General features: G+C 38.0%; 19 protein-coding genes and 1 long non-coding RNA gene across 28 annotated transcripts; 9 read left to right on the top strand and 11 right to left on the bottom strand.

Annotated features, from left to right (window-relative positions):
- Positions 1 to 27,639: 27,639 nt before the first annotated feature.
- On the top strand, positions 27,640 to 41,290 carry tsen54 (TSEN54 tRNA splicing endonuclease subunit). The gene is made up of 11 exons (XM_067377101.1): positions 27,640 to 27,720; positions 30,169 to 30,327; positions 30,427 to 30,490; positions 30,573 to 30,656; positions 32,189 to 32,287; positions 32,484 to 32,536; positions 32,646 to 32,750; positions 33,873 to 34,444; positions 35,784 to 35,844; positions 35,976 to 36,089; positions 40,229 to 41,290. The coding sequence occupies exons 1-11, from the start codon at positions 27,659 to 27,661 to the stop codon at positions 40,374 to 40,376; spliced, it is 1,521 nt and encodes a 506-aa protein (XP_067233202.1). The 5' UTR covers positions 27,640 to 27,658; the 3' UTR covers positions 40,377 to 41,290.
- A 5,245-nt stretch (positions 41,291 to 46,535) lies between these two features.
- On the top strand, positions 46,536 to 55,798 carry LOC137004794 (5-hydroxytryptamine receptor 3A-like). The gene is made up of 9 exons (XM_067365430.1): positions 46,536 to 46,778; positions 46,868 to 46,912; positions 47,287 to 47,396; positions 49,253 to 49,463; positions 50,005 to 50,089; positions 52,142 to 52,302; positions 54,025 to 54,235; positions 55,032 to 55,163; positions 55,422 to 55,798. The coding sequence occupies exons 1-9, from the start codon at positions 46,536 to 46,538 to the stop codon at positions 55,667 to 55,669; spliced, it is 1,446 nt and encodes a 481-aa protein (XP_067221531.1). The 3' UTR covers positions 55,670 to 55,798.
- Positions 55,799 to 63,732: 7,934 nt separating this feature from the next.
- On the top strand, positions 63,733 to 76,644 carry LOC137004788 (tripartite motif-containing protein 16-like). The gene is made up of 5 exons (XM_067365416.1): positions 63,733 to 64,065; positions 67,099 to 67,194; positions 67,279 to 67,512; positions 73,545 to 73,698; positions 76,124 to 76,644. The coding sequence occupies exons 1-5, from the start codon at positions 63,733 to 63,735 to the stop codon at positions 76,642 to 76,644; spliced, it is 1,338 nt and encodes a 445-aa protein (XP_067221517.1).
- Positions 76,645 to 102,022: 25,378 nt separating this feature from the next.
- Positions 102,023 to 115,639, top strand: LOC137013356 (tripartite motif-containing protein 16-like). The gene is made up of 6 exons (XM_067377087.1): positions 102,023 to 102,622; positions 105,226 to 105,321; positions 105,418 to 105,648; positions 109,998 to 110,154; positions 110,334 to 110,381; positions 115,119 to 115,639. The coding sequence occupies exons 1-6, from the start codon at positions 102,056 to 102,058 to the stop codon at positions 115,637 to 115,639; spliced, it is 1,620 nt and encodes a 539-aa protein (XP_067233188.1). The 5' UTR covers positions 102,023 to 102,055.
- A 5,260-nt stretch (positions 115,640 to 120,899) lies between these two features.
- Positions 120,900 to 133,705, top strand: LOC137004780 (tripartite motif-containing protein 16-like protein). Its single transcript, XM_067365404.1, has 8 exons — positions 120,900 to 120,985; positions 121,251 to 121,312; positions 121,412 to 121,521; positions 122,374 to 122,469; positions 122,566 to 122,799; positions 131,288 to 131,447; positions 131,829 to 131,936; positions 132,404 to 133,705. The coding sequence occupies exons 1-8, from the start codon at positions 120,900 to 120,902 to the stop codon at positions 132,952 to 132,954; spliced, it is 1,407 nt and encodes a 468-aa protein (XP_067221505.1). The 3' UTR covers positions 132,955 to 133,705.
- A 325-nt stretch (positions 133,706 to 134,030) lies between these two features.
- anks4b (ankyrin repeat and sterile alpha motif domain containing 4B) lies at positions 134,031 to 142,734 on the bottom strand. Its single transcript, XM_067377073.1, has 2 exons — positions 142,443 to 142,734; positions 134,031 to 138,038 (listed from the first exon to the last, which is right to left on the bottom strand). The coding sequence occupies exons 1-2, from the start codon at positions 142,601 to 142,603 to the stop codon at positions 136,931 to 136,933; spliced, it is 1,269 nt and encodes a 422-aa protein (XP_067233174.1). The 5' UTR covers positions 142,604 to 142,734; the 3' UTR covers positions 134,031 to 136,930.
- A 2,122-nt stretch (positions 142,735 to 144,856) lies between these two features.
- On the top strand, positions 144,857 to 155,068 carry slc25a17l (solute carrier family 25 member 17-like). The gene is made up of 9 exons (XM_067377058.1): positions 144,857 to 145,059; positions 145,144 to 145,204; positions 147,383 to 147,449; positions 147,825 to 147,973; positions 148,727 to 148,843; positions 149,462 to 149,607; positions 149,681 to 149,776; positions 150,322 to 150,404; positions 152,832 to 155,068. The coding sequence occupies exons 1-9, from the start codon at positions 144,988 to 144,990 to the stop codon at positions 152,977 to 152,979; spliced, it is 939 nt and encodes a 312-aa protein (XP_067233159.1). The 5' UTR covers positions 144,857 to 144,987; the 3' UTR covers positions 152,980 to 155,068.
- Positions 155,069 to 155,217: 149 nt separating this feature from the next.
- dxo (decapping exoribonuclease) lies at positions 155,218 to 163,372 on the bottom strand. Its single transcript, XM_067377046.1, has 6 exons — positions 162,555 to 163,372; positions 160,814 to 161,040; positions 160,515 to 160,734; positions 158,149 to 158,284; positions 157,651 to 157,745; positions 155,218 to 157,504 (listed from the first exon to the last, which is right to left on the bottom strand). The coding sequence occupies exons 1-6, from the start codon at positions 162,977 to 162,979 to the stop codon at positions 157,375 to 157,377; spliced, it is 1,233 nt and encodes a 410-aa protein (XP_067233147.1). The 5' UTR covers positions 162,980 to 163,372; the 3' UTR covers positions 155,218 to 157,374.
- A 1,922-nt stretch (positions 163,373 to 165,294) lies between these two features.
- pitpnc1a (phosphatidylinositol transfer protein cytoplasmic 1a) lies at positions 165,295 to 280,621 on the bottom strand. Its single transcript, XM_067382692.1, has 9 exons — positions 279,918 to 280,621; positions 208,529 to 208,677; positions 194,817 to 194,905; positions 191,868 to 191,875; positions 183,810 to 183,881; positions 172,965 to 173,060; positions 170,253 to 170,408; positions 169,461 to 169,524; positions 165,295 to 166,642 (listed from the first exon to the last, which is right to left on the bottom strand). The coding sequence occupies exons 1-9, from the start codon at positions 279,963 to 279,965 to the stop codon at positions 166,329 to 166,331; spliced, it is 996 nt and encodes a 331-aa protein (XP_067238793.1). The 5' UTR covers positions 279,966 to 280,621; the 3' UTR covers positions 165,295 to 166,328.
- On the top strand, positions 242,423 to 253,155 carry LOC137017922 (uncharacterized). The gene is made up of 3 exons (XR_010894655.1): positions 242,423 to 242,829; positions 246,052 to 246,213; positions 252,321 to 253,155. It is a non-coding gene; the product is annotated as an uncharacterized lncRNA (long non-coding RNA).
- Positions 267,337 to 354,986, top strand: helz (helicase with zinc finger). Of its 6 annotated transcripts, XM_067382688.1 has the most exons (32): positions 282,639 to 282,727; positions 290,557 to 290,692; positions 290,859 to 291,065; positions 292,901 to 292,937; positions 293,199 to 293,323; positions 295,134 to 295,190; positions 295,400 to 295,448; positions 295,608 to 295,683; positions 295,949 to 296,147; positions 298,440 to 298,547; positions 298,993 to 299,293; positions 300,731 to 300,998; positions 301,579 to 301,918; positions 304,686 to 304,816; positions 311,178 to 311,465; positions 311,974 to 312,075; positions 315,645 to 315,823; positions 318,112 to 318,230; positions 321,314 to 321,459; positions 324,414 to 324,561; positions 324,744 to 324,927; positions 328,985 to 329,213; positions 340,330 to 340,534; positions 342,597 to 342,648; positions 345,695 to 345,873; positions 346,052 to 346,259; positions 346,591 to 346,673; positions 346,885 to 347,347; positions 350,104 to 350,335; positions 351,177 to 351,687; positions 352,762 to 352,990; positions 354,069 to 354,986. In XM_067382688.1, the coding sequence occupies exons 2-32, from the start codon at positions 290,687 to 290,689 to the stop codon at positions 354,443 to 354,445; spliced, it is 5,838 nt and encodes a 1,945-aa protein (XP_067238789.1). In that variant the 5' UTR covers positions 282,639 to 282,727; positions 290,557 to 290,686; the 3' UTR covers positions 354,446 to 354,986. The 6 variants fall into 6 exon arrangements, with proteins under 6 accessions (XP_067238787.1, XP_067238790.1, XP_067238789.1 ...); XM_067382686.1 differs by lacking the exons at positions 282,639 to 282,727; positions 290,557 to 290,692 and adding an exon at positions 267,337 to 267,358; XM_067382689.1 differs by lacking the exon at positions 290,557 to 290,692 and having other exon boundaries at positions 282,573 to 282,727.
- A 3,853-nt stretch (positions 354,987 to 358,839) lies between these two features.
- Positions 358,840 to 369,294, bottom strand: cacng1b (calcium channel, voltage-dependent, gamma subunit 1b). Its single transcript, XM_067377034.1, has 4 exons — positions 369,054 to 369,294; positions 362,832 to 362,906; positions 360,679 to 360,816; positions 358,840 to 359,072 (listed from the first exon to the last, which is right to left on the bottom strand). Exons 1-4 carry the CDS (start codon positions 369,292 to 369,294, stop codon positions 358,840 to 358,842), a joined length of 687 nt encoding a protein of 228 aa, XP_067233135.1.
- Positions 369,295 to 386,214: 16,920 nt separating this feature from the next.
- On the bottom strand, positions 386,215 to 403,480 carry cacng4b (calcium channel, voltage-dependent, gamma subunit 4b). The gene is made up of 4 exons (XM_067377021.1): positions 403,258 to 403,480; positions 388,850 to 388,933; positions 388,589 to 388,729; positions 386,215 to 386,749 (listed from the first exon to the last, which is right to left on the bottom strand). Exons 1-4 carry the CDS (start codon positions 403,478 to 403,480, stop codon positions 386,229 to 386,231), a joined length of 969 nt encoding a protein of 322 aa, XP_067233122.1. The 3' UTR covers positions 386,215 to 386,228.
- Positions 403,481 to 420,171: 16,691 nt separating this feature from the next.
- Positions 420,172 to 429,810, bottom strand: aimp2 (aminoacyl tRNA synthetase complex interacting multifunctional protein 2). Of its 2 annotated transcripts, none has more exons than XM_067377003.1 (4): positions 429,540 to 429,810; positions 428,915 to 429,121; positions 424,495 to 424,729; positions 420,172 to 421,044 (listed from the first exon to the last, which is right to left on the bottom strand). In XM_067377003.1, exons 1-4 carry the CDS (start codon positions 429,660 to 429,662, stop codon positions 420,656 to 420,658), a joined length of 954 nt encoding a protein of 317 aa, XP_067233104.1. In that variant the 5' UTR covers positions 429,663 to 429,810; the 3' UTR covers positions 420,172 to 420,655. The 2 variants fall into 2 exon arrangements, with proteins under 2 accessions (XP_067233104.1, XP_067233112.1); XM_067377011.1 differs by having other exon boundaries at positions 429,648 to 429,810.
- Positions 429,811 to 446,088: 16,278 nt separating this feature from the next.
- Positions 446,089 to 447,726, bottom strand: pvalb8 (parvalbumin 8). The gene is made up of 4 exons (XM_067376991.1): positions 447,666 to 447,726; positions 447,349 to 447,481; positions 446,876 to 446,985; positions 446,089 to 446,123 (listed from the first exon to the last, which is right to left on the bottom strand). The coding sequence occupies exons 1-4, from the start codon at positions 447,724 to 447,726 to the stop codon at positions 446,098 to 446,100; spliced, it is 330 nt and encodes a 109-aa protein (XP_067233092.1). The 3' UTR covers positions 446,089 to 446,097.
- A 4,288-nt stretch (positions 447,727 to 452,014) lies between these two features.
- On the bottom strand, positions 452,015 to 453,485 carry pvalb4 (parvalbumin 4). Its single transcript, XM_067376978.1, has 5 exons — positions 453,394 to 453,485; positions 452,896 to 452,962; positions 452,678 to 452,810; positions 452,483 to 452,592; positions 452,015 to 452,300 (listed from the first exon to the last, which is right to left on the bottom strand). The coding sequence occupies exons 2-5, from the start codon at positions 452,954 to 452,956 to the stop codon at positions 452,275 to 452,277; spliced, it is 330 nt and encodes a 109-aa protein (XP_067233079.1). The 5' UTR covers positions 452,957 to 452,962; positions 453,394 to 453,485; the 3' UTR covers positions 452,015 to 452,274.
- A 2,659-nt stretch (positions 453,486 to 456,144) lies between these two features.
- On the bottom strand, positions 456,145 to 461,528 carry pvalb1 (parvalbumin 1). The gene is made up of 5 exons (XM_067382683.1): positions 461,487 to 461,528; positions 461,002 to 461,081; positions 458,634 to 458,766; positions 458,437 to 458,546; positions 456,145 to 456,423 (listed from the first exon to the last, which is right to left on the bottom strand). The coding sequence occupies exons 2-5, from the start codon at positions 461,060 to 461,062 to the stop codon at positions 456,398 to 456,400; spliced, it is 330 nt and encodes a 109-aa protein (XP_067238784.1). The 5' UTR covers positions 461,063 to 461,081; positions 461,487 to 461,528; the 3' UTR covers positions 456,145 to 456,397.
- Positions 461,529 to 463,893: 2,365 nt separating this feature from the next.
- On the bottom strand, positions 463,894 to 467,559 carry pvalb5 (parvalbumin 5). Its single transcript, XM_067382684.1, has 5 exons — positions 467,483 to 467,559; positions 467,154 to 467,233; positions 464,568 to 464,700; positions 464,343 to 464,452; positions 463,894 to 463,916 (listed from the first exon to the last, which is right to left on the bottom strand). The coding sequence occupies exons 2-5, from the start codon at positions 467,212 to 467,214 to the stop codon at positions 463,894 to 463,896; spliced, it is 327 nt and encodes a 108-aa protein (XP_067238785.1). The 5' UTR covers positions 467,215 to 467,233; positions 467,483 to 467,559.
- Positions 467,560 to 470,675: 3,116 nt separating this feature from the next.
- lmtk2 (lemur tyrosine kinase 2) lies at positions 470,676 to 518,236 on the top strand. Of its 2 annotated transcripts, none has more exons than XM_067382682.1 (14): positions 470,676 to 471,183; positions 491,885 to 492,012; positions 492,142 to 492,292; positions 492,751 to 492,827; positions 493,336 to 493,454; positions 496,508 to 496,595; positions 506,247 to 506,377; positions 509,863 to 509,947; positions 510,039 to 510,160; positions 510,664 to 510,813; positions 510,899 to 513,767; positions 513,862 to 513,994; positions 515,584 to 515,838; positions 515,924 to 518,236. In XM_067382682.1, exons 1-14 carry the CDS (start codon positions 471,102 to 471,104, stop codon positions 515,950 to 515,952), a joined length of 4,419 nt encoding a protein of 1,472 aa, XP_067238783.1. In that variant the 5' UTR covers positions 470,676 to 471,101; the 3' UTR covers positions 515,953 to 518,236. The 2 variants fall into 2 exon arrangements, with proteins under 2 accessions (XP_067238783.1, XP_067238782.1); XM_067382681.1 differs by having other exon boundaries at positions 491,882 to 492,012.
- A 177-nt stretch (positions 518,237 to 518,413) lies between these two features.
- On the bottom strand, positions 518,414 to 559,515 carry tecpr1b (tectonin beta-propeller repeat containing 1b). 2 transcript variants are annotated; one of them, XM_067376967.1, is made up of 25 exons: positions 559,445 to 559,515; positions 558,033 to 558,265; positions 556,915 to 557,100; positions 554,269 to 554,391; positions 553,966 to 554,088; positions 551,539 to 551,713; positions 548,967 to 549,064; positions 548,371 to 548,472; positions 544,296 to 544,417; positions 541,385 to 541,866; positions 538,758 to 538,855; positions 538,498 to 538,653; positions 536,196 to 536,345; positions 535,630 to 535,787; positions 533,349 to 533,476; positions 531,199 to 531,277; positions 531,022 to 531,118; positions 530,780 to 530,859; positions 530,639 to 530,695; positions 529,852 to 530,026; positions 527,833 to 527,968; positions 523,387 to 523,479; positions 522,822 to 522,928; positions 519,228 to 519,347; positions 518,414 to 518,983 (listed from the first exon to the last, which is right to left on the bottom strand). In XM_067376967.1, the coding sequence occupies exons 2-25, from the start codon at positions 558,258 to 558,260 to the stop codon at positions 518,864 to 518,866; spliced, it is 3,393 nt and encodes a 1,130-aa protein (XP_067233068.1). In that variant the 5' UTR covers positions 558,261 to 558,265; positions 559,445 to 559,515; the 3' UTR covers positions 518,414 to 518,863. The 2 variants fall into 2 exon arrangements, with proteins under 2 accessions (XP_067233068.1, XP_067233075.1); XM_067376974.1 differs by lacking the exon at positions 518,414 to 518,983 and having other exon boundaries at positions 519,327 to 519,525.
- Between the last annotated feature and the right edge of the window lie 567 nt (positions 559,516 to 560,082).

Genomic DNA, 560,082 nt, shown 5'->3' with positions numbered 1-560,082 from the left:
AGTTGTTTAGGGTTAGTTGCATGTAATTATGCATAATTATTACTGTAGTAACTACATGTAACAAGTGTAACAAGGACACTAAAATCCAGTGTTACCATCCAAACCATAACCATATATAAAGTACATGTTGTTACATAATATGTGTAATTACACTGTAACAACATCACCATAAAACAAAGTGTATCTGAAAATAATTGGCAAAACAGTATATTTAAAACAGTACATATATAAACATATATAAAAACATATTCATATGTGTTGAATTTGTCATATACTCAACATTGTTCAAATGTGGTAATGCACCTATACATATATACATCAAATGACTGTTTAAAAACAAAACTTCTTCCAAAGATATTAGTGGGTCAGTTATTGTTCTGTAGGTTTCACAAATTGAATTTGGTCTCCGATTGTTGTTTAAAGGGATAGTTTAACCAGAAATGAAAATTCTGTTGTTCCAAACCTGTATGAATGTATTTGTTCTGCTGAACATGAAGGGAGATATTTTGGAGAATGTTAGCAACCAAACAGTTGCTGGGCACCACTGACTTCCATTGTATGGAGAAAAAAATACTATGGACGTCAATGGGGCCCATCGGCTGTTTGTTTACCCATTATTCTCAAAATATCTTCTTTTATGCTCAGCAGAACAAATACATTCATACAGGTTTGGAACAACTTGAGGCTGAGTAAATGATGACAGAATGTTCATTTTTGGGTGAACTATCACTTTACTGTTTGTATTATTATTATTCATTGACAAAGATACAAAATTAGTCTTCACAGGGCACATGTTTGCCTTAGTTCAGAGACTGACACCTCAGCCTCACTCTATCATGGGCATACTGTACTTCAAATTAAAATACAGATATTTCATGTTGTGTGTATGTGCACATGTGTATCTAAAAGGGCTTCAAAGATCTAAAACTGAACCCCCCTCCCATCTCTAGCTCAGTTCATGCTTGATTCCGCTCCATTTGCACCCTTGCTTTTATTATGCGGTGGGAGGGACGTCAAATAGAGCAGGACAGTGTGTGTGTGATTTACACAAGCATCTCTCGGCTTGTCTTATTTTGGGGGTGACTCTCTCTCTGTGTGTGGGGGGCATTAGGGCTTTGTTTGTGCTCACTGAGATTCTCGTACCCCCCAGAGTTCCAGTCAGGCCTGCCCTCGTTCGGCCCATGTGGGGTCCGACGGGGACGACGTCCCACGCCCTCATATATCACTTGGTTTGTACCTCATAAAATGGTTTGTTAGGAGAATCTCACAAAACCTGTCAACAATACGGTTTTGATATTTTGCTCTTTAAAATGTTTGCATTCGATTACACTGTAAATCTGTTTTGTACCTTTAACATATACTGACAACCACCATAATAATGCAGGTGGTAGTTCATCACATGTAGCTTTTCCACAAGCTGAAGTATATACTAACATAAAGAAGGTACAAAGAGTCATTCACACAAACACAATACACTATCATGGTAACTCACAACACTTGCACAATGCAATAAACATTCATTAAACAACAGAAGATGGAACATAAAACCCCAATGTACATGACTGATAACAAAAACTATTAAGAAACATGATTTTTTAAACAAAATACTTTCAAATGTGGAGTGTCACACAGGGAATTGTGGGAATATCAGTTTACAGTTTTTTACTGTAAATTATATATTGATTTGTTCATTTTTTACACCTAAAAATGGTCAAATTTACATGTGAAAATTACATTAAATGTCTGGTAAGAGCTTTCACAGTTTTTCCCTGTAAATAGTACGGGAACTTACTGTTAATCTATTTACAGTATTTTCCTGTAGCGCTTTTACAATATTTCACTGTTAAAATTTACAGTGTAGGGTTAATGTGACCTGAATATTATTTCATGATATTCACACTTTGACAGTTTTTTTTCTGTACAATGCAATAACCAATTCATTTATGAGAGAAATATTTCTCTGTTTCTGTAATAATAATAATAAAAAAAAAATTGCCGGACATAATTTTCACTACTCTGTGTTAAAAGAATATTCCAGATCAAATGTTGTAAAATAAATTTAAATAAATAAATGAATGAATAAATAAATAAATTAGTAAATAAATAAATATGTAAAAAATAAATATGTAATTTAATATAAATAATTCAAATGTAAAAAAAAATGTTGACAGAATGAATAAATAAATAAGTATATCATTAAAAATAAAATATAAAAGGAGCATGTAAAGAGACAATACAGAAGAGGTAGATAAATACATTTCCTTTAAAATGGGTGTGTATATATGAACAATATCTTTTAGTTTATCTCAGAAGATAGATAGATAGATAGATAGATAGATAGATAGATAGATAGATAGATAGATAGATAGATAGATAGATAGATAGATAGATAGATAGATAGATAGATAGATAGATAGATAGATAGATAGATAGATAGATAGATAGATAGATGGATGGATGGATGGATGGATGGATGGATGGATGGATGGATGGATGGATAGAAAATTATGAATGAATGAATGAATGAATGAATGAATGAATGAATGAATGAATACTATTAATTTATGGGTTTGACAGATATCTTTTATGTCATCACCCCTCTCAGAAGAGGTCTGGGATCACCAGTCCATGCTGGAATGGTCTCTCAGGTGAAGTGTACTCGTAATTATAATGTGGTGGCTTTGGTCAGATGAGAGGCTCTGTAACCAGATACAGGTATTATCCTGCAGTACTGCTGATAGCTACAGGTAAGGAGAGCACACTGATGAAATGCTAAACCTCTCGCTTTTTTCTTTCACTCTAACAATGTTCAAAACTAAAAGTGTAAAAAGCCTTATAAGCAAGAGCAAATGTAACCAAAATACAACCAAGCAGCAAAGATTAGGGGAAAAATAGGGCCTTTGTTTTTTTTGTATCAGGGTTGTGTGTTTCAAACTGAGCTCAGAATGAGTGTCTGTTACAGTTAAATTGAATTTATAAAATAAGGTAGTATTGACACAAGTCAAATTTGCATTTAAGAAAGTAAAATGATGAAATATATATGAAAAAACATTCATATAGATTTTTAATTTTCAGTATAATTTACTCGCAAACATCATATAAAGTATGGAGTATTTCCAGAAACGTCAGATGACCTAATGACCAGTGTTTAAAATTAAACATACAGTATTAACTTATACATTATTTCCAATTATTATTATTTTTTTAAGTTTGCAAGGAAATTAATACTTATATTTAAAAAAGATACATTAAATTGAACAAAACAGCAAAGACTTTTACACACACACACACAAAAAATATTCTAAATAAATGCTGTTATTTTGACAGCTGCCACAAAAATATGAAACAGCACTGAAGGATCATGTGACACTGAAGACTGGAGTAATGATGCTGAAAATTCAGCTTTAATCACAGGAATAAATTACATTTTTAAATATATTCAAATAGAAAACAGTTATTTTGAATCACAAAAATATTTCTTATTTTTTCATCAAATAAATGATGCAGTCTTGGTGGCCTTAAAGGGATAATTCACCCAAAAATGAAAATTTGATGTTTATCTGCTGACCCCCAGTGCATCCAAGATGTAGGTGACTTTTTTTCTTCAGTCAAACGCAAATTATGATTTTTAACCGCAACCGCTGCTGTCTGTCAGTCAAATAATAGCAGTAGATGGGAACTTCAACTATAACAGTAAATAAAACTTGCATAGACAAATCCAAATTAAACCCTGCGGCTTGTGACGACACATTAATGTCCTAAGACACGAAACGATCGGTTTGTGCGAGAAACCAAACATTATTTATATCATTTTTACCTCTAATACACCACTATGTCCAACTTCGTTCAGCTTCCTGTTAGTGAGGTCAAAAAACGCGTTCTGAAGACGGAAGTGATGTCTCGCCCATATACTTCAATGAGCGCGAGACATCACTTCCGTCGTCAGTTCGACTCTTATTGTTCAAGTTCCCAATCACTGCTATTATTTGACTGACAGACGACAGCGGTTGCAGTTAAAAATCATAATTTGCGTTCGACTGAAGAAAAAAAGTCCTCTACATCTTGGATGCCCTGGGGGTAAGCAGATAAACATCAAATTTTCATTTTTGGGTGAACTATCCCTTTAAGAGACTTTCAAAAACATAAAAAAATATATATTTCAACCCCAAACTTTTAAACGATATATAATTTATATACATTATAGTTTTCATTAAATATAATAAATTTACTTCATTTTTCAAAATTATCTAATTTACCTCAAATTTTGATGTTATTGTTATTATTATTTTAAAAAAATAGTAGTATTTGTGATGTTGTAGTACTTTTCAGCGAATAAATAGTCAGAATTAATAATGTAATTTATCATGATTTGTCTTTTTTTTTTTTTTTTACTTTTTTAAAATTTTAAAATTTCACTCCAACATCATGTCATCATGTCAAAAAAAAAAAAAAAAACTGGTAACCTAAAAATGGCATCTAAATTAAATGGTTTATTCAAGCCAAAAATTTCATTTAACATCACTTAATCAACCTAAATACACCATTGTATACCAACAAAAGTGTTAAATGGTGGCAGTAGCTCTTTGTCCAATTCATTTCAAATTCACACCGACTGAAATGGAGCCTATTCTCAAATTCTGAACATAAGACTGTTTGACGTCACATCAGCAAAGTGTTATTCAATTAAAGAAAACACTGAGCAAGAAGAGTAAATATCAAAGAGGTCAGGCATTTACTGTAACGGGAGGCCGTTTATCAGGCAGTCGAGTCAGACGTCAGACTCTGGGATGAGGCGGGCGGTCCTACTACATTGATGTGAATATGAGCCATTGGGCAAGCTGTGGCTTTAGGACGGGGTTTGCACCGTTTCCCGCACAACTCCATTGGTATTCTGCCACAAGAAGAGCTGAGAGCCACTGATGTCTCAGACAGCCCTCATGTGCTTAACCGATCCCCATGATCCAGACACAAGAGACGGGGGTGGAGCGTGAAGGAAAGGGGGAGAGGAGCCGGGAATACATCTTTTTTATCACACGGGCCGTGAAAGGCCAGTCTCCTGGGTAACTACTGGTGCTATTGTCATGAGGGCCGAGCACAAAATGGGCAAGGGTCCATAACAGTGTCTGCAGCCAGAGGTGGGGGTTTGATTAGGGAAGGCTGGCAGGACGCAGTAGAGGGGGTCTGGCGACCACTGACATTTATTAAGGTGATGGCGTATGTCTTTGTGAAAGTGCACTTACCTTCCAGAGTAAAGCCCGAAAGGGAAAACATGTTATTTTTTGTTCTTTAAAACAAAGTTGGAAATACCTTTGCGGCGATATACTGTTAGTGAACATTCAGATACCGTCCAAACTGCTGAGAATGATGTTTAGATGAATATGTGCTGCTCGTTCTCCTCTCAATAATAAAAATAACACAATAAAAATGACAGCGGTGAGAAAACAGCAGTTAAGAAAGCATCTTTTCATAGTGATGTGGATATGTTTGCACCAGCTCTGCAATATATAGTGCTTTATACAATAAATTGCTTTAAAGCAAGCAGCTTTACAATAATAAACATGAAAAAAGTGTCAATGTGTCGCTTTCGATTAGAATTACAACTTCATTTTCTACTATAAAGCAGCTCTCTAGCGGGTTCATGATTTTACTTGCATCTGACCTCGATGGACTGAACAGAAGAAATGAACCGGAGAAGATTTCTACGTCAAAGAAGGCGGAGCCTTGGAGCCACGCCTACCTATCATGTCATTGTCACGGACCAATGGTAGTTCAAAAGGGTGTAACAGCCGGAGTGAACTTTTCTGGAAAGTTCGCTTTGGCAAGCCGTTTCAAACTCCCGAAATGAACACCAAACGAACTTCATTTTGGCCTGATTTTGTTCAAAATTATGTCCCACCAGTTCGTTCTTCGAAGTATTTCGGAGGCTTAACGTGAGCTTGAGTCAGGGATACTGCTATGGAAATAAACCCTTTATTAATTCAGAATGGAAAAAAAAAATGCTTATTCTTCCAAATCATTTGACTTCTTACATCCAAGTGGTCCTTGTTCATCACCAAATAAACTTGAAATGACCAGCATGGTCACAAGCACATGTTATGTTTTGAATGCTGGTCTCCAGAACGGGATGCACTAGTGCTGGTGTTCCCAACAGGCCTAAAGCAGAACCTGATTTCACCAAGTGCAACATGTTCCTGGATCAACATCTTTGTTGATCCTGGAACAACATTCCATTGAACCAATCAGATTACAGGGACAAGTTTATGTCAAGTTTAGGCTTACATCCAGGGTTAGGTGCTTCTACATCAGTGTTACTCACCTATCATTTCCTTCTGATTTTAGGTATACGCCATAGGCAGGGGCGGAGCCAGACATTGTAAACATTCGGGGCTTAGCCCAAATCTATGTTTGTATTCACATTTGTCATTTTAATTTTCTATTAACAGCTTTACTGACATGAAAGGAGCTTTTGTTGTCGTATTCTTGTTCAGAAAATGTACATTATTTGACACTGTAATTTGTAAAACTTTATTGAACGTACCAGCTCTAGGGGGGTCCGGGGGCATGTTCCCCCGGGAGAAAATTTTGTACATTTTAAGGTTAAATGCATCAATCTGGTGCACTCTGGAAACTCAAAATTAAGAGCTTCAACACATGTACAGTGTGCAAATTGAACAAAGAAACAGCATTGACTTGTACCTGGACATTAAAAAGGGTTCAAACATCTTTTTTTACAATACTTTTGTACTCATTTCTTTTTAAAAGATAAATCCTTGAGCTTTTATTTTGATCATCACCAGCTGATCGTTTGCGCAAATGTGCGAGAGAGAGAAAGCACGGCCGGTGTATGGTCGGATACTGTAGAAAAGCGGTATTGAACTGCTTAACGTATTTTAATAGAGATGTGTTAAGAAAAATTATATTTTGAGAACATTGTTAAGAAACCTCTAACCTGAAATTCCTGCTTGCTGACTGTCTCACACTCTTGCGGTTGACTGTGCTAGCTCCTCCCCTACCTGCTGCATATTCAACAGAGAGGAAGAAACGGAGTAGCCCATAGGCTACCGACAGCAAAGCAATGTATTCTATAGGCTAGATTATTTTTAAGGTCTATTTTTACAAGCTGTATGCAGTATATGCAAAGCCAAAGCGCAATGAAATACATAGGCTATTGTCCAGTTTCATATTTTCTCAGTGACAGTCATTACATTCGGGGCTTGACTCAAAACATTCGGGGCTGAAGCCCCAGCAAAATCGGCTGGCGCCGCCCCTGGCCATAGGTAGTGTTAGGTTTAGGGGAGGGATAGGGTTAACATTCAATTTTCAGACAGGAATGTTATTCCAGGGTCAACAAAATATGATGACACAGGAGCACGTTTAACTTTGCCATATCAGGACACTAGCATACACAGAAATGGTGGCATGGCCCACCTACAATAAGCAGATGTTTCACACTGTACATTCCTAAACCCTGGGTTAGCATTCTTATTTGCATAGCCTATTTGCGGTGTCAGTGTAATTGATTGGATAAACGCATCACGCGCATTTCGAATCCTCGTTTTGCCGACTGTACTAATGTGTTTATAATAAATTGACGTTTCAGACTGTAAAGGTTAGAATGAAACAGTCTCTTCTTAAAGGATTAGGTCACTAATTTCCTGATAATTTACTCACCCCCATGTCATCCAAGATGTTCATGTCTTTCTTTCTTCAGTTGAAAAGAAATTAAACATTCCAGGATTTTTCTCCTTATAGTGGACTTCAATGGAGCCCAAATGGTTAAAGGTCAAAATTACAGTTTCAGTGCAGCTTCAAAGAGCTTTAAACGATACCAGACGAGGAATAAGGGTCTTATCTAGTGAAACGATCGGCCATTTTCTAAAAAAAATTTAAAAATTATACATGTTTTAACCATAAATGCTCATCTTGAACTAGCTCTCTTCTTCTTCTCTATTTGAATTCCAGCAGTGTAGACACTGTATTACTGCCCTCCACAGGTCAAAGTTTGAACTAAATTGTCATATACAATATGCTAGTGCAAGTATATAACAATTAGTTCAAACTTTGACCTGTGGAGGGCAGTAATACAGTGTCTACACTGCTGGAATACTAATAGAGAAGAAGAAGAGAGCTAGTTCAAGATGAGCATTTATGGTTAAAACATGTATAATTTTTAATTTTTTTTTAGAAAATGGCCGATCGTTTCACTAGATAAGACCCTTATTCCTCGTCTGATATCGTTTAAAGCTCTTTGAAGCTGCACTGAAACTGTAATTTTGACCTTTAACCATTTGGGCTCCATTGAAGTCCACTATAAGGAGAAAAATCCTGGAATGTTTTCATCAAAAACCTTCATTTCTTTTCGACTGAAGAAAGCAAGACATGAACATCTTGGATGACATGGGGGTGAGTAAATTATCAGGAAAAGTTTATTTGAAAGTGAACTAATCCTTTAACTCAAATTGTAGCATTTTCTGTCAGCATTTGACATTTTCCCTCTCAAACGCTGTATTTACTGTTTACATACCATGCACAGACGGTGTTTCCGTGACTGTCTAAAGCAGGCAAATATGAGCATGGGATTGGTTGTCTATCGCCATTTTCATAACCCCTGGGTTAAGAGTGCTAACCCCACTTCAAAATTACAAATTTAAATATATACTAGATTATGGAAATAAAATGGGTTGCGTTTTTATGTCAACTTTAATTTGATTCACAGTGCATTGAAATAGAGGCATGTGACGTTGTATGTTCGTTTTTTTTAATCTAAATTATGCACTGTTGCACAGCAGGACAGGAGTTATTGCAGTTATTCAACAAAAACCAACAAGTCCACACAATGAAAGTGCACCAACACGATTAGCACATGAGCGCTGATATCAGAGACGTGGAGGTCAGGGAAGCAGTGGGCCATGACATGCTGGGCTGTAGGTGGTTTGTGTGTGTGTGTTTGGTGTGTGTTCTCAGAGCCAGCGTCTCTTTGTTAGAGAGACACTAGTGGCTGAGTAATCCGACATCCATCACCAGCTTAGAGAGCAATACACACAGTGAGCGAGCATAGGGAAAACAATACGTAGTGAAACGGTGGGAAGCCCTTTGTTCATTACACATCCCTGTGATGCTCTTTTGTAGGTGTTTGGGGGTGGTGGTGAGCCTGCAAAAGAGCCCCATGACAAAGCCATTTCCTGCTGTTTGGACTGCTCATTGTAATCATCTCTAATAATGCTGTTTATCGTGTTGCTAATGAGTAGAGATGTGTTTCAAATGAAGGATTTCCAAAGTAATGCTAATGTGTTGAGTAATGTAGGTCGAGTTTTAATCCGGAAGTTTTTATTTCTGATTTAATTCATAACAAACTATAAAGAACAGAAAGGAATTTGTAGACACATTGTTTAATGATCTTTGATCACATTATGAACTACACTACACTTTAAATCCAACAATAAAAGACAATAAACTTAAACAATTAAAGGTTTTTAAAATGATTGACAATGGAAATTTCCATTTTCCATTTCTAAACACAATAGGTTATAGCTATTAAATAAACTGCTATAGATAAAAATAGCCAGAAAAAAAGTTTTCAACAACAAGTTTCTTGATCTCTTCACACATGAAACTTATGAAACTGCTTTTCTGGATCACACTCAAAATATACACCAATTACAAGGCTTTACAATTGTGAATTTAGCCTGTCCTGTCAAGTCAGGTCTTGAACCATTTCACTGTATCCAACAATAAAACAATCTCAGAATTTTGAACTGATATTGAATTAAATGTTCCAAAAATCTATTATTAGCTTTTTATTTTACAGCATGTGTAGTTACAGTAAACTTATCAAAGAAAGTTCTGCATAATGTAAAGTAACATCATGGACTTAAAGGGTTAGTTCACCCAAAAATGAAAGTTATGTCATTTATTACTCACCCTCATGTCTTTCTACACCTGTAAGACCTTCGTTCATCTTCAGAACATAAATTAAGATATTTTTGATAAAATCTTATGGCTCAGTGAGGCCTGCATAGCCAGCAAGACAATTAACACTTTCAGATGCCCAGAAAGCTACAAAAAACATATTTAAAATAGTTCATGTAACAACAGTGGTTCAACCTTAATGTTATGAAGTATAAAAAAAATACTTTTTGTGCTCCAAAAAAAAAAAAAACAATATTCAACAATATCTAGTGATGGGTGATTTCAAAACACTGCTTCATGAAGCTTCGAAGCTTTACGAATCTTTTGTTTTGAATCAGTGGTTCTGATTGCGTATCAAAGTGCCAAAGTCACGCGATTTCAGTAAATGAGGCTTCGTTATGTCATGAGTGTTTCGAAATTTCAATGGTTCACCACTGGGGGCGTGACTTTGGCAGCTCTGAACCACTGATTCGAAACAAAAGATTCGTAAAGCATTGAATCTTCATGAAGCAGTGTTTTGAAATCGCCCATCACTAGATATTGTTGAATAAAGTCTTTTTTTTTTTTTTTTTGGTACACAAAAAGTATTCTCGTCGCTTCATAATATTAAGGTTGAACCACTGTAGTCACATGAACTGTTTTGAATATGTCTTTTGTAGCTTTCTGGGCATCTGAAAGTGTTAATTATCTTGCTGGCTATGCAGGCCTCACTGAGCCATCGGATTTCATAAAAAAATATCTTAATTTGTGTTCTGAAGATGAACGAAGGTCTTACGGGTGTGTAACAACATGAGGATGAGTAATAAATGACATAACTTTAATTTTTGGGTGAACTAACACTTTAACATGGGTTAAGGTTAGGTTTAGGCTTAGTACCTAGTTATTACACAATTATTATAATTATAGTATGTACATGTAGAATATGAGTGTAAAATAAAGTGGTATCTATGAATCCATTTTAATTATTAAAATTGATCAATGACTAAACACTTAGCTAGTACATTGGATAACAGACTATTTAACAGGCAAATAAACATGATATTAGAAAAACTATGAATAGCACAATATGGGGAAAGGGGCATTTTCGATCAAACCACTGTTGTTTGGATTTTCTTGTTTTTCATTAAAAGTTGTGTATACTAAAAATAAGTAATTTTTAAAAATGGTTCCTTATTGCCATGAATTTTTAACATCCATGGAATCTTTCCATTCCACAAATGTTCTTTACAGTTGAAAAAAAAAGGTTCTTTAGAATCTTAAAATGTTTTTCACACTAAGAAAAAAAGAGAACTGTTCACTGAAAGACTCTTTGGGGAACCAAAAATGGCATTGCTGTAAAAAACCCATTTTGGAACCTATGTTTAAGATATCAGAGTATTTATGCTATATTTTGTGTTGTTAAGTTAATATTTATTGCATCATTTTAATGTCATGTATGTTACTTGGACGGTGAACTTGAATTATGTAAACCTTTCAACTGGTCAAGTAGGTTGGTAATGAGATGGCATACATTATATGGTATACATTTATACAGTTCACTGTAAGAAAGTTTCTCCAGTTTGATGAAATAAACACCACCTACTGGAATTATTGTTCCTCAATATTTTAGACTAGAGGTTCCTCCCATGAAAAATTCATAGGGATTATGAAGTAATCAAATGTGTTGTAAAGCTAAATGAGCCTGTAGGGTATTGTTTTCTAAGAACATTTCTAGCCTTAGTGTCTACCGTAGTCACAAAGGTACCGTGCTTTCATTTTCTTCAAGAGAACTATACATCTCATTCATTTTGCATTATACTAGCCTAACCTTACATAGCAAGATCACCACAATAGCAACAATCAGACCTGTCGCACGTAAGCAAGGGTATCCTATATTTTTATGGCAGTTCGTGCTCTGAATGACACCTTCAGGTACAGGTTTGGTGGCTCAAGGTTATCCAATCTCAAAGGTGTCAAGGATGAAGCTTCTGTTGTGGCGACCATGAAACAATATAGCTGCTAAACGGGACACGTTTATCACATACAAAAGCAGGAAGAGAAGAGCTCACCTGACACCTGATCTCAAGAGAGACCTGAACACTGTCCCTGAGAGAGGGAATTACAGTGACAGCGAGAAAAAAACAAACATAAACAAGGGCCGTGGTAGCCAGGGAAAGACTCTGCCGTGCGCGTTGCTGGCGGACGCGGCTCGACCTTGAACTGGCAAGTCCGGACCTGCCTTTGAATGCTGGGTGGGAGACGCACCAAGCCGACTGCAGGACTTGGCTACACTCAATGAAAAGAAAAAAGCCTACTTTAAGCAAACAAGAGCATAGTAAACTCTTTCACCCTACTCCATTTTCGCATTTATTTATTTATTTCCCTGCCGCCTCTTCATTGGCGTCCCGCACAAGCCTCTGCCAGGGCCTATTACGCTACTCATGGAAGATACACTTTTTTTCCCTTCCCAGAATAAACCTTGATTTGATTTCTTTATTTCTTTGTATGTTTCCCAGTGGAGCAAAGACTTTAAAATGATGCTGCTTTACATATCTGAGGCGATGCCTTCAATAGGTGAGCTGCCTTGGTGACAAAAACCTGACAAAAGCCCCAATGCTGGATCCAAATTGGGACCCCCTCGTAGACTGGCCCAGCCAAAGCATTCTCCAATGCCACTCTCAGTTTTCCACCCCCAGCAATGGGACCCACCGTTAGTGGCTGCCTCTCCCATTAAATGACTTGATTGGAACAGATGGAGGATGAAGTGAAACACAGACTTCTAAAGCTATTTCCCACAGCCCTTCCCTTTCCAATCAACACTGATACTGTTTTTGAAAGGCGAAGTGTGTAATTCCTTTGCCACTAGTGGCACTAAGCGGGATCGCGTCTGTTTGTTTGAGTGGCCAGACTGGGTCAGACATAACAACGCTGGGACGTGCTTAGAATGAACACTATTTCTGCAATATACTAATGTATACTGTGTATAGCAGTGCTACTTTTAAAAGTAATGTGTTGTACAATATTCCATTACTCCCCCAAAAAAGTAACTAATCAAGTTACTTAGTTACTTTTAATGAAAGTAATGGGTTTGTTACTTTTTTGTTTTTCTCACATGTACTCCAAATAATCTACCCAAATCCTGAGTTGAGCCTTTTGGGTCATTTTTTTGGGGTTATTTTTCCAGTGTTTGGGTAGTTTTTGTTTTACCCAGATTCTGGGTCAGACATAACAACCCAGGAGTTGAGTTATTTATCACGGGCTTTTTGCAACCTCATCAGGAGAGAGCAGTGCAGCTTCATCAAACTGGTGCATGTCTTCAGTAGAATACTGCACTCTAAAAAATGCTGGGTTAAAAACAACCCAAGTTGGGTTGAAAATAGACAAACCCAGCGATTGGGTTGTTTTAACCCAGCAGTTGGGTTAAATGTTTGCCCAACCTGCTGGGTAGTTTTACTTAACTCAACTATTGTTTAAAAATTACAGTATTGCTGACTTAAAATGAACCCAAAATAACATTTATTAATATGTTTAATAAATTAACATTTTAATTTAATTTTAGATTCATTTTAAGTCAGCCATGTAGTCATTTTCAAACAATAGTTGGGTTAAATAAAAACTACCCAGCAGGTTGGGCAAACATTTAACCCAACTGCTGGGTTAAAACAACCCAATCGCTGGGTTTGTCCATTTTCAACCCAACTTGGGTTGTTTTTAACCCAGCATTTTTTAGAGTGTGGTTTGTGTACATTTTATTTTATCTAAAAATGCATTATTGTTCTGTAAAACATTTAATTTTATGCAAAGCAATATACAGGGGCGCGATTTGAGTCACCTAAAGGAGTGTCGCATCGGTCTTTTCGCGTGATGGAAATGCCTGATGCCTTGCATAAAATTGTATGATTTTATTTCAAAAGATACAGAATATAAATACTTAGAATGTTAAAATAATATATTATTACATTTATACACTGATTATTCATAGACAGGTTATGGAGTCAGTCACAGTAACTGGTCGATTACACTTGAATTATTTCTAAATGTTTCATTTTTACTTAAAATATTTTTAGTATGTATGTATATATATATATATATATATATATATATATATATATATATATATATATATATATATATATATATATATATATATATAGTATTTTATAGTATATGCTATACTATAAAATATGATCGAAAATAAAGGAATTATCATGCAAACCAGTGGTTGTGAGGAGTATTTAAAAAAGTTTAGAGGATTTAAGTTAATCTGTAAAAATTAATTCATGTATGAATTAAAACCCATTATGCTGGGCTAAATAGACAATCCAATTTGCTGGGTAAAATTAACCCAACATATGTTCTGTCCTATATTTACCAAATTGGGTTGTTTTTAACCAAGTGTTTTATAGAGTGTGGGCTGGGCTTTCTTGTTTGTTTTTTAGTAACAAAAATGTTCTATTTTTGGCAAATGTAAAGGCCCTTTCACAGTTAAAGTGAAAAGTCTCATGCAAATTCACGCCTGTACAGTAGAGGGCGCAGTTCAAACAAACCTTTCATCTGTGCTGCCATTCTGGATTGCAGAACAATAGGACACAATCAATAAAAAGGGCAAAAAAGTAACTTGCATTACTTACTCAAAAAAGTAACTCAGATATACACAAACTGCAGATTTTTCTATGCGGTTTGGCCATTCATCCACATGCAAAGGCAGTATCCGGTCACTGAAACCAAACCTTTTTGAAAAATTTGGTGATTTTGACTTGTGACGTTGGAACCGGAACTGGTAATAACCTTTTTTTCAGGCTTCTGATTGCCCAACATGGCTTTACAGTTAGGGTTATATCGCCACCTGTTGGTTTGGCATGCTCTTGACAGCGCTTCTTTCCGTATTTTTGCATTTCATTTGGGCAAGATTTTTTTTTTAAACTAAGGAGGAAAAACTCGTTTGTACATGTGGACTAGTCCTAAAAGTACTGTGTTACTTTTCTCGTTACTTGTAAAAATAATATGATTACATAATTCACGTTACTTGTAATGCGTTACCTCCAGCATGGGTATAGTATGTAAATGTTCTATAAATACCCTGGTACTTTTACCAAAATATGCAGTTTATACCAGAACACATTGTGAGGATATATCCCACAATGCAATGCACTAGACTTGGTCGTCAATTTCCAGTGAAATGAATGAACCAGAAGAACAGGCTGTCAAACGTTGAAGTCATTGTTCAACATGAAATGTTTACTACCATGTATTCTCTCTCATGACAAACCTGTATAATTACATGGATGTCAAATAAATGAATTAAACATGCAAATGATGAGGTCATGTGAGGTCATATTTCTAGTTTTGCGAGTCAAAAAACTTGTGAAGACCAAAACACAACATACAGTAAGCTGGCCTTTTAAACAGGGTTGAAAGCTAAACGTATGGTCAAAGTAAATGTCTATGCGTGCTGGCATGCAGACAGGTCACGTGACCCACTGCGGTAGATCTGAACTGTGCTGGTCCCCCGGATATTATCATGGTTAATGGATGAGCTGAAGGTCCATGAAATTTATGACACTCATTAGCTTAGCGTCCCTCTCGCTGGCTCTTTTACAGCGAGGCGTGGGAGGGGCCGCGTGTTTGCGTGGGGTGATCTTTAGCCCCTGCTCTGGGATCAGACAAACACTTATTAACTGAGAGGAATGCAAACAAGCCAAGACTTTAAGGCTGAACACACCAGAGAGAGAGAGGAAGAATCTACCCCCATCCACACACACACCTCATACATAACAACAAAATTAGCCATGCAGGGAACCAGCTAGAACATTCTGGAAGAGTGGAATCTCCCTGAGGGTGAATAGAGTAGAACACTGTGACCTTGAGGAGGAAAGTAAGGAGTGTGCTGCCCGTATGCCATACACACATTAATCAGCTCATATCTGAAGTCACTGGAAGTTTATGAACACTGAATACAACAATAATTGTTCTGCATTGACAAAGCCATCATAATGTTGTTATACAAACTTGAGTTTCTGACTCCTGCTAGAGTTTTTAAGTTATATCGGCCAAACGTTGAAGGTTTTCCTATAATGGATGATCACATATTTACATTTACTTCCATCACACATTTTTGACTGTAATTTGACAGACGCTTGGTGCTTTCAAGCTACATCCAACAAACTCATTTCAGTTATTCATATGGTTTGACTTGGGGTTTATTATTTCTGACTGGACTCTCCCATAACAGACAATCCAAAATCTCAAAAATGACAGACTTCCCATGTGAAAAAGAAGTACACTTTAGTATAGTTTTTAAAATAGTACTTGGTAACACTTTATTTTGATGGTCCACTTTAGACTACTATCTATAACTTTGAAACTACATGTCAACTAACTCTCATTAGATTATTAGTAGACTGTCTGCTTAATATTTGCCAACACTTTATTTTAATGCTCCCCAACAGACATTCTACTAACTACAAGTAACTTTGTAACAACAAGTCAACTATCAGTCGTATTAGTAGACTGTCTGCTTAATATCTGCTAACACATTATTTTAATGCTCCTCAACAGACATTCTACTAACTACAAGTAACTTTGCAACTACATGTCAGCTATCAGTCATTAGAGTATTAGTAGACCATCTGCTTAATATCTGTTAACACATTATTTTAATGCTCCTCAACATATATTCTACTAACTACAAGTAACTTTGTAACTACATGTCAGCTATCAGTCATTAGAGTATTAGAATACTGCTTACTATCTGTTAACACTTTATTTTGCTGCTCCCCAACATATATTCTACTAACTACAAGTAACTTTGCAACTACATGTCAGCTATCAGTCATTAGAGTATTGGAATACTGCTTACTATCTGTTAACACTTTATTTTAATGCTCCCCAACATATATTCTACTAACTACAAGTAACTTTGCAAATACATGTCAGCTATCAGTCATTAGAGTATTAGAATACTGCTTACTATCTGTTAACACTTTATTTTGCTGCTCCCCAACATATATTCTACTAACTACAAGTAACTTTGCAACTACATGTCAGCTATCAGTCATTAGAGTATTGGAATACTGCTTACTATCTGTTAACACTTTATTTTAATGCTCCCCAACATATATTCTACTAACTACAAGTAACTTTGCAAATACATGTCAGCTATCAGTCATTAGAGTATTAGAATACTGCTTACTATCTGTTAACACTTTATTTTGCTGCTCCTCAACATATATTCTACTAACTACAAGTAACTTTGCAACTACATGTCAACTATCAGTCATTAGAGTATTAGTAGACCGTCTGCTTAATATCTGCTAACACATTATTTTAATGCTCCTCAACAGACATTCTACTAACTACAAGTAACTTTGCAACTACATGTCAGCTATCAGTCATTAGAGTATTAGAATACTGCTTAGTATCTGTTAACACTTTATTTTAATGCTCCCCAACATATATTCTACTAACTACAAGTAACTTTGCAACTACATGTCAGCTATCAGTCATTAGAGTATTGGAATACTGCTTACTATCTGTTAACACTTTATTTTAATGCTCCCCAACATATATTCTACTAACTACAAGTAACTTTGCAAATACATGTCAGCTATCAGTCATTAGAGTATTAGAATACTGCTTACTATCTGTTAATACTTTATTTTGCTGCTCCTCAACATATATTCTACTAACTACAAGTAACTTTGCAACTACATGTCAACTATCAGTCATTAGAGTATTAGTAGACCGTCTGCTTAATATCTGCTAACACATTATTTTAATTCTCCTCAACATATATTCTACTAACTACAAGTAACTTTGCAACTACATGTCAGCTATCAGTCATTAGAGTATTAGAATACTGCTTAGTATCTGTTAACACTTTATTTTAATGCTCCCCAACATATATTCTACTAACTACAAGTAACTTTGCAACTACATGTCAACTATCAGTCATTAGAGAATTAGTAGACCGTCTGCTTAATATCTGCTAACACATTATTTTAATGCTCCTCAACAGACATTCTACTAACTACAAGTAACTTTGCAACTACATGTCAACTATCAGTCATTAGAGTATTAGTAGACCGTCTGCTTAATATCTGCTAACACATTATTTTAATGCTCCTCAACAGACATTCTACTAACTACAAGTAACTTTGCAACTACATGTCAACTATCAGTCATTAGAGTATTAGTAGACTGTCTGCTTACTATCTGTTAACACTTTATTTTAATGCTCCCCAACATATATTCTACTAACTACAAGTAACTTTGCAACTACATGTCAACTATCAGTCATTAGAGAATTAGTAGACTGTCTGCTTAATATCTGCTAACACATTATTTTAATGCTCCTCAACAGACATTCTACAAGTAACTTTGCAACTACATGTCAACTATCAGTCATTAGAGAATTAGTAGACCGTCTGCTTAATATCTGCTAACACATTATTTTAATGCTCCTCAACAGACATTCTACTAACTACAAGTAACTTTGCAACTACATGTCAGCTATCAGTCATTAGAGTATTAGTAGACCATCTGCTTACTATCTGTTAACACTTTATTTTGCTGCTCCCCAACATATATTCTACTAACTACAAGTAACTTTGCAACTACATGTCAGCTATCAGTCATTAGAGTATTGGAATACTGCTTACTATCTGTTAACACTTTATTTTAATGCTCCCCAACATATATTCTACTAACTACAGGTAACTTTGCAAATACATGTCAGCTATCAGTCATTAGAGTATTAGAATACTGCTTACTATCTGTTAACACTTTATTGTGCTGCTCCTCAACATATATTCTACTAACTACAAGTAACTTTGCAACTACATGTCAACTATCAGTCATTAGAGTATTAGTAGACCGTCTGCTTAATATCTGCTAACACATTATTTTAATGCTCCTCAACAGACATTCTACTAACTACAAGTAACTTTGCAACTACATGTCAGCTATCAGTCATTAGAGTATTAGAATACTGCTTAGTATCTGTTAACACTTTATTTTAATGCTCCCCAACATATATTCTACTAACTACAAGTAACTTTGCAACTACATGTCAGCTATCAGTCATTAGAGTATTGGAATACTGCTTACTATCTGTTAACACTTTATTTTAATGCTCCCCAACATATATTCTACTAACTACAAGTAACTTTGCAAATACATGTCAGCTATCAGTCATTAGAGTATTAGAATACTGCTTACTATCTGTTAACACTTTATTTTGCTGCTCCTCAACATATATTCTACTAACTACAAGTAACTTTGCAACTACATGTCAACTATCAGTCATTAGAGTATTAGTAGACCGTCTTCTTAATATCTGCTAACACATTATTTTAATTCTCCTCAACATATATTCTACTAACTACAAGTAACTTTGCAACTACATGTCAGCTATCAGTCATTAGAGTATTAGAATACTGCTTAGTATCTGTTAACACTTTATTTTAATGCTCCCCAACATATATTCTACTAACTACAAGTAACTTTGCAACTACATGTCAACTATCAGTCATTAGAGTATTAGTAGACTGTCTGCTTAATATCTGCTAACACATTATTTTAATGCTCCTCAACAGACATTCTACTAACTACAAGTAACTTTGCAACTACATGTCAACTATCAGTCATTGGAGAATTAGTAGACCGTCTGCTTAATATCTGCTAACACATTATTTTAATGCTCCTCAACAGACATTCTACTAACTACAAGTAACTTTGCAACTACATGTCAGCTATCAGTCATTAGAGTATTAGTAGACCATGTGCTTAATATCTGTTAACACATTATTTTAATGCTCCTCAACAGACATTCTACTAACTACAAGTAACTTTGTAACTACATGTCAACTATCAGTCATTAGAGAATTAGAATACTGCTTAATATCTGTTAACACTTTATTTTAATGCTCCTCAACAGACATTCTACTAACTACAAGTAACTTTGCAACTACATGTCAACTATCAGTCATTAGAGTATTAGTAGACTGTCTGCTTAATATCTGCTAACACATTATTTTAATGCTCCTCAACAGACATTCTACTAACTACAAGTAACTTTGCAACTACATGTCAACTATCAGTCATTAGAGTATTAGTAGACCGTCTGCTTAATATCTGCTAACACATTATTTTAATGCTCCTCAACAGACATTCTACTAACTACAAGTAACTTTGCAACTACATGTCAGCTATCAGTCATTAGAGTATTAGTAGACCATCTGCTTAATATCTGTTAACACATTATTTTAATGCTCCTCAACAGACATTCTACTAACTACAAGTAACTTTGCAACTACATGTCAACTATCAGTCATTAGAGAATTAGAATACTGCTTACTATCTGTTAACACTTTATTTTAATGCTCCCCAACATATATTCTACTAACTACAAGTAACTTTGCAACTACATGTCAACTATCAGTCATTAGAGAATTAGTAGACCGTCTGCTTAATATCTGCTAACACATTATTTTAATGCTCCTCAACAGACATTCTACTAACTACAAGTAACTTTGCAACTACATATCAACTATCAGTCATTAGAGAATTAGTAGACCGTCTGCTTAATATCTGCTAACACATTATTTTGCTGCTCCTCAACAGACATTCTACTAACTACAAGTAACTTTGCAACTACAAGTCAACTATCAGTCATTAGAGTATTAGTAGACCATCTGCTTAATATCTGTTAACACTTTATTTAACAGTCTACTACAGTCTACTAATTCTCAAATGAGAGTTAGTTGACATGTAGTTACAAAATTACTTGTAGTTAGTAGAATGTCTAAAGTGGGCCATCAAAATAAAGTGTAACCAAGTACTTAATATGGAAATAACATTCTTTAAAAGAATATCCAGTAACCCTTTATTTATTTTAGTGTCCTTGTTACTGTTATGGTATGCTGGTGTAGAGAAGAGGCAGATACGGATTTCCACAATTACACGTAGTATTTAATACACAGAAGGCAAGGAGAACCAAACATACACGTTATACAACATTCAAGACGGACAAGGAGTGAAGGGAGTGAGTGCAATATAAAGGGAGTACTAACAATAGAGTCTAGGTGCAGGTGATGAGTGACGATGGGGAGCTGACGAGGGAAGTGAGTGCAGGTGATGAAACAGGAGGATACTGGGAAATGGAGTCCAGGGAAACAAGGGATCTGTAACAGTTACACATGTTACATGTAGTTACTGTAGTAATAACTATGAATTACATGCATAATTACATGCAACTAACCATAAACCCTAATCCTAACACTAACACTATAGTAAGTACATGTAGTAAATTATTAAAGTAATCATTACTTTATTGTAAACTTACACTGAAACAAGGACACCTTAAAATAAAGTGTAACCGAATATACTTGTGTGAACTGAATGTAATGTTTACAGACACTTAATTGCATGGTAACTGCAATTAAATGAAAATGTATTATAGTTATGATTTATATTAGGACTGAAGTACATCTTTATATGTAATTTCATAATTACTCCTATTGTCTTTGAAATATGGTTACTGCTGAATGTACTGACAAGCATTTATGATAAACTAAAATATACTTTAATGTACTTTCTATTGAAATTTTTGTGTGATGTATTTAAATACATTTTTAATTACTTTTATAATGATGAAGTTACAATTAAATACATTTTAAATGTATTAAGTTTAAATAATTATTAATAATTATATTATTAAATAATAATAAATAATTAAGTTAACACACTAGAGTTAAAATTATAATCAAGTAGCCTACTTTACATGTGCTTTAGAATGTAAGTCAACACATTAAAATAAGTGTACTTCTTTAAAACATGACAAAATATTATTAATACATAATGATTTCTTTTAAAATGTACTAATAAAACTTGACATTATTAAAAAGTAACATTTTTAAAAGTCTACTTAAGCGTGATAAGAAACAAGCATAAAAGTGTCTCTCTTTAAGTGCACTTAAGTGGCCTTTTATTTCATCAATATTATATTATCTACAAGTACAGTTTTTTAAATAGACTTTTAAGATTTGAATCTGTTTTGTCAATGCTCAAACAGCCAGCCAAAACACCAGCAACAGTAACCTCTCTAAACATCAAAAGCTTATAACCTCTAATATTCTGTCCAATTATTCGAACTAATAGACTTCAAAGGCCTTCAAACTAGCCTCATTTAAAACTTCTAAACAAGTCTCTATCAAGCAAGTCTGCCTTTGTTAGACTGGATCAGCTGGACTGAAACATGCCATTAGCATACAGTCGCACACCAGAGGATCTGGAAACGGGGGTGTTTGAGTAGGACTACTGGCTACATGTGGCATTGCGCCGAGCGGCATCACTAAAAGTGCAGGAGTGTAAACAAAGCACTACGGGCAGATTAACAGATTAGTGCTGAAGGAAGCAAAACTACCGGATGAGTCTGTGATGCTATGAAGGTAAATGATTTGTCCTCAGCGTGGCTTTGTTTGCTAATAGTTTCAATGGTGTCAGCTTCTGCACTGCAGGCCTGTTTGCACAGGATCAACCCTTTAAAGAGACTGAGAGGTCTTTGATTTTCAGGACTGAGAGGCATCCTTTGCAGAAAAAGACTCACTGAAATAAACAGGAGTTCTATATTATTCATTATAATTTGATCATTCATATAAATCGGCAGCACTTGAACCACCAACTGTGTGTTTTTGTACTCAGAGAGCTTGCAGAAATAGGTAAATCCATAATGAAGTAGATGTTTGAGCCCAAAAAGCTGGTAATTTGATCATTTTTACTAAGATCGCGAAGAAAAACAACAACACACAGACGTGTTTAATTCGGAAGGATTAGAATAACAAAGTAGGCCTGAGAAAACTAGTGTTTTCTTAATAAGACTAGAGTTGATAATCGAGTTGACCTTTTAATGTGACCTCTCTGGCAGTCTGCTTCACCACAGTGTTTTGAAAACCAACAGTCTGCACAAAAGTGGAAAAAAACCCAACAGCTCTGCTGATTTTAGATGAGACAGACCCGATTCAGTGCATTAACCAGCGGATTAGAGAGTCACATACTCTGAAAGACCTTCACACATCCCAAAACCCGGCAGTTAAGCGTTCCTGAATGGGATGAAGAGAATCACATACAAAGCTTTAGCGTCACTTTTGGATCGCCACAGGAGTTGTTTGACGTAACTGACCACAAATCTGTAAAGAACTGTATAATGAACCAAATAAAATCTTTACAATGCCCATTCAAGATGTTCATGCATCTGTAAATGATTGGATATCATAAGCATTGCCAAGGCAAAGCATTATTAAGTCAATTCTTGTGCAGTAACAGTGTTTTTTGAAATGATACAAACCAATGGATACGCTCAAAATATCACATAATTCATCAAATACATTGTTTATTCTTATATTTTCCAAACAAAAATGTCACTTTCTGGAAGAGGAACGGGATATTACAAAAGACTAACAGGGTGGAAAGTGAAAAACCTATAACTAATTATTAAAAACAAAACTGAGAGAAACATTTCAAATAGAACCTATAGTGAAAAAAAGAAGTACCCTTTAGCTTACTTTTAAAACTAGTATTTATTATTGTAATATTACACTTTACAAGAATGATGTAATGCTTTTGGACACAAATAACTGCATGTTAATTACAATTAAATTAAAATGTGTTATATTTTTACCTTTATAAGTCAATAGCTGAACTTTATAGTGTTTTTAAGTACCAAACAGTTGATGGATCCCATCGACTTCAATCGTATTTTTTCCATACTGGGGTCAATAAACTGTTTGGTTACAAAAATTCTTCAAAACATCTTCTTTAGTGTTCAGCTGAAGACAGAAATTCATACAGGTTTGGATCAACTTGAGGGTGAGTAAATGATGACAGAATTTAAATTTTTTGGGTGAACTATCCCTTTAACATTCACCAGATAATTTAATTGTATATGGTGATGAATGAGAACAGAATGCCATGCATCAGAAACTATATACACGTATATATATGTACAGAACGGGTCATGCTGAGCCATGCATTTCTCTGCATGGGTGGCCCCGTTTGGTCAAGAGAGACACCACTGTCAGCTTAAGCCGTTTGTTGCCATGGCAATGGGTAGGACTTGGGAAGCTATCTTGCTTACTGGAAACGTGGTTCATTGTTGACTTTCAGGAAGGTTGTGGAGGAGCGCAGGCAGCGCTGCAGGAGGAGCTGCAGTGGCCGTGTTTTGGTTTTGAGGTGTCTGTCTCAGGTGCCTGAGCTTTGTGGCCATTCAGGTCAAACAAAAGAGAGCTGGATGTGTGATACGGACAAACACACGTCACCCTTCACATCTTTCACCTGATACCCCTGAAAACACTTCAGTAGACCAGACATCATCCAGTGCGCTTCATCAAAGAGTCAAGCACTAGACATATATATGAACAGACCAACAAAAATCAACTGATTAAATAAACTTTTACAACTCTTTTCTACAAAGGTTTACCTGTTAAAGGCATAGTTCGCCCAAAAATGTCATCATTCACTCACCCTTTAAGTTGTCCCAAACCTGTATGAGCGTATTTCTTCTGCTGAACACAAAAGAAGACATTTTGAAGAATGTTTCTAACCAAACAGTTGATGGACCCAAATGACTTCCATAGTATTTTTTTTCCATACTATGGCAGTCAATGGCTACTGTCAGCTGTTCACTCTCAACCAATGGATTGACAGCGCAGAGTTGTTTGGAACTATTGAGAGCTCCATAAACCATGTGACCTCATGGCGGCAAGATCAAAGCAACTTTAGGCTCTGATTCATTCATGGAACATTTTTTACCGGAAACGGGTGTTCATCATAATGTTCGGATAACCTAAAAAAAGGTTTTTAAAACATTTAAGAAACTGGATGTTTAAGAGAACATGTAGAAATAATAATTCAATGGTAATGTTAGTAAAATATTCTTAGAACATATTTTTGTTGACCCACTTAAGTAGGACTTAAGTACATTTTTGTCAGTTGAAAAAATACTATAGTAAATTATAGTAAATACTAGTGTTTTTGAACCATACTATAGTAAAGCACTTCAATTAATTTGTTGTGATAATTCTATAGTTGCTGTGATAATATAACAACTATATAAACAAATTACTTTACCCAATATGGCTCTAAGTTTACTTTAATCTATAGGGTATATTATAATACAATATACACTACAGTTTACTGTAGTAAAAACTAAAGTATACTACAGTATTTATTATCAGTTCTATAATTAATACTACAGTATTCTGTGGCATTCATTAACAAAGTGTTGTAAATACTATAATATATACAGGCAGTATACTACAATTTACTATAGTATGGTTCAAAAACACTATAGTATTTACTATAAATTACACCCATGTAAAAGTATTTTTTCACCTGGGTTATGATCAACTAAAACCCAACAGTATTTTTAATTGGCTTTTGGATTATTGCCAAACGTTTCTGATTTTTACATGTTTTGTTCATCATGATAATCTTCACAAATGAACACAACTTATGAATTTTGAAGCCTAAATTTAATCCTATAGCTAAATGTAGATACACCATGGTCACCATGGAAATTTCACGGTCACATTAGGCTACTTACAACTCTTTCAGTCTCTTTCAAAAACATTTCCCCTGAGAGTTTGTGTTAGAATAGTTCACAAGAGCGTTATTATAAACACAATGAGGTTGTGAAACCAATTAGTGAGTAGACGAGTTTACCTGTTCGGCCTGATGACATTTAATGTCCTCGACAACCTCTGTTGTCGGATTTAGCCACTTGTTTGCATCTGCCTTTTACAAGACATAAAAAATCACAAGAGGGTATTATTGATGTTTGAGTCATTCCTGTTATGCAGTGATTTTTACTGTCTCAATGATTTATTTACTCATATTATTTATAAAATGAGTCACATATTTTTAAGAAATGGCTTAAATTGTATATTTAATAGATTTTTTAAAAACTATTTTGTATTTTACACACCTTTTTATTGATGTATGCATTCAATTTTATCATGTCCTCAGTGAAAAGTCATCAACTTTCACAAGAAATATAAACCATGAAATGATAAAAACCTCAGAATATTTTCAAATTATGTTATAGACTAGGCTAAACTGCCTCTAATCATACATATAAATCATGTGAAAATAGTTATTTTTTTAGAATTTCCCTCAATTACCGTGTCCCTGAAGTCATCTTCCACCCTGTTAGTATGTACTCTTTCGCCTTCCAAAACTATTTAATATAGCAAATTCTATACATATGTATATATTATATAAATGATTTATTTCTTAAAATTGTCACATTCAAATTGTAATAATAATATAAAGATACTGAATTATGAAAATAAACTGCACAGTTCTTTTTGGAACCTTATAAAAAGGGGCTCTATTCAGCACCAAAATTGTTACAAGCCAAAGACACTAATTTGGTACTGTTTAGAACAATTTTTACTTAAAAGTTATTTTTAAAGTCTAATAAATGTTGAAATTGATCACATTTATACTGTAATGTGAATGTATATAATGTAAAAAATATAAATTTCATTATTTTCATAGAAACATCAGTATTAGTATAAGTGATACTGGCCTTCATTTATGTAAAAAGATGCAATTAAACAAGTATTTAAAATATAATGTTGCTATTCAAAAAAGGGCATTCTCTAGCCATCTGAGCAGAGAATTGTTTTGCCACCATGATGTGATAAGAAACCACATAGCTATTTTTTGTCCCTCTCCCAAAGGAAATCTGGATTTTTTACACATTAAAGATGGCAAACCATGCAGGACAATGACGGAAAGCTCATCCACTGTTAGAACCTGTTAACACTGGTGTTCCACCCTGTTATGCTCCTTTCCACCCTGTTAGACAAGTAATTTTAAATAATAATTTGACAGCAACGTTAAATATTTGGCATACTTTTGTCTTATTTTGTGAGGTGAGAAGCACTAACAGCATATATATGTTTTTGAGCAAAAAAATATATATATTATTTGCCATCCTATTGGCAAGAATGGGCACAAAAAAGTACCTGTTCTTAATAATCAAGACATATTCTATTCATCAATATTTATTTTATTTTTTTGTTATTGTTTCAAGGACAAAAAATACTAAGATGGCAAAAAGGACATATACTATCCAAGAAAAGCTCATTATTGTTTAACATTTACATTATTAACATGTTGCGATGACTATGTATATGTCCCTAACAGGGTGGAATATTTTCATGGCCAGTGTCTGAACAATCTACCTACAGTATAATTATTATTTTTTTGAGTCCCTGAGCTTTACCAATATGTATTCCTAATAAATAAACATGTCACTATTTTGGCAGAATGCTAAAAACATGAAAATCATTAACCTTTTTTCCCAACACTTATGAAGCCAAAATGTTACCGCATACCAGGAATGACCTGTTTATGTATTAGAATGAAACAAATATCTTGAGCTTGAGAGCTTAATTCAGGTATTTAATCAAACCCCTGCCACAAAAACCCAAAACAAACAAAAAAACACTTCAGTGCAATGGAAGTTTCCAGGTTTTGGCTTACAAAAATATCCCTGCTGCAACTCTTAATATATCATTTAATATGTTAATATTGTATTTTAACCGTCTTTTTAACTTTCATCTTAATCCTTAATAAAACAAAACACCACCACCAACAAAGTTGTAATATGTGCTGTGCCGCCATCTATTGATAAAGGCGCACAATCGCATGTATTGTATCCTTTGCGCACTAGGACCCCGACACGACACAGGCAGCAGTAAATATGGCAGACAGCGACACATCTACAGATGCTCACAAACTCAATGTTTATCAGGAGTTGCTCAGGTAAGTGTCATCGTGTATTCACTGAAATAAAGCCGTTGTTAATTGTTTGTGCCGTTATAGTTCATTGATTCGTTCATGATATGCAACAACACAAGTGATAACCCTCGCGTCAATGTGCTGAAACTGGAAGCATGCGCTGGACAGCAAAGCAAACACTAGCGGCGGCGCGCCCGTCGCTCTCAAAACACGCTTCGCGAAGCTCCGAGACCTGCGAATCGTTTATTTCGAATCAGTGATTCGGAGCGCACAAGTCACGTGTTTTCAGTAAAAGAGGCTTACTTTCATCAAATCTGTTTCGAAATGTTTCCCATTTTCAGTAGTTCCATTGACTCTCCATAAAACAAACAAAACAAGCCCTACAGTTTAATAAAATAATACATACGGCCTATTAGAAGGCCTTTATATTTAATGGTATTATGATGCATTGATTATTAATTGTATGTACTAGATTACACCTTCGGAAAATCATTTGCAATTGGTTTGCAAGAGGTATTTTGTTGTATATAAAGAGTTTTTGTTGTATTTACACTCTTCTGACCAGCAGGCGTCACCGGCGTGTGACGTTTCGAGCGCTTCGAAACAGTGAATCATTTTGCGAATCAATTGATTCAAAGTTTCATTTGGTTCAATTGATTCAAAGTTTCGATTTCTTCGTTTCTCCGTCACCAAGCAAAGTAAACACGCTAAAGTTAGATCATGTGACAACGGGGTATGACAGAAGATGTTCTCAGTTTAGAGAAATTTCTCTGTTGCATATTTTTATGACTCTTTGAATGAGGATCAACTCATGTTTCAGCTTTGAGCACTTTTGATCCACTACTAGACTACTATAAAACACACATTACACATTATACACTATTTATATCAACAATTTCCAATAGTGAATGTATGCATTACAAGTCTTTCTTGTAAACCACAATGAATAACCAGAGAATGTTATTAAATATTAATACCATTCTGTGATGGAAATGACCTTGCAAACATTTAGGAATGAAGGAAATAAAGAGGTCTCACACTGTATAGTCTTGTTAAGGCTAATTGCCATAATAGGTAAATCAAAGTGATTAAAACACACAAATAATATTTTCACCCACTTCATTTTACTTCATTATCTATGAAACATTTTGTAGAAAAATCATGTTCAGATGTATTAAATATGATCCATCAGGCTCTTGTATTACATTTATCTGTTTATCTCTCAATCATCATTGAGTTTTAAAACTACAGAGCTTTGCATTTAAATATCATTTCACTAAAGATATGGAGTGACAACTGATATTTATGTGCATTTTATGTAAGTAGTCGCTATATTCTCATTGAATTACATTATAAGATATCAGAATTTCATCTTACTTTTTGGCAATATAAACATCAGCAACTGCACCAAATTGCACATTTTTGCTCAGTTTGGGCCTCTAAATAAAAGGAGGTGTTTTCCTCCTTGAGTGTGAGCTTCATATTCTCACTATATATCATACTATTATGAGCCTGATGTGTAAAATATGATGAAAAACAAACACTTTTCTTTTAGATTTTGTCTAAGGGTTCAATAAATCATACCATTTCAAATGATTAGTTTTTCTGACTATTATTACTTATAAAACGGTTAGTTCCTGTCCTTGATTCTGATTGGTCAATAGCTGTGCTTTTTTCACGATAAAACACGGCTATGACCGCTTCACCCAATTCTGTGTATCACTACACAACACCCTTAGCAACCACTCTTGGCAACATAGACTGTTTGTTCTCAGTTGATATTGTTCATTGAAGCTTACTATATTATGTAGAAGAGTATTGTGAGAAAGAGATCGAGTGAGCGAGTTTATTACCTGCATTCAGATTTAGCATTTCCCTTCAGGTCAGTGCAATGTTCATAATAAAAAAAATCTGTTTAAATGTCCGATGTTTTATCTTGTCCTTTTAACAGTTAAGGGGATTTCCGTGACTGACAGCACTAGTCAAAGCATTTGTCACTTGCGTCTTGTTTCTTGTTCACAACAATTCAGTCTTTTCAATGTAAAAGTCTTCTCTACTGACTGACACACTCATAAAGACAGTCTTTGCTGCCATCTAATGGCGTAACAATGTAACTTCTGTTGCTGTTCACGGTCAGGGACTATTTTTTTCTGGCGGAAGGAAGGCTTTTAGTGAAAGTTTACATCATGAAAGTTGTATTGATACATATTTTTGGCTTTAATATCTGTATTGCGTAACCGTTTTATAAAAGCCATAAAATAGATCAATAAAATAGAACAATAAAAACAGCTATTGACCAGCCTCTTGTACCTTATGGCTTACATATGTCTGGCTTTACGAGGTTACGATTGTTAAGTCTGGATTTAAGCTTTAGTTTGTCAGTATGAGAATATGTTAATGTGTATTGTTACACATGTAGTAGTTATACTAGTACATTGCATTTCTTTTCATTTGTGTTGGCTTTGCATGCAGTCCATCAGAGCTGTTTGAGGCGAGGTCCCGGAGCCATAAGATACCAGTGAGGGGTCAGAAAGACTTCCTGCCCGATGGGTCTGAGAGGCAGACGGCCCGTCTGAAGCAGAGTCTGGACGAGCACTGGACACTCCTGGCCGAGGAGAGGGTCGAGAGACTGTGAGTCATGTCATAAAAACACACGCTCACTTACTGCACAACACCGTGAATCTAAGAAGAGGGGAAGAATTGTCCTGATGCGTTTGTGTTTCTGTGCAGAGGGAATCTAGTGAAAGCTGTCTGGATCCCTGAGGAAACACTAGTGGAATTACAGTCACCAGCAGTGAGTCCATGTAAAACATCAAATGAATGATTGTCTCCATCTGTTCATTGTCAACCCTTAGTGACTTAGTGTTTTTTTGCAGGGGAAATTTTGGCAGACGATGGGTTTTTCAGAGAGAGGCAAGCAGTACCTGCATCCTGAAGAGGCTCTCTACCTCATGGAATGTGTGAGTGGACATTTGCATTCTCATATTTATGTCACACTATGAGTAATCTTATATATATTTATGCAGTGAAGTCTAAGAGGTTGCACATTCTTCAGTGCCACATGATGCTTCAGAAATCATTCTAATATGATGATTTGATGCTCAAGCCACATTTATGATAGGTCTGTTGATTTAACACATTAATCTGATTAATTAGTTATGGGAAAAAATGATGTGTTAACATTATTAACACATTTAACGCCTCCACCCCAGGTCATCTTACATTTCATATAGTTGATTAGTGACAAACATGAAGCAGGACAACAACTCATTGTGTGATGAAGCCTAGAATGCAGTTAGAATACCTCTAAAATTCAAGATATCAATGATTAAATATGAGGTTTTTTTTATACAACAATAGGTTTTTTTTATATTGTCTACTTTTGTCAACACAAATATTACCTATAAAGCCAGAGCAGAACTTCTCCGTCTCCAAGCAACACACAGTGTTCATTCATTAATTTCTTTATTTAACCAGGTTAAAAACACTCATTGAGATTAAAATCTCTTTTACAAGAGTGACCTGGCCAAGAAAGCAGCAAAAATAACATAGACATACAAATACACATCAAGAAAAAAAAAAAAAAAATACAATCAAGGATCACAGCAGCAATTTATAATTTATGTGTTTAGGATAAAACGCATAATCTGTTAAAAGTAACCTAAACTCATTTAGATTATTTCTTTTCTGAACGAATCTGCGATTTGAGCGAATCAGTTGGGTGAACCAATGATTCAATGGTCCATTCATAAAGAGAGGTATTTACTTCACTCCTGAATGAATCACCATTTGAACAGATCAAATGAATAAATGAATCAACGACTTACTCATTTAGACATTTAACGCCACCTACTGGCAGTTTTAGTTTCTTATTTAGAGTATCATTTCATTAAAAAAAATTATTTCGTATTTCCATATTACTAAAAAAGCATACTTCATCCAAAAGTGAAAATTCTGTCATCTTTTACTCACCCAAAAGTTTATGTTTAAGAAATTCTATGTTACATCAAATCAAATATTTTTTTTCTAAAAAGCTACTTTTTGTAATGCTTTTCTCATTTAACACAATAATGAATTTAAATTATCTTTTGGGGGTAAATTCTTATGCAAAATTGAATGTGCAATAATTTTGCGATTAATTAATCACTACATTGTGTAATTAATTCGAGAATTTTTTTTGGTTACACTTTATTTTAAGGTGTCAGTATTACTGTGTAATTATACATTTAAGTACTGAGTAATAATAATTAACTACATGTACTTACTATAGAGTCAGAGTTAGGATTAGGGTTTGGTTTAGGTTAATTATGCATAATTTCTAGTTATTACTACAGTAACTACATGTAACATGTGTAACAATGACACTGTAAAAGAAAATGTTACCAAAATTTGAATCGCTTGACAGCACTAATTTATGATTATCAATGTTGAGCTTAACAGCTTAATATCTTTGTGTAAACTGTATCTTTGCAATGTTTTCTTCCTAATTCAGGGCAATGTGCAGGTGTTTTACCGGGACCTTCCTTTGTCCATTCAGGAGGGATATGAGCGCTTTCTTTCTTGTGAGACTGTGACTCTTCATCAGTATCAGGTTTGTCTCCACTGTCACCTGATGAGAAAACACTCTTCCTAAAGGTGCACTCAGTATTTAGTGCTGTTAAACATATTTTAACGCTTTAAAATGATGTACACTGTCAGAAAGTTCCAGACCACTGGAACAAAGAAGAGTGAAACATACAGTAACAATATACTGAGTGCACCTTACAACATTGTCTTCCTTCATTTAGGTTTTTGGACATTTGAAAAGGCTTGGGTATGTTGTGAACAGATTTGACCCCAGGTAACAACCACGTACTTATCCTCAGTACAATCAATTGCTGTTGCATCTACCGAAATGATAGTATCAGATATTTTACTACAGTGTCCAATAAAAGTCATCTTTCACACAGTTCAGTCCCGTCTATATATGAGAGACAGCTGAATCTGCCGGCATCATCGCGGGACAAGCAGAGAAAACAGCTGAAGAGGAAACGCTCTCAAAGTCCTGTATCCAGGTACACGTCAGGTTTCCCACCGCAGTCTTCTTCTGCTCCTGTTCATGTTGAAGAACAATTACATATTTATATTTTGAATTATGATTTATTTTTATTTTTAGGTGTATATAGTAGAAGCAGTAACACTTTACACCAAGGTTCCATTAGTTAACATGAACTAACAATGAAAAATACTTTAATCTTAGCAAATGTTTCATATACTTGAGTTGACATGAACTAACAATGACCTGTTGTATATTTATTAACCAACACTAACAAAGATTAATAAATACTGTAATACATGTATTGCTCATTGTTAGGTTATGTTTGTCAATGCATGAACTAATGTTAATTAATGGGATCTACAGGGCTTAAAAGCTGCATGATTTATGGACCAAACTAGCAGATGTCCTCCTTTGTAAAATCTGTTTTCTGATTGTAATCTGACCTTATTTGCCTTCATATATTACAAGGCATGACTTAAATTAAGATGAAAGCAAAACTATATCTATTAAGGATGTTAATATTATTTGTATTTTAATTTAGCTCAATGGAAGTGTTAAAATTATCTCATTTAAATATTTGAATTTTTCTTTTTTTAGTTTTTTTAGCAGAGATTTTTAAGCATCTGCCCTTTTTTTTTTTTAGACCTTAAGATGAAACCTTTTATATTTAATGAACTTTATTAACTAAGCAGCTATAGTCAGGAGAGATGTTTGACTTTGCATAATTTAAATGGGTGTATTCAAATCCCAGGGAATGTTCCTGGGACAAATTGTTCCGGGTAATTTCGGTTAAACAAAATGGTTTTATAATCACTGAAGCAGTCCACACTGCGAAATCAATCTCTTGCATTGCATATCTGCACTTTGTTGTTCATAAAGTTCAAGTCATCTTTATTTATACATCGCTTTATAAAATACAAAAGCAATTCAATTCAAAGCAGCTTCACAGTGATAAAGAGTCATGAACATGAAATGAAATGAGGGTTAAAATGAGGGTTAAATGTTAGATGGGGTGGATTTGCCACGTTTAACCTAGACAACAATTTATAAGTAGCCCAATTCCCCCGGGAAACCTGCGGACTGCTACTTAAATTTAGTTCTAACTCTATATTCTCATCTCTTTCTTGATTGGCCTCAGTGAAAAACAAAACACATCACCAGTGGAGAAGACAACAGCTGAAGACCAAAGTGACGAGCTAGTTAAAAACAGTGAATCGCCGGCGGCCACAGATCTACCTCCGCAGGAGCCCATGCAGTCCGCTGAGGCTTCTGACAGGACGTGGTGGATAGAAGGGGATGTCCAGCCTCCACCTGCTCAAGCCCAAAGCACAGCTCCTCGCTGGGACTTCAGCAGCATCTCTTTCCCAGACCTGGGCTCTCGTAGGAGCCGCTCGGTCTGCCTGGCTTCTCCAGACCGCAGCCTGCTGCCCGGCGCTCTGGAGGTGGGCGACTGTGATGTGACTCCTTGGCTCAGCAGACTCAACGTGAAGCAGGAGAAGCTGTCGCGCCGGGACAGGGAGCGCCAGAGAGAGCGAGATCGCTACCGCAGGGATGTGAATAGCGACCGAGAGGTGCGACGCTGCAGGAACTGGGCGGAGTATTTACAGCTGCTGGAGGAGAGGAGGCGACGGCGGCAGAAAGACAGACCCGCGCATCTGTGGGAGAGGGAGGTGACGCCGCTCACTCAGCCCGGCCAGTGCGCCTCACACCGTAAGAATACGCTTTTTCATTAATAGTTTTCTCAAATGACAATGTCAGAACAAACCCGTCCTCTATTGTTTGATCAAACAGATATACTGTCCTAAACTCGACCTGATCGAGCCGCTCAAACGAACAGATCGCAGTTGTGTTTGGTGCTGCTAGCGGCACAGAAAATACACGTCACATGAATGAAAATGCACCCAAAAATGAAAATTCTGTCATTAATTACTCACCCTCATGTCGTTTCACTCCTGTAAGATCATCTTCAGGACACAAATAAAGATATTTTTGATAAAATCCAATGGCTCAGTGAGGCCTCCATTCACAGCAAGATAATCAAAACTTTCAGATGCCCAGAAAGCTACTAAAGACGTATCCGAACCACTGATTCAAAACAAAAGATTCGTAAAGCTTCATGAAGCAGTATGTTGAAATCACCCATCACTAGATATTGTTGAAAAGTCTTTTTTTTTTTCCGGGCACAAAAAGTATTCTTGTCGCATCAAAATTAAGGTTGAACCACTGTAGTCACATGAACTGTTTTAAATACGTCTTTAGTAGCTTTCTGGACATTGAAAGTGTTAATTATCTTGCTGTCAATGGAGGCCTCACTGAGCCATCGAATTTCATCAAAAATATCTTAATTGTTGTTCTGAAGATGAATGAAGGTCTTACGGGTGTGAAATGACATGAGGGTGAGTAATTAATGACAGAATTTTCATTTTTGGGTGAACTAACCCTTTAACATGTTCAGGTTTTTTTTTTCTAAATTCATCTTTCGTTCATATTTTTTGGTCAAACTAACATAAGAATTAGGAAGCGTTGTTTTTTCTAATGAGGTTTATTAAATAAACCAAATTAATCAAAATTTAAAAAAAAAATCAATTTGTTAACATTAACATTTGTATATCATTATTAAAAAAACAATAATTGTTTGTAGTGTTTATGAATAAATACCATATAATAAAATAATAATGATAATAAAGTGTTAATTCATGTTTGTTCATAATACATTGAGTAATAGTAATTTCTTACAATTTAAATGTCAAAAATGTATTTGTATATTTAGAACTGAACCAAGATGAATAATAATTCTTCGTTTTAATTTCATGATATCTAATGCATTAAGTAATGCTATTTTATGAATAAATGATAATATTTATATAAATGTGTGATAAATGATATGTGTGAATAATAAATTTTTTGGTTATTAAAATAGGTTCGCAGTCATTTTGTTTTATTCTTCAGTGATTTATGCTTAGAAAATGTAATGGTGCACCTGTTTGTGGAAAATACCTGTTTTTGTCTTTCTTACATTCATAATTTTTTTTGTCCTATTATGGTGCAGGTGAACTGCTGGACCAGATCAGCATTGTCAAGTCTTCGAGCTTGTCCGAGGGGGTTTCCAGGTCTATATGCTCACCTTTACTATCCTGTAGCCATATCATATTGACGGATGTAATTAAACCCCGTCAGAGTAAACCTGGTAGTAAGTCTTTGAGATGATTGAACTGCTGTTTTGAACAGTCTGTTTTCTCAGGTTGTCCCCGTCAGACCAGTGGAAGATTAGTTTTGATGTTTACCAACCGGACACGGTGGCGGAGTTTAAAAAGAGCCACCCCGGAAAGCCTTATAGCCGCATGTGTGTCTGCAGGTAAACACTGACACAATACACTCAAATTAGTCTAGTCATTCATTACGTGCTTTATGATTGTCTCTTTCCTGCTGTATTGATTTTGTCATTTTGCCTTAGTTATACAGTGGTTGAATCACACTGACTGCTGATTCATGCTGGAAAATTGGTTTATGTTTTTGACATGGAATATGCATCAAGTCATAAAAATGTTTAATAATATGCTATATTTGGCCCATCTGAGATGTTTTTACCCATTAAATAATGTCTAGGAATAGGCGTAACAAATTGGACTGGAGATACTGAAAATAAAACATTTTAAATGTTAATTATAAGCTAAAAAAAAATGTTTAGGAATAGACTTAAGCTCAAAGTTGGGCTTCACAGTGATTTTACCATGAATAAGGTGTTCTTTGGCGTGAAATGACGCAAAGTTGCAGCATCATTTTGATAAATCAGTTTTGAGAAAGTGCTGTAGCCCTCGGTTGATTTTCTTAATCTTAATTATTATTCCTCCCGAATAGGAGTGTATGGCAGCCCTATGAACCGCAAGTAGGAAAATGATGAAATTTGGCACACTTGTAGTGGTGATCCGGAATAGTAATTTTGGGGTCTCTTAAAGGACCACCATCAGTTCAAAAAATCACTTATTAGATTTTTTCATGTTATAACTTTTGACCCCTCCTTCATAGAAACAAAATTCTTAGTACACCTGACTCCTCTCCTCATGCTGATCACATTCAATAACATCTTACATTAAGACTCCACCTATTACAGTAGTCGCCATTTTGAAATGTACTGTATTCTGTTTTTCGCTAGTCCTAGTTTCAAATGTGGTCTAATTCTTACCAATACAGAATTTTGATTTTCCCTTTTCTTCAAAATGTATGACGATGTGATGTAATGGATCTTGACCCAAAATTAGATTAGATGCTATATTTCAGACAGACTTTGATTTGTTGAAACTCTGAACACGTTGTCAGCACCATGATATGAGGGTACATGTGCAAGTTGGGAACAGCGCCACCTGCGGGTCATGTATACGAAAAATTGCTATTTTTGCTCATAACGTTTGAAATGTTTATCAGAAAATCATGATCTTGGTCTGCGGATTCCTCGTGACAAATCCCTCGACAAATCCCACCAATTTTGCCAGGATCAGACAAATTGCCTGTCCACCATTTTGAAATTTGTCATAAACTGTGATAGATTTTAAAAGATTTGACATTTCGGCACAAAATTAGGTAGGGATCATCGACAGCATGTCCTGAAAAGGTTAGTTCACCCAAAAATGAAAATTCTGTCATTAATCACTCACCCTCATGCCGTTTCACACCCGTAAGACCTTTGTTAATCTTCAGAACACAAATTAAGATATTTTTGTTGAAATCCGATGGCTCAGTGAGGCCTTCATAGCCAGCAATGACATTTCCTCTCTAAGGATCCATTAATGTACTAAAAACATATTTAAATCACTTCATGTGAGTACAGTGGTTCAATATTAATATTATAAAGCGACGAGAATATTTTTGGTGCGGCAAAAAAAAAAAAAAAAAACTACTTATATAGTGATGGCCGATTTCAAAACACTGGAAGCATCAGAGCGTTATGAATCAGTGTGTCGAATCATGATTCAGATCGCGTGTTAAACCGCCAAAATGCTGAAATCACGTGACTTTGCTGCTCCGAACCGCTGATTCAACACGCTGATTCATAACGCACCGATGCCTCATGAAGCAGTGTTTTGAAATCGGCCATCACTAAATAAGTCGCTATTTTGTTTTTTTTGGTTCACCAAAAATATTCTCGTCGCTTTATAATATTAATATTGAGCCACTGTACTCACATGAACTGATTTAAATATGTTTTTAGTACATTAATGGATCTTGAGAGAGGAAATGTCATTGCTGGCTATGCAGGCCTCACGGAGCCATCATATTTCAACAAAAATATCTTAATTTGTGTTCTGAAGCTTATCGAAGGTCTTACGGGTGTAGAACGGCATGAGGGTGAGTAATAAATGACAGAATTTTCATTTTTGGGTGAACTAACCCTTTAAGAGAAGTTTTAACACAGCGCCACCTAGTGTTCCAGAGATATAAGTATTTTTGCAAAACACACTTTGAACACAATTTTGTTTTCTGACAGCTAGTTGAACATGTGTCCATGTGGTGCATAGTGATAAGCAACAAGCACCAAGTAAAACTTTTTCAAATGCCAATAATGGCCATATAAAGTGCTTGGCCTGTAATAGCTGCTTGCAGCTATATTATTATTATTATCATTATCAGAATCAGAGTACTGAATAGTGCAGTAATGTATACTGAACTGTGCACAACATTTGCCTTGTGGCCACATATCTAGAAACGGCCTGTCAAAAACATCTGCCTGTGATCTCGTGAAACACATTTTTTTTTGTTGAAATTTTGATGTTTAACACTCTGAGGTCTGACGGTATCGCCGGCGATACCACCGTGGTTTTTTTCTTATCAGTGTGAAAGAGACTCAAAATACTCCGTCAATGTTGCACATACAATTAAGAGTTATACACCATTTTAATCTGTGGAATATCTTCTTTCATTTGTGTACACTCAGAGTAAAAACAGAATTTTGTGCTTTTTGTAAAATAAAGAAAACTAACATGATGCGTGATTTCTCCTCTCCCTCTGAACGAACTCCAATCTGATAGTTCTCAGAAAATGAACTGTAACTTAGTGAATACTAATGACAAAAAAATTACACTTATGTCTAAAAAAACGTTAAGATGTCAGGTTTTAAATCATGTAAGTCAAATCGAAAACAAACCTTCTTTGTTAATGTAATCTGTATGAAAAGAGAGCCATGTCAGAAGTCTGTGATTCAGCTCATTATCTGCTAATGCGGCCACGCCCACGGAGCCAGCGCTATTCAGACGCTAATTCAGTCAATACATGCATTTATTATCTCAATCGTGTATTTATTGTCTTGAAAAGTGTTTATCTGGATGTAAAAGTCATGGTTAGCGATCTCTAGAAGACATGCAGTTACTTCCTGTTTACTTGTCTTCTACAGATGAAGTTTAGATGAGTTTTTGTTTCTTTAGCGCCCTCCTGCTGCTGTATGTATTGGAAACTCCATTCATGGAATAGCCTCTTCTTCTTTTAGATGAATTTGTGGACTAAAATGCACAGAGCGCCCTCCGACTTCAAGGATGAATTGAAAACACCAGCGCTCATAGTAATGACAGTGAATATTAAATAAAAATAACTCCTCTGTATAGAAAATTGACATAAGCATATGAGAATCCAATATTTCTCCAAATGTGCATGCTTTTAAACTAAAAGCCTATATTCAGACTCTTTGCATCACAGAAATACATTATATTTTAAAGTATAATATAAAACCATTACTTTATATTGTAATAATATTTTTCTGTATGTTTCATATATCATAATGAGCTTGAGACATCACAGAAGGTTTTTTTTCACAGCCTACCTGACTGAAATGCCTCATTAATATGCAAGTCATTTCAGCTCATTACTATCCAATTCTTTTGTCTTCTCAGGTGAGAATGGCCCATTTTCAGTGGTGATTCACGCCTCCTTGCATACTGTGTTTCTTGGCAAAAAGTGTCTTACAAAAACTAAATCAATATATTGTTAAATATGAAGGAGTAGGCAGCATAATTTTTACATAATTTTGAAGCAAAAACTCTAGTCTACAACCTCCAATACCCTAAAGTCTTATGAACACAGATTTATTATACTTTTTTTGGCCTTATTTCAGTGACTTAAGTTTTTTGTTTTTTCAACAACCACGCATAAATGTTATTCCTTCAAAAACACAAACATGTACATACATGTTCCTCACATATTATTGTAGCCTAGTTTGTGCTGAATACAGTGTAATGACACTTTTTCCATTAATATGTTTATGAACAACTGAAAAAAGCACAAATGTCAGGGCATGTCAAAAGTTCTCCAGGCCCCAAATCAGCCTCAGACTCCAGAGGGTTAAATTTTCTACATGAATTTTATGAACTTGCATATATCTGGTTATGATAGAGCTCCTGATAAAAGCTCAAATCATCAGGATCTGTGTCTTGTGACAAGAAATCTATATTGTCTGAAAAGGTCCTGATCTGAGCATGCCAACTGATTTTTGTCTGCGTACATTGACAGTTTCGACGGTCCCGTGCCTGATCTGCATGTCATGAAGCAGCTGTCCTTTCAAAGCGGAGATGTCCCAGTGACGTTTGCTGTGGTGGATCATGGTGACATCTCTTTTTACTGCTTCAAGGATTTCAAACTTCCAACTGATGTGTATTAAGGAGCATTTCTAAAACTGTACTGAAAAATATAGATCTCAGGGTATTAAAAGGGATAGTTCGTTCAAAAATGAAAATTCTGTCATCTTTTGCTCACCCTCATGCCCTTCCAAGAATGCTGGTAATCAAACGGTTCCCATTGACTTCCATTATATTTTTGACTGCCATTGTACAATGGAAATCTGTTGGAACAAAACTGATTGGTTTCCAACATCCTTCAAAATATCTTCTTTTGTCTTTCACAGAAGAAAGAAACACACACAGGTTTGGAATGACATGAGGGGGAGTAAATGATGGCAGGATTTACATTTTTGGGTGCACTAACCCTTTGATTTGATTTTAATAGAAAACTGTTAAGAATTTGTCATGTGCAAGTTATACCAAAACTATTTACACCAGCATTTCTGTCATCAAAACATTTTGTCTATTGTTGGCACAGAAAACATCAAAGTCTGCTTTGGTCAGTTGATTATGTATGTCTTCAGGACCATCTCTACTGGTTGGATGAACATTTCTTTGAACTAATTAACAAGCTTTCAGGGTATCAGGTTTAAGTTTTTTCCTGGCTCTGTTTGTGTTCTCCATATTGAAATAACTATATGGATATCTTGGTTTACATACATTGGTGATGATGGTTCTTCATTATTCAGTGCTTATCATTACTGCGCTTCAGTGGAAAGGAAGCCACAATGCAAATATTCAGTTTAGAATGGGAAAGCTAGATGAGCATTTCAAATGGTCAAAGTTTGTCATTGAAATTTAAGCAATAACTCAATAAAACAATCTATTTCATCAGATATGAGAATGTTTATCAATAACCATGTATATCTGGGTGCCGCTGTTTGTGAATCCACATCTCTGCATCTACATTTCTGCAAAAGTTTCCAAGTTAAATCTCAGATTTCTATTGCATTTTGAGTTTGATCTTTTTGTTTGGTTAGCTGTCAATCAATTAAAAATTGGGACCCACTTTATATTTTATAATTTATATTTTATCTTATTTATAAGTGTCTTTAACTACCTACTACGTACTAAAGTACTCATTTGATTAAGTTGTGTGCAATTGGACTATAATACTTCACATTCATCTGTCAGTGTTATGAACTGCTGTTTTTCAGAGGAATCAGGCATTAGAGTCCCCTTTACACTCAAAATACTGGCTCGCATGTCAGTGATTTTCATGCCACATAATACATAACGTTAAGATTTTTAAAAAATATGAAATTGCAAAATTATTTGTATTTTGTTGTTTCTTAATAACAAAACAAATGTTTTTTTTTTTTTTTTTTTTCCACAGCAGTGAAATTTTAGTATCACTGATATACTATTATTGTTTTTTCTATTAAAGTATACTATTACAGTGGCAACTAACTGAAATAAAATAAGTATACATTTCTGGTAACACTTTACAACAAGTTTCATTAGTTAACATTAGTTAACTACATTAGTTAACATGAAATAATAATGAACTGCACTTATACAGCATCTACTAATACATTATCAAAATCTTGTTAACATTAGTTAATGCACTGTGAACTAACATGAACAAACAATATACAACTGTATTTTCATTAACTAAAGGTGCCCTAGAATTAAATATTGAATTTACCTTGGCATAGTTGAATAACAAGAGTTCAGTACATGGAAATGACATACAGTGAGTCTCAAACTCCATTGTTTTCTCCTTCCTATATAAATCTTATTTGTTTAAAAGACCTCTGAAGAACAGGCGAATCTCAACATAACACCGACTGTTACGTAACAGTCGGGATCATTAATATGTACGCCCCCAATATTTGCATATGCCAGCCCATGATGTTCCCAACATTATGAAAGGCATTAAACAAGGGCAGCCAGTAACATCTGGATCTGTGCACAGTTGAATCATCAGACTAGGTAAGCAAGCAAGGACAATAAAAAAAAATGGCAGATGGAGCAATAATAACTGACATGATATCATGATATTTTTAGTGATATTTGTAAACTGTCTTTCTAAATGTTTCGTTAGCATGTTGCTAATGTACTGTTAAATGTGGTTAAAGTTACCATCGTTTCTTACTGTATTCGCAGAGACAAGAGCCGTCGCTATTTTCATTTTTAAACACTTGCAGTCTGTATAATTCATAAACACAACTTCATTCTTTATAAATCTCTCCAACAGTGTGTAATGTTAGCTTTAGCCACAGAGCACAGCCTCAAACTAATTCAGAATCAAATGTAAACATCCAAATAACTACCATACTTACACGATTAGACATGCTGCATGACGAACACTTTGTAAAGATTCATTTTGAGGGTTATATTAGCTGTGTGAACTTTGTTTATGCTGTTTAAGGCAAGCGCGAGCTCCGTGGGCAGAGAGCACGAGAATTTAAAGGGGCCGCAGCATGAATCGGTGCATAGTTAATAATGCCCCAAAATAGGCAGTTAAAAAAATCTATGGGGTATTTTGAGCTGAAGCTTCACAGACACATTCAGGGGACACCTTAGACTTATATTACATCTTTTAAAAAGACGTTCTATGGCACCTTTAACTAACATTAACAAAGATTTGTATGTACAGTAACAAATGTATTGCTCATGGTTAGTTCATGTTAGTCAATACATTAACTAATGAACCTTATTGTCAAGTGTTACCACATTTCTTTATATTTTATTATAAGTTAAAATATTTTAAGTTTGTGGTTTTAGTTAATGATAATAACCCTGTTAATTGGTAAAGGAATATTCTGAGGTTCCGTTCAAGTTAAACTTAATTAACAGCATTTATATTTAACATAATGTTGATTACCATGAATATAAGTGTCACAAACTTCAGTCACAAGTCACTTTAGTACACTACATTTCCTATCATCCCTCACGTTCCTCACCTGCCCTCAGTCAACCATTATCCACACCTGATTCCCATCTTCACTGCAGTCACCACCACATATAAGCTCACACCAACACCGTTCCATCAGCATCTGGCCTTAAACTAGTAAACAGACTTACCAAGCGATCTCCTGTTGACTCCCATTCTCCTACAACCAAGGAGTGTATCCATGTGTTTTCTCCTTGTGTTTCAAAGTCTGCTTCGTGAATATCCATCTGCAATACTTACCTGTTGTGCCCATGTACTGAGGTGTGTGCAACATCAGCTAGCTCTGCCATCTTCACCTGGTTCACCTGTAAGTGTTGAAATGCTGAAAGTAGATGTAGTTTTGTGGAAACCGAAATACACAACCATTTAAAAGTTTGGGGTAAAAAGGATCTTTTTTCTTTTTTAAAAAAAATAAATAAAAATGAATAATTTTATTCAACAAGGACATACTGATGGGAAAAAAAATACAAACATGAAAAAAAAATGAAAATAATAAGACCCATTATTAATAATTGATCACCAATTATAGTGCACTGTAAAAAAAATCCCTGTAAAATTTACGGTAAATTACCGGCAGCTGTGGTTGCCAGAACTTTACCAGTAAAAAATACAGTAGCAACGTAAAAATAAATCTGTTAAATTTACGGTAAAATAATGTATTTCATTAACTGATATAATGTTAATTTACCAACCTAATGAAGTACTAATATCTGTTTTGTACCTTTATAATACACTGACAGTCACCAAACACAGTGTTGATAAGAGTCACATGATGAATCAAAGTTCATCACAAGCTGAGAAGGACGACACTAACATATAGAAGGTGCACACAGTGTCATTCACACACACACTAAACACCATTATGGTAACATGCATGACATTTTAAAAATACAATAAACATTAATTTAACAACATTAGATGTAATATAAAACCCTAATGTACATAAAAAAACTAAGAAGAAACAGAGTTATTTCAACGAAAATATATCAAATGTGAAGTGTCACGCAGGGAATTGTGGGAATGTCAATTTACGTTTTTTCACTGTAAATTTTACAATGAATTATTTTTCACTTCCAAAAACTGTGAATTTAACGGTATTTTACCACAAATTTGGTAAATGTACCATTAGATCTATTACAGTTATTGACCGTATATAGTACGGAAACTTTCTGTAAACCAATTGACGTTTTTTCACCGCAGCATTTTTACAGTCTTTTACTGTTAAAATCACGGCCATTTTTTACAGTGTGGCTGCTGAAAATTCAGCTTTGCATTACATGAATAAATTACATTTTAAAATATTATTTGTGTTAATAAATAATATTGTTTTTTTTCTCCAAATCAGTGACATCATTTATAAACTTGGCAATAAAAGAGTATAAATCCTGGATTTAAAAAACAAAAACAAAAAAAACAAAACAAAAAAAAACATTTAGTAGTTTTGATCAGGACTGAGGTTGATTAACAAAAAAATTTAAAAATTAAAAATATTTATCTAATACATTTTTACAGCAGTTTAATTTAGTGGATGTTTTCATCCACGAACATAATGAAAGGGTAGGAAATTTGAACAATACACAAGGGTTAAGATAAATCACTTGTTATATTCCTCAATTGTAAGTTGCTTTGAATAAAACCATCTGAAAAATGAATGTATAAATGTAAATAACACTGTACTGTACAATGGCTCTGTCCTTTCAATGAAGTGTTGAACAAAGCTCTTGACTCACCCACTGCATGTTTGCATTTACCACAGTGGGTTTTGTGGCATCTCTTTTTCATCTGTTTGATGTTACATGGACAGGTGAGCCATGTAGCATATAAATCATGGTAGACACATAACTTAAAAAAGCTGATTATGTTCTGTTCAAGCAGGCTTAAAATTGATGGAATAGAATCCGCTGTCAATATGACTCTGTTTAGAACAAAGATCTTTTAAAAATCCTCCACAACATGAAGTGTTTATAATTAATCGATTCATTACAGAAAATGACATAAAGGTATTACATATAGGTATTACATCAGCTTTTTTTTTTTTTTTTTTTTTTTTGGTGCCACGCACTAAGAACACGAGGAGGTTGGACATGCTTCTCATTTACACTATATAAATGTGAGCAGGGTCAGTCATCTGTTCTACATCTCTTTATGACTATTTGCCATGGATCTACGGTGGCTAATATTTTATCTTGCCTCAGTTGGTAAGTCTGTTTTTAAATGTCCAACTGTATCTGTTGTTGTGTATTCTGGGTTGTATTTTCCTTTACCTGGTGGAGTTTTGCTCCTGGTGTTTGAGGAAGAGAGCATGTCATGCATGCTGTTCACACTGATATTATAATATTCTACATAGTGACAGATGAATTTGCACCAAACACTTCAGTTTGGTTTGATAAACAGCCTTTTGATTTGATATGTCTGTTTATTTTGCTCTCTACCCCTGTGGAAAAGAGTCTATTTAAAAAAAAAAAAAAAACTACTTGCAGATAATATAATATTGATGAAATAAAAGGCCACTTAAGTCACTTAAAGAGAGCACACTTTCATATGCTGATTTACACACTTAAGTAGAATTTTAAATAGTGCACTTTATAATAATGTAAAATTTAAAATTTTACTTTAAAGAACATTTTAAGTCATTATATTGTAGTAATCTTTTGTCGTGCATTAAAGAAGTGCACTTATTTTGATGTGTTGAATAACATACTAAAGCACAAGTAAAGTACTTAATTATAATTTAAACTGAAGTGATATTTGGTATTACTGAAGTGTTAACTTGATTTATTTTAAGTGTACTAAATTGCAACTTCATCATCACAAATGTGTATTTACAGATATATTTAAATATACTTGTTTCAATAGAAATGACATTTTAGTTTATCATAAATGCTTGTTGGTACTTCCGTATTTCAAAGGCAGAGTATAAGTAATTATGTAATTACATATAAAGATGTTCTTCAGTCCAACTTAAGTGGGTCAAAAACACTTAAGTTCAGCTAATTGCATTTAAGATAATATTTTAAAGTATATAATAATTTAATGTACAATGCCTTTTCATTTAATTTTATTAACATGCATTTAAGTTTTCAAAAATCCACATTTAGTTTGCATTTAAGTATTCTTTTAAAGTATTATTTCCATAAGTACTATTTTTAAAAGTATGCTAAAGTGTATATACTTTTTTTTTTTTTTTTTACAAGGGTAACTACAAACAGTTGGTCAAATGCATAGTTGCCTTTTATATCTTCCTTTTATCATTGTTATTATTGGAACAAACACACTAGTTGAGAAGTACATTTATGGAAGGATGAATGTTGAACAGAGAAAAAGAAACTTTATATTCCCTCACTATAAATTGAGAATATGGACTCGAACTGTCATTTGTGCAGGGTGGGTGTCTGCTGCTGGAAACTGCAGTTATAAGGAACTTATTGAACATCTCGGCTTGGACAACAGTGATGTTCAGATGACATCCCTACGGCCCGTGCATAACTGGACAACTCCTACCATTGTTTTTATGAACCTGCTTGTGACCTCCATCACAGAAGTGGTATAAATCCAGCATGATTTACCCAGAAAACAAATGACACATGTCATCCCATAGTAATATCATCACTCAACACTTCTTTCTTTCTACAGAATGAAAAAGCCCAGAGCATCTCAACACAAATCACAGTTACATATGTAAGTATTTCCATAACCTTTTTTACACAGTTTTACTTATAAAACCATGACATGCATAATCAGATGTTTTATCTGGAAAAAAATAATGGTGATAATAATACTTGTTGATTCACTGTCAAGCTAATTAACAGGACAACTGATAATAAATTTGGCCATTTTGAGATTACTGGCATCACCCAATAACTATTTGACTGATGAACCAAAGCAAGACATTAAAAAGGTCTTCTTTATTTTAAGTCAGATATTAGATATACTGAAAAAAAAAGTTTAAAAATAATATGTTTTTATACATTATTTGTAAATGATCAAACTTGTGACAAGTCGGCTGACCACTAGTTATAATCACTATTAACGTTATGCTCATAACTTTGCAGGGTTGGTACAATGAGTTCACAGTATGGAACCGTGATGACTTTTGTGGGATCTTTCTCTGTTCAGTTAAAAAAGACATGATTTGGACTCCAGACATCAGCATAATTGAAAGGTTTGAAAAATAGCTTCTTTAAAAAAAAAAAAGTGTAATTCAGCATGGCTTAGTACTTAACTTAAAAACCCAAAGGCGTCTTATCCTTGATCTTTTGTGTTAAATGAGATCGTTGTATTATATTCAGAAGAGAAAATTTTCCAGTTCAAAAAGAGCATTTACTGCAAGCACTTTCTGGCTGTGTGTAGCACCTACTGCTCTGCACATCCCAGTGCTGAGATCTGCTAGTATTTTTAATTTCCATAGTCTTTAAAGGGTTATTTCATCCAAAAATGAAAATTCAGCCATGATTTACTCACCCTCATGTTGTTTCAAACCCACAAGACATCTTCTAATGAATAAATGTGAATATAAGCCTAAATTAAACCTGCTTATTATATAAAAATGTATCCCTTCAGAATACTGGGATTAAACAGCTCGAATCAAATTTCAATCAAATTACTTTTAAGATATCTTTATGAACTTAAAGGTGCAATATGTAAGATTATTGCAGTAAAATATCCAAAAACCACTAGGCCAGTGTTATATATTTTTTTCACTTGAGTACTTACAATATCCCACATATTTCCACCTATTTGTAAATCGTGAGAAAATAGCAATTTTAACCAAGGCTCCGGGACGTGTGAGGAGTCGCCTGTCAATTGCGTCATACCCGCATTACCCTCAGTTTCCGGTTTTATTTTGTAGAAACCATGGAAACATCAAAGACGCTTTAATACATTTTTAGTAACAGTAATACAGAATTTTCTCCATCATACAATACGTTTTAAAATTAATTGCATGCCATTTATTAACACAAGCCATCCAGTATTTAATATGATATTCTAAAATCGATCTCTTACTGCAGTGTGTCTCAAACAAGTGTATAAACCAATAAATAATAATAATATAATAACAATAATATATAAACCAATACATCATAACCTGTCAGTGTCTTTGTCATGACAACTTGACATTATTTAGCTTTATGGGTTAACATTACATTAAACTGTCATGTGGTTGGTTTTGACATTGGCTGTCATGAGGCCATTATAATAGTGTCATGAATATGTATCTTGAGCTCAACTACAGTGGTACAAATTGAACTTGTCATTAAAATGTCATTAAGTGACAATACTCTGACAAATAATTTTATAACAGCCTCATGACTATTTTTCATTTCATGTTTCCTCCAACAGAAGGTCAGATAATTTCAAATTTCATAAAAAAAGATGACACTGTTATAAAATAATGGTAACACTTTATTTTAGGGTCTTTTAACTAGTTGCTTATTACTATTAGCATTCATATGGCTAAAATATTGGCTATTTATTAGTACTTATAAAGCACATATTAATGCCTTATTCTGCATGACCATATTCTACATTCCTAATCCTACCCAATACCTAAACCTAACAATTAATTATAATAAGCAGTAAATTAAGAGTTTATTGAGGGAAAAGTCATAGTTAATCGTTTATATATGTGTTCCCTATACTGAAGTGTTACCAAAATAATGTAATGTATTGTTAACCCATAAAGCGAAGTAGTTTTTTTAAGTTTGATAATTAATCTGCTATGTCATGTTTATGACAGGTTATGATGTTTTGCTAATGTCAAGTTGTCATGACAAAGACACTGACAGGTTATGATGTGTTGGTTTATGTCAAGTTGTCGTAACTCGGACATCTCAAACAATGTCATCTTTGCATTAAAAATGACATAATTGAGCGAATGACACTTAATGACAGTTGTCATAAACATTCATAAAACCTCCTTCATATTCATGACATGTCATGTTAAGATTATGAAGGTGTCATGTCAGTCTTATGCACACGCTTTCAAGTAAAGTGTTACCTTTTGTTTTTTGTATTTAGCATCAATACAGAGTTTGCAACAACAGAGAGTCAATATGTGCAGTTGAAGGATCAAGGCATTGTTGTCACATCTAACACTTTAGCCTTGACCACGGCCTGCAAGATGAACCTGGACCAGTTTCCCTTTGACGTCCAAAGCTGCAACTTTACCCTTCAGTCTCCAATCCATTCAAGTACATCTGAAACTCAGAAATCAATGATGATGATCAGGGTTGGGCAAAATTAAAAAATGAAGAATTCAGTACATGAACGTGAATTTGAATTGGCCATGCAAACAGGATGTTGAATTGGCATTTGAATTGAAACAACTGGAAGAGATAAATTAAAATTCTGAGACAATAAACAATCAAAAACATAATTAATTTTGACAACCCTGATGTTGGCAAACATAATTTTTAACCCTAGAATGCATGAACCAAAAAATTACATGAATGCATAAAGGGAGTCAAAATGACCCGTATTGGAATTAACATTTTTCTTAAAAAAATAGGTGTCCTATTAATGGAATTATTAAAATAACTGATGATACACAATGTTTTCATGTATCAAAAATGTTTATCTGTCCATTTTCCTCGTGTATATATGCATTACACCAGATGAAATTTATTCTTTATAAAATTCAGTTGTACTTTTTCTTAAACTCTAAACTAATTTAGATGTATAGGGTATTCCTAGGCAATTGAACCAGGTCATCTTCAGACCATGCTGACAAAAAGTAATGGAATTCAAGTCAATTTGTCAAACCTTTCTAGAATAACACACAAATGATGAAGTGTGCCCCAAAATTAACACGAGGCTGTATCTCTGCAACGCTTTATCGTACTCAGACCAAAATTGGTACGTCATTACAATCATGATCTGAGGCTACATGCTGCGTTTCGATGCAGCACCACCTACTGGTCCGGAGATACGAAAAAATAGCTATTTTTGCTTACACCTTCTGAACGGTTTGCCCAAAAATCAAAATTGGTCTCGTTTAGATTTGGGGCATCATGTCGAGTCAAATGATATCCAATTTTCCCATATTGGCCATTTTGGGTGTCGGCCATTTTGAATTTGTAGTAAAATGCTGTATTTTATGAACACATACGCGTTACGAAACTCAGTATGGGTCAACAGCACAATGCCCTGAAGGATCCTAAGAAGTTCCCAGCAAGTGCCAACTGGTGGTAAAATCAAATATTCAAATTCTTATAACTTTGGGTGAGGTCGACTTATTTTCACTGAAGTCATCTCCTTAGACTCCTAAATCCTTGCTGAGTCCAATGATAACAAATATTCTAGGTTTCACCTTTTGTTTTGTGCAACGTAGTTAGCCCTTCGAGTCGAAACCACCGCGGGAAATTCGAAAACATAGGTCGTTGGCTATACGCTAATGGCCAAACATCAAAAGACTGATAGTAAGTGGCAAAAAAAAAAAATGCAAATAAAGTTGACCATGGGTCATCATATGTTCTCATAGATATAAATGTCTATAACTCCAAAACAAAATGAGATATTATCACCAAATTTTACACACATATATGGACTCTGAGGACATAAAAAAAAAAAAAAATGCTGTAATTCTGGTTCAGACACAGGGGTGGCATCTGAGGCAAATTCTTGACTCAGAGCAACAAAAATGAAACGAAAAGATTAAGTAATCCATGAAGTTTTAAGAAAATAAATATTATTGACAAAAATCTATCCAAAAGTACTGTGTTCAGTTAGCCTGGATGCCAGCCGAACTGAGCCCCGCCCACAACATTTTGAGGTCGGGGAGTTCGGTCTGGACTCGATCCGTAGAGGAGTAATTATGCCCGAACAGAAACTGTTCGGACCAATCACATTGTCAGGGCGATGATTGACAGATTATCACCAGAAATGTAATCAGCCACGTCATCAAAGAGCGCTTGGGGAGTTTGATTGACAAGCGATCTAACCAATCAGAACGCCGCATCCGCTATTTTGTCCGACAAAGCAGTCAGGAGTTAGAAGATTAACATCAGTGGAGTTAAACTTGAAAAATTGTGCATATTGACGTCTTTTAATGTTTATTTGATGCTATAAATGGACTCGCAGGAAGAGATGATCGGTTAACGAGCCTCTTGAGCTGAGGCGCTACAGCAATCTGTCACGATCATGGTCACAACCCATTAAAGAGCCACAAAATGTTTTTTATTGTTTGAATTTTTTAATAACTACACAGTTTGAAAGCTGGGACTTTGTTTAATATCATAAGTAACCTGCTCTGTCTCGTCTGTCGATGTGTTGTCAGTTTCTTCTTTGCTCCGCGATGTATTTTCCACTCTGTGTGGCGTGACAGCGCCACTGCTTGTCGGACAAAGCAACAGTAACTAAGGGGGGCGAGTTTTTGCGAAAGGTCAATTAGTTTACAACAATGATGGCTGTTGAAGAACTGAGATGTGTAGATTCCGCCATCGCGTCCGTTATAGAAGATATCGACAGCGCATTAATTTTAAAAGAGGAACAGAGGACGGCGATCAAGGCATTTGTCGATGGGAAAGATGTCTTTGCCGTCCTTCCTACGGGATTCGGCAAAAGTTTGATTTATCAGCTGGCCCCGATGGTCGCTAAGAAGAGTTCTGTTGACATCTATGCGTCGCTCAACATACGTCACTTACTCTGTAGCTCTGATTGGTTGTAGGTCTATCCAGTTGAGGTCTTTCCTGGATCGGTTGAAATACGCCCCCATAATCAAAGCCCAATGGAGCAGTATCAGACTCATATTCAAACTAGAATTGAGTATGACCACGTCAGGCTAGTGTTCAGTCAAATTTTATTAGGAAACGAATACAGGTCAATTTGAACCCCTTTAAAAATCATGCTTCACCTGCTGCATATTTGACATTAAAATCATTGTAATGTCTGTTATTGATTTTCTCTCAGGCAGGGAGCTTATGATCAGACCTTTCTCTGACGCATCATTCCTGACCCTCAGCTCCAAGAAGGCCTTTCAGACTCAGGGAGAGTGGGAACTCCTCAGTATAAATATTTCTACTGGCAATGCCTCTACTCTAGGAGAAGATCAGGATCAGCTGATATATACGGTACAGAGCAGAAGGATAAGAATTAGATCATTATAGATTATCATTAATTTGACTACTTACGGTAGGATTTTCCCAGGTAAGTTTCCAGGTAAGAGAGTCCGTGTTCTCTTGACAAGGCCAGATAACTTGTTGTGATGGTGTGCTGGTGATGAGGGCTGATGAGTGGTGTTGTGGCAAATTCGATGTCTCTGTGTCCCTTCAGTTCTGGTCTCAAAGAAAATCTCTCAGAGTCGAAGTTCCAGGTCCCAGGAGTTTAACTTTATTGACAATCAACAAAGTAAGATGCCAGCTCCACATCTGAATCTCTCTAGCCGGGGCAAAGTTTTTATACATTGTTCTTATCTGTTACAGTGTGAGATCCACCCCTACAGTTATTTTCCATGATCTCATTTACAGGTGCTCTCCTCCCTTTCTCTTCCTGGAGTCTCCCAAGTACTCCCCAACATTTTTACCACAGTCACTTCACCAATTAAACTGCAGGTGTTGCTTTTGCAAGAGATAACTCTCTTTGTAAGGGTGGCCAGCTGCCAACTAGTCTACATCTTTTGACTTTATCTCTCATGGGCCTTCTGCTAATTGATGGTCAGCCCTTTTCCCATGGGCCAAATGAAACATTGTATCAAACCAGATACTCCCCGGAGGCAAGAAGCCTTCACATGACACCCTTAACAATGGTCTTTTCACAGCAACCTGTTTTCTGAATTACCAGGAAAATTACCAACAAAATATGATTAGTGGCCAAGTTAACTTCTCAGACACATCTGACCCTTAAAGTCACATAGGTCAAGAGGCCTCAAAACACTTCTAGCTTTTATAGTAAGCAAACAAATTCTACAATTGTTTTCTATAGGATGGATAAAATAGTCCATCAGTGGCAGGTGTGCATCATTAGTATCCTGGTAACTGATGTCAGGGCGAGCGAGGGAGAGTCTGGCGGCTCGTGCCAGTAGCAGAAAGAAATGAGAAATACCCTTCTCCTGAGAACACAGATCAACCCCTTGTGGAAAAGAAGTGCACTTATTTTATTTGAATGTGCACTAGTATACTTCTAATCTTAAAGGTATATTTAAAAAAACAAATAAACAAACAAACAAAAAAAAAACATGTACTTGCAGATCATATAATAGAAGGAAAAAACAAACCAAAACTATTTCATCATTTAAAGAAATAGTATAGGCTAAAGTGTAGGCTAAACCTATACAATCAAACTTTAATGGCCCACTTTACCTGCACTCACCAATTGCTCTTTAACACAAAGCTTTATGAAGAAAGCAGTTGCTAGAAAATGGCAATTGGTTATGGTACAGTCACACCACTTTTTACACAGCATTTCACCACATAAATAATTATGGGGATAAGAGATGCTGTACACAAAATATTGATTTGAGTTTTAATATTTTATTAGCTCGACAAAGTTCACACTTATGTATATTCTTTCAAATTACATTATTTCTATTATAAGTACTCTTTTTTTTTTCAAAGTATGCTAAAGTGTACTACTTTTTCACATTTCAGATCAAATTTTATTTCATTACATAGTTCATAAGGTCTAATTTTATTGCATTCTTCTAATAGCTGTTACTAAATATGAAAACCACTGTTTTCAGCAATTGAACTACTGACTTAAAACCTCACAGATTAGACACAAACCTTGTAACAACCAGCCCCAGTCTCCGATGTTAATGTGAAGCTGCTCTGATTAAACATTTTCTGTTCTTTCAGATCACCATGAAGAGGAAACCGTTCCTGTATGTCATTAACTTTCTGATGCCAGTATTTTACTTCCTTGTGCTGGATTTGGCCTCCTTCTTCATCGATTCAAGTGGAGGAGAGAAGCTTAGTTTTAAAGTAACTTTGCTTTTGGCTATTTCTGTGTTACTGCTGCTTCTTAAAGACATGCTGCCCTCTACTACCAATGATATCCCACTGATTGGTGAGTTCATTTACTTGACTGTATACTGTAAAAAGTAATACGCTATATCTACTCCATAAAAGTTTGGCAACAGATTACAAGCAATATTATTAATTAAATTCATTATAAATTAAATAATTCCTTAAATTTAAAATGAGTAAAATTTAAGTATAATTTAAACAAAAATATCTGAATAACAGACAGACGTCAAAGTTAAATTAATTAACTTATTTTTTGTTGCCAACATTGAAGACACAGCAGAATCACTGAAGAAAAGAGAAACACAAGAATTAACAGAGGTTTAGATGTTGGTGTTGATTTTATTGAAAATTTTTGATGATCACCATTATGGTGATCGGTGTTTCATTTAGTTGGGCAGCTTGACTCTTTGCTTTTTATGTCAGTTTGTGGTTTTTGTAATGGTGTTAGGTAATTTTACACATTTTAATCGGTTGACTTTTAATGAACTAATTTGATTAATTCTAACTCAATACTTATATGTTGAATTTAATTAATAATATTGTGTATAATCTGTTGCCACAATTTTTTTGAGTAGATAGAGCATATTATTTTTTACAGTGCATGTGTAGCAAATCAGCATATTATAATGATTTCTGAAGGATCATGTGACACTGTAAACTGGAGTAAAGATGTTAAATATTCAGTATATCTATTAGAATAAATTACAATTTAAAATATATTAATAGAATTAACAGCAAGATACTGCTTTCAAAAACATTAAATAATTCCAAAACTTTTAACCAGTAGTGTATATTTTATTTTTATGTATTATTATTAATATTTTATATTTTTACAGGCATTTATTGTGTTGTCATCTTCACTCTCATGGCCATCAGTGTTCTGGAGGCTATTTTTGTGAATTTTCTGATGGCTAAAGGAAAACAGACAGATTCAGCAGCACCAGTTGTATGCACATCTGCTCTTTCTGGTAAATATTTACCCAACATCTAATTATGAGGGGCATTTTCCATTAGTTATATCCATAGTCAATAGATGTTTGTAATTTGGATGCTGGCATCTTTGCTCCATGAGCTTATTGTTCATGAGATGCAAATGTTATCTGAGCTCTCTATATCGGAACTTTTTGCAGCAGACAGGGAAAATGAAAATACATTTAAGTCTTTTAATCCTTGGCAAAACATTTAAAATATTTTATGTTTATATAAATACATAAATCCTCTCACAGATACCATAAAGGACACAAATGGCCCTTCAGACTCAATTGCAGACCACAGTGAAGAGCGGCCGTACACTCTTAATGCTCTAAAGAAGATCCTCATGGAGTTTCAGGCTGCTGCTCATCAAAACCAACAAGAGAGGAAACCCTTGTGCTGGACCAGAGTGGCAACAATAATAGATGTTATCTTCTTTGTTCTGTACATAACCACTGTTATTGTGTTTCTGGTGTTACTGTTCAAGGATTGGTTCCTATGAGTAAATATCCTTTTATAGGCCTGTAGATGAGATTATTCATGTTTGTATGAATTAACCTGTGTAGTGCAGTTCAATTGTAGTTAATGAATATAGATCCTAAAAATCATGCACTTTCCAAAATAATATGCTAACTTTTATTCACTGATAGTAAAAAACTACCCTCTTTGTTCTCTTTCTCTGGCTCATCATGTCTTCATATTTACAAGCTTCATATCTCAACCTGACTACTTTATATGCGTCACTAAAAAGGTGTCACTATAATGGAGATTTTGATACTGCTCACAAAAAAGCCAAATAATTTTACCTATGCAGTTATGTGAGCAGATATTCTACATAATAATAATAATAATAATAATGAAAATGTTAATTCATCCATCCATTAATAATTGTCTTCACAACAGGTTTCAGTGAGTTCAGCTGCATGCAAATCAGCTTTTCAGCTGTAAATTTCTGTAAATTCAACAGCAATAAAATGTTTTGATTCAAAAATAAAACTCACAGTTGGTCACAACTGAAAATGTGAGGATTTTGTTTTTCAGTTAATCGTTCAGTCACTTCTCAAATAGCCTTTCTTATTTTGAAACATCTTTCAGTCAGCATTAGCTTTTCAACAAATCATACATTTCTAAATACAAATCAGTTCTTTCTACATATTTTAATTGATTTGACTCAAGAGGACTCTGTTGGTAAGTGAACCTTTGCAGGGGTTGTTGCTGTTATCCAAATAATATTTGTGGTTTTAGCATCTTTTATTAGATTGACAACCTGAAGTGTTCACTACCTTATCCATATTATAAGTGAAGTATTGTTGGGATCTTGCAGATGTCGTCTGAACTCTTCACAATGAAAGATCGTCAGTCCGTCACAGATCAGATCCTCCATCTCTATGTTTATGAGCTGCATCTGAAAATCACTGAACAGGTTAAACATTCACATATCAGTCATTAAAACAGTAAAAGAGATTTTCTGTGTTTTCTCTTACAAAACTACCTAGTGCTAAATTTAAAAGCAGAGTCATGGCTTAATTTGCTTTGACTAAACACTTTTCATTTTTAATTAAGTACTATTTTGACAGAATTGACAAGAGAAATTGAATTTTGTCATAATTTTGTCAGATAAACCTGTATGACTTTCTTTCTTCTGTGGAAATTTTAAAGAATGTTTTTGTTCATACAATAAGAGCCAATAAATCCCAATGACTTTCATTGTATTAAAAAAAAAAAAAAAAGAAATCTTATTTTGTGATCCAAAAAAGTCTTGGAACGACTGCTACAAAACTATTAACTCACTGCTGGATAAATCTTTCACTACACTTGCACATTTTCACACACATATACAGTCATCCCATGCCATATCATCTCATCTGTTTCTAATGGAGTGGGACCTTTTCTTTGTTTCCGGTAGCATTTGCAGGCTGCTCAGGAAGCGCTAAACTGGATTTTTTCTGCTCAGGAGATGAAAGAAGATGATGTGAAAAACCAAAGGACTGTTTCAAGCCTGCAAAATGAAAACTGCAGCCTAAAACTAGAGGAGACGCTCCAGCAAGAGCCTGTTGAAGAGGAAGTGCTGAAGATCGCAGTGGAAGAAGAAGCTGTGTCAGTGCAGGAGACTGTGGCAGGTTCTTCTCTTTATATTTCTCTGAAACAGTCAAAACACACAGTGCACCAGAAATGCTGTTATGAAATATGCCTGTTATTTCTGATGTCTAGATCAGACTTCTGTGGAAGCTGAACACGCCAGTGCAATGGAAAAGAAGTCCAGGAAGAAAAGAAAGTATGCATTATTGTGGATGATCAACAGCATACTTTATGTGTTTTCAACTAATTGTTTCATTCATTTTCTTCTTGAAGGACCTGGAGCTGCTTCTCATGGTTATGGAGGTGGAAACGTTAGTTTATTCATCTCAAGCTCATTGTCTTAGATGAAGTTACTGACAAAAAGATAACTCTACTTTGTATCAGTTTCATTCTGTTAATAGACATTAAAATGATAATGCAATATTATAATATTCTATAATGTCTGTGATTCAGGATGTGTTCAGCGATGGATGGATGGATGGATGGATGGATGGATGGATGGATGGATAGATAGATAGATAGATAGATAGATAGATAGATAGATAGATAGATAGATAGATAGATAGATAGATAGATAGATAGATGGATTGATGGATGGATAATGGATGGATGGATGGATGGATGTATGGATGGATAGATGGATGGATGGATAGATAGATGGATGGTGGATGGATGGATGGATGGATGATGGATGGATGGATGGATTGATGGATGGATAATGGATGGATGGATAGATAGATAGATGGATGGTGGATGGATGGATGGATGATGGATGATGGATGGATAGATAGATGGATGGTGGATGGATGGATGATGGATGGATTTATGGATGGATTGATGGATGGATGGATGGATGGATAGATTGATGGATGGATGATGGATGGATGGATGGATGGATGGATGGATGGATGGATGGATGGATGGTGGATCGATTGATAATGGATGGATGATGGATGGATTGATGGATGGATGGATGGATGGATGGATGGATGGATGGATAGATGGATGGATGGATGGATGGATGGATGGATGGATGGATGGATGGATGGATGGATGGATGGATGGATGGATAGATAGATGGATGGATTGACAGATGGATGGATAGATGGATTTTTTTCCATCAGCTGGAGGCCTTTATGGATACAGATGGTATGATCAAGTGAGAGGAAGATTAATCCACTCATCATGCACTCACTTGTTCAAACACCTTTTGAACCTTGTGAGTGTAAAAGTGTAAAGCTTTAAGAAAAAATGTTTTAACAATTAATGAAATCAGATCTTGTGTCTGTATATCTGGAATAAACAGAGCTGTCACATCTCACATTTGCAACTGTGTAACTTGTAGAAGGCTGAGAAAATCTGTTGAAGGCCAGAGGATGAGTGATCTCCCCACAGAACAAATAAAGCCTTCACCGCTGTTTGTGTATTGCGGTATGGGTTGCTTTAGTCCCTTCATGACTAAAGGAGGAAAACAGATGTGATCAAGGGCCTCGTTTATAAAATTGTGCGTAGAAACCGTCCTAAATTTGATCTTCCGAAAATGTCTTAGATGTGCGTACGTGTGATTCATAGAATGAACGTACACGCAGAAAACGAGCATACGTTTTTATAAATATGAACATGGATTTAAGCGTATGCACACTTTAAGATCATAAATCCATGCATACGCACAATTTATAAATGAGGCCCCAAGGTACCAATTTCATACTTGAAAAGGACAAACTGAACTCAGCATTACAGGAACTTGACCCAGAAAGGCTCACTGCTTTTCTTGCAGATAAACTGTGTGATTTTGTTATGAGTGTCTTTACAGTCATGCATGTGGTGAATGGGAGCACCAAATCAAAGCTATACTGAGTTTTCTTAATGCTACAGTCTCCCTCTCATCAGGCAGGCTCAATGATGCTTCACTGCGTACTTTGTCTTATGAAACCATGGTAATAGTCAATAGTCGCCCCCTTACAGTGGACAACCTGAATGACCCCAAGAGCTTAGAACCGCTCACACCTAACCATCTGATTACCATGAAAGCCACCAGCTCATAAGAGAAGGTGTATTGGATGGAGATTTGTGCAGTACCTTACTGAACAGTTTTGGAGTAGATGGATGAAAAGAGTATCTTCTCCCCTGAGCCCAGTACCTGTGTTTTGTGGATCTGGCTGTGGCAGCCTGGATAAACTTGACTAACTCCTAACTAATTACTGATGACATTGGTTGAGGATGTCCACTTGGTTGAAAATCTCTGAGTACAACATTAACAAATCCATTGGATCTGAGTTGAGCAAAGTCTTCCATAACATAGGAGTCTCAGAAGTAGGATCCATGTGCAGTTTATTATTAAGCATTTTGAATCAATAGATAAAGCTTTAAAAATGACTATATGTGAGCTTACATGTTCAAGTCTCTGTGTATACCTATATATTTTATCAACTATATAAACTTAACTTCACAACTTTCACTTGCACTGATATTGCAAGATATTTTCTTCTTGTAGTGTAAATGCATTTATATACTTTTTATTCTTCAATCTCTTAATCTTCAGCAGAAGAGAACTAGAGAGAACTGAGTCTCTCATGAGAAGTGAATCAAAGCTTCTCTGTGTTTTAAGGCATGCGATTGGCTGTTCGCTGCTGATGTCACACTTTCATGTGCACATGCTCCATCAACTCAGGATCAAAGCCTGAGTTGACAGAGAAAGTTGATGATCAGCATCATATACCAACAAAGCCTGATTGGATTGGTTTTGTTTTATCAACTCAAAACTAACCCTGAGTTTGTTCAGTTTCCATTATAGCATGGGACCCATATCAATGCACAGCAAGACAGTCTGCAGGTGACAATTCAAATCAAAATACAAGACAGAGTAATCCAGAAATCAGGCAAGGTCAAAAACAGGTAGGCAAAGTCAAACAGGGAAAACCACTCAGAAATGTTAGCCAGGGAAAAACAAGATTTCGCACTGAGCCAAGTGTTGCCAATTGCTTTCAGCTGAAAGTAGCTAAAACTGGTTGATGACGTCATAGTGGCGACACCACTGATCTATATTAATATAAATATAGATCAGTGGGCGAGTCACAGAATCTAGATAAGTTGTGTCCAAGAAGTTGTTAGATTTGTCGCTAGGCTATTGAAAAAAGTCTCAAAAAGGGCGGGAAAGTCACTAAATCTAGCAACAAAATTGCTAAATTCGCAGCACTGACTGAGCCTGGTGTTCTGTGTTTAAATAAGCCTACTAATGAGTGTGATAAGAAACAGGTATATCAATACTCAGGAGAGTATTGATATACTCCGGTGTTGCACAGGGGAACTGACGTTAGTGACTGGTGTGATCTGTCTTTCATGTTAATAAACAACACGTGAAACTATTATTGAGGAGCTCAAATTATTCTCAGGTTTCTCTTGTCAAAATGCATTTAGAGGTTCTTAAAAGATTTTTTGTGCCTTGAGGTGGAAATGTCCTAAACCTTGGGAACACACAAGGTTACATTACACTTTTTTTACATTGACAATTCAATTGCTGTTTTCTTTCTCACTTTAGATGCTGGAATAAAAAGCAGCCAGACCACAGCATCCAAAGTGGAAAATCCTGTTAAATCGTGGCTCCATGATGCAAGAGACCAGAATGGTGGAAGGAGCAGAAGAACCAGAAGACTGGAGATCAGGCAGAGATCTCCTGGGGCCTGAGGGGCCTGATTTATTTTATGAGAGGATAATCTAAGTAATGTGGTCTGATGTGGTTATAATTGGTAATTTTTCTGTTTCTTGAGCAGTAAGTGAATGATTTCTGAAGGATCATGTGAATACTGGATGCTTGCTGCTGATTCAGCTTTGACATCACAGAAATAAATGATAAATTGTATTAAAACAGATAACATTTTAAGTTATAATAATATTTCACAATATTATTCTTTTTTACTATATATTTGATCAAATAAATGCAGCCTTAATGAGCATAAGAGACTTTCAAAAACAATGTTAAAAACCTTACTTACGTCAAACTTTTGAACAGTAGTGTGTATTTTCTTCATTTTCTTTCTCACAGGGCCTATCTATGCAGGGCCACAAACGAAGAAAAAATCCATGAAGAAAAAATGAAATGAAAAAACTGGAAGCAGCAGGAGAAATAGAGGGATGGATGTAATCCAGCTTCAGAGCCTCTTCAATGTACTCCTCCATGGCTTTTTTTTCAGGAATGGATAATGGATACCTATCCATGGGGCACTGGCTTACCCAGTTCCAGGTCGATGGCACAGTCACTTGTTACCACTTATATCACACTATGGGTTCAAATGTACTATAAGTAGTATCTAAATACATTTTTTAAATACAGAGATAGTATATTAAAAGCACATTTTAGTTCATATTTCATGCTGTCTCAAAATAGCACAGGTGAGTACACTTAGATGTTCTTAAGATTATCTTAAGAAGTACTAAAGAAGAATTTTTAGTATATTAAGTACAAAATTAGTGCACAAAAATAGAGCACTTTAAGTATATTATAGAAATTTACTTTTTTTTTTAACCTGGGTGGAGCCCCTGGTCTTTTTTTTTTCCAAGGAAAAGGAGACATGGGGGATTTCATGGAGGAGTTTGTCGGCATCAACCACCCCAGCCAATGTGACAACCTATCACTCATGGAGGGGTTCTGGAATGGATTGGATGATGAGATCCTGCTGTTGATGCCCCGAGGAAGCTCGTGCTGGATGCTGGCTGAATACATCAACTTAGCCTTGTGGGTAGACGGATCCTCTTTTACAGTCAGCGACGTGGAAGAGGAATCCGTTTCAGTGTCCAGCCCCACTAAACATCCATTACAACCCCAGAGCCAGACCCAGCACCCACACCCACTGGTGTTATGGATCCAGAGCCAACTGCAGACCAAGAGACCCAGCTGATTGCCACCACAGAGATTGATCCTTAGCCAAAGCCCGCTATTGAGCCAGAGCCAGCAGCCACATCTGTTCCGGAGGAGAAGCCAGAGTTCCCTGCTGACCAGGTGAGTGAGCAGTGAAGCAGTGTTTCCCACTCTGCCCACCAACGAACCTACTCAACCGCTGGTCCCTTCCGGCACTCATGTATGTTAGTCACCGCTGGTCCTGCCCAGCTTTGTGTTTTATATGTCTTCATTGTTACCGCTGGTCCCACCTAGCTCAGAAACTTCTATTCCTTCATTGCTGCTTGTCCTGCCCAGCACAACGCCTGTTTCATCGCCCTGTGTCAAGTCTTTGTTATTGTCACTAACTCCGCCCAACCTCCTTCTCCTGCAAAAATCAGCCAGTCCGTCATCCCAGCCTCCGCTGGTTCCCTTCATTCACTTGTCTTCTCCTCTAATGCAATGTTGTGTGGATGATCCTCGGGTCTTCCGCTCTCCAGCTTCGCCCAAACAAGTGGATCCCATAACTCTGCCTCCATCATCTGTGCCTATCAATCCACCTCAGCCCGTCAACCTGTCGGCTCCGCCTTGGCTCCCTCATCTCTCCGGCTCCACCCTAGTCAGTCGTCATTCTGCCTGTGCCACAGATCTACAGGCCATCATCTAAACTTCATCCCACTACCCCTTCAGCTCTAGGCTCAGCCTTCCCTGTGGCTCCACCTTGGTCTTCAGTCATACCGGCTCCACCCCAGTCCTCTGGTACTCTGGCTCCACCTCAAACACTCATCACTGCAGCTCTTTCTGGTCTCCAGAACCATTTGTGTCACTTGGTCCTGTCTGCTCTCAGTCTGTGACCTGGGCTCCACTTCTATCACTTTCAATCTTGTCGGCCACCCATTCCTCCCTGGATCCTTCCTCTGTCCACTGCTCCATGGGCCCTTCCACCATCCACTCCTTCATGGCTCCTCCTACGGTCAGCTCTTTTATGTGCTGCTCCCTGGCTCCTTCCTCTGTCTGCTCCACCTTGGTGCCTCCTGCTGTTATCTCTGCTGGTCTTTGTTCTTTTACTGGCCCCTTGGCCACCTCCAGAACCCCTGCCCGCCCTCCCTCCCTCCCTCCCTCCCTCCCTCCCTCCCTCCCTTTGTCGAACTGTTACAGCACAAGGCCGCACCTTCACCTCTAAGTGACAAGATGGTCATTTGTCTATTCAGAATTGCTACTGACTTATAAGGCCATACATGGTTTAGCTACTGTGTATTTAACTGATCTTCTATCGCCCTACAATACAAACACTATTTAAGGTCACAAAACTCCAGACTTTTGGTATTGGGTAGTACCTAGGATATCTAAATCCACTAAATTAATACATCATATTAGCTATAGCTGCATGACCTTTTTTATTATCTTCTACAGTTCTATCTAGAACTGTACGTTCTGACATAAGAATACTACTTTGACACAGTATGTAGTTCTATAAATCTGCTTTGAACCTATATGCATTATGAAAAGTGTTATGCAAATAAATGTACATTTTTAAAAAATAAATAAAAAGTGATAATACTGTAGTCTAAAGGTGAATACACTACATGACTTCTGCCCAGATATTTGCCCAAATGTCCAGTCTGGAGAAATCATCATCTAGAGCTGGAGACGTGCAGTGTGACGTCTGTACTGGAAGAAAATACAAAGCTGTCAAGTCCTGTCTGGTGTGTCAGGAGTCTTTCTGTCAAACTCATTTTGACCGTCATGAGGAATATCACTCTCGTAAACCACACAAAGTGATCGATGCCACTGGACGACTGCAGGACATGATCTGCCGTAAACATGATAGAGAGCTAGAAATGTACTGTATCACTGATCAACAATGCATCTGTGTGTGGTGTAAGGAGTATGAACATAAAAACCACAACACTGTATCAACTGCAGCACAGAGGACAGAGAAACAGGTATGAACTGAGAGAGATTGTTTACACAAAAATGAAAGTGCTCACCGTCATGTCATTCCAAACAGGTTTGAATTACTTTGTTCTGTGGAATGTAAAAGATGATATTTTGAAAAATGTCTAATCTATTTTAGTCCATACACTGAAAGTCAATGGAGTAAAAAAGTTTCAAGAAAAAAAGCATAAAAGTAATCTAAGAAACTCTTAAAAAATAAGTGTGCTTGAGTGTACTGATGTGCACTTGTAGTGTACTTCAAATTAAAAGTTGTTTTTTTTTAAATACTTGGAGATAATAAAAGCCACTTAAGTGTACTGAAAGAAAGTAAACTTTCATGACTGTTTCATAATTACACAATAATAACACAATTAAATATTGTAATAATATCAAATTAAAAGTTTTAAGTACATTTTAATAATATATCATCTTTGTCATGCGTTAAATAAGTACAATTATTTTGATGTGTTGAATAAAATACTGAAGCACATGTAAAGTACTTGATTATAATTATATGTTATTCATTATATTTAAAGTTAATATACTTCATTAGTACAATATATTTTAGTTTACCGTGCATGCTTTCAGTACCTTTCACAGTTATATTTATTTTTACTAGTGGTGGGCATAGATTAAATTTTTTAATCTAGATTAATTTTGGAATTAATCTAGATTAAAATGGCTCATTTGAATTCTGCCGAAGACATTCAGAATATGTGAGATACCCAAATTGTCCCTGCATCCCAATGTCCGTACTATCCATCCTAAATAGTATGTGAGATTAAAATAAGTGTGTCCCAAAGCATAGTATGTTGAAAAGAGTATGCCAAAAGTCCCCGGATGGTCTACTATTTCCGGTAGATTTTCGAAGTGTGGATCCGTGCACACTATAAAGGCTAATATTGCCCACAACCCATTGCGCATTGTATGAGGATTCAGTTCAGAACTAGAAACACAAGTAAAGAGTGTTAAAAACATGGCAAATATGCACGATCGACGCTGAGAGGTTGTTTGAGTGACTAATAATCAGTTTAACCTGATAGAAAATATTTATTTAATGTTATCTGTGTTATTTTTCATCTGCAAATACCAATGTGGACTTTTATAAAGATCTGATTGGCCATTAACTTTTAAATGCATCATTATGCATTAAAATGAGGTGAGTTCTCCACATGAAAGACTCGCGACTGCAGATCAACGTGCTGTATTTCTCTCCGATACGGTAGGAAATTAACTAAATGAAATGTGGAGGATGTAAGATGATTGACAGGCCAGTTTACAGTGACAGGATGCGACAGAGAGCAAAGACGCAATTGTATGACGTGATAGTATGTCCCAAAGCTTGTCTACTCTTTTGCTACACACTCAAAAGTAAGTACTTTTTGTTCACAGAAAGAGTACATACTTTTAGGGCGTAGTATAAGTAGGTGAATTGGGATGCAGCAAATGACTAAAAGTAATCCGCCATTTTGTCCGACAAAGCAGATAGGAGTTAGAAGATTAACCTCTGTGGAGTTAAACTTTTGTATATTATATTTTGTATATTGACATCTTTCCGCAATTTGAAACAACATTGATTCTCATGTTCATTCATGTTTATTTGATGCTATAAATGGACTCGTAGTAAGAGATGATCGGTTTACGAGCCTCTTGAGTTGAGGCATTACAGCAATCTGTCACGACCCTTTTTACAGTCTATGGTCACGACACATTAAAGAAAACTGGTTTTATTGTTTGAATCTCTTAAAAAACTACACAGTTTTAAAGCTGGTACTTTGTTAAATATCATAAGTAACCTGCTCTGTCTTGTCTGTCGACGTGTTCTCAGTGTCCTCTTTGCTCCGTGATGCATTAATCACTGTGTGTGACGTGACAGCGCCACGGCTTGTCAGACAAAGCAACAGTAACTAAGGGGGGAGTATAGACCCAGCTCCCAGCCCCACTTTGAGAATAGATTAACGGCGATATTTTTTTATCGCCCGATAAGAGTCTCGCGTTAACGCAGCACGTTAACGCCGATAACGGCCCACCACTAATTTTTACACAAATTTCAAGGCAATAGAATTTTGAAATTACATATGGGCCCAGTTTCACAGACAGGGATTAGACTAAGATTAGGATTAGGATTAGGCCTTATATAAATTAGGGCATTTAAGTAGCTTTTATAAATGTGTCTCAGAAAAAAAAAAAAAACATTACTGGTGTGCATCTTCAGACAAAACAATTGCACTAACATATTTTAAGATATGTCAGTACAAGTTTCTTTCAGTTAAAACAGCTCAAACATACATTTTAGTCTTGGACTAGCTTAAGCCTTGTCTGTGAAACCGGGGGAAGAAGATGTACTTCAGTCCTATACTTATAGGTCAAAAAATAACCCTTAAGTTCAGCTAATTACTTTAAATAAATTTAAACTATAATTCATTTTCATTTAATGGCAATTAACATGGAATTATGTGTCTGAAAACATTACATTCAGTTCACAATTATATTCTTTTAAAACATATTAGCCAAATTTTGATTCACAAATCTAATCAAATCACTGATGAACTTATGTATGTGGAGCCCAAATCAAATATGATCAACAAACATCAAAAACTTCAAACTTCATGCTTGTGTCATGACATCATGATGTTTAGTCATGTGATAGTGACATGCAAGAATTAATGAGGTTTGATGTTATTGACATGTCACCATATTTTATTTGGTCATTCTTCAACATTCTTCAGAATATCTTCTGTTGTGTCTCATAATAGATAGAAAGTCATACAGGTTTGGAACGACATGAGGGAGAGTAAATGATGACAGAATTTAAACTTTATGGTGAATTATTCATATAAAACTAGACACTGATAGAATACTGCTGACATTTCAGTTTCATATTCATTCACAATCATATTTCAGGAAACTATGAATCTGTGGTTTGAACCTACAGAATAAACTTACCATGCTAGAGCTTTAACCCTCCACCAATTCTGGATCCATGTAACTTTTATTTTGTGATAGTAGTTTTCTGTGTCATTTATTGGTTCATCCTCCAGAAACAGCTGAAGGAGACGCAGATGAAGATCCGTCAGAGGATTCAGCAGAGACAGAAAGATGTTCAGCAGCTGAGAGAGGCTGTGGAGTCTCATAAGGTGAGTCTGGAGAAGAAGAGAAGTTTGAGACGTCTCAGTTGTCCTGCTGAAGCCACTGTGTGATTGTTATGTGTGTCTTAACAGCGCTCTGCACAGACAGCAGTGGAGGACAGTGAGAAGATCTTTACTGAGCTCATCCGCTCCATTGAGAGAAGATTCTCTGAGGTCACACAGAGGATCAGAGATCAGGAAAAGGCTGCAGTGAGTCGAGCTGAAGGACGACTGGAGCGACTGGAGCAGGAGATCAATGATCTGAGGAGGAGAGACGCTGAGCTGGAGCAGCTTTCACACACACATGATCACATCCATTTCCTGCAGGTAACAGAGATCTAGAAGAACAGGATCATAGTGGACTTGAGCAAGAGAAACATTTCATGAGAGCAGAATGAGATGCTGACTGAGATGTTGTCAAGAATTCAGTCCAGTGTTTGTTATCATATAATCATCAGTCAGACTCTCATCTGATCATCTTCTGTTTAAAGAGACACACTTACAAAGACCTGGAAAATCTCATAGGAAACATTTTTCTGAGCTCTTTTTCTGGAATAAATATTTAGTTGACAAACACCATTAACTAATTTTTCCTTTTGATTTCTTGTGTCATGATGAAATCAGTGAACTTGATGGTGTTAATTTCCACCAAATAGATTTTTCATCATCTTTTTAATGAAATCTTTTATTTGTACTACAATATTTTCAGTAATTGTCATCAAAATTGGGTCAGGTGATCTTCAAACTGTCAGAGGTCCTATGTTTAATAAGACCGATCGGCTTATAACATCAAAGTACTGCGAGAGCGATTAGACAGCATACGACTCCTTATGTCTTTGAATCACTCTCGCGTTAATTTGACTTCATACGCCGATCGGTCTGCGAAGTGCTGATGCATCTCGAACAAGCCCATTGTGTTTTTTCCCTGTGATCCAGTTTCCCAGTGTGTCGGATTATTCATCACGTTCATCTGTTCAGTTAGTTATCTCATTAGTTCTCCTTGTTATTTAAGCCCAGTGTTTACTTTGTTCTTTTTCTGGTGTCATCTATTGAATGTTGAAGCTTTTTGCCTGTTCCTACATTTATCCTGTGTGGATTTATTTCTTCTGTCACACTTGGTTGCAAATGAAGGATAAATGCAGGATCTAAGTGCAGCAAAAAAAATAAAAATATTCACAAAAGCACTAGAAACAAAACACTCTTCACTTACACACTTAACGATTGTAAGGCTGATTATGAATGTAAATTGATACTTATGACTGATCGCGCTCAAACAGTCAGAGCCAGTTGCATTCAGTCTGCGATTACAGTCGGTGTTCAAATTCCATGTGTAAGTATATAAATCGGCTCCAGTCGAAGGAAGCAATCGGTATGTGTGTTCAGTTCAGTCTTAGAATGTTACAGCTAATCGTTAGGTGTGTCCCCGGCTTTAGAAACAAACAGAATATAAATATAACAGAAAAATATAATATAGAACTGACCAAGGAACAGAACAAAACACATGGTTTAAATAGACAGAGAACTTATGAGCTAATTAACAAGACACACCTGAACTCAAAGACTAATTAAATCAGACACCATGGAAACACACAGGCAAAGGACAGCACTAATTAACAGAACAAGAAAACCAGTTTAAGCCGGGTTCACACTGTGCGATTTTGGCCACGATTTGGCCGTCTGAGACCAATTTTGCAAATCCTAAAAGATTCCTATAATCCTAACCTAAAATCTGTCATCTTTGATCGCTAGTTTGATGTTTACTGACAGCCGATTGACTGCTGCGATCAAATTTTACCTCAGACGAAATTCTGGCAGTGTCAGAAGATTTGGTGCACAATCCTCCACTGTGACTTCTCCTACAACGAACATCAAATTGTTTTCATTTTTCAAGACAAGCCTTGATCAAAATTAGTGATAGAGATGTCATTGTTAGCCACCATTTCAGTCCCGTGCTCACGTTCTTCGAATGTGTATGTTTTGATGATGTAAAACTCTGGACAAGTTTTCATGCGCGCGTCGTTTTTTAACGCGTCTTGACTGTCGTGCAGTCTGACATTAATGACAGCTGAGATCCCACAGTGTGACATGAGGATCATGTTTGTACAGTCTGACAAGTAACCATCGTAAAGGACTATTAAATAATAAATCGCTCAGTGTGAACCCGGCTTTAGAACTCAAACAATTAACAGAAAATACAGATCCAAAACATGACACAAAGCTGATAAGATTGATTTTTATTTAACTGTTTGCCTGTAACACAATCAGGGCCGGATTAACATAAGGGCTAGGTGGGGCTGAAGCCCCAGGGCCCGCGGGTAGAGGGGGCCCGTGATTGGCTGGAGGAAATGAGATTGACAAGTCATAGGTGGTTGATTTGTGTCTAATAAAATAACAAGAAAAAAATGATTGGAAAATGTGCCTGACTGATAAATCACCGTCCAATCAAAATCACTTTGAAATTCGCGCCATGACATCGGGAAACGCCTCTTTGCGTTATGCTATCGCATGTAGATTATTGGCCTTTATTGCTTGTTCAGCCTCGCTGGTGTTCAAAATGATAAAAAAAAAAAAAAAAAAAAAAAGTGATAGTGGTGCGCAAAAAAAGGAAAAATAAGCTTGAAAGGGAGAAAAGGGATGCTAATCTTACAGCAAAAATTCCTAAACTAACTAACGTTACTTCAGTTCACATAAAACATCCGAGCCAGTGGAGGTACCCCGCGTGGCAGCTCACAATTATCTTCACCCACCGACACCGTCGCCGATCTGCGTGCTTTACACGTTGAAGAAGGTGAGATAGCAGCTACAGCAAGTTATTATTCTTATAACGAGTTAAGCCCATAGACTGTAAAAAATATGGACGTAGTGTCCGTGACGTCACCCATAGAGTTCTGAACAGCAGTTTTGATGCAAAAATGAGGCCGCGGCCATCTTAGTTGCACGTGACCGCACGTCACTCACGGATAACTGAAAATGGGCAAAGAGGCGGGACATAGTTGGAGCCCATGCGACTTGTTGCTGAAACCACGCCCGCCTAGCATATCTATCTTAGATACTATCTAAAATATTAATAAAGATAACAATATCATTAGAAAGTACTAAAGGTTTACTGTCAATCTACGGTGATTTTAAGATAACGTTATAGATGCTCTAACACCAGTAGGCTAATTAATTTGTGTGGGGTGTGCAAATAACACAAATCAAATAGGATTTCATACCTTTATAATGAAATAGAGATCGCGAGATGAATCCAATCCGCTGCACTTGGTAATGTCCATTTCAAAACATAAAACATCGTTTATAATGTAAAACTCTATACGCACATATATAGGTAATGTACCAGATACCTGTATAACTTTCAAATGTTCTCTCAAACTAATGAGCACGTGTCCAAAGTATAATTTTTCAAAATAGTGCAGCAGCAGTTTTAATCTAGTATCCAAGCAGTGCTGTCGGAGTTGTATATCCTCCTGGTATTGCCATTGTAGTAAATCTCAGGAACAAAACTTTTAGCCAATGCCACGACGATCCAACAACGTGTGTTCCGCATGCGAGCACATGTACACAGACTGACATCTGTCTCGAGTATGCAGCAAGCCATATATTGTATAAAATAATCCAGAAAAAAAGTCACAAATACGGCTGAGATGCCAAATTCAGTGGCTGAAATGAGCTGCTGAGGTAACATGACGGCTCACAGACAGCAGCGGCATACCTGTCACTCAAGTGACCACGCCCTTAATTATGCAGAACTTTAAGGCTTAATATAATTTAAACGGATCAGTTATAAAAAAATTCACCCCCCTCAGAGTTGTCATGAAGGGCAAAATTAGCAGTATAGACCAAAACACAATGTGAACCAGAGTGTAAACATGTTTTTTTCTGCTCTAAACTTGGCTGTTTTAACATGATGGTCAATGAGATTCTGCTCCCTTTTGCAGCCTGTCCCTAGCGGCAAGTCGATGAATCGCAGTTTAAGTTACTTCCGTATTGGCTTCACAAGAAACTGGGGGAGGTTGCCGCTTGGTTAAGCCCTATTCGGATGGTAATTGTTTCTCATGAAAACGTAAGGTGTTTTCAACATTTACAGGGAGTCGATTGATTTTATTGCCGTTTGAATTCAGAATGTGAGTTTTTTTTTCTCTCATGATTATTATCATGTAAAAATCCCGAATTAACTTTCCTACTGTTTTTTGACGAACACCAATGTCGTGTGACTTGTCTCCACTATCTGCTTTTGAAGCACATTCTATCAGTTGCAGTTCTGGTGCCTCCATCCGTACAACTCAACCTCGACACATTCACATCACATGTTAACACAGCGGTAGAGTTACTCACGGGACACTGCACTTATTCGCAATCTCAAAAGTTCTTTATTTGCATGTGCTTTAAAGCCCTGCCAGTTAAACATGTAATTCGTGTGCTGTTCTGAGATGCGCTTTTTCTGACCCCATACACCCGAAGCGTGCACACAAGCCTGTCAAACAGCACCTGACTACTGGACTTCATCTTTCGCGTCTGATTGCGCTATAATACTGTCAAATACACAAAAGGTTTACATAAACACAGTTGGTTATGTCTGAAGTGAGTTGAGAAAATCCTAATAGTTAGCATGCGGACCCTTGTCCTTAAAGGGATAGTTCACCCAAAATTTAAAATCCTGTCATCACATACTCACTTTCAAGTTGTTTTAAACCTGAATGATTTTCTTTCTTCTGTTGAACACAAAAGAAAATTAATTTCCATAGTAGGAACAAAATATAATGTGGAAATCACTGGGGACCATCAACTGTTTGGTTACCCACATTCTTCAAAATAGTTTATTTTGTGTTAATCAGAGGAAACAATTATTGTGTCAGCAATATATGCAATACAATTTTAAAATATGTATCATGCACATTAAAAATATTAATCAGCTCTACTTTACTTCATGTAAATAAGAGGCTGCAGTAACTTATTTCCGTAACTCATAATAACTTATCTCACCTTGCCAGTCACAAATGCATCAGGAGAGCGCTCCTTCTCAAAATTATCTTTCATTAAATCTCGATTGTTAGAACCATGGATTTTAATGATATCATTAAGGATTTCTGCTCTTTTAAAGTTAGAAAAAAGACTATTAAACAGTAAGACCCTATTTATAGTGATAGTTCACCCAAAAAACATTTACTCACCCTCATGATGTTCCAAACATGTATGAGTTTCTTTTTTGTGTTAAACACAAAAGAAGATATTTTAAAGAAGGTTGGTAACCAGACAGTTGACGGCACCCACTGACTTTTTTTAGGTCAGAGCAACTGCCCCTCAAAATTCCTGTGCACGTCCCTGACTATGAAGACCACAGGAAAACATGTGGTAGCATGAACAACACAAGACAAAGATCTTCGCAAATTTAAAGGGTTAGTTCACCCAAAAATGAAAATAATGTCATAATGTGTAATGTTACTCACCCTCATGCCGTTTCACACCCGTAAGACCTTCGTTCATCTTCAGAACACAAATTAAGATATTTTAGTTGAAATCCGATGGCTCCGTGAGGCCTCCATAGGGAGCAATGACACTTCCTCTCTCAAGATCCATAAAGGTACTAAAAACATATTTAAATCAGTTCATGTGAGTACAGTGGTTCAATATTGATATTATAAAGTGATGAGAATATTTTTGGAGCACCAAAAAAAATAAAAAAAATAACGACTTATTTAGTGATGGCAGATTTTTTTTTTTTTTTTTTTTTTTGGGTGAACTAAGCCTTTAAGGCTATATAAACAGTGCAAACAAAAGGAGCTAAATGAAATGCAGGTGGAGCAAAACAGTAACCATGGAAACAAACTGGTAAATGTTAGGAAACTAGATCAGTTAACAATGACAAGGAACACAGGAAAACAGAAACAGAACTGAACTAAAACAAAACACATTGAAACTAAACCTAAACATCATGTTGTTCCTTTAGAGCAGGGATGGGCAACTTCGATAGTGACAAGGGCCAACATTTTTTCTCCTTGATACCAGGGGGCCAAATTACTAATCCACACTTGAACTTTTTACACCGTCTTACTCAGTTTACTTTTTATTAAGGGACATCTATGTATAATTGATGCTATTTGTTTTTAAAGATTTATAAACTATAAAACTTGTGCAATTATGCTATTACAAATGGGAAACTTTGTTTTCAGTTGATAAGCAATATTACCCCGACAGCAAATGTAATCTCAATTGCATTGTCTGCAACAAACAAATGTACAGATATCCTATTTTTTTATTACAATCCTAGACATTTTCAACTCAGCCTCGTTAAAAAGTGCCTATTTAAAAAATAGTTGTTCTTTATGGAATTACCATAATCCACATACACACTGTCACAGTTCCCGTGTTCCCCGAACTCCATTTCCCACAGTCCTCCTGTTCTCCACACCTGCACTCACTTCCCTCGTCATCTCCCCATCATCACTTATCGTCACCACCTGGACTTCCTCGTTTGCACTCCCTTTATATATGGACTCACTCCCTTCACTCCTGGTCTGTTCTAAATGTTATTTGATGTGTTGGATGTTGTTTCTAGCGCCTTTATGTTAATAAAAACTCATTTACTGTGGAAGTCCGTGAACGCCTCATCTCTACAACACCAGCACGTAACACACACATTACCATGAAAAATACAATTTTTAAAAATGTATAAGAACATAATTAAGTGCATACATTTCTGTCATTCGTTTGGCAAAAAAGGTTTTGTTGACTATGCATTTTACCTTTGAAATCTAAGACAAGTAACTCTGGTTAGCTGCCACTATTCCACCGTGGGGCCAAACCGTTTTCTTTGCTTTCCCGTTCCATTCCGATCCGGCCGGTACGGATATGGCTTCGTTTTCCACTTTAGGCTGATAACTTCAGTCGTTGCCTTACACACGAGTTTACACAAGATATGCGATGTAAATAGTGACCGCGTTATGTAGGATGATCAGTTATTTCTTTTAATTGTATGATTAATTTGTGTTCATCTTGCTAAACATGATATTTGAGCAACCTACGGAGAAACTGGTAGCCAGGCAGCAAAAGGTGACCGATTCTGAGTGACGACTTCACTACTCGCATTCTAGCAGAACGGTTCGGCACAGTTGGCTAATTCCGGGCGGAGATCGGTTTGTAATTATGCCGTAGGCTACCATACCGGGCTCAAGTGGAAATACAACTGGAACTGTTCCTTATCATTCATCCGTTCGGCCCGACGGTGGAAAGCAGATTTTGTGAGCAGTGCAGTGGTGTAATGGCAATTGTTACGTTCCACGTATGTTTTTGTATTTTGTTTTAGTTTTTTTTTTTTCTCTCTCTCTCTCTCTTTCTTATCTGTCTGTCGAGTTTTAGGTTGACGGTAAAGCGGGGCTCATCTTGGTGACGTCATGACGCTCTGACGTCCCAACCAGCGTTCTGCCAATCTGCAGGTGGCTGATCATTTAAAAGGCTTCGGCGGCATTCCACCTGCAGTGAGCGTTTGGGCTTGGACCTCACTCACGCTTGTCGAGCCAGAGCCAGTCATTCTTTGTGTTTGCGAACTGTTTATTTAGTCTGTGGTTCATTGAGACAGTATCTGGTTGTTTGTTTCTGTGTAATAGTTAAGCTGACGGCGTTAGAGAGTGATACAAGTCTTCTGTTAAATGTTTGAGTCCACTCGAAATCTGGCGTGAAGTCATTATCTGTCAATCGAGTGGTTGACAAATAATGAAACCCTTCTCCTGCAGACAAGTCTCTCGTGCGAAATGTTTGAACGCATTCGAATTCTGGCGTGAAGTCATTGTCTGTCAACCGAGGGGTTGACCGATAATGAAACCTTTTGCTGCGGACAGCTCAGAGATAACATCAACCTCACTGACCACGGTGAATTCCGCATAGTGCGTGTCAGCTAGCAACTAATGTTAGTTATAATGCGGGTGCTCGCCTTCCCTGTATTTTTGTTTATTTATTTAGTGGAGTTTTAGTTAAGGCGCCGCGCCGAAGTTTTCGGTTTTGTTTTTACATTTTATTTTTGGTAGTTAGTTTAGGGGCGTGGGCGCTAGTTAGTGGGTTTTGTTCTGATTATTTCTTTTCTTTGGCGACATCCTCGTTCTTTCCTTACTTTTACTTTGTTTATGTCTTACTTGTTGACTTATCTCTACCGTGTTAATAAATATCGGATATTAATTGTTTCCCTTGTTGTTTGGTTTGTTCCTCCCCACGCCTCAACAGTTGTATCTCATTTAAATGTTGCGGTCATTCCACTGAACAACTTTAAGCACGTAACATTTATTTACAATAAAATCTTTCATTACAGATTTCGTTTCCAAACAAATCAAACATAGGCTATGTGTGACCCTTGAACTTGCAAAAAGATTAAAAAAGATCTGTTAATCATCCTGATTGGATGGTGAAAACACGATTTTTATAGTCAAATTTTCATTTATTTTTTGCTAATTTTAGTAAACTTTAACTAAATCGCTGTTATTAATACTGGGATCCATTAATGCTGGAAATGGTGACCTCTCCTGGATTGATTTAGTATTAACATTATAACATTAGCCTCATAGCATAATTGCCTAAGTCATTTTTTGGCCAAATTGTGATATCTGCCTTTGAAATATGATCTGGGAAATTATGCTATGAGGCTAACGATAATCTGAGAGCAATCTTTACATTATTTCAACTTTCAAATGTTTTAAATTTGATGATCCGAGTGATCCAGCGGGCCGTATTTAAAGAGACTGCGGGCCGCCAGTTGCCCATCCCTCCTGTTGAAGGTGAAAGAAATCATGATAGAAGAGTTTAATGATTGATCATGTAAATGATGATTCAGGATATCTGGTCAGCTGAACTGAGACACTGATGATACACTGAACATTGAGTCATGAAGAGTTCAGATACATTAAAAGATCAGATTCATAATTCCTGATTCTGATGTGTTTTTCTTCATCAGATTCCCATCAGCTCACTCTGGATCTGAACACAGTGAATGAACACCTCTGTCTGTCTGAGAGGAACAGAGTGATTACTAACACTGACACAGTCCAGCCGTATCCTGATCATCCAGACAGATTTGATTATTGGCATCAGGTGTTGTGTAGAGAGAGTGTGTGTGGACGCTGTTATTGGGAGACTGAGTGGAGTGGGATTGAAGTGTTTATATCAGTGTCATATAAGAGCATCAGCAGGAAGGGACGGGGTGATGAGTGTTGGTTTGGACGTAATGATCAGTCCTGGAGTTTGTACTGCACTCCCTCCAGTTACTCATTGTGGCACAATAAGATAAAGACTGCTCTCCCTGTAAAGCCCATCAGCTCTAGAATAGGAGTGTTTGTGGATCACAGTGCAGGAACTCTGTCCTTCTACAGTGTCTCTGACACAATGAACCTCATCCACACAGTCCAGACCACATTCACTCAGACGCTCTATCCTGGGTTTTGGGTTGATACTGGATCATCAGTGAAACTGTGTTGATGTTTCAGAATAAACTGTAGAGAGATTTTACCCATAATACTTTGAGCTTCATGATAAATCGGTAAGGTGCGTTCCATTCGACCGTAAGTGGACTGCGAAATGGACTTCCCAGGGTATTTTGCCATCTTAAGTGAGATTCCAATCCGAAGGGAGTGAACATGTTCAGTTCGAAGGGGGCTGCGAATGGCATAGGGAATAAGGGAACATATACATCACTTCACAGGAAGTGAGGTCAAATCACCCAACTGTCATTGCACACAGCGTCACCAGTCAGAACTACGATGGAGCAGAGCCATTGAAAGAGTTTTTAAACAGCTCTGCGATGGTGGAGAGTATTTATGAATGGTTATGGTGATGAGTGTTACATTAGCATATTGTAGGCATGACAAAGTACAAGTGTTGAAAAGCAGCTGAGGCTCTGACATTTTTTATTTTACTTTATTTAGGCTACCTCAGAGAGTTTACTATGCAGCTGTGCATGCAAAAGAAATCGCATGAGATGAGAGCCAGACCATGACAGTTACAGCTTCAAATCTGTTAATAGTCAATTAATAGCCGCAATAGTAATACAATAAACATATACGTTTTTTACATAAATAATGTGTTTTGTATATGTATTCTATACATTTTAAATTTGAAAGTAATATCTATTTATTTTATATCATAATCTGCGCGACACTGTCTTGACGTTTGCAGGGCGTTCCAAATGAGCGATTTATTGTCAGCGAAGTCCAGTACAACTGATCTACCATGCTCAGGGAGTAGGGAGCAGTGAACACTGCATAGGGACCCTGCCGAATGGAACGCAGCTAGAGTCTCTTATTTCCTCGTCATTACATTAATACAGCTGAACTTCACTGAAATAACAGAATAAATGTGTATTAAATCCTCAAAGAGACAGTTTAAGAACTGTGTGTGTGTTTTTGTGACATATCAGGACACAAATGTGTATAATGACATGGGTATGACATAGGTATTACAAGGAGAGGGTGACTTATGAGGACATTACCCCATGTCCCCACTTTTCAAAAGCCTTATAAATCATACAGAATTAGTTTTTGTGAGAAAGTAAAAATGTGAACAGTTTCCTGTGATGGTTAGGTTTAGGGGTAGGGGTAGTGTAGGGGGATAGAAAATACAGTTTGCACAGTGTAAAAAAAAATTATAGTATCAGTGTTGTTGTGAAAAACAGTGAGCTCTGAAGGTCTGGTAACACCTTATAATAACTTTAATAAATCTTTAACAAACATTATATAACACTTAAGAGATAATTACTTAATTTATATTTAAATAGCTAGAAATATGTGAAAATGTGCTTGTTAATGTTTACTAATAGACTTATTAAACATAATAATTAACAGACCATTATTCAATGTAAATTACTTACAATTGTCATTAAACTTTCCATTCATAGGATCACTTCTTGAAAATCTTCAAATGTCGTTAAACTTCAGTTCATATTTTAATGCACTTTTTTACATTTACAAATGAATAAATGCATAAAGCTGTTTAGCTATGAGAGATCTGGATATTCAACAGAAAATTGAACAATATAAGAATGACTTTATAATTATATGTAGGGCTGGGCGATGTATCGAATGCTTTTGTCACGCGCATTTCTTCAGTAAAGCCGGTTCCCTGATTGCCGCTAAATCGCCATCAACTGCTTTCAAATGGAGCGGCATTTAATGGACAGAGCTGTAGTTCACTGATAAGACACGCAATATCGCGTTCAATATCGACGGCGATACATATCGATATTGAACGCGATATTGCGTGTCTTATCAGTGAACTACGGCTCTGTCTATTAAATGCCGCTTCATTTGAAAGCAGGTGATGGCGATTTAGCGGTAATCAGGGAACCGGCTTTACTGAAGAAATGCGCGTGACAAAAGCATTCGATACATCGCCCAGCCCTAATTATACGTATTTAACTCTTTAACTCTTCAAACTTTTATTTTTATATTTCCAACATTTATTTTCCACTGGCACAATGTGTTAGATTTTACTGGTATGGCTATAATTGTATTTTGTTCATTGATGAAATTAATATGCTGGTAAATCTGTTTATTCAATTGAAGTTCAGCTATGAAATGTAAGAGATAAAACCTAAATAAAGCTGTTGATGTGAAGCAATAACTTGTTTTATTGAATATATAACAGTAAAATTAAAAATTATAATATTAATAATAAAATAACAGTAAAATGCAGTACTTTGTTTTACAGTATGTTTAAAACTATTGTTGTTATTTTTACAGTAATTTTACTGTGGTATGAAATACAGCAACTACTGGATAATTGTTGCCAGTTAGTTACTGTTAATTTGACAATAAACAGTGTACTTTGTACTTGCTTAAAAAAATAATCGTTAGGTATGTACTTGTGTTCGGGTTCTTTTGCAAAACACTCCTGCTGCTATTGAGGTGTGATACGGGTGAGGTTCAGGACAGGTTTGGTGGTAAGGGCAGGTTTAAGGGTTTAGTTCAGGGGTCAACAGTGAACAGGGGTCAGTTTAATTACTATAAGGGAACACTGTCCAAACTGTTTATATTACATTGTTTTGATAAATGAACAAGTATTTTCTTGAAAAGTTGTTCTGTTTTCTCCTGCTGATGTGTGATTCAAGGAATATCCTGTAGTGTTGGGGCAATAAAAACATGTTTGCACCAAATTTATGTGGTTGTTATTTCTTTATCAAGCATTTAGTTAACTCATTACAAGTGTTATTACAGTAGCTAAAAGTCCAATTGCCATAAACAGTACATGATTAATAGTAAACATTTATAAACATTTACAAATGATGAATAGTTTCTGCCTCAAAAAACTCCCAATTACTTCTTTTTATTAAGGTAGTTGTAACATTTAAGTTTAGGTATTGGGTAGGATTATGGGATGTAGAATATGGTTTGCAAAATAAGGCATTTATAAGTGCTAATAAACAGCCAATAAGTAATCTAATAAGCAACTAGTAAAAAGTGAGAATTCTTCCCTATACTAAAGTGTTTCCGAAGTCTGAATACTCACCACAACAAACAAAGAACACATTACAGACTGCGATTTGATGAGTTAAAGTATGCAAAAATGCGAAATTGACTTTTACATGGTGTTTGAACATAATTGTGTTTTGGCAGTGTGTGTACACAACCACCCTATAATTATAAAAAAATCCACCCACTCCTTTTTTTCTTCTTCTTTTTTTTTTTTTTTTAAATTTCCATAAATCATAATGTGGCGGGGCGATGAAGGGCAAGAATTGACACTCGTGTACAACTAGAACAAAAGAGCAGACTACGCCACCCCGTTTCTGTGAACGGGGAAATTTATACCCAAAATAGGGCACCCAGGTTCGTTACCACTGAACACAAGAGACGTGGATATAAATACAAAATGCTTTTATTTCACATTAATTAGTTAAAATGTAGAAAACTGTTGACCAAACAAAGAGAAAAAGAAATAAAGAAAACAAGAAACTTTCAGGCTGAGGCTTACCAGTAGGGCGGCTAGCTGAACAGTGAGTATCCTAAGACACACCACTCACCCAAATATTCTCCGCACAAACACTCACACTCACACCACACACACTAAGTGAGGGAGATGCAGTTGTCAAATGACAAAAACACTCTGTGAGAGAAACACCACAGGGCCAAGACAGCTAGCTTCCCTCACTGGGGGCCTTCAGCTCCTGAAATAAACAAAAAAGAGAGAAGATAACAGCACAATTAATCCAACCCACATTCAATCCCACAACTTGCATTAGAATAAGTTCAAACCATGAAGGAGAACAATGGACAATTTACTGGCCAGACAGGGAGGTATAAATACTCAACTTGGTTCGTACCAAAGGCTCATGAACCTGGACATGCCATGAAGCAGCAAGAGGTTAAAGAAAAAAAAACAAAACCAGAAAGGAAAACTTAAGCAAACAATACAATTGAAAAACAGCAAATAATCAGACTTCAAATGAAATCACATGGAATACATAAACCAAACAATTTAATAAAGAACAAAAACTTAAAGCTAGAAGGGCTTCAGTAAATGCTCAAATCAAACATTAAACAAAACAAAACAAGATATTACACGAATTTTCTATGCCGTCCCTAGGAAGAGCGCAGATCAAAGGAAAAAAAAAACTAAATAAATAAATAAACAAATAAAACAAACACGCTGCTGGTGGCAATATAACCACCGGTGGGGCTAAACGTGCACCATTAACGGTACATCTCACTTCAAGTGACGGCTCGAATTAGCCACAATTCCCATAGACCACCAGCATGAGCGTAAAGCAAAAAAAAAAAAAAACACAAAAACAAACAGAATCAAAAAGTAATGGATCAAATACAATGGTCTCACAGTCGTAAAAATAGCAGCAGAACAAACAGTGCAGTCTTAACGTCATCTAAGGAGCATTTGCCCTGCAGTCCACAGTAACGAAGTGCTCACGAGCAATTGCCCCACTAAAATAGACAAATTAATAAAATTAGTCAGAGACACCAACCCAATAATCTCACAGCTTTATCCGTAATCGACAAACTGCAAATATGCAGGCGTTCCATCAGAGCACACACAAATTGCAATATGATCGAAGCACAAGTTACCACGAGTCACACCACAACAAACATTAATCCATTGGAATTAACATACCTGGGGTGTAAGACAGCCTGTACCCAACAGCAACGTCACACCAATCCTGACCATAATCTTGCTATAACAAATATACACACTTAAATAGCGCATAGACACTCGCAGCAACATTAGCCAAACAGCTAGGTACATACAGTACCTCCCGCAGAGCTGCACGCACACACCCACACACAACAATGATTGTACGATGCGCACCCAGGTGACATAAACTACCCCTTAAATACACCCGTAACGGCAGCCAATAGGCTGTCGCACACGTCACTCAGGTGACAACCTTGTTTAATAGGGCGGTACCTAGACTGCCCTACTACAATCAGCAGCATCTTTGAACAAGTTGTTTGTAGATTCTGGGGAAAGTGTCGTCACATTAGCCACAGGCCCCACCCACTGCTGATGGGCTCTGCCATATTAGCATAGACCTGCCCTGAGCAAGTTGTACACAGTCCACCATTTTCTGTAGCTGTACTGCTTAAGCTCTTGCAGTGATTGTCTGGACTGAAAACAGATGCTGCTTCATTTGTGAGAAGTAAAATAAACATTATAAAACTCATCAGTAAAGTTTTGGTCATCATTCAGATGGGGTCTGGTACAACAGGCTTCTACTAATAATGGATAAAAGCAAGATGACAAGCATATATTCTTTGGCTCTGTAGGCACTGTTGTCCGAATCCGGTTTGGACTGAACACGAGTGCATGATCATATGAATTGAAAGTTTAATGACATTTGTTGTCATGATGAATCACAGGAAGCAATTGCAAGTTATGAAGATTTATTCCAAGAGAAACAGAGAGACACAAACAGTCAATAATGGTGCAGGCTTCCAGTGACGCAGGGACTGAGATGATCCGTTGAAGGTGAATGATAGTGATGAGAAGTGACGTGAAGATTAATTCCAAGGTCCAGACATAGAACGAACAACGTAGACAACCAACTGGAACTGAAGACGAGATGAACAGGAACTCCGGTCAGGAACAGACGAAAACACTCACGACACAGGACACCAAACAACGATCTGACAATGGAGATGAGAATGAAATGAGTATATATAGGGTGAGAGAATGAGTAGCAGGTGATGAGATGATGAGCGGCAGCTGGATCCGCTGATGAGCTGCATGGCCTGGACACGCCCACAAACACACTCACATACACAGGCACAAACACACCCACAGCTGTCACAACACAGAGCACGCGACAAGAAGGAAACAATGTATCTGTGAACCGTGACAGTAGCCCTCCTCCTAGGAACGCCTCCTGGCGTTCCCCGACTCCCTTACCTGTCGATTGTAATCATCGATAAGGGTGTGATCCAGGATGTCGCTGGCAGGAACCCAACTCCTCTCCTCCGGACCGTAACCTTCCCAGTCCACCAAGTACTGAAATCCACGTCCCCTCCGCCTTGAGTCCAGAATACGGTTGACCGAATAGGAAGGTTCCCCATCTACGAGTCGTGGCGGTGGGGGAACCGGAGCAGGCGGATTAATATCGGAATGAAAAACGGGTTTGATCTTGGATACATGGAAGGCGGGTTGAACTCTCCTGTACGCTGGAGGAAGTTTGAGGCGGACTGCCACCGGACTAATGATCTTGGTGACAGTAAACGGACCAATAAATTTGGGAGCAAGCTTATTAGAGACGGATCGGAGAGGAATGTTCTTAGTTGAAAGCCACACTTCTTGACCAACGACGTATATGGGAGGCCTTGACCGGTGGCGATCGGCCTTGGCCTTGGTGCGCTCCCTCACCTGGAGAAGAGTCTCTCGGGCTCTCGTCCAAGTGTGGTGACACCTCTGGACAAAGGTGTGAGCAGAGGGGACCGTGACTTCGGATTCCAGACTAGGAAAAATAGGTGGCTGGTAACCTACGCTACACTCAAACGGAGATAGGCCCGTGGACGACACTGGTAAAGTATTGTGTGTGTACTCCACCATCGAAAGTTGCTGACTCCAGGAGGAAGGATTCTTAGAGACCAGACATCGCAACGTTCGCTCCAAATCTTGATTGGCTCTCTCAGTCTGGCCATTGCTCTGGGGGTGAAACCCTGAGGACAAACTAACCGTCGCCCCCAGCAACCTACAAAACTCCTGCCAAAATCTGGACACAAACTGGGGACCTCTGTCAGAAACCACGTCTATCGGGAGGCCATGAAGCCGAAAGACGTGGTCAATGACTGTAACCTCTGTCTCCTTGGCTGATGGTAATTTGGGCAAGGGTATGAAATGAGCCGCCTTCGAGAATCGGTCCACTACGGTCAAAACAACTGTGTACCCTTGGGAGGGTGGGAGGGCGGTGATAAAATCTAGCGAAATATGTGACCAGGGTCTAGAAGGGACTGACAGCGGTTGAAGCAACCCATCCGGGGAACGATTGGAAGTCTTACCAACGGCACAGGCTGAGCAAGCCAATACAAAATCGCGGACGTCCCGAGCCATGAGAGGCCACCAGAATCATTGCTTGACTAAAAACTTAGTTCGACTGACTCCTGGATGACACGCTACGTTGGAGCAATGACCCCATTGAATGACCACGGACCGTAGTTGCTCCGGCACGAACAAGCGGTTCGGTGGACACTCGGGCGGAGGCGTTACCCCTTCTAGAGCCGAATTGACTCTCGATTCGATCTCCCATGTGAGAGTGGAGACCACTAACGTCTCAAGTAAAATACACTCGGGAGTAGACGGGCGTTCGGAACGATCAAAAATACGAGACAAAGAGTCGGGTTTGATGTTCTTAGAACCCGGGCGGTACGAGAGAGTAAAATCAAAACGTCTGAAAAAAAGTGCCCGAGCCTGCCTGGAGTTCAACCTTTTGGCAGTTCTGATATATTCTAAATTCTTGTGGTCGGTCCATACAATGAAAGGCACCCCAGAACCCTCCAACCAATGGCGCCATTCCTCCAAAGCCAACTTGACTGCCAGCAACTCCCTATTACCAATGTCGTAGTTGCGTTCGGCGGGAGACAATCGATGAGAAAGAAACGCGCTCGGGTGCATCTTATTGTCTGAGGAAGAACGCTGGGATAACACTGCACCTACCCCCACCTCTGATGCGTCGACCTCTACCACAAACTGCCGTGATGGATCAGGGGCAACAAGAATGGGGGCTGAAACGAAGCAGGCCTTCAGTTTGGCAAACGCAGCCTTGGCCGCGTCTGACCACCTGAACGTAGTTTTGGGAGAGGTCAAGGCAATCAGAGGTGAGGCTAGTTGGCTGAAGTTGCGAATGAACCGCCAGTAAAAATTGGCGAACCCCAGAAACCTCTGTAGGGCCTTACGGGAATCTGGACTTGGCCAATCCACCACAGCCTTTACTTTCTCAGGATCCATGCGTACTCCCTCAGTCGACACGATGTACCCTAGGAAAGGAACAGACTGTGCATGAAAAACGCATTTCTCCGCCTTGACAAAAAGCCCATTCACTAGCAACCTCTGAAGCACTCGTCGGACGTGCTGAACATGCTCCTGGAAAGAAGAGGAAAAAATCAATATGTCGTCCAGGTAGACATATATGAACTGATCAACCATATCTCTCAGCACGTTATTAACGAGTGCCTGGAAGACCGCTGGGGAGTTGGAAAGCCCAAACGGCATAACCAAGTATTCAAAGTGCCCCCTAGGGGTGTTAAAAGCGGTCTTCCATTCATCCCCCTTCCTGATGCGAACCAAATGATAAGCATTTCTTAAATCCAATTTTGTGAAAATGGACGCTCCCTGCAACCTCTCGAAAGCTGAAGACATTAACGGCAAAGGATAGGTATTCTTTACCGTAATGTTGTTCAACCCCCGGTAGTCAATACAAGGTTGCAGGGACCCGTCCTTCTTCCCCACAAAAAAGAACCCCGCCCCCGCTGGAGAAGAGGAAGAGCGGATGAACCCAGCTGCCAGTGAATCAGAAATATATTTCTCCATAGCCTCCCTTTCAGGAACCGAAAGTGAATATAACTTGCCTTTAGGCGGAGACTTTCCTGGCAATAAGTCTATAGCAAAGTCGTAGGGACGGTGAGGAGGAAGAGAAGCAGCCCTTGACTTACTGAACAGCTCCTTCAGGTCAAGGTACTCAACGGGCACGTTAGACAGATCCACTGCTTCCTCCTGTAAAACAGAAACAGAAACGGACAGACAGGCAGAGACAAGACAAGACTTATGACACTGCTCGCTCCAGGCCACGATGGAGTTCTGGATCCAGTCTACCCGGGGGTTGTGTCTGGTGAGCCATGGGTGGCCAAGGACAACGGGGGTCTGAGGGGAATCAAAAATGAAAAAAGTAGTCTGTTCTGTGTGATTTCCGGCGGTGATCAGGGTGACGTTCTCGGTGCTGTAAAAAATAGTGGGGAGGATCTGTCCATTGAGTGCATGCACGGCAATACTGTTGGTGAGAGGTTTGAAAGGAATGTGAAGTCTTATGGCGAGAGATTTATCCAAAAAGTTACCTTCAGCACCGGAATCCAGGAGTGCACTGCAGTCGTGAAGATGATTGGACCATCCCAGTCTCACCGGGAGGAGGGTGGATGTGGTTGAGGGCTTTCCGGCGGAGATCCCACCCGACAGTAGCCTCAAACTTACTGCCGGGCTTGCCCTTTTAACGGGCAGTTGTAGGCGAAATGACCGGCTCCACCACAGTACAAACACAGTCCTTGGGACCTCCGCCTCTCCCGCTCCTCCCAGGAAAGCCGAGCTCGACCCACCTGCATGGGCTCATGATCTTGAATGGGGCTGACCATGTCCGCGCTGCTGGAACGAATCCCCTCCGCGCTCCTCTGGGCTGGAATCCTTCGCTCGACCCTGGTCAGCCGAGCGTCCACCCTGAGCGCCAGGTCAATTAGTTCATTAAACGTAGCCGGAAGGTCCAGTGTGTAGATCTCCCGCTGAACACGGTCAGCCAGCCCATGCAGGAACATGTCCCACTGCACCTCCTCGTTCCAGTGGCACTCAGCCGCTAGTGTACGAAATTCGATGGAATAGTCAGACACCGACTTCTCTCCTTGACGAAGTTCCGCCAACTGCCTGGCGGCTTCTCTCCCAGCGACCGACCTGTCGAATACCCTCTTCATTTCCGCGGCGAGTGACTGGAACGAGGCGCAGCATGGGTCTTGATTCTCCCACACCGCCGTCCTCCAAAGAGAAGCCTTCCCCGTAAGGAGAGTGAGCACAAAAGCCACCTTACTCTTAAATGTGCGGGGCTGTAGAGCGAAATGCATAGAACAACGTGTCAGAAATGCTCTACAGAAATTAGGTTCACCCGAGTAGGCTTCTGGCACCGGAAGACGAGGTTCGGGACTGGCGGCGTTCTCTGGTGTAGGTGGGAGGACGGCCGGTGTGGGTGGCGCAGCGGGACCACGGAGAAGCTGGAGCTGTTGGGTGAGCTCGGACACCTGCGTCACTAAAGCCTGCACAGCTCGCCCGGTTTCATTCAGATTTCTCTCCTGGGAATCCATACGACGCATGTTGCTGTTGATAAACTCCTCTAGGGTAGTTTGCTGGGCGCTTGCTGCTTCCGTAGCATGGTCAGATCGTTCTGTCATGATGAATCACAGGAAGCAATTGCAAGTTATGAAGATTTATTCCAAGAGAAACAGAGTCAATAATGGTGCAGGCTTCCAGTGACGCAGGGACTGAGATGATCCGTTGAAGGTGAATGATAGTGATGAGAAGTGACGTGAAGATTAATTCCAAGGTCCAGACATAGAACGAACAACGTAGACAACCAACTGGAACTGAAGACGAGATGAACAGGAACTCCGGTCAGGAACAGACGAAAACACTCACGACACAGGACACCAAACAACGATCTGACAATGGAGATGAGAATGAGATGAGTATATATAGGGTGAGAGAATGAGTAGCAGGAGATGAGATGATGAGCGGCAGCTGGATCCGCTGATGAGCCGCATGGCCTGGACACACCCACAAACACACTCACACGCACACAAGCACAAACACACCCACAGCTGTCACCACACAGAGCACGCGACAAGAAGGAAACAATGTATCTGTGAACCGTGACATTTGTAAGCATTTTAATTTACATTAAATAATGATCTGTTAATCATTATAGATGGATGGTCAGATGGATGGATGGACACTCATTTTGATCAACATTCAAATAAAAAACCATATAAATTACACATAAGGCACATTTTGCATTAACGTATATATATTTATTTTTCAATTATTTTTCCGCTCCAATTGATTTTTGAAATATAATCATTTTACACAGTTACTGTCACAACTTGTTTTCATGACAAATTTATTTAAACATATATTAAATAATTAACACATTAAGTGAATATAACAAATAATGACAAAAAAGTTGCTGTTTGGATTTTAATAGGCAAATACTTAAGAGTTTATGACTGGATCATTACTGCAGTGATTATTATGTTTCTAGCATGTTATATGTTTGGCTACAGTTCTTCTAACCCTAACTGATGGAGTGTGTAGCTTTTATTTTTTTAAACAACATTGTAGGAAGGCATATCATGACCATATTCCAGGATGACAATGTCAAGATTCATCAGGCTCAAAATGTGAAAGAATGGTTGGGAAGGAGCATGAAGAATCAAGTTTACCAATGCATGTACAGTGTATACTTAGATGGCATGTGCATGTATAGGATTGTTACGTTTATTTGTGTATGCATGTGTGTATAAATATGTATATAGTTAATAACTGCAGAAAGAATTACAACTTGGTTAGATTTTTGTTTGCTTAAGGAAAATTCTGTTGAACTTATCTGTACTCTATATTTCTCCAGTAATAATAATAAAAAAAAGTTTACTAATTCATTTCTCAATTTCCAAACCACCACAACAAAACATTTGGCAATATTCTAAACAATTAGAAACCAAACATGATAGAAAAAGATTGAACTGTCAAGCATTCATTCATTTGTACATTAACAGCTAAATTAGTAATGGATGTGTGTAGTTTACATCAGTTTCAAGGTTTCCAGACATATTTTTGAATGGATTTGGATGGATCACTGTGATCTCTCCCACCATTGCTGAGGTCCTGAAGAATTTTTATGGCAGTCACTGTCCAACCTTAGGAATTAGTCCAAGATCTGTGAAGGGCAGAAACTGCATGTGGACCAATCAGAAGTCCTTTCCTTCCTGGGCTTGGTACCAGAGGTCTTCTTCTTGCGCTCTAAGAGGTGTCTGGATGTTGTCCTTGCAACTTTATCTGATGGTGTTGGACAGTTTGTTTGGGTTAGTCCACCAAGACCCAATCAAAATGTAGCAATCTTTTGTCCATTGTTACGGACAGAGAGGGGCCCGGTCAAAAACTGGGCCCTGGAATGTGCTGTTGCCTACAAATGTATATGGGTCAATTTGAACCCCTTTATGCATTCTTGGGGTAGTGATACACAAATTATTATTATTATTATTATTATTATTTCTTCATCCTATGACCAAGAAATATGAAAATTACATTGATGATGGTGAAAAACAAGTTTTTAAAGAATTCATGGAATATCAAATAAATAAAAATTAATTGATAAAATGTAAAAAAAATAAAATAAAATAAAATAATGGCATTCACAGAAAAAAAACAAAACAAAAAAAAACAGCATTCCTATTATGGACAGAAGGGCAGGAGACAACAGATATGGATGAACAGCACGGTAAACACAGTAATGCAGGTAAGTGGGTAGTAGATGGACTTAGTGAAGTGGTAACAGAATACTGATACAGTCCTTTGTCTTACAGATATACAGATCGTGGATGGCTGGTCGTTGGTTGATGGAATGGATACACGTAGCAGGTAGGTAAACTCACACACAGATGACAAAGCACGAAGACCGGGGAGACACGTTGGAGTGGAACAGGTAAGAGTCCTTGAGGATTTGGAGCTCGACTTAGAGAGTCCTTCATAAGAACGAGACCGGACAACTGACTGAGGTGAGTGATGTGCTTAAGTATCTGTGGTGATGAGGTGCTGATAGGGAACAGGTGTGTGATTAGAAGTCTGCTGAGGGAGTGCGCTGTGATTGGCTGATGGTGGAGCCTGGCGGATCTGTGACAATTCCGCATCAATTTGACCCCCTTTATGCATTCTAGGGTTAAAAATCATGCTTCTCCTGCTGCACATTCAACATTAAAATCATTGTAATGTCTGTTATTGATTTTCTCTCAGGCAGGGAGCTCATGATCAGACCTCTGACGCATCATTCCTGACCCTCAGCTCCAAGAAGACCTTTCAGACTCAGGGAGAGTGGGAACTCCTCGGTATAAATATTTCTACTGGCAATGTCTCTACTCTAGGAGAAGATCAGGATCAGCTGATATATACGGTACAGAGCAGAAGGATAAGAAGTAGATCATTATAGATTATCATTAATGTGATTTGTGCAATTCACTGTAAGTCACTTCAGTAACAATAAGATTCATGCTGTCACAATACTGTATATGGGGCAAGTTGTCACAATGGGAACCTGCCATTAAACAGCCTATAGGGTTTTCACAAGATTATTTTCAACTGTCACAAGATTAGCCTTGGACACAATGATGACATCAGAGATTGAGGAACAACAAGTGGTAAGTTTTATTTTAGAGGCGGCAGAAACACAAACAATGCAGGTAATAACTGAAGATACTGAGTATAGTGACAACAATGACGACTTTGGTGAGGATAACTTTTGTCTTACAGATAGTCAGGGCACACACACACACACACACACACACACACACAGAATCAAGTATTCCACAGAGCTGTGTGATCATATTTTAAATGTACTGAATTGCAACATCGTCACATAAAGTTGTCATGACAAAGACACTGACAGGTTATGATGTGTTGGTTTATGTCAAGTTGTCGCAACAAAGACATCTCAAACAATGTCATCTTTGCATTAAAAATGACATTATTAAGTGAATGACACTTAATGACAGTTGTCATAAACATTCATAAAACCTCCTTCATATTCATGACATGTCATGTCAAGATTATGAAGGTGTCATGTCAGTCTTATGCACACCCCTTCAAGTAAAGTGTTACTGTAATATTTCACAATATTACTGCTTTTTACTGTATAAATGCAAAATACATGACAGAGTAATCCAGAAATCAGGCTAGGTCGAAACACAGGTAGGCAAATACAAACAGGGAAAAGTGCTCAGAAATGTTAGCCAGGGCAAAACGACACTTGTGCGCTTAGTGCTTAAATAAGCCTACTAATGAGTGTGATAAGAAACAGGTGTGTCACTACTCAGACCTCTGGTGTTGCACAGGGGAATTGACGTTAGTGACTGGTGTGACATTCTCTCTCAACAACAGCCTAAATTTGTCTTTCATGTTAATAAACAACACCTGAAACTATTATTCAGGAACTCAAATTATTCTCAGGTTTCTCTAGTCAAAATGCATTTAGAGGTTCTTAAAAGATTCTTTCTGCCTTGAGGTGGAAATGTCCTAAACATTGGAAAAACACAAAAGTGCAGTAACTACGCAAACACTGAAACTGAGAAAAACACCTTTAAAGTTTTTATACCAGCCAGTCAAGCATGTTGTGGGTAGATTAGTGGTAATGCATTCATTTAATGCCTTCTTAGGAAGTTATTTTTTATAGATAAAAACCATGACCACTGATGTGACCTTTGACCCCAAAATGTAGATACTGCACTCTGCCTTTGGATGACCTTAAATAACTAAAACAATATTACAAAAGCAAAGTGCAGTATCTACAAACTAAATGTGTTCATCCAACTTTCTTGTTGTGTTTCTTACTACAGGTTGATTGTTTTTAATAACTTTAATATTTTTATTGATGTTTGCATGTTGTGAATGTTAAAATTACTCAGTAGTAGGCTAAGCCTCAAGATTGAGAGTCATCTTATCGCATATGCTCCAATTACCACAAAGAGTGTTTTGCTCATTTTATTTAAAAAGTAGTTGCTTTACAAACAGTAGTTAACAAATTCACACAATTTAAACAATAGTGGTTTGAAAACTGCAGATAGCAAACACAGATTTGACAGCTATTTCAAAACTGCTTCTGTTGCTGCTGGGTGCGCTCACTTTTTATGAGGAGGCGCAGTTAACTTTTAGCTAACTTTGCCTAACAATATAACTTTACCAAAGCCAGCTAACTTTTGAAGGAGTAACCCCTGTTACTACAATTGGATTAGCTGCCTGAAACGAATAAAAAACAGCCAGACCACAGCATCCGAAGTGGAAACTCTTGTTAAATCGTGGCTCCGTAATACAAGAGACCAGGATGATGGAAGCAGCAGAAGAACCAGAAGACTGGAGATCAGGCAGAGATTTTATGAGAGGATTGACAATCTAAGTAATGTGGTCTGATGTGGTTATAATTGGTAATTTTTCTGTTTGTTTTTTTAGCAGCAAGTGAATGATTTCTGTGACAAGGAAGACTGGTAAAATTCAGCTTTGACATCACAGAAATACATTTCTTTATAAATTGTATTAAAACAGAAAACATTTTAAGTCATAATAATATTCACATTATATAATAAAATATTATTTTTTCCTGTATTTTTGATCAAATAAATACAGCCTTGATGAGCATAAGAGCCTTTCAAAAACAAGATTTTTAAAAATCTTACCAACCTCAAACTTTTGAACAGTAGTGCATATTTTCTTCATTTTCTTTCCCACAGGGCCTATCTATGCAGGGCTGCAAGTCTCTATCCTTCTTGGCCACAAAGAAAAAACTGGAAGCAGCAGGAGAAGTAGAGGGATGGATGTAACCCAGCTTCAAAGCTCCTCCATGACCTTTTGTTCAGGAATGGATAATGGATACTCCTCCATGGGGTGCTGGCTTACCCTGTTCCAAGTCGATGGCACAGTTCCATGGTCAGTGTGGTGATAACGTTGAGGCTTGGTTTAGGCAAAATACATCAGTAAATGGAGAATAGGCAGTTGGGAAATCCACAGATTGTAGAGCCGATGGACTTTCAATGGAGGTAGCATTGACAAGAATCACTGGGGGTTGTTTTGGAGAAGCTTGTGGGTTGGTGTTGGACGAGCCAGGGGCACCTGAGAATGACACCGGCAGTGGATTCCACCACAACCAGTGGTGTGAATGGGTCTTCATGCAGGCAGCCCACTCTCAGTGTCACAAGTTCCACTTGGTCTCCTGCTCAGGGCCCTTCCAGTTACTGATTGAACCTTGTACAAAGTTTTAGTTGGTGTTTTCTGGGGCTTGGGCTCCTAAACATTAGATTGCCCACACCTAAGGTGGTTATTGTAAATGAAGTATCACAGATAATAGTTTTGATGTACTCTGCCTTAATGAAACCTGGCTTAAACCAAATGACTATATCAGTCTTAATGAGTCTACTCCACCAGGCTACTGTAATAAGCATGAGCCCCGTCTGATTGGTCATGACTGAGGTGTCGCAACAATCTATAAAAATATACTTAATGTTACTCAGAAATCAGGACACAGGTTTAATTAATTTGAAGTGCTTGTGTAAGAAAACTACCATGTATTGAGCCCCTGGGCCCTATGTTGATTTTCTAACAGAGTTTGCAGATTTCCTCTTAGACCTACTAGTCAACATCATAACTTAACAATACTTTGACTTTTTGTTCTACAACGTTAATTAAACACACCCATATAGCGAAAATGCAAATGTGTGCTTTACCACTATATGACAGGAAGAGCTAAATAAACTTCACTGTGCCTAAACCAACAACATGTGCCCACTAAATTACTGAAAGAGTTGCTAACTATAGCAGAAGATCCTCTTCTCAATACTGTTAAACTCCTATAGGTCATGTCCCAAAACCCTTCATACTGTGTTGTGAACACCAGTCAAGATGGCTTTCTAGGGACCAGTTTACGACAGGGCCCCTCTCTAACTGTAGGAAGATGTGCCACACCGTGATTGGATCTTTGGTGAATGAACATTAATAAATGTTCAGCAACATCAAATAAGATGTTGGGACAACTACCAGACACCTCTTCCAGAACAGGAAGGGGGACCTTCTGCACTCACCAAAACCAAGGAGAAGACTTCTCATTGGACGACACATTGACTCTAACCATTAAACTCATTCCTAAGGGTTAGGCAAGGACTGCCATAAAAATTCTTTCAGGACCTCCTGGATGGAGCAGCAGAGACTGAAATAAAGAGAGGCCACAGAGATCTATCTAAATCCATTCATACCTATGTTTGGAGGCCTTAATTCGATCTAAACTGCATCACATACACTCCATCTTCATGCAAAAGCACAGTTTATGTTAATGGTTACTGACTGCTAAACCAACAGGTCATGGAACAGACCTGTTAAGAGATAAACAAATGCATGGATGATGATTTAACCATTTCACATCGTGTTTGGTGTCTATCTGCTCCCTACGATGCCTTTAATAATTTGAAAGAGGTTTGGTAAAGAAATAATGCATGGGTAAAATGTTAAAGACACTAATTTAACACTGTACTTTATGCTATGCAAATGAGTTCTACACTAGGGTGGGCAACACCGGGGCTGCTTCAGATAACAGTAGCCAATCACACTTCAGGATCGGCAAGGCGCCACATTTCAATCTCCTCCTCATCAGAAAGGGATAAATATGTCCCCCGGGTAGACACACCCTTGTTCTGCGTTTCCAACTCGACGGGGAAGGAGACATTAACAGACACTCCACGTCCTGAGTTTCTGACCTGACGAGGAAAGAGACTACAAGACGGTTAAGGTGAAGCTTTTGCGAGCAAAACCTTTTACATTGCTTCTTGCTGCACTCTAGCTGCAAAAGGGCCCCAGCATTGAGGGACTTCATCTGACCCTTACGGCTCCTACAGCAGCGCAGCCCAGTCCGCAAAGGACCTCTGCATCGGCAGACATTGCTTGTACCACACGGCTCCTCAGTGACGCAGCCAGCCTGCAAAGGAACTTGTGAAGATTCATCTGACCCAGCTGCCCAGTCCATCCTAAAGGACCCTCTTGGCACAACCGAAGTTCAGCATCCTCCGCGCCCTCCCACTGCACGCAGCCTGCATCATCAGTGGAAGACGTCTCCGCTACCGGATTGATCACCCGACTGTGTGGAACGTAAATATAAACTTACCAAACCTCTTTTCTAGAGACCTTGGCATTAGTTTATACATGCAGCATATGTTTTTCTAACCTGTTTAGATAACAGTTACTTGAGGTCAGCTTGTTACAAATAATAGGGATATTATTTGTTGAATGATAAATAAGCAATTATTTATCACCATTTTACCAGAGCCATTAGGTGGCTTCCGTAAGAAGCATTCCCATACAATTCTCTTCCATTCTACATTCAGTTCAACAGCATTGCATTTATCCATTCTGTGTTCACTTCATTTATTTGTTTCTTTGATTTAATTCAGTATTCTCCTTTGATTATTATTTTTACTACCTTTTAGAAGTGCATATTCATTATTTCATTAGTAATCATTGTGGTATTTACTCTTGCATGTCTATTGTTAATAAATTTCATTGATTTTATTATAACTGTGTCTTCCTTGTGTTGATGACCAAAGACTTCTACTAGTTGACCGGACTCTCACAAATCCTTAAGATAAATCAGTTGACCGACTCCCTCCATTTTACATTAATTCTGAATTACTGAACAGCTCTTTTGGAGTGTTCTTAAATTGTTAGGATAGTATTCTTAACTGGTGCCCCGTATTACAAAAGGAGGGAGGGGTCATCTGATACCCTCATAACCACACCTTAAGTGAAACAATGATCAAAAATCACTACGTCACAGGTGAATGGAGTAAAAATCACTACAACTGGCAGTTATTAAGCCTCTCATTAAGAAACCACAACAAGGTCCAAATGAATTGGCAAATTGCAGACCCATTTCAAATCTTCCATTTATGTCTAAAATACTAGAAAACAATTGTCTGCTCAGTTGTGCTCCCTCTTGCAAAAAATTATATCTATGTTTTCAGTCAGGATTTAGGTCCCATCATAGCACAGAAACTGTGCTTGTTAAAATTACAAATGACTTCTAGCTTCTGACCAAGGCTACATCTCAAAACTAGTTTTACTTGATCTTAGTGCTGCATTCAACACTATTGATCATGACATACTCTTAGATTGACTACATAATTTCAGTGGTATTCAGGGACAGGCATTAAGGTGGTTTAGATCATACTATCTGAATGTTACCATTTTGCTTTTGTTAATGTGGATAATTCCCAGTTTAAATAAGTAAAATATGGAGTGCAGCAAGAGTCTGTTTTTTGGCCCTCTGCTATTTTCAATATACATGCTGCTCTTGTTAATATTATTAGAAAACATAAAATTAGTTTCCAATGTTATGCTGATGATACTTATTTATTTCATCACGACCAGGTGAAATCTCTAAATTGTTAGAGTATGTACTCGTCTAAGTTGACAGAGTATTTTAAAGATATAAAATATTGGATGATCAGCAAATTCTTCTATTAAATTCGGATAAGAGTGAGGTATTACTTATTGGATCAGAAACTTGTACACAGAATCTCTTACAATACAATTTGCATTTAAAAGGATGTACTGTACTTCATTCTCTACACTTAAAGGTCTAGGTGTTATATTAGACAGCAACTTGGGCTTCACTTTATTTTGATGGCACCTTTAACACATTTTGTTGACTATAAGTAATGTTGCATCTACATGTCTACTAACTAGTAGAGTGTTAGTACTGTAGACTGGTAGAGTTAGAGTTAGAATAAGTTGACATGTACTTGCAAAGTTACTAAGGCTGCCCCCTATTAGTCGACTAAACATTAGTCAACGAGAAGAGGCTTAGTCAACCAAAATTTTATTAGTCACTTAGTCGCAGAAAAAAAAATCCACAGAAAGTGACAAAGTCACACAGCCTGTGATGGACAGATCGTTAACAGCTGGTGTATGTGGTAAATACAGTACATCGGGCAGGGCATCCAAATGCTCACCTATCATTCATCAACCGCAAATATGGCTTATCATCTGAAACATGTAAGTAGTAGCACTTTATATGGCCGTTTAATTTAACGTTAACCTAGAAAAATGTGGGCTATTCAAGTGTTTGTTCGGAGTGTGAAAGCAGAATAGTAGCACGCTTACTGCATGACAGCTAACATGGAGGCGTAGATGCAATAACTTGCACGTAAAATGCACGTACAACATTCCAGACTAACTCAGATGGGTAGCTACAGCGACAATACCTCCACAGTCATACCTGATCAAAAGCTAATGTAAAAAAAAAATAAAAAAATGTTTTTAACAGCTTCTTAAAATCATTCAGAGATGATGATTGTTTCAAATACTGTCACGTATAGTTTTGGTTTTGTTTCAAGTTCATGTTTCATGTTTTATTTTGCAGTATTGTCATTTTTCTTGTTTCCTGTTTGCCATGTGTTTCCCTTGTTTGTGTCATGTGATCCTGCCATGTGCTCCCTTGTCATGTGTCCTATATTGTCATTGGTTTGATTGTACACATGTGTCCCTTTTTTGTCATTAGTCCTTGTGTATTTAAGCTCTTATGTTTGCCATGTGTCTTGGTCAAGTATTGTCCCTGTACCACTCTGGGTAAGGTTTATTCATGTTCTTGCTTTGTTTACCAAGCCAAGCCAAGCCATGCCATGCCATGCCATGCCTTGTTAGTTTTATGTTTGGATTTATGTATGTGTGATGGAAATAAACTGCACTTGGGTTCTTCAAGACTTGCCTTCAGTGGAATCGTTACAGAATTATAGACCTCTACAATTAACCCACCCCCCCCCCCCCCCCCCCCCCCTCGTCTGTGCCAAAAGAATCGTCCCCTAGAGAATTATGTAAAGGACTTTTGAGAACTCATGGATGAGGGGCTCTACAATCCCACAGTACCTGTCACACCAGAGAGGCTCCACACCCTAATCGTGATGCCTGCCCAGCCAGAGACTCTTCATGTCATGCCTGTGCAGTTAGAGACTTTTCAAGTCATGCCTGCCAAGTCTGAGTCTATTCACATCATGCATGCCACACCTGAGGCCTCAGTTAAGATGACTTCCATGCCTGATCCCTCCGCCAAGACAGCTGCCACGGCAGAGTCTCCAGATTGTGCAGCACTGGCCACTATGGCCACTGCTATTATGTGTGTTTGGGCCACGCATGCATCCACTCCAGTCCCTGACCAGCATCCAGAGGGGACTCCAGCCCCTGTCCAGTGTACAGAGATGGTTTCAGCCCCAGACCAGAGTCCAGTGACTGCCTCTGCCCATGAACCTGCTCCAGGCCATGACCCCATAACTCCGCCCAAGAAAATTTTTTGGGAGGGAGAGGGGGTGTATAAGTACCCTGCTATGGCCACTGAGACTGCGCCTCTATGGTCCGCTGAGCTACCTGCACCTCCATGGTCACTTGAACTTCCTGCAATGCCATGATCCCCTGAACTGTCTGCACCTCCATGGCCCCCTGGACTGCCAGCACCACCCTGGAGGTGTCCTAGCCTGTCAGCATCGCCCATGCTCCACGGCCCATACTCCACACTCTCCTTTTTTTACATTTGGCTTCTAAACCCTGGAATAGCCTTCCTGATAATCTTCGGGGCTCAGACACACTCTCCAAGTTTAAGTCTAAATTAAAGACGTTTCTCTCACATCAAGCATTCACATAATACATCTCATAACCTCACACTTACACCAGTTATATCGGATCAAAACCACATCACTGTGTATTGCTTGAAATATTATGAACAGCAGCTACATTCATTATTTTCTTATTTTCTTTCTACCTTGGTACCAACATACAAAACTGTCAAATTTTTTCTATATTGTAATCATTATGATTACAACTTGTAATAATTGCTTCAACTCGTTCCCCACCATTGAGCAAATTTTCCATCATTTATAAGACATTTCCCCTCCATTGACAGAATTTTACAGCTTTCTGTTTCTCCACTGTTATACACCCTTATGAAAATTAAATATTACTTACTTATTAATACTTACTGATAGTTAAACCATGGTAACCATAAATTAACCATGGTTTTGTACACCATGGTATCTGTAGTATAATAGTGGTTACACAAATGGAAATCAATCAGCCAAAAAACTCTTTTACTATAAAAAAAAAAAAAAGGTTCATTTTTTTAAGGGCAGTAGGGGCGCTATTATGCATCTTCTGAAATAGTACATAATTTCCAGATAAAAACACAGGAAAAAAAGAAGCAGAAACAAGCTATAAAAGCAAGACATAAATGTGGAAATTATCAAAAATGCTGGTGGTGGCTAACAACTTTTTTAAAGAAAATTCTGATGTGGAAAGGGTTAATGAACTCATTGTTTCTGCCTAAATGAATACATTAGTTAGCTATAGCTGCATGATCTATATTATCTTACAACTGTACATTGTGACATATGGATATTACTTTGACACAGTATGTAGAAATATGTGTTTTCTAAAAATCTGCTTTGAAAACTACATGCATTGTGAAAAGCGCTAAACAAATAGATGTACATTTAAACAAATATATAAACAAAAAGTGACTACGTAGTAGTCTAAAGGCAAATACACTACATGATGTCACGGATCCCTTGTTCCCCTGGACTCCATTTCCCATCATCCTCCTGTTCTCCACACCTGCACTCACTTCCCTCGTCTACTCCTCATCATCACAGATCACCTGCACCTGGACTCTATTGTTAGCACTCCCTTTATATTGCACTCACTCCCTTCACTCCTTGTCCGTCTTAATGTTATACTACGTGTATGTTTGGCTCTGTTTACCCGTGTTCATTAAAGTATCGTCTTTGATTGTGGAAATCCGCATCTGCCTCATCTCTCTACCAGCATACCTTAACAGAAAGACGGACCCTAAACTGACTGGATTTCCACAGAAAGATGGAGACTTTCCCCAGCTACCGGGCTCCAGCTTCTCCAATGCCTCTCTCTCCTTGGACTGCTGGCGAACGCCTCATTGGGCTTCTTCAGGTGGGTCGTTCGCTGGAGAGGTATGTGGAGGAGTTCGTTGAGCTTGCTTTTTTGTCTGACTGGCCTGAAGCATGTTTGATCTCCTTGTTTCTGGATGGACTAGACGACGACACCATCCGTTTTGATGAACCTGATTATCGCTTCTCCTTAAGCGAAACCATAAATTCCATTTTGTGGTTAAATGATTCCAAATTTGTCGTCGATTGGGTTCAGGATGGTTGTCTGTCTCTAGTCCATCCAGAAACACGGTTGGCTGGGCCAGTCAGTCAACCTCCGTCTTCCTCCGCATGCCCCTCCAGCGAACTCCCTGCCTGCCCCACACGGAACCCACACTCCTCAACTGGGTCCCGAAAGCGGAGGAGGAGGAAACAGCCCGCTCCAGTGTCTCCAGAGCCCGTTCCAGTGTCCCCAGAGCCCGCTCCAGTGTCTCCAGAGCCCGCTCCAGCCCTTTCCGAGCCTGCAGCTCCAACCCTGTGCGAGCCACCAAGTGAGGTGGCCTGGCTTATCGACTTTTGGACCGAGCCAGTCTCCGCCGAGCCAAGTTCTCCAGTCTCCGCCGAGCCAAGTTCTCCAGTCTCCGCCGAGCCAAGTTCTCCAGTCTCCGCCGAGCCAAGTTCTCCAGTCTCCGCCGAGCCAAGTTCTCCAGTCTCCGCCGAGCCAAGTTCTCCAGTCTCCGCCGAGCCAAGTTCTCCAGTCTCCGCCGAGCCAAGTTCTCCAGTCTCCGCCGAGCCAAGTTCTCCAGTCTCCGCCGAGCCAAGTTCTCCAGTCTCCGCCGAGCCAAGTTCTCCAGTCTCCGCCGAGCCCTCAGCTCCGGCCGCCGCCTACGAGCCCTCAGCTCCGGCCGCCGCCTACGAGCCCTCAGCTCCGGCCGCCGCCTACGAGCCCTCAGCTCCGGCCGCCGCCTACGAGCCCTCAGCTCCGGCCGCCGCCTACGAGCCCTCAGCTCCGGCCGCCGCCTACGAGCCCTCAGCTCCGGCCGCCGCCTACGAGCCCTCAGCTCCGGCCGCCGCCTACGAGCCCTCAGCTCCGGCCGCCGCCTACGAGCCCTCAGCTCCGGCCGCCGCCTACGAGCCCTCAGCTCCGGCCGCCGCCTACGAGCCCTCAGCTCCGGCCGCCGCCTACGAGCCCTCAGCTCCGGCCGCCGCCTACGAGCCAGCCGCTCTTATTATGAACTGGGCTATTGAACTATCCAACCCAACAACTGTTTTCCCTCCCTGCCTCCCTCTCCCGTCTCCTCCCACTAATGTCCACACTGCACCTCCACCTCAAGCCACCTCACCCAGGACTCCACCTCGGCCCGTTGGTCCAGATGCTCCCCCTTGGCTCCAACCTCCCTCATCTCCACCGTGGCTCATCAGTCCACCAGTTCCGCCAGGCTCCATCCTCCCCCCGGTTCCGCATCAGTCGTTCGTCGGCCTTCCCTCACATCAGGACTGCACTCCTCGGTTTTCACCTCGTCCCTTCGTCCCTCACGCTCCGTTGGCTTCCTCACTCCCTCCTGCGTCCCTTTGGTCGGCTGTCGCTCTGGCTCCTCTGCGGCCTTCTGGAGCCCTGCCTGCGCCTCGGTCGGCCGAGCCTGCGGCATCGCCCTGTCCCGCCGGATCCTCACCGCCACCTGGGCTCGTCGGCAATTCGGCTACGGCACCTGACCCTGCATGGCAGCCCGCTGCACCTGACCCTGCATGGCAGCCCGCTGCACCTGACCCTGCATGGCAGCCCGCTGCACCTGACCCGGCATGGCCGCCTTCGGCTCCTGGCCCTCCGTGGCGGCCCGCTGTACCTGACCTGCCATGGCCGCCTTCGGCCCCTGACCGGCCATGGCCGCCTTCGGCCCCTGACCCGCCATGGCCGCCCTCGGCCCCTGACCCGCCATGGCCGCCCACGGCCCCTGACCCGCCATGGCCGCCCACGGCCCCTGACCCGCCATGGCCGCCCACGGCCCCTGACCCGCCATGGCCGCCCACGGCCCCTGACCCGCCATGGCCGCCCACGGCCCCTGACCCGCCATGGCCGCCCACGGCCCCTGACCCGCCATGGCCGCCCACGGCCCCTGACCCGCCATGGCCGCCCACGGCCCCTGACCCGCCATGGCCGCCCACGGCCCCTGACCCGCCATGGCCGCCCACGGCCCCTGACCCGCCATGGCTTTTGAACCTGCCCTGGAGACCTCCACTCCAGTCCATTCCTCCCCCTGCTCCGGCCTGAGGTCTCCAGGGCGCCCACCCCCCTCCCGGTTGTTACATCTACGGCGCGAGGACGCGCCTACCGGGAGGGGGAGGTACTGTCACGGATCCCTTGTTCCCCTGGACTCCATTTCCCATCATCCTCCTGTTCTCCACACCTGCACTCATTTCCCTCGTCTACTCCTCATCATCACAGATCACCTGCACCTGGACTCTATTGTTAGCACTCCCTTTATATTGCACTCACTCCCTTCACTCCTTGTCCGTCTTAATGTTATACTACGTGTATGTTTGGCTCTGTTTACCCGTGTTCATTAAAGTATCGTCTTTGATTGTGGAAATCCGCATCTGCCTCATCTCTCTACCAGCATACCTTAACACATGACTTCTGCCCAGGTATTTGCCCAAATGTCCAATCTGGAGAAATCATCATCTAGAGTCTAGAATTCTGTGAATACAAATTTGCTTGGTCATTCATGTGTTTGTAATTATGAAGTATTTGACTCCACTTGAAGGGCACACATACACAGCATGAAAGTGTCTCTCCTTGATCAGGAAGGAGGAAGCTGCTTTACAGACACAACCTGTTTTCCACACGTCACTCAAACACAGAAGCAGGGAAGTATTTCAACTAGTCAGTTCAGGGAATCAGAAACTGAAGTATTGTTGAGCTGTTGTGTGTTTGTGTCTCTCTGTATTCTTGCAGTAAAATGGCAGAAGCCAGGATTTCTCAGGATGAGTTCATGTGTCCTGTGTGTCTGGATCTCCTGAAGGATCCAGTGGCCATTCCCTGCGGACACAGTAACTCTAAGATTTGTATTACAGGCTGCTGGGATCAGGAGGATGAGAAGAGAGTCTACAGCTGCCCTCAGTGCAGACAGACCTTCAGTCCAAGACCTGCTTTAGGTAAAAACACCATTCTGGCTGAAATGGTGGAGAAACTGAAGAAGACTAAACTTCCTGCTGACTGTTACGCTGGAGGCGTGCGGTGTGACGTCTGTACTGGAAGAAAATACAAAGCTGTCAAGTCCTGTCTGGTGTGTCAGGAGTCTTACTGTCAAACTCATTTTGACCTCCATGAGGAATTTCACTCTCGTAAACCACACAAAGTGATTGATGCCACTGGACGACTGCAGGACATGATCTGCCGTAAACATGATAAAGAGCTAGAAATGTACTGTATCACTGATCAACAATGCATCTGTGTACTGTGTAAGGAGTCTGAACATAAAAATCACAACACTGTATCAACTGCAGCACAGAGGACAGAGAAACAGGTATGAATTGAGATGGATTGTTTATTTAGTCACCGTCATGTCATGCCTTTCAAAACCGGTTTGACGGCAGAATGTAAAAGGTGATATTTTGAAAAATGTCTCATCTACTTCAGTCTATACATTTAAAGTCAATGGATACAAAAGTTTCAAGAAAAAAGCATAAAAGTAATCTAAACAACTCTAGTGGTTAAAAAAAAAAGAAGTGTGCTGGAGTGTACTGATGTGCACTTGTAGTGTACTTCAAATTAAAAGTATATTATAAAAAATACTTGGAGATAATAAAAGGCCACTTAAGTGTACTGAAAGAGAATAAACTTTCATGACTGTTTTATGTACACTTTATAAAGTACACTTTGTAATAATGTCAAATTAAACATTTTACTTTAAAGGGTACATAACACACACAGTTTTGGCCAATCTAATCTTGAGTACCTATAGAGTAGTTTACCATCATCCATATCTCTGAAAATTCTTTAGTTTTATCGGATTTATAAAAGAAAGATATGCTGTACCGAAAACGTCTTTCCGAAAACAGCCGAGCTCCTGGAGGCATGCCGTGAGCGAGGCTAAAGAGTGACGAGCATGCGCAGCTTTTGCGTAGCAAAGATATAAATGATATAAGATAAAAGATATAAATAAAAACACAGCAAAAAAAAAAAAAAAACACACACACAATACACCATCACATTATCCCTGGATAACTTTTGATTCTTTATACATTTGTGTTGTTTACATTATATGTAAATGTAAACAATATGTATTGTATTTATATTGTAATCATTATGATTGTAACTTGTAATAATTGCTTTAACTCGTTCCCCACCATTGAGCAAATTTTCCATCATTTATAAGACATTTCCCCTCCATTGACGGAATTTTACATTTTTCCGTTTCTCCACTGTTATACGCCCTTATGAAAATTAACTATGGCTGCCAACAAAAAAGACATTTGAAGCAGTTTTTCTCACCACCTGTGGTTCCGACTTATGACCGGGATCTTTTACCTGTGACCGCTCCATCTTTCAGTTTCAAATGATCTGTAAATCCAGTGTCCATCTGGGCTTTGTTTATAAAATCATAAGTGCTAATCCTGAGGGCTCGAGCTGTCACAGAAAACACAAGATATTCTCCATTCATTTTAACCAATAAGAAAAGTGATTGCAACTTTCAGACACAAAATCCTTATTTTGATAGTTCATTTAAGGTGGCTTTCTATGGTTATTTTAATGACAAATGTGGAGAGCTCCACGGATCCACTTAATGCTGGGTTCATTGGGAAGCAAGGTTATTTTTCCCTTACAACCAAAAACACACTTCTTTGGTGACATTGTTGTTTTCGTGGTCTAAAAACAAGGTGATCAATTCTTTCTTGAGCAAGTCCTGTGCAGTGCTACCACCGACTTCCATAACCCGAAGCATGTTGATGGGCGTGGTCTCTCATTTTGGTTGATGTGTGCACGCACGCTCTTCTCGGAGAAGTTCCCATACAAGGAATTCCGCCGTTTATTATGTAATACAGGACCATACTCAAAAAAAAAAAAAAAAAAAATTGGCACAGAAATACTTCAAACGTCAAAATCATTTATTTTTATTTTTTTTAACTTTGGCCATGTTTAGTAAGAGAATACAACTCTTTAACAGTGTAAATAACTCAGAATGCATTAGACAACCCCCCAGTACATTTTAATAATATGTATAATCTTTGTCATATGTTATATAAGTACATTTATTTTGATGTGTTGAATAATTGAATAACATAAAGCCCATGTAAAGTACTTGATTATAATTAAAGCTGTAGTGTAGTGTACTTTAGTCCTACTTTATAGGGTCAAAATCACTCAAGTTCAGCTATTAAGTAGTATCATTAACTAGTATCATTGCTTTAAATAAAAATTTAAACTGTACACTGTAAACATTTTCATTTAATGACAATTAACATGCATTTACGTGGCTGAAATCATTACGTTCAGTTCACACAAAACTATATTCTTTTAAAATATATTATAATAAGTGCACTTTTTAAAAGTATGCTACTTTTTTAAAGAGCCACAATTTTATTCATAAATCAAATCAAATCATTGATCAACATATGTACGTGGAGCCCAAATCAAATATGAGCAACAAACATCAAAAAAATCAAACTTCACTGGTGTTCGTGTCATGACATCATGATGTTTAATCATGTGACTCTGACATGCAAGAACCAATGAGGTTTGATGTTATTGACGTGTCACCATATTTTATTAGGCCTCTGTAAACAGCTGAGACATTCTTCAGAATATCTTCTGTTGTGTCTCACAATAGACTGTAAGTCATACAGGTTTGGAACGACATGAGGGAGAGTAAATGATGACAGAATTAAAACTTTGGGGTGAAGTATTCATATAAAACTAGACAATGATGAAATATTCTTGACAATTTAGTTTCATATTCATTCACAATCTCATTTCAGGAAACTAAGAATCTGTGTTTTGAACCTACAGTATAAACTTATCATGTGATCTGTTTTTTTTGTTGTTGTTTTTTTTTACCAGTTCTGGATTCATGTAATTTTTGTGATATTATTTTCATGTGTCATTTCCTGTTATTGGTTTGTCCTCCAGAAACAGCTGAAGGAGACGCAGATGAAGATCCGTCAGAGAATCCAGCAGAGACAGAAAGATGTTCAGCAGCTGAGAGAGGCTGTGGAGTCTCATAAGGTGAGTCTGGAGAAGAAGAGAAGTTTGAGATGTCTCAGTTTGGACTCTGTCAGTCCTGCTGAAGCCACTGTGTGATTGTGATGTGTGTCCTAACAGCGCTCTGCACAGACAGCAGTGGAGGACAGTGAGAGGATCTTTACTGAGCTCATCCGCTCCATTGAGAGCTGCTCTGAGGTCACACAGCTGATCAGAGATCAGGAAGAGGCTGCAGTGAGTCAAGCTGAAGGACGACTGGAGCGACTGGAGCAGGAGATCAATGATCTGAGGAGGAGAGACACTGAGCTGGAGCAGCTTTCAAACACACACCATCACATCCATTTCCTGCAGGTAACAGAGATCTAGAAGAACAGGATCATAGTGGACTTGAGCAAGAGAAACATTTCATGAGAGCAGAATGAGACGCTGACTGAGATGTTGTCAGTAATTCAGTCAGATTCAGTCCAGTGTTTGTTATCATATAATCATCAGTCAGACTCTCATCTGATCATTTTCTGTTTAAAGAGGCACACTTACAAAGACCTGGAAAATCTCATAAGAAACATTTTTCTGAGCTCATTTTCCTGAAATAAATTATTAGTTGGCAAACACCATTAACTAATTTTTCCTTTTGATTTCTTGTGTCATGATGAAATCAGTAAACTTGATGGGATCATTTTCCAGACCTATCAGCGTATGACATCAAAGTACCACAAGATCATACGACCCCTTATGCTTTTGAAGCATGTGGTGTTTTCATCCTTTTAACAAAACACACTCCACGAGGTGTACAACTAAAGCCGGGTGAACACTGTGCGATTTTGGTCACGATTTGGTCGTCTGAGACAAATTCTGAGAATCCTAAAAGATTCCTGTATTCCTAGGCTAAAATCTGTAGTCTTTGTTCGCTAGTTTGACATGTTCACCGACAGCCGATTAATGACCATTGGGATCAAAATTTTACTTCCGACGAAATTCTGACAGTTTCAGAAGATTTGACGCACAGTCCTGCAGTGTGACTTCTCCTACGACAAACGTCAAATTGTCTTCGTTTTTCAAGATAAGCCGTGATCAAAATTAATGCTAGAGATTTCTTTGTTTGCCACCATTTCAGTCCCGCATATGATACAGCACAGAGTCACCGAACGTGTGTGGGTTGATGATGTAAAACTCCGGACAAGTTTTCATGCGCACATCCATTTTTAATGCATCTTGACTGTCGTACAGTCTGACATAAATGATAGCTGAGATCCCACATTGTGACATGAGGATCATGTTCGTACAGTCTGGCAAGCAACAATCGTAAAGGACTATAATAAATCGCACAGCGTGCACCCAGCTTAACACTTTTTATTCTTGTTCTCTGAATTACTCAACACAATTTCTCACTAGAGCCCACTAGTGGTGCAGTTCCAAATTACATGTACATGTACGAATTGAACATCAAGTATTGTATAGTTCTCAACACAACATCTCCCCCATTCCTCAAACAGAGTTACTTCTCTTATAAGATCATTACCTTATTCAAGTCTTATTTACTCTAAACTTATTTCAAATAAGCATATTCAAATTAACTATTATGCATTCAAACAAGGCATTTCAAATAAGCATTTCAAAGGAGCATAATGAAATCTTCTAGCACACTTTTATCATTTTAACATGACACAGAATGACATTTGTCAAACATTTCAGGATTCAGTGTACATTTAAATTTTTTAGATAGGGCAGTGATCTGCCTACACCCTTTACATATCTTCTTGGTCTGACTTTTTTGTTTCTTGTCAGACGCATTACTCCGTCACATAGTCTTGAGTCCACACAGGTGGGCGTCTCTGTCTTAAGCACCTATTCAGACTCAAAACAGTGTTCTCCATTGTACAGCCTCTTTCAGTTACTTCATCCTGTGCAGAGTTTTCCTTTCTTTCTGGGCATAGTGAAAGATGTTCAAATTCCATCTTTTCCCATCACTTAAGATGTAAGAACACGGTCCTGTTTGTTGTTGTACTGACAATGGATCAGTGAACCGGGCTTCTCCTTTTTTTTTTTCTTTTTTTTTTACATGAAAAGGCTTCTTCACTCTCACCTTATCTTCAACTGCAATTTTAAGGAATTTGGATCCTCTCTTGCGATCAGTGTATTGTTTACTTTTGTTCTGTCTTTCGGTCACATGTGCCATCACACGAGCCATCTCAGCTGCCTGAAGACATTCTTTAAGGACCATGTTGAACCATTCAATAGCCCCGTTAGCCTGAGGGTGATAAACACTTGTCTTAATGTGCTGTATTCCCTGTGTTTTCACAAAATCAGCAAATTCAGACGAAGTGAACTGAGGTCCATTGTCTGTCGTGATGGTGCAGGGGTTTCCTTCTCGAGCAAAGATCATGCTAAAATAGTCAATCAGTGTTATTGCAAGCTTACAGTCAATAGCTCCCTTCTCGAAAGGTCCTACTATGTCAATAACAACATGCTGAAATGAGACTTTGGGAACTCCACCGGCTGCATTGGAGCTGGGTAACAACGCCCCTTAGCGGTTATAAATTCACTGTAAACCACAGCTTCTTGGGGCTTCTTGCTTAACTTCTTGCTTAATAAATGCAACTGGAAGCCAGTGCAAGGACCTGAGGACTGGTGTGAAATGTTCATATTTTCTGGTTTTGCTCAGAATCCTGGCAGCAGCATTCTGTGCAAGCTGCAGCTGTCTTTTGGTCTTTTTGGGAAAGCCAGTGAGGAGTCTTGACTGGAGACAACGCATCTTATTCTTGCAATATTTTGAGATGATAATATGCTGATTTAGTTATTGATTTTACATGAAACTCAGGTCTGATTCCTGTTTCAGGTCTGACGCCAAGATTCCTGACTTGATTTTTAGTTGTCTGAACCCTTGAGTGAAGGTATGCGTTCACCTTGAGCACTTCATCTTTGTTTCCAAATACAAAGACTTTAGTTTTGTCTTTGTTTAACTGAAGGAAGTTCTGGCACATCCAATTGTTAATTTCACCAATGCATCGTAGGGAGTCAGTGGGGCTGTAGTCGTTAGGTGATAGGGCTAGGTAAATCTGAGTGTCATCTGTATAGCTGTGATATGCAGTTTGTTTCTTTCTCATTATTTGGCTCAGAGGGAGCATACTGTATATAGGTTGAACAGGAGCGGTGCAAGAACTGAGCCTTGAGGGACTCCACATGTCATGGATGCACTGATATTATACCTGTATCTGTGTTTAGGCGAATATCATTTATTATCTTTATTAGCGCTGTCTCTGTGTGGTAATGTGGTCAGAAACCAGCCTGAAAATTGTCAAAGTATCCATTCAAGCTTAAGAATTTGTTCAGCTAATTGAAAACAACTTTTTCAGTGATCTTCCCTATGAAAGGAAGATTTGAGATTGGTCTATAGTTGCTCAACATGGTATTATCCAGATTGCTCTTTTTCAGGAGGGGCTTAACTTAAAAGTCCCAGAAAGAAGTGAGGTGTTTACTACTTCTAGGAGATATTTTTCTAAACAGTTAAACACACTTTTGAAAAAAAAAGATGTGGGAAGTGTGTCCATGCTGCAAATTGATGTTTTAAGGAGCTGTAATGTTTCTTCCAAAATTTTACCAACACTTGCTTCAGAATCAAATACATTTCAAGGATGTGCTGATCGCCAAGTTTTGTCTTTCATCTTTGTCTTTCGTCTTTGTCTTTTCTGCATTGTCTTTTCATATTTTGCACTGCTGTTAAGTTTCTCCAAGGTACTTTTTGTCTGCCACTCTTCTTCCTGACTTTCACAGGAGCAATATCATCAATAACATTCTTGACTTTTGAGTTAAAAGAATCGAGGAGAAAATAAAAAGTCTGCAGATATGCTTGGTGTTAAAGATAGCCTTCCTAAACAGCACCCTAGTGTTCTCATTTAAGCATCACTTTTTGACCGAGATAGATCTAGCTTCAAAAGAAGGAGAGAGCAATATATCAAAGGAAATACAGAAATATCAGATAGAGCTACATCCTTAATAACAATGGATGACATGTTTAGACCCTTACTGATAAGTAAATCTAGAGTGTGCCCAGGATTGTGTGTGGGTCCATGTACATGCTGAGTCAGATCATAAGTATTCAAAACAGTTATGATTTCTTTAGCCATATTGATCATTAAAATCCCTCTTAAGGAGTTCTCACTGCTCTTTACAAATATCATTCTTTCCCACATGAACGATTAGTCGATTTGCAGTCTTATGTTTCATCAGAATGTTCCCTGTTTAAATCAGAAGCTGTTGCTTGTGGAAGGCAGCATGTAGTTGTAGTTCTGCTACTGATGTTTCTGATTATGGAGTCACCCACTATCAGAGTCCTGGGCTCGGCTGCACTCTGAGCTGAATGCCAATGTCTGTTCAACCTTGAGCGGCAGTTTTTTCCCTTCTGTACTATAATGCATTCATCTTAATTAAGTTATTTTAATTATAATTTTAAAAATAATTAAATGTATAAAAACATTTATATTAAAGAATCATATTATTTCTGTAATCACTTCTTTTTCACCAGGAGTGTATGTGTCAAATAATATAGTTTGTGGCATTAAATAATTAATATGAGAAGAATGTAGCTGATTTTGTGAGTTAATGGAGATAAGTCAAGTCAACAAGAGCCACACAGATCTGATATAGAGCAGGTTATTGGCTGAAGTGTGGCGCTGATGAGTTTTGATTTCTGTTTTCTCTAGAGTTTTCAGTCTCTCTCAGTACCTCCTGAATCTACAGATGAGACAGGTGATCCCTTCAGTTCTCTCATCTCTTTCGATGGCATGAGAGAATCTGTCCGTCACCTGAGAGACAAACTGGAGGATTTATGCAAAGAGATTAAGAAGATCTCTGACAGAGGTAAAGTCCTATGCCTCGTTTATAAAGACGTGCATAGAAAGATGCTAAATGTGAATGTGACAGTTTCTGAAATGTTCCTACGATTTATAAAACATCCTTTGCACAAAAAATGTTCTTAAATGCATCCTATTTTATAAATCACAGTTCATCTTAAATTCAAGTTCTGTTTATTTCCACAGTCACATTCACCAACATGAATCCCAAGACCAGGAACGACTTCCTACAGTGTAAGTCACTAAGAATGAGCAGGGAAAAAAAAAATTCATGACAGTTTGGTCAGGCAAAAACAAGAAGGGGGTCTAATTGCAGCATTTTTATTTATTTAAAAAAAAAAGAAAGAAAAAAGAAGATAATCCATAACTGTCAGGGATCTATGAGGGAGGACTCAAAAGCAGTATGAGTGTTGACAGGTTTATTGACAAGACATTAGACAAGATAGTGAGGGAGAGGTAGTGAACTTATGCTGCGTTAACGCCACCTCGTATTTACCAGAATCTTGAGATTACAACACGTGACATTATATTCTGAGCTTGTGAATTATGCGTTTCCATGGCACCACTATCAACGCCTATGAATCTACAGTGGTCAGGTGGTACAGTGGCCATGTGGTACATCTGGCAGCTTTCAGAAAACTCCCAACTTACAAGCTGTAATTACGAACTCTACGAGGACGTGAATGCTTTGTACAAGCTAGACTCTCATAACTACAGGAATTACGAGGCCGCATGAATGCACCTACAGTCCAAACAGTAGGTAGGGATGAGGAAAGATGACAGGCAAGCTGAGAGAGAGTGGCCACTGAGTCTAACCCAGGATGACAGTAGGTTGGGGAGCAGAGATGGTTTAGCAGTGTAAGAATGGAGAGAAAGAGCGTAGCCCAGGCAGGAACACACAGCTCAAGTGAATAGTCACTCAAGGTCTCACAGGTACTGCACAGGTCTTGATGCTTGGTAGACAGAGAGAGTGGCCAGGGAAACTCAGTCTACTGGACAGGACTGGGAGAGAACAGAGACCCAGCAAACAAAACAAGACAAGACAAGACATGACAGATGGCTAAAACAAAAGATAAGCTTTAACTATAGAAACAGCTACAAAAGTAATAAGCTAAATAAAGAGAACTAGTAAAATAATAAACAAGAGACTGGTTAAGAAACAATAAAGAAAAACTAACTACAGAACAAAACTAAGAACTACAGTAAACGCTGAAAACACAAAATGGAAAAAAATAATAATTAATAGCAAGGATACTCTGGAATGAGGCAGAACAGGACTAGACTAGAATAACAGGAAGAACTTTAAGGAACTTATGCAAATAACACTACAGATACTAGCAACAGGAAAAGTACAAGGTAGCATAGAAGTACACTGAGGCTCGAGGTTTAATGAACTGGCAAATGCAAGAGGGAAAGAGGGCACAATAAGCAGTGAGCAAAGAACATGAGGAACAGGTGACAACACTCAAACTAATGAGGATACAACAAAAAGGGGAGCAGGGAACATAAGGCACAGGTGAGCACACTCATACAAACGAGGACTGAACAATGACTAAACAAGAGGGCATTGTAATTGGAAACAAGGAGGCAGGAACAGAAGAGAACATCGCCAACACAAACACTGTCAGAGGAGGACCCTGACAATAATGATGAAGATGAAATAACGATAAACGATGAAAACATGTGAAACGATGAAAACATTTCAATAACGATGAAAACATGTGGCAGCAAAAACAACACAAGACCAAGAACTTGCCAATCTGAGACCTATATACTGTATACAGAGTGTGAACAAAAGGAGCTAAATGAAATGCAGGTCGAACTAAATGGTAACCATAGAAACAAACTGGTAAATGTTAAGAAACTAGATCAGTTAACAATGACAAGGAACACAGGCAAACAGAAACAGAACTGGACCAAAACAAAATGAAACTAAACCTAAACATCATGTTGTTCCTGTAGAAGGTGAAATGAATCATGATATAGGAGCTCCCTTTCATACGGTCACGTTCGACGTATGTCAGAAGTGAACCGACGAATTGGGATATCACCAGAGAGCCCTATCATGAAACTAAACAAGCCAATGGAATTGCCGTGTGACATTTGCATAGCTCGCACCACCCCCCGGTATAAATACAGAAGCGGATACAGTCGCACTCTGTCTTTCACTTCAGAGCCAATTTGAGAGTAAACTTCTCAAGCCTTTGAAGAGCCTCATTTACTGTGCTGGTGTTACTCTTACTGTCCACGGAGTGAGCTGTTTATAGAGCTCTCAACTGCTGTTTTCACAGCATTGTTTCTGCCGGTTGGTTTGCGATTTGGGCCGGTTGCTCTGTGCGTGTAACTGTCAGGCGATCAGTTGTGTACCTGCAGTCATATCGCAGCTGTTCCCTGTGTGCTTCAGCACAAAGAACAAGAGCTGAATTTCCCCCTTCTTATAGAGCTTCACAGACAAACACTGCATCTTTTCAAGATGTCACTTCGTCTGTGCGTTACTGGATGCAGTTGTTCCCTGGTCCCCGCTGATGGTCACAATGGCTGTGTCACATGCCTGGGTGTTCAGCATGCTGAGGCAGCCTTTGTGGATAGTTCATGTTCTCATTGCGGGAACATGACTATCTCAGTGTTGGGGTCTAGACACTTGTTCCTAGGATCACGATTAGGGCTTCCCCACCGAACTCTGCTCCACAGACCCCTATCCCCTCAACAACACTGCAGCCAGTGGTGTTGCCAGAGGATCATGGTGGTCCCTCTGCTGAGCGACCATCCATTTCCTTCAGTGCACCTGCGGATGAGCTGACGTCAATTGCGGCATCGGGAAGTGATCTGGAGTCCTCTGGATGAAGACTCGGCTGCGCTGCCTCCATTGGGTATCGCAGCATTGATAGAGCCTGATCCCGAGTTGACAACTATGTTTTCCCGGGCCAGCGAGAAGGTCGGGCTCGTCTGGAATCCTCCATTGCATCCCAAACCTTCTTGGCTGGACGATTGGTTTCTTGGGGCGGCCCGCGCTGTTCCTCAGCGTCCCACCCGCTCAGACCCCAGCCAAGCCAAGTGTCAAGAGAACAAGGAAGTGGTCCTGAGACGGATGACCTGGAGGAGATGATGTCAGCTCTTCGGGAGATGATGCCTGCAGTCCAGTGCTACCCACATTGTGCATGTCGAGGCCGTCTCCCTTGTGTCATCTCTCATACACACTGACACCTCACAGAGTCCGACCCCACTTCAGGCCGCTATGCTGTCCGAGTCGGTTACCAGTGCTCTGCCTCACTGCCCTACGCCAGGTACGTTTGTGGTGCCTTTGGTCCTGCTGGTTTGGAGTTTGGAAGCCTGATTAGCACTTCCCAGCCTGTCCTGCTGGCTATGCGACTCGACTATGCAATTCAGTTCGCCCGCCATCCCCTGGTGTTCAGGGAGGTGGCCATTGTTCCCCTCAAGGAACAGGGCATTCGCATTCTCAACTTCCTCAACAACAGGCTCATTCTGGCCAGCTCACGAGAACACAGCTCACCTCAGTCGTTTGGGTCTTCGGGTCAACTGGGACAAGAGCAAACTTGCCCCTGGGCAGGTGATCTCTTATCTCAGTATGGAACTGGACTAGGTCGCCCGGACAGCGCGCCTCACAAAGGAGCGTATCCAGTCAGTGTTGAACTGCCTGAGTTCGCTCAAGTGCAGGACAGCGGCCCTACTGAAACTTTTTCAGAAGCATGACCTGATCATCAGGTTCCTGAGGGGGGCGAGGAGATTGAATCTGCCTCGCCCTCCCTCTATATCCTCTTGGGATCTATCCCTGGTACTTACATCTCTCCGGGGTCATCCCTTCGAGCCTTTACAGTCAGTGGAGTTAAAATTAATGTCCCTTATGACCATCCTCCTGGTTGCATTGGCCTCAGTCAAGAGGGTAGAGGAACTGCATGTATTTTCGGTCAATGAATCGTGTCTGGAATTTGGGCCTGCAGACTCTCACATTATCCTGAGATGCCGGCCTGGATATGTGCCTACAACTCCATTCAGAGATCAGATAGTGAACCTGCAAGCGCTGCATTTGGAGGAGACAGACCCAGCCCTGGCTTTGCTCTGTCCTGTCCATGCTCTGCGCTGGTACGTGGACAGAACACAAAGTTTTAGGACCTCAGATCAGCTCTTTGACTGTTATGTAGGCCAGCAGAAGGGAAAGGCTGTCTCCAAGGAGAGGATGGCCCACTGGATAGTGGATGCCATCGCCTTGGCTTATCTGCCTCAAGATGTGGCCTCCGCAGCATCTCCTATGGGTTCGCATCCCCAGTGTTGTCTAAGTCTTACTGAGTGGGTCTTGCAGAACAGCAGTAGACTCTCTCAGTGTAAGCTTGCCCCCTTCTCTGCCCCAAGGTGTGCCGAGTGGCTGGAGCTTACGCTGGGCACTGGAAGGTGTAAGTAACTGTGGCATTTTATTTGGGATCCCAATTCATCGGTTCACTTCTGACGTACGTCGAACATGACTATCTGAAAGGAAACGTCTCGTTACATATGAAACCCTCGTTCACTGAAGGAGGGAACGGAGATGTACATCCTGTCACCACAGTTCCTGTGCCTTCACTGTAGTGCAGGCTCAAGTTGTCTCCTCAACGAAAAATTGAGTGCGACTGCATCTGCTTCCGTATTTATACCTGCCTTGCGGGGGCAGTGCGTGCTATGCAAATATTGCACGCCAATTACATTGGCTTGTTTAGTTTCACTCGAAAGTGATAGGGCTCTCTGGCGATATCCCAATTCGTCGGCTCACTTCTGACATACGTCTCTGTTCCGTCCTTCAGGGAAGGAGGGTTGCATAAGAAACTGAGACGTTTTATAATTGACCATGTAAATGATGATTTGCACAGGATATCTGGTCAGCTGTATTGACATTAATGATACATTGAACATTGAGCCATGAAGAGTTCAGATACATTAAAAGATGATTGATTTGAGAATGATTTGTTTTCTCTCCATCAGATTCTCATCCGCTCACTCTGGATCTGAACACAGTGAATAAACACCTCCGTCTGTCTGAGAGGAACAGAGTGATTACTGTCTCTGACACAGTCCAGCCGTATCCTGATCATCCAGACAGATTTGATCAGAGGTGGCAGGTGTTGTGTAGAGAGAGTGTGTGGGGACGCTGTTACTGGGAGATTGAGTGGAGTGGGAATTATGTGGGTATATCAGTGTCATATAAGAGCATCAGCAGGAAGGGAGGGGGTAATGAGTGTGCATTTGGACATAATGATCAGTCCTGGAGTTTGTTCTGCTCTTCCTCCAGATACTCATTCATACACAATCAGATACGCACTGATCTCCCTGCAGTGTCCATCAGCTCTAGAATAGGAGTGTATGTGGATCACACTGCAGGAACTCTGTCCTTCTACAGCATCTTTGACACAATGAGCCTCATCTACACAGTCCAGACCACATTCACTCAGATGCTCTGTCCTGGGTTTTGGATTGGTTCAGAATCATCAGTGAAATTGTGTTGATGTTTCAGAATAAACTGTATAGAGATTTTACCCATAATAATTTGAGCTTCATGATAAATCAGTAACAGTGAGTCTCTTATTTTCTCTTCATTACATTAACACAGATGAACTTCTGTGTGTTTCTGTTTGTGTGTGTGCGTGCTTGTATGCATGTGTTTGTGAGTGGGATGAAGAAGCACTTTCTGAGATTTGAGATATTGGGTGATAAAGTGATGGAAAACAGGAACTCATTAGATTAAATAAACTTTTGTGACTCAACGTTTGGTAAAGATGTTGATGCAAAATAGTTCTTTCCAGATATGAAGAAATTTATAGTATCAGTGTTGTTGTGAAAAGAGAAGAGATAATTAGTTTAAATATAATCAATAGCTAGAAATATGTGATAATGTGCTTGTTAATGTTTACTAATAGACTTATTAAACATTACATAATAATTAACACATAATTTAATGTAAATTAAAGTGCTTACAATTGTCATTAAACTTTCCATTCATATGAGAGATCTGGATGTTCAACAGAAAATTGAACAATATAAGAATGACTGGTCCTGCTTTCTATAGTAGACTTAACTACTTTGTACTTGCTTAAAAAAATAATTGTTAGGTATGTACTTGTGTTCGGGTTCTTTTGCAAAACACTCCTGCTGCTATTGAGGTGTGATACGGGTGAGGTTCAGGACAGGTTTGGTGGTACGGGCAGGTTTAAGGGTTTAGTTCAGGGGTCAACAGTGAACAGGGGTCAGTTTAATTACTATAAGGGAACACTGTTCAAACTGTTTATATTACATTGTTTTGATAAATATTTTCTTGAAAAGTTCTTCTGCTGATGTATGATTTATGGAATATGCTGTTTAATGTATGCTAAGTGTTGAGGTAATAAAAACATTTTTGCATCAAAATTACAATTATGTGGTTGTTTTATTTCTTTATCAAGCATTTAGCGTTTTTACAGTACAGTCCAATGGCCATAAAAGGTACATGATTAATAGTAAACATTTATAAAAATTTACAAATGATAAATAGTTACAGCTTTAGATACTGCAAAAAACATGAACAAATAAATAATAAATGATTTGTAAATATGTGTAAATGTCACTCGTGCTGTGTTGAAGATCAAACACAAACAAGAAGATGAAGAGAGAAGGCAATCTTTAATAAATCCAAAGGTAAATCCCAACAAGAGCTTAACACACACATATACACAGACGATACCCGACAATGATGAACTGGAACAAGGGAACTTAAATACAGGTGCAAATGAGGTGATGAAGACTGACAGCTGACAGTGATAACTAAATCAAAAACCATGACAACGACCTAGTGGCAGGAAATGGTGCAGGCAGGAAAACCAAGTCCAAAACAGAGTGAAACTGTGAAAGTATGCCCCCTCCTGGAAAGACGCGACCCCGTGCCGACAGCAGGATGATGTCATGGCGATGGCAGGATGCGTGGTCGATGTGGGATGGGGAGCTCACCACGTAGCCAGAGAGCTGATGACGCGACAGGACACTGATGACCTCGATGACCACGACGGAGCCACAGCAACGAGCCCCCGAGGTGGAAGGAGGGAGTCGGAGGGCTGAGGTTGAGCTGGAGCGACCGAGGGCGGAGGTGGTGCCCAGGAAAGACAGAGAGACTGGAGTGGCATTAGCAGCTATAGCTGGAAGGGAGGCAGACTTTAGTGCTGACCTGACAGATCTTAACATCAGGTTTACTACTTTGGCCCCCAGGTCGGTGCTGTTGGAAGCCCATTTGCATCCTTGGGGAAATACAGGCAAACAAGAATGGGTAGATTCGTTGGAGGGTTATGTGGATGGAACTGGCGGAAAGTGAGCTGACCAGGCCACGTGTGTTTCTGATGGGGCTGGATGAGGAGGATACTTTCTTTCTTTAACTTCTTCCACTTCAAAATTAGAACCATTTAAATAGAGAATAAGATTAATAGACTCGACTAGAGAGAAATAACAGGCAGGTTCGCTACAGCGAATAGTACCCTCATCCAGACCCATCAGAAAACAAGCACCGAGGGGAGCATCTGGCCAGCCCACCCGACAAGAGAGCTCAGAAAACTCCTCCACATACCTCTCCAACGAATGGCCATTCTGCCTGAGACCCCACAGGCGGTCCACAGCCGAGATGGTGTTATTAGGGTCAGCGGGATCAGATGGGAGGAGAACATGGGTCATGGTGCTGCTGTTTGCCGCTGTGTTGGTCTGGTCTTCTGTTACGGACAGACACTCGGGAGACACAGAGGTATACGTAGATGGATGTTTATTGACAGCAGGTGAATGACAGTAATGAAGGTAAGTGAACTGGTGATATGAATGTGGTGGGATGGTAACTGGATACTGACTCCAGTCCTTTGTCTAATAGATGATGGAATCGTGCCTGGTGGATGGATGATCGTCAACGGAGTGCACACAGGATGGAGGTAAGTAGACATACACAGACATAGGAGTATGAAGACAAAGGGGAGTGGAAACAGTAGGTACTGGAAACACTGGAGACAATCATAGTGTTGTGAACACATCAACGAGACCGGACAACTGAGTGAGGTGAGTGGCGTGCTTAAGTAGTCCTGTGATTGAGTGCTGATCTGAAGCAGGTGCGAGTGATGGGCTGATCAGGAGTGGTGATTTCTTATTTTCAAATCTTCCTTTTGCTCGTTCTCCCTTCTTGACAGTCATACGCCCCCTAATGCTGATTGGTTAGACATTTGTTGTTGGTGTCAACCTGACTAAATTTCAAACAGTGTTTTTGAAATTCTACTAAGTCCATCTTTAACTGCATGAAAAGTAAGTCATTTTAATTAATGCATCAAATTTAAATCCACAGCTTAATGCGAGACCGTTGGCATCAGCCACCTCGGCCACTGGTTACCTTCAGTCACTCGTCATCTCCTCTAATGCAATGCTGTGTGGATAATTCTTGGGTCTTCCACTCTCCAGCTTCACCCAATCAAGTGGATCCCATAACTCTGCCTCCATCATCTGTGCCTATAGCTCCATTGCTTGACCTGTCGGTTCTGCCTTGGCGCCTCCCTCCATCAGCTCCACTAAAGACCATTGTCCTCACGGCTCCACCAGTCTCCCTCATTCCTCTGACTCCACCTTAGTCAGTCATCATTCTGCCTGTGCCACAGATCTACGGGCCATCAGCTATGCTTCATCCCTCTACCCCTTTGGCTCCAGTCTCAGCCTTCCCTGTGGCTCCACCTTGGTCCTCAGTCACACCGGCTCCGCCCCAGTCCTCTGATACTCTGGCTCCACCTCTTCCATTTGCTCCTCCCTGGCTCCTTCCGCTGTTTGCTCCACCCTGGTGCCTTCTGCCGGTATCACTGCTGGTCTTTGGTCTTTCACTGGCCCCTCGCCCACCTCCAGAACTTCTGCCCTCCCTCCCTCCCTCCCTCCCTTTGTTGAACTGTTACAGCACAAGGCCGCACCTTCACCTCTAAGTGGCAAGATGGTCATTTGTCTATTCAGAATTGCTATTGACTTATAAGGCCATGAATGGTTTAGCTCCTGTGTATTTAACCTATCTTCTATCGCCCTACAATCCATCACACTATTTAAGGTCACAAAAAAAGAGCATTTTTGCATTTGGCTCCTAAACTCTGCAATAGGCTCAGACACACTTACAGTTTAAGTCCAGATTAAAGACACATCTCTTTAGCCAAGCGTTCACATAATGTATCTCATAACCTTACTGTCACAGACACGCCAGGCTCCACCTCACCACAGTACCCACGCACCCAATCACCAGCTTACTAATCACCGCCACCTGCATCTCATTCACTCTGCAATCACCAGCACTACAAAGCCACCACACTCACACACACTCACTGTCCGGTCTCGTTTGCACTACTTCACGTAAATGCTTACCTTAAGGACTCCCCATCGACATACCTACCTGCTCCAGCGATCTCCTTCATCTCCTTCGTCTCCTGGTCCCTTCGTGTGCTTACCCTTCTGTGTGTGTTTGAGTGTCTCCAACGTCTCCTTCCATCTCATCTCAGCTCCTGGATCCACAAACCATACAAGGACAGTATTACTTTATATTCATCTCTCAAGAACCTGATAACAACCAGTATCACTCTGTGTTCCACATATTGTTCAATAAAGCTCACCTGGATTGCTTTTATCTCTGCCTCCGTGTCTATATCATAACACTTACACTCCAGTTATATCAGATCAAAAGCACGTCTATTGCTTGAATGTTATGAACAGCAGCTAAGCTAATTATTTTCCATTTGCTTTTTTCTTTCTACCTTTTCTTTCTACCCCTATCAACATACAATACTGAAAAATTGTCCTTATATTGTAATAATTATGATCACAACTTTAAAATTAAAAACCAATTGCTAACACTTTACAATATTGGTGCACTAATATGTTTTAATTCATGCTTAACTAATGCACACATAATCATGTTTTAATGTATGACTCGTGAAGAACTAAACCAAGAACATATTTTATTAACTAAAAGTGTAAATTAATGTGTCAACTACCACAGTGGGTTTAAGCCATGTACTTCAAGTTGTCTGATTTAATTAATCATTAACTAATGATTTGAAAGTTAAATTATGTTATGACTGTACTTGTTGAGACACATGACTATTAACTAATTGTTTATATGTACACAGAGCACAAATCAAATATAGTGACATAAAAAACATCAGACCTCACTGGTGTTTTTGTCATGACATCATGATGTTTAAGTCATGTGACTGTGACATTAATGTTATTGACGTGTCACAATATATAGTTTTGCCTCAATTTGTAAACAGCCGAGACATTCTTCAAAATATCTTCTGCTGTGTCTCACAATAGACAGAAAGTCATACAGGTTTGGAACAACATGAGTGAGAGTAAATGATGACAGAATTAAAACTTTATGGTGAAATGTTCATATAAAACTAGTCACTTTTAGTGGTTTTACTTTCGCCCATCCAAGGACGCTAAGTAAAATAGGGTTTGGTACTCACACTCATGGAAAAGTTACATTATCTTATGGAAATATAAACTGTTTCTCTGAAAATAATAAGGTGGAGAACCTTATTATGCACCAAACTAATAAACAAAATATTATTTGTTATTAACTAACATCAGCTATATTACATCTAATGTGAATTAGAAAATCATTTAATCATAATATAAGATAATGCCAAGGTCTCTGGAAAGAGGTTTGGTCAAGTGATATTTACATTACACGTGGTTGAGTCCGATGACGGTGACATCTTCCACTGGTTGTGCTGGGTGACGATGCAGTGGGAAGAGGAGCCAGAATCTGTTTCAACAGCCTTAAACAAGAAGCTCTGTGGGATGCTGCTCTCCTGGAGCACCAAAGGGTCCTAAAATCTGGAACACGCAGATGAGGCCCTGACGTAGGTGCAGAAGGTCCTTAACAATCTGGACCATGCAGACGAAGGTACCTTGAAGAGATGATTTGCTCTCCTGAGCTTAACCTTGTTGCAAATATCTCTGTGTGTCTTCTGTCTCTCTGGGCCAGATACTCAGAACTTGGTCAATCCACTTTTGTCTCTCTGTAGTCGTTACTGTCTTGCTGGACAAAAACTCTGAATGTAATGTGTGTTAATATTTCTTTCCTCACAGACTGGAGGCTCAGAATGAGGTTGTATCTGTTGATGCCTCACAAGCTGTGGACTCAGATCATGGCATCTGTTGTTGTCTCTCTGGACGAACCAGAGGCTCAGAATGTCTCACTCCTTGCAGACTTGAAACCCAGAAATTGTTGATTTGTTTGTCTCTCTCAGGGAGAGATTCAGAACAGCATATCTGTTATGTCTCACTAGATGAACTGGAGACTCAGAACGGTGTTGTATCTGTTAGTGTCTCAGCTTCGCTAGCTGGGACTCAGAACTTGGTACATCAGTTAATGTCTCACTCCTACAGATTTGAGACCCAGAACAAGAAGTATCTGTTGAAAGGGTAACTATATCCTTTTCCGATGAGGAGGAGATTGCAATTTGGTGCTTCTCCATTCGAGTGCTGTGATTGGCTGCTGGCATCAGTGGGGACACACCCTTCTTTCTCCTGTGGAACTCATTTGCATAAAGAACAAAGACGGAAGTCTTCGAGGTGTCTTCAAAGTTTCCCTATGCATTTCTCTCTTTCCAAACGACCACCAAAATACCTTTGGCAAAATTCTGGCAAAATTTTGGCAAAAAAATAAATAAAATAGAGACCAAACATGATGGGAAAAGAATGAACTGTCATGCATTCATTCATTCATTTGTACATTAACAGCTGAATTTGTGTAAGATGTTGTACTACAAATAGCTGTCACTGAGAATACTTATTTCTGTGAATAAGTATGAAATGGATGTGTGTATATTACATCGGATTTAAGGTTCCCAAATATATTTATGAATGGATTTGGATGGATCGCTGTGATCTCTCCCACCATTGCTGCGGTCCTAAAGACTTTTAATGGCAGTCACTGTCCAACCTTAGGAACTAGTCTCTATATGTGTGAAGGGCAGAAACTGCATGTGGACCAATGAGAAGTCCTGGAATGTGCTGTTCCCTACAACACTGATCAAATACTGCTGATTTTTCCGTTTCATATTCATTCATATCTTATTTCAAAAAACTATGAATCTGTGGTTTGAATCTAACCCTCGATCTTTAACCCTCCACCAATTCTGGATTCATGTAACTTTAATTTCATTTTTTGATAGTAGTTTTCTGTGTCATTTATTGGTTTGTCCTCCAGAAACAGCTGAAGGAGACGCAGATGAAGATCCGTCAGAGAATCCAGCAGAGACAGAAAGATGTTCAGCAGCTGAGAGAGGCTGTGGAGTCTCATAAGGTGAGTCTGGAGAAGAAGAGAAGTTTGAGACGTCTCAGTTTGGACTCTGTCAGTCCTGCTGAAGCCACTGTGTGATTGTGATGTGTGTCCTAACAGCGCTCTGCACAGACAGCAGTGGAGGACAGTGAGAAGATCTTTACTGAGCTCATCCGCTCCATTGAGAGAAGATTCTCTGAGGTCACACAGCTGATCAGAGATCAGGAAAAGGCTGCAGTGAGTCGAGCTGAAGGACGAGTGGAGCGACTGGAGCAAGAGATCAATGATCTGAGGAGGAGAGACGCTGAGCTGGAGCAGCTTTCACACACACACCATCACATCCATTTCCTGCAGGTAACAGAGATCTAGAAGAACAGGATCATAGGGGACTTGAGCAAGAGAAACATTTCATGAGAGCAGAATGAGACACTGACTGAGATGTTGTCAGGAATTCAGTCAGATTCAGTCCAGTGTTTGTTATCATTATAATCATCAGTCAGACTCTCATCTGATCATTTTCTGTTTAAAAAGACACACTTACAAAGACCTGGAAAATCTCACAGGAAAGGTTTTTTGAGCACTTTTTCCTGGAATAAATGATTAGGTGACAAACACCATTAACTAATTTTTCCTTCTGGTTTCTTCTGTCATGATGAAATCAGTGAACTTGATGGTGTCAATTTCCACCCTACTAGAATTATCATCTTTTTAATGAAATCTTTTATTTGTACTACAATATTTTCAGTAATTGTCATCAAAATTGGGTCAGGTGATCTTCAAACTGTCAGAGGTCATATGTTTCATGTTTGCAGTGTTGGGGAAGCTACTCTGAAACTGCAGTTTGACAAGCTACAAGCTACTCATAAATTAAAGTAGTTAAACTACAGTCAAGCTACCCTTCTGAAAAAGTAGTTAGCTACATTACAAGTTACTATCAAAAAGTAGCTAGCTACGTTGAAGCTACTTTTAATGTTTTTTTTTTTGTTTGTTTGTTTTTTTAATGACATAGCTTATTACAAATAACTGGATAACTGTTAATGAAGAACGTTTAAGTAAGATGTTTGGGGTTTAAAACAAAGCAATGCACTACAATTATGATTTCAAAGCTGTTTTATTTTGTAAACTATATCAAAAGATACAACACTCAAATGTAGCCTATATCTCTCACTGACTCTCTTTGCACGCTTTATATATAATACATTCAGAATTTTAATACAAGTTTTGTTTTAATGCTATGAGAGGACCGACCACCAATTGCACTCTTCAGTTTCAGAAGTGATTTCTAGATATAAATGCAGGATTCACTCTAAAAAAATCATAACACGGGACAAAAATATATAATAATAAGAATAATAATAAGCAATATAAATGCAGACTAGAAAAATATTAGAATTTTTGTATCAATATTTTTGAAATTCTATTAAAATTATTTGTAAAATGACTTAAAATCTTAAATGTCTCACTATACATTGCTATTCTTATTATGGTTGTCATGTGATGTGATGGTGTATTGATTCAACACTGTTGCTTTAAATCTAGGTGAAGGGGAGCACCTGGGGGTGTGTCTTGGGAGAGAATGTTCGGGGGTCATGTTGTTGGCTGGAGGATGTGTGGCTAGTGGTTAATAAAAGAAGTGTTCATCTGCAGTAATTGCCTATTTGCGGTCATTTTACATGGTGTCAGAAGTGACGACAATGGCAAAGTCCGCCCTCAAGTTTTTCCTTCGATAAGCCGACGGAGTGGATGGATTGGAAACAAAGATTTCAGCGTTTCCGAATGGCTACAAAGTTAGACAAAGAGGACGGAGAAGTGCAAGTGAGTTGTCTCATTTACGCCATGGGGAGCGAAGCAGAGAACATTTATAAATCGTTCGTGTTCGCAGAAGAAGCACAGCGAAATGACTTTGAAATTGTCCTGGGAAAGTTTAACGAGTACTTTTTCCCGAGGAGAAACGTCATTCACGAACGCGCATGCTTTCACCAGCACGTGCAACAACCCGGCGAAAGAGCGGAAGCGTTCATCAGAGCGCTGTACGAGCTGTCAGAGCACTGTGAGTTCGGCGCCATGAGAGACGAAACAATACGCGACCGCATCGTGGTCGGCATCTTGGATAAAGATCTCTCTCGGAGGCTGCAGTTGATCACCGATCTCGCACTGGCACAAACAATCCAGACTGTTCGTCAATCGGAGGAGGTGGCCACACAAGTCAGCATGCAAGGCGAGACGGTGAGCATGGTCAGAGCAGTTGTCAGCACAAGTAAGCAACCTGTGAGGGGACAGCGCAGACCTAAAGACAAAATCCGACCTGACAGTCATGGAAAATGTGGACATTGTGGAAATGCTGTGCATGCAAGTGATGAGCGCTGCCCTGCAAAGAAAGGTAAATGCCACAAATGCCACAAAATCGGACATTGGGCCAGAGTATGCCACAGTAGCAAGTCAGTGAGAGAAGTCACTGAATGTTTTGACCAACCTTCATACTTTCTGGGATCAGTTTACAATGTAAATGAACTAGAAGAGCAGTGGATGGTACAGCTCCTGATTGGGGCGACCCCTGTAAAATTCAAAATAGATACAGGGGCTGATGTAAACATTGTGGCAGAAGAGACTTTCAGCAAACTAGTTCCTGCAAAGGCGCTAGAGCCAGCCAATGTTACACTGGATAGCCCTGGGGGAAAGCTAGCCTACCTGGGTCAATTCCGAGCCACTGCAGTGTACAAAGGGCAGTCATACCCATTTTCTGCTTATGTGGTCAGTGGACACAATGTTAATAACCTGCTGAGTCGGATGCTATCAGCTGACATGAACCTTGTAAGGAGAGTGGAGGAGGCAAACAGAGTGGCCTCCGAGCACTATGATGCATTTGGTGAGCACGGCACACTCAAAACCGACGGTGTCAAAATTCAGTTAAAAGACTCAGCGCTGCCATGTGCTGTACACACTGCGAGACGTGTTCCAATACCAATGCTGCAAAAGGTGAAAGAGGAGTTGCAGAGGATGGAGAAGAATGGCGTCATAGAGCGGGTGACACAACCTACTGAATGGTGTTCGCCGATGGTTCCCGTTCTGAAGAAAAACGGCAAAGCACGCATTTGCGTGGATCTCAAAAGACTAAATGAAGCAGTAAAACGAGAACATTTTGTGCTACCTACTGCAGATGAGATTATTGCTAAACTGAGCAGTGCTAAAGTGTTCTCCTCCTTAGACGCAGCCAGCGGATTCTGGCAGATTCCTCTCCATCCTGATAGCTGCAGACTTACCACCTTTATCACGCCATTTGGGAGATATTGTTTCAGGAGGCTTCCCTTCGGGATCTCGAGCGCTCCAGAGATCTTCCAGAGGAAAATGCAGGAGACGCTTCAAGGGCTGGAGGGGGTAGAGGTCTTCATGGACGACATACTGGTCTATGGGTCCTCCCTGGAACAACACGACTCTCGTTTGGAACAAGTGCTGCAGAGAGTGGAGTCTACGGGGTTAAAACTGAATCCTAATAAATGTACGTACAGACAAAGCCAACTTCGGTTCCTGGGTCACCTTATTAACGAGACTGGGGTGCAGCCAGATCCAGAAAAGGTGGATGCCATCAGACAGCTGCCACCACCCAAAAATGTGCAAGAACTGAAAAGGGTGCTTGGCATGGTGAATTATTTAGGGAGGTTCATTCCCAACCTCTCAACAGTTAGCCAGCCACTGTACGAACTACTCCGACAGAAAAGTTTGTGGATGTGGACACACACGCAGCAGACAGCATTTGAAAACATCAAAGAGCTGCTCATGAGGGCACCAGTTCTTGCATATTATGATGTCACTAAGACCACTGCCGTCTCGGCCGATGCGAGCAGTTATGGACTTGGGGGGGTGCTTTTGCAGCTACACAAAGAAGGATGGAAGCCGGTAGCATACTGCTCCAGATGTCTCACTGATGCAGAAACCCGATATGCACAGATTGAGAAGGAATGTCTGGCTGGTGTGTGGGCGTGTGAGAGGTTTGAAAAATATCTGTGCGGCTTGGACGAGTTTAAGCTGGTGACAGATCATAAGCCTCTTGTTCCTCTTATCAACAACAGGAGTACGATGCCAGAGACTTCTGATGCGTTTAATGCGGTTTAAGCCCAGAGCAGAGTATGCGCCAAGCAAGACGCTTGTCGTTGCAGATACACTGTCCAGGAGCCCACAAACTGCTATTACTAAAGACATAGAAACACATACTGATGTAGAATGCTATGTGAATGCAGTAATACAAGGTATACCTGCAACGCCCCATAAAATTGACTGTATCAGAAATGCTACTACAACGGATGGTGAGTTGCAAGCCGTAATCAAGCTAATCAGAGCTGGATGGCCACAACACAGGAACCAAGTTCCGGTATCAGCCAGAGAGTACGCGGTTGCAAAAGCGGAGCTCTCAGAGCATGAGGGTTTAGTGATCAAGGGAAGGAGAATTGTTGTGCCAAGGGCGATGAGACAGGAGATTCTGGAAAAGATTCACGAAGGTCACCAGGGCCTTACAAAGTCTAGAGAGAGTGCACAGGAGTCAGTGTGGTGGCCAGGGATTTCAGCGGACATAAAGAACACAGTGCTGTCATGTCAGATATGCCGTGAGTTGAGAAATACACAGCAGAAAGAGCCCCTGATCTCCACACCACTCCCAGAACGACCCTGGAAAAGGATTGCAGCTGATCTTTGTGAACATCATGGACAGAATTATCTAATCGTGTCTGATTACTATTCCAGATTTCTGGAGATATTGCACTTACCTTCCACAACAACATCTCATGTCACGCAAAAGTTGAAGGCTGTCTTTGCCAGATTTGGGATTCCGAACGAGGTGGTGAGTGACAACGGTCCTCAGTTCTCCAGTGCTGAGTTTCAGGAACTAGCCAAGCGACTGGATTTTAAACACATTACATCAAGTCCTCACCATCCTCAGGGTAATGGTCACATTGAAAGGGCTGTGCAGATTGCAAAAAGAATCCTGAAGCAGACAGATCCTCTGCTAGCTCTCATGTGCTACCGATCGACCCCCTGTGCCACTACAGGAGTTAGTCCAGCAGAGCTTCTTATGGGACGGAAAATCAGAACGACACTTCCAACCCTAGAGAAGAATCTTCAACCGAGGTGGCCAAACAGGAAGTCTGTTATGCTGAATAATTGGGTGCAGTTTTCTGAAAATTCTAACCGTTTGTTCTGTTCATTACAACAGTAGAGTTACATTGCTCAAATTCAGGATGTTTATACATTGATTACATGCTGTTTTGTTTTGCATGATAAGGTTTACTGTCAAAGTTTGTTCAGTCATAAAAACAAAGGGGGGAGAGGAGAATAGCAGACTTTATTTTTTGAAAAGGGGGGAGATGTCATGTGATGTGATGGTGTATTGATTCAACACTGTTGCTTTAAATCTGGGTGAAGGGGAGCACCTGGGGGTGTGTCTTGGGAGAGAATGTTCGGGGGTCATGTTGTTGGCTGGAGGATGCGTGGCTAGTGGTTAATAAAAGAAGTGTTCATCTGCAGTAATTGCCTATTTGCGGTCATTTTACAATGGTGGAGCCGTTGTTCAGTGATTTGATTCTGGAACCGGACCTGCACTTAAACCGAACCAGAACTTAAATTGGATACACAGAAAAATGCAGGTTAAACTCACAGCACATGCAGTGATAAAGATTTGAGACACAAATCATGCCCTTCTCGCATGAACATTCTTATACCTGAGCAACCGATTTTATTAGATCAGCCTTTGCTGTGTGATAAGTGCACTAAGCTATTTCGCGATTTTGTTTTCTGTTCAATTGACGGATGCTTTGCCAATGCAATGACGCAAAACACTGTGTTAGTGATCTTATGTTCATTATAAAACTGGCTGGACAAATTAGACTAAGGCAGGTCACCACTGTAATAAAATAGTTCACATACATTTGATATAGACTGCAATAAAGCAGGTCAATCAATTTAAAAAGGCTATTATTCACCTGTATGTGCTTGAAGTCTTCGACACAGACAGCGTTTTAATCATTTGTTTATAAATTAAGCGTAACCTTTTCAAATCGATTCATGCAGTGTGAACCCACTCCTGTCCTTTACATAATCATCAGACAATCTCTTCTCGATGAACTGTTGAACTGATAAAGCCGCAAGATGCGTGATATAGCAATAGATGGCAGTAACGCACGATTTAGTTTGTGATCTGCTACTTCAATGCATGGCAGGCTCGTCAGAACGCAAAACGGAATGTAGCTTGTAGCTTTTGGTTGCGCTACACCGCTACTTGCTGGAAAATGTAGTTAACTACTGGAAAAGCTACATTGTTTTAAAAGTAACTGAACTAAATACAAGCTACTGAAAATTGTAGTTAAACTAGTAGCACTGCTACATGTAGTTAACTACTCCCCAACATTGCTTGTTCAAGATGTTTTGTTACATAGATCACTTTAGTATTTAGGCAGGAACACACCAAGCCAACGGTTGGCTGTCGGGCAGTTTTTGTTCATCGGTCAACTAAGTTTTCTCAGTGTGTTCCACACTGTCGACTGAAGTTGGTCCTCGTCTGCTTTTTTCTGCCAAATTCGACATGTTGAATCGGCGTTGGAGCTCGTCGGTCCGTCAGGCCATCTGATCATTGTGATTGGCTGTTCAGCTACTGCCACCTGCTGGTACAGAAAGGCATTTCATCTTGCGCAGGCGAAGAACGGACGTGCTACTTTGCCGTCGGCTGTCTAGCGCTGGTTTGGTGTGTCAGGACAACTTTGGATCCAGATGCTGCCGACGTGAGCCAACCCCACAGTCTGCTTTCGTCGCCACTAGTTCATCAGCATCGGCTTGGTGTGTTCCTGCCTTTACAGATTATTTCCTTCACATCATTTGAGTTTATTACTTTCTTCTCATATAACATTCCAATTCCAAAAGTACTCAAATGATGTGATAGAAATAATCTGTAACACTGAAGTGATCTATGTAACAAAACTATTTAAAACCTAAATACAACACTTAGACATTAGCACTTATCATACAAACCTCAACAATGGTGACAATCATATAAAAATAAAAATAATAATAATAATACTAATTCAGCTGCATAATTTATTCATTCCGCAATGCATGTTTGGAGCCATGAATGTGTTTTGTATGCTGGCATGAAGTATGTCACCATTGTTGTGTTTTTATATGTCGAATGTTGATGTCTGTGAGTGTATAAATGACACAAAACATGTTTTAAACATAAAGTCGACAATGACAGTGTTATTTATAAACTCACAGACATCAACATTCAGCATCTGAAATGCAGCAATGGTGCTACTAATTATTTTTTTTACACATTGGTAGAGTTTTATACTTTTCAGTAATGCCTGCTTTATCAATGCAGAAATGTTTTCTAAAAACACCTGCTATTGCTGAAAACGAAGCAACTCAACAAAAGTCAAGAGCTCAATAAAGCACACACTGATCTCCATGACGATGACGTCAAAGGAAACCTTTTCAATAAAACATCAACATCTAAATTTCTATTAATTCTTAATAAGAACTTCTGTATAGATATCTGCTAGACATAAAGTCAGTCTGGTTAGTAATAAGTGAAGCTGGTAATGCTGTTTGTGGAGTTGTTTAATCAGATCTTCAGAGATTTAATGTCTTTCATCTAAGGCTGTGGTTGAAGAAAGTTTGTGTTCTTATTTCTCTTTCTTTCAGTGCTTGTTCACAGCAGGTGTTTGAATGATTGAAAGAATGTTTCAGGAACATCATACTAACCTTTAAATAGCATTCTACAAACATTAAGGAAACTGGACACTTTTATGTTCTTGGAATGTTATAAATCAACGTTCCTAGAATGTGGAATTTTAAATTAAAGTTAAGATCAAAGTTGAAAGACGTTTTAAAACACGTTCCTCTAACATCAAGAAAGCTGCTGATTATTTTTTACATTCCCAGAACAAACACTATTTGTAATATTTGTAGAACATTACAAATTTGTAGAACAAAATATTTGGAGAACATTCTTATAACAAAATTCTGCTAGCTGGGTACAGAGACATTTATAATCTTAGCAGATGTTTTATCATCCAAACCATTTCCCAGAAAGTTCACACATAGTCCAAAAAAAAAAAAAGAAGTGTGCTTAATTGTATTGAATGTGCACTTGTAGAAAATTACGTATTAATATTAATGAAACAAAAGGACACAAGTGTACTTACAAAGAAACACTCTCATGTTTTCTTTTAACATTTTAAATCATTATGTTTTAATGATCTTTTGTCATGCTTTAAAGAAGTACACTTATTTTGATATGTTGACTAACATAATAAAGCACATATAAAGTACTATGTTGTAATTTTGACTCTAGTTTGTTATTCAATGTTACACTTAAAGTTAACATATTTTAATTGGTACCGATAGCCTCATGTACAGCGTGCCCAATGTATTTCAGACAAAAGTAATTATGAGATTACATATTAAGATACTTAAGTCCTACTAAAGTGTGTCAAAAACACCAGTTCAATTTAATATAAATGTATACTGTAATACAGTTAAAATAATTATTTTAATTATAATTTTTAACAAATAATTAAGTGTCTGAAAACATATATAAATATATTTTATGTATATAAACATATATATAAAACAATTATATTATTTCTGTAATAATTTAAAAATAAAGTGCACTTTTTTTTCACAAGGATTGTAAGTGTCAAATGCTAGAGTTTTTATCATTAAATCATGAATATGAGAAGAATGTATCTGATTGTGTGAAAGTGCTGGATTGAGGTGAGTTACTGAAGATCAACAAGAGCCGCACAGATCTGATATAGAGCAGGTTATTGTCTGAAGTTTTGATTTGTGTTTTCTGTAGAGTTTCCAGTCTCTCTCAGCACCTCCTGAATCTACAGATGAACCCGACGATCCCTTCAGTTTTCTCTTCTCTTTTGATGGCATGAGAGAATCTGTCCGTCAGCTGAGAGAAAAACTGGAGGATTTCTGCAAAGAGGAGATCAAGAAGATCTCTGACAGAGGTAAAGTCCTGCGCCTCCATTATACAGACGTGTGTAGAAAGATCTGAAATGTGAACATACAACGGTTAAAATTCAAGTGCAATGTGAACAAGAGCATCTGAACCATCAAGGGATATTTGTGGTCATTCTGTAGGTGGATTTGAAATACGGCACTCATCATCATGAGCAAGACATTTATATACATGATTTAGGATGAAATCCATGAAATTTAGGATCAAATCCGATACGTGTGTTTTATAAATGAGGCTCCTGGAGATTCATCTTCTCGCAGAAATGATCCTTCATCATCTAATAGAGCATCATATTAGAAATGTCTTAGAAATGAATGTATTTTATCTTATTTCTCTTCTTCACACTGTTCATGTCTGTTTATTTCCACAGTCTCATTCACCAACATGAATCCCAAGACCAGGAACGACTTCCTACTGTGTAAGTCACTAAGAAAACAAGCAGAAAAACTCACTGAATGTGTTCATGTGTCACAGTTTGGTCAGGCAAAAACAAGAAGGGGTTCTAATTGCAAATTGCTGCACTATTAATTAAAAAAAAAAAAAAAAAAGCTAATAGAAGCTTCATTGTGATGAAAACATGGTAGCAGAAACAACACAAACTGAGGGCTTTATATAAACAGTGCGAACAAAAGGAGCTAAATGAAATGCAGGTGGAGCAAAACAGTAACCATGGAAACAAACTGGTAAATGTTAGGAAACTAGATCAGTTAACAATGACAAGGAACACAGGAAAACAGAAACAGAACTGAACTAAAACAAAACACAATGAAACTAAACCTAAACATCATGTTGTTCCTGTTGAAGGTGAAAGAAATCATGATAGAAGAGTTTAATAATTGATCGTAAATGATGATTCAGGATATCTGGTCAGCTGTACTGAGACACTGATGATACACTGAACATTGAGTCATGAAGAGTTCAGATACATTAAAAGATCAGATTCATAATTCCTGATTCTGATGTGTTTCTCTCCATCAGATTCCCATCAGCTCACTCTGGATCTGAACACAGTGAATGAACACCTCTGTCTGTCTGAGAGGAACAGAGTGATTACTAACACTGACACAGTCCAGCCGTATCCTGATCATCCAGACAGATTTGATGTGTATCAGGTGTTGTGTAGAGAGAGTGTGTGTAGACGCTGTTACTGGGAGATTGAGTGCAGTGGGAATTATGTAGGTATATCAGTGTCATATAAGAGCATCAGCAGGAAAGGATGGGGTAAAGAGAGTGTGTTTGGATATAATGATCAGTCCTGGAGTTTGTACTGCCTTCATTCCAGATACTCATTCATACACAATAACATAAGCACTGATCTCCCTGTAAAGTCCATCAGCTCTAGAATAGGAGTGTATGTGGATCACAGTGCAGGAACTCTGTCCTTCTACAGTGTCTCTGACACAATGAGCCTCATCCACACAGTCCAGACCACATTCACTCAGACGCTCTGTCCTGGGTTTTGGGTTGGTTCAAGATCATCAGTGAAACTGTGTTGATGTTTCAGAATAAACTGTAGACTCGAATGGAACGCAGCTAGAGTCTCTTATTTCCTCTTCATTACATTAATACAGCTGCACTTCACTGAAATAACAGAACAAATGTGGATTAAATCCTCAAAGAGACAGTTCAAGAAAAGTGTGTATGAGAGATGAAGATGCACTTTCTGAGATTTGAGAACTCTTTAGATGAAATTAATGACTTTTGTGACTCAATGTTTGGTAAAGTTGCCCAAAAATAGTTCTTTCCAGGTATGAAGAAATTTATAGTATCAGTGTTGTTGTGAAAAACAGTGAGCTCTGAAGGTCTGGTTACACCTTATAATAACTTTCATTAATAAATCATTAACAAACATTGTATAACAATTAAATGTGATAATGTGCTTGTTAATGTTTACTAACTTATTAAACATTACATAATAATTAACACTTATTAGATAATGTAAATTAAAGTGCTTACAATTGTCATTAAACTTTCCATTCATATGATCATGCACTTCTTAAACATCTTCAAATGTCGTTAAACTTCAGTTAATATTTTAATGCTCTTTTTTACATTTACAAATGAACAAATGCATAAAGCTGTTTAGCTATGAGAGATCTGGATGTTCAGCAGAAAATTGAACAATATAAGAATGACTGGTCCTGCTTTCTATAGTAGACTTAACTACTTTGTACTTACTTAAAAAAATAATCGTTAGGTATGTACTTGTGTTCGGGTTCTTTTGCAAAACACTCCTGCTGCTATTGAGGTGTGATACGGGTGAGGTTCAGGACAGGTTTGGTGGTAAGGGCAGGTTTAAGGGTTTAGTTCAGGGGTCAACAGTGAACAGGGGTCAGTTTAATTACTATAAGGGAACACTGTTCAAACTGTTTATATTACATTGTTTTGATAAATGAACAAGTATTTTCTTGAAAAGTTGATCTGTTTTCTCCTGCTGATGTATGATTTAAGGAATATGCTGTTTAAGGTATGCTAAGTGTTGAGGCAATAAAAACATGTTTGCATCAAAATTATGTGGAGGCGTTATTCTTTTTCAAACATTTAGTTAAACTTAACACAAGCGTTTTTACAGTACAGTCCAATGGCCATAAAAGGTACATGATTAATATTAAACATTTACAAATGATGATTATATTGGTACTGCAAAAACACGAACAAATAAATAATAAATTATTTGTAAATGTGTAAATAGTTGATGTCTGAGTAACACTTTGTTACGTACGGCGAACACATATTCATTATTAACTACAACTTTTGCCTCAATAAACTCCCAATTACTGTAATTAGTAGTTATAGCGTTTAAGTTTAGGTATTGGATAGGATTAAGGGATGTAGAATATGGTTTGCAGAATAAGGCAATAATATCTGCTTTATAAGTACTAATAAACAGCCAAAATGTAAGACTAGTAAAAAGTGAAAATTCTTCCCCATACCAAAGTGTTACTGAAGTCTGAATACTCACCACAACAAACAAAGACCACATGTGTGACCTTTACAGACTGTGATTATGTGAGTTAATGAATAATGAGTTAACATCAATAGTTTGTCTGATTTGCTCACAACATTTGTAAATGTAAAAAAGTGAATTAGGTGAATTTACAAATTAATTTAGCATTCAAATGTACAACAAATGAAACAAGATTTTAATCATTGCGAAATTTCTTTTTAAAATTATAGATTTTCAAGAAGTGCATGATCATATGAATTGAAATTTAAGCATTTTAATTTACATTAAATAATGATCTGTTAATCATAGATGGATGGATGGATAGACATTCAGATCAACAGTCAAATAAAAAAACAAAATTACACACAAGGCAGGTTTTGCATTAACTTCTAAATCTAATATTAAAATGATAATTTTTGAAACATAACCATTTTACAGCTACTGTCACAACAAATAAATTTGTTTTCATGACAAATTTACTGAAACATATTCAATAATTAACAAATTACTAACAGGTAAAGTAAATATAACGAATATAATGACAAAAAAAGACACATTGTCAATACAAGATCTTAACAAAAAAAATTATGCATCTCTTGATGAAAATAAATGTTATTTCCATCAAGAGGTGCATCAATTTTTGGTGAAGATCTTGTATTGACAATGCAAGAGGTGAGCACTCTGTAAAGTCTCCTCCAGCACATCCCAAACACTTTCAGTCTTAACTCAGAGGTGCCCATTCATGTGTGAAAATGATTTTTCATGCTTTCTGAACTTTTTTTATTTTATTTTATTTTTTACAGTTTTAACCCTGATTAATCTTGGCTTTGTCATCCTGTAATGGCCATGATATGTCTTCCTACATGGTTCTTTAAGAAATGAAAAGCCACACACTCCATCAGTAAGGGTTAAAAGAACCCTTGCCAAATATATAACGTTAGAAACATAATAATTACTGTAATAAAGATTTATTCATAGATTCTTAAGTATCTGTCATTTAAAATCCAAACAGCGACTTTTTGGCCGGGCAGTGTATAAGCTAATATAGTCATATATTGAAATGCTCCCATCTAGAGTTAATTTCTCCAGTGAACTAACATGCATAGTTCACACTGCAGGTAAATGTGGCCCAAATCTGATTTCTTTGCCCACATATTTGTGTCACATCTGTTTCCCCATGACAGTGTGAACAGTAGGCCTAAAAACCACATCAAATCTGATGTCACTCAGGATTTGTAGCAATTCTGCGCTCATGGGAGTCAAGATTTTACATACCCAACGATGTTATCAAGACAGTGGTGAAAGGTAGTCAGTAAAAGGACAGTGATGTGTCAGAACTCCTGAGACAGCTCTATAATACAAGCAAAACTTGAGGGCTCATATCATAAAAGTCTCTCTTGTCACATCATTTTCTTTATTTTTCATATTGCCTGCGCGTAATTTCACTGGCTTCCACGGCAGATCACACTATAAATAAATGCATAATCACTTACTTTAATGCCCTCAGTTTTTACTTCCGTATGACAGCGCACTGTGTTGCCAAGTCTGCAATTTTCCCGCAGAATTAGGTTACTGTTGCCGTGGGTTGTTTTGCAACTCCATGGGTTGAAGCGACCGATATTAATGCGATATTTAACCCCAGGAGCGCTATTTTTACCAGAATATCCCACAGAACTCAACTGGGCTAGTTTGGGACTAGTTTTGAGGAGCAATTGAGTGGATTTTGTGGTAACCCCATTTGTATCGTTCTTAAACAACAATGTGAACAGCTATACAAAACAATCTGATCTGAGCAAAAATCGGAATTGATTATTAATGCTTGCAGTGTGAATGTAACCTAAATGACTTGCCTGAGGTAAATTTCATGCTTCATGAGATATTATTCTCAGTCTGTTTTATTGATGTCTTTCTGCGGTTGAAATGCTGATTGAGAGATTACACGTAAACATATCTATGCATAGATGGTCTGTTCTTTTTCTTCTCCTCTTTTCCTGTTGTGGCGGTTAGCAAACAACATTGTATAACTATGCATGCCTCCTTCTGGATTAGAGTGTGGATCGCCTGTGACTGGCGAATACATAGACTATTACACCCCTATTAGAGATAGATAGATAGATAGATAGATAGATAGATAGATAGATAGATAGATAGATAGATAGATAGATAGATAGATAGATAGATAGATAGATAGATAGATAGATAGATAGATAGATAGATGGATAGATAGAGTGACATATTTATTTAGAGATGTATAAGTTACTTTTATTTCAAAGATGAAAAAGCAGCAGAAATCAACATTCTTCGAAAAAAAGGTTGATTCTCAAAAAAATTAGCTGAAGTCAAATTTTCTTTTGTGAATTTAAACTTATTCTACTTTATGAAGGACATTTTAACTGGTGTATTAATTTTAAAATCATTGAAATCACAAAGTCAGCTATGAAACAACAACTACATGATAGTAAAAGAGTGTCAGCTGAGTGAAACCGTAAATGTTTGTGTACAGCAGGACTGAGTGCAACATGTTATTAAAGGAAGGTGTCCTTCATAACACCAGGCTGCTCCAGTGCAGCTTTCCTGCGAGCCGACGCTTCCAGGATCTTCTTGCGTGGCCCCAGCTGGATGCGGATGCCTTTGAGATCATCATCTGAGCAGAGCATCAGGGCTTCAAGATCCAAGTGTTCACGGGTGAACACAGGACCAAAGTCCAACAGGCCGATAGACGCCAAGAACGAATCCAAGTGTGAGGTCTCCTCTTCCTCATCCAGACCAATCTCCTCTTCATTCCAAGGCAGTTCTGAGTCCTCGTCCAAACCCTCCAGTCCTTCCTCCACAGTTTCAAACAACTCTTGACGGATGAGGAACCCTAGGTCTTCTGTATTACCGCTGGGGAGGTCTTCAGGGTCCATGGCCATTTCCATGGAGAAGTTCCTGCGGAACACCATTTTCCCGAGACCAGGCCTTTCAAAAATAGACTTCACCTGACTGGCTCCCTCGTCGTCCGAACCTCGCTCGGCATCGTCATCATCATCCTGAATCTCATCCTGCTCATTGAAGACATCGACAAAACCAGGTTTCTCTTGCGAGCCGCTGTCTTGTTTGACAAAAATGACATTGCCGTCTCCTTGTCTACTCACTGTCCCTTTGTCCTTCTTCCCAAATTTGCGCTGGAGGGTTCCCTTGATTGTCGAGGAGACAGATCCATTGGTGTCTGCAGCAATGATTTTGGAGAACTGATCGCCGTTCACACTGCTCAAGGTACCGGTGCCGGACAAGGAACTTCCCTCCGAGACCGAGCCGCCACGGGACATCTTGTCCATCTTACTCTGATGTCTCTTCTTGACCCGTTCACACTGCTTCACTCTGCGCTCGGCATCTTTAGTGGCCTGATCTTTCAGACGTGCCACCCTTTTGGCGTTCTGGCCTGTCTGTTGGGCGGCAGCAGTGTCCAGGAAGCGGACGCAGTCCATATGGTCTCGAGAGGCAGCCACGTCCATGGGAGTGTGGAAATCATTATCCAGAGCGAAGAGATTGGCTCCAAAGTTCACCAAGAAGCTGACGATCTGCATGTGACCGTTTGCAGAGGCATGATGCAAAGGCGTGTTCCCCCAGATGTCACTTTTGTTCGGATCCCCCCTACAAGACAGATAATAATGAAAAATCATTTTAGCTATTGTACAGAGCAGTCAGCAAATTGATACTTATAATTAGAGGTGCTTGTATCTCTATTTCTGTTTCTCATACACAGGGTTAAAGGATTAGTTCACTTTCAAATCAAATTTTCCTGATAATTTACTCACTCCCATGTCATCCAAGATGTTCATGTCTTTCTGTCTTCAGTCGAAAAGAAATTAAGGTTTTTGATGAAAACATTCCAGGATTTTTCTCCTTATAGTGGACTTCAGTGGAGCCCAAATGGTTGAAGGTCAAAATTACAGTTTCAGAGCAGCTTCAAAGGGCTTAAAACGATACCAGACGAGGAATAAGGGTCTTTTCTAGAGAAACGATCAGTCATTTTCAAAAAAAAAAAAAAAGTTTTTCCATAAGTAGAATAGGGAAGGCGTAGGACATACAGCGTAAGCTTTTTGAAGAATACGGAAAGTGGAAGCACTTACAAAGGCGATCATTTGTTTATATAAAGCATATACATTTACATTTTTTAGAAAATGAGTGATGGTTTCGCTAGATAAGACCCTTATTCCTCGTCTGGTATCGTTTTAAGCCCTTTAAAGCTGCACTGAAACTGTAATTTTGACCTTCAACCGTTTGGTGCCCATTGAAGTCCACTATAAGGAGAATAATCCTGGAATGTTTATCAAAAACCTTCATTTTGTTTTCGACTGAAGAATGAAAGACATGAACATCTTGGATGACATGGGGGGTGAGTAAATTATCAGGAAAATTTATTTGAAAGTGAACTAATCCTTTAAGGCAGTGGTTCCCAAACCTGTCCTGGATGACCCCCAGCCCTGCACATTTTCTATGTCTCCCTATTTCTGACACATCCATTCCAGGTCTTGCTGTCTCTACTAATGATCACATCAGTTGAATCAGGTGTGATATATGAGGGAAACATACAAAATGTGCAGGGCTGGGGGTCCTCCAGGACAGGTTTGGGAACCACTGCTTTAAGGGGTTTGTTCATGTGCTTGTACTATGGACATGAATAGCACCTCAAATCATGGTGCGTGTTGAAAAAAGGTGCTGTTACTTTCCTAACTGATCATTATGGCAGCAGTAACCTGGGTAGAAAATTCACATTACATTAAAAAGAGGGACTTGAGCCATATCTAGAAGATATCATAGAGACTTGAGGGCTACGGGCTCTTTTGACTTAGACTTTGACTATTAAGAAACCACAGAGAACAACCTAGAAACCAACTAGCAGTGCCTTAGCATCCACCCAGTGTGAAGTATTTGATACTGGACTCGGTCCATCTCGAGTCTGAGTCCAAGACCAAATTCCCATGGTCTTGGTTTTGTCATGGACTCTGGAGCATTTGGACTCCATCTTGAGTCTAGTCTTGAGTACTTGAACACTATACGTTTATATGTTTTGTGGTCTGTACTGACTTGTGCATATGATCCACCAAAACCAGACTTTATTAACTCAACAGGAAAGTATATTTACACTGACTTTGCTGAAGAATCTTGCATTGCTGGTCACCAGCATAAGGTACAGTAGGTTTTGCCTTGAGAACAGCATTATATGCTCGTCCACCAGGTAGACCAGCACTAACCAACGTAAACCAACCTGGATCAGCATGAAATTCATCCTGGTTTATGCTGGATTTTTCAGCAGGGTACTTGAACTCGACCCAGTTATGATCTCAATCTTGACTCGGGCTCAACCTACTCTTGACCTGGACTGGGACTTGAATGAGCTGGTCTCGACTACAATGACCAGTTTTAAACTGGTTAGGGAAGAAGTCATCAAACGCTCAGCAATGTTCAGCATTCATTCATAACACTCTAGTATCATGAGAATATAGTGTAATTTAAGGCAAGGAAATAAAAACCCAAGCACAACAAGGATAGCTATATATATAAAGTTTATTAATTGTTCTAATTCTATGAGAATGTGGAAGTCCACAGCACACCTATAAAGATAACGACACAGAGGAACGATATAGTTAGAAAGACACTCTGAATTTTTTTTTCCCAGCTGATGAATGATAAAAATATTCACAGCCAATCAGAATCCATCCTGCTTTGAAGACACAAGATAACTGCTGTGTGTTTATAGTAATCAGTCTTATCATCCGTTGGTGTGGACGCTAATAGTTATAGTCACTGTTATTGTTATTCTTCTTTGTCTGAACAGGCCTTATAGGGCACCCATTATGCTTTTTCCTTTAGTATGAAATATAGCTATTTGTGCACGTAAGCAATCCTCAGTTACAAGGTACAGATTTCACAGCAGACGCCTAAAACGCCTTGTTTGTAGACCTGCCATTTCCGTGATTAGCTATGTCACCAGAACAGTTGGGTAAATGATTTTGCTATGTCAAGGTGACACTCTTATTATCTCATTATCAGACTCTGGCTCAAACTGGCTCGGCAATGCCTATGCCATATTTACCATAATACTGTTTACAGCAGCTCATGAATCCTCAGAAGCTGAAAACTGATTATGTTAAGGGGCGTTACATTTCACACACAATCTCTAAGCGGTAGACCAGTTACAACAGATTGGGCCAGCTGACCAATCAGGGAAGATGGAGTTAAAACAGAGTTTCAGGCTTAGAGTGAAAAGAGGTTGTTTTTTTATCTTTAAATCATGAAAATGTACACATTTTCTCAAAAATAAAATTATGAACTTTTAAGTGAGCATAATATGGGCACTTTAAGACAAAATAAATCAAGTAACTACAATCTTTGGCACAAATGAGTCCGCAACAGCAATTAAAATTCCACCCTCACATATTTTCTTGTAATTTCTCGAAGCTTGAAGTTATAATCATCCAAAGAGTTAATATGTAACCTGCTGTAAAATGAAAGTCCAGAGGTACACCCATAAAATCTCTGATTACAATATCTACAAGAACTTATCTCTTTGAGCACCATCTGTTCATCAGTGGACGAGGCACACAATATCCAAGACCAGAAACGCCTCTTACTGACCTGGCATCCAAAAAAAGCACATTTAGAAAGGTGCTTGTACTGTTTGAGAGCCAACCATGACAATCAGTGCTCATTGAGTGAGATCGGCCCCAATGCTGCACTGAATAAATAAACTCTACCCTGAGCTAATGCTGGATAAACTGTGGAAGGATGAAGAGGCCTATTGTTCCTGATTTGCATAACTAATTTGTCTGATTAAACTCTTGGCATCAACTCTGGGAATTTTACAAACGTTGTATGCAGCAGATCATGCAAGAAATAAAGTCAGATGAGGACACAGAGCTACCCAGAGAGACACTAAACAAATATTGCAATTCTAATAAGCTTTCCTTTTATCATACTGAATATTTTAGTTGTATATTTTATTGATGACATCAGTTTCAAACTGTAGCAATATGTAAGACATTTATGTGATTTGCTGTAGTAAACACATGAGCGATGACTGATTTTCTCATAAAGCAAGAAGACTAAGGGAACCGCCCAAAGGTCATAAAGCTGGTTTAATCCAGAGAATCTGCTGTAATGTGTAATAACCACTTATAAAAAAGAAATACACTTCAGCATACTTTTTTTTTTAAAGAGTAATGGCAAAAAACACTTTAAAAAGAATATACTTAAGTGTGAACTGAATGCAATGCTTTGAGACACTTTATTGAATGCTGCCATTCAATTACAATGTATTATACTTTAAATGTATATTAAATGCATTTACTGTTTTTTGACCCACTTAAGTAGGACTTAAGTACATCTTTATATGTAAGTTCATAATTATTACTTCTATTGTCGTTGAAATATGCTGAATGAACTGACAAGCATTTACGATAAACTAAAATACACTAATGTAATTTCTGTTGAAAGTTGTCATGTAATTGTGTGTAAATAAGTACATTTAAAATATATTAACTTTGAATGTGATATTGAATAACACACTACAGTTTTAATTATAATCAAGTACTTTACATGTGTACATGATGTTAGTCAACACATCAAATGTACTTATTAAACTTTTAATTTGACATTATTGCAAAGTGCACTTTATAAAAGTCTACTTAGTGTGTTAAGTAATATAGTCATTAAAGTGTCTCTCTTTAAGTGCGCTTAAGTGGCCTTTTAATTCATTATATTATATGTATATATCTACTTTTAAATTCTTCAGTGCACTTGAAAAGTGTACTTTTCAATATGATTAAGCAAACAAGATCACAGTTTGCTTATAGTAATAGATTGTTTGTTATGTAACATGGATATCTATGGCCAATTGTAAGACATACAAAACAAGGTAACAACCATTGTAAAACCTAAAATAAAACAAATATTATTCTGGATGAAAGCTCAATGTAACGATTTTTTATGAAATGTTTAAACCTACAATGAACATGATTAGTATAGAAAGTGTTGTAGGTTCTCTGAGCTCACCCTCTGCTACATATCAGCTGAAGAGCTTCAATGTGTCCGTGGTAAGCGGCCCAGAGAGTGGGTGTCATGCCGTCCTCATCTGGGGTGTTCAGGTCTTTTCTTGTGGCTTCTTTCAGTAGATCCAAATAGCCATCAATGGCTGCTTTGTGATAGCGTGACATGATGGCTGTAATAACTCCCTCTCTCTTCTTCAGCAAGTAAAATGTATGTTGTGAAGTGTTACAGGAGCAGACATCTCTCGCTTGTGTTCTGTCTCTGTGTCTGAGGGAGGAGAAACTCTGATCACACTGCCTGGACACGACATCAATATCACTGTCATAAACTAAAGTCCAGTCTGAGCTGTAATCGTTTACCAGACGCACACCATCAGTGTTAGTTTGACAGAGATCTAGACAGGGCAAATTGCTTGCTCCTTTTGTTATAGTCTTCATTTGATCATTTCAAATAACAATATCTTGAAAAGCTATATCATTACATGAATTTAGAAGTCAGGAAAGTTATTTATTTTTACATCTAGTTAACATTATTGTCTTTTTTTTTTTTCTGTCATTGTATCGATGCCACTTGCTTCTAACTAACACAGCATGCTTTAACTGTGTATGTCTTATACCTTTTTTTTTGTGAGAGTTCAATGACAAATTTCATGGCAAGTGGGTATGAGGTGTAGTAAAGATACTAATATCAGTGTCCTTGTAGTGTACTTGTAAGTGTACTATTTCAATACTACTTGGGACTAAATCGGCCCACTTTGTAGTGTATAAAAGTATACTTAAAAGTACACTTTAAGTGTAGCAGTATTAAACTTTGAGTACACAAATAGTTTACAACTAAGTTTTCATTCGTACTGCAACTATACAAGTGAACACACATACTTGTAGCACATTTTTTAGTTAATGAAAGTACACTTTGAAGTATACTCTCCTTAAACTGCAAGTTTATCTTTTTTTTTTTTTTTTACGTTGTGTAATGTTGCTGTTAGAGCACAAACAACATCTGCAAAGTTACGATGCTCAAAGTTCAATGCAAAGGGAGATATTTTCTTTTACAGAAATCACTTTTTAAGGACTACAACAAATGGCTAGTAGGGACATCACAACCCCCAAAATTTACATAAACCCTGCTGGGAACACACAACAAAGGGGGTGAGGCCATGATGGGCTGCTTTGAGTTGTTGTATTAAGCAAAACAAAAAGTTCCTGGGAGAAAAGTTCCTGGTACAATTGTTCCGGATAATTTCGTTGGAAACGCGGCAGTAGAGTGTTGTTGCCATGCAGTCATTTTACGCTGGACTGCTTCACAAACGAGGGTAAATTCAACGCTGGATTTGCACAAAAGATTAACATGGCGGCATATGCTAGTCGATGAGTTGAATCAACTCCACAGCAACTACATAAATGTATTCACTAACTGTTCAGAAACGTCCAGATCCATTCTAAAAGTTGTGACTCCTTCCTGAGTCTCTCCTTCAGTGTCTGACTCCGGTTTGAACAATGTAAGGCTAAACACCGTTACTGACAATCCTCATTTTGGCTGCTTGAGATTCTCCAGCTTTGTTGTTGTTGAGCAACTGAAGCGTGAGCTGTTAAAGCTCCGCCCTCTTTTGAAAAGCAAGCCGGGAGCAGCAGCTCATTTGCAATTAAAGGGACACACATGTTTTTGCTCACACCCAAATAGGCGCAAATTTGACAAGCTACAATAAATGATCTGTGGGGCATGAGCTGAAACTTCACAGACACATTCTGGGGACACCAGAGACATATTATAGCTTGTTAAAGGGGCATAATAGGTACCCTTTAACTGTGCTTTAAGTAGATTTTTAGTAAATTAAGTAAATTATGTACACTACCAGAGGACTCAAGGGAACAAAATATAACACTGACCTAGTGGTTTTTGGATATTTTACTGCAAAAATATCACATATTGCACCTTTAATTATACTTTTAAGTAGGCTATATCTCGATCAAAGGATTGAGTAGAAGTAGGTTTTTCTGTCAGTATAAGTATACTTTTGAAAAGTACATACTGAAAATATACTTTTCTTATTTTTAGTTTAAAAGAAGTATATTGATAACACACTTTGAATAAACTTCTTTTTTGAAAGGGTATTACCTTAAACTTTTGAAATGTATCACGATTTCCATAAAGATAGTTCTTAGTGAGCATAACAGACCAAAAACATCAACTGTAGTTCCAATAACTAATAAAATAATAATAGGCCAAATAATTATATTCAGGTGTTAATTATTGTCCATACCGATGGCTCAAAGGAGAGTTTTGATTTCCAAGCCACAAGCTCCATCTGCTGGAAGAACCACTGCCAGTCCTCAGTCGTCTGAATGCAGTGCATCATCCCGCCGCTCGAGGCGGTAAAGAGCAGCGGGATCGAGAAGGAGCAGCACAAAGAATGCGGAATTGCGGAAGTATAACGTGATTCTGTTGTCGGCACCAACAATGAATATGAATTAAGCCAGGAGTGATAAGTTGACTAATTTACATAAAGCTAAGACGCAGCAATCAGGTTTTTGGACTGGAGAGAGAGTAAAAGATGTCAGACAGCAGCAGATCAGTCGGCCTGCTGTCATATGAGACACTTGTGCATGCGGTGGCAGGTGCAATGGTGAGAACTGTAGTTATTTTCCCATTAATGTAATAATATTGTAAATGTGGGATGTGTGTTAAAATGTGTTTTATTGCCTTGAAGGGCAGTGTGACAGCAATGACAGTGTTCTTCCCTCTGGACACAGCCAGGATCAGACTCCAGGGTCAGTTCTTCTTCTCATGCATGATTTGTTTTGAGTTGCAGTGGACAAATGGTATTTGATATAACGTTAGGTCTACTGTATTGTATTTAAATGTAGTAAAGTTAAGAAAATAATCATTGAATTTATGAAACTTAAAACAATACTAAAAGAGAAGAGTCATGGAAATTGTTTTAGTGAATAAAACATGCTGTGCTTTAAAATATTGAATCAGCTAGAAATGTTTCTGCTGTCTCTATTAATTGATCTTCAAAAATATAAAGCCTATTTAATTTCATAGCTAATACACAAATTTCTAAAGTCTCTAAATTATTATCAAGATCAAACGTTTGCTGAAGAACCTGTTGGTCAAAATCTACTACATGCCTTCTGTCATCTGATTGGTAGTTCATACATTTTTAGCAAGTAAACAGCCTTTTAGTATAAGTGTTAAACTTCCACCTTCAGCTTGTGGTTTGCGACACTTTTGCTGTGAAACCTTTACACAGACAGCAACATAGTGTCAGGCCAGATCCGGCCCTTATCTGGTCCGCATGTCATCCACATTTATCATCTGGGCCACACTATGTTGCTGTCTGGGTACAGATTTTTATCAAATAAACTTAAGAATAGCTTTTCTATTGTTATTAATACTTCAAGATGAACACCTAATGGACTGAAGCAACTTTTTTACTTGATTATCTAAACAATATTTTTAGAAAATCATGTTCAGATGTGAGCATAAAATATGATCCATCAGGATTTTTTTATTTGTTCATCTCTCAATCGTTGTTGTAATGCATTGCATTATACATTTTAAAACTACAGAGCTTTGATCATTAAACTAAGCATTTAAATATAATTGAAATATCATTGATTTACAAACTGTCAGAATTTCATCTTACTTTTTCCTTCTCGATTAGGAGCTCCATATTCTTATTATATCATACCATATGAACCATAAAAGCCTCATGTGTCAAATATGATAATTAACTAAAAAGCATGCAAATATTTTGTATACTTTGTCAAAAGTTTAAAGAAAGCATTCAGTTTCAAAATGTTTTGGGACTATTTCATGTCAGGTGTTTTCAGGTTTAAAGGTGCAATATGTAAGAATTTTGCAGTAAAATATCCAAAAAGCACTAGGCCAGTGTTATATTTTGTTCACTTGAGTACTTACAATATCCCAAATGTTTCCAACCATTTGTAAATCATGAGAAAATTGCGATTTTAATCAAGGCTCCGGGACGTGTGAGGAGTCGCCTGTCAATTGCATCATACCCACGTTAACCTCGGTTTCTGGTTTTATTTTGTAGAAACCATGGAAACAACAAAGACGCTTTAATATTTACATGTTTTAATAGCCAAGTGAACAACTGTTTTGATATATTTATAGATAGAAAACTAATTGTTTTTGTATAGCTCAACATTTAGTCTTATTGTTTAATTTGTTTATTTTTTGCGAGTACCATGCTTTACCATGCCTCAGAGAAAAACACTATTTTGTCAAGTAGCTAACATAGCATAATCAGATGCAGCTTTATTTTTAGTAACAGTAATATAGCATTTTCTCCATCATACAGTGTTTTAAAATTAATTGCATGCCATTTATCAACACAAACCATCCAGCATTTATTAATAAGATATTCTAAAATCAATCTCTTACTGCAGTGTGCAACAGTGTCTCACAGCAGCCGCCGAGTAAATGCACAGAGTAACTTTATAACATCATTTCAACACTCTCAAATGTATCTAATATGATAAACAGAGCTGCGTAACCTCATACTCATGAAAAGCAGAAGCGGCGCCGGCGACTGTGTCATAATAAAAGTTCTGCTCGTGAAGCGCGTGTTGCGCAATCACTCCTGGGCCTCGTTCAGCTCCACAACACTCGCTCCTGCTCTGCTTCAAACTACAGTAACGTTAATAATCGCATCCATGAACATGATTTCTTCCTGAGTCCAATCCTAATTCTTTTCCCCAGACCGTTGAGGTGAAGACCACATGTCCCAAGATTCCGCGCTCAAGCTTGGCATCATCAAGCTATGCCTTTGTTTTGAATAGGCCTCTAGCGACCTCTAGTGGACATAAATCCTACATATTGCACCTTTAAGTATAAATGTGGCACATAGCATCTCATTCTCTTAATGATGAAAAGGCGTGTAGAATGATTAAATATTTCACATTTGTCATTGGTTTCAGTGGATGAGAACCGGAAGTCCCAGTCCACTCCCATCATTCTGGCTGAGATCGCGAAGGAGGAAGGCATGTGAGTTTGTGTTCACTGATTGTGACAGATCATGACTTCTTAACCCTTCTAGAAACAGAACGTTGATTTGTCATCTGCACTTTATTTTACACTAAGCATTATTTGGCTTTGCTTCAGCAATATTAAAGAGACATCCACTCTTGCATTGCGTGTTTGGGCATTTTGGGGGCGGAGCAATGAGGGCTGTGTTTGTTTGGGTTGATTTCAAATATCAACAGTGTTTCTCAGATATCGCTTACTGTCTGCTTCATTAAACCACCCATGAACGTGCTTGGAATTAGGTTTGGAAAAAACAAAAGTACATTTCCTGTGGTCAGACTTTGAGCTGGATATGCCAGGCTGCTTATTTCAAGATGTCGTTTCATTGTGTTTCAGATTGTCTCTGTATCGAGGCTGGTTTCCGGTCATTTCTAGCCTGTGCTGCTCTAACTTTGTCTACTTCTACACATTCAACACACTGAAGAGAGTGATGGTCTCGGACCGGTCCAAACCTGCCAAAGATTTGCTCATGGGCTTCATATCAGGTACTGAAATGGTGTGCTGAACCTTCTCAATCTCAGTTTCAGTTTTTCACTCTCGCCTCCACGTTTCTTTTGCTATTACTGGAGTGTTATTGTAGAGCTGCACGAATGATCAGAATAAAACCGGAATCGTAATATGGTTTAATGCGATTATCAGATAGCTTGAATTTGAATGAATAAATAAATGAGCTGCGTATTTCAGAGTAAAAAAGGCTTCCTGTTGTTATTTGTCAAAATAAAAGTTTGATGGTTTAATGTTGGAAAATGAATAAAGACATAAATATTAGTATTATAATTTTCCAGTTGTAAATAGTGTCAAATAAAACTATTAAAAACATATCTGTTAAATGAAATCAAGCTGAAATGAAATAAAATATAAACATTTGTTGAAAATCTTAAACTAAATAAAACATGAAAACCAAATATATATATAATTTTTTTTAATAAATCTATAATAAAAGTAAAATAAACTAAAAAAACACTGATTGTAATTTTTCTTAAATAATTTTTACAGTAATATATACAATAGTAATATTCATTTTGATTTTATTTAGTATTTTTTATATAATAATGATATATTTTTTTTTAAAATAACATTTGCAGTTTTTATCTGACACATCACAATTAGATTCTTACTTTATCGTTACTTTTCAATGTTATTTTGACATTGAAAATATTACTTGACCTGTAAGCAATTAACACATATGATAATATCCACTCTTTTCTTCTTGTTGTTGTTGTTTTGTTTTCATTTAGGCACTGTTAATGTGCTCCTGACGACTCCCATGTGGGTGGTGAACACACGACTGAAGCTTCAGGGGGCAAAGTTCAGGAACGAAGAGCTGCATCAGACCCACTATAAGGGCATATTTGGTCAGAACCGCTCACACACTCATTTATCTGATGAGGTATAAACTCCAAACCAGTGTTCAGTCAAGTTGTTAGTTAGTAAAGCACATTTAAAATTCAGCCAAAGTGCTGTACAGAAGACAAAATGGCTGTTTACTACATCTTTCTCCAAAATATAGAGCTTGATTTGATTGTAAACTTATTCTTACTGCAATGATTTTTAGATCACTGCTGTATGTAGGGCTCGTATGATTTCTGCAGTGTGGAAAACATGGATGGAATTGTGAAATCCAGTCATAGAAATGGAATTTATAGTATAATGGAATTCAGTGTAATGGAGTTTGATAAAATGGAAAACAATTTGGGAAAAATAAAATGGAGCTTAGGAAAAAACAACTGATTTCATAAGGTATCTAAGGAAGAAAGTAAGGAATAGAAGAAGTTTGTGCAAGAATGTGGTGAACAAAATAATTACAAAACTATTTCATTAAACTTATAATTGTCAATTTTGAGATGTGTGTCAACTGATTAGAGACAAGAATTAAAAAATTCAGTGGTATAAATCAATAATATCAGTAATAAGAAAAACAGGTCTACGCCGTCACCAATAAATCAAATAATTTTGTCGTTCTCCTCTCACAGATGCCTTCTCCCAGATAATAGCCAATGAGGGAGTGGGAACGCTGTGGAACGGGACACTGCCGTCTCTTGTGCTGGTGTTCAACCCCGCTGTGCAGTTCATGTTCTACGAGGCCATGAAGCGAAGAGCAGGACGTGGAGGCAGGAAGGTGAGGGACGAAAAATTCCACCGTTCATTAATCAGTTTGAGAAATAACTAAAATGTTTGTTTTTTATGGGCAGATATCATCACTTGAGATCTTTCTCATCGGTGCCATCGCTAAAGCTATCGCAACATCTGCAACGTATCCTCTGCAGACGGTTCAGGCCATTCTGAGGGTAATATCATCAATATGATTGCATTGAAGTGCTCCATTATGCTTTTTCAGATATGACCCTTCATGTAATGTGTAATAAAGCTGTTTGTGAATGTAAAATGTTTGCAAAGTTTTAAAGATCAAAGAGCAGATAAATGGAGTTATTGTCTCCTAAAAGAATGAAGCAATTCTCAACTACCTGAAATGAGTTGGCAGTAATTCATCTTACATAAAATAAAACATACTGGGTCATCTGACCAATCAGAGCAGAGCAGGATTTTGGATAGGAGGAGTTTAGAGAGACTGAATCCTTTATCAAACCATTTCAGACACAAAAAGAGGTTATGCTGCAATGTATATATTGAAAAAAATTAAGTGTTTTTTGATCTTGGATGTATGTAAACCTAATGTAGGAGAATACAAAACAAAATGAGGAACTTTTGAAATAGCATATGGGCACTTAAAACCATTACATTGTATAATACAGCTGACAGATGCTGATAGACACAGTATTACTATTTTTAAAGCAGTGATTGTGTGAAATATTTCCCCTTGCTTCCTCTGCAGTTTGGCCAGTATAAGTCAGATGGTAAAGGGGGTCTAGTGGGCAGCCTGAGGAACGTGGTTTCTCTGCTAATGGACCGGATCAAGTAAGTCAACCAGAGTCACTGTAGTTTAATGCTCAGTTTCAGTAATATTGCTCATCAACCAGGGTTATTATAGTTTGATACAACTAAAACATTTCTAGTACTTGAAATAAAATAACCTTTAACTAAAATAAATATAAATTTAAAAAACAACTTATTTTATTTCATCTAGTTGGCAAGGAAACATTTCTCCTTCTTATTTAGATTAACTTAATGTACTTAAAACTAATAAAAACAATATAGACACATTGAAAAGAAAACTATTAATAAAAACTATAATAGTATTTCAATAAAACTAAAATAACACTATCAAGCAATATTATTTTATATTTTAATATTAATATTGATATATTTTAATATTGACATTGAATATTTATATGCTGATTCGCTCATTCATTTTCGTCATCATCTACAGTAGCACTCAATTAATCTTTAAAAACATATTTTAGCCGATCTCATAAAGAAAATAACATAATTTCAGTAATTATTTGAGTAATTCATTTTTATTATAATAATTTATAATGCGTAGCATATTATATATATATATATATATATAAATAATATATATGAGCAATATCACACTCGTAGCCGTGTGATATGGCTGTATATCAGCACGCTGTGATTTGTCCGTAGGCACGAGGCCGCAGGTAATCACAGCGTGCTGATATACAGCCATATCGCACGGCTACGAGTGTGATATTGCGTTTATACAACAGTTCGACGGCACGAGTGTGTAAATAAATAAGAACAACAACGGAGTGTCTTTAAAACCCTCTTTTGTGCAGCACTACTTCCTTCCACCACGGATTCAAATCTCAATTTGACAGTTGGACCAAGCCTCAGTTAGTAATTCTAAAACGTCACTTCAGAACTAGTAACGAAGGAACGTTGAGTCGCTTCATTGAAACACATTGAATTTTCTACAGTATTAGAGAGAGAGACAGAGAGAGAGAGTAGCTATTACCTGTGTCTGGTATATTTCATTACATTCATTCTTCAAGTCGATGTCCATAATATTATATCCTTTATACAAGTCCGTTTGAATGCCCGCTGAGGAAAGCGATCTTTTTTTACAGCTTTGGGAATTTTCCATAGCACCACAGCGCTAAAACAACTTCCTTTTGCAAAAGTTACTTTCAATTTAAAAGTCTCTTGTGACTCTCTGACTAATTCTCCTGTAAAGTGTTGCCGCCATCTAATGGCGTACTAATGTAATGTTCACTCAATCCATATTACTTAATGGACATATTTATATAAAATAATATTTATTGAACAACATATAAGCACAATTGTACAGTTCAGTCAAACATAAAGCACTAGTAATTAAAAAAAAAATAGGTCACCATTTACGCTGGTATGTGGGTTTTACAAATATTTAACGAATGAAAAGGATTTTAAAGAGCTTGTGACAAAACCTCCTAACTCCATTGGATCCTCAAACTGTCAATCAAGCCTCGTTAATCCGCCTCACCTCCTGAATGAAGTGCGCACGCAGTTTGGACATCTCTGTGCAATGCAAAGGTAAATAAAGATCTGATGTCTGAAAAAAAAAATTGTAAAGCGTTTTCTTTACTCAAAAAAAAAAAGTTTATAAAGTTTAATGTTTTACATATTTGAAGTGGAGAAGAGTCTGATATGTCCCGTCTAGTTGTAGCTAATATGCTATATAAGGATGTAACGTAACGTTTATTATTATCAAATTTAATATAGCACAATTCGACTTGCTCTGTAACAAATAATAGATTAATAAGACCAAAGATTGCCCGTTCTATGTACTCAAATAGAATTATGTCTCGTGTTTAACCACTATAAGAGCCAGCGGCAAATCCCAGAGGCACTGGCCGAGATGAAGCTGTTCTAGGCGGTTACAGAAGCACTGAACGGCCACTGATGCACTCGAGCTCGCATCTCCGAAAACGTCAAAACAAATTGTAAAATAGGCGCTGTTATTAAATATGAGTCACATATTTCAGTTCTAAACAACTACATTCTCGCCTAAAAAAATATTAAAACTACAGTTCGTGGTACAAGAAGTAGTATTTGTAAAAATTACGGTTGATTTGATCCGCCGCCATGACGGTCACTTCAAGCGGAGTGATACAAACGGTGAAAAGGCAGTAGGAGTGCTGTTATCACTGAAATATCGCATGGCTATCAGCCAATCAGATTCGAGAACCAGACAGAACTGTTGTGTATATATATGTGTATATATATATATAATATATAATTCCCCCCACAAAATACTATAGAATTTATTGGCTTTTATTACATCAAAATAATTAGCGGTTTGTTGGCCAGAATTTTAGTATCAATGACTCCCTATTTATTTGTATTCTCTTTCTATTTTGATGTCTGCAGTGTTGTAGTTTCTATCAAACAACATGGCTGAGTTGTTTTGATGACTCAATTGTTTTATCCTCTGTGTGACAGGAGACACGGGCTGCTGGGTTTATATAAAGGTCTGGAGGCGAAGCTGCTGCAGACTGTGCTGACGGCGGCCCTCATGTTTGTGGTGTATGAGAAGATCACTGCTGCCACCTTCAAACTCATGGGCCTCCAGAAGAAACTCAAGCACTGAGATACTGTAGCCTTCATTCATGACTACCTCTCTAACACACACACACACACCCTCAGGAGGAGATTCACATATCCCATCAGTCACTGCTCCACTAACATGGGTTCATCTGGGTAAGGTTCAGTCCTACCTGAACACAGGTCAGTTTAAAGCATGAAAAAAGGCATTCATGTACCTTTAGTTTTTAACATATTGCATTTTATAACTTTTTTTTAAGTTTACATGATCGTTTCTTTTATCAGAGTCTTAGAGAAAATGGTTTAACGATTTAAAACATCTTGTGCCACAGGAAGTTTTTTAAAACATCTTAACCAGAAGCAAATCATGACATTGGTTATGAGTGTTTCTGAATTTAAAAAATTAAAATCCTGTCATTTACTCACTCTGATGTCATTCCAAACCAGTATTGTTAATGCAAACTAAAACTATGGACCCTTTTCACATTTCCGGGGCTCTCAGAAGTGAAAGTCGTCATAGTTGGCTAAACATTTATAGCAGTGCACAGGAAAAGACAGCAAATGTAATTTTTTTTTTTTTTCACATTTGCTCCAATAGCAAAAGAAAAAAATCCTTTAGCTTGCTTACGACTCTCCAAAAGAGTGAAAAAAATATCGAGAGATTGATTACGTTGGTCAGAAGAAGAAAGATGTTGAATTTGCCGTCACTCCCTCAGCCATTGTAATAGAAACACCCTCACAGCAGCGTTAATTCATTTTTTGTAATTAACTGCCAAGGTAATACAAAGTTTAGTCTTATAAATGTACAGTATGCTATGTTTTTTAAATATGAAAAACTTTACTAGATTTGCAATGTTGATAACTGGAAATGCATCATCACAGTCTTTGAAAAGGGTCCATTAAGTTGTTTTTGTTGATGGAAATAAGGCTGAAATCAAATATAAACATTAGTTGGAAAAACTTAGTTACCTCGTCAACTAATGGAAATAAAATATTAAAGTTGAAGTACTAAAATTAATAAAACTTAGAAATGAAACTAAATAGAAATAATAATAAAAAAATGACAACAGCACATAACAAAATGACTAAATCTAAAAGTATATAAATAATACTAAAGTAATGTTGTTCCAACATGAAAAACGTTTCTCCGAATGTCCAATGTTTTATAGAAAAAGCCAGCATTAACCTGATGAGCTTTGTAAAAAGACAATAAATGCCCCAAGTGTATGGAAGAGCCTGAAATATGCATCAATATTCTTCCCCTCCGCTGAAGTTCTTAACTGTGGATTGACATCAGACCGGTTTAAATGTGGAGTGAAATTTGAGAGCTATGGCAGACAGCAACATTTTACACACACACACACACAACTGTTTTATGAGTTTAGAAGACCTTGACTGTAACTTTTAGGGCATAGTTTTAGCATAGAAAGAGCAGCATGAACATTGTTCAGAATATATTTTGTTTATGTTTGTAACTACACGAGAGTGAGTAAATGATGGCAGATTTTAATTTTTGAGTTAAATTGTCTAATAGTACATATTTGGTTTTCATTGGGGAACTGAAAAGTGTATGAAAGTTTGAATTAGGGACATCTGTCATGTGAATAGAGATCAATTAATATATATTTGGCACAAATGGTATTGTGCTTTGATAAATGCAGTAGAGCCTTATAAGGGATGTGCTTCTATGTCACGTGACAAACCAAGCAATGGTCTTAAATGGAATGTAATTTGCTTTACCATCAATAATATGGAAGGATAAAATCTGGAGCTGATCAGAGCTGTCATCTCTGATCCGCCAAATCAATGTTACTGATTCTGAAATATTCTCAAAGCCTGTTTTTGTTTATATTGGACATCAATTGGTGCCAAAATTGTTCATTGTACAATGTAAAATCTGGGTCCTGGAGCAAAACCAGTTGAGAATCACTAATCTAGAGGATGTTTTTCTTTTGTGATGACTGGGTTAGCTGATTTCATGGCATTGACTGAAAACTCCCAGTTTTAATTTGAGAACAAAAAGTACTTTATTGGATTTTGAGTGTATCCAATTATATTAAAGATCTCTTAAAGGAACACTCCACTTTTTTTGAAAATAGGCTCATATGATATGGCTAGGAACTATACTCTCATTCAGGCGTAATAATCAAGGAACTTTGCTGCCATATCATGGCTGCAGCAGTGCAATGATATTACGCAGCGTCTCTCACAAACGTCTCCATGGTTGCAAGGCACGTTCCCTGTGCAAGCAGAGGGTCACAGGCGCTGCGTAATATCATTGCACTGCTGCACCCATGATATGGCAGCAAAGTTCCTTGATTATTACGCCTGAATGAGAGTATAGTTCCTAGCCATATCAGCCTAGAAAATCACAACTTTTTATTTTCCGTCGGTCTTAGTACACGATTTAACTACAGAAGAGTCAAGTTTTAAATAGGAAAAATATCTAAACTCTTTGGTCATTTTTAAGCGCGATGCTAACGGTCTAATCAGATTCACTGAACTATGCTAAAAGTGGTACCGCCAGAACCGGAGATCGGCTGAATGGATTCGAAAACGGTAAAACTCAACTGTTTAACTCTAGGGGAGTTGGAAAATGAGCCTATTTTCAAAAAAAGTGGAGTGTTCCTTTAAAATAGAGTTGCACGATTAATCGTTAAAAAAGTCACGATCTTATTCCTAAATGAAAATTATGTCTGTTAAACCTTTGACGAGTACGATTAGAGTGAATGTTCAGATCTGCTTTTAAAATAATTCAAATTACTACTTAAGTAAAAGTTTATAGTTCGGATATAAACGCTGATGTCTACGGAAGTGATCAAAATAAAGTAAATCAGCTTTTGAAAGTAACTTGATGTTTTAAATAACAATTGTATGAATTACATCATTACACCAGTAGGTGGCGACAAGTGACTGTTAAATGTATTTGGCATTGAAACGTAATGAAGTAATGAAACAAAGTCTTGACGAGTGAGTCATTGAATCATTCACTCAAATTTAAAAAGTAAAAAATTCTAATGAAGTATATTTAAATAGACTGCAGCAATTAACGTCAGAGCCTCTAGTAAATTGTTATTTTGTTTAGTTGCCATTTGAATTGCGGGAGAATTGTGCAGCTATAACTGTAGCGTTCATGAAAGGCATTTAAAAACACACCGCTCAGTGTAATCCTGAGCTTGAGGTCAAGGTGAATTTATTCACACCATACTTGCCTTAAATATGCATTTTTGAGAGAAAAACTTCCAGTTTACAGAGGACTTACCTGCTGTGTGTCAATGAAACTGGTTTGTCGTGTGGACCATATACAGATTATTAAAAACTAAAAGAGTTTACATAATGAACTTGCAAATAAGACTTTGTACTTAAGTTTCTTTATTTCAAAATTTATAGCACATATGTTTTTGTAAAATTATTTGTATAACCTCTGTTATTTAACTGTACTTTTTGGCATGTTTAAATGAATTGCAAACTTTAAGCGAATGCTAATAAAAGCGTTTGATGAAGACATGTCCATAGTGATTTCTGCAACATAAATATCAACACAAAAGTATGGAGCCACGCACATGACAAGATATCATGGACACAAAGTCCCCATTACTTAAATGGTGGCCATACTAACAAATTAACTAAACTGAGAGAACGAAATAAAAAACCATGGCCACAAATTATGTCTTGGCAACAAATTCTTAATTTGCAGCCACAATATCTTCTGCATGTCGTGCAAAATCTCTGTACAAAAGAATATAGTTGGACATTTCATAGTTGGAGTCATAGTGTCGCATTCATGACATGCAAATTGTAGGGGTGTCAAACGATTAATCGCATACAAAATAAAAGTTTGAGTTTCCCTAATATATATGTGAGTACTGTGTCTAATTATTATGTAAATATAAATACAAACACATTCATGTATATATTTGAGAAATATTTACAAGTATATATTTTTGTTTTTTATAGAATTTATATATAAATAAAAATATTTTGTACTTAACATTTCTCTTGAATATATACATAATTATACACAGTACTCACACATATATATTAGGCAAACTCAAACTTTTATTTTGTATGCGATTAATCGTTTGACAGCCCTAGTAAATTGTTTGAAAAATCATTCTTAAATAGTCACATAAAATTTAATGAATTTACATAACCGTTTTACAAGAAATTCTGTTTGTGTTTCCTGCCCATTGTCATTTTATTGAACTGTTAAAATTATAAAAAAACAAATCTGACTTTACATATGTTGATGACGACTACAAAATGTACATAACAAAAGCTAAAATAAAATCCCAATATAAAAAAATTAACAAAGTGCGCATGGACGTAAAGTCAATGTTTGTTTAAACTGTTCTTTCTAATGTCCCAAACTGAATCCAGAAAACCAAATTGTGCACAGCACCGATACAGTATGTTAATGACAGATAAAAATGACAGCATGTCAATGGTGAGATGAATGCTGGCTCCTCGTGTCCTTCACGTACCACTCTGGTAAGAATGTAAATGGAGAGTCTCTGTGGACGGAGTAGGTCACATCTCTGTGTGGATCCCATTCGAACAGGTACACCAGTCTGAAAAACATCACATTACATCACAGTCAAGTCGTTAAAGTCAGACCCATTTTACTTGTGTATTCTGACATATTTCTAAGTGAAACAATGTTCAATCTGGAAAAACAAAACAAAACCGTATGATGGGGCTTGATTTCAAGGGATACCTTGGGTTGTCCTCTTTGACGACTGATTTAACGAAAGACAAGAAATCGTTGCAGAAATTCATACAGACTGTTGGCTTCCAGCAGTTGATCTCGTTCTACAGAACAAAGAGAAATGAGAACATCTCACTTCATTGTTCTGTAATAACATCAAAATGTGCTTCCTTTTAAGGTCATGAAAGTCAAACTTTTTGCTATGATGTATTCTATTCCCCTGAACAAATTGGTTCCCCAAACTTTTGAATGGTAGTGTAAATTAGAGCTGTCTGCTCAATCATGAGTGGAGTTTTCCTGTGCTTTTCATTTCATACTTGTCTGCACTCCTATTGGGACTCTGTCACTACAAACTCCTAAATTTCAATTTTTGTGGCTTCACGATGTTGCCCTTTAGAAGGCTATGTAGGTACTAGACATCAAGGCATCTCTGTAGGGTTTGAAGCTCTAAATTCAGACCAAACCAAGTGGGATTGAAGCTTTAATATGTGGTTATTTAAAGCAAACCTTGATCAGGTGTGATATTTTGGAGGTTTGGAAGGTCTCAATAGACACCACTATCCCATCATGGTCTCGAAACCCAGCGACTATCTGTGGCACTCCAGGAAGAAACGACTGCGCCCACCATTTTAGCAGCTTGTACCTAGAAAATGTACATAGATGTTTTTTTAGAGGCTGGCTGCTGTTTTCACACCAACTTTTCATTAATGTCTTATAATTATTTCAACCTTTGAGAAAAAAAATAGCATTTGACCACAGCGAAGAAATGTGTGTAAACTATGCCTTTTATGTTCTGTTCACACCAATATGAAAATTTAGTTTGATAAACATTTTAATTTGAACAAACGGCTGGTAATGCATTTGTTCAGATGAAAATCTGCATGGTGTCAATGAGTCTTGTCCAAAGTCTTAGCTGTTACATAAAACTTACTTGTTGGTGGTTACAAACAGACTATTTTGCAAAGTGACAGTAAACAACAGATAACCAGTGCACTTGTTTCTCTGCCCCATTAGGTCTACAGTATATCTTTATGGTTATGGTTATAGTATCATCCTTGGCATGAAAGGGCCTTTAGTTTTAAGGCAGATTACACACCTGGATCATTTAAAGAAAGCATTTGGTGCACACTCGCACATGATTTGTATTAAAAGTTTAGTTCACCCAAAAATTCTGTCATTAATTAATCACCCTCATGTTGTTTCAAACCCATAAGACCTTTGTTCATCTTCAGAACACATATGAATATCTTTTAAATGAAATCTGAGAGATTTCTGTCCCTCCATTGACAGTCTACGCAACTACCACTTTCAAGCCCCAGAAAGGTAGTAAAGACATCATTAAAGTAGTCCAGTGGTTTAACCACAATTTTCTGAAAAGTGACACGATTGCTTTATTTGCGCAAAAATACGTGATTTCCCAGTTTATTTACGAAATATACATTTCAGACGTGCGTTCATGCAGCGACGTTTGCTCTCGCGTCAACACTTTGTGCTGCTCTAGTGAATGTTGTGTGGAAGATTTTTAGTAATCAGAGTGTAATATAGCCATTTTTACTGTACTATTATATCTGACTTCTTGCTCTGCCATTAGATCCAACAAACTGTGTGTGTGTGTGTGTGTGTGTGTGCTCACATATTATGAGTAGCCATAGAGAGAAGCATGTGATGATCTCGCGCTCAGTCATATAATAGTCTTCTATGCAATGATCTTATGCTCATATATGGTCAACTGAAGACTCTTTGTGCAACCATCATATGAGGAAGCATGTGATGAACTGAGATCTCTTGTTTTGCTTGGTCTAGTTTAAGATACACAATAGCAGTATATATGAAATGCATCGACTCCACCTTGATTGGATTATATGAAAAACTGTATTAAAGGCTGTCGGAGACAACAAACTGGAGATCAGCTCGGCTTTGTAATAAAGTCTATCTTCTTGCATCAGAACACCAAGAATGATTTTTCACAGAGGCAAAAGAAGCCACTATAGTCGGTGAATAATTTTTTTGTAAATAAAGTGGTCAATTATGTGCAAACAAACTTGTGTCGCTTCATAAAATTGAGGTTAAACCACAGGAGTCACATGGATTACTTTAATGATGTCTTTACTATCTTTCTGGGGCTTGAAAGTGGTAGTTGCGTAGAATGTCAATGGAGGGACAGAAACTGCTCAGATTTCATCAAAAATATCTTCATTTGTGTTCTGAAGATGAACGAAGGTCTTACGGGTGTGGAACGACATGAGGGTGAGTGATAAATGACAAAATTTTCATTTTTGGGTGACCTAACCCTTTAAACTATAATTTATCTGCCCATTTAGAAATGTTTCCTTGTTAAACTGAAACATGAAAAAATTGCAACATTGTAAAAAAGAAAAATGTAATCCTTGTTTCAGAATAACTTCTTATTCCTATCCTTTCACTTCCTCTAATCCTTCTCTATTGTAGTTTATGATACTCTGAGCACTGCCTAAACTTGTATTGTAAGCATTTCTTCCCCCGGTTTCACAGACAAGGCTTAAGCTAGTCCTAGACTAAAATGCATGTTTAGCTGTTTTAACTGAAAGCAACTTGTACTGACATATCTTAAAATATGTCACTGCCACTGTTTTGTATTAAGATACACACCAGCAATGTCTTTTTCTAGGATATGTTTATAAAAACTACTTAAATATCCTAATTGAACTACGGTCTAATCCTGGTTTAGCCTAAGCCGTGTCTGTGAAACCAGGCCCTTGTGTCTATTTGCCTCGTCATGACAACTTGCTTGTTGTATTCCTCATTTGTAAGTCGCTTTGGATAAAAGCGTCTGCCAAATTAATAAATGTAACAAAGCAAATGATCTACAGGTCAGAAGAGGTCCTAAATCACACCTGTGGAAGTTACTTCGTTGTTTCGGGGTGCAGATCTCTGCGGATGTCTTGAGCTCCACATAACATCCCGGAGCCGGAGGAGCATCAGGGTCTTTGACGCGGCAGTCCACCTCCCCAGAGAACAGCAGCTTATGGTCGGCCAGACGGGTCTGAACCACCGTGCAGAACGCCTCATTGGTGTTCACGACGCCCCCCGGGTCTGGAGTGCCATCCACATCATCTTAAAAGACAGCACAGTGGTCGATCAGCAGCGAGATCCTTCACTATCAGCAGTCTGATAATACTCGACGGTCCCAAACCTGCGCAGGTGTACTGCTCAAACTTGTAGCCCCAGTACATCATCTCCTCCTGCCGCTCTGACCGGGTCATTCGATTCGCTCTGGCAGCCTCCGTTTCCACCTCACTGATGTAGATGGTGCCTCTGAACTTGGACGCGGCCAGCATCCACCCCTCCTGAGTCTCGTATGGGGTGGTCAGCACTTTGGTTAGGTGTCCTCTCCATGTCACAAAGTCCACACCTAGAGCACTGCAAACACGTACAATAACTCAAACACAGAAACAAGACATCTGTGCAGCAGTGTTCGCTTAATATCATTGAGATACTCTAGTTATTTATTATTATTTTTTTAAATATTTCATTTTAAATGTTTAATGTTTCAAGTTACAAAGATATTATTTTAATGTTTTTATGTTTTTAAAAGGTTAGTTCACCCAAAAATGAAAATTCTGTCATTAATTACTAATAATAATTTCGTTTCACACCCGTAAGACCTTCGTTCATCTTCAGAACACAAATGAAGATATTTTTGATGAAATTCGATGGCTCATTGAGGCCTCTATTACCAGCAAGATAATTAACACTTTCAATGCCCAGAAAGCTACTAAAGACATATTTAAAACAGTTCATGTGACTACAGTTGTTCAACCTTAATGTTTTGAAGCGACGAGAATACATTTGTTTTGAATCAGTGGTTCTGAAGATGAACGAAGATCTTACAGGTGTAGAACGACATGAGGGTGAGTAATAAATGACATGTTTTTCATTTTTAGGGTGAATTAACCCTTTAAGTAAACTATAATAACCCTGTTGTGTAGTACACACAATCGGTGTCAATGATGTGACGCTCAAATCTAATTAATATATTAAAAATACAGTAAAAAGTAAACACAAAACAGGAAATTATATCAGAGAGAGGACCACTGCAGACCCTCATGAGTCAAGGTCAATAAGTTATTAAAATTATCAGTGTTAGTTTAGGTTGTAAAAATGTCATGTGGTGAAGCTCCCCTCAAAAACATACTGATATTTATGAATTAAAGTGTTAGTTCACCCAAAAATGAAAATACTGTCATTATTTACTCACTCCTATGTCGTTCCAAACCCGCAAGACTTTTGTTCATCTTTAGAACATAAATGAATATATTTTTAATAAAATTTGTGCAATTTCTGTCCCTCCATTGACAGCCACACAACTACCATTTTGACGCTTCAAAAAGTTCATAAAGAATTCATAAAACATCCATATGAATCGAGCGAATTACTCCAAATTTTCTAAAGAGACACACAATCACTTTATATGATGAACAAATTTAATTTAGGCTTTTATTTACATATAAACATTCATCACGCATCAGTTGTGGTAAACGGAAGCTCAAGCATGTTTGATTGACGTGTCCGAGAACCAATGAGATTCATTCTCGCACGTCAAGCAGGTTCGGTCCACCTTCTGTTTATGTTAAGACGCTCGATTCATATGGATTAGTTTTACGATCTCTTTATACATTTTTCAAAAAGGAAGTTACGTAGGGACAGAAATCCCTCAGATTTAATTAAAAATATCTTCATTTGTGTTTTGAAGATGAACGGGTTTGTAAATTATTTAAATTTCATTTTTAAGTGAACTAACTCTTAATAATTCGTGATATTTGTAAAAGGCACATACCTCGGAGCTCATTGTGGGCCTGTATTTAATTGCACGTTACTCGTAAAAACGAATTATTTATAGACACACTAAAGAGCGCAGAGAATGTGTCTCTTACCAGCTGGAGGACGAGGTTTGGTCTCTGGTCTGAATCTTGTCTCTGTTGGCCAGAATCCACTTCAGCACGTGATCAAGCTTCTCTTTCACGCCATCATCTCTTTTTACGAAGCGGCTGGTGTATCCATCCCTCAAATTGAAATCTGGACTTTTTCTGGGCTCAACATAATATCGCAGCTGCCTCTGATCATTGAAGAAGTTCCTGCGAGAGTCCAGCGAGAAGAAGCCCACCTCCACCGGCTGCTTGTACAGGGGGAAGTTTCTCTCATACAGCTGTCTGCGAGTGCTCAGAGTCCCGGCAGGTCTGTGCTGGGCTTCATCCGGTGCTGCTCGGTGTCGTTTATCGCTGTTATAATCACTGCTGGGGTCTCTAGATCGTTTAGAAACGGAGTCATGGAGATGGTCCCTGCCGTAGCTTTGAGCCATGGCCTGTTTTTATTGGTGTATGACGAGTTAACCCCTAACGTATACTGATCTCAGTGTTATTAGCAAATGCGTATTTACCTTATGAATGAATGAATACTGTAGAGACAGTGAAGTTCAGTGCAGTTCATTTGTCAATTCTCCCATTGAGAGCCATACAGAGTTCATAACTGACAAGGCTATGTGATAGCAGCAACCCTACTAACGTTAACGTTACTCTCATTAGCTAACATGTCTTCATCAAGAAATTAATAATGTGACGCTCCTAAAGCTGAACGAGGACCTTAATTAGGATTAAATGTATAGGCTATCTCACCCAGATAGCATATACTGTTAGCGTATCAAGCGTGTAAACAACTATGAAAATTCAGTTTCAAAATTAAAGCCCCTAAATGCACACTTCAAAATAAAAGCCTATATACATATGAATCAAAATGGATCATTCTCATTCTTATATGCAACATTGCATTGTTCATTATAAATGCTTAATTCATTTATAATGTATTTAATTTATTTAATAGGGATTTTAAAGTCAACATAAAATATAATTTCCCCCCATTTTCTAAATTCATATTATAAATAATACTAAAACAGTACTAAAAATTGTAAAAAAAAAAAAATAATAATAAAAAAATGCAACATTATCTGACAATGGGAAGTAATTGATCAAAGACAATTTAAGTACATATTTGCAGTGAAATAGAGTGACTATGATGCTCTGACATCATTTGTGTAGTTACTGTACCGCTATTATTATGAATTTTTGTCTTTTTCTATACACAATAAAATTTGCTCACCTAAATAGATGGTTGTTGTCATGTTTTTACTAAAATAACTGCCATTTGTCAAGTTTAATTGGTGCAGAAATAAAAAAAATAACAGGCATCAGGCTGCCATGTCACTCAAAGTCAAAATGTCCTGTAGAATGAGAGGAAAAGGCTGCACCTGAAAATGCATACTCAGTTACATGGCAGATGCTCCTCAACCTAACAAATATATTATTGAAGATAAACTAGAGTATGTACAGACGTGTTCCAGTTTGTAATGTCTAACAACAGACCAAGCAAAAGGGCCAGGTCAGTAAAGTTGGTACTATATGGTAGGCAAAAACAGTGACAAAAGAAGTATGTCCGTATTCACAGTACTCATGAAAGTGTTTAAAAAAAGTTTAGGATGACCTACTGCTTCTGGCAAGATTCTGAAGTGTGCATATCATGGACGATGCACCTTCACTCTCTTCCTTTGTAGAAATGAAGTGAAGCCACCAGTGTCCCAATATGGTGCTGACATCTAGCGCTGATTCGGGACATGAGTCTGCACAGTAGTGAGTGAGAAGTGGATGCGCGGTATAAGGCCCCGCCCATACTCCCGCAGAATCAGTTAGTACAGTTTACTGCAGAACAACTCATGTCGGTGTGAAATAAACAGCTATGGAAATGAAGAAATTAAAGTTAAAGCATCAATCTCAGTTTTTTTAGGATTTGTGTGGCACACTTGGTGCATACAATGGATACTTTACTATCCCATGAAGCCACAGGAGAGGATTTGTAAATAGTGGTGAAATGACACAACTGATGCTGGAAGGTCACATGATAATCACAACATGGCAAATGTAGTACATCCAAATTACATTCATACTACACACACTCATACTATATAGAACATACTTTTTTAAAAGTTGCAAAGTAATTACTTATTCAAAATAATTACCTACTCAAGAGAGTATGCAATTTCAAACACAGCCAAAGTCCCTTTATTCCACCATGAGAAATCTGGTCACCTTAAAAGGCAAGTCATTTCACTCAGGCGGCCATCTTTGAAACGCTATTTCAGTCATGCAAGTGTTGCTCCTATCTCTTTGAATGGGGAAACTTGAAATTCTCCAAAGCTGTTCACCAAACTTACGATTAAATTTCATATTTGAAATCACCAACGAAATCTGACGACAACTCTTATGCTCAAATAGCATTATTTTTCAGGCTAGACCAGCTAATGCGCATGTGCAGTCATAAGTGCGCGGCTCAGAACGAAATGGCAACCGGAGCTTCCAACAGCGGCTGCAGTGACATGATAACTTCATCAATCAGCGATTGGTTCTTTTATTTAGAAGGCGGGACTTATTCTGCCATATTACGCGTTGCAGCTTCTCCCATTTATAAGTAATACGAGTGCTCCATCTAAAGTCTTATGTAAAAGCCACTGCATTTCTGGTAAACATACATTTCAAAGGGTTGTAGCTTTGTGAAATCCACACAGAAAAGACATGACAGGTTTGGCAAAACTGGAATGAAGTAGAATCCCCAACAGATACTGTAGCAAATGCTTTAATTTCACAATGGCAGTTGACATCAAAAGCAAGATTTCCCAAGATTTGGCATGTGCATTTCTGAATCCTTTAGAAAAGAGTGTTTAAGTTTAAAAGAACAGATATGCGGGAACCAGCAAGAGTACAAGAGCTTTTCAATTTACAAAGTATACATTGGCCAGCAGCAGCAAACATTCCTTAGAGCTCAAAGATTATACAACAATCTAATTATCAAGCATTCTTTGAGGACTTCATTTGCATTCATATTCATGGATAATGCATCACAGAAATCCAAACCAAGAACATATAAAGTAGAACAGGATACTCAGTTACATGGCAGATGCTCCTCAACCTAACAAATATATTATTGAAGATAAACTACAGTATGTACAGACGTGTTCCAGTTTGTAATGTCTAACAACAGACCAAGCAAAAGGGCCAGGTCAGTAAAGTTGGTACCACTTGGAGTCCATGGGAATGAGACAGATCAAAGTTAAAGACAAGAGCATAGTGAAATCACTATCAAATTGACCCCTACATTCTTATAAATGAGATATTTACAATACATGTCAAACACATTTATTTTAGTGAGAAATTCTGAAGCCTGAGGATAAAAAGTCACGTTAACATAATATCACAACTGAAATATTAAATGAGCAGAATATACCATTAAATACACCACTACAGCAAAACAACAGTGGCTACAAATCCTCTCCATATTCAACATATGTAGGAAAAATGGCTCAGCAGGAAGGAAACTGGAAAAAAAGTAAAAGATTCAGCTCTGTCTATCAATGGGACAACTCCTGAGATATTTTTAACAGTGATCTGTAATGTTTTTGTAAGTTAGAATGCACTTTTTGGCCTATTGTAAATTAACTTCCAGTGTAAAACATGAGGTTGCACTGGTTAAAAAGCCACTCTGTGCGTCTGTGTGTTTGGGAAACCCTAAGTATCTCTCAGCATTTAAAGAGAGACTGATTCACATTGTGTCAAACAAACACATTACTGGGGTGTGGTTTCATAAACTAAGGCCAGAACTGTGGTTTACTGAGGTTGCGGGGAGCTGGAACCCCAGGAAAAGAGACTGGGAAGGCGGAAGGCAGAGTCTCTTCGTGCTGGGTCAGGAAGAGTCAGGGTCTCCGGAGCTGACTTCTTCCTTGGTCTGTCCTTGGGCACAGATAGGAAGTCTGGAGCTTCAGTGGAGAGGGGTGTAGAGGGAGCGCTGGATGGCCCGCTGCGAGCGCAGGCTGGCAGGGGCGTCTCGCTGATGGAAATAGCTGGGGGAAAGGTGCCCAGCTTCTTATTGGTGGCTTCCTGAGTGGCTCGTTCATATTCTCTCACTTCCTCCATCGTCATATCTTTAAACATCCAAGCAAAGAAATTTATATTAGTGGGCTGTAGTGGACATCTGAAACATGGAGGCAAAGTCTCTTCAATCAAATGGTAATTATTGGACTAAACCAGGTGCGTCTAACAAGTAACCCTGAAGAACTTAGTTAGCTGGACCAGGTGTGTTTAATTAGGGTTGAAGCTAGGGGATCGATAATCATGATGTTTAAAAAATGAAATATTGTTAATGTGTTAATTAGGGGTGTCACAATATACTGGTATTGGCGATAACCGAATTATTTCAAATGAATAGTACTCGTATGATAATATAGAACGTAAATTATCCAATATATGGTTAAAATCCCACCGTACAGTAGGTGGCGGTTTTGCACCTTAGCGCTGGTTGCCACCTGTCATAAAACACAAGCACACACAGCATGCTGCTGCTACTTCCACGTAAAAGCATGTCGTCGGATATGACCAATGAGGCACTCTAGCCACACTTCAAGAAAGTTAGAGCTTGCCAGTGTGGAAGTTTTTTGGATTCTGCGAAAATGACCCGTTAATCAGCCCAGTCTGCAGGACTTGCCAATCAATAGTGAACGCAAAAGCCACCAACCCCTTCAGTTCCCTTCCGCCTCCATTATCTTGCAGATTTGGCCACTGTACAGTAGGCTTGCTACGATAGTCAGTGTTGACGGTGTTAAGCCGCAGAACACAGAGACTACAATTAAAAATTGAATACATCTGCTTAATGCAGCTTGAGCCAAACAAGAGTCGCAGCACAGATCAGCAGCAGGAGTCAGATTTCATTTATCACGAGAGTGAGGAGTTGACTGACAAGACGATGGCGGAATATTTTTGGGTTTTTGCAATATTTTGGATTTAAACCCAGTGCTAATAGAGAATTGGCAAGGAATTAGTTCTGTTCTAGTTTTTCATTTAGAATACCCCGCCATTCAAGCAACTGCCACCCCCGAATTGGCGCTAATTTGACAGAGAAAGTAAAATCCGAATTAATTGATCATTCCGTACCCTTATGAATGCGGCCCGTGCGGCCATCCGCATATTATTATTGCTTTATTTTGAATTAGCAATTTAAAAGCAAGGTGCAAAGGAGGGGAACGTGCATCCCCCCTCCCTCCCGTTGATACCGGTATAACAGGTCGATTAACTGGTGGTAAAATTTCCTCACTGTCACAACCCTACTGTACAGAGAGTAAGTTGCCATTATTTTCCTAGTCCTGAAACAGGACATGTTACAGAAAAGGTTACATATGGCTTTTATTCCTAAAATGTGCTGATTCAGATGAAAATGTATGGATTATCGTATGTTTACTTCAAATATCTTTAGAGAGCATTTTTTAAATATATTTTTACCCAAAATAGGGTGATTTGAGCATTATGGAGCGCTAAACATTCGTATGTAATTTATAATTAATTTATACTCAACACCGGAGGCCACCCTCGTGCATAAAGTCCACAAGTGAGACTCGTGAGTAATACGTTTCAGAATATCCCTAATATGAACAAATACATCCAGCGATCACTATAGCTGAATAGCAGTGGAAAACTGCGGACTTGGGCTACTTTAACGCTGTTGCTGCAGGTTGTTTTTCATGTACACAGGTTGAAGCGACCCCAAATAACATGATATTTAGCCCCTGGAATGCAAATTTTAACTTTTCGGGGGGTATATAATACATAAAAATATAATAATAATAATAATATAATTTAAAAATATAAATTATATAATAATATAATTTCTTTTTAATTTCTATTTGGCTGATAGCATTATTATTATTATTCAAGATTTCTATTGATACCACAATCGTGAATAATTTTGGCCATGATAACCTTGCAGTAAAAAACCTTATCCTTCAGCCCTAGTTGAAGCTAAACTCTGCAGTACTACAGTTTGACCCTCCAGAAGCTGTGTGACAGCCCTGGACCAAACAAATCTAATATAATTTCCTATTTCATCTGATGTTCACAATTTTTCCATTAAGAAGCAACAGTAACATATTTCATGTCACCTTTATGTGTTTCTACAGGCTGTTGTTTGCCTATTATTTATAATCGTCTTCCTTTTGGACCATTAGTCAACAAATCTTTGGTAATGATGTCATATCAGTACCTTTAATTAAGGGGTGTCTGGTCTTTCTCCTGGAGGGCCTGCTTCCTACAGAGTTTAGCTCCAACCTATCTGCCTAGAAGGTTCTAGTGATCCTGAAGTCCTTGATTGATCTGGTTCAGGTGTTGAATTAGGGATAAAGCTGAACTCTGCTGGAAGGTGGCACTCCAAGAGCAGGATTGGACAACCCTGCTCTAATTCAACCAACCAACTACCTGCAGTGACCTCCCTCACACTTACTGCAACCTTAGGAGCTCACTGAGAATGTAATAAGCTTGAAAAAGAAAGAAAGAAAACACAAGAGAAACACTGCTTCCCTCCCTCTTGCTGTCTCCTTTTTTGAGGATATGAATCTTGAATCTGAACACTTTCAGTGTTCATGACTGAACAATTTTCAAGAAGTGTTATCTAATCAGTTTGGTCAAGGTCCTTGATGAGAACATGAAGAACAACTTTAAAGAGTTGAATTTTGTCAGCTTAAACATGTCTTTTCTGTTTGTTTGTTCTTGGAGTGACTCATGCAAATCTAAACACGGTTATGAGCTATGGATCACGACATCCTTCAGCATCCGTGAGGTTTGTTAGTCATGACTCTGGGACAGAGTCAACACAAAAGAAACCACCATAAATGTAAAGAGATGAATAAACAGCAATCTGTACACAGCCTTCCCTTCAGCCTGATTAGATGACTGGTTGCTCAGTGCCAAACTTACCAATCCACTCGTCAACCCAGGCGAATGCCTGTCTATGACCCAGCAACAGCACATCCCTCACCACCTAGAGAAAGACAAGATAATATATATGGTGATTGTGATTTTGCAAAGCTGGATATGTTCCTGGATCTCTTGTTGGTCCAATTCCCACTATCAACTAGCTATTCACTATGATTTTTGCCTCAATAAACTCCTAATTACTGCTTATTAATAATTAGTAAGGTAGTTCCGTTTAGGTATTAGGTAGGGTTAGGGATATAGGGTCATGCATAATAATAATAATAATAATAATAATAATACATTTTATTTCTTAGGCGCCTTTCAGTACCCAATAAGGCATTAATATGTGCTTTATAAGTACTAATAAACAGCCAATGTCCTAGTAATATGCATTTTAATAAGCAACTAGTTAATAGCGAGAATTGGACCGTAAACTAAAGTGTTACCAAAAAACCTACTCCTAATCTTCCCAAACCTCAATTCTAACAATAAGCTTAACCTATCCCTAACATCAGAAATAAATAAAAGGTTAACAGGTATGTTGTTGAAGCCCCAGCTCCAGCACAAATCTGACTAATCCTAACCCTAAAATCGGATTGGCTGACAGGAATGTTGTTCCAGAACAAAAAAATAAATAAAAAGAAAAAAAGATGATGATCCAGGAGCTTGTCCATGCAATATCATGGTAAGAAGATCTATTTATAGATCTGTGTGATCTGCAGTGAGAGTATTTGCAAGGTTGGGATTTTAGGGGGCTCGTCCGGGATATGTACGTGGAGTGTTGGAAATTACCTTGTGCACAAACTGCTCCACACGTGTCTGAAGTCCCCACACCTCGAACTTCACTGTCACAAGCTTATAGGAGCACATGATGGGGTCCTGCGTGTCTCTCCATCCCTCCTGCAGTAAACCCCGGGCTGTCTTCTTGGATTTAAAGTGTCGTGGGTCCTGAAGTGGAAATACAAATTGAAAATGGCACACAGAGTTAATTTTTATATACTTAATTAATTTACTAGAATGTAACATTTTAATTTTTTTGAGATTTAGAATAGAAATAAGACAGATGATGATGGAAAGAAAAGTGGAACCCAGATCAGGATATTACAGGAACCCACATGCCAATAATGCAAAACCCTAAATCAAGGCTCTGACAATTGAATATCACATTATAATTGTGAATGTAAAATCACTCTCCGGTTCAACTCTGATAGAAGAAATCTGTATTTGTAAATGTTTTATTTCAGTTTTTTTTATTTCTACTCAGTATTATTGTTTAATGCCTGTACCTGCCATCCAGTTCTAGCTGGAAATTTTGCATCTTAGTACACACAATTAGAGAGTGAATTCTATTTAAAAGTGAACATTACTTTGCTCTGTTAATTTCAACTCAACTCAACCGACTCAACGGTGTTCCACAGGGTTCAGTACCTGGCCCATTTCTACTCTCCTTTTTCACCAAATCACTTTGCAAAATGATCAACTCTCAGAGCTTTTCCCCATCATTCATATGCAGATGATACTCAATTAATTAATTCTCTTTTCACCCTCTAACAACCGATTATCATCTGGTATTATCGCATTTCTGGCAAGCATTTCTGTCTTCATAACTGAACTTATTGAAAACCAAGCTGCTGATCATCCTGGCAAAGAACCAGCCCTGCCAAGACCTTATCTTTTAACAGACAAAATCATCTCACACAAACAGAATGCCAAAAATCCTGAAATCATAATCAAAGAGGTCTGTTACACCTGGAGGCATCTGTTCTTGTTAATGGCAGTTGAAATTCTTTAATGGAAATTCTTCCATCTTTGCTCATGGTGCACAATTGTTTTTGACACAATGACCTAAACTCTAAATGCCATGCGACTAATGTGAAAAAAAAAAAAAAAAAGTTAAAAACATTTGTCCCAGCATAAATGTCAGAAATAATTTCTTTAAATGACCATGACTAATACACTTATGCCCAAAGTATACTTCAGTTTAAATGTGAATGCTAAGTATACTTTATTTGATTGCACTAAAAAAAGTTTCTCTCATCTAGTGTCTGTGATATTTCTCTCCAAAAGTTATTACCGAAAAAAATGTCTCATTTACACTAAGGTTGTGGGTATCTCTTAACCCCCCTACAAAAATACTGTTCAACATGAGCATCTATTGTTGCAGTATCCAGCAGTTTCTAGTTATTTTCTGCTTCTTTTTCAGCTATGAAACAACGGACCGGGTTAGGGTTGCCACCTTGTGGACAAACTAATTGGCGCACGTGTACAGTATACGCATACCATAGCCTACATGTTAAAACCGAAGTATACTTTGGGCTTACAGCAGAGGGAAAGGAACAGATTTGGTTGCTCACTTGTGTTTGGAATGACCCAACAAATAGTGTCCCCTATCCCGCAGTGTCCTTAAAGGGCACAAAAATGACAGTTGGAACTTCCCCAGAGTGGGATCTTTGACTGAGATCCACAAAAAGGTTGCGTTGCTCAGCAGTATAGAGGACTGCTGGGAGAATCATGGTGGGTGGCATTTCTTATACCCTTGAAATTCACCTTTAGTCATACTCTGTATAATACTCAGATATCTATAACAATTATACCTTACAATGCATTGCAATTACATCAGTTTAACACCATGTCCTAACCAGATGCTAAAGCAATTAATATACTACATACCCCCAACATACTATGATTCGATTATTTGATTCTTTTTAAACCATTGTTAGTGCCCTGATGATATTTTGCAATGTTATTTTTTCTCATCATATTTCATTCAAATCATTTACTTAATGGCATTCATTTTTTATTTTGATTAAATAAACATTGGCAGGATGAACATTACTTGCTTTATTGGATTGTGTCACATTAGGACATAGTGCTAAGGTTGCTTTCCATGACACACATGATTTTATTTGTCTAAATAAGGACTAGAGTGATCACTTGTCAGTCTAAGAACTGCAGCTGTTCTTTTTTCCTTCCACATCTAATTCCACCTCTGCTTTTTTTTTATTCTTCAAACAGAAGCACTGCTGGCCTGGATCCTCAGATAGCAGTAAGCTCCTGCCAGAGAAAGATAACACTGCACTCCTCTCATCTGTCTATGCTTACCTCTGCAGGAGGAGAGAGACAGTATGTGAAAATGAATTACTGCAGCGGTACAGTGGAGAGGTGATTCTGAGTCTTGCGTGTATCCAGTAGATCTCTCAACAGGGCCTCTTTAATAATTCAGAATTGGCTTAAAAATAACCCATACTCCTTTGTTTTCTTCTATGTGGGAGAAGCACTCCCCTGTTTCTTCAAAACAAAATCCCATCAGCACTAAATACCATATCAACAGAGCTCGAATGAATAAATCATAGAGGGCAGTGAGGAAAATAATGGAGGTGAATATGAGCACATACTGTACTTCAGAGGGAAATTTGTACAGTGTACATTTTTTATTGCTTATAAATTATTTATGATTTCTTTAATGATTACGCATTTAAGTGGTTTATTGAAGAAATATCTTACCTCAGACTCCTTGTAGTAGCGCTCTGGAATCTCGTCGTAGGCGATGTCAATAAAACACACCTCTGTTTCTTCATCTCTGAGCTCCGTATCAAAGATCTAGAGCACAATGAGAGGATGTTAGAAAGAAAATTAGTGAAAAAAAAAATTATATATATATCTATCTCGAACAGCTACCACTGAAGATTTCAGGATGCATTTCACAAACTCTAAATCGGTCTTAACCAGATGTGATGCAACTAGTATCCTTCGTCTGCCACACTACTACAACACCGTTTTCAGCTAAAAAACTTTTTATGTGTTGTGGCCGTTTATTTACACTACAACAGTGTTTTGGTGGCCTGAAAATGCATACTTTTAAAAACGGGTTTTAAAGTGCATGTTTTTGAAAACGATACTGTTATTGTCTCCATGTAAACTACATGAATGCAAATTTGGTGATGTCATGTGTATGCGTATTACATGTTCAGTCTATAGGTGTGTAGTGTTTCTTTGCAATGTGGCATTGCCAACTACTGGCTTGGCATGCATAATACAGTGTTTTTACTTTTCGTGGATTCGTGTGAACGGGGATTGTTTTGATAACGTTGTTGTCTATACGCGAAAAAACGCAAAGGAAAATCTTTACCGTTTTTAGTACTGTACATTGTTGTCATAAAAACGGACCCTAAAAGTAACAATGTTGCGAGATGCAGCACAATCAGAACATATTTGATATGTGGAGAGGATGAGATTTCACTGTGGGTGGAGTGACCGAACACGACAGAATTAGAAACCAAGCAACCAAAAAAATTCATGTGTTGTAAATGAACACATTAACTGAAGGTTGCAAAATTGCTGAATTATTGGTTGGACGTCTCTCAGGCGTCACACCCACAGTCCGAGAGTGTAGCAAACAAAACTGAACAACAGGTTTTTAAACAGTCTGCCAAGAAAGAAAGAAAATTCTCAGACTGATACAATGAGTGGAATTTTTCTAAATTTGTGAACTTCACATTCAACTAAGCATTTTGCAGGTCAATCATATGGTCTCTTTCTAACCAAGCGGGCAGTTGTTGACCAAAATATACTGTCGTGTGTCAAAGGTCTGGCTGCGTGATATTAGTTGCCTTTTTCAGGCAGCAGATCACGTGATCCACTATCTGCTCTCCCATTGGTAGTTAATGCAACACATTACTGCATACCGTGCATCAAGGCTGGAATACACTACATGACTTTTGCCCAGATTTGCCAGATTTACAATCTGGAGGAGCTGTCGCTTAGTTGCCAAAAGTCAGAAGGAGTCTGCAGATTTTGGGCAGAAAATTGCATAGTACAAGATGATCAGACTCTTTCTTTTTTCTTTTTATTCCATGCAGTCGGATGATATTCAAAAATTTAATATTTTGAGCAGATTTTTTTTATTTTGTTTTTTTATTTATCACATATCTCCTAGTCTTGCGTAGCCAGACCTTCAGACTGACGGCAGAAGGTCTGGACTTTATTGCAGCTTTCATTGGCCAAAGACCGCCCAATAGGACATTTGACTGATATGTAACGAAACCAATCACAGTTGATTTTGTTCTGCATCAAGTCTATGTCCCTACAACAACAGAGCGGCGTCCATCTTATAAATGATTTATTCAAGAACTTTTACTGAAACAATGGAGCTGTGAACTTCACATACTTTTGAAAATCCAGTGTTTAGTTGATCCTGATAAGTGCTAATTGTCGCAGTTGTAAACACGAAGGCTTTCCTCTTTCATGAGGGGGTTTGGCATCACAGCATTTTTTTCCAGGCGGACCGTTAAAGAACGTGACACGCATCTCCCAGGCATCCTGTAGAATTCAACCAACCACATGACGACTTTGAAAATCCTGAAGTGTTTTTCAGTAAAGTGTGCCATATGCATCAGACGTTCAGCCAACAGTCCGTGGGCGTGATGTCTGAGGCTAAGACTATGTATCTGCTAGCAAAGAGGTGTCCATTTCTGGTTAAGTTTGTTGTTTTTGGATTGACTTAAAGGTCTGGTAGTATGTTAGATCCTCAGCCATTTAGTGTACGATGCCCAGTTTTTCCTCTGTAACCATTTACAGTCAGCAAATATTAGACCCAGGGCCAGATTTTCTAACAGCTTGTGCCAGCGCAAACCTTCTTTTTGCATTTAAAAATGATTATCAGGATTTACTAAAGACACGCGGTGAAACTTTAGTGCTAAAAGGCATAGACACGGTTGTTTTTGCGGCTGACTTTATTGCATATGCATTTGTAGGAGTTTCCCTTTCAGACGCAAAACTTACGGGAGGAGAGTATTTAACCCTTTCGCATGTAAGTTTAAAATATTCTGGCTGACCCCCCCAGCGTGATTTTTTTTAAGACGACCGTTATTTAGAACGTATCACTTTATGGTTTCCATGGTGACGCGTCATTGCTTGTTACGTGACACACTGCAGCGCTGTATGAATGATGATCTACTTTCATTTAATTTTTCCTTTTTTATTCAAAATATTCACAAATTTGTTAACTATCGACAAATATGTGCAAGTGGATGTGTTTTGCTGTTTAAACACCAATAATGATCGCGTTAGTTGAGCTATATCCGCGATGGGTGCCGCCATGTTAGTTTGCGCCGCACAGAGAATCGGATCTGTTGGATTTACAACATGTGAATTTATCCACTTCTCCCGAAATACATGAAAGTAAGTGAGTTGGTGAACTAGGGAAGAATAGAGTAAGCTTTAAAGTTACTTTCTCAATGCGTATCTGATATGAATAAATCGTGTCGTCTAATTATAATGGAAAGGATTGTTATTTCCGCTTCTATAGACATCATTGTGTATTTTACAAACTCTAAATATATTGTTTTGTTAGTTCTCATGTGTATTTAAATGTCTGAAACCTAAAACATTATTTGGTTGAAAACACTGCATAAATGTAATATATGAAAAGCGCTGCGCGCGTCCGTCTCTGGTTTAGCGCCAGCCAAAGCTTCAAACACATTTGAATTTGGCAGTTGATCACGTGATGCGCTGAACATTCTAACCACACTGGTGTGATCGGTCGCTCCTGGGACCAGCCAAGACTGATCACACCGGTGGGATCGTACGCGTCAAAGGCTTAAATGAGTCAAGCAAGGTGATTTACTAAGGTTTGCGCTAGTCAATTTACTGGTATTTGCGCCATTATTTACCTCCCAAAATGCTTGTCTTAAACTAGAGACTAATTTGCGCTGCTCTTGGTGCGAAAACAACGTTGTTCATTTGACGACAGGATATACAGTAAATATATAACTATATATAAGTCTTTCTGTTGTGGGTAACAGTAAAGAGAGACCCAGGAATCTTTAGGGCTCCAACACTTCTACAGCTGCAGACTCCATGCTGTCCACAGGAAGGAGCTCTCGGTCTGCATGCGAGTCAATATCAGTAAGTGCACTGCATAAGCTGCCACTCATTTGAGAGCACTAGTGCTTGCAGCCTAACAAAGACTCTAATGGGTGAGAGCGCTCCGCTTCAAAGGATCAGGAGCTTTCAGGTGAGAGAACGACTCTCCTGTTGTCTGCCAACTATGTGGCTTTGCCAATTACATTGTAATTCTTTTCATATCCAAATGACAGTAAGCTTCAGGGATGACATGGAAAGAAATGTATAAAACCTCTTTATTTTAAAATATAGACACAAAGGAGAGTGCACTAGCTGTGAGAGCAAGGAATGGTTGGGTTGAAATTGTAAACCAAAGAGTGAAAGGGAGTGACATAACAGAGTAGCTGACTATTTTATAAAATAAGGTATAGCTGACCTTCAAGACCTATCAAGAGAGATGGATAGGAAGACGGAGAGGGAAATTTGAAAAGGACTTGAATGATGGCTCTAATAAATAACTTAAATTTCAGAGATGTAACCACACAAAGAAATCATCACAGAGTCAAACCACGAAATTCGGACAAGCTTGTTTATCAAAGCAGAAGAACAAAATGCAACATCAAACTCTAAAGACTCCCAATGGTGTTTAAAGCAACATTAAAGTAGACTCCTGCTTCAACTCAGACTAACTTCAAAGGAGACAACATGTCTCAAATGTAGGGAAAACATCAGAAACAGCCTCTCACGCCAATGAGGAGGCGGAATACAGATCAAGGATTTTGTGTTTTTTCCTCTTAAATGCAGACAGAGTTCTGCAGGTGCAAAACGACAAGAGACAAATGAAGGGATGGGATTAAATATCTCTCCACTGAAGACTGCAAAGTGCTGCCCTTTGTACCTGCCCCATGACCATAGTCGATAAAGCAAAAAAAGAAAGGTCCATAAAGAAATTATTTACGGAGTCTGGTGTGGAAGAACTTGACTGGCCTGCACCAAAGTACACACATGATCTGAACCCCACTGAACAGCTTCAGGAGCAAGACCCCATCACCAAACATCAGTGCCTGACTTCACTGCTGCTTGTGGTTCAGAATGGGAGCAAATCCCTTCATCCATTTTCCAACGTCTAGTGGAAAGTCTTCCCAAAACAGAAATAGAAAGAAGTGCCCGTTTTGTAAATGAATGCTCAACAAGCACATATACAGTAGGTGCGCAACTGTCCAAATACTTTTGGACCCATCCACCTTATTTTGCAATGCGGAAGTAAGCTGCTTTCTGTGAGTGTGTGAGACTTCCAATTCATAAGGTATAGGGTAAAATGCTAAATAACTAGAAGAATAACAAAGTAAACGATAAAATTTATTTGTGCTACAAACCAGTGTGTGAGCATGACAACTTAATATGATAAGAAATACAACTTCATAACAGACTATTTTTGTACAGTGATAGTGAATGACACCGAAAGCCAGAAACATTCAAGTTACAAATGGTCTTGCCACTCTAATGTTAAAAATAAAGTGAATAATGTCTCCATCCACCTATTTTTATGCGCATTTTGGAATATCTCATTTAAAAAAAAAAAAAAAAAAAAGGTGCGCATCCATTTTTTTAATGGGATAAAAAGATATGTGCATAAACTACAATGGAAATACATTTACCGAATAAATCCATTGATGTGTAATAACAGTGCCTTTGCCTCAACAGTGGATGTGATTGGATAACTGGACTAACCAGCAACCAATCACATTGCACAGCATCTCAAAAGTTGGTTTGGTCATTCTGAAATGCCTAAGCCAAAGTCTGTCATCAAAATTATTGGGTTTAATTCCCTCCCAGAAGAGTGTCACATGATTGCGTTCACAGACACGCATCCGAAAACATGACAGCATTTATTTCGGTTAATCTGCGCATTCTGAGGGGCAAGTAATTTATGATGTAAGAATAAAGAGCCATATTTTCTACCCAAATTGCATCAGTTTCCATTTTTATTACATACATTTTGCGCCAATGTCTCAGGAAGTGACGTTTTTGTTATCCTGAAAACACCGGCTGGAAACACTGCTTTATTCGCAAATGTTTTATGTTACATCTGTGTAGTAGCAATAATCTTAGTTGTTCTCGGGCAAAGAACTGACTCGGGTCTTCGTTCAGATTTCTTGTACAATAAATAGGAATAAAATAAACTCCGGTCAAAAAACTGTGTAGCTCCGTCTTTCTTTCTCACTAAGGGGCACCAAAAACAAAAGGCGCCAAGGCAGTCCAATAATAAAACGGAGCAAACCATTACAGAATAAACATGGGGGTGTTTAACGAATATACATATATATCCAAACACATAAAAATGTATCTTATTCATGCATTTCTAATTTTAATATTAAATTGAATTATTCAAATAATGGCTCTTATATGCTGTCTGTAAATATCTCATTTGATTTGCAAAAACTCAAAATAGAAAAAGTTAATTAGTTAATTAACTAAATTGTTTATGTTAATTGATATCAAAATGTATGAGTTGGCTAACTCAGTACTTCAAGTTAGAAGTAATTAAAGGGTTAGTTCACACGATAATGAAAATTCAGCCATTAATTACTGACCCTCATGTCGTTCCACACAAATTAAGATATTTTTGATAAAATCCGATGGCTTAGTGAGGCCTCCATTTCCAGCAAGTTAATTTAGACTTTCAAATGCCCAGAAAGCTACAAAAGGCATATTTGAAACAGTTCATGTGACTACAGTGGTTCAATCTTAATGTTATGAAGCGTTGAGAATACTTTTTGTGCGCCAAAAAACAAAATAACAACTTTATTCAACAATATCTAGTGATGGACGATTTCAAAACACTGCTTCATGAAGCTCCAAAGCTTTACGAATCTTTTGTTTCAAATCAGTGGTTTGGAGTGTGTATCAAACGATCTCAAACTGCCAAAGTTATGTGATTTCAGTAAACGAGGCTTCATTATGTCATAAGCGTTTAGAAATTTCAATGGTTCACGTGACTTTGGCAGTGCTCCAAACCACTGATTCGAAGCAAAAGATTCGTAAAGCTTCGAAGCATGAAGCATCGTTTTGAAATTGCTAGATCACTAGATATTGTTGAATAAAGTCGTTATTTTATTTTATTTATTTTTTTTGGAGCATAAAAAGCATTCTTATCGCTTCATAACAATAAGGTTGAACCACTGTAGTCACATGAACTGTTTTAAATAGGTTTTTAGTAGCTTTCTGGGCATTTAAAAAAGTCTAAATTAACTTGCTGGGAATGGAGGCCTCAATGAGCCATCAGATTTCATCAAAAATATCTTAATTTGTGTTCTGAAAATGAACAAAGTTCTCAGTTCCGTTTGGTTCCACTAGTGGTGCAGAAATATCTTACAGCAGCTTGAAAAGTCAGCATTATATCAAAACTCTATTTACTTTGTGAAGGCATGTTCCCGGTTTTTATTGTGCACAATTATTTGGATTAATGTGCATCCATATAATTAAAACATTTTCATAATCTCATCAAAATCTAATAATAAATGTTCCTTTTTTTGATTGACAACACAAATCTCTCTCATATTTCATCCCCTTCCCTCCAACCACCTGCACTAATAGCACTGGGCTTTTACTGGACAGGTGGCTCGACAGAAGCCATTACTTTAAAAGAACCATGTGGAAGTACTTTTGGAACAGGTCAACATGCATAATGGTGATCCATCTGTGCTTTTGGAAAAGATTTTGTGGTCAGATGAAACTGAAAAGTTTTTAGCTGAAATTTAAAGTGATATGGAGCCAAGTTAACACTGCCCACACCGCAAATACGCTACAGCGTCATGCTGCCTCTCCTCAGCGGGAACCAGGCATCTTGTTAAAATAGAAGGATTAATGGTGCAAGATGCAGAAAAATGATACCTGCTTTAGTCTGATAAAAACTGATGCTCTGGATAAAATTATTTTTTTCAGCAAGGAAATGGTCCCAAACACAAGGCTTAATCATCAAAGTGCCTGAAATTAAGATGCACAGTCAGCCTGGAAACAAAGTTGTGTTTAAAGGATCCCAGGTGGCTAGAATGATGCACGTCTGAAGAAGAATTAGTCACTGGACTCAAGTTTGCCAAGATAGTGTACCAAATCAGAAAGTTTTCATTGCTGCAATAGTATGTGGAATGAACATAATAACATAATGCAGCTGAAATATAAGGTGCTGTATTAATGTTGTGTGAATAATGTCATTCAGCATCGCCCTGACCCTTACGTGTTGATTTCAGCACCATGGACAAGGCAAATCAAATGAGATGGGTGATAAAACCTCAAGCTATTTCCTGCTCATCAGCCGCAGTTACTAAAGAAGTGTTGGCATCTCAGCTTCGCGTGTGAAACGCAGATGGTGAAAGAATGCAGCGGTCTTATTTCTCACCTGCAGATGCAGAAACAGCCCTCAGGCGAACCATCCAGCACCCCACAACCCCCCAACAGATGCTGCCCTGCTCCTACACCTTTCATTTACAGTGCCACAGGCATGTTCATCATTTATTTTGTCATTTTGTCTGCTATCAATCAAGTGTCTTGTTTTTCATTTGGTATGAAAATGCAACCTACTGTCTTCCAAGATCTATTCTCAGTAGTGTATATACTGGAGAACAATGTTGGCTGTCACTACTTCATCCCACAACACAGTAAAACACAAAAAAACATCTAATTTTTACTCCCTGTCAGCAGTACATTTAATCACTCAAGTTCAAGCACATCATTTGAAAATGTTAGATCTTCAAACAAATACCCACACGCACCTCAAACTGATCACAGAAGAGAAAAAACTATCCGCCTGCAGTGAGTGATCTTAAAATGCTCTCATTTGGGGCAGATGATAAAAGTGTTACTTGATGCCAAGAGCAAAGGAAGAAAACAAAGAGAAATTCTTTCTAAGTGAGTGAGCATGTGTGTGGGACAGAGCAGACAACACTGGCTCAGACGGACTGTAACAATTCCGATGCATGTAAGCTCTCAGACTGACTGCAGGCCAGCATCATTAAAAGAGTCAAACTCACACAGAACTCTGTCCAGGATAAATCCCATCTGAAATCACCAGTGATTTTTGGCTTGTCGCTTCCTTCCACTTAGATTTACACAGTGTTAAGGTGTTAACATTTTGAAAATATTCTAGCAAATATTAACAGAATAGCAGCATCAAAAATTCTGAAGATTCTGTCATCAATTACTGAACCGCATGTTGTTTAAAACCTGTATGTGTTTCTTAGCAGATGTTTAACAGAATAGCCAATCTGCTCTTTTCAACCCAATGAAAAGTATCGTTGATGTCAGACAGAAATCTTGTAATTCAATATTTTGACTTTTTTTCTTCTTCCATAAATCATTACTATTGGTCACCCTTTACATCTGTCTGTGGTAGAGCTGCACGATTCCGAATAAATTTAGAATTATTTTTTTTGTTTATTTGTTTTAAACAGAGATCACGATTTTGAACATCAACTAAACAATAATGGAATTCACTAGAGGTTCTGAGAAAATGTTAATTGCTGCAGACTTTTTAAAATGTTTAATTAATCTGAATGAATTATTTAAAATAAAATCAGGTTAAATGAATGATTCAATGACTCACTCATAATCAATGCAATTGTTGAAGCGCCATGTTACTTTCAAAGGGTGATTTACTCTATTTTGACCATAGACATTGTATATATATCTGAACTATAAACTTTTATCCCAGTACTATGATAATATGAATATTTATAACACAGAAATAATGATACTGTGTGTTGAAAGACTGTTTGTGAAGCTTTTTAATATCTGTACATGACAACTGCTCTCTCTGGCTCAGCAGCAGTGCCAATGCAGATCTGAATGTACACTGTGATCATATTTGTCAAACATTATATATATATATATATATATATATATATATATATATATATATATATATATAATCAAGTCATTGCCAATATTGTCTTAAATAGATGTATAGCACTTAAAGGTACAATATGTAAAATTTTTCCAGTAAAATATCCATAAACCACTAGGCTAGTGTTATATATTTTGTCCAGCTGATTACTAACAATATCTCTAATGTTTTCAACTACTTGTAAATCATGAGAAAATTCCCATTCTAAACAGTGACACGGGGCAGTGCAGTCGCCTGTCAATGACGTCAGTTACACTTTGTTACCGCCTTTACTGACGTAGAAACCACATGACAACAGTGCCGTGGACAAATGCGGAAGTAGAGTCTAGCGTCCAGCAAACCACTAGCTTGCTTCAAGCAGTTCCTTATTTAGTTCTTGCACATTTTATGGTGGATTGTGTTACTTATTTATGGAACATAATTACTGTTTACCATCTGCCGCTGGTTCTGTCGACAAGTAAAGCTCCCGTAAACTCATGACCGGAAAAGCGGAAGCGGCGCCGGCGACTGTGTCATAATAAAAGTCCCGCTGCTCGTGAGGCATGTGTTGATCAATCGCTCCAGCTCCTCGTTCAGCTCCAGCAACACTCGCTCCTGCTCTGCTTCATACTAAAGTAACGTTAATAATCGCATCCACGAACATGAGTTCTTCCAGACTCCAATCCTTATTCTTTTGTACCGTCCGTTGAGATGGAGACCACATGTCCCAAGTTTCCGCTTTAAAACTTGGCGTCATCAAACTACGTCTTTGTTTTGAATAGGCTTCTAGAGACCTCTAGCGGGGAAAAAAAAAATCACAAATTGTACCTTTAATCTTTTAGAACATGAGATTTTGGCCAAGATTTTAGCTACAGTGAACTTTATAACCTGCAGGTTTATTAAAAACATATTGTGTTGCACTTATTGCCTCAGATGTAGCCTTTCTAATGACAGACAAAACACGAAATCCGCTAGTCAAAACCTTAGAACTCAATTTGAGCTTGGTTTTGGTAAAATGTTAATAATATATTTACACGCAAGTGTCTGACCAAATATAAAGCCACAATATCAACTTTGACAACATAGTTTTTAAATTATGTGTTAAAAGAAAGTGTTTATCTACTCGTTTTTGGAGATACAAGTATTCTGCATGGCAGCCACGGTATATAGAGACCAGGTGCTAGTGAGCACCAAAAATGACAAAAAATTCACCATAAAAGTATTTGAATATGCATTTGTGAGTGTCATCCTATGTTTTCAAGCTTGACAGCCAATGGTGAGTAACTGATGACAGAATTTTCATTTTGAGGTGAACTTTCCCTTTAATAATAAATGAATGAATGAATGAATGAATGAATGAATATCTAACCAAAGTAATAAATAAACAAGGACAGACCCACAACCCTAAAAAAGTTTGTTTCATTTCATTAAATTGTTCTGCAACCTGAGAAACTATAGGGCTTACTAGTTGATAATGTTTTCCATCAGTTACATTATTCCACAAGCAAGTTTACAATCAATGGTTCTCACTACAGAAAACATTTACAGATGATAGAGAATTGAGAAAAGACCAGGAAAGATGAAATCACACACAAACACGTTCACACTACATGCAGCATACATACATTGTCACTGATGCCTTTGTTGTCTTCATACTTTGTCTCAACGTGGATGGAGAACTTTGGCAGGAAAGAGCACTAAAGTAGAGAGAGAAAAAAAAAAAAAGTAATGCATCACAGATGAGTTAAATTTGGTAAACCTAAAAAGTATTTGGACAATTAAAAACGCACGTCAAATTAAGTGTCATCTGCACTCATAATGCAAAACAAGTATTCAAACACATCATTTATCTTCGTCATTTTTGCTCATTGTCTTTGAATCAGCTAGTGTTATGGTGTTTTTATTGGATGTATGAAGTCAGTTCTCAGTTTACACTTGTATTTAGTAGAATGTCTGTTTGGGAGCATCAAAATAAAGTGATAACAGATATTACACAGTATACTAATACTCTAATGACTGATAGTTGAGTTGTAGTTGCAAAGTTACTTGTAGTTAGTAGAATATCTGTTGGGGAGCATTAAAATAAAGGGTTAACAGATATTAAAGTGATGTCATGCGTTTTTAGGCCAAAACATTTTAACTTTTTAAATTTCACATACAGCAAACATCTCCTCACTATCCACTAGCTGCCCGTCCCCTGAACACACTGTAAAAAAACGCGGTCTCTGTAGTCGCTACAAGCTCAGAAAATGGCAATAAAAACAAACTGGTGCAGCCTGGACCACGAATCATAATAAACACGCTCCAGCCAATAACCGACAAGAATGATTTTAAATGTGCGTTCATGACTGTTTCAGGAAGCACGGAGGGGAGGGGGAGGAGGAGGAGGAGGGAGGGTCTAGCTAGCCTCTGTTTTGTTTGAAAACACTTCGAACATCAACAGGAAGTTACTCCGTCCAGGATCTCTTAGAGAACCTTTAAGCAGTATACCAATTCTCTAATGACTGATAGCTGACATGTAGTTGCAAAGTTACTTGTAGTTAGTAGAATATATGTTGGGGAGCATTAAAATAAAGTGTTAACAGATATTAAGCAGTATTCTAATACTCTAATGACTGATAGTTGACATGTAGTTGCAAAGTTACTTGTAGTTAGTAGAATATATGTTGGGGAGCAGCAAAATAAAGTGTTAACAGATATTAAGCAGTATTCTAATACTCTAATGACTGATAGCTGACATGTAGTTGCAAAGTTACTTGTAGTTAGTAGAATATATGTTGGGGAGCAGCAAAATAAAGTGTTAACAGATAGTAAGCAGTATTCCAATACTCTAATGACTGATAGCTGACATGTAGTTGCAAAGTTACTTGTAGTTAGTAGAATATATGTTGGGGAGCATTAAAATAAAGTGTTAACAGATATTAAGCAGTATTCTAATACTCTAATGACTGATAGCTGACATGTAGTTGCAAAGTTACTTGTAGTTAGTAGAATATATGTTGGGGAGCATTAAAATAAAGTGTTAACAGATATTAAGCAGTATTCTAATACTCTAATGACTGATAGTTGACATGTAGTTGCAAAGTTACTTGTAGTTAGTAGAATATATGTTGGGGAGCATTAAAATAAAGTGTTAACAGATATTAAGCAGTATACTAATACTCTAATGACTGATAGTTGACATGTAGTTGCAAAGTTACTTGTAGTTAGTAGAATGTCTGTTGGGGAGCATTAAAATAAAGGGTTAACATATTAAGCAGTATTCTAATACTCTAATGACTGATAGTTGACTTGTAGTTGCAAAGTTACTTGTAGTTAGTAGAATGTCTGTTGGGGAGCATTAAAATAAAGGGTTAACATATTAAGCAGTATTCTAATACTCTAATGACTGATAGTTGACTTGTAGTTGCAAAGTTACTTGTAGTTAGTAGAATGTCTGTTGGGGAGCATTAAAATAAAGGGTTAACATATTAAGCAGTATTCTAATACTCTAATGACTGATAGTTGACTTGTAGTTGCAAAGTTACTTGTAGTTAGTAGAATGTCTGTTGGGGAGCATTAAAATAAAGGGTTAACATATTAAGCAGTATTCTAATACTCTAATGACTGATAGTTGACATGTAGTTGCAAAGTTACTTGTAGTTAGTAGAATATATGTTGAGGAGCAGCAAAATAAAGTGTTAACAGATATTAAGCAGACGGTCTACTAATACTCTAATGACTGATAGTTGACATGTAGTTGCAAAGTTACTTGTAGTTAGTAGAATGTCTGTTGGGGGCCATCAAAATAAAGTGTTAGCAGACATTAAGTTAGTACTTTGCATATAAGGGATCAACAGACATTTAAGGGGAAAATACACACCACAAACTATATCTATTCAGGAAAATGGCATGCAACTGTTAATTTTATTTAGCTGAGAAACTAATTTTTGACATCTATCAAGAGAGGTCAAAGCTACGATTGTGAACACAGTGCTCTCAGTAGATCTGGTGCACTGTTCCTGCACGTTTCAGTATGATTGTGTTTTATGAGCCTGGCGTTCTGCTGTAATGATGAGCTCTTTTCTGCCTCACTGGATTTACAGCCTCCCTGTCCTCCTCCTCTCTCCTCCTCACACGTCCTGAAGCTGTAGCCCCTCTGAGACCCAACACACTGCTGCCTGATTAGATTAAGCATTGCTCCCGCAATCGCTATGGAGATCAATAGAGGCTGAGTTACGTAACGCTGGAGGAAATGCTGTTGCAGTGGGGGAAGGGCAAAGGATCGAGGACAGGAGAAGAAGAGCAAACCTTTGGTTGTAAACACGCAAAGCAATGTTAGAGTTATGGTTCTGTTCCAAAACCTAGTAAACCTTCTCACTTCTCACTTCTTTTTACTCATAATTTAAAGTAGTTAAACTACAGTCAAGCTCTTTTTTTAAAAAAAAGATGGTGGTAACACTTTATTTTAGGGTCTTTTAACTATAGGGTTTTAACTATAGGGTCTTTTAACTTTAGGGTTGCTTATTGATATGCATATTTATTAAGCACATATTAATGCCTTATTCTGCATGACCTTATTCCACATTCTTAATCCTACCCAATACCTAATCTTAATGACTGCCTTACTAACTATTAATAAACAGTAAATTAGGAGTTTATTGAGGGAAAAGTCGTTGTTAATGGTTTTTATTTGTTCCCTACACTAAAGTGTTACCAAAAATTAGTTCGCTACATTTCATGCTACTAAACTTAAATGCATACCTCAGGTCTTTATCGACCCGGGATCTGTGTGTTGTGATTGGTATCGGTCAACTGCTTTGAGCGCGTTTGGGAAATGTCACACCCCTTACCATAACTGCAAGTTTCAACATACTACTAACTAACTCAACCAGGCCCTGCCCCTTTATTTGCGTATGACTTGGGTGGGAATTATTTAAATGAAGAATATTGTGATGTGTTCGTTCCCAGAAGAAAACTCAAGACTACAATGTAGGCGTTTCAGGGAGTTCAGAAACTGGAGTGACTTTGCAGACCTTTTTCATGCTCAAACAGCAACATTACACACTAAAGAAAGTTGCATATATAAAAGAGTAGAATAGGTCCCCTTTGATATATTTTAAACACTAAATTTTAAAATGCACTTTTATACTATATTATCAGTTCAGTCTATTTTATAGTCTAATCCACTGTATCCTCAGCACACACTACATAAAAAAATAAATAAAAAAAAAACATCATAGAGTCTCCAATAATGATGGATTACAGAATGTATCCTAATAAAATGAAATTAGTGTAAAGGGAATAAATTGCAAGTGTCTTTTTTTGGCAATACGCAGCAGTGAACACCCATGTTTTCTACAGCCTGGATGCCAGCAGTATTTTTGCCGTTTATTTTCTCCAAGGAGATTTGGAAAAGAGTTTCCATTAAAGTCTTGCAAAACAAGAACCAAACCAACCATCTCAAATAAAACATTACAAACTTTGATCTGAAGAAAAAAGTGTTAGAAATATTGTGGGTGTAGGTGAATGACATATCTGAATGAACTATTGAACCATTTTAAGTTTATTGTAAAAATAATTACATAAATTCAAATATATAAGTAGTTTGAGAGTGTACCAATTTGATCACATGCCAAATAAGTTCTCTGATTGGTCAATCTCTCTTTGGGATTATGGGGAGTGTAGTTCTTTGCCGTAACTGACTAAAATGATGTTGAAACTTTGCTTAATCGTGACTTCAACAGAAGCATATACCATGAATTAACAACCTCTGAGCTCATGGCAGGTCTGACTTGAAAGGTTTATCTTACTGCTAAAAATCAATATCTCTATGACGAAAATAAATAAGATTTGTACTTCCAGAGCTCTACTGTTGCACTCTATTAAATTAGCAGTGGATAAAATAAAAGATTAAAACTTTGATATGTTGACTGCAATTTCCTTAGCACAGGGACATAAAAACCTTATCTAAGATGTCAAAGGAAAATATAAATATATGTTTGTCTCCATAATCACTCAGCCAATAATGAGTGTATTTCAATACTGCTCAAACAGCCTAATGTGGAAAAAGGGACTGTTATAAATTTGCATGTAGCTGTTTCCATTTTGTGCTCATTTTTACATCCTTTGGGCCTTTCTCGTCTTCCACTGCTCTCATTTGAGCGGTTGTATCCTGTTGTTCCTGGCATATGGTTGATTATGATAATGGTATTCTGATGAAGAGCTCTCTCATTCATCTCTAGGTACAGATTCGACATGCGGCGATTCACTGACTGTCGTCCAGCTTAATTTAAGCCTTAATTTACTTCTGTAATAGTACGATAATATAAACTGAATGCAGCTATAGTATGATGAATGTGTTTTAAATATCAATAAATAAAAATCAGGTCAACGCATACAAATTATGGGTTATTTCTTTCAACCCAATTACTAGGTTGAGCCTGTTGGGTCATTTTTTGGGGTTATTATATCAGTGTTTGGGTCAAATGTAACAACCCAGTGGTTAGGTTTTTTTTTTTTTTTAATCGCAGGCTTTCTGCATCCTCTTCAGGATAGAGCAGTTCTCAGCATCATCGAATTGGGAGCATTTCTTCTGTAAAATACAGGTTGGAGTATGTTTGATTTTATCTATAAAATTGTTACTGTGCTGTAAATGATGCAATTTTCTACAAAGCAACAGGGTCACCTAAATCAGTGTCGCATCAGTCTTTTCGTCTGATTTTATCTGTAAAGATACTAAATCTAAATACTTTGGATGTTAAGTATGTCCTCAGAGCTGTTCACTGTTTGTTTATGTGCATCTGTGCACATAAACAAAGTGCTCGATCATCATTTCCTACTAGTTCATTTATAGCATCAAATAAACATGAATGAACATCAGAAGGAATGTTGTTTCAAATGCAGAAAGACGTAAATACACACCATTTTTCAAGTTCAAGTCCACCGAGGTTAATCTTCTGACTCCTGACTGCTTTGTCGGACAAAATGGCGGATTCGGCGTTATGATTGGTTAGATCGCTTGTCAATAAAACTTCCGGAGAAGGGTCAATTCCAGCTCCAGAACAAGAACCAGCGCCATTGTGGTTGAAACAGGATAACAGAGACTGGCCGATTACACTACAATTACTTCTAAAGAAGTAATTTTTACTTCTAATGTTTGTTAAACAAGTTTAAGGCTATAACCTACACTCTAAAAAATGCTGGGTTGTTTCAACCTAAATTTAGGTCATATATGGACAAACCCAACGTTGAGTTAAAAATTTAATTTAAAAATGTAACCCAATGGTTGGGTTTGTCCATATTTGACTCAAATTTGAGTTGAAACAGCCCAGCATTTTATTTTAGAGTGTACATATTAAAAATATATAAAATATGCTATACTGTAAAATATGATTTGCTGGGTAAAATCAGCCCAACATGTGTTCTTGTCCTATATTAACCCAGCCCTTGGGCTAAAAACAACCCAGATTGGGTTGGTTTTAACCCATTGTTTTTTAGAGTTATATACAGTATTTATCATCAAATCCAATTTCTTTCAATCACACACATTTTAACTTACTGTAAATTGCTTGTTCCACAGCTAGCCATATTTTAACCATGGTCAAGCAATTTAAAATGAATCAATTTAATTATTTTCACAATGAACAGATTTATGCTGATTCAGTAGCACTTTACAATAAGGTTAATGTGAACTGACAATACAAAAATACTTCCAAAGTTCATAGTTCATAGTTAATATTAAATTCAACATTTACTAATACAATGTTAAAGTCAAAATTTGCATCTGTTAATATTATTTTATGAACCTGAGCTGACAAGCAGTTGTATTTTTATTAAGTAACGTTAACAAAAGATCAATAAATACTGTAACAAATGCACTGGTCATTGTTTGTTAATGTTAGTTAAAGCATATACTAACGTTAACTAATGGGACTTTAGGCCATGCGTCCACCAAAGCATTTTTAAACAACTGAAAACGTCAGCACACTTCTGGAAAACCGAAAGTTACGGTATTGCTTTATGACTTGCTTGAATTTATTGCTTTGTCAAGACTAATACAAAATTAAAATATTTAAAAAATACATACTTTCTTCATTCTTGGCACTTTTTATCTGTTCCAGAAGTTTCGTTATGCAGCCATAGCCATGTCAAGACATGTCTCCCGCACTCGCGCACTGAATAAATATATAAGTCATTATAAAATATTGATATAATAAAATTTAAAATATTTCCACATGACTCCACCAATGTTTAGTAGACAGCAGCACACGTATATTGAATGTTATAAAGAAATATTCATGTTATGGTAAATTATCGTCATGTTTATTTTATATACTGATGAGCAAGGGGGGCCCCCTGGTGGTTTGGGGGCCCTACGCAACTTGCGTAGCTTGCGTATAGGGAGAATCGGCTCTGTGCAAGAGGCAAGTTTACACTTGCATGCCCAGTGTGCTTGAACAGTCATGCGACATGCGTTTTCAGCTGTGTAGTGTACATGGGGATCGTTTCTGAAACTCTGTGGAAACTTGTAGACGAGGATCGTTTACATTTTAAAACACTGCAATTTGAATTAATGAATTTTTTTTAAAAAGTGATTATTTAGATACTTTTTTTTTTTTTTGAGTGCAGAAATCTTACCTGTTTCATTTAAGAATGGCTGACATTTAGCATCACATTAAGTTTATTAGCTAATGTTAAAACTGTGTAATCCAAATAGATGGAAATTGTATATGCAACTCAAATAAATAAATCACAAATTTAGGCCTAAATATTTTTGAGTGTATATACAGACGAAAGCACCAACTGGATGACTACAGCTACAGCATTCCTTCTGTTTAGAAGGAGAAAGCCCATTTTACAAAACATGTAGGTCTAAGGAGTCGTGCACATAAAGCTTTTCCATCGTTTTTCCATTGTAAACAAGCACTAGATGGACATATTTGACCATTGCGCTCACATCTCACGTCATTTGACATGCCATTCTAAAAATACAAGTTAATAAAGTTCAACTTTTAAAAAACACCCCTTTCCCCAATTCCACTGCCCTGAATCTTGTGTTTTTAAATGCAATAACGCTTTCTGTGTGAATGGCCCCTAAGGTCCCAAAACCTTATACCTTGAATATATTCATAAGGCTCCAAGGAGTCCTGAGTTGTTAAAATGTATATTGCTCTTTCGAATAAGCACAAGGTTTTCCATGAAACCTAATATGGTCTCCAAGGAGCTTGAAGACACCTGGTCTGCAAGGTTTTCCAATACACTCTAATTATATTACAGCACAGCAAGAGAAAACAAGAACGGTGCATTCTGGGATAGCATAACAACATGGTTGGTGGTTAAGGGGAATCAGCTAACAGTAGCTCTGTTCCAAAGCCTAGTGATCTTGATGTGTGCTGCCAACATAGACAAGATAATAAAACCCGAACCTGAAATAGAAATGTGAGTGATTGAGAGCACTCTTAATAGCAACTATTGTGAGACGCACAGAGACTCGACTCACAACTGATTTCAATGGAATTTGGCTTTAGCATGTTGCTATGCTTACATCATTTACTCTTATTAATCACATTAACTTAAGAATAAAATGCGTAAGATCACTTTTTAGTGAAATTAGTGTGTTCAACAGCATGTTCATTTCATCTGACATTCTGGGTTTCAGTTTCAGGCCCACAAATAAAAGAAGAAGAAGAAGCCATACTTACTGTATACTCTGAGAGACAGCGGTGGGGGAGGAAACAGATGAGGAGAGAGACAGACAGAGAAAGAGAGAGAGACTTCATGTTAAAGGTCATGGTCCAGGCAATAAACACACCACAGTCTTAAAGCCATCAAACAATCAATTAAAGAAAAAGCTGAGTTTTTATCTGGGGAACTTAAGCTCTTTCTACAGTATACTGAACGTGTGTGCATGTATGTGACAAACATGTGCTTGTATTTGGAGCGGTGTGTGTGCACATCTCTGATATGTCCGTGTCTTTTCTAAAGCATTTGCTCAATAATCGCACCTATATAGTATGTCAAAGAGCCTGGCGAAGCTTAGGGTGGGTTTCAGCAATCGCATATCAAATTTAAGATTCAGACTGTATGTATATGTGCTTTTTAAATATGTTTAACAGATGTTCATATACAAATAAGCTAAATGAATAATTGACCTATTAATTTAAATCTTGTCATTATTTACTCTCCCTCATGTTGTTCCAAACTACATTTATTTGTCATTTTTGGCGCTTGAGAGCCTGTGGCCATTTACAAACTGTTGTATGCAAAAGATCTCTGTGAATATTGTTTAATTGTGTGTGTGTGTGTGACATGAAAAAATTACAAATAATTCAACATGAATGCTTTTTCAATTGAAGTCTAAGAGGCAAGACATTTTAAGGGTTTTACAAGCAGAAATTAATTTATTTTCTTTTTTTCAAAAACTTAATTGATATTTAGGGTAACGCTTGTTTGTTACAGAAGTGGATCACTGACAGACATTTTGTACATCATACACGTGTGCTTGAGTGAGCTGAGTCTGAACATAGAAGAAAAATTTCTACAAATATTTAAGATATAAATGGGATTGACAGTGAAGTTCTTATCTCAGTCATTAAACTCTAGATGGCGCAGGCTGATCGGTCCTTTACATGCAATCTGGAAGCAATCACATAATTTACAACAAGACACAAACAGATTGGCCTCTGCTGATCCTTCAGCCAATGAGATTGCTTGCTCAACATTTAAATACTGTAGTCTGGTTCAGTGTGAGTCAGAGTTCCTCTGAGACCCTCCACCTCCCCCAGCTCCACCTGCCTAGATCTGCTGCAGGATTTATGTATGTCTATTCAGCAGCAGCAGCATATCTTACATGTTCACAGCATGTCTGTGTATCTTTTAGCAGTAGCAAGTCCATACTTTCTCTGCAGCAGCAGCATGGATATGAGAAAGGGCTGCATGATTAATCGGAATTAAACTGCAAACGATTTGGCAGTTGGCAATGATTTTTTTTTCATGCACAGCTTGTCATTGAAGTACGGCTAAATGCTGCTCCATCTGAAAGCCAGAGGGGGCTCTCACACAGAAACTCCAAATATGCCCCACAGAAGAATGTTAACGCAAGTTGTTCCAGAAAATCCATATGGGCATCTCACTATCACTGTAGCTGAATAAAAAGAAGATTGGAACGCTTTGAATGGTTAAACATGACTAATAAACACACGACTATGACAATATATGGTTTATCTGAGTTCTTTAAGCCTTCTCGGGTATTTTCACGATAATAAAGTATTGTATTTATAATACAATGCTAATCGACGTAGCCTTTATCACTGTATAGAATACTATGAAATAATATCTTGTGTTTCTTATTCTGTGTAAGAAGGATGTTATTCAAACACTTGACTGACATTATGAAGTGAGTTTGGAGAAAAAACATGTCTTGTCTTTTGTTGGACAAAGCTTCATAAATGCTTATGTTTGGAAAGATGTTTAACACCTTTTTGAAATGTATGTTACTGATCACAGAGCCGTACTTCACTGACAAGCTGCGCATAAAAAACTAAAATTTAATTTTCATAATTGCACTAAGCCAAACGGTTTAAGTGTGATTTCAGGTTAATTTCAATTAATCATGCAGCTCTAATATGAGATCTAGTCCACCAAGACCAAATACATGGACACTGCCATGTATAAAACTATTCAGAGTTATCATAATTGTATTAGACAAAAGAGCAGATTTATGAAAGCATTTTATAAAGAATAACTGACTCGTTTTGAAAGCCTGTTCACACTCACAAACCTATTCACAGTAGCAGTAAACTGCGGCACTTTCCAAAAATAGGGTACTCTTTGGTGTCCAGTTACTTTTTTAAGAATTAGAGACATAAATCAGATGTTATATATAGTGAGAACTATTGGATAAACTATTATCTAACATAAAATGAACCTACAGCAGCATGTAAAGGCAGATTTAAAAACATCCAATGTCATATCTCCCTCTTAAAATTGTGATTCTGTCCCACCTTAGGTGTCTTTTATGAATGTACTGAAATTTTTAATTATAATTATTCATTTTAATTAATTCAATTAAAAACAAAATGTGTCCCATATTTTGCACTTGACACACATTTTCATAAAAACTGGCCAAATTTAGTCTTAAATGTAAGTTTCTCAATATTAACTTGTAGTGTACTGAACTGTTGTATAAATGCAATATACTTGCATTGAGCTATAGTGCTGAATATACAATCTTAGAAGAATAGATTCTATATAGAACCTTAAAGGGTTCTGTCAGGCGCTTTAATATCTAGAACCTTTTAGGAGTTCCCATCAAGGGAACTTTATGCATTATGCATTCATTTAAGATATTTCTCCTTATATAGACACTTTTTGCCATAAAGAGTTACATAGAACCACACTGAACCCTTTTTTACTTAGTTTAAGCACTCGTACTTGCTCATGTAATATTAATTAATTATCATAAATTAAATTAAAAGTCATCTTCTATGGACACTTTTCTTGTTCAGGTTAATTACTGTCATGACAGAGCAACTGTATGAACAAAATCTTGCTCAGCAGTTTAGAAATTAAAAGTGTGTTACAGTATTATAAGATGCATGTTAAGCAATTACAGCAGGACTGTATGCTTGCAAGTAAGCAGCTGTAGTTACCGGTGATGGTGTAGGGATAATAATTCCACGCTTTCTCTGTCACATAGAAGATTTTGGGCACCACAGCTCTGGCCCAGCTGGGTAGCTTGCTGAAAGAGACAAAAACAGGAAGGATAAGTATTGAGAAAAAACTAGAGAATGCCAGCTCACTGCGCCAGTGCCAAACGGCCCGTTCCCCCTGCAGCAATAACAGTAGTAATGACAGACTAATAGCTGCAGTGAGGAAGCTCTGATGGACGCTCAGGGACGAAGATGCACTTTCATTCTGTCTGTGATCAGGTTTCCTTAATCACTGCCAAAATCTCCTTAAGAGCAGCTGCAAAAACGGTCTTGAATCAGTCACTCAGTCCTAATAGACGGCTGTGAATGTGAATGGTGAGTTTGACTGCTAAACAGACAGCATATCAGTCACTGGAGAGATCTGAAATCTTCAGTGCCTTAATGATTCTCGAGTAGTGAAACAATATAGTTTTGGATTAAATCTGTCAAACAAGTTCAGATATTCAACCAACTGCTTCCATTTTCTCATGACTTTTTCCCTTCATATCACTCTATCACAGCCTGTTATCCATGCCAAAGATATATTATGTATGCTGAAGAATCAAACATTCAACTTTAAGAATGAATTGAGAATACAGAAAGCTCTTCTGATGTTGATAACTATACTAATATAACATACTTAAAAGTACAGTATGTAATTTTTGGCTCTGTGGCAGTTAATAAAACAAAACTGCATGCATTTTGCAGGAGAACATTATTTTGGTTGTGCTTTGCTCTGCGTGACTGTGTGGATGAATATGGTTCGCTGCACCTGTAAACAAATGTGTATATTATATATTATATATTGTGTGTATATATATACACACAATAGCATGTTATTATTTAATGTTTATTATTTAAATAGATATTTAATTTATTATCATAATTAGATATCTTTGCAACAAACAAACATAGAAGCGACAAGCATTATTTCTAGCATCTGTAACCCGAATGTATCGTTACTATATTAATAACGTATACAGCTAACGTTACATTTTAAAGAAGAGAGAAAACTTTTTACATGTGCTTGCATTCATATCTGAACTTGACACAAACAATGATCAAATACACATTGACGGATCTTCTTCGGTTTGTTCTCCAAAATGTAATCAAATGTATATTTTAGCAGGCGTGTGTAAACTGCTTAACTGTGTCAACGCAAAGCGTTCATTTTCAAGACGAACAGGTCGCTGGCGTCGCCATTGCGCAATAGTATAAATTCATGTATAAATTAAGATATATGTCCATAAAAATGGTAAAGAAATACTACATACTTTTGTTATAGTGACGTCATAATCTGTTTGGTTGTAAAATGTCGGCTATTGGCTATATCATGAAGTAAAATCAAATGAAATCGATAGGCCTACTTTTGGAATTGTTCACAGACAGCATACGCAGCTCAACTTATAAAGGTCTTCATCGCTGGCAAACAATTGGATGCATTTGCAGATTTGCTTTTAATTGACTGTAGGTCCATTGCCACTTCATCCGCTCCGAGTGAGAAACCGTTTCAAACGATTCAGCACGTGCAGGAACTGAACAAATCATTCAAACTTATTCGCGAATCAATTTAGACAGCTTTACCAACTTGTTTGATCAAGTCTTTGAACAGAATCGACTCAAAAGAGTGATTCATTTGTGAATGGGGCATCGTTCATGAAAAAAAGCGCATGGAATAAACTACGCATTTCTTAACATTTACAGTATTGAATTAAAATAAAATAACGAGAGGAACGTTGCCCATTGTAGCGAAGTAAAAGGACAGATTTTTCATTACAAATGTACTCAAGTTAAAGTAAAAGTACCCACATTTTAATCTACTCTAAAAAGTACAAATGTTCCAAAAAACTACTCAAGTACATGTAACAAAGTAAATGTACTTCATTACTACCCACCTCTGCTCAGATCTCACCATCTTTGAAAAAGCTAATGTTGATTCTTGTTTTATTACGAGCTCTTCTCTATTTGCCAGCAGTCTTTCCTCTGTTTGGTGTTTGTTTAAAACGGGTGATTCCTGGAGGTTGGTGATTTAGGCTGCATTTACTTCATATGATTTCAAAAGCAACACATGTCATCACCAGATCGGCTTTAACAGAAATGAACTAAATGTGTCACGTATCTTGCGCCTGCTGTTTCCTTCTACTCCCCACCAGACATCACACATCATGCTGGACTACATTTCCCACAATCCCCCATCTAGGAACCAATCACACACTCACATCTGTTTCCCCATCAGTGATACTATATAAGCTGCACTCAGACACACTCATTGCTGAGTATTGTTTAGCCTTTATCCGACCTCGTCTCCGTGTTTCATTGGCCCTGTCCCAAATGGCGCACTTCATGTGGACTTTCGGTCTCGTGGACTTAAATTGCGTGTGCTCGCTGAGTCAACGAGTCCATAGGCCGTCCCATTCAGCATATTAACGCTCTCAGCAGCGCCCCCTTTGTACCCTAGAAGCGGTCTTCCGCACTTTAACTACCCAGGAATCCATGCGAAATGCCAATCAGACAACGGATGGGAGGAGATTTCGCTCAAGAGCAATTGATGACATGGCTGAGAAGAAAATATTTAAGTGTAGGTATCATTACTGTTTTTATGACCTAGGTGTACATTTTACCAGTCATCACATTATGAATCATTAAATAAATAGAACTGAATGTCAGGGCTTTACTGAGTCATATGTAAACCTAGTATTTATATTTAAACCTGTAAATTCATCTGAAACTCACGCACATGTTTATTATGTGTTAAAATTGTCATCTTAGTTCAAATGGAACATTATGTATTATTGTATTAACTGTATACATTATTTAAATAAGCATGTATATATTGTGTAATGCCCAGGTGGCATAAGCAAAAGCCGGCTGTGTAGTTGACATGGAGATAATATTTTGCAAAAGAGAAGAAACCTTGATATTTTCCCCGAACCTGCAGCTCATGTCAAAAAACAACCAGACCGTTATTTCCGGCGTGACGATCGAGTCTGTCCCAAAAATACCTCTCAATGTGCCCTCGTGGACTCGCGCCAAGGGCCCTATAGGTCTGCACTACATGACGTCACCAAAGTGTGGACTCTGAGGAAGTCCACAAGTCTGGAGTGTGTCATTTGGGACAGGGCCATAGTCCTTGCCTAGCTTTGCATTTGTTTTGACCCTGGACTGTTTTCCTTGTTTGATGATCGTTTGCTGCCTGACTTGACCATTGCCTGTGTTTTGGATTACTCTTTTGCTTTGCCCTCCTGTATCTGTTTGCTGGTGTTTGACCTCTGCCTGTACGACTACGCTCATTTTATTAAAGCCTGCACGTGGATCTCCCACTCCATCGTCCAGTTCCCTTCAATACAAAATGAATACTCTGCTAGTCAACTAGAGATGTTTCATTTGTTATAGGTATATCTGTACCACAAAATGTTTAAAAAAAAAAGTCACTTTTTTCAATGATGTACGATTTGCATTTACAGGGGAATATCCTTTTGCGCAAATGCACATTTCCGATTCATATCAGATTTACTGTATTTCCACATATGAATGAGGCCTGAAACCGATTGGAGAATACCGGAATGGTATCCCATGTCAACCTTTCTCGCTTGTTGTGAAAACTAACCTCTGCCACTCCCACTCCATACACACGTCAAAGTAGCTGGAGCAACTTTTCTCTATTTACGGATATATACACACACAGGCACAGGGTCATTTTGACCAAAAAGTTACATATTTTTAACAAGAAAAAAATCAAATAAAATTCTTCTGTACTCTAAATTATTACACTTCACACATTTCCGGTGTTTTGTCTTTTTAGTTCATTAAAACAATGATATTTAACATTAAGTGACTGATCTGGAAGTTGCTGAAATATGCCTCGAAATACAGTTTTTCTTTCTTTTTAATAAATTTGCTAAGTTATCACAAAACTTTTTTTGCTTCTTTACTATGGGGTGCAGAATAATGTGAAAAAAGTAGTTTAAAGCAGTTTAGCATAAGGCTGCAACATGACAAAATGTGAAAAATAAATAAAAATTATACTTTTGCAAGGCAATGTATATTTTTTCCAAATGCACAGTATAATTAACTCCTGAATAATTAATCAAACATATTTAACTGGCAGCTCTCCATGAGCCTCATAACAGCATTTTGCTCACTGATATTTCATATTTGACCTTCAATGAAATTCTACTACATAACTATTGCAATGACTTTAGTTTAGCTAAATGCTTCACATGGATTAAATCTATAAAAAAGATACCCCTTTTTTACTCACACAGAACAGAATGAAACACTTGACAAAATGGAAAAAATACCTTAACTGCACTAAATATATATTTAACGGTTTAAACGTTTAATTAATTTCAGACAAACTTGAGTATGGTGATACTTGCCAATGAAGCAAATACCCAAAATAGTGTTTCAAACATCAATGTAACAAAAACATACACTCTAAAAAATGCTGGGTTAAAAACAACCCAAGTTGGGTTGAAAATGGACAAACCCAGCAATTGGGTTGTTTTAACCCAGCGGTAGGGTTAAATGTTTCCCAACCTGCTGGGTAGTTTTATTTAACTCAACTATTGTTTAAAAATTACTGTATTGCTTAATTAAAATTAACCCAAAGTATGTTGGAAATGAACATTTATTAATGTTCAATGAATAATTATTAAACAAACATTTATTAAACTGCTTATCAATACATTTATATTAATAAACTATTAAACTATTACATTTATATTAATAAAATATTAAAGCTTATTAATAAACATTCACCTTTTGTCTATTATTGTTGCCTCTAATTGCATCTGGTTTTTAATTTCTTAACTATTTTGGGTTCATTTTAAGCTAGCCATATAGCAATTTTTAAATAATATTTGGTTAAAATAAAACTACCCAGCAGGTTGGGCAAACATTTAACCCAACCGCTGGGTTTGTTCATTTTCAACCCAACTTGGGTTGTTTTTAACCCAGCATTTTTTAGAGTGTATGAAGGGGTGTTGCATGCATTCTTAATCACATTAAACTTTCAACAGACTGTAAAATCTTCTTCCAAACACTCATTTTAAGATGAATTTCAGGAACGAGGTAAGTAAGGCAACAACGGAACATTGTAGATAAATGGAAACTAGTGAGATGTTTTATTTAAAGTCGGAAATACATCAGTGCAATGATAAAAAGATATTTTGTGACATTGTTGAAATCAAGCGCCTTTTCCCAAAAATCAATTCATGTGGAAAAAACACTAACTAACACTTTCCTAATACTGATATAATATTATCTAAAGAAAAGTATATACCTGCAAGGGGCAGTTATTTGACACAACCAATATATTTGGCAAAACTCAAGGTTTTCCATACTGTTCCCATGAGATATAAGCAGAAACATCATTGCTATTATAGATGCATTTACATTTTAATAGACTGTACCATTCTGATTCATTTGTGGGAGTGGGAGTGTTGCTATTGTCAAACCTAATGGCAGATAAAATTGTGGAGAATCTTTTGTCCCGTGTCTAAATAATCGGTGGCTGTGATTTAATAAAAAAATGAAAATTACAAATCTGTATGCTATTTTGTTCATGGAACACAAAAGAAGAAATGATTGAAGGATTGTTATGCAGTACTTGTTCATACATGACAGTTCATAATGACAAGGAACTATCAAGATCTTAATTGTTTATGGATGCAACGTTAAAACCAATAAAATCAATGTTGTGTTGGGAAAGCATGATATATTTTCATGTTGATGTAATAAGCCCATGGAGATGAAGTTCTCATGCCCTTCCGCAGTTGTGTCCTAAATAAACCAGATGCAGAGTGGATGAAACTGGGATGGGTGCCAGTCCTAAAAGCCTGAGCAGCGGGAATAAAGAAAGGTTTTATGCAGGCCTTGCAGATTTCACTGGCGCATGACTCGGCATCTGTGATGTAAACCTGAGGGAAGCGAACCTCATCCCGAGGGCTTTTAAAATGAAAAAAAGATAAAAAAAATACGAGCCTACGCTAACTCTCAGATGCCCATAAACCACTTCATTTGAACAAAAACCCCACATATATTACATGTATCTGGGGGATTGGTTTGTTTCCATCCATTCAAAAATGAATAAACCCATCCATTTTTCATACATTTCAGTCAGAAGTAAACCAAAACATGTTCTATCTAGATTTTGTCTGAAGTCCTGTAAATGGCTCCAGTTTGTATAAGTGGCATGGCACACATGAGCGCAAAAGCAGGTGGCCTGTGGGCGAAAGCGCAGGTACAGCTTCCCACAGCCAAATCTCAAATTATACACGTGCTATAAAAGCGGGAGCTCAGCCGTCTCCATCCCACGCACATCTCAACCTCCCCACACGCTCTCTTATTTTCTCTCTTCCTTCTGTCTTTTTTGATCTCATGTGTGCTCCATTTTGACTGTTCCTCCTCATCATGTCTTTTATCCCCTTTAAGTCTTGATTTATCTCTAGTTTGTCATCTAGAGTTCACACGAGATGAAGGGGATTTTGAGAGGGAATTATTTTTAATCTGTTTTAAGAGCTACTGTAGTTATTGTACTGTAAAATAGAATATTTTAGGCTTGTAAAATAACAGCACATCGAACAAGGGGCATCTCTCCCACACATTTGTAGACACTAATATAAATGCTTAAAATGTGAGTCATTTTTTATGAAGCAAATGTTGAGCTACTGAAGCGCTCACACTAAATTTAGTCTAAGCCTCAGACACTGGGTCAAAGGTTAGAAGCTTGTTTTTAATGGGTGTGTGTAATTAAAAGCAACACAGAAAAAAAAAATCTGGCTTTCATTAGAAATTATTTGTCTCACTGGGTGTATTTAAAATGCTCCTTTTTCACTTTTTCGGATATTACTCTTCATGTTGTGTGTAATATAGCTGTTTGTGAATGTAAAAGGTCTGCAAAGTTACAATGCAGATAAATAAAGTTAATGTCTCTGAAAAGAAAGAAGTGATTCTGAACTGCCTGGAATGAGTCCTCAGTAATTCCAGTTTTACTTCCTGCATGAACTTATGTAGGTTTGTAACAAATTTGCAGCTTATGGACTTTTTTAGTTGCCTTTGAACAAAGTCTACTTTGACCCTCAAACACAGTTTTTGAAGCTGAGACTGGAAGAGTTTGGTTTGTAATGTTGATATCTTGAGAAGACGTTTTCTGTTTTCTGTGCTAACAAAGCAAATCCTCTATGATGCGCTTCCTAAGGATGAGGACTTGTCTTAGAATTGATATGGAAAAAGACGACAAGGACAACCCAAGTTGTTATCAGCGTTCAGTTCAGAAGCCTGCATCTCTGATGGTACGGGGTTGCATGAATGCGTGTGGCATAGGCAGCTTACGCATCTGGAAAGGCACCATCAATGCTGAAAGGTATATCCGAGTTCTAGAACAACATATGCTCCCATCCAGATGTCCTCTCTTTCAGGGAAGACCTTGTATTTTCCAACATGACAATGCCAGACCACATACTGCATCAATTACATTATCATGGCTGCGTAGAAGAAGGATCCGGGTACTGAAATGGCCAGCCTGCATTCCAGATCTTTCACCCATAGAAAACATTTGGCGCATCATAAAGAGGAAGATGCGACAAAGAAGACCTAAGACAGTTGAGCAACTAGAAGCCTGTATTAGACAGGAATGGGACAACATTCCTATTCCTAAACTTGAACAACATGTCATCATTGCATTCTGTTTTTATTCACAATTTGTACAGTGTCCCAACTTTTTTGGAATTGGGTTTGTATGTATGTGTGTGTTTGGGTGTTTTTAATATATATATATATATAAAACAATATATCAGAGTTGTTTGTGGTGGGGTAAATTAAACGCGCTATGTGGTGACATCACAGTGTTGCATTGTGGTACATATGAAGTAAACTCACTCCCTCGGTCAAAATCAAGGGAGCGAGGGTCTGTCCATATAAACTTCACTCGTCCACTTCACTCAACGCACTTCAAAATGGTGGCAGGGATTCCCCCAAGGGGAAGTGCTTATAGGGAAAGACACAAGTGCCTGTTTAAAACTGGAGTGGAACGCAGCCCTAGGTCGTCTGACCAATCGGAGCAGAGCAGGCTCTCGGAAAGGAGGGGTTTAGAGATTCTGAATCCTTTATCAAACACTGTTTCAGACACTGTGAGAAAAGAGGTGCTGCTGCAATGTTTTTTTAATCTTGGATGCATGTAAAACTACTGGAGGAGCCTGATCCAAACAGGCTTGAAAAATGGTCTGAAATTTGATTTGTGGTAATGTGTCTCAGGCTGAATGATCAGAATGTGTTTTCTGTCCATAATGGGAGTGGTTGTTAATAAAAACAACAGGAATGGGGTGTGTCTTAATAGGCATGTTTAGGGCATAAAAGACCACAGATGTTTCACATCGTAACAACTTGAAAATTCCCAAGGACACATTCTTACCAGTCAACACTCTCTTGCTTACATTTCTTGGCATTACACCATTACGCTGTTGCCTGAAGCAAATTCAGAAATGGATACGGCTCTAATGAAAAACAATCAGTGGTGGAACATGCATTGCTGGAGTCTCATGCATGCTGAACCTATGCAAGTTTGCCTCATTACTATGACAACAAGTGTGGACGTGCTAACAAAAGTAACCACGGTTTGAACAGGGAAAAAAAAATCTGATGTTCAGATAGTTCATTTTAACTGTCTGATTTAAAAAAAAAAAAAAAAAAAAAGTACTGGTTAAGTTGGCTACAAGTAGAAAAACAATACACAGGCTTTGTTATTTTACTATTACATTTTAAATTCATACTTGTCAACATATCCACACCAAACATTAAAAGTGGAGGTGACAAAAGCATTTAGAGCGTCACTAAACACATTCACAGAAGCCCAAAAGCCCACCAAGCTCTGCCCATGGTCTAAACCAGTTAGAAGTGATGTCATGACCACCTCTCTCAGCCAATCATGACCCTTAGAGGAACAATTTAATCAAGCTGATCCCAGGGGGATGGATGTCTCAACTCAATAAAGCGTTTCTCCAAAAACACATCTGCATGAGCGACTGATTTATCAGTGCTCAGAATGGCCAGAGTCCTGGGGGGACTGTGTCCTGTGAACCCGTTTGCTGGCTATTTTTGGGAAAGTGTTTGGGTCCCTAGTCATGTCCTTACTTATTCTTGTTAAACTAGCAGCCACTTAGAGACTGCTCTCTCAGTGAGAATAAACTGAAGATCTCCGGTGGACTGCATTGACCCCGACTGAGGCTCAATGTCAATGTACTAAAAGACATTTATAAAAAAAGACAACAAACAACAAGGGGAAAAGGGAGATTAGCAGATAGTAGATAAAACTCTGAAAAGCCATTTGAAACCCATTTTACTTCAGTGACATCAGTTTCTTGAATTATATTCAAGTAGAAAAAAAAATGTCAAGCCTGATTTTATCCATTAGGAAATGACAAGACCTGAGAATTGAAGCTAAATAATTGTTCAGCTAATGATAAACATTAGTGTAGGTGATATCAGCTGAAAGGGAAAGTCAAATACTTAAGAATAGTGAAATCTGGAATATATAAAAATATGAAAATTTTGAATTAATACAACATGTACTGATGCATAATGCATATGACCAGTATACTACTGTTCAGGGTCAGTAAGACTTCACTGATTTTTTAAAAACTTTTTTTTTTTTTTTTAAGAAATCTGTACTTTTATTCAGCAAGGAAGGACACATTATATTGACAAAAAAGTGACAGTAAAGAATTTTTTTAAAAACTTTTTTACAAAACTTTCTATTTTAAATAAATGCTGTTCTTTTGAACTTTATATTCACCAAAGAATCCTGAAATATATGCACCACAGTTTCAACAAAAACATGAAGCAGCACAACTGTTTTAAAAACTTATAAAACACCCCGAATTCTGGAAAAGTTGGGACGTTTTTTAAATTTGAATAAAATTAAAACTAAAAGACTTTCAAATTACATGAGCCAATATTTTATTCACAATAGAGCATAGATAACATAAATGTTTAAACAGAGAAATTTTACAATTTTATGTACAATATGAGCTCATTTCAAATTTGATGCCTGCTACAGGTCTCAAAATATTTGGGACGGGGGCATGTTTACCATGGTGTAGCATCTCCTCTTCTCTTCAAAACAGTTTGAAGATGTCTGGGCATCGATGTTATGAGTTTCTGGAGTTTTGGTGTTGGAATTTGGTCCTATTCTTGCCTGATACAGGTTTCCAGCTGCTGAAGAGTTTGTAGTCCACTTTGATGCATTTTTCATTTAATGAGGCACCAAATGTTCTCTATAGGTGAAAGATATGGACTGCAGGCAGGCCATTTCGGCACCCGGACTCTTCTACGTGTGTGGTTTTGCATTGTGCTGCTGAAATACACACGGCCTTCCCTGAAATAGACATTGCCTGGAAACCTTTCAGCATTTATAGTGCCTTCCAAAATATGCAAGCTGCCCATACCGTATGCACTTATGCACCCCTATACCATTAGAGATGCTGGTTTTGAACTGAACGCTGATAACACACTGGAAGGTCTCCCACCTCTTTTGCCAGGAGAACACGGCATCCGTAATCAGTTGGCATCTGCAGATGGCACGGCAGATTGTGTTTACTGACAGTGGTTTCTGGAAGTATCCCTGGGCCCATTTAGTAACATCATTGACAGTGTGGTCTGAGGGCCAGAAGAGCACAGGCACCCAATAAAGGTCTTCTGCCTTGTCCCTTATGCACAGAGGTTTCTCCAGTTTCTCTGAATCTTTTGATGATGTTATGCACTGTAGATGATGAGATTCGCAAAGCCTTTGCAATTTGACATTGAGTAACATTGTTTTCCACAATCTTTTTACGCACTCTTTCACAGATTGAAGAGCCTCTGCCCATCTTTACTTCTGAGACATCCATTTTATAGCTAATCATGTTACAGACCTGATATCAATTAACTTAATTAGTTGCTTGATTTTCTCCCAGCTGAATCTTTTCAAAATGTCTTGCCTTTTCAGCCATTTTTAACCCCTGTACCAACTTTTTTGAGACCTGTAGCAGACATCACATTTGAAATGAGCTCATTTAGTGAATAAAAGTGTAAAATTTCTCTGTTTAAACATTTGTGACCCGTCACGGAAACCAGGGACACAAGTCGGCAGCACAACAATTGAGCAAACTGAGAAAGAAGCGTTTTTTTTTTTCAAAATTGGTGATTTTCGGTTTTTTGCAGAAACTGTTAGTTGAGATCATGAAGAAGCATCTCCGTGTTTTAGATAGCAGTATTGGTTTATTTAAAAACGTACATTTTGAGGTTGAAATTGGCTTGTTTTTCAGAGATTCGATCTCGCAGTAGGGGCGTGTCATTGTCTGTTTGTATTTCCATACTGGAATCGGATACGCCGGCTTTTGTTTCTTTTGTTATTGCTGCCGCCCTCCAAGGGAAGCGTGGCTACTTAGTATGCAGCGCTCTGGCCGGCTCTAGCTGATATCAAAATTTAATGAAGATGGATGCCGCAAAGAATAATCGCAGACGAGCTGAACCGTGTCCGTTACACCGAAAATGTTTTGAAGTACAACATACGGCTGGATTCTTTAGCTGTGGAAAAAGAGTGGCAGGACATGCGAATTAGAGGCAAACAGACGCATAGTGCAAACTTCGGAGATGGTTACATCAACAAAGAAGACCCTGACAAAGAGAAAGTGTGCCCGAACAACTTATTTCATCTTTTCTGTTTCTTATGTGGTGAGTTTCCATAAACATCAAAGTTTGTCGTTTTGTGTTCATTCTAAGAACACGTAGGCTACACATTATCTCATGTGTCTATTGTTATTAGCTAGCTCAGGACTGTCGTTTTAATTGTAATCGTTAGCATCGTATCACTTGCCAAAACCCCCATTACTATAATGGGCTTTTAGATGGTAATGTTAGCATGTTCATTTGAATAATGCTTCAACTGCTTGAATTGACTGGTGTGAATGACTTAGCTCATGTAAATCTTACTATTCTTGAATTGAATGTGACGCTAATAATTTTAGCCAGTTACTACTTCTTTCTTACAAGGATTTACTAATGTAATAGTAAATGTATCAGATTAAATTCCTACATAAGTAAACGTATAAAGTATCCGTAGCCGTAAAATGTGCGTTATAAGTATTGAAGAGTTTAATGTACAGGATTTTTTTAATCCTTTGACTCAAACCAGGTCTAACCACTAACTGAGGTCTAAACCAGGACTATACGGTTATCACAGAATCCTGTTCAAAAAGTTCTAATGTCAAAAAAGATAAATTACTGACATTTACAATGCACATTATCCTTTATTATTAATAGTATGCGGTCCGATTTTCCCGTTGCGTCTGTCCTTGCTATGCAACCATGCAGCTTTACAGGGGGTATGGCTTATCTAAATGAGATGTAAATGAGCCCTATTGTCACTCCCAGCAGGTGAGAACAGGCGAGAACTGCAAAATCTTTAGGTCATTTTCTGCCCTTTCAGCTTGAGTGTCTACCTTCAAATGGCCACAACTTCTCCAAATATTATCAGATTTACATGTGTTACACATCGTTGGAAAGCTTGGGGACTACACTTTCAGAATCTGTGAATAACTTAAAATGCCCCAGAACCGACTTGTGTCCCTACTTTCCGCGACTGGTCACATTTATTATGTTATCTATGCTCTATTGTGAATAAAATGTTGGCTCATGTGATTTGAAAGTCTTTTAGTTTTCATTTTACTCAAATAAAAAAAAAATGTCCCAATTTTTCCGGAATTCGGGTTGTAATAAGAAATGTTTCTTAAGCATCAATTCAGCATATTAGAATGATTTCTAAAGGATCATGTGACACTGAAGACTGTAGTAATTACTGTATTCAATTGTAATTATAGGACATTTCACAAAATTCACAAAATTTCTGATCAAGTAAATGCAGCCTTGGTGAGCATAAATGATTTCTTTCAAAAACATAAAAACCTTACCATCCCCAAACTTTTGAACAGTAATGTACATAAAGTCAATTTAGATTTTATCTTGACTTTAACCAGTATATATAATTTCCTCCTGTCCAACCTACAGACCTACCTTACATTTCTAGTGGCTCAGATATGGTGCTTTTCTGTGTTAAACATACCTGATATAAACAAAATCACACAATAACATACATCATCTCATGACTTCTGCAGTTACAGGTTGACGCTGGTCTGATGCATGTAATGCAGCTAACAGCACTGTGTCTGTGTTAATAGAGCGGTCACTGTTATTTAGAAGCCTTGAGCTTCCACCCAGTTCATGCAGTAAAAGCAGACATGATAAAAAGCCAAGGAGAGATTCTCCTCACAAGTCATATTTTGCACTCATTTCTTCTGTGTGCAGTAGGTCCGTTCAAGGAGACTGTCATTATTTGAATGAGCTGCCACTTTGCTGCTTTCTTCACTTTATCTGATCTAAACCTATAAATGTTATATAAAATGTCACATAAAGCAAAAACAGTTTGACTTTATACATGCATGTTTATATGTTGGATTTTGGCAAGAACATTCTGCAAAGTGGACTTTATGCTGATAGTCTACACGCATGCTATGGGTTGGCAATGTAGGTGATGCTGAAGTGTTGACTGACTAATATAGTGCGTCACACACCTTGACCTCATGTACCAACAACTCATGCTTTGCCTTGACAAGTAATTGATGACAATTTGTACTCACTTGTTGAGATAAATGCGTTTCTCAGTGAATTGTCCGGGGCCGTAGGTGGGGTCCTCATAGGGTTCGTTCTGCACCACCTCCACTCCCTCTCCTCTCTCGCTCTGCTCGTGGCTGTGCTTGCTGATCATGTACAGCTGGCCAATCCTGTACTAGAGACACAGACCCAAAACAGTCAGAACCGCAATGTTCAACTCGGATAAAACATGACATATTTTAACCACAAATTAGGCCCAATGTATACTTTGTTTTTTATGCATATACATGCAGTGTAAAATAACTGTATCATCATAACCTTCATCATCAGCATCGTACGCACATATTGAACACATGATTTTTCTAACTATGTATCTTCATTATTTTTAACATAAAAGTGGGCATGGTGATTTGTAAATTGAATGAGTCTGGCTTCTGGTTTAATTCGCTTCCACTTTTAGTTAGAGTATACTGCTTGATATTGCAAACTGGTATTTCTTACCATATTATGTTAATGTATTGTCATAATTATAAACATGCTGGTTTGTAGCATAAATAGTTTTACTGATTACTGCACTTTATTATTATTCTAGTTATTTACCTACAGAGGCTAGTGAATCAGAAGTCTCGCAAAATCATATAAAATAGCTAACATCTGTGTTGGATATGTAAAGTAAGGTGGTACCCCACCAAGACTCTGTAATAAGCATTCAAATTACTTAAGAATGGGAGAAAGTGCAACACGTAATATGGCGTTCCATATTAAGTCCCACCTTTTAAATAAAAGAGCCAAACGCTGATTGTTGCATCACTGCAGCTGCCTTCAAATATGGCTGCCAAGTGAACAGACCTTCCTTGAAAGTGACTCCACAATAGACCTTAGTCAGGGTAACTCCATAATTATTTAAGCTTAGTCGACCAAAATTTTATTAGTCGGTTACTTGCAGAAAACAAAAAATACTTCACGCATGTCCGTGAGGGACAGATCATTAACGGTGGGTTCTTGTGGTAATTACAATATGTCGGACAGGGAATTCAAATGTTCACCCATCATCCATCAACATCAAATATGGCTAATCATTTGAAACATTAAGTAGTAGCAACTTTAAATGGCTGCAATGTTATCCTATATAAATGTGCGCTATTATTAGGCGCATATCCAAGTTTTTGTGCGGAGTGTGGAAGCTGAAGTATAGCTCGCTTACTGCAAGACATGGAGGCGCCGGTGCGATCACTTGCATTTTTTCCTGATTACAGCAGAAATAACTTAAAATAGTCCATCATTTTTGGTCATACTGATAAGAATAATACATCATTCGAAACTGTACTTTTATTTGTGTAAACTCACAATAAGAAAACTTTGAGCCTTTGTAAATTAAACACAATTTGTATCTTGGTCTTCGTGAACTGGAGCGCGTCACATAAATGAACCAAAACTTGGTGTATAGGCTACCTGCCTCACAGACACGAGAAATATATCTATAGAAAACTTGAAATATCTACTTTTAACCCTTAAATGCATACCTTGGGTCTTAAGTGACCCGGGACGTCATTCACTACCCTCCACCTCATTCATTTTTTAAAGTTAGACATCAACCTTCTTGGTATTCCCCAATCAATTTGTTATAAAGAATATAACAAGAAAATAATCATAAAATTATAAAAGAATGCCTGTTTTTGTATTCATTTTTTGTAAAAATTGCATAGGGTCGCTAACGACCCGAGGTGTGTATGAGTGTATGTATATTTTTTCTGCACAACAATAATTGAATCTTAGATGACAGAATAAGTGGAATTCACCTTTATTCCACAAGGTGGCAATGTCTGATACACAATGCTGAAGTGACAACTCATTCAGACAGAAAACGAAATAATAAGAAAAACATGAAATGGCTCAGCGATTTACTGCAGAGCAAGTGCTGTACGCAATCTAATATGACTAACTGTTACTGTATTGATCTGGTGAAGCTGTTAGTGATCGAAATATTGATTTTGAAGATGTTGAAAATTCTATAATTTTGAGAATACGTTTGAGATTGCGAATGGGCTCATATTCATGACCTCAAACATAAAACTAGCCTATTATTTGCTGAATTTACTGGGAAATGAGCTCTGACGAGGACAGTGGTGATGGCATAAAACATCTGCTCAAACTGAGCCCTTTCAAGGTCCAAAAGTTAATAAAATATGATTTATTTTATTCTTCTGTAATTGTTACTCTAATATCAGAGGAGTTTTATATTATCACGACAGGTAGAGATCCTTCCATGTTAGATATTGATCCGGGTCGATAAAGACCCAAATATGTAAGAATGATTGGCGAAACAGTCATGCATTTAAGGGTTAAAACGAACCAATTCAAATAAAAAAAAAGAAATACGCACTGCTCATGAAATGTTGCTTTTCTCTCTATAGGCACGTTCAATATACTGCAATTGCGAGTCAGCAGCGTCAACTTCATTTTTGCAAAAAACATTAGTTTATTAATAAACAATTAAAATGTCTTCTTGCCATTTTTTTTCTTGAAACGTTCATAATTATTACTTTGCCAATGCTTTGCAGCAAACTTCATGCATGCCCTAGAGCACGGAATAGGCTATATTACTCCTCATTATGGTTTAGTATTCCCTGCAGTATATATTTAAGTTATTAAAGAAACATAAATGTGCAATTAGTCGACTAATGGCTTAAATGAATGACTAATAGTCGACTAGAAAAATCTTTAGTCAGGGGCAGCTCTACGCGCTTTGATTTTTTTTTTTTTTTTGCGCCAATTAATCTGTCCATAAGGTGGCAACACTGGTAAATGCTGTTTCTTCACATTCGAAAATAAGATGGAGGATTCAGAACAGCTACGACAAACTACTTGAGATGGCAACAACAACAGATGGCACTGCTAATGAGTGCTTGTGTGGGGGGCAACTCTAGTTAAACAAGCACAAAGACATTTTTATGAGTCAACGTATGGATAGAAATAGCGCAAAAAACTGGACAAGGTTAGAGTGTGAATGAATCAGTGTTTCTTCATTTCACTCTTGGTGTGAATAGACCTTTCGTCTGGAATTTGTTCATAATTTTGTTATTGATGTAAACAAGGTGTGATCCATATCAGTTGAACAGATCTCTTTGCTTTTAAATGAGTTAACTGAATTAGAGTGCTGCAGTGCCATCCAAGCCTCTTAACTTTCTTAACCAGCAAGAGCACACTGGTCAACTAGCTTCACCAGCTAGACCAGCATAAGTCAACCACTGGAATTCATGCTGGCTTTTGTTTGCAATGCCCATTTTCCACAATCCAGTCATTTCTAGATGAACAATCAAGTGTTTTCTCATTATATAGCAGTTTCACTCGGATATACATCAAAATAGTAAAGAAAAGTAGTTCATTTTGTGCAGATTTTCAGCATCACGTTATAGCATATCTGATTTCAGATCCATCCACTCCTAAATATCACATAACTTTGGCCACTTTATATGTATCCTCCTGTAAATTTCCAAAATAACCTGTAATGTGGACCAGATTAAGATTAGGGATAGCCTTTGGTCCTCCACCAGCCCATAACACAAGTCAGAAAAAACATACCACAGCCTCACAATCACAAGGGTTATACTCTGCCTGATACAGGATGCAGTATCATAAGTTTTGGAGTGTATGACAGCTGTGACAACTGCTTATCTGTGTGAACAGAACAGGCCTCAGGCATCTGTTCAACTTTCTGCATCTACTGCCACACTGGAGACACGTAATGATCCTTTTCAAGCCAGTCATACATGCGGAGTATGACCACAGCCCTGAAGCTCATGCTGTTATATTTATAGGTCAATTATCAGATATGACGTACTTCTTATTTTAAAGCCTTCAGGCTGGATAGAAATACAGTGCGTTTGTGCAGAACCAACATGAACATCTTTGCAATCTTAGTCAAGATAAATATCTTAGGCAAACTGTTTCAGTGAACATCTCTAACAAATACTAAAATACGTTTCTTTTTTTGTCCTTTAGTGCTACTATATGTATGTAAAAGCTTTAAATGTCTTTGATCTTAAAAGAACATTTAAGTTATGTTTTAAAGGGTTAGTTGAAAATTCCCAAAAATGAAAATTCTGTCATTAATTACTCACCCTCATGTTGTTTCACACCTGTAAGACCTTTGTTCATCTTCAGAACACAAATTAAGATATTTCTGATGAAATCCGATGGCTCTCTGAGGCCTGCATTGCCAGCAAGACAATTAACACTTTTAAGGTACTAAATGCATATTTAAAACAGTTCATATGACTACAGTGATTCAACCTTAAATGTTATGAAGCGACAAGAATACTTTTTTTGCACCAAAAAAACAAAACACAAATAACGACGTTATTCAACAATATCTAGTGATGGGCGATTTCAAAACACTGCTTCGTGAAGCTTCAAAGCTTTATGAATCTTTTGTTTAAAATCAGTGGTTAAGCTATAAGCTAATAAGCTAATCAAGGTTTTCAGGATCACTAGAAAGTTGCAGGAGAGTTTCAAGGTAGGAGCTAAAATCTGCAGAAAAGAAGACCTCAAGGGCCAGAGTTGAGAACCCCTGGGATAATAAATACACTTTGTGGTATGAAACACTGCAAGGAAAACAAGCTTGCATTTATCAAGTCTGACTGTTTGACACAGAATGTGTTTTAGCATTTAAAAACACAAGACACAAGGTAGTGGAATAAAAAAATAAATAAATAAAAACTACGCATGGTCTAGATCAGTGTTTCCCAACTGTACTTTTATTTGTGTAAACTCACAATAACAAGAAAACGTTGAGCCTTTGTAAATTAAACAAAATTTCTATCTTGGTCTTCGTGAACTGGAGCGGGTCACATAAATTAACCAAAACTCGGTGTATAGGCTACCTGCCTCACAGACACGAAAAATATATCTATATTATATAAATATATCTATATCTATAATCTAAATAAAAAAACAGCGGAGAAGAGTCTTAATTTGATATTTCCCATCTAGTTGTAGCCAATATGCCACTGTTATATACACACCGCTTCATCTATTAGATCATGAGATTTTGTCCAAATGTATTCAACAACAAGAAAAACTGTGCTATATAGCTACAATAAACTTTATAACCTGTAAATTGATGAAAACGCAGATACGACGCACTTACGGTCTCAGATGCGGCTATTCCAACGACAGACAATATGTCATTCGCTGGTCAAAATCGTAGCAACTCATCAGAGCTGGATTTCCGTGGGATTTTTTACTTATTAAAACTGTGCCGTGGCAAGAAAACGGTTGGGGAACACTGGTCTAGATCAGTGTTCCCACAACACAGCAAAATCCAGTAATTTTAATAGGAAACCAAAAACACTAGGAAATTCACGCAAGGACAAAAGATTTCCCCACACAGATTTCGCAACAGGTTTAAGTCATTCAATGTGTTGACCAACAGAAAGCGGCTTGATTTGAAAGTTACTGTATTTGAAATTGTTTTTTGTACCCAAAATTTCACTATTGTGAGTGCACTTTTAGAGCGATAGAAAAAAAAAAACAAAGACCAAGTGTGTAAATTCAGCAGGATGAAACAAAAACTGCAAAAAAGAATTACCGTTTTCAAACACACCACTCACTCACCTGCCATTGGTCAGTTAAACGGTGGTCTCGCCCCAAACTCGCATCATTTGTTAAGCCAGTGCTTCTATATTGGGTTAAACACAAAGCAATGTTTTGAAACCATTGTAGAAAAACCACCACAGAGCCATGCTGTTTACGTTTGTTCAATGAAAATAAATCTACAAATTTCTTGCTTGTAGTTTTCAATACACAATAAGCTAGGATAGGTATTTTAATGTGTTTTTTTTTTTTTTTTAAATAGACACTTTGCCTTTAAAATGTGCCATAGAACGTGTCCTTTGAATGTGTCTGTGAAGTTTCAGCTCAAAATACCCCATAGATTTTTTTTAATTCAGTTTTTTAACTGCCTATTTTGGGGCATCATTAAATATGCGCCGATTCAGGCTTCGGCCCCTTTAAATTCTTGTGCTCCCCACCCCCGGAGCTCGCACTTGCCTTATACAGCATAAACAAAGTTCACACAGCTAATATAACCCTCAAAATTGTTCTTTACAAAGTGTTCATCATGCAGCATGTCTAATCGTGTAAGTATAGTATTTATTTGGATGTTTACGTTTGATTCTGAATTAGTTTGATAGTGCTCTGTGGCTAATGTGCTAACATTACACACTGTTGGGGAGATTTATAAAGAATGAAGTTGTGTTTATGAATTATACAGACTGCAAGTGTTTAAAAATGAAAATACCAATGGCTCTTGTCTCCGTGAATACAGTAAGAAACGATGTTAACTTTAACCACATTTAACAGTACATTAGCAACATGCTAACGAAACATTTAGAAAGACAATTTACAAATATAACTAAAAATATCATGATATCATGGATTATGTCAGTTATTATCGTTCCATCTGCCATTTTTTATATTGTTCTTGCTTGCTTACCTAGTCTGATGATTCAGCTGTGCACAGATCCAGACGTTAATACTGCCTGCCCTTGTCTAATGCCTTGAACATGAGCTGGCATATGCAAATATTGGGTCATACATATTAATGATCCCGACTGTTACGTAACAGTCGGTGTTATGTTGAGATTCGCCTGTGCTTCTGAGGTCTTTTAAACAAATGAGATTTATGTAAGGAGGAGGAAACAATGGTGTTTGGGAGTCACTCTATGTCATTTCCATGTACTGAACTCTTGTTATTCAACTATGCCAAGGTCAATTCAATTTTTAATTCTAGGGCACCTTTAAGTTTCTTTTAACCTAGTAGATACCCAGCATTTCATGACCAGCCATAATTCCTCTTAGAGAAGAAATTACACTTCAAACATTCAAATTTGATGTCTAATGAGACCACTGTGTGCTACACACAACTATCAATGTTTAACCTCCTCTCTTCCCTGAAGCATGCCACGCTCACCTTCACCTCCATTCATCTGAGCTTTTTAAAAAACCATGGCTCTTTGTTTGATTAATGAGATATTGTCCTCATTGTTATCCTCTGAAACCCAATTAAAGCTGCAGAAAAGCGAGAGAACAAGAGCAGCTATGGGGTTCAAGTGGTGGTGAATAATTCATCACTACCACTTTCACTTTGTGTGTGACGGACAGGCGTGAGGAGAGATGAGAGGACAGACAGACTGCATGAGAGTGCATTAAGTGTTGGTGGTGAAATGACATTTTAAAAATAAATAAATGAGGGATGGGAGGAGAAGTGTGTGCTTTGCACATCCCCCAGGCAACTGCTTGATCTTCTTTGATAGCAAACTTGAGTCTTTTTTGTTCTTTTAAGCATAACTCTAGTATCACCCACAGCAGCACTCTGTTACCTGGAGAGTGTCTGTTTCATGGGAATAGAGTTACTTAATGGCGAGTCATTAGATTGTGCCGTCAGGCTGCTCTTTGAGAGCTCTTGAGGGCTGCCCTGATTGTGTTGGGAAGAGAAAACTGTGGTTTTGTTGATACTGAAAAACCTCTCTCGTGCACACTGAATACTTCAATCAGAAGCACAGAGAGGTTCATGCACTGCAGTGAACTGAATACAGTATGTGTCAACAGCATGTTTGAAAGGAATTTGAGTGCAAAACTTCCCACCAGGGTCACCACTTTAGCAACTTGATGCTAGGTTGTGATATGTTAATGTGATTTGGGGGTTTATAAGATATTGCTAGATTGTTCTTGGTTGTTGTTAGGGTATTTCTAAGGTGTTCTGGGTTGTAGCTCAGGTGTTGGGTGTTTTGGCTTGTTGCTAAAGCATTGATAGGGTGTTTTGGGTGGGTGCCAAGGCATTGCTGGAGGTGTTCTGGGTTGTTGCTAGGGCAGGGATGGGCAATGTCGGTCCTGGAGTGTCGCTGTCCTTGTAGAGTTTAGCTGTAACCCTGAAAAAAAACTAACCTGCCTGTATGGCCTTAGTAATCCTAAAGACATTGGTTAGCTTGTTGAGGTGTGTTTGATTAGGGTTGGAGCTAAACTCTGCAGGACAGCGGCACTCCAGGACTAGCGTTGCCAATCCCTGTGCTACGGCATTGATAGATGTTTTGGGTTGATGCTAAGCCATTACTGGGCTGTTCTTGGTTGTTGCCCAGGCATTGGGTGTTCTGGGTTGTTGCTGGGGAAGGGATGACAATGTTGGTCCTGGAGTGCCGCTGTCCTGTAAAGTTTAGCTCCAACCCTGAAAAAAACTCATCTGCCTGTAGCCTTAGTAATCCTGAAGACACTGGTTAGCTTGATCAAGTGTGTTTGATTAAACTCTGCAGGACAGCGGCACTCCAGGACAGACGTTGGCCATCCCTGTGCTAGGTCATTGATAGAGCTTTTTGGGTGGGTACAAAGGTATTACTGAGGTGTTCTTGGTTGTTGCCCAGGTTGGGGTGTTCAACAGGATGTTGCAACAGGTTGATGCCCTGTTCTGGGTTGTTTCAAGGGAAGGGATGGGCGATGTCGGTCCTGGAGTGCCGATGTCCTGTAGATTTTAGCTCCAACCCTGAGAAAAAGAAAAAAAAAAACACCTGCCTGTAGCCTTAGTAATACTGAAGACATTGGTTAGCTTTTTCAGGTGTGTTTGATTAGGGTTGGAGTTAAACTCTGCAGGACAGTGGCACTCCAGAACTGACACTGCCCATCCCTGTGCTAGGACACTGATAGGGTTTTTTGGGTGGGTTCTAAGGCATTACTGGGGTGTTATTGGTTGTTGCCAATGAATTGGTTGTTCTGGGTTGTTGCTAGGCCAATGCCAGGGTGTTCTGGGTGGGTTCTAAGGCATTACTGGGGTGTTCTTGGTTGTAGCCCAGGCATTGGTTGTTCTGGGTTGTAGCTAGGCCAATGACAGGGTGTTTTGGGTGGGTTCTAAGGCATTACTGGGGTGTTCTTTGTTGTTGCCCAGGCATTGGTTGTTCTGGGTTGTTGCTAGGCCAATGACAGGGTGTTTTGAGTGGGTTCTAAGGCATTACTGGGGTGTTATTGGTTGTTGCCCAGGCATTGGGTGTTCTGGGCTGTTGCTAGGGCATTGATAGGGTGTTTTCAGTGCCCAAGGAAGTCGACCGGAAGTTGAAGTCGGCCGCGTGCTGCCATCTTGTAGCAGAACTTCACTTGCGTTAGCATCCCATTGACTCCCATTCATTTTGGCGTCACTTTGACAGTGAATAACTTTACATCTGAGGCGTTTAAAGACTCCATTTGTCCATTATTTATTTCCAAAGATACACGACAATGTATAAAGGGCTCCATTACCTTCTATGTTACATTATGGCCCCGTAGAAACAGTTTTTGTAAAAATAAGCTAACGATTGCGTCATAACCACTCGACTCTCTGTCGCACAGTAGAGAAATTACCGTACAGACAGGAGGAGAAGCTCGCAGGCAATCGGGGAGATTATCTTAATATGGCGTACTGGCGTTACATTTTGAAATACTATACAAAATAATTAAATCAGAATACTTACTCCTGCTCACTCACGCCAAAGAACTCCCCGCTCAAGCTCGCCGTCTCTGCAAGATTAACGATGGCAGGTTGCGGACGTCATCAAGCTTAGTGTGAGTCTGCGCGTCAGAAACGGAAGTGCTAAAAATCGCTAAAAATGTGCTTCACTTGACTCAAATGAGTTCCAATGGAGTCGCTGTGTCCATTTCTTTTACTGTCTATGGGTGTTTTGGATTGGTGCTGAGGCATTGTTGGGGTATGCTGGGATGTTAATAGAGCATTGATAGGTTGTTTTGGATGTCTTGATACTGCATGATTTTAGGTATCATTTAAGCCAATACCACAAGGTGGGTTATATGCAAAACTTGTGATGTCAATATGGGTATTATCGATGTATTGATAAGTACACTGACATATGACTGGCCACATCTACTGTATATATTAATGCTTAATTATAAAAAAAAAAAAAAAAAAAAAAAAAAGTAATGGCTGGACTATTGTTACTATTGTACTACTGGATTATTGTAAAATATCTTTGTTTGTGTTTATCTGAAGAAAGATAAGCATATATTAACATAATAACAACAACAATAAAAGAAACACGACAGTTTCACTACAGACAGATGATGGTGTAATACAGTTTTCAATTGAATAGCTTTAACCTCAATGACAAGAACTTTCTCTTGGTTGCCTGTCCGATTGTTTTATCATAGCACCAGCCTACACACACAAATTGCAGAGGCATTTGAATACAAAAACTTTAGAAATGCTTTAAAACCCTCCCAGATGATGTTTTGTCAAGGAAAGCGCTTCTGAGAAGAAAAAGTGAAAGACTATCTTGAGCAACAGGCTGTTGAGAGTAGGCGAGCAATGGTAACAGATGACTGTAGAGCCATTATCTACACAATACTCCTCAGACTCCACTATATCATTAAACCACTAGCAGCAGCACTCCACAGTTACATTCCGCCTATTCACTACTAATTAGAAAGCTTAAGGGATTTTGTCCCCATGGAGAACAGGAAATTAACTGTGATCTTCTTAAAGAGAACAACTTCAAGCGCTCCAGCTGTCTATAATAACAAACTGCTAACTGGTTTGTCTGCAACAGATTTATCTTTTTGACCTTTGTAGATGTCTTTCAGACTGGACAGGAGAGAAAGAAATTTATAGATTTTTTGCACTCTCTGGGATTAAAAACAACTGAATAATTGTAAGTGAATTGCACTTTAGAGCCGATTGGTTAAATTTTTTTTGCGAAGATCGTATACCATTTTTATGTGCTGAGAAAATGACTATTATTAAGTAATCCATTTGTCAGTTGAATTCCTGAAAAAAAATTTTTTTCTGAATAATGACTTTTTTTTCTGTCATGTGCTTCAATAATGCTCAATGCGACCAAAGTTTGAATATTTCTTGATTCTGTTCCCCTCTCTCCTCTCCTATAGTTTTCTATTAAACAGACTCAGTCTGCATTAAGGAAAAAAGCACTCCAGATGCTCTGCTTGACATCTCCATGGAAAACATGTAAAATGAGTTTGTAGCAACATGATGGTGGATAAATGACAGAAATTAACATTTTTGGTAACTATAAATTTAAGTGTGCACCAGACTCATAAATTCAGCTGACAATGACAAGCTTTGCACAAAAACCTCAGGCTCTGTTATTAGAGCAGACTGAACAAACATTGTTTACCGGAGCCATCGCTGGGTGATAATTGTACTCTCCTTTCAGGAGAGAACACTTTGATTTTAAACCAATACCTCACACTTAACTACCCAGAGAGATGCGAACCGTTGATTTAACGGCAGCTTGCATCAGATGAAGGGGGGCTAATCAAACAGCAACTGTTCTTCTAGAAAGCTCAATCAGAACAAAGAGCAGAACAGTTTCTTATCATCCCACGCAAGGTACATGCTGTACATGAGCCAATACTAGCTCTGTTATACTGTAGAGGTAACAAGGCATTAAATATATACAGTATATTTATAGAAGAGTACAGAATGAATACCATATTCTTGAACCATGGTCGGGGTCTCAGTAAGCAACTGGTATCTTCGCATCACTCCAGTCTGACCCCATCCCCCTTTTAGTAGCCCTGACAATGGTATTTGCATAAAAATACAAGGTACTTCTAAAAGGTACAAAGAATATCATGCTATTACTATGCTACATATCTGAAAAACATGCTATTGTCATGATGCCTTGTCCTAAAAAAATTACAATACTATGATACTTTTTGCCACTTTTTGTTAGTATGGACGTAATATCTCAAATTTCCAACACTCTCATGGAACTTTGTAACTATTTTAAAGGTGCCTTAGAATTAAAAATTGAATTTACCTTGGCATAGTTAAATAACAAGAGTTCAGTACATGGAAATGACATACAGTGAGTCTCAAACTCCATTGTTTCCTCCTTCTTATATAAATTTCATTTGTTTAAAAGACCTCCGAAGAACAGGCGAATCTCAACATAACACCGACTGTTACGTAACAGTTGGGCTCATTAATATGTACGCCCCCAATATTTGCATATTCCAGCTCATGTTCAAGGCATTAGACAAGGGCAGCCAGTATTAACGTCTGGATCTGTGCACAGCTGAATCATCAGACAAGGTAAGTAAGCAAGGACAATAGCGAAAAATGGCAGATGGAGCAATAATAACTGACATGATCCATGATAACATGATATTTTTAGTGATATTTGTAAATTGTCTTTCTAAATGTTTCATTAGCATGTTGCTAATGTACTGTTAAATGTGGTTAAAGTTACCATCGTTTCTTACTGTATTCACGGAGACAAGAGCCGTCGCTATTTTCATTATTAAACACTTGCAGTCTGTATAATGCATAAGCACAACTTCAATCTTTATAAATCTCTCCAACAGTGTAGCATTAGCCGTTAGCCACAGAACATATCCTCAAACTCATTCAGAATCAAATGTAAACATCCAAATAAATACCATAATCACATGATCCGACGCATACATGCAGCATGCATGACGAACACTTTGTAAAGATCCATTTTGAGGGTTATATTAGCTGTGTGAACTTTGTTTATGCAATGATAGAGTTGAGAGCTCGGGAGGGGGCGGAGAGCGCAAGCAATTAAAGGGGTCGCAGCCTGAATCGGGCCATTTCCAATTATGCCCCAAAATGGGCAGATCAAAAAAATTAATAAAAAAAAAAATCTATGGGGTATTTTGAGCTGAAACTTCACAGACACATTCAGGGGACACCTTAGACTTATATTACATCTTGTAAAAAAAACGTTCGATGGCACCTTTAAGTTTTGGTGAATTGGTTACAAATTCTAATGAGTTCATATAATCTCATTTGCAATTTTTTGTACAATCTGCTTAAACCCCACTGAGGGTTTAGGGGTGGATCTAAAAATCATACATTTTGTTTTCTAATAACATCGGGTTTTTAGGGATAGTTCACCCAAAACTGAACATTTTATCATCATTTACTCACTTTCATGTTGTTCCAAACCTGTATTACCTTTTCTTCTGTCGAACATGAAAAATATTTGGACTTTTTGGACTCCATTGACTTTCATTGTATGAAAAACAGTAGAACTGTTCTTCAAAATATCTTTTTTTGTGTTTCACAGAAGAAATAAAGCACAAATTCCAAACAACGTTTTTGAGCCTTTTCAAGGGCACTTGGGGAAGTGGATGCCATTCAAAAGATTAGTCCACTTTCAAATAAAATTTCCTGATAATTTACTCACCCCCATGTCATCCAAGATGTTCATGTCTTTCTTCCATCAGTTGAAAAGAACTTAAGGTTTTTGATGAAAACATTCCAGGATTATTCTTCTTATAGTGGACTTCAATGGCCTCCAGACGGTTGAAGGTCAAAAATACACTTTCTTTGCAGCTTCAAAGGGCTTTAAACGATACCAGACTAGGAATAATGGTCTTATCTAGAGAAACCATCACTCATTGAAAAAATAAATACAACTGTATATGCTTTATAAACACAAATTATCGCCTTGCACGTGCTTCTGCTTTCAGAATCCTTCAAAATGCTTACACTGTATGTCTTACACCTTCCCTATTCTACTTACGGAACAAACGCAGCGCCAGTTTTGTTTATAAAGTATATACAGTTGTATTTTTTTTTCAAAAATGAACGATGGTTTCTCTATATAAGACCCTTATTCCTCGTCTGTTATCGTTTTAAGCCCTTTGAAGCTGCACTGAAACTGTAATTTTGACCTTCAACCATTTGAAGGCCATTGAAGTCCACTATAAGGAGAATAATCCTGGAATGTTTTCATCAAAAACTTAACTTCTTTTCAACTGAAGAAAGAAAGACATGAACATCTTAGATGACATGGGGGTGAGTACATTATCAGGAAATTTTAATTTGAAAGTGGACTAATCCTTTAAGTTCCAAAACAAAAGTGAACAACATGATATCTTTATGAAGGGCCCTTCCACGAGTCTTTTAGTGAAGGGATGGTTACTTCAAGGAAATAAATGGTTTGAGTTAATGTATAAACAGAATTATTTTTTTATACACAGTATTACACAAATTTCATCAAGCATTCCATATGAAGTCTATATATAAGTTTCATAGGTATGAAATGTGTTTAATAGTAAATGCATTAGGTAAATGGGACTACCTGCTGCATCCAAAGAAGAGACAGCAGTTATTGTAGTTGAGAGCAAAGGGGGAATGCACATATAAAACATATTAAATGTATTTATTTTCAACCATTATATTAACAGCAATAACAACACAATTCCTGTTGTAAAAACAGCTAATGGGGTGACGGACGCCACGCTGCATTGTCACTGTATCATTTCAGGTGAAGATAATGATGAAATTACGTTGTCTTTCATTTTCGCCAAGTGCGTTCCAAATAGCTTCATTATGACATGCAAGTGCCCTGCTCCCTCCAAAGACCCAACTTCAAGGGCTCTGCCCTTCAGAGTGAGAAGGGCATAAGGATGCTTATTTCTGATTGGAAATCACCCAAAGTCATGAGGATGAGGAGTGAATAATGACAGAATTAATATTTTTGCTTGAACTATATATCGGGTTTCCCAGCATGACCAGCTCCAATGGTGAAAACATGTATAATGTTGTGTTCACACTTGTAGTTCGATTCTCTTGGTTCTTTTTGTCTGGATCAAAGAGAAAATGATACATCTAGTCCTGGTTCACTTAGCATTCACATTTTCATTTTTAACACCAAAACTAAAGATACTACAAAAAATAAATAAATTATGAAGTATATTATACGACAGAACTTGTTGAACATCCAAAACAATGCTGTGTTCTGGGCTAAATGCGCTCATTGTATGTGCATACATTTGATGGTATATGTTGGATGAAGCAGATGCAGTTCTGATGCCTGTACCAAAGTGTGATGGGCAACATCGCGACTATCACGAGAAAAAAAAACAAGTATATTTGAGCATTCTGTCTTTTTTGGTGTAGCATCTTGTGACATTGTGCCCTGTTTTTGATTTCTTTTAGATTTTTTCTTTGGTCCATGTTGCGTTCATATTTCAGTCGAACCGCACCAGAGTTCGTTTGGAAGTTGAACGAGATCCATCTTTTCAGGGGTCTCGGTCAGCTTTGGTGCGCACCAGGGTTCAGATGGCAGCGTTCACACTTATTCAAATGAATCGCACTAACAGAGCAATCACACCAGAGTTTGTTTTAGTGTGAACACACCCTAAAGAAAGTAATTTGGGCCCAGTTTGATTTCATTATGTCTTTGTAGCCAAAAAAAAAAAAAAAGCGATTTAATCCTTATTCATTTATTACAAGAATCATCTTCTCTGTAGAAGTGTCAAAGCAGGAGGTTTCAAGGTCTGACAACCACTTAAAGTGTAGTTGTTCGCTCAAAGCATTCTGGGTAAAAAAAAAAAATGAATTCGACAGCAGTGATTATTTAGAATATCCTAGCCACCTGAGTGTTGATTAGATCAAATTCAAGCCCACCGGCGGAGTTTGATAAAGGAAGCATTGGGGGCTGTATTTATGAGACAGCATCCTGTGTTTGCGCGTGTGAGATGGATAATGTTGCCGTGAGCCTGGGGTGAGCGATGTGTTCTTAACGCGATTCAGCATTAGCGCCTGTGGTGATGGCAGGGAGAAGAAAACGGAGCGGGATGATACAGGAACGTGGGGGACGGAAGGGAGGAGCCGAGAGAGGAGACCCTGGCAAGGTGCCCTTTCCCCAGGGCGAGTGGAGTGACTGTCAGGTAAATGATTGGAGGGTCTGCGCACATCAGCTGCTGTTATCTCCACCTCATCCATCACTGCTGGAGAGAGTGCAGCCTCAGCGCTAGCGCAGCATATAACACGGGTCAATGGACTGTCAGGGGAATATATGGGAGAACGAGAGTGTGTGTTTATGGGCGTTTCTTTGGCTATGGGCACTTTGGGCCCTGTGGACTTTTAGAAATGAGAACTTTTAGAAAACTCTCTTAAAACTTACATTTTAAAGACGCAATGAATTCGAAATTGGCAATTGCAGTGTTAACTATAACTGCACATAATTTTTTTTTCATTAATGTGCCTCAATCTTTAATCAAAATAACTCCCCCCTCCCTCTTGCAGCTCATCTCTTTTCTTCTCTGATGATGTGTTTACTGGCGTGAGGGCGGGGCAGCTTGTCACTCACATGAGATCCACCAATAGCAAACCACGTGGACAATCCCCCATGGACAATCCACCAAAATCAAGCCCGCCCTACATTTGTTCTTGTTTGAGAAGCCATTTTACTCGAATACACGTCACGATAGGGAAGAAAAAAATTCTGTTTTATGATGACTCTCACTAGTTTCTTTAATGTGTCCTCCGGTGGACATAATCATTGTTGGAGAATTTAGTCATATTCTTCTGAACCAGCAAATGAACCACATCTCAAATAACATTTAATTTTGGAACAAAATGGCCAACTCCTTAAAGGGTTAGTTCACCCAAAAATGAAAATAATGTCATTTATTACTCAACCTCATGCCGTTCTACACCCGTAAGACCTTCGTTTATCTTTGGAATGCAAATTAAGATATTTTTGTCGAAATCCAATGGCTCTGTGAGGCCTTTATAGCCAGCAATGACATTTCCTCTCTCGAGATCCATTAATGTACTAAAAACATATTTACATCAGTTCATGTGAGTACAGTGATTCAATATTAATATTATAAATATAAACACCAAAAAAACAAAACAAAATAACGTCTTATTTAGTGATGTCCGATTTCAAAACACTGCTTCATTAATCTTTGGAGCGTTATCAATCTTTTGTGTCGAATCAGCGATTCGGAGAACCAAAGTCATGTGATTTCAGCAGTTTTTTTGTGTCATGATTTGAAACAAAAGATTCATTATGCTCTGAAGCTTCATAAAGGAGTGTTTTGAAATCGGCCATCACTAAATAAGTCGTTATTTTGGTTTTTTTTGGCGCACCAAAAATATTCTCGTCGCTTTATAATATTAATATTGAACCACTGTACTCACATGAACTGATTTAAATATGTTTTTAGTACCTTTATGGATCTTGAGAGAGGAAATGTCATTGCTGGCTATGAAGGCCTCACTGAGCCATCGGATTTCGACAAAAATGTCTTAATTTTTGTTCCAAAGATTAATGAAGGTCTTACGGGTGTAGATTTTCATTTTTGGGTGAACTAACCCTTTAAGGCAAATTTAATTTCATCTTTATGTATCTCAGATATGCACAAATAATAATTTTCACTCTTTTTGCAAAAAAAGGACACAAATCACACCAAAGGAGGGTAGTCATACTGTATACAATATATGCAGTATAATTACATTGTAACATAATTCATAAGGAAGCTTGTTTCTGACACGAAATAAAACATTTGAAAAGATAATTGCGACTTCTTTTTATCAAATTGCGAGTTATGAAGTCAGAATTGCAGGAAATAAACTCATAATTGTGAGAAATAAAGACAGAATTGTGAGATATAAACTCGAAATTCTGTGTTATAAAGTACAAATCTGAAGAAAAAAAATACTTTTCTTCTCAGAATCGCGAACTATCTCACAATTCTGACTTTATAACTCATAATTGCATGATATAAAGTCAGAATTGCAAGATATAAACTCACAATTGCGAGAAAAAAAGTCAGAATTGTGAGATTTTTTTTTTTTTCAGTGGCAGAAAAAAGCTTCCATAAATTATTTTGACAATAAATATTGAAATGTTTTATGATTACTTAAGTAATAATTCATATTTCATAATACCAAATATTTTCATATTTGAAGAATGACAGTCTGGGACAAAGGTAAAAGAAAGTCTATAAATAAAAGAAACTTAACAGCAGCAAAAATAAATGATAAAGGTATGCGAAATATTCCAACTGCTGGGACATAAGAGTGCCCGAAGCTAAAGCAACACCCTTATGTGTGTGGAAGGCCGGGGGTGTGAATGCCACATGAGACCTATTACAGTGCTCGCACATGAATGTGACGCAAGCAAAAGTGTTAATGAAAGTTTCTGCGAGAAAGAGAGCGAGAGAGGAACACAATTACACAAGTAACAGCATGCTTGCTTCTCACATATGTGCTTTCATGATCACAGTGTGTCCACAGGACAAAGAAAACCATCAAAAGTGGTTCTCAAATGCTTTTGCTAATTATAATATATAACTTTTAAATGCACAACTTAAAAAAACAAATGCATCCGAGATAAAATAAACCATGAATGGCATAGGCCCAACAAAATTATTAAAACGACAGATGCAGGCACAAACCCCATTTATCTTCATTGCAAGTGAACCTGTATTCAAAATACACTTTCTTTCTTCTGTTGAACTAAAGGAGAAGCTTAGCAGCTGTTTTCCATGGATGCAACCTGCATTGCTTCAAAAAAAATAAACAAAATATAAATAAAAGCATCATAGACATAGTATACGACATGTGCACTATATGCCAAGTGATCTGAAGTCACATGATAGCTTTGTTTGTGATGATTTACATACATTCCAGCATGTTTCCCCACACAAAGCTATCATGTGGCTTTGTCATATGATCAGTTGGACCATTCTTAGGTTACGTAAATGCTGTTTTTTGTGTTCCACAGAAGAAAGATCCTCATATGGGTTTGGAACAACACGCGGGTGAGTACATGTCATAATTTTCATTGTTGGGTGAACTAACCCTTCATGCTACATAAAGCAGCAAGCACACCAAAACAGCTATGTTGCCCTTATCAGCATGGGGGGATGTCAGGAAATGTTGCTATAGAAAATCCTTTGAATGAGATGAATACTAAAGAGAGCCATATCTTGCACGATTACAGTCTAAAACGTATAGTTACTAACAGCTAGTTGCATGGCAACTATACATAGCAACTGCATTGTGCCGTCAGGAGCCCAGATAGATGCTCTGAGGGATGTTTAGCATGTGAACTGTATGATCACTTTACACTAAGATTCTTATTTTACATGTCCATTTCCCCTGAAAGCACTGTGATATCAGCCCTAGCAGTCAAATCATCACCATCAGGGCTAAAATGGATCGGAGAGTGATGGCAGAATGGCCTCAAAAAGAAAAAAGGCAGTTTGTTTATCAATCTATTCCATCTTCTTTCACCTCCAGTGCAGTTTTTGTTTGTTCTCTAGTGCACTCCTTTCTCAGATTCATGCTCCACTCCTGTGAAATCACAAAATAAAATGCAACCTTGTTTCGGATATACCGCATACTGATGTTTAATAGCAATCTTTAGTGACCAGCTGCCCCCTCATTCATATTTTTAAAGTTAGAAATTAATCTTTTCCCCAATCTTAAAAAAAATAATTTAAAAAATGCCTGTTTTCAATTGCAATCAAATATCAGTGTCAGTGTCACTTGATGGTGGATCTGCTGAAGAAGCTGTCAGAAATAAAATATTGATTTTGAAGAGGTTGAAAATAATAGTTTTGAGAATATGTTTGAGATCGTGAATATGAGGCAGATGCTGAATGTACTGGGAAATGAGCTCTGATGAGGACTGTGATGATTTTAAAAAGCATCTGCTCAAATTTAACCCTTCCAAATTCCAGAACGTATCAAAATATGCTTTATTTTATTCTTTTGTAATTGATATTAAAATATTAGAAGAGTTTTAGACTATTGCGGCAGATCCATCCATGTTAGATATAGATCCGGGTCCCTAAAGACCCAAATATGTAATTATGATGCATGAAACTTTTTTCATGCATTTAAGGGTTAAATGATGCATATGTAAATGGACTAAGGCCGTGTGTCCACCAGAGTGTTTTTAGCCAGCTGAAAACGCTAGGCACTCTGCTTAAAACGCCAGTCTGTGAGCGCTTGAGAGCGCTTCTGCAGCGTAGCATTTTTTTTCCGTTGAGACGCTTTGTTGCTATGATACGGAATATTTGCATTTACTTATAACTGATTTTGCAGGTAATTTGTTTCAGGCTAAAAATGTTCACACAATGTGGAATTACTTGCTATGTATGTTCGGAAACCAGCAATATTAATTTCTCACCCATTTTGTTTCTGTTTGTTGATGTCGCTGTACAGCAAGAATGTAACAGTTGGTCGGAGTTGTATTTGTCCCGCCCCTCCTCCACTCTGATTGGACGGCTGGCTAAAAAGTGACAGTGATGAGCGCAGCGTTTTACTCAAAGTTGAATATTCTTCAACTCGAGGCGACCAGTAAAAAACGGCGAGCTCTCAGCGCTTGAGCGTGAAAAAGACGCTCAGCGCCTCGTTACGCTCTCGGCGTTTAAAAAACGCGCGTCCCCATTGAAAACAATTGAAAAAGTACACTAGCAGCTGGAAAAAAAACGCTCTGGTGGACACACAGCCTAATACATACCATGTGACTTTTTATATGGATATTTGTTTTATCTGTATATATGTGAAACATTTTAATAATCACTTAATCAAATATGATTCATCTTGGACAGTGAAAACAAGCTTCCATAAAAATGTCTTAAAATACATTGGTTACAATATAAAGTGCCTTTAAAATTATTGTGCTTGCTTTCTGTTTTGCTCCATTTGACTGACATGCAAATACAAGGCTAATTTTATCTAATTTGTATTTTAAAGATGATATTTAATTTAAATTCCTTTTAGAATGTGCTGCTTTGGAAAATAGAAATCTGCAGTACATACCATTAAAACGTTTTGGGTCTAAGATTTTTTTTTTATATTTTTTACTTATGCTCATAATGGCTCCATTTATTTGATGAAAAATACAGTAAAAACAGTAATTCATCCTGTGATCAAAGCTGAATTTTCAGCATCATTACTCCAGTCTTCAGTAAATCATCATATTCGATTGATTTCTGAAGGATCATGTGACACTGCTCAAAAAACATTTCAAATTATTATCAATGTTGAAAACAGTTGTGCTGCTTCACATTTTTTGTGGAAACTGATTTGATTGATAAGTGATATTATTGATGAGCACACATATGAGCACTGTGCGGTGTGATTCTCTGTTGGCAGGACATGCAGTGGATGTACGGGAGCAGGTGATCTGCTGCAGTGTGTTTTACAGAGAGCCGTTTCTCATTCTCTCTTATCTGCAGTGAAACGGAAAGTGAGAGTGTGAGGTTTGTACACACACACACTTCAGAGAGACTGTCAGTGTCACAGAATGAAAACGACAGACAATATTTCTACTTCCCTTTCATTCCTCCTCTGACACGCGCACATTAATGCATATTCAATGAATGCGCAAGACGCCTCAGGAGTCATACATTACAGACTCTGAATCTGACAGTAGTTTGTTATGTAAGGTGGATCATTCACACTAAGCCATACACACAGGCAGTAAAAATACAGGCTAGTGTACTGTGTTAATTTGAAAAAACTTCCTTATTGAAGTATTTTACCTCTATTTTGAATTACGAATTGCATTGTGTTGTGTTTTAGGGTTGAAGGAAATGTCTGTAATATCGGCATAAATTTTTCGCCAATCATTACATATTCTGTTCTTAGCAACCCAGATCTATCTCTAACACAGCTGGTTCTCTAACTGCTGCAATAGTATTAAACTCTCCTGATATTGTAATAACAATTACAAAACAATAAAATAAAACATATTTTGTTAAGTATATGTGTATGTATATATATATATATATATATATATATATATATATATATATATATATATATATATATATATATATATATATATATATATATATATATATATATATATATATATATATATATATATATATATATATATATATATATATATATATATATATATATATATATATATATATATATATATATACATATATACATATACATACATACACACACACATACATACACACACACAGACAGAGTGGTGTGAATAAGTGTTTGCCCCCTTCCTGATTTTTTTTTTTTTATTTTTTTTTTTTGCATGTTTGTCACACTTTAATGTTTCAGATCATCAAACAAATTTAAATATGAATCAAAGATAACACAAGTAAACAACATGCAGTTTTTAAATGAAGGTTTTTATTATGAAGGGAAAACAAAATCCAAACCCACATGGCCCTGTGTGAAAAAAAAATGCTTAGCAGCAACAACTGCAATCAAGCGTTTGCGATAACTTGTAATGAGTCTGTTACAGCACTGTGGAGGAATTTTGGCTCACTCATCTTTGCAGAATTGTTGTAATTCAGCCACACTGGAGGGTTTGAGCATGAACTGCCTTTTTAAGGTCATGCCACAGCATCTCAATAGGACTGAGGTCAGGACTTTGACTAGGCCACTCCAAAGTCTTCATTTTGTTTTTCCTTCAGCCATTCAGAGGTGGACTTGCTGGTGTGTTTTGGATCATTGTCTTGCTGCAGAACCCAAATTCACTTCAGCTTGAGGTCACAAACAGATGGCCGGACATTGTCCTTCAGGATTTTTTGGTAGACAGCAGAATGCATGGTTCGCTCTTGGGGTAATTTTGGTCAGCCAGCCACTCCTGGGAAGGTTCACCACTGTTCCATGTTTTCACCATTTGTGGATAATGGCTCTCACTGTGGTTCGCTGAAGTCCAAAAGCTTTAGAAATGGCTTTATAACCTTTTTCCAGACTGATAGATCTCATTTACTTTCTTTTTCATGTGTTCCTGGATTTCTTTGGATCTCAACATGATGTGTAGCTTTTGAGGATCTTTTGGTCTAATTCACTTTTTCAGGCAGGTCCTATTTAAGTGATTTCTTGATTGCGAACAGGTGTGGCAGTAATCAGGCCTGGGTGTGGCTAGAGAAACTGAACTCAGGTGTGATAAACCACAGTTAAGCACTTTTTCACACAGGGCCATGTGGGTTTGGATTTTGTGTTCCCTTCATAATAAAAAAGCTTAATTTAAAAACTGCATGTTGTGTTTACTTGTGTTAACTTTGATTAATATTTAAATTTGTTTGATGATCTGAAACATTAAAGTGTGACAAACATGCAAAAAAAAAAAAAAAAAAAAATCAGGAAGGGGTAAAACACTTTTTCACACCTCTATATATATTATATATAGCACATTTTAGAGTGGCCTTTTATTGTGGCCAGCCTAAGGCACGCCTGTGCAATAATCAAGCTGTCTAATCAACATCTTCATATGCCACACCTGTGAGGTGGATGGATTATCTCAGCAAAGGAGAAGTGCTCACTAACACAGATTTAGACAGAATTGTGAACAATATTTGAGAGAAACAGACCTTTTGTGTACATAGAAAAAGTCTTAGATCTTTGAGTTCAGCTCATGAAGAATGGGGGCAAAAACAAAAGTGTTGTGTTTATAATATATATACACTATTACATTCCTCGGGTCGCTAGTGACCATAAACACTTAAAAAAAAAAAATAGAAAACAGACATTCTTTATAATTTAACTTTCTTCATATGAATACTAAGAAGAAACTATGAAAAATGAATGAGGGGGACAGTGGAGGATGTCGTGGGTCGATAAAGACCCGAGGTATGCATTTAAGGATTAAATAAAACTGGTAATTCTTTCAAAGAAAAAAAAAATGATCCCCAAAAAAAGACCCCACATCATCGTAGTGTACCTTCATTTTTTTTTTTTTAATTTCAATAACAAAAATAATTTTTCCTCAATATCACTTTACATACTAAGTGTAAAAGTGTAAAGTTCTTTAATGGCATCATTTTCCAGGAAATGACAACATTTTTATTGGGAAACCAACAGGCATAACCTAGAAACAATCAATCAATCAAGCAGATCTTACAAATCAATCTGCATGATCTGTTCATAAATCAATCTGATTTGGTTCTTACGGATTCAAGTACAACTGTTAACAGCTCAGTGGAGGGGAAAATTATCAATGAAAGACCATCACCTGAAACACAAAACTGAGCAAAGTAGAAGAGGGTTGACAGCAGCACTGAGAATACAATGCATGCTTGCATTATGTGATTATGTGAGTGTGTGTAGCTTGAAGTTCACATAATTGTGTGGAGTAAAGCATGCAGAAACAGGCAGCTCCACCGCAACTGACATGCATTCTGATGATGTTTTATTTGTGGCTCAGAGATCGAGGGCTCCGCCCTCTGCTCTCAGGGGCCCTGCACATAGAATTTAATGAAGTCATTAACTCAGACAGCAAACAGCATGTATGCCCAATGCACTCAAATCAACCTACCGCCCAGCAGGGAGCATGTTTATTTTAAAACGTCAGATTGAATTCATTGACTTTCACTCTCGGTGGAAAACACCACTTACATTGCAGTAATTTCATTGTAATCCACTACTCTACGCAGGTGCAATGTTCTCATGGGAATGAAATGAGAAATTACAGTTTTCAATGACATTTGTTCAGAAACTACTACATTGAGGGTCTTAAACAACCTTTGATGACAGGCATTTATAGTGAGTTTACAGTGTAAGAAAAGTTGCAATCGAGGTGGCCAGTGGCTCAAGGCCAGTGTTAAAATCTGTCGTGATGTTCTTGTTTGTCTTGTACAAGTGCTTTTATGTCTTTTTATGGGCTTATTAATTGCTTAACTTAAATTGTCAGTGATGTAATCAAACACTATTGTTGCGAATTAGTTCACTTTCAAATTAAAATTTACTCACCTCCATGTCATCCAAGATGTTTATGTCTTTCTTTCTTCAGTTGAAAAGAAATGAAGGTTTTTGATGAAAACATTCCAGGATTTTTCTCCTTATAGTGGACTTCAATGGCCTCCAAATGGTTGAAGGTCAAAATTACAGTTTCATTGCAGATCCCAGAAGAGGAATAAGGGTCTTATCTAGAGAAACCATCGCTCATTTTCTAAAAATAAATAAATAAATAAATAAAATGTTTATATATTTCAACCATAAATGCTCATCTTGAACTAGCTCTCTTCTTCTTCTCTATTAGAATTCCAGCAGTGTAGACACTGCTAAGTGTATTACTGCCCTCCACAGGTCAAAGTTTGAACTAATGGTTAAATACTTATATACTTGCACAAGCATATTGTATATGACAATTTAGTTCAAACTTTGACCTGTCCTCGTCTTATATCGTTTAAAGCCCTCCGAATCTGCACTGAAACTGTCATTTTGACCTTCAACAGTTTGGTGTCCATTGAAGTCCACTACATGGAGAAAAATCCTGGAATGTTTTCATCAAAAACCTTAATTTCTTTTTGACTGAAGAAAGAAAGACATAAACATCTTGGATGACATGGGGGTGAGTAAATTAGGGTTAGTTTGAAAGTGAACTAATCCTTTAAATCTGCCATTAAATATAAAGTTTTGTAGCTCTGAAAATATGCTACTTGGGGTTGTAAGACTTTTAATGTTTTTGAAAGAAGTTTCTTATGCTCAACAAGGCTGCATTTATTTGATTAAAAATACAGTAAATTGAGAAAAACATTGACATTTAAAATGGTTAAAACGGTTTTCTATTGTAATATATGTTAAAATGTAATTTATTCCTGTGTTGGTAAAGCTGAATTTTCAGCATCATTACTTCTTCTTCAGAGTCACATGATCCTTCAGAAATTTAATCTCATCAATGTTTAATGATTTAAAACTTTAGATGAGGTTTCTCAAAAGTGCGGGAATGATTTGAAAGCAAACAAATCATAAAATAATAGGTACAATGGAGTTACATTATAGCTGCCTAAAGTCCAGCTATTTATTACAAATGGAAAAACCTAAAAAATTTGTAGTAAAAAAAAAAAAAAGTAAAGAAAACTGGTTTGAAATAAAGTTCTTACTGTTGAGCCCTAAAAAGATCAAAGGTATAAAGCAGAATATAAACAAATAGAATAAATCAGTCTCTCAGAAGAAACAACAGCGTTCAGACACGAAACACCAGAAGACAAAAGACTGTAGCTGGTTATTCTCGGTGTCTGAGGCATTATTGTTTCTCACATCTCCCAGGATTGTTGTTCTCTATCAGCTGTGAAAGGCAGGCAGTGAAGGTGCTCATCACTGCTGCTCTCCCTCTGGACTCTCACAGTCAGGAGCACTTAGGAGGGTCCTACACTCTCACACCTTTAATAGGGTTCAGAGATAGAGAGATTTATAGCCACCACCAGCGCATGTTATTCCTGAGAGAAGAGCTCAGATATGATGTGAATTAGGCACTCTTTAAGATGCACTACATTTCAGTCATGTGCGATGGTGTTTTAAAATGAGGAGGCAAAGGTTTTTTTTATATATCAAATGTAAAGTTATGTCTCTGTTACACAATTTTCCTGGTTAAATAAACATTACATAAAGAGAGACCAAATACAATTATAATTTGAATTTTTACACTATGTAATGTTCTATTTATTAAAACCAAGTGTAAATTTCATCAAGTTATTGTTTTTATGCATTTTTACATTTATTCCCAAATAATAGATTAACCAAAAGGCAGTAACAATTTAAACAATAAATATATTATTTGTAAACTAAATGTTCAGCTTTTCTTTTAATAGTCAAATTTATTATCAGCAGTCATCAAGCTTGTACACACTGGTCACAGACACAAGGATGTGCCTTTAAAGGAACACTCCACTTTTTTTTTAAATAGGCTCATTTTCCAACTCCCCTAGAGTTAAACAGTAGAGTTTTACCGTTTTCGAATCCATTCAGCCGATCTCCGGTTCTGGCGGTACCACTTTTAGCATAGCTTAGCATAGTTCATTGAATCTGATTAGACCGTTAGCATCGCGCTTAAAAATGACCAAATAGTTTTGATATTTTTCCTATTTAAAACTTGACTCTTCTGTAGTTACATCGTGTACTAAGACCGGCGGAAAATGAAAAGTTGTGATTTTCTAGGCTGATATGGCTAGGACGCTGCGTAATATCATTGCACTGCTGCAGCCATGATACGGCAGCAAAGTTCCTTGATTATTACGCCTGAATGAGAGTATAGTTCCTAGCCATATCAGCCTAGAAAATCACAACTTTTCATTTTCCGCCGGTCTTAGTACACGATTTAACTACAGAAGAATCAAGTTTTAAATAGGAAAAATATCAAAACTCTTTGGTCATTTTTAAGCGCAATGCTAACGGTCTAATCAGATTCAATGAACTATGTTAAGCTATGCTAAAAGTGGTACCGCCAGACCCGGAGATTGGCTGAATGGATTTGAAAACGGTAAAACTCAACTGTTTAACTCTAGGGGAGTTGGAAAATTAGCCTATTTTCAAAAAAGTGGAGTGTTCCTTTAATTTCCCCAAGCTGATTGTGCTCTAAAAACCTCGCAGTCATGTTTTCTGCTATGTCAAGTTTGATTTTGACATGAAATAATGTGGTAATGAGTTGTTTACTTTTTAATTAGTCTTCCCATTAACGCCATTGTTGTGAGAACGTGGATTTATCACACAAACTAATAATAACCGATAAGATCCAATCATAGTGCGATGGAGGCACTGCCTCCTCTCACTTGACTTTCCCCCATTCATTCTCAGTTACCCCCACTAAACCCACCAAACGCTTTAGGGGTTCTGCTTCAACTCTATGTGATCAAGGGAGGCACAAGAGACTCGGACTCCCCGCTGTAACTTTACCTGTGGGTGTCGCTGTTGGGCATCGTTCCTTTTTGAAAAATAAGTAACTTCTTAAAATGTCAAATTTTGTAATATTTGCATTGTTTGATTTTTGTAATATTGATTATTTTCTCATCCAGTTTTTTTGAGGAAACAATGCCTCCCTTGGCTCCTCGAAAGGAAACGTCCCTGCTACATTTCTTTTCTTCTTTCAAAGGTTTACCCCTAAATATATGAAACCTGTTTTTTGGACTATTAATGATTTTTCACATTATAGTAATATGAATAAGACTTTTTTTTTTCACATTGCAGTATTACGAATTTTAGATGGGGTGTGCACTTAAAGGGTTAGTTAACCCAAAAATGAAAATTCTATCTTTAATTACTCACCCTCATGTCATTCAAAACCCATTTTTATCTTCGAAACAAAGATATTTCAAATGAAATAGGAAAGATTCCTCCATTGACAGTCCATGCAAATACCATTTTGTCACTTCAAAAAGTTCATAAAGATATTGTAAAACTAATCCATATCAGTTGAGAGGTTTAGTACAAATTTTCTGAAGAGACACAATCGTTCATCCTCATGTTCCACTGCATTTTTGAGCTTCCACAAAAAACGTAACATGAGAATGAACCTCAATTCATTCTCATGTGTTACGCAGCACGTTTGAGCTTCAGCAAGAACCAATGAGGTTCATTCTTGTGTGTTATGCAGCACATTTGAGCTTCAGCAAGAACCAATGAGGTTCATTCTCATGTTACGCAGCACGTTTGAGCTTCAGCAAGAACCAATGAGGTTCATTCTTGTGTGTTAGGCAGCACATTTGAGCTTCAGCAAGAACCAATGAGGTTCATTCGTGTTACGCAGCACGTTTAAGCTTCATCAAGAACCAATGAGGTTCATTCTTGTGTGTTACGCAGCACGTTTGAGCTTCATCAAGAACCAATGAGGTTCATTCTCGTGTGTTAAGCAGCACGTTTGAGCTTCATCAAGAACCAATGAGGTTCATTCTCGTGTGTTAAGCAGCACATTTGAGCTTCAGCAAGAACCAATGAGGTTCATTCGTGTTACGCAGCACGTTTGAGCTTCATCAAGAACCAATGAGGTTCATTCTCGTGTGTTACGCAGCACGTTTGAGCTTCATCAAGAACCAATGAGGTTCATTCTCGTGTGTTACGCAGCACGTTTGAGCTTCATCAAGAACCAACGAGGTTCATTCTTGTGTGTTACGCAGCATGTTTAAGCTTCCACAAGAACCAATGAAGTTCATTCTCGTGTGTTATGCAGCACATTTCAGCTTCTGCAAGAACCAATGAAGTTCCTTTCGTGTGTTACGCAGCACATTTGAGCTTCATCAAGAACCAACGAGGTTCATTATCGTGTGTTACGCAGCATGTTTAAGCTTCCACAAGAACCAATGAAGTTCATTCTCATGTGTTACACTGCACATTTCAGCTTCTGCAAGAACCAGCGAGCTTCATTCTTGCACGTCAAGCAAGTACTATATTTAATGATCAGTGCTTATATGTGTATATAACAGATGTTTTACATGTTGGTCAGACAGCGTCTTCCTTTTTGTGTGGGTGGTTCTTGGCAAGAATAAGCTCAAAGTGGACCATAATTTATGTCGATTGTCAAACATCAGGCTCTGCAAGATTACAATCTTACTCTTCACAAAGCCTTGAAGACAACATATTATGAAGCACTATTTCCACAAGTTTTCAAGAGACATAATTAAAATCAAACACAAACCAACAAGAGTGGATTCGCTTCACATTTGAATCTCATATTCCCGTTAGCCCAAATTTACGCAATGAGAGATTCTGAGGATGGGATTACCCTTAAACGACATCCATTTTCCACGTTTCATAACCTTATTCAATCACCCAGCTCAGTGAACTGAGCCATGCTTATAAGTGGGGGGTCTGTGGGGGAGAGATACCTAATGTACTGCATTACACTGAATTACACAACCCCTGCTTAGAAAAAGCCCTCAGAATACTCTGACTTCAGCAGGGGTAAAATAACTGAATGCGCCCTAATGTAGTCTCCACATAACTCTCTCCTCTCCACATTGAGCAAACTCATGTGTGCAACATGTGTGACACAATCCTGACACCCATATATCATGCAATTCAGTCCATTAGTTGTACATGGGGTATAGACCTGCTTTGAGAGGCTAATTTGATTCAAAAGTGGCTCATTAAATGGATGAGAGAAACCGAGACAGAAAGACAGGACAGATAAACAGCAGAATGTGTGACTATGAAAGGTCAGTGTGGGTGGATGAGAGCTCTTTGATAGAAACCCCTGGAGTGAATGAATGAGTGTTTTTTTTTTTTTTGTGCTGAATGTATATTCAATTACCTCCCAAATATGCCAGAGCAGCTAAACCAGTTCAACAGCAGCTAATCATGTTGCAACTATGAGAAACAACTTCACGTGAAATATAACATCACATTTTAAGATTGAATTTTAAGACTGATGAATTTACAATTGTGAGAAACTTGAATTGCAACTGCAATTGTGCTATACAGTATCTCACAGAAGTGAGTACACCCCTCACATTTTTGTAAATATTTTATTCTATCTTTTCATGTGACAACACTGAAGAACTGACATTTTGCTACAATGTAAAGTAGTGAGTGTACAGCTTGTATAACAGCGTAAATTCGCTGTCCCCTCAAAATAACTCCATTAATTTCTAAACCGCTGGCCACAAAAGTGAGTACACCCCTAAGTGAAAATGTCCAAACTGGGCCCAATTAGCCATTTTCTCTCGCCGGTGTCATGTGACTTGTTAGTGTTACAAGGTCTCAGGTGTGAATAGGAGTCAGGTGTGTTAAATTTGGTGTTATCGCTCTCACTCTCTCATACTGGTCACTAGAAGTTCAACATGGCACCTCATGGCAAAGAACTCTCTGAGGATCTGAAAAAAAATGTTGCTCTACATAAAGATGGCATAGGCTATAAGAAGATTGCCAAGACCCTGAAACTGAGCTGCAGCACGGTGGCCAAGACCATACAGCGGTTTTACAGGACAGGTTCCACTCAGATCAGGCTTCACCAAGGTTGACCAAAGAAGTTGAGTGCACATGCTCAGCGTCATATCCAGAGGTTGTGTTTGGGAAATAGACGTATGAGTGCTGCCAGCATTGCTGCAGAAGTTGAAGGGGTGGGGGGTAAGCCTGTCAGTGCTCAGACCATATGCCGCACACTGCATCAAATTGGTCTGCATGGTTGTCGTCCCAGAAGGAAGCCTCTTCTAAAGATGATGCACAGGAAAGCCCACAAACAGTTTGCTGAAGACAAGCAGACTAAGGCCATGGATTACTGGAACCATGTCCTGTGGTCTGATGAGACCAAGATAACCTTATTTGGTTCAGATGGTGCTGGAAAATAATGGTGGCCACACAAAATATTGACACTTTGGGCCCAATTTGGACATTTTCACTTAGGGGTGTACTCACTTTTGTGGCCAGAGGTTTAGATATTAATGGCTGTGTGTTGAGTTATTTTAAGGGGACAGCAAATTTGTTATACAAGCTGTACACTCACTACTTTACATTGTAGCAAAGTGTCATTTCTTCAGTGTTGTCACATGAAAAGATATAATAAAATATTTACAAAAATGTGAGGGGTGTACTCACTTCTGTTAGATACTGTATAAGGTCATAATTGTGGCATATAAAGTGAAAATTAAAATGACAATAATTTTTGTGGATCAATTCAAAATTGTTTGCAAAAGAATGCATCAGTAAAACAATTTTTCCTCACCCCTGGTAGTCTTAAAATGAGCAGGCATACCAAACCTCCATTTACACACGACCCATGACCCACAGCACGAGCTCATGCATCACCCCTCACCCCCATCAGCTCAGAGCCCTGCCGACACTATATGCATGTGCTAAATGTGGACTGGTGCCTGCTGGGAAATGTCACTGTGCTTAAATAAAGGTGTTTATAGGGATGACTTGAGCTGAAATGTGAGACACTCAGCGACGCAATCACATCCATTACAGCGTCATCTGCTCATTTCCTTTAGGTCTGCAATGCCAAACACAGTTATCACTCAGTATCATTCCACAGTCACGCACCCAATTTTTCCTGCCCCTTCTTGCATCCGTATGGCTCTGCACTCCTTCAGTGATGGAGAAATGGCCACTAGAGACTCAACAGGGGTTGTTCTCTCTGAATAAATCATGAAAGAGTGAAAAACATACTGTGTGTGAGAGAGAGAAAGATCCCAAATTAAAACCCTGGTCTACAGAGTCTTGTTTTAGCCCCTTTTCCTCCCATAAACCCCTGCCTCTGTGAGTTAATAAGCCGTGCCTGATGAACTTTCATGGCCAATGGAGTTTCCTGATGAGGGTGAATTGCAGTGCTGCAGTCTTTAAAGAGCTTGTGGTGATGTTGGCATTCACAAATTAAAATGTTTGCGGCATCGTTTTAGTAATCTTGCTGTCAAATTAACAGTCAACTGATTTGTGTTTTGATAAAGAGTCGACGCAGAGAGCATAGTGTTCTGGCTGATAGCATACTGATACAGTGTTGGAATTAAAAGTAGCAACGCTGCTTAGTAGTTTAGTGTTGTGTTGGGAAACTTCGTTTTAGTAAATTGATTAATTTCATAATCCCTGTGCGACATTTTGTCAAAAATTAACATTGTAATTATGTTGCAATTGTGAGAAACAACATCATGTGAGATATAATGTGACATTGTAATATTAAGTTGCAGTTATGAGGAACTGAGTTGGAATTGTGAGATAGAAAGTCACACTGTAAGATTTAACAGAGTGTCTATTTGTACTAAGTGAGAATAGCCACAAGATTAAAAAAAGATACAGGCCACTCAACATCTGCAGTGTAGGCCATAGGCAGTATGGCGTGTAAAAGTAGCTTTTGACCCGTTCAGCTTGAGTTCGAATCCGCCTTTTGATGCACTTGCTCTTTGCCCTTTTCTCATCACTTATCAGATCGGCAGCAGATATTTGCACTAAGTGCAAATAGCACATTTTCTTAACAACAGATGCTATTTACACTAAGCACAAATAGCTGTAGATGCTATTTAAACTAAGTGAAAATAGCGATATATTCCATTTACACTCAGGCAGGCCCCATTTACACCAGTTCGTTTTCATTTTTAAAACGCATACATTTTGCTACAGTTACGCCTGTCATTTACACTACACTGGCGTTTTCGAACCTCGAAAATGGAGACTTTCGAAAAAGCTACAGACCCCATTTTAGTTTGAAAACGCCAAGGTTGCGTTTCAGTATTAAGGCAGGAACACACCAAGCCGACCCGATTCGAAATGTTGAATTGGCATCGGAGCTCGTCGGTCCGTCAGGCCATCTGATCATTCTGATTGACTGTTCAGCTACTGCCACCTGCTGGTTCGGAAAGGCATTTCATCTCACGCAGGCGCAGAACGGACGTGCTACTTGGCCGTCGGCTGTCTAGCATTGGTTTGGTGTGTCAGGCCATCTTTGGACACAGACACTGCCAATGTGAGCCAACCCCACAGTCTGCTTTCGTCACCACTAGTTCGTCGGCGTCGGCTTGGTGTGTTACGGCCTTTAACAAACCAAATGGAGACCAAAACGGAAAACGATGGTGTGGCTACCCACGTTCACTCTGCATATCCTTGGCAACCGTATAAACAATAACATGGAGACTGAACTGCAATCTTTGCTGGCTTGTAGGGCTGGGCGATGTATCGAATGCTTTTGTCACGCGCATTTCGTCAGTAAAGCCGGTTCCCTGATTACCGCTAAATCGCCATCACCTGCTTTCAAATGAAGCGGCATTTAATAGACAGAGCCGTAGTTCACTGATAAGCCACGCAATATCGCGTTCAATATCGATATGAATCGCCGTCGAGTAGACCATTTTTGTGCCGTGGGTAATAGGAGGATTTTTCGCCCGGCTACCACCGCAAGTATATTTCAAACCTGTGGGAAGCACTGCAATAAGGTCAGCCGCAAAAATAACACTGTCTGCACCTTTCAGCACTAATTGTTTTTAGTAAATCCTGACAGTAGTTTTTTACATCAAAAGAGGGTTTGCAGTGGTGCAAGCTGTTAGTAAATCTGGCCCATAATGTCACATAAGATTTGAAGTTGTAATTATGAGAAAATGAGTTGCAACTGTGAGATATAATCACACTGTGAGATATAAAGTCATGATAGTAGCATATAAAGTATAATTTAAGATATTCATATTTATGAAGTTTCAATATTATAATTGGCAATTGATTGACTCAACTAATAAAAACAACGGTGTCCTAGTTGTCTTTAAGTAAATCTTTAAGGCTCTGTGTTTATGACAGGCTCCTGAGGGAGAAGCTATTTATATTGATCCCTGGTTCAGAGCAAAGGATTTCTCTGTCAACATGTCCGGTTTCCTCCATACAGTAAAAATAATCCGACCAGGCCAGTCGAGAAAATCTCCGAGCGTGACGATGAGTGACAGAGAGATGAAAGAGCTGTGGGGTAGTGATGTGGTGAAAAGCTGATGCTATAATGATCTGAGCTGCATTAGAAAAGATTACAGCTGATACACACACACACACACAGGAGCATGTGTTTTTATTCTGAATAGCACTGTTAACCTATCTATATATTTAACAACCTAGCAACCGCAAACTGTGACAGATTGGCATGCGGGTCAGGAAGCCAGAAGGACAGTATATATAGCTCTGGGTCGCCATAACCAGCATCATTCCCATTTTGTTTCCGACGTGTTCTCGGATTCCCGGCGAGAGTGAGAGGTGAACGGACTGCGTCATTTCTTCATGTCACCCTTAGTTCCACGCAGCCGTTACACATTCCAGCTCAATATAGCAAAACAATGGAAGCCGCTTGCTCCTGATGGAAACTATGTCTGGAAAACCCAGAGACAGGTGAGGAACTGCGGATGGCAAAGGAATCGTATGGGAATGATGCGTCACTGTTATATTACAATCACTTTAGCGACCTATTTTCATGCGAATGCTGGGAACATGGTCTTTACAAGGAATGTTTGGGGTTAAATACAAGTTAAGCTCTATTGACAGTATGTTTGGCATTATGCAGATTACCACAGACAATAATTTTGACTCATCTCTCAGTTTGAATAAACATAGTATAGCCAGGCAACAACAAAAGTACAGCCACATGACATAAGCCCAACGTATACTTCGCTTTTTGAGTGTACGCTAGGGATTTTAGGGGCATAAATATTGTCATCAGTAAAGATTGATGCGGACAATATAAAAATTGTCATCATAGTACACGCATACTGTATGTGTGCAGCCTGAAGCCTAAAGTATTCTCCACTATTTACTGCTAAACTGGTTCTGAATTCATTACACTCTTCTACTGCTAATCGGTAAGCTTCCTGGAGCAAATCCATTACTGGTGTAACAGCAGCCACAAAAGTGTTCTCCGCTTCTCAATTGATCTGATCTAACTTAAGCCATGGACCCACAGCACACGTCACTAAGAGAGGCCCGTAAGCCGTAAGGGTCATTTTCATTCCTCTAATGGGGCATTATCAGCGTGTGACTGTATGAAATATTTGGATTAGCTATTTTTGTTCTGCTTTGACCCAATTTCTTTTTGTGACAACCTTCATCTGGTCACAGTGCTTACAGAACAAATCTCTCTGTCAATTTAGAAGAATGTTCACATAGAAAATTTATTGGCTCTTGTTAAATGTACTTCAAGTTAATAATAATATGCCCATTCATCACTGTCCACATTACTGCAATTATTTGACAGAAGTGTTCTCAAAAATACTGGATATACATATACATAAATATAACGTATATAAATATGATTGATATGCTAAATAAAAGTACCAAAATGATTATTATGTAAGCTATAAGGTACAAGAGGCTGTGCTGTATCGTGAATAAGTCAGGGCTGAAGGGCGTTGTTAGGCACAACGTAAATAAAACTGTTGCCACACAATACAAATATTAAAAGACAGAAAGATGTATCAATGCAACTTTCATGAAGTAAACTTTCACTAAAAGACTTTAACCAGAAAAAATAGTCCCTGACCGTGAACAGCAACAGAAGTTACATTATTAGTCCATTAGATGGCAGCAAAGACTGTCTTTATGAGTGTGTCAGTCAGTAGAGAAGACTTTTACATTGAAAAGACTGAATTGTTGTGAACACTGAACAAGACGCAACTGACAAATGCTTTGACTAGTGCTGTCAGTCACGGGAAAACCCCTTAACTGTTAAAAGGACAAGATAACACATCAGACATTTAAACAGCTTTTTTATTATGAACATAGGACTGACCTGAAGGGAAATGCTAAATCTGAATGCAGGTAATAAATTCGCTCACTCGATCTTTTTCTCACAATACTCTTCTACATACAGTAAGATTAAATGAACAATATCAATGAGAACAAACAGTTTATGTTGCTAAGGGTGTTGTGTAGTGATGCACAGAACCGTTGGGTGAAGCGGTCATAGTCGTGTTTTATCGTGAATAATCAGAATCAAGGACATGAACTAACCATTTTATAACCCTATATAAATTGTAGTTTATTATGGTTTCCACTATCAATTTTGCATTTTTTCTTTTTAATTTCAGCTTGTTTAGGTTGTTTAGGTAAGTTGTAGTTTTTTAGTTATTAATGTTTTTACTTCAGTGTTATTTTTATGTCTTCTCTAACATAATTAGGAAACTTTCCATGGGAATTAACAGGAATAAATTGGAATTAATAGGAATAAATGGGAATTAACGGGAATTGGCCCTTCACCGGGAGTTTGATTGACAAGTGATCTAACCAATCAGAACGCCGCATCCACCATTTTGTCCGACAAAGCAGTCAGGGGTTAGAAGAATAACCTTGGTGGAGTTAAACTTGAAAAATTGTGTGTACTGACTTCTTTCCGCGTTTGAAACAACAGTCTTTCTCATGTTCATTCATGTTTATTTGATGCTACAAATGAACTAGTAGGAAGAGATGATCGGTTCACAAGCCGCTTGAGCTGAGGCGATACAGCGATCTGTCACAACACATTAAAGAGCCACAAAATGTTTTTTATTGTTTGAATTTCTTAAAAAACTACACAGTTTGAAAGCTGGGACTTTGTTTAATATCATAAGTAACCTGCTTTGTCTTGTCCGTCGACGTGTTGTCAGTGTACTCTTTCTTCCACAATGTATTTTTCACTGCGTGTGTTGTGACAGCGTCATATCTTGTCGGACAAAGCAACAGTAACTAAGAGGGGCGGGTCTTTGCGAAGGGTCAATTAATGGGAATTAACGGGAATTAATGGGAATAAACAGGGAATTTGCAAAATTGCAGATTAGCCTATAACAGGGTACTTAAATGTAGTTGAAAAAAAACATCTTGCAGCATAATTTTGCACATTTAATGCAATTTTAGTTTAATTTTTTACCATTCACATTCCTCACACGGCACACTACTTACTGCAGGGCTATTGAGGCCACACCCTCTGCAAGCACTGTGCTTCCCCCAGTCCATAACATTTACATTTGATCAAAAATACAGAAAAAAAAATGTAATTTTGTGAAACATAACTACAATTTAAAATAATGGTATAATAATTGATATACATAAAAAAATAATTTATTTCTGTGATCAAAGCTGAATTTTCAGTATCATTTCTCCATCCTTCAGGTGTCACATGACCCTTCAGAAATCATTCTAACATGCTAAAACAACTGTTTCCAACAATAATAACAAATCAGCAAAATTAGACTGATTTCTGAAGGATCATGTGACACTGAAATAAATAACATAATTGCTGCAATAAAAATATTTAATTTGCATATTTACTAAATTAAAATTAATTAAATGCGAAAAATAAATAACTGTTATTTTATGTTATGACCAAACAAAATGTTTATATTTGTTTTTATAGAATACATTTTATATAAATATTATAAATCTGTATAAATTTCCCAAAATTTCCAATTAATTCCCATAAATTCCTGTTAAGTTTCCAAATTGGAATATTTCCAAAATTCTCTAGGTTAAGTTCCCATGGAAAGTTTCCGGTAAATTTCTGGAAAAATGTTTGTTGCGAGACAATGAGCTGGGAAGCAGTCACGTGAAGCCCCGAAGACTAATCATTCCTGTTTCTGCATTCAGCCTATGGGGATGTGACGTGATGAACAAATGACTCGAACCCATCCCGAAGACTCAAGAGGCGAACTAATCATTTATGTTTCCTGTACTGCATTGCATATGGGACTGTCACGGCCCAGCTCAGACACTGACGGAACTAACGACTCAAACCCGAAGACACAAGAGGTATCTAATCTTTCTGGGGAACACACGTGATAAATGTGAGGTGACAAAAGAAAGAACGACTCGGATCTGGAGGTGAGGTGAACTAACAGACTGCATAGCCTGAAGACACTGCCAAGCAATTAATCATTTCTTACTCATAATTTGGCATTCATGGCTGCATTAGCCTATAGTTTATTTTTTATTCCAAATATGACTGACATTTACGCAAGTAGTATGTCTTGGAGAAATTTAACATGTAACATTTTAATTACACTCTGCTGAAATGAACAAATTGACTTGAAAAAAGATTTGTTCATTTTGCTGAACGAGATTAGTAAAAAGATTTAAACTTCCTGCTTCTAGAAGCCAAAGTATTTTGATAGCTGCAGTATAGGTCATAAGCCCCGCCATCTCCATGTAATCAAATAGGATGTGAATTTTTTTTTTTTTTTTTTTTTTTTCCAAAGAGGGTTTCTGTCATTAAAGATAGTTCTTATCACCCAGACGTATGTTCAAGTGTTCCTTTTTCCAATAAGTTTGGTGTTAGTTATTTAAAGGCACAATATGTAAGATTTTTAAATTAAAATATCCAAAAACCACTAGAACAATCTTTCCAAGAATGTTTAAATCCAGAGAAATAAGCAATTTTAACCAGGACATGGACCTTATCCGTGCATAGCCTATCAATTACATCATAGCCGCGTTACCCTCGATTTATTTTGTAGAAACCATGGAAACACCAAAGACGCTTTAATATATTAAGCGTTTTATTAGACAGGTGAGCAACTTTTGGGTTACATTCATCGACAGAAAACTAATCATTGTCATAAAGCTCAACACAGTAAGTCTTATTGTTTAAAGGTGCCCGTAGAACGTCTTTTTACAAGATGTAATATAAGTCTAAGGTGTCCCCTGAATGTGTCTGTGTAGTTTCAGCTCAAAATACCCCATAGATTTTTTTTATTCATTTTTTTAATTGCCTATTTTGGGGCATCATTAAATATGCGCCGATTCAGGCTGCAGCCCCTTTAAATCTCGTGTTCCTCTCCCCCGGAGCTTGCGTTTGCCTTAAACAGTGCATAAACAAAGTTTACACAGCTAATATCCCTCAAAATGGATCTTTACAAAGTGTTCGTCAAGCAGCATCGCGCAAGTATAGTTTTTATTTGGATGTTTACATTTGATTCTGAATGAGTTGGATGGTGCTCCGTGGCTAAAGCTAACATTAAACACTGTTGGAGAGATTTATAAAGAATGGAGTTGTGTTTATGAATTATACAGACTGCAAGTGATTAAAAATGAAAATAGTGACGGCTCTTGCCTCCGTGAATACAGTAAGAAACGATGGTAACTTTAACCACATTTAACAGTACATTAGCAACATGCTAACAAAACATTTAGAAAGACAATTTACAAATCACTAAAAATATCATGATATCATGGATCATGTCAGTTATTATTACTCCATCTGCCATTTTTCGCAGTTTTCCTTGCTTGCTTACCTAGTCTGATGATTCAGTTGTGCACAGATCCAGACGTTAATACTGCCTGCCCTTGTCTAATGCTTGAACATGGGCTGGCATATGCAAATATTGGGGGCGTACATATTAATGATCCCGACTGTTACGTAACAGTCGGTGTTATGTTGAGATTCGCCTGTTCTTCAGAGGTCTTTTAAACAAATGAGATTTATATAAGAAGGAGGAAACAATGGTGTTTGAGACTCACTGTATGTCTTTTCCATGTACTGAACTCTTGTTATTCAACTATGCCAAGATAAATTCAATTTTTAATTCTAGGGCACCGTTTTCTTCTCCAATATCGATGTAGCTTACTGCAGTGTGCAACAAGTGTCTCATAGCAGCCGCTGAGTGAATGATTATAAAGTATGATAACTTTCAACTCAAACTGTATCTAATATGATGACTGGAAGAAACAGAAGCGCTTGTCTGCAGCATAATAAAAGCTCCGCTGCTCTCAAGCCGTGTGTCGGGCTCGTCTCTCATTAGCAAATCGCTCCAGCGGCCTCATTCCGTTCCAACAACTTTCAGCCCCACCCTGCTTCATACTAAAGTAATGCTAATAAATCTTTAGCTCATCCATGAATATGATTTCTGCCCGAGTCCTGTCAGATTCTTTTCCACTGGCTGTAGACAATACATTCCATGATTCCGCGAAATCAAGGCATCATAAAGCTACGCCTTTGTTTTGAATAAGCAACCTCTAGCAGCGAAATGTACATATTGTGCCTTTAAGACTATGAAAACAGGTTTAACATCATGATTGACAGCTTGCAATTGAGTCTGCGGGAGTGTGTGCGCAGGACCTTGATACCATGGATCCAACTCAGGATCACTACTGCGCAGACTCTGAATGACATAATCGGGAACAACAGTTACTGAGATATTTTGGCTTCATTTTTATACACTGGAAGGAAGTGGAGATGCATCGTCCATTTTTGTTTACAGTCTATATGACACACACACCACATTGGCAACATTTGGAATGGTATAGAATCTCTTGCGCATGGCATAGAATCTTTAAATATATACAGCTGAAAAATGACAGCTGCACCATTATTTTCTGTATGCTGGTTTATAACAGTGGCGCCATCTATTTCAGACTTACCCACCCCCAAATGTCAAATACAAAAAGCAAACTGTGGTTGGTTGTTTTACATATTGATCAAACACCTCCTTTCTGACTAAAGGAGTGGTTCCTTTTATTAGAATACAGTGATAATGAGAATTCAGTCTTGTGGGGGACTAAATCAGAATATCCAGCATTGTTTGAAAATATAACAACAGAAGTCATTCAGGTTTCATTCATTCTGTACGGTTTCAGTTACAGTTTACTTTCGGTTTTTGGGAAAATCCCATTTTTATTGTTACTCTACTTTACCGAAAATATAGTAGTCAACATTTGAAGTGGATCAAAACCTTTCATCAAAGATGTCCTAAAACCTTCTTCTTAGTTCTAAGGACAACATTGATTAACTTTTTTGATCCACTTCAAATGTTGGCTACTGTAGTTTTCCTTGTCATAATAGCTAAATATATTATCATAATAGATAATAATCTTGATGTAAATGTCATGCTAGTTAATGTGCAAGTTTCAGTGAGCCCATTGTCTTACACTGATTACGCACACAAAAGGCACACACACACACACACACATATTGAGGCTGTTAACAATCACAGAATAATTTTGTGCGTGCTGTGTTAGCCACTCAACACTAATCAGAAGAGTCATTTTGTGGTGTTACTGAGCAGTGGATGTGAATATAGATGTTGTTAAGTGACAAATCTTCCCCGGAGCCTCACAAATACAGCGTGACACTGAAGCATCACTGAATACATGAAGCTCAGCTCTCCACCAAAACTAATTTACCACTTTACATTTCATATCCAATGAATTAAGCAGTCATAATATCATTTTTTCTCAGCAAACACCACTTTTACCATTAGGCTAATTATATCCGCTGATATCAAGCCAACATCTAATGCTCTGGAAAGGCTGGATGACACTACACGACTTTTACCCAGATTTTTGCTCCAATTTGCAGTCTGAATGAGTCAATGCTAGTTGCTGAAAGTCAGAGCTGATATATTCCGAATACGTTGCAATTCTCTTTCGAATCGTTTCTGAGCTTAGTTTTTAACAGCAGATGGCACTGCATGCCTTAGAAACAGACGTACTCTGCTAGCTTCCAATTCCTTACACACACCACTTGAACCTTCAACAAAATAATCATGCATAAAGTTTGAAAAAGGTTGAAGTTAATTACAAGGGTGTTTGCAGTGGGCTGTTGAAATTAATCTTGTGTCATGAAAGCATTCTGAGGTGCAAGTACATTCTCAGACTCAGCCGAACGCATGAGCACTCTTTAGCCCTCTTCTTCATGAGCATTTGAGTGTGCATTTAAAAACTAGACTAGAGCGCCATTTGCTGTTAATAACTAAGCTCAGAATCGATTCAAGAGAGAATCGCGATGCATTCGGAAAATCTCAGAATCAATCCACAAATTGTGATGCATCGATATATTGTCCCAGCCCTAATCACAACTGTTGCGATTTGATGATGATCGCACTGAGCCACATAACATTCTCACATCCATGCATTGTCAAAATTAAAAAAAGTTACTGGGCAACTGGCGAGTAACACCGTTTCAACGCTGATTTTATTTGCATTTGGAGCTTTAAAGGGTTAGTTCACCCAAAAATGAAAACTATGTCATTAATGACTCACCCTCATGTCGTTCCAAACCCGTAAGACCTCCGTTCATCTTCGGAACACAGTTTAAGATATTTTAGATTTAGTCCAAGAGCTTTCTGTCCCTCCATTGAAAGTGTTTGTACGGTAGACTGTCCATGTCCAGAAAGGTAATAAAAACATCATCAGAGTAGTCCATGTGACATCAGTGGGTTAGTTAGAAGTTTTTGAAGCATCGAAAATACATTTTGGTCCAAAAATAACAAAAACTACGACTTTATTCAGCATTGTATTCTCTTCTGGAATCCTTTTGTATTGAATTGATTCCATTGAATTGATTCCATTAAATTGATTCCATTGAATTGATTCCATTAAATTGATTCCATTGAATTGATTCCATTGAATTGATTCCATTGAATCCTTTCATCTGTCGGCGTTGGTAATGCACTTTTACGTCGTTGTTTTTGGCGATTAGGACATCCGCGACATGCACACTTACACACAATTTTAAAAAATAGCTTGAACACAGCGTGCGTCTCCCTCAGACTGTAAATGAAGCTCGGGTGCACGGTATAACATGTCAGCAGCGTCACTGCGGAGTCGTGAACCCAGATTGACAACAGACCCGGAAGAGAATACAATGCTGAATCAAGTCGTAGTTTTTGTTATTTTTGGACCAAAATGCATTTTCGATGCTTCAAAAACTTCTAACTAACCCACTGATGTCACATGGACTACTTTGATTAAGTTTTTATTACCTTTCTGGACATGGACAGTATACTGTACATACACTTTCAATGAAGGGACAGAAAGCTCTCGGACTAAATCTAAAATATCTTAAACTGTGCTCTGAAGATGAACGGAGGTCTTACGGGTTTGGAACGACATGAGGGTGAGTCATTAATGACATCATTTTCATTTTTGGGTGAACTAACTCTAGCTCACTGATGCAGTTTTCATCCGAGTAGGCTCTCTGACAGCCATAAAACCTGCATGCTAACTAATGACGATTGGTGTGCGACGATAGACCTGCAAAGCGTTTTGTTGTAAAGAAATAGTACAGGTTAGTCATACACAAATATGGATCGAAAATATGTGAAATAAGTTTTCTCCAGTCGACTAGTAGTTGTTCATTTAAGCCATTAGTTGACTAATCAACTAATGGCTGGAGAGAATAAATAGTTTTGATTTTGTGTCCGTTCACACCACCACCATCAAAATTCACCTTGGCTGCCCTGCCAACAACGCTGTACTGTGCATTCAAACTGCCGCCGGCAGAAGGGTCAAAGTAAATGACAAGTTTTGGCAACCAATCGGAATCTTCTCAAGCGAGGACCTCTTCATTCCGATTGGTTGCCGCTGAACCGCGTCATAGCTCATTATTACCATAAAGTTGACCTGACTTCAACTCTCCTCGACGATCTCTCGCCACCGGCTCACATTGAAAATTAATGACTTCTTGTCACTTTGACAGTCTCGCCAGCGGCGGTGTGAACGCACGGTTAACCCAGTAAGCAAGCACCTAGCAACAACCAGAATATGCAACCATACATACTGGCAACCATCTACAATAGCCTAGCATTGTGGTGGTGGTTTTTGCACCACTTACTTTACAGACTTTCAGAAAATGCAAAAATAAAACATGTTTTCAGCTAAATAGAGAAATCCACATGAATAGCAGCTTAAATTGGTTTCCTTCAGGGAGCTGTGTTAATTATCTGAGTTTCCATATGTGGGCAGACTGAATGAATGTCTTTAAAAATGTAAAAATATGTAATTGATATGGCTTGGAAGGATACCACTGAGCTTGAGCGTGGGTGGTTGACATTTACTTTTAACATTTAACATTAAAGCAGAACAATTTTGCAATAATGAAGTGTTTTATATTTTAAGCTCTACTTTTTTTGTTGTTGTAGGCTAACACCTGAATCCATCATATGGTGCAACATCACATCCTAAAGGATTCAGGATATCTAGGACTGCTGTTTGACAGATCATTCCTTTTGTGTGACATACAGTATTTGTTTCATGCTGAGATATGAGATTGAAATGAGAAATGCTATTGCTATTATATTTGTTGAAGGACTATTTTTATGAGGAATTGCATTATTATAAGCTATACAATCATGTTATTGTTGTCTTTGTAGGTCTCTATCTTAAATCTCATTTCGGTATTCTTGATGTGAGAGATAATGCACATCTCACCATGTAGTTTAATGCTACAATAGACTACACTGCAAATAATGATTTTCTTAGTATTTTTTTCTTGCTTTCAAGTAAAAATATCTAAACATTACTAAATCAAGATACAAGAAGCAAACTCAAACTTGTTTTCTGAAACATTTATTACATTTAAGCCAATGGGTTAAGAAAAAAAAAGCATATTTACCTTCCTTCTGGTCCTTTTTTGTTTAGGGGTCACACTTGGCTCCTTCATGGTCAAAAGTGACCCAAGCCTTGAAATGTAACTTTTTTTTTTGTTTTTCAGGAAAACCATTGCAATATATTTATGTTCAATAATATTATTTGATTATTATTTAAACTTTTGAGGGTATTTTATGATACTATGCAATATTTATACAATTTGTATTAGCTATATTTCTCCAATTGAAAATAATAATAAAAAAAATTAAAAAAATCTAAATTTCCAAATTATTTTTCAATTAAAGCAGTATTCCATGTTAAAAATCAAGACAAGGTATTTAAAATACAATTTTTTTGTACAAATGTTTTGTACAAATGTTTTATAACAGCTTATTAAATCTGGGTCTGGTCTGATTTCAACCTCTTATTTGAGTCTTTTGGCTTAATTTTTACCAAACTGTTACAGCCACACTGTTTCATTTGTGTATGTATAACAGTGTGATGTGTGTGTTTGAGTGGGTGTGTCCGTTTTGTACTCTCTGTGTTTTAGAGTGTGACCCCTTCCTTCCTTTTTTTTTTTTTAAAACCGCAAAAACTTGCTGTGTTATAGTCACGCTAATTCATATATACGTGTGAGGGAGGAGGGGATGGGTGTGTCCATTTTGCACGCTTGACATTTTAGAGTGTCACCCTTTCATTGCTGTGCACTTTTATTCTGCACAGTGGCTGAATTGTAGTTTGTACCACCAAAAGTTTCTCTTAGTTTTCGTATTTTTTCGTATTTTCCATTCGTTTCCTACGTCGGCCATTTTTTTTTTTCATATCCATGATTTTTTTTTTGTGTACACATAGCTAATGCAACAAAAGTCACCAAGTTTCCTCTCATTCCAATAAAGCAAAAAAAAAAATAAAAAAAATAATAATAATAATAATAATTTCAAAACTTAACATTTTCGGTCATTTTTTACCGAAGAGGACCAGAGTTTCTAATTTTGTTTCGAATCAGTGGTTCGGAGCGTGTATCACATTTCCAAAGTCACACCCCCCAGTGGTGAACCACTGAAATTTCTAAACACTTATGATGTAACAAAGCCTCGTTTACTGAAATCAAGTGACTTTGGCAGTTTGATACACGCGCCGAACCACTGATTCGAAACAAAAGATTGGTAAAGCATCAAAACTTCATGAAGCAGTGTTTTGAAATCGCCCATCACTAGATATTGTTGAATAAATTCGTTGTTTGTTTGTTTTTTTTTGCACAAAAAGTATTCTCGTCCCTTCATAACATTAAGGTTGAACCACTGTAGTCACATGAACCGTTTTAAACATGTCTTTATTAAGTTTCTGGGCAATGAAAGTGTTAATTGTCTTGCTGGCAATGGAGGCCTCACTGAGCCATCGGATTTTATCGAAAATATCTTGAAGATATATCTTGAATAAAACTTTCAAAAAAGTCTGCAAACATTACCGTCACTAATCAACAGCAACTGTCACAGTTACTAGGCGACAAGAACAATCCTTCGTAGACTAGTCCGTCCCATATAACAATGCTCGGTTTGACCTTCGTGGACTTTGAAAGGTGTAGCCTTTCGAAGGATGCAGCCTCTGAATTTGGACATAGCTCAGATGTTTTTCAGTCTAGTTACTTATGAATAATCTCAAGGCCACATATACAAAGAAAGAGAAAAGCCTTGAATTAAACTCTAATGTCTTTTGTTGCCAACAAAACAAAAATATTTGAGTGTGAAAAACTCAAAGCAATGCTTCACTGATCTGTTACACAAAGGAATGAGCGCTGCAGGTCACAGATTGTGCGGCAGGTCGTCTATACCCCCCTTTGACTGAGACAGGAGCTCTGATAAGAATGTCTGTGGCCTGTCATCAGCATTATTGCCCCTGAACAACTGATGAATCAATTTCAATTATCTCCTCATCACACATTACACCACACTGCTGTACAACAGATGAAGCGTTGAACAGCTCTGGCTCTCCTCAGTATTGACTTTAATCGACAGACTACCAGCCCTGTTCAATGGCAGAAGGTTTCTGGGTGTCTACGCTCTTGGTTTCTAGCAGGTGTTTCTTCTTTGCAGTGTCCAACTGTATCAGATGGCGGATCACATGACCTTCAATACCTGCACTCATACGGTGCATCCAAAATCGCATTCTGAGTAGGTACTACGTTTAAATTTTAAATTTACTTCATGACAAATTATTGGTTGAATGAATGGAATTTGGATGTACTACATCCGCCATGTTGTTATTGTCACATGACCTACCAGTGTCAGTTGCATCGCATCACTGCCATTCACAAATTCCATCACATGGCCTCATGGGATAGTAAAGTGTCCATCGAATGCACACTTCAGAATCTCAGCAGAAGTAGTAGGTCCTCCGGCTACTTTTCGTCTACTGTTTTTTTTTTTTGCATACTATGTATTCGGACATACTACTGTTTTGGCGTACTGTTTTTTACTTTCTATATAGTAGGGAAGTATTCGATTTTGGACGCAGCGATAGTCGCAGCATTTTGTCACCATTCATGTTTATTATCACCATTATGTTGCATCAGCCATAAACGGTCACTCATGCCAGCAAAAACTGTCAGTAGTTATGTTTACTTGTACTAGTTTTAGGCCCCGTTTACACTAGTGTCTCCATGTTATTGTTTACATGGTCGTCAAGGATACGCAGATCTCCTAGATCATTACTACCATCATGCTGCTAGCTGAACAGACTACAATAACAGATCATAAAAAAAAAAAACCTACAACCTCCAACAACCATCCCCATCCTTGTGCCATGTTCTGCAGGACTAGCTGACTGAGGGTGTGTTCACACTTGGCAGGTTTGGTTCAAACTAAAGGCCCCGGTATACTTCAAACAAAGTTCTTTTTCGTTCTTTGTTTAGGGGTAAAACGAAGTTCGAAATACGTGACCAGCGATATACTGTAAACGAACATCTGACGCCGCCCACACTGCTGAGAGCGACGGTTAGATGAATATGTAAATATGTGCTGTACGCTTTCTTCTAAACAACAAAAATGAGAAAACCGCAAGCATTTACTATAGAAAGCATAAGAAAGCATCTGATGATCATAATAGGTATGTTAGCATGAGCTCTGCAAATTAGCACTCCAGTCACAATAATTTATATAGCACTTTACTCAATAGAAGAAAGCAGCTTTACAGTATCAAACATGAAAAACAGTGTCAGTGCCACATTTTATCAGAAGCACAACTTCATTTTGTACTATAAAGCAGCTATACAGTGTGTTCATGTTTTCACCCGCGGGTTCGGAGATCTTACCTTGATGAACTCAAACACACGAAATGAGTCAAAGACGCGTCCCACGCAACTGAAGGTGGAGCCTTGGTGCACCTCCTATTACGTTATCATCACTGACCATTGACCAATGGTAGGACGAAGGTGTTTTGCAGCTGGAGAGAACTTTTCCTGAAAGTTCGCTTTGGCAAGCCATTGCAAACTTCCAAAAAGAAAAACAAAACGAACTTCGTTTTTTCCTGATTTTGTTCGAAATGACGTCACATCAGTTCGTTCTTCGATTTCATTTGAGGTATATCGGGGCCTTAACTTTGCAATTGCTCTGTTAGTGCGGTTCATTTGAATAAGTGTGAACGCTGCCATCTGAACCCTGATATGCACCAAATAAGTGGACCGAGACCCCTGAAAAGATGGATCTCAACCCACATCCAAACAAACTCTGATGAGGTTTGACTGAAATATGAACACGACATGGACCAAAGACATCTAAACGAACCAAAAAATAGGATGTGAAACCACAAGATGCAACCCTAAAAAAGGCAAACAATGCTCAAGCATACCCGTTTTGTTTTTTTTCATCATTGGAGATACTTTGCCAATCACAGTTCGGTACTGGTGTCAGAAATGCTATCCTTACACATTTTATAAGCTCTTTGTGAGTTCTCAGCTGGTCAAAATACCATTATATGTACACATATACAACGAGTGCCTTTAGCCTAGTATACAGCATTGTTTTAGACATTCGGTAAGTTCTGATGCAAAATATACTTCATAAAAGCTGTTTTGTGTCCTCAAGTTCAATGTTAAAGGTACCCTAGAACATTATTTCACAACATGTAATATGAATCTAAGGTGTCCCCAGAATGCATCTGTGAAATTTCAGCTCAAAATACCACATAGATTTTTTATTATACCATGTTTTCTATTTTGGGGTGTAATTAAAAATGTGCCAACGTTAATACTGGCTTGCCTTGAACATGGGCTGGCAAAAGCTGGGGGCGTACATATTAGTGATCCCGACTGTTGCGTCACAGTCTGTGTTATGTTGAGATTCGCCTGTTTTTCCGTGATGTTTTTCACGCACAAGATTTACATATGGAGGAGGAAACAATGGTGTTTGAGACTCACTGTATGTCATTTCCATGTACAGAACTCTAATTATTCAACTATGCCAAGGTAAATTCAATTTTAATTTCTAGGGCACCTTAAATATGACTGTGAACGCCAAGCGAACCAGGACCCGTCCACACAAAGCCAGATCTTTCCCTATCCAATCTCTTTTTTCCTCATCTCAAGAAATATCTGCGTACACATGAAAATCGGCTCAAAACGATGTAGTATACATGCCAGACCAGTATGTGGCGCTGTAATTCTGCCACAGAGATTTACTTAGTTCTGCTTTAAGTGTCTTTTTTTACCTTCATAAATAGTTTAAGTCCTTACAATGGTTAATTGTAGTGGTGTGTTTGAGGCGAGCACTTACCCCCTCTGGCACGTCTACGCCAGAATACAGCATTTGCAAGTTGAGCTTCACCGACCCGACACAATCTCGCCTCATGTTCATGTTCACGCGAGAGTAACAAAATGCTTTACGGTAATTCAAAAACAATGTATATATTAGGACTTTATAAGACAATTTCGAAAATTACCCACCTCCATCAAGATTTCTTGTACTGTATTTGCAAAACTACTGCGCTGGTGAGCGTTGTAGTCGTTGTAGTCCAGGGGCCGTATTCACAAAACATTTTATCTTACCACTAAGAGTTCTCCTAAATAGCAGTAAAAGTTCTTAGCTAAGAGTTTTCTCTTAAAACCTATTCACAAAGCTGCTGAGACCAACTTTTACTAAGGAACAGACTGAAGTCTTCAGCTAAGAGTAAGGGCGGGGTTGACCTCGTTGCTATGGAGTAAACACACAGTGATGGGGGAGGAGTCAGCGATTTAATCATAGAAATATGGTAGAATGAGGTGTCATGTGTCCATATTAAAATAAAGGTTTTAAAATACAAATGTTGCCATAGTCAAAATAAAATGTTGCCATATTGTTGCCATAAAAGGTTTTAAAAATGTAGGCTAAGTGTCACTAATTAAACTAGTATATATAGTTAACTAGTATATACAATTGCATTTATGAAGAAAAGGTTCAGCACCCAAGGCTCTATCACTATTGTCTCAATGGTGTTCAGTGTCTTTGGGTGGATTAGGACGGTTTGTGATTTGATCTTAGTGATTTAGGAGTCCTCGACTACTAACATTTCACAGATTTAGGAGCTAGTTTTAACGCTAAAATGCTTTGTGAAATACTCTTAGAGCAAAAATTTAGGACTTCTAAAATTAGGACTGACACACCCATTATTTTTAAGAGTTTCTCCTAAATCGGCAAGTTAGGAGCTACTTTTAGCCTTAAGATGTTTTGTGAATATGGCCCCAGAGCTGCGCTTGGAGTATTTACAACAGTGTGATTCACTGAAGGAACTCATACGGAGTTCCGCTTTAAAAGAGAGAATAAGACTTGAAGCATGCGCATAAACCTTGCGCACTGTATACTAACTATAGTAAAGCTTAGAAATAACGCTTTATTTTGGCTCCGTAGCTTCTGCAGCACGAACACAAGCATGTAGTCCACTATTGTTGTTGTTGTTGCCGTTTTGTGCTGTTAGCGGTGTCTGACTAGGGTCGACACATGGGGTGATGACATCATCGTTTCACAAAATATACGGAATGGCTGTGCACACGAAAACGCAAGGGCGGCTGTAACGAGGTTAATAGTTGTGGGAAGAAGGAGGCGGGAACCGGCGAACGTTGAACCAAACTTTAATATAAAATAAACAAAGAACAAAACGAAAGTAATGCCAGCAGACCCTCGCGGACGTCTGCCGGCCACACAAACATAATAAAACATAACAAAGTCCAGGCCTGGTCCTCTCTCGTCCTCCACGGTAGTCGCTCCTCCTTTTATGCTCCCGGAGCTCCTCCGTGAGGGACTCAAGGCCGGTGCGCCTCCCAGGTGAAGCTCATTAACACTCGCGTCACCGGCCTCGCGCCGTTCCCTCACGGCTCTCGCCCGCCCTGGTCGCCACAGCGGCGTTTTCAGATTTATCCACTCTGGAACCCAGTTTAAAAAAGATTCACATTCTGAAAACACTATATTTGTCTGGACGAAATGCCTATCTGATAAAAAAAATTTGTGTATACACCTAAACTCATCTCCGTGTGGACGGGGCCTAAATGTATAGATTTTTTTTTTTTTCAAAAGAATCAAGAGACTAACCAAGTGTGAACACACCCTTAAGTGTGAACACAGGATGCTTGGCTTACACAGCTCTCGTCTGTTGCGTTTGGAGTGGTGCCCCCCCATTGGTGCTCCCCATCTGAGTTCTTGGACTGATGGCTCAGGCCTGACTCAACAATCCTCCTAAAGGACAGGCCTCGCACAGGTGGTGCTGTCAGCATGGCGTTGCCACCACAAACCGCACCATGCCTACTCGGACATCTGCTGCTTTTGTCCAAGGGTAAGCTCTGCCCATACTGGTAGACAAAACTGCAACAAATGAAGTGCTTATTTGACCTTGTGCTGAGAGGCCTACCTGAATGATGGAGCTCTGTGAGTGTATGCAGGTCAAAACAGCACTCTAATAAACTAACAAACCACATTTCCATTAACTGTCTTTTCCTCTGAAGTTGGCCTGAGACAGTAATGTGTTTTAATGACCCATTTGTCGAGTAAACAAAAGGCCTTGTGTACACTGCAAAGAGCTGGGAATTACAACCTCATTTATTTGCAGGAATAAATTCTGTAAATTGTTGTTCTGTGTATGGCATTACCAGTTCCAAATCCAGAAGTCTTTTGTTCTTCTTGGGAACACAAAAGAAGATATTTCGAATATTCTTTCCTTACAGTCTGTGCATCAACATCAAAGTAATCCATATGAATCAAATTTGGTAATCAAATGTGATAAATGGAAGCTCAAATGTGCGTGCTTGATGCACAAGATACTCTGTGTGCATGCTGATTATTGTTTAAATGTGAAAAGCCAAAATGAAATCTGTTCATCATAAAAAGTGATTATGTCTCTTCAAAAGACTTTGATTGGTTATGTGGACTTTCAATGGTTGGACAAAAATGATCAGGGAATGTTAAAGATACCATCATTTGTGCTTAGAAGATGAACAAAAGTCTTATGGGTTTAGAAATACACAAGGACTGATAATCGGAACAACTTTCCCAGACATTTGTCTTGCGGAAAGCTGATGGTGACAGTATATTAAATTTATTAGCTAAATGGGACAGTTTTGAGAAATATGGGTTACCATTTTCAATTAGTTTGAAGCCAAGGACTCACAAATATGATGGTCGCCCTTTCGAGGGACCTCCTTTCTAGCATGTATTTTTATGTACAAACACCCTTTTATACGGTGTGAGAAAAGAAGGTCTTGTTGTCAAGGCCCATGTCAGACCTCTTGCGAATGGCTGTCGACAAAATGTGTCCTTTTAGTTGGCGAGTCTTTCTTAATCAGGCCGGTCATAAATAAAGCCTTGACCAAGTGCAGGAACCGCCTCACTGAATGCTGGTGGCATCAGCCAGCAGAGACCAGGGATCCCCTAGAAGGGAGTTTGCCGCTCTTATCAACACATTAAAGTGGTGGCAAGAGAGGCAATCATAAAAGGCAAGCTCTCTCACAAATAGACCTGCTCTGATTTGATGAGCGTGTCTAAGAGTCAGGGGGCTTCCTGATTGGATGACTTCATTAGCTGGCCTTGTGTAGGAGAACACAAGCGATCGAGTGCTGGCTGACTCACCAGCTACAGCTAACGTCTTCAAACCGTGTGATAACCTTCAACTCACATCCTCCCAAACACCTCTATACAAGCATGACAGCTGTGCATTGCGTTTCAGAAACAGTCATCGTCCTTTGACAAGCGTTTCCGGCCAAATCCATTGCTTTTCATGTCAGAGTTCAGCTTCAGTGAAAGGCGACAAGAGACAAGGGAGTAAAAGACAGGAATATCCTTCTCCGTCCTGTCAATCAGAGTCTTCATTTACATCAGAGTATGATTTGAAATATGCAAAGCCATGCTGAAATATTCCAAGGTTAGTCTGTATTTGAACGTCTTGACAGTTAGCAGTGTTTCAACAGTAAAAGCTTTAATTGTTAGCAATAGAAATATGATCATATAACTCGAGATAGCATTTCACAAGCAAAAACTTATAGTCAGCATAATTACAGCTGAAAGAGAAGAAAATATTTTAAATATAAAATAATTTCCTCACTTTTAATTTAGCAAGTGGCATCTCTTCAATTCTAGGGCTGCTACTATGATTACTTTAATAGACAGATTAATCAGTCATTAATTGAACGAAAACCCCCAAACTATGTAAATACATTTAAAGAGGACCTTTTATGCCCCCTTAAAGATGTAAAATAAGTCTCTAGTGCCCCCGGAGTATGTATAGCCACTTTTCCACCATTGAGCTGAACGGTTCTTATTGCGTAACCGTTCCATTCCGTGCCGATCCGGGCCAGTTGGTACGGTTACGGTTTCATTTTCCACTGTGGGGCTGATAACGGCCACTCTTGTGTGGAATGTAATCTAAAAGCATCAGTCGTTGCCTTGATAACGCAAAGGTTTACTGATGATATGAGATGTAAATAACGGCCGCGTTATGGAGGACGATCAAATATTTAATTGTATTATTAATTTTTGTTTACTTCGCTCAAATAGAGCACTTGGACAGCTATGGAGAAACTGGTAGCCAGGCAACAGACAAGTGACCAATCCTGTGTGGCGACATCACTGCTCCGGGTGTGTGTTCACGGGGTGTGTGTTCACTGCTGTGTGTGTGCACTTGGATGGGTTAAATGCAGAGCACAAATTCCGAGTATGGGTCACTACTATACTTGGCCACATGTCACTTCACTTCACGGAATCTACCAGCACGATTAGATAACAGTGCCGAGAATTCTGAGAACGGTTTGTAATCATGGCTCCACAACTGGAACAGTTTGGCCCAATGGTGGAAAAGTGGCTAATGTGAGGTTTTAGCTCAAAATACCCCACAGTTCATTTATTATAACATGTTAAAACTGCCACTTTTTGTGTATGTCCCTTTTTAATGCAAATGAGCTGTTGTTCCCGGCCCCCTGCTTCAAGAAGGCGGCGGAGTTTCAAGAACTCATACACCGGCATACCGGCAACAACAAAACAGGTCAATCTCACACACTGAAAACGTCAGAAAGGGCGTTCATGCACGATGTTTAACTAGAAAACACATTTCCGATAATTCTAATAGCATGTGAGGGCAGCAACAGTTCTTGCCAGTAGCATTGATGTTGACCCATCTTTCAGGATCAACCTTTGTGAAAATCCAGCATGGAACAGAGCCTTGTTTGTGAAGCAGTGTAAAATGATTGGGGCAAATGTACAAGACCTACTTTCTTTGTGACATTTCCTTCAAAAATGAAGTGTAACCAAGATGTCCTCAGTGACTCAGATGGTGGGAGTCTATGGAGACTCTTATATTCATTGGTACATCCAAAACACAACGCTTGTAATGACTCTTTGGTGCAGATCTTGTTCAACTACAGCTGCTACAGCAATATACAGCAATTGCGGACTCTGTGCTTCTCATTCAGGGCTGTATCTATGTTAATATGGCAGATTGTCACTGGCTGTGAGGTCCCCTTTAATTAAATATATATATCACTTAAATCCATTGTTTTCAAAATTTTTATTCCACATTCTGGCCTCAAAAATATACTAAAGCCATGCCCACTTAAACATTATGTTCAAAAAATATCGGGCTTATATTGCTTATGGCGATAGCATACCATTTGAAAGTAGAACTTAAAAACAAAAGACTGAATGTGTTCCTTGTACCAGTCAACATTTACTCATACAGTACTACATTACAATAGTTATGGAGCTAGCAATATGACAGATCTGAATTTGAATTGTGTAAATTTGAATTATTGACAAGTGGCATTTAACAGAATTGAATATTAAGTGCCATTTTATATAGATTTGAATTAGAATTTTTTTTTTACTTGAATCCTGGACATCTGAAAATGAAAATTTATGGCAGCATAATTTTCTACATATGTATTTTCAAACAGCGTATTTTTTGTTCTGAATTCTTATTAGACTGCAAATATACACCTAGGCCAATTGTTTTGGTACAAAGTATATTTAGTATGGAAGTGATTAGCATGCGTAACAGTCACACATAACTCTATAATTACTATATTTCTGCTGCATTCTGTTATCGAAGTTGGATATAGCAGAAACCCCCAGAGATAAATGTCTCGCATGCTGAAAATTATTGCCGCTCTGTAATTGGCCAAAATGCAACGTTGACTTTTCCAAGATCCTCTACTCTTCCCTGTGGAACCCAGAAGTTGGACCTCTGACCTACTTTCAGTACGATCTGAATTTCTCCGTTTTGAATTTTAGAATATTGAATTTGGTGTTTTGAATTTGTTATTCATGTTGAAAACTTGAAGTTGTATTTTAAGAAGCGAATATTTGCGAATTCAGAGCAAAAAAAAAAAAAAAGGTTACCGTTTAAAAATACATCTGCAGAAAATTATGCCATAAAAAAAAAAAATTCAATTTCAAATGTCCAGGATTCAAGTTTAAAAATTTCAAATCTATAAAAAAAAAATGGCACTTAATATTCACTTCGGTTAACCCTTAAATGCATGACTGTTTCGCCAATCATTCTTACATATTTGGGTCTTTATCGACCCGGATCAATATCTAACACGGAAGGATCTCTACCTGTCGCGATAATATAAAACTCCTCTGATATTAGGGAAACAATTACAGAAGAATAAAATAAATTGTATTTTATTACCTTTTGGAGCTGGAAAGGGCTCATGCCATCATCACTGTCCTCGTCAGAGCTCATTTCCCAGTAAATTCAGCAAATGATGGGCTAGTTTTATGTTTGAGGTCACGAATATGAGCCCATTCGCGATCTCAAACATATTCTCAAAACTAAATAATTTTCAACATCTTCAAAATCAATATTTCGATCTCTAACAGCTTCACCAGATCAATCCAGTAACAGTTAGTCATATTTTATTGCGTTTAGTACTTGCTCTGCAGTAAATCGCTGAGCCATTTCATGTTTTTCTTATTATTTCGTTTTCTGTCTGAATGAGTCGTCACTTCAGCATTGTGCATCAGACATTGCCACCTTGTGGAATAAAGATGAATTGCACTTATTCCGTCATCTAAGATTCAATTGTTGTGCAGAAAAAAATATACATACACTGATACACACCTTGGGTCGTTAGCGACCCTATACAATTTTTACAAAAGATGAATACAAAAATAGGCATTCTTTTATAATTTTATGATTTTTTTTCTTGTTATATTCTTTAGAATAAATTGATTGAGGAATACCAAGAAGGTTGATGTCTAACTTTAAAAAATGAAAGAGGAGGAGGGTAGTGAATGACGTCCCAGGTCACTAAAGACCCGAGGTATGCATTTAAGGGTTAAATGACACTTGTCAATAATTCAAATTTACACAATTCAAATTCAGATCATTATGTCATATTTCTAGCTTCATAAATAGTCCCTTTCATGCTGACTTTAAACAGCACACACATACGTTAAAGCACCTGACAAATGCTATATGCATTTGTTTCAAGTGTTTAATATAAAGCATTCCCATGTTTCAGACCACTTAGCTCATGCAATTTCTAAGGCTGGAACTAACAATTTTTTCAGTCAGTTAATTTATCAATGTTTTCCCCTCGATTAATCTTTCATTACACTGGAAATGGAAAGTCAAGTCAACCGCGTTGCATTGTGCGATCTTATATATTGCTCTATTTCGCAGATGTAGCAGGTCATCCAGGGAAATGGATTCTAAAACACACAGCAGCATTCACAGAGTAGTATGGTAGTATACTATTCTGAACATAGCCAAGGACAGAGGTTCCTTTCCAATCAAATACTACAAAGACACATGCATGTTACAAGCTTTTGTTTTATTACTATGACCTCCAAATGCAACAATTTCAAATATTGTATCACTACATTTTGAATTGCATTAGCACACAAAGATTTGAGAGTGCTTTGTATTCTGTGCTGTGTAATCTTAGTGCTGTGGGCGTTTCTCCATTAAACAAACAGCACCTCATTACCAGTGCAATTCTTTACACAAGCATCATCTTCAAGCCTTCAATGATGCTCTTCTATCGCTGCCAATGACATCAGCTTGGCCCTCAATCCTTCACACCTCATAAAATCAGTCTGTGCCTCAGGCTCCTTGTGTCCAATCTCAGCTCCAGCTCTAGTTTGTGACGTGAATCTGAATCTATGGCAGATGATGAAGGAATCTTCTTGGGGAACTGGGAGTTCACAGAGGCCGACAATATATCTGAATCCATGCAACAATCACCTGTGATAAAGGTCTTAAAGGATTAGTTTACTTTAAAATGAAAATTACCCCATGATTTACTCACCCTCAAGCCATCCTATGTGTATATGACTTTCTTCTTTCAGACGAACACAATCGAAGTTATATTAATAATAACCCTGATGCTCCAAAGCTTTATAATGGCAGTGAACTGAAACCACCTGTTTGAAACTCAAGAAACTGCATCCAAACACCACAAATGTATTCCACACGGCTCTACAAAGGCCATCTGAAGCAAATCGATACGTTTGTGTAAGAAAAATATCCATATTTAACATGGTATAAAGTCAAATTTCTAGCTTCCGCCAGACCGCCTTCCGTATTCTACTTATAAAGAAAGCGTAACACCTCTCGCAAGTCTCAACTTATGACTTTTTTCCAAGTTATTTTACTTTATAACATGTTAAATATGGATATTTTTCTTACAGGTCACTAGAGGCCTATTCAAAACAAAAGGCATAGCTTGATGACGCCAAGTTTGAGAGCATAATCTTGGGACATTTGGTCTTCACTTCACAGCCGGTGAAAGTAATCGGGATAGGACTCGGAAAGAAATCATGTTCATGGATGAGATTATTAACGTTACTGTAGTTTGAAGCAGAGCAGGAGCGAGTGTTGTGGGAGCTGAACGAGGGCGCTGGAGCGATTGAGCAACACAAGACTCACGAGCAGCAGAACTTTTATTATGTCACAGTTGCCGTCGCCGCTTCTGCTTTTCCGGTCATGAGTATGAGGTAACGCAGCTCTGTTTATCATATTAGATATATTTGAGAGTGTTGAAAATGATGTTATAACGTTACTCTGTGTGTTCACTCGGTGGCTGCTGTGAGACACTGTTACACACTGGTTTGTGTTGATAAATGGCATGCAATTAATTTTAAAACGTATTGTATGATGGAGAAAATGCTGTATTACTGTTACTAAAAATAAAGCTGCATCTGATTATGCTATGTTAGCTACTTCACAAAATAGTGTTTTTCTCTGAGGCATGGTAAAGCATGGTACTCGCAAAAAATCAAGAAAATTTGATTTAAACAATAAGACTAAACGAGCTGTATAACAATAATTAGTTCTCTATCTATAAATGTAACCAAACAGTTGTTCCCTTGCCTATTAAAACATCTAATACATTAAAGCGTCTTCTTTGGTGTTTCCGTGGTTTCTACAAAAAAAAAAAAAAAAAACGGAAACTGAGGGAAACACGTGTATGACTCAATTTACAGGCGACTCCTCACACGTCCCGGAGCCTTGGTTAAAATTGCAATTTCCTCACGATGTACAAATAGTTGGAAACATTTGGGATATTGTAAGTACTCAAGTGAACAAAATATATAACACTGGCCTAGTGCTTTTTGGATATTTTACTGCAAAATTCTTACATATTGCACTTTTAATAAAAATTTATATAATATATATATATATATATATATATAAATCAACTGCATGTAATTAATGATAATCTCTTTCTGTCTTGCCGTCTTTGGTGTTGTCAGGAAACAAAATGATAAATGATACATTCAGCTGAATGTTATCTATGTGTTGTTGAAGTGCAGTAGTGTTTTAAGCATCAGGGATTGTCCGGATGCTTTCTTCTCATCATGCCCTGTGAGACAGGCTATATTTGCCTTTGCACTGCCACTAATGTTCCCTACTTTCATCTGTAACCTTTGTGCTCCTGTCAGGGTGCCAGTGGGCAGACCTCAAACAAGCTTAAGGGTCAAATACTTCTCACAGGGAACCACTGAGAGATGATCTGGGCTGCCAGGAGTTGGCCAATGGAAACTGAACTGTTAAAAGTACGTGATGGATGGAGATGAACATGAAACGTTGGACTGCGATCCGATCCATTAGCCACGTGCCCACCAGCAAGGTTTGTGGAATCTCCAAACAGCCTCAACATTAATGTCTGCAGGAGCGCTTTCATAATACAACAAAAGCCAGCTGTCTACCTCTGTGACCTTCAATTTACTGCAGGCACAAGGGCCACGGCCAGTTCAAATAGCCCAGGAAAAAAATAAAATAAAGACATGATCCTCCTCTGGAGCAGTATCTGATACAGTTAAAAAAAAAAAAAAAAGGTAAAATCAGCTCATCAGAACTGAAATGCAATAGGACACATTAATCCATGGCGATTTAAATCTGGTGTAATTTCCACCAATCACCTTAACCCCTATCTCTCAATACTTCCCTGATGCTTTCTTTTTTTCCTACTAAAGAAAGAAATGCCCCAAATTAAAAAAAAAAGAAAAAAAGAAAAGTGAAAGCAATTTATTAAAGGAACAGTTCATCCAAAGATGAAAATTCCCTGATTATTTGCTCACCCCCAGGCCATCCAAGATGTATCTGACTTTCTTTCTTCAGCTGAAGAGAAATTATGTTTGAGGAAAACATTCCAGGCTTTTTCTCCAGCTAAAATCAATTGAACAAGGGATCACTGTAGTCCATTTCTGACTGTCCAAAATTCATTACTTCCACTTTGGGATGATCACGCATGATGTAACAGTGGGGTGAGTTTTGCCACCTACAAGAGTGGAAAAGGTGCAGTCCAAAAGTTGAATGATTGTTATAAGGAGTTATCTTTATCGGTATATTAGTATGTGTGTCAGTTTATTGTTTAAAACAGCCCATTTATGCATTTATCCTGGATACTCGACAACAGACCAGTACATGCAGTTTACATCACACATGACCTTCCCAGAATGCAAGCGTAACACAAGAGGCCGTGAACTCAACAGTCTCACTGATGCACATCGCAGAGCGGGACTAAAGCGAACATTTGTAGTTATATAAATATTTTTTTCCCCCCAGAAAATGGCTGATCAATTCGCTAGAGAAGTCCCTTAATATTTTCTGGCTGGGGTCATGTGAAGCCCTACGAGACTACCTAAATATGGATTTTAAACCATCAGAAATGGACTACGGAGATCCCTGTTCACTTGCATTAGATAGACAAAAATCCTGTAATGTTTGCCTGAAAAACTTTTGTCTTACCCTTTTTCCCCATATTATATACGTCACTCGCCTGTGTGTTTTTTGTCAGATCCATAAATTAGGGGTTTGACTGTAAACAAAACTCACAGTTCGGTATGTACCTCGGTTTTGAAGTCACGCTAATTTAAATTACCGGATTCGGTAATTTAATTAAATTAAATTAAAGGTGCCATCGAATGTTTATTCACAAGATGTAATATAAGTCTAAGGTGTCCCCTGAATGTGTCTGAAGTTTCAGCTCAAAATACCCCACAGATGATTTTTTAATTAATTTTTTTAACTGCCTATTTTGGGGCATAATTAGAAATGCGCCGATTCAGGCCGCGGCCCCTTTAAATCGTGCGCTCTCCGCCCTCGGAGCTCGCGCTTGCCTTAAACAGTGCATAAACAAAGTTCACACACCTAATATAACCCTCAAAATGGATCTTTACAAAGTGTTCATCATGCATGCTGCATGCATGCAGATAATGTCAGTATTATCAAAGACTATAGAATAACACAAGACGTGTCACTCGTATTGTTTTGAATGGGAGAAAGTGTAACGCGCAATATGGCGGAATAAGTCCCGCCTTCTAAAGCCAAGAGCCAATCACCGACTGGTAAAGTCATCGTGTCACTTCAGAGGCCATTAGAGTCATCAGTTTCTATAGAAACAGTCAGACGCGCGCCTCCGAAGAGACGCGCATTTAGGTCTGCGCATTAGCTTGATTTTTTTTGTCATGATTCGAGTGTTTAGAAACTAAATTTATGAGTCGGTTGTTGTTAGATTTCATTGGTGATTTAAAATATGAAATTTAATCTTAAGGTTGACTAACAGTTTTGGAGAATCTGATGTTTCCCCATTCAAAGAGATAGGAGCTGCATGATGCCCAGGATGCCCGAGAGGCGTTTCAAAGATGGCCGCAGAGTGAAATGACTTGTCTTAAGGCCAATTCACACCGCACCGACAAACGCCAACAAACTCCAACAGACGAGTTTGTTGGCGTTTGTTGGCTGTTGTCGTTGCGGTGTGAATTGGCCTTTAAAGGGACTTTGGTATTATATACTGTTATATTGTTTACATTTGATTCCGAATGGATTTGAGGCTATGATCCGTGGCTAACGGCTAACACTACACTGTTGGAGAGATTTATAAAGAATGAAGTTGTGTTTATGAATTATACAGACTGCAAGTGTTTAATAATGAAAATAGTGACAGCTCTTGTCTCCGTGAATACAGTAAGAAACGATGGTAACTTTAACCACATTTAACAGTACATTAGCAACATGCTAACGAAACATCTAGAAAGACAGTTTACAAATATCACTAAAAATATCATGATATCATGGATCATGTCAGTTATTATTACTCCATCTGCCATTTTTCGCTATTGTTCTTGCTTGCTTACCTAGTCTGATGATTCAGTTGTGCACATCCAGACGTTAATACTGGCTGCCCTTGTCTAATGCCTTGAACATGGGCTGGCATATGCAAATATTGGGGGCGTACATATTAATGAGCCCAACTGTTACGTAACAGTCGGTGTTATGTTGAGATTCGCCTGTTCTTCGAAGGTCTTTTAAACAAATGAGATTTATATAAGGAGGAGGAAACAATGGTGTTTGAGACTCACTGTATGTCATTTCCTTGTACTGAACTCTTGTTATTTGACAATGCCAAGATAAATTCAATTTTTAATTCTAGGGCACCTTTAACTTATAACTAAAAGTTCCTCAAGGATAAAAAAATTATCTCTGCTAATGTCATATAAACTATGTAGGGAGCCCTTACTTGAACATTATGCTACTATAATAATAAAGGTTAACAAGTAAGCCCAAACTATTAGCCTAAATTCAATCACTTTTTATTTTTAGATATAATAATCAACACTCAAATAAATCGTATACAAACATGTTGCATATAACATCTAAATCTAATAATAAAATTATGTTTAATTTAATTACTCCAATTCCAATGCTGAAATATAATCATTTATACACAGTGGCTGTCATTTTCACAGGTTACTAACAGGTTAAGTAACAAACAGGTTAAGTAAAATATAGGCCTAATGAATAGGCTAATACAGTGCATGTATTAAGCGAAAGAGTTCATTTCTCTGGCAAACTAACAAGCTGTGGACACTGACTGGCTTTTCTGAGGTAAATGCTACATGACATATTGTTTACAAGCTGTTTTATAGTGATGTCTTTCCGTGGTTAAAACACTAATTAAGAGATTACACGAGATATGACCGTTTCAGTAAGTTGTACTGTATCTTTCAATATACCTTCAGATGTTCATTCATGTTTATTCTGTAACTAGCATTAAAGTTTTAAAGTAAAATTTTGCACAATACACACAATCATGAGCCGAAATCCTCTCCCTGAAAATGTTGATACTTGGTGTCCATGTATCGATACGATATATCACCACACAAAATAACGTGATACTATGCTTTATCAATTTTTCCGTTTCCCTAGTTGTCAGTATACTTTAAAAGGTAAAAAAAAAAATTGTTAATTTTTGGTTTAGTCTGTAAAACTTAAAATGTTGCTACTGTATTTTTACTGTCACATTCGGGCAACCACAGCTGCCATTTTTTACAAGATTTTTTACAAGCCATGAACAGCAGAAAAGAAAAAAAGAAGAGCTATCCGACCCTTTCAGCCCATCCTCTTAAATTTGCCATGAGCAGTCCATTACGTGTAGCCAACACAACTGAACACCACCGAGCCCTGCTGTGTACATCATATCACAGTGAGTACAGAAAAGCGTGTCAGGTCTCGGCCTTCTTTGAAATACTGCTGACAGCCTGCAGTAATGGATTTAGATCAGAGGATTCACTTTAGATATTTCCAGCTCGACCTCTGAGCTTCTAAAACAATTTGGAATAAATTTACTGTAAGCTGAAGCTGTGACATGTTACAAAAGAACAAAAAAAGCATATGCTGGATAAAACATTTCAATGAAAAGAACTTTAACACAAAGGCCTGATTATGACCAGCGTTTTAAGAAGGACATGCAATATATTTGGAAACAATATCTGAACCTTACAAACCAGAGATGGTCAATACCAAGGGTATTTATGACATAATGGATATGGTTAGCTAGCTTAGAAATGTTTCATTTTTTCAATCGATTACAATCCACGAATAAATGTAGAGAGATTCACAAAATTAAAATTTATAAATAATCAAAATCAGATCCACAAATATATCATAGGAGTTTCACAAAACTGATTAATCGTGATTGGTTGGAGCAAGAATGTGCTATGATTGGTCAGCGCAATCTGTTATCTGATTGGCTTTAGTAGATGGTGGGTGGAGTCCACCTATTCGTGGATTTGGGTGCACGTCTCGACTCCAGAAAGGTTTCAAAATCAGCAAAATGTGGTGATTTACAAACGCAGAGGAAGTGATTCATAAATTTAGAAACAGGCAAAGGTGTGTTTGTAACTTTTTTTTTTTTTTTTTTGTAAATTGGTACATCTTTAATTTATTTGTGACCGTATATTCGTGGATCTTATTATTAGTTTAATTTTTGTGAAAATCTTTGCATTTACTTGTGGCTCATAATCAGTTTATTTGGGGAAAAAAAATTCTAGACTCATTTATCTGTCATAAGGTCAATAATATCTTTCCCTGCCACTGACAATTTTCTCATCATTTATGAGACAAAACTTCCCTGCCATTGACAGAAATGTCTGGCTTTGCGAATGAAAGATGAGAATTTTCAGATCAAAACAGGCAACAACAAAAAAAGAAGCAGAAACAAGTGATAAATGCATTGCTTTCACACGTAGTGGTTTGAAAAACAAAAATGCGATTTTCTCAGCTTTTTGTTCAAAGTGTTGCTTTATTAAACTCATACACATTGTTTAAAAAAAAAAAAAAAAGGAATGCATGAAGCTAGAATACAATTATTTTATTTTTATTTTATTTTTTAAAAGCAGAGGCTGTTTTCTGTCTTTTGATATATTGCATGTTCGGATATTCACACAAAATATTTGGGAGCCATGTAAGTTTTGTAAAAATGATCAAATGCTGGTGGTGGCTGGCAACTTTTTAAAAAGAAAAAAATGCAAGCCGATCATTTGTGTTTATAAAGCATATACAGTTGTATTTTTTTTTTTTTTTTAAGAAAATGACCATTTCTCTAGATAAGACCCTTATTCCTCGTCTGGTATCATTTAAAGCCCTTTGAAGCTGCACTGAAACTGTCATTTTGACCTTCAACCGTCTGGAGGCCATTGAAGTCCACTATAAAGAGTAAAATCCTGGAATGTTTTCATCAAAAATTTATTTTCAACTGAAGAAAGAAAGACATGAACATCTTGGATGACATGGGGGTGAGTAAAATATCAGGAACATTTTAATTCAGAAGTGAACTAATCCTTTAAGCAATCTGAGTAATGGAGGAAAAAAAACAACCCTCCAGTCATCACTGCTTCAACTACTGACAGCCATGTTCAGACACACATCTAGAAGCTTCTGGCCAAGAATAAGTGCACAAATAAAGAAGATACTGCTGAAATGGAGGATGGTGCTGAGAGCGAATGATGATGTTTGCTGCCCACCCTTACCACCAAAATAAATCCATATTTCCTCTTTGTCATGGTGTTCCAAACCTGTGTGACTATTTTGATCAGATACATTATTCATAATTTCTCCTTTGTGTTCCACTGAAGAAATAAAGTCATACTGGACTGGAAAAATATTAAAGGTGCTAAAGAGGATGTTTTGTTTTATACATTTTTGCAATATTACTTGAAACTCTCTTTATTAACTGATAAAAGACTTTTTATTAGGTGCACTGAAAGGAATAATATTAATATATATCATCTATGCACGAGGTAGGGTCTTAAAAACATCAGCCAATCGTTTACGCGATCATCGCGTAAACGATTGGCCCTCTGGCTTGTCAATCACTGCCATGACGTTCCTTGTGAGAGACGAGCGCAGCTGCACGCTCCAGTAACTTTCCACACTCCACAGGCACCGCATGCAATGTTTTTGTCAGGAGACAGGAGTGACAACTGCAGATTATGAGTTACCTGCGGTGAGTCCGACATTATGAATCCAAAAAACACGACACAGCGAATGCCGGTGGTAAACACTCGTGTTCCAAAACTCGTGCAGAAGTTTTGGGAGGCGTTCCCTCGAAATGAGCTGTGAAGGAGGGGGCTGTTCTTACGCATGCGCTCATTTCAAAAACTCACTAACAGTCTTTGGTTTCTCAGTCGACGAAAAAATCCTCTCTATCACCTTTAATGTGTAAATAAAGTAAAAGTAAACAATGCATTTGAAAAAGGGGAAAAAAGAGAAAAAAAGTGCAGTGCAGGATGAGACATGGATATTTTGCTTGGTTTCCTAAGAGAAAAACAGCTTAATTTTGTAAATTTCCCAGAGAACAGAACTTAACACAGATTAACACACAAACTACAACCCACAAACTCACTAATTTTAAATGGATTTGGTCTTCAAGTATTTCAAGTAAATACAGACGAAGACACCATGTCCCATTTTGTTTACCTTCTCACACTCCTAGGGCCCTATTTTAACGATCTAAGCGCATGGTCTAAAGCGCAAGTGCACTTAGGGCATGTCCGAATCCAATTTTAATAGATTAAAGGTGCTAAAGAGGTTCTTTTCGTCGACTGAGAAACCAAAAACTGTTACTGAGTTTTTTAAATGAGCGCATGCGTAAGAACAACCCCCCTCCTTTCGTGGGAACGCCTCCTAAAACTCGTGCACGAGTATTGGAACACAAGTGTTTACCACCGGCATTCGCTGTGTCGCGTTAGTGGATTCATTATGTCGGACTCACCGCAGGTAACTCATAATCTGCAGTTGTTACTCCTGTCTCCTGACAAAAACATTGCATGCGGTGCCTGTGGAGTGTGGAAAGTTACTGGAGCGCGCAGCTGCACTCGTCTCTCACAAGGAACGTCATGGCAGCGATTGACAAGCCAGAGGGCCAATCGTTCACGCCCTACCTCGTGCACAGATGATGTATATTAATATTATTCCTTTCAGTGCACCTAATAAATAGTCTTTTATCAGTTAATAAAGACAGTTTCAAGTAATATTGCAAAAATGTTTAAAAAACAAAACATCCTCTTTAGCACCTTTAACGATGGAAAAAAAATGGTCAGCGCGCCCGGCACATAGTTTAAAAGGGTTGTCCCTTTTCTTTTAAGGAGTAATAATGGGTGTGTTTTGGGCATAACATGCAATAAACCAATCATGGACTTGATTCTATGCATCGGTTGTCGATTGAATAGAGGCAGAGCATGTAGTCGATTGTAAGAAAGGGACAGAGTTTAAACAGGCGAAATGATTGGAGAAGTCCTGTATGTGTCACCAGAGAAAAACTGACATTTCAAATAAAATTTATGACATCAAAAAAATGAAGAAAAAAAAAACATATGCATGGATGAATAGGTCACAATGAGATCAATAATAAGCATTTAGAAAATAGGGTGATTTTTATTTAATGACGACTTTAAGTGAAAATCACATACTAAAGCCCCTCCCCTTGAATAGAGTACATGTTTTCAAACCAACTGATACAACATAGACCACCTATTTCCAAGTAAAGTAAAATCCTGAAGTTTTTTTATGCCCTTGATAGGTGAAGATTCATCTGTTCAGTGTTTCTGCTGAAAGTCATTAAATCCATTAATCAATAGGACCTTGAGTTTCAGCTGAAAATGTCCAATTAAAGCAAAGAAAGTGTGTTTGCTTTCACCTGTGAAAGCTTCTGAGCTTCAGCTGGTCACGGCTCAATTTCTCACCTAATAAAGATGTTACAGTATTTATTTCATAGTTGAGGTATACCAATTGCTGCAATTATCATTAATTATAATAACTGGCACTCAACACAAAAGTCACTATTAGTCTTTAATATAAAAATAATTAGGAGGAACAACTGTAGGAAATCACTGTCATTATTTTGAACTGAAGGAATCCACTTCTTTTCAATGAAATGATCACCAAATGACACAAATGAACGAAGGTCTTGTGGGTGTGGAATGACATGAGGGTGAGTAATAAATGACATTATTTTCATTTTTGGGTGAACTAACCCTTTAAGAAAACATCTTCATCAACACTTGACAACACTTGTGCTGCAAAAATTCACAACGCAACCAAATACAGAAATGCACAGTAGGCTGTTTACATTAATCTTACGCCATAAAAGCATTCTGGGGTTCAAATACATTCTCAGACTCACCCTGTGTTCCATTCGGAAGGGCTCATCCCTATGCCCTAATCCCTTCAAAGGGTTTACCCTCCGGAGTGAGAGCTTTGAAGGGATGAAGGGTGTAGGGGTCCAAAAAACTCTTCTTTTGGAACGCACTTCTGCGTCATCTTAATGAGACGATCAAGGAGAAGTAGATTGTGCAAGCTGCGCTCTTTGTTTAACATTAGTTTATTTATTTATGGCTTGTTTATTTAGGCTATATTGTATCTATGTATTCTAAACATTTGAATGAACTGATAAAGGGAGCTGTAAAGTATTTTTGTTCAAGTACAATGTCGTTTTGACCATAATAATGTACCAAACCTAACGTAAAATCGAATTCTGAGCCTCCTGTACCCATTCTGTGACATCAAAGAACTTCCATGTGCAAAGGATCATGGGGGCCCAAAGTGTCCATCAGTTGTACCCTTCGAAATCCTTCATTCCGAAGGGCCCTTTGAAGTGGCCAGTTTTGAGCACTTCGGTTTGGAACGACCCTTCAACATGGCGGCCATGATTATTTTCACTCCGAAGTGCCCTTCGGAGGGCGATATATCCCGTTTGGAACGCACCATCAGCCGAACGCACGAGCACTCTTCTTCATGAGCATTTGAGCATGTGGTTAAAAAATAGCCTAGTGTGCCATGTGCTCTTAAAAACTAAGCTCCGAATCAATTCAAGAGAGAAATGCAATGCATTGGGAAAATCTCAGAAACAATCCACGAATTGCGATGCATCGATTTATTATCCCAGGCAGTCCTAGTATTTGCAGCACACGTGTTGTTTTCAATAGTTTGCCGGTGTTTTTTTTTGCATTTGCATGCGTTTTCTTGAGTTGCGACGTGTAAAACTCTCTCAGCCACCGTAAAAATCTAATTCAGAATATACAGAAAAATCACATCAGCTAAGATGATAATCTAACACTGGAATTTTAAAGGAAAACTCAAGAGAATCACTTTCATTTTATCACTTCACTCCTGCAAGTCATTCTTCCAGCATCCCTCCACAAATGATTATCTAAAATTAATGAAGTCTGAGGGAGGAGACTTTGAGGTTATCATCACATTTAAGAATGTGCAAACTCAAGGACCTATTCGATAAATGTTCAATCTTTGCATGCATACAGAGTGGGTATCAACATACAAAAGCTAGAGACACACCTGTTTCCAAGAGCCAAGGAAATGTCCTTGATGGCAGTCAACATGAGGTTGATGTAACAGTCATTTGAAGACATCTGAGATGCCATGACCTGTAATCATGCCATCAGCTCAGTAACCTCTCAAGAGACCTTTAAATGATCAAACAGATTTTAACTAACAGTCTCAGCCGTTGCCAGGCAAATCAATCATCCATAACGTTTGCAGATGGCTTTTCCCTCTTATTAAAACACACACCCATGCGCAAACACATAAAATGCTAATTGTTTTTTAATGATATTTTATACCTCTCCCTCAGGGAAATAATTTGGGGTTTAGCTTACTCTGTTTACAGTATGTACCTCAGTTTATTAAGCACTGATATTAATAATGATGCAGTTTAACATGCAGCTTCCTTGAACACAAAACACATCTGTGGTGTCAGTCAGCAGATGGGCTGCAAAAACACAAAGCCACGTGACGGGAAGACAGCAGCCACTCTGGTATTGCTGATAGATCTGATAGGTCTCTGCTCAAATCCATTCCATCCAATTACAGTTACATTCAGTCAGTCAATTTAAGATGCAGATTTATGCGCATATACATCTGGTACTATCCTGGTGCCATAGTTTGTGGGAACAGAAATTGTCTTGATTTCTTTGATTAGTTAGATCACATTACAAGCATTGAGATGTTGACATTATGGTCAACACACTTACCTAATATAACTAATACACATGTACACACACACACTTCCTTTGCATGCATGGAGACTCTTCATTCTGTGAGCCAATGATATTTTCTATCCCCTAAAGAAATTCAGGTAAATTGTGACACTTTTTGAAATTGAATGACTGGGAAAATGGTTATTTCAAAATATTCAGGATATCATTTATGTAGATTTAAGTTTACTTATTATATCCTACTGAAACAGGAGACTTAGACATAACAAAGGTCTCATTTTTCTTTTTTCCCGATAAGTTAATTTTGTCAACTTTTAGGAGTGCGCTAGCATACCTCAATTTTAACAGACACAGAATAATACCACAAAACTCATTCATTTGTTCTTTTAGTGTTTCCTAATGTCCTATTTCCTAATAAATTATGGACTGGCTTGATTTAAAAATAAATTATTTTGATTTTAAAAGTCATTCTTTGTTATAATAGTAATGTTAGGGATTGCATAAGGATATTAGGGGTGTAAAAAGATATCGTGTCACAATATTTTGCATTACAAAAATGCAACAATATTGTATCATGACAATATATATATTGTGTATAGTTCACCTGAAATGAAAATTACTGTGTGAGAAAAAAAAATCAAGTTTATAGAGTTTTAGTGTCAGTACTACACTGAACTACTTATATATATATATATATATATATATATATATATATATATATATATATATATATATATATATATATATATATATATATATCTGTTATATATACTATATAGGGCGTTGTTAGGTACGATGCAAAGCGGAGTGCCTGCAACCCCTTCAGCCGTGACTTATTCACAATACAGCACAGCCTCCCGTACCTTATTGCTTTTATAAAACAGTTACCACACAATATAAATATTAAAGCCAAAAATATGTATCAATGCAACTTTCAAGAAGTAAACTTTCACTAAAAGCCTTTCTTCCGCCAGAAAATTAAAAAAAGTCCCAAACCGTGAACTGCAACAGAAGTTACATTATTACGCCATTAGATGGCAGCAAAGACTGTCTTTATGAGTGTGTCAGTCAGTAGAGAAGACTTTTACATTGAAAAGACTGAATTGTTGTGAACAAGAAACAAGATGCAAGTGACAAATGCTTTGACTAGTGCTGTCAGTCACGGAAATCCCCTTAACTGTTAAAAGGACAAGATAAAACATCGGACATTTAAACAAATGTCTGGACTGACCTGAAGGAAAATGCTAAATCTGAATGCAGGTAATAAACTCGCTCACTCGATCTCTTTCTCACAATAATCTTCTATGTAATACAGTAAGATTCATTGAACAATATCAACTGAGAACAAACAGTCTATGTTGCTAAGAGTGGTTGCTAAGGGTGTTGTGTAGTGATACACAGAACCATTGGGTTAAGAGGTTATAGCTGTGTTGTATTGTGAATAAAGCACAGCTATTGACCAATCAGAATCAAGGACAGGAACTAACCGTTTTATAATGTATAATAATGCAATATTTGTGGGTCCTGATAATGACAAATTTCTTATATTACCAGTAAAAAGTAGCCCACATTATTTAAAATATATCTAGTCGGTGACAGATGCAAACATATTCATCTAAAAAGAACTGTGTTTCAGCGTCCAAGCCTGTTCATTTCCACCCCCAATTCAGCATTTTAAATCAACAGTACATTTTTGTTATCCTTTTAGCATATGTCTTGGAGTACCGCAATAATATCGTATCGTGAGTTCAGTACCGTGATATGTACCGAATCGTGACATGAGGGTATCTAAGCGATGGATCTAAACAAACAAATATATGCAGTTCAAATGGAGCTAATCGTTAGTTTGCTTTATAAAATAAAAGATCATGTCAATCTGTATCAATGAACAAGCTAGGGTTTTCAATTTCATAAAAAATAATGCTCTGAAAGAGGCACTTGGCACAGATCCATTATGTGTAAATGTAAATATCTCGTTATAAAATACCCAATGACTGTAATAAACAGTTTATCAAAGTATTCACCTTGTTTTCCGATTTAAAAGTACATTGAAACAATGTCAAAACCACACTAAAAGAACAACAACAACTCCAGTCCCAGTCAAAGAGTGATGGGAATGGAAAGTTCCACAGCACCACCAAGTGGATTCAACTATGGATTTCTGCACTGTATTTCTCCAGTCCGGGAGAGAGGGAAAAGTTGCAAACAATAAAACTGGTGTGGATTGAATTCAAATAGACGAAAATGCCATTTGGGGGCACATTTACTACAATAAAAGTAATTGGGTTGAATTTACAAATGAGTTACTTGATATATTGAATTAACTGTTTTTCATATGTCCCAACATTTCACCATGAGATAATCAATCGCTAAATATAAACGTATTGCACTTACCTCTTCCACAGTTAGTGGCATGCATATCCGGTATTCCTTCAACAACATTGTCCTCTCCTTATGATTCCCACGCTAGATCGAGTGCCAGTGATCATCTAAATCAATTCAGCCATCTGGTGATGCATGCAATCACGAGTTGTCATATAAAAAAAGATGGAAAATTTCAGTGCACTTCTGTAGAAACGCTCTTCCCGTTGTGTTTGCAGTGAACGTTCGCGCGCGCGGCTTGTGATGTTGTAAGAATTCACTCTTGGAATTTGCGATGCTCGTGCGTTTTTACGCGCAGGGAAACACGCCAGAAACGCACAAGAAATCCAGCGGAGAAGAGGTTTGTCGCAGCGTCCCTGTGTTTTAAACTTTAAAATGAAGCGGATCTGTGCTCTGGTCTTCTTTATAATGAATCCCTTCTTCCCGTGCACCTGTCCCGTCCCGCTCCACACAGATGATAAAGCGATGATTTGAGTAAATCTCAAAGTGAACACGGCGCACCTGGAGTTAGTGGCATTGTTTTCCTCTTCTAGTCAAATGAGAGATGTTGTGCAGCTGTCGTTTAGTCCGCTGCGCTAACGCGGGATGGCAAGTTTGCAAAGGAGAAAGACACGCTGTGGCCGTGTGGCGCAACGCATCACAATGTTTTCATCGGCCAATAACGCCTTTAACCGATGGGCGGCACTAGTGACTGTAACATCACACACCAGCCGCAGCAATAAATCCAGCGAGAAAGACTTTGTTTGCTTTTTGCTTGTGCGTTTGTGGTTAAGAAAATTAGAGCTGTGTCACGTATATGTCTTGTAACATATGAGACGTGCAAGATACTGTGACAAATATATTAAATAAATTAAAATCAATATTCAGTATATTAAAAAATGGGATTTAAATATCTGTAAATCTCGGCCTATTACTTTAAATCTCTCTTTATAGATAGATAGACGGACGGATAGATGGATGAACAGATAGACATACAGACTGATAGACAGAGACGGACATAGATAGATAGATAGATAGAAAGACGGACAGATAGATAGATGGATGGAGGACAGACGGATGAATGGATGGACAGAGAGATAGACAGACAGACGGATGGACAGACAGACAGATAGATGGACGGACAGATAGACGGACGGATAGATGGATGAACAGATAGACATACAGACTGATAGACAGAGACGGACAGATAGATAGATAGATAGATGGACGGACAGACAGATAGAGAGATGAATGGATAGATAGATAGACACATGGATGGACGGACAGATAGAGAGATAGAAGGATGGACAGATAGATAGAAAGACGGACAGATAGATGGATGGAGGACAGACGGATGGATGGATGGACAGAGATAGACAGACAGACGGATAGACAGACAGATAGATGGACGGACAGATAGACGGACGGATAGATGGATGAACAGATAGACATACAGACTGATAGACAGAGACGGACAGATAGATGGATGGATGGATAGATAGATAAATAGATAGATAGATAGATAGACATACAGACAGATAGAGAGATGAATGGATAGATAGATAGACGCATGGATGGATGGATGGATGGACAGATAGAGAGATAGAAGGATGGACAGATGGATGGATGGACAGATAGAGAGATAGAAGGACGGACGGATAGATGGACAGAGAGATAGATGGACGGACAGATAGACAGACGGATGGACAGACAGATAGATGGACGGACAGAGAGATAGACAGACAGACAGATAGATGGACGGACAGAGAGATAGACAGACAGACAGATAGATGGACATATAGATGGATGGACGGACAGACGGATGGATGGACAGAGAGACGAATGGACAGACAGACAGATGGACGGACAGAGAGATAGATAGACAGACAGATAGATAGACGGATGGACAGACAGACAGATGGACGGACAGAGAGATAGACAGACAGATAGATGGACGGACAGATAGACGGATGGACAGAGAGATAGACAGACAGACGAATGGACAGACAAACAGATGGACAGACGGATAGACGGATGGACAGAGAGATAGACAGACAGATAGATGGACGGACAGATAGACGGATGGACAGACAGATAGACGGATGGACGGACAGATAGATAGACAGATGGATGGACGGACAGATAGATAGATAGATACATAGATAGATAGACAGACAGACAGATGGAGAGACAGACAGATAGATGGACGGACGGACAGATAGATGGATAGACAGAGATAGACGGACAGACAGATAGACAGATGGATGGATGGATGGATGGATGGATGGATGGATGGATGGATGGATGGATGGATGGATGGATGGATGGATGGACGGATAGATAGACAGACAGACAGACAGATAGATAGATAGATAGATAGATAGATAGATAGATAGATAGATAGATAGATAGATAGATAGATAGATAGATAGATAGATAGATAAACAAATTACTTTATCCAATACTGTACTAAGATTTCTACAGCTATAATATACTATAATAAATAAACTACAGTTTACTGTAGTAAAAACTAAAGTATGGGATGTGACTTGTGACTTTGCATAGTTTTGTATTTATGTTGGAGTTTCTCTTTGAAAATGTCTCCTTGACAGATGTATATTTGAATATTTGAGGGATTTGAATTTTAATCATCGTATGCCTTCTCAGTGTTTTGGCTCCAGTGTATCAGAAGGTTAGACCCCCCGGTCCACACGCGAGGGTCTGCGGTGTGTCCGGCAGAGGGGTGAGTTCAGTGGCAGGAAGCGGTGCGCAGAAATATTTGACCCATAATGCACTGCGACAGCTGACAAGTGGATCCAAGATGGCGTAGAAAGTAAAGCTAGGTAAGTGCAGACTTCCTCCAACACCTTCCTTCCGTGCGCCGTTCGCCCTCGTCGGCTCCCTCCACCGTCGATCCCGCCATCGAGGAGCGGCTGTCAGCTCGAGTCTTACGCGCGTCAGAACGCGAGGAATCGCTGCGCTCGTTTGCACGATTAGTGTGATGATGAAAAGGCCTGGTCGCAGCTGCGCTACTCTGACTAGCAGCTAAAGATGTTCGCGTGTAACTGCGATATTCGCCTCACATCCGCGCTGATCGCCTCATACACACGGACAGATGCGCCAGAGCGAGGGGTATATGAGTGAGATTCGCTGCGGATTGTTTTGTAAATGTTGCAGGATAGTGTGAATGTGTGTGTCCGGGGGCGGCTGTAACTCAAGGCCATGAGAGCAGCGATCATCGCAGACCACATACACGTATTGCAATCTTTGTCTCTTACTCAGAAGTGATAAATAATAATTATCAACGTCGTGTAATCGCACATTGTGCGTCGCTGCACGCTTTGGCTGGTTGTGTGTGTTCGCGTTGATGTGGCGGGCGGCGCACACGCAGTTGTTGTTGCTCTTTCTGTATGGACACAGTGGCTGTGTTTCAAAACCTAGCGGGCTGCCTTCCTAGACAACACGTTTTGGCGTCGGAAACGGATTTTGAACGCTCGAACCGCGCGTTTTAATGGACCTGGTCAAACATATGAACCTAACAATGGAAACGAACGCCCGGGACGCGTCTGTGATGCTCAATTGTGTTGTCTGGATAGGCAGCTCGATAGCTTTTGAGACGTGGCCACACACTCAGACGGGACATCTATTATTAACTGACCCGGAATCCAAATATAGAGTGTTTATATATTTTACTGAGGCTCTGTTGCCTTGTTTGGTGTGCTCGTGGTTAATTAGATGTTGGTTTGCTAAGACTGTGTGTGTTATTGTGTGTGATATCTGACAGTCCCATCCTGTTATGTGTGTGTGTGTGTGTGTGTGTGTGTGTGTGTGTGTGTGTGTGTGTGTGTGTGTGTGTGTGTGTGTATACAAGAGAGAGACTCTGGACATGCTGTGTGTTAAACAGGGAAATTGGACATTATGCAAATATCAACAACGCAGTTATTTATATCATGTTACATGTATATGGGACTGTATTAATATTTTCTTCAGTTTTGCTCTATGCCATAAACTTTATTTACAACTTAAAGGAATCAGTGGCTTTTGTGGACATTTACGCTACATTTTTAAAAATGTTATGTAAGTTGACACACAACACACCAGTAATTCATGAACATTCGAAATATCACATTTTTACGTATTTAATTTGAAATGTTTTATATAGTAATGTAAATTTTAGGGATTATGATATTGACCTTTGTGTTTGCCATGTATTAGCCATGATGCTAACTAACATGGTGTAAACAAACACACATTTAATTTATATATTGTTTCAATATATCAAATTTTCATCCTTCAAAGGTAAAAAGTTTATTAGCGGCACATTCTAAAGTCCCCAGACTACATTATTTTCGATGTTAAATGAATTATTGTTAAGATTACATTAGCTGGATCTTTTTTTTTGTACAGTGATGTAAAGCTAAAACAGAATTTGTAGTAACCTCTAAAGAAAAATAAACACTATGTAATAGTTTCCATGACTTATAAATATGAAAAAAAAGAAAATTAGACATTGATTTAAAGATTTTTAGTTTGAAGGCCATTTTCCCCAAATATGGTTTTACTGCAGGGCTGCAACGATTAATCGCGATTAATCGTTTGCAAAATAAAAGTCTGTGTTTACATAATATGTGTGTGTGCTGTGTATAATAATTATGTATATATAAATACACACACATACAGGTATAAAGTTTAGAAATATATGCATGTATTATAAATATATATATTTTATATTACATATAAACAATTATTTAATATATAAATATAAAATTTTTCTTAAATATATACATGAATGTGTGTGTATTTATATATACATAATTATTATACACAGAACACACACATATATTACATAAACACAGACTTTTATTTTTTCAAACGATTAATCGTTGCAGCCCTATTTTACTGTAACAAACAATAACTGTATAAACTATGATATTTTGTACAGTTTGCATAGTAGATTTGCAAAGCAGCCGGTGACATTTCTAATTATTTTAGTACTATTACAGTATATGATTATATACTGATAATAAATGTTTGTTATTATGGATGTCCCAATCAAGTTTTTTGTGCCTCTGATCTGAGTCATTGAATATTGAGTATTTGCCGATACCGAGTCCCAATCCGATACTTGTGTTTTCCTAGTGTTTGTTGCACACTTCATGTACATTAAAGTTATTAACATCAATCCAATGTGTTCAGGGAAGTGCAGAGAGTTTCTCAGGGGCAGGAGCTCAAATGTAAATAGAAAAGGGTCATCTCTCACAGCAGAGTATATTTATAAATATTAAAATTGAAAATATGACAATTACTACGGTAATTATATTTACAGGCCTATATGTGACCCTGGACCAATTAAGGGTCAGTTTTTTTTAAACTGAGATTCATATATCTTCCGAAAGCTGAAAAAAAAATAAGCTTTTCCATTGTTTAGAAATATTGATGAATATTTGGTTGAGATACCATTTGAATCTGAGGGTGCAAAAAAAAATCAAAATATTGCAAAAATCGCCTTTAAAGTTGTCCAAATGAAGTCCTTAGCAATGCATAAAGATACATACGCACAAAGATACATTTTTTTTTACATATTTACTGAAGGAAATTTACTAAATATCTTCATGGAACATGATCTTCACTTAATGATTTTTGGCATAAAAGAAAAATCAATAATTTTAACTCTTAAAATGTATTGTTGGCTATTGCTACAAATATATTTGTGCGACTTATGACTGCTTTTGTGGTCCAGGGGCACATAAATATACAACTATACACACACTGTATAAAGACGTTGGTACATGTAAACATCTGTTATAATGGTAGACATTGTTAACAGACGGTATGGTCACAATTATCAATATGGGACTACTGATATAAACTTCTTATTTCATAAACTGCTTGTTTTTTACTTGTCAGGAAAGACAAAACCCATATAGCAGTGTGTTATGGCAATGACGTCTCAGACAGTCTGACAGCAGATAAAAATACACAGTAAATAAATGACTTTACAGTAATTCCTTACAAAAGTGCACATCAAATTTGCAAAATGCAGAAGATCAAAAGTGCATGTGGTGCGCTAAAACAGACCTCGAGTGTGTCTCAATCAGCTCCCTAGCTTCCTAGTGCGTGGCTCAGTATATCATGTTCACAAATTCAGGAACTGGTAAGGACAGTAAAGATCCTGACTCACTACACATTTAATTTTATTTAAAGTAGTACATTATGATAAATACTTTGCTTTTTACATATATGTGCAACATTTCAGCTGTAAATAAATGATAAATGTTGGCTAGATTGCTCATTACCTGTCTAGTGACGTTTATGCTGAAATATAATGTAAAAACAACGGTTTGTATTAAAAAAAAAAACCATCGTCTCTCATTATGTGAAGTGAGTTGGCTCATGCGCTTCAGAACTTCTGTGAACATAACAAAGTGAGAACATAATGAGCATCGATGCTCTCTGGTTCTCACAGTGCATTGTGGGACTTTTTAAGCAGCGAATGTTTCAGTGCACTGGAAGGATTTTGCGATTGGGACAGCCCTTAAAGGGTTAGTTCACCCAAAAATGAAAATAATGTCATTTATTACTCACCCTCATGTCGTTCCACACCCGTAAGACCTTCGTTAATCTTCAGAACACAAATTAAGATATTTTAGTTGAAATCTGATGGCTCAGTGAGGCCTCCTTAGGGAGCAATGACATTTCCTCTCTCAAGATCCATTAATGTACTAAAAACATATTTAAATCAGTTCATGTGAGTACAGTGGTTCAATATTAATATTATAAAGCGACGAGAATATTTTTGGTGCGACAAAAAAACTAAATAACGACTTATATAGTGATGGCTGATTTCAAAACACTGCTTCAGGAAGCTTTGGAGCGTTATGAATCTTTTGTGTCGAATCAGCAGTTCGGATCGCCAAAGTCACGTAATTTCAGCAGTTTGGCGGTTTGACACGCGATTCGAATCATGATTCGACACGCTGATTCATAACGCTCTGAAGCTTCCTGAAGCAGTGTTTTGAAATCGGCCATCACTATATAAGTCGTTATTTTGGGGTTTTTTTGGTGCACCAAAAATATTCTAACCACTGTACTCACATGAACTGATTTAAATATGTTTTTAGTACATTAATGGATCTTGAGAGAAGAAATGTCATTGCTCCCTATGCAGGCCTCACTGAGCCATCGGATTTCAACAAAAACATCTTAATTTGTCTTCTGAAGATGAACGAAGGTTTTAAGGTAAGGCTGTCATACGATTAATCACGATTAATAGCATACAAAATAAAAGTTTGAGTTTGCCTAAAATATGTGGGTGTACTGTGTGTAATTATATAAATACAAACACATTCATGTATATATTTGAGAAATATTTACAAGTATATGTATTTATTTATATTTTTATATAATTTATATTATATATAAATAAAATATTTTGTATATAAATAACATTTCTCTTAAATATATACATAAATGTGTGTGTATTTATATATACATAATAATTACACACAGTACACTCGCATATATTATGCAAACTCAAACTTTTATTTTGTATAGGATTAGTCGCGGATGTGGAACGGCATGAGGGTGAGTAATAAATTACATCATTTTCATTTTTGGGTGAACTAACCCTTTAACATGGTCAATTCCCTGATCAGTGACCTGACTAAATCTAAAAAAAAAAAAAAGCTAAATGGGCCCTGATACTGATCCTTGAGGGACTTCCCTGTTGGTTACCCTTTCTACCCTGTCTGGTATCTTTATATAATGATGATATCAGATGGTAATACTGTGGTACTTTGGTAAATACCATGGTGCAAAAAGATTATCAAATTCATGTATTTAAACTGGTAGACTTTTAATGGTTAAAAAAAAAAAAAAAAAACATTTATACCTTTTGTACGTCTAAAAAAAACAAAATGTTCAAAATACAGTAGTCAACATTTGAAGTGGATCAAAACCTTTCATAAAAGTTGTCCTAAAACCTTCTTCTTAGGACAACTTTTTTGATCCACTTCAAATGTTTACTATACTATGATAGTAGTACCTTTTTATTTTTTTACTCTTATTTTATTTGATAGTGCAATGAACCTTCCAGCCATAACCAAAGTATTGTGGTGGCTGAACTACAGCTGATATATGTCACTTCATGAGTTGGATTTTGGTTTAGTTGCTTGAAATATAATTATTTGGAGCATTGGCACAAACCCAAAAAAACAAAACAAAAAATAAAACAATGTGGAAAAAGCGTTCACAGCAGCCTCTGCTAACTCAGCCCAGATGGACGTTACAGCTGTGACCTAATTATTACAGAAAAGGAAAAATGACTCCACACTACAACAGTATTTGCACAAACCTGCGCAACCGGTGTGAAAATGTGTATTTGAATGCAATTTTGTGTGTCTTGGCACATTTCTCACCAAGTTTCAGTACTTTAGATAAACATACTTGTATGTGTCTCACTCTCAGCTGTTTTTATAGCTGTTTCTGCCTTGAAAAGTAATTATTTCTTTGGAAATCTCAAATGAACACTTAATCCCAAATGAAATACTATTTGGACGCTTCACATTTGAATATCACCACATTAGATAACAAAATATATTTCATTTTTAACACAAGCACCCTTATCAGACTGAATATTTCACAATGTTTAATTCTAAGCTTTAAATGATTAAAAACGTAGTGTTCAAAATGAAGACAAAAAGTACTGTGAAACTTTGTGGTTGTCAAGCGTTAGTTGATCCTGTGTTGATGTGTGATTGTCTACACCTTTGCTTCCTGTGCTTGGACACTTAAGGAAGAACCAACTTCATACATCCACTAAAAACAGCTGGTTAAAGACACTGAGCTAAAATAATGAAGTCAAGTGATGTGAAAATGTAAATTCAGACATTTTTAAAGTCAACATGAAACAGAAGTTGCATCACGATAGTCTTTTCTTCCCTATTTTGATGTATATCCGAGTGAAATGGCTTCTGGGACAAGAACAAATGTAGGGCCGGGCTTGATTTTGTCCATGGGGGATTGATTGGATGGTTGTGGTTTGCTATTGGTGGATCTCATGTGAGTGACAGGTTGCCCCGCCCTCACACCAGTAAACACATCATCAGTGAAGAGAAGAGATGAGCTGCAAGAGGGAGGGGAAGATATTTTGATTAAAGATTATGAGGCACATGAATTTAAAAAAAAAAAAATGATGTGCACAGATAAATCACTGTAATATTCGGTAAAAAAATAAAAAAAAATTAGTTGTAAGTTTCATAGTGGCTTTTAAAGGGTTAGTTCACCCAAAAATGAAATTTCTGTCATTACTCACCATCACGTCGTCCCAAACCCGTAAGACCTTTGTTTGTCTTCAGAACACAAATTAAGATATTTTTGATGAATTCCGAGTGTATCTGATCCACACATAAGCAGCAACGACATTTGCAGAAAGGTACAAAAGACATTGATTAAAGGTGCCGAAGAACATGTTTTTAAAAGATGTAATATAAGTCTAAGGTGTCCCCTGAATGTGTCTGTGAAGTTTCAGCTCAAAATACCCCATAGTTTTTTTTTTTTTTTGTTATTATTTTTTTTAACTGCCTATTTTGGGGCATCATTAAATATGCACCGATTCAGGCTGCAGCCCCTTTAATTCTCGTGCTCCATGCCCCAAGAGCTCGCACTTGCCTTAAACACCATAAACAAAGTTCACACAGCTAATATAACCCTCAAAATGGATCTTTACAAAGTGTTCGTCATGCAGCATGTCTAATCGTGTAAATATGGTATTTATTTAGATGTTTACATTTGATTGTGAATGAGTTTGATAGTGCTCCGTGGCTAAAGCTAACATTACACACTGTTGGAGAGATTTATAAAGAATGAAGTTGTTTATGAATTATACAGACTGCAAGTGTTTAAAATTGTAAATAGTGACGGCTCTTGTCTCCATGAATACAGTAATAAACGATGGTAACTTTAACCACATTTAACAGTACATTAGCAACATGCTAACGAAACATTTAGAAAGGCAATTTACAAATATCACTAAAAATATCATGGATCATGGATCATGTCAGTTATTATTGCTCCATCTGCCATTTTTCACTGTTGTCCTTGCTTGCTTACCTAGTCTGATGATTCAGCTGTGCACAGATCCAGACGTTAATACTGGCTGCCCTTGTCTAATGCCTTGAACATGAGCTGGCATATGCAAATATTGGGGGCGTACATATTAATGATCCCGACTGTTACGTAACAGTCGGTGTTATGTTGAGATTCGCCTGTTCTTCAGAGGTCTTTTAAACAAATAAGATTTATATAGGAAGGAGGAAACAATGGAGTTTGAGACTCACTGTATGTCATTTCCATGTACTGAACTCTTGTTATTCAACTATGCCGAGGTAAATTCAATTTTTGAATCTAGGGCACCTTTAAATCAACTTGACTACAGTGGTTCAACTTTAATGTTCTGAAGCGACGAGAATACTTTTTGTATGCAAAAACAAAACAAAAATGACTGTTCAACAAATTCGTCTTTTGAATTTTTTCATTGCAGAGCAGTGTTTACGTCCGAACAGCGACTCAGTATTATTTTTTTTGTTTTTGCGAACAAAAAGTATTCTCGTCACTTCATAAAATTAAGGTTGAAGCACTGTAGTCACATCGACTGTTTTATCAATGTCTTTAGTACCTTTCTGGACCTCAAAAGGTGCAATGTCGTTGCTGCCTATGTGTGGATCAGATACTCACGGATTTCATCAAAAATATCTCAATTTGTTTTCCGAAGACAAACAAAGGTCTTACGGGTGTGGAACGAGATGAGGGTGAGTAATTAATGACAGAAATTTAATTTTTTTAGGTGAACTAACCCTTAAAGCCACTCTTTTACTCTTTAGGGCCGCTTTATAACTGCAAATGTCCAGGCACAGAGGTTTACTGCTCACATATGGCAGTTTCGAGGCGTTTAACCCTTTGTATCTCCCATAACAGAAACTCTGTCCCAGAGTCATGGAGGACAGGAGGCCACAGAAGTCATGTGACGAGGCCATTGGATCATTAGTGAGGCAGGAGTATGAGGCAGCAGTGGCCCACAGCACAGAGGCCCTGCTGGCCATGGGGCCCCGGACCCTGACCCCCAGCACAGCCCTCCTCCAAAAGCGTGCCCTGCTCTACCGCATAGCAGCACGACTCCAGCTGGTGAGGCTGCATGACACAGAAACACATCCATGTTGTTAACTTGAAGTGGATTTATGATAAATAAATAAGTTGAAATAAAATGGTTTGTGCAAGTAATACCGTAATGTTTGTGTTTGGATCCATACTAGCATATACAGGTGTGTAAAGTACATTACTGACGTGTTTGGGGAAATACAGAGTACTGTAAGGGGGGATTTATGACTTATTCTGAGTGTGTAAGCATTGAAGATCAGGACATACTCATACCCATACCAATCAATCAGACATCCATCATGCGTCATTATTACTTAATTGCAAAAAAACTGTCCACTTTAAAAAAATTTTTTTTAAAAATACCCCAGTTTGGCTAGTGATGTGTGTTAATTCCCTCCCCTGTATCTTTGACCTACAATGTTTCTTAATTAAAAGATATAAGCATCTTTGAAGATTAGCTTGACTCGAGTGCAAACGAGGTTTTTGGTCTGTAAACAACCATAAAACCAGCGTCTGCTGAATTTATAGTTTCAGTTTCAGGTGAAAGGTTTCAGTTTGACATTTAGTCTGTTCCTAAGGTCTTCAAATCGTCAAGAACATTGTCATTACACGGGTTGCATCAAAGTTAGTTTTCTGAAAAAATCTTCAGTGTCTATTGATTTTTTCAGCCAATTTCAAAACTTTTAAATTAATGTGAAACTTTTACAGTACCCATACTTTTTACTATATATACAGTACAGTCAAAAAGTTTGGAACCACTAAGATTTTAATGTTTTTAAAAGAAGTTTTGTCTGCTCACCAAGGCTACATTTATTTAATTAAAATACAGTAAAAAAACAGTAATATTGTGAAGTATTATTACAATTTAAAATAACTGTGTACTATTTAAATATATTTGACAAAATAACTTATTCCTGTGATGCAAAGCTGAATTTTCAGCATCGTTACTGCAGTCTTCAGTGTCACATGATCCTTCAGAAATCAATCAAATATGATGATTAGTTCCTCAAGAAACATTTATGATTATTTTCAATGTTAAAAACAGTTGTGTACTTTTTTTTTCAGGATTCCTTGATGAATAGAAAGTTCAAAAGAACAGCATTTATCTGAAATACAAAGCTTCTGTAGCATTATACACTACCGTTCAAAAGTTTGGGGTCAGTAAGAATTTGTATTTTTATTTTTTTGAAAAGAAATTAAAGAAATGAATACTTTTATTCAGCACGGATGCATTAAATCAATCAAAAGATGGCAGTAAAGACATTTATAATGTTACAAAAGATTAGATTTCAGATAAACACTGTTCTTTTAAACTTTCTATTCATCAAATAATCCAGAGAATTTTTTGTACACACATATTTTGTACAATTGTAAACAATAAATGTTTCTTGAGCATCAAATCATCATATTAGAATGATTTCTGAAGGATCATGTGACACTGAAGACTGGAGTAATGATGCTGAAAATTCAGCTTTGCATCACAGGAATAAATTACTTAAATATATTTAAATAGTACACAGTGATTTTAAATTGTAATAATATTTCACAATATTACTGTTTTTACTCTGCCTTGGTGAGCAGACAAAACCTCTTTTAAAAACATTAAAAATCTTAGTGGTTCCAGACTTGGACTATATATATATATATATATATATATATATATATATATATATATATATATATATATATATATATATATATATATATATATATATATATATATATATATATATATATATATATATATTTTTTTTTTTTTTTTTTAATATTAGTTTATTATTAATATTAGTTTTGAACCCCTGAGTAAGTTTTGATTGGGAAGGATTAAAGTAAATGATTTGTGCTTTTATTTAATTCAACAGAAGGACTACGATCAGGCTGATGAAGACTGCCAGCATGGTAAGATACCAAAAAAAGCTCTTATCTAAAAATGTATTGAAGTATAATGAATTGTAGTAGTTGGTGTAAATAATGTATTTAAAAAAAAAAAAAAGAAAGAAAGAAAATAATACAAAACTGTAAAATAGTATGTAGTATCAAAATTGTGGTTCTTATGAAATTTTGATAAGCCTCTCATGTAGAACCATTTCTTTAACCATTATGGGATGTGTGGTTTGAGTGTGGGCTGGTTTGATCTCTCATGTGTGTTTGTTCACGTAGTGTTTGCTGAGGAGCTGGGGAAGGGAGATGGCAGTTTCAGGGCAGGGCTTCAGAGTATGCTGCTGGATGGGAGCTTACAGGAAGTGTGCAGCGTTCTCTCTAAAGCGCTCTATGGAGAACCACTGGTAAACCAACCCAGAATTCCTTTCCAAATGAGATTGCTTAATGTATTCTGTTCCAAACTTGACGTCATGAAATGTATTTCAGATTTAAATCATGCTTGTAAAACATTGTCTTTTATTTGTGGACATTAGTTAATTTGAATGTATGGAATTTTAAATTGTTCTGTAAACACTGTGCACTTTAAAATTCACAATTTTACTCTCAACTTTATATTTGTAAACTTTACAATTGCACTGTAAGCTAAAATGTTGCTCAACTTTAGGTGTTCTGTAAGCTTTACGGTTTTACAATTTTACAAGCTTTACTATTTCACTGTAAAATTTACAATTTTCGGTGTTGTGGTGGGCACGTGACGTAATCGGAGCTCCTCCGTGAGAGATACGAGACCGGTGCAGTGCGCAGGTGATGCTCCTTAGCAATCACGCCACCTGCCTCGCGCCGTTCTCTCACGGCTCTTGCCCCGTTCTGCTTGTCAAATAAACATTACAAACTACAATTTTGCTCTCAACTTTAGGTGCTCCGTAAGCTTGATAGTTTTGCCCCTAAATTGTACTGTTGTGCTGTAAACTTTGATTTTGCTCACAACTTTAGGTGTTCTGTAAGCTTTAAGCCGCCTTTCCACTGCACATGACAAACGACAGCTGTTGGACTGGAAGTCATTAATTTCCAATGGAGAGTAGTACGGGGGCTGCGTGGAGTTCCGATCATATGCGAATGCGGAAATTTCGGATCCGATTTGAGCTTTGGATGCGTTGAAATATTTGAACTTCTGCGGCTAGACCGTATGCGACCGGCCGACCGGATATGATGTATTCTAATCAAAACTATGAGCGCGAAGTTAGTTACCAATATTTTAACACTTTAATGTTATTCTGTAAACACTATTTCTTTCAAATGGTGGTTATTAATAATTATGTCAAAAAAGAAGATATTTTATGATTATTAAATCAATTTTTTACGTATTAGCTCTATAAAATCTACTAGTATGTTTTTTATTGTAGATGTATTGAGGGTCATTTGCTTTGTATGGATATATTCATACATGCATTAATGTTACAATCATTAAAATCGTTCAGTTTACCATGGTGGTTGCTGGGTTGGAATAAGCCGAGGGTAACGGTTGCTTCACTACCAATTTCAAAGTTCCGTGCGACTGCCGCTAGAGGGCGAAATGCGACAATCGGATGTGAATGTCGTGTGCAGTGGAAAGGCGGCTTTAGAGTTATAGAGTTGAACGTACTTTACAATTGACCCTTCGCAAAGTTACTGTTGCTTTGTCCGAAAAATAAAACACGTTTTGTGGCTCTTTAATGTGTCGTGACAGATTGCCGTAGCACCTCAGCTCAAGCGGTTCGTGAACCAATCATCTCTTCCTATTAGTTAATTTATAGCATCAAATTAACATGAATGAACATCAGAAGGAATGTTGTTTCAAACGCGGAAAGACGTCAGTACACACAAATTTTTCAAGTTCAAGTCCACCGAGGTTAATCTTCTAACTCCTGACTGCTTTGTCGGACAAAATGGTGGATTCGGCATTATGATTGGTTACATCGCTTGTCAATCAAACTCCCGGCGAAGGGTCAATTGCACTGTAAACTTCAATTTTGCTCTAAACTTTACAATTTTACTCTCAACTTTAGGCTTCTGTAAGCTTTACAGTTTTGCTCTAAAATGTACAGTTGCATTGTAAACTTTTTTGCTTTTGCTATTTTCTGAACTTTACCGTTGTCCTGTAAACATCACATTTATGTTGTAAGCTTTTTACTTTTTAAATAGCTGAAATTTACTAAAGTATTTTGGTTGTCATAGAATGGGATCATGACGAAAGACATGACAAGACTGAAGAGGCTCCTCTCAGAAATAGAGGTCAGTTTGTGTTGCTATGATTGTCTTATATTTCCCATTCGAAATGAATTGCGTGCAGTTAGCTTCACTTGTTTTCATTTCTCTGTGAAAAGCTCATGGTTTACCCTTGACTAGTACCTCACACTACAGCTTTCGTGCATAACTAAGAGACATGTTAGACGATAGTGTGTGTTTTTGCCCATGAATCACAAGCTTTGTCTCAATTGAAGGCTGTGAGAAGTAAAATGGTGCTGGATTTGCCTGAAGAGAATGAGGAGGGTGAGTTCCTCTTCAGTTTCACAATACATCCAGGATCCATTTTCATCTCTGATATTCTAGCTCTCCTGTGAGCTTGGTGTTTGCACTGACATGCTATCTTTCTTTTTTTCCTCTTTCTTTCTTTTTCCTCTTTCTTTCTTTGTGATGCTTTCTGCACAGATGTTCAAGAAGGCTGGCAGTTTCGTCCTCCTCCTCGAGGGGTCACTAGTAGTGAGGAATACACATTGTGTAAAAGGTACACTAGTCCTGTCAGCAAATAATACTAATTTCTTTGTGCGGCTGACACCAAAAATAACAGAATAATGTCAAATTAACCTAACTTTTTATTGATTTTTATAATGATTTGTAAGTCATATTAATCTAGAAACTTGTATTGTACCATAATTTGTGTGATGTCACTTGGATACATTTTTGATTTTCTTCATATCTTCCTTGTCCAGGTGATCAGATCATGTGTTGTTGATTGATTATAACGTGGTGTTTTGTCGTTATTTTGTCAGGTTTTTAGAGCAGGGTCTGTGTCGGTACGGAGCTCAGTGCACCTCTGCTCACTCTCAGGAGGAGCTGACAGAATGGCAGCGGCGTTACGCCTCTCGACTCATCCGACTCAAACAGCAGCAGGAGGGCAAGCACTTCACTGAGAACTACATGGAGGCGCTCATCGAGAAATGGATCAACTCCCTCACGCCGGAGAGAGTGGTACAGTCCTCTTGATTGAATATCTCAACAGTTCACTAGACAGGTGTTTTTTTCCCTTTAGTAAGCTGAATTTTTGGTTTTAGCCAGTGAAAGTTAATTATCTGTTCTTTGATTGGCGTGTTTTGACTGTCAATGTCTATTTCATGCACACAGTGTAGATAAGCTACAACAGGTAAACTTGTCAGCTAGGGAGAATTTCGAATATTTGTTAAATTTAAAATAAAAATCCACATTTGAATGCAAAAATGGTACATTCGTATTTTAGGTGTGTGTCAGGCAGCCTTAACAGTGGCACACAAGATGTGTGACAACGATATAAGAGTCGTTGTTGTGTTTTAATGTTTTTCTTATCCTATCCAATTTAACCCACTTGATGTGGGTTAAATTGCTTAGTGCGGAGAAGATCTGTAATACATTAAAACCGTGACCAAGCCGTTCACAAAGAACGCATTTGCTGCGCTCCTTTTCCATTGTTTTCTATGTAAATGTGCACTAGATGGACACCTTTGACCTTTGCACTCGCATTTCGCAGGAGGTAAAAGAAGTTAAACTTTTAAAAAATCTGTTGATTTAAAAAAATCGGGTAGATTTAACAATATAGTGGGTGTATGATGTATATAGTGACGTTATGATGAACTATATGTCTTTTTCCACTGACGTTCTGAGTTATTCAAAGTGTTTCTAAAGATACTGATTGTGAGAAGACAGCTGTCTGACTCGTGAACGGGAACATGGTTTGTGTAACATTAGAAACACATTATTAGCTGTTTGATAATGTAGTCAAGCGAAAGGTTAATCATATTATGGTTATGTGTCCAATGTTGTAAAAAAAACAATACCATTGTGCAGCGTTTACCTCAGTAAGTTGACTGAGTGCATCTCTGAGCTAGTGTGAGATCCGCATATACTAAATGTCTGTAGAGTTACATTCAAGCTATTTTAAGGCATAAAGAAGTTTTTTTCACAGGAAAAAAAAATTTTAATATGCAATTTGGGTGATCAAAGATGAGTTTTAAGGGAAAAAATTGACTACGGGAGAGTTCAAACGTAAAAAAAGTACTCTGAAAAGTAGTGTGATCTGCGTTTTAGCTATTTGTATTAAACTATGCATAAATACATGATGCTGTTTTTGTTCATAATTGTTTTTATGCAATTTATGAAATTATATTTGATTTAATAAACGTTAGATTATCTTTTTTTTTTTTTTTACAGACAGTCCTGTTATTTCATTGCTTTGAGTAAACCATTTAATGGGGTGCATTGATGTTTTGCTCATTGCACCCTCTTGTGGTCTCAGGAGACAAGCCAAAAGCTGCTGTTTTTCCTCCTAACTGAATTTGTGCCTTTTAAATTTGAATATTAGTAATATTTAAGTATAAAATTCTTTTATTTTTACTTTTATTTTTAATTTTTTTTTTACCCATTGTGACAGCCCTAATGTCAGCAGTGTGGACGCTAGTGCTGGGTTGACAATATTGATTTGTCAGTTTTAATAGACAAATCAAGATCTTTTAGTCCATGCTGTTTTCAGTTGATGCCAAAACTTCAGTAAACATTTTTCATAGTGTGCCTATCATTCAGAATTCACAATTATGACTGAAATATATCTCATGTAATCTCTCAATCAATGTTTCAACTTATAAACAGTGTCATGTTACATTACCTTTCATTACATTGTTACATATGTCACATTTACATCTGGAAAGCCATTCAATGTCCATATACTTGATAGTTGGCAAGAAAAAAATAACTATAGAGAGGAGCGTTTTGCTAAATATGAACCGATCATCTAGCACAAAATAAACATGAATGAATGAGAAATATATATATATATATATATATATATATATATATATATATATATATATATATATATATATATATATATATATATATATATATGCGCACTGTATTACATGATCATTATTTGAATGTATGTTAGAATAAATCTTTTTATTAAAGCCATTGTTTAAATGTTTATAATTTAACAAATAATTAAGCTTATTTAAAAGTTGATGTGATTAAAATTAATTGATTATTAAATAATCTTTATTTTTTGGTTTCAGCTCTTGGTAAATAAAAACTTTCATTTCGGTTTTGAAAAAAAAAAAAATTGGTGCATCACTGCACTTTCAGGCAACACCTCTACAACCAACACTGTATATTTTTACAGAATCAATATTTTTCCATACTGTGGCCCTATACAGTCAATACAGTCAGAAGTGGTTATGTGTGATCCATCCCAGATGTTCCTGCTTGTCTATTGATTTGATGGTTTATGGTGTCGTGCAGATGAATGACTGTGTGGATGGAGTTACGGTGGAGCACAGCACCGATCTCTCTATTACCGTCAACACCAAGAAATCATCTCACTCCTGGACATTCACGCTCTTCTGCAAGGTTTGGATAATCCCCCTCTTTTTTCACCAGTCACAGAGTGTGGAGAGTCGAATTAGTATTCATAACTGAGAATGTTCAAAGTTAAAGTCAATGCAAAATCATTTACAAAATGCTTGTTAATGTAATAAAGGTTTCAGCAATAATACAGGATCTCCATGCGTCCTTAATTGTTTAATTTAGTTTTATTAAATTTAGGCCTGGTTTCACAGACGGGGTTTAGATTAAGCCAGGATTAGGTCTTAGTTCAATCAGGACATTTTATAAAACCAGGAAAACCAGGAATCACAATATGGATTAATATGAAAATTAAACTTATAATTTTGAGTGCTGCAAGTTTAAACAATTGTTTTCACAGTCATTTTATGGTTTAGGATGTTATCATAAACATTGACCTAAAAAGGATTTGAAAATCTTTGAAAACAGGAATTTGTTTTGTCTCATACAGCCGGTTCGCACGCTACACCGCATCGCTCTGCTTTATGATGCCAACCGGCCACATTTCTCCATCACGGCGGTCTCGGCTGGGGACGCATCTACCCAGGTGCCTCAGGAGGTGTCTGAGGGCGGCTGCCAGGAGTGGAGCGTAGCCGGCCTGGTGCAGAACGGCATGGACCACTGCCTTTACACTGTGGAGGTCTCCTTCAGTACAGAGATCTTCGGAACCTTCCGACAGACCGTGGTGTTTGATTTTGGCTCTGAGCCCGTGCTCATGCAGCGAGTGATGGTGGACGCCGCCTCCATCGAAGGTAGGACAGCGGGAAAATGCTTCAAAATTACTTGAAGAATTGAAAGATTTGGTTCCACGCATGTATGACTGTTCTTCTGTTGAACTTTGCTGTTTTATTGTTTTCAACAATAAGAGTCAATGTTAATGCTTGAAAAATAACCAAAAAAGTACAAGGAAGTGGCCTCCTGTAGAAACTTTTTTGTTTGTTTGTTTTGCAACTATCCTATGCTAAGTAACCAACAAGCAATCAGCCAAAATATTCCTATTTTTTGGTAGAAGGAAAAAATATATATATATATATATATATATTTAAAAAATATTATATATATATATATATATATATATATATATATATATATATATATATATTTAAAAAATATTATATATATATATATATATATATATATAATTTAGTGACTGATTTTTATTGCAAAAAAAGTACTTTGAGTTTTTTACAAAATAAATATTCATTGACTTTTTGATATACAGTATACATTTATCCTGTTTGTCTATATTTTAGTGATATTTGTGTTTATTTACCTATTTTTTTTCTTTAATTTGACACTGATCTTGCCATGAAAATAACCTTAGATACTGACAGGCCATAAAAAAAAACAAATAAATGAAATAACTGTGCAATAATAGCTACATATAGACTACCATTCAAAAGTTCAGGGTCAATAAGATTGTTATAGTGTATGTGTGTGTGTGTGTGCATAATTTTTAAGGAAATAATACTTGGCGAGGATGTATTAAATTTATGACATTAAAAAAGTGACATTAGACTTTTACATTATTACAGTAAACGTATATATTTTTTAAAAATGCTGTTCTTTTGAACTTTCTTTTTATCAAAAGATTCCGGTTTCCTTGAAAATATTAGTAATGCGTACAGTCATAAATGTTTCTTGAGCATCAAATCATCATCGTATAATGATTTCTGAAGGATCATGTGACACTGAAGACTGGAGTAATGATGCTGAAAATTCAGCTTTACCATCACAGGAATAAATTTTAATATATATTCACATAGAAAACTTTTAAATTGTAATAATATTTTCCAATATTACTGTTTTTACTGCATTTTTGATCAAATAAATGCAGCCTTGGTGAACGTAAGAAAAAACATAATAAATCTTTCTGACCCCAGACTTTTAAGTTATAGTGTTTTCAGCTATAATGTAACTTCATTGTAGCTCTACAGAAAGTAAGTTATTATTTGCCAATACTGTTTCTACTAATTATCTCCTCTACTGCGATATTTAGACACGATTATGTGTAAATAATGAGACTTTATTTTCTCTATCCCTCTAACCATTATCATTCTAGAGTGTTTTGACTCTTGGCTTTGAAATGTACATCTTCCTAAAGATCCCAACTGCATACATATCAACATATTGCCAAGTTGGACGCTAGATCAGCAATTTACCAGTATCTGCTACCTATAATCCAACAGATCTGGAGCACTTGATGCAGGCTCGACAGCAGCTCCTGATGACGGCTAAGCGCTGGGACTCATCATGTAAAACCATCGTGGAGTTTGTTCCCAATGAGAACATGGATCTAGAGCGCAGTCTACTGACCCGCTATCAAATCCCCCTCTCAGCCGACCAGCTCTTCACCCAGTCTGTGCTGGACAAAACCCTCACCAGAGACAATTATCAGCCCCGCCTGCACGACCTGCTCTACATCGAGGAGATCGCTCAGTACAAAGAAGTCAGCAAGTGAGTAGTCAATCACGTCTGGTTCACAGGAACCGTCTACTTAGACAGAAAGTGGCTTTTCGACTGACATCAACCAGTCATAGTTCGCTTTTATAATGTGAAATGTAGGGGTTGGTAAATATGAAGTTGATAATGGCACAATAACAGACCAGCATGCATCTCTGTGGTTTGACATGGATACATAAGCATCCAAAATTATGATTTCCAGATATTTGCATAAAACTTTGGTTATTGTGCATTAAATTGCATTTTTTTTTTTATTAAGGCACAATTCTGACATGTTATTTAATTGTCTTTATAATAATTCCAACTTGTTACCACTAGAGGTCATTGGTGGTCCTATTTGAAAAAGCAAGTCAGCATTGTTTTTTTAAATGGAAGATGGAAAGTGTAGGTGTTTAACATCAGATTTTGTTCAATATTGCAATTTAATTATTGATGTGTTATTCTTCCAGAGAATATAGTTCCTGATGTGAACTATGGCCAGTAGTCAGCCTCTATTGGTGCTGCACAGTGATACACAGTAATAGTAACCGTTATCCCACGTTGCAATATCATGTTTTCCTGCTTTTCTTCGTAGGTTCAACATCAAGGTTAACCTGCAACTGGTGACAAGCTTTATGTTGACTGGCATTTCTGGCGGCGCCAAGTACGCTCAGAATGGACAGCTGTTTGCACGCTTTAAGCTGACAGAGACGCTGTCTGAAGATACGCTGGCTGGGCGACTGGTCATGACAAAGGTCAACTCCGTGCTGCTGCTGCCCGTCTTCAAGGAGCGGATGGGTCAGAACCAGACAGCCGGAGCCAAGGAGCGCGTGTACGAAGCCCTGATTGAGGAAAAGACGAAGGACTACATCTTCCTGCGGATCTGTAAGGACTGCTGTGATGAGCTGGGGCTGGTGGCGGATCAGGAGCTACAGGTATGTTATAACATCATTCAAGTAGACACCAAAACACAAACGATAATTTTGTTGGCTTGTCAAAAAGCTTGGCAACTTTTATCTAGTCCTTTAAAATAGCCAGAGCACCCTAAAAACCTATAGAGTGTGACAGCGCCCGTCCACTTTTTCAGCGACACGGTTTCCAGAAGTATTTTTTCCATTTATTTCTTCCGTAGGGATTTCAAAATAGTCTTTGTTAAAGTGCTATGAGCCATGAACCAAGCCAACCAGCTACAAGGAGAATCATAGCACTACAAACTTTCATTTGAAGCAAATAAGTATTTGAAAGTCTGACAAAAATACAAAAGTTCAAGACTGTGTACTTAACGGTTTTAGTGAGGGAAAGAACTAGAATCCCATGAAGCACTACAATCCCATGGAATTTTCTCTACAGCATCATGGGTAATGTAGTTTTTCACCAGGAATTTTAAAAATCAGATTTTAAATAAAAAAAATTTCAAAAGAAGCAAATACCATCTGTTAACAACCTTGTATGTCACAGTAAGGCTGTCTTTAAAGGTTTGAGTTACCAAATCTTTCCCTATGGAGAAAATGAATGGGATATTTAGTCTCAGGCCCCAACTGTTGCACTCTATAGCCACACCTAGCAACCCACCACAGCATCCTAGCAACCAACCAGATCACCCTAGAAACCAATTAGCGACGCCCTAGCAACCCACCAGAACTCCATAACTTCTATTTACTTCTGTAATCCAGCTTGAACACCCTATCATTCGCAACCAGACAGAACATATTAGCAGTGTATAGCAATCGACCAGAACACCTAAGAAACTAATTAGCAATGCCCTATCAACCCACAAGAACTCCCTAGCAACTTCTATAAAAGTAGCCAGAACACCCTAGCAACCAGTCAGAACATCCAACCTAGCAACACCATAGTGACCAGTTGAAAAATCTTAGTAACCTCTATCAACTCTTATAAACTGACTGGAATACCCTAGCAACTTCTGTCTACTCTTATAAGCTAGCCAGATCACCCTAGCTACCAGCCAGAACATCCAACCTAGCAACGCCCTAGTGACCAGTTATAAAACAGTAGTAACCCCTATCAACACTTATAAACCGACTAGAATACTCTAGCTTAGCAACAAGACAGAACACCCTAGCAACTTCTGTCTACTCTTATAAAATAGCCAGAACACCCTAGCAATGCCTTAGTGACCAGTTAAAAAAAAAAACAGTAACCTGTATAAACTCTTATATATTGACTGGAAAACCCGAGCAACCAAAAACTTTGCAAAACAGCAAAGTTCAACAGTAGAACAGTCATACATGCGTGGAACACCCTAGCAGCTTCTATCTACTCTTATTCAATAGCCAGAACACCCTAGCAACCAGCCAAAACATCCAACTTAGCAACACCCTAGTGACCAGTTAAAAAAAAAAAAAACCTAGAAACCTCTATCAACTCTTATAAACCAACTAGAAATACCCTAGCCTAGCAACCAGACAGAACAGCAACTTCTATCTTCTATCTACAACAACTTCTATCTACTCTTATAAAATATCCAGAACACCCTAGCAACTAGCCAAAACATCCAACCTAGCAACGCCCTAGTGACCATTTAAAAAACCCTTTAAAAAGTAACCTCTATCAACTCTTATAAACAGACTTGAATACTCTAGCCTAGGAACAAGACCGAACACCCTAGCAACTTCTGTCTACTCTTATAAAACAGCCAGAACGCCCTAGAAACCACCCAGAACAGCCAAAATAGCAATGCTCTAGTGACCAGTTATAAAACAGTAGCAACCTCTATTAACTCTTATAAACTGACTGGAATACCCTACCCTAGCAACCAGCCAGAACACCTTAGAATCCAATTAGCAATGCCCTAGCAACCCACCAGAACTCCATAGCAACATAAACTAGCCAAAACACCCTAGCATAGCAATGCCTTATCTTGCATACATACTTAGCAACCACCTGGGGCCCATGTGTTTTAACTTCATGTCTCACAACTTCATAAGTCGTGTAACTTTTTTTGTTGAATATTTAATGTTTCTCTTGTCAAGCTTTTCTCTTGTTTGAAAAAGTCATTGCAAGTTGATTGTCAGTGTTGATGTAAACAGTGAGGTGTTAGCTTTTTTTTTTTTTTCTGTTGTGTACAGTCTGTTATCACATCATAGAGAGACATGCCAGAGATAGGATTAGTTTAAGCAGTGTTTATGCCATTTACCGTTGTAAATTGAACTGTGACGGCAGAAACCCCAGAGACGCCATCAACAAGCAGGCTGCCCTACAAAGAGCAGGATTTGGCCTAATTTACCCTTTTTACTCCGTCTAACTGATCCTATTTATCACTGTGCCCTCCAGCATAACACACACACACACACTCTCTCTCTCGATGCATTTAGTGTTAAATCCTTTTGTCTGGTGGAATCCCTGTGTGGGCTGGGCTTTTGTTGTCATGTATGATCATTTGACACTGTTCCTTAAATGATTGTCAAATTGTCCCAGAATATAACATGGGTTTTGAAACAATCCAGGTGGGATGAAAATGGATTAATCACAATTGCTGTGTATGTAAATTGGGCAAAAGTCCTATAAATCTTTTTCATTCCAATTGTTCCTTTTCTTTAAAAGGTGTTTTCAGTCATCTGTTTGAGGTGTTGTCTGTAGCACATGGCAGGTGCTGCTATAAAGGCGTGTGCAAATAAATACAGAAAGTCTTGGCAGAGTCTGTTTGAACAGCAGGTGTGTTTGTCTGTGTTTGGATGCAAGGTGGAGCTGCAGTTTCAGTTGAACAGACTTCCTCTGTGTGAGATGCACTATGCTCTGGATCGCATCAGAGATAACAGCATCCTGTTTCCAGATGTCAGCCTCACTCCCACAATACCCTGGAGTCCCAACAGGTACGAGCACACGCAAAAACCCAAATGAGTGATTTTACACACGCACACACCATCAGATCTCCTTTCAGTAGTTCCCCTTCCAACAAAGACTCCCTTCGCCTTAGTGATTGGCTCTGTCTTTTGTGGAATCTTGTTTCTGCCACCAGAAAAAAAAAAATCTTGCAATTGCAAGTTTAAATCTCACAATTCGGATTTATATCTCACAAGTCTGACTTTATTTCTTGCATTCACGACTTAATACCTTGTAATTCTAAGTTTACATCTCGCAATTCTGGCTTTTTCCCCGTAATTTTGAGTTTATTTCTTACAGTAACGAGTTAACATCTTGCAATTCTGATTTCATATCCCACAAGTCTGTTCATTTCTCACAATTCTAACTTTTTTTCATGAGTCTGAGTTTATTTCTTGCAATTATAACTTGTTCTTAAAATTCGGAGTTTATTTCCCATAATAATGTTATCTTGAAATTCTGAGTTAATTTCTCACAATTCTGACATCTTTTCCATAATTTGGGCCTGAGCAACAATGGTGCGAGGACCATATTGGAATTGCTTAGTTTTTTCTGAGATTATATCTCAAAATTCTAATTTAAGTCTTGCAATTCTAACTTTTTTTCTCAGAATTATGAGGTTAAAACTCAGAACTTAGAATTATGAGTATATTTCTCGCAATAGCGAGTTAAAATCTCGCAATTCTGAATTTATTTCTCTCAATTTTGAGTTTATATTTTAAGTGAGTTTATTTCTTTCAATTCTATCCTCTTTCTCAGAATTCGGAGGTTATTTCTCACAATTGAGTTTATTTTTCGCAATTCTGAGTTTATTTCTCGCAATAGCGAGTTAAAATCTCGCAATTCTGAGTTTTTCTGGCAATTTTGAGTTTATATTTTAAGTGAGTTTATTTCTTTCAATTCTATCCTCTTTCTCAGAATTCGGAGGTTATTTCTCACAATTGAGTTTATTTTTCGCAATTCTGAGTTTATTTCTCGCAATAGCGAGTTAAAATTTCGCAATTCTGAGTTTTTCTGGCAATTTTGAGTTTATATTTTAAGTGAGTTTATTTCTTTCAATTCTATCCTCTTTCTCAGAATTCTGAGGTTATTTCTCACAATTGAGTTTATTTTTCGCAATTCTGAGTTTATTTCTCGCAATAGCGAGTTAAAATCTCGCAATTCTGAGTTTTTCTCGCAATTTTGAGTTTATATTTTAAGTCTATAAGAATTCGGAGGTTATTTCTCACAATTGAGTTTATTTCTTGCAATTCTGACTATTTCTCACAATAGTGAGTTAACATCTCTCAATTCGGAGTTTATTTCTCGCAAGTCTGAGTTTATTTCTCGCAAGTCTGAGTTTATTTCTCGCAAGTCTGAGTTTATTTCTCGCAAGTCTGAGTTTATTTCTCGCAAGTCTGAGTTTATTTCTCGCAAGTCTGAGTTTATTTCTCGCAAGTCTGAGTTTATTTCTCGCAATAGCGAGTTTATTTCTTGCAATTCTGAGTTTATTTCTTGCAATAGCGAGTTTATTTCTCGCAATAGCGAGTTAAAATCTTGCAGTTCTGAATTTATTTCTCTCAATTTTGAGTTTATATTTTAAGTGAGTTTATTTCTTTCAATTCTATCCTCTTTCTCAGAATTCGGATGTTATTTCTCACAATTGAGTTTATTTCTCGCAATAGCGAGTTTATTTCTCACAATAGCGAGTTAAAATCTTGCAAATCTGAGTTTATTTCTCGCAATAGCGAGTTAAAATCTTGCAAATCTGAGTTTATTTCTCACAATAGCGAGTTAAAATCTTGCAAATCTGAGTTTATTTCTCGCAATAGCGAGTTTATTTCTCGCAATAGCGAGTTTATTTCTCGCAATAGCGAGTTTATTTCTCGCAATAGCGAGTTTATTTCTCGCAATAGCGAGTTTATTTCTCGCAATAGCGAGTTAAAATCTCACAATTCTGAGTTTATTTCCCACCATTCGCTTAAGTCGTGATGTAAGGAACGGCATTTCTGGGTCCAAGCCTCAACGCATTTCACCTGAGAATGGCATTTCCATGGCCATTTATGAGCGCTATTTATTCATATTAAACATTTAACATGTTAAAGTTAAATATTTAAAATACTTAGTCTACACATCAGTCTCCGAGCTCACAGCGTCACAGACATTAATATATTAATGATTTATAAAAGATGAATCACTGTCTGGTCATCTGGGATTTTGGTATGGAGATAAAGTTTATGATTATAATTTTTTTGTAGTATTACATCACATCTTGTGTGTATATCAGCACCGTTTGTTGTTTTCTTATGGTATGAAATAGAGCGTTTTGACCCGGAAGCGCTGCCGCATGACGTCAGACTTAACAACCGAATTGCGAGTTAACATTTTTATGGAAGTAAATTAATGCCAAATGTTTTTGAAATAAAAAGCTTGTTGAATTGCTCTAAATGAAAAAAAATACGCATTACATTAGCTGTACTTGCATTTAGATGCACTGTATTTTTAAGGCTTGCATTTTTATGGGATGAAATTCAACACAGTCGTATATTTAAGCTGTGAATATTTCAATTAAAAATATTTCACACACATTTTCATTATTAAAAATTAAATAATTCATATTCACATTTCAAATTTCACTTCCAAGATATTTATTCTGTTTAAAAATACAACCTATAAAATTCGACTAGAAATTTTCAGTCCATTTTATTTCACTTTACAAATTCGCTTCCACAAATTCAGTGGCTCAAATTCGGCAGAAAATTCAACATTTCACATCCGGGAACTGCAGGAAGAGCAGTAGAGTGCCGATGCATCATCTCTATCTGCTGTTGGTCTTCTTCACCAGCAGGTGTCGCTAGCGGCTGTTTAAGACGAGATCACGGCTAGTAAGTCATCATTCATTCATAAAAACAGATTTACAGAAATGGAGCAAGTGGTAAGTGAATGTGTGATGATTATCAGGGCCAGTATAAATGCAGAAAAGCTGATAAAGACACAAAAGCTGCATTTATGTTTAATTCAGTGTATTTACGCTTACTTTCCCTGTGTAGCTACAGCTTTCTGTACAGTGAACAAGATAACGTTATTGCCCGATGCTGGTGTACAGATCAAACGTTAAATCTGAGATATACATATATTTCTCTCTGTTGATAAGTTTCCTTAACTTTATATCGCAGCGCGGTGTTGTAATAATAGGGTTTCCCTCATCCGTCATAGCTGCCATCAGGACATATAAAACTCTTAACACAGCTTAATGGACTCGTACAGTGATATAAAAGACCAAACTCGCACCTCATTTGTGATGTAGGTTAGACTATATAGGCTCCAAGAAAGCAGATACTGGCATTAAGTTGATTTGACGCTGAACGTTTGATTATGATACTCGCAAATTTAGGGACCATCTCTAAAGTTACGACATTTGGTATTCACGTTTCTACCTTCTACCAAACTCTTGTAGACACACATGCACATATACATATTCAAACACACCTCACTCAAAGCACATGCATATATACTATTTTTTTTCTTTTTTTTCTTTTTTTACATGTTCATCACACAATTTTTTTTACTTTGTTCATTTTTTATTTTACCTGATCATAGATTATCCTGCTTATACAAATTTTAAATAAAATTTAGAAATAAAATTAACTAAGTAGAACTAATTGTGTGATGAATGTGTAAAAAAAAAGAAAAAGTATATGTGCATGTACTTTGAGTTGAGTGTGTTTGAATGTGTGTGTGTGTGTGTGTGTGTGTGTGTGTGTGTGTGAGAGAGAGAGAGAGAGAGAGAGAAGGGTGCATCACTCTTCGACCTGGCACCTATAGATGAACACTTCACAGGTAGTTTTGGTGATTGGAAATCATTCTCATCAAATGTTATTGAGCTTCTAATTATCCAATACAGTAGTGAAATACATAGCAATCTTTACATATTACTTGACAGTTTATTTGGAAACACTTTACAGTAAGGTTCATAATGTATTAACTAATGTGAACTATCCATGAGCAACACATTTGTTGTTGTATTTGTTCATCTTTGTTAACGTTAATAAAAATACAGCAGTTCATTGTTCATGTTACTTCACTGTGCATTAACTAAAGTTGACAAATACAACTCTTGGGTTTAGTAATGTATTAGTAAATGCTGGAATTAACAAAGATTAGTAAGTGCTGTAGAAGTGCAGTTCATTGTTCGTTCATATCAACTATTTAATATAAAGTGTTACCTTTTATTTTAATAAACATCAATAATCTAAAAGGTTTGCATTATACCTGACACCTAGATAAACACTTTAGAGTTGGTTTTGTGACTAAGTCATTCTCTTTAAATGCTATTGAAGGTAGAAACGTGAATACAGAATGTCGTAACTTTAGAGACGGTCCCTAAATTTGCGAATATTATAATCAAACGTTCAGCGTCAAATCAACTTAATGCCAGTATCTGCTTTCTTGGAGCCTATATAGTCTAACCTACATCACAAATGAGGTGCGAGTTTGGTCTTTTATATCACTGTACGAGTCCATTAAGCTGTGTTAAGAGTTTTATATGTCCTGATGGCAGGGGAATCCTATGACGGATGAGGGAAACCCTATTATTACAACACAGCGCTGCGATATAAAGTTAAGGAAACTTATCAACAGAGAGAAATATATGTATATCTCAGATTTAACGTTTGATCTGTACACCAGCATCGGGCAATAACGTTATCTTGTTCACTGGAGAGAAAGCTGTAGCTACACAGGGAAAGTAAGCGTAAATACATTGAATTAAACATAAATGCAGCTTTTGTGTCTTTATCAGCTTTTCTGCATTTATACTGGCCCTGATAATCATCACACATTCACTTACCACTTGCTCCATTTCTGTAAATCCGTTTTTATGAATGAATGATGACTTACTAGCGTTGCTTTGGTCTTCCTAAACAGCCGCTAGCGACACCTGCTGGTGAAGACGACTAACAGCAGATAGAGATGATGCATCGGCACTCTACTGCTCTTCCTGCAGTTCCCGGATGTGAAATGTTGAATTTTCTGCCGAATTTGAGCCACTGAATTTGTGGAAGCGAATTTGTAAAGCGAAATAAAATGGACTGAAAATTGCTAGTCGAATTTTATAGGTTGTATTTTTAAACAGAATGAATATTTTGGAAGTGAAATCTAAAAGGTGAATATGAATTATTGAATTTTTAATAATGAAAATGTGTGTGAAATATTTTTAATTGAAATATTCACAGCCTAAATATACGACCATGTTGAATTTCAGCCCATAGAAATGCAAGCCTTAAAAATACAGTGCATCTAAATGCAAGTACAGCTAATGTAATGCATATTTTTTTTCAAATAGTGCAATTCGACAAGCTTTTTATTTCAAAAACATTTGCCATTATTTTACTTCCATACATTTTGGAATTCTGAGGTTATTTCTCACAAGTTTATTTCTGACTATAGCAAGTTAACATTTTGCAATTCTAAATTTTTCACACTAAAGCGAATTAACTTTTTGCAATTCTGAGTTAATTTCTCTCAATTTTGAGTTTATATTTTAAGTGAGTTTATTTTTTTCAATTCTATCCTCTCTCAGAATTCGGAGGTTATTCCTCGCAATGGAGTTTATTTCTCGCAATTCTGAGATTTTATCACAATTCTGAGTTTATTTCTCACTATAGCGAGTAGAGTTGTCAAAATTACCAATTTTGGTACGTAGTCGGTACTGAAATTTTAAAAATGTGACGCGGATTCGTAAACACCTCTGATTGGCCGTTGTGTTCATGGCTCATTGGATATGTCTGTGATTGGCTTAAATGATCAACGCTGTAAAAACGTAGTAAAAAGTCATCAATGAAGCTCTTCACGGAGCGCTTACACAGATACACACGGGAGCGCTTGAAAGCAGACGGACTATCAGCGGACTAGTCTGCAATAGATGCCTGCTTTCAAACACTCCTGTGTGTTGATCACTGTAGCCAATCATAGACATATCCGATGAGCGCGTGAACGCATTGGCCAATCAGAGGAACGATCTGTTTACGAATCCACTCTAGCACTCAAAGCGTCACAGTTTTAAAATTTCAGTACCAAAGTTTGTACTTTTGACAGCTCTTAACAGTGAGTTAACATTTTGGAATTCTGAGGTTATTTCTCTCAGATTTATTTCTTATTATAGCAAGTTAACATTTTTCACACTATAACGAATTAACATTTTGGAAATCTGAGTTTATATCTCGCAATTCTAAGTTTATTTCTTGCAATCGTTAACATTTTGGAATTCTGTGTATATATCTCACAGTTCTCAGAATTATCTTGAGAATTGTAAGATAAAAAGTCTTTTGTTCCTAAAATGACACAGGACATGAATAATATCTGCTTGTCCAGCAGCTCTAGTTCGCTCACAGACGTCTCTATTTCTGTGAGTGGCAGCTGCGTTGGCAGGGCGCATTTGTGCGTTTGTAGCCCGTGTAAGTTCTCCCTCCGGTGCCACAGGCAGTGGGATGAGCAGCTGGATCCCCGTCTTAATGCCAAGCAGAAGGAGGCTATTCTGGCCATCACCACCCCCCTCTCCATCAACCTCCCTCCGGTGCTCATCATCGGACCCTACGGCACGGGCAAAACCTTCACGCTGGCCCAGGCTGTCAAACACATCCTCAAGCAGCCTGAGACACGGTGAGCGGGAAAACACATTTTTGCAGGGTCAGCTTTAAACGAATTGAAATCATTTCCACTCATCCCACAGTGAAAACAAAGCAAGAAACAAAGAAAATCTATGGGGCAAGACATTACACCATGATAAACATTAAAAAACACATTTCTTTCAAAACTATAGCCACTAGCCTTAAACTTTATGCTTGTTAACATGAGACTAGTGTAATTTGCTTACTAACCTTTTCTCTTTACAAATGTCTTGCCCCATATACTTCTATTGTAAGTGGGAAAACATTTTTGTGTGTGTGTTTTGAGTGATGATTCAATTTCCTGTGGTGAAAACAGCACTGCACAGATGTTGTCAATAGAGCTTAACTTGTATCGATCCTGAAGCATTCCTTGCTAATCATGAGAAAATAGTCTGGAAGAACAGAGGGAATTGAACTTAAGACATTTAGCTGGATTAGTACTGATTAAAGCAGCTTTGTCTCATGGAGTGCTAATGATGGTTTTCTCCTCTTTCTTCCAGGGTTCTGATCTGTACACATTCAAACAGTGCCGCAGATCTGTACATTAAAGATTACCTTCATCCATACGTGGAGGCTGGCAATCCACACGCACGACCTCTCAGGTAACACAATACCAACTTTTCAAAATAAATGTAGTACACAAGAATATTTACATTTCAAGTTCAATATTTATCGTGAAAGCACTGTTCCTCTTGCACATTTAGTTTGACTGTGAAACATACTGTAGAAAAGTCAGTGTTGGTTGTTTTCTAAAATTATTAAAAACAGTTTTCATTCATTGAAATAAAGCTGAAACTAAATAAAATATAAATATTAGATTAAAAAAAAAAAAACTTAAAAAATTAATACTTAATTTATTAAGTTTCCAAGGCAAATCTTCTAATTGTTACGTTGTACTAAAATTACTAAAACTGAAATAAAAATAAAGGAAAATAGAAACATTTTTAAAAAAATGCATAAAATTACTAAAAGGTCAACTAAAATTAAATTGAAAACTGAAGATATAGAACTAAAAAAGAATATTAATAACAAATCTTGTGTATAAATAATACTAAAATAACAATGAGGGAAAATACATTAGTATTGATACATTATTTTCTTTCTTTTTTTTTTTCTTTTTTTTTAAGTATTGACTTGGTATTGAAGTACTGGTACTTTTGACATCCCTAAAGACTGAAATACAGGGAGGTCTTTCTAAATGGTGATTGGACGCAATACTTGGCATCTAGGTTTCACTTAAAACATTTGAAAACTGAACGTCATGGAAGGAAAAGTATGCTGTTTCCTTGATGTTAGTCATGTTAGTCATCCAGATTATTTTAAAATCTTCTGTTTTTCTCATAGTTCAAGGTTCCTTTGGCACACCACCCACACGAGTCTGTTACTCCGTTTTCTCTGACTTGGGATCTTGCATTTTTGCCTGTTCAGACAAAATGATATGAATTTGTTGATGAATCACCCTGGTCCTATTGTTCGCAGTTCATCAGTGCATGCTATCTGAGAAAAATGTTTGGTTTATTTTTCATCAAAATGTAATAACTTTCTTCGCCTCTGAAATGACTTTTTTGTCGAGGTAACCAGGGCTGCTTGGATGGGAAATATATTAACAGCTGGATGTTTACATTTTATAAAAAACGTTGTACTTGCTGTACAAACTTGTGGGTGGTTGCCAGGGCGTTGTTATGCAGTTGCTAGTATGTTTTTTTGCTTCCGTTTATCATATTTGATGTGCTCTATGTGTGTGCGTTGATCAAAGTTTATATGTGACTAAAAGCCTAAATTTAAATCTGTCCATCATATAAAGCTGTCGAGTGTCTTCAGAAGACACTTGACAGATTGATAGACTGATAGATTGAAGATTCTTATGGTTTTCTTCCACAATGTCTTTTGAAGAACGTTTTGGTAGTATGGACTTCCAATGTATAGACCGAAATCTCTGAGGTTTCATTAAAGGTGCCCTAGAACCAGTTTTTACAAGATGTAATATAAGTCTAAGGTGTCCCCTGAATGTGTCTGTGAAGTTTCAGCTCAAAATACCCCATAGATTTTTTTTTAATAAATTTTTTTTAACTGCCTATTTTGGGGCATCATTAACTATGCACTGATTCAGGCTGCGGCCCCTTTAAATCACACGCTCCCTTGTCTAATGGCTGCCCTTGTGTAATGCCTTGAACATGGGCTGGCATATGCAAATATTGGGGGCGTACATATTGTACACCAACTGTTACGTAACAGTCCTGTCTTCCAGGAATGAACATGACGATATTCGTCATTTAAATAATTTCCGCCCAAGGCATGTGCAAAATAATTAGTTAGTTAGTAGTGTGTTGAAACTCATGGTTATGGTAAGGGGCGGGATTTCCCAAACACGCTCATAGCAGTTGACCAGTCACAACACACTGATCCAGCTGACCAATCAGAGCACAGTGTGCTTTTCAGAAGGAGGGGCTTCATAGAGACAGAATCTAAACAGAGCAATACTGACAGACCAGGGGTGCTTCTCAATTCTTATGTTCATCCTCGTTTCCTCACTTCCTTTCCTCGCGTCTTAGCTCCACCCCTTCAGGATGTGAGGGACACAAGGAAAAGATGCGAGGATGGAGGAATTGAATCAAGTGAAATGATATATCCTCGCACCCTTTAGCGTCACTTCAAAGCGTCATAAGCTGCACTCAGGGGTTCTACCCATATTTTGTTAAATAGTGATGCTCCGATTGATCGGCCGACCAATCAAGTTCAAGTCCAACGAGGTTAATCTTCTAACTCTGCTTTGTCGGACAAAATGGCAGATTCAGCGTTATGATTGGTTAGATTGCTTGTCAATCAAACTCCTGGCGAAGGGTCAATTGAGCTGATCACGTGACGTAAATTACTTGTGCGACTTTTTCACACGTGCATGCAGGGTGCACAGGTACACAACAGCAGAGTGGAGCTTGTCAGTAGCAACATGAGTTCTCCCAACTGGAAGTTTTTCAAAGTGTCCGATAAAGACGTAAAGTTAGCCGTTTGCAATGTATGTCGTGATGAAATCACTCGAGGTGGAAGCAAGCAACGTCATTTTAACGCCTCTAACATGATTAGGCATCTTAGAACACGCCATACAACTGAATATGCAGAGTATGAGAAACTAAACCAGACGAAGCCAACAACATCCCCATCCCTCAACCAGCCGACTGTGAGTGATGCATTTAAACGACGTGATAATATATAACAGAAAAAAAACTTGCCATGGTTTTGTCCTTTGTGGCAGTAGCCAGTTTTGGTGTAACAAGTTTTACATATAGCTGCCAATTATTAAATGTAATCTGTGTTTTAAGAGGCTACATCCCATTAAGCTGATCTGATGTGTGTTGGTCTGCCTAACCCCTCTTTGTTTGGAATAATTTAATGTTACTCTGCCTTATTTGGGAAAGATGGCCTACAGTAGCCTTAAGTTATCTCATTTTCGAAAATAAAACTTGGTGGTTCTTCAAGATCTTGACTCTAGCCTATTTCTACAGTTTTTTTTTCTCAATACAGTTACAGTTAGTTTAATTTCTACAAATGGTGCAAACTCTGCTAGATTATAGATAAAAGATTCCCATTCCCCTGCCATTCTGTGATCGGCAGTGATCGGCAATCGGCAGATCATGATCTTGGTGATCGGTAATCGGTGATCGGCCCCAAAAATGCTGATCGGAGCATCTCTATTATTAAAGTTTGGTTATTTAAATATATATATAATATTAATAAAGCAAGATGCCCCGTTTAAATATGTGACATGTAAAGTTTATTTAAACTGCATACATTTAAATTATTGTGACAGATATGAAGGGGGAGGAGAATTTATGCGTGCGTCAGGTTTCTCGACAAGAAAGACTTCCGCAAAGGATACACCTGTGTATTCTCGCTCATAACTCCTCAGGAAGCCTCCTCACTCCTCCATCTCCATTTCAGCCATCTTGAAGGACATCTCAATTCTTTAATTGCACCGCAAGGGGGTGAGGAACGAGGAAACGAGGAGGGATATTGAGAAGCACCCCATGAAGAGAGGTGCTGCAACAATGTCAAATAGGGGAAAAACAGTTTGAACTTTCAAACATGAAAACCTGTTTTAGAAGACCCCAAAAACAAAATCAAGACTTTGAAACAAGGCATAATAACGGCCTCTTTAACGTTTGTGTTTGTTCAGGGTTTACTTCAGGAACCGCTGGGTGAAGACGGTACACCCGGTGGTGCAGCAGTACTGCCTGATCTCCGGAGCATACTTCACCTTCCAGATGCCCACGCGGCAGGATGTAGAGCGCCACCGTGTGGTTGTGGTCACACTCAGCACATCCCAGTACCTCTGCCAGCTTGACCTGGAGCCAGGTAAGAACACTCTCTCTCTTTCTCTCTCTCTAAAAAAAAAAACGCTCCTCATTCACACTTGCGTTTTCAAGCATTTTCAAAAAGTTGCTCATCCACACTGAAACATCTGAAAACACTTAAATCATCTTACTGAGCATGCGTAAAACATACTAAAAGCTCATGAGATGATGCCCACAGAGCAGATGTAATAAAGTTCTCATGCTATTCTTCTGGCACGATCATTTTATTAGAATAACATCGCATCGCTCACTGTTGCGTCCTGGTCGCGCTCAAAATCATGTTTAAAACACAATTGTCATTATGTTTTGCTACGCAGGACAGCAAATGTGAGTAAATACGAAGATTCTACAAAGTAGCATTCATCTTGAGCGATACTGTTATGTAAATAGCAGTCACAACAATGCCGGTACAACTATAGATATCTATGGGTACAATGTCACATGACTAAACATGCGTCATTGTTTTCAAATACCTCCGTTTTCACCATCCGCACTACAATGCGAAAGCTGTGTTTTCAAATTTATCCACTTTGGAGAGCATTTTCAAAAAGCTTGGTTTTCCTTGACAAAAACGCCGCCTTAGTGTGGACAAAAGGCAAAAACGGAGATGTATTTTCAGATGAAAACATGTGGTGTGGACAAGGCCACAGACACATCTCACACACACACACGCACAGAGCAAATCTCCAACGTTTCTTGTTTTCATCCCTCATACTCTCGGCATGCTGAAGACATCGCTTGCAGCTAGTGTTCATATCTGCACACATCTGATTAAAACAGAAAGACACAACAGAAGCGCAACACAGCTGGACGTGGCCACATTAAACCCCTCCTGCAGGAGCGATGCAGTGGGGTCTGCAACAGTTTATTAGGAGAGGCTAATTTCCTCCTATGTGTCTGAACACAGGATCATCTGTTGCTAAGAGACCCAGCTCGCCTGTCTGACACACTCAGCATCATTAACACCCAATGCTGTCTTCTGTTTCTTTTTCGTTTGTTTCTCCCTTCTTATCTTATTCATTTAAAGTCATTACTGCTGATTTCTGGCATTGTGCTAATGTGTTTTGAGGGGTGGATGTTTATTTCCTCCACTGGCACAAACATTTTGGGTTTGTGTGTGTATAAAAAAATATATATATATATATATATATATATATATATATATATATATATATATATATATATATTTATATTTATTTGTCAGGAGAACCATCATTTCAGTCAAATGGCCATTGAGGCCAATTAGATTAAGAATATCTTATACAACAACTAATTTTCCACATGGTTTGTCATTAAAGGAACTCAAGGAACTATGTTTAATCACCATTACATAATATGAATTTAGTATTATAATAATTTGAATTTAATGAATGTAGAGGCATGCAGTGAGTTTTCTGAGCAGTTTTGATTGATGCAAATCTATATGGCAAATATAATGCTGTTATTTATGCTGCCATTCAAAAGTGTCTTTTTTTGAGAGAAATGCATAGATTTCTTCAGCAAGCATACATTAAATTGATCAAACGTGACAGTAAATACATTTATAATATTACAGATTATTTCTGTTTCAAATAAATGCTGTTTTTTATGTTATATTCATCAAAAAATCTTGAAAAAAGTTTCCACAAAAATATTAATCAGCACAAATGTTTTCAACATTGATAATAATAAGAAATGTTTCTTGAGCATCAAATCATATCAGAATCATTTCTGAAGGATCATGTGACACTTAAGACTGGAGTAATGATGAAAATACAGCTTCGATCACAGGAATAAATTACATTTTAACATTCAGACAGAAAACAGCTATTTTAAATTGTAATAATTCACAATATTACATTTTTTAATGTATTTTTGATCAAATAAATGCAGCCTTGGTGAGCAGAAGATACTTCTTTCGAAAACCTTAAAAACATCTTGAACAAAAAGTTTCAAAAGTTGGATAAAAGTTTCATCATTTGTGTAATAACACAGTCTTTATGGCAAAAAAAAGTTGCATTAATGTCATGAAGTTGCGTAAATTTGTTTCATGGAAAATAACGGAATAGTGTAAAGGTTTGATACATCAGTCAGCTCTAGTGTTCAGTGTTGAATGAGAGTTATCTGCCAATCACACACTAAAAACTATACATCTGTTCCCATGAGATGGCGTGTGCACAACCTCTGCTGGATGCTAGATCCTTTTGTGTTAATGGCTGCTGATGTGTGTGTGTGTTATCTATTATTAATACCTTCTCCTGTGAAGCTCCATGTAATTAATATTTTATTCCCGTGTGCGTGTTTCCAAAGGGATCTTCACACACATCCTGTTGGACGAGGCAGCCCAAGCCATGGAGTGCGAGACCATCATGCCATTGGCGTTAGCCGCTAATAGCACCCGAGTCGTACTGGCAGGAGACCATATGCAGGTACCTAAGTGATGACTTCAGCATGGTAACATTGCAAAGGCTCTTTATGTGATTTCAAAACCAGAGAATTAGGCTTTCTACATGAAATTAAAATCGACCCTTTTCGCTTTAATAATACATCACTTTTAAACAACTTTACTTTTTCTCTTCAAACGTTTGCTAGATATCTGATGTGGAAAACGCATCATAGAATCCATTCATAAAAATAGAATTTACAGTATAACGCGGAATGTCATATTTCTGCTAATTAATGCTGGATCAGAACTCGACCCCTCTCTGATGATTGGACTGAGTCAAAGTCCCTTTTAAGGCAAGTCATTTCACTTGGCGGCCATCTTTGAAAAGCCTCTCGGGTCATGCAAGTGCAGCTCTTCTCTTTGAGTGGGGAAACATCAAAATCAAGTTCACCAACCTTAAGATTAAGGGGCTGTTTACACGACACCATTTTCAACTAAAAACAGTATTTTTTAATGCGTTTTTGGTTGTTCATTTATACAACAACAGCGTTTTGGGGGCCTGAAAACGCAGTCTTTTGAAAACGGGAAAAAGTGCACGTTTCTGAAAATGATACCGCTATCGTCTCTGTTTAAACTACAAAAATGTGAATTTGTGAAAACGTCATGTGCATGTGTATTACGTGTTCAGTCTATAGGTGTGTTGTGTTTCTTTACAAAGTCACATCGCCACCTACTGGCTTGGCATGAACAATACAGCGTTTTTAGTCGTTTTCACGGATCTGTGTCAACAGGAATTGTTTTGACCCTGTTGTCATCTATATGCAAAAAATGCAAAGGAAAACTTTTCAGATTTCAGTACATCATTGTTGTGTAAACATGCCCAAAATATCATATTTGAAATCTGACAACTGTATCATAAATATTGTTTCTAAACATTTTTCAGGCTGGACCAGCCAATGCTCATTTGCGGTCATAAGCGCACATATAGCAACCGAAGCTTCCAGCTGCAGTGATGCAATGACTTTATCAATCAGCGATTGGCTCTTTCATTTAGAAGGCGGGATTTATTCTGCCATATTGCTCTTTGAATGTTCTCCCATTCATAAATAATATGAGTGTTTTCTGTATATAAAGTCTTTGACTGAGCTCAACCCAGAGATAAGGTCAACAGGCTCTCTATGCTGTCACATCCTGTCTCTCCTCGCTGCCCTCACTCTGAGACAGTGTCACGTCAGTGTCTGACTCCGGTGCCTGTGAAGAACCGCCTCTGCCCGAGTGGAACCAATGAGACTCTAATTAAATGGCACTTAGATAGAAACCCCCCTCACCCACCCTTACTTCCTGATGCATTAATAATTCATCTCACAACCCACCTGTATCTCCTCTCATGTGGCCTCAAATCTATTAGTTAGGAATGGGCAATGATTTCTTTAGTAGTTGTCGACCAGCATGGGTTGCTGATATCTAGAGAACACAGTGACCGATTGCACAATAGATGGGCACAAAGTAGGAAAATAGATATATTTTTACTAATTATTTCCTAAAAATGTAAACTTATTTGAAAACCAAAAACATACTCTCTGAAGTGTTGTTAGTTAAAAGATCTTTCTTCAGTAATTGAAATAATGCTGAAGTAAAAATATGTAATAAAATAAACAATATAAAAAATATAATTAAAAATTAATAAATAAAATGTAAAAAAATATATATGAATAAAATGTAAATATTAAAGGTGCCGTAGAACGTTCTTTCACAAGATGTAATATAAGCCTAAGGTGTCGCCTGAATGTGTCTGTGAAGTTTCAGCTCAAAATACCCCATAGATTTTTTTTAATTCATTTTTTTAACTGCCTATTTTGGGGCATCATTAACTATACACCAATTCAGTGCTCAGCCCCTTTTAAATGCTCACACTCCCCGCAATCCTCGCAACTCTATAATACATTGCATAAACAAAGTTTACACAGCTAATATAACCCTCAAAATGGATCTTTACAAGATGTTCGTCATTCATGCTGCATGCATGCATCGGTTCCTGTGAGTATAGTAGTTATTTGGATGTTTACATTTGATTCTGAATGAATTTGAGGCTGTGCTCTGTGGCTAACAGCTAATGCTACACTGTTGGAGAGATTTATAAAGAATGAAGTTGTGTTTATGCATTATACAGACTGCAAGTGTTTAAAAATGAAAATAGTGACGGCTCTTACTGAATACATTAAGAAACGATGGTAACTTTAACCACATTTAATAGTACATTAGCAACATGCTAACAATAATTTAGAAAGACAGTTTACAAATATCACTAAAAATATCATGTTATTATGAATCATGTCAGTTATTATTGCTCCATCTGCCATTTTTCGCTGTTGTACTTGCTTGCTTACCTAGTCTGATGATTCAGCTGTGCACACATCCAGACGTTAATACTGGCTGCCCTTGTTTAATGCCTTGAACATGAGCTGGCATATGCAAATATTGGGTGCGTACATATTAATGATCCCGACTGTTACGTAACAGTCGGTGTTTTGTTGAGATTCGCCTGTTCTTCGGAGGTCTTTTAAACAAATGAGATTTATATAAGAAGGAGGAAACAATGGTGTTTGAGACTCACTGTATGTCATTTCCATGTACTGAACTCTTGTTATTCAACTATGCCAAGATAAATTCAAATTTTAATTCTAGGGCACCTTTAAAGTAAAACTTATGGGAAAAATTAGAAATATTGCCTTTAGATCTAAAGTACTAAAATTACTAAAACTGAAATAAAATTAAAGCTAAATGGCAATATTTAAAACGAGAAAAAACTAATAAAAAAAGACAACTAAAACCTAAAATATATAAAAATAAAAGCTAATTCAGAACATTAATAAATACTAGAATAGTATATAAATGAAAATCATGCTCTTACTCACACCATTGTTCTGTGTTTGTACACATCAAGATCGCAAATGTCAAAAAATGAAATATTAGCCAATATATCATTCAACGACTAGATTCAAGAAATAGTTAATCCCAAGACGCATTACATCTGGCTTGAGGTTAGTGAACCCAAAGGCCGTTGATCTTTGTGTGTGTGGTGTAACGCATGTAAGCGTGACTCTGAGGTCTCCTGTCCCCTTGCAGCTCAGTCCGTTTGTGTACAGCGAGTTTGCGCGGGAGAGGAATCTGCACGTGTCTCTGCTGGACCGGCTGTACGAGCATTACCCATCCGAGTACCCCTGCAGGATCATGCTGTGCGAAAACTACCGCTCCCATGAGGCAATCATCAAGTAGGTGTGAACTTTTTCACACCACTCTTCCTGAGGAGAGACAGACATGCAAACACACAAAACATTAGGGGTGTGTTGTTGCCGACATAATTACGAGCATGTCTGTCAACCGATTCTCTCTCAGTCTCTCACTGTTACATCTTTGTCTTTCTCTTCCTGTCTGTTTCTCTCCATTTCTGCTTCTTTTTCCATTTAACTTTTGGGTTGGTTGGTTTATACGTAGATATGTATGGCATGAATCAGGTTCTGAACTACAAGAATGTAAGCACATGTCTATTCTAATAAGGTCACTGATTGAAGGTAAAAAGAAATATTAAATTCAGAGCATAAAAAGCAACAAACCAAATAGTTCTTCATAGTTAGGAGAGCAAAATAAATAGGCTCATCAACTTGTATAATTGAGAAAATGCTTCCCATATTTTGTTGTTGATGTCCAAGGCCGTACAGTGTTTTTGTGCATATTCATCTGTTAACATGTTGAATCTAGACCAATTTAGTAGATGCCAACATAGAAAGGTTCCCCTTATCCTCAAACACTGAAGAAAATTGCAGTAAAAGATATAACCAAGAATACATTAAATTAGTTCAGTTAGCAAACATGGTATTACCAAAATTTCATCCTACCAAAATAACACCAGAAGTACTATATTGCCCTTTTAAATATATTCATCAAAGTTGGAGCTTAAATTTAAAGGGTTAGTTCACCCAAAAATGAAAATTCTGTCATTAATTACTCACCCTCATGTCATTCCACACCCGTAAGATCTTTGTTCATCTTCAGAACACAAATTAAGATATTTTTGATAAAATCCGATGGCTCAGTGAGGCCTGCATTGACGGCTTCAGATTCCCAGAAAGCTACTAAAGACATATTTAAAACAGTTCATGTGACTACAGTGGTTCAACCTTAATGTTATAAAGTGACGAGAATACTTTTTGTGCATCAAAAAAGCAAAATAGTGACTTTATTCAACAATATTTAGTGATGGTCGATTTCAAAACACTGCTTCATGAAGCATCAAAGCTTTACGAATCTTTTGTTTCGAATCAGTGGTTCCCCCCACCCCAGTGGTGAAACATTGAAATTTCAATTTGAAACACTTGTGACGTAACGAACCCTCGTTTATTGAAATCACGTGTCTTTGGCAGTTTGGTACGCACTCCAAACCACTGATTCGAAACAAAAGTTTCGTAAAGCTTCGAAGCTTCATGAAGCTGTGTTTTGAAATCGCCCATCACTAGATATTGTTGAATAAAGTTATTTTGTAAAGTTATTTTGTCAACACTTCATAACATTAAGGTTGAACCACTGTAGTCACATGAACTGTTTTAAATATGTCTTTAGTAACTTTCTGGGCATCTGAAAGTGTTAATTGTCTTGCTGACAATAGAGGCCTCACTGAGGCCTCATCGGATTTTATCAAAAATATCTTAATTTGTGTTTGAAGATGAATGAAGGTTTTACGGCTGTGGAACGACATGAGGGTGAGCAACATAATTTTCATTTTTGGGTGAACTAATCCTTTAAGGCTAAATTAGCTGGGTTGTCTTAATTTGAATTATCGTCAGCCGAAAGGGCTGAATAATGTTCGTGTTGGAAGAAGCTGCATATGATAATAAAACATCAAAAACATGACGAATCTAAAGGAGTATTTCCTAGTTTAATTTCCCCTGTGAAAATGACTACTTTTGACATTTATGACAGAATATTCATTAAAATGACAAAAATCTGGGAAACATGGGAAAAACACACACCTTCTCTGATAGAAAAGCAATTGAAATGCCTTAAAATATAATTAGTCCATAGTCTAGTCCACTCATCAAATTGCTTCTGTTTATTTTTGCTTTTTCTGAAAATCACAAATTATATTAACATAATAAGAGTGAAACGTTTAATGAGTTTTAGTGTTTTTTTTTGTTAATGACAGCAGCACTCAAGATTCATGAACTACACAAGTTTTTGTCAAAACTGATGAATATGTTTTCCAGCATGCTTTGAGAACGATCAAAGAGCATCTTAAGCTTCAGTGGAAACAAGAACATTTGACAGTCATATCAATGTCACAAATGTGCGTATTTGAATAATGTCCTAGAAATAGTGCAGAATCAAATTTTGTATTCATTTCACATAACCTTTAATGGTTTTACTTTTTCTTTTTGAAGTCCTAAGCTGTATTTCCATGTTTAAAATACATATTGAATTGCAGATTTTCAGTGTGGACCCAGACTTTGAATCCCATTGCTATATTCGTAAATTATTTTATGTAAATAAATGTTTTAAATATAATACCGAACCATTTTCCTCATTGACAGACAAAAATTGAGACTTATAGCCACAAACACACACTCAGACGGTACAGTCAATACCAATAGTAACGCATATGCTGTAATTCCCTGTTTGGACTCCCAGTTGTGTTTTGTTTTGATATTGAAATCTGACAAAACAGAACAAAGATGGCAGCCAAAGCTGGAACACCTCTCTGAGCAGCGGGAGCCATGTTGACACCAGCGCTGGGGCTTTGTAAATTGAGTGCCAGTCTGTTTTTGATGCATTCAGGCATTCGGTGATAGCCTCTTCCCGATGCCTCCCAGTGCTCTTCACTTCTGAGAAGTCAGAAATAATGACTAAAACATCCTTGATTGGAGAGCTTTGGTGTCAAATTGTTCACTGAAATGGATATGACACTGAAATTTGCATTATGTTGGTTTTTATTGAATCATTTTGCATGTAATCTGCATACATTGTGCTGTTTAATATTTGAGTGAGTAATGTCCAATTCAACCAATGCGTAATTGTGGAATATATAGAGAAAGTGTTAATAAACCTATGACAATGATAAATACATTTGGCAGCATTTGAAATCTTCTAGTGTTTTAGCTTCATATATGAAGTTAGAGGTCTTGAACCTTTTTTAAGGTAGTCAGTGCTGACTGTGTGTTCTGGCTGACTGCAGCTACACGTCTGAGCTCTTCTACGAGGGCAAACTGATGGCCAGCGGGAAGCAGCCGCCCCATAAGGACTTCTACCCTCTGACCTTCTTCACTGCCCGCGGAGAAGATGTTCAAGAGAAGAACAGCACGGCTTACTACAACAACGCTGAGGTAACCTCAACATAATTGACAAGTTGTTGTTGTTGTTGTTTTCTCTTTTCATCCATTACATATAGATTTCAGTGTGCTAGATTTGGTGCAATCCGGCCTAATATCAGATAGACTAGATGCATGTGTGTATTGAGTCGTTATCGTTGAGAATCCATTGGGAATGCTTTGTCGTCCATGTGAAGGTGTTTGAAATAGTTGAGCGGGTGGAGGAGATGAGGAAGAAGTGGCCGGTGGCCTGGGGGAAGCTGGACGAGGGGAGCATTGGTGTGGTCTCGCCCTACGCCGACCAGGTCTTCCGAATCAGAGCCGAACTACGCAAAAAACGCATGCCGGAGGTCAGCGTGGAGAGAGTGCTCAATGTCCAAGGTGAGTGAAAGATGCTATGGAAGCTTTTATCTGCCACTGAATAAAAAACAAAAAGGGTATAATTGTGACTTTTTATCTCACAGTTCTGACTTTTTTCTGAGAATTGCATGATATAAACTAACAATTGCGAATTATAAATTCAAAATTGCGAGTTATAAAGTCAGAATTTTGAGATGTGAACTCAATTCTGAGAAAAAAAATTGCGAGTTTATCCTCAAAATTATTAGTTTATAACTTGAAATTTTGACTTTATTTCTCGCAATTGTAAGTTTATATCTCGCAATTGTAAGTTTATATCTCGCAATTGTAAGTTTATATCTCAAAATTGTAAGTTTTTTCTCGCAATTCTGACTTTATTTCTTGCAATTGTGAGTTTATATCTCATATCTGAGAAAAGATGTCAGAATTGTGAGATAAAAAGTTGCAATTACCTTTTAAATTTTTTATTCAGTGGTGGAAACAAACTTCCATAAGATGCGCATACCAGATCTAAACTGTATTTTAATATGCAAAAATGGCCCAAATTATATTGTTTTCTTGCAGAAAATCATTTGGGACTGAAACTAGCCACTTTCCATGCTATTATATGGTATTTAATAGTTTATAGGATGATAGGACATTATGAGAATTGGTAAAACCTTAAAGGGCACTGCTTTTTTATTTTACTTGTCCTTTAGTGTATAATATAGCTGTTTGCGCATGTAAATGATCTGCAAAGTTACAAAGTTCACCTCAAATGGAGCGATTAACCGAAAAGTAATTGGAACCGAAATTCAGAACCTCTGACCGACGGAATTTTCTCATGTCTGTTATTTCGGGGGTTTTTTAATCCTGTTAATACTTTCCCCTTAAAAACATACTACCGCATGTGGCTCTGCCCCGTCCAGTCAGTGGCATGGAAGCAACATGGAGGTGAACTCAAGTGCGCGAGCAACGAGCCCTGAAAGTGAGATCACTTTCACTTTAGTCTTCACTAAACTCTGTCAATTGTAAGTGTTTTAAGGCTTGCCATTTTTGACATTTAAGCGATTTTAGACCATCGGATGTGTATTATTGTATTGAGCTACTGCACTGATGCATTGTGGCACCTAACACTTATACAGACAGTAGCTGCACATTACATGAAGATCGTGTGCACGGAGAGGAGCACAGAAACTCGTTGTCAACGCTGTCCTTATCACTGAAGTAGCTTAGAAACTCAAGTTAAAGCATGTATTTTTCTACTTTTGAAGTAACTACTTACAACCCACAGCTTCACAATTAATAGAGAGATGGTATGACTAATTCACACACTCTATCGCTCTCTCATTAATGCATTCAAATAAATGTACTGGTACTGTGCTAATTTATCTGTATCTGATTTACAACGAACAGAAATCTGTAAGAAATGTTACAAATCATAGATAAAATAACTGCGGAAAGTAAGATGTCATGTCAGTTCACTCTTTTATTAGGAAAAAACATCCCACCTTTTAATAGTCAATCATATTTACAGTACAAACCTCGTCAGTGAACTATGAGGGCAAAAAAAATAAAAACAAAAAAATTTATCGAGATTTTGATTTTAGGTCATATCGTCCAGCCCTAAATGGAGCTGTTCTTTCTAACAGAAAACACTTTTCTCAAACTCCTGGTTTGTAGTCCTGTAATTATTTTTTTGATATAGCTGCTTTGGCTTGCCCTCAAACAAAGGCGGTTGTAAGGCCAGGAAGAGTTTCACTATGTTGAAGGGCAAAACATCATTACATGGACTTGAACTGCTACGGCAAAACTGACACCAAAGCGTAGTATTTACAGTTCCTCGGAAAGCCTTTGGTTAGAGTAAAGGGTTTTAATTTTTTGCTTCACACATTCATAATATTGTGTTAGGGGGACTAGAACAGGCATTGGCAGAGCTAGGGCGGGGCTGTGCCAGTGCTATGCAAATTTCTGGTGGGGCTATAGCCTCAGCAAGCCCTGACTTAGTGCCGCCACTGCCTGTTCTAGTACAGTGAATTTTAACCTTTTTTGAGTAATGGACCACCTTTATCCGTCATCTTTGGAAACATCATCAAGGACCCCAAAATAAAATTGGCTCATTGGTATAATTTAATTGTTATCATTATTTGTGACAAACAAATGCAATTGAGTGTAATTTACTATTACATTAGTTGTCCTATATTCATATAGTCAGTTATATTATACATGTATTATCTTCTTTTATGGGAACATGTCAAATGGAAAAATATACAAAAATCATATTCAGATATTTTATAAGGACCCCCTGGCATTATGTCAAGGACCACTAGGGTCCATGGACCCCTGTTTGAGAAACACTGTTCTAGTAGACCCCCTATACAAAATTATGAACGACGCAAAGTGTAAAGCAAAAAAATAGTAATTCCAAATTATGTTAATGTTTTTTTTTTAAAACAACAGCAAAAAACTTTGTATTGTCACACAGAGACTTGGATTTATTACAGTTCATCACTGAGAAGGTTTGCCCGCAGGTTTAGTCGCAGTACAAGCCCAAGCACCCTTGTGAAAGAACATAGACTGGTTGAAATATACTTTCGTTTGAGCAGAATATTGCAGTGGAGATGGTTAAACTCCAACATACATTTTGGATTAGTTCACTTTCAATTGAAAATTACCCCAAGCTTTACTCACCCTCAAGCCATCCTTGGTGTATATGACTTTCTTCTTTCTGATGAACACAATCTGAGATATATTAATAAATATCCTGACGCATCCCAGCTTTATAATGGCAGTGAGCGATACCAACAAGTATGAGCTGAAGAAAGTGCTTCCAGACCAGACCGCCTTCCATATTCAACATACAAAGAAGGTGTAAAACTCAAGCAGTTCAAAAAGCTTGCACTATGTAATATGCCGGAAGCTAGATATTTTACTTCATAAATAACCATTTCCCTTTATAAATAACCAGCAGGCTAATATCTCTGATTATACTTATTTAATCGAGAGGAGCAGAAATCGTGATCACTATTAAAATACGATTAATCATGTGGCCCGGATAGTTTACTGTCTTGGATATATGTTTTCCTCATGCAGTGAAAAAGATTGCTTTCCTGGGGAAGGAAACATTTGATGCTACCTCAACAATTTTGTCAAAGTGAGGTATTTTCAGCATAATTACAGTATTGGAACATCTTTCAGGTTGTGAATGCCCTGTGCTGCTTTTAAAATGCTGCCCCTGGAGGTTTTAATCCAGACCCCATGTGTGAGCCCAGAAAGGTGGCAGAAAGAGCAAGCTTACCAGACGGCAATTTAACCAGCTTAAATGTGTGTTTGGTGTCTGGGAAAAGAGTGGGTGTCCCACAGGTTTCATTTGAAAAGCCAGATTGGTTTGTGCATAATTGATGCCGTTTGGTTCAACCTGTTGCATTGAAATCACCTTTTTAATGGATGGAGAAATTCCTGTAACTCAGGTGCTTGTTTGGCACAGAGATTAATCTTAAATGATCATCACCCAATTCATGTTCTGCCTGGCTGCCAATCTCAGCTGGGAACCAAAAAGTCACTGAAGTCCTGCATTTTTCGTAAATCATAGGTTGCTTTAAGAGATCTTGTGACATTTAAAGGATTAGTCCACTTTTAAATAAACTTTTCCTGATAATTTTCTCACCCCCATGTCATCCAAGATGTTCATGTCCTTCTTTCTTCAGTCGAAAAGAAATGAAGGTTTTTGATGAAAACATTCCAGGATTTTTCTCCTTATAGTGGACTTCAATGGAGCCCAAAGGTTAAAATTACAGTTTCAGTGCAGCTTCAAAGGGCTTTAAATGATACCAGACGAGGAATAAGGGTCTTATCTAGAGAAACGATTTGTCATTTTCGAAAAAAATACAACTGTATATGCTTTATAAACGCACATTATCGTCTTGCACGTGTCCTAGCCGTATGTCCTACGCCTTCCCTATTCTACTGGAACAACAACTCTCCTTTTCTGCAGATTTATCGAACTAAAATGGCTTTCATGTTGACTTTTTATTAAATGTCTTTAGCTAGCATCATGGTTAGTAGCATGTAAAGTACACGTATCTCTTCTTGTCCGTAGGAAAGCAGTTCCGAGTGCTGTTCCTGAGCACTGTCCGCACCCGTCACACCTGCAAACACAAGCAGACGGCCATCAAGAGGAAGGAGCAGCTGGTGGAGGACTCAACTGAAGACCTGGACTACGGCTTCTTGTCCAACTACAAGCTGCTGAACACTGCCATCACTCGAGCGCAGTCCCTGGTGGCTGTAGTGGGAGACCCCATCGCCCTCTGCTCAGTGGGACGCTGCAGGTAATCGGACACTTTTTTTACGGCTTTACCACTTAGTTTTTTGAAAAAAAAAAAGTACAAAAAAAAAAATGATATAATGAGAATATACAACATGAATCCATTTTCCAAACCGTGTTTTTGTCTTATCCTGAATTATTATGGTACACTAATAATAATTGTTTATATTCAGACTATTTCAGACCGGACTGGTAGGACTCGCCACAGAGTATCACAGTAACTGCATGACTCGCCATAGACATACATGGAGAAAAGTAGCTCCGGCTAGAATGTTCCTCCGCAAGACGTGTGTTGTTCTGTTTATTAACCGCTAGAGGGCCAAAAATCGCGGACTGCAGCTTTAACATCCATCCACCCATCCATTCCTCCCTCCCTCCCATTCACAGTACCAGTCAAAAGTTTGAAATATGATCACTAAGGCTGACTCCAATCTTCATCGTCACATGATCATTCAGAAATCATTCTAATATGCTGATTTGCTGCTTAATTTTATCAATTATTATTGTTACCCAATTAATTAATGTTTCTTCAATAGTTTGTTTTTTCTGCTTCCTATTTTTGTGGAAATCACTTTTTTCCATGCTGCTTTGCTGTTATAGTAAGTTCAAAACAACAGCATTTATTTGAAATAGAAATCGTTTGTTACTTTATAATTGTCTTTACTGCAACTTTTGATCAAATGAACGTCCTCTCTGTATAAAAGTATGTATTTCTTTGGTGTTAATTAAAAAAAAAATCCTACTTAGCCCAAACTTTTGAATGGTTGTGTATCAGATTTGTACAAAATATGAAGCAGCACAACTGTTTTCTACATTAATAATAATCATAAGTTTCTTGAGCATTAAATCATCGTATTAGAATGATTTATAAGGATCATGTGACACTAAAGACTGGAGGAATGATGCTAAAAATTCACAAGAATAAATTAAATAGAAAACGGTTGTTTTAAATTGTAATAATATTTCGCAATATTGCTGTTTTTAGTGTATTTTTGATCTTATCAATTCAGCTGTGGTGAGCAGAAGAGACTTGATAATCTTAATTATTCCAAACTTTTGGAACTTAAGAATTATTTTACAATCATCTGAATGTTTTCAGACTTTGTGATGTGAGTAGAGCTTTATATTTTGTGGGTAAGCCTGTCTGGATGTGTAAGCAGGGTAGACGGTGGCTCACTGCTGTCTGGTTTTGGTGAGTACCTGTGTAGTCAGAGTCCCCCCAAAGGAAGAGCTGTCCCTCTGCCTTCCCATCTTACACTTCACCGCTGTCAGCTTGGACTAACAGGCCCCTCACACATGGACGCTTCAGACATTGCATCTATAGAAGGGATTTTAAATCATTTGGCACCTCTCTTCAGGGTTCTGTTAGGGGATGGTGTGAAGCTAATGCGCTTGTTTACCGTCCCAGCTTCAGTGCACTGTTTTTGGCGTGTGTAGGGCTGCAACAACTAATCGATAATAGTCGATAATGAAAATACGAATTTGATTCTGTGGAAAGAAATTATCTGCCAGTCTCATCACTTTACAGTAGTAAATAACACATTTCTATGGACACAAAACATCTGAAATAGTGGAGGAAATGGATTGAGCTGCTGCAGGGAAAGTGCTTGACCACTTTCAAAAACAGTAGGCAGTATAGTGTATATGCTGTGCGTAATATGCTAGTATTTTTTCCAGCCATTGATTCCTGGATTCCAGAATCGATATCAAATTTTCCAAACAAAGGGCACAATTAATCAAAAATATTTTGTTTTTATTCAAATTAAACCTAGGCCTAATAGCAAAGGTACAAATACAAGAGAGCAGTGAATGATGGTGTGTAGCTAGTGGGAAAGTAACAATCCCCTGTGCCTGTGACCTTTGACCTCTCATGTTTTGGCTCTTGTGCCAGTTCTTTGACATGAATATGACAGTGTGTATTGCTGTCAAGCAGGATTAGGTGTTCTGTCTGTCTGTGCGTGTTTGTGTATGTTTATATGGGTGTGTTGACACACCCTCAGAGAGCTGTCTGTCACTTCGCTGGCAACCCTCTGCTCCTCCGGCTCTATCCTCCCTAGATGCAGCTCCACTGTCGCTATGGAGACAGACTCGCATCAACCAATCGGTAGAGCCCGGCCACAGTAAATGTCAAGCCGTGGGGCCTGGCAATTAAATCTGTATCTGTGGTGAGCTTGCTGAATGGACAGCACTGTTTAACAGACTTCAATAATCCAAGAGTTGCCCTCATGACGTGATCTGTGATTACCAATCCTGCTAAAGTGCTATGATGGTTTCAAAGAATCTAAAATGTTTGTTTTCATAGATTGGTAGATGGGTTAATCTCTCTATGTTAAAAAATGTCCTGGATTTATAATGGTAGTGAATGGTGCTTGAGATTTTGAAGCCCAAAAGAGCGTATCCATCCATCATAAAAGTAATCTACACGGCTCCAGTGGGTTAATAAAGGCCTTCTGAAGCAAAGCGATGGGTTTTTGTAAGAAAAATATCCATATTTATAACTTTATAAACTATAACTAGCTTCCAGCAGACAGCCGTATGCAAGTCGACTTATGGTGAAAGTGAAACCCCTGACCCCGATGCATGGCGTATTGATGAACACGGAAGCAGAAAGGATAGAGCAAAACAAAACACCGGTCACAAATTAGAAGTCTAAAATGAAAATTAAAAAGCCCTATTTGTTTGAACCGCGAGAGGCGTCTGAAATTCAACTTGTACTAATGTATCTTAAAGGGTCAGTTCACAGAAAAATGAAAATTCAGTCATTAATTACTCACCCTCATGTCGTTCCACACCCATAAGATCTTTGTTCATCTTCAGAACACAAATTAAGATATTTTTGATGAAATTCGATGGCTCAGTGAGACCTTCGTTGACAGCAAGATAATTAACACTTTCAGATGCCCAGAAAGCTACTAAAGACATATTTAAAACAGTTCATGTGAGTTCAGTGGTTTAACCTTTATATATTATATATACTATATTATAAAGTGACGAGAATACTTTTGTGAGCCAAAAAAACTAATTTATTCAACAATATCTAGTGATGGGCGATTTCAAAACACTGCTTCATGAAGCTTCAAAGCTTTACCAATATTTTGTTTTGAATCAGTGGTTTTGTCACACAAAAAGTATTCTCGTCGCTTCATAACATTAAGATTGAACTACTGTAGTCACATGAACTGTTTTAAATACGTCTTCAGTAGCTTTCCGGGCATTGAAAGTGTTAATTATCTTGCTGTCAATGGAGGCCTCACTGAACCATTGGATTTTATCAAAAATATCTTAATTTGTGTTCTGAAGATGAATGAAGGTCTTACGGGTGTGGAACGACATGAGGGTGAGTAATTAATGACAGAATTTTCATTTTTGGGTGAACTAACCCTTTAAAATATGTCATTGGCATTTTGTCTCGAGATGCACAGCAGTAATGTTTTTTTCTAGTATTCGTTTATAAAAGAATGTATAATTTATATTTGAATTAAGGCCTAATTCTGGCCTTGGTTAAGCCCTGTCTGTGAAACTGGGCTATCAAATATTAATATGGATATTTTTCTTACAAAAACCCATCGCTTTACTTCAGAAGGCCTTTATTAACCCTATGGAGCCTTACTTTTATGATGGATGAATGCACATTTTTGGGCTTCAAAATCTCGAGCCCTATTAACTACCATTATAACGCTTGGAAGAGCCAGGATATTCGTACATCCACAATCTCCAGTTGTGTTCGTCTGAAAGAAGATAGTCATATACATCTAGGATGGCTTGAGGGTGAATAGATCATAGGATAATTTTCATTTTTTGCTGAACTAACCCTTTAATTGTCATGAAAATGTCACAATAGAAAAATCGTTATAGTTTTAAAAATGCTGACTTTTATTTTAGCAAAATATATAGTTTCTTTTTTATTTTTGGGATATTTTGACCCAGAAATGTTCTTGACAGGTTTTGTGAGATTCCCTGATACACCTAAGACAGATAGATATGTGTTTGCTGCAGTTCTAGCTGGCTGTTGAATAACAAATCCACTGTCTACAAGCTGTTTTGCATCTAATTCAGTCTGTCACTGTAACTTCAACTTGTCAAATCCTCATCAAGCTCCTGATTAGTTCAATCAGTTCCGCTTCCTCGAGGCCTCATCATATTATCTGAAATGAGTTCTGCTGTCTGGTGGAGGTGGGGGCGCAAACTATTGCTTGCGGAGTTGGCATGTATTGCAAACACTAACTCAACTTGAAGTCTCAAACTGTCTGGTGCTGAAATTGCCTGTGTTGTGGCGTGTGACATTGGAAGATGTGAAAGAGTGTAGCGCTGCTGAGATCACATCAGGGATGGTGAAGTAAATTCTGACATCTCTGCTTGGGTTGTTGTATAGAGGTTTGTGCAATAAACTGAAAGGAGATTTTATGTCACTTGTTGGAGTTTGGGTTCCTTGCCACTGCTGCCTCTGGCTTGCTTATGATGGTAATTAATCAATACTGAACTTACTTAAACTGGACAATGACACGGTTTTCTTACAGAGCTGCTATACAACCAAAATTATGTTGTTGCTTGTAAAAAGCACTGTATAAATAAGGGTGACTTGACTTTACTTGACATAGTTGTCAAGTTCATCCAACCCTTAAATTTTATATAAAATGAATACTAATCTTTGGTGAATGGAAGGTCTAGGCCAAAGCCTGGCACAAGCTTGGGGTTCCTTAGAAACTTCCAGCTTCTTACAGCGTCATCTTGACATCAGCATTTTTCAGTAAAGGAAAAGAGAGAAAAAGAGACTGTGATCTTGTGTTCAGTAATTTTAAAGGGTGAAGATGTCACACCCTCTTGAGGTATCTGAGACAATAAGGAGCTGTTCTCTTGGAGGGAACTTTACGAGTCTTTGTGCCTTTAGAAGGATATTAGCATAAGACACTGGATTGGATGCATGAGAGAAGAACCTTCTAGATTCTTATAATACTAATGTGTCACAGAGTTTGTAACATGTAACATAAATTACCAAATGGGACACACATGTTGGAATCCGTAGATACCAAACATGCTACCCATGTGATTTCAGTTTAAATTTGCAACTCTCGATCATTAATAACAAAATTGTTCAGAAGAGAGAATTAATACATAGAATAAACCCTATAAAAGGAAAATCATGAGAGGGGAAAATTGGATACATGTTTATACATATCTCAAGTGGTTATATATAGAGTATATAGGATTAAGAGGGTTTATTTGCCCTTCTCAGAAAGAATGTAGTCAGAGTCACTAGTCTCTGCAAAAAATTTTCTGATCGTAAAAGTTATCAGTTTCCCTGTGTCCTGAAACAGGACACCTAGTTCTGCCTGTGATTTAGTTTAGGATGCTAGTTGCAGTTTTAGAGGGATGGGTTCACAGAACTTTGATAGAGTGAGTTTCTGGATAATTCATTAAATATAATGAATAATTGTGTGTCTGATTGGTCCAGACTCTACATTTATGATGCTTTTATCTGTTATCCTGCTTATCTAGCAACTTAAAGTATCTACAGACGTGGTGAATTACTACTTCAATTTCTTTACCAAGTACAAAACAGAGCCATGATCATCTTCATCGAGTGTATGAGACCAAATTCAATGTGTTGCGAGTGTAGATAATGTCTTCAATTGGCCCTGTTGAGTTCAAAATATGGCAAAGATGCTTTCTGATAATAACCTGATATATATCATTTAGGCTGATTAATATTCTAGTGTTTTGTCATTTTGAGATTTTGGAATTGGCCGATAACCAATTCAGCAGATTGACATTGCTTGTTCCCCTTGTGTTAGTTCCAAAATCCATCTTATGGTAAAATATTTTTGATAATGTTTTGAATAAATAATATGAATGTGCATTTCATTCCATTATTTTGGTATACATATCATAGGCTGTGTATGTTATGTACCATTGTTGTATCAGCTCCAGCTAAATCTGATGGTTTTAATAGAAAAAAATGACCTGAAAGAGCGTAAATGTTCTTAAACTTGAAAGCTTGAGGTCTTGAATCCACATCTGAGAAATGTTGAATCATATTCACTGGTAAGAAGTTTTGCCCCCTCATGGCTCCCTCTTTAAAAGAAAGAAAGAAATGCTAGAATTACCACAGCCTTAAACTCAAATCGGTTGACCACTAATGTTGCCTTTACCGTGGCTCAAGTGCTCCAGCCTGTGCTTTATCTCCAAGCATCTATTTTCAACCTTAAACTGACCAAATTCTTACAGCTTAAAATGTTACAAGATCCCTCATCTGCTGCTTTCAGAGGCAGGAGAGACCAATTGCTAAATTACACGGTGACGCATCGAGTTTCTCGAGCTCTGAGTCACAGTAGAGGTCTGAGATTGCTTGAGATTGATGTCACTGGAGTCAGAATTGTGAATTTCCTTGTCCGAGCTGGAGCGATATGAAATACAGCTATTAGGGAGAGAATCAGTCTTATTTCTGCTTTCCATGTGTCAGTGTGGCTTTACCAGTCACCCGTGAGATCAGATTTGGTTCTTACATTGTTACCATGCTTGTGTAATTTTGATTCATTTGTAACTCAATAAGTTGATGTACAGTGCTGCACAAACTCTGTTGTTTTCACTCTTGAATGAGTCACTAACTCTGAATATGAGCACAATATGAGTCTCATTATGTTCTCCAAGGGTTCCAGTTGTGTGCCTTGTTTTACATACTGGATTAATAATGAATATTTTTACCCCATGGGCACTCTCAGATTGGAAATCTGTACTGGAGAGTAAATAGAGATGCAAAGATACTAAACTTCTACACCATTATTCAGAATATCTGCTGATACCAATAGTTCGATTTTCTTAAGGGAAAAAAATCTCTTCCAACTAATGCTATAAGCTATATAGGGAACCCTGCCATTTGTTACATTAATGTAATATTATAGGTTCAAATTCCAGAGTCTTATAAGTATTATATTGCTATTTGCTTTTAAATATGAGTACGCCCAACTAAAAAGAGAAATGTTTGTTTATGAAAACTCAGTTGTAGTTTTCATAAACACTTGTCATCAGACATATATAATTAACAGTAAATAAGCTCCTCTCTAAAGTTTTTATAGCTATCTAACAAACTGTGTAGAGCATCAAAATGGCATTTATTATTTGAAAATTGTAATAAAATGAACAGTATTTGAAAGCCTGGACATTGAGTTGCGTTACAAATAATGTTTGGTGTAGGGAAAAAACAGACCTGGCAACCCTGGCTTGAACTATTGGTGATTCATAGGGTCAAATGGAGCCTGTTTTTGCATCACTCATTTTTTTAAATTAATACATTATAGTCGTGTTAACTTTGACAGCCTTAAACTCAACACAAGACATTTTCTTCACACACAGTAGGGCTGTGCGATATGACGATATATATAGTTACCACGAAAAAGTCTATAGAGATTTTGCATCGTATGTATCATAGTATGTAAATATATTGCACTATTGACACTTCAGAGTGATGAAATGCATGAATGAGAATATAAAGAGCGGGACGTGCTTGATGTTAAAAGAGTTATAAGCGAAATATATCCTGAAAAGGAACTCGGTGCGGCACTCATACTGACTGGCTCACTGCCAAAGTGCGCGCATGAAACCTGCCTCTATCAGAAGGCAATCGCAAATTAGAGACGTGCTCGATGTTCAAGTGTATTAAGCACAATAAGTAGGGATGGGCGATTATACTGGTAGACACAATTAGATGGTTGAAATTTGTCAACTGGTAAAGATTTTTGACTATCTTCTCTGTCAAGGTTATGCTCACGTGAGGTTGCTATGCTGCGTGGTCACAAAAGATTATAATTTGCATGAGTTTTTAAGCATTACAGTTAAAAAACAATTGGTTTAAACTTTTTAAGTGCAATTGGCAGCAAAAGACAACTAATTTCAGCATATGCACATGCTCTCCGAAGAGAATGCCGTTTCTCGGCGCCGTCTGAGAGAAGCGCAACATAAAGCCGCTGCTCATAGAGTGCGAAGACTGAACTGAGTGCCTTTTGATGCCTAATTGAGCTTGAATGGTTAAATACATATACCTATGTGCCAAAGTGACCACGTATTTGCAAGTAAACAGAGCCATTTATGTCTTAAGTGAAGGTACAGTTGGGAAAGACGAGGCTCGAATTAATGGATCGGTGCAGTCAGACTTAAAGGGACAGCATCCAAATTTACCTGCTGTCATTATTGATGCTAATCAAACAAAAAAGAGAACTCTCTTACTGCTTGCTTTTGTAACTTTAATAAGAATAAATGTATATTGAAATTACTCAGTAAAGACTATGCATTGTTTTTTATACCTTTGATTACTTTGTACATTTTCTAGCTCTTGAAGTTTTTTCATGTAGGTCTATTTCGTCTGTCTTTGTTCTATTGTAGTTTGTCTTCTTTGCTCTTTCTTTATCACAGTTTATTTGTCTTCAGAGTTTTTAGGCTAGTATTAATTTTTTTAATTATATTGAAATCGATGATAATTATGGAATTTCAATGATATGAAAAATGTTGATGATATAAAAATGGCAGATCATGAAAAAATTGCTTTTATCGCCCTATGCCACTTATTGGCCGATACATTTGTGTATATACAGTAACTCGCTAAAAGTATTGATGCTGCTAACTTTGCTGTTTACAAAATGCTATAGTTTTTCCAGCAATAAGCTAGGCTACAAGCAAAGCTGGGCTAAAACTGAGTGAGCTTAAGAAATAATCAAATGCTTGCTTAAACTCTTATCTCTCTTTCTGTGGAATTGGAAAGTCCGATTTATTCTAGTGCAGGAGTCAGTCAAACAGTACTATGATTTCAGCATAGTAGTCCCTGCATAGCATTATAATTGTTGATTTTTAATTAAACTGACATTTATTAATTAATCTTAAAACTGCTCTTTGTTACTATGTCTTAGACTCATAATAAATAAAATATTATTTACTGTTCAATTTTAACATGGCATCCTAATTGGCATTCATTGCTAGAAACAAAATACGACTCTCGTTAAATTATATATTAAGATATTGCCCCCTTAAATAGCTTCAATGTAGTAAACTACTTTTTGTTAGAAGCTTGTAGTGTAGATAACTATTTGAATTGATGAGTAGCTTGTAGCATCTCAAACACTTGGGTAATGCTGTAATTAAAACCCACTGAAAATCTCCACTTTTCCCCCTCTTGCTCTCCATCCCACTTCATATAATTATTCTGTACTGACAGCCATTGGGCATAACTAATGTAGTTATGGGCGGCTGTGTTGGTGTTAGAAAGTGTTAGAGTGTTTCTGATTCACTGTATTTGTCACAGCCAGTATTGTTTTTATTTGGAGCTTGAACGGAGCTTAATTTAGATTTTGATTGTGCTAAACTAAATAGTCACGAATAATGTTAAAGGTTATGGTGAAGCATTGTCGTTGTCATGACACTCGGCAATTTTTTATTTTTTTTATTTTTTTTGAGGGATTGCACTAGGACTGCACAAAATGGGGCAAAAAAAACTGACACAAAAAAAAAAATGACATTGCGATATTTTGTTTTTATGTGATGATGCGTTATGAAAACAATTTCACCAGATGACTTGAATAGCTGTATTTGGAAAGAACTAATCATTCTAGCATGATTGGGGTGATTTTGTAGGGCGGCGCTTGTCTACTTTTAAACAAACCAATTCAAGTCGAAAATAAATACTATCTGCTTATATCATCCGTATGAAATGTGCATTTCTCTCTATATGGGTTTTTTCACTACTGCAGTGATGACGAGGCAGCGTCGTCAACCTTCTTTGCAGCTGACACTGGCTCAGAAAACACTAGTTTATTAATAAACAGTGTTGGGAGTAATGCATTACAAGTAACTTGAGTTATGTAATCAGATTACTTTTTCAAGTAATGCATTGCTTTCTTCAATTTACAACAAATTATCAAAGTACTTTTTCACTTTTATTGTTTGACAGCTCTCCTGTCCACATGTTGGGAGAAATAAAGTGCAGAGGTGTTGTGTGTGCTGTGTAAACATGTTGGTTATTGTAGTTCTAGACTAAATGTGAACATGTTTACATGCCCGAAAAGTGCAATATCAATTTTACGCAAACCTGTAATTATTAACTATATTAAATTACACAAATATACTTTATGTATTTAATCTCACTTTATTAACCAATGTCTTTGCTGCTGACCTTCAGTGATTTAATTCAACCATACAAATAAGCAAAAATAACTTTATATTAGATTTAAAAATAAGAGTATTGAACTTCCTCCTGTATTCTATTCTTCTTTAATCCAGAAGGTCTGTTTGAGCTGCACCCTCTACTGTACAGGCGTAAATATGCATTTCCTTCAGCCTAAGGCTTATTCATTTCACTTTTGTTAATATAAAAACAAACTTGCAATTCCAGCCCAGCTGAAAAAAGTACCAGAAAAGTAATGTAACATTACTTGTAACATTGCCAATACTTTTCATAAACATAGACAAGCACTGCCCTACAAAATCATCCCAATCATTCTAGAATGATTAATTATTTCCAAATACAGCTATTCAAGTCATCTGGTGCCAATACTTTTCATAAAAAAGTAACCAAGTAATGCAATTAGTTACTTTTTTGGGGGGTAACGCAATATTGTAGCGCATTACTTTAAAAGTAACTTTCCCCAACACTGTAAATAAATGATTAAAATGTCTCCTTGCTGTTTTCCCAACACATTCATCATTACTTTTGCCGGTGCTTTGCGGAAATCTATATACATGCTCTTGAGCACAGTATAGGCTATATTATGCCTGTATTAAATGCTCATTATGGTTTAGTATTCTCCTATGTATATACTTTAACCGCATGTTTATATTAATTTGTCAACTAATGGCTTAAATGAAAGACATAGTCGACTAGAAAAAACCCTAGTTTGATGAATCCTTCACTGAATGAACTGCCAATCGAATCTGCCAAACAGTTACTGAATCAAAATGAACAACCAGATTTTCACAAGTTCCATTTCAATACATCAGTACATCACAAATATTTTTTTTACTTTTAAAAATGTTTTGGTTTTTCTTTTCTCTGTACAGTGAAGGACATCAGATATCAGTCCTGTTTAATGATGTGCTATTTTTACTCAAAATCTCTGCATCTGTTTGATCCTTCACAGAAAGTTCTGGGAGACCTTCATCTCCATCTGTCATGAGAACCACAGTCTCCACGGCATCACCTTTGAACAGATTAAGATCCAGCTGGAGGCCCTGGAGCTGAAAAAGACCTATGTGCTCAACCCGCTGGCCCCAGAGTTCATCCCTCGTGCCCTGCGCTCGCAACATCCCCAGGGTCCTGGCAAACACCAGCACTCCCCACCCAAGGTACAGGACAATCCAGACTCTCCTGAGGAAAAAAAAAAAGATGTTTTGACTTTGATTTTGTTGTGTTCCTCTTCCATTTCACACAATGGTTGTCACAATTGGGCTTTTAAAAGCTATTTCAGGCCTCCTCACAATACAAAGAAATCCCTGCCAAATGGGCCAATTTTATAACTCTCACGCACGGAAAGAAAGACGTGACAGTCACGGCGTCTGCTCTGATACGGTCAGTGGCGTCCACGGTGGAGGATTTGATATGACGTGCTGTGATGTGAAGGCATGCACACTCTCCCCCACTGACATTAATAAAAGGGTTTGGTTCTTTGTGAAGCGTAGAGCATCCGTCTAAATGCAAGCGAGCTCTCGCACCCTCAAAACGAATAATATGCCAATCAATCCTCAGCTCTAAGGGGAGGAAGGTAAACATGCCAGAATAGATGAGTGAGGAGACTTCCTCTTCCTCCTCTTTTTTTTCTGTAGCTCAAATTTGTATCTGTTTCTCCTCACCCCCTTCGTTTCATCATTCTGACAAGTTTCAGAGGAGTATTGGCTGTTCCACTTGCTGCCTTCAAAGTGCAAGTGTCCTATTGGTGAATCTCGCGAAACCTGTGCAACCGGTCATATTTCACCCCAAAATTAAAGGAACATGAAGCCTATATTTGAGACAATTAAGATATTTTGTGTGCTTTTTACATGTATAGTGAGACTTTCTCTGTTATTATTCCCATTCGTCTTATATAAAGTGTAATGGCTGCTCTTGAATAAGTGTCAATGGAAAAGGGTTCGCCCTGACCCCCAGAATTGTCTGATCAATGGCGAATGTGGGAGTGTTCAACCACCATTACCGCTATTACTTTTCCACAATCTTGTTACGTTTTTGCTTACCGATTTCCCAGTCTGTATCTACATCACAATAACAACAATGTCACCTGGTCATAGTGAAGACAAAGTGATAATGTTTACAGAAAGCACAAATGATCATGGGTTTCTTTAATAGCCAGAGTGTTGAAGTTGTTTACACAGCACAGCATCGAAGGCACTCTTTGTTTGAGGTGATTTGTTTCACTGATTGCCATGGTGACAGCCTGTTTCAAAAGCTATACCAGCCATAACTAAAAAGCTTGAATGGAAAAGGTCAGTAAGAGAAACAGTATAAATCTCAGTCCAGAATACGCTTTTCCATACAGATGTGGGAAGAATTCAAAAACCCAGTTTTTAACCAACTAACTGCCATGTTATGGTCATCTCTGATGTATCTTGAATGGAGCTTGGTAATTACAAGCATCACCATTGAATTCGTCCATCTCTTGACAGGTGTGTCCCCATTTCTGTGCTGTAATTTCACAGCCATTGTACAGAAAGTAGCTCATCACATGCTATTGAAATAACTAGCGTGATGGGCGGTTCCTTCAAACGTGCTGGCCCCAGAGCAGCAGTGCTCGGGGCTGCCAAGACTAGGGCCAGCAGAAACGTCTGAATCGCCCGTTGATGCTGTCAGTATGCCATTCTGAATACACTCAATGACATTGATCTGTTTTGAAAAGCCATGCTTTTCTAATTGATCACACCAATGGACTCTGATTTGGAAGCTGTTGGCAGCACAAAAAATTACAAGGGTAATTTTTTTTTCTTGTACATTGCGGTGCTGTAATTCAGGCACCAAGAACAAGAGTTTGTTCCACTCGATTCCCTGACTATCTTTCCAGTTACTGCTGTTTTTCTTGGAAATCATCTGTGTGTGCTCCAAACCGCCCCCTCAAATCGCCTTCTGCCCTCATTTTACTCCACCCACGTGAACCTCATATCAAGAACATCTCAGACGAGATTTGCCTGACCATGTGGAAGTAAACTGTTGTAACCGTTTTGACAAATCAGTGCTGCCTCACGGCGATGCTCGTGTACAGGGTGACTGTCGGCACAGAAAGGGGAAGCACACCCCCCTGACCCTGTGACTATTGTTAGCACACGGGATGCGTAAGGCCCCTTCCCCCTCACTTTCCTTACACAGCCTCCTTCATCCTCTAACACTGAATCACTCAAACCCTCCTCTTCCTCCTCTCCACAGGCGAAAGGACAGCTGGCCAATCACACTGAACCCTTCCCCCCTGAAGGCTTTGGTAAGTCTCTCTCTTTGACCTCTTGTTCTTGAAGGTTTGAACATTTTCACACATTTTCAAGGCACCATTTAATTGGGTGAATTATGTGTTCTCTGGTTCTGAAGTGCTACAGCCTATGGTTCTCATGATTCTCAATTTTTGTGTGTGTGTGTAATATATATATATATATATATATATATATATATATATATATATATATAATTACACCAATAGGAACAAATCAAGTTGTTTTCCATTGTTACATAAGATACTACATTTGGTGTTAGATAATAAGTTCTACTATTCAATACAACTGTTATAATTATAATAAAAAATAGTTATAATAATAGGTGTAGTGAGCATTTGAATATTATTAACAATAAAAGTAGTAGTGCATATATACTGCCTAGCCAAAAAAAAAGTCGCTGTTTGGATTTAAATAGGCAAATGCTTAAGAGTTTATGACTGGATCATTATTGCAGTGACTCTTTCTAGCATATTCTAGATTTTCATTTCTTAAACATACATAAACTTGACTCTTGCATTGTCAGTACAAGATCTTGACCAAAAATGGATGCACCTCTTGATAGAAATAATGTCCCAAAATTTATTTCCATCAAGAGGTGCATCAGTTTTTGGTCAAGATCTTGTATTGACAATGCAAGAGGTGAGCACTCTCTAAAGTCTCCTCCAGCACATCCTAAACACTTTCAATGAATGTGAAAATGATTCTTCATACTTCATGTTGGGACCATTCTTTCGCAAATTTGAGCCTGGTGAATCTTGACTTTGTCATCCTGGAATATGGCCATGATGTGTCTTCCTACATGGTCGTTTAAGAAATGAAGATACACACACCATTAATTAGGTTTAGAAGAACTGTTGTCAAACATATAACATGCTGGAAACATAATAATCACTGCAATAATTGATCATAGTGTAAGCATTTACTATACCAGTATAATATATTAGCACGTCAGTTCTAATCCTATTTTTATAGTTGACATTATAATATATTGATATATGATATATACTAGGATTGACATTGTTAGTATATAATATGAATGAATATTATTCTAATATTTGGTGCAATTAATAATGTGTGAAAGTGAAGGAAAAAATGTCTGTATGATTAAAGTAATTATTTTTACCCCATGTCATTTGCCCTCATGCCATTCCAAAGCACATAAGCCTTTCCTTCATCTTCAAAACACAAATGATGATATGTATGAGAGATTTCTGTCTCTTTATTGAAAGTCCATTCTGCCAAAACAAAACGTTTAAGCTTCAAAAAGTTCATAAAGAGATTGTGAAAGCAATCTGTTTGAATTGAGCAGATTTTACAAATATGGTAAACGGAAGCTCGAATGTGCTCTCTGTGTGTGCATTCATAAATGTTTAATGAATGTAAATAAAATTCTAAATTAAATCTGTTCATAATATAAAGGGTCTCTTCCAGAGGACTTGGATTGAACCGCTCGAATCATATGGATTACTTTTTTACAATGTCTTTGAACGTACTATAGTGCTAAACTTGTGACAAACTCGGTAGCCACGGTAGAAGTCACTTCGGTTTACCCGTTTAACATTCACATTGAGTAGTTACCTGGAGTATGTGACAGAGAGGTCAGCAGCTTTCAACCCCTCATGAAGTAGACATTTTCACGGTTTTTGACCTCTGATTGGAGAAGTTTAAGGATATTATTGGTGTGATGTGACAGAGCTGTCAGTACGAATCGAGGTCATTAGTTTGTAGAGTGCCGCTTGAGTGATTGTCGAGGCAGAAAGAGAAAGACACAGAGAGAGAGAATAGAGAAGACCGAGTCGAGATCAGTGAAGTGGATCCAGCTTCCTTCCAGCCTCACTTCTTGCCCAATCAAAACACGATCCCCCCGATAATGTGAGGCAGCAGCGCCAATTCTCTCTGAATTACTCCCTTGGATTGCTGTGTATGTCTGGGAAAATGACTTGAGCCAGGTATGTGTGCGTAGTGTGTGCCGTTCAGCGTTCACGAGGACATTTTTTGGGGTGGTTGTAGCATAATGATTCTGGAGGAGTTGGGCTTTTAACACACTGGTTCAATCTGAAGCAGCGATGACCCTGAAATTGGTACAGGTTTGGGTGTATCAGGGCGTAGAATTTCACACTAGAGATTTTAGATCTCAAATCAGTATTGGGAGAATCTCACGAAACTTGTCTAGAACATCAAACGGCTTGTCCTATGTAGGGTCGCATTGATCCTGGAGCCTTTTAAAAATTGTCCTAAAAACTGGAAATACTTCTCTCTCTCTCTCTCTCTCTTTTGATTTTGGGTTGAAATTTGACCTGGACATGGTCTTGATTGATTTTGTGAGATTCACCAATAAACAGTACCTGAGAGATGATTCATTTGAATTCATTTTACATCCTGGAAGTGCACAAAATAAGCGATTTATTGGAATGTTGTACGGTCATCTCTTATCAAAAATGAGTGCTAAAAGAAGGCTGTGAATGACAGATGGAGAATCGAGATTTTCATTAAATTGGTAAACTGAGACTTGGAGAAGCATTTTACTAGAACTATTGAGTAGTGTTGTCCACATGTGCAAGTATTTTTTGTCAAGACATTTGGTTTTGGCAACAGTTAAACCATAACCAAAAGGACCATTTTCCATTATTACATTTTTCTTTTACCTTTCTTACTTGTTAACAGCGGTAAATGTGTAGGGCACAGTAAAATTTGGGTTTAGGGTCTAGCAAAATGTGTGAATTGGAGAAAAAGTTATTAGAGATTTTATTATCAAAATCGTTTAAATTTTATTTGATTACATTTTATTTCATCATTAGTGTTCTCCAGGTTGCTTACAATGAAAGTGTTTGCTAAATGCCTAGTTTTCCACTCTACTACATGATACAATAGAATTCACAATACTTGTCAAATTGTCACAGTTAAAAACCAAATTATTGAGCAAAAGAGCAGTGTTGGTCAGGCTTTGGTGCTTTGCCATCCAAGTGTATCAATATTGTATTGTATGAAATAGCCTTTGATTCCTTTAGTCTCAGTTTTGGTTGATGTTTGTGTATTCAGTTCAGCCCAGCGCTGCCGTGTTGATGGGGAACCCAATTCAGGCCTTTACTCCACCAGGAGCGGGGGCTCCAGCCTCCGGCAAATCACCAAGCCCCGTTCAAAGAATCGACCCCGGAGCCAGCATCCTTTATGTGCCCGCTGTCTATGGCGGCAATATGGTGATGCCCATGCCTCTTCCGGTACGTTCTGGATGTATCTCACTTTCTCTTCAACATGGGTCATGATTTGAGGCCAGACATTTCAGCCCATTCTCATGTTCTTTTTACTGTTGATTAAAATCTAGAGGTCCTCATCTCTTCACTGTAAATGTATTTCCTTGAACATCCTGTACCCTAACCCTCACCTTCTCTTCACCAGATGCCATGGCCTGGCTATCAAAATCGTTTCGCTGTGGATCCTCGCTTCATGAGTCATCCGGCTGCCATGGCTGCGTACAACCTCAACCTGCGGCAATCAGCCAGTCGTGCCTCACCTGTGCTGTTTGGGTTCAGTCACCCATCTCCTTTGGGCCTGAACCAGCAGCCCACTTCTGAGAAAGATCTACTTCAAGAGCCCAGTGGGAATGGTATAACTCATAACACTAGTCTCTTTCATTTTAACTGCACTGGTAGCTCAACTGATGCATGCCAATAGCTGCACTAAGGTCATGGGTTAGAAATGCACTGTGGGTGGGAATCAAAGCAAATATTCCTTTAAAATAATATATTTCACACAGACATATTTTTATTGGCTGACAGCTCACATTGTACCTTTACTCTTGCCTTTACACACTACATTGTAAGTTTATTTCAAAAGTTTAACTTTGAAACCTGAACTCTCAGGTTTGAGCCGTCATGACTGTTGGTGGAGGCTCTGCTTTTTGGGTTGTATTGTGCTGATTTGTTGCCATTCTTTAGGGAAAATCGACATTAATGGAAAAACGGAGCATTGTAGGCTGCTGACACCTGAGAGGAAAGCCCCTGAGCTGAAGGAAAAACAGGTACGTTCCATCCGCATGTTCTCTTTCTGTATTTCCCAGTTTAATCAGAAATAAATCAAAGGAGCCACCCACTATGCCCTCCCACAAGAACACTTGTAACATGGACCATTTATCTTCACTCGTCCACTGCATGCTCAAAACACTTCAGTTCTCCTACTCTTTTACACCCTCCATTAGCGTCACATGTTGGTAATGATTGTACTTTCTACAGGGGGACCCAGAATCGGTGCATAACAAGAGTCCAGAGCCCCAGTCCAACATGGGCTTCCCCGGTAGCCGCCTCATACGCAAAGACCCACAGGCCCAGAGGGCCCTCAACTTCCACCTGGGCCCCCCGCATCCCGGCTTCCCCCCTCACCACGGAAACAATCAGTTTCCGCAGCAGTATGGGCTCTCCCGACCTCCCCTCCGAATGCAGGCCCCCATCCACCCTCAAGCCTCCTCCTTCCCACCGTCGTTCTTTAGTGGACCTCCAATGACGCACCGTGGACTACAGTCTCCGGTCCTGGAGGGGATGGAGGGTGGTGAGGGCTCGATGGGAGCGGTTCCAGGTGGGGTGGTTGAGGATATGAAGGGTGTGGTGAGAGGCCTGCCCCCACAGATGCACCAGCAGCCCCTGCGCCTCAACAGCTTTGGAGAAGAGAGTTTGGACTCTCTGTTGGGCGATACTCTGGGTATGTGCTTACTTAAGACTGCTTTCTTTGATTTATTGTGCTGTACTGTCTATTCTGACTCATCTCTGTATCACAGTTTTGAATTTTCTCTGCCAACATCTTTGACAGTTTAAGTTTAATCCATGTTCCAATCTTTCAGACTTCCCATAAATTCTGCAGTATTGTGCCTAAAAGTTTGAATTTGACTATATAAAAGCCTGTCCTATCTGAGCTCCTTTAACAGAGTCTGAAGCACAATGGCAACACACTCAAAACTACTCAGAACGTTATCAACCACATAGTAATGTCCTACCGATCCCCAGAATACCTTCAACCCCACAGCAACATGATAAAACCAGCCACAGACCAACATCATAGAAAGCTCCCAGAACATAGTGGCCACTCCCCTGCAAATGTAGAGCAATGCCATAGCAACCACCCAGAACATACCCTAGCAACCAAACGGCAAAGTTATAAAAAGCACATTGTAATCACATATAACACACTAGCAACTCTTGCAACCACCTTGAACACCTACAGTATGGCAGTGGTTCCCAAACTGGGGTACGCTGATGCTGAGTCTTGCCTTAAATTTAATTCTACCCTACCTTAGGGTATTATTATTTTTATTATACAACAGGTCAACAAACAAAATGTGCATTTCAAATAGGGCTGTCGCGATAACCGCAATTTCGTAATACCGCGCTTTTTACGAGCCAACCGCAGAACACTGCAAAAACCACAGCAACCGCGATATTTGCATGTTTTCTATTTTTTGAAAGGCTATGTCCTTCTCGTTTTACACTTCATACACGTGTACTAAATATTAAATAAGGTAATAATGATAGCATAATGTGTACCACGGTGATTTGTACAGAGGCTCCGTAGATTTGCACTAAACAAGCCTAAACAGACAGTGAATGTGAGAGAGATCGACTGAGCGCGTGCGATTACCTGCGTCTGTCCTTCAGGCCAAGATATATTCGTGAAAAAAAGTTGTCGTGTCCAAGGATAGCGAAATCTCTGCCTTAGCATCGAAGCATTACTGGTCAGCTGAGCCTTATAAAGTGGCGCTCAACGTTAAAATGATTTCAACAGCTTGTTTCATTTCATCTCTCTTGGAATGAATCTGCGTTTTTGAACGTGCAGTTGAATGAACGGTTTAAAGACTCAAAAACAGTCCCTTGCCGCCACCTTGTGTCATAACAATGTAACTGCACTGACTGAGATGAGTAATGTTAGTTCTGCTTATACTCGTGAAATATCAGCAGAAAGTCTTGTTTAGTCAGATTCGATGATCGGAACTAACTATTATACATAGGCTACAACAGCTCTACCATCTTATTGTCAGGTTTATGTTCTGTTTTGTAGACCCTTATTTTGACATTCTCTTTACTTCAATGCTCTTTTTAGTTTCGTTATTGAATATGATCTCTCTCTCTCTCTCTCTCTCTCTCTCTCTCTATCTCTCTCTCTATATCTCATATATATATATATATATATATATATATATATATATATATATATATATATATATATATATATATATATATATATATATATATATGGCGGTAATACCGCATATCGCGCTATTGAGCCACTCAAAAATACCGCAAGGGAAATTCCTTAACCGCGACAGCCCTAATTTCAAACACAGTATTTTAAGTATTTACTCTTTACTATTTTTCAACAAAATAATAGTTCCAATGAAAGCCGCCTCAGAATTGCAGCCACAACAGAATTGTTTCGTGAACAATTCTTCAGCTTTGAATGAATCATGAAAGTCAATCATTCAATGATTCATTCGTAAATACAGCTAGGCCCTTTCCCAAATGTCACACTCATGTGCACTTTCGGTCTTGTGGACTTGCAGTGGCCGCCGCATGTCTATTAAGTCCACGAGACCGTAGGGTGTCCCGTTTGTCATTTTAGGTTTCAGAAGGGTGCTCGTGAGCGCCCCCTTTGTGGCCTCTATGCGCCCTTGATACACACTTTTCCTGAGCCCGCACTGTTGCGAGCCTTGCAGCAGACTTCTTCCCGAATTCAAAGCGGCGTTACGTCACGAAAGTGTGGACTCGTAGAAAGACCGCAAGGGTTTAGGGTGCCATTTGGGACAGGGCCCTAGTTGATTCGTTACTGAATGAATGAATGACTCGATGACTTGCTCATGAAGACTGACTTCATGAGCAGGTCATGAGCAAGCTTTTAATTTTTAAAAGCATTTTTACCATCATATACCATGCATTTTTCTCTATTGAATTTTTTTTTTTCTTAAAAACGTTTATTTTATAGTTATTCATAAAGGTAAAAAAAAAAAAATGCACTAGAAAATCGATTTAAAGGGGCAAATATTGTCCTTTACTAAAAAAGGTATGACTGCAATCTAAGTGGAAGAGAGGGGGCATCCAGAAAGATGGTAAACCCCTCAGGGGGTACGCCACTCTAAAAAGTTTGGGAACCACTGACCTATAGCAACTATACACCAACATAAAAACATCTCAAAACACGTTAGCAACTGCATAGCAACACCCTGGCAACCATCCATAACATCCTTGCATCAGACAATTATTGGCATAGTGAATAGTGTTCGAAAATGTTTGGAAATATTTTAAACTTTGTTGTTTAGACTTGGTGTCTTAATGGTTTGGGTCATCAGAATCTCTTGTTAATCTCCTTGCATACGTCGGTCTGCTGAAATGGTCATGGTGGGGTTTGGTGAACAGACCTTCTGTGTTTTCCCAGCATGTCACAAAACTTTCTCTGTTGTGTTGTCACAGATGGTCAGGCTTCCTCAGGGCTGGATGCTCTGGGCCAGCAGCAGCAGCAGGCTCGTGTGGGTCAGTGGGGTGAACATGCTCCCTTCCTGCAGGCCGGTGTGGCCCCCTTCCCCCTGGCACAGCAGTTGGCTCATCTCGGGCAGCCGGGTCTGCGGCTCCCCCAGCAGCTCCTTCGAGCCGGCTGGGGCCTCGGCCCTGCAGCAGAGGAGGAGCCAAGACCTGCCATGCCCAGGTTAGAAGAGTCTTTGTCCTGCTGTTTATTTTGTTTACTCTGTAAAATTTCATAATGTAAATATTAGGGGTGTAACGGTACATGAATTCATCTCAAACCGTACGGTATGGACGTCAAAACAACAAATACAGGCAATCCACACACCAATCCAGAAAGGGGTGCATGCGGTAATGCAATGCTGTTTGTGAACCGCTACAACAGGAAAAAGCACAGAAGAGGAACAGACAATCTAGATGTGCATGTAATCTCTCAACCAGTGTTTTTAACTCCAGAAAGACATCAATAAAACAGCATGAGAATATCTCACGTACCATTACATTTACCTCAGCATTTCATTTACTGTCCACAGCATGTTAGTTCCACTGTATAATAATGTTTAGTTTAGTCCCCCCGCACCCCCTACAGAACCCGTACCTAACTGTGACTTCAATACTGAGGTACCGAACCATCATAAGGTACCCGTTACACCCCTATTAATTTTATTTATTTTCAGTGTGATAACTTGATACTTTTGAGACGTACTGATGGAAAGGAACATGAGGTGGGAGGAAAAATTGATCAATGTTGATCAAAATTGGCCATGCTTTTGCATTCTCTCACAAATGTTTTGCATTCCCCCGAAAAAGGTGTTTGCTTTCGCTTCGGGGAACGCAGAAGTTTTGCAAGCAAACGCAAGATTTCTTGCAAGGTTTTGTGAGCGAATGCAAGGTTTCTCTGTAGAAGGCCTATGTTTTATGAGTAAACAAACTTTCTTGGGGGAACCAAAAACTTTGGCTATTCTGTGGTTTTGGGCTTGCTTACGGTTTCCTGAGGTTTTTTTTTCTTCCTTCTCTCTCTCCAGATATCCCGGTCTATTGCGCGAAATGCTCCCTCAAGAGCATTATGAGCAGCGGGAACCGGCCGAAATGCCCCCTCCTCAGTCTCGCCTCCTTCAGTACCGTCAAGTCCAGCCCCGTACCCCCGGAGACCTGCCATCTCCCTCTTCCTCTACTACAAATCACACCTCCGGCCCCAGTCCCTTCCCAGCTCCGGTTCCACCCTCATACCCCGACACCAGCCGAGAGATGCCCATGGGCGGCCAGCCCTTCCAGCAGCACCAAGCCTTCAATCAGGCCTCCTTCTCCCTGCCGCCCGAGCACACAGCAGGGCCTCTTCCGGTCAAGTACCTCCTCCAGGAGGCCCACTGGCCCCACCCTGGCCTACCCCAGAGCCACGTGCTGGGCCACGGCATGCCCTTTGGCCTGCAGGCAATGGCCCACAGGCAAGAGCAGGGCCCCCTCACGCAGCTGCAGCACCAGCAGCAGAAACAGCAGCTCCAGGCCCAGCAGAGCACCCTGCACAGTGTAGAAGAGGTGAGGGGTGTTTTTGATCTGTTAAATTGTTCCCACACTTCATTCACTGCTTTGCTGTCTGTACTCCCATTTGCAGTCACTGCATATTTGCTGAAGTTGAATTCTCATCAACATAATGTTGCCTCAAATTGACAATTTCCATTGTAAATGAACAAATTATGATCACTTTGTTGCTCTAACTGCTGTTAGGGAGAAGTTTTAAAGGAATTATTGAATTTGTTTTGGAGGAAAAGTCCATGAATGAGTACTAAAACTCAGAAATAATATAGCATTTTAGCACTTCCAGTTCCATCGTCCTTAAATCAATGAGTTTTTTAAATGAGTTTTTGGTTAAATGTCTGAAATAAGGTCTGTGGTGAACACAAGCACAACATTTTATTATACAACATAAAATACATCAGTAATACCCCCTTGCAAATAACCTTTTTGTCAGAACCTATAGTAAATTACGTTATTGTGTTTAGTTTCAAACTTTCCCAGTACAGGATTTTAAAATGTAAGATTGTACCCAGATGTCAAAACTACAATAAGATTTCACTTCTACTGTTAATGAAATTTTGGTAATTTACGTGGTTTTCTCTATGAAATGGATAGCCTAATTGTTATATAATTGTTTTTATGGTATACCCAAAAGGGTTAATTTTGTAAAATGTGATTGTTGGTACATTTTACCAGTATTTACCATACTTTCAATACAAAAATTAAAATAGGAAAGCATTAAAAAACAAATTTTATATTTTAGATTTGTTTTTCAAAAAGGCTTTTTTCAAAATGTACATCTTGAAAAAAAAAAGGGGGTGTCTTTTAATCAGGGTCGTCTTTTATTCAGAACAATATGGTATTTATAAACACTGAAGGTGTTTTGTTTGGACTTCTGCTGCTACTTGTGTGATTTTGCATATAAAAATAAGCTGAAAATGGACAAAAAAATAATAAAAAATTGGGCTACATATCTCTGGCATTCAAATAAACTCGCACTGTTTTTGATGTTTTAATTGAAAAGTTGGGCAAAAATGTATACAAACAAGTATCTCTGTGATTGCTTTAGTTTCACGCTCATTTTTTGTCTCTCAGTATGAACCACGGGGCCCTGGGCGGCCTCTGTACCAGAGGAGGATCTCCTCCAGCTCCCCACAGCCGTATCCGGACAGCCTGGATCCTCAGGACCACCCCACACCCTCCTACAGATACCCCTCAGCAGACCTATGGCTAGGCAGCAGCGGGCCTGGCCCGAGCCCCGCTCCTCTCCACAACATTCCATGTAACGGAGCGAGCCACCTCGTCCCTCACAGGGAGGTTTTAGGTGCGTTTCATTGACCTTTGCGTGCGTAGGATAGATTTGTGTGATATTTGAGTGCAGTTACTCATTTAACCAGTAATATTGGATGGTTAGAAATTCTCATCATATCCACCTTATTTTTAACATAAGAGCGGCTTGGTCATTTGCAACTTGAATGTGTGGAGGCTTCCAGTGTCATTCACATAAACACATAACAAAATTACTAAAACTTAAAACTAAAATTAAAATGAAAACTGGAAATAATGTAAAAATAAAAGCTAATTCAAAATATTAATAAATACTATAATATTATATAAATAATACTAAAATAACACTAGTTGTGGTAATATATTCATATACAGTATGTAGCAATATTGTTCATTCTTTTTCTTGCAATATTGTAGAACTATTTTCAATCATCACATCTTTAGAATCAACCTTAAAGGAACACTCCACATTTTTCGGAAATAGGCTCGTTTTCCAACTCCCCTAGAATTAATCCATTCAGCCGATGTCCAGGTCTAGCGGTACCACTTTTAGCATAGCTTAGCATAGTTCATTGAGTCTGATTAGACCATTAGCATCGCGCTTAAAAAGGCCCAAAGAGTTTTGATATTTTTCCTATTTAAAACTTAAAACTGGGTCTTAGTACACAATGTAACTACAGAAGTGTCAAGTTTTAAATATGAAAAATATCAAAACTCATTGGCCATTTTTGAGCGAGATGCTAATGGTCTAATCAGATTCAATGAACTATGCTAAGCTATGCTAAAAGTTGTACCGCCAGACCCCAGAGATCGGCTGAATGGATTTGAAAACGGTAAAACTCAACTGTTTAACTCTAGGGGAGTTGGAAAATTAGCCTATTTTCAAACAAATTGGGAGTGTTCCTTTTAAAACAGCATTTAGTCACCTGAGAGAGAAATATACCAAGCAAAATGCTTGTTTAATAATGTGCACTAATGTTGTTAATGTTATTTGTCTTTATCTGTGATCCCATTAACCCCTGTACATTTGATCTCATTATATATAAAGGAGGTTATAATTGACACTTGACCCTGTGGTGTTGAAGTGATAACGATGTGCACTAATTGTTCCTCAGTTACGAAGGCGATGACTGTAGCGGATGAGCACGTCAAAGCAGAGTGTCTCCAGCAGTCTCCTCACCCCGCTAGCACCGCGTCTCTGCAGCACCACGGACAGTTCCCACCCCTCATGCCCAGCAAGCAAACCCCACCGGACCCAGGAGGAGGAGGAGGAGGAGGAGGAGGAGGAGGCAACACCAGCCCAGGGGGTCCCCAGGGGCCCGGCAACTCCAAGCCCCCGACCATGTCCTACGCCAGCGCCCTCCGAGCCCCTCCAAAGCCCCGCCCGCTGCCTGAGCAGGTCAAGAAGAACAGTGACCCCATCTCTCTGTTACAGGAACTTAGCATAGGCAGTTCAAACAGTAGCAATGGCTATTACACGTATTTTAAGTAAGTCAATATATATGAACTATATACACCTGTTAAAAAGGAAAACTGTTGAAAAAAAAATAGAATAACAATCTTAAAAAAACTATAAAAATGTCTTTTGATTTTGTGGAATAGTTAGACATTTTGCGTTTTATTATTTTTTACTTGCTTTAGTACTAGTTGTTTCTTTTACAGTTTGGCATCTGTGATTTTACAAACCGAATCAGCATATATATAAATATATATATATCATGAAACACCAAAACATTTGGGGAAAAAAACGTTTAAAAAAATCAATAACAAAAAAAAAAAGATTTATGAAAAAAAGATTTTTAAAAACACCATGAATTAGCTGACCACTCAGCTGCCTGTCTTTCCTGTAATTATGTCCGCTCTCTTTGCATCCACTCCCAGAAGTAAAACTTGAAGTGATTTTTCCCAGCTGGCATTTTTTTATGATGTTCAGTTTCTTGGTGTGTTTTCTTGTGCTTGCAGCTGAGTGGTGAACTGACTCGGAATAAAAAAAAAAATATTATAAAAAGTTGTATAGATGTAGACAAACTTTTCTCAAACCTGTACATACGAATAAATGAATACGAGATGACAATTGTGTGCTTTTATTATTCTACCACCACTTCCACATGTAGAATGAAAAAGACATCTTTTAGTACATTTTTATTATGTTTGTGAATACATGAGGGGAAAAAAAAAATTTTCAAGGACTCTGCTTATTATTGAATGATGTGCCAGAAATCAAAATGCTCAATTTCATTAAGCAACAAAGAGTTGTTTGTGCTCACCTGATCAGAATATTAAAAAAAATGAACCATCATGAGAGCTATAATGTTCAGGAAAAGGTTATTAGTACTGGGAAAATGTAGAAAGCTAACAAAATGGTTATTTTCATGAAGCTATTAACAGTGAAGCAAACTGATTTATTAGAACTACATTGGCAGTAAACATTCAGAAAATCAACATTCATTATTCTTAAATCAGAATTCTGTTCATTATTTGGCCACAGCATAAAGAACCTTTAAGGGATTAGTTAACTTTCAAATGAAAATTAGCCCAAGCTTAACTCATCCTAGGATATTTTTCCTACACAAATACATGGCTTCGTTCAGAAGGTCTTCATTAACCCCCGGAGCCATGTGGATTACACATTCACGATGGACTGATATGGATGGAGGCACATTCTTCAACTCATACTCGTTGGTCCCGTTCACTGCCATTATAAAGCTCGGATGCGTCAGGATATTTATTAAAATATCTCAGATTGTGTTCGTCAGAAAGAAGGAAGTCATATACACCTAATATGGTTTGAGGGTGAGTAAAGCTTGGGCTAATTTTCATTTGAAAGTGAACTAATCCTTCAATGCAGTGTGTATAGCTGTTATGTAAAATACCTGGGAAGTTTCATAGCTCAAATTGCACGACAAAAAGTTTTTTTGATTCTGAATCTTCTTAAGTTCTTAAGAACTTTCCACAATAATATAAGCCAGCTGAAAAAACTTCCGGTGAAACGTAACTTGTTGGTGTGGCTGTATCTTCAATTTTCTGAGGTAGCTTTAACAGCATCAATAGTGTAATACTTAGTTTATAATCGGAAAATAGTCAGTTAAATAGTCAGGCCTACCATTAATTTAGTTGTTCAAACGTAAAATGAGATTGAAAAGACATTGTGAGAACAACAGCTGGGCACATCGTTTTTTACACTTTCCCTTCCGTTAACCAAAAACGATAGAAATGGATCATCCATTTCTACACAAGGTATGTTGGTCCTCCTTTAAAAGTAGTGATACTCCACTATAAAATGTGCCAATCTTCCCAGTATATTTTGTTCTTTCTTTATTGCTAATTTCTTTGCCCAGCTTCGCTTTAATGAACATCAGACGCAATCAAGTAAAGTTAGCTTTTTTACACTAATTGAGTGATTACAGGAGACATTATTCATTTCAGTAAGTCGTTCATCTTTCAACATACCTTTTGATGTTCATTCACGCACTGTAACTAATAGTAAAGAGGAAACTTTGCTTGATCCGCATTGCCAGTCCTCTTGAACAGCGATCTTTCGCACCACTTTAAAGAGCGCCAAAACGGTATTTATTGTTTTAATTTCATAATAAATTGATATACTCCGAAAGCTGAGACTTCGTTCCTTGGTACTTTTGATATTAAACAAAGTTTATTGCAGTATATTGGATGGGAGGCACGAGTTTGTTCTTTCATCAACTGAAAACGGCAGATTCTTGGGATTTAAGAATCGATATTGATTCATCAAAATGAGAATGATTAAAATGTTGACCCGAGGCAGATCTTGAAGGCAGCGAGTGCAGAATGACATCTTGACAGCTGAAAGTTTACTGGAAATGCCTGAGCTGACTTATCGAAAACCAGGAAGTAATGCTGCGTTCCAGGAAGGTTTTTGAGCCCGTAGGTCACGACTTCAAACCACGACTTTGTAGCGTTCCAGGCAAGTCACGCCAAACTGCCTGAGTGCAAGGAATTGACCTTTCGCCTGGAGTTTGATTGACAAGCGATCTAACCAATCATGCGCCATTTCGTCCGACAAAGCAGCCAGTAGTTAGAAGATTAACCTCGGTGGACTTGAACTTGAAAAATGGTGCATATTGACATCTTTAAGGGACTTATGCACATTTACAATCATTTCTATGACATACTTATCATTTCAGACACATAACATTGTATTATTATTAATTTGATTGCAATGTATATTTAAAAGTAGTGATACTCCACTATAAAATATGCCTATCTTCCCAGTATATTTTGTTCTTTCTTTATTGCTAGTTTCTTTACCCAGCTTGACAGCTTCGCTTTAATGAACATCCGACGCAATCAAGTTAGCTTTTTTACACTAATTGAGTGATTACATGAGGCATTATTCATTTAAGTTAGTCATTCATCTTTCAACATACCTTTTGATGTTCATTCATGTTTGTTTTGCGCTGTAAGTAATAGTAAAGAGGAAACTTTGCTTGATCAAGAGGACTGGCAGTGCGGTCCAATAATGGTAGGGGCTGCCATTATTGTTTCGTGTGCTATGTGACGTCAAAGCGCGGAACTGGGAGTACATCGATCTAGTACGAGTTCACGGGTGGGAAGTCACGGGTTTGACTTCCAGTGCACTTTCACGGGTAGAAGGTTGGAAAAACGCTTTGGTTTGTGTTGTCGACACAAACCAAAGCAAAGGATGAGGACTCAGCTCGAATTGATATGATACAATTACAATTCGTATCACTTTGTATCAAGCACTGAGGAAGATGAAAACCGAAATGTCCCTGTGTCAGGTGGCAATGTGCATTTTAAACTTTAAGTTTAATATACTCAAGTACAATGCTAAATCACAAAGATGTATGAATAACAAAATAAGCTCACTGAATACTGATGTATAATATGAATTTATATAAGAACATTTTGTGGATTTCAGTCCATCTATTAGTTTCAGTACACTTCTTAACATAAAGCAGATATACACTTTATAAATCCTTTTCTTTTCGGAAAATGAACCAAACATGGAATCATATGAGATTGAGAATGCCTTCCTCTAAATTATGAATACCACCTGCCTCAAACTAGCAACGGCAAGTAGTAAACCTTGGTTTGAAAGGCTATTGGCTATTTAAAAAAGGGACAAACTTTTAGCATGTCCCAGCTTCCTGTTTCAATAGTAAAAACATCAACAAATAAAAATGTTTGAGGGGTTTTAACAGTCTTTCTTGAGGCAGATCACTGAGAGCAGGAAGTTCAAGTGTGATACGAGTAAAGGAATATATCACGGAATAAATGACCTGAACCTGTACTAGTAACACATTTAGATTACCTCACTTTAAAGTGCAATCTGTATTTGCTGAAACTGATCATACATCACTGGATATCATTGCTGATCCAATATGCTTAAATTACATTCATCCATCAGCACATTTAATGTCACCGTTTCAGAAATGACAGATTGGAAACTTATAAAAGTCCTTAAATATACATTCTAAGCTGTCATCTATTGCATATAAGAAGCATGAATGTTTTCAGATTACTGAATACCATAAACATACAAAATTCATGTTAGATATTTCATGTAGATCTTAATGGGATAGTTTACCCAAAAATGGAAACTCGCTTTCATGTATTTACAAACTTGTATAACTTTCTTCTGTGGAACACAAAAGAGGGAATTTCGACGAATCTTTACAAATTTAAAAAACACTTGCGTGGTTCCACATCATTTTTGGATAACCTATCCCTTATAATTAGACGTCTGTGTAAATGCTTAGTTAAAAATATCAATGCATCACTATCATCATCTATAAATGCAATGCATCAATGCATCTCGTTGTCATTCACACTGCTAGTATGACTCCTGTGTCAGTTGCGTTGCGCTCTTACTCTGCGGTGGACGCTATACTAGTCTATGGACTCGGGGTCGGCATCCATGCAGGTCTCCCAGGGGTTTCTGGGCATGTGTGGCATTGAGATGATGAGGAGGCTGAGGCCACTGAGGAAGAGGAGGGTGAAGGCGGCGCAGGCGCAAGCGAAGGACCACGAATAGTAGTACTCGATCCATATGGTCTCGTCGCTGTCGATCATGCGTTTGACAGACTGCCTCATGACCTCCACGGAGATGACGATACACAGGCCTGTGAGGGTGAGGAAGGTCACAGAGGTTAAATGGAGAATAAAGATGGTGGTTTAGTGGTTGGTGTCTGGGGTTTCTAGACTATTGATTTACCAGCATTGAATTACACCACCCTGCAAGTCATTTAATATGTATAAATACTCTCAGTTGCTATTGACCTGCAGGGCTCTTGACCATTTGGTGAACAGCTAAACTGCTATTGCGTAAATATATAAGATTCACCCTTGTGATTAAGAAATGTGCTTAATTGTATTCAATGTGCACTTGTAGCGTGCTTTAGATATTAAAGGATTAGTTCACTTTCAAATTTAATTTTCCTGATAATTTACTCATCCCCATGTCATCCATGATGTTCATGTCTTTCTTTCGTCAGTCGAAAATAAATGAAGGTTTTTGATGAAAACATTCCAGGATTTTTCTCCTTATAGTGGACTTCAATGGGCACCAAACGGTTGAAGGTTAAAATTACAGTTTACAGTGATCCCAGACGAGGAATAAGGGTCTTATCTAGCGAAACCATTGCTCAATTTCTTAAAAAAAAACTGTATGCTAAGTGTATTACTGCCCTCCACAGGTCAAAGTTTGAACTAAATTGTCATATACAATATGCTAGTGCAAGTAATAATTAGTTCAAACTTTGACCTGTGGAGGGCAGTAATACAGTGTCTACACTGCTGGAATTCAAATAGAGAAGATGAGAGCTAGTTCAAGATGAGCATTTATTGTTAAAACTTTTATTTATTTATTTATTTATTTTTTTTAAATTGAGCGATGGTTTCTCTAGATAAGACCCTTATTCCTCTTCTGGTATCATGTAGAATGTTTTGAAGCTGCAATGAAACTGTAATTTTAACCTTTGGGCTCCATTGAAGTCCACTATAAGGAGAATAATCCTGGAATGTTTTCATCAAAAACCTTCATTTCTTTTTGACTGAAGAAAGACATGAACATCTTGGATGACATGGGGGTGAGTAAATTATCAGGAAATTTTAATTTGAAAGTGAACTAATCCTTTAATACCTTTTGTCTGCAAAAATAACGACTTTATTCAATAATTTCATCTTTTCTATGTCAGTTTTCTTACGTAGTTGATGCTGTGCAGCGATTCCGTGTTTACATCCAAACGCCGACTCATTATTGGCCGATGTATTTAATGCCTTTCTAGACCTCAAAAGGTGCAATGTCGTTGCTGCCTATGTGTGGTTCAGAAACCCTCGAATTTCATAATAAATGTCTTAATTTGTGTTCCAAAGATGAACAAAGGTCTTATGGGTTTGGAACAACATGAGGGTGAGTAATAAATTACAGAAATTTCATTAACCCTTTTAGGTTAGGTTTAGGGGTAGCTTCAGGGTTAGTACCTGGTTATTACCCAGTTATTGTAATTACTATAATAAGTACATAGTAAGTACATGGGGAACAGGACTGTAAAATAAAGTGCTACTGTTTGAACTATAATACATGAATATTGTACATGGTATTGGTAATTATGATATTACCATCGGATACCATCACTACTACTAGATACCATCACTGATACTAGAAGTCATACAAACCATTAAAAAAAAAATTCAAAAAAGTATAAATTCATTTTACATTGTGCTTACCTGCAAAAGCAAAGAACATTCCAGCTGGTCTCAGTAGGTAGTCTCTGCCCTTCCCAAAAGCCCCCAGGAGGCAGAGACTGCCCAGGGTCATGAAGGCCAAACTGAAGATAGCGATAGCAGCAGCTGAGATGTTGTACTCTGACACAAGAAAATCACACAGTGAGTCTGAGCCTTCTTATGGGATCTAATGGAATCATTATTATTAAGTTGTTCTTTTAGAACATATCTTCAGTTGTGCTTTCAGGTTTAACAGAGAATCCTGTCTCTTTCAAAATCCTAGATTCTGCAGACTTCTCACAAGATTTACCCAAATAAGGCAGTTTCCATAGAACTAAAGTTAGGTAGTTGCCTCACACATTGGCTCCTAAAAATCTTGTCAATATTCAAAATTGACCCTTCTTTGTGCCTGAGTTTTTCAAACATGCTTGTTGCTAATACTCGTAAACTGTTTTTTTTTTCTCAAATGGCTCTTTAAATGAACTTTCAAAGACGTTCCTTTGACGTTCCAGCTCAGGATAACCACCAGTGAAGAGTTATTGATTTAAATCTAACGTTCAAATATGTAATGTCAGTAAATTTGTGCTATGCTAATTTGCAAGCAAGCTAACTGAAAAAGAAACACTGTTTAATTCGTTAACACAAAAACCTTTTGTAGCTTTGGGTGTGTTTGGTGGTGTGTGTGATAGGTAATTTAAAATAATAATTTCATGGTTAAGACTCAGCAATGTTGTAGTTCCAGAAAAGAACTCAAAACAAGTTATTTTAGCGAGAAGCTAAATGCAACAGTTTCAACATAAGCTAACTGTCACTTTGTGTTTTTGGTAGGTTTCTTTGTTAGTAATATCAATGTTTTAAATGTAGCTGCTTCACCAAAGGAACTCACATTTACCATACAACTCTGTAGAAACCTTGTTCTCACAACCAAATCATTGAAGGATGACTTCATCTACCGTGCTAATTCAGATTATCTGGCTAATCAGTCTGGCCTCTAGACTAATGTTGCATTTAACGTCATTAATTAGTAATACAGACAGATCAATAGTGTGAATGACTATTGACATTTTAGGATGTGGCTTAGGAAGTGTGTGGCGATGAAGCATTCGTGCTTCGCTTCACGTCTCGCTGCATTCAGCACTTTATCAAATTCAGATAAGGCTTTATTCCTCTTTAACTCAATGGCCGAGCTAGAGCGTGAAATAGCCAAGATGCGCTTTGCTCAAGTAGGTGGAAAATTTAATGCCCATGGCCATATTTGGTTGCCAGATTACACTGCCTGTGATTGGTGGATTCTTAAGTTCTAGTCTAAAGAAGAACAAGACTTTATTTTGAAAAATAACAAATATACTGGTGATTTAGCTTATGCAAAACTCATTGTGTTCCCAGTTAACAAATATGTTCCATAAATGTTTTGCTAACATTCTCATTAAGTTATGAAAATGTTACTTCTGAATGTCCTTTGAACATTTAAAAAACTTTTTTTTCTTGGTTATGTGAATGTTAAGGAAACATTCCATTTTAAAACATTATGTGAACGTTACTTTTGAATGTTCTCTGAACATTCTGAAAAAAACTAATAGTAACATTTAAAAAAACGAATGTCCAACTAAATGGTTTCAGAAAAAAGTTGCATAAATAATGATTTTGTGCAAACATTTTGAGAACATTATTAAAGTTAACTCATAACAAACATTCTATTAACTTTACTGGAGGTAAATAAATTTGAGAGAACCTTGCCAGAACATTAGCCAAAGTTCAGAGAACGTTCCCTGTTAGCTGTGGTGCATTGTATTGCTAAGTTGAAGTTTTTAGCATTTAGCTTCTATGAGGTTTCTAGGTTGTTTAGATTGTTGCTATGTGGTTGCTTACTTGCCTAAAGGAAAAATAAATTTATCCCCTAACCTCTTTTATATTCTGCTCTCTAGATATGGCTTGGGTCACTCATTCAATGCAAATTTATGGGATTTGTTTGACATTTATCCTTTATTGGGCAAAATAAGAAGATGGCTTATAACTCTCCTCAACATGCCATAAGATTTGATTTTTATTTGGGTTCATTTAAATTCCTAATTCAGTTCTTATCCACCCATCTCTGCTTGGTTTTAAGTGAAACCTTTGCAATATCCTCCCATGATTTCAAAGGCAGAGAACCTTACCTTTCTGAGTCTTTACTTCAAAAACTTCAGCCTCTTCCCCTGATGTGAAGTGTTTGAAGTACGAGCAGTTCTTGACTGAAAAACAAGATGAAAACAGTTATTGTAGCTGAGGGTTGCAGGTGCTGCTGTAGCCTGTCGTTACGATGCAGCCAAACTACCAATGAGCCTGCTTGACATTTTCTCCAGAGACCATAGCTGGGTGCTCGAAAACAAGCCAGGCATTCGTGTGTGTCCATGGAATGGATCATGAATTCTGAATTGTGTGCAGAGGGCATGTGATTGTGTTGCTGGTGTTCATTACAGGATCCTGTAGTAAGATAAGAAGTATGCACATGATGTATTATTTCTTTGGACAGGGAGGCAAATTAACCGATGAAATGTAACAAGCTTTGTTTCCTATTATTGCACCCTCCCAGTTTTCTAATATATAGCCCCCTTGGGGTAATTACTAGAAAAGGGCTTCTTGCCCATATGTTCATCAGGTTACAAGTCCACAAAATCGTAAAATGAGTCCTTTGTCTCTTATGGTCAATAGGGAAAGTCACGAGTTCAGACGGTAGGAACCTCTTCTTTAGATTAAACTCATAAAACCTCAGCATCCCCTTTGCCGGGAGAAAGACATGAGATTGGAAACTGACAGAGGAGCTGTTTGTTACGCTGGACCAAGAACCTCCACCACAAGTGGGGGTTGGGGGAGGCCTATGTATGGGTTACCTAGCAACAGGCTGGTCTTAGCTTTATTAGTAAAAGCAGACTGACAGAAGCGAGGCAATGGGATGCATCGCGCTGTGCTGCTTTAGACTGATTTACTCAGCTTATTTGACTATTCCCATCACAGGCCCTTAGCGCAAGCTGTTATGGATGAGTTCAACTTAGATGGGCCTCTGAGAGCCTTTGGCCATAATGTTTGCTGCCATGTGTAGGCTAATACACGTGTTGGGTCGTGGTCAGTTGTCTGGGCAAAAATAACCCTGCGTTAGCATTTCAATACCATCATCCCACGATGTGAGACTTGATTTAATTGCGTTTCAAGTCCTTTGCAGCAATAGAGAGTTTGAGTGTTTTGTAGAGATTTATTGGCATGCCTCTATGTTTTCCAAGCCACTGGATGTCTTTTCATGTCCTCTTCACCTGTCTTGCTTCAGTAGGCCTGTCAGCGTCCTTCATCCATTTGACACAGACATACAAGGACAGAGCGAACATGAATCATTCCCAGATAAAAGGGCCACTCTTGACAAATCTGTCATATTTTTTCCCCTGGCAGGTATCGAATGTGAGACCTGTGCCATGTACCTTGCTCTGCATGTAGGCAGATCTGTTTTTTAGCATGACTGTACCTAAAGCTCACAAAGAGCAGAGTCTTTTCAGTTCAGCGGCACCGCCGAGTAAAACGAGGAGCCGAAAATAGCAATTTGGGGCGTATCATTGACCTCGCAGGTTTGTTAATGGAAGCACTTATTTCAGGGAGGAGGTCGATTGCTGGGTTGCAGTGGCTGTCATTTTAGTTTTTTACATCTTGATTAAAGCTTGCTCCATTTTGTGGCTCATGCAAACAGACCATTGGGCTTGACAAGTTGCCTTTAGTCTGAGGTTTTCAAGCGCCGTTAGGTGGCTGTGCTGTTTTTAGCCCAGTAAATATGGAGCAGTAGCTCAAGAAAACAGACATGTCTTCTTTTGTCAACTTGCAGAGTGACCGTTAGATTCTGGGTCAATGTGAGAAGAGGAGGACACATTTAAAGCAGCTAACCCGCTAAGAGTCTTCATATCTGGGTCGCACAAGGGAAGTGGCTTCCTCTGGGGCCTCCGTGCCTTTGCAGAAGTTTGGCTGACCAACTGAGATAAAGCCCTTGCTACACAAAGGTACTAAACGAATAGTTAATCCAAAAATAAAAATTGTGTCATTACCCTAATGTTGTTCAAAATAAATGACTTTCTTTCTTCAGTGGAGAACAGAAGAATATTCGCAGTGGGTCTTCACACAGCTCTTTATTCTTACAACTAGGCACCATCAAGCTCAACAAATGACAAAAGAACACCATTAAAGTTTCATAATGGTAGTTCATATTCCAAGTCTTTTGAAGCTATACAATAACTTTGCATGAGGGCATAACTGAAGTTTAAGCTATTATTCATTGAAAATCTTATGATGCTTTTGGTAACAAGACAGTGTCCTGCTATGCTGCCAACGTTCTTCAAAATATCTTCTTTGGTTTCCACAGAAGAAAGAAAGTCAACAGGGGTAGGTGAGGAAACAATGACAAAATTTTCATTTTTGGGTGAACTATCCCGTTCTTTAACATTTAGATCCTACAACACTGTATCAGAATCCACTAGGTGGTTCCATTTTCAAGTTGTTTCAAGCCACTTAAATGGCTATTTTAACATAATTAACACCACTGGAAAGATTGGGAGACATTTTAACAGAGCTGAGTGTTGAATGAGTGTGAAATGCTAGATTCCCTTGAAGAACTTGATGAGTCTCGCCAACACTCATAGCTCTTCTTTTTCCTCTGTGAAAAGCGGGTCTGGGAGTGAAGCCAAGAATCCTTGAGCTTGCAGGAATATAACTGCTTAAATGCAATGTTTTTGGCTCATGGCTGCTTCTGTGCAGTTCAAGAGGCCATCCAAATCTAACCACTCCCCAGGCAATGATGTTTGCAGTACTAGTGTGAACTGGGCCACACCTTGCCTCACGGGACGTGGCTTTGAATGGTTGTGCTTTGTAAGGTGTCTGCAGAGCTTTGGGGTTAGGTGCTTTCTAACCCTTTCCAGCACAAATTCTCCCACTGGGCCAGGAATAGTTGGTGTCTGCCAAGACTGCAAGCCACCACCTGATTGAACTGCTTATCTCCTAATGGTCTAAAGTGAGAGCTGCGGGGTTTGATTAGAGCAAAGTCATGCTGCACATTGGTAAACGGTCTTGGTACTGTGCAGTCCCTGCTGAAATATCTAGCATCGCTGCTCACCAGCATAATGTATGTTTTGCAATCTGGGACCTGCAAGGGATGGAGGTTGCTGGTGGACTAGCTACTCCAGTTCAGCTTTGCTTGAGAACAGCATGACTATGCTGGTCCCCCAGCTACACCAACACTATAACATTGAATTCATGCTGGGTTTTGCTGGATTTTTGAGCATACAGGAAGTGTTTGATGAACCAAAGATTTTAATTCTGACTGATGTTGACTTTGACCAGTCTGTATGTAAATATTCATCCAAGATATAGACCTCTTGTTTTTACATTGTAAATGTGTTCAGCATTCTGTAACAAATGTTTTTGGATTTTCTAGACTATTTTAAGTTTTTAAGTGAGCAGGATATATTCGAATTTAACATATGGCTTCGGCAGGCATGTATTATGATACTAAGTGGGGCAGCAGGTACCCGAGTCCTTCCCAGCTCTACAGCGCCCCTCAATTTTCCAATGTAAATCTGTGGTGAAAATTGGAACTGCAGAGTGCTGTGATTGAGAGCCGCTGGGGCAGAATTCAGACTGCCCCACTTATTTTCACATTAGCTTGTGTAAACCTTGCTCCAGACCTAGACGATATCAATCCGCTTCAGCTATGTGTATATTAGTCTGCATCAGGTCAGTAACTATTGGCATGTCTGTTCTTTGTATTAAATTAATGAAAGTTTAATCATGCTAATATGAATAGCCTTTATATAGTTTTGTTTTGTTAGTTTTATGTTTGTTCTTAGAATATAAATGACTTTCTTTTCCTCACTGGAATCCCTCCACAACTTGTAACATTCTAAAAGAACATTCGGAGGCAATAAATACTAGGGCTGGGACAATAAATCGATGCATCGCGATTCGTGGATTGATTCTGAGATTTTCCAAATGCATCGTGATTCTCTCTTGAATTGATTCTGGGCTTAGTTTTTAACAGCAGATGGCACTCTAGGCTAGTTTTTAACCACACGCTCAAATGCTCATGAAGAAGAGTACTCGTGCATTCGGATGAGTCTGAGAATGTACTTGCACCTCAGAATGCTTTCATGACGCGAGATTAATGTAAACAGACCACTGCAAACACCCTTGTAATTCACTTCAACCTTTTCGAACTTTATGAATAATTACTTTATAGAAAGTTCAAGTGGTGTGTGTAAGGAATTGGAAGCTAGCAGAGTACGGCTGTTTCTAAAGCACGCAGTGCCATCTGCTGTTAAAAACTAAGCTCAAAATCGATTAGAGAGAGAGTCGCAAAGCATTCGTAAAATCCCAGAATTGATCTAGAATTATTTCTCGATTCGCAATGCATTGATTTCCCAGCCCTAATAAATACTACATTAAGATAGCATTCTATGCATGTGTCATGTCTACTTAAAACCTGTCAATCAACATTAGCGCACAACCCTCAGGCTGAATAATGCAACCTTTGCCAAAAGTGTTCTGCATGTGTTCAGCGATTACAATATAAAGCTTATAAAAAATGTATCATAAACTAGCGCTAAGACCCAGAATATGCCCTACCTAAATTTGTGGTCAGGAGCCGCTACTGACTTTGACTAATAATAATGAGTTCTGAAATTATAGTTTAGATCTATGAGGGAATAATGGCTAGTCCTATATACATTATTGATAGTCTTGCATAGGCAGATTTAAATAAAAAACAGATTTATGACTTTTTGACTTTTGGCATAAAGTCTAGCAGCTTTTTTCAGTCAAGAATTGCCCATCACTGTTTTGCATTTTATACTTTTAGGAGTGGCTAAATTTGAAATATCCCTGAGAGTAAAACACAATACATAGGTGTACTTAAGGATATCTTATTTAATTGCAGTTAAGTCTTGACCTTTCGAAGATCACAGCTCAAAGCAACTAGCTAAGGGAGCAAACCTTTGACTCCTCGTCCTCAGGAGTTCTCACTGCAGCAACTAGGAATTATTCCGGAAAAGTTTGGTTCCCGGAAATTGCTTAACTTACAAACAGATTGAAGCTTTCTGCTTTAAGAAAGCTCTTGTGCAATACACAGCAAATGAATAGTCATCAGATCCATAAATGGTCTAATGATATTTGAGACTGATACTACATGCTGGATGATGAGATATAGTGCTCTGTAATAGCCAGTTGTCAACAAGTCTAAGATGGATAATTCGGGTTTAAACCAATTGGAACTGCAGGCCGCTGTGCTTCTTCCATCAAAATCCATAGTTGATGTGAAATCTTGGGGCTTTGCTTAAGGATGAGATTCTCCCCAGACATTCACAAGAGCACATGGTGGGAGTGATCTCTCTGTTTATCCCCACAGGTCTTCCTGAAGTGTGACAAATAGAGGGTGCTGGTTTTACTGCCCCCTGCATCAAATAGGTGACAGCCTGGATCCAATTACCTATTCATTCCACTTGTTTCTGTTGTTTCAGCCCTCTCTTCCATCCATCCACTCAATACTATGATCATACATCCACAACACTATCATTTTTTGTGACATCATTTGATCTATATCCTGCCATCTATATTTCTCAAGACCTGAATGTTGACATAAGTATGTTTGCAAAATGCAGTTGACAGTTAATTAAGAGAAGGTTTCAAGGCAGTTATTCAATGTTCTGTCAATGAATGCACACAGTCTTCATCAGTCTTTACTGTCATATGAGTGAACTGCATTTAATTTTTCATACTCTTTTCTTCTTCTCCTCAATCTATTTGACCTCATGAGCTTGGGAGCAGGAATGAAATGAGGCTGATCCGTCCCTAGAGTAGCGTAAAGAACATTCGAGTTATTTCCCATCTCCCACAGGTAGATAAAGCTCATCTGCCTTTCATTAATCCGAAACCACATATCTGCTCATAAATCATCTTAACCTTTCTATTATAAACTTAAACAACCCAATGACATCATAAACAGCAAATCAGCACCTGTTCAAATTCATTATCAGCCTGGTCACTGACCTCACTCAGCAATTCAAAACAGTGTAATTAAAATATACCCTTAAATTGAAGAATAGACTCCCACCCATATCGTGGGTTAATTTTTAACTGCAGAGTTCTTAGAGAGAAAAAAATACTTTTCACCTTGAACTTTCTTGCACTGCTTGTAAGATGATAGTAGGCTTGGCTTCTTCTGCTCCTCAATTTCCATTTCCAAAACTTAAGATGAATGAGGTGCTCTTCCAAAAACTTAATGTGGAAGACAGATCCATGCCTTCAGGCTACATCGATTGGACGTGTGCTAATGGGGTTCATGAGAAATAATTTACAGTAGATGCGAACTTCCTTACCTCCTGGCAGGCTGATGGGGCCACAGCCTTTGCCCTGAGGGTCTTCCTCCACAATGAAGATACTCTTTTTACACAATCTCCAGAGTCCAAAGTGGGCCGCTTCGCAGGTGGTGTTGAGCTGCTCCACCCTGGGACTCAGAACCGCCCAGTGGTCCGTCACCACTGCTGCCAACATGGACGAGATGCCCACCAGGATAACCAGGAAGGTTATCTTCACCTTGGTCTTCTTGTCCTCCAGCATGGTGATCGTTGAAGATAAGTGAGCTTTGAGTTTGTATCGTAGTTTGAAAGTGCTTTTGTCCTTGAATTGATTCTTTAGTTTAGTTTACTTCTCAGGTGCTAAGAAAAACGTAAAAGTCACACGGCAACACGCTCTCTCTTCAATCCAGCGTCGCTGTCTACAAATCTCTGCTTCTGCTTGGAAAAAGAGGCCAGATAATAGTGCCCTAGTTTTCTCTCTCTCTCTCTCCCTTCCTGTAGGACAATCATTTAGTATGGTGGGCTGTGTCTTTAGACCTGCCTTCATGATGTAGGCTGAGAAAAAGTTTATTAACTAATATTGTAAAAACCGCAGCTCCTGTGGAGTAAATGCAGAATTTAGTATTTAATAAAACAGTTTTGATAAGCCAGGACATGTCTGAGTTTGTATATTGGCTAACTTCTTAGAGTAGACCATGTCTACACAGGACATGTGATCACTTACATAATAATCAATGGAACTGTCTACATCAGTAGCATCAGATGATGGAGTCTATTTTTGAGTTTCTCCATCTGTCTGAAATTATTTAATAATATCACACATAACAATTACTAGCCATCATTCCAGGGTATTTCCCTGCCTTCAGCCCAAGAGGCTGGAATAGGCTCCAGCAACCTAGTTGATGCTGTTTGGAAAATTTATGGGATGGATGAATGGAATTTTGTTTGTTTGTTTGTTTGTTTTGTTTTGTTTTTTGTTTGTTTTTGCTTTGAATTGTATTCAATATGTATTTAATTAATTTAACCTTTAAGTCAACTTGTGATGTATCCATTAATTAATTTTTACATTTATACAGAGTTTTAGCAATGCTAACATTATGTGATTCTTATTTTTCTAGTTAAACCTGACTATTCTAAAACAACCCATGCAAAGGCATTTTGTGTACCTATCGATTTCAGTTGAAAATAAAATAGGATTTGAATTGTCATTTTACTGTTGCTGAAGCTCACAGCTGATTGATCTATTATAGTATTAAAGATTCTGAGATGACGAAGACAGACTGAAATTGTTATGGTGCAATGCACTGGACAAGACATTTAACATTTTATATGTCTTGATTTTCATCTTGTATGATTGTAAGCTGATGGCTTATAGTGTTCATTTGTCTTGTGCCTTGCTTTTCCAAAGCAGTTTAATTATTTCCTCTGCTACTGTTGCTTGATTGCTGGATCCAAGAGGCTCATGGGAAATTTCCTTTTATTAGTAGATGATCTACTTTCCCCCGTCAGTGATTGTGAGAGGCTGTAACTATACCTGGATGTCAAAATGGATTTCAGTTTTAGGAGGAGACTCCAGTCTTTTACTGTTAGCTTGCATTTTGAAAATTTCCATTTGAATTTTACTATTACATAGGTTTCTTATGTAATATAAAGAACTATGCAATGCCAAGCATTACTAGCTATGTTTCCATCCACCAATTTTTATGCGCATTTTGGGATATGATGACAGACAAGTGGAAGCACACATACTCAACAAAGGTAAGTTTTGACACAAAGATGATGGAACACGAAGACGCTGGAGAATGGAGACAGGTGGGTACCAGGAGTCGTAGGAGATAATTGTAAGAGAAGTCCATTACGTGCAAGTGAGACCAGACCCTGGAGTGAGATGAGGTGTGTGCTTAAATGCTGCTAGTGTGATGAGGTGATGACAATCAGGTGTGGGTGATTGCTGAGCGTGAGCAGGTGAGCTGAAGCAGGGATGATGGGAAATGGAGTTCAGGGAAGGTGAGACAGATGGTGACCGTGACAGTACTCCCCCCTCCCGGTAGGAGCGTCCTCGCGTCGTAGATAGAACAACAGGGAGGGAGGGTGGGTGCCCTGGAGACCTTATAGGCTGGTGAGAGTGGAGGTGCAGGAAGGTATGAGGCCTCCAGGGCGGAGCTGAGAGCTCAGGAGGCCAGGGTGGAACTGGGGACTCAGGCAACCAGGGAGGATCTGGCCATTCAGGACGCCATGGCGGCGTGGGCAGTTCAAGGCGGCATGGTGGCACGGGCAGTTTAGGATGTCATGGTGGTGCAGGCAGTTCAGGGCACCATGGCAGATCAAGCAGTTCAGGGTGCCAAGGTGGCTCAGGCAGTTCAGGGTGCCATGGCAACCCCAGGCTCGACTACGAGTATATGCCCCCCTTGTAATTTCTTGGGAGAAGCCACGTGTCTCTGGATTCTTGAGCGGGCTTGTGAGCTAGAGCAGGCTCGGGACTGGAGCGGATTCTTGAGTAGACTCAGGAACTGGAGCAGACTCTGGAACAGCCCGGGGACTGTAGCCTTCACTGGACACTGGTCATGGGCTGAAGCCATTATTGGGCTCTGGTCATGGGCTGAAGCAGACACTGGACTCTGGTCACGGGCTGAAGCCATCACTGGACTCTGGTCAGGGGCTGAAGCCATCATTGGACTCTGGTCATGGGCTGAAGCCATCATTGGACTCTGGTCAGGGGCTGAAGCCATCACTGGACTCTGGTCAGGGGCTGAAGCCATCACTGGACTCTGGTCAGGGGCTGAAGCCATCATTGGACTCTGGTCACGGGCTGAAGCCATCACTGGACTCTGGTCACGGGCTGAAGCCATCACTGGACTCTGGTCAGGTGCTGAAGCCATCATTGGACTCTGGTCAGGGGCTGAAGCCATCACTGGACTCTGGTCATGGGCTGAAGCCATTATTGGGCTCTGGTCATGGGCTGAAGCAGACACTGGACTCTGGTCACGGGCTGAAGCCATCACTGGACTCTGGTCAGGGGCTGAAGCCATCATTGGACTCTGGTCACGGGCTGAAGCCATCACTGGACTCTGGTCAGGGGCTGAAGCCATCATTGGACTCTGGTCACGGGCTGAAGCCATCACTGGACTCTGGTCACGGGCTGAAGCCATCACTGGACTCTGGTCAGGGGCTGAAGCCATCATTGGACTCTGGTCACAGGCTGAAGCCATCACTGGACTCTGGTCACGGGCTGAAGCCATCACTGGACTCTGGTCAGGGGCTGAAGCCATTATTGGACTCTGGTCATGGGCTGAAGCCATCATTGGACTCTGGTCAGGGGCTGAAGCCATCACTGGACTCTGGTCAGGGGCTGAAGCCATCACTGGACTCTGGTCAGGGGCTGAAGCCATCATTGGACTCTGGTCAGGGGCTGAAGCCATCACTGGACTCTGGTCATAGGCTGAAGCCATTATTGGGCTCTGGTCATGGGCTGAAGCAGACACTGGACTCTGGTCATGGGCTGAAGCCATCACTGGACTCTGGTCAGGGGCTGAAGCCATCATTGGACTCTGGTCACGGGCTGAAGCCATCACTGGACTCTGGTCAGGGGCTGAATCCATCATTGGACTCTGGTCACGGGCTGAAGCCATCACTGGACTCTGGTCACGGGCTGAAGCCATCACTGGACTCTGGTCAGGGGCTGAAGCCATCATTGGACTCTGGTCACGGGCTGAAGCCATCACTGGACTCTGGTCACGGGCTGAAGCCATCACTGGACTCTGGTCAGGGGCTGAAGCCATCACTGGACTCTGGTCATGGGCTGAAGCCATTATTGGACTCTGGTCAGGGGCTGAAGCCAACACTGGACTCTGGTCAGGGGCTGAAGCCATCATTGGACTCTGGTCACGGGCTGAAGCCATCACTGGACTCTGGTCACGGGCTGAAGCCATCACTGGACTCTGGTCAGGGGCTGAAGCCATCACTGGACTCTGGTCAGGGGCTGAAGCCATCATTGGACTCTGGTCACGGGCTGAAGCCATCACTGGACTCTGGTCACGGGCTGAAGCCATCACTGGACTCTGGTCAGGGGCTGAAGCCATCATTGGACTCTGGTCACGGGCTGAAGCCATCACTGGACTCTGGTCACGGGCTGAAGCCATCACTGGACTCTGGTCAGGGGCTGAAGCCATTACTGGACTCTGGTCATGGGCTGAAGCCATCATTGGACTCTGGTCAGGGGCTGAAGCCATCATTGGACTCTGGTCACGGGCTGAAGCCATCACTGGACTCTGGTCACGGGCTGAAGCCATCACTGGACTCTGGTCAGGTGCTGAAGCCATCATTGGACTCTGGTCAGGGGCTGAAGCCATCACTGGACTCTGGTCATGGGCTGAAGCCATTATTGGGCTCTGGTCATGGGCTGAAGCAGACACTGGACTCTGGTCACGGGCTGAAGCCATCACTGGACTCTGGTCAGGGGCTGAAGCCATCATTGGACTCTGGTCACGGGCTGAAGCCATCACTGGACTCTGGTCAGGGGCTGAAGCCATCATTGGACTCTGGTCACGGGCTGAAGCCATCACTGGACTCTGGTCACGGGCTGAAGCCATCACTGGACTCTGGTCAGGGGCTGAAGCCATCATTGGACTCTGGTCACAGGCTGAAGCCATCACTGGACTCTGGTCACGGGCTGAAGCCATCACTGGACTCTGGTCAGGGGCTGAAGCCATCATTGGACTCTGGTCACAGGCTGAAGCCATCACTGGACTCTGGTCACGGGCTGAAGCCATCACTGGACTCTGGTCAGGGGCTGAAGCCATTATTGGACTCTGGTCATGGGCTGAAGCCATCATTGGACTCTGGTCAGGGGCTGAAGCCATCACTGGACTCTGGTCAGGGGCTGAAGCCATCACTGGACTCTGGTCAGGGGCTGAAGCCATCATTGGACTCTGGTCAGGGGCTGAAGCCATCACTGGACTCTGGTCATAGGCTGAAGCCATTATTGGGCTCTGGTCATGGGCTGAAGCAGACACTGGACTCTGGTCATGGGCTGAAGCCATCACTGGACTCTGGTCAGGGGCTGAAGCCATCATTGGACTCTGGTCACGGGCTGAAGCCATCACTGGACTCTGGTCAGGGGCTGAATCCATCATTGGACTCTGGTCACGGGCTGAAGCCATCACTGGACTCTGGTCACGGGCTGAAGCCATCACTGGACTCTGGTCAGGGGCTGAAGCCATCATTGGACTCTGGTCACGGGCTGAAGCCATCACTGGACTCTGGTCACGGGCTGAAGCCATCACTGGACTCTGGTCAGGGGCTGAAGCCATCACTGGACTCTGGTCATGGGCTGAAGCCATTATTGGACTCTGGTCAGGGGCTGAAGCCAACACTGGACTCTGGTCAGGGGCTGAAGCCATCATTGGACTCTGGTCACGGGCTGAAGCCATCACTGGACTCTGGTCACGGGCTGAAGCCATCACTGGACTCTGGTCAGGGGCTGAAGCCATCACTGGACTCTGGTCAGGGGCTGAAGCCATCATTGGACTCTGGTCACGGGCTGAAGCCATCACTGGACTCTGGTCACGGGCTGAAGCCATCACTGGACTCTGGTCAGGGGCTGAAGCCATCATTGGACTTTGGTCACGGGCTGAAGCCATCACTGGACTCTGGTCACGGGCTGAAGCCATCACTGGACTCTGGTCAGGGGCTGAAGCCATTACTGGACTCTGGTCATGGGCTGAAGCCATCATTGGACTCTGGTCAGGGGCTGAAGCCATCATTGGACTCTGGTCATGGGCTGAAGCAGACACTGGAGCAGATTCAGGGGCTGGAGAAGACATTGAAGCCAACACAGGGGCTGGAGAAGACACTGGAGCAAACTCGGGGGCTGGAGAAGACACTGGAGTGGATTCAGGGGCTGGAGAAGACAGTGGAGTGGATTCAGGGGCTGGAGAAGACTTTGGAGTAGACCATCTTAGCTGAGGGTACAGGAGTGGCAGCCATCTTGGAACCGGAGTTCTGAATGGCGGCCATCTTAGGATCGCCTCTCTTCAGTCCAGCCCATCTAGATCGGTAGTTCCCGGAGGTTTACATAGTTGGCCCCAATCCTTTACAATGCCTTGATGGTCGCGTCACCAAAGGAACTGTCTTGTACAAGACAACAGAATTCTCTGGTGAAGTTAAACAGGTGCGGGTGATTGCTGAGCGTGAGCAGGTGAGCTGAAGGATGGATGATGGGAAATGGAGTTCAGGGAATGTGAGACAGATGGTGACCATGACAGTATGTGCTTAATTGAGGCAGATACATTTTTTTTTTATCCGATCAGAAGACATGCATATAAACTACAATGGAAACACATTTACTGAATAAATCCCTTGATGAGCTACAAAAAAACTTGCCTCAACAGTGGATGTGATTGGATAACTGGACTAACCAGCGACCAATCGCATCGCACAGCATGTCAAATGTTGGTTTGGTCATTCTGAAATGCCAGTGCCAAAGTCTGTCATCAGAATGATTTGGTTTAATTCCCTCCCAGAAGCATCTCACATCATTGTGTTCACAAACACCAGCATCCAAATTCAAGATAACATGACTGCGTTTGAGTTCGTCTGCTGCTCTGAGACGCAACTCATTTCTGATGTTTGAATAAAGAGTCAACAGTTTCTTCCCCGATTGCAGCAACTTCCATTTTTTTTTTTACAGATATTTTGCACTAATTTCCCAGGAAGTGACTATTTTGTTCTTGTGAACATATTGGATGGAAACTGGGCCTCATTCACAAATATTTTATGCGATATTCCAATTTAGCACTTTAGTTAAATTCATAACTTCGAATGGAAACATAGCTACTGTTACTATTGCTCATACTTAATGTTAGTGATGAACAAACCACCTACCCTATGTATTAAAAGTAACTTGTCCCAGAAATCTCATAGATTTACAGTAAAGCCATATCTTGAGATAAGAATATGATAAAGACTTTTTTGATTTAGGCACCAACTTAGCAAAAGCATATTAACACCCTGGCAATTGTCCTAATTTTTGCAGTTTTAATCAAGTAAGCTCAAATTTTATTAAGAAAAAGTTTTGTTTACATGTCTTACTACTGTATGTTAAATTAACTCAATAAGAGTTATTATTTTGATGGACATATTCAGTTTTCTGGGTATCGATGCATATATTCAGCAGTTCAAAATGTTAAAGATGCATGTTAAACATGACCAGGTTCTTTTCATCCAGGGTCATTAGTGGTTTTGCTGCTGTATAATATATATATTAACTATGACTTTTGCCTCAATAAACTTCAAATTACTGCTTATTAATAGTAAGTTCGTAGGTATTGGGTAAGATTAGGGATATAGAATAGGGTCATGCAGAATAAGGCATTAATATGTGCTTTATAAGTACTAATAAACAGCCAGTATCCTAGTAATATGCATGCAAATAAGCAACTAGTTAATAGTGAGAACTGTACCCTAAACTAAAGTGTTACCGAAAGATTAACTTTAAAGAATTATGGTAATATCAATGGTCAATAAAACCATAGTAGGATTGTTTCAGTTAGTTGCAGATCATTATTCCCACAGACATCAGTGTAGAAAAACATACTATAAAGTTCCCTATGATAATTGTTAGTGTCTTCACACAGCTGCCCATTTGTTGAATCATTTTCTTTGCCACTCACTGTAGAAGATGGAGAAGAGAATGTAAACAGCTGTAGTGTCCCTCGCAATTGAGTTGCCCTTACATGTTAATAATGTAGCGTAACATAAACCGACATCTAAGTCTGAGCTTTTTATAAAACACTGTGGCCCACTTATCAAGATTCTGGCCCATTTTCTTTGGTGACAAGTCTTTTGCCGCCCAAAAGATGTCAAAAAATGGCACACGGCAAAAACGGACTGCTCAAAGTGGAAAAAGAGCAGCAATCCTGAGTGAGGCATTACTGTTCAGAAACTACACCCTGAGCCTGATGCAACTTGTGTAAATAACGGTGGACACATTCATTGAGATGGAGAGCCCTCTTGAATGTGTTTTTCATCCACAGGCTCTGCATGGTAGCTAGGATACGACAGGGATTTAGATGCTGGGCAGAGGTTGTTTCCAAACATACACATGGCTTTTGCATCAGTCTTTCAGGGATTTTAAAAGAGAAGAACCACTTATTTTATAACAAGAGTGAGCTTTTACATCTACAACAGGCAGCTATTTATATCCCTGCTTTTATTCAGTGTCATTGTTCTGATGAATGATAAAATTCGGTCCTGCTGTTGTTATTTTTCATGTAAAGATTATGACTGCATGAATTTGGAGCCAATTTCCACCTAACAAGAAAATCATAATTATGACATAAAAAGTTGAAATTATGACAAACTTTAAGTCAATTATGAGATAAATAGCTGAAATTATGACATCCAAATTATGGCTTAGAAATCTAAATTATGACATACTAAATCGGAATTATGAGTTAAAAGTCATAATGAGATAAAAAGTTTAAATTATGACATCAATTTCGACATCTCATAATTATGATTTTAACTCATAATTCCGATTTAGTATAATTTAGCATAATTTCAAATTTCTATCTCATAATTATTGCTTTTTATGTGAATTTTGATTTATCTCATAATTATAACTCAGAATTTTACATTTTTATTTCATAACTGACCTTTTTTTCTTATAATTGACTTGTCATAATTTTGTCTTTTTAATCTCATAATTAATATTTTAAGTCATAATTTTGACTTTTTACTTATAATTGACTTTTATGTCATAATTATGAAAATTGACACATAATTATGAGTTAAAAGTCATGAGCTAAGTCAAAACTGATGTCATAATTTCAACTTTTTATCTCATAATTCTGACTTTCTGTCATAATTTCGACATTTTGTCATAATTGACTTTTTAAGTCAATTCCAACTTTTTAAGTCATCATTTCAATTTAATATGTCATAATTTTTTAATTTTCATCTCATAATTCTGACATTCTGGCATAATTTCCACATTTTAAGTCATAATTTTGATTTAGTATGTCACAATTTTTTTAATTTTCATCTCATAATTCTGACATTCTGGCAAAAATTTCCACATTTTAAGTCATGATTTTGATTTAGTATGTCATTATTTCAACTTTTTATCTCATAATTCTGACTTTCTGTCATCATTTTGACATTTTGTCATAATTGACTTTTAAGTCAATTCCAACTTTCAAGTCATAATTTCGATTTAATATGTCATATTTTTTTATTTTTCATCTCATAATTCTGACATTCTGGCAAAAATTTCCACATTTTAAGTCATAATTTTGATTTAGTATGTCATTATTTCAACCTTTTATCTCATAATTCTGACATTCTGCCATAATCTCAACATTTTAAGTCATTTAGACTGTAAATTTTGACATTTCATCTTATAATTATGATTTAGTATTTCATCATTTCAACATTTTATGTCATATATATGAAATACCAGATCATGATTTTATTTTCTTATGTGGCAGAAATGGGCTTCCATAGTATTACTTTATGCTGGTCTAGAATATATATTTTACAGCAATTCTCAAAATAACTCCATTATCAAACATCAATTCAGATCACTTATAAAGAGACTCCTATTTTCTCTGGAATTATGACTGTATTGATGCTGTTTTTACCTTTTTCATTCACCTCCACTTATGATGTCTAAAATATACAGAGGACCACCACATTTATGTCAGTTGTTTCCCAGTCTAAAGTGTTAAAGAGTGAAAATGGGTTATGTACTCATCCTAATTAGAAAGTCATTTCTGCCCTTCCTGTGAGTGACGAATGGAATGGGCTGTGTTGTAAATGGGTTGCTAAATACTGAGCAGATGTTAAACCAATTATGTGTTTTTGCCTTGCTTTATATCTGCAGGTGACATTTAAAAATAGAGAAGCGGGTATACTGAATCGAGTGGTGTGGTGATTCGCATCTTTTTGATGATTTGGTCAAACCATTTTACTTAACTCAGGGTATCCTTTCACGACAACGATGCTTAAAACGGAGAAGTTTTTCCTTTGAGTTTTCTGCGTACAAATGACACCGTTGTCGAAACGATCCCCATTCATATGAATCCGTGAAAATGACTAAAAATGCTGTATTCTGCTGGCAGGCCATTAGATGGCAAACACTATAGCTTGCATGTGTAATGCGCATGTGCATGACATCATCGTTTTCATAGCACTTTTGTTGTTTACACGGAGACCGTTTTCAAAAACTTGCACTTTGAAACCGTTTTCAAAAGTTTGCATTTTCAGGCCACCAAATCGCTGTTGTCATGAAAGTGAATGGCCAAAACGCATGAAATTTTTTCTCTTTTTAGTTGAAAATGGTGTCGTGTAAAAATGACGTCAAAATGAACCCTATTAACTGTCTTAACATTCCTGGTATTCCTAGTGAAAGTCTAATAAGTGCATATTATTCTAAAGCAAAAATAGTGTCTTGTTAATCATAAAGTGGCCTAAAACTCGCTTTTCCTCTGAAACAACTTATTTTCTGTTGACACCTCTTTGTTTTACTATTGCATTAATTCTGGATGGATACAATCCAAGTGATCTGAAATCTGCTAGGCACTCTAAAAAAAAATGCAATTGCACAGCAAATTTTGAATGTCTGTCAAAGAAGAAAGATGCTTTTTAGTTTTCACATCTACCAGCAGGTGCTAACAGGGCCATGCTAACCTGCAAAACTCAACACTTTTTTGTGTGAATACAGAATCAACGCTCTTTTGTGGTACAGTTTTATCACACAGACCCTGATGTTTGAGGGTCACCGGCAACTGCTTAACTGCAGATGAGAAACATCTCGCCCAGTCTGTCGCAATCAATGTCAACGCAGCAGCATCTTCACCTCTGCTTGACACCGTCGCACAGCACAGCTGGGAAACTGAATACTTTACTGAACATGTCACAAGTACATGACAGTCACAATGCAAAATCAATCTCATCTTGTCGTGAGTGTTTCATTAGCCGCCTTTGAATTCAAATAAATGGTTATCAATTTGATTCTTTTAAATGCGTTAGCTTCCTAATGGAAAGACAATGGTGATTGGTTTCAGATTATATGCAGCAACGCTGAAGGAGGAGCTGAATAGACTGTATGCATTTCCTAATGACAGGCAATATTATTCAAGCTAAATTAGATTACCCAAGCCCTCAGGGCCGTCTCCATAAAGGTCACTGAAAATAGAACTGTCGCATACCAAATCGGTTTGTACCATTCTCCATCAGCTTTAATCTGTGCCACAGACACGACGGGCAGAACATGGCTGATCAGGGCCGGTCAGATGGACTAATTTCTTAATGCTGAGTAAATGACCAGTTAATGAAGACCATTAGACAGGATGGAGCCAAACACTCATTGGCAAGGTCAATGATGGGGCTGCTGAAGAAACGGGGCCGAAAACTAACTTTTTGCCACACCTGCTAATAGCTGGTAATTTTCTGGCCATAAATATTTTTTTACCAGCCACGAAACATAGATTAATAGCAGTGAGTGGATTTCTGGGCTAATAACGAGTGCGCAAATAACGAATTTTGAGTTCCCTTTCACATCTTCTTGCACTTGACAAGGCTTAAACTTTCGTGACGATACAGCACTGGCTCGTCAACTGTCCCAAGCGTTGTTCACGATTGTTCATGTTCTCACAATATTGCATTGTTAGAATTCATAAAAATGTTACTGCCGATTGACACTAGCCACATTTACATGTACACTTTTTTGTCATTCCGATTAAAATCATTCCGATTGAAAGATTCCGTGGACTGTGTACATGAGGCGTTATATAATCCGATACGGTGTTTACATGGACCAGCGCATTCAATCGGAATGACTTGCGCACATTAGCCTATTTGCCTTTAATTCCTGTCTACATGGAATCTCATTATTTGTTATGCGTGCTATTTTTATGTAAAGTGTAAACAGTATGAATTTGTTGGCATATTACTGCTGGAAGGTATGAGGAAAAGACGGGCACAGGAAGCTGACCTTTTTGCATCTCTAAGGAGCATTACTACCCCTCCCTCCGAAAAGCAGAAGCGTGATGATGAAGGTCTGTAGTAATGATACACCGAGTTCCTTCATTGTATTTAATAAATGTGTTGTTAATAAACTCCAGTTTAATTTTGCCACCGCCATTTTGCATTCTGACAACCCTGACCTCATGACGTGATGACGTAGACGCAAAGTAATCGGTTTAACTCGTTTACATGGCAGAATTATTATTTCGTTCGGTTTATAGAAAGGTATATCCCACCTCTCTCAAACTGATTACAATTTCATTCAGTTTGGGCATTTTTATTCTGATTGAGGTGTTTATATGGAGCATTTTCATTCAGATTGGACTTTTAAACCGATTACAATGCTCCATGTAAACGCACCTACTGTTTCATATACTCACCAACACTGATTTTTACTCGCATTTGGCACTTGGCGAGGGTGAATTTTAGGCCCTGATCCTAAATATAAGCAATTGACCCTTCAGCAGGAGTTTGATTGACAAGCGATCTAACCAATCAGAACGCCGGACCTGCCATTTTGTCCGACAAAGCAGTCAGGAGTTAGAAGATTAACCTCGGTGGACTTGAACTTGAAAAATTGTGTGTACTGACGTCTTTCCGCGTTTGAAACAACATTCCTTCTGATGTTCATTCATGATTATTTGATGCTATAAATGAACTAGTAGGAAGAGATGATCGGTTCACGAATCGCTTGAGCTGAGACACTACAACAATCTGTCACAACACATTAAAGAGCCACAAAATTATTTTTTTGTTCTAATTTCTTAAAAAAAATTACACATTTTGAAAGCTGGGACTTTGTTTAATATCATAAGTAACCTGCTCTGTCTTGTCTATCGACGTGTTGTCAGTGTCCTCTTTGCTCCGCGATGTAATTTTCACTCTGTGTGGCGTGACAGCACCACGGCTTGTCGGACAAAGCAACAGGGGGTCATTGCGAAAGGTCAACTGTAATAGTTATACTTGTCTAAGCAAAACACCACTAATTATCAATGTTGTGTGACTACTTGATGTTAAATAAAACTTATTCTTATTCTTTTCTACCATCAACCCAAATAGTACACACTGGTTCATGTTATATTCCCACTTGAGCTCGGTTCAGCACGGCACGATTACAAACCGTTCTCAGTTTGGAATTCTCAGCAAGGAACATGTACCATCTGGGTCAGATCGGCACGGAATGGAACGGTTAAGCAATGAGAACATTTTGGCCGGACGGTGGAAAAGCGGCTCACTATTGCATCAATTCTTGATGGATCTAATTAAGTCCCACCCTACATTTTTTATCACTGAACATACTGTTTCACTCTAAAATATATCAATTATGGATGAAAATGTCAATTCACATTGATAATCTAACCAGTAACACAAGCACACCTCTCTTTAACATGCCACACAATATTTGTTTTTTAGCATAAATGCAGGATGGGGATATGTACATATTAAAGTTGAATACTTAGGGGGTTATTTAAATCCTAAATATAAGCAATTGTGATAGTGGTAGTTAGCAAAATCCCATTAATTATCAATGTTATGTGAGTACTTGATGCTTTTCACATTCTATTAAAGTGGTGACTTTCTCTCTCCTTTTTATCTTCTCCAAGTCTTTAGCACATATGCCCTTGCTGGAGAGGAAAGAGGAATGCACAATTCACTTATCATCTATGCAAGCCATTCAAACATGTCACTGAAAGGCCAGACTCGCTATTTATACAAAAGTGCAAGAAAATCTTCATTTATTTTACATGTCAAAACAGTTCAGAGACAGGAAGCTTGTGTCACTGGATTGTATCAGAAAATGTTCAAAATGCTTGACATTGTGGCCTGTTTTTACATCCTCATTTTGTTTCATCCTCTAAGTATTTCAGCATTATTCATAGAGGAGGTACCGCACATTTGTTTCATAAGATATTCATTCTGTAATCATTTACTCACTCTCGATCATGTCGTTGCAAACCTGTGTGACTGATATTCAAACCTGTGGAACTCAAAATGTGTATTTTTTAAAAGAAATATCATGCCCGCTCTTTACGCTGAAAGTGAATGAGGACTGGGGCTGTCTGATTTTTGAACAAATCGTTCTTTTGTGCAGTGAATTGAATGATCCAGTTCACAAAAAAAAAAAAAACACAAATGATTCATTCATTGGACTGAATCTGTTCTCAAGTGACTCAATGGATTTGGAACGACATGATGGTAAATAAATAATGGCAGAATTACATTTCTGTCATGACAACTCTCTGGATGTTTAGCTTTGGTAATGGATATGACAATGCTGATATGTTTGGTCTTGGTTGAATAGAACTGCTACGCTACTGCTTCTGCTGTTTTTGCTTTTATTGCTGCTGCTGTTGAGCAAGTATGTGAGCAAGTAAGACATAATGCTGCTGCACAATATAGCATATTGGGGCATATCTATACAGGTGGAGCTGGGGAAGGTGGAGGGTTTCTGAAAGTGCACTGCAAAATGATACGCAAATGCTTGACCAAGTATTTGAAGGTTGAGCAGCAAGCTCATTGACAACTGATGCAGCAGGACCAATCAGCTGTGCCCTATAGAGAATGATGTGATTGCAAGCACATTGAGTTAAGGACCAATTAGCCTGTGCCATTTAGAGTTTCATGACTTTGTATTTTGGGTGAACTATCCTTGTAATTCTTGTGTAAGGCAGGGCTGAAGCTCGTATTCAAGTCACATGATCTTTCTAACCTTCAAAATATGTCAGGCTTTAGATGTACTTTAAAGCGACAAATGTCTTTTATATGATGTAATTTTGCAAATACAGATAGCAGCTGGGTTGTGTTGTATTTTTAAGATCAGAATAATTCTTATTCCTATTTCAAAACACAACAGTCACATAACAAAGCAAATATGCATGAGAAAGACACCGTATCTCAATTTAATTTATTTATAATGTGAGCAACGATATGTCAGCTTTGTCCGTGATACAGAGAAATACTGAGAACAACATTAGCAAATCAAGAAAACCAGAAGGACAAAATGCCTTCCTTGATGAACAGAGAGAACATTACTGGTATTTATAGTGAGTGATGCTTGGCAGTGAGGCATCCTGGAGTCATCCTGTTAATAATACTGTTAAAAGCACACAAAGTCAGTGGATTAGAGGAAAACATGCAAACATTTACATCTACCCACCATACACCATTCTACAAAGAGCCATGGCTCAAAAGCTTGTGTCAAAATGGCTTTACTAAGAAAAGGTAGCTGTAAATGCTTCAATTTAGTGAAACACCTACCAGATATTTACATCTTTTTGCGACCTCTCCTTTTGTGAGGAAACACTTTTAGCGACATGGATTTGACCACTCACACGGATAATGCAGTCTTCTGGGACCTTAGTGGGAAAAAGCGATTGACTCTTCACTAAGGACGCAAGATGGGAGAGAAAAACCAGCAGTAACAAAGAAGAGAGATGAGGTTATATTGTCAGCTCAAAGAGAAATCCAGGCATAAGGCTCTGGTGAGGCTAAGACACTTTGAATGGTCTTCTAAAGGGCTGGACTGGCCACACTGATGTCTTTCATACTGCTCTGCCCTAGATACTTATCAGCGGTCGCTGAGATGCTTCTCAGGGCTGACCGACTCAAAACTTGTCTTTCATTTCTGTATGTCTGACATTTCTCAGTACTCTTTTTATCAGCGGACTCAAACAATGTCAGATCCCCAAAGGTGCCCCATTCAGACACGGCACAGCCATCACGAGAAGGAGTGGCTATATTTAACCCACATTCAGGCAAAGACCAAGCATTTAAGTAGAGGTGAAACCCCTCGATGGAGATGAAGGCTGAGGAATTACATCACTCTTTGATTGAATCACAATGGAAAGCAATGAGTCTGGTTAACTACTGACGCTTGTTGACCATTAATGGCAGTGAGAATTCAAAGTGATGTATAAAACTTGAGGCTTGTTGAATACTGCTGTACTTCCCTGCAGAAAAGATCATCAGAGCTGGTCACCATCATATGTTTTGGATGCTGGTGCTAAGCACATCCCTGGGTCTTATTGTGCATTATTCTGATTGACTCAAAAATGTCTTTAGAATCCTTTATAGTCTTTGTAATCTTTCAAAAATGCAGCTGAAACCATTTTTCATTTTGGCTGATGTCATCAAAGTCATGTAAGTTTTACACACTAGTCTGGTTCTACTCATGTTCCATCCACTTTTCAGAATCCAATCAGTTTCCAATGGATAACATCAAGTCCAGCCCTACATTTCACTCAGAGATATGTTACATGACAGTATAATGGGTTGAAAATGCCATTTCATGCTTACTTTAACCAGCAATATTTTTGCTGATTAACATCATGACTAAGCTTTTCCACCAAATAGGAAAGCACCCGACCAGCACAAACCAGTCAGAACATCATGAAAATCCAAGCTGGTCTTTTCAGCAGGGGAGTTATACACAATTAGTAGACACAAATCTAAATCCCAACGATCATTTAGTAATTCCATTGATTATTTCAACTGATATTTCTACAGCAAAAAATAAATAAATAACAGGAATACAGTTTTGCAGTGTTACAAAGTAGCTCCAGAGTAGTTGAGCAGTTGACACTGCCAAGGTGATAAGCACACTGAATAGGGCTAGACAACTGTGGCTACAGACATATGACACAAACAAGGGCATTCATTATTCAACTTGGGTCTGTACTGAACACATAATAATGGGAAGGCTTCAACTGTGAGTCTACGTTAGCACCATCTCATACTGTGAGAGTCATTATCATATTGGTAAACATTGAGAGCATGGCACTGTATTTACTCTCAACCAAGGGAAAGGACTGGCTTACACAAAGGTAATATCTGAAGCACTACGCCATATTGTCAAAAGATCATCCGTTTTACATTTGCGTGCCTTGCCCTTTGATGAGAGATCAGTCTCTCTGAGAGTTATTGTTTATATGTGAGAAGCAGCACAACAAGAAAAACAAATTAGCGTGTTCGCAGTGATTGTTGAATGCCGAGATCAAATCTTTTCTTCTTAACACAGTGCTTCTCCTTCACCGATAACAGACGTCATTGGTCTACTGGCTTCATCAATGAGTATCGCTTCCTCTGGCACCTGCCACAGGCCACTGAGGCCCCGCTGGCTATCCATTCAGTATGGCCTTAAATTGATCTCTTCCTTTCCGATGTGTGCCTTCATACAGGTGTTGTCCTCCTGTTGATACCATCATTAAGGTCTTTGGGAAAGCAGTTGTGCACTTGGAGGAATCCAGAATCGTGGTCGGGGCTGTAGGAGCTATCCGTCCCTGATTTGAGGGGATCTCTTGTCAATGTGTACATGTTGATCTCTCCTATGGGAGCCGAGCTTATCATCTTCATGCCCACGGGTGACGCCTCACGAGATGCTTCCGTGGAGCGAGAGCTGGAGCGCGAGTGCCGTCGACGGTAGCGAAAGCTGGGTATGCGGGAATATGGCGAAGAGGACGAGGTAGACTTGATGAACTCACGGCGCGCTTTGAACCGTACTTCTTTGTTCGTCTCAATGTAGATATTGACAGCCAGAACAGCCACTGCCTCGGCCACAATGAAAGAGAGCGCTCCAAAGTAGAATGACCAACCGTAGTTATACTGGTTCTTCTTGTCTTCGTCACGTTTGTCACTGGGGTCACCGGCGTTGCTGGAGATGTAGACAATTATACCGATGATGTTGCTCAAACCTGCCAGACACAAAAGAGAGCCAGGAAAGTGTAAGAGAAATGCCTAACAGATTTATGACTTTATTTAACTTAAGATGTTACATTTTCCTGATTGGGATACGTCAACAGCGCCACCATATTTGAAAGGTTAACCCTACAGGTTGAGCTCCTCAGAAGTAATCACTACTCAACCTACTGTAATATCACTGATAAAAATGCCACAACATTGTACAGCTTACGGTTATACAAACTGATGGCATAGACTCTAGACAAAATGGGATAACTTGCTGCAGACTGCAAATATCTAATCAACTGCATGTGTTTATGTCATGGGGTAGCCAACCCTGATCCAGCACACCTGACTGTAATTTTCAAGCAATCCTGATCACCACGATAAGCTGGTTCAGGTGTGTATAATTAGCACTGGCGTTAAACTCAGCCAGAAGGAAGCTCTCCAGAGGCAGGGTTGGCTACCCCTGGTCCTACTCGAACCGCTCCAAGTGGGATTCAAACCAGTGTCAACCAACAAGGATCTAGCCTCTGTGTAAAAGTTGCTAGTGCACTTCCTGAGGCCAGGGAAGTGAGGCTTACCTACACATCTCTTACTAGCTTTCCTTTGTTGCACTCACCCCTAAATCTCACTCCCATCCGGGTCACGGCACCAATGTAAAGGTGCGTTCATGCCATATCATAATTACTGTAACTACAAGATTCTGGCTTGTAAAAAGCATTCACGCCCTTGTAGAGCTTGTAATTACAGGTTTTATTCTGGGAGTATTCTGAAAGCTCCCACGTGTAACACATGGCCGCTGTACCACCTGACCGCAGTAGATTAATTTAGGCATTGATAGTGGTGCCATAGAAATGCATAATTCCCAGTCTGAGGATATGAACAGCCCCGAATATAACATCACGTGTTGTCATCTCAAGATTCCGGTAAATACGAGGTGGCGTGAACGCAGCATAACTGCTCCTATTTGCATCACTCTGAGTGGGAATTGAACCAGCGTCAACCATAATTGGTGGTGGGCACGCTAACAAGGACACTAAAGACCGCAGCCTCTAGTGTGCCTCTTGGGGCCAGGCAAGTGAGGTTTACTTGCACAGCTCTTACTATATGGCCTCCGTTACACTCACCCCTGTAAACATCACTCCCATCTGGGTCATGGCACCATTGTAACTAACATTGCATCACTCTGAGTGGGATTTAAACCAGCATCAATCATAGTGGTGGATGGTGGGCACGCTAACAAACAGCTCTTCTTAGCTATCCTCCATTACATTAGCATGGTCTAATTAGCCCCTGCTGGTAGATGTTGTAACTTCACCATCTGGCTAAAAAACTGCTGAAATGTATGGGAATGCTTTCTCAAATAGCTTTCTCCGGGAATTTTAAACCTCCTTGGTTTATGTGTCGATCTTAAACTTTCCAATATGGTAGACACGCTGATGTGTTGTGGTAATTAATGGTTGCTAATGCAGACAATGCTGCAAGTTAACCCTATCTAGTCTAGCGTTGCTTTTACACAATCTTTTTATTTACACAATCTTTTACTGTTTAGATAAAGAGTCTTTTCATCATCTATCAGGTGATGAAACTATACAAGGAAGGCACTTTTAGTAGAAGCTATATCAACCCATTAAATTCAGTTAAGTAACAGCTAAAAAAAATGGAGGAGTTGTTGCCCCCTCAGTTCCAGTGAACCTGCCAGTAACAGCAGGTATAAGTTGGAATATCAGAGCAGGGATCTTGACCTATATTATATTACAATTATATTCAGTGAACAATTTGTATTTAGTAATGGTGCTAAAAGTGTAAAGTGAATTGAAAGGCCCTGTGTGCATGTTATCGAGGTTTACCTGCTGCCACAAATAGTATCCCTGCACAGAGTAATATGTTGTTCCACTTGCTGTAGATGCGTCCCACCCCAACACACAGCCCCCCCAGCATCAGCAGAATGGTACTGAGGATGGGGAACACACTGGAGGCACGCACAATACCTGTTCACACACACATAAACACAGCTTTAACTTGAGAATGACTTCAAAAAGTGCATAAGAATTTCAACATTGAGATCTAGACAGCAACACTGTAATATTCCCGAAAAGAATGTCACTCACGTAAGAGATACTCAGAGCTGTCTGTGTCATAATCATTATCATCTGGGAAATGATTGATTCGGTAACAACTTCCTTTGTTGAGACCTACAAACATATAAAACTGGTCAAGATTAGAGTTGGGAAAGCATGCAAATATATGCAAATCACCAAGCAAAAGTTACATAAAGTAACAAAAAGTAACAAATAAAAAATAAAAACTACATTCTGCATATGGTAGCAATTTATTTTGTTTTGAAGGAGTAGAGGATGGATTTGACATAATGTAACCCTTACTGTTCAGTAACAGACAAAGTGGTCTAACGGTTTGTGAGTCAGACTTGTAACCCAAAGGTTGCGGGTTCAAGTCTCAATACAGGCAGGAAAATATAGGTGGGGGAGTGAACGAACAGCACTCTCTTCCACCCTCAATATATATACGAATGAGATGCCCCTGAGTAAGGCACCTAAACCGCAATCGCTCCCCTGGTGCCGCGGCAAATGGCTGCTCCGGGTGTGTGTGTCCAGGGTTTTCAGTGTGTGTATGTGGAGAATGACTGCTTAAAGTGAGGACTGGTTCACATAGAATCCTATTTTGTATTCTACTATGCTACCTGTGTTTTTCTATGTAAAAGTGTGCTAACAAGTCAATAGGCTCAGAACTGTGTATAGATGAATCATGTTTACATCCAGAATTTGACAGCTTTAATTCCATTTTAAATGCAGTGTTTAGGATGTAAATGCAATTCATCTATAGTGTAATTTTGAGGATTTTGGCAAGCTATATTTTTCAGCATTTCATGCATGAGCACCAGATAAAAAAAAAAAAAAAAACTTTTTGTTTTCAATTCATCAGCACTGCGGCTCTGCAGTTAGATACATTGTGCGGTGTCTCGTGTTTTTAAAAAAACATCATGCATTCTATGTGATCATCCCCTTACGCCTGTCACTCAGAAATCAAAACATTGTCAAATCAGACAGATAGTGAAACTAACGCACTTCTCATCCATCTGAATTAAGAAAGCGACAGCATTTTAAAGGGAATTTTAGATGAGTGACATTACAGAGTTTACTGGTATTTTGGTCCTGATGCGTGAATGGTATCTGAAAAAAGATGGAAAAATATTAACTAATAGTCCACATGGCCAAGGTGATGTCAACAGATTATGCTATTTTAAAGGTTCCTAATGTTGGTTTGGAGTCTCCTACAATAGGTAGATTTTTTTTTTTTTTCATAATATACATTGCTGAATCACCTGTTTTCTAAAAGCACACAAAGTAAGTGGATTAGACAATGCAGAATCATAGTGTCTGCAACGGTTCGATCAAGGATCCAGTCTCTATAAACCCCTCCTTTCTAAAAGCTGACTCTGCTCTGATTGGTCGGATGACCCAGTCTGTTGTGAATGATCTACTCTGCTCTGATTGGTCAGATGGTCCATTCTGTTATGATTGATCTACTCTGCTCTGATTGATCAGATGATCAATATACTCTGCTCTGATTGGTCAGATGGTCCATTCTGTTGTGATCGATATACTCTGCTCTGATTGGTCAAATGATCCAGTCTGTTGTGATTGATCTACTCTGCTCTGATTGGTCAGATGGTCCATTCTGTTGTGATTTATCTACTCTGCTCTGATTGGTCAGATGACCCAGTCTGTTGTGATTGATCTACTCTGCTCTGAATAGTCAGATGATCGATGTACTCTGCTCTGATTGGTCAAATGATCCAGTCTGTTGTGATCAATATACTCTGCACTGATTGGTTAAATGATCCAGTCTGTTGTAATTGATCTACTCTGCTCTGATTGGTCAGATGGCCTAGTCTGTTGTGATTGATCTACTCTGCTCTGATTGGTCAGATGGTCCAGTCTGTTGTGATTGACCTACTTTGCTCTGATTGGTCAAATGATCCAGTCTGTTGTGATCAATATACTCTGCTCTGATTGGTTAAATGATCCAGTCTGTTGTAATTGATCTACTCTGCTCTGATTGGTCAGATGGTCCATTCTGTTGTGATTGATCTACTCTGCTCTGATTGGTCAGATGGTCCAGTTTGTTGTGACTGATCTACTCTGCTCTGATTGGTCAGATGGTCCAGTCTGCTGTGATTGATCTACTTTGCTCTGATTGGTCAGATGGCCTAGTCTGTTGTGATTGATCTACTCTGCTCTGATTGGTCAGATGGCCTAGTCTGTTGTGATCGATATACTCTGCTCTGATTGGTCAGATGGTCCATTCTGTTGTGATTGATCTACTCTGCTCTGATTGGTCAGATGGTCCAGTCTGTTGTGACTGATCTACTCTGCTCTGATTGGTCAGATGGTCCAGTCTGCTGTGATTGATCTACTTTGCTCTGATTGGTCAGATGGCCTAGTCTGTTGTGATTGATCTACTCTGCTCTGATTGGTCAGATGGCCTAGTCTGTTGTGATTGATCTACTCTGCTCTGATTGGTCAGATGGTCCAGTCTGTTGTGATTGACCTACTTTGCTCTGATTGGTCAAATGATCCAGTCTGTTGTGATCAATATACTCTGCTCTGATTGGTTAAATGATCCAGTCTGTTGTAATTGATCTACTCTGCTCTGATTGGTCAGATGGTCCATTCTGTTGTGATTGATCTACTCTGCTCTGATTGGTCAGATGGTCCAGTTTGTTGTGACTGATCTACTCTGCTCTGATTGGTCAGATGGTCCAGTCTGCTGTGATTGATCTACTTTGCTCTGATTGGTCAGATGGCCTAGTCTGTTGTGATTGATCTACTCTGCTCTGATTGGTCAGATGGCCTAGTCTGTTGTGATTGATCTACTCTGCTCTGATTGGTCAGATGGTCCAGTCTGTTGTGATTGACCTACTTTGCTCTGATTGGTCAAATTATCCAGTCTGTTGTGATCAATATACTCTGCTCTGATTGGTTAAATGATCCAGTCTGTTGTAATTGATCTACTCTGCTCTGATTGGTCAGATGGTCCATTCTGTTGTGATTGATCTACTCTGCTCTGAATGGTCAGATGATCGATTTACTCTGCTCTGATTGATCAGATGGTCCAGTCTGTTGTGACTGATCTTCTCTGCTCTGATTGGTCAATGATCGATATACTCTGCTCTGATTGGTCAGATGGTCCATTCTGTTGTGACTGATCTACTCTGCTCTGATTGGTCAGATGGTCCAGTCTGTTGTGATTGATCTACTTTGCTCTGATTGGTCAGATGGCCTAGTCTGTTGTGATTGATCTACTCTGCTCTGATTGGTCAGATGGCCTAGTCTGTTGGGACTGATCTACTCTGCTCTGATTGGTCAGATGGCCTAGTCTGTTGTGACTGAACTACTCCGCTCTGATTGGTCAGATGGTCCATTGTGTTGTGACTGATCTACTCTGCTCTGATTGGTCAGATGGTCCAGTCTGTTGTGACTGATCTACTCTGCTCTGATTGGTCAGATGGTCCAGTCTGCTGTGATTGATCTACTTTGCTCTGATTGGTCAGATGGCCTAGTCTGTTGTGATTGATCTACTCTGCTCTGATTGGTCAGATGGCCTAGTCTGTTGTGATTGATCTACTCTGCTCTGATTGGTCAGATGGTCCAGTCTGTTGTGATTGATCTACTTTGCTCTGATTGGTCAGATGGCCTAGTCTGTTGTGATTGATCTACTCTGCTCTGATTGGTCAGATGGCCTAGTCTGTTGTGACTGAACTACTCCGCTCTGATTGGTCAGAATGTCCATTGTGTTGTGACTGATCTACTCTGCTCTGATTGGTCAGATGGTCCAGTCTGTTGTGACTGATCTACTCTGCTCTGATTGGTCAGATGGTCCAGTCTGCTGTGATTGATCTACTTTGCTCTGATTGGTCAGATGGCCTAGTCTGTTGTGATTGATCTACTCTGCTCTGATTGGTCAGATGGCCTAGTCTGTTGTGATTGATCTACTCTGCTCTGATTGGTCAGATGGTCCAGTCTGTTGTGATTGATCTACTTTGCTCTGATTGGTCAGATGGCCTAGTCTGTTGTGATTGATCTACTCTGCTCTGAATGGTCAGATGGCCTAGTCTGTTGTGATTGATCTACTCTGCTCTGATTGGTCAGATGGCCTAGTCTGTTGTGATTGACCTACTTTGCTCTGATTGGTCAGATGGCCTAGTCTGTTGTGATTGATCTAATCTGCTCTGATTGGTCAGATGGTCCATTCTGTTGTGACTGATCTACTCTGCTCTGATTGGTCAGATGGCATAGTCTGTTGTGATTGATCTACTCTGCTCTGATTGGTCAGATGGCCCAGTCTGTTGTGATTGATGTACTTTGCTCTGATTGGTCAGATGGCCTAGTCTGTTGTGATTGATCTACTCTGCTCTGAATGGTCAGATGGCCTAGTCTGTTGTGATTGATCTACTCTGCTCTGATTGGTCAGATGGCCTAGTCTGTTGCGATTGACCTACTTTGCTCTGATTGGTCAGATGGCCTAGTCTGTTGTGATTGATCTACTCTGCTCTGATTGGTCAGATGGTCCATTCTGTTGTGACTGATCTACTCTGCTCTGATTGGTCAGATGGCCTAGTCTGTTGTGATTGATCTACTCTGCTCTGATTGGTCAGATTACCTAGTCTGTTGTGATTGATCTACTCTGCTCTGATTGGTCAGATGGTCCATTCTGTTGTGACTGATCTACTCTGCTCTGATTGGTCAGATGGTCCATTCTGTTGTGACTGATCTAATCTGCTCTGATTGGTCAGATGGTCCATTCTGTTGTGACTGATCTACTCTGCTCTGATTGGTCAGATGGTCCATTCTGTTGTGACAGATCTACTATGCTCTGATTGGTCAGATGGTCCATTCTGTTGTGATTGATCTACTCTGCTCTGATTGGTCAGATGGTCCAGTCTGTTGTGATTGATCTACTCTGCTCTGATTGGTCAGATGGTCCAGTCTGTTGTGACTGATCTACTCTGCTCTGATTGGTCAGATGGTCCAGTCTGTTGTGATTGATCTACTCTGCTCTGATTGGTCAGATGGTCCAGTCTGTTGTGATTGATCTACTCTGCTCTGATTGGTCAGATGGTCCAGTCTGTTGTGACTGATCTACTCTGCTCTGATTGGTCAGATGGTCCAGTCTGTTGTAATTGATCTACTCTGCTCTGATTGGTCAGATGGCCTAGTCTGTTGTGATCGATATACTCTGCTCTGATTGGTCAGATGGTCCATTCTGTTGTGATTGATCTACTCTGCTCTGATTGGTCAGATGGTCCAGTCTGTTGTGACTGATCTACTCTGCTCTGATTGGTCAGATGGTCCAGTCTGCTGTGATTGATCTACTTTGCTCTGATTGGTCAGATGGCCTAGTCTGTTGTGATTGATCTACTCTGCTCTGATTGGTCAGATGGTCCAGTCTGTTGTGATTGACCTACTTTGCTCTGATTGGTCAAATGATCCAGTCTGTTGTGATCAATATACTCTGCTCTGATTGGTTAAATGATCCAGTCTGTTGTAATTGATCTACTCTGCTCTGATTGGTCAGATGGTCCATTCTGTTGTGATTGATCTACTCTGCTCTGATTGGTCAGATGGTCCAGTTTGTTGTGACTGATCTACTCTGCTCTGATTGGTCAGATGGTCCAGTCTGCTGTGATTGATCTACTTTGCTCTGATTGGTCAGATGGCCTAGTCTGTTGTGATTGATCTACTCTGCTCTGATTGGTCAGATGGCCTAGTCTGTTGTGACTGATCTACTCTGCTCTGATTGGTCAGATGGTCCAGTCTGTTGTGATTGACCTACTTTGCTCTGATTGGTCAGATGATCAATATACTCTGCTCTGATTGTTCAGATGGTCCATTCTGTTGTGAATGATCTACTCTGCTCTGATTAGTCAGATGATCAATATACTCTGCTCTGATTGGTCAGATGGTCCATTCTGTTATGATTGATCTACTCTGCTCTGATTGATCAGATGATCAATATACTCTGCTCTGATTGGTCAGATGGTCCATTCTGTTGTGATCGATATACTCTGCTCTGATTGGTCAAATGATCCAGTCTGTTGTGATTGATCTACTCTGCTCTGATTGGTCAGATGGTCCATTCTGTTGTGATTTATCTACTCTGCTCTGATTGGTCAGATGACCTAGTCTGTTGTGATTGATCTACTCTGCTCTGATTGGTCAGATGGTCCATTCTGTTGTGATTTATCTACTCTGCTCTGATTGGTCAGATGACCTAGTCTGTTGTGATTGATCTACTCTGCTCTGAATGGTCAGATGATCGATGTACTCTGCTCTGATTGGTCAAATGATCCAGTCTGTTGTGATCAATATACTCTGCTCTGATTGGTTAAATGATCCAGTCTGTTGTAATTGATCTACTCTGCTCTGATTGGTCAGTTGGCCTAGTCTGTTGTGATCGATATACTCTGCTCTGATTGGTCAGATGGTCCATTCTGTTGTGATTGATCTACTCTGCTCTGATTGGTCAGATGGTCCAGTCTGTTGTGACTGATCTACTCTGCTCTGATTGGTCAGATGGTCCAGTCTGCTGTGATTGATCTACTTTGCTCTGATTGGTCAGATGGCCTAGTCTGTTGTGATTGATCTACTCTGCTCTGATTGGTCAGATGGCCTAGTCTGTTGTGATTGATCTACTCTGCTCTGATTGGTCAGATGGTCCAGTCTGTTGTGATTGACCTACTTTGCTCTGATTGGTCAAATGATCCAGTCTGTTGTGATCAATATACTCTGCTCTGATTGGTTAAATGATCCAGTCTGTTGTAATTGATCTACTCTGCTCTGATTGGTCAGATGGTCCATTCTGTTGTGATTGATCTACTCTGCTCTGATTGGTCAGATGGTCCAGTTTGTTGTGACTGATCTACTCTGCTCTGATTGGTCAGATGGTCCAGTCTGCTGTGATTGATCTACTTTGCTCTGATTGGTCAGATGGCCTAGTCTGTTGTGATTGATCTACTCTGCTCTGATTGGTCAGATGGCCTAGTCTGTTGTGATTGATCTACTCTGCTCTGATTGGTCAGATGGTCCAGTCTGTTGTGATTGACCTACTTTGCTCTGATTGGTCAAATTATCCAGTCTGTTGTGATCAATATACTCTGCTCTGATTGGTTAAATGATCCAGTCTGTTGTAATTGATCTACTCTGCTCTGATTGGTCAGATGGTCCATTCTGTTGTGATTGATCTACTCCGCTCTGAATGGTCAGATGATCGATTTACTCTGCTCTGATTGATCAGATGGTCCAGTCTGTTGTGACTGATCTTCTCTGCTCTGATTGGTCAATGATCGATATACTCTGCTCTGATTGGTCAGATGGTCCATTCTGTTGTTATTGATCTACTCTGCTCTGATTGGTCAGATGGTCCAGTCTGTTGTGACTGATCTACTCTGCTCTGATTGGTCAGATGGTCCAGTCTGTTGTGATTGATCTACTTTGCTCTGATTGGTCAGATGGCCTAGTCTGTTGTGATTGATCTACTCTGCTCTGATTGGTCAGATGGCCTAGTCTGTTGTGACTGATCTACTCTGCTCTGATTGGTCAGATGGTCCAGTCTGTTGTGATTGATCTACTTTGCTCTGATTGGTCAGATGGCCTAGTCTGTTGTGATTGATCTACTCTGCTCTGATTGGTCAGATGGCCTAGTCTGTTGTGACTGAACTACTCCGCTCTGATTGGTCAGATGGTCCATTGTGTTGTGACTGATCTACTCTGCTCTGATTGGTCAGATGGTCCAGTCTGTTGTGACTGATCTACTCTGCTCTGATTGGTCAGATGGTCCAGTCTGCTGTGATTGATCTACTTTGCTCTGATTGGTCAGATGGCCTAGTCTGTTGTGATTGATCTACTCTGCTCTGATTGGTCAGATGGCCTAGTCTGTTGTGATTGATCTACTCTGCTCTGATTGGTCAGATGGTCCAGTCTGTTGTGATTGATCTACTTTGCTCTGATTGGTCAGATGGCCTAGTCTGTTGTGATTGATCTACTCTGCTCTGAATGGTCAGATGGCCTAGTCTGTTGTGATTGATCTACTCTGCTCTGATTGGTCAGATGGCCTAGTCTGTTGTGATTGACCTACTTTGCTCTGATTGGTCAGATGGCCTAGTCTGTTGTGATTGATCTAATCTGCTCTGATTGGTCAGATGGTCCATTCTGTTGTGACTGATCTACTCTGCTCTGATTGGTCAGATGGCCTAGTCTGTTGTGATTGATCTACTCTGCTCTGATTGGTCAGATGGCCTAGTCTGTTGTGACTGATCTACTCTGCTCTGATTGGTCAGATGGTCCAGTCTGTTGTGATTGATGTACTTTGCTCTGATTGGTCAGATGGCCTAGTCTGTTGTGATTGATCTACTCTGCTCTGAATGGTCAGATGGCCTAGTCTGTTGTGATTGATCTACTCTGCTCTGATTGGTCAGATGGCCTAGTCTGTTGTGATTGACCTACTTTGCTCTGATTGGTCAGATGGCCTAGTCTGTTGTGATTGATCTACTCTGCTCTGATTGGTCAGATGGTCCATTCTGTTGTGACTGATCTACTCTGCTCTGATTGGTCAGATGGCCTAGTCTGTTGTGATTGATCTACTCTGCTCTGATTGGTCAGATTACCTAGTCTGTTGTGATTGATCTACTCTGCTCTGATTGGTCAGATGGTCCATTCTGTTGTGACTGATCTACTCTGCTCTGATTGGTCAGATGGTCCATTCTGTTGTGACTGATCTACTCTGCTCTGATTGGTCAGATGGTCCATTCTGTTGTGACAGATCTACTATGCTCTGATTGGTCAGATGGTCCATTCTGTTGTGATTGATCTACTCTGCTCTGATTGGTCAGATGGTCCAGTCTGTTGTGATTGATCTACTCTGCTCTGATTGGTTAGATGGTCCAGTCTGTTGTGACTGATCTACTCTGCTCTGATTGGTCAGATGGTCCAGTCTGTTGTGATTGATCTACTCTGCTCTGATTGGTCAGATGGTCCAGTCTGTTGTGATTGATCTACTCTGCTCTGATGGGTCAGATGGCTCAGTCTGTGGTGATTGGTCTACTGCTTACAGTGCATGTCGGAAACCAAATGCCCATTCTGAATATCAGCTCAGGATCGTCCTCAGCTCTTGTATCACAGTTATATGAACCATAATGATGTTGTCGGTTTTACTGTATCAATTTGAGTTAGTTTGGAAGCGTATGCAAAACAGTGCAGAACAAACATCATCTCGACAACAGCGTCATCTCGACATGTCGACAACACATACCAAACTGTTCCAGTCTCCGCTACAACTACAGTATTTGAGGGTCAAAGTAGACATTATTCACGGGTAGCCAACGAAGACCATGGGCTGTCATTATGCAAAAATGTTTCAAACCTACGTAGGTTTGTAAAAAGATGTGAAACTGGAATTACTGACGACTTCTTTCGGCAGTTCAGAATCAAATTCTTTTAAGAGACAGTAACTTTTTGTCATGCACTCTTTATAACTTTGCAGACCTCTTACATTCACAAACAGCTATATTACACCCTACATGAAAGGCAATATTTGTAAAAGCAAAATGGGGGCACTTTAAGCGAGGGGATATGTGTTTATCAGGTCTTAACTTACATCATAAATCCCTCTCTCTGTCTGTCTGTCTGTCTTTCTGTCTACTCCCTGTGACACAGCTTTTGTGTGGCCCAGCATGCCATTAATTGGGTCTAGTGTTAAAAAAGGAGCAAATTAATTAGCATTAAATAGGTCTGAGAAAGTGGAGCATGTGTTTTCTAGTCTAGTCATTGTAAAAAAAAGGGTAAAAAAAAAAATTAAATTAAATAAAAAAAACTTTATAAAATATATATAATACACACAATACACACCACATACAGGATGTACAATGAAAAGAATATCCAATATTAAAATACATAAAAAAAATATTTTTTATGTATTTCAACAGACAAAAAAATATAGGTTTAAATTTGATCATATCAGTTATCTGTCATAATAGCATTGATTGATATTATTAGCAATCATTTCTATATCTGTACCTCCTCATGTTCAGTTATTGGACAGTATCCTATTGTTGATGGATATTATTTCGCAGTTTTTGTCTCAAGGAGTTCCAAGCATAGGTCATGACCCAGGAACAAGATTTATTCTAAAGATTATTCTGATATTTTTGACAGAATACCATTGTCACAGTGTAACTGTCATATATACAATTATAAAGACACCTATTCTGATTGTTTAAAAAGGCTCCATGTCTTTAGAGTCAACTGTTATAGGCAGTATAGGTGTCATAATGTTTCAGGTTCCAAATATATACAGTATATACATGATGTAAACATTTAATTTAATTGGTAATTAACATTAAACTGGAAAACTGTCTTAACAATAAAAGTATTTGGAATTTGCACCGACATGAGCAAAAACAGGCTCTTAGACTTGTACACTAAAACTTCTCTCAGTGCGTACAGTAAGTGTGGTGAGCCATAGGAGCTTATGTAAAGAGCCGCTCAAGCTGTTGATTTATAGGTTGTGGTTATTGGCACAGTGACTGAAGTGTATCCAGCCTCATAAAGACAAAATAAGGAACCTCGCTTGACTGACACGGAGGCACATCGGTAAGGGAGAGCGAGAGAGGAGAAAACGAGCGCTTAGTCCCTGTGGCCTGCCTGGAGGTAACAATGCTCATCGCTGAGCATGTCTTCTCCATGGCAACCTCAGGTCTGATCCAACAATCTGATTTCCATAATGTCTCCAAGGATGCCTTTGACATCTTCATTGTGGTTTAATACAGCAGACAGCAACATGCTACTCTCCCCCATGCCAAAAGCCCCCTCCTGCCTTACAAACCCACATCCCCACTGGGCACATCCCGCACGGCGAGGAAACAGCTGCCACATTCCACGCCTTCAGCTGCCTCCAGCGTTTTGTCATAATTGTGAATCGGCGCAAGACAGCCAATCGTTCGCCTTGTCGAGGAGTGAAACCAATAACTGCTTTGCGTGCTAGGGGGGGCAGTGTGCTTTTCTTTGGCTCGGCTTATTTGTCATCTCAAATCTATCGATATGGAGAATGCTGTGTCGTCTTTATTAGTAGTGTTTGCTAAGGCAAGTATGAGTATTATTGCTGCTCATACGTACCATTAAGGAGTTGAACAAACTACTAACCCTGAGTATTAAACTTTGCAATGTAACTCTGTTACGCTACGGACATCATATCTCAAATTACAGACATTTAGTCTCAAATTAAAATCAATTTTAAACAATTAAATTATCTTTACTCCAGATTATACAATACACGAGTATAATACAAGTATTAAAGGCAAAAGGAATGACTGTATTTGTATGACGTATCTCTTGGCAAGCGCTGTTAATTTGAGGTTTATGCAGGAAAGGTAAATGGTCCCGCACCTGGCACGTGCTCAGAGCTCGTTATGACTGCGTTATTCAGCGTGGATCGTGCCGGAAGTCAAACTCGGTGGCTAATTAGAGACTCCGTGGCCTTTCAGCCGCTGCATTTAATTACAGATCTATTGTGCATGCTGGGAATGGCAAAAGTGACAGATCTTCCCTTCCAATACCCCCTAATCTCTCAAACAAAAGAATGATAACCATAGTCAGTTAACTATACTCAGGACACAAGGTATATTTTATTTTATTTTATTTTATTTTTTATGGTTTATGGTTTATTTTAATTATTTTATATTTTATTTGTTTATGACACAGTTCAGGTGTTTATTTTATTTTATTACATTTTAATAAACCTCAAGATATTATTTTTATTTTATTTTATCTTTTATTTTATTTATTTTATTTTTATTTTATTTGTTTATGACACAGTTCAGGTGTTTATTTTATTATACTTTAATAAACCTCAAGATATTTTTATTTTATTTTATATTTTATTTTATTTTATTTTATTTTTATTTTTATGACACAGTTCAGGTGTTTATTTTTTAAAAACTTTAATAAACCTCAAAATATTTTTTTATTTTATTTCATCCTTTATTTTATTGCTTTTATGATTTTTTTTTTTTCTTATGGCACAGTTCAAGTGTGTGCTTATTTTATTAAACTTTAATAAACCTCAAGATAATTTTTTTTATTTTATTTTATGTTTTATTTTATTTTTATGGCACAGTGCAGGTGTTTATTTTGTTTTATTAAACTTTAATAAACCTCAAGATAATTTTTTATTTTATTATTATTATTTTTGGCACAGTTCAGGTGTTTATTTTATTTTATTAAATTTTTAATAAACTTCAAGATCATTATTTTATTTTATTATTTTTATTTTACTTTTTGTATAGCACAGTTCAGGTGTTTATTTTATTTTATTAAACCTTTTTATTTTATTTCAAATTATACTTTTATACATGGTTAATACATGGTTAATAATTTAGTAATTTATTTTACTTTATTTTTTTATTAATTCTTTTAATTATATTTTATTTACAGTACATTACAAAGATTTCAGGGAAATAACAGAGTAACAACTGCATTATGCTTGCTAGGCCAAACACGTTTTGATCAATTTTACTGAAATAAATACATATAAATCATGACCTAATAAGCCCTGCTGACGCCGAATATCTGCAGCATTTTCTACAAAGATCTGAGGAAGTTTCTTCTTTCAATGTTGGAAAACTCAAATATTTTCACATTATAAAATGACAATGCACTGGTTAATTACTGGTGTCAACTAATTATCTGAAAGACAAACTGATTTTCTTTTGTCAGTATGAGTTCTGCTCTTAATATGAAGCCCCGACAACATTATCAATAGACTTTTGGAAAAAGATAAGCATGAAGTTATCACTGTTCATCACCTGTGATGTCCTTGTTTAGCCTGAACGCTTGTATGACGTAATCAGTCTGGCTGTCTGAGTCAAAGCTTTGCCAAAATTGCATGTTGTGGGAAAAACCTAGCACTAAATTATTTATATATATATATTAATGTTAATAATCATATGTCTGTCTGTCTCTCATGCCTGTCTGTCTTCTTCTTTTCTATGGACAATCATAAGAAGCTGAAAAAGATTCATCTATTTTTAAACATTGGCGTTACCATAGTGATTTCAGACATATTGTTTCCAAGCAACAGCATCAAATGCAAGAAAGACATGAATGAAGGAAGAGGTTTATGAGGAGAATCTCTGGACTGATTACGCCTTCCTGTCCATTCAAGAAACCCGCTGGTGTCAACAGAGAGAAACGGGGGAGCATTTTCAGTCCCTTCCAAGTGAACGTCAACTTATGCTAACTTGAGAGAGATCCAACCCCAGTGAATGAGTCTGGATGAGTTGTTGACAGATCCTGTGGATGGAAAGGCTATAAGCTCTTTCATTTAGATAGCAACTTTGTCTCAGATATGTCTCCTAAAATGGGGGGCGTTTAATGAGACAATCGTCAAACAACTGACATACTGTTATCTATGAAAATTTGATCTTGGATTTATTTGATGAGAAATATTTGAGCTCAGATTTTGGTATCCTGACAAATCTGAGCACAGATGAGAAACTCTCGACTTAGAATTATCCATTTGGTCTCACAATAGAGCTCACCTCTATTGTGATGTTTCTTTTCTAAAGGCCTGTTTATGAAGGAAAAAATAGAGATGTTGGTTAACTTGAGTGTCTCTGTGTAGGTTAGACTCCTTTCGCATACTGGTTGCACACATTTAAAGGGTTAGTTCACCCAAAAATGAAAATTCTGACATTAATTACTCACCCTCATGTTGTTTCAAACCCGTAAGACCTTCGTTCATCTTCGGAACACAAATGAAGATATTTTTTGATGAAATCTGAGAGATTTCTGTCCCTCCATTGACAGCCTATGCAACTACCACTTTCAAGCCCCAGAAAGATAATAAAGACAACATTAAAGTAATCCATGTAATTTTATGAAGCGGTGCGAGTGCTTTGTTTGCACAAAAAAAACATTATTTACCACTTTATTTACAAAATATTAATCTCCGTAAATAAAGTTTTTTTTTGTGCCACAAACAAAGCACTTGTGTCACTTCCAAAATTTGAGGTTAAACCACTGGACTACTTTAATGACGTCTTTACTACCTTTCTGGCACTTGAAAGTGGTAGTTGCGTAGCTGTCAATGGAGGGTCAGTCACAGTAATCTCTCAGATTTCATCAAAAATATCTTATTTGTGTTCCAAAGATAAACGAAGGTCTTACAGGTTTGGAATGACATGAGGGTGAGTAATAAATGACATAATTTTCATTTTTTGGGTGAACTAACCTTTTAAACTAAATGGCATCGCCAAACACGGACTATATAGCATCTGACTGTAAGAAACCAATATGTTGTTTTGAGTTGACTTGGATGGAGATAAAGAACAAAAGCCTCCTATAAGCAAGACTTGGTTGTCTGAAGACAAAGGCAGAACAATGAACTTAGTTTTCTCTCTTTTAAAACTCAAGTCTAAGAAAGGATGTGAAGCACATGGTACCCTCTATGCAGCAGATCCTCCAGAGCCCGGAGTGCGTGAGATCTCCGCGGACCTTCTTGGGTTGCGCCTGCGTGTCGTCCGTGCTGATGTTGGTGGCGTTACAGATATAAGCCCGAGAATAAAGCCAGTAGTCGGTCCCAATCGCGATGCTCATCAAACTAAACGCCACAAAAGCCCCGACGGTGGCCAGCAGCATCTGAATCCCACGGTCACACCACGCCATGGCCACTCATAATAACAGCAACGGTAATAATCCACACATCGTTCAAACACGGGCGCGCGTCATGTTTTGGCTCGCGCTCGCGCTGCTTTGTTCTGTGTGATCAGGAAACTTGAGCGCGTCTCATCCACATGTTGCTGTTGAAATAGTGAGCAGCTCTGAGCCCACACTTCGTATTTGCGTTCTAGGCTTTACTTAAGAGTTTTGATCATCACCTTGTCCATTTCCTATAATCAAATCCCTCTTTTCCAAACTCTGATTTTGGATTGCGATCTTCAAACCACACCTTCAGTCACACTAACCAATGAGAAACACACATGGCCTGAAGAATAAGATGATGCTCTCACATCTCTTCATGATCATGATGATGTTTTAATGCTTAAACGCTGCAGTAAACGAGTATAAAAATTAGAAAAGATGGGGTCAGATACATAAAGTACATGTTTGATGCTTTTGTGACTTAAAATAAATAGATTGAAACGAATTAGCCTAAGATTATTGCCTATTTTTTCACTGGGGATAATTTCTTCATATTTCTTTACAAATATTGGACAAAGAGCTGAACTTAGAAAACTCTGAGTCAGTAAAATTAGATTTATAAAACGGAAAGTTCTGGTCCTGGCCTCTGTCAGTGCAGAGTTCCAGCTAAAATCCACCGGTTCAAAATAGTTCACATGAAATATAATCTCATAGTTTTTGATGAAAATTAATATTAATATTTGTATTAATATTTATATTTATTAATATAAGTATTAATATTAATATTTTTGATATATAGAAACAATAGAATTGAATTGAATTGAATAGAATTGAACTGAATTAACATGGTATAATAGGGTCCAGCATCCCTCCAAACTTACATAGGACAAGTTGTTTGGAAAACTGATAGAATAGAATAGAATAGAATAGAATAGAATAGAATAGAATAGAATAGAATAGAATAGAATAGCATGCTCTGGCATCTCTGCAACCTTACATAGAACAAGTGGTTTGGAAAATGGATGGAGAATAGAACAGAATAGAATGGAATAGAATAGAATAGAAGGCTTCAGCATCTCTGCAACCTTACATAGAACAAGTGGTTTAGAAAATGGATGGAGAATAGAATAGAAATAGAATAGAATAACAGGCTCCAGCATCTCTGCAACCTAGAACAAGTGGTTTAGAAAATGGATTGAGAATATAATATAATAGAACAGAATATAATAGAATATAATAATAGGCTCCAGCATTTCTGCAGCCTTAAATAGAACAAATGGTTTGGAAATTGAATGGAGAATAGAATAGAATAGAATAGAATAGAATAGAATAGAATAGAATAGAATAGAATAGAAGGCTCCAGCATCCCTGCAACCTTACATAGAACAAGTGGTTTAGAAAATGGATGGAGAATAGAATACAATGGAATGGAATAGAATAGAATAGAATAGAATAGAATAGAATAGAATAGAATAGTAACCTCCAGCATCTGTGCAAGCTTACATAGAAAAAGTGGTTTGGAAATTAATGGAGAATAGAATAGAATAGAATAGAATAGAATAGAATAGAATAGAATAGAATAGAATAGAATAGCAGGCTCCAGTATCTATGCAACCTTACATAGAACAAGTGATTTGGAAAATGGATGGAGAATAGAATAGAATAGAATAGAAGGCTCCAGCATCTCTGCAACCTTACATAGAACAAGTGGTTTAGAAAATGGATGGAGAATAGAATAGAAATAGAATAGAATAACAGGCTCCAATGTCTGCAACCTAGAAAAAGTGGTTTAGAAAATGGTTTGAGAATAGAATATAATAGAACAGAATATAATAGAATAGAATAATAAATAGAACAAGTGGTTTGGAAAATGAATGGAGAATAGAATAGAATAGAATAGAATAGAATAGAATAGAATAGAATAGAATAGAATAGAATAGAATAGAATAACAGGCTCCAGCATCCCTGCAACCTTACATAGAACAAGTGGTTTAGAAAATGGATGGAGAATAGAATGGAATAGAATAGAATAGAATGGAATAGAATAGAATAGAAAAGAATAGAATAGAATAGAATAGAATAGCAGGCTCCAGTATCTAAGCAACCTTACATAGAACAAGTGGTTTGGATGGAGAATAGAATAGAATAGAATAGAATAACAGGCTCCAGCATCCCTGCAACCTTACATAGAACAAGTAGTTTAGAAAATGGATGGAGAATAGAATGGAATAGAATAGAATGGAATAGAATAGAATAGAATAGAATAGAATAGAAACCTCCAGCATCTCTGTAAGTTTACATGGAAAAAGTGGTTTGGAAATTAATGGAGAATAGAATAGAATAGAATAGAATAGAATAGAATAGAATAGAATAGAATAGAATAGAATAGCAGGCTCCAGTATCTATGCAACCTTACATAGAACAAGTGGTTTGGATGGAGAATAGAATAGAATAGAATAGAATAGAATAGAATAGAATATGGTATAATAGGATCCAACATCCATGCAAACTTACGTAAGACAAGCGGTTTGAAAAACTGATTGAGAATACAATAGAATTGAAATGGAACAGAATAGAATAGGTTCCAGCATCTCTGCAAACTTACATAGGACAAGCCTTTTGAAAAATGGATGAAAAATAGAATAGAATAGAATTAATATGGTATAATAGGAGAGAAATCCAATTATATAAATATGAACTAATCTTGATATTTGCCAAATGAGTTTTTATTCCAGAAATGATTTAATGCATTTATTATAAATGCAACTATAGTAATAATATCAACTAATAATAATATATTAACTAACCTTGATTATTTGCAAAATATGGTAAAGAAGGTTTTGCCATAAATGTTTTCATCACCCACGACCCTGCATAAGACAGGCAGTTTGGAAAATTGATGGATGGATGATTTCATCATTACAAGTACAGTAACTATGGTGATTAAAAACAACAACAACAACACACAGACACACACATCAGACACAAATACAAATATTCTAGTGCTTTTACTCAGTGTTGGGTAGATTATTTCTGAAATGTGTTACTGATTACAGATTTCAACACTAAAACTGTAATCATTAATTTACATGATCAATAAAGCAAAATAATTTACATACTAATAAGGGAAGGGATTTTTTCACATTGGACAATGGTCACTTGAAGCAACAGGACTTTATCTTATTTGTGTAAAATATAGTGTTTCCTAGATCACACAATTTTATTTCATTTTCATTATTAATTATAATTGCGCACCTTCTATAACCAATATTTATTTATTCATCTTAAATATTTATGTAAACCACACAGAGGAAAACAATACTGGAATAAGAAGAATTGTAATATAAATATACAGATTGAAGTTACGTCCAAAAATACCTTTAAAAGGCATGTACTTTGATAGAAACTGTGGTACTCAATGCATACTATGAATCAAGCTGTTTACTTGATTCTCTAATGTATTTCCATGAATTCCATAGTACATGTTTAAAAAAAAAACCCACCAGGGTACTTATTTGATTAGTGGCATAACATTAGAGAAGTAAACCAATAATAACATCCATCCAAGCAGCAATCATTTGACCAGCAAAGCAACATGCTTTTATGAAACAGTCCTCTGAATCTTCTGATTCTGAATAGATCCTTATTGGGAGACATTAAAAAGCGATTGTTTACTGACTTTGTGTCAAGTACCTGATAAATCTGTTCTCCTTCAATCTAGTCCAGCCAGACCCTTAGAGCAAAATGATTAATCAGTCTCCCTTGGGAAACAGGCATTACGACAGCAACTGGTTGTTTGTTAGCTTAACACGTTTTACACAAAAATTGCACTATTGAACATGGAAGCCATTAAATCCATTAGCAATATGAATGTGTCTCAGGGAACCCATCATAATATAGACACAGAGGTGCGGCTGTGCTGTTACCATATGAGACTGTAGTCTATCTTTGATATTTATAGTCTAATAAGTATGGTGGAGTTGGAGAAAATGAGCCGGACCTCCAGATGAGTGTGTGATCAGCCCGATGGATCGATGCAGAATGTGGCTGGAATCAGGCTGGAGCACTCAGAGCGCACTGACTGGAGACACACTGATTGGGTCGGTTGAGATGAACACAGGCCTTCGTCAATAGGAAGCAAATGGAAAGGATCTATTCACAGCTAGCTGCTGCCCTACACTCTGTTCAGAAAAATACATTAAAATAGGTTTACATGATTTCTGATTACCAATGAGTTTTCCTTTGCATATTTTTGACTTTCGATTTAGTCATTAAGATCATATTTTGAATGACAAAAACATTGTTTTAGCCTACAGGAAATTTCCATCTAATCAATTCTGTAATATCTGGAATATATAATCTAATCTAATTTAGACATAATATAATATAATATAATATAATATAATATAATATAATATAATATAATATAATATAATATAATATAATATAATATAATATAATATAATATAAAATATAATATAATATAAAATATAATATAATATAAAATATAATATAATATAATATAAAATATAATATAATATAATATAATATAATATAATATAATAAATATAATATGCTCCAGCATCCCTGCAAACGTACATAGGACAAGCATTTTTGAATAGAATAGAATAGAATATGTTCCAGCCTCTCTGCAACCTTACATAGAACAAGCAGTTTGGAAAATGGATGAAGAATATAATAATATAATATAATATAATATAATATAATATAATAGAATAGAATAGAATAGAATAGGCTTGAGCATCCCTGCAAACCTACATAGGACAGGCAGTTTGTAAAATGAATGAAGAATTGAATAGAATTAAATAGAATTAATATTATATAATAGTCTCCAGCATAGAATAGAATAGAATAGAATAGAATAGAAAAGGTTCCAGCCTCTCTGCAACCTTACATAGAACAAACAGTTTGGAAAATGGATGAAGAATAGAATAGAATGGAATGGAATAGAATTAATATGATATAATAGGCTCCAGCATCCCTGTAAACCTGGATGAAGGATAGAATAGAATAGAATAGAATAGAATAGAATAGAATAGAATAGAATAGAATAGAATAGAATAATAGGCTCCAGCATCTCTGCAACTTTACATAGGAGAAGTGGTTTGGAAAATGGACGAAGAATAGAATAGAATGGAATGGAATGGAATGGAATAGAATCCAGCATCCCTACAAACTTACATAGGACAGGCAGTTAAGGAAATGGATGAAGAATAGAATAGAATAGAATAGAATAGAATAGAATAGAATAGAATAGAATAGGTATGATATAATAGGTTCCAGCATCCCTGCAAACCTACATAGGACAGGCAGTTTGGAAAATGGATAAATAGAATAGAATAGAATTAATATGATATAATAGGCTCCAGCATCACTGCAGTTTGAAATAGAATAGAATAGAATAGAATAGAATAGAATAGAATAGAATAGAATAGAATAGAAAAAAATAGAATAGATAAAGGTTCCATCATCTCTGAAACTTTACATAGAACAGTTTGGAAAATGGATGAAGAACAGAACAGAACAAAACAAAACAGAATAGAATAGAAATAATATGATATAATAGGCTTCAGAATCCCTATAATATGATATAATAGGCTCCAGCACCCCTGCAAACCTACATATGACAGTTGGTTTGGAAAATTGATGGAGAATAGAATATTTTATTTGGGCTCCCTGGTCAAAAAAAAAAAAAAACACCCCTAAGTCTGGTATTTAAGTCTGGTATTTATGTCTAGACATGACACAATTGTTAGTCTATGGGAATATTTGGTAACACTTTATTTCGATGGTCCACTTGAGACATTTTACTGACTATAAGTAACCCTAACCCAAGTATAAACAATAGTAAGAATCATTTAAATGAATAGATGAGTGACAACACAACCTCTTCTGATATGTCACTGCTTGAAGAACACAGCCGCAGACAAATCCCATGTGTCTTCACAACTATATACTGATGTATGCCGTGTAAATGAAAGCACTTGAGATGATGTTGCTAGCATGCAACTGTGGTAACCGAAGAGCGGTGGGTGTGAAAAAGCCTGAAAATGTGATGTTGACACCAATTAAATCCGCAGGTTGAGCATGATGCTTTGATAGAAGAGGCCCCACTGTTGGAGAGGCTGGTCAGAACTCTGACCTTTATACAGCACTATCTTTAGAAAACACTTGCTGAAAGAAGGTTCTGGGCATATTTCATCTTGACCTGTGTATGAAGGATAGAACAGCCTGCATATGGCTTTTATATTATGATTGCTGTCACAAATACTGATATACACTACTGTTCAAATGTTTGGGGTTGTAAGATTATTTTTAATGTCTTTGAAAGAAGTCTCTCATGCTCACCAAGACTGCATTTATATGATCAAAAATATTTGATCAAAAAATTTCTCTGTGAATATACATTGCTCAAAAAAAATTAAAGGAACATTTTGAAAACACATCAGATCTCAATGGGGAAAAATAGCATGCTGGATATTTATACTGATATGAACTAGGTAATGTGTTAGGAATGAAAGGATGCCACATCGTTTGGTGGAAATGAAAATTATCAACCTACAGAGGACTGAATTCAAAGACACCCTGAAAATCAAAGTGAAAAAAATGATGCAGCAGGCTAGTCCATTTTGCTTAAATTTCATTGCAGTAACTCAAAATGGTCCTCAGTAGATTGTATGGCCCCCATGTGCTTGTATGCATGCCTGACAAAGTCAGAGCACACTCCTAATGAGACGACGGATGGTGTCCTGGGGTACTTCCTCCCAGATCTGGACCAGGGCATCAATGAGCTCGTGGACAGTTTGAGGTGCAACCTGGTGGTGTCGAATGGACTGAAACATAATGTCCCTGAGGTGCTCTATTGGATTTAGTGCAGGCGAGAGTGGGGGTCATTCAATGGTATCAATTCCTTCATCCTCCAGGAACTGCCTGCATGCTCTTGCCACATGAGGCCGGGCATTGTCATGCACCAGGAGGAACCCAGGACCCACTGCACCAGTTTAGGGTCTGACCATGGGTCCAAGGATTTCATCCCGATATCTAATGGCAGTCAGGGTGCCATTGTCTAGCCTGTAGAGGTCTGTGCGTCCCTCCATGGATGTGCCTCCCCAGACCATCACTGACCCACCACCAAACCGGTCATGCTGAACGATGTTGCAGACAGCAAAATGTTCTCCAAGGCTTCTCCAGACCCTTTCACGACTGTTTCATGTGCTCAGGGTGAACCTGCTCTCATCTAAAAAGCACAGGACGCCAGTGGCGGACCTGCCAATTCTGGTGTTCAATGGCAAATGCCAATCAAGCTCCATGGTGCCGGGCAGTGAGCACAGAGCCCACTAGAGGACGTCAGGCCCTCAGGCCACCCTCGTGAAATCTGTTTCTGATTGTTTGGTCAGAGACATTCACACCAGTGGCCTGCTGGAGGTCATTTTGTAGGGCTCTGGCAGTGCTCATCCTGTTCCTCCTTGCACAAAGGAGCACATACTGGTTCTGCTGATGGGTTAAGGACCTTCTACAGCCCTGTCCAGCTCTCCTAGAGTAACTGCCTGTCTCCTGGAATCTCCTCCATGCTCTGTGCTGGGAGACACAGCAAACCTTCTGGCAATGGCACATATCGGTGTGCCAACCTGGAGGATTTGGACTGCCTGTGTAACCTCTGTAGGGTCCAGGTATCACCTCATGCTACCAATTGTGACACTGACCCTAGCCAAATGCGAAACTAGTGAAAAACAGTCAGAAAAGATCAGTAGGGAAAAAAAAAGTAGTTTGCACAACAGTTTTCAACTAAAAACAGAAACCTTTTTATGCGTTTTAGCCATTAATTTACACTACAACACCATTTTGAGGGCCTGAAAATGCAAACTTTTCAATAATACAGCATTTTTAGTTGTTCTCACAGATCTGTGTGAACTGGGGTCTTCTGACTTTTAAAAATGCAAAGGTACATTTTTATTAAATCGGAAAATATTTATTAAATATTTATTAAGTGGATATCCTTCTGCCAGAATACAGACCCTGACATTACAGATCGTTGCTATGCAACAAAAAGAGTTCAGTCTAATAATAATTTGTTATGGTGCTGATCAGTAGGCCGAAAAGAAATGTAAAATCTGGATTATGTTTTATTGTGCTACAATTTTATATATAAACATGTTACGAAAAAACATACTTATTCATGTAATCATCCATATTATAAAGGTTATTTAATTATTTCAGCAATAAATTGAAAAAGATATGTCCTGTAGACAGATTTTTCGTGTAAAGTTGCAGAATGGTTCCCAGAATTTGGAAGCTTAGAGAATATTATTCTTAAACATCATTCACAACCTAAAACCTAAAACTTTTACCACGAAAAAATATTCCAAAAACCAAAAATTGTTATTTAGAAATGAACAGTGAACAGGTGTTTGTGTCATAGCTATATTCTATGATGAATAACAGCTGGAACAATGTATTGACCAATCAAAAGCCAGAAACAGTCCAAAAATCAAATATTTCTCAAATCGTATAAAATACACGGCTTAAATGATGACAGATGTATGCCCTTGAGTATCATCATAGATGAGTAGAGTGATGTTAGTGTAATCAAGACATCAGGTTTGTTTTACTCCTGCCTGCAGTCATGAAAGCCATTATATTCCACAACAGCAATCATGTAAATAAAGAGAGTTGGGCACAGCTGTCAAGACCTAGAGGCATAATAACTCAACTAAAAAAAGAGCATACCCTTACAGGGTGTTTCCCTAATGGTACTGTAGGTAATATTCTCATTAACATGAAAGAGAAAACGTACTCGGTTACTAACGTAACCTCGGTTCCCTGAGATACGGAACGAGTACTGCGTATGGGGAAAGGTCTCCCTTTTTCCCCGCTGCTGAAGCCTTTTTCAATAACGCAGTGTAACTGCACCGTCATTGGTTCACTCATAGACAAGTTGTTGAACCAATGGCGGCGCGGCATAGCTGCGCGGCCTATGGCGACAAAGCGCGCGAATATTCCCGCCGAAATGGGCGGGGTATAGGGCTATATAAGCAGGCGTTTCGCCATAGGATTTCAGTGTCAATCGACTGAAGCGACGACCCTGAGCCGCAGCCTCGTGGCACGGCAAGTGACGCAGTACTCGTTCCGTATCTCAGGGCACCGAGGTTACGTTAGTAACCGAGCACGTTCCCCTTTCGATACTTCACTGCGTACTGCGATGGGGAACGAATTCAACCACGCCGTGCCACGGCTGGGAACGATATAGCTTGCATTTGGCCACCCAGAGGGGGGCAAAAAGGACAAGCGGAGGCAAAGCCTAACCGAACCCATGGTTACACTGAAGGAAGATACTTCCTATGGTGGCGTGAAGCGGGACCTGTTGGAAGCCGCTAATCACACCGACAGGACCCGAGCTTGTAAGGTCGGGACATCGAGGTGATAGAACCTGACAAAGGTGGACGGCGAAGACCAGCCGGCCGCCTCACAGATGTCTTGGATGGAAACTCCGTTGGACCAAGCCCACGAGGAAGCCATTCCTCTAGTGGAGTGGGCCCTGACTCCTATGGGGCAATTAGTGCCCAGTGAGGAGTAGCACAGGTTAATAGCATCCACTATCCAACGGGAAATGCGTTGTTTCGAGACCGGAGACCCTTTGGTGCGGCCGCCAAAACAAACAAAGAGCTGATCCGACAGTCTGAAAGACTGTGATCGGTCTATGTAGGTCCTCAATGCCCTGACTGGGCAGAGTAGCTGCAGCTCTGGTTCGTCCGCCGAGGGAGGAAGAGCAGAGAGCGAGATGACCTGAGCTCTAAACGGAGTTGAGAGCACTTTAGGGACGTAGCCATGCCTAGGTTTCAGAACGACCTTAGAGTCACCAGGCCCGAATTCGAGGCATGCAGGGTTCACAGAGAGGGCCTGCAAATCGCCAACACGCTTTACCGATGCTAGTGCTAGTAGCAGAGCGGTTTTTAGTGTTATGGGCCTGAGGTCGGCTGAACCCATTGGTTCAAATGGGGCTCCTTTCAAGGCCCTGAGGACCAACGAGAGGTCCCAGGAGGGAATAGTGAGAGGGCGAGGAGGATTCAAACGCCTAGCACCTCTCAAAAACGGATCACGAGCCCGTTTCGTCCACCGATTGGCCAGCAATAGGAGCGTGGAACGCTGCAATGGCTGCTACGTAAACCTTAAGCGTGGAAGGGGAGCGCCCCATTTCCAAGCGTTCTTGGAGGAAAGACAGTATGGAAGATACGTCACTCTCCACAGGGTCTATGTTGCGTGTTGAACACCAATCAACAAAGACTGACCACTTCTGGTCGTAGAGGCGCCTCGTAGATGGGGCTCTAGCCTGAGAAATGGTATTTAGGACGTCCTCGGGAGGCTAGTCGGCTCCCATCGAGGGACCAGAGGTGCAGAGCCCAGAGCTGCGGCTGTGGGTGCCAGATTGTTCTGTTTGCCTGAGAGAGGAGGTCCCGTCTCAGGGGAATCGGCCACGGGGCTCTTAGAGAGAGCCTGAATAGCTCTGAGGACCAAACCTGGTTCCTCCAGAGCGGGGCCACCAGAAGGACTCTGTGCTGGTCTTCTCTGATACGCCTGATGACCTGGGGGATCAGTGCGATCGGAGGGAAAGCATAAAGGAGCGTGCTGGGCCATGTGTGGGCCAGAGCATCTACTTCCTTCGAGAAAAATGTTGGGCAATGAGAGTTGTCTTCTGAGGCGAAGAGGTCTACCTCTGCCTTCCCGAAGAACTCCCAGATCGTGAGGACCACTTGGGGGTGGAGCATCCACTCGTCGGAGGGGATGTTGCTCCGTGACAACATGTCCGCACCCAGATTGTTCCTGCCAGGAACATGAGTCGCTCTGAGCGACTGAAGCCTCGGAAGAGCCCATTCCAGCAGTCGTTTCGCCAGAGCGCATAAGCGGCTGGACGAAAGACCGCCTTGGTGGTTCAGGTATGACACCACCGTCATACTGTCTGACCGAACTAGAACATGACGTCCCGTCAAGTAAGCCTGAAAGAACTGAAGGGCTTTCATCACTGCTAGCATCTCTAGACAGTTGATGTGTAGATGGCTTTCCTCGTGGCTCCACGAGCCGAAGGCCGGTCTGCCCTCGCACACAGCGCCCCAGCCCAAGTTGGAGGCGTCTGTTGAGAGCACCGTCCTCCGTGAGACCGCCTGTAAGGGGACTCCGCGTTGGAACCATACTGGATCCATCCAAGGTTTCAGGGCTAGAAGACAGGCCCGATTGACCTTGAGACATAGGCGGCCGTGCCGCCATGCGCTGGGAGGAACCCGGAACTTCAACCAGTACTGAAGAGGCCGCATCCGAAGAAGGCCTAGCTGCAGCACCGGGGAGGCGGAAGCCATCAGCCCTAGCAGCCTCTGGAAAAACTTCAGAGGGAGATAGGCTTTGTTCGTGACAGATGCCGTGAGCTGCTGAATTGCCAGGGCGCGCTCTGGCGAGACTACTGCCGTCATACGGACCGAGTCGAAAACTGCTCCCAGAAACGAAATTCGTTGAGTGGGGCATAGCGAGCTCTTGGCTAAGTTGACCCTGAGACCCAGGCATTGTAGATGGCTGAGGAGCACGGATCTGTGGCGTTCCAGCTCGTCTCGCGAACGGGCTAAGATGAGCCAGTCGTCGAGGTAATTCAGAACCCGGATTCCCATCTGTCTCAGAGGGGAAAGCGCCGCGTCCATGCACTTGGTGAAAGTGCGGGGAGCCAGAGACAGCCCGAAGGGCAGGACCGTATATTGGTATGCCACCCCTTCGTATGCGAATCTCAAGAATCGTCTGTGACGGGGGGCTATCTGGATGTGAAAATACGCATCCTTCAGGTCCAGCGAGCAGAACCAGTCCTCGGGGCAAATGTGCGCGAGGATCTGCTTCAGCGTCAGCATTTTGAACTTCCGTCTCATGAGGGAGTGATTCAAAAGCCTGAGGTCTAGGATGGGTCTGAGACCGCCATCCTTTTTTGGGGACCAGAAAGTAGCGGCTGTAAAAGCCTGTCTCGCTCTCTGACGGAGGAACCATTTCCACAGCTCCTTTTCCAGCAACGACATGACTTCGGCCCGGAGGACATGAGCGTCGTCCGGATTGACCGATGTTTGAAGCACCCCGGCGAAGCGGGGGGGCCGTCGTGCAAACTGGAGCGAGTAGCCCTGGTTTACGATCCCCATGACCCATTCTGACACATCGGGGATGGCCTGCCAGGCCTCGGCCCGAGTGGCTAGGGGTTGAATAATGTTGGGTGACAGACCGCCGTTGAGAGGGTCGTACACCGCGAGGGGTGGAAGAGGAAATTTGCTCTTTTTGTGATGAGGTGAATTTGTCCGCCGTGAAAACGGCGTTTGGAGTGGCGCAACAGGTGTGGGCCCAGCTGTCACTTGGAGTATGTTTCCCACGCCCGGAAATAAACGAGGGCGGAGGGGAAATTACCCGTGGGAGCTTTTGGGGTGGTCCGGTCGTAACGGGACGGTCCCCCATCCTCTTCCTGTCCGACGAATCAGGACGACTTCGGAGGCACCGGGTCCAGCACAATCCTGGGCCGGGGTCCCTGGCGCCTCGGGAAGGGAGGGCGCTTCGCAGGGCGCGAGCGCTGGCGATGCTCCTGGGGCGGCGCTGCCTGTGTTGCAGGTGGGGCTGGTTTGTTCTGCTGAGCCGGCGCAGTCCTGGGGCGGCTAGACGCAGAAGCGGAGCTGGAGCGCTTAGGCAAGAAATGCCTCATAGCCTGAGACGATTTCTGCGCGGCAGTAAAGCGCTCAGTGAAGCCATCCACTGCAGGCCCGAAGAGACCAGAAGGCGAGACCGGGGCGTCTAAGAAGGCCGTCTTGTCTAGGTCTTTGATCTCCGTTAGGTTGAGCCACAGGTGGCGCTCCAACACGACCAGGCTGGCCATGGAACGACCGATGGCCTGGGCCGTAGCCTTCGTAGGCTCGCAGGGCAAGATCCGTGGCGCTGCGGAGATCTTTGAAGGCTGGCGCGTCGATTCCAGACTCATCCAGAGAGCGGAGGAGTTTGGCCTGGAATGCTTGAAATATGGCCATGGTGTGGAGCGCAGAGGCAGCTTGGCCCGCCGAGTGTAAGCCCGTCCAGCCAGAGTAGAGGTGGTCCGACAGGGCTTGGAAGGAAGGGCCCTCTTCGTCTTCCAACCCACAGCCGCGGGAGGACAGAGGTGAGCAGCCACCGCTTCATCTAGGGGTGGCAAGCGCTCGTGTCCCTTCTCCTCGGCGCCGTCGACGGCGGTGAGGGCGGAGCGGTGCGTAGTGTGGAGGCGGGCAGAGTAAGGAGCGCGCCACGACTTCGTCAGCTCTTCGTGGACCTCAGGAAAGAAGGGCGCTGAACGCTGGCGAGGTGCTTGGCGGCGGCCTGGCAGAAACCATTCGTCCAGGCGGCTGCGAGACGGCTCCTCTGGAGGGGCCCACTCGAGGTCCAGCTCTTCAACGGCTCTAGACAGGATGCGGAAGAGCTCGGCATCCATGCCCTGGCCATGCTCGATGGGTTCCAAGGGAGGCGGTGGAGCGGGGTCTTCCGGCTCGCCAGCCCATCCTTCCGCTTCGGAAGCCGCAAGAGACATGGAGTCGTCTTGTTCGTCGTCTGTTCCCCCGAATGAGACGAGGTCACTCGCTTCTGCGGAGGGACGCTGCTCAGGGCGAGAGAACAGAACTGGAGAGAGTTCCCTGGGAGGAGAGGGCGAGGCACGCGGGGGCTGGGCCGGCGTGAGCTCGCTCAACTCCTGGCGCTGAGTCGCTCTACCCCGCTGTCTTTTCCTCGCCGGACCGCGGGAGGAAGGAGACGGGGAGGGCGCGAGCGGCGAGATCGCCCTCAGTGAAGAAGGCGACCCGCGAGCGCAGGGAAGCGAGACTCATACACTCGCAGTGCGGGCATGAGTCTCCAGCGAGCGCGCTCGTCTGCGTGGGGCTTGCCCAGGCAAGCGACACACTCGCTGTGTCCATCGTCGTCGTGCAGGGGGGCCCTGCAAGTACCACATGAGTGGCGGGGCATCGTGAGACGCCGCTGCCGTGAAAACGGCAATTGGGTGGCTCTTTAGAGCGGCGAGGGCCGCGGAAGCTCTTAAAGCGGTGAAAACCGCTGGAAATCGCTCTTTTAGAGCGGCGTTTCAGCCGCGGATGAAGCTCTCAGGCGGCGCGCCGGATGGCGGCTGGGGACGCACAGGAAGCGGCCGGAAGCGGGAAGCGGGAGGCGGCGGCTCGGCGACGGCGCTAGAAGCTGCAGTCCGCGAGGGCGCCGGCGCTTTCTTCCACCGGCGAGTCCAGGCGAGTCCGCTGCGGGAGCCTCTTCAGACGGCGGCGAGAGCAGAAGGCGGCGAGCTTCTTCGGCTTCAGGCGGAGATCAGCGAAGAGAAGTAGATGTCGTCGCTGAAGGAGAAAACACTGAAATCCTATGGCGAAACGCCTGCTTATATAGCCCTATACCCCGCCCATTTCGGCGGGAATATTCGCGCGCTTTGTCGCCATAGGCCGCGCAGCTATGCCGCGCCGCCATTGGTTCAACAACTTGTCTATGAGTGAACCAATGACGGTGCAGTTACACTGCGTTATTGAAAAAGGCTTCAGCAGCGGGGAAAAAGGGAGACCTTTCCCCATACGCAGTACGAGTGAAGTATCGAAAGGGAACTGATATTCAGCTCAACTGACCCTTCGCAAAGACCCGCCCCCCCCTTATTTACTGTTGCTTTGTCCGACAAGCCATGGCACTCACAGAGTGAAAAATACATTGCGGAGCAAAGAGGACACTGACAACACGTCGACAGACAAGACAGAGCAGGTTACTTATGATATTAAACAAAGTCCCAGCTTTCAAACTGTGTAATTTTTTTTAAGAAATTCAAACAATACAAACCATTTTGTGTCTCTTTAATGTGTCGTGACAGATCGCTGTATCACTTCAGCTTAAACGGTTCGTGAACTGATCATCTCTTTCTACTAGTTCATTTATAGCATCAAATAAACATGAATGAACATCAGAAGGAATGTTGTTTCAAACGCGGAAAGACGTCAATACATACTATTTTTCAAGTACAAGTCCACTGAGGTAAATCTTCTAACTCCTGACTGCTTTGTTGGACAAAATGGCGGATTCGGCATTATAACTGGCTAGATCGCTTGTCAATCAAACTCCCGGCGAAGGGTCGATTGACGCTAGGCTGATAATACCATCCTTGAATCCATAACCTCTTTAGCTTGTAACCTAAATGACAAAGAAACAAATATTCCTATATTAAAATCACCATGAACTCCAAATGGACAATTTTCTTTTAATTTGGAATATTGCAATATTTATCATAAATGATTTATCATTTATAATCACTTCTCTTCTCTTCTCTGATGATGGGTTTATTGGTGTGAGGATGGAACAAACTGTCACTCACATGACATCCAACAATAGCAAACCACAGCCATCCAACCATCTAATGAATTCCCCATGCACAAAATCAAGCCCCGCCCTACATTTGTTCTTGTTCGAGAAGCCGTTTCTCTCAGATATATGTCACATGAAGGAAAAAAAGACTGTCGCACCTTCCGTTCCATAGCGAATTTAAGAGAAAATGATTTTACAACTGAAATATAACTGGCCTATATGGAGAAAATACTTTTTACATTTTTTAAATTATCTGCTATAAATGTTGGTGTCACACTGTTGTAAACAACACGTGGAACCATTTGAGTAGCTGTTAGTGAGGAGGTTAGAGATAACCGTGATTTTACCAAGCATCAACATTCATATCAACCTAAACCAGTGTATTATTGTGTATGTTGAGCTTATTGATTCGATAGATATCCTTATCAACCTGATCCACAAAGTATGTGTTTATAGTCTGGGTTCCAGTAATTAGAGATGTCGATCCAGGAGCCCAATAATTGCTTAAATCATATTTTTAAACCTTTCACCTTGGTAAAGTGTGATTTGATCAGTATAGTGTGTGAATTCTTTCCTCTGTGAGCGGAGGAAAGAACTGAGAGCTGTGAAAGTAAAATTATTTTGCCTGAAGGGAAATTTACTTCTGTGGATTGAGTTGTTGAGGGTTTTGCTGCCATCCACAGGTTACATGAAGTATTACAGGCTCTTTGATTGGGCCATTTTGGGTGTAATAAATCAAATGCCGTTTGCCAATTAGTAAAGAACCTTTTGTATTATTGTATATAGAAATCTAGTTCATTACACTTGCTTTGATTAGTCCAATTACCATTTAAAATATCAGTTTTCTGTCTATTCATGTGATCAAAACTGAATTTTCAGCATCATTACTCCAGTCCTCAGTGTCACGATTCTTCAGAAATCTTTCTATGATTATTTGATGCTCAAGAAACATTTATTATTATTATTATTATCAATGCTGAAAACATTTTTTTTTGTTTTTTTTTTTTGTGGAAACCGTGACATTTATTTTCAGGGTTCATTGATGAATAAAGTTCAAAAAGCCAACATTCATTTGTAATAGAAATCCTTCGCAAAATTGTAAATGCCTATGGTTGATTTAATGTTTCCTTGCTGAATAAAAGTATCAATCCTTAAAAAAATATATATATAAATCTCACTGAGTGTATTTTGCTTTTTAAAGAACGCCATAAACGGAACAAAATAAATCTGCCATCCTTTGGTTTAACACTCAGAAACATGACAGCAATCGTTCTATTTTACATATGGCTGTATTAAAAAAAAGAAATCAATCCGTAAACGTCTGACCCGAAGTGAAAATGTTTAATAGGTTTTGCGAAAAAGACGCTACAAAGTATCACCTCTCATACATCAACATACCTGCAGGTCCTTGGGTTGACATTTCAAACGCTTCGTTTAACACCCGATATAATATGTAACACAAACACACAACATCTTCTAGTACAGCATTTTATTAGGCACAAGGCGGGAGGGAGTTGAGTTTACAGTAATGCCCTCTCTCTGAGTGTTTTGACCTGGCCTGGGACCAGTTCCAGATCCACTCCAGTTAAATCACCAACATGACTTCATCAATGACATCATCACGTGTCATACTACAGACCTGAGCTCAGGTAACACCGGATTCTGGGATGTAACAGTGTTTGTTGGCAGAACAGGTTTACATTTGTTTATTGATGATGCCACATTGCATTTCCCTTTTCATTACACATTTAACTGTGGTGTATCGGTTTCCTGGTTTTAGCTAGAGTACGACCTGCACTGATCTCACAGCTTTCGTCACTGCAGTAACGGATACACGCAGTCGAAGTGGCCCAGGTTCTGGCAGGACTTGAGCCAGCGCTGTACGTTCGCCGGTGCAGAGGCGGTCTGACCGGCCTGCAGGACGCAACAGGCGCACACGACGTCGGCGAGAGAGAACTCCTGACCCAGAAGCCACGGCGAACGTCCCAGAGCCCCGTTTAGTGACCTCAGCACGGCCGCCCGCTCCTTGTTGCCTCCCTCGGCCAGCTGGAAAACTGCCGTGTCGATCCAGCTGTCCATCTGCGTGGCGGCGACCGGGTCCTGAGGTTCGGCACCCAAAAGACGGAAGAGGAAGCGTGCGACGTTGGCCTCCCCCTCGATGGGGCACATGTTCTGTGTGCTGAACTTCATCTGCAGCTTCGACACTGAAACGAGACACACGACACAATGATTAGCTACTCAATACTGCAACTACATTCTAGCTAGGGTATTTTTTCCCCAATTTTCCTCAGGATAAATGGTAACACTTTACAATAAGATTTCACTTGTTAATATTAGTTAACTACATTCGTGTTGTCAAAAGTACTGACTTTGATACCAATTCAGAACTGAAATTTTTTTTAAAAATGTGACGCTTTGAGTGCCGTTGAGCGAATTCATAAACACCTCTGATTGGCCATTGTGTTCACACGCTCCTCAGATATGTCTGTGATTGGCTACAATGATCAACGCTTCAAAAACTTTGTAAATAGTCATCAATCTATGCACATAATTAAAAAAATAATAATTGTAACCTAATTAAATGTAATCGTTTGTCAAAATCTAATAAACTGCTCCACCTATAAAAGCAATGTTTTGTTTGTTTGTTCTTTTTAGCTAACGTCAAATGGTAGCCAAATATTTTCAGGAGGAGGAGTCCACCACAATCAACAGGTCTGGCTGGTATACACACCCAGCATTCACAATCTCATCTATTGCTGCCAAAAGCGCCTGTACTTTGGTACCAAGCAGTGAAATTTTAAAAATGTAACAATGCTTGCCTTTCTGCAGTACTGGTAGTACAGAGGTTTGTGTGAGTGCTCTGTGAAACATCCAAGGTTTCCATTTACAACGTTGAGCATTGTAGCCAATCCCACGTTTGTTGAACATCACGTTCAATCCAATCAAATAAGTTTAAGTTAGTCAGAATCCACTTTATACTGCTGAAAGAGTTTTAGTTCAGCACTAGCTCACTGACTGAGATCCGCACACTCGCAAACACGGAATAAGAAATCTGTGCGGTGTAGACAGCTTTTTTTGATTATAACTGAAGTTTCTGAAGAAGAACTTAGTTACGCCTCATTTTAAAGGTGTCCTTGTTACAATGTAATTATACATTTAAGTACCGAGTAATAATAATTGTACTTACTATAGTGTTAGGTATATGTAACTATGCAAATTTTAGGTAACACTTCATTTCGTTACACTTTATTTTAAGGTGTCTTTGTTACACTGTAATTATACATTTAAGTATTGCGTATTATTAAGTCACTACATGTTCTTACTATGGGGTTAGGATTAGGGTTTGGTTTAGTGTTAGTTGCATGTAATTATGCATAATTTATAGTTATTACTATAGTAACTGCATGTATCAAATGTAACTGACACTGTAAAATAAAGTTTTACCCTTTATTTAACTGTCATTGTTACATGCAGTCACTATAGTAATAACTATAAATTATGCATAATTACATATAAGTAATCCTAAACCAATCCCTAATCCAGTGTAACAAATACACTAAATAAAGTGTAACCATAATTTACTGTTACAGTAACTACATGAAATATATGTAACAGACATGGTAAAATAAAGTGTTAGCGAGAGCTAGCAAGTGAGCTAGTGGTGAACTGAAGTGATTGACAGCTTCAGTGATTATAAAGGAAGAACTTTTTGATCACTTTTCTCAGTATGACCTATTCACAATTTGAAAAAGGTTTTTTTTCATCTGCTCAGTACACTCATTTCCACCAGAGCTTTGCAATTAATTACAGTACCATTCAAAGACTTTTTGAAGTGATTATTATTTTTTTTTTAACAAGGGCAAATTAAACTTGAACATGTATAATGTTACCTAAGATTTCTATTTCAAAAAATGCTGTTTTGTTTTGTTCTTAAGTATCAAATCATCATTTTAGAATGATTTCTGAAGGATCATGTGACACTGAAGACTGGAGTAATGATGCTGAAAATTCAGCTTTGATCACAAGAATACATTACATTTTTGCAATATATTCACATAGTCAATGGTTATTTTAAATTATAATAATAATTTGCAGTATTTGACTGTATTTTTGATCAAATAAATGCAGCCTTGGTGAGCAAAAGAGACACCCCCAAGCTTTTGAATGGTAGTGTACTTTAAATTAAGTTAGGGTTTAATAAAGTTAGACTTTAAGTATCGCCAACAGTCAAGTCAATAGAGAAAATGAATGAGATTTTATCTTCCAGAATGCTATTGAAGAAATATATCGTCCCCTTGGAATTATAAGGTTCTATCTGACATTTTTGTCAAAATTTAGTTATTCACAAATTCATATTATGTGACAACTCATTTACATTATGTGATATTTCTTTTTTAAGTTTGGTACTTTTTTTTAGTTGTTACATAGTTGAAGTAATTTAAATATTTTAAATGTGAAATATTTTAATTATATATAGTCAGTGAAACATCTTTCAATGTTTATTAAACTTTGTTAAACACCTTTGCTGAAGCATTGTCTATTTTCTTGCAGTCTTAAAATGTCATAAATTTTACAATTTTAAGCCTTAAAAGTCAAATAGTCAGTTAATTAATTGATGGGGTCTTGATTACAACAATAAATGTTAGCATGTTATTTCAACCATACTGATGTCTAGAGAGAAAGCCAAAGTCCTGCTCAGATGTATTAAAGTAGCTGCTTTCTAAACAAAGGGAAAATTAAACTTAAATGTTTCCTGCAATAATGTGTTAAATTACCAATTATATTCCTACCTAAATTATTATAATAAAATATTTAGCACTGCCTTTTATGCTTAACTTGAAAAAAAAAAATAAAAAATTTATTTAGAATATGAAATAAATGTCATAAAAAGCATTAAATTTAACTTTCTCATGCATGTCAACACATTGTTACAACACTAATTTTGTGTTTTAAAACAAATTCTAAGTAAACTGTTGTTTCTTGAAAATTATTGCTTCAGTTAATTTTTGGGCAGAAAGAACCTTTTAGAATTAGATTTTTTAGAATTCGAAGGTTCTATCTGCATCGTTCCAAAAATCCCCATTTACACATTTGAGAGGATTTTGATATTGTACATTTAGAATACATTTAGCGTCTCTGTCATTTTCATGTTTGAAAGAAACTTGTTCTCCATATAGTTTTTGCTCAAAACTGCACAGAACGCAGATAGAACCTTATAATTCCAAGGGGGACGATATGATGGAAACCCAAGATCTCACTACACTGTGTAATATGTAGGATATTGCCTTTGAGATGTTCCATGAAACTGCCAGGAAAATTAATGTTGAAATGTTAATCAGACCACACTGCACACCAAAAACACTTTCAAATTCTGTGCCAGTGAATCTTCAGGCATTTTGCCTTCAATATTTTAAAGTGCTGTATTTCAAGTGACACCCCCACTTTCAAGCTATTGCTTTCTTTTCAAGCTTATTTGTTCTGGCCTCATTCCTAGTTGAGTCGTTTGGCATGACATCTTCACACATCCTCTAGTCTAGAGGAGTGTTAAGCAGATCAGTTTCACTCTGGTTACACAAGAGAACCATGATTCCTTGAATGCACAGCAGCCCTCCAGGAAAACACGTTCTGATAAATCTCTCTTTGTACCCTCTCACCATCTTTCCATATGAGAGTGAAACCAAGCTGAAAACGATGGCGTGCGTAGCTGTCTATGTGGCGCGGGCCCAGGCAGGACATGAGCGGAGGGGGCACGGCGCTCACAGACGAGTGCAAATGCACACTGGACAGCACCTGGTACCGCTGGCACAGCAGGCCATGAAGCACCAGCAGGGACAGAGGAGGCCGGGCAGGGTTGGCGTTGATCACGATGTCCCTCAGCGCGCCCAGGTCCTGGAGGACAAGGAATGTGGAAATTCAGTAAGATTGAAGACTGAACAGTGAGTACAGCGAGTTACTTGTTTTCCAGATGCCAAGCAAACGTGTGTCTAAAATCAACTTACAACAGATTCAAATGGGGTTTGATGCGAATTCAGAGTCTGATAATCAGATTTGAATTTATTTTTACTACATTTACCACTCATGTTTTGGTTTACATCATGGAAGCTTGTTTCTAGGGCTGGGACAATGCATGGATTCTCGATTCATGATACAATTATACTGAATTGATTCTTATATTTTCCGAACATATCGCAAATCGATACTGAGCTTAGCTTTTAACAGCAGATGGCACTGCGTGCTTTAGAAACACCCGTACTCTGTTTGCTTCAATCAAGTTCATTACACACACCACTTCAACCTTCTATAAAATAATTATTCATAAAGTTCAAAAAAGTTGAAGTGAATTACAAGGGTTTTTGCAGTGGTCTGTTTTAGGAGTGTAAGTCCTCAGGTCACAATACGATTCGTATCTATATACTGAGTTCACGATACGATACGCATCACAATATTTTGAACAAAATATTCAAATAAGATTTATTTAAAAAACAAATTTCAATAATTTTCCTTGTTGTACATACAAGATCACATTTCAAGGTTTAATAAAAAACCTTCTGTATTCAAATTAACAGCTGAATAGGTCTGTCTGTCAAGGAAAAAAATGTTAAAATTAAAATGAACTTAGAAGTAAGAATAGGGGCCGTTCAAATATCGCATCTAAAAACGTGTGGAAGGCGCGGCCGCACCGCTTCTCCTTTCCAATGCGCTTGCCCTCCCGTGGCATCAGTCGTTGCTATGCAACCATGAACTGCGCTCTCCAAGAGCAGTAGCAAGTTTCAGCAAAGGATAAATTGATTTCTAGCCCATGGAAGAAAATCTCACAATTCTGACATTTTTTCTCAGAATTGAGGGATATAAACCTTTTTCGAGGGAAAAGTCCCCAATAATGAGATATGAATTCGCAATTGTGAGAAAAACACATTCAAATAAAAATAAATTGAGATGAAGTACCTCTCAGTTAGGGGTGTGCGATATTGACAAATCTTAATGTATTGGGCATTTTTTCCAATGAAGATATTTAGATAATATTTTGCGACTTTGCTTTTGCTACTTTGGCTGGTCTAGGTCATAGATTGTAAAAAAAACGATGGATGACATGTCTCCACTAATCCCAGAAGCCATAATATCCCAGAAACGATTGCTTCCAATTAGGTTATTCGGAGTCAAGAGTCTGTGTAGTGATCCTAAAGCCCCCGGTATACTTCGGCCGTCCACGTTCATGCACCATCTGCATGACGTAATTTTCGTCATGCGGAGGGCTCGCGACCGGCCACACAGCCCAGATTTCGAGACCGCGTGCAACAGCACATGCGCAAGCAGTATAGAAGAGTCCACTAGGTGGCAATACCCACAGTATTGAGCACAGTGTTCAGACGTTGAAAAAGAGTGTGTAAAGACCAGTTTAAAAACAACACGCTTGAAAAAAACAGAAAAACACGACAATGGACGGCGAACTTGACCAGCGCTTGTGCGAAGAGATTAGAAAGTACCCACATTTGTACAATTCATGTTTTAAAGAGTACAAAGACGTGTTTAGGGCGGCAAATTCATGGAGGGAGATAAGTAAAAACATGGGAAAGGACTACCTTTCTTCTCAGATCATGCCCAGAGAATGTCCCGTTGATGACATGTCTCAGTGCTGCTCTCCGATGTCTGGTAGAGCATAGAAAAAAAAACTATACTGCGCATATGTCGAACGCAGTCATCCGCGCATCCGTAGTGTAGTATACTTTGAAAGTTTTGCGGACGCGACGTGTCCGGCCGCGGAAAGTTAAGTATACCCGGGGCTTGAGGTGGAGGCACAGTATAAAGGTCCCGGACATACTACGGCAGACTCGATCGCAAGCACTGCTGTCAATCATGTCATCACACCCCATTTTTATAACATCATATAACTAACTAAAACCAAAGTTAATGGGAAGACGAACACTTGAATATACATCTGGTGACAAGAACTACCTAAAATGACAGAAATCATCTTTGGGGAAAAAAATTTTTTTGAAGCGTAATTGATTTTTTTGTTTTGTTTGTTTGGCTCTTATCCCATTCGATTACACGGAGAGGGCAGGCCTTATGGCATACACTACAGCCAGTATGTCACTTTTCAGGACAAACTTGGTCTAGGCATCATATATTAATATGAAACAAAAACCACCTGTAGGTGGCGGCAAGTCCGTGTCTTAAGTAATTCATTGAATCATTCACTCAAGCAATCTAAAACGGATGATTCATTTAGATAAGCAGCAAGTGACTGGATGCATCTGGAATCGCATACTTCCCTACTATATAGTAAAGAAAAAACAGAATGTGACAAGAGTAGTATCCCATGAGGCCACATTATTTATGATTATTTATGACTGGCAGAGAAGTAACACCGTAGGTCACAAGATAATGACAACATGAAAAATAGTAGTGCGTCCATATTACATTCATACGACAAATTCATACTATATAATATAGATGCACCGATCGATCGGCCAGGGATCGGAATCAGTCTCACTTCTTACCGATTCCGAGCCGATCCGTTTTTTTACAAGCGGCACAGGCAATAACGTCAGCTGCGAGTTCTCGCTCTCTACTCTGTCACAGTGAAGTGACACGCAGTTAAATAGTGCTTGTGTTGCGCATGATTTTAGTCATTCCCGCAGGTTTTGCACTTACACCAAAAGCTTGCGCACCACTGATCTATATAAGTGAAGCGAACATGCCATAATCAGTCACAAACAGAGTCACAAGTACCAAAATGAGTGGCTTACTGTGCTTAAACTGTCAAATACATACAAAAGTATGTCAAAACCAGCGGCACAGGCAATCTTGGCAAGAATTCAGATAAACAGTCAGTTTTGAATCTTTAAATAGCTAAGAAAGTGAACCCATGTTGTGTATAACAATATTGGGTCCGTTGAACACCTTTCATAAACTCTTAAAAGGGACAGCAGTCCAATATTCCTGCTGCTGTCTGTCATGTTAATCAAAGAACAAAAGGCAAAGAAAATCACTTTCTGCTTTTGACTGAATACGTTTTATAACTTTAATGGTAAGAATTGATCTGTATGAATACAGTATTTACAATAAAGACTACAGAAATTAAGGTAACCAATGTAAAATAACACTGAATGTGTTTTTACATTTGATTACTTTAATTTCTGTAGTATTTCTTACCTGAATAAAAACCCACTTAACCCGAAAAACTTAGTTTCTCTCTTTATTCTACTGCATTTATTTGAGCTTTTTATATTTTATTACTGACTTTTTACTTGTGTTTTTTTATGAAAATAAAACTTCGCATTGAAGAAAAGTAGATTTTTGTTTGTGCATGTTGTCAATTATAGTTCTTAGAAAGAAAATCGGAATCGACAAAAATCGGTATCGGCAGATCACACTAACAAAAAAATCGGAATCGGCCAAGAAAATTGCAATCTGCGCATCTCTACTATATAAAACACTTTTTTTAGCAGTCGCAAAGTAATTATTCAAAATAAGTATCTACTCAAGGGAGTATGCGATTTTGAAAGCAGCCACTATCAGTGAATCATGGATTCAAATGATTCATTTAAAATCACAGATTCATTCAGAAACGAAACACAGCAGTGTTGCAAACAAATGTTCTGCTCTGGCTTTCTTACTTAGCTACATCAATACGAGATAAATATAAAAAAACATACAAGGGATTTTTGCTCTCATAACTTGAATTATAGGAGCATTTGACAATAACGAAACTATGCAGTGTGTGCTTTTATTTAAATCATGAATTGGTAATATACAGAAAATGAGCAAAGGGTGCTTCCTTTATAAGCAATGACGTTGATATTACTTCAGTTCAGCTGCAGCGCAAGCTCACCGACTACCACGAGTTATATAAAACACTTAATTTTTGATACAAGATTTTTGCCAGTATGCCCATCCCAAATTATGGCTGCCAAAACAGAAACAAAAAAAAAACAAACAGCAAACAATCACAACTAGGTTAACCGGATTGACATGTTTAGACTGGTTTATTGGAGACAGTAGCATGTTTGAGAAAATATATGGCTGAACCATCATAATGTAACAAATAAATATAGCATATGTAAGGCTGACCTTGCCCAATAGGGAATCTAGATCTGCCGTTCCTCTAAACACCGATTCAGCAGGAGTGTGTGAGAGTGTGGTGGCGTCCAAGTCTGCATCAGGAGTGGACACGGTCTTCGTGAGCCCGTCAACCATCGTCTTGAGCTCATACAGTCTTCTCAGGACTTCATCCTGCCGGTCCTCCAGCGCCTTCAGAGCAGGATCCACCTCCCCGTTCTGAGACACACAGATGAGAAAGGACAGTTTACATGCAACTGCATAGAACTTCACACCACAAAACAACATTTGGCTGCATTAAACTAACTGTGGCTATTGCAAATGGACCCTAATATAGCTAGATCAATTTACCATATCATCATCATCATCCTCTTTTCGATTATGATCCATCTCTTTCCTAAGTGTCTCAGCGTGTTTGTGTTGTTAGTTCCTGGCAAGCAGTATTAAACTCAAAGTGTAATTAAACATCTCTCTGGAGGGCCAACCCTCTCATTCCAGAGCACTGCAGCTGTCAATCATACCCAACATGCATGTGTCTATTGCATCAGACAGCCTGCGCCTGTGTATCACACGCATTTGTATTATTTAGTGCTCATATGTGGCATCTGAAAGGTGAATTGATCAGTAATGTGATTACCTGAAGCGCGTGCTCGCTGCAGTTCATTCCCTGCGCGTGGATATTCGGTAACTTGTACATGCACGTTGGCAAATCAATCTTTATGTCACCGGGACTGACGGGCTTTACCTGGTACATGGGCATGATGACGGGTGACCAACGCACTCCAGTGCCAAAATAAAAGCACGGACTCCAGATATGTTTGTTTTTGACGGGATTTGTCGATTTCTCGACAGTCCGTCTAGCAGCCAGCTAACAGTAGCTGAGTGGAGAAGAGGCCGTCGCACGTCATTTCCGGTGAGAGTGAAAGCGCGCGCACAGCGACGCCAGAGGCTGAAATGTGCTTTGAGTTTATGAGCATTTGTTAAGATAGAAGTCTTTGGCAAAGACTTGCTTTAGCTAATTCAGTACTGGTTCATTTTGAAATTTTATAGACTTGTAGCAAAATGTGAAACTATGAAACCAAACAGTTGTTTTACCCATAGTATTTTCCCCCCATACTATGGAAGGCAGTGGGGTTCATCAACTGTTTGATTAGCAATATTCTTCAAAACAGCTTATTTTGTGTTTAGCAGATGAAAGAAATTCAACAACTTGAGGTGAGTAAATGATGACAGAATTTACATTTTTGGGTGAACTATCCTTTTAAAGGGTTAGTTCACCCAAAAAATGAAAATTCAATCATTAATTACTCATCCTCATGTCGTTCTACACCCGTAAGGCCTTCGTTAATCTTCGGAACACAAATTAAGATATTTTAGATGAAATCTGATGGCTCCATGAGGCCTCCATAGCCAGCAATGACATTTCCTCTCTCAAGATCCATTAATGTACCAAAAAACATATTTAAATCAGTTCATGTGAGTACAGTGGTTCAACATTAATATTATAAAGTGACGAGAATATTTTTGGTGTGCCAAAAAAAACAAAATAATTACTTATTTACTGATGGCCGATTTCAAAACACTGCTTTAGGAAGCTTCAGAGTGTTATGAATCAGCGTGTTGAATCAGTGGTTTGGATCGCATGTCAAACCGCCAAACTTCTGAAATCACGTGACTTTGGTGATTCGATACACTGATTCATTTATGCTCCGAAGCTTCCTGAAGCAGTGTTTTGAAATCGGCCATCACTATATAAGTCGTTATTTTGTTTTTTTGGCGCACCAAAAATATTCTCGTCGCTTTATAATATTAATATTGAACCACTGTACTCACATGAACTGATTTAAATATGTTTTTAGTACATTAATGGATCTTGAGAGAGGAAATGTCATTGCTCACTATGGAGGCCTCACGGAGCCATCGGATTTCATCAAAAATATCTTAATTTGTGTTCTGAAGATAAACGAAGGTCATACGGGTGTGGAACGACATGAGGGTGAGTAATAAATGACGTTATTTTCATTTTTTGGTGAACTAACCCTTTAACATTTAAATATATTCAGCATTTATGGTCACACTGTATATTAGTGTTCATACTATGTTAATGAACTACAGTTTGTGACATATTTTGCAAAGCTGTTTGTAACTTACTTTTTTATTTTTGTTATTATGTTGACAAGCTTAGCTGCCTCTTCTGCACAGTATAAAACAAATTTTATTTGAATAATTGCTGCTGCTGTAATGGTTTAGTGACCTGGCTGAAAGTTGGACACTTTCCTGTGGGTTCGTCCTTATTTTAGGCTACATAGTGCACTGGCATAAAATAACTAATTAAAATGCCTTTCAAAATAATTCTGCAGTGACATCTTTACCAAATACCCCTTTGCCTGTGCATATTAGTGTCCAGCAGAGGGCAGCAGGGTACAACATATGATACAAGAGGGTAAATAAATTCATGCAGGGCAGCATTGACATTAGTGAATGGATTCTGATTCTCTATCATGTTTAAAGGGACAGTTCACCCAAAAAAGAAACTGTCATCATTCACTCACCCTCAAGTTGTTCCAAACCTGTATGAGTGTATTTCCACAAAAGAAGATATCTTGAAGAATATGGGTACCAAAGAGTTGATGGATCCCATTGACAAATACTATGGAAGTCAGTAGGGACCAGAAACTGTTTTATTACCGACATTCTTCAAAATATCTTCCTTTATGTTCAGCAGAAGAAAGAAATTCATACAGGTTTGAAACAATATGAGGGTGAGTGAATGATGACAGAGTTTTCATTTTTGGGTGAACTGTCCCTTTAATGTACACTTATAAACCACCCTCATCATAGTTGATAAACTTTACAGTTTTTGTATTTTTTATCAATTACAAATAAGTGAAAGCCAGGAGAATACCTTTTATTATATAACCTACAAGCCATAATGTACAGTATATCATCAAAGATTTAAAAAATGACAATTAGCATACATTTTTGTTTCATTTGTAAGTTGTCAGTGATTTTTGCAAATCTTTATCCAGTAAATACAAGCAACTGTAAAAGTCCTAGACCTTTATTGTTTAAAAGGTGTGGGAACTCAAATCTCTATTATGTTTTTATCACAGCTTGCGTTTCGCAGTCATAAACAGAACCAGTGTGCCTGGGATGTGTTCAGTCATGTGTGTGACTGTAGTTCCCGTGGTCTTTAGCATGCAACCCGCTGTGTATGTTATTGTGCAGTGTGTGTTATTTCGGTGTTCATCCGCTCAGGGACAGCGGCTCTGTTCTGTCAGCACACCTGTGATCTGTTCTGCCTCCTAAGCCCTGCGTTTGCTCATTTACCGCTGAGCCTGCTGATCTGCCCCGCTGTGTGTGATGTGCGTGAGGAGGAATCGTGTTTATGTGTTTGTAAGTTGTTGAAGTTAACCTCAGAAGGGTCAAGAGGTTATTGTAAACCTACACATCTGGTTTAATAGTTCAAAAAATACTATATATACTGTATGTATACATGGTAAAGCAATATGTAAACTAACTTAAAGGGTTAGTTCACCCAAAAAAAGAAAATTCTGTCATTAATTACTCATGTCGTTCCAAACCTGTAATGAAATCTGAGAGATTTCTGTCCCTCCATTGACAGTCTATGCAACTACCACTTTGAAGCCCCAGAAAGGTAGTAACAGGGCTGGATTGGGACTCATTTTCAGCCCTGGAGTTTCATGCCTTAAGGCAGGAACACACCAAGCCGACACACTAGTGGAGACGAAAGCAGACTGTGGGGTTGGCTCACGTCGACAGCGTCTGGGTCCAAAGTTGCCCTGACGCACCAAACCAACGCTCGATACCAGACTGCCAAGTAGCACATCCGTTCTGCACCTGCGTAAGATGAAATGCCTTTCCGCACCAGCAGGTGGCAGTAGCTGAACAGCCAATCAGAATGATCAGATTGGCCGACGGACTGACGAGCTCCGACGCCGTTTTAATATGTCCAATCGACCAGAAAAAAAGAAAAAAGAAAAAAGCCGACGAGGACCAACTTCAGCCGACGGAGCAGAACACATTTAAGAGAAAACTTAGTCGGCCAACGAACGAAAACTGCCCGACTGCCGACCATCGGCTTGGTGTGTTCCTGCCTTTAGACCGGCCCCCTTTAATTAACAACTGACTATATTAAAATAATTTAATTAAAATCTCAGTATATAAGTCTGCAATAGTGCACTGTTCTCTACAGCCTTGGAATTAATTGTTTTTTTTTGGTTTTTTTTAAATAAAAAAAATTATAGTACAAAAAATGCTAACATTTGATATAGAGCAATTTTTATTGTTATAATAATGATTTTATAATGTGAACCATTGATTAATTCTCTAGCCATCTAGTGGCTGTAGTTAAAAATTCATGTTATTTTAATTTTGATTTAATTAAGTGTTTGCTTTCCAGTAGATGGCAGTAATCGTCCACTAAACCCAGGCACATTTTTCATGTCTATCACTATGAATGAAATTTAGTAATGTAGATCTTTATTAAAGTGTATTTAACATAAAAATTTACTATTTTATATAAATGTATATACTTAAATTATTACAAATTGAGGCAAATAACACACAATACCATAAATCTCCCAAAATTGCACTTTACAGTAAAATATTAAAGTATTACCTTTGTCTAAAAAAAAAATTACATTATGTTACAAAATCACATTTTACTGTCTGGTTATGTAAGCTAGTTGGATAGAAAAATGAATATTGTTGCCCTATGTGTAATAGCATAGCAAGCAACATTACATAAGTGATAGGCCATATATTTTATTATTTGCATACTATCTTTTGCATGTTTCCCCTCTTGCTCTCGATTAGCCAATGTGTTAGCATTAAAATCCAGGGCTGAAAATGAGTCCCAATCCCGCCCTGGACGCGAGAGCTTTGTTTGCGCAAAAAATAAATAAATAAATAAATAAATAGACATAATTTACCACTTTATTTACAAAATATTTGATTACTTTAATGATGTCTTTACTATCTTTCTGTGGCTTGAAAGTGGTAGTTGCGTAGACTGTCAATGGAAGGACAGAAAGCTCTCAGGTTTCATTATAAAGATTTTCATTTGTGTTCTGAAGATGAACGAAGGTCTTACGTGTGTAATATGACATGAGGGTGAGTAGTCAATGACAGAATTTTCATTTTTGGTTGAACTAACCCTTTAATAGACATCCAGCCATATACTAGTTAATACTGTAAAGATGTGCATTTTCTAAAGAAAACTCGCCACCACAATTCTAATGTGTGGTTAATGCTTAGTTACTTGGGTGGTGCTAACCCTTAAAAAAAACAAGTACACTTAAGCATTGCTAAAAAAAAAGTACTTATTTAAACAACATACTTTAAAAGAATTCTTAAGCGTGAACTGACTGTAATGTTTTCCGTCACTTAAATACCAAAAAATAACATTAATATTATAGTATCTGCAAGACAAGAATCTGCAAAAGTTATACTTTTAAAATTTGAAGTCATTCAAGATTTGGCCATTTGGAAAAGTAACAGCATGCCTCTTTTCAAAAAGCTGCACAATTTGATGCATCATTCATTTTGAAAAAGTATGAGCAATAATAACAAACACCACTAATAAATGAATAATTAAATAAGAAAACCACAAAACCAAAACCATGATTGAAACTAAGCAGATAAAAACGGTCCCCTGTTCCCTGTCTGTTCAAGGGAGCATCTCACACACCACCGTCTCACTGTCAGCAGAAAGGAGGCAGACAGAGCGAGAGAGAGAGACATTTAATTAAAACGCACAATTGAGTTTGGTGTCCCGACAGCTTGTTACGCTTTAATAATTCACTGTCCGGTGAAGTCCTGGAGATGTGACGGGTATGTTGTGTAGAACCCCGTTAGGTAATGAGAAGATCTGGTGGCCGTACAGTCGAAACTGAGCCACGGCTGAAACCCAACAGTGACTCCTGTAATCATGCAGAAACTGGAGTGGAGAGGGGAAATGGAGCTCGGCGGGGATGCGAGAACGACAGTGTTTTGTGTTGGGGTTTGACAGGGCCTGAACTCCACCGGCTAGCGGAGCGTCTCTGATAAACAGAACTCCTGAAGCGGGAACTGATCATATGTCTAAGGTTAATGCAAAGTCCAGCAGTTTAACATACTGTTTAATACAGACCAGTATACTGAATGGACAATTTAGTCACAGTTGCTTGGCCAGTCTTCTGGCCAATACTGAATCTTCATGGAACATGAAGTGCTGTGTGCATTTGGATGACTATATAGCCATCACAGGGTTTTTATTATCAAATGAAGTATTGCCAAACATTTGAATGGGCTTTTATTGTCAAATGAAGCATTCCTCAACATTTGAATGCCTTAAGAACCTGAAAGGGTGATCTGGAACTGCCACAACCAAAACGTCATGGCATATGAGGCAAGCAAGAGGAAGTTTAGACAACAAAAAACAAACTTTTTGGCAGATCTGAATTAATTTAGTTGTTTGTACAGAAAAAGAAGTGCACTTGATTGTTTTGAATGTAGTGTACTTCATATCTTGCTCAAATTATGCTCGTCAGTACATTCAGCAGTACACTTTAACCATAATTCAAACACAATAGAAGTAATTATAAAATTGCATATAATGATGTACTTAAGTCAAAAACACTCTAAAGTTCAGCTAATTGCATTTATATAAATGCAAACTATAATACGTTCATTTAATGGAATATAACATGCAGTAAAGTGTCCAAGAAACATCACAGACAGTTCAAACTTGAGCATATTCTTTCAAAAGTATATTATTTCCATAAGTACTTTCTTTCACAAGAGAAACCATAAAGTACAAACACAAGACTGACAAAACCTCATGACTCCACTGCTTGACCTGTTTTTGAAAACCCTTGTGGCTCCTCGGACAATAGCTCACTTTGCATGTATTTACTTTTGCAAAGGTGGGTGAATCCAAACAAGAGTATTGCACTGATGATTTGCTATTTATCTAACCCTGTGACATGGAGATATTATTTTGAAGTGATTGGATGTCTGCATTTATTTGACACAAGGAAACACATGTGTAAAGCCAAACCCACTCCTATTACGTAATAGCTTTTAAGCTGTAGCTGTGTTGTATTTTAAGGAAGTATTTCTGTATATTTCAAGAAAAGCTCAAATGTTATAGCTTCATTATTCACACAAGCAAGAATAACTGAATAACACACTACAGCTAAAATGATAATCAAGTACTTTAGTATGTTAGTCAACATTAAGATAAGTGTACTTCTTTAGAGCAGGACAAAAGATTATTAAAACACTTTGAAGTAAAATATTTCAATTTGACATTATTACAAAGTCTATTTAAGTGTGTTAAGGAACATCATAAAATTGTCTCTCTTTAAGTGCACTTAAGTGTTAATTACCAATACTTACTGATGATTGTGTTGTTGTTTTCCCACTAAAATGATGTCACTTCCTAGAGGATGATGTCATTAAGTAACTGCCCTTTCTTACTCAAAGGGATTTTACAAAAGGCTAACAGGATGGAAAGTGGAACTCAAAATGGAAATAATATTAAAACAATATAAAAACAAAACATGTTTTGTTTGAAACATTAAATTGCCTCTTTTTCATGCACAGGTTTAATGTTGGCAACATCTGCTCAAACCAAAGGAGTAAAATTATTAAGCCACATCCCCTGTGTCTGCTTAATCAAAAAAGAAATCTCATATCGTTAGCCTCATAGCATAATTGCCCAGATCATATTTCAAAGGCAGATATCACAATTTGGCCAAATAATGACAATTATGCTATGAGGCTAACAATATGACTTCCATATTAAAAAAATATGAATTAACACACGCTTAAAATGTTCTGCATAAGAGGAATGACCCGTATCAGAGCTGATGTCATTCTCAACCTTGGCTGAGATTTCTCATAATGTATAAGTGTCAGTTTGTAACCCTACGCAGAGATTAAACAATAGCAGCTGACTCACTGGCCAACAGCCCACGCTGCATAATGCATGAGAATCCACCCAACCGTTATCTTCCACAACACTTAAAACTTTTATGATGCTCATGCTTTTTCAGAACTCAGGCGAGCCCGAATTGAATCAGATCTGAATAATAGTACAGCCTGCAGCAGGTAATCCCCTTCATCTGAATCTGTAATTATTGTTTTTCATACTTCATACACCATCTAGCCGAAACAAACACCCTGGAGCTATGAACTAGCCGGTAGCGATGTGTTATCACGGAGGATGAGGTGCCCATTAAAGATTCAGAGACCTTTAATAAGTAAGATGACCCTGACACTTCTTCCTTGGTATGAGTTTTTGGTGACAATGAAGCAAGGTGCATCAATTATTGACCGGCAGAAAGACAGCAGGCACAAGACGCTGGAACCAGTCCGTGGATCAACGGCCGTCACCCCACCAGACCAGTTAATTGCCACGGCAGGACAAAAGAAATTTGGCCAGCATTACTTATTTACATCACTCTTTTGCTGCCTTGATTAGACAAGCTCATCAAATCTTGCTGGGAAGCCCTGCTCGAGTTACAGAGCGATAATCCCACCTAGGGTACGCCGACTCAAATCCAGGGGATCCGATCTCTCCCCTTTCTTGAGGTTTTCTTCATGGCCCCATGCATGACTGAGATGTCAAGTGCTCGGGCCACAGCTATTGATAAAATTGCATTTGATACTGTTTACCGTAGCTTAAGTTAATTACATGGGATTATCATTAAATGTGCATTATATCTCAGTGGACTGTGGTGACATAGGTGCAGTCGTCAATTATTTACTAGATGCGATGGAAGGGAGGTGAAAAGCTGCATGACCGTTTAAAACATGGATTTGACTCTTTTTTTTTTTACCAGCTTGCTGAAATATAATACCATAGACCTTTATTAGAGTTGACAACATATGTAATATAAGGGACAAAATTGTATTATGAAAAAGAATATCAAAAACTGTAACGTGTATAAAGTAGATGGTGTTTTAATTAAATGTGTTAGGGGTGCTAAAAGACAATATATCTTAAAGGTTAAAGGTTCCTCATTTTGTTTTGGAGTCTCCTACAATAGGTTTACATGCATCCAAGATAAAAAAAACAAAAACCTAATTTTCTCCTAATAAAATAACATTGCAGCTTCATAGTGTATAAAACAGTCTGATAAAGGATTCAGTCCCTCTAAACCTCTCCTTTCCGAGAGCCTACTCTGCTCTGATTGGTCAGATGGCCCAGTCTGTTTTGATTGGTCTACTCTGTTCTGACTGGTCAGATGTCCAAGTGATTGACTAACTATTGTAAGTTTATGTTGTGTACTTATATAAAAGGATATATGTCATTTTTAGCATGTTCTTAATCTTCTGAAATCTAAATTGACAAATGGCACACATTATGGTCTTGTGGACTTAAGGGACATGTGCACATGCATGCGGCGGCCATTGTAAGTGTGCCATTTGGGACAGGGCTGATGTCTCAAGCACCACCAGCAGCCCAAAATTCGGATGCGAAATATGCGAAATAATATCCAGTCTCTTTAAACCTCTCCCTTCCGAGAGCTTACTCTGCTCTGATTGATCAGATGGCCCAGTCTGTAAACGTGGGAGTCCCACACTGGCCAGGAAACAGAGAGAGGGATGGGGCAGGACCAAGGTGGGAACAGGACCAGGCCAAAAGTTTTGGGCTGACCAGGGAGGTACCGGCATAGGGGAACCATAACAGCCAGGACATCCTGAGGGTGGGATGGGGGCTCAGGGGCTGGAGCCGACGTTGGACTGGGCTCAGGAACTGAAACAGCTTCTTCTGAAGTGGGCTCTGGAACTGCTCTCTCTGGAGTGGGCTCAGGAACTTCACTCACAACCACAGACTGGGAGGTTATACTTTCAGGAGCAGACTGCACAGCATGGGACTTTCCCTTCTTCTGCTTCTGAAGGCTTGATAAAGTGTGCTTGACCACTTCAGGGGTACTTGCAGCTAACTCTGCCAACTCAGGCGGAACTGCAGTGATATTTGCCAACCCAGCAGTGACTAAAACTGATTTGGCAGACTGACTTGGTGACTGGAACAGTCTGTAGACTCTGGGGTGGCTGGAATAGATGGGACTGACTGTGAGGTGACTGGAACAGACATGACAGATTCTGGGATGACTGAAACAGTCTCTGCAAACACTGGGGTGGCTGTAACAGTCTAACAGACTCAGACTCTGAGGTAGCTGTAATGGTCTGGACCACACTCTTCTTCTTTGACTTACATTTCTTGGTTGGAATCAGAAGAGGATTGTGAACTTGACTCGTTGTGGACAGGATAGTCACTGCAGGAAGATTCTTGTTGACTTGGCTTTCCCTACTGATTGCGATGGCCACAATATCTGAAGAAGTTCCAGAAACCCAGTCTAAGTCTTTGAGCACAAAGTCATTATAATCAACCCCAAAGCCATTGTCCAAAACATCTGGGCAAAAGCACCCACATCCGAGTACTGCTGCCAAAGGGCAGTCAATCCTCCATGATGGGCATGTTTTTCCAGAGCATTCACAAGTGATAAGATTCTGAAGTTCGTCTCTGCCGAGTCATATAGTGGCCAGTTCGTTCTGTCATGGAACAGTGAAGAAGACGCAAGAGCAGAATGAGTTTTAAAAAGTTTATTGAGACATGGCAGGCAGGACAAAAAATGGAGGGAAAGGAGATGAACACAATCCAACAGAAGGCAAGGAACAAAGCACAAAGACCAACTTGACTTTGACTTGACCCACACAACAGGAAATGTAGACAGGAACAACTTACAATGAAATCCACAACTGGAAGAATGGGCATGAGGGAAAGAGAACACAGTAAATAGGGAGCAGAGAACATGAGGAACAGGTAAGCACACTCAGAACAATGAAGACATAACAAGGGCTTAAACAAGGGGGTGGGGTAACAGGAAACAAGGAGGCTGGACGAGAGGAGCACATGGCCAACATAAACAGAAACAGCACAAAACAAACAAGGAAACATTGAACCAAGACAAGACAGACATAACAGACAGATGTGAACCCTGACAGATATGAACAGTAACAATGGTGTTGGTTTTACCATATCAGTTCGAGCGTGAGTCCTCACCTTTGGAAGTACATAAAAGTGGATTTGCTTTCGCTCAGAAAACAGCATGTTCTCGACATGTCAACAACACAAACCAAACTCTTTCAGTCTTAGTTAAAACTACATTGTTTGAGGGTCAAAATAGATGTAGTTCGCAGGTAGCCAATGAAGACCATAATTTGCATTTATGCAAAACAACAAACCTACATAGGCATGTGCAGGAAGTAAGATTGAATTACTGTTAACTTGTTTCAGAGAGTTCTGTTTTTCACAGATTTTCACTGGTTTATTTTTACCCTGATTTTTTGTTTATTTTATTTGTTTTTATTTAATGTATTTATTTATTTTGGTGAATTATACTGAATCCAATTCAGGTCAATTGACCTGCAGCACAAAATTCGAACCCAGAATTTGAATGTAATGCAATTAAAAAGTTGGCAACTGGTAAGTGTATCTATTTTTGCACATTTCTGCACTATTAAACTTTAAAAAATTATTATTTTTTTAAATTTTATATGTTGTAAGTTGAGAAAGGTGAGTAAGACAAGTACTAACTAAAAAACAAGCATGGTGGCTAAATATGCTATACTTAACACATCACATGCAGTATTGTGATTCAGTCATTTGTAAAAACCATAAAAATGGCTTTTTGCCTTGTGTTTTTTCATCTTGTTCTCACATTTTGCAGCTTGACTGTACAGTAATAATATTGCACTCAAAGCTGTCCTGCTCACCTGTCCTTGTCACATGATCCCACTCTACTGTCCAGTGAGTCAGCCTGGACCTAGAGTCTCCGATTTCTTTCCTGTTTACTAGTCATGGTTTCTGATCCTTTAGGGGTCATAGATCTATTGTATCTCTGAATAGTGGTATCTATGACTATCCCAGCCTTATATATACCAGCAGCACTGAATGCACCTCATTTACAGCTCTAAAGTCACTGTAGGTCAGTTTTAATATTTAGGTTTTTCTGTCTGTTTGTGTTGTTTGCTTGCTTGTTTAAGAAAATTTTCTCATTAATATGCACTTGACATTGTTCATTTATTTATTTAGTTATTTAAACTGTTTTCTGTTCATTGACAACAGATTATGAAAATTTGTAAACTATTTTGATAAACAGTGCATTTAGCCAACACCAATGATTTTCGGCTCAGGATTTAAGCAAGAATTTGTTAGGAGCAAATAGTAAAATGTCAAAACAGAAGCATTAAATATTCAGGCAATATAATTTGATACTGTGGAAATTACTTGAAAAAATATATGATTTGCAAAAGTACAATGAAGGCTTTAAGACCAAGCAAAAGCCTCAATCAGACGCTTCAGCAGTGGGCGGGACAAACACACAAGTGGTCATCCCACTGGCTGATTGCACATATTGTTATTAATATTCATGAGCCTACTACACTGAGCTGATGCTGTATGCAATCGACCTGAGGGCAAATGTGAACAAAAAGAGAAGTCGTAAGTTAATGTTGTTTACTTATACAAAAGGATATATGTAATTTTTAGCATGTTCTTAATCTTCTGAAACTTAAAATGATAAATGGGACACACTTCGGCCTTGTGGTCTTAAGCCAAGTTTACACTACAGGACTTTAAATGTCAACAGATCACTGTGCTGTTAAGACAACGTGACTTGCTGTGTTCACACTACGTAAAGGGGTTACACACTACATGAGCTGACGACAACTGTCACCCAACGACTTTATTTGAAAATGGATGTTGGGAATTAAAATTGATGTTTTTAATTGAGTTTAAAACACATCAGTTTAAAACATTTTGGCTGACCTCCCAGAGTTAAGGCGACTGTTATTTTAGAACATTTCCTTTACTGTTTCCATGACAACACGTCATGCTTGTCAAGTGACACACCGCGGCCAGTCAGCCACACTGTATGACAGATGTATTGCTTTTCTCACCATGTCATCAACTGATCTTAAAATCCTGTAGTGTAAACTTGGCATTAACGGACACGAGCACATGCATGTGGCGGCCATCTTAAGTGTGCCGTTTGGGACAGGGCCAATGTCTCAAGCACCATCAGCAGCCCAAAATTCTGATGCAAAATATGCAAATATGCATATATATAGTCCTAACCCTATTCCTACCCCTAAAACTACACCAAAGCATTACGCAATGGCTTTTTGGTGCCTGTGCATTTTATGGTTCCAATACAATACACAGTTAATATTAAAATGCCAATTTATTTCAACTACAAAAACTGCTTTAAAACATAACATTCTCAATTAGCCAGTCATGGGGTCTCGCCTGGAAGTCCAATCACCTCCAAGTGGTAACTAAATGGGCCAATGGACATTGGCCAGTGAGATCTTCATCCCAAATGCTATTAGGAGATTTTCTCCAAAAAACAGCCATTTTAATTGCTTCTGCAGATCATTGTAGGATCTCTCTGATGGCACATCCAGCAGTATTGCACAATCCAGCTTGCTGTGCACGGAAAGTGTAGTACTTCACACCTCAGTGCTTCGGCATTCAGAGAAGTTTCCCAAAAAGAGCAAGCACGGGCTGGTCAGCGTGTTTATAAAGATGTCTTTCTGTCCATGTGTTTCTGAATGTGGTCTTTTCCTGACTTCATCTGACGGCCATGATCGTTGTCTCTCATGCCTGGGCAAACAGCATGCTGAGAGAGTGTTCATGGATGGTGCATGCTCTCACTGCGAAAGCATGTCCATGTTGGTATTGCAGCAGCAACTCTCCTTCTTTAACACAAGAGTAATGAGTCCCCTCTGCTATTACCCAGCCCTCTGGCGCTTCTCAAAGCACAGCCGTGGGTCTGGTTAACACTTTGGGATACTTGAGGGTTACAGTAGAAGTGCACAAACCCTGTGGGTAGTTCTGAGCCAGGGTTGATGCAGGAGCTGTGCAGGTGACCCTCCAGGTGAAGAATGTCACAGTGCGGGCCCTAGGCCAGACGATGTCCACTGTGGTGGTCCAGGAACGCCACCTCTGGTTGGACCTAGCTGAGATGAAGGATGCAAACAAAGTTCGCAAAGTGGAGTGACATTGCCATCAAGACACTGCTCTTCACCGAGGGTGTCCCCATGCAGCTACACAAGCTCTGGGGCAACTGGAGTCATCCTGTCCACCCCATCGAGGCTCCTGCAGGAAGGCAACGCAGCCGATCTGAACTGCTAAACCCTCGAAGCACACATCGAAGCAGCCCTGAGACGGGTGGCCCAGAGATATAGGGAGCTGCTCTGAACCAATGAGTCCTGAGATGGGCATGGTGCCAAGGCATGCTCGGCAGGTGGCCATCACACCGAGCTGTCACCAAACATTCAGCCCTTGGTCAGACCTTGCCTTTCTAGGGGCCAGATTGTCCCTAGAACAAGTGTCCAGGCATGATGTTGTAACAACAGATTCCTCCAGAATGGGTTGGGGCACTGTGGGCAATTGGCATGCAGCTTAGGCTCCTGGACAGGACCTCAACTGCACTGGCATACCAATTGCCTGGAGTTGCTGGCAATTCTGTTTTTCAGGGCAAGCACGTGTTGATCTGCACGTACAACACTGCGACCGTTGCGTACATCAACTGCCAAGGCCAATGTGCTCTCACAAAAGCTCACATTCCCAGGAAAATGGAGACTTCACCCTCAGGTGGTCCAACTGATCTGGAGTCAATTCAGGGATGCACAGGTAGACCTGTTTGCCTCCCAGGAGTCCTCCCACTGCCAGTTGTTCTGACCTGGTTTCTCAGGGACAGGGCACCATACGGCATCCAGACCTCTGGAACCTCCACGTGTGGTCTCTGGATGAAACACAGAGGACTTAAGTGACCTACAACTGGCGGTGATAGACATTATCACTTAAGCTGGAGCCCCCTCTACCAGACACTTATGCTTTGAAGTGGAGTCTGATTGCTGAGTGGCTTTCTGCCCACTGGGAAGGCCCTGTATCTTCCATCCCATTGGTATGGAGGACTACCCCTCTGGCTTACTTGGTGTGCTGGGTAGGTTATGTCATTGTGAGGGCAGTTGCTAAGAGGGCATGTGGCAGCTTGCCAGCATCTGCGTCTCCAACACTCGTAACACAGTTCAGTGGCTGTGGCGCTTTCCATAGGGACCCCATGATAACAGTCCAACGTAACATTGAATGTGACTGACAGAAAGGGATTGTCTAGGTTACTAATGTAACCCCTATTACCTGAAAGAGGGAACAGAGACATTACGTCCCCCCTGCCACAGCCCTGAACCACCTGAATGACCGGGATCTTGTCTGATTGGGCTCCTAGGCGAGACCCCATGACGTCAGCCTGACGTAACGTCTCCATTTCCTCCTTCAGGGAATGAGGGTTACATTAGTAACCTAGACGATAATCATCATAATATAACAGGGTTGTAAAATAAAAGTCCTTGGTTATTTAAATGCTTCAAAACTGCCCCTTTAAACTGTAGTGGAACAGCTGAGAAACTGATGTAAATTTTGAAATTTTGAATTTTGAGATCCCTTACAATTCCAAATTTTGGTGGTATGGGGTTCATGATATTAAGAATCACAATGCACATCATGTTATTAATGTCTTCATCACAATGTTTAATAGTTTAGACAACTTATTTCATTTCTTACAGCAAAATGCTATCATTGGAATTTTACTGTGAAATCAATAGACACCATGTCATTTTCTGTCCTAACACAAACAATTACAGAGAAAACACAACTATGAAGTGTTAGAACAGAAAATGGCATAACCTACAGCAAAACGTAGTACAGTATTAACACTGTGGTAATTGCTGTTACTGTTTTTGGTGAAATCCTGTGAAGCAGCAGAGCACTCCTACACAGGCTGCTAGTGCTAATGTCAGGGTGTGGTGTCTAGTGGTCAACATGCTCTGTCTAATTCTAGGCCCTGTTGGGTAATTCTCAGCTATTAAAAGTCTACAGTGAGCTGACTGTTTGGAAAACAAGCATTTGTGTAGAAAATGCATTGATACACATTACAGTATATGTGGTGCCAGAATTCTCCACCAACATCATGACTGATAACAACAGGAAGCATGACCATAACAACCAATTAACCAACTAAATGTGGGTTACAAGCCAACCATTCTTCATCTATCTATCTATCTATCTATCTATCTATCTATCTATCTATCTATCTATCTATCTATCTATCTATCTATCTATCTATCTATCTATCTATCTGTTTTTAGATTTATGCCAATGGCAAAACTGTGCACGCTAACTCTAAGATGACTGACAGCAGCCATATTTCTCCTTATAATATTTGCTCACACATTGTCTTTGTGCACTGTGTGCTCATATTGAATGACTCACTTTATATGCTCTAGCTAAACCCCCAAATGATCAAGCTTTTGTTCAAGCTCCAAGCTTTTATAATGGAATTCATTTTGTGGTCATTTCCTTTTACAAGAAATTATATTTCAGCAGTAATTAATTCATTATTAATATAAAATATTATTTCTTATTAATTAATCATTCATTTCATTATATTTTATTTATTCATTCACTCATTTTTTTAAATTAAAGACTTATTTTTGTTGATTAATCATTTTATTAATATATAATTGTATTAATACACTGCAATCCTACATCATCAATACATATTTGTATCTTGCAATCAGAAATGTGAGTGATTCTTTGTGCATGAGGAGTTTTACATATTATTTTATGGCACATTTATGTTTCATTTCTGGTGAACATTTACCATAAGTCATTAAACTGACAACTTTGTCCAAAGTGATTTCCAGTAGCTACATTTTATCAGGTGTATCTACACAAAGTCATCTTAAAGCTTTATTTTCTATAGACATTTATCAAACCTCATTGTCTCATTCGGATAGGTGTTATTTCAGGTCCAGTATTTAATAACAGTAAAGAAAATAACACAGACAACATTTGAAATATTTTAATCCATTTATTTATTCACTTAAATAGTTTTCAGGTAGTTTTACATTTGGTCAATGCCCATGTGCGCCCCTCTACATATTCAAAAATCAAATAAAACCTCTGGAGTGTGTACAGTATGCGTCTGCGTGTGTGGACTCTATTGACCAGGGGGACCCCAGGAGGAAAGAGTCCTGTGTATAGAGTGGCGAGACTGCTGAACTGAAATGAAATCTGAGTACAAGAGAGGGGTGAGATGTGTACTGATCATTCAGGACAGAACCAACGCCTGGAATTCTGCAAGAGATCAGAGACAGAGTTCATTCATGTGGGCTGTAAACCTGCAGATGCTCAAAGAAACAATTAACAGTAGCTCCCTTATAAATATGATGATGTTGATAAATATTATATGATGATATATATTATATATTTCAATCATGACAACTCTCAGAATGGTTTTTGCATGTTATTGATTATGGCAGTGTTAATGTATTTGGTCTTGGCGGACTAGTTCTGCTGCTGCTGCTGTTGATTATTGCTTCTGCAGAGCATGTATGGACTTGCTACTGCTGACAGATACACAGACATGCTGCTATGAGCATGTAAGATATGCTGCTGCTGCATAAATAGACAAATTCTGTAGCAGATCTAGGCAGTTGGAGCTGGGGAGGTGGAGGGTTTCAGACGAACTCTGTTAGAGCACTGCCTGCAGGACTAGCTTATAGCAAACTACTTGAATGTTGAGCAAGCAATCTCATTGGCTGCAGGATCAGCAGAGGCCAATCGGCTTGCTCCATTGGTAATGATGTGATTCCTTGCAGATTGCATGTAAAGGACCGATCAGACTGTGCCATCTAGAGTTTCATGACTGAACTAGATATACATCCCACTAAGCATGATTTGGATATTAGAATTGCTACTAGCTTTACATAGATGGTAGGTGGCAGCTATATAAATCATTGACAGGTGAATAGAAATCAAATGGAAACAAACATGCTTTTATTCTGTTAATTATAAATGATGGAAATATAATGTAAAGCCATAATTACCATCTGCTCCAATCTTGCCATCGCTGTCATCATCAGCTGCTGATAGGAAAGCCTTTGTCTCTTTATCAGTAAGTACACGAGCACCAGCTGAGAACCGCTGCAAGAAAAACCTGGACAAACCACATCAGAAAGAGTCAAGTCATGTCCCACATCAGACAATCCTCCTGTCTGGGAAGGAAATACTCAAAATATTGGTAGCCAGAAACAGGATGCAAAAAAGCAGAAGGATAAAGTGTCTTACTTAATTAAAAGGCTGTAGCTGAGCGCATAGAAACAGACAGTTGTCAGGCTAGGTAATCCCTGTCTGTTTATGAATACTTAATAATTCATGTGCTCGGAAAGCCCATCAAAGGCTCAAATCTGTTGATTCTGCACATGCAGTTATTAAGTTAAAGATCCTGAAAGTTTATGTTGTCTATTTTGAAAGAATCTACTTTTCCATGTGGCTTTAAATGCATGCAAAACTTATGTACTTGAGTTCATCCTCCTCGATGAATCCACTGGCATCATTGTCCAAGATGTTAAAGACATTCTTCACATCCTGAGGGCTTTTCTTTGTCAGACCACACAGCTGGAAGAACTTTTTGGGGTTGAATGAGTCGGGAGCTGGAAAAGGACAACGGAATACCCGATTAAAACACATGAAATTTGACACTGGCATTTAAGGAGCAGCTGAATTAGACTCAGATGTTTACAGCAGAAAAGATGATTCAAAAATATTACTATGCCCAATTCCTAATATGCTGATGAGGCACAAACATGCGGATACAGGAGAGATGGTGTATCCTACCTTGACAGTCCTTGAGCGCACTGTCGATGGCATCAGCGGAAAGAATAGATGACAGTGACATGGTCCTGAAGAAGAAAAGTTTTAAATAATTAACTCATTTTCACAAGCAGCTGCAATATCTCTCTATAGCAACCTGACAATTTACAATACATTTGAATACACAAATCAGCCAAGACTAGATTCAAATAAATCTTGCCTAGATTAAAATGAAAAAGATTATCAGCCAGAAATGTTGTTGAGCTATGCTTTCCAACTAAATAAATACATAGGATGACACAAGTTTGACATTTTACATATTCTTTTGTCTTATCAAATATATTCTAATGCAATTTTTATCAAATAAAAGTTCCATATGCATGCATTTTCAATGCAGTTTTCAAAACATAAACTTGTACGTGCATGCACTTCACAAGAACCCTACAGTTGCAGTTTTAATGTGATTTTCATAATAAAATGTACATGCATGCATTTAATGTCCTTCATAAAAACTCCAAAACACATACATTTGCATTAAAAACTGCATGATATGGATTCCATTTTAATGTAACCGTCATGAAATAAACCTGGCACCTGCATGCAGGTTGAATAGAATATTCAGCTAAAGCAGAGCACAATATGCTGCTAAACACAAAAAGAGATTCGGTGGGGAAGTTCAGACTCTTACCTCGGTGAAGTTCTCCTGGCAGGTGAGTCAACAGAAGTAAGGCTGAGTGGTGACTGTGAGTCTGTCCAGGTGCGATTTATATAGGTCTGAATGCAGTGACAATGGCTAATTCTTGAGTTACCACTCAGTGGATCAAATTCTAACTGCCAGGCCCCGGCTCAAATTACTTACCTAACTAATTAACCTGTACTATTTATATCTGTTTGACTTGTGTGTGTGTGTATGGGCCAACCCTCAGACATCTGTGACGTCCTTGTAAAAGGCAAATTAAGTAATAAATGCTTTGCTGTCTACCTGCTCATCACATCCCTCCCATCCTATATCATAATACACGCATCCCAAAAGCTCTCACACTCATTCACCCCTCTCATGCACATCCGATCCTCCTTTCAGGTTGGTCAGTCTGTCCCTCCCTCTTTTCCCACTGCTTTACATGAGGTCATTCTGAATTCCTAATTATAATATTATATAAGCATTTTTATATTGCATTGCTGTTGGGAGGTGGACAAATTTTGGGGGTGTTTGAAAACCTTTTTTTTTTTAAATCGCTTCCGGATTTCTATGACTTTATAAATCCCATAATCTGAACTGGATTTTTTATTTTTGACTTGTCGTCAAAACTGTAATCTGCTCCATATTGTCTCTCTTTGCTTTATGAACAGATGGGAGCTCATAATCTCACCAGATGCAAAACTAATTCATAGGTATAGCTGTGGACACACACACATTTTTTACTCTGTTGTTATAGAGAGTGTCATGAGAGTTTATCCTTCTCATTTCACCCTCTATAGGCAGGCAAACAGCGAGCTGTCATTTTTCCTCTGCTGATTCAGGGATACAAGGTCACCTTTTGACTAGTGCCCAGCAGAACGCTGTAATCAATGTTTAAAATGCACCTGCTAGACGCATATATTATGTAAGAGGGTGCAATATGTCAGGACTTTATGGTTTCAAGTGCAGGAAAAGAAAAGAAAAAAAAGACACTGCTTAACTTTTTGTTACCGAACCCCATGTTACAATTAAATTGAGGTATTGTTTCCATCGGGGTGATGGAGTTACAGACGAGGCATCCTTCATACGTGTGTAACAGATATAGTGGCCATTTTTGTTCTTGATTTTTTCTTTAGTTATCGCATGCTTTTAATGCTCATAAACAAAAAAAATGTCAATAAAATGGTAGTGGTTTACGTGTCACTGCATGACTGTTTCAATGACAACTTGTGCATTTAAATAATGTGCATTAACTTTTTTAATCAAGGTTTATAAATAGAAATAGCCCATGTATCTCCATAATACTGCATCCATAATACTGTAATTAGCAAAATTAGTAAAAACTGTTTTAAAGTACGTCACATTGTAGGACATATCAGCTTCCCAGAAGTACACTTTCATTCAAAAGTTTGGGGTCAGTAAGATTTTTTTCTTTTTTCTTATGAAAGATATTAATACTTTTATTCAGTAAGGATGCATGAAATTGATCAAAAATGACAGTTACAAAAGACATTTAAAAGATTTCTATTTATAAACTTTCTATTCATAAAAGAATCCTGAAAGACATTCAACATTTATAATAATAATAATAAATGTTTCTTGAGAATCAAATCATCATATTAAAATGATTACATGTGACACTGGAGACTGGAGTAATGATGCTGAAAATTCAGCTTTGCATCAGAGGAATAAATTAAATTCTAAATTATATTAAAATAGAAAACAGTTATTTTTAATTATACACAATATAATATTATTTTACTGTATTTTTGATCAAATAAATACAGCTTTGGTGAGCACTTTTGTCAAAAACATCAAAATCTTACCAACACCAAAGATTTTGTCTGTATTTATTTATTTGGACAGGTAAACATTTGTTTGTTATTAAATATAACCTTTCTAATGATTTCTTAATAGTTTTATTATGTCTTTACTGTTATTTTTGACCAATTTAATGCATCCATAGCTAAAAAAGGATGAATTTCTTTACAACAACAACAAAAAAAAAAAAAAAAACTGTAGCAGTTGCCATCTGTCATTTAACATCAATTTTAACTTGTTTTTATAGAACAAAAAATAACTTCTATCATTAGTATAGAAAATAAGTGCATTTGCCCTCAGCACATCTGCTAGTGTCAACCGCTATAAGCATTTACATTAACCGTCATGTTTGAGTGCATCACAAAAGACTGTTAGTTCATGCTATTGAGTTGCAGGGTGCACATGGCCCATTTAAATGCATTAGGACGAGGTGTTTGCTGTGAAATGCTTTGGGACAGTCCATGCATGGGATAACCCAGCGTGATGCTGCACGGAGAAACCCAAGAGCCTCGAGCTGACAAGGACACCGGATACAGAGGTGCTACTTACCCTGAAACACTGATGTCACGGGCCATGATGATACCTCATATCCTATACAGTTACTGAGCAATCATTTATTCATTTACGTTTGCTTATATTCTTTGCAGGCTCTAAGCTACACTACATGACCTCTACTAAGGTGTCTGTTTTGGCAACACTCAGCTACATTTTATTGTGTCAGAGGCTAACTAGCATATCGTGCCACTTTTTAGCCTCTATATACACTCTCAGAAAAAAAAAAGAAAGAAAAAACGTACCTTTTTAGGGGTAGCTACAACAGCAGCCTTTTAAGGGTACATATTGGTAACTTAGTAGTACAGTTAATGTATCTATGTAGGCCTACTACTAGGTTGACAGGTCTGTAACAAAACTAGCCCAATGGCCAGTCAAAAATAGCCCAAAAGTATCCCAAATCCCAAATATTAAAACTCAAAATAAGCAATATTCATACCTAAAATAAATCGTTTAAAGTCACTGTTGTGCAAACTGAAAACCACTAGGCCTATCGTAGTGAACATAAAGCTCAGTGGCCCTCCTTCACAAAACTTAACATCTACAACAGTTTTATCATTGGTAGAATATAAAATATTTCAATACAAGCATTTCAGTCAAATAAAATGTATGCAATATGTCAAACCTTTAACCCGCTGCAACAGCATGAAAGGAGTCCAATTCCGCGGGAATCTACCGAGGACTTGGCAAGGTACGATTTTTGCACATTTGTTTTCTGACAGTCAATGAATATAAATATGTATATGTACTAGCCACTTTTACATTCTTAAAAAGTAAGTTAAAAATGTGTGCAATATAATGTTTAAACAATAAGCAATTCACTGTGTGTGGTAGGCCTATGTGTGCGGTTATTTCAAAGCTTTCCAAGGTGTTTGTGTAACGAATAATTTAGATGCTTTTCCTACCCGTTCACTCATTGTAAAGTAACGCCATCTAGTGGACGATTTAACTAAAACACTCTCGTGGTAGAAATGTATTTATGTATTTGAACAGGTAAACATTGACCTGTTTGTGAGCAATTATAACCTTTGTAATAGTTTCTTAATAAGTATAAGTCTGCAATAAAACTGAATAAATGAGTGTGATCCACCAAAACAAACAGTAAATATAACCACCAAGCCACTGATAATAATAATAATAATAAATCATAGTGTTCATGGCAGCGATCCTATAAATAAGCCTACCAAATATATGTATTTTCATTTAATTGATAAAAAGTTTAAAGTTTTATTTCATGCAAATGTGATTTATTATAAACTTTCTCCATACAGCTAGAGTGAAAAGTAGATTTGCATCCAAAAAAATGAAAAGAAGTCTAGGCTATATTGAAAAAGAATATTTATTCTTTTCGTATCGTCCGTTCCCGTAAAAGTGCATCAGATTTTACAGTAAGCAAAGTTCATATTTAAGACAGGAGACACAACCGCTACATTCACAGTCATCCTTTTGACAGTGTGCTGGATGGGAGGAAACTTCTCATAAGCATAATGAGTATAAAAATTATTTATAGTAGGATGAAAATGGGAGGTCTTGGGCAAAGTTGTTCCTTCAGAGCAAGAGGTGTTGTTGGTCAGAAGCAATTTATGCCTTAACCAAGGCAGCAAACTCTGTCAGAAAGAAAGAAAAAACATTCAATCATGGTTTTCAATCAAATCTGTTTGTTTTAACCTTCTATAATATGCATTTTGATAGCACTTTAAAGCACATTGAGGAGCACTGGGAATGTACTCAAGACATCCCAAGACCATGTGGAAAGTTTGAAGCAAGTTTAATCTTGATGACGACTGACCATCAACTCCGATCTTGCCGTCACCATCAGAATCTCCAGCCTTCAGGAAAGTCTTGGTCTCGGCATCAGTCAGTGCCCTGGCGTCAGCCTTGAAGTTCTGCAGGAACAGTCTGCCGGCGCACAATTCAGTTTATGAGTACATTTATGATGGAGGTAGCTCTATCAGTCCATAAGCAAGCTCAAAGTTGCTCTTACTTGAGTTCATCCTCCTCAATGAAGCCACTCTTGTCCTGATCGATGATTGCGAAAGCCTTCTTGACATCATCGCCAGACTTGGCACTCAGACCGACCTTGGCGAAGAAATCCTTGTGGTTGAAGGAGTCAGCAGCTGTGTGGGAAATATGGGAAAGTGATGAACACATGCTTTAATGGAAGACGCCGTGTTAAAGATCTGGCTGCTCACGCCATCTTACCCTTGCATGCCTCCAGTGCTGCAGCGATGTCAGCGTCGCTCAGGACTCCGGCGAATGCCATCTTTAGCTGAATGATATATGAAACAGAACGTTAAAACAAGAAATGTTTGTCATCACACAGCTCAGGTGTATTTAGTCCAGTTTTTCTCCTGAATATAGACATTTCACAGTTTACTTAAAAGCTCAACATATAATATTTCATCTAATAACACTTTATGCCATCATTCCAACCCATGCAAATCCCATAAAACCACCGAAAAGGGAAACGTTTCTCATGTGGATTTGAGTTACAAGGACGTAAAAATCCCAAAGGGTCCATGAGGTCCTCTTAAAATAAGCCACCAGGCAAAAAAATTCCACAGCCGATTGAGATGATGAGAAAATTTAGGATGCAAAACTTTAATTTTAGGATCCATTTCTGCTCCGAAACATATCTGGAAGTACCAGTCCCGTTTTTTTTTTCTCCGTAGATAGACTGGGTTGCCCGTGCAAACTCACCTCTTTTGTCTTTTGGTGCTGAAGGTAGTTTCAGAAGACTCGAGCTGTGAACTGCAGTGATCTCCGGGCCCCTGATCTCCCCTTATATACTTTCAGCCACTCCAAATATGAATCATAATGTAATAGACACCCACTGGAGGCTTGACATGCGCCCAGCAGACACTCTGTACTATATTTATCCTCAAAAATGAAGATGCTTAAAAGGTGCGTTTGAAAAAAGTCCATCATATACTTGCATGCTAATAATACACGCTGCTGATAGTGCATGGATATATTCCTATGGACACTCGCTCATGGCATTTGGAAAGACTATATGAAGGGAAGCTTGCGGGAACGTGTGTCAGAGGGACATTTCTGTTTGTGGTCAGGGTATGGACTCTCTGGTTGATTTTGCTTGTAGCACTGGTTATTAGTTTCATGTAAAATGCTTCATTTGTTCATTTAGTTATAATGGCAATAGATCATTTTGCACAAGATTTTGCTGTTATTTTTGTTTGCATATGCTGTGTTGGTTGGATTTTGCCACATTAAACATGTTGTCTGAATTTGTCCTGGTTTTCTTCTGTATGGAAATAGATCAAAAATAAAATTTAACATTTTAGTGTTGTTTAACTCTAAGATTTACTAGACCATTATGTTTCATTGATTTAATTTTTCTGCGTTTGATAAATTTACTACAGCTATAGTTGCTATACTGAAAATCTAAATTTTGTGTATAATTTTCACTCAGAAATTGTTTGTAGGCCTACATTTCACAATTACTTACAAAGAAATGGCAAGTAGCCTAACACAAAAACTGAAATGGTATTTTCTTTTCTCTAGTAATCTTTGATTTATTTATGGCTACATCTTTTCCTCCATTAAATTGATTAAAAAGGAACATACTTGCCTGTTCTTTTTAGTGTATGTACACAGTATAGTTACTGTTCATTTGCACCTGACATTTGCATTGCCTACAGCGTTCAAACAGCAGAGAGCAGCAGAGCTCGTCCTGTCTGATGGCTTTCACAGGTCTGAAACTGTTCTACTTGTTCTACTACACCGTCGAAAGCTGAACTGTTTTACAAGTAAGTACTTTAATGAATTTAGTTTTACACTAGAAATGAAGGCTAACACCGTGTCTACCCCGTTCTATTTCTGACGAAGGCCTACTTCAAGCGTTCGCGCCACTTCTGACAGGAAGAACGAATGGATTTGCAACGGTCGCTTTGTCCCGCCAAATCACAACGCGACCGTTGCAAATCCATTCGTTCTTCATGTCAGAAGTAGCGCGAGTCTATTACGTCATAAATAGAACGGAATCATTTTACTCTCAGGAATTTGTCGTGATTCGTCGCGCTGAATTCAGTCTAGACAGCACCACTTATTATAATGAATTCTTTTTGTGTTTGTCGGGTCACGGTGTAGACATGGTGTAATGTTCTAAATTGTCTAAAGGTCTAATTAGAAATGTCAACGATTTTATCACCATTGTGGTTAGTAGAACATTATTACACGAACGTTGCCAGTTGCTCTCATGAAATCGTGACCATTGCAAAGCGTTTAATGGGTTTTGGAAGACTGAGCTTGGCCGGCGCTTTGTTTGAGTGTTCGATGAGCTATTCTGAGCATTCGGGAAGCTGCCATGGACTCTAATTGGGCATGCGAAAACTATCCTCTGCAAATCCCTTCCAGTGGACCTCAGCAAATCTCCGGGCCTTCCCTCGCCCAGCCTTGTGCCAAGTGCGTCCTGCAGGACATCCCTGACTATTGGTGCGTTCAAGTCCTCCTGCCTGGGAAGTACGTATTTACCAGTTGGGAAATCGTATTTATGACGTCAGGTGTGTTCAAGTCACTTTCATCGGAATAAGATGGGGTTGTACCTCCTCTTGATTAACTAAACAAAAATACAGCAAGGATTAACTCTACTTCTAGAAAACGAAGAATGTGCATCAGGTGTGTTTTGCTTTTTAATGTTTTTAATTAATTTATAAACACTGCCATTGTAAACCTTGTCATTACATATATTATAACAACGCTGTTGTATTTTGTGCAGGGAATTAGCTTATTTTGTTGTAAATAAAAAGCCTAACAATGTCACTGCTAAATACCTATAACCTAAGGGGAAGTTTACACAACCATTTATAACCTAAAACGCAAAACTTTTTATGCGTTTTGGCCATTTATTTACATGACAACTGCGTTTTGGGGGCCTGGAAACACAAACTTTTGAAAACGGGTTTCAAAGTTGCAAACTATAAAATTGTAAACTATAAAAACGCAAATTTGTGAAAACGGTGACATCATGATTATTACATGTTCAATGTATAGGCACGTAGTTTCTTTACAAAGTGACATCGCCATCTACTGGCCTGGCATGAATAATACAGCGTTTTTAGTCATTCTCGGGGATCCATGTGAACTGGGATAGTTTTGACAATGGTGTCGTCTGTACGTGAATAATGCAAAGGAAAAGTATTTCCATTTTTAGTACATCGTTGTCATGTAAACGTAGCCTAAGTGTTGTTGTATTCCGCCACGTTTTTCACTGACACGCCCCCAACTCGTAAATTTGGGGCTTAGAGAAATCCCGAGCTTCCCACTCGTATTTACGACTTTGTGGTGACGATCTCTCTGTCATAACTTGAACGCACCATATGAGCGCATTATCATAAACAGAGTTTCCCAGGAGGACATCTGACAATACAACGGGAACGTCGATTAGCAGCGAAAGCGTAAAAAAGCTTGCTTCAAAGACATTTTACACCAAAACTATATTTATTCCTTGTTTTTCACTCTTCCCCAGAAGTGCATTCAAGATTGTACATTTGCACAAGCCAATGGGCTTGAAATAAAACATCCAACTAACACAAACATACCCTTATCCAGACACATACTCGAAACTGAGTAAACTGTCCAAAGTCAGTCATAAATAAGATCATATAAAAAAGTTCAGCTGAGAAAGGTGTGAGCTGTCATGAGTTCTGGTTCCTTGAATATGGAAGGGTCTTGGTCAGATGAAAATTTAAGCCTTTACAAGAGCAGCAAACTCTGTGAGATGAGACAAAGAGATGAGACAGAGATGAGACTACCATTCATTAATTCTGCAAATATCACCAATTTCATTTCCAAATATCATCAAGGGTCTGCTAATGTTGGTAAACTGCACTGCCGATCATCATCCTTGACCACAGTATAGAGCTTCAGTAGATGCCACCAAGAAAGCAGGAAAGTACATTCTTAGGCCTTTTGGTTGTAAATTCTTTTGGACTATTTGTTGGCTACGTAAAATCATTTAACTGACTAACATAGATCATGTTGAAATTGCAAGAATTAATTGTGATAGGTTTGGTAGCATATGTGAGAACGGGTTGAAAATGCTATTGCAAATCGTCTTTGTAAAGAAAAATAAAATTCTATGAAAAAAAAATTATATGTACAGAAAATGTATAATAATAAATACTGTTTTTTATTTGCATATGAATAAGTGCAAAAATAAATATTAAAATATATATGTAAAACAAATGTATGTCTGCAATTAGAAATTTTCAAAAACTTTTCACTTGGTAGTCTCCGTAAAAATAGGTTAAAATGTTATTGAAAATTTTCTTTTAAAAGTTAATGGAAAAAACAAACAAACAAGTATGTTAATGTAAATGTGTGGAAAATGTATAATAATCAATAAAAAAATGCATAGAAATAATATTGTATGTAAAAATTTAAATATTTATGTAAAAATTATATCTACAATTAGGATTTTTTTTTTTTTTAATTTTTGCTCTTGGTAGCATCGGCAAGAATGGGTTGAAAATGTTATTGCAATTTTTTGACAAAGAAAAGTTAAAATTTAATGAAATTTTTTACATTTATATGCATGAAATATGTATAGTAAATTGCATATGAATATATTTTACGTAAATATTAAAATATGTGTGTGTGTGTGTGTGTGTATATATATATATAAACACACACACAATTAGTAAATTAAATTTTTTTTAAATGTTTCTTATAATGTAGTATAATTGCAAAATTTGCTTTAATATACCTCTTAAACATCATTTATGTATTTATAATTTGCATATGAATAAATATCTAAGCAAATAATGAAATATATGTAAAATATTTCTACAATTAGATTTACATTTTAAAAAAAATTCACTGTATTTTATTCATGTTGAGGCGAGTATAAATGTTGGCAGAGCAAGTAGAAATCTGAGCTACTGGCTACAGCAATTCGTAACTATTTTATGTTTTGCTTAATTGGTGGCTAATTCGTATGATCTCGCTTGTACATTTTCATAAGATCTGTTTAAACCCCAATGATGGGTACGTTTAGGGGCAGGGTTATGGGTGGTCTTTCATAAAGACTTTCTCTTGAAAATCCTACATTTTTGTATGATTCAAATCATACGAATTAATGCGAAATCGTCACCTCATGGAATAGTTACATTTTCCAGTTTGGCCTGACCCAGTGTTGATAATTTAGTGTCTTTTCACAACCCTTTAGTGACTTTTGTTTTCTTTCAAAAAAGTGACTAGCGACAAATCTAACGACTTTTTGGACTGCTGGTTGACATGTAGTCAGTCACTATATCACACTCTTTCCGTTGTCTCACAGATAATATGTAAATTAGGACAGCTTCATTGGATTTTCTGCTGTATATTATATTAAGATACAGTAATGTGAGTATGGATTAGGAGAGAAAACAGATGTAAAGTGCCAAAAGTTGGCGCATTACATCATCTAGTGACATTTTGTGACTTTTTGAGCAGGCTTTAGCTACTTTTCATTGAAAATAGTTGGCAACGCTAACCTGACCAAACTAGCAGAAAAAAATGTAATGTAATGTAATATAATGTTGTTATATTATTATGCTAGACAAAATCCTAAATGTCTCTTTTTCCGTCAATTTCTTCTGTGGCTTTACCCAATTTCTGGAGCTTGTACCCAAGCTTTCACACCAAAAATTAAGATACGCTACGGAATTTGAATGAAAAGCACTTTCTTGATGTGTGTTCAACTCTGAGGTGTAAAATTAGCTCGAAGTGACATTTTTCATTTACCATCAACTCCAATCTTGCCATCACCATCACTGTCACCAGCAGAAAGGAAGGTCTTGGTCTCATTGTCGGTCAGAGCCCTGGCACCAGCCTTGAAGTTCTGCAGGAACAGCCTACAGAAAGAGCACAAGCCTGCTATGAAGCCCACAACTGCCTCTGTTTGACATGGTCCAATGTGTATGATTTATTCTGAGTCTCACTTCAGCTCCTCCTCCTCAATGAAGCCACTGTTGTCCTGGTCAATGATGGCGAAAGCCTTCTTGACCTCATCAGAGGACTTGGCTGACAGGCCAACCTTGGCGAAGAAGGACTTGTAGTCAAAGGAGTCAGCAGCTGTGGAGAGAGAGTTTTGTGTCAAAACATGACATTCATTTGATCAAAATATTCTAATTGAAATATTGCTATGATGCTAATGAGGCCTGGCTGAGTCCAGGCACTTTTACACTAACTCAACTAAAAGAACCTTCTCAGGCTGATGTTGTGGCAAGCTATGAACAAACATTTGTCAAGTAACATTTAGAGAACGTTCATTCAAGGTTATCTAGTCTTTAATAATGTTAGCATTAGCACGAAAATGGTATTTATACATGGTTCATGGTATGTTTTTATGAAACATCTTAGTTGGAGGTTCGCCTAACATTTTTCAAATATCACTACTGCTAATGTTCAGAGAACATTCAAAAGTAACATTTCCATTGTTTGAAGAATGAAAAACTGGAATTTCCCCTTAGTGTTTGCATAAAAAAGCGACATTTTCAACATTCAGACAATATTCAGAATATTCAGACTATAGAATAACACAAGAAGCGTCACTCGTATTGTTTTGAATGGGATAAAGTGCAACGCGCAATATGGCGGAATAAGTCCCGCCTTCAAAATAAGAGGCAGTCGCCGATTGGTAAAGTCATCGCATCACACCGTTAGAAGCTCCGGTTCCTATAGAAACAGTCAGACGCGCGCCTCCGAAATGAGACACAAGAGATGCGCATTTACGCATTCGCATCAGCTTGATCCAGCCTGAAAAATACCATTTTTTGTCTGCCATGTTTTTTGTTTAGAAACAAAATTTATGAGACAGATGTTGTCAGATTTCATTGGTGATTTCTAATATGAAATTTAATTGAAAGCTTGAGAATCAAACAGCTTTGGAGAATTTGATGTTTCCCCATTCAAAGAGATAAGAGTGCAGCTCTTCGAGAGGCATTTCAAAGATGGCCGCCGAGTGAAACGACTTGTCTTAAAGGGACTTTGATGACGTTTTCTAAGAAATATATACTACCAGAATATACACTACCAGTTAAATATATGCAGATTAATTTCTTATTACTATTTTTCACATCTTATAATGGCAGCCATCAAATACATTTCAGAATAAAAGTCATCAAAAAATACAGAAATATTAAATAGATGTTTATGGAAGAAAAAAATTGAACTAATCAAAACTATCATAGTATTTCTGTGTATACTGGCCACTTGTTGACTTCTTTCCCCTAAATATCCTGTAAAAATGTATTATATTTATTAAAATTTAAATATTCATTAATATTGTAGTTTTGAAAAAGAAATTAAACTTCTACATATCAAATTTCAAGCATTTAAGCAGAAGTCTTTAGATCATGTTTCTAAATAACCCAAATATTTGTTTGTTTGTTTTTCACAAGTGTGTATTTATTCATATATATCAAATCTTCAGATTAAATTTGCCCACTTTTTGATGTTTTTTTCCTCCCTCAATATTCTGTCCAATTTGTAAATGACTTCCTTTGGTGTTTTATCTGATATATATCTCATAAATGTTATAATATATTAATTTGATTTATTATTTATTATACTCTTAAACATTATTTATTTATTTATTAATTTATTTTTAATATCATGAGTCTAATGTATATCAAATCTTCAGCTGCCTTCTTTTTGACTGTTTCCCCCCCTCAATATCCTGTCCCATTTGTTTCTTATATATTTGTTTCTTGTATTATGTTTATTGTAATTTTTATATTTATTAAGATTTTAGTTTAGGAAAAGAAATTCAACTTCTACTAAACAATCAAGCATTATGGAAGAAGTCTTTAGATAAGATAATATAATATAATATAATATAATATAATATAATATAATATAATATAATATAATATAATATAATATAATATAATACACCCCACATTTTACATTTAATACATTTAATACATTTAATTAAATACATTTAATACATTAAATTGTTTCAATATACCTCTTAAAATATTATTTATTTATTTCTTTATTTTGGATTTCATGCATCTATATTTATTCATTCAGATTAAATTTCACTTATTGGTAACTGTTAATCTCTTTAAAATGATTAGCAAGCATCCATGCATTCTGCAACACTTCACAGATCATTAGTTCATGTGCATTCATACAGTCAGGTAATATAATATCGTCAGAAGCCTTTTGGCTCATCCGTTTTTATATTTGAATGCACACAAGCTAATGACCAGTGGTTGTTATTGTCTTCTCAATGGCAGTTATTATATAGTATTTCCCCAGATGTGATACACTGCAGTCTGAGATGATCACATGATGTCTTACCCTGGCAGGCAGCGATAGCAGCATCCACATCAGCTGCGGCGAGCATAGCAGCAACGGCCATTTTACTGGTTCTGATTAAGCTGCAAAATAGCACAACATTGAATAAGAACAATTCATAAATGAACTCAGCTTATGCAATGTATTCCCCCATAAGTTCTAAGTACACATGATTTTCCTCTTTCTCACAATCAGCATATCAACAGAGGCTAAAGCACAGTAAACACAATAAGTGACAGTTCCTATTTACACAACCCCTTATTTTATCTAGCCATCCTCAGCGTCAAGCCATCAACACTATAGTGTCCAAGGTCTGCGGTCTTTAGCATCCGGATGTGTGACCCCGAGCACAGATGCTCTCCTGATGCTCTCCGTTACCAATACAACATATTCCAAGGTCCCTGTCCGTGAGCTGTGATGATGTTCAGTAGAGAAGCCTGATCCTAAAGCATTAAAGCATGTCAGATGAATTCATCCACTGCACTCACCTTGTGCTTGTCTAAGGCGAGTGAAAAACCGAAGGAGTTAGTCGAGGTGTGAGCGGCTCTTCTGCGGCTCCTGGCTTATATACCCTCAGCCTCACCATTTACAGGAATTCGATGCTCAGTAACAGATAGGTCTACGTTTGGAATAGTGTCGAAAAAATGTGTCCAGTAGTCAAGTTGGGCTATTTTTAGCCTCACAAACGATGCTCAGAACCATGTGTGGGACCCTATAGATCATGAGGCCCTCCTCCTTGAGCTGGGGTCAAGCAGCCGTCCCTTTCCCACTTTATCACCCGACTCAAGACTCGGCTGTTTACTTTCATTCCTCCTCGATTGAACTTTTCTGCACAAAAGGACTGATAAACACATCAGATGTCACTGAGCGTATATGCATGTTCGATTGGGGTGGATCGTGTTTCTTTTCCAGGTTAGAAACTCTGGACGGAGAGCTGTGGCACAATCATCTGCGTCTCACGGCCGTAAATCTTGTCACACCAACGTTCATAAGATCAGTGGACTTGTTATTATCAATACTGAATCTTAGCAATCAATGTGTTTGTGTCACATGCAGGCTGGATTAGATATTTGGTTTCAGTGTTCATATTGCATGGCTTACATGAATCAGACTGTGCAATCTGAAACCTTCATTACAATGTAAAACACAGACTGATTCATTGCTATTCTTTCCTGATAATGATTTTAAATTCATGTTATTTTAATAGCATAATTTTATTTTATTCTATTTGTTTTTGCAATGTTTGTAATGCTTCCTTTTTATTTTATTTTATTCTTATCTCATTTATTTTATCTTATCGAATTTTATCTAAACTTATATTTCATTTTATTATTTTATATTATCTTATCTTATATCGTATCTTATTGTATTTTATTATTTTATTTTATTTAATCGTATTTCATCTTATTGTATTTTTTATTTTGTTTTGTATCTTATCATATTTTTTTTTTATTATTTAATCTCATCAAATAATCTTATTTTATTGGATATTATTTTATTATTATATATTAGGGCTGTTCAACGATAACTGTGGTTATCGTGTACAAAATAAGAGTCTGTGTTTACGTAATATATGTGTGTTTGTTTTGTGTATAATTATTATGTATATATAAATACACACACATACATGTATATATTTAAGAAAAAAATCTTATATTTCTATACAAATATTTACATTTATATATAATTTAAATATATAAAAATATAAATATATTTATATATTTATACATACATGCTTATGTTTCTTAAATATATACATGTATGTGTGTGTATTTTATTTTTGAAATTGTATCTTATTTTATCTTATCATCTTATCTTAATTTATTTTATTTTATTTTAAATGTCATATTATATTATATCATATTTCTTTCTTATATCTTATCATATTTTATTCTTTTTTTATTTTATCTTATTTTATTGTTTTTATTTTATATCTTGTCTTATATTATTATATTTTATCTTACTGCATTTTATTTATTTTTTTATTTTGTCATTTCTTATGATTTTTTTTTATTTTATCTTATTGTATTTAGTTTTTTTGTTTTATATTATTTATATTTAGTTTTTATATATTATATTATTTTATCATATTTTATTTTTTATTTTGTCTTATATTATCTTATTGTATTTTATTATTTTATTTTATCTTATCTTATCTTATTTTATTTTTTTTATTTTTATAATATATTATACCTTATCGTATTTTATTTTATTATATTATCTTATATCTTATCTTATTGTATTTTATTATTTTTATTTTATTTTTATCGTATCTTATCTTGATTTATTTTATTTTTATTTTATTTTATTATCTTATATCTTATCACATTTTATTGGTTTTTATTTGATCTTATCTTATCCTTTTTTTATCTCATTTTTTATTATTTTATATCTCGGCTTATTTTATTATTTTATCTTATCTTATTGTTTTTAAATTTAGATTTTTTATTTTGTCATATTATATCTTTTACTTTATCTTATTGTACTTTATTTTATTGTAATTATACTATTTATATTATTTATATTTCATGTTTTTTATATATTATCTTATCATTGTATTTTTTATTTTACTGCAGTTGTTATTGTGTTGTTTTATTGTTGTTATGCCATCTGTTTCATATATTTGAAAGAATAATCACATGAAGCAAAGGTGGATAAAAGAATTCCCATACTTGGAGACTTCACTTTATTGAGCAGTTTCATTTTCTATGATCACTATAGTTAAAGAAGCAAGTTTTAATTTGGTTCCCAATCATGATTTGCACATTTACTACAAAGACTTACTAAACATATTTTAATTAGCAACTCACAAAAAAACGAATCACAAATAATACATGCAAATAAATAAGAGAATTGTGAAATGAAGTCAAGTCGGTCAAGACAATCTCCACATTTTCATTTCAGCAAGGAGCAGAATTCTGAGGGGGTAAAAGAGAAAAAAATGAGTGAAATATTGTCCAATCAGCTAAATCACTTGATACTGTCCATATGTAGTAAGAATTCTTTTTTAGAAAATCTATGCACACCCTATACATATCAAAGTGTGGATGCTTCTCGCATACAAATAGTAAGTTATTTCTTCACAGACAGAGTCAAACACCCTGCCGGAAAGACATTGCCTTGGGAAAATTGAGATCCCACATGAGAATTCCCAGTCTTCCGAGATAATCAGCACGTCTGTGCGTGTTAAAGGGAGCAGAATTGGTCTAATTCTCATTTGTACAGCTGATTAATCCCTCAGGCTAACAGAGGAGCCAGACAGTGAAAGAGGAGCCCTGGTTTCTATAGGAGTACGACTCCCAAAGGGTCTGTTCTGGAAGGCTTAACTGCTGATTTGGCTTTACCTTCCATCCCGATTTTGCCGTCTCCATCACTGTCCCCAGCTGCCAGGAGGGTGTTGGTCTCTGCCTCTGTGAGCTCTCTGGCCCCTGAGCAGAAGTTCTGGAGGAAGCGTCTGGAGACCCAATCAAAGAACAGCACGCACCAATCAGAGAGGGCTTCATGTTGTGCATTCATATAATGTGTCTCAGAATACAATCCCCAAACAAACAATTTAAAGAATGCTTTACTTTAGCTCCTCTTTTTCAATGAATCCACTCTTGTCCTGGTCCAGGGTCTTGAACACCTTCTCCCCATCGGAAGAGGCTTTACCTATCAGCCCCACTTGTTCAAAAAACGACTTGTAGTTGAATGTTCCTGGGGCTGAAAGACAAAAAAAAAAAAATACGGAATATTAAATATTAAGGCCTAAATATAAGATGCATGTATCAATTTTCCATGCAAGTGGATTACACAGTTTTAATATAAACTTAATGTGGTGCATTTGTCAGTCGTACGTGAATGAAATAACCAGGTTTACAGTATATATTTACCATCCAAAAATCTACATTTGAATTAATCGAATATTGCTTATTTCACAGCTAGTCATACACTGTAACACGTTAGAGCTATTTCTATCTGATATAAAGGTGGAATGTATAAAATTTGGGAAGATCTATTGATAGAAATGCAATATTATATACATAACTATGTTTTCAGTGGTGTATAAAGACCTTACATAATGAAGCATTATGTTTTTATTACTTTAGAACGAGCCATTTCTGTCTCATACACTGCGGGTCCCCTTATATGTTAAGTCGCCATTATGCGCCGACATGTTTCTACAGAAGCCCTAAATGGACAAGCTGCTCTACAAAGCGCGTTTCGTCACTATGTTGTTATTCTACATCGTTCGTGTTTTTAGAGGCAACTTGCGTCGTCCCTACGTTGAATACGCACAAAGAGGAAGTAGTAGTAGTAGTAGTCATCTGGTTTATTAGAAGCAAAGACCGACCGTTCTTTGTTAGAAGTAAGAAGAAACCTCATTGCTTCACACAAGCTACTCTCTGCTCTCTCAGACGATGACATCTTTGTCTTGTGTCGGCCAGACGGCCACCGTAGCTTCTCAAATTATGCAAAAGGGAGGGTTTAACTGTCGTTGCAGTTCGCAATTTCACTGCTAGATGCTGCTTAAATTTACACACTGCACCTGTAACCCATAAAACAAATTTTGTTGGAATAAATTAATATTTTTTTTTTTCAACTAAAAACAGAAAATTTAGTGTTTTGGCCGTTTACACGACAATGGCATTTTGGTGGTATGAAAACGCAAACTTTTGAAAACAGGTTTCAAAGTGGAAGTTTTCGAACATTATACAATTATCTCCATGTAAACTGCAAAAACGCGAATCTGTGAAAACAGTGACATATTGCACATGCGTACTACGTGTTTAGTCTATCCACCTTATTTTTCAACGCATAAATAAGGTGTTTTCTGTGAATGTGTCCCAGGTGAAAAAAATTACACTTCTCTAATGTACTTAAAGTGCTAGCTATTTTCGCGCACTAATTTTGTACTTAATATACTAAAAATTATTCTTTAGTACTGCTTAAGATCATCTTAAGAACATCTAAGTGTGAGAACAGGGATAGTTTTGATAATGTTGTCATGTTGTCTGTTTTTAGTACATCGTTGCCGTGTAAACGTACCCTTAGAACTATATTTTTTTTATCGTTAATGATATAGATGGTGTGAATCAGTTCTGTCATCTGCCGCTTTAAATGCTCAAGCTCTTTAAAGCATGATGGATTCTGATTGGCTGTCAATGCTTTTATCGTTCCATCATCACCTGAAGAAGATCGTTCTGAAAGTGATTCCAACAATACCGTTCCTCTCTGCCGTTATCGTTATACTTGTGGTGTGGTCGCTGCGATTTTTAGAACTATATTTTTATTGTCATAGTGTGAACAGGCCTTAAAACGACTTAATTTAGAAGTAACCATTTTAGGTTAGTATATATTAGTGTAGTTGCATTAAAGCTGCCCTCTGCGATTTTTGGCCCTCTAGCGGTTAATAAACAGAACTACACGCGTCTTGCGGAGGAACATTCTAGCCGGAGCTACTTTTCTCCATGTATGTCTATGGCGAGTCACGCAGTTACTGTGATACTCTGCGGCGAGTCCTACCAGTCCGGTCTGAAATAGTCCGAATATAAACACTTATTATAAGTGTACCATAATGATTCAAGATAAGACAAAAACACGGTTTGGAAAATGGATTCATACTGTAAATTCTCATTATATAATTTTTGTAAATTTTTAACACACAAAAAAGTTGCGGACTGCAGCTTTAACTGCCTATACAGTTCATTTTAAATAAGTTCAACTGCATCCCTAATTTTTGAAAACATGCAAATGTGATAAAAACAAATGATATATTAGCCTATTATTGCATTGGTTTGGGCAACATGCTTTTGTGTGCCATTTTAATGAATATATACAGCATGTTTGTGATCTGACAAGTATTGCTGGTGTGAGTGTGTAGCCTATGATCTTGGATGCTCGGCACAAACACACTGGTATCCTGGTGGCAACTGCTCCACAGTCTCCAGGTGCCTGGATACCTGGATCTACCCATCCCCAATGCACTGGCCTATGGGCGTCTCTCTAGAGCATGCATGTGTGTGTGTGCAACTGTAACTGAAGCAGCTATTTATGTTGTTGTTGATAGTGCGAATAACAAAGCTGTTTTACATGTGTAAGCACATACGAGTAGAAATATCAGTTGCATGTACTGATGAGTGATTGTATGTGTGTGTGTGGCAGATGTATCACACCTTGACAAGCCTGGATAGCTGCTGCAATGCTGTCTTGTTTCAGGAGTCCTGCAAGTGCCATGATTCTTCACTAAGAAGTTCTGCAAATACACATTACAATTAGAGATCCAGTAAAACACTAAATCAAGCATGTTGGAATCTGCACGTGTAAGCTAAAATTGCAGCATCATATACATAACAGTGGAAATTTTTCTGTCAAATTTGAATAATTACATATATATACATGAACAAAAATGCTGCTAAACTTATGAATCTCTGAACTGATCTTCAATGAAACTAAATATAACTGACATCACTGACAACAAGAAAAAAATCTGTTTTACACTAACCTTTGGAGCGGCTGTAGTAGTGATGTATCCTCAGATTTATCCTCTGGAACAATGAAGACACAGAAACCTTCTCTTGCAGTTCTGGGACCTGAAATGCACAGAGAGGGTGACACTCGTGCCCTTAAACCCACGGAGGCCTTCCTTACCACAAAACACCTCCCTCCTCATTAGCTGATCCAAGCAGATCGTTTCTGATCGCTATTGGTTTGAAATGCGATTTTTGCATATGCTCGTGAAGGACTCGGAGGTCATTGGCTGTGGGTTACTATTGAGACCTGTAATGATGCTGGGAAGGTACAAGCTCTGCCTTTGTTCTAGTTTGAGGAGGACACATCAAATTACACATCACATATAGAAATACAACATTAAATCAGCATAGAAAAGTTGATGATGATGAGATGAGGTGCATTTCATACCTATAGATTTGTCAAATAAATATTCAAAATAAATCCAAAAACCAATATGTTTGCATTTTTTTTTTTATGTTGAAAAAATGTTTTCATCATTTTTCCCCATCCCTTTAACTCCAATTTCTATCAGGATGTATCCCGATGATCAGTAAAATATAAAAACTGGTTGGATATAAAGAACTTCTGGCATCACTTTGATTGTACTAAAAGCCTTTATAGGCAGGAATTGAAAGTTGAAGCTGGCTGAAATGTTTGCAGTGTATCAGATTTTCTTATTTTTATAGTTTTAATGGCAAACTTGTTTTTCCTTTGTGTGAAATTTTTAATTATTATCAAATTATTTCAAAACCCCCAGAAAAGTACACTGTAAAAAATCATTTTCATGATTTGTTAACACATTTTGTTCTTTTGTCAAATCAACAAATCAACTTCAATGGTTCAGATAACATACTATTTTGAGTTTTTCTTTCACCTTCATTGTATTAACTCAAATTTTTAATTTCAATTAACTCAAAATTTTAAGGCAACCAGGTAACTTACTTTTTTAAGTTAAACCAATATTTCTATTACAGGTTTAAAGGCTGCTCTTTAGGAAAAAGAGTGTGTGTGTGTGTGTGTGTGTGTGTGTGTGTGTGTGTGTGTGTGTGTGTGTGTGTGTGTTTGTGACATATCAGGACACAAATGTGTATAATGACATGGGTATGACATAGGTATGACAAGGAGAGGGTGACTTATGAGGACATTACCCCATGTCCCCACTTTTCAAAAGGCTTATAAATCATACAGAATTAGTTTTTGTAAGAAAGTAAAAATGTGCAGTTTCCTGTGATGGTTAGGTTTAGGGGTAGGGCGATAGAAAATACGGTTTGTACAGTATAAAAAAACATTACGCCTACAATTCACAAAAACAAACCTGTGTGTGTGTGTGGTGTCCTCTAAACCCTATGTTATGAGAACAAAATGGGGACATTTGTTGGTCCCTGTGAGAAAAACAGCTTATAAACAAATTGTGTTTTTTGAAAATGTAAAACTGCCCGGGCAAATTCAGATCCGTGCTCCTTATGGCTGAAGTTGCGAGTGCAGAATGAGTGTCAAAATGAGGCCATCTGGGAGGTAGTGGTTGACGAAAAATGAAACACGGACTGAGAGAATCACCCTGGGGCCGCTCCGGCGTGCCTCGGGCCGAGAACTGTGTGTCGTCTTTTGCATGACTTGGGGCGAAAGGCAAAATATCCTCCCTAAACAGATCATCATGGGGGGTCCGCTCATAGGCACTTTGAGTGTTGTGTTTGTACAGTAACCTATAAAAATCATTATGTCTATGGAATGTGTGTGTGTGTGTGTGTGATATATTTTACTGAAAAACTGAAGGAGCAAAACAATTTGAATGAAAACGAATGATAAAATATGGTGGTGAGTACAGGAAACATGAGTGTATAGATCAAGAGTGATAGAGCAGAAAGTTACCATATGCATACAATTTTGATGTAGAAAGACAATTTTGTAACATTAAAGTACTTCAGACCACAATTCCAAAACAAACCCCCCCAACAACAAAACATATTACCCCAAATACCATCTTGAAAGGATTAAATAAACTTCAAATAAACTCAACCCCATGTCATCCAAGATGTTCATGTCCTTCATTCTTCAGTCGAAAAGAAATGAAGGTTTTTGATGAAAACATTCCAGGATTTTTCTCCTTATAGTGGACTTCAATGGCCTCCAAACAGTTGAAGGTCAAAATTACAGTTTCAGTGCAGCTTCAAACGATACCAGACGAGGAATAAGGGTCTTATCTAGCAACATGATCTGTCATTTTCTAAAACAATACAAAATGTATATGCTTTAAAAACACAAATGATCGTCTTGAACGTACTTCGGGGTTCCGTATTCTTTAAAAGCTTACGCTGTATGTCCTACACGTTCCCTATTCTACTTACAGAAAAAATGGAACCGGCGCTGCGCTCGATCTGTAAGTTGAATAGGGAAAGCGTAGGACATACAGAGCAAACTTTTTGAAGAATATGAAAGTGTGCTTTTGGCGAGGGCATTTTGTGTTTATAAAGCATATACAATTGTATTTTTAAAAGAAAATTACTGATTGTTTCTCCAGATAAGACCCTTATTCCTTGTCTCGTATTGTTTAAAGCTGCAATAAAACTATAATTTTAACCTTCAACCATTTGGTGCCCATTGAAGTCCACTATAAGGAGAATAATCCTGGAATGTTTTATTCAAAAACCTTCATTTCTTTTCGACTGAAGAAAGAAAGACATGAACATCTTGGATGACATGAAGGTGAGTACAAAAAGTCCCAAAATATATAATAATTCCAGAGATTCTATACATCTGCATCATTCACATTTGATCAAATTACTTCAAAATCAGCCTTTTGCCGTTATGACAATTTTGAAATACAATTGGGAAATACTAGTGTTTAGGAAAGGTGGTGTTTTTAGGCATTTATTTTAATTTGGATAACAATACTAACAATATGGGATTTATAATGCATTAAATAATATCCCATATAGATATGGATGAATAACAGGCTTATGTGCTAAAAAATATCAGTAATCCCTCTGAAATGGTTCAGTAGCCTACAGCATGTTATGACAGCTTCACGGTTTCCTCCTAAAACAGGTTTTGCATTGCTCGTCATCATAATCAAAACTTTTCTCTCTCTTGGTGACAATGACATGGCCAGACTGTGTGTCATCTGAACGCTGTCAGTTTCTGTCACCACCGCCCTCGCGTGCGGCTCGCGTGACGCGGCGCCTGACGTCACGAGACATGGCGCTCGTGCGGAAAAGTGATGCTGGACCTCTGTGTTTACTGCGCTTTTGATTTTTCCACGAACCCAAGAGTCTTACAATGCAGGGAAAAGACGTATCCTCGTATTTAATCGTCCTAGAGAGGTAGTAAACGAACGAGCGGTTTTAAGCGATGAGAAATAATCGTAAATAAGACGCCGGTAGCGGTTAGCATTAGCTTAGCTTGATGAACATCACAGCACTGTCGTGTTAGCCAACGCTCATAACACGACATATGACTAATATCGCACAACATGAGTCTTTGACACGGCGGATATGACAATATAGATCTACATAGACATAGATGAGCCAATTCAGGCGTCCTTCGCGTTATTTATTTAGATGTAATAGCTGTTTATAGGTAGTTGAGCTAGTGGATTAGCTGCAGTGGTGAGGATGGAGGCTCTTCGTGCAGGTGTGTGTTTACTGGGATTTGCCACACTCTCACAAGCTGCTCCAGTCTCAAATACACACGCAGGTAAGATGTCGAGCACTGCCAGAGACATTATAATATGTGTTTGTTCATGTTTCACTCATGTTGTAAAAGTTGTGTGGGGCGACCAATGTATATTTACATGGTATTTTACAGTAGGGCTTTTCAATCTTTTAGATTCCACGGACCCCCAGATATGACCAGTCTCATGCGAGGGACCCCCATCCTAACATTTAAAAGCCAGCTTTATACTTTCATGTCTGAAGCCCCTTTGTAATATATATAATGTGTGTGTGTGTGTGCATAAAACACAATTTAGGGAATATTTAGTTTCATTCATAGTAACCTTAGATTACTTTCACTTTTGTTCTGCTCACTATGGTATGGTACTTAATAAATCTATGCCAACACAGTACTGTCATGGGACGTGTCCCAAACCATGTTAGTCTCTTGTTATGGTGTCAGTAGGTGAGTTGACAGCTGACCTGTCTCTAAACAAACCACCTTGACCGTGAGCAAAACTACCAGCAGATTAACACTAATCCAACACAGCCATTGTTTTGGAACTGGAAATTCATGCATGAATGACTGATCACACTCCAGCATTGAATTATTCCTGCTTTTAGACTTATGAGCACATTAATGAGTCAGTAGTACTAGTCAGTATTGTGTAACAGGTAGATGGTAAACCTTCTGAATTATCACAATATATTAGGGGCGTACCGAAATGAAAATTCTGGCCAAAAACAATATATTATATATTAATATATATTAATATATCAATGATCAATTAAATTAATACATTTTATTTAATAATCAACACCCACTAGCTAAAATTGCATTATAAAAACATTTATTTTTTATATCAACGTTTTAATAGAATTGTTTCTACAGTTTGTTGGTGAAATATAGCGTAAACATTTTAATGACAATAAAAAAACTTACAGTAATAACATGACAGATTTATTCAAACATACCTTTAAATAAAGACACCACTAACAGGTTATGTAATACAGTGCATATATATAGCGAAATGCTCTTCTCTAGAGATATTTGTTTGCTAAATAATGATTTTATGGATGTTAAAAAGCTTTCTTGAGGTAAAAATAACTTTACGTGACATTGTAGAGCCTACACTCTAAAAAATAAAACATTGGTTCAACAAAAATGTTAATTTTCCACTAGAATTTTTAACTTAAGCCAATTGGGAGAATTACATTAATTCAAAGCAATATTTTGAGTTGATCCAACATAATGTTTTAAGTAAGGTGAAGACACTTTTTGGACACAATAAAACGCATTTCTAAGTAACATGAACTTAATAATTGTCAACATGAATGCAACTATTTAAGTTGATCCAACATAATGTTTTAAGTAAGGTGAAGACACTTTTTGGACACAATAAAACGCATTTCTAAGTAACATGAATGCAACTATTTAAGATGATCCAACATAATGTTTTAAGAAACATTTTGGACACAATAAAACGCATTTCTAAGTAACATGAACTTAATTATTGTCAACATGAATGCGACTATTTAAGTTGATCCAACATAATGTTTTAAGTAAAGTGAAGACGCTTTTTGGACACAATAAAACGCATAACATGAACTTACCAAGCACCGCTTGTCACCATGATGGTAAATCTCCAAAAACCCACATTAACAGAAACTCTTCTAAATTAGCATAACAAAACACTAATTACTGCTAAATCTCCCTTACCATTAATCCTGTGCAAAAAACATGATATAAAACTTAATTTTAGCATTTACTCTTCCTTTCAAGTGCCATGGGTAAAGCATGATGGGAAATATAAATCTCAGCCCAGTTTTACTGAATTTAAGTGTTCATACAACTCAAAACAATTTTATAATGTAAAATTCTTTTAAAAATTAAAATTTTACATTAACAGAACTTAAAATTAAATACATTTTCGATTAGCTGAAAATGTTAAACAATGACAAGTCATGATAGTATATTGAATCAATAATTATAATTTGAATTAATAATCATAATTTGTGTGTCATCCAAGCTCAATAAAATAACAATTACAAGTAAAAAGTCTAACAGCATTTCAGAACTTGATTTTTTATTTCACAACAATATATATATTTAAGTAATGACTAAAGGTCCCCTGAATTAGTTTTTAGAGTGTATAAGCTGTTTTATTGACGTTTTTTTCCAGTTGAAACACTGATTGAGCAATTATTACATGAGATAGGATTAATTTCGGTAAGTTGTAATGTATCTTTCAACATACCTTCTGATGTTCATTCATGTTTATTTTGTGCTGTAACTCGTAGTAAAGAGGAAGAAATGATCAGTTCACATGCGCTTGATCCGCAGTATTAAAGAGCACCAAAACAACATTTTGTAATAAAACTGACAGCATTTTAAATTTAAGACTATGCTTCATATTTAAAGTAACAAAGCTTTTTGCAATTATTGGATGGCAGGCGCACTACAAACGTTTGGTGAAGTTTTGTTCATGCATCAACAGAAAACAGCACAGATTAAAAGATTTTAAATGTAAGAAATTCTTTCAATACCGAATAAAATTGAGAAATGAATATTGTCACTCCAGAGCTATTATCCACAGAGCTGACATGTTTAACTGGTGTAGCTTATTCATGTTTTGTGCAGAAAATAGATGCTGAACACAGTCAAAATGTGCCATCTGAGAAGCGCTAATTAATTAAACATCTCTTTCAGTCACTGATTTTGGCCATTTCAAAACCATTTCGGCCCTAAACTGAAAATAGCTGTTTGTATAGCTGAAATTTCGGTGCATCCTTATAATGTGTCACTGTGAGAAGATTGCAAGCAGATGTGGTGAGTAAGTGATACAGTCATCAAAAACTGATTGGTGCTGATGTAGGAAAAGGAAAAAAGGGCCTGACATGCTCTACATTTTCATTTATGCATTTGGCAGACGCCTTTATCCAAAGCATTGTGCATTGCATTGAAGGTGTACAGTTTCAGTTCATGCATTCCCTAGGAATTGAACCCATGACATTGGTGTTGTTAGCCCATGCTCTGCTAATTGAGCTATAGAAACTCAATTTGTTGTACAGTTTACTCTTAAATGGGTTTAGTGGTTTCGCTAGGTGAGGTCTCTCTCCGCCCCTTTTCTACCCCCATGATACTTTGCATGAATTATGGGAGAAACTTCCCTGTTAAACTGTAAGCAATCAGATACTGCCAAGAAACATTTAAAGGTTCGATCTGTGGCATTTTCAAAAACTGGGTACAGTGACATTATTCTCATCACCCTTTAATCATTGAACATCAAAAGGAAACTTAAAAGTGGAAAAAGCATTAACAAATTACTTTCAGCAGACCATACAGTTATACAATACAATAGAATACAATGAATAAATTATCAAACGAGTCTTTCCGCAGTAATATTACAGGCTTGTTAAATATTACCATATGTAAGTCTATATATTATGTAACATGCAAGTGTTCCATCATAACATTTTACCTTCTTTAGAAAAATTCCAGTAAACACTTAAGTATAGCAGTGAAAAAGAAAGAAAATTGCATTGTAAAGAACCCATGTGAAAACAAACTGGGAAAGGATTTGAGGAGAAAAACAAGAGATTCTTCTTAGTTCATTCAAGCAAATAATTCATGTTTATTAAATCGTGAGAGTAGGCCAAAATATCTTCTCCATATCGTTACAGCTAGAACAGAACTCAGTGGACTGAAAATAGCTCTTGTCACAGATATTCTTGTCACGTTAAAATACCAAGCATTACAATATTTACCTGACAGACAAAATTACATCATGACTGAAAATATACAGCTCATTCAAGGGTTAGTTCACCCAAAAATTAAAATTCTGTCATTAATTACTCGCACTCATGGCATTCTACACCGGTAAGACCTTCGTTCATCTTTGGAACACAAATTAAGGCATTTTTGATTAAATCTGATGGCTCAGTGAGGACTTTATTGCCAGCAAGTTAATTTAAGGCATCTTTACACAGAAAAAGCAGCACAGAAACCAACTCTGAAGTGGCATAAAATCACAAAAATGTGCATTTACACAGACTGTTTAATGCATTTCTGAAGCGGCATAAATGCATTTACACAGGAATTAAAATCGCGGGAAACAATGCTTTGAACATTAGTATTTCAAAACTAATAGTTTTAACAAAATTAATTTAAAAATAATTAAATAATAAACAATGAAATATAACTCGAAATAAAAAAATACGAATATTTAAAGTAGTAGGCTAAACTGCGTGCTATATCTCACACTTTGATGTTTGTCATAATAAAATTGTTACAGTTGGAACAATGCAACAAGAAATTATTCATTATTACACCGGGTAGTTCACAACAGGATTAAAAGAGGTCAAACATTTTCTTTTTTCTTTTTCAAAGAGACAGAAACAACAAATAATGCTAGCATTTGCGTGTATCAGGCAGCAGCAGATCACCAGACCGTTGTGTGTGGGTGAAATATCGTCTTCAAGGAGATGATTTTTGGAAGATAATATAACAGCACACAATCAAAATGCCGATTGTGTTAAGCATTTACCGTATCTAAGAGAAATGTAGCAGCGGGTTGTTGATCTGACAGTCTCTTCATAGGAAGATTACAAATGGCGAAAGCCAATTGATGACACACGACGATTCTCTGCTGTTATTTTGGTAGTTTGCTTCACGATGTGAGTACAGGACTCTTTTACTTCAATGTCCCTTGTTGGAAGACATTATTTTTATTATTTGCCCTAAGTTATATGTTTCGTCTCCTGCTAGGGGCTGAGGTGGGTCAGACCTGGCGTATTTTAGGTCTTCTTTAACACTGCATTGCGTCTTTACACTAAATTCTGAGCAGATACAGACCCGCTTCAGAGCAGCCATAAATCGGCTGTGTAAAGATGCCTTTAGACTTTCAAATGCCCAGAAAGCTACTAAAATCTATTTAAAACAGTTCATGTGACTACAGTGGTTCGACCTTAATATTATAAAGGCAAAAAAACAAATAATGACTTTATTCAACAATATCTAGTGATGGCCGATTTCAAAACACTGCTTCATGAAGCTTCGAAGCTTTTGTTTTGAATCAGTGATTCAGAGCGCCTAAAGATTCGAAGCTTCATGAAGCAGTGTTTTGAAATCAGCCATCTCTAGATATTGTTGAAAAGTTGTTTTTTCTTTTTCTTTTTTTTGGGTCGTCGCTTCATAACGTTAAGATTGAATCACTGTAGTCACATGAACTGTTTTAAATATGTCTTTAGTAGCTTTCTGGGCATCTGAAAGTGTAAATTATCTTGCTGTCAATGCAGGCCTCACTGAGCCATCGGATTTGATCAAAAATATCTTAATTTGTGTTCTGAAGATAAAAATGACATGAGGGTGAGTAATTAATGAGAGAATTTTCATTTTTGGGTGAACTAACCCTTTCAGTCAAACTGATGGATAAGCATTATTTGTAGCGCAACCTTAATATTTGTTTCTGTCCTTTTGAGTGGAAGTTTCACAAACCTGAATTGCCACCCATAATTTAGACTCGTTTGGAAAAATATTGATAGGACTACTTCCTTATTACAGGTAGTGCAAGTTACAGTAAGTCAACACATAAACCCATGCATGCCACTCTTATCTGTGGTGAATGATTTACTTGGTTTAGGAGGAGGACTTGGTCATTACATGCACTTTATAATCATGTTTGATCACATGACCAATCGTCATGTGATGGGTTTTCTTTTTAAGACCACTTTCATGGCCATTTGTCTCTCAGTAAACAAATGATGCAGTTAATTAGGAAGCACTGATGATGATGCAGTCACAGCAGTATGATGAAGTCTGTGCTGACTAATAGCTCTGTGTCCCAGATGGAGTCTTCACTGCTTTGCTTCTGTGATTATATTTGTACTGATGGTTCAGGCTTGACCAGCAGTCTTTTAAACAGCCAGGCGGGTGCAGGGGTGTAAATGTTTACTCTGTCAGGGATTTGATTTGATTATGATTCTTTTCAATGATGCAGTGCATGAAGAAATCTGAAATTTGGTCATGATTCTTTCTTAATATTGATTCAGATTTACCATTTTTCTATGATTCATAAAAATTTCTTTTTATGTTTCTGGAGGGACTTTTTTTTTGCATCTGAAAAGGCAAAAATATACACAAACATTGGATTTTATTATGGTGTTATCCACCTTATTCTTTCGATTCATTAGTTGCTATAGGTAAATAACTAGAAGTAAACAGTAAAACTATATGCGCTGCCAACCAGTTTATGATTATGAAAAAAAATTAAAATATGATAATAAATACTGGTTTGTGCTAAGGGTGGGAATAACGGTACCTCATGATATAATACTATACACAATACACGATACTGATAATATCATGATGCAGCAATTCTGCAATAATCGATATATTGCTAGACAATCCTATAATGATACGTCACTATGAAAACAAAATGCCTGTAAAAAGGTTAAGTGCAGTGTAGACCAAACTGTTAGATCTGTAAATTAAATGTAACATTTTAAGTACATTAAACCTTTTATTCTTGTACATATTAAAAGGTTAAAGTTTTCTTTGTGTTGACACATTTAACTGCTTATCAACTTGTTTTATATAAACCTGGTACATTTCAACCACGATCTTTTATTTAAACCTGAGAACATCTCAGTGTTTACCAGCTTCCTTAAAATAAACCTGGAAACATTTTAGTGCTTTGCAGCAATTTGCTTTAAACCTAAAAACTTAAACTTTTCTTTGTGTGTAAACCACCACAATTAACTGCTTTATCAACTTGTTTTATATAAACGTGGTACATTTCAGAATTAACCTAGAGTGCTTTCTCAACCTTTCCTCTCGTCTCATCATAAAGAGCTGGAACACGGAGCCCCGCACATGACATACAGGAAAGAAATTCAGTTCAACATTTGTCTTTTGCGTGCTCAAGATTGATATTTCGAAAGTAGACAGTTGGCAAGCGCAAACTGCACACATCTGCGGAGCATTACGGTTGTCCACGCTGATCATGGCGTTATTTTTAGTTCTCATCTCCATAAATATATATAGCAGTAGAGTGAGTGGCTAAATGTCCTCGTCTTTATAGAGAACGCGGTTCACGATTGCTTAGCAATGGTAGACATCACGGTAATGCAAGCTTCTTTGGAAAGAAGGCGAAAACGGCGCTGCCTTGTTTTCCGCGCGTTTTTAGACACTGAGAGCAGGGATATCTATTTAGAGCGCCTTGTTTTATTATTTAAAATATTGATATTTGGTGCCAGCTTATCGATTCTCGTATCGCATGGAGAAGGACAACAATATATTGCCCTATCAATATTTTGTCCCACCCCTAATTTTGTATTGTCAAGCACCATAATGGACTGTTTTTGAAGAGCTTGAATAACTGGAAGCAGCTAACAAAGTTACAAATGGCTGTGCTTTCTCTTACATTTAAACTAAGATTGATAATTGATTATTACATTTTGTAATTAATGCATTGAATTTTCATTGTCAGATCGATGCACCATAATGCACTGACAAATGTTCCTTATGCCTAGTCATAGTCAGATTGACTTTGTGTTTAGCTTTGGCTTCTTGGCCTTTTTCTTTTGGTGATTTGCGTAGATTGTGAGTGTCTTTCATTTCTGGCAGTGGCTGCATCTTCACATTTCACTTATGTTCTATGCTGATGAGCTAAATGTGGAAAGAGTGCTATTGATAGTTGACTGTGTTTCAACTTGCTCCTCTGACACAAATTCTCAGCAACAGACTTTAAAGTCAAGAAGCCCAAGCCTTTTTTTGAAACACCCTGTTCTCGCTCTTTGAAAGGGTGTAGTCAAAAAGATTATACCTTACACACAAAATGTGACTTAATCATCGTTGTTTATTTTCAGTTGGGCAGTTGCAGTGTCATACTGTCATTATTATTCAATAACACTATGAGCAATCTAGCAGCAGTGCTTAAACCAGTCAGACAGTCCTTTTAGCAAATGAAAACACCTGTGCACAGCTCTAATCCTTTACACACAGTTGAGTGATTCAAATGGACAGACTTAACCTAAGTAGGGACATGCAAATCTACACATTTTCAAAATCAAAATTTCTGTGGGTTGGAACGAAAAGTGGACTAGTCTGACTTGAGGAAGAATTTTAATCAGGCTGGTTTAGGATAAAGTGCATGAGATGAGTCAGATGTGTTTCTTACCAATATATGGAGAGAAGTGCAATCCTTTGATAGTGTAACTAATAAATAGGCTAAATTGGTGAAAGCTGAGCTGCTATTGCACACAACTATTAAGGTCCCAACAAAAATGGATTATGCATAAGGTTTATTGTCGAAGGTGGTGAATTTATTACAAAAGTTGTGCTTCGATGGTTTTAGCATCGCCGTTGTGGCACAGATTGTATTTAGAGTCGTAATCCATATAATCTTGCAAATGTTGTATTGTACAAGGTCCTTTTAGCTTTCGCTGAAGTTCACCCACACAGCACTTTATTTTTAGCGCACTGACAGTCAGCCAGTGTAGACTTGTGATGTGTGTCGTTCCTTTCCAAAGACATAATGTTAACCCCAAATCATCAGTATATGATTTAAGGCACTATTTAAGATCACGTCGCATGTATAGTTTTATCATTCGTCAATCCTTACCAACACAGCCTCATTGGAAAAATGTGTTTTTGTCTCTCATTTGCATTTGTTAACACTATCGGTTAGGTTTAGATTTGCAGTTTCATTATTTTCAAAGGTAATAGAGCATTTAGATTTAAGTGCTATTTACGGAATTCCATGATACGTACATCAACCAGCGTAATGTTGCCAGATTAATGTTTATCAGTTTCGTATAAAACTGAATGTAGGGCCCTATAAAATCCATTTTATTTTTTCCCAAATTCATTTTTTTTCCCGTTTTGTTTATTTTTTCACTCCATTTTAATGGTTAAATTAAATTTTAGTAATCAAAAAGCATGTCTAATTTATTGAAATAATGAATCTTGTCCAATTTACCAACACTTGGATAAAAGTTTTTAACCAAAAATATATATTTTTTAGGGCCCTACGTTTTATTCTTTCCCCTCAAATTTTATTTTTTACCAAATTCTGTTTTCTGGATTCCATTTTAATGGTTTAATTTCAATTTAATAATCAAAAAGTATGTCTTAATTAATTGAGTTCTTAAAAACAACAATATTAATTAATTAAAAAATATATTTTTATGAATTTTTTTTCTGTTGTGTATTTACATTTTTCTGGCAATCAAATGAACGCATACCATTTAATTTCTTTTAATCATGAAATTAAACTTCAATGTGCTGCGCAACAGAACTTTACTGTTAAAATAAAAACATGGAAGAAACGCTGAGATTATTGTTTAAAATATATTTTAATAATTTATTATTAAATTAATTTAACTAAATTCTACTGTACAACAGTTAATATGTTTCTGTCAAGTTAAATTGAACTTTTATTTTGACAGTTTGCCTAGAGCTTTGAGTTTCTCTGTGTTTATGACTGTAGTTTTCTCAAACGAAGCAGTTAAATGCTGATGAAGTGACTTTCAGAGCAGCTCTGGAGATTAATTTGTGCGTTCCGTTCATATAGAGAGGCGACAGAGGACGAAAACACAGTGAGCGTCGCATGTGCTTCAGCGTGCGTGTGCCCCCGCCCGAGCCTTGAGGCGGTGTGAGGTAAATGAAACTGCGCTTTCATTTCAGAGGCACACAGGCATGCAGGATTCATGTTTAAATAGTCTTTTGCGGTTTAATATTCACAGACACTAGTCTATATCGCGATTTAATTTAAGTGTACTGACCTGCTTTTAATTCATTCATCAAAAATTTGACAAATTCCGTGACATTCTGCGTTATATAGTAAATTCCGTTTTTATGACTGTATTCTGTGATTCCGTCCGCAAAGTCACATGCGTGTAAAACTGTCCTCTTATTGGAGTTTCCTCTGAGTCATCTTCCAGATGGATTGACAGTTTCGCTCCGTGAGCTTATTGTGGCTTTATCTGTAGGTTTCGTGACACGCAAACTTATACATATATATTTAATTATGTTTAAAACCTGTTAGAGTGGGAATCAAGACTTCGTCAGTACAGCATTCTTGCAGTGCACAGAGAATTACACAACATTTTAAGATGAAGAGGCGCTCTTTGGTTATCAACTGCGATAATGTGTTCACTCACACAATCAGACAGTGCTGCTTTTTATATAACATATTTCCTAATATAAATTATGATGTTTTTGGGTCGAGGCCACCTCGTTGGCCAAGTAATCTCGAAGCGATTGTTTTACTTTTGTGATCACACGTATTCGGAGAATAGGGAGCGGCGGTGCTGAGCACGCATTCTACAAGATAAGACATTTGTCAAACACTTAAGCTCTGTTGTGCAACAAATCCTTCGCAAAGGTCTTGTCGCTCATCCTGTCACTTACTGTCGTCACGTGATCAGTGAACTCTGTTTCCTGCTGCATTACATACGACATTACATACGATTACATACGAGCTTGTGTTGGATGAGTTGGATGGATTGAAGCGACCGTTATCCAACTGAATTAAATGGTTTTTATTTCTATAAAAATAAAAACGACAGTGGAGGCATAATGTAAATGTAGTGGTGGCATATGCTATCCTAATGTCACCCTCACACTCCAGCTTTTCACCTCGATGAGAAATCTTGTCACATTTTAATCTCGTGAACCATGAACATCATTTTTATGAAATGTTCAACTTTTATGAATTTTGAAGCCTAAGTGCAGTCACGAGAAGCAAAAAGCTAAAGGTAAGCTATAAGAGAACTACACCACGGTCCCACAATTTCAACATCACCATGACCAAGCTTCTGACAAGTTTTTCAGTCTTTATCTAAAAACATTTTCCCTAAAAGTTTGAATTAGAATAGTTTATAAGAGTGCAGTTATAAGCATAACTAGGCAGACTGAGCTTACCTGTTCGGCGTGATGACGTTTAATGTCGCCAACAGCCTCTGTAGTCTGATTTAGCCATTTGTTAGCAACTGTCATTTTCAAGAAACGGCTTAAAAAAATCACGGGTAGGTTAATATTAGAGGTGGGCATAGATTAATTTTTTTAATCTAGATTAATCTAGATTAAAATGGCTCATTTGAATTCTGCCGAAGACATTCGGAATATGTGAGATACCCAAATTGTCCCTGCGTCCCAATGTCCATACTATCCATCCTAAAATAAGTGTGTCCCAAAGCATAGTATGTTGAAAAGAGTATGCCAAAAGTCCCCGGATGGTCCACTATTTCCGGTAGATTTTCGAAGTGTGGATCCGTGCACACTATAAAGGCTAATATTGCCCACAACCCATTGCGCATTGTATGAGGATTCAGTTCAGAACTACAAACACGAGTAAAAAGTGTTAAAAAATACAAAACATGGCGAATATGCACGATCGATGTTGAGAGGTTGTTTGAGTGACTAATAATCAGTTCAAACTGATAGAAAATATTTATTTAATGTTATATGTGTTATTTTTCATCTGCAAATGTGGACTTTTATAAAGATCTGATTGGCCATTAACTTTTAAATGCATCATTATGCATTAAAATGAGGTGAGTTCTCCACATGAAAGACTCGCGACTGCAGATCAACGTGCTGTATTTCTCTCCGATACGATATGAAATTAGCTAAATGAAATATGGAGGATGTAAGATGATTGACAGGGCAGTTTACGGTGACTGGATGCGACAGAGAGCAAAGACGCAATTGTATGACGTGTTAGTATGTCCCAAAGCTTTTAGCCCTCTTTTGCTACACACTCAAAAGTAAGTACTTTTTGTTCACAGAAAGAGTACATACTTTTATGGCGTATAAGTAGGCGAATTGGGACGCAGCAAATGACTAAAAGTAATCCGCCATTTTGTCCGACAAAGCAGATAGGAGTTAGAAGATTAACCTCGGTGGAGTTAAACTTTTGTATATTATATTTTGTATATTGACATCTTTCCGCATTTGAAACAACATTGATTCTCATGTTCATTCATGGTTATTTGCTGCTATAAATGGACTCGTAGTAAGAGATGATCGGTTTATGAGCCTCTTGAGCTGAGGCGCTACAGCAATATGTCACGACCATGGTCACGACACATTAAAGAAAACAGGTTTTATTGTTTGAATTTCTTAAAAAAACTACACAGTATTAAAGCTGGGACTATATCATAAGTTACCTGCTCTGTCTTGTCTGTCGACGTGCACGTCAGTGTCCTCTTTGCTCCGTGATGCATTAATCACTGTGTGTGGCGCGTGACAGCGCCACGGCTTGTCGGACAAAGCAACCGTAACTAAGGGGGGGCGGGTCTTTGCAAAGGGTCAGTTCGACTAGGTATACATCTGCGCTAAAATATCAAGGTGACAGTCATCATAGCTTGTGTAGTATAGACCCAGCTCCCAACCCCAATTTGAGAATAGATTAACGGCGATATTTTTTTTATCGCCCGATAAGAGTCTCACGTTAACGCAGCACGTTAACGCCGTTAACGGCCCACCACTAGTTAATATTAATGTATTTTATGTTGTAGAATAAAATGTGGACATATCTTGAGCTTGTGTTCACCACAGACCTTATTTCAGCCATTTAATCAAAAACTCATTCAAAAAACCCATTGACTTTAGGACAATGGAGCCAGAAGTGCTAAAATGCTAATTCGCTTTTGGGTTTTGGCCTACAAAAATGTGTCATAGTTCCACCACTCTATACCTAAACTTAATAACTACCTTATTAACTATTAATAAGCAGTAATTAGGAGTTTATTGAGGCAAAAGTCGTAGTTAATAGTTAGTTAATAGTGACAATTGGGCCCTAATCTAAAGTGTGACTGCCAAAACTTTCATTTGTCTGATATGAATGATCTCAAAGCTAACGGAAGCCTCAGAGCTCCAGTTTTGTTTCATGGGGTTTTTAAGCTTAAATAAATGCTGGTTGGTTTAAAATTAAACCAATTAGATCTTAGTATTCATATTATCAGGTAGTCGTTTATTGGATGATTGGTGTCATTCCGTTGCATTCTTACTTGAAACCCATAAGGCACTAGCTAACACTACGAGTTTTGTTTTCAAGTGACTGTCTAAAACTTCACCTGAATCAGTCCACACGTATGCCAAATTGAGAAGAGAACACCCTGTCCAATTGGGTCATCTCCACTTGTGTGTGAGCGAACATCGCTTCATTATGCAAGAGAGCCGAAATAAGAGCTGGCAGCTTGGTGTTTATTGGCCTGGGAAGCAGTTGAATAATTTGTGCTGCTTGCCAAGTCATGATATAAATTCATGACTCAGATAAGAAGAACAAATGGGGAGGTGATTGTGCTCCGGCCCACTGCTTGTCACTCATCGGAGGAGCAGCAGCAGCAGTCTGATAGACTAGCACTGACCACAGTAATGATCAAGACATCTCTCAACCCCTCTTAACCTTTGCAGTTACTGAGCTGAAACCTTGCCATCTTTTGCTCTCACTTGGTTTCAGGTGGTGCATTGACACTTCGGCCTTTGATTGTTTAATTTTCAGAGCACGTGATGCAACATTGTTATTGATTTACTCCCAAACTCAAGAAATAAGTAATGTAGTGCACTCTTGCTCAAGTTCTTTATGTCTGAAATTGTCACTCGAATAGGCACCATTTATAATTAATAATTAAACCTCTGACCTCCTTTCTGCACAGTTGTGTGTTATAGCCAACAGTCGGAAAGTTGTACGTTCACGCCCTGCAGTCTATGAACTGTTGTGCCCAGGGTTGCCAGGTTTCACAACAAAACCCACCCAGTTGCTAGTCAAAAGTAGCCCAAAACTAGCTCAATCAGGTTTTGGCAGGGTCCCCCAGTAAAAATCGCATTCTGGGGGTTAAAATCTGCGTTTTTGTTGGGGTTCCCCTGGTAAAATTTGCATTCAAGGGGCTAAATATCAAGTTATCAGGGGTCGCTTCAACCCACGGACATGAAAAACAACCGTGGCAACACTGGTTGTGCCCTTGATCGAGAGAAATAACCCCAGTGAATTGACTTTACCGTAAGACAATTTGTTTTAAAATGTGCATAAAATTTTTACAAATGTTTGTGATTGACAACCATATTGGAATACAGTAAAGAACCTCATGAATTAACATTTTGCATCTGTATATGGAGTGCAGGTGTCGTTCCAGTAATCGTGATTGTGTGTGACGTAGGGATAATCATAGCAATGTTTTAGCATCTCATACCTGTAACCAAGAACGATGGATACCAACAGTTTAACACGTTTGGTGGCAAAGGTTTTTCATGTAAGAAATATTCGCAACCGGAGACGCATTAATGTCTGGCAATTTTCGGAGATGGACTGGTGTCAAAGTGTCAAGACATATCTGTTTGTGGGTCGATGACATAAGAGTGTTCATGATAAAAGGAATATTTTTGAAAAGGAAGACATTTAAAAATCTAGTTTAAAATGTGTGTCAAGTTCTTAGAAGTTATTGACTCTAAACATATTGTAGTGTAACCAGTAAAAAGTAATAACATATTTTCTATAAAATTTATAAAATGTGGGTTTCACGTCATTCTTTGTCATTTGAAATAAATTGTTGTTGTTAAAAGTCTTAAAAATAAAAGTCTTGCAAAATGACAATTATGGTAACTTGCCACTACCAGATTTGCTGTACCTAGCAACTCGATTAGCTTGTTTTGCCCATATTATCTAAAAAAAAAAAAAAACGTGTTGAAGTTCTGGAAACAACAATTACATTTAATGTCATGTATTTTGGTAGGTGGGTGTCCTTTCTGCAGAATCAGTTGTCACATTACTGTGTTACTGGGTGTTTGTGTTCTAATGAGCTAACTTTGGTTTAGTGTATGTGCCTGGGTGTTCTTGTCTCTCCTGGCTGCCATGCAACAGGTCTCTCATGTACATCCCAGAGCTCTCAGTGTAATTGCAGGGTTAGATTATAATGTCATTTGATTCTGCACTCAGGAGTTCAGGTGTACATTACAGTCAAAGGGATGTGGCTGGATGGTAACTCCCATTCTGCAAACATCTCGCATAAGCAATTTGCTGCAGCTCTGGTTTAATTTAGGAACTGGCAATTACAAAAAAATACAACACGTAGGAAAGCACATCTCATGTTTGATTGTGCACTTTTCCAACAGCGAGTTTGAAATCACATTCTGCACACAGAGAAGTGTTAAAACAACACTGTATTCATTTGGTACACATGCATACCAAACTGAAAGAACCGTACCAATTTTTTTCTTTAATTGCCAGTTATACATGTATAAATGAAGAGTTCAGATGCAAAAGCCGCTAAACGCCACTTCTCTTTGTTAGCAAAAGCCTCTAAGTCCACAGAATTACCAGTCGGAGGATGCCAATGGAATAATTTGATTTTAAGATGAATGACAGTGTGCGTATGAGCCGACTTTCTTTGCCGAGCTGCAAGCTTTTATCATGTTTTGTCCATCGTAGGGCTGGACAATAATTCAATATCAATATATATCGCGATATAATTCTTTTCGATAACGGTGATATGATTTTTAAACACATTTCCGGTATTTCGATATACATTACAGCATTTCTCACTGACTTGAGGCGCAGCGGTTAGAAAGAGCAGAACAAGATTGGCTATTTGCGTGATGACGTACACCACAGAGACACGCTGCCATCAGCGTATCTATTGGTTAATATGGTTTGTTTAAAATAGCAACGTGGAAAACAGACAGAGTTCAGATAATGTATGTTTCAGTCGATGGATGCGCAAAACGTTACAACAACGATAATCAAAAAGCGTGGACAAAACAGTCACTCTTTGTAAAATGTTAACAGCTAACGTTAGTGCCGTCTGCTCTAATGTCCAGTCATTTACGCCGTCATCACCCGGGTGTTGATACAGGTGAGACCTGAACAGCAAACGTTGCTGTCTGTGTTTAAACTAAACTCATTTAAGCCTTGCTGATTTAAACCTTCAAGAACAAGTCGCGAAAGAGAGAGAACTCGCACGCGCTATGAGAAGATTTGTGTGCGCTCATCCGAAGCGCGCACACGCTTATTTCAGACAGCGCGCAAATACTGAGTTCTCTTTCAAGTCTTGCGCTTCGGCGGCCACATTCATACAAAAAATGATGTCAACATGCCCGTCTTGTCGAGTATCCTAGCAAACATAGTCAGTTATGTCTTAAGTGAACGTATAACAGTCGAGAAAGACAGCGCATGTGTAACAGTATATGTACTGGTTGTCTTAAAGGGAAAAAAAACTATTCCTGCTGCCTGTTTTTGATGTTAAATCAAATAACAAAGAAATCACTCACTGCTCTTGACTGAATAGTTTTTGTAACTTCAATAATGATTCATCTTATATACAGTAAAGATTTTTTATTTGATTACTTTATCCATTTTCTGTACCTGAAAACTACTGTTACATACCTGAAAAACCTGAAAAGCACTGTTTATTTTATTTGAATATTTGCATTATTGTACTTATTTGTGATGTTGCTTGTAGTTTGATTGTTTGTTCTTATTTTCTTTATTTTTATTTGACAGTACTATTTTTAGGGTCACGGTTTCGGTGCGGTACAGACATCCATTGTGGCCGTTCTTGGCAGTTTTTCTGAGGCTATTATATAGTTCATATCGATATCGGAATTATATCGTATCGACCGAAATTTAGAATTATATCGTGATATAAATTTTGGCCATATCGTCCAGCCCTAGTCCATCGTTACAGCGATGACAGGATTTTGCAAGTATCAAGTAAACACAACAGTGTTCCTTTTGCTGCTGTAAAACTGACATAAATGGATGTTTTAATATGTGTTGTTGTTCAGAGAGTTGGACTTAGAGGTTTTTGCAAAAAAGCACACATGATTTTGCAGCAAAAGACAGTCACATTTGTTAAATACCAGTCAATTGTCTAAAGAGACATTTTTGAAAATAAGGCATTTCACTAACTGACTAATAACCTTTTCATTGGCATTAAAGTGAAATTACCGAACCTAAACATAAGAGCCTGGTAAAAAATGCTCATTTAAAAAAAAAAAAAAAGAACCATCAGATGGACTTAGAGGTTTTTGCATCTGAGCTCTTCAAATATATATCATTCAAAAGTTTGGATCCTGTTTACACCCGGTATTAAGATGCATTTTGGTTGATCGGGTCACAAGTAGATGCACAGCTGGTGTTTAAATCGGTCTCTTTTAAACCACTTCTGTCCTGATTTCTTTGTGGGGAGGGTCTATGGGATGGTAAATATGTTTTTTTCTCAGATCTTTTGATCTAATGGATGAAATAAGCTCAAACAATTTCCATATAAACATGCCCGGAGACAACAGAAAATCACACGGAGAACTTTCAGCTTTTGTTTCTGCTCTGACAGCCGCAAGACCGTGTTAGAAATTAGGAATGGTGAGAGAACATTGTGCCAATCTTGGGTCTTCAGCCGACAAAGATTAAATCCCGTCTGGCTAGAGCACGTCCCATAATGTTTACACATTAGGTCAGTAGAGTATGTGGTCTTTAGTGGCTGTTCGAACACAGTCAACCACAAGTGTTTACACTACGAAAGCAATCCGGTCGAATGCGTTTTCAACTACGGCTGGAAGTAGTCGAAAGTGGACAAGCTCAAAACATTTTAGACCCCATTTACACCTGTATTTAGCATCGTCCACTTGTGGTCTGATCAACCAAAACGGATCTTAATACCGGGTGTAAACAGGGCCAAACATATGTGCGTCAAACAGAATCGGAGTGGAATAATTCTAAAATATATTTTGCCAAATGTACAGAAAACATACCAAACCATGACTTTAAAACCAAAGTATGTACAGAACCCTCATTTTTGTGTACCGTTACACCCCTAAAACTGTAAATTATAGTTAAAATGATCAAAGCATCTTTTCCAAACTCTAAAGCTGTTACTGAAGTTTAAACCTGGAAAATCTGTCTCTCATACACGAAAGTCGGAGAAAGATCAATAGGTATGAATCTTACATGTGAGATTTTGGTAGAATGAAAGTTTACTATCGAGCAGCGACCCTGTACTGCAAACCACCTTTTATGAGTAAGTGTTTAAAATAGCTCAGTCTTTGCTGCTCGTGTTTCATGCGGCTCTGTGTGTGGCCTGTAGGATTACTGATGCCACATTTATTACTATTATGGGAGATCATGCCAGCCACTGATGAAAGATTCGTCTTAGCATATTATCCATACATGCACATCCTTGTCATCTAATTGCATAAGACAAACTACTGGGTTAGCAACACGCCAAACATGCACAGACACATGTGACACTGGTGGCCCAACTCATCTGATCTCAGATCTGTCTTACTGACCTCTCCTGCCACCAATTATACTGCCTGCTGTTCTGAACCCCAGAGAGTTGTTTTGTTTTGATGAGAGGAATGGAGAGCAGTGTTAATGGTGTTGTAGTGACAGAACAGGTGCTGAAGTACATCCAGCCTTTCAGCACTTGATATCTGAACTGTTGTTGGACCCGTCCAGAGCACAGTGTCCTGCAAATGGTTTGTGTGTAGGCCACTGAGAGATCAGACTCATCCCATAATCCTTCAGAGAGAGAGAGACCACTTCACATTGAGTGCAAAAATTCACCCTGCACCTTTTTTTTTTCTTTCATGTAGCATGTTTTTGGGTATTATAGCTTTCTGCTGGGCTGTTCATATAATCAGTCTCTTAAGTACACTGGAAAATAAGGAAAACACATTATAAAACAAACTCGAAAAGCCTTATTTGAAGCCACTGCATATTGTGGGACCACACTTCATTTAAATTTTGTATTAATGCAGCACATTACGACATTGCTACTAGGGCTGTGCGATATATCAGAATAAAATCAATATTGACTATATGCACAGAATGTTCTTTAGAACTTCTGCAATAATATAAGCTAGCTGGAAAACGTCCGGTGAGATGTCATTTGCTGGTGTATTGAGCAGTAGTGGAATACTTAGTTTATAATCAGAATATAGTCACTTGAAATCTAAGACGACATAAAAAATAAATAAATAAAGACGTACCTCAGTGTTTCTCCTCAGCTAAATTCAATTCGACCATCAGTTTTCACACTTTTGTGTGGAAAAAAAAGTCAAAATTAAATATTTATTGTGCACTTTAGTTAGATTCATTGAATAAAATGTGTGTTTTCACAAGTGTGCCGAAAGCACACTGCACTGACTGATAGCTGCTGTAATTACAAAGGGAAAGCGCGGTGCTCGCTTTCTGTGTAATTCATTCACAAGAAAAGTTTTTTTTTTTTTTTTATAAGATTTTGTGAGGACTTCATACCTCACATTGACAATGTATAGTTAAACCCAGTTATTTATAATTGTAATATTTAGTCAAAAACGAAACCAAGCGATTAGAATGATTATATGATAAAATGATTAGAGGAAATGGCTGATATATGCACAAATAAATGCTACTTTGCCGCCACCTGCTGGTTGGGAATTATGTCTTTTTTTATTTTTAAATAAGTGTTTTCTAACAAATTTTGGATTTACTACATTTTGAATAGTTCGGTTTTACATATGGGACAATCTCAGAAGGATAAACACATAATGTTTGTGGTCATCGCATCAAAAATAACATTTGAATTGCTGGAAAAAAATATTGCCTGTGCGTGTCTAATTAAATACACGGTCCCAGTAGCTTCGTCTTTATTGCAATCAATAATTTCTATAATTGCTACTAGGGCTGTGCGGGGGGAAAAAAAAAAGAAAAGTTGTATAGTGCATGTATTCGCTCTCACATCAAAAGCGCGCACACCACTGATCTATATAAGTGGCATGCTCATAAAGCTGCCTCTCAAATAGTTTGCGAGAACTAAATACACTTTTCTTGGCTTATTGCGCATAACCTTGCAGAGTATTCAGGTAAATACAGTAAGGTTTAAGAGAAATGGTATGTTGTGTAACAGTATATTGGATCTGTGCGTAAGCTCTTAAAGTGACAGCAGCCTAATAAACCTGCTGCTGTCTGTCATGTTAATCAAAGAAGAAAAGACAAAAAGAAAATCACCTGCTGCTCTTGACTGAATAACATTTGTAACTTTAATTGTAAGCATTAATCTGAATGAAATTTTTTACAATGAATGACTGTCCAGTCAGTGTTATTTTACATTTGATTACTTTAATTTTGTATTTTTTTTTTTTTGTAAATGTTGTTTAATAAAGCCTCCCTGTGTTGTGTGTAAGCTATTACAACAAAATTACCCAAATTATCAAACAATTATGAGGTAATATCAAATCTGTATGGTGGTATGGCAGTTTTCCCTGTGATATCGAAAAAAGTATTGAATATTGATATTTTTAAAGGTATCAAAGTTGTAAATTCCAGTATCGTGACAACACTAGCATGTATGTGTGTATATCTATATATGCAATAATATATTGGAGAAAACATGGCAATATCAGTTTTTATTCTTATATTGTGCAGCCCTTAATTGCTACTATACAACCTGTAAAATACATACAGTGTGTCTATTGGATGTGAAGTGTCAGAACTAAATTGCTACCATTATAATCAGTTCTTGGTGTTAAGTAGGCCTTTAGCTTCTCTCGATGGTGACCTGCTGTGTTGTTACTCTAGAAACCTAAGCAGATCAGTGTCCTGGGGCACAGGAATGATTAAATGAGTGAGTGTGTGGTCTCTCTCATTTCAAATACTGTATACTACACACGGGATTCCCTCTGAGAGATTATCACTCCATTAGCATCTGTCCACTGTGTAACGCACTGAGCTGTAATCAGGTGTTTGTGTGTTCAGCAGAGGCTGCTGGATATGTGGATTTCTCTCTGACCATCCCACTGCTGCTGTCTCTGGCTGTGTTGGTGGCCCTCGTGGTTCTGCTGCTCAACTGTGCTTCCTGCTGCAAAGAGCAAGAGATCAACTTTAAGGTGAGTGAAATGTTCTCTTGCATCTTTCTGTCTCTGAAGTCTTTAGATTGTTTTGTAGCCATTTCTGTTCAACAGTTCAAGAGGATTTCTTGATTGTCACTAATATTCATGTGATTCGTGATCTGTCAGGAATTTGATGACCACTTTGAGGATGAGGTTGATTTCACGCCCCCAGCAGAGGACACTCCCTCTATGCAGTCGCCCGCGGAAGTTTACACACTGGCTGTTCCACCTGTGCCCCTCCCCGGACCCCCCCACCTCCAACTGCCCCGCATGTCAGGTCAGAAGCATGTACCTTCCCCTGACAGCGATCTGCAAATGCACTCAATGTGTTGAGTACAAAGATTTATAGTATAAGTTAAAACGTCAGATTTGTGAGGGAAAAAAAATTCTGAATTGCGGTATATAAACTTGCAATTCTGAGAAAAAGTCAATTGCGACTCTATACCACACAACTCTGACTTTATAACTCACAACTGCGAGTTTATATATAGTTTTACCACTTTTATAATCCAAACATAGTTCTGAAAATAAAAAAGTATTGTGATGAATGAAGGGTCAGCTTTACATAAGCAGTTTAGGAGTAATAGATTCTCATGACTTTGCTCTTCGGGAGGTTTCATGTTCATTTTAAGCTTTACATTCAGACTAGCTGACTTTTTTCCTATTTCTTGCATTTGCTGTTTATTTGCTCACATTGATCCTATCTCTGTGTTTGTCTAATATTTGGTGTTTTAGACGTCTCATCAGGTCCTCACGTGGCACGACACTCTCTCAGTTACATTCAGGAGATTGGGAACGGCTGGTTTGGAAAGGTAAGCCTGACTTCCTTTGTTTACATTGTACACTGAAAGTGTGAAGGTGTATTGATAGACTTGTGTTTTGCGACACATATTGTGTGAAAGCAAAACACTGACTTCTGAAAATTTGTCAAGGACAAATGTACAATTTCTCCTGAGGATTAATCTTAAATAATCACATCTCGTGATCTTGTTGGTACTTGCTCTCATCTCTATGCCGGGGGTCCTCAGGGGCCAGAGTTTGACGTGTATGAGGGAGCATTATAGGGCACTCAAGCTGTCCTCCCGCAGCCTGTGTGTGGATGTGTTTACCGAGATTAAGACTTAAGGGAAAACCTTGTTTCCTGATGCTTTTTCCTACCTAGCTGAGCCATGGGAACATCCACATCTGAGCCACCTGCTGCGCTGTGGTCCGCCTAACAGTCCTTGTTTTCAGGAAAGACTCAGTTCCTGTCTGAATTACTTGGCAGTCTTGAATCAGTTCTTTATCAAAGTAATTTCTCTGTTTGTCTGCTTCTGACAGGTTCTGCTCAGTGAGATCTATGTGGACCCTGCAGTCGCCCGAGCCGTTGTCAAAGAGCTGAAGGCCAACGCCAGCTCCAAAGAGCAGAATGAGTTCCTGCAGCAGGGAGACCCGTACAGGTGAGAGGGCCTTCACCGTTCTCCTACACTGTGTGCAGAATTATTAGGCAAGTTGATTTTCTGATCGCATTTTTTTTCCAAGCACATTTTACCAATTCCAATCCACATCAATCTTAATAACTACTATTAATATTGTTTTTAATCATTTATAAGTAGGGCTGTAACGATATGCGATATGAAATCGAAATCGCGATACGCAGGTCCACGAACCTGTATCGCGATGTGAGAAGGCAGAATCGCGATACACCCCTTCAACTCCCAGAGTTATCCTTCCTGTCCAGATCCAATGCTACCACATTTTTAAATTACTATAAGTATTAGGGGTGTAACAATTTATCGTAGATGGTGTGTCTCAATCAGCTCTCTAGTTCAGTAAGTGTTTCGGGCACACATTGAATCTTGCAAGCAGGTTTAAACGTTTCTCATGTCACTCTTGCATGGTCGCGTGAGAAAAGTAGTGGCTTTCTTTCACCGCAGTGCACAGCAACAGCTGTGCTCACAGAAAAGCAAAAGACGCTTGCGATGCTTTGCTTTAAGAAGTTCTGTGGGGCCGTTCACATATTGCGTCTTTTCCGTGTGCAAGTCAGTTATTATTTTCAAATGTAGCCGCGCGGCAGGCGCGCTCATAATGGGATAAACGCGGTCGCGACGCGCATGCAATTCTCAACTTCTCAGAATGCCGCAAGCGCACCGCAGGTCGTGTGACGAATCAACCGATCAGTTATGGCCTTTCCGTAACAAAACATCAAAAGCTCAGCCGAACAGCTGATCATAGCTGTACATGGTGGTTTTTATATCTTATCTCCATCAATATATCTCTTAATAAAACTAATGCAAGGGCTAGAAATCATTTATCCTTTGCAGAAACGTCCTGATCCTCTTGGAGAGCTCAGTTCATGGTTGCATAGCAACGACCGACGCCACGGGAGCGCAAGCGCTTTGGAAAGAAGGAGAAGCGGTGCGGCCGCGCCTTCCACGCGTTTTTAGACTCGATATGTGAACGGCCCCTATTCATAATTCTAAGTTCATGTTAAATTTAACATTTTTTTTTCAGTGACAGACAGCCCTATTCAACTGTTAATTTGAATACAGAAGGTTTTTATTAAAATTGTATATTTATTTATTTTATTGAAATGTGATCTTGTATGTACAACAAGGAAAATTATTGAAATTTGTTAATGTTTTTTTAATAAATCTTGTTTGAATTTCAGTTTCATTTTGTTCAAAATATCGAGATACGTATCGTATCGTGACCTGAGCGTATCGTTAAATCCCTATTTATAAGTGATATATAATTGTTCATGAAGGCTGGAAATGAAGAATGCCCTATATTCAGGTGTGCAGAATTATTAGGCAGGTTTTCTTTTACAGATAAAATGAGCCAAAAAAGAGATTTAAGTGAAATGCTCATTGGGTCAGCGGGGTCATACAAAAACAGCTGGAGAAGAAAAGACACGTTAACTGCAAAATAATTAAGAATTAAGGTGAAGAATTAAGTGTGAAACCATCAGGAACCCTTTAGTCTCCAGCGCCACCATTTCCCAGTACTGAAACCTACCTGGAGTCTTCAGAAGTGTGAGGTGTCAGGATCTCAGAGACTTAGGTTAGGTGAAGAATCCTAAAAAATGACCCGCTCTTAATAAGAATCACAAGCTTAAGTGTTATAAAATACATGAAGACTGGGTTTTTATAGGCCTTATAGACAGACAGCTTGAGAGTGACTCCTGAAGGACCAGCACCACATCCTCTTGTACCAATGTTTGAAGAATTTATCTTCCAGAATCTGGCAGTAAGTTTTGGAAGATCATTTAGTCCGTCTCTGCAAGATGGACATTTCAGGATAAGAGATGGACTAAAAGTGAACTCCCACACCTTTATTCTGGAAGATAAATTCTTCAAACAGTGGTACAAGAGGATGTGGTGCTGGTCCTTCAGGAGTCACTCTCAAGCTGTCTGTCTATAAGGCCTATAAAAACCCAGTCTTCATGTATTTTATAACACTTCAGCTTGTGATTCTTATTAAGAGCGGGTCATTTTTTAGGATTCTTCACCTAACCTACGTCTCTGAGATCCTGACACCTCACACTTCTGAAGACTCCAGGTAGGTTTCAGTACTGGGAAATGGTGGCGCTGGAGACTAATGGGTTCCTGATGGTTTCACACTTAATTCTTCACCTTAATTCTTAATTATTTTGCAGTTAACGTGTCTTTTCTTCTCCAGCTGTTTTTGTATGACCCCGCTGACCCAATGAGCATTTCACTGTCCAATGGTCATGCTTTAACTTTGCAATTTCTAGTATTACATTAGTATTGCGTCCTTCTCATGAGTATTTAATAATTTTTGACTTTTCAGTCTGAGTTAAATCTCTTTTTTGGCTCATTTTATCTGTAAAAGAAAACCTGCCTAATAATTCTGCACACCTGAATATAGGGCATTTTTCATTTCCAGCCTTCATGAACAATTATATATCACTTATAAATGATTAAAAACAATATTAATAGTAGTTGTTAAGATTGATGTGGATTGGACTTGGTAAAATGTGCTTGGAAAAAAAATATGATCAGAAAATCAACTTGCCTAATAATTCTGCACACAGTGTATATTAGGTTTGATAAGCGTTTACTTTAAAAATGTCATTTTAGCAGTGATTATTTCAGTAGTTTGAGTAAATTTGATTCATGTTTTTACTGTAACTAAGCCAACTTTAAAGCATTACACCGTTATGGTGTTTTTGAAGCTCAAACCACCCAATTATGTAGGACGGGACTTGAGTTTATCCATTGGGATTTGGATGGCTTGTGATGGGGTAAATCATGTTAGGCTATGTTTATATTAGTGGTGTTTACTTAGGCAAGCATTACTATTATTATTGCTTATACTTTTTAATCTGACACTTAACTGTAAGTATTACATTTCAGCATGTAATTGTCCTGCACAGTTTTCATTTCAGACATGAGCAGTGCCTCATGTTGTCTTTGCATATTTTTGTATGCAAGCAGAATCTGTTATATATGGCTGGATTTAATGTTTTGTGTTAATTGCGTCTTTACAGGGTTCTTCAGCATCCCAACATACTGCAGTGTCTTGGTCAGTGTGTGGAGGCCATTCCTTTCCTGCTCATCTTTGAGTACTGTGAACTGGTAAGTGTATATGTATATATGTGAGTGTGTCTATACATGTAGGTAAATACAACCTCAGATGAACAACAATACATGACATATTACACTGTCATTATTTATTTAAAGTCCCCCTGTAGTCAATAATTTTATCACTTAAAACTCATCTTTGATCACTAAAATGACATATTTAAATGTTTTTTTTTCCTTAAAAAAAAGTCTTCATATCTTAAAATAGCTTGAATGTAACTCTACACCTTTGCCTCATTTAGTATACTCTGTTCTGTGAATATGCAAATGAGCCCCGCCTCCACTAGCTCAGAGATCCACTCAATTACGATCATGCTTTGACATGATTGGTTACAAGGTAGTTTGTGGCGTCAGAAACACCAGCAATTTCAAACCGTGTTTTTGAGACTATTTGGTTCACTGCAGTTTTAAGGAGAGAATACTCAGCAATTGTGTTGACCGATTAATTTGCACATGGTTTCTTAAAGCACATCATTAAAAACACCACATAGAGGTATAAACAACATAAAAAAAACACTTGATTTTCACCACAGGGGGATAATAAAGCCAAAATTGAAACGCCATGTGTGGAAAAACTAAGTACACCCCATGAATCAATTGCTTGTAGAACCACCATTAACAGCAATAACTTGAAGTAATCATTTTCTGTAAGACTTTATCAGTCTCTCACATCATTATGGATGAATTTTGGCCCACTATCCTTTCCAGCGTTGCTTCAGTTCATTGAGGTTTATGGGCATCTGTTTATGCAGAGCTCTCTTAAGGTTCCGCCACAGCATTTCGTTTTGGTTGAGGTCATCAGACTTTGAAATCTGATGGCTCCCTGAGGCCTCCATAGGAAGCAATGACATTTCCTCTCTCGTGATTTCAGCAGTTTGGCGGTTTGACACGTGATCCGAATCATGATTCGACACACTGATTCATTATGCTCCGAATCTTCCTGAAGAAGTGTTTTGAAATCAGCCATCACTATATAAGTCATTATTTTGTTTTTTTTTGCACACCAAAAATATTCTTGTCACTTTATAATATTAATATTGAATCACTGTACTCACATGAACTGATTTAAATATGTTTTTAGTACATTAATGGATCTTGAGAAAGGAAATGTCATTGCTCCCTATGAAGCCCTCACTGAGCCATCAGATTTCATCAAAAATATCTTAATTTGTGTTCCGAAGATGAACGAAGGTCTTACGGGTGTGGAACAACATGAGGGTGAGTAATTAATGACAGAATTTTCATTTTTGGGTGAACTAACCCTTTAAGTCATGTTTAATCAATCAGAGCGTTTCAGTCTTTTTTCTTGTTCAGCTTCAGCGATAGTGTGATGCCAATAGGGATTTCCTGGAAGGATGTGCATTATCTTTCTTCTTCGGGGCATATTTGGAGTTTCTGCACGAGAGGGCCCTCTGGCTTTCAGATGGAACAGTCTTTGCAAAATCGCATTCGGTTTCATTTCGATTAATCGTGCAGCCCTAGTGTAATGCTTGGTTATGGCATCAGTAAAATATTTAGTGCTTTTATTTGTGTTTGGTACTCATTATTAATGTCTTATTGTGGTTAGTTAGGATACCTGAAAACATTTTTTTTTTATTAATTCTTCAGCATCTGTCAAGTGCTCCAGATCATCTTGTCTTGCACTCTTGTAAACAGCTGAATTGGCCGGTGTGGAATCTTGTTTCACAGCCACATATGGCATCTCAAATTCATTTCGGACAAGTCTGATGAAAGCACAGATACTCCAGCATACCTCACTACTTCATTTGTTCCCAGCACTTTAATTAGGTCAGCATCCGTCATAAGTTGCACAGCCAGTGTCTGTCAGTGGGCTGCTTCTTCCCCTTTGATTTATTTTCTGTTTTTCTTGATCTATTTTGGGTGCGCTACTTGTGCCTGAGAAAGATATGAGGCACATAACTGCATGCAGTAGGTAGCTCTCCGATTCCCTCATATCCCAATAAAGCAACAGGATTCTTTTACTGACACTGTCACTCTTACATCTTGCTGCGTTGGTACATTTTATTACCATGCTGCAAAAGATACTAGGAGCTAGAATATGATTTTGAGAGTGATTTTCCAACAAATTTGGCTTGAGGCTTTGCAAAACTTTTTAGATTTAAATATTTGTGCAGCTAAACCAAAATATTATATGTGTATGTGTATGTGTATATATATATATATATATATATATATATATATATATATATATATATATATATATATATATATATATATATATATATATATATATATATATATATATATATATATATAAATATTTATTTTATATATATATAAATATTTATTTTATATAATTTATAAATTAATTAAATAAATAATAATTCAAACAGACTTGCCTCAGAAATGTAATTTTCTAATTTTCAAGATGTAGTTACATATCAATGACTATTACCAATGCTAAATTGCCACAATAAAGAGACACTGTGTTCTTACAAGTCATACATGTGCAAGTGCAAAGTGTGAAAAACAAAAAAACAGATGTCATCATGTAAGGGGGGTTGGCAACCTCTGGCACATGTGCCAACACTGGCACGCAGAGGGGTAATCGCTGGCATGTGAACAAAAGCGAGAGAGGTGTATGTAGTCCATTCAGATAAAGTACCTCGTACCTGCATACAGATCTACATTTTGAGGTAATCATTCCTCATAGTAACACAGCTTGTTTTATTAAGTTAGGAGTTATAAATACTATCAAAGTGTGAGAATTAATCTGCACAAGTCAATGAAATCGTGCAGCTCTCACAAACCATTAGAGCGACCACTGCGTATCGTGCATACACAAGTTACTGACTGACAGTTTACAGCTTGTTCCTCTGTACATAGTAAATGCTATAAATTTTGGAGATATTCAACCACGAATAAGTCCTATTAAATATTCCACACACATCAAAATGACTTCGATGCATGTGGAAACTCATTTCGTGCATACCTGGTCACTTCATCTGTTTTTTCTGATCGGATAGCTATTCAATTGTGAAAAAACATTAATACCCCTTTCCACCAAGGCCGTTTGATTGCTGGTTTGGAGCCAGAGCCTAGTTTCAAATCAGTTCTTTGTCTTTCGACACACAAAGCACCAGCTCCGAACCAGGAAAAGTGGTTTGGAAGTAGCACCAAAACGTTGCTGGGCTAGAAGTAAGAACCGCTTGCGTCAGGGGCTGGGGGCGGGGTTACCGTAACCAACAAGAAACTTGTGACCGCCATTTTTGAAATAGCAGCTAATCGAGCTAATGGCAGCTCGTTTGTAATATCCGTCTATATACAAATTACGGCGAGCCGTGTTTGGATGCCGATGTAGGTTCGCAAAGCCTCGAGCATCAACAGTAGTGAAACATCCGCGATTGTTGATAGAAGGCTTGTTCGAGATGCATCGGAGCAGCGCGGACCGATTCGGCGGGTGCCGCGGATCTGCGGGAGCGCTTGTAGAGCATACGACTCTTTGCGCTTTTGGATCGTTCTCGCGGAGCTTTGATGTCATGCGCCGATCGCTATGTGGGAAGCCGATGCATCTCAAACAAGCCTGCTGTGTTTGTGTTTGGTGCTGCAGCGCTAGCTTTGCTGTGAAATATGAGACGTATACAGTGACGCAAGACCTGGCTCTGTGCTGCTCTCTAGCCTGTGGAAAGGCAAACTGGTTCTTAGAAGGTTCATCAGTTGAACCAACTCCGAACTGGCACTAGCTCTGAACTAGCATCCGGTTCGTGCTGGTGGAAAGAGAGGGCATCTTTCGCATTCCAGATGAAACTAGATGAAACTGGAAAAAATGCATCTGGTTGTTGAAGCCACATAGGTAAACCTTAAAGGTGCTCTAAGTGATGTCACGCGTTTTTAGGCCAAAACATTTTTTGTCACATACAGCAAACATCTCCTCACTATCCGCTAGTTGCCTGTCCCCTGAACACACTGTAAAAAACGCGGTCTCTGTAGTCGCCACAAGCTCCGAAAACGGCAACAAAAACAAACTGGTGCAGCCTGGACCATGAATCATAATAAACACGCTCCAGCCAATAACTGACAAGAATGATTTTAAATGCGCGTTCATGTCTGTTTCAGGAAACACAGAGAGGAGGGTCTAGCTAGCTTCTGTTTTGTTTGACAACACTTCGAACGTCAACAGGAAGTTACTCCACCCAGGATCGCTTAGAGAACCTTTAATCTTTCTAAAATAGTAAAAACTAAATATGCCAGGGCGTGTTATAACTCCTTCCGGTACCCAGATATGACAGCGCTACTGCAGTACGCATCACCGCAGAGGAGTAGCTGAGCATCTCTCTGCGTGCAAACTGCCGCAAATTAAACTGAAAGTTCAGCGTCACATCCTGAATCTCAACACTCAGTCGTCTTCATCAAAAGTAGTGACACTGAATTATCCAGTGCTGTTTTTGACGCTCTCTCTCCAATTACAGTCTTTGATCTTAAAATTGGCTGATGATAAATAAAATGCAGCATATATTTGTTGCTTTCTTTGACGTGAACTCTGTTAAATTTGCAAATGGCTTGGGGATTGAAGATTAGATTTAGATTAGTTTTGCGGAGACATATTTATGTATGGAAGCCTGTTTCCACCGCAAAATAAAAAATATAAAAGTAATTGCAACCTTTTCTCACAATTCTGAATTCTTTTCTCAGAATTGCGAGATATAGACTAACAATTGCAAGAAATAGTCAGAATTTCGAGTTATAAACTCACAATTGCGTTTTGTTAACTCACAATTTTGACGTAATCTCACAATTCTGACTTTTTTTTCTCAGAATTGAGTTATAAACACAATTGCAAGAAATAAAGTCATAATTTCGAGTTATAAATTCACAATTGCGTGTTATAAACTCAATTTTGATGTAAACTCACAATTCTGACTTTTTTCTTGCAATTGTGAGATATAAACTCGCAATTCTGAAGACTTCTCAGAATTGTGAGAAATAAAGTCAGAATTTTCAGTTATAAATTTATAAACTCACAATGACAAGTTATGAAGTCCAGTACTGAGGAAAAAAGACTGACTTTTTTAACTCACAATTCTTACTTTATAACACACAATTGCAACTTCATATCACACAATTCTGACTTTATAACTCGCAATTGTGAATTTATAACAAGCATTTCTGACTTTTTAACTTGCAATTGTGGGTTATACCACACAATTCTGAGAAAAAAGTCAGTATTGTGAAATAAAAAGTCACAATTATACCTATTATATCACAATTATATTTTTATTTTTTATTCCATGGCGAAAAAAGCTTCCATATTTATGTGGCCAAGTGTAAATGGAACAGTTTTAACAAAATGGATATCTATCTGATCAGTTAAAATGCATGAATGAACAGGTGTAAATAGCCCCATTGGAAATCCGTTCTTCAAAGCTTAAGTTAAAGTTTTACTAAAGGATTTTGACAAATGTAATGGGTGGGTGTTGTTGTTGTTATTAAATATAATAATAACAACACTATATGCCAGTTTACTGCTCGGTGTTTGTGCAAACTCACATTTTGAATCATCTGAGAAAGAGACAATATTCTCTGGTTCCTTTCAGTTTCCGCTGCTCTGTAATTAGTTAGCTGTTAATCCCACAGCGGTAGTGGTTAGTAACATCCTGCACACCTGACCAGTTGTTAAGAACAATGCCTCTGGTCTGCGATCCTCTGGGCCTGAGCAGGTGGATGGCTTTGAGCCATGCCGCCCGTCTCCAGAGATAGCATGAGCTCACTGCGGCCCGCTGTTGCATAACGCAGTCTGGGCCATTTCCTTAGCTGGTGTTTCAGCTCGGGTTTCGACCCAAGCCCTTCCCTCCCAAGTCAGAGTGTAGCTTCACACGAAAGACGAAGCTGAGACATAGACCAATTTGGGTGTATGGTCCTACGACTTCTCATCTAAGAAGAATAATGGCGAAGCCTGGGCATTTCGTTGCACAGTTCTGGCCTTATTTCCCACACTAGACCAGTTTGTGCGGCGTATTGACATTCTTATCGAGAGGTTTGGTTGAGGTCGTCAATGGCTGAGTTCAGAATAGCATACTACTTGTATTATTTTTCAGGGTGTAGTATGTTTACTCTGGACAGTGTGGTTTTCTGGATGTGTGACCTACTATGTTTGACAAAACGTGTAGTGTAGTCAAACAACCAGATCACAATTCAGTGTGCTTAACTAGATGGACATGTGATAGATACCACTTTTTCTCTTTCAAAATTTTATCTCATTCTTGACTATTTTAATTGGACTGGCAAAAATAACATTTCCAAGATGATTAGATCCCAGTCAGGTAATTAAACATGCTGATGTCTTTAAACTTGATAAGACCATGTGACAACAATGTTAGTTTTAAAATGTTTTTTGGTTGCATAATGTTTTACAGTTTCACATACACTGTCGCTTAAGTTTTAGATCAGTAGGATGTTTTGTTGTTTCTGTTGTTCTGCTCGGCCAGGCTGCATTTATTTGATCAAAAATACAGTGATATTGTGAAATATTACATTTAAAAAAAACAAAAACTTTTTTCTATGTGAATATGTAATTTGTAAATATGTAAATTGTAATTTATTCCTGTTATCAAAGCTGAATTTTCAGCATCATTACTCCAGTCTTCAGTGTGACATGATCTTTCAGAAATCATTCTAATATGCTGATTTGATGATCAAGAAATATTTCTGATTATTATCAATGTTGTGCTGCTTCATATTTTTGTGTAATACATTTTAGATACACTAGATAATAGATCATTTCAAGATTTAAAGCAAAAACAGAATGTTCTGACTTTAGCTTTAACAAATTATGCTACATAAAATATACCAGCACAAAACAAAAACAGCAGACAGACTGAATGAAAATGCAAAATCACTCTGAGAGTAGATTGTTCTTATGGAACAGCATGTAAACAAATCTGTGCTGCACTTATAAACACTACTTTATGGGAAAGAGGAAAAGAAAATGCCATCCAAACTTTTCTGAAGACAGTCAGTTGCCTTTAGAGATACATTCATATAAACCCCAACCCCAGTTCTCTATTGCTGTGCCAGGTACAGTACTGCAGGCACCTCTGTGCTCTCCTCTCCTCTTTGCGTTCATCTTCAGAATTTCCCGTCTCTGGCCTGTTTACAGACTTCATAATATTTCCACACAAATTACATTTTGGGAAATTATAGCAATGCAGTTTGTGTGCAAGGTCGGAAGAGAGATCAGCCAAAATAAAGCAAACAACGATCGTTTGGAACCGGATGGATTTTGCTCCAAACACAGGATTGGTAACCAGACTGTTCTGATCAATGGCCTCTCTATTCTGAACATATCAGCACCAGCGCTCTTCTAATGAGAGTCAGCAGCTGGTCTACTCATTTCCAGGTTATATGGTGCTGAGCCAGAAGTTCTTTTTTTTTTTTTTTTTTTTTTTTTTTTTTTGAGACTGAATGTTCCATCACTGATCTTAATAATTTAATTTATATTAAAATGTTTGCTTAATTTTTGCTCTCCCGAGGTAGAGAGAAGCACATCTGAATTGGATGGCTGATTTTCTTTGTGTATCACTGGTAACTACTAGTAACCCTGACACAGTGCATTTTAGAGAGAAATATAGCAGCAGGGTGCAACTGGAGCTGGTTTGCAGAATGCCAGTTGCTCTCTGATTGAGTGACAGTCTCTCCTGTAAAGGCTTTCTTTAGGGAGCTGCACCAAGTGTATGCGTGTTTGTGTTTAAAGGCCAGACCATGCCCCTGGTAAGATTTAGGGAGAGCTTTTGTATGGTTCACAATGTTGTGCACTTAAAATTACTTTAAAAAAAGACAACATGTACATTTGTGTAAAGAACAAGCTTGAGCCATATATCCCCCAAAATAAAAAATAATATATATATATATTTTTTTTTATATAAATGTTTTCAGAAATGAGAATTTAATAACAATGACCAGTGAGAATAATGGCAATTACAAAGAAACTAAATACAACATCTGAATAACAACAACAATAATAATATTGTCATATTATATGCAAAAAAAGATTAATGATACTAAAAATAGGCTGCAGCTTCATTTGGCAATATGTAATTTTTCCTCCTCTTTCGTTTTGTTTTTCTCAATATTCACATCCTGTTGAATGAATGTTTACTGAGTCATATACTATTTCATTCATATCATTGGGTGGTCATAAATAATGTACAATAATTTTTTAAAAATTGATAAATTAAAGGCAGTTTTCTGAGCCTTATGTTAGGTGCAAACAAAGCTCCTTTGCTCCTTGCTTTACAGGTTGGCTGATTTAACAGAAAGTTAATCATATATTACATGGCTGCCAGCTGTAACGCTGTTTCTCCTGCAGCATTCCAAAGGGAGTACTTTGCCCTGTGTGTCGCTAGGAGTCTGAGATAACAGGATCCTCTTGAGACCAATGTCTATGCACTCCTTGACTTACGTAATAATACACAGTCATTGAGCGAGTAGACTTGAAGTACTGGAAACGGTCGAAAGGTTCATCAGACTAATTAATATGTTATTATTGACATGGTTATAAGTGGAGGCTGAGTGTGCAGTTTAATTAGCAAAAGATAATACTTTCTATGCAACGTTATCAGAATTAATAGTTTTCACGTGACGTCACAGGCTTAGGAGGGCAAAAAAAGGCTTTCATCCGTTGCCCAACAGTTAATTTTACTAGATTTGTACTGAGTACTAATACAGTAAGACTTAATTCAGTATACATCTTAATGGTGATGCATACTATATACAAGCAAGCCGATGAACCCAGAATATAAACAAAGCAGTTTGTCGTTGCGTGTTTTTTTTCTTCATAGAAAACCATTATAAAGAATCATTTAGCGCATTGCATTCATGGGCTCATCTGCTTGCCTGTATGCATCATCAGTAAGGTTTATTCTGAATTTGATCTTTAAGTACCACATTTTAATACTTTAAGTCTCTTTAAGTGTTTTTTTTCTTTTAGAATGACCTGCTGCTTTCAGTGATTGAAATACTGCAGCAGGTGCTGTATATGGATCACAAGAGCCAAAAACTATGCTCACATATTTTAGTTTTTTTCTACTTTTGAGAGGTGATCTAAATATTCATGGCTTGAAACAGATGGAAAATTGACAGGCTGCAGTTGGATGGATGTGGATGTTTTGCCCTCCAGGTCTCCGTGCCAATCGCGTTACTGAAAATTGTGAATTATGTGATGAAATTAAATGCAGTCTCCCCAAGAGCTAAAGTGACCTGTAGTCTTTGAGCCCAGAAACCCAACACAGCTGAACAGCCCTGATCTGCCCGCATGGTCTTACTGCTGCTTTTTTATTTTTAAATTACTGTGACACAGCATATAGTAGTCACTATTAAATAGCCTTTCCCTTATTTGGTTGAGTTACCCTGGCGGCAGTACAGCATCTCTACAGAGAGAGAATACTGCCCCTCTGTGGCTGCCTCCGCAAGTTACCTTTCACACAGGCTGTTATATATTCATGCTGATTTATCCTCAACAAAACTTGATCAGTTCAATCTAAATACAGTATGTGCTCTGATATCTGCTTCTCAAGATGCTTTATGATCATGTTTCAGCAAATTATTTGGTTCTGTGGTCTTAACGTGATTCTTTGTGGTTGGGTTGTAAATGTCCTATAACTCTTGCCCTTGTGTTTTGGTGTGTAGGGGGACCTGAAGAGTTACGTCTCTCAGCATGAATGGCTTTACAGGAATGGAGAACTACTACAGCTGCAGAAAATGGCCTGCGAGATCGCAGCGGGAGTCACCCACATGCACAAACACAACTTCCTGCACAGGTTAACCCTACAAATTTCTCATTCAGCTCACTTTACATCTCAAAGATGCAGATACATTACATTTCCGTTCCATTTCTCAGTGATTTGACACTGCTTAAAACCGTTATGCGAACATCTTACAGGCATGTTTAATGCAATTCATTGCATCTGTCTGAATGCACGTGTGTGTTTTTGTCCAGCCTTTCCTCGTCCGTGCTGGCTGTCCTCTTTTTTTTTTTCCAAAAAAGGCCACGGCGCTGTGAAAGGCAACGTTGCACTTTCATTCTTTCCCTTCCAGTCTTCTGGAGGAAGGCTGAGTTATCTAGGGTGTCTTGCCATGCTGAGCGCGTCTGTACCCTCCCGCATGCTCAGAATATGCTGAAAGGTGTCCGATTGCACAGCTCCCCTGGATTATGGGGTGTTGGCTGTCCTCCGCCGCTGGGATATGATGATTCTGCGGTTTGAGCGTAAGAGGATCCCCTCGTATAGGGCACGGGGAGTGGGCGGGGTCGTCTGGGCTACAACTCCAAAGGAGGCATGGAGATTCCGAGCTGTTGTTGTGGCTGTCATGAAAATACTGGATTTTTGGTTTCGGAGTTGATTTACTGCAAAATGCTGTTTGACACTCCCACTGTGGGCATCTACACGTTTAGTTGTCTGAAATGGCACAAAGCCCAAAGAGCAGTGGAATCTTGGGAAATTTAGCCATGGTCAGCAGCTTTGCATGTCCAAATGCAACTTTTTTAGCCTGCTCATGTGATAAAGGCTTGCTGAACCCTGTTTAAAGTCATTGGTCTATTTTTTGGGGTCCAAGCATTAAAGAGACAACCTTTTTAACCCTTATTTTTATGCCCTAAAGTATCCAGGAAATTCTTGGTAGAATGACCCAAAATCCCACCCACTACTGAGGCAAGTGTACAGACACCCAAACAACACTAGGTGGCGCTATAATAAGGACTATATATTCACTATTCTGTTTCGCTTTAAACTCCAGGGGCCGTATTCACAAAACATCTTAACGGATTAGTTCACTTTCAAATGAAATTTAGCCCAAGTTTTACTCATCCTCAAGCCATCATAGGTGTATATGACTTTCTTCTTTCTGATGAACACAATCTGAGATATAGTAATAAATATCCTGACGCATCCGAGCTTTATAATGGCAGTGAACAGAGGCCACGAGTATGAGTTGAAGAAAGTGTCTCCATTTAAATACATCCATCGTAAACGTCCTCGGGGGGTTAAAAAAGGCCTTCTGAAATGAATTGATGCGCTTGTGTAAAAAAAACAAAAAACAAATCCATATTTAACAAGTTATGAAGTAAAATATCTAGCTTCCACCAGACCGCCTAATAAACTCTTGCAGTTCAAAAAGCTTACACTATGTCCTACGCCTTCCCTGTTCAAATTATGTAAAAAGTGTAACTGACGAGACAGTTTACACTTTCTTCGTAACTTTAAATGTGGAAGGCGGTCTGGCAGAAGCTAGATATTTTACTTGTTAAACTTGTTAAATATGGATATGGATTTTTATTTTTTATTTTTTACACAAATGCATCGATTTGCTTCAAAAGGCCTTTATTAACCCCCTGGAGCTGTGTATATAAATAAATCTTTAATAAATAAATATATAAATAATGTCCGATTACCTGTGGCAGTTGTTTTTACAAGTTCACACCTAGAGATAAAAATATAATAAGCGTATTTGGCGTGCTGTCGAATGGGATCGAGGGCTCCGAGCTTGGAATTTAGCCCTAACCCAGAGTTCTCCCCCATATCCCCAGCCAAGAGTAAGGAACAGGGTGGCAGAGAGATGCAGAAAACTGTCGAAGAAACTAGGTGAGTTGGCTCTCATCTGTGTATACCTCCTCTCGAGCTGATTAGATGGACCGTTTGAACACGCTCCTCCCAAACTTTGTTTATAAAACATAATTTGTGGCTTGATTTCTGCAATCTCTCACAGACATGTAAGAGGCTTACAATTAACTGAACATGTAGTAGTTTAATTATTGACAGCCTACATTTTTAAACCTTTATTTGAATATGGCAACATTTTTTTTTTTAAAACCGTTATTTGGATGTGGCACCATGTTACCTCATTCTACAATATTTCTATGATAAAATCGCTGACAGACTCCTTCCCTATCAGCCAATCGATGTGGTCATAATTAGTAAGCATGTTGACATCATCCATAGCAACGAGGTCAACCCCGCCCTTACTCTTAGCTTTAGACTTTTGTCTGTTCCTTAGTTAAAGCTGGTCTCAGCAGCTTTGTGAATAGGTTTTCAGAGAAAACTCTTAACTAAGAACTTTTACTTCCATTTAGGAGAACTCTTAGTGGTAAGATAAAATGTTTTGTGAATACGGTCCCAGAACTATATTTGCTGGAATAACGCTGGCAAATCTCTGTCATGGCATTTTCCATTTAAGCTCTGATTTATCAGAAAAGAAAAAAAAGTGTATATTTTTCAGTTTTCACTTGAATTTTACTTAATTTTGTAATAATTTTGATGTGTAATTGTCATTTTTATTAGTTATTAGTTTTTATTTGTAGTATTTATTCATTTTTATTTTAGTTTTAGTCAACTAAACAAAAATGAGTTGTTTTTTCCCCAAGTAACGATTTTTTTTAAACTTTTTTTTTAATGGTTTTAGATTTAGCTAACCTTAATAACCCTGGTCTGCACATGCGAATTTTCCCTGTATGGTTAAAAGCACAGCTCTGATTTCCTGTGACCCGCCAACAGTACTGTATTTGCCCCTTTTGCCAAGGCCAGAGTACAGCGTCTAAAATATCTGTCCATTTATCTTGCGGTGGTTTCAGTGAGCATGACAGTAGCCCTGTGCTGTGTGAAGACACCACTAGTGTCAGCAGTTTCCCGAGAGAGGGTGTAAAAGAGACACTACTCAGAAAAGATGGGCAAAGCTGAAATCAGAGCTGCTGTGTTAACAAGCTCATTTTGAATCAGACACCATATGTCTTCCCATCCCACTTACTGCCTCAATGGGCATATTGTTCCCCTCTGGGGAATGTGTGGGTTAGGAAAAGCTCCAGGATCAATGTTTTTGTTGAAGGGGGTGAGCAGGGCTCAACAAGTAGCTTGTTGCTCAGATTTGCAACATGGACACTTCTTGGTAATTAGTGGATGAGATCCAAATGTGTGAAGTCGACATGAAATCAAAATTCACACTAATTCATATTTTCTAAATGCATGTTATTGTTTTTGTAAAAATGATTCATCCATTTATTTTTTTATATGACCATATAATTAATTCAAATTAAATAATTAATTTTAAATCAAATGTTTAATCAAAATCTTCCTGTGAAACAACAATGTGTCACAATATGGAAGAGAAGTTCTGTCAGATACTTAAGTTTCATCACAACTTTAAAATGATTTGTTTTTGTTGTAATAGTTATGTAGGCAGTATAGTATCACACTACAAGAGAACCATTTTATATGTTTAAAGGCATGTCAGGTAATTTTTTTTCTTCCTATCACAGTGATTTGGCTTTGAGGAACTGCTATCTCACAACAGACCTGACTGTCAAAGTAGGAGACTATGGCATTGGCCCTACAAGTTTTAAGGTAAAACTTGAAAAGCATCATTATTCTTAATATTTGTTTTTATTTTTTACTTAACTTTAATATTACATAATTTTTTTCTCTCTCCTTGCAGGAGGATTACATCACCACAGAGGATGACCAATGTGTTGCACTGCGTTGGCTTGCCCCTGAGCTGATTGGTGAGCTGCATGGGGGCTTGATCACATCAGAACAGACTAAACCCAGCAATGTTTGGTAAGTAATTAAAAATTATATTTATATTACAATTACTTGTTTAACGGAATGCACTTTTGCAGTCTCATGTCTTTTGAGATTAAAAAAATATGTAGATGGAAAAGGTAAACGACGATAGCAATGTTTTGGCCTCTCACAACAGCCGGCAGATCATAGCACTCTGTAAGTGAGGTACGACTACACTTGTCTGAAAGCAGGCTCATACATATTAAAGGCTTGTGAATCATTTAGACTGACCAAATGATGGCTTTGATGTCAGCCAGCTATTTCATGAGCATATTAGTTCATCTTATTACAGATTCTTCTATATTAAAGTTGAATATGCATGATGGATTTCTAGTGTCTTTGTTTATTTTTTGGAAAGTTGATTTGAGTTATATTAATGAATGACCTAGATTGTAATAAACAGTTTTGTTGTTAATATGCTATAGATGTAATGTAGAATTATAGGTAATATAATTGAATAGTAACATGACATGTTCATAAGATTTTTGTGTTTTCAGGGCATTGGGTGTGACATTATGGGAGCTGTTTGAAAGTGGAAAGCAGCCGTATCCTCACTTGTCAGATAGAGAAGTGCTCCACCATGTGCTCAAGGATCAACAAGTCAGACTTCTCAAGCCACAACTGGACTTACCGTACTCAGAAAGATGGTTAGTCCTTCACAGATGCTTCTATTTTTATAAACAAGATCAGTTTCTCTCTTGAAACTTCTTAACTCTATGCTTTGGTCTACAGGTTTGAAGTTCTACAGTTTTGTTGGCTGCCTGCAGACAAGAGAGCCACTGCTGAAGAGGTCCACCGCCTGCTCACTTACCTCCGTATGCAGGGTCAGAAAGATGTGGAGGATGACTTCGAGCAGCGCTGGAGCTCTCTCAAACCCAATCCTACCACTCGTCAGGCCACCGTCAGTCATTCCTCCTTCCCCATCCTGGAGCAGTTTGATGACGGCCGAGAACCAGACGAGGTGCTCACTGTCACTGAAACGAGTCGTGGACTAAGTTTTGAATATGTGTGGGAGGCAGCCAAGCATGACCACTATGACAGCCACAATCGTTCTGCCTTGGACACTACTTTGAATTATCACAGTATGTTCTTTCCAGTGCCAAGGCAAGATATTCAGGCTCATTTCCCTGACACTGTAGCGCAAGCAGAAGATGGCAGAGTCCCGGAAACCTTGCCAGTTTTTGATGCACACAAAGCATCCTCTGGAAATGACTATTTTATTAAGTTGGAGGAGCTAGATGAGAGTGAAATTGGGATGGGAGAAAGTGAGGGTGCTGAAGGTACCAATGGTTCAGAGCAGCATCAATATGTAGTTTTGCAGGATGTCCGATTGGATGAATCCAGTACAGATGCTGATTTCTTCCATCAGAGCATTGACTCAAAAGACTCTTACCTTCAGGACAGCCACATATGGTCCTCAAGTGAACATGAGAGCCCTTACCATACTAACATTTTCAGTGAGAGTGATGTAAAACTGGAAGATACTCATTCATTCAGGGAAGGTTTCATGGAGCTCCCAGAGATGAATCTACCGAAGAGGGATTCTGATGGTGAAGCTAATGGTAAAGAGGCAAGTAATAGTTTTCCAAAGTCTTTTTTAGGGGTTGGACCAGAAGCCATTCATCTGGAGATCTCTGATCAGGACACTTCAGATGTAATGAAGCTTCTTAACACAGAGAAACTGGCTGAAAACTTCTTGTTTCTTAAAGATAACAGCCTGATGAAGGACAAGTCTGCGTTCTCACAGCCTGACTCAAAAAATATTCAGGAGACCATGAGCTCCATTATTGAGACGGATGTCTCAGATAGTGTAAACCTTACAGGTGGGTCTTTGAAATCATCTGTGAATTCTACGCAGCTTAAGGATGAATTCTTGGAATTAGTCAGCCCGATTTTAGAAGACTTTCTGTCGCCTTTGAAAGGAAAAGAAACAATGGTGCCTTTTGATATATTAGTAACAGGAGAAACCTGTAGCAACCACCTGCCAGACACAAATGGCTCTTTGCATTCCCCAAAATCTGGGATTTACTCTTCTTCTGAGTCTACCTCTGAGAGCGTTGAGGTCATTGTTGACAGTCCATCTGATAGTCATCAGTCCCTTGAAAGTGCCACTACAGATACACTACATATGTGCATAGATTCCAAACCCCCCAGCCTTGAAGAATGCTTTGGAGCCTCAATGGAGAATGGGCAGTATAAAGGAATCATCGACACAGCTGTACTTAGCTTTACTACTTCACCTGTTGGTGAGTGTACAGAAAGTGGCCTCACTGAAGGTCTAACAAGTAGTGACTCAATGAGTGATATAATGGAGCTGGACAAGAAGACGGCCAAGGATAGTCCACCCTCAGAAGCCATCGATCAAGATCAAGAAACTTTATTGGACAACCATGAAACTCAGGACATGTCCTCACTGTTGGTTTCAGACTCCTGTCTTGACCAAATAAGTCAGGACAGCCTTCTTGATGATAGCACCTTATCCACTCTTCCAACCATTGAGAATTCGGCTGAAACGCCAGATTCATTAGATTCTTTGGACATGCATAGGGACGTGGTGCATGGACAGTCATTGGAAAATCCTGTTAATAATAAGCTTCAACCCCCATACAAAGCCGCTGACAGTGGGTATGAAACTGAGAACCTAGAGTCACCCGAGTGGAACTCTCAAGCAGTCTTGAGGGATTCCCCTGAAGAGAATGAGATGGGTAGTGCCATGGAGCCTGCAGCACTGGTTCCACCGGAAATTGTTGTGTCTGAGGTGGACAGTGTACCTGATGTTCAGGTAAATGGTGGTAGAGTAGAACAAGAACTTGGTGAAGTTTCTTTGGGAGGAAACTACCGAGACTCTGCTTACTTCTCAGACAATGAGGAGCTAGATAAGAAGAGTGATGAGGTCAGTGGAAGCAGCGCAGGAGATGCTTCATTTTGGCTCCAGAGCAATCGAGAAGTAGGTGAAAGTCAAGGAACTGAAGCTGTTGAGGAGCAGTCGGTGTCCGAGATATCCCCTGATTCTGCAGGTCCTACTTTAGAATCGACTGATGGTGATGTACAGGCTATAAGGACTCCTGAGTTGGTTCACACCACTGATGAAGATTGGAGCCAGGATAAACCATTGACTGTTGATGACCAAAGTCATCCCCACACAGCCCCAGAACATGCAGCAACATCCGCTACCTCAACACAGCCCTCAACAGATGTCAAGGTCCATGCAAAACTAACAAGAACATATGCTGGGGAGGGAACAAAGAAAAAAGAGCCAGATATGGAGGGGAGGTATTTAGGAAAGCTCGATGGATCCTCGCTGGAATATGGCACTGAGGATGGAATGGATGCTGATGAAGAAGATGAGAACAGTGATGAGTCAGATGATGATATGCGTGGCTACCGATTACACAGCTCTAGCTCTGAGTGCAGTGAGGATGAAGTTGTGCACCCGGTACCCGTTATCATCTCGGACGACAGCAGTTCCCTCAACCTCAAAAGCCTGCTGAAACCCAAATCCCTTCAGACTGCTAAAACAACATCAGAAGAGGGCAGCGATGGAAATAATAGACGTGGTGTGTCGTTCTTTGATGACGTCACAGTCTACCTTTTTGACCAGGTCTGATGTTTTCCTTGCATTCTTAACTCTTTTTAAATACAGCTTTTAAGAGAGGCTTTTTCTATGCCTGATTCCCTGTTTTTCAACCAAATAGGAAACTCCAACAAAGGAACTTGGTGAGCATACTCTTGACCCCAGTAGTCAATTGTCTGATTTCTGCAGTCCGGTGTCCTCGTCCAACTACCTTAATAGATTTACCAACTCTGAGAGCTCCACCGATGAAGAAGGTAATGATTGTGTTAATTTTCTTCTTTATTTTCTACATCAGTGTTTCCCATCCGTGGTCCTGGACTACCCCCAACAGTACACTTTTTGGATGTTATTATCTGACACGCCCATTTCAGGTCTTGTGCTCTCCCCAATTCCTCCTCTTATACTATGCCCTAAAAGTATTATTTTGAGTGTGTAGCAGGCGGCAAGTTTTGGGACATACTACCGTGTCTTAAAATTGTCCCCTGTAGTTACCTGCATTCTGTCACCATAAAACAGCCTATCAAACATCATGTCACAGTTAACATTCTCAACAATTCTTCCTACCATGTCAGAGAGAAAACAAGCAGCTCATTGATCTACAAGTCTGTTTTTTGCATGATGCATTTAATAGTGACCAAACATTTCTGCTTTGCTATTGTGTTATTTGTGTCTTTTTTAAAATTCATGTTTTGCATGGTAAATATAACACAAACAACATCTTTTTTTTAGATTAAATATTGATTATTAGTAACTCAAACCCTTTTTTAAGGGTGTCTGCTTAACTGTCGGTCTCATGCACATCCGCCATGCTGCTTGTTCTTTTTATTTGTTTGTACTTCTGAACTGAATCCTCCTCCAAAGCACAATGGGTTGTGGGCAATTTTAGCCGTTAGAGTGGACATGGATCCACACTGCAAATATCTACCAGAAATAGTAGACCACCCGGTGATGTTTCGGCATACTCTTTCAACATACTATGCTTTTGGACACATTTACACTTTTGTCACATACTATTTATGATGGATAGTATGCACATTGGGACGCAGGGTAGAAGTCTCTACTAATGAGCCAATGAGTTCAGTCAGGTGTGTTTGATTAAGAAGGCATTCAAAATATGCTGTGTGGCAGATACTTCATGACCGGGGTTGGCAAGCACTGGTCTAGGTTTTAACTGTGAACCCATTAAACCAATGATACGTAACCTGAAACCAATCAGAAACCAAATATTTAAACATTTTTGGTGTCTCTGTGAATTCAATTGACTCTTTGGCAGGAGTTTGATTGACAAGCGATCTAACCAATCATAACGGCGAATCCGCCATTTTGTCCGACAAAGCAGTCAGAAGTTAGAAGATTAACCTCGGTGGACTTGAACTTGAAAAATGTTGTGTACTGACATCTTTCCACATTTGAAACAACATCCTGAATCAACCTTCACATGTTCATTCATGTTTATTTGATGCTATGAATTAACTAGTAGGAAGAAATGCTTGGTACACGAGCCGCTTGATCTGAGTCGTTACAGCAATCCGTCATGACACAAAAGGGTTTTTATTGTTCAAATTTCTTAAAAAAAATTACACATTTTGAAAGCTGGGACTTTGTTTAATATCATAAGTAACCTGCTCTGTCTTGTCTGTCGACGTGTTGTCAGTGTCCTCTTTGGGGGGTCTTTGCGAAGGGTCAGTTGTTTTAAAATTGACATTTTCAAAAACCAAAAAGAAATTGTGCACTTTTCCCCGGCATTCGGTGCAAAGAAGTTAACCGTAATCTAAGAGCCATGGGAGACTTGCAAGCCTCAGGTTGAATACCAAGACTTTAAACCTTTGGATTTGTTTCACAGGTGGTGCATTTGAATGGGATGATGACTTCCCATCTCCAGAGCCCAATTTTCTTTCAAAAGCAGCCAGTGATCATTCTGCCAGTCGGTCCAGTGGGACCTCAGCAGCTTCTAAGTATTTGTCGCCACCCCCTGCGAACCGCACCCTGGAGCAGAGCTGGAACAGTCCCTCCAACTACTCACGCTTCTCCATCTCCCCAGCCAGCATCGCTAGCTTCTCCCTCACCCACCTCACAGACTCTGACATTGAACAAGGGGGTAAGTTGAACCCAAACATCCACACATGATCAAACAGTAGTGAGAATCTGAACTTCTGAATCTTGTTTCTCGTTTTCTTTCTCAGGAAGTGGTGAAGATGGAGAGAAAGATTAACCAATCTATTGGCCACGTATAAATGTTGGAGAAATGGATGGAAATATTTGCTTTGAAGGCTTTGATTGCTTCTCAGGCAGCATTGGTATTTATTTGAGGTTATGAAGGGGACTGCAGAAACTGAGCTGGTGGCATCCTGTGATGACTTCCTGTATTCTGCAAATAATTTGCAATGTTTTTCATCAGTGCAATTTGGAAGAAACTTTGCTTCACATATGCTTTAGAAACTTTCACGCGCTTCCCAAGTGTCCTGCCTCACTTTTATTTTTTTTTTTTCATTTGCTCATATGCGTTTCTTCTTAGTGTCCACATTTTACTTCAGAAGTATGAAGCTGAAATTTATCGTTTAACCAGAGGACTCTCTCTTAAACACTAATGAGCCAATAGACTCAAACTCAGTTGTGCAATTGAAATCGTACAATACTTGCCTTTTATTTTAACACACTGGATTTTAATTTTTTTTAAATGTGAAATCTAGTGTGACATGCTTATTTATATGATTGTGTAATGGATTAGATGTCCAATAGAAGCAACACTCATGTCAGTATGGGTCTCCATAGATATTTTTGTACAGTGTTTAGACTGTTCAGTCATAGCAACGAACCACTTTCACCCAAGCGACAACTTGCATAGTTTCAGTGACATGTTTTGTATTAAAAAATGTAAAAGTCAGGATATGAGCAGCTGAGCGGTTTCGGACACGAGACGCTAATAAGTCTTAAAGTAGTGAGCAGTCTTTGTCATTGCAGTCTATTCATGAGGAATACTGAAGGAGTGCTGCATATCAGGGCTTTTTGCTGAAGCTTTGGCAGATTGTATATTGAATGGGCCATCGCAGTGCCTCTCCGCCCAAATGAGGACGCCCTGCGTCTTCATCCTTTCTGAATTTAGTTCAGGTTTATGTTGTGCAAGTTTTATTATTCAATACAAAGAACATATCAAGGTCATATTTCACCTCAAAATCAAAAGAAAGTAACAAGAACTTGTATTTCGCCAGAAAATGAAGCCTATTTCTAGGATCAGTAAGACTTTTTCATTGTGGCATTATTTCATGACAATTGAGCACATTCCTCCCCCCCCTACAAATTCTCATTACTGTGATGTGGAAAAAAGTAATGTTATATTTAAATTGTAAAGTGTTTGTATTATAATGGTAGTTTTTGTTTTACCGAGTTGAAAAAGTTTTCAGTATTTCTCTAGATTTTGGATTGAAATGTGACCCAAGACATTCTTTGTGAGATTCACCACCAAGTTGTCATTGTTGGCGGTAGATTGATCTACATGTTCAGCGAGTAACTCTGAAAGCACTAGTGGTGCAGAGAGACTAGCTAGCAACTATCTGGACTTCCGAAGGCGATGGCTGCTTGTAGCATTGAATAGGAATACTGTTTAAAAGAAAAAACAAAAGAACCTCCTTAAATTTCTGATTCCCCTGTGTTAACCTTAAAGAGCAGCTTGTAAACACTCAAGGGATTGGAAATGACTTAGTTTTTCCTTTTTGTGCATGTATTATTCATTGGACCTGAAAGGCAATTGTCATGGGTCATTTGAATCATTTATATTTGCCAATCTTGCTGCTCAGAATGCTTTTTCCTTGGGTTGACAATGACCGTGATCAACTGATGTATATAGTAGAAATCAAATCAAGGTGAAACTACACAGTCAGAGGGAAGAACGTTCGACATCACAGAATATTTCCTTGGTTCAATCTGGAAGAACGTTGATTTTGGTTCGACACTCAAGATTATCTAGAGCCTGATTATTTGTAAAGGTTATTGCTGGAATAATCGGGTTCATAGCTTCTACATCCCCTTGTAATTCAGTACAGTTATCTCTATGTTTTAGATCTGTTGAATATCTGTATTACCAGCACTCGATTTCAGTTCAAATTGAAATTTTATGAAAGGAAATTCTTTGGTTTTATTCTACAGTATACTTTGCTTAATCTTGCACATCTTTAAAGTGTAACTTAATGTTGAATTGTTCTTCTGTATATAAATGTTTAATTTTGTCTGTAAATTGGGTATGATGTTAGGAATAGGTACGAGGACTGATTTTGTAATTTAAAGCTAAAATGTGACGTCACGGGTGAGAAGTGATCGAAAAAGACAAATTAATGATGAAATAAATGGGGAAATGCAGGTCATAATGTCCTTGTAACCTTGTAAATTTTAAAAAATGGTGATATTTTTACTTCATATTGATGACGATGATCATGCCCAGTGTCATTGAAGGAATGGTTTATAATGAATTGCTCTGTTTATTATGGAATTAAATGAAAATGAACTTGTCTTGTATTATTTTCTTTCTTTTTTTATTCACAGGTTCAAGCAATGGTGTGAGTTTGGGGAAAGATTGTCAGAACAAGAACAGATGGGGTAGGGTTTAGAAAACCTGTTTTTATTACATAACATTATTATTTCTGTACTTGAACTCACAAAGAGAAACAAGCTGGTGCTTTTTAACAGATCTTTATTGGAGAAAAAAGCATGTCCAAAGAAAGATCACAATAGGGAAGTTGTGTCCACATATACAGCATTGTCTCTGATTATGTAAGTGGACTATATTATTTTAAAATAATATAATCAAACCAATAACAGAAAATGGGCATCTACAGATTACAGAAACAAGAAAATGTGACATGCTCAAAACAAAGTGATATCAGTGGGTCGGGTGATTCAACACATGTAGAGAAATCAAAAGAAGTTCAGTCACACCCAGAAGCTTATTTTCACAGAAGTGAAAGTTTGTTATTCAGGCAAGTAGAATTAAAAGAGAAAGAAAAAAAAAAGTCACATTTGGTTGGAAGGGCACTGGGCACAGAGACAAGAAGGGTGTCAAGAACAGCAAGCTGGGACATGCATTCAAGCATGATGAAGTTGATGAGGATGGTATCGGGTGAGCAAAATGACTAGCAGCTCACAGCATTCCCGTTCACCTGACTCGGAGTCCGACTGGGCATTGGACTGCGCTGTGCCATGCGCTGAGCCTCTAAAGAGTTCCCTCTCACAGACAGGTGCTCCCAGCCGCCCTGTGTAAGTGCATTAGTTGAAGAAATGAGACTTAGTACTTAGTGTGAAGATCTGTTGACACTAGGTCTAAATTAGACCTCATGTAACTTGCATAAATTACACTATTTTCAAAATGGGAGGCTAGGTTTTTTTTTTTTCTTCATTGTTTGGATGCTAATCAATTCAGTTAGCCTTTGGAACTCTTTTCAGAGGAAGGCACAATTCAGGCATAGACTTCATGTGAACAGTGACGGAAAGACTTACCCCGATACCAAAGTCCCAGCTCAGGCCTTTCGGCTGCATGGGCTTCACTCCCAGTCTGTGGCATACAGTTCCTGAGCTTTCTAATGGAAAACCTGCCACTTTATCAGCAATTATCCAAACCTGGACAGATAAAACATCACAACCACTTTCCAGTTTCACAACCATCAAACCAGTAAAACTTTGTTTTATACCAGTATCAAGTTATTATTCATATTTGGGTAGTTAGGGTTGGATCTGGAAGGGAGCTGGTAAACCTCAGGAGGAGCGTTCCAAGGTGTAGATGGAGGAAAGGTTAGTTCTATAACAAGAAAAGGCAGTATAAAGTAACAGTGAGAAAAGGAAACAATAGTTCCTAGCATACAGAGCTGTGCAGCATGAATAAGGAGAACAACAAAGGGCCTAAGATAGAGCCTTGTGGAACTTTTGTTAGGTCCAATACCTTTTCATTTATACACACAAAGTGGTAGCGATCTGATAGGTAGGATTTAAACCAGGCAGAAAACTTTTAACTCTTTGCCCGCCGCTGCCAGCATATTTCATAATTTTCACAAAACTTTCATGGCCCCCAGAATATATTGTATGAATATCTAAAAGAGCCTCTGCTTTTACACAAAAGCAATGCTTGTTTCTGCTTCTTTTTGCCTGTGTTTTGATCTGGAGATTTTGTACTCATTTAGAAGAAGCGTAATAGCGGAAAGCCAGAAAATTCTGTCAATGGCAGGGAAGCGTTGTAATTGTCCAAAAATTACATCAACGGCAGGGAAAGAGTTAAGAAATGGCAACAGCTCTCAAGCCTGTCTAGAAGAATAACTAGCGAAGAAAAATAACCCCAGTTGCATGACATAAGAAGATCCATACAGTGCACAGCATAAATGAGTACACCCCCTCTGAAACTTCTGAAATTCAGCAATTACTCAATTACTTAGAAGACATGTTAGGGTTCTTTAGAGATATAATGTTCCAGCAAGTCTGCTTAATCAATTACCAAAGAAGCATGTCAAAATTATTCAGGAAAATTAGATTTTCTTATCTAGGTGATAAAATGTTGTGTAGCAAAAATGGGTACACTCTCTTAAAAGTTACTAAAAACAAAAAAATTTCCTGGTGTAAGTTTAAGGGCAATTTTTGAACAACAGGTAAGTGTGTTGAACCAAAACATTTAAAGAGAAGTAATTTCTTGACAATTAAAAGTGTTATATAGCCACTGAATCATTCTCAGACTTAATGCTGACAACAATGGAAGCACTTGTGAGAGAACTGTTAGGAGACTTATTTCTTAGCACAAAAGAGGACAGTGCTACAAGAGGATTACCAAATCATTGTTTTAAGTGTGAAAATATAGTAAAAGTAACGCAGAAATTCAAAAACAATGGACTTGTGACAAGACCCCTGAAATAATCAGGCCTTCATTTTAAGCTTTCATTTAGTGATGAGGGATTTTTTCTGCTAGACAAAGAGCAGGAGAAATATCAAGCGATTGTCTCAGAGCCAGCAAAAGCTATGAAAAGAGTGACTGTTTATCTCAGAGTAAGATGCAGCCTGCAGAAATTACATTCATGGTGGTTGTTCTCACTGGAACTACCCAATGTAGCAAAAACACAAAGTCAGTTAGCCATTTACAAAGCCCATATTTATAAAATATAGATCATTTTGGACCGAACAGCATCCAAAATGTTCTGGTGTTGCTAGAGGAGGAGTACAGTGAGAAGTGCCTGGTTCCCACAGTAAAGTTCAGTGGTAGTACAGCTCTTATATAGGGATGTATGAGTGCTGGAGGTGTGAGGGAGTTGTGCTTTATCAACGCTGTCATGAATTCACACACCACTGTGTAATTTAATACACAAACTTGAAACAGAAGATGTTCCTCATTCCCTGCATTGTTGGGCATTTTTTCAACTTGACAATGAGGATGAAAAAGCTTCTGTAGACATGCATTTCACTCAATCTTAACACTCTTGAGCACCTGTGGGGGATTCTGTAGAGACGAGGTGAGCAACACTCCCCATTAAAGATCAGGGCATTTAAGGAGCTCATCATCCAGGAGTTAAACAGGACAGATGTGATGATTTGTCATGAACTTGTTCACTCCGTGCCAAGAAGGGTCAGAGCAGTATATTCAAAATTATGGAGGGCATACTAAGTGCTTGGATATTATACATTTGTTGAATTAAATTTAGGGTGTACTCATTTCTGTATCCTTAATTTAAACAAAATTGGCTAATTTACTCATTTTATGGCTATTAATGACATATATTTCTCAGTTTTTATTATGTATATGTTTAATACATTTTAGTTTTGCCATCTTTCCATGAATTGTATTAGTGATCATAAAGAAAATACATCTTTTGTATTTGTTCAGAGGGGGTGTACTCATTTATGCTGTGCACTGTAACTTTAACATGTGCAGTCTCAGTACTGTAACGGGGCCTAAAGCCTTGACTAGAATGCTTCAGGAACACTATAGTGCAATTATAAAACCTTCCCATGTGTACAGTTTAGCATACTTTTAAAAAGAGTACTTATTACAGAAATAACATACTTAAATATGAACTGAATAATGTTTTCAGACATGTTAATTGCAATTAAATGTTTTTGACCCAGTTAGAGGATTAGTTCACTTTAAAATTCAAATTTCCTGATAATTTACTCACCATCATGTCATCCAAGATGTTCATGTCTTTCTTTCATCAGTTGAAAAGAAATGAAGGTTTTTGATGAAAACATTCCAGGATTTTTCTCCTTATAGTGGACTTCAGTGTCCTCCAAATGGTTGAAGGTCAAAATTAGAGTTTACAGTGATCCCAGACGAGAAATAAGGGACTTTTCTAGAGAAACCATCGCTCAATTTCTTTAAAAAATTTCAGAATTTCAAATTTCACCTTCTTTAGAATTCCAGCAGTGTAGACACTGCTAAGTGTATTACTGCCCTCCACAGGTCAAAGTTTGAACTAAATTGTCATATACAATATGCTAGTGCAAATATATAACAATTAGTTCAAACTTTGACCTGTGGAGGGCAGTAATACACTTAGCAGTGTCTACACTTCAAATAGAGAAGAAGAAGAGAGCTAGTTCAAGATGAGCATTTAAGGTTAAAACGTATAATTTTTATTTATTTTTTTATTTTTTTAATAGAAAATGACTGGTTTCTCTAGATAAGACCCTTATTCCTCATCTGGTATCGTTTAAACCCTCTGAAGCTGCACTGAAATTAATTTGACCTTCAACTGTTTGGAGGCCATTGAAGTCCACTATAAGGAGAATAATCCTGGAATGTTTTCATCAAAAACCTTCATTTCTTTTTGACTGAAGAAAGAAAGACATGAATATCTTGGATGGCATGGGGGTGAGTACATTATCAGGAAAATTTAATTTGAAAGTGAACTAATCTTATGTACATCTTTACTTGTAATTTCATAATTATTTTGTCTTTGAAATATGATTAAACTTTTTTTTAATGATGAAGTTGCAATTTAGTACAAAATATTAACTTTAATATTGAATAACACTAAAGTTAAAATTATAATCAAGTACATTACATGAACTGTAGTATGTCAGCCAACACATGAAAATAATAAGTAAAAGGTTTCAAACCTGGTCCAGTGGTCCAACAGTCACCTTGCACACATTACTGGAGATGAGTTCCCATGCAGAACCCTGAGGATAGCTGGGTGTCAAACCCTGTCTGTACCACAGATTACCTGCAAAAACAGACTGAGCTCAGACTTGACTGGAGAGAGATCTGCTTTATATGTGGTACAATGTTTTGAACAGCATATTGATTACTGCATACTGCACATTGTATACGTCTACTATTTTCCTGTTTAGTATTTGAAAGTATGCAACGTTAAGACATTTCAAATAACAGTTACATTGACGTCATGATGTTGAATGCTGAATTCAGTGAGTGTCTTCTAGTTCCTTGGAAATTAAAGGTTCTTTTTAATCCTTCTTTGTATAAAAATGTCCTTTGACTGACAAAACAAATCAAGGAAGATAAGACTGATATTTGGGGCTGATATTCATATATCACACTGGAAACAGAGCTGAAGTTGTATCAAAATCTTATTTTGACAAATATTGCTGACCATCCAGGTATTCCAAACAATTCATACAAAGAAAAATGTGCAAAAGAAGTGAGTGGAAACAACTGTCTCACTGTTTTCATCCACAGCATAAACGGAGGTCCTGCCCACAGACACCTGTTTCAGCATCTGCCTCGGAGGAGATGGGATGTGGTACCAACACTCACCTGAAAAATGAAAGAAATACACAAATGAAAATAAATCATAATGAGTCATTTAACAAAATTGGTATGCCTTTCATTTCTTTTATGTGTAAATAATGACATTAAAGGGTTAGTTTACCCAAAAATGAAAATGTATTCATTTAGTCATTAATTACTCACCCTCATGTCGTTCAACACCCGTAAGACCTTTGTTAATCTTCAGAACACAAATTAAGATATTTTAGTTGAAATCCGATGGCTCCGTGAGGCCTCCATAGGGAGCAATGACATTTCCTCTCTCAAGATCCATTGATGTACTAAAAACATTTTTAAATTAGGGATGTCCCGATCACGTTTTTTTGCCCTCGAGTCCGAGTCATTTGATTTTGAGTATCTGCCGATACCGAGTCCCGATCCGATAGGGGAGAGTGGGGGCGGTTGCAACACTTTTTACAATTCCTTCAGTTTCTCAGCGACTGTTTGTATTAGAAAGACAAAAAATATTTATATTAAACCCATATATGTCACCTACCTGCCCATACTGTTGCAACATGTGTACATGTGATAATATGAAAGTAATTTGTACTTAAATGGACCCTGAAAAATGTTGCAACTGTCCCCATATATGGGGACAGTTGCAACAGTACCGAGGGGCAGTTGCAACAGTCATTTAGATGTAATAAAACTCATACTTCTGCATCATTTTTCAAATCTTTTTTTTTAGTTTATTTGAGACCAGAGTTCATTGAGTTAACTTTTTAAAGTAAAAAACAACCAAGTACACAACCATGTAACACCTTTGTCAAAATCCCACAAACTGATTTATGTAGGCCCAACTCAAATGTGATTTTCTGCCTAATAACATCAACTCATGCAGTTCTGACGGAAGAAGAAAACTAGAGCAAGCTGTTTGCATGTGCACAACTCACCAGCACATGATGTGGGTGTTTGCCAGTGTGTTGCTATGCATTTGCAAAGTATTTTTTGTTGTTGTTACTTACTAGTCCCTCCTTCAAAGCCAATTTGAAAATCATAAATCTGAATATCATATATCTGATCATTTGCAATGAGACAGCATAAATTCCTCAACAAGATGCATAATTTGAGGCAGTTAGAGTGAGTTAGGGGTTTGCTCTAAACACAGACACTATGCATGAGCCATATTAATAGCGATGCATGGTTTAGCAAAGAGACTAAATGAATAAATGCTAAGAAATACTAAGAAAATATGCACAACATATCCAAGCACAGACCTCTAGCTTGGCTACAATATGTGCTATTTCTCTAATATGCAGTATATATGCGCATTTTCTGATGATGAACTGTATGCCTTTAATATCTTAAAAGTTGTTCAAAGCATTTCTAAGGATATTGATTTTCTGAGATGGTGAATGGGAACATGTTTTGTGTAACATTAGCAACACAGTATTTGCTGTTTGATATCGTAGTCAAACAAATGCTAAGCATATCAATTATCGTTATGTGACCTCACTGTCCTGCCATCATTGCTTACTACAGCAGCAGCTAAGGACAGAATAGGTAGAGGGACACCCCTTTCTGTTGTCCTTTTCCTGTAAAAAAAAAAGTTGTCCATACTGAAAAAAACAGAACAGAAAATGTAGGATACACTGCAGAGTTTGACTTTTAAAAAAGCAATTTGCTGAAATACAAAGAGGAGATACCTGATTATTGAAATATGTTCTTTATCAAACCACTGAATTGCCTTTTATATAAATTTTTATCTAATTGTCATTATTATTGTCATGAGGAACAATTGCAACACCATGTGGGGACAGTTGCAACAATGCGTTGCAACTGTCCCACCCCCTGGCAGCCATCTTAAAACTAGTGATGCTAGCCTAACACATTAGCTTGAACACATTGTACCCAAGTCTGTTAAGAGCTAAGAAAATGCACATTCAAACTATAAAACTATAAAAAACAATACTTAAACAGTTTAGACAGTATGACAAAAAATCTAGTAGTAAAAAAAGTTACTTTTTTGCCTTGAATTTCAGTTCTCCTATAAGGAGGTTTAGCATGTAGCTGTTAACTTCCAGAAAGAAGGAGGGGCATACTGAGCATGTGCAGTAGGAATGTCATGACTCTAGCTCATTCCTAATTGGATAAATCAGCAATGTTGCAACTGCCACACGTTGCAACTGTCCCCACTCTCCCCTACTTAATAGCCTACATAAAAAAGAATAAAGAAGAGCGAAAAAACAGATCCAGGAACAGTGCTTTTCAGGTTTTTCAGGTATTCAGTTTTCAAATAGTAATCAAATATAAAATATCACTGGATATTATCTTTACTGTATAAAATAAATAAAGATTAATCATTATTGAAGTTACAAAAACTATTCAGTCAAGAACAATGAGTGGTTTCTTTGTTTTTTGTTGTTTGATTTAAGATTAAAAACAGGCAGCAGGAATAGTTGTTTTCCCTTTAAGACATGCACGATCCAGTACATATACTGTTCCACATGCGCTGTCTTTCTCGACTAATATACGCTCACTTAAGACATTACCGACTATGTTTGCTAGGATACTCGCTAGGACGGGCATGTTGACATAATTTTTGTATGAATGTGGCCGCCGAAGCGCAAGACTTGAAAGAGAACTCAGTATTTGCGCGCTGACTGGAATAAGCGTGTGCGCGCTTCGGATGAGCGCACACAAATCTTCTCACAGTGCGCGCGAGTTCTCTTTCGCGTCTTGTTCTTTAAGGTTTAAATCAGCAAGGCTTAAACGAGTTAGTTTAAATACAGACAGCAACGTGTGCTGTTCAGGTCTCACCTGCGCTCGCACGCTATCAACACCCGGGTGATGACGACGTAAATGACTGGACATTAGAGCAGACGGCACTCGCAGTTAACAGTTTACAAAGAGTGACTGTTTTGTCCACGCTTTTTGATTATCGTTGTTGTAACGTTTTGCGCATCCATCGACTGAAACATACATTATCTGAACTCTGTCTGTTCTCCACGTTGCTATTTTAAACAAACCATATTAACCAATAGATGCGTCGTCATTCGAGATGGACCGCAGTGCAGGTGCGGTCCGTAAGTGGAGAACCGTATGGTTCGATTTTTTACCGAGAACCGTTGCACCCCTAATACATATATATCCGAGTCCTGATCGAGAGGTAATGTCCGATTCCGATCGAGTCTGAAACCACATGATCGGGCCCGATTTCCGATCATGTGATCGGATCTGGACATCCCTAATTTAAATCAGTTCATGTGAGTACAGTGGTTCAATATTAATATAATAAAGCGACGAGAATATTTTTGGTGCGCCAAAAAAACAAAATAACGACTTATTTAGTGATGGCTGATTTCAAAACACTGCTTCAGGAAGCATCGGCGTGTTATGAATCTTTTGTGATCAGTGAATCAGTGATTCAGATCGTGTGTCAAATTGCCAACTTCTGAAATCACGTGACTTTGGCGATCCGAACAGCTGATTCGATACACTGATTCATTATGCTCCGATGCCTCATGAAGCAGTGTTTTGAAATCGGCCATCACTAAATAAGTCGTTATTTCGTTTTTTTTGGTGCTCCAAAAATATTTTCGTGCTTTATAATATTAATATTGAACCACTGTACTCACATGAACATATAAATATGTTTTTAGTACATTAATGGATCTTGAGAGAGGAAATGTCATTGCTCACTATGGAGGCCTCACAGAGCCATCGGATTTTGACTAAAATATCTTAATTTGTGTTCTGAAGATTAACAAAGGTTTTACGGGTGTAGAACGACATGAGGGTGAGTAATTAATGACATTTTTGGGTGAACTAACCCTTTAAATAAATAAGGCATTTTTCTGAAAACAACAAGAATACAGTAACTTTATCTTTTTTAAAGAGGCCATTATTATGCCTTGTTTCAAAGTCTTGATTTGTTTTTGAGGTCTTCTAGAATAGGTTTTCATGCTTTAAAAAGTATAAAGTCAACAGGACCCCTTTAAAAGACTAATACTTGTTACTGTCTAAATTATTATTTATTTACTATGTCATATGGAATATGCTGCTGTACTGAATGTCAGCAAGGCGACAAGTGTCAGCCTATTTTTTATCATTTGTTAGAAAGCCATGTTTTGTTTTTATATAGTAAACATCTGAACAAGTGTATGTCCCAACATACACTTTCAACACTTAAAACCATTTTTGTCAGATTTTATTTTTAGTCAATCATGACTTAACTTGTAATCACAATGAAATGTAATTCAAAATGAAAAAGGTCTTATTTCAAAGCACTCTAAATGCACAGTATCACATTTATCAAACTGCAACAAGTTGCTGAAATTCGAAATCCAAAATCATCATTTCCTGGTTGAAATCGTCACACAACATCAGGGTGACTCTCACCAGCTGGATTGTGGGCAGACACAGAGCCCCGGTAGAAGACGGCACCGTCCCTGGCGATGGCCCACACCTGGTGACCTCCTCCTATGCAAATGGACTTGAAGGGCTGGTCTGTCCCCACATGGAGCCAGGAGTTGCCCTGTGCTTTGACAGAGTCAGAGGTTAGAGGACCACAACAACTCAACAGAAGAGAGGAGCTGGCCAGAGATATTATAATATTATTCATTCTCTGGATACTGATATAATAAAATGTCCCTCCCCTAAATTAAACACTATTTTCAAAAGTTTGGTGTTGTTAAGATTAGATTTTGTTCTTTCGGTCACATTTTAGGGAATTACACCATTATAGTCTTTTTTCATCACATTGCTCAGAGTAGAGGTCTTCACGGATCCACTTGGATCCGAAAACCCAAGGGACCAAAACTTCAAAGAGTGCCTCAGACATGGGTCGCAGGTTTTTGACAAGCTATCAAGTTTATTTTTCCCATCCACTGGTCACAATTGAAAGCCAAACTCAGAAATAACTTGTATCCATCGAGCAGATAATAATATAAAGTATAACTACATAAATAAATGAAAGTAAAATAGTCTAAATACTACGGAAGAGGATTAGGGCCAAGCAATAATAAAAAAATAAAACCATCTTGAGATTAAAGTTGTTAAATTATGAGAATAATGTTGTTAAATTTTGAGAAAAAAGTCGAGATAAAATGTTGAGAATAAACTCATTAAATTATAAGAAAAAAAACATTAAATTATGAGAACGAATTTTATCTCAACTTTTTTCTCGAAATTTAACGACATTTTCCTCATAATTTAACGAATTTGTTCTCATAATTTAACGACTTTTTTCTCGTAATTTAATGAGTTTATTCTCAACATTTTATCTCGACTTTTTTCTCGAAATTTAACGACATTTTTCTCATAATTTAACGAATTTGTTCTCATAATTTAACGACTTTTTTCTCGTAATTTAATGAGTTTATTCTCAACATTTTATCTCGACTTTTTTCTCGAAATTTAACGACATTTTTCTCATAATTTAACGAATTTGTTCTCATAATTTAACGACTTTTTTCTCGTAATTTAATGATTTTATTCTCAACATTTTATCTCAACTTTTTTCTCGAAATTTAACAAATTTGTTCTCGTAATTTAACAAGTTTATTCTCAACATTTTATTTTGACTTTTTCTCGAAATTCAACAAATTTGTTCTCATAATTTAACGACTTTTTTCTCGTAATTTAATGACTTTATTCTCAACATTTTATCTCAACTTTTTTCTCGAAATTTAACAAATTTGTTCTCGTAATTTAATGAGTTTATTCTCAACATTTTATTTAGACTTTTTTCTTGAAATTTAACGAGTTTTTTCTCGATATTTAACAACTTTAATCTCGAGATGGTTTTATTTTTTTTATTATTGCTTGGCCCTAATCTTCTTCCGTAAAATACCGTCGGGACGGGTCGGACTCGGGTCTAATTTTATCAGGTCTGTCTCGGGTCGGGTTTTTTTTTTTAAAAAAATTTGTGGATTTTGCGGATTTTAGGACTCGAGAAGACTTCTAGCTCATAGAGGCATTTTTTTTTTAAATCAGCATTTAATTATGTTTACACTTTTACTGGCCATGCCATACTCTATAATTCAAAAAAGTACAAACATATTGCCTGTATATATTAAAAATACTCTAAATAATGTATTTGCTAGTTAAGACGGTTATTAACCATTTTGCATCGATTTTAACCAAGAAAAGTCATGGGTTATTAATAATTTTGTCAGTTATGTGAGATTTATTTACAAGACACACTGAAATGGACTGACACAACCAGGATTTACTATTCTGGGACTCGCGCCATTCAGGATTTGGTGGTATCTCAGTGTCTATGGTGATTAATTTGGGCCTGAGGTAGGAAAATATGATTTCTTGAGTTCACCTTTTCAAATGAAATGAAATGTCGGTGAACAAATGGCACTATTTTGTGAGAGTGTGTCTAGGATAGGGACGTGGTTTAGCGCTCACAGCTGGGTTGTTGGCAGTGACTCCCAGACGGCACAGCACATCTCCCTTCTCACTGATGGCCCACACAGGAACCTGCTCCAGGCTGCACTGAGCCAGACACGGCAGGACGGTGACGTCAGTCAGAGGGATCGGAGCAACCTTCTGCCAGGGGCCAGTAAGGCTGATCTTACACTTCCTGTGAGAAAGAAAAAATCTGCAATAGCTTTTCTACATCCTTTCCTATACAAAGGGGCTCTGGAAGCCAATTTCTGCCACATGAGAAAACAAATCATGCTCTGGCAAATCATTATGACATAAAAAGTCACAATTATGACATAAATCATAATTATGATAAAAAGTAAAAATTATGACATACCAAGTCATAATTATTAGATAAAGTACAAATTATGACACAAATCAACTGTGAGATTAAAAATTTTATCTCATAAAATAAATCATAATGTCATAATGTCGATTTTTTTTTAATCTTATAATGACAGTATGTCATAATTTTGGATTTTTGTCATAATTTCAAATTTTTATGTCATAATTGTGGCTTTTTATCTCATAATTATAACTTATTTCATAATTTCACATTTTTATGTCATAATTTTGACTTTATTATGATTTTCAAAAGCAGGATAGTTTTCTTATGTGGCAGAAATGTGCTTCCATAGGGGCTGCTGTGGGAGTTTGTAGTTTAAATGTTTTGCCCAAACGGAGAAATAAAATGTTATTGCTAAAACTGTTAATGTAAATGCGTGTATCAAATAATCAGTGTTCAAAAGCAGCAAAAATGTGAACTAACCTAGCCCACCGTCTGCGCCGCACAAAATCCTTCATTGTCTTATAACCGTGAAAGGTCCTATATGAGCATAAAACATATAAAAATGAGTTTGAAATAGAAAAGTCTAGCTACTGTTCATTAATATGTCAAAAGTCAACATACACGGGGAAATCTGCAGCATACTGCCAGCCCTCTTTATCTGTCCCTCCCGAGACACTGTAGTCTACGGCCCAATCAGAGACCTGTGAGCATGAGATGTAGATATCATTCACAGACAATAAATCTAAATAATATTCTAAATGGGAAGACACAAAAGTACACTGCACTATAAATACTACGGATGCAGAGCACAATCTTCTAAGAGAAGAAGCAGCAGGACATGATCTCATAGTGTGGTTTTGTACCCATGTCCACTGCAGTGAGGGAGGGCTGGTGTTGTCTTTAGTGCACTCTCTCAGACCAGAAGCGTCGCTCCACATATAACGATCTGTTGGAAGACCCCTGAGGAAGAGAGCAGACACAGAGCGTTTGCCGAAGCCACATTAAACAACCACACAGCGCTTAAATGAAATGACACTCACTTGTCTGTGTATCCCGCCATTGGGTTCCAGCGCTGGTTCTCATAGATGTACACGTTCCTCACATCACTTATTTCATTTCCTGAAATTGGACAGATTCAAACATCAGGCAGAAGCAACTGTTCTTAGAAATAAAGACTTTACATACTGATCCTGAATGAAAGCATATTTGAAATGAAAACACAACTGGGAAAACAAGAAAACACTGGTTCACATTCACCAACAAATTTGTGCATGAAATCTGTACAAATATTTTCATATTTTTTTTATTGCAGCATTATTTCAATTAACAAAATAATGTCAAATACAGATTTTCATTGTTCTCACAAACATGCTTGAGGTTCCATTCACCACAACTGATGTGAGTGTTGATGAATTTTTATGTCAATGAAAGCCTAAATTAAATCTGTTCAGTGTATAAAGCGATCAAGTCTCTACAAATACTTTGGACTAATCCATTCAGCTCATATGAATTAGTTTTGCGAACTCTTTATGAACTTTTTGAGGCATCAAAGTGTCAGTTGCATGGCTGTCTATGGAGGGACAGAAATTACTCAGATTTCATAAAAAATATCTTAATTTGGGTTCCAAAGATGAACGAAAGACTTTTGTTTGGAATGACATGAGGGTAAGTAAATTATGATTTTTGGGTGAACTAAGCCTTTAAAGGGTTATTCCACTTTTAAATAAACTTTTCCTGATAATTTACTCACCCTCATGTCATCCAAGATGTTCATGTCTTTCTTTCTTCAGTCGAAAGCCTGAAAACCATTGCTCATTTTCTGAAAAAAAGTTAAAATTATTCAAGTTTTAACCATAAATGCTCATCTTGAACTAGCTCTCTTCTTCTTCTCTATTAGTATTCCAGGAGTGTAGACACTGCTAAGTGTATTACTGCCCTCCACAGGTCAAAGTTTGAACTAATTGTTATATGCAATATCCTAGTTCAATAGTATATTACAATTAGTTCAAACTTTGACCTGTGGAGGGCAGTAATACACTTAGCAGTGTCTACACTCCTGGAATACTAATAGAGAAGAAGAAGAGAGCTAGTTCAAGATGAGCATTTATGGTTAAAACTTGTATCATTTTAACTTTTTTTCAGAAAATGAGTGATGGTTTCTCTAGATAAGACCCTTATTTCTCGTCTGGGATCGTGTTGAACAATTTGAAGCTGCACTGAAACTGTAATTTTGACCTTCAACCGTTTGGTGCCCATTGAAGTCCACTATATGGAAAAAAATCCTGGAATGTTTTCATCAAAATTAATTTCTTTTCAACTGAAGAAAGAAAAACATGGACATCTTGGATGACATGGGGGTGAGTAAATTATCAGGAAAATTTATTTGAAAGTGAACTAATCCTTTAAGAACAAATTCAAGTGTGTATGCAAGAGTTGTGAATTAGCCAGAAATTTTTGGAGAAGTTCTCCAGTGCAAATAAATACGAGTAGTTAGTGAATGTGGACCCAATGTTTAGGGAAGGTTAAAGATGATTAGGAAGATCAGTGACTTTGTTTTGAATGTAAAACTAGCATGCTGCTGTTTACTGTGCAGCATATACTGAATATCCCATCCTGATGCAAGGTTCAGCTTAGACCAGCAAGATCTACATCCTGGTCCAGGCTGGTTTATGCTGGTTCGGTCTAAATGATGGACCAACATAGTGATGCTGTTCACCAGCAAAACTGTGTCTGTCTGGTTAATCTGGTTGACAAAGAAGGATTTGCTGGTGAAGCCTCATGGGAACATCAGCACACCAGTATCCAAAACACAGCAATATGCACACCCAGCTAACAGGGAACGTTCTCTGAATGTTGACCTAACATTCTGGCACAGTTATGTAAGTACCGTTAATAGAATGTTTCTTCAAAGCAATCTTGTCTTTAATAATGTTCTCAAAACACTAGCACAAACACATCGATTGTTATACATCGTTCATGGAACGTTTTTTCCTGAAGCAAAATGGAATGTTCCCTTTACATTCACATAAACAAGAAAAACATTCAGTGAACAATCAAAAATATCATTCATATAACTTAATGGGAACGTTAGCAAAACATTCTTAGAACATATATTTGTTAGCTGGGCATCAAAACTTGATGTAGGTTAGTGAGAGAGATAGAGCTAGCCGAATGCAGGGTGCATGTTTACCCTGAGCCGATGGTCCCTTGCCGCCCCCTGTGTAGACCCAGGCTGTGTGATCGTGACCAATGCCCCACACCACACCCAGACTGTTAGACTCCACACACAGCAGATGAGCAGGAACCTGACGCCAGAACCTGAGCCCACAGCAGGTACGCGGACAGACACACAGTCACGGACACTCATGAAGCATGTCAAGCCCAACAACAGACGCACATTACAATGACAAACACATATTCACACACACACACACACACACACACACACACACACACACACACACACACACACACACACACACACACACACACACACACACACACACACACACACACACACACACACACACACACACACACACACACACACACACACACACACACACACACACACACACACACGTTCCAGACGAAACCAAATCAAATGCATCAAACAGTTGTGTGGCATGCAAGCCTGACTTTATGCAAACTTAAATTATGAAACTCCAGCTCAAAACCTAGTGAGCTGCCTATCTGGACACCATTTTAAACACTTATAATGGCCATTTCAAAAGGCAGACAGTAATTAAGCTGCTTTATGAGCAGTGTTTGGCAGGAACTAACTAAAAGGAGCTGTTTTTCAAATACTGCAGCTCTGCAGTGTCCTTACAAAAATTGTGCTTCTTTTAAACTAAAATAAGAGAGTATACATTGAGGTTTTGTTTTTTGGTAATTATCAGAGATGTAGGCCCTACTTAAAATTATATTTGGCTTATACTGACATCTATACAGCAAAATCCAAGTATATTTGGCCTATACTTTTACTTAATAATAAAAAAAGTATAATAAGTATACTTGGTATATCTAGGTATATCTAAGTATACTTGGCTTTTACATGAGTTTACTCCTTTAAAGGGATAGTTCACCCAAAAATGTAAATTTGATGTTTATCTGCTTACCCCCAGGGCATCCAAGATGTAGGTGACTTTGTTTCTTCAGTAAAACACAAATGATGATTTTTAACTCCAACCGCTGCGGTCTGTCAGTCTTATAATGCATGTCAATGGGAACTCCATCTATAAGAGTAAAAAAAACATGCACAGACAAATCCAAATTAAACCCTGCGGCTTGTGACGACACATTGATGTCTTAAGACACGAAACGATCGGTTTGTGTGAAAAACTGAACAGTATTTATATCATTTTTTACCTCTAATACGCCACTATGTCCAACTGCCTTAAGCATCCAGTTGGTGAGGTCTGAAAATGCACTCTGATGCCGGAAGTGATCTCTCACGTGTATATGTCAATGAGTACAATCAGACCTCACACACCGGATGCTCAAGGCAGTTGGACATAGTGGTGTATTAAAGGTAAAAAATGATATAAATACTGTTCAGTTTCTTGCACAAACCGATCGTTTTGTGTCTTAGGACATCAATGTGTCGTCACAAGCCACAGGGTTTAATTTGGATTTGTCTGTGCATGTTTTTTTTATAGATGAAGTTTCCATTGACATGCATTATACGACTGACAGACGGCAGCGGTTGCAGTTAAAAATCATCATTTGTGTTCTACTGAAGAAACAAAGTCCTCTACATCTTGGATGCCCTGGGGGTAAGCAGATAAACATCACATTTTCATTTTTGGGTGAACTAGCCCTTTAATAAATTAGCTCAATAAAGACACTTTTTACACATATTGGCTTCTATGAAATAGTACTCAAGCATGTTATAAACTTACATGTTCAAGTTTATAGTAAGATGTCAGCTATGGGGTGGAATAGAGTAACATACATAACACATAATATGTAATACATGAATCATTGGCATAAATCCACTAGTACTGTATGTAGGAGTCTACTTATGGTATGTTTCAAGAATAAAAAATGAATATCTAAGTAAGTAATATACATGCATTTTAAAACATATTTAAATAGTGCTAAGAGAATATTTTCAAGAAGTATCCCAGCTAATAGGGAATGTTTTCAAAATGTTCTGACAAGGTTATGAATTAATAAAAATCAACTATTTATTTCAATTAATTCATAAAAATATTCATAAAATGAACTATTGTTCCCAATATTTGTGTGCTAGAGTATTGTGATGTCAGCTTAGCAACATCCTAATGCCAAACTCTATTGAAATCAATTGTGAGTCGAGTCTCCTGTGTGCTTTGCTTGAGGAGTACCATTTGTTCGGCATGTGAAGGTGCTGTCGATGTCGACAGCAGAGAGTAAAGCAGTTCACTAGGTTTAGAACAGAGTTACATTGAGAGAAAAAGACAGACAGACAGACATGGGGAGGTTCTTACATGTGATCGCAGGGTAAGTACTGCGCCGGCGCCTCCAGGGTGGGTGACGGCTCATGCACCATGACGTCACCTTTACATGTCACAGCCCACAGTGCCTGTTTGGACGGATGGTCTCCAAGACCCCTGGACTCACAACACGACTCGCTCAACAAAGACAGCTGAAAAGATCACAGAAACATCTTGAAATCTCATTCTCCTTCTGTAATGCAAAAAAAGATTTTGGGTACCACTTTACATTAAGGTTCCCTTTGTAAAGGATTTTGTTAATGAATAATAACTTATTTACAAATGCATTATAAATCATTAATGAGCAGTTATAACCGCATGAATAAAAAGGGCGACTTTAATGCAATACCTTACTGTTTTTAACTCACATGTTATAAATGCTTAATAAATGTATTATCATTTAACTTTTAAAAAAGCATAATAGGGGCAGCACTTTATTGAAGATTATGCAAATTCGGGATCATGGCTTGTAAGTATGTATGCATTTTGAACCTTGTGTGTATTTTATATCACATAGAGATCTTTTTTATACAAACGTGCTGTTCATAAGGGCTTTTTACCCAAGTACTGAAGTCATGGTGCGACGGAGTTGCCAGTAAGATGGGGCTTCTCTGTTTGGTCCTCTCTGGTGTGTAAACAGCCATAGTGTAAAGAGAGTCCCTGAGCACGGGCACCAGGGCCGTCACCTCCTTTATCGCAGCATACAGATACTGACACACACATCAGGAGAATGATGGAATTAAATTACTGACATTGATACAGTCTGATAACTTCAACGACATCTTGATTCATTCCTTCATTTGTAATGACATTCATTGAAAGTGTCCACAAGCTGTCATAATTTAGCTTTTGAACTCCTCTTTTAAAAATATAGTCAGCATGTGTCTGTTGATATACTACACACCCTTGTGAAAAATAAGTGCACTTAATTGTATTGAGTGTGCACTTGTAGTGTACTTAAAATCTTTAATGTTTAATTAAAAAAACTGTACTAATAATAAAACAATATATTAGTGCACACATTTGTGACTGTTTCTTAACGCATTTAAAGGGATAGTTCACCCAAAATTTAAAATTTGCTATTAATTTACTCACACTCAGTCTATCCGAAGATGTAGGTGTCTTTTTTTCTTCAGTAGAACAAGTAAAGAATATTTTTAACTGAAACCGTGGTCCTCTGTGATTCATATAATGGAAGTCAATGGGTGCCGTCACTTTGAGATTCAAAAACACATATGCAGATAAAACAAAATTAATACCTGTGGCTCCTGATGATACATTGAGGTCTTAAGAAACAAAACAATCTGTCTGTTCAAGAAACTGAACATTATTTATAACATTTTTACCTGTAATCCACAGCCTCGGCAAACAGTCCTGACCTGAAGCGTGAGCTTCCTGTCGCATAATGACGTATGAGTGGAGCAAACTCACAGTTTACAACAGAGAGTTGTATTGTTCATCAAAATCGTACTTTCTAGTGCTTACTCTGGATGCCACAATCTATATTACCACTCAAAAGTTTGGAAACATGACTATTTTTAATGTGTTTGAAAGAAGTCTCTTATGCTCATCAAGGCTGTATTTATGTGATCAAAAACACAGAAAAAAAACAGTAATATTGTCAAATATTATAACAATTTAAAATCACGGTTTTCTATTATAATATACTTTAAAATATAATTTATGTCTGTGATGCAAAGCTGAATTTTCAGCATCATTACTGCAGTCTTCAGTGTCACATGATCCTTCAGAAATCATTCTAATATGCTGATTTATATTGTGCTGCTTAATATTTTTTTATAATGTGATACTTTTTTACAGGATTCTTTGATGAATAAAAAGTAAAAAAAAAAGCAGAATTTATTTAAATTAAATCTTTTGTAACAATATACACTACCGTTCAAAAGTTTGGGGTCAGTATTTTTTTTTTTTTTTTTTGGAAGAAATTAATACTTTTTTTCAGCAAGGATGTGTTAAATTGATAAAAAGTGATAGTAAAGATTTATATTGTTAGAAAATGTTTCTATTTTGAATAAATGCTGTTATTTTTGACTATTTATGCATCAATGAATCCTGAAAAAAGTATCATAGTTTCCAAAAAATATTAAGCAACACAACTGTTTTCAACTTTGATAATAACTGATTATGTCACTTGAGTAATGGCTGATAAAAATTCAGATTTGCATTACAGAAAAAAAATATATTTTAAAGTATATTAAAATAGAAAACCATTATTTTAAATTATAATAATATTTGACAATATTACTGTTTTTTTTCTGTATTTTTGATCAAATAAATGCAGGCTTGATGAGCATAAGAGACTTCTTTCAAACACATTAAAAATAGTCATGTTTTCTAAACTTTTGAATGGTAGTGTATGCGTGATCTAAATAGGGAAGATTGACTTTTCACAGATTCTCAACGTTTGAACTCCTGCGAATACATCATTATGTGACAGGAAGCTCACGCTCCAGACTGTCGTGAACGCACCCCGGACCGTTTGCCGAGGCTGTGGATTACAGGTAATAATGTTGTAAATAATGTTCAGTTTCTTGATTGTTTTGCTTCTTAAGACCTCAATGTATCATCAGAAGCTGCAGGTATTCATTTTGTTTTATCTGCATATGTGTTTTTGAATCTCAAAGTGACGGCACCCATTGACTTCTATTATATGAATCACAGAGGACCACAGTTTCTTCTTTACTGTTCTGCTGAAGAAAAATAAAAGTCACATACATCTTCAGATGGCCTGAGGGTGAGTAAAATTAACAGCAAATTTTTATTTTTGTGTGAACTATTCCTTTAAGTAGACTTTAAAAAAGTGCACTTTGTAATAATGGCACTCTGCTCACACTGCGTTACCTTCTTCTCCAGGCCGTGAGTGTAGTAGAGGTAAAGTATGTCTCCTGTCTGAGCTCCGGCACCGGTGACCTGCTCCAGTGTCACGCTGACATCCTCCCACTGATGTGGCGGCCAGTCCCTCCACCAACACATACGACCTTTCGTCACACGCACAGACTGACAAACAAATAAACAAACACACACACACAGCAGTGTTTTACATCATAATTTGAGATCTCCCATTGTCTATTCCTCTCATGTGACGCTCACAGTGTAGGTACCTTCTCTATGGGGGCATCTTGTTGGCCTTGTTTTGCATGAGCGTCTGTGTCTACAGCACCGAGGGCAGGTGTGATGGGTGGAGAGAGTGGCCCGGTATCTGAGACAGAAGAGACTTGTTTCAACAAAACACTACACAGAAAAGATATCACTTATTTTAGATCACCAACCTCCATGTCCATTTCTTTATGATATAACTGAGGGAGTGACCCTCAGTCACTCCGTTTCACCCTGTTTACACTTACACTACCATTCAAAAGTTTGAGGTCATAAGATTACTGAATGTTTTTGAAAGTCTCTTATTGATGAAAATACAGTAATACTGTGACATATTGTTACAATTTAAAATCAGCATATTCTACTTTAATATATTGTAAAATGTAATTTATTCCTTTGACCAAAAGCTGAATTTTCTTTCAATCATTACTCCAGTCTTCAGTGTCATATGATCCTTCAGAAATCACTCTAATATGATGATTTAATGCTCAAGAAACATTTATTATTATTATTATTATTGTTATCAATGTTGAAAACAGTTGCACTGCTTAATATTTCTGTGTAAACCATGCTACTTTTTTTCAGGATACTTTGATGAATAGAAAGTGAAAATGAACGGCATTTACATGAAAATTTATAATCTTTTCTAACATTATAAATGTCTTTACTGTCACTTTTGATCAATGTAATGCATTTAATGCTGAATAAAATAATTAATTTCTTTAAAAAATGTCGAACGGTGATGTGTACGGAAGAGGATTAGGGCCAAGCAATAATAAAAAAATAAAACCATCTCGAGATTAAAGTTGTTAAATTTCGAGAAAAAAACTCGTTAAATTTCAAGAAAAAAGTCTAAATAAAATGTTGAGAATAAACGAAATTGGTCTCGTAATTTAACAACTTTGTTCTCATAATTTAATGAATTTATTCTCAACATTTTATCTCGACTTTTTTCTCGAAATTTAACGACATTTTTCTCATAATTCAATTAATTTGTTCTCGTAATTTAATGAGTTTATTCTCAACATTTTATCTCGACTTATTTTCAAAATTTAATGACTTTTTTCTCGTAATTTAATGAGTTTATTCTCAACATTTTATCTCGACATTTTTCTCAAAATTTAATGGCATTTTTCTTATAATCTAACAAATTTGTTCTCGTAATTTAACAACTTTTTTTCTCATAATTTAACGAGTTTATTCTCAACATTTTATCTCAAATTTTTCTCGAAATTTAACAACTTTAATCTCGAGATGGTTTTATTTTTTTTATTATTGCTTGGCCCTAATCCTCTTCCGTAGATGTGCATTGTCCTTGTCAAGCTCAATATTTCAACCAACAGAATTAAAATCACAGCACATGTTTTTTTTGTTTTGTTTTTTTATACAGATTTTAAATGTACAACATATTGACCGTGAATGTTGTGCAGTGTCATGATTTTTACTAGTTAAGTTACTAATTACTAACCATTTCTGCAATGGCCTTCATCCCCAAAACATTATGAATATGAAATTAAGTCATTAAAATCAAATGTCAAAAGTCTTCCTTCTGCTGTATCTCACAACTCTATTTCATGTTTATATTCAAATGTGGCACATGGTTGATATTGAGATTATGAGAGCCGTCATTAATGTCAAACCTTGTGTGACATGTTTTGATATTCTGACAAACCAGTTACACTTTACTTAAAGTCTTTACATATAACGCATTATAAAAGTATTTTAATGCAATAATTATGACTTGTAATTCACCTTATGCATCTCGTGAATAACTTCAGTCGAAAAGAAATTAAGGTTTTTGAGGAAAACATTTCAGGATTTTTCTCCTTATAGTGGACTTCAATGGGCACCAACAGGTTGAAGGTCCAAATTGAAAGGGCTCTACATGATCCCAGCTGAGGAATAAGGGTCTTATCTATCAAAATGATTGGCTATTTTCTAAAAAAATAAATAAAAATGTATATAATTTTTCACCACAAATGCTCATCTTGCACTAGCTCTGCGATGCGTCACGCATTACATAATCACACTGGAAAGGTCACGTGTGAGGTAGGTGGAGGTACCGATCCCAATGTCTACAAAGTGAACTTCCAAAAACTCAAAAGATATTGAAGTTGGAAGAGAAAATGAGATGGAGTTTTTCGCTCTACCACTCTACACGTCTACATCACGCAAATGGTGGAAAAATGCAGAGCAAATGAGAGATGGGCTTTTTAGAAAATGACAAATTGTTTCTCTAGATAAGACCCTTTTTCCTCGTCTGGTATTGTGTAGAGCCCTTTGAAGCTGCACTGAAACTGCAATTTGGACCTTTAACCTGTTGGTCCCCATTGAACTCCACTATATGGAGAAAAATGGAATGGAATGTTTTCCTCAAAAACCTTAATTAAACATTATACATTATAATACTTATCTATTCATTGTTACACCTTTAGAAAGTATGTATTAAAACAACCAATTTCAAATGTAACAGGAATTCTCTAAATATTAATGCATTTTAAAATTATTTATGAAAAGATATAACACATTACATGAATACCTATAACACATTATACATAAAGGCCTCAAATGAAGTGTTTGGAATGACATGAGGGTGAGTAAATGATGAACTATCCCTTTAACTGGGTTGCACCTGAGGTGTTAAACCAGTCGACATGTGAACTGGAATGGATGTCACATCCTCCACCGGTTACCCAGGCCCAGGGCGGCGTTTCCTCCTGCACTACCGTGTTCTGCTGCAACTCGATGGGGTACGTGGCCACTGAGCTCCGAGCGCTGCTGGGAACAGAGCCCTTCATCTCCTCCAGGTCTACATTGCTCCATGGTGTGTCGCCACCATCAGATGGGCTACTCGGAAGTGTCGGGGTCAGGACAGAGGAATCGGACTCTTGGCTGGTCACCTGGTTTCCCTCAGGAACACTGGGGTGAACTGCAGAGGGCGGGTCGTGCATTGGAGCGGATCGATCAGACACCAGCGCAGAGATAAAGCTGTCACTCGTGATCTTCGGGACACGTGGCTTCGGAATGTCCGTGTCATCACAGCTCAGAACAGAACCCTGGGACGGAGCGGTGACCTCACCACTGAACACACTGGCCTCACTGTGCACAGGGACACTGGGAAAGACACAGAGCCATTCAGAACACTGACAGGCACGGCGCCATCTGCTGGATGGACATGAAATATGAGGATCCGTCGGCACTGGAGTTGGCCAACAGCCCCATCAATAAAGCTCAAGTGTCCTTTCATCAACACCAAAACAGAAATGTGTTCCTTTTAACCCATAATATACTGGATATCATTTAGCATGAAATGAAATGAGCATTATTGCATGATTCACTGAGGGTAAAAACAAGACTGAGGCGGTTTGAGAAATAATGAATCTGTCATTTTATATTTGCATTGAGATATATAAATATCATCCACTGATATGCCAAAGCCTGACATATGAAATAATAGTCAGACAATTTTAATTTGTAAATTTTGGACCAAAATAAGTTTCCATATGTGTTTTATGTCATAATTGATACATCAGGCTTTTATGGCTCATATAATATGATATACTATATGAGTAGTAGATACAGTTGCTGATATTTATATGGCCAAAACGTAATGTAATATAATGTAAATCAATGAGATCTTTATAACAGTACAGCAGATTCTTACATAAAATGCATATTAATATCAGTTGTCACTCTATATCTCTCAATCTTAGTTAGATGACATTTAAATGCTTTGTTTTATGATCAAACCTCTGTACTGTAGTTTTAGCAATACAGTGATGATTAAGAGATGAACAGATAAATGTTCCTCAAAAGCCTCATATTTTATCATGATGTATAGATAATCAAGTAAACCTGTAAAGTTGCTTCAGTCCAATATTAGTAACAATATAAAATCATTAAAGATATCACAGCAAAAAAGACATGATACTTTAGAATTATACTAAAAGGCCTTTTCGCAAAAAATCAGATGACAGAAGCCATATGGAAGATTGTGAGAAACCGGTTTTGATCATGATGGTAATTTTAAGGCCTATGAATTAAAGGATTAGTTCACTTCAGAATTAAAATTTTCTCACCCTCATGTCATCCAAGATGTTCATGTCTTTCTTTATTCAGTCGAAAAGAAATTAAGGTTTTTGATGAAAACATTTCAGGATTTTTCTCCTTATAGTGGACTTCAATGGGGATCAACGGGTTGAAGGTCCAAATTGCAGTTTCAGTGCAGATTCAAAGGGCTCTACACGATCCCAGCCGAGGAATAAGGGTCTTATGTAACGAAATGATCGCCCATTTTCTAAAAAAAAAAAAAAAAAAAAAAAAAAAAAATATATATATATATATATATATATAATTTTTCACCACAAATGCTCATCTTGCACTAGCTCTGCGATGCGTCATGCATTATGTAATCACATTGGAAAGGTCACACGTGATGTAGGCGTGAAGTACCGATCCAGTCTCTACAAATCGAACTTCCAAAGACTCAAAAGATTTTGAAGTTGGAGGAGAAAATGAGATGGATTTTTTCATCCTACTGCTGTACTTCCGCCTATGTCACGCGTGACCTTTCCAACGTGATTACGCAATGCGTGGCGCATTGTAGAGAAAATGCGAGATGAGCATTTATGGTTAAAATATTTTTTTTAGAAAATGACAAATTGTTTCTCTAGATAAGACCCTTATTCCTCGTCTGGTATCGTTTAAAGCCCTTTGAAGCTGCATTGAAACTGTACATTTAAATTTACATTTAGCAGACGCTTTTATCCAAAGCGACTTACAAATGAGAATAGTAGAATCAATCAAATCAACATGAGAACAACAGTACATAAGTGCTGAGTGAAGTCACAGTTATGACAGTAAAGTGCTTGTAGCAAGGAATTTTTTTTTTTTTTTTTTTTTTGCGAAATACACAAATAGATGGAAGGAAAATAGAAATCAAGGTAAGTGCTACTATTACTGGGTAAAGTGCTGGCGAAAAAAGATATGTCTTTAGCATTTTTTTGAAAATGGCTAAAGATTCAGCTGCTCGGATAGAGCATGGCAGGTCATTCCACCAGCCAGGAACAGACCCGGAGAAGGTCCGTGAGAGCGATTTCGTGCCCCAACTGTTTCTTAACAGTTGTAAGAAACAAAGTTTCCTAAACTGTAATTTGGACCTTCAACCCGTTGGTCCCCATTGAAGTCCACTATAAGGCGAAAAATCCTGAAATGTTTTCCTCAAAACCCTTCATTTCTTTTCGACTGAAGAAAGAAGGACATGAACATCTTGGATGACATGGGGGTGAGTACATTATCAGGAAATTTTAATAATGAAGTGAACTAAATAGTTGGCTTTATAGTGTTAAAAAATAGTGTAAGATTGAATGTGCTGAGATGTTAAATGAAAATGCCCTAATATTGCAACTTTAAAGTCATAAATTCTGTTTTCCAGGTTTAATGAATCAAAGTATTTCTCTTCAAAGTCTTCCAAAGTCCCCTCTGGATCCTATTTAAGTAGGCCTTGTCAGGAATCACTGTTGTGTACAGTGTTTTTCAACTACCTGGAATGATTTGTGCCATCAAGCTGGGCTGACACTGCCACCCATGACCTTCCAGTGACCTCTGTGCCTGTCACGCCATGACGAAAATACACAGTCCGATCATCGCTGCCAACACCCCATACCTGTGTAACAGAAAAACATATCATATCTTACATATCTGTATACAGAGACCAGTCTCTTTTCTATGTTACATAGCTTCTTCAAGCTGAGATATCAAAACATCTGTGACAAAATTACTCTCTTTGAGTAATTTCTCATGTATCCTCTAAACATTACAAGGCACTTCACACTGATTCACACACTTAGATTCATCTTCCTGACCCAGAGCTTTTGAATGGTAGTGTACAGTATGTACATTAGAAGTTCGGACAGGGTCTGACTGGATATTATGGATATTATAAATATATCACAGAATGCTTGATTGACATATTACAATAATGATATATAGTAAAATCACTAATGTCAATTACATCATAATGAAGTTGGCATCAGAAAATCATGCTATGAGATGAGCTTCTAATATTTTCTTTTTATGTGCTGACATAGTTCTCATAGACAGGATATTGTTTCTGATTAAGCTAAATTGAGGAACAGGATCAAATATGAGCGTCGCAGAAAAGCTGAACACACGGTCCAGGCGGTTAGTAATAAAATGCGAACTATGGAATGGTGGAGTGTGGCCAAACTCAAATTAGACACTCCCATATGGCTGTGTGCGGATGAAAGAATTGGAGGTGTATATATATGGCTGGGCTGAGCTGCGGCAGGCAGTGGGCAACAGGAAAAGTCAGGCGTCGAGTTACAGAGAGAGGGAGAGATGCAGAGAGAAGGTTTGCATCGCTTGCAAACTCCACACTGAGACTCAGTGGCTCTGGTAATCAACACCCACAGACACCCAACTCCACCAGGCCTTACATGCCGGTCCTAGCGGGAAGGAGGAGCCAGTGTGAGCTAGAGAAGGTGATTGGACGATGGGTGTTTGTGCGTATAAACATGGACAGTGAATACAGTCAGCCTGCTATGCCAGGTGCAAATATCGGTCTGAGGATCTAATGATGGTTAATCCTCAAAGCTTCATGTGAGAACAGGAGTGTAATCAGAACTGTCTGCCCTCCCCCACCCCCAGCCCACAGCAGATGGGTGTCCCCCAAGGGCAAGTACTGGGACCCTTAGAGTTGTGCACACAGGAGAAAATGATTGTTACAATATCACCAGATGAAATATGATATCAGCGACAGTGATTGAAGCATGCTGTGAGTGCAATGAACTTTATCCGGATTGATTCATCACTCGTTAGTGAAGTAAGGCAAACATCACTATTATTATCGCTCATATTACGGTAAATGATTTAAAGAAACCCAGAAGAATCAAAAATATCGAGTAGGTGGGCTCAGCTGCAGGACAACAAAAAACAGTGATGAAAAAATAAATGTGCACACTGAAAATAACTGCTCCAATTATTTATTCAATGCAACCCAGATCCTTAAGTATAAACCCGATTCCAAAAAAGTTGGGACACTGTACAAATTGTGAATAAAAAAGGAATGCAATAATTTACAAATCTCATATTCACAATAGAGTATAGATAACATATCAAATGTTGAAAGTGAGACATTTTGAAATGTAATGTCAAATATTGGCTCATTTTGGATTTCATGAGAGCTACACATTCCAAAAAACAGGTAGCAATAAGAGGCCGGAAAAGTTAAATGTACATATAAGGAACAGCTGGAGGACCAACCTGCAACTTATTAAGTCAATTGGCAACATGATTGGGTATAAAAAGAGCCTCTCAGAGTGGCAGTGTCTCTCAGAAGTCAAGATGGGCAGAGGATCACCAATTCCCCCAATGCTGCGGCAGAAAGGAGTTTCTCAGAGAAAAATTGCAAAGAGTTTGAAGTTATCATCATCTACAGTGCGTAATATCATTCAAAGATTCAGAGAATCTGGAACAATCTCTGTGCGTAAGGATCAAGGCCAGAAAACCATACTGGATGCCCGTGATCTTCGGGCCCTTAGACAGCACTGCATCACATACAGGAATGCTACTGTAATGGAAATCACAACATGGGCTCAGGAATACTTCCAGAAAACATTGTCGGTGAACACAATCCACCGTGCCATTTGCCGCTGCCAGCTAAAACTCTATAGGTCAAAAAAGAAGCCATATCTAAACATGATCCAGAAGTGCAGGTGTTTTCTCTGGACTAAGGCTCATTTAAAATGGACTGTGGCAAAGTGGAAAACTGTTCTGTGGTCAGACGAATCAAAATTTGAAGTTCTTTTTGGAAAACTGGGACGCCATGTCATCCGGACTAAAGAGGACAAGGACAACCCAAGTTGTTATCAGCGCTCAGTTCAGAAGCCTGCATCTCTGATGGTATGGGGTTGCATGAGTGCGTGTGGCATGGGCAGCTTACACATCTGAAAAAAGGCACCATCAATGCTGAAAGGTATATCCAAGTTCTAGAACAACATCTGCTCCCAACCAGATGTCGTCTCTTTCAGGGAAGACCTTGCATTTTCCAACATGACAATGCCAGACCACATACTGCATCAATTACATCATCATGACTGCCTAGAAGAAGGATCCGGGTACTGAAATGGCCAGCCTGCAGTCCAGATCTTTCACCCATAGAAAACATTTGGCGCATCAGAAAGAGGAAGATGTGACAAAGAAGACCTAAACAGTTGAGCAACTAGAAGCCTGTATTAGACAAGAATGGGACAACATTCCTATTCTTAAACTTGTCTCCTCAGTCCCCAGACGTTTGCAGACTGTTATAAAAAGAAGAGGGAATGCCACACAGTGATAAACATGGCCTTGTCCTAACTTTTTTGAGATGTGTTGATGCCATGAAATTTAAAATCAACTTATTTTTCCCTTAAAATGATACATTTTCTCAGTTTAAACATTTGATATGTCATCTATGTATTCTGAATAAAATATTGAAATTTGAAACTTCCACATCATTGCATTCTGTTTTTATTCACAATTTGTACAGTGTCCCAACTTTTTTGGAATCGGGTTTGTATTAAATTGATCTTTCCGTGCACTACAGACAAGATGATACCTGAAATCATGCAGCTTGCTGAGATCACTTTTTTTTCTAGAGAGAGGGGGGCAGGATTGGCAAAGGACCTCGAGACAGGAATCAAACTCGGGCCGCTGCGAACGCATTTGTGCCATATGTCGGCGCTCTAACCACTAGGCTATCGGCGCTGATTAAGATCACTTTTCTAAGTGATCTGTCTTTTGATTTTCACCTGGTGGACAGCTGAAATACCCCACAGACCCATATTAACTCTTTCCCTGTTGCCAGCGACCACCAGCGTTTTTGATCATTTTCACAAAAATTTCATGGCCCCCAAAATATTTTAAATATCTGAACATGTGATATATCAAAAGGAAGAGCAGAGCCTCTGCTTTTTGACAAAAAGCCTGTTTTATTCTAGCTTCATGTATTATTTTTTATCAACGCTTGAATGTGGATAAGTTTCATTAAAAAAAGCAACATTTTGAACAAAAAGATGAGAAAATCATGTTTTTTTTCCCCAAAGACTACAATGTGCATATGCAATGCTTTTATTGCTTGTTTCTGTTCCTTTTTTGTCTTTGTTTTCATCCATAGATTCTGTACTCTTTCAGAAGTGTAATAGCGCCCCCTACCGTATAACAGTGAAAACACGGAAAGTTGGAAAATTACGTCATTGCACCTGAACTATATATAAAATTTGGCATACTTTCAAAAACATAATATTCAGTTCATATTATTTCTGTAATAAATAATTAAAAGTAGGCTATTGTGTGCATCTTTTTCACAAGATGTTCTTCAGATGATACAAAATTCTAGTTCCTGAATACAATAAATACCCTAAACCATCTGTGGTTCTCAATCTATTTGACACTAAGGCCCCCCAATGTCAAAGACAAATTTCGAAGGCCCCCTTCTACATGATGTCAGTTTACATGTTTACATGTTACAGTTTACGGACCACATGGCTAAAAACTGCTCTACAGTGAGTGTGTTTATTGTTAGAATGGCAGTATAATATGATACTCCACTGATCTCACCTGGTCATTGGGCCCCACGCTGAGCATCACCATCTCTCCACCAATGCTGATCCAGCCTGAGCCAGTGGGATTGTGGGAATTCACACCTCGTCTGAACCAGACCTATCAGACACACACACACACACACACACACACACACACACACACACACACACACACACACACACACACACACACACACACACACACACACACACACACACACACACACACACACACACACACTGTTTACGCCATTATACCCTCTATACACTGAGTGCTGCTTTCAATTTTTCAAAACTCTTTATGCAACAATAAATATTTCAGTAGTATGCTACACTGTCACATGACGAGGCATCCAGCTATCATCTGGGCCATTGTTACTCCTAACAAAAACAGCCCTTAATAATACATTCAGCATACTAGATGAAAATGGATAGTGAAGATGCACAATTAGCCTGATGGTAAGAAAATAATTATTACAGAATTTATGCATGATTAATTATGGTTAATTATTTCCATGACTGCACTAAATAAATGTGCAAAACTCATAGTAGTAATATTCATGTCAAGCTGAAGCAGTGTACAGAGCATTAATAGAGTAAGTATCATCTTACTTTGTTGTCCTTAGTAACGGCCCAAACGACACCTATGCCCACTGCAACATGAACAGCTCCTTTCTGATTTGGAGACTGAACTAGATCCCACGATGAGCCTGAAAACATCAGATTGTTTTTTGACCCACTTAAGTACATCTTTATATGTAATTTCATAATCACTTCTGTTGTCTTTGAAATATGGTTAAAGTTACTGCTGAATGTACTGACACACATTTATGATAAAATATATATATTAATGTCAATGTATACTTTAATGTAAAATATACTTTAATGTCATTTCTATTGAAACTTAATGTATTTAAATGAAGTTGCAATTTATTACACTTAAATTATAGCGCCACTTCCGCTTTTCTGGTCATGAGTATGAGGTAACACAGCTCTGTTTATCATATTAGATACATTTGAGTGTGTTGAAAATGATAATGTTACTCTGTGCGTTCACTCCGCAGCTGCTGTGAGACACTTGTTTGAGACACACTGCAGTAAGATAGATCGATTTTAGAATATTATATTAAATACTGGATGGTTTGTGTTGATAAATGGCATGCAATTTATTTTAAAATGTATTGTATGATGGAGAAAATGCTGTATTACTGTTACTAAAAATAAAGCTGCATCTGATTATGCTATGTTAGCTACTTGACAAAATAGTGTTTTTCTCTGAGGCATGGTAAAGCATGGTACAAAATCAAGAAAATTAGATTTAAACAATAAGACTAAACATGTTAAGCTATATAACAACAATTTGTTTTCTGTCTATAAATGTCACCACACAGTTGTTCCCTTGCCTATTAAAATGTGTAATATACTAAAGCATCTTTGGTGTTTCCATGGTTTCTACAAAAAAAAAAAAAAAAAAAACAGAAGCCGATGGTAACGTGGGTATGACGCAATTTACAGGCAACTCCACACATGTCTAGGAGCATTGGTTAAAACTGCAATTTTCTCACGATTTACTAATAGTTGGAAACATTTGGGATGTTGTAAGTACTCACAGGCAGCAGTTTCCCTAATCTAAAACAAATTTCTCCTAAGGGAGACAATAATTGCTACCTTGACCTTGACCTTGACCTCAAGTGAACAAAATATATAACACTGGTTTTCGGATAATTTACTGCAAAATTCTTACATATAGCACCTTTAAGTGTCTAAAAGTGTTTATTACCTTATCTCTGATGAGTTTTACACATTTGTAGACATCTTAATGAGGTATTTGTATAATCAAAAGGAATAATTATAGTAGTTAATAGTCTCTGTTTTGCTGACCACTCCATAGAATGAACAAAACAAGCTCTGAAAATGGATAAAAGAATACATATTATACAGACACTTAATATTTAATGGTATTATATGATTAGTTAATTTCATTTGATAGATTATACTTTCAATATAACATTTGCAATGGATTTGTAAAAGCTGTTTTTATGCATGTTTGGCGTGAGTTTTTGTTGTTTTGACCAGCAGGGGTCACCAGCGTGTGACAATGAATCATTTTGCGAAGCAATTGATCTGAAGCTTTGAAAAGCTTTGTTTCTCCCATCTCTAACTACAAGTGCACATTCAATACAATTAAAGGTGCAGTGTGTAAATTTTAGCAGCATCTAGTTGTAAGGTTAAGAACTGCAACTAACGGCGCACATCCCTCGCACCCCTCCCTTTCGGAGAAGCTACGGTGGCCTTCTGGCCGACATCTGCTTCTAATAAACCAGACAACTACTACTACTACTTCTTTGTGTGTATTCAATGTTGTGATGATGCAAGCTGCCTCTAAAAACAAGAACGATTTATTTTGTCCGTTTAGGGCTGCTGTAGAAACATGTCGGCACATAATGGCGACTTAACATGTAAGGGGACCCGCGGTGTATGAGATAGAAATGGCTCATTCCAAGGTAATAAAAGCATAATGGTTCATTATGTAAGGTCTTTATGTACCACTAAAAACATAGTTATGTATATTATATTGCATTTCTGTCAATAGATTCTCCCAAATTTTACACATTGCACCTTTAAGTGCACTTTTTTACTTTTTCACAAGAGTACAGACACAGTGGACCCCAAACAAATCTGGACTATTAGGCTACATACAAAAAAAAAAAAAATTTATAAACGTTACTATACGAATGATATTTAATTGATATGATACAACTAAATATACACACACTACAAAATGGTTGTCAAGCGTTAGTTGATCATGTTGATAGTTAATGTGATTCTGTGTGAACTTGAGACTTCATACATCCACTAAAATTCACCAAAACACCAGCTGATTCAAAGACAACATGCAAAAATGTTGAAGAGAAAAGAGCCTGCAGCATCTGAGCACAGGGTCAGTTATTTGAATGCATTGACATTCGAACATTTTCAAGTGTGGCGCAAGTGTCCACATTCTCTTCAAGGCCTCTGTATGTTCATACCTCTGTCATGCTATTGACATGACCATGACCATGGCCATGATCGCAGTTTGACCATAAATAGAAGTGATGTGTAAGTCATTCAAAACATGTACTGTATGCTCTGTATTCTATATGTGTGAATTCAAAGGACAGGAATAAATCTGTTAGTGTCAGACCTTTAGGGCAGTCTTTACTGATGCCCGTCCTGACCAGCAGCTGTCCATCCCAGAGAACGGCCCAAAGCAGGTCTTTCGGCCCGGCGCTGACCTGTGCCACCTCTCTGGGCACCTGGATGGCGTCCCAGCGCGTCCCCTCCGGGTTCTGCTGCCTGATGCCTGAACGGAACCACAACTGTGTAGAGACACACACACACCTTAGATCTGTGTGATGGCACAAGTAGCTTTTCAACACATAATAAACATGACAAAACATTCAGTGAGTGTTTAAATTAACCACTAGGCTGGGAAATCATTCACATTCTTGTGAGCAAGTGGTTAATCCATAAGGAGGTGTTGGCTGAGCTTAAAATATAAAGAGCATGTAACAGAACAGCAGCGCGCTCTAGTGGTCATAAATCTGTACTGCAACTGTATTGGCGTGCGGTGGTGGTCTGAAATGAGGCGGCAAAGTCAACAAAGAATAACCTTTAATAAAACTCATCAAGTTTTTAAGCAGTTTTATATTTATTCCAAAATAAGAACTAAAGGCAGTAACAATTTAAACATTATATGTTATTTGAGAACTGATGTTAAGCTGTTCTTTTGAATAATCAACTTATTTTTATCAGTCATGCTCAGTCAACACTGGTCACAGACACAATGGTGTATCTTTAATTTCAACAAGCTGATTGCTCACTAAAACCCCCGCAGTCATCATGTTTTCAGTTTGATTTGATGTGACATAATTCAATTCAATTTATTGTCATTGAGCCAAAGTACAAAGACAAAGCCAATGAAATATAATTAATAAATTGGAGATATCTAACTGGGTGAATTGTTTACTTTTTAAATGAAGTCTTCCTATTAACAACATCATTTTGTTAATTTGGACCGATTTGCGAATGTGCATGAAAACAAGAAGCGGGATTTATTGCACAAACCATTTATATCCAATTATAACCAATCACATCGAACCATAGTGCGATGGAGACATTGGCTGCGTCTGAAATCACGTACCGTTGAGTAAGTACTACATTTGAATTTAAAATTACTTCATGACCGTTGAAAAAGTATGTTTTAGGGGATCTGTTAAAACTCAATGGGCTCAAGGGAGGCAAGAGAGAAGCAGTGTCCTGCTGTAAACTTTACCTGCTGGTGTCGCTGTTGGATAGTGTTACTTTATAAAAACAAGTGATTTTTTAAACTTTTTAACATCACATTCTGTAATAGTTGCGTTATTATTTTCTCATCCAATTTTTTGAGGAGGCACTGCCTCCCTTGCCTCCTCAGAGGAAACTGCAACTACGTGAGCTAAAACTAAAACTAGCAAAAAATAGTTTATTAATTGAAATAAAGCTGAGATAATACAACATACAAATATTAGATGAAAAACTAAAACAAAATAAATGAAAATTAGAAATGTTGCTCTTTCAAATAAGTGAAATAATGTTTAAGTTTCAGTAGTAAAATTACAAAAAAACTGAAAACGATAAATAAAATAATATTTATTAAAGGTGCCCTAGAATCAAAAATTTAATTTACCTTGGCATAGTTGAATAACAAGAGTTCAGTACATGGAAAAGACATATGTTGAGTCTCAAACTCCATTGTTTCCTCCTTCTTATATAAATCTCATTTGTTTAAAAGACCTCCGAAGAACAGTATATATTTGCAATATTTGCATATACGCCAGCCCATGCTTGAAGCATTACACAAGGGCAGCCAGTATTAACGTCTGGATCTGTGCACAGCTGAATCATCAGACTAGGTAAGCAAGCAAGAACAACAGCGAAAAATGGCAGATGGAGCGATAATAACTGATTTGATTCATGATATCATGATATTTTTAGTGATATTTGTAAACTGTCTTTCTAAATGTTTCATTAGCATGTTGCTAATGTACTGTTAAATGTGGTTAAAGTTATCATCGTTTCTTACTGTATTCACAGAGACAAGACTGTCCTTATTTTCATTTTTAAACACTTGCAGTCTGTATAATTCATAAACACAACTTCATTAACATTCTTTATAAATCTTTTCAACAGTGTGTAACGTTAGCTTTAGCTCCGTTAGCCCCAGCCTAGCTACTATGAAACATCCAAATAAATGCTATACTTACATGATCTGATATGCTGCATGACAAACTCTTTGTAAAGATCCATTTTGAGGGTTATATTAGCTGTGTGAACTTTGTTTATGCAATGTATTATAGAGTCGAGAGCTCGGGGGCGGAGAGCGTGAGCAATTAAAGGGGCCGCAGCCTGAATCGGCGCATTTCTAAATATGCCCCAAAATAGGCAGTTAAAAAAATTAGTTAAAAAAATTCTATGGGGTATTTTGAGCTGAAACTTCACAGAAACATTCAGGGGACACCTTAGACTTATATTATCTTGTGAAAAAATGTTCAATGGCACCTTTAAACCAGGAATATTCCTTTGCACAAACCTTCCCTTGTTGGGACACGGCCCACAGGTAAATGTGTTTCTCAGAGCTGTCACTCATGTCCCAGCCTCCACAGCTGATGTCAGTGAAGGGCTCTGGCGGAGGTCTGCCCCGGTCCAAAGGCACCTGCACCAAAAACACACATTCTGAATGACTCTGCATATGTGGATAATAGCTAAAAGGTGTTGAATATAAAGCATAAGATAACATAGTAATGGATTGGTGGTAAGGTTGATCTTTGGTTGATGTACAGTACATTGAAATAACTACAGTTTTTAGATGTCTGGCATTTACTAGGGATTATACCTTGGCCCATGATCCCAGAGCTTTATATCTCCTGTAGCGAAGCCATCGCCTGCGACGGACACATGAATTCCACTTCTTCTCTTTGGTGAAGGTGGCAGGGAAGTCCACTGCATACTCCCACCCCTAAACACACAGGAAGTTGCATTACACCATCAAATGATGACAGAATTTTCATTTTTGGGTGAACTATCCCTTTAAGTAGCCTTTTATTTGAATTAATAATAGTATATTATCTGTAAGTACAGTTTTTAAAATATACTTTTAAGATTTTAAGGTTCACAACAAGTGCACATTCAATACAATCAATCACACCTCTTTTTTAAAAGGAACCCCTGGTGTTAAGACTTGTATGGCTTAATATAACGTAAATGATGTCTCTTACTGAAATATGTAGTAGAAAACCCACGAAAAAATTCATTTTAAAAAATCCATGACATATTTGGACAATGGGCGGCGCCATTTTATTTAGGTGCACAGGTTGCACTCACTGCTCTACCGACACTGTCCTATTGTTATTTTTATCACAACACAACTCGGAATATAATATACCATTCCACATTGTGCAGCTTTTGGTTGTAATTTTCAGTTGATGAGCCACAAGAGAAGTGATGTAAGTCTTTACTGCTTTACTAGCGATAAGAAGAGGAGAAAAGAATGGGAAGTTGTGAAGAATGTGGACAAATAAATCTTCCTAACTGCGTCTTTGTTCTCTTCACTTTAGCCCTGGTGCCTTTGAGGCTTTTAGTAGACCACAGCTGAAAGAGCTTACAGTTGGCGATGGATATAAGTGTATGCTTTAAACAAATGCCGCATCTGTCGTGGAGACTGACGAGGGCAGCCTATAACACATCTTGATTGAGATAGACTGCCTCAAAGCTTGCGTGCGCTGAGATGCACGGGATCAGATGATTTTAACATGTCAATCATACAACAGTAGCCACAGAGACATTGCACGTCTTCAATGCTTTCATCCTCACTAATTTTGTGCTCTGGTTCAAACTGAAAAGGCTGATCGGGTTTCTAAAAGGAACCCGGTGGTCGGCGGATATTAAAGGTGCCGTAGAACGTCTTTTTAAAAGATGTAATATAAGTCTAAGGTGTCCCCTGAATGTGTCTGTGAAGTTTCAGCTCAAAATACCCCATAGATTTTTTTTATTCATTTTTTTAACTGCCTATTTTGGGGCATCATTAAATATGAGCTGATTTAGGCTGCGGCCCCTTTAAATGCTCACGCTCCCTGCCCATGGAGCTCGCGCTTGCCTTAAACAGTGCATAAACAAAGTTCACACAGCTAATATAACCCTCAAAATGGATCTTTACAAAGTGTTCGTCATGCAGCACGTCTAATTGCGTAAGTATGGTAGTTATTTGGATGTTTACATTTGATTCTGAATGAATTTGAGGCTATGCTCAGTGGCTAAAGCTAACATTACACACTGTTGGAGAGATTTATAAAGAATGAAGTTGTGTTTATGAATTATACAGACTGCAAGTGTTTAAAAATGAAAATAGTGACGGCTCTTGTTACTGAATACAGTAATAAACGATGGTAACCACATTTAATAGTACATTAGCAACATGCTAACGAAACATTTAAAAAGACAATTCACAAATATCACTAAAATATCATGATATCATGGATCATGTCAGTTATTATCGCTCCATCTGCCATTCTTCGCTATTGTCCTTGCTTGCTTACCTAGTCTGATGATTCAGCTGTGCACAGATCCAGACGTTAATATTGGCTACCCTTGTGTAATGCCTTGAACATGAGCTGACATATGCAAATATTGGGGGCGTACATATTAATGATCCCGACTGTTACGTAACAGTCGGTGTTATGTTGAGATTCGCCTGTTCTTCGGAGGTCTTTTAAACAAATGAGATTTATATAAGAAGGAGTAAACAATGGAGTTTGAGACTCACTGTATGTCATTTCCATGTACTGAACTCTTGTTATTTAACCAAAATAAATTCAATTTTTAATTCTAGGGCACCTTTAAGACCTGTATGCGTTCCCTGACAGCAACATAGTGACGGCACAGATGTGGCCCACATCTGGTTCGCGTATAAACCACATGTACCAGATGAGGGCCGGATCTGGGCCAGACTATGTTGCTGTCTGGGTTACTAGATTACCGTTGCACCAAAACATACAGATAAAAAGCTTTTAAAGCCTCTAAGTCTTTATCGCTAGTAAAGCAGTAAAGACTTACATCACTTCTCTTGTGGCTCATCGACTGAAAATTACAACCAAAAGCTGCACAATGTGACATCGTATATTATATTCAGAGTTGTGTTGTGATAAAAATAGCAATAGGACAGTGTCGGTAGAGCAGCGAGTGCAACCATTTGACGTCATCGTCATAGAACGCACTGTGCACCTAAATAAAATGCCGCCGCCCATTGTCCAAATCAGTCCAAATATGTCATGGAGTTTTTAAATAATGGAAATCTTTCATGGGTTTTTCAATAAGAGACATAATTTATGAATATTAAGCCATACAAGTCTTAACACCAGGGGTTCCCTTTAACAAGGGTAGAGTTAATAGGTTGAGTTAATAGGTTAAGTGTAGAGTAGGTTAGGTTTGGGATGGATGAGTGATAGGTTCAGAGTTCAGAGAGGTCTGAGATTGTGTCACTCACCCCAGTCTCAGTGGATTCTCTCCCACAGCTTTCATCATCCACGTACCAGTCACCCTCCCACTCCCAGTTAGCAGACGGCAGCTCAAAGCTGTGAAGAGGCTGTGGGTTGGAGCCGGACTCATCTGTCCACTGCCAGCGGTCTGTCGGGAGGAGTGTGTCTGTGTAACCATCAACTGGGTTCCATCTCTGGAAAACAGCAGACAGAGAATCATACTTACATACAATATTTGATATTCTTGATGCTGCTCTGCTGCTCTCCATTATGCACCACTTTGTTTGTTATTAGGTTTGCACAAAGTTTTAAAAGTTACAGTTTTAGGCTGGTCTGCCTCAGCCGTCTAACAGCGCTAGTCACTTGTCAACATGATGGCCAATCAGATCAAAGAAGGCGGGGCTTACTGTTCACAGAAGACGAGTCTAATGAAACAGCAACACTTTCGTTTTTACAATGAAAGAGTGCGTGGTAAGGTGTAAATAGCTAAACATTTAATATTTGACAACTGTTTTACGATAGATATGTTTATCGACCCACAGTAATATACAGTGAAACTACTTTTTTAAGGAATTTTGTCATTTTGAATTGAAAATATGGTAGCATTTAAATTATCCATGTCATTCATAACTGAATGATGACCATTTTGTGTTTTTGACATATTAAACATACAAATATGAGTGCATATTTTTTAAATAAAATATCATTTGCACAGAGTTTAAATGGATTACTTCACAACTAGGCTATAATTAGACCTAGAACTTTTTAGTTTACTTTCCCTTAAATCCCTTATAACTCTTTAATTATTTAATTTCTTTAAATAAAAATGATGTGATGACGTGTTTACTGGTGTGAGGGCGGGGCAACCTGTCACTCACACGAGATCCACCAATAGCAAACCACAACCATCCAATCAATTTCCCATTTGACAATATCAAGCCCCGCCCTACATGTGTTCTTGTTCGAGAAGCCGGTTCACTCCGATATACATCACAATTGAAAAGACTATCGCAACTTCCGTTTCATGACGACTTTAACTAATGAGACCTCATTATGTACAGTATTTAATCCTGCCAATAAATAAAAAATGAATTGAAAATTTGATTAAGAAAAAAGCTGAACACACCTGGTTTTCATAAGTCTCTTCCTGGTGGCGTATAGGCACACGACTGGGATACACATTGAGATAAACGTGATGGTCGCATCCAATGCCCCAGCAGCACTGTAGAGAGCCCGTCACGCGCTTCAGCTCTAGCACTATATCGGCAGCGAGCCTCCAGCGCCCTCTAGCGGCCGACAGGCTGAACACCCGCCCGTACACATCCACTGCCCACAGCAGTGACCCGGCCATCATCGGCCCTGTCAATACAAACGTTTGTGGTCAGTAAGGTTTTGTTTATCTTTTTAAAACAAGTTTCTTCTGCTAACCATGGCTGCAATTATTTAATCAAAAATATAGTGAAGACAGTAATAATTTTACTATTTAAAATAAAAAAACTGTTTTTTATGTGAATATATTTTAAAGTGCAATTTATTCCTGTGATCAAAGCTGAATTTTTAGCATCATTACTCCAGTCTTCAGTGTCACATGATCCTTCAGAAATCATTCTAATATGTCTGAATTCAATAAATAATACATATTATTTTATCTTAAACACCCAAAATGTCAACAAATTAACAGACGAACTTCAACAGACAGAAAACTATTCAAAATGGTGTCTTAGTAATAAAAAAATTAAAAACTAAATACTATGGCATCATTAGGGTTTGAAACCTTTCATATAAACACATTTTATAAATATCAGTAGTTTTAAAGCTGTTGAGATAGTTAACTTTTGTCCAACAATTTATGTCAAGGTGGCACAACTGCAAACATGACTTTTATTATGAATTGACAAGGTAATAACAGTAAACATGGCAAGAGTATAAAGGTTTGTAGATCTCTCTACTAATTTCAAGCATGGTTAGGTTGGTACACTTTCCATGTCAGGTGGTACAATGACAGTATATACAGTATATGTCTGTATACCGTCCGACTGACATAAAAACTGTGAAAAAATGAATTTAAACACTTTTAAATGTTATTTAACTGAAACTTGTTTAAACACATTGTTCATGACTCAAAATATGCATTACATAAGCTTTTTTTGAAGCTTTATTTATAAATGACCCATATATATATATATATATATATATATATATATATATATATATATATATATATATATATATATATAATACATTTTATATAATAAGTTATAATACTCAATACACACATTATATTAATTGTTAAGTAAGAGATACAGGTAAGTGTTACTGGACACCACTGGCACCTGTCTCTCTGGAATCCTTATTACAGGCCAGCCGTGTTATTATCTGCTTAATTTGATTAAATGTAAAACATTTATGCACTTGATTTTGATGTCCTTATGATATATGATTTTATGACGATAATAATCGACACGACGAATATAAATTCCGACACACAACGGTTTCTCATTCCGTTCAAATGCACTGCAAGCATCTTCATAAACTCACCCTCTGTAGTCTAATGCCTGTGCAGTGAGTCTTCATCGATCCCGTGCTTTACAAACATCAGCCATCCGTCCGTTTATTATTATTCCCAGCATTATTCTAAGGGGCTCAGAGACCTAAAGCAGGAAGTCAAGGGTATTTTCGCTCTGATTGGTCAGCGCTCACGGAAGTGTCGAAATCTAAGCTTCTGATTGGACAGACTGTGCGCACGTATGTTTTTCCGTCTCTCATATGCGCACCTTTACTTGATCAATTATTCATTCTTTACTCTCTCAATTATTAAAACCCAAGGGTGATACATGAGCACTAACTTTTATTCCTCACCTGTTATTTCTGATGTAATGAACAGATAAACGATGGTGAATTGACAAATGAAAACACGTGAAACCCCCCAGTTTAGGTTTTTTTCTTTCTCTCTTTTTTTCAGTGGTTTCTGTGAAAGCTAATATTTTTATTGTTTAGTACTTACAACATAATCTTGCTGAAAATGTGTTTAAAATGTTGTTTTCCCACTTTTTCGACCTCATGTGTTTTGACTGTATTCCTGTGGTGAGAATAATTCAAGCACGTTGACATTATTTTCTTTATTAACATGAAGTAACGCTGAGTGATATCAGAGACTCTCCTCTACAAAATTACAT

This window comes from Chanodichthys erythropterus, chromosome 3 (genome assembly GCF_024489055.1).
Source record: "Chanodichthys erythropterus isolate Z2021 chromosome 3, ASM2448905v1, whole genome shotgun sequence".
NCBI classification, from domain to species: domain Eukaryota; kingdom Metazoa; phylum Chordata; class Actinopteri; order Cypriniformes; family Xenocyprididae; genus Chanodichthys; species Chanodichthys erythropterus.
This window is presented reverse-complemented; position numbering and strand designations above follow the sequence as displayed.

What these genes read in the sequence shown, in the direction of transcription:
- tsen54 (XM_067377101.1), top strand. Translation starts at nt 27,659, where the DNA reads ATGGCAGACAGCGACACATCTACAGATGCTCACAAACTCAATGTTTAT. An exon ending in GAGGAGAGGGTCGAGAGACT is followed by an intron (nt 30,328 to 30,426) that starts GTGAGTCATGTC and finishes GTTTCTGTGCAG; the next exon opens with AGGGAATCTAGTGAAAGCTG. An exon ending in TGGAATTACAGTCACCAGCA is followed by an intron (nt 30,491 to 30,572) that starts GTGAGTCCATGT and finishes GTTTTTTTGCAG; the next exon opens with GGGAAATTTTGGCAGACGAT.
- LOC137004794 (XM_067365430.1), top strand. Translation starts at nt 46,536, where the DNA reads ATGAATGTTGAACAGAGAAAAAGAAACTTTATATTCCCTCACTATAAA. An exon ending in GACATCAGCATAATTGAAAG is followed by an intron (nt 47,397 to 49,252) that starts GTTTGAAAAATA and finishes TTTTGTATTTAG; the next exon opens with CATCAATACAGAGTTTGCAA. An exon ending in AATCAATGATGATGATCAGG is followed by an intron (nt 49,464 to 50,004) that starts GTTGGGCAAAAT and finishes AAACCTTTCTAG; the next exon opens with AATAACACACAAATGATGAA.
- LOC137004788 (XM_067365416.1), top strand. Translation starts at nt 63,733, where the DNA reads ATGTCCAGTCTGGAGAAATCATCATCTAGAGCTGGAGACGTGCAGTGT. An exon ending in AGGCTGTGGAGTCTCATAAG is followed by an intron (nt 67,195 to 67,278) that starts GTGAGTCTGGAG and finishes GTGTCTTAACAG; the next exon opens with CGCTCTGCACAGACAGCAGT. An exon ending in ATCACATCCATTTCCTGCAG is followed by an intron (nt 67,513 to 73,544) that starts GTAACAGAGATC and finishes ACACTGTCACAG; the next exon opens with TTCCCGTGTTCCCCGAACTC.
- LOC137013356 (XM_067377087.1), top strand. Translation starts at nt 102,056, where the DNA reads ATGGCAGAAGCCAGGATTTCTCAGGATGAGTTCATGTGTCCTGTGTGT. An exon ending in AGGCTGTGGAGTCTCATAAG is followed by an intron (nt 105,322 to 105,417) that starts GTGAGTCTGGAG and finishes GTGTCCTAACAG; the next exon opens with CGCTCTGCACAGACAGCAGT. An exon ending in ATCACATCCATTTCCTGCAG is followed by an intron (nt 105,649 to 109,997) that starts GTAACAGAGATC and finishes TGTTTTCTCTAG; the next exon opens with AGTTTTCAGTCTCTCTCAGT.
- LOC137004780 (XM_067365404.1), top strand. Translation starts at nt 120,900, where the DNA reads ATGCAGTGGGAAGAGGAGCCAGAATCTGTTTCAACAGCCTTAAACAAG. An exon ending in ATCACATCCATTTCCTGCAG is followed by an intron (nt 122,800 to 131,287) that starts GTAACAGAGATC and finishes TGTTTTCTGTAG; the next exon opens with AGTTTCCAGTCTCTCTCAGC. An exon ending in TGTTCATGTGTCACAGTTTG is followed by an intron (nt 131,937 to 132,403) that starts GTCAGGCAAAAA and finishes GATCAGATTCAT; the next exon opens with AATTCCTGATTCTGATGTGT.
- anks4b (XM_067377073.1), bottom strand. Translation starts at nt 142,603, where the DNA reads ATGTCACGCTATCACAAAGCAGCCATTGATGGCTATTTGGATCTACTG. An exon ending in CAGCTGATATGTAGCAGAGG is followed by an intron (nt 138,039 to 142,442) that starts GTGAGCTCAGAG and finishes TCTGTCTTGTAG; the next exon opens with GGGGGATCCGAACAAAAGTG.
- slc25a17l (XM_067377058.1), top strand. Translation starts at nt 144,988, where the DNA reads ATGTCAGACAGCAGCAGATCAGTCGGCCTGCTGTCATATGAGACACTT. An exon ending in GCTCATGGGCTTCATATCAG is followed by an intron (nt 147,974 to 148,726) that starts GTACTGAAATGG and finishes GTTTTCATTTAG; the next exon opens with GCACTGTTAATGTGCTCCTG. An exon ending in CAGGACGTGGAGGCAGGAAG is followed by an intron (nt 149,608 to 149,680) that starts GTGAGGGACGAA and finishes TTTTATGGGCAG; the next exon opens with ATATCATCACTTGAGATCTT.
- dxo (XM_067377046.1), bottom strand. Translation starts at nt 162,979, where the DNA reads ATGGCTCAAAGCTACGGCAGGGACCATCTCCATGACTCCGTTTCTAAA. An exon ending in AAATATCACACCTGATCAAG is followed by an intron (nt 157,746 to 158,148) that starts GTTTGCTTTAAA and finishes TTTGTTCTGTAG; the next exon opens with AACGAGATCAACTGCTGGAA. An exon ending in GTCAAAGAGGACAACCCAAG is followed by an intron (nt 157,505 to 157,650) that starts GTATCCCTTGAA and finishes GATGTTTTTCAG; the next exon opens with ACTGGTGTACCTGTTCGAAT.
- pitpnc1a (XM_067382692.1), bottom strand. Translation starts at nt 279,965, where the DNA reads ATGTTGTTGAAGGAATACCGGATATGCATGCCACTAACTGTGGAAGAG. An exon ending in AAACGCATTTATCTCAACAA is followed by an intron (nt 194,906 to 208,528) that starts GTGAGTACAAAT and finishes TGTCTCTTTCAG; the next exon opens with CAAGCTACCCAGCTGGGCCA. An exon ending in GCTACTACAAGGAGTCTGAG is followed by an intron (nt 170,409 to 172,964) that starts GTAAGATATTTC and finishes TTTCCACTTCAG; the next exon opens with GACCCACGACACTTTAAATC.
- helz (XM_067382688.1), top strand. An exon ending in GCCTGAAGAGAATGAGGAGG is followed by an intron (nt 295,449 to 295,607) that starts GTGAGTTCCTCT and finishes CTTTCTGCACAG; the next exon opens with ATGTTCAAGAAGGCTGGCAG. An exon ending in CCACACGCACGACCTCTCAG is followed by an intron (nt 312,076 to 315,644) that starts GTAACACAATAC and finishes GTGTTTGTTCAG; the next exon opens with GGTTTACTTCAGGAACCGCT.
- cacng1b (XM_067377034.1), bottom strand. Translation starts at nt 369,294, where the DNA reads ATGCTGGAGGACAAGAAGACCAAGGTGAAGATAACCTTCCTGGTTATC. An exon ending in CCCCATCAGCCTGCCAGGAG is followed by an intron (nt 362,907 to 369,053) that starts GTAAGGAAGTTC and finishes CTTGTTTTTCAG; the next exon opens with TCAAGAACTGCTCGTACTTC. An exon ending in AATGTTCTTTGCTTTTGCAG is followed by an intron (nt 359,073 to 360,678) that starts GTAAGCACAATG and finishes TCACCCTCACAG; the next exon opens with GCCTGTGTATCGTCATCTCC.
- cacng4b (XM_067377021.1), bottom strand. Translation starts at nt 403,480, where the DNA reads ATGGCGTGGTGTGACCGTGGGATTCAGATGCTGCTGGCCACCGTCGGG. An exon ending in GAGGATCTGCTGCATAGAGG is followed by an intron (nt 388,934 to 403,257) that starts GTACCATGTGCT and finishes ATATGTTTGTAG; the next exon opens with GTCTCAACAAAGGAAGTTGT. An exon ending in GATACTATTTGTGGCAGCAG is followed by an intron (nt 386,750 to 388,588) that starts GTAAACCTCGAT and finishes TGTGTCTGGCAG; the next exon opens with GTTTGAGCAACATCATCGGT.
- aimp2 (XM_067377003.1), bottom strand. Translation starts at nt 429,662, where the DNA reads ATGCCCATGTACCAGGTAAAGCCCGTCAGTCCCGGTGACATAAAGATT. An exon ending in TAGATTCCCTATTGGGCAAG is followed by an intron (nt 424,730 to 428,914) that starts GTCAGCCTTACA and finishes CTTGTCCTCCAG; the next exon opens with GACCTGGGCGCGCTGAGGGA. An exon ending in CACTCTCATATGGAAAGATG is followed by an intron (nt 421,045 to 424,494) that starts GTGAGAGGGTAC and finishes GTCTCGTTTCAG; the next exon opens with TGTCGAAGCTGCAGATGAAG.
- pvalb8 (XM_067376991.1), bottom strand. Translation starts at nt 447,726, where the DNA reads ATGTCACTGTCATCTATTCTTTCCGCTGATGCCATCGACAGTGCGCTC. An exon ending in TGCGCTCAAGGACTGTCAAG is followed by an intron (nt 447,482 to 447,665) that starts GTAGGATACACC and finishes GTCCTTTTCCAG; the next exon opens with CTCCCGACTCATTCAACCCC. An exon ending in TGGCAAGATTGGAGCAGATG is followed by an intron (nt 446,124 to 446,875) that starts GTAATTATGGCT and finishes GATCTCTTGCAG; the next exon opens with AATTCCAGGCGTTGGTTCTG.
- pvalb4 (XM_067376978.1), bottom strand. Translation starts at nt 452,956, where the DNA reads ATGGCATTCGCCGGAGTCCTGAGCGACGCTGACATCGCTGCAGCACTG. An exon ending in ATTGAGGAGGATGAACTCAA is followed by an intron (nt 452,593 to 452,677) that starts GTAAGAGCAACT and finishes GTGCGCCGGCAG; the next exon opens with ACTGTTCCTGCAGAACTTCA. An exon ending in CGGCAAGATCGGAGTTGATG is followed by an intron (nt 452,301 to 452,482) that starts GTCAGTCGTCAT and finishes TCTTTCTGACAG; the next exon opens with AGTTTGCTGCCTTGGTTAAG.
- pvalb1 (XM_067382683.1), bottom strand. Translation starts at nt 461,062, where the DNA reads ATGGCCGTTGCTGCTATGCTCGCCGCAGCTGATGTGGATGCTGCTATC. An exon ending in ATTGAGGAGGAGGAGCTGAA is followed by an intron (nt 458,547 to 458,633) that starts GTGAGACTCAGA and finishes CTCTTTCTGTAG; the next exon opens with GCTGTTCCTGCAGAACTTCA. An exon ending in TGGCAAGATTGGAGTTGATG is followed by an intron (nt 456,424 to 458,436) that starts GTAAATGAAAAA and finishes CTCATCTCACAG; the next exon opens with AGTTTGCTGCTCTTGTAAAG.
- pvalb5 (XM_067382684.1), bottom strand. Translation starts at nt 467,214, where the DNA reads ATGGCACTTGCAGGACTCCTGAAACAAGACAGCATTGCAGCAGCTATC. An exon ending in AGCTATCCAGGCTTGTCAAG is followed by an intron (nt 464,701 to 467,153) that starts GTGTGATACATC and finishes TTTGTCTTTCAG; the next exon opens with CCCCAGGAACATTCAACTAC. An exon ending in ATTGAAAAAGAGGAGCTAAA is followed by an intron (nt 464,453 to 464,567) that starts GTAAAGCATTCT and finishes TTGGGTCTCCAG; the next exon opens with ACGCTTCCTCCAGAACTTCT.
- lmtk2 (XM_067382681.1), top strand. Translation starts at nt 471,102, where the DNA reads ATGGAGGCTCTTCGTGCAGGTGTGTGTTTACTGGGATTTGCCACACTC. An exon ending in TTACCGTACTCAGAAAGATG is followed by an intron (nt 510,814 to 510,898) that starts GTTAGTCCTTCA and finishes TTTGGTCTACAG; the next exon opens with GTTTGAAGTTCTACAGTTTT. An exon ending in CAGTCTACCTTTTTGACCAG is followed by an intron (nt 513,768 to 513,861) that starts GTCTGATGTTTT and finishes TCAACCAAATAG; the next exon opens with GAAACTCCAACAAAGGAACT.
- tecpr1b (XM_067376967.1), bottom strand. Translation starts at nt 558,260, where the DNA reads ATGATGGCCGGGTCACTGCTGTGGGCAGTGGATGTGTACGGGCGGGTG. An exon ending in GATGGCACAAATCATTCCAG is followed by an intron (nt 541,867 to 544,295) that starts GTAGTTGAAAAA and finishes TGTCTTTCCCAG; the next exon opens with TGTCCCTGTGCACAGTGAGG. An exon ending in ATGGCGGGATACACAGACAA is followed by an intron (nt 531,119 to 531,198) that starts GTGAGTGTCATT and finishes TCTCTTCCTCAG; the next exon opens with GGGTCTTCCAACAGATCGTT.